The sequence below is a fragment of the Peromyscus eremicus genome, chromosome 8b (genome assembly GCF_949786415.1).
Source record: "Peromyscus eremicus chromosome 8b, PerEre_H2_v1, whole genome shotgun sequence".
Lineage (NCBI taxonomy): Eukaryota > Metazoa > Chordata > Mammalia > Rodentia > Cricetidae > Peromyscus > Peromyscus eremicus.
In genome coordinates, this window is record NC_081424.1 from 52,732,039 (window position 1) to 53,305,086 (window position 573,048).

The 573,048-nt window shown below is 45.8% G+C and overlaps 2 protein-coding genes, 3 long non-coding RNA genes and 1 other non-coding gene across 7 annotated transcripts; 3 read left to right on the top strand and 3 right to left on the bottom strand.

The window, feature by feature from the left end:
• Positions 1 to 46,963: 46,963 nt before the first annotated feature.
• Positions 46,964 to 55,721, top strand: LOC131918331 (uncharacterized). The gene is made up of 2 exons (XR_009380951.1): positions 46,964 to 47,087; positions 55,406 to 55,721. It is a non-coding gene; the product is annotated as an uncharacterized LOC131918331 (long non-coding RNA).
• A 15,827-nt stretch (positions 55,722 to 71,548) lies between these two features.
• Positions 71,549 to 451,270, top strand: Arid1b (AT-rich interaction domain 1B). The gene is made up of 20 exons (XM_059272809.1): positions 71,549 to 73,081; positions 118,855 to 119,049; positions 181,676 to 181,822; positions 211,307 to 211,417; positions 343,096 to 343,339; positions 367,933 to 368,022; positions 385,267 to 385,446; positions 398,006 to 398,333; positions 412,573 to 412,718; positions 418,818 to 418,927; positions 419,625 to 419,783; positions 425,149 to 425,358; positions 428,458 to 428,662; positions 433,710 to 433,848; positions 434,086 to 434,258; positions 439,416 to 439,566; positions 441,929 to 442,025; positions 443,739 to 444,522; positions 446,771 to 446,901; positions 449,059 to 451,270. The coding sequence occupies exons 1-20, from the start codon at positions 71,564 to 71,566 to the stop codon at positions 450,784 to 450,786; spliced, it is 6,846 nt and encodes a 2,281-aa protein (XP_059128792.1). The 5' UTR covers positions 71,549 to 71,563; the 3' UTR covers positions 450,787 to 451,270.
• On the bottom strand, positions 239,014 to 239,117 carry LOC131918917 (U6 spliceosomal RNA). The gene has a single exon (XR_009381136.1). It is a non-coding gene; the product is annotated as a U6 spliceosomal RNA (small nuclear RNA).
• Positions 451,271 to 457,327: 6,057 nt separating the features above from the next.
• LOC131918314 (uncharacterized) lies at positions 457,328 to 460,911 on the bottom strand. Its single transcript, XR_009380943.1, has 2 exons — positions 460,823 to 460,911; positions 457,328 to 457,636 (listed from the first exon to the last, which is right to left on the bottom strand). It is a non-coding gene; the product is annotated as an uncharacterized LOC131918314 (long non-coding RNA).
• Positions 460,912 to 529,371: 68,460 nt separating this feature from the next.
• On the bottom strand, positions 529,372 to 556,245 carry Tmem242 (transmembrane protein 242). 2 transcript variants are annotated; one of them, XM_059272811.1, is made up of 4 exons: positions 555,662 to 556,245; positions 555,081 to 555,181; positions 550,319 to 550,456; positions 529,372 to 529,997 (listed from the first exon to the last, which is right to left on the bottom strand). In XM_059272811.1, exons 1-4 carry the CDS (start codon positions 555,744 to 555,746, stop codon positions 529,899 to 529,901), a joined length of 423 nt encoding a protein of 140 aa, XP_059128794.1. In that variant the 5' UTR covers positions 555,747 to 556,245; the 3' UTR covers positions 529,372 to 529,898. The 2 variants fall into 2 exon arrangements, with proteins under 2 accessions (XP_059128794.1, XP_059128793.1); XM_059272810.1 differs by lacking the exons at positions 550,319 to 550,456; positions 555,081 to 555,181; positions 555,662 to 556,245 and adding an exon at positions 535,374 to 536,520.
• On the top strand, positions 534,087 to 546,962 carry LOC131918623 (uncharacterized). Its single transcript, XR_009381031.1, has 4 exons — positions 534,087 to 534,451; positions 535,097 to 536,641; positions 540,376 to 540,465; positions 545,976 to 546,962. It is a non-coding gene; the product is annotated as an uncharacterized LOC131918623 (long non-coding RNA).
• Positions 556,246 to 573,048: the final 16,803 nt, after the last annotated feature.

Below are 573,048 nucleotides of genomic sequence, written 5' to 3' on the forward strand. Positions count from 1 at the left end.
CACATGCATAAAATCAAAATAAACAACCCTCTTTTAAAAGCATGGCTATGGATGTAGTCGCATCTGTGAAGGATGATTTGAGAGCAAATTTGTCTCTAGTTGCTAATACTGGCATTAGCCTTCTAAGTGTGGAGGTGTCTGGAACAGAAAATGAATTTCATTTGCCAAAGAAAAGACTGACAACAGGTCAGGGGAAATTTTCTGACTTGACTTATTAACACTCAACGGAGTTTAGTGTGAGCATGTTTAGAAGAGCCGTGTTTCCTTAAAGTATTTACAAATAAGATGAATTGGACTCGGTTTTGTAAGACCTCTTTCTCAAGGCAAACATGGTATGTTGGATGATGGTCCTTAAGCTGCCAGTCTGAAAATACCTGGGGCAGGGGGTGGGGGGGAATTACCAATGGTGCTGAACAAGCAAGAGCACCTTCCAGGTACTTCCCATCTCAAGTGAAGGAGGCTTCTCCATTCACTAAATTGGTCAAACTCTGAAGAAGAATGAGAGCAAGGTGAAGAAAGATGGAAAACTGCATGGAAACCACTCACTGGCTTTTATCTACTGTCTACCATTCCAGTTCATCCATTGTCTACCATTCCAGTTCATCCACTGTCTACATTCCAGTTCATCCACTGTCTACATTCCAGTCCATCCATTGTCTACCATTCCAGTCCATCCACTGTCTACCATTCCAGTCCATCCACTGTCTACCATTCCAGTCCATCCATTGTCTACCATTCCAGTCCATCCATTGTCTACCATTCCAGTCCATCCACTGTCTACCATTCCAGTCCATCCATTGTTTACCATTCCAATCCATCCATTGTCTGCCATTCCAGTCCATCCAGCCCAAAGGTTAGAGTGGAGCACAACTCCCATGTTATAATTTCTTGCATCTCTTCTCCCCATGATTTGTCAATCCATTGGTGATGGTGTTTCTTTTCCTGTCACTGTGACCAAAATAGCAGAGAGCACATCTCAATGGATGGAAGGTTTTCTTTGCTCGCTGCTTCTGAGGGCTCTGTCCCAATGGCAGGGAAGGCACCCTTGAACAGATCAGTTCATCTACAGCCAGGAATGGGGACAGAGGAGTGTGGCACTTGCTGGGCTCTCTCCTCCCCTCCTTTCATCCTGTCTAGGCCTCCAGCTCACAGGAAGGTGCTCCCCACCTTCAGGGCAGGTCTTCCCCAGGCTCAGTTAATCCTCTCTGGAAACGGTCTCACAGAAATACCTAGCAGCATGCCTCCATCAATGTCTTAGATGACGGTTGGAACCCTACCCTGACCAGCATGAAGAGAAAGTGGAATACAATTCAAGGGGGCCATGAAGACAGGGTCAGAGAGAAATTTTGCTCCTGGGTTTTATTGTTAGGTTTATGGCAGTGGAAATATGGTCCTGTTCTTTTGTCTTTCCTCAAAGTGATGGCAAAGATTACCACCTGTCTGTGAGCCCTGGTCGGCTGACCAAACTCCAGGGCTAGACCCGATCTCTGGAGTAGGTGGCAACACAAACTGGGCTCCCTGGGTTTTAGGACTAAGAGGAGGAAGAAGGAGACCTGAAGTTGAGTGAGTCAGGAGGTAAGGATGGAGAGGCTGGGTCCTAGAGGAGTTGTGGGGTAGTGTTATCAAGATATGCTGTATGAAACTCTCAAAAGAATGACTAAATATACCATTTTTCAAAAGATTACTACCTGGTGGATCTCTGTGAGTTTGAGGCTAGCTTCCTCTACAGAGCGAGATCCAGGACAGGCACCAAAACTACACAGAGAAACCCTGTCTCAAACAAACAAACAAACAAACAAACAAACAAAAAGAACAGTTCTACAACCAGGCCTGATGGCACACATCTTTGATCCCAGCACTGCGGGCAGAGGCAGAGGTGGTGGATCTCCATGAGTTCAAGGCCAGCCTGTTCTGTACAGAGTGTTTTCAGGCCAGCCGGGGCTACATAATAAGACCCTGTCTTCAAAATAAACAAAAACAAAAACAAAAAAAACCCCTATTTTCTATAAGTGACACAGGTAAGAAGCAGTAACTGCTGTAAATCACCATAAAGCAGTGGTTCTCAACCTCCCTAATGCTGCGACCCTTTAATACAGTTCCTTGTGCTGTGGTGACCCCCAACCATAAAATTATTTTCATTGCTACTCCATAACTATAATTTTGCTACTGTTATGAATCATAATGCAAACATCTGATATGTAGGATATCTGATATTCGACCCCTGTGAAAGGACTGTTCAACCCCCCAAAGGGGTTATGACACACAGGTTGAGAACTGCTACCATAACGTGTCTTATACTGTTGAGTTCAAATCTTTAACATTTATATGCTGGGGGAGGGGTTGATTAATCATACTTTATTCTCTTTTCAAGTTTTCTCATTCGGCTGCACAAATAAGCCAATATAGCTTATCTCCTGTGCTATCTGAAATATCTAGATTAACAGCCCAGGCTTAATTCCACACTAGCAACAGGGGTACACAGCTACAAACAGCTCTCTTTAAGCCAAAGGGAAATAGTAAGACATCCAGATGCCCCCCAACTCTGAAGTTCCTTTGTCTTGGTTTTAATGTCTTGTCACAAGCTCTTTTCAAGTCTTGGGAGCAGTTAAAGTGATCCTCGTTTTGATTTTTGGTGCTCAGGGTGGGTGGAAATGGAGTGACTCATGGCACTGATGACCAAGTGTGCCCAGTGTCTAAAGGACCAGAAGGAAGACAGAGGCAGCATTTGGGGGCGCCTATGGCTGGACTCATAATTTCGACTTCAACACCTGGAAACAGGACAGGTGGGCAATAGGACATGGAACTCCACCCGTCTCTCTCCCTAAATATAGCCTCACTGCTTCTGTTATTTACCTCCTCCGGTCTTCTGAGCCCTGGCATTTCACACCATTCAGCACAAAGCTGTATGCTTTGGTCTCCACATTTGGAATCCAAATTTCCACATAATCACTTTTTTAGGAAGGCGGTCCTCTGTTTTCGGCTTCATTCTCCATGGGCCATTTGTTAGGGATGAGGAGCCACTGAGTGCCCAGAGGTTACAGTGAGGCATCGCCATGCCACTTTCTAGCTTGAACAGAAAGGCCTGCAAGACAAACAAACCATTTTTTTTAAATGAAGACCAGAAGTGAACAGGTGTTTTTCATAAGAGGGAAGAAGAATAGTTTCATAAGTTCAACCTCATAAGCAATCAGGCAAATGTAAGTGCAAGCTATTTCACACCTCATCAGATTAGTAAGTGTGTCTTCTGCCAATATGCAATATGGATAAGGATGTCAAACTATAGGAATTTTTCACACAACTTGGTGCTGGGTGGGAAGGGGCTGTCTGAAAGAGTAAAGCCTGTTGGAAAACAACTTGTCTTACCTAGTAAAGTTGTATGCATGCTAAATCCAAGGTGTCTGTTTCTAAGAGATGTGTATAAACACACACACACACACACACACACACACACACACACACACACACACACACTGTATGTTAGGTGATCTTAAATTACTGTTAATTTTATTAAGCGTGATAATTCTGAAGTATTTAGAACTGAAATGTCTTCAAGATGTTCACAAGTTTAAAATGAGTTGATAAAAACCAGAAAGGAGGAGGCGAGAGAGAGAGAGAGAGAGAGAGAGAGAGAGAGAGAGAGAGAGAGAGAGAGAGAGAGAGAGAGAGAATGTTTTTAAAGGGAGTGGGAAGGCTCTGGGCACAGAGTCCAAAAGTTTGAATCACGGACCTGCCCATTGTTGACTGTGACCCGAGAGCTTTGTTTCAGCCCTCTCTCCCACTGTCTAGCCATTTCCACGACGGAAGCCACTGTTGTTTGACGTCTTTGGGGACTGACAGCTCACAAATAATGACATGGAGACTTCTTATTAATTGTGAAAGCTTGGCCTTTAGCTTAGGCTTGTTTCCAACTAGGTCGTATAACTTAATTAGCCCATAGTTTTCAATCTACATTCTGTCACGTGGCTCTTTACCTTTCCTCAGCACAGCACGTCCAACTTGCTCCGAGTCTGCTGGCAAAGTCCAAGAACCTCCATCCCTCCTCCCAGTTCCTCTCTCTGCCCGGAAGTCCCGCCTGTCCTCTCCCACCTAGCTGTTGGCCATTCAGCTTTTTATTAAACCAATCAGAAGGTGCCTTAGGTAGAGACATATCTGTAGGCAGAGTTTTCCTGTCCCCATCACCCCCTCCCAAATAACCAACATCAAGAGTTAAGATTACTTATACATGATCGGGTGATAGCTTAGACTTGTTACTAGCTAACTCTTATATTTTAAATTAACCCATATTCCTTATTTATGCTCTGCCACGCAGTGGTACCTTTATTAGCATGGCACATTCATCTCCTGCTCTTTCTGCGTCTGCTTCTTCCTCCCAGCATTCTCTTTGTGTCAGACTGTCTTGCCCAATCTCTTCCTGCCCAGCTATCAGCCAACCAGCATTTTATTAACAATGAGAGCAATACATATTTACAGCATACAAAGATTGTCCCATAGCATCTATCTTCACAGCATACAAAAAGATCATCCCACAACAAGCAACAGTGATCCACGCTTAAGAAACGAGGTCATTAAATACAGCAACTCAAGTAAATAGTTGCTCCTTTGTTACAGGCTTGCCATGAACTGCTTAGCTCTGCTTGCTCTGCTTTGCAGAGGATGTAAACTGAGACTAAACGGGAAGTAACTTCTTGGGGCCCATAACCAGCTGTGGATGGTGGAAGCAGAAAGTACAGGGCTATGCACGACAACAGATTGGCAACACCAGGACACCTAAGACAGGCAAATAGGATAGCCACACTCTATACTGACAAGAAGACTACGAAACATTAAATTAAGGGAGGCTGGGTGTGGGGAGTGAAGGAAGCCCTGAGTATATGAAGTTCTGAGTGAATGTATACTGTTGGCATGGACACAGAGATGTCAAGGACCCTAGCCTCAGACTCATGGACCCCTACCCCAGGAGGTGTGGCCCAGAGAAACCCCGCCTCCTCGTTCAGCTGCATGCAGTCACCCCGTCTCTGTGTTGAACCCTGTATAATAAGCATACTGAGCTCCGGGGATGGCACAGTTTCTCCGTCTAAGAGCCTAGATCACCCAACCCCAGCTTTTCTGTGCATCCATGTGTTTTTGTTTTGTTTTGTTTTTTCTTCACTCCCTTGCCATCTCAATCAGGTCCAAGTCCCCAGAGACCGAGCAAGGACTGGGCAGCTGGGGACCATCTCATTCCATAGCCTGCTTGTACATACTTATAATCCTGGTGTCCGGGAGGCAGTGTTAAATGGGGCCGGCCAGCCTACTTGGCAAGTTCCAAGCCAACAAGAAACACCTATCTCAAAAAACAAGGTGGACAGCATCTGAGGAGCATCTCCTTGACATTGTCTCTACATGCATGGCCGCACATGTGTGGCACTGGCACACACATGCACCTGCATATATATGTGTGTGTGTGTGTGTGTGTACACACACAAAATAAGTTAAAGGATCTTGAAGGATATTAGCTGCTCCAGCAACGAAAGAACTGATTCAGCCACTAAAATTACCATGAAGATGAATCAAAGAGTGCTTTCATTTAAAGCCATATTGCCCTTCCGCACAGCACTTCTGGTTAGAGTAAGAAATCACTGTCTAAATGTTTAACAGGTGAATAAACCAAAGAAATAGCAGCTATAAAACAAAGAAATGTCCCGACAGTGATTGAATCTGCAACCATCAACACAGTGTCTTAAAATGAATATTTAGTGATGCGGTAAAATGTTCACAATATAATGTTAAATTTAAAATAAGAGGAACCAGGGCTGCTGAGATGACTTAGCAGGCCAGAGCACTTGCCTACAGGCCCTAAAGACCTGAGGTTGATCCCCCAAGTCCTATGCGTGTTCTGAAAGTCATCCTCTGAACTACCCTGAAGCAGGCACAAACACAAAATAAAAATGTAACGAAGTGTTTTATTTTGTTTGTTTTTGTTTCATGTTTGTTTTTTTTTATGTTTTTGTTGTTTGGTTTGGTTTGGGTTTTCATAGCAGGGCTTTCCACTGTGGCGCTAGCTGTCCCGGAACTAGCTCCTTAGACCAGGCTGGCCTCCAACTCAGAAATCCTCCTGCCTCTGCCTCCCCAGTGCCGGGACTAAAGGTGTGCACCCCCACACCCAGCAACAAAGATATTTTTAAGTTTCAGCTTTCAGGCTTAAAATTCTGAAATCTTCCCTCTCCCGGGTGGAAGGCTTTACATGAGCACAATGAGACATGACAAGGGAGTTCACACCAACCTTGTTTGTGCTGGAGAAAAAGTCAGAACAAACAACATCCATCAAGAGAAACTTGGATGTCTAGACAGCAGATTTGCCAGCATAAACTGAATAGGAGAAAACAGTTATGGTAACCAATCCAGATATAGCTAGTGCAGTAGGATAGCATTTATATAAAAGGTTGGAAGCATTTGAATCAACACTACATGATGTATATTTTGTGTGTTTATATAAAAAATAGTGGGGGTTTTTTTCTGAATTTTCAGGGAAAGGGTTTCTCTGTGCCCCAACCCTGGCTGTCCTTGAACGCACCTTGTAGACCAGGCTAGCCTTGAACTCACAGAGGTCCACCTGCCTTTGCCTGAGTGCTGAGATTAAAGGCGTGTGCCACCACCCAGTTTAGCAGTGATATTTTTTTAAGACATTTTATGTTTCATTATATCTCTGTGTGTGTAGTTGTGTGTGCATGTAAGTATAGCACCATTAGAAGCCAGAATAGGGCATAGCGGCGTCTCCTAGGAGGTGAAGTCACATTGGTTATGAGACACCCTATGAGGGTGCTTTGAGCCTAACTCAGGTCCTTGGAGAGAACAGGAAGTGCTCTAAACCACTGAGCCCTCTCTCTAGACCCACGACTGGTTTTAATGCACAGGAATGATGAATTCCAAATGCAGGGTGATCGTTATCTCTGGAAGGTGGGGAAAGGAACTGTATGTAGAAAGAGAGGCACATGGGTGGTAGCTTCAGTTATGTCTATAGTATCCCTCTTGGGCAGAGCGCAGAGACCTGTTACCTACTCCTCTGAAGGTTCTGTGTGCCCGTAAGATTTCATAATTAAAGAGAAGTATTTATAATGAAATAAAAGTTTTAAATCAAGTGTGCCACTAGACGTGCAGTTAACAGAACCATGAACTTGTGGAATAATTTTAGGTTGATTTTTATATACGTGTACCATGTGCAGAGCTGCGTAGGTGTCCCGGGGTGCTGAATCCCCAGAAGTTGGAGTTAAGCATAGTCGTGAGCCAACAAGTGGACACTTGGAACTGAACTTTGTTTCTCAGCAAGAGCAGTAAGTGCTCTTAACCACTGAGCCCTGGTCCCTGAAATACTGGAAAAACAAAACAAAAAAAACAAAAACAAAAACAAAAAAACAAAAACACACACATTTTTATTTTTTGGCCAAAGCCCAGGATTTCCAAAATAGAAAATGACAAGACAAATGATTTTTCAGTGCAAACATTTTATTATAATCATTTCCAATTTTGTTCAAAATCCAAGCCTTCTCTCCAGTGGAAAGAAGACCAAGGCATGTTCTCTCCTCCCTCCAAAATACGTTCTCTTTAAAGGGAAGAGATAAAGGAAGGCATTGAGTCTGGAGAAAGTAGTAGGCATCTTTTTATTCTTCCACCAACTCCCAAGTGCAGGGAGAAGTCGGCGGCGCTTCCAGCTCTGCTGCAGCAGCAGATCAGCTCAGGCAGAGTTGCACATTTGCACATGGTTAACCGGTTTCGTCAGTGAAATGGATTGGAACTTGCTTAAAAGTGGGAAAAGAAAACATTTGGTGCATTCCACACTTCCCCTTAAGTATACTGTACCTTCAAATCATGCTGCCTCTCGCATTCCACAGAGCTTCGAAACACCCTTTAAACTGTCCACATGAATCACTCCATCCCCTAATGGAACAGGGCTTTCTCTTCCTGGACAAAAAACAAAAAGGGGGCGATCTGTCCCCAAGGGGCTACACCCCAGGATGAAGATCCTTGCCCAGACAGGACCTCATGCAGGTGTTACAAGGTTCCAATTCTGTCTGGAAGACTGGAGAGTTGGCTTCCTGTTCTCTCTTCCACCCACCCACCACAATCCTTGGGTTTATCTTTAAAATCTGGGACTTTCTACCCCCTCACTGCAGATGGCAATGGTTCTGGTGTGTAGAAACGCGGGACTACACCGGGCTAAAAAGATGACCAAGAAGGTGAACACAGTAACCAAGACTGACGTTAATACGGACCTAGAGGCACGCGCCTCCTGGTAAACAGCCTTCTCCAGTTAAGTCCTCCGTGGGCTTCCTGCAACTCACACACTCCCCTTAGCTCTTCCCAAACTGGTGACTTGTTGACAGGCACACACCCTAGGGAAGACCCACGCCACGTTCTAGGGTTTTGAATGTTTCCTTTGCAGAGAAGCCGCCAGGCCTGCGAGGGGCGGGCCCTGGCAGGAAAGGCCTTGCAGAAACTCACCTCTTCCCTGCCCAGCCGGCTGCTCCCGCTGGAGGAGGTGCAGGGGACAAGCGAAACTAGTTCACGTGTCAGCTCCCCCAGGGATCTGGCCAAGGAGGGCCAGGCCTGGAGCAGTCGAGCGAGCGCAAGCCAGCACGAAAATACTGCATCTGCACCACACATCCCTTCCTCCCTTGCACGGCCACTGCAGGTCTGCTTACAAAGGTGATATATTCTCTCTCTCTCTCTCTCTCTCTCTCTCTCTCTCTCTCTCTCTCTCTCTCTCTCTCTCTCTCTCTCTCTCTCTCACACACACACACACACACACACACACACACACACACATACACACACGAAAAGTGCTTACTAGCTGCGTCTTGCATGAGTGCCCGAGCCAGGCCAGCCCTCTGGAGAAAGGAAACTCGGACTCTGGAAACGGCAGGAAACCTCCATCTCCCAGCAGGCTGGGCCAAACAGCCCCTTCCTAAGGACCTGGCTTTCCCTGGCATCCAAAGAGCTGCATTGAACAGGGGAGGTCACCAGACCGCTTTAAAGTTAATTACAGGAATCTCGGATCCAGACCTACAGGCCCAGCGAGGCATATCTCCCCAAAGGAGCTCTCCGCTCCTCTAAGCCAAATAAGGGGGTGCTAGTCTATCTCTATAAAGAGATTAAAGGGGGGGGATGGGGAGGGCCACGCTGTTCACACAGGGTCATCACACCAATTGCTGGGTTTGCTGTCCGAACCCCCAGATTCCAGAGTCTTCGAGGAAGAGCTGACTTCACCCTTGACCCCTTGTTTCTCTCGCCCACTATTTCTCAAGAGCCTTTTTTCACCACCACCACCACCACCACCACCACCACCCCCGCGCTCCCCCGTTTCTTTCCCTGGCCTTTCTGGAGAAGAGCTGTTTCTAGATTCGGAAGGAACAGAGAAGAGAAGGATTAAAGACCCAGAAGCAGGGGAAATCCTCCATTAGAAAAGACAAGGGCAGAGCCCAGGGACTTCCGGGCTTGTCCCGCCCTCGCCCAAGTTAATAAGCTACGAGAACCAGTTGCTTCGAGTCTGGACACGCTTTCCAGTTCTGCAACTACGGGACCTTTTCTTTTCTTTCTTAATTTTTTCCCCCCTTGTCACTTTAACTCCAGTGATCTTTGGTGTCGCCGAAGGCAAGTAGCACACCTGAATCGTAAAGCGTTCAGATGCTTTTGAGTTCAAAGTTTTATTTTCTACTTTTAAAGCCCTCAATAAATTAGGGCAAAGGTAGCTGGAACTCAGCCTCCTGCCCCGCCGATCCTCTGAGATTAAGGTTGGCGAGAAGATCTGCTCTTGAGAAACCAGGTGTAACGCGACCTGGGCGGAGAGATCTGGGAGTTGTTTTGAAAATGTTCCCGTCCTCTGCGGCCTGGGCTGGTCTCCTACGAGCAATCCTGCAAGTCTGACAAACAGCTAAGAGCCTGCCAATCCGTCTTTTTATGCAAGTCTCCAAACCAACCAGGCATGCTGGCTTCGGTAGTCCTGAGTGAGCACGTGGGGCAGTGCATCAGGCCTGCAATGCCTGCCCCCACAGGCAGGCCCGCAGCAGCCTGCTTGCTGAAACTCTGACTTCAGCAGTGTCTTCACGGTAAAAGCCATATAATGTAGTCAAACCTTCTAAACAGATTTAGATTGATCCTAAAGAAAGCAATTAATTCTCACTGACTTCTCCCTCCTCTTTAATAGAATCCTATTGTGCGCTGCTGCCATTGTTTGTCCGCGTTCCCAGGAATATACATGTTTCCAAAATCCATTTCAAAACATGTGTCATTATGGGGCTGGAGAGATGGATCAGTGGTTCGGGGTACTTACTGTTTTCGCAGAGGTGCCGGGTTCGATTCCCGGCACCAATACCAGGTGCACACATATATATGCATAAATAAAAATGGATTTTAAAGTATTTTTTAAAGTGTGCCATCAGAAATTTGCATTCTCACTAAACCCCGTCTACCTGCACACGTGTCCCTTGTTGCCGTAGTACTACCATACTTTTGAATCCTTTTGATGCTGTTTAGTGTAGGGAGGAGCGGCCGGATTGTTTCCCCAAGGCGGACTCCAGGGGAAGATACTAGGGATTGGAGGGGGCAGGGGCTCAGGCAGAAATTTAGAAGGTCAGAAGGATGGTATCCATTATTATTATTGTTGTTGTTGTTGTTGTTAACTCAATTGTTTTCATTTACCTTACAACCCGACCACAGTTTACCTCCTTCCCCTCCTCCCGATCTCTCCCCTCGCCTCCCCTCTGCTCCCTCCACGCCCACGGAGGGTATCTTAAGGTGACTGTGTTCCAAACCCCTGGGATATTCACAAACACACTAATATCCTACCCTGGAAGACCTTCCCCATTGAATCGGCTTCTCAAGGTCAAAGGGGGGGGGGAACAGGCTTTGGGAGGAAAACACAGAGAGAAAGTAAAGCTTCCAAACATAAAGGAGCTCTTTGCCCTCCGTCTTGTCCGACAAAAACCTGCTGGGACCGGAGGGACACCACCCATAGGCTCTTCCTGAAGCTGTGAAGGAGAGAGATGACTCCACCCACCCTGGCTGTCCCCAATACTCCTCCTTGAACTTCTGGAACACCTGCAGCAACACAGTTGTTTCCTAGAGGGCAGTCCTATCCAGGGAGGGTGGGGCCACTGCTATGCACCAGGGTGGCTCTTACTCGGGGGTTATTCCCGTGTCAGACTACTTAGGTTTCTTTTACCTTAGTGATATTACAGTGAAAAGGAAATTTGTTTTAACCAGTAGACCAAGAGATCATGCATAGACTAAGAAATGGATGAATTAAACCAAAGGGAAAGTATGGAGAACTTATCCAAGTTTTTGACTGTTCCTGTGCTCAATAAAATCTTTTTGGCAAAGATTAAATGATGCCAAATAGCTATGAGTTTTATGCTGACAAGACTATCAAACTTGTTTTACTAAACACTTCCCCTTTCCCTTCCAACTGTCTAAACAGGATTTTCCCACTTAGCACCCTATCAGTCCAACTGCGATTATACTACAGCTCAGGAGAGCCTATGTATCAAATATTAATGTTTGCATAGCTATTGAAGTAGTTGATGATTTCACTCTGTGAACTTAAATATAGCGTGCCATTTATGGTATTTGGAAAGAGCATAAATAGAAAAGTCTTCCCCTAGCCTCTGGTTTTTGCTAGAACAGCTTATAAGATGGCATAGTTTAAGCGGTAAGGCTAATAAGGAAGTGTTCTTTCAAAGCACACAGCACGTAAGCAAAACCTTCTGCATTGCTCCGTGGTTTTCAGACTGTATTTATCCAAGGACTTTTTCCCCCAAACAAAATATTAAACAGCAGCCGAACAGACAGAACTAGAGGTGTGGAGGGAACCCTGGGCTTTTGTCACACCGACACACTGGCTACTCACGTGCTTTTGAGGGCACTAGTACTCTAAACAGCATAAAAGCAAAAATATAAGGTGTGTTAAGAAGAATATACATAAGGAGCTGGGAAGAAAACACAGATGTTAAATGTTTACCGTGCAAGCATGAAGACCTGATTCCCAGATCCTACAGAAACAATCGGCAGATGTGTTTGTAATCTCATTGCCCGGAAGGTGTAGAGAAGTGGATCCCTGGAGCTCATTGGCTGGCAAGCTAAGGCCCAGGAGAAATCTTGTTTCTTAAAAACAAAGGTGGGCCCGGCGGTGGTGGCGCACGCCTTTAATCCCAGCACTCGGGAGGCAGAGCCAGGCAGATCTCTGTGAGTTCGAGGCCAGCCTGGGCTACCAAGTGAGTTCCAGGAGAGGCGCAAAGCTTCCCTCACAGAGAAACCCTGTCTCGAAAAACAAAAAAAAAAAAAAAAACCAAAAAAAAAAAAAAACAAAGGTGGATGGTGCCTGAGGAATGACACTCAAGGTCTTTGCAAATGTACACACATGTATCCACATGCAGCACGCACACACGTGCACCCACATACAGAACATGCATAATATACATATACACACAAAAGGTAAAGGAAGGCACTCGTCAAGGTAGCCCATGTGTATGAACCACCACGTTTGTGGAAAGTCTTTCAGTTAATACCTGGCTCTTATCTTTACCATTCATAATTTGAAGCCGTAACTTGTGGCATTTTATAGCAATGACATACACAACAGATACAATAATTATTTGTACACAATACATAGATAGGTAAGTGGATTATTTCAAATTTCAACCTTTTCTTATTTTATTGTTGGTTTCTTTGGTGGGGGGCATCTGCTTGTTGCTGGTTTATCCCAACAGTGCAGAAGGTCAAAGGGCATGCTAGCCCAAAAGGCTATGTGACCTGGATGAAATATTTAGATAAATGACATTCCATTTTGTAGAATAACGTCATGGTCTTACTAAATTATTGTCAAACTAGGATTAGATTCTAGAATAACAGTTCTCAACCTGTGGGTCATGACCCTTTGGGGGGTTGAACAACCCTTTCACAGGGGTACATGTCAGATATCCTGCATATCAGATATTTACATTACAATTCATAACAGTAGCAAAATTATACTTATGAAGCAGCAACAAAATAATTTTACAGTTGGAGAGGTCATTGCAACATGAGGAGCCGTGTTAAAGGGTTGCAGAAATAGGAAGGTTGAGAACCACTGTTGTAGAAAATATTTTATCTCAAACATTTTTTCTTTTCATTGAGACTACCCAGATCTTAAATGTTGAAGAACATCACAACATTGTGTTGAGGGTTCCAGACCAGAGCATAGTTATCTTGCTCAAGAGACATAAGCCTCATCCCCACCCTGTGGTGATGTATTGTGTCCCCCAACATACTGTATCTCCCAATAAAATTTATCTGAGGATCAGAGGAAAAAGCCAGCCGCTATAGTAAACATAGAGGTCAGGCAATGGTAGCACACGCCTTTAATCCTATCATTCGGGGAAGCAGGGATCTGTCTGGATCTCTGTGAGTTCAAGGCCACAATGGGAACGAGGGGACGGGGGCTGGGCAGCAGTAGTGGCTTCTAATCCCAGCTCTAACCATAGAGGTCTGGAGGTCTGTACAGACAGACAGGAAGTGACAGGGCTGGGCAGGAAGAGGAAGGGATGTAGCTGGGCAGAGAGAGCAAATGATATAGCAGAACAGAAAGGCATATAGGCATGGGTATACAGGAAGTAGGTCTCTTTGGAGACTGAGGTGTTGGTGAGGTGAGGTTAGCTTGTGGCTTTTCCCATTTCTCTGATCTCTCAAATTTTCACCCCTATATCTGGCTCTGGATCTTTATTTAATAAGACCTTTTAAGATTTGTCTACACCACCCCACTACTTCATGTATCGTATCATAGACATCAATGTGTAATTTTTACAACTTGAAAACTGGCCATTCACTGAAATCGATTAGATACATTTCCGTCCTAATGAAGAAGCAGAGATCATGTTGGGTTGACCCTTAAATACCACCTGACAAAGGAGGGGTATCTGAGAGGCCACCGTTCTGAGGCACACAAAGCATCCACAGCCTCTTCCTGAAGCTGAGTTGGCACAACTATATACACGACAAACACAGCAAACGTGGGTAAGAGAGCTAACGCTCCAACAGGCATCCCAAGGGCCCCGCACTTCCCACCCTTCAGGAGCAGCTTTACCACCTGAGCCCAGGAGCAAAAAATCAGGATGGAATAATCCCAGAAGCATCGAATCTTGCCAAATCCAAAGGGCTGTGATTTGGGCCTGTCATGCATATGTATAATTAAAATAAAAGAGCCCGTGTGTGGTTTTTATTTAGCATGGGTGTTTATTTATATGCCACATACATTCTCAAATGACACAATTGGACACTTTACAAGTCACATGATTTTAAACATTGGAATGCCTTAACTAAATTGGAATTGTTCAAAGTCTTTTGGGGCTTTCAAGGGAAATAGTAAAGAAGAATTTGCTAGGAACAAAATTAATACAACTAATTTCCATCCTGATTTTTGCCAGTTTTGATTCTGCCAGAGAATATTCCATTCCTGTAATGACAGTTGTCGTACTTTTAATTGAGACATAATTATATTACGTGCATATCAATATTTACACGCAAATAGTTTTGGAGAAGCCACCAGGAGGTCAAGTGAGAGGGATGGAGATGTGGTGGATCTGTGGGTAGGGTTACCAAGCTCATGCTGTAGACAGCGTCCTTTGTGAGTTTCCAATTGGGGATTTACATGTTCTTTAGTGAAATTCAAGTGAAAACACTTGTCTTTGTAGAAACATCTGGAGAGCTTAGGGCAGAGATAGTGTTTTCTATTCAGGTTATTCAGGTTATATTATCCAGGATGGCCTTGATTTTTAAAGTATATGATATAGGGCTAGGGATAGAGTGTCTGACTGGTATACGCAAGGCCCTAGGGTGGATTCCAAGCATCACAAAAAGTTAGATATTTAAAGTTTCCTCAGAACATAGCTGAAAGGAAAAAAGAAGAGTATTTATCTTTATATATTACATAGTACTTGTTCAACCTACTCAATAGCACCGGCGTTAAGGATGCAATAAATTTGAAGATTGTAAAGGATGCTGCCAGCTGTCAACTATCGACATCTATGGACACAGATGCATTGCTGGGTTGCAATTGCATGTTAACCCTGAAGCAAACACAAACCATTTAGACTACCACTTCACATCAAACCCACGAAGACCCAGGGCACTGAGGTTTTTTCTTTATCAGTGTTGTTGAAGCACAGTCTACAGGACAGAGAATGCATTTGTTGTATAAATAAAATGGCAACAGCGTGATTTTCAGGGTATTTATACAGATGTGCAGCCATCACTATAACCCAGCTTCTAGAACATTTCCACGACCCGCCCCCAATCCCCTCATCTGCAGTTAATCCCTGATCTTACCCCCAACCTCAAGTAGAGTAGTCAATCTAATAATGTTTGTCTCTACAAACTCGCCTTCCTGGACACTGTGTATAAATGGGCCCAGAAGCGGTCTTTGTCATTTACCATATTGCTTCTCTGTTGCCATAAACACTGACCGAAAACAATTTGGGCATATTTGATTTACAGGCTTGGTCCGTCAAGAGGGAAGCTGAGGCAGGAGCTGAAGGAACCCAGGGAAGAACACTGCTGACTGGCTTCTTCCCCTAGCTTCCTCTGCTCTTATACAGCCCAGACACAGCTGCCCAGGGATGGCACCACCCACAGTGGGCTGGGCCCTTCCTCACACATTCGTCAACAATAAAGAAATTGCCCCACAGACGTGCCCACAGGCCCATCTGATAGAGATTTCCTCTTCCCCGGTATGTCTAGGTTTTTGACAAAAAAAACATTGCACATAGGCTTTCGAGAGCAGGGTGTTGGTCTGGGTTTCTTTTCTGTAAGCAGTCTCATGGATGCCCGTGAGCCAGCACGTGTCTTCATTTCCCTCGTGTAGATTCCTATCGTGAATTGGTTTTGCTGGTGAGTTTGTGCAACCTTTGGATCAGCTGCCAAGCTGCAACCCAAGGTGGCAAGGTCGCTTTGCCTTCTTCCCAGCAACGCCCGCGGACTGCGCGTCCTCTGCTTCCTTTGCGCGGTGTGTTCCAGGTCTCTCCCGGTCTCTCCGGCTTCCGCCACCCTGGCATTTGTGTGGTGCTTTATCTCACCCTGGTTTTGATTTGCATTTCCCTGATGGCCACTGAGGTCTAGCATCTTCTCCTGTGATCTTCCTAGTCTTCTTTACGGAAATGTCTGTTCTAATCTGTTACCCATCTTTAAAACAGTGCTGGTTGCCGAATTGCTGAATTGAGTAAGATTGGGATTTTTTTAATCATTAGTTGCCACTTTACCTAGCCTCGACTGTGTAGCCTCCTTATTCTTTGGTCGTCCGTTGTTTTTAAATTTCTGAACCACCAGTTAACTTTTAGTGCATACATATTATATTGCACACACACACACACACACACACACACACACACACACACTTGATTTTTGAGCTGACTCCCGGGCCACCAAGATGACTCGGTAGGTAAACGGCTTGATTGACCTGAGGTTCTCATTTGTGGAAGGAGAGAACTGACTCCTGGAAGTTGTCCTCTTACCTCCACACATAGCATATGCACACCCATGAACGCACACACAATACATAAATAAATGTAATTTTTAAAACGACTCTAAAAAAAGCACCTTTGTCTTATTTTATAAACCAGATAATTTGAACACAATAGATATTTAATAAATATTTTTTATTATTGTTGTTGCTGTAATAGCTTGCTGTACTGGCACATGGCTTTAATCCCAGCACTTGGGAGGCAGAGTCAAGCAGATCTCTGTGAGTTTGGGGCCGCCCTGGTCTGCATAGTGAGTTCCAGGACAGCCAGAACTACATAGAGAGACCCTGTTTCAAAAACAAAAATAGAAGAAAAAAATTGTCACATACATGATAAAAAGCTTGTTTTTTTTTTTTAATCAAAAACATTTTCAGAGCACCTGGAATTCTAACTCAGTAAGTTGTGCTGATTTTGTTTCTTTATTGCTCATTTTGTGCATCAAAAGGTTTGGTTTAGAACCACTTTGAGAGGAAGACATGCTTCAGAGTTTAAACTTGGGCAAAGACTTAATCACCAGAGAAAAGTTGGAAGAAATTTGAAGAAGGCATTACCATCCGTGGCCATTAATATTTTAAAAGAAGATAAATTTGAATTTAGGTACTTTGTTTTTCTACAAGTGTGTTTGGGTACCTTAACCAAAAAAAAAAAAAAAAAAAAAAATAGCAAAAAAACATAATTGGTTGCAAATGGGTAGTTCTCAAGCGGACCCAAGAGTAAGCAGAAAACAAATTGTATACCTTAGTTATAAACAACACTTGGAACCCAAAGAAAAGATTTAGACAGAAACACATAAGCCTGAATGTAAATCAATAGCAATGTCCCCTATCACTAGTAAATAACGTGGGGGAGGGGTAACTTTTGAGCCCTACCTGGAAGGATGCCAACGGGACACACTTGAGAATATTTTAAGGTAATTAGCATTTTTGTCTCTATGTCAGTTAAAGCAGGGCTTTTGCCTGCTACTAATTTTCTTTGGGTTACTGAGACCATTGTATGAATGAAGGGCTTTTAAAGGCCATTTATATTGTGTAAACAGAGGTGCAAATTGGAGAGGGCACGTTCCTAAGAAAAGAGGGCTCGTGAGAGCGTAGGGATCCAGAACCTGTTTCCCTTTTAGATGGATAGAAAACACATCAATCTTGCTTTTAGAATATTTTCAATTAAAACGAACAGCACACAGCACACCCAGAGCCCGTGAAAGCTTTGGCTGTAAGGGTTTTGAATAATTCTTTCATGCCATCTTTGCATCGAAACTGATATACATGTAACAGGGCTGAATTATAGTCTGAAATCCCAGAGGACCAAGATCTCGGAGCTGCTCAAGAAGTTGTAAAAGAAAAGAAATACAAAGCTAGACCATTTGTTTTACTTCTCAACACGCAACCTTCAGCATAGAGGATTTGGAAGGGGATCGGCTTAAACCTGAGAAGGGATTCGATGCCATGCACAGACTCACAATGTATCATTAACTCCCTTTCTCCTTGACAATCAATAGCATCAGCAAGTCTAGCTCCCCGTGTTCAAAATAAAGCCCGTGTCAGCTGCAGGGACGGAGCTCCCATCACCTCAGTGGTGAGTGGATTCCTCCACGCCCCAGGCAGAGCCTCCTGTCTAATTGAAGGAAGCAAAGGGAGGTGTCCACTCTGCCTGTGCAAGTGCTAGAAGAATCTAATTGTGGTTTGCATAGACAACTGTACACGTCAGTCTAACTTACCCCTGTTTTCGCCACTACTTTCAATTGCCTAAGATCATGGTGTGTGTGTGTGTGTGTGTATGTGTGTTACCATATATTCTGTTATCTGTACATGTATATTTACATGTTTGCTCACGCATGCAGAGACCAGAAGTCAGCATTAGCATCGTTCCTAAGGACCGTCCACCCTGCTCTTGGTTGTTGGTTTTTTTGTTTTTGTTTTGTTTTGTTTTGTGTTGTTTTGCTTTGCTTTGCTTTGGTTTGCTTGTTTTTTTAGTCATTAATCATTTTTGTTTTTTAAGGTTTATTTTATTTTATTTATTTATTTATTTATTTATTTGTGTGTGTGTGTGTGTGTGTGTGTGTGTGTGTGTGTGTGTGTGTGTGTGTATGACAGATGTGTGCCCACTGAGGCCAGAAGAGGGCATGAGATCCTCTGGAGCTGGAGATAAGAGTGATGGGAGCCAGCCAAATGGGTGCTAGAAACCAAACTAGAGTCCTCCAGAAGGGCAGCAAGTGCTCTTAACTGCTAAGGCATCTCTCTCCAGCCACACTCCATCTTGATTCTAGAGACAGGCTTTCTCCCCGGGAGCCTGTTGATTAGCCAGGCAGATTGACCAGTGAGCCGCAAAGTTCCGCCTGCCTCTGCCTCGCCAGTGCTGAGATCACAAGCCTGCTCACCACACTCCTGGTGTTGTTACACAGCTTCCGAGTTGTTACACAGGTTCTGTAGGACCAAATTAGATCTCCACGCTTGCATGGCGAGAGCTCTGCTGGCTGAGCTACCTCCCCAGCCCCAGATTATTTTATTTATTATATTTTTGATAGCTACTTATAAAGACATCACAAGACATTGTCTCCAAAGCTGCTTTTTCCCCTCGGGAAAACACTTATTTCAGAATTATAGCTAACGAGGCACCCAGGATTCCCACAGTGTTTAAAGAATAGAAACACATGAGCTGAAACAGTGAAGAGCAGGAAAAACAAAGACTTGGTCTCAAAGAAAATCCACCGCTCCTCAACACTCTCCCGCGAACCCCATGCCCAACTTCTGCACGGCATCTACATTAGAATCTTTCTGTTTCAGGTACAACAAGTCCTGTCTTGAGACCTCTGTAACTGCTAGGACTGAAGTGCCGTATAAAGAAGGTAAAGGAACCAGCAGGTCTACAATTAAGTCCCCTGTCGATAGATCCTTTCCTGTGCTCATTGTGGAAGCTGGCTTCGGGACGATGGGATTGTGGCCTTTGCTTGGAGTTTGTCTGTTATAACTTTAAGGCTTTCTTCAAGGGAAGTACACGCCAGGGCTCCTGGCTGAGATATAATGTCTGTTGCTATGGAAAGGTTTGTACTTAACCATATTGCAGAGTTCTGTTATGGATAACAAAAAAAAAATATTTTACAGCACATACTTCAGATACTAGAGAAGTGTTGTAAAGGACTTTTCTATGCTACCCGTGTCATGAAGTCTCACCATGCTACTGTCCAGTCCCTTCCTACAAAAACAAATGAGGATGCCAGTCTTTAGATGCCAGTCACTCATAGCTGCTGACTTAAGCACCACTGGTACCTCCATGGTGAAATTCACCTCTGTGATACATTTCTTATTTATCCCCAAGATCTGTCATTGTCTCCAGATGAGAGCTGTCCTTTTGGTATGTCATATAGTGTTACTTCCTGGTGAATAATTTGACACCGTGATTGTATTGTGAACTCTTGCTGTTCATGAGTCCGCCTCTGTATGAACTGGCAAGAGGGGCGGGGGGCCTCTTGTTTGTCATAATCTTGGCTTTTCCAGACAGATGTCACAGTTTAGATACACTCTAACAATAATCAGCTTTGGCATTTTCCTTTCCTGTCAAATACTAAATGTGCACTGTTGTTTGTCTCTGGCTTGGTTTGGCTTCTCCTGGTTGTGTGTTGCCCCTACGGTCGTACAAAAGGAGGCAGGAAATCATAGCCGGAACACAGAGTATGGATGCATGCAGCCTGATTCCTCCATTGATGAACTGTGTGACCTCAGGCAGGCTTCTTAATATTTCTTGGCCTGGTGCTACATTTATGACATTGGAATGATAATGGTGACCACTTCAGACAGTTGAGAGAGGAATTAAGTGAGGACATCTTGGTGAAGCTCTTCAAATTGTGCATAGTCTACAGTAGGAATGCAATTAAGTGCTGGTTTATTGCAGTATTCCACATTGTAATCCTATGATTCTAACCCTTGCCTTTTATCATGAATACACAACTACTTCCTTGATGCAAGATGTAAGGTGGTGCATTGGGCCAGCATAGAAGGATGTTTGAAAACTATGTGAGAGCAGGAGATTCTCCATTGGCTACAAAAAGTGCTAAAACCCTAACCAATAGCTAGCCCATGTCTATGAGGCCATTGTGGCCTTTAGTATGAAATAACTATGATTATTCTCTTTTGTCTACTGTCTCTCTAAAAGCTACAGTTTGGTTCTGGATGATCCAAATGCAACAAAGTGCCTGCTTTACAAGCATAACAACCTGAGTTTGACCTTCAGCTTAAAAACAACAATAAAAGCCTGGCATGATGGTTTGTGCTTATAATCCCGGCACTGGGGAGATGGAGACAGGCAGATCCACAGGCTTGCTGGTCAACCAGCTTAGCCTATTTGTGTTAACGAGTCTTTCTCTGACTCTCCAGCCAGCTCCCAAATAATGACACCAAGACTTATTATTAATTATGAAAGCTCAGCCTTAGTTTAGGCTTGTTTCTAACTAACTCTTATAACTTAAATTAACCCATTTCTATTCATCTATGTGCTGCCATGTGGCTCATGGTTTTTACCTCTCCTCCTTCATGGTCTGCTTCCTCTGTATCCCGCTGGCAACTCCACCTTTCTTCTTCCCAGAGCTCTCTCTGTCTGGAAGTCCTGCCTACACCTCCTGTCTAGCTATTGACTGCTTAGCTTTTTATTGAACCAATCACAAGTGATACATCTTTACACCGTGAATTCAAATATCACACAACACACTAGCTGAGCTCCAGACCAGTCAGAGATCACGTCTTGAAAAAAAAAATGGACAAATTCCTTAGACGTACATCTGATGCTGTCTTTCAGGCTCCACACAAGTGTTTTCTATTAACAACTTGAAAGTAGCAAGTCATATTATATATGTATATATATATATATATATATATATATATATATATATATATATACACACACATACATAGGACTTGTCAATAATCTACATAGATTATCAAATCCAGTAAGAAGTCTAAGATGATTCTGATGATGGACCCAATATATGCAAGACTTTATCAGTATACCAGGTTTCATAAATGTAAACATACAGAAAGAGGTGAAGAGTACATTTTGCACATTGAAACTGATGCCTGAGCTGAATCAACCCAGACCTAGCACTCACTGTGAGATGTAATGTTTATCCAGCGCTCAGAGCCACTACGAGTTCACTCAGAACATACCTTGGAATTGTCAAGTCAGCCTGGCTGAAACTAAATGGCACTTTCCCCACTACTGTTCTTCAAATGCTTTTCAAAAAATATTTTATTTCCATACTACCTCTAGTGTGGTCAAATTCCCCTGTAAATATTATCTAATTTATTCTTGTAACATCCCTAGGAGATAGGATGCATTCATCTTCGTTATTAGCATCTGGCAGGAGCAGATTCACATTTACTTTACTGGAAATCACCGGGAATAAATCTCATGTAGACACTAATGGAAAATATAATAGGAGATAAATACAGGTATGCTTGCAAATGAAGATATTTTCCCTCCTTTGAAATCTGTTGACTAAAAAGATAAAAAGTGGAACAACTTATGATGATTGAATGGTAATAAAAAAAACAGCATTTAATCTAAATCTCTCTTTCCTGTGATTACAGCATGCTAAATATTACTCAATACCAGGGAGTCTGTTGATGAGCTATGTAAATGTTTTCCAATAAAATTAAATAGATTAGATTTAGAAAGAGAATGCTAATGTTTTGATGGCTTTTAAGGAGTCTTCTTTTCAAACTTTCCAGAAAAAAAAAAAAATTTAAGACAGTGCCACAGTTCTCCCAGTCCTGGAGGAACAAATGCCGTCACTCCCCTGTGTGGAGACAGAGACAACTGAGATGTCCGGGACGTTTACGTCGTCCGCACCTCTGTGTTGCTAACTCTCTTCCTGTCTCCTGCCCGTGCTTTGTTTTGGCTGTCAAAGTTGGTTACCAAGACAAGACTAAGATCCCCCTGCTTTGACAGTCGAAGACTGACTCGGCGTGACACACCGTGAGGTGAGTCTAATTGCTGCTAATATCAGAGGGACGAATAATCATAGCAGAGAAGATGGGCTATAAAAAAATAAATAAATAAGTGAGTGAGTGAAGGTAGATTACAAAAGAAGGACAGCTTGACGAGGGGAACCCATTAACCTGAAAGGAGACCGCGCCTGGCTTCTACCGTGGCAGGTGGGAGTGTGACTGTGTTCACACTAGATTGGGTGGCAACAGTTTTCCTGATTCATTTATAGACTTAAAAATATACTGTTTGTGGAGAACAAGATCCTCCTGTGTTCCTGGCTAACAGCAAGCAAAGTGCCATGCTGGGTGTTTCAATGGAAAGCCTTCTTCCTCTTCTTCCTCAGCTAATGTTGGAGTCTAAGAGTCAATGTCAACTGTATTGGGTGACAATGATAATATGCTAGAATGGCCATTTTTGTTTTTCTACATGGCTTCAAATTCCCAATCTTCCTGCCTCTGCCTCCTAAACACTGGGATTACAGGTGTGCACTGCAACAGCTACATTATAAGAGAGCGATCTAGACTATGGCTTCTCACACTCTAGTGTGCCCATCAATGTCCAAGTTCCTGAAGAGTTCGAGGCTCTGATTCAGAAACTGTGGCATGGAGCCTGAAAGGCTATATTAAAGACACTCCCCCAAGACATCCCTGCTGCTGGTTCAGAAACACTTTTTGAGAACCCTCGGTCTCCCTACTGCTGGTATTATACATACGTACCACCATATCTGCTAAAATGTTAAGGTCTCAAGGTCACCTTGAGTCACTGGGAAGGCTGAAAGAAGCTAGAGCTGGATAGTGTGAGAGGCAAACATCTTGGTTCCTAGTAGCGTTTCGCTCATGGCCTCCTTCCTGTGGTTGTAGTTACATGATGGCTGCAGGGAGTGTGGGGACAATCTATCCAAAAAGACTCTTCCCCACTTGAGTTCCCAATAACTTATGAGAGCTCTCCCTCCCAGGCTAAGCTGTAAAGAGAACACACAAGGATGACACAGTACGTGTTCCTCCTCCAGTGTCTGGACCCCACTTATACCATTTGCTGACGGCTCCACACTGGCAAGATCATCTGACACCCCTCAGCAAAAAGTCCGGTGTTCTAGGCTCTTGAGTGCGTTCATCTTAATCAAACTCCAGATAGCTGAATAGGCGGAGGGACGTTGAATTGCTTTTAATAATTAAGCGTTCAAGTTGGGGGAGCCTTTACAGGAGGAAAATAGGCTCGAGAAACCTGACTGCACACTGAAGACTCTAGATTTGGGGTGATTACAGACTATTGTTTATTTTCGTTTGTCTGGCTAGAGTGTGGAAATGGCATAAACGTGAAAGACAGAAATTCTGTTCAACAGATGACAAGAGAGTATTTCACAGCTTCGTGGCACAGCTCTCTCTCTATATCTTACGTATTTATCCTTCCCTAGTTATGTTACAGCTATATGTCATCACTATATGCAGTCATGATAGTTACCAATTAACCACCAGCATGTTATTTATTTACTCACTTTGAGAGACAGTTGCATGTAGCCAAGGCTGTCCCTGAACTGACTATGTAATTTTGCAGCTGTGGTCTTCTGCCTCTGTGTCCTGAGTACAGAGATCACAGGTGTGCAGCTTCCCACCCAGTTTATGGGGTGCTGGTGATCAAACCCAGGGCCCCCTGTGCACTAGGCAAGCACTGTACCAACTGAGCTACATCCCCAGCACAATAACCCCAATAATTTTCATGGTCTACTTCACAACAACAAATTAGCTTCTGGTATTTAATACAAACACTTCCTCTTTCCCATATACACTAGAAAGCAAACATGTTTCCAAATGGGACTTGAGAAGAGCCCCCCTCCTACTACACCTCTCTGGATAGCAGAAACAAGGCAGGAAACGGAAGCTGGAACATGAGGGCTGATGTTCCAGGCATCCGCATGGGATATAAGACCTAGTAGAGAAGGATGAGAAGGGGACAAGACTGACCCATGGGTAGATGAAGTCTAGGTTTACTTAAACAAACTCACACAAAGCCCAGAAATTGGAACAGAGCCAGAGAAACCTCAATCCCTGGTGGGAGGAATCAGTTAAGAAGTGTGTTACTCTCTGAGCCTTGGAATGGTGCAGATGGACTAAAGGACATCACCTGAGAGCAACTGACACCACACTGGGTCACATGTTCAGAGGGCTGAATTAATAGTCTTTGCGTGGAAACCCGACTCTAATTCCATTGTCTTAGAAAATGATTCCATGTAAATAAATTAACATTAAAAGCAGGTTAAAAATAGATACAAACTTTTGAAGCCCGGGAGGATCTAATAGACATAAATACAAAGGTGTTCTATGAGACCATTTTCACACTTGGGGGTGAAACACTGTCTTAATTTTCCAGTGTTTCTATAAAGATTATACCATAGACTGTGTGATAGCTCATCTTCATCATCAGCTTGATTGGATGCAATCACCATGGAAACATGTATCTAGGTGCATCTATGGGCATGTTTTCAGAAAGATTGTTACTGAATGTAGGCGGTGCCATCCTATGAGCTGGGGTCCTGGGCTGAACAAAAAGGAGAATATGAGGTGTGTCCCAGCACTCATGGATCTGCTCTCCTGACACTGATGCCAAGTGATGGCTGCCTCATGCTCCTGTTACCATGACTTCCTCTGTCATGACGGGCTGGGTCTCCTTGAACCATGAGTCAGAAAAAACCCTTACCCCCTTACCATTGCTTCCTTTCAGGTATTTCAGTCATAACTAAGGAAAAAGATAACTAATACAGGATGGCTAGCTTACACTATAGAAATTAGTTACGTCACAGTTCTCGCGAAAGCTAGGAAAGCCGAGGTCAAGATGCTTCTCCTGAAGACTTGCCCTTGGGCTTGTCAACTACCTCACCATAGTCTCATCTGCTTTGCCCATCAACCAGCTCAAAAGCCAATCTCTCCCAGAAACCCTCATAGACACATCCTATGTAAAACCATCAGTCTGAGCGTCCCATGGCCCTGTCAAGTCAATGCATACAATAACCACCCCAGGCTTCACCATTGGCACAGCGAGCAGAGCGCAAGTCAGTCCAGAGCAGAATCTTCTCTGAGAGGAGGCCCTGAAGAGGACCATGCAGTGACAAGGGCAACATGCTCTCAAGTTCACAGGAATATCACGACCGTGAAAAAGAGTGACCACAGAGAACACGCCAAAGGATTAACACCCGAAACACTCTAAAATGAATGGCATATAAGGTGAGTAAAGACAAATTTAAAAAGATGTGAAAACATAACGAGACAACAGAGCACAATGGAAATGAAGAACAGGTCGATTTAAAGTGAAACCAGTAGAGTGTCTGGAAATGAAAATATGCTCTGTAAGGTCTCAATGCACAGACAAAAGAGTGTGTTCGTGGTAAGAGAAAAACAGCAAAGGAGAAATCAGCCGTGATGAAGCATAGAGAAGATGAGACAGGGGAATGAAAATGTAGTTCAGATATGAGGAAGGTTAATGAGACGACCCACCCTGACTAGACACAGGTAAACACAATGGCCTTCAGGCCACAGAGATGTCTCAGTGTGTAAAAGTGCTGGCCACCAAGCATGAATGACTACCTGAGTCCCGTTCCTGGGACCCTTGTGATGGACAGAGAGAACCAACTTTCTCAAAAATTGTCTTATGAAAAAAAAAGAAGTTGTCTCCTGACCTTCACTTTCCAGCCATGGCTTGGGTGGGTGCATGCCTGCACACACATACAAAATAGATACAATGTGAAAAGTTTTTAAATGAATAAATACACTTATTGCAAAACAAGAAAACAAAAATAAGTAAATATCTAGTGTTCTGTTTGGATTGTTGTTTTGGTTTTTTTTTTTCAATCAACAATCCTGGAGCTGGTGAAACAGCTCAGAGGGTAGAGGTGTTTTCCATCAAGGCAGACAGCCTACGTTTGAGCCCTGGGACCCACATGGTAGGAGAGAAGAGACCCACAGGTTGGCCTTTGAGCTCTGCATGTGAGCTGTGGTGCATGTGCGCTGCCCACACACAAATAATAAATAAATAAACCAACAATGCCAATGTTTCCTATAAATGAAATCTCAACAAATAAACCAGAAAGAGGTTTCCCATAGAATGCCCTCCTTGAGTGTAATGCTGAAAAATGAGAAATTTGTAACGCAGTAGGGGGACGAAGAGGGGTGGAGTGATAATAAAGTGATGTTGATGATGGAAGACGCTGGAAAACAGAGGTGATAGATGGTCTCAGCTTACGATGGCTTGACTTCTGCTGTCTACCCCAGTGAGTTTGTTTGGATGTAATGCCATAATAATAATACCTATATGAAAACATAAGTGAGACTACCTCCCCTCCTCCTCTTCATCCTCCTGCTGCTTCTCCTTCTCCTCCTGCTTCTTCTCCTCCTCCTGCTTCTCCTGCTGCTTCTCCTTCTCCTCCTGCTTCTCCTTCTCCTCTTCCTTCTCCTTATTCTCCTGCTTCTCCTCTTCCTTCTCCTTTGAGACAAGGTCTCCTTATGTAGCCCCAGCTGACTTGGAACTCACTCTGAAGACCAGGCTGACCTTGAACTCAGAGATGCCTTCTATCTGCCTCCCTAAAGGCATGCACTACCACACCTGACTGAAGCCTTCTTAACTATCTCCTCGCCTCAAAGTACACAAGATACTTAGTGTCACATCTTACCTGGTAGTTTATAATGCAGGTTTTATAAGAGAGCAAATTTCCTGTGCCTCATGGCTATTCTTGAGAAGATGATTTTTTTTTTCTTAAGCTTCTGGCTGATTTTGCTACTACAGGACTGCATTCTGTGAGTACTTTATGAAGGGCTTTTACATACATCCTGTCGTCTTCTAATTTCCTCCTCTCGGTAATGTAAATGAAAAATGCATTTGCAGCATCCTTCACTTAACTAGCATGCAAATCACCTAACGATATATGCAAATGAACAAGTACTGCGGGGGGTCGGAAATTCCTTGCCAAGTGTCTCCTGCTTCCCTCACCGTGAAAGGAGACTTCACTCAAGTGTGCCCAGTGGATACAGTCTTACAGTGGAAAATTACTGCTTCTGAGAGGACGCCAGAGCTTGAAGACAGGGTCCTTCCACTAGAATTGCACACGTGTGTGCATGTTCATGTGGCCAGGGAACAATCTCAAACTCAAACATTCTTCCTCAGGCACCATCCATCGCTTCCTTCCTTACCTCCTCCCTCCCTTCCTTTTTCTTCTAGATAAGGTCTATCACTGCTTGAACCTTACCAAGCAGGCCATGCTGGTTCAACACCGGCAAACCTGTGTCCACCTCCCCAGCACTGGGATTACAAGTGAGCCACTGTGCCCAGTTTTTGTTTTGTCTTGGTTTTATTTTTTTTTTTAATCTATGGTGATCAAACTCAGGGCCTGCTTCCAAGACAAACACTTGGCTACTGAGCCATCTCCCCAACCCTCCTACTAGTATTAAGGATTAGATGTATTTCAGACTGCATCCGTTGTTTCATTGGCTGGAGAAAAACCCCGTCTGAACTGCCCCAATTTACTAATTGGAGAGTGGCAGAGAGTATGAGTAGAAAAGCTCACCACACCTTCTCTTTAAATCTAACTACGTGTTCAAGAGAAATGGCTCAGTGGATACTGAGTTCTCTTCCCAGCACTGCCTGTAACTCCAGTTAGAGGGGATCCAACGCCCTCTTCTGGCCTCTGTGAGCAGCTGCACTCATTGTGACACACACACACACACACACACACACACACACACACACACACACACTAAATTTTTTTTAATTAAATAAAAGGAAACTTTGAAAAGACTTAAATTTTTTTTTAAAAAAAGGTGTGTGTGTCACAGTGTGCATGTGTTCAGGGTGTGTGTGTGTGTGTGTGTGTGAGAGAGAGAGAGAGAGAGAGAGAGAGAGAGAGAGGCTGGAGTCTGAACAAGTGCTAGCTGAGCACTCTACCACTGAGATTCACTTTAACTAGGAAAAAAAAGTAATTATTTTAAAACTATTTGATAATTCTATCTTTAAACCTGATTGGGGCTGATATTAGAATGTTTTCTCTAATACAGACCCATCTGTGGTGGGGGGTTTATCTCAGCGATGCTCATGGTGAATTCTGGTTTCTCTTCCTGATAGGCAGGCAGCTTATCTTGAGGCATAAGAGCAATTCGAAGCCTGGGCACAAACAAACGGCACAGGTCTGGTAAGTGATTCCTCCTTGTTCCTTGCCTGTGGGATGGAAAGGGTGTCACTGAGGTATGTGCTGTCTTTTTCACGTGTGGAGCCCACCTGACACAAAGCCTTGCTATTCACTGGCTTCCACAGGAAATCCAATCCACTCAGTTCCTTAAAGATTTACAGTCGATGGCATCAGTCATAGCAGATACCAAGAGGCTTGGTTCCAGGATATGCGAAGTCATCCCTCAGCCCTACTGCACATCTCTTAAGGCCTCCTTCCCTGGAACCTGGCCATCAGGAACACACCTTCCTTGTACCCTCTCCAGCATGGCTTTCCTGGAAACTCTCCATTCTTCTTCCAGAATGTTCTCCAAGGTGAGTTTCTTTGCCAGGTGCCCTTCGCCCAAGCCCTATTAAGCAGAGCAATTGGGAAGGGATCTTAATCTTATCTCAGCACACAGTAAAGGAAGGCCTTTAGCAGCGAGGCCTGCAACCAACAAGGATCCTGCTGCCTTGTTCCTCATGAACCTACCTGCCCTGACATGTCTCTCCTCCCAACCCTACCTTTGTTTTATAAATAAATTAAAATGTAAGGTAGAACAATTTTTAAAATAAAGAGGATCATTAACAGCACATTGGCTATATTCTTGACCTATTAAATGTAATCATGAATTGAATCAGAATTTATTTGGGGATAGAAACTTGAAGATTAAACCTCTTTGGTTTGGAGTTATGAGCCATTTCAAAGTTCAGTGAATCACAAGGTTTTTAGGAAGTCTGGTATCACCTCCTTCTGGTTTCAAATGCTGTTTTTGGTTGGTTGTCCACTTGTTTGGGGTTTATGAAGCAGTTTTCCACTTTGTAGCACGTGCTCCCTATGAAGTCCAGGCTGGCTTTGAACTTGTAGCAATCCTCCTGCCTCAGCCTCCAAAGTGCTAGGGCTTCAGGTCTATACCAGTCACCCAGACATGGCTTCAAATGCTTAATTCAATTTCTATCCTAATGACTCTTAAAATAGGTGATAAATAAATATTCACCCAATGAATTTGGAAAGATCTATGCATTCTGTCATTGGTAAATGATCCTCGAACCCAAAATATATTTGTTTTACCCTTTTACCTTAGAAAGAAACAAAACCAAAGCCAGGTGTGGTGTGGTGCATGCCTGTAATCACAGCACTTTGGAGAGGAAGGCAGAAGGAGTAGGAGTTGGAGGCTAGCCTGGGCTACATGAGACTCTGTCTCAAACAAACAAGAACGGGGAGATAGCTCAGTACAGACAGTGTTCATTCCTGAAATATTGAAGACAAGAGTTCACATCCATAGACCCTACATTAAAGCTGGGTAGACATGGTGGCCACCTGGAATCCCAGCACTCTGCGAGACAGAGACAGGTTCACCAGAGTGTGCCGGCTCACTAGACTAGGCAATTGGCAAGCTTTGGACTCAACTGAAAGACCCTGCCTCAATAGATAGAGTGGTGGTGGAGGAAGACATTGGACATCAATTTTCAGCCAATGTAAGAATGCACACACACACACACACACACACACACACACACACACACACACCTACATACATGTGAATGCATACATATACACATAAGAATGCATATGCATGCAAATGAATGAAAATAAATTTTTAAAGAAATAAAACCAATATGCATTGGTCTCTGCTGTAGAAACAAAAAATTAAAGGGGAAATTAGTTAATAAGATAGCAATTTCTCATAATTAGCCTACCAGGAGATATGAGATAATGTTTTGAACTCCCTTCACTTAAAAATAAACTAAAATTGCCAGCCAACTAAACTGTTACTGTCTCTTCCTCATTTTAATTATATCGGACTTTGTTTAGTCATTCACTCCTGCATTGGCAGCTACAGAACCTCTTCAATCTAAAGAATGTATTTCTTGTTAGTCAACTAATTAGTCAGTTGATGAATTTTAAGAAAACTACTAAAAATCTAAAAAATTTGAAGCTAAAATAAGTTTGCAAGCATACTCAAGTAGTTATTTCCGTATATAATCCTAGAGCCACACATTCATAGAATATTAGGAACTCTTCTTTCCTTCCTTCCTTCCTTCCTTCCTTCCTTCCTTCCTTCCTTCCTTTCTTCCTTCCTTTCTTTCTTTCTTACTTTCTTTCTTTCTTTCCTTCTTTCTTTCTTTCTTTCTTTCTTTCTTTCATTCATTCTTTCTGTGTGTCTATTGTTGTTGTTTTTGAGACAAGGTTTCTCTCTGTAGTGTAACAGGCTTTCTTTTGGGCCACCAACCAGCTCCCAAACCATGACACGGAGGTTTATGATGAGTTATGAATGCTCAGCCTTAGCTTAGGCTTGTTCCTTGCTAGATCTCATAACTTAAATTAACCTGTTTCTATTCGTCTACATTTTGCCTTGGGGCCTTTTACCTTTCCTTCATTCCATGTGTCCTACAATCACTGCTTGCTCTGTGTCTGTCTGGCTGTCTGGCTGTCTGGCTGTCTGGCTGGCGGCTGGCTGGCAACTGGCTGGTCCGGAGCATCTTTCTCCCTCGTTCTCTCCTCTCTTTTTCTCTCTCGAGCCTAGATTTCTCCACCTACTTATTCTGCCCTGCCTATCCCTCTTCTGCCTAGCTATTGGCCATTCAGCTTTTTATTAGACCAATCAGGTGCCTTAGGCAGACAAGGTAAAACAAATGCAACATATCTTTACATAATTAAACAAATGCAGCACAAACATATGTAACACACCTTTACATCATTAACAAAGGCAGCAGAAACAAATGTAGCACACCTTCGCACATAGTTAAAGTAATATTCCACAGCATAAACAAATGTCTTTGCCTAGTTAAAATAATATTCCATAATAGTTTAGTCCTGGTTGTCTGAAAACTCACTCTGTAGACAAGGGCTGGCCTCAAACTCAGATATTTACCTGCCTCTACCTCCCCAGTGCTGAGATTAATGGTATGAGCCACCACCAAACAGCAGAAACTATTTCAAGAATGAAGTTGTGATGGTTCATTTTTCTTTTCAACTTGACTGGATTTGAAATCACCTAGGAGACACGCCTCTGAGGCTGTCGGTGGGAGTGTTTCCAGAGAAGCTTAACTGAATGTGGAGATTTGAATGAGAAAGCTACCCCACATAATCTCAGACATTTGAACACAGTCTCCAGTCGGCATTGAAGTTTGAGGAGGTTTGGGTTGGTTTGGGTTGTACAGCCTTGCTGAAGGAAGTACATCACTGTGGGTGGGCTTTGGCATGATTGTAGTTAAGGACTGGACCTCTCAGCAGTCCATCATTCCACCATGCCTGCCACTTACTGCCATTGCCTCCCTCACCATGATGGACTCTTCATCCTTCTGGAATCCTAAGACCAAATCAATTCCATAAAAGCCTTGGCCATGGTATTTTACCACAGCAATAGAAAAGTAACTAATATGCTAAGGATAAAAGACCAACCTTATTGTAGGTACCACTCTCTCAAGACTGGGGTCCAATCTGAATAAAATGGAGAAAGTGGGCTGAACCCCAGCATGCGTCACTCTCTGCTTCCTGACTGGATGCCTGTGACCAACTGTCTCACAATCCCACCGCCATGTGTTCCCTGCCACGAACGACTACATCCTCAAATTGTGAGCCAGAACACACTCTTCATTGGGTATTCATCATCACAACAAGAAAGTTACCTAATGCAGATAAGATTGTTTGACTCAGAAAAATTAAAGAATTTCATCTTTTACATAAAATCCAGCACTGAATACTTCAGCCAACACCATCAATGCTCATCTTCAGACTCCAGCTACTTCAAAGAAAACACTTGAATGAATGTCAGTTATCAAGTAAGATTAAAATGCAGCTCATGGTCTGCAGGGTTTTATCCCCAAGACTGCAAAAATAAACAAATAATAAGATAAAACTCAGCTACCAATACACTGTTCCCTTAGTGATTTGAGGTTGCTAAAAGCCTTTGTATGAAATCATCTAACAGCCTGGTAAGTCTTAGCCCCCTTGAAAATGCAAAATCATAGAAAATTAGTGAGATAATTTAGGAAGTAGTCTATGAAGAAGAAGAATTTGGAAAAAGTTCTCCAAAGAGAACATTGTAAGAGAAACAACAGAAAAAGACAACAGAGGACTTAAGGATAAAGTTCTGAGCAAGACTTGAAATTCCCACGAGTGTTCTATGCCTTTTGTTACCTTAATTTTATTCTAAAGGTTTCAGAAGATGTGGGGATGGTCATTATTCTTTGACTTTTCATTGTTCTTTTCCTAATTTTACTCCCTCCTGAAATATAAATTTGTCTCTGAGATAATGACTATGTATTAAAGTTACATCAAACAACTATCTTAGGATTAAATCAGATCGAAGAATACATGTTCTTTGGGAAATTTTATTAAATCCAGTTTCTCTAATGAGAGCCTTAAATAGAAATGACCTTAAATCAAATTTATCTTGCATGAAGAGTCTCATAGTAAAAACAGGGTCACTCTTGTAAGTAGGATATTTATTATAGGTTCTTGAAAAATCATTTTCATACCTGTGATGTGGCATTCTTTCATTAATATCCAAATGTTCTTACATAATACATTTATGTCATAAGGAAGGTAAACCAGTCAATTTCAGAATAACGCTTCGGGGGTTGGGGACTGTAGCTCGGTTGGTAGAGCACTTGCGTAGCACCCAGGAAGCCCTGGCTTTGATGCCAAGCATCCCATAAAACTAGGTGTGGTAGTCCATGCCTGTAATCTCATCACTCAGGGTGTAAGCAGGAGGATCAGAAGTTCAGGGTCATCTTGGGCTGCAACGGGAGTTTGAGGCCAGCCTAAGACACAAGAGACCTTGTCTCAGAAAAAAAAAATGATAATAATAGCTCTGTCTGTAGAGGAATAATTAACCAATGCTTATGTACAAAGCCAAAGCTCATAGTTTAAAGAGAGAAATGAAACTTTCTGAAACCGAGACATGACTTTTTCTCTTTCCTGTTGCCAGGAATAAAAACATTTGTGGGGAGCTGGCAATCTGCCCTCCCAGGTATAATCAGTAGGACTGTGAATTGATACAACCTTTCTAGAGAGCCATTTGGCCGCATGTATTAAACTTTAACACATAAATCTTACTTTTAAATTGAAATAACACAACCTTTGCTTTTCCAGTGCCATTTACAAACTTATTCTGTAATTTCCACACACCTGATCGGCAATGATCATTGATATATTTGTAAATAGCCAAAAGCCAGAAGAAAGTTAATTGAGGATCTGGCCCTCTTGTATGTTATGGTCTATGTGTGTTTGTCTATTGAGAGGATGAGCTAAAACAAGACGCTGTCTGTACACATGTGGGGTGTGAATGTTTGTCTAAAATAAATAGCTATTTTACTGGGAACCAGGAGGATGGGAAGTGCTTTTCCTTTGTATGTTATTCTGCTTTGAATTATTTCTTTTAGTTCGATGGTTGTTCTGATTTCTTTGTTTGCTTGTGTGTTTGTTGCGATGCGCACATCATATTATTTTTGTGACAATTTACAGCCAACAGTGAAAATCCTTTGAATGGCATTCAGCACTTTTTTTCGGTGGCCCCCAGATCTTCAGGACACCACCATGTGCTAGCTTTTTACAAGCATGGAAACAAGCCTGAGAATATGGTCAGCACCTAGGTTCCTGCTTTCTCCGTGGCACCCTGGGTGGAGAGTCGCTCTGTCACACTGGATAGACACAGAGATGAAGACACCCTAAAGGGTGGAGATATTTGAGGAAATTGGCATCGCCATGTCTGAGGGCCTACGTAGCTTTACGATAAAATAAAAGTTAATGCGCTTTTATAAACTAATTTTGAAAAGCCGTAATTACAGGCAGCACTTTCTCCTCTCCTCTCCAGTTGTCTCCCAGAGCAGCCACTGGTTAGAGAAAGGGGAAGGCAGAGAACAGAAACAGACACGGATGTTCCCCCCCCCCTTTTTGTGAAATCACATTTATTTGTGTATTCTGGGGTTGGGGTACGCATGGAGGTCAGAGGACAACTTGCAGGTTTCTGTTCTCTCATATCGCGTGGCTCCTGGGATAGAACTCAGGTCCGCAGGCTTGGTGGCAATCCGTTTCACTGGCCCACAGCTCATATTCTGAAGCCTTTCTCTAGGGAGGTCCCAGGTCTAAACGACCCCTCTAATTCTAAAGAGAATCAGCAGCATGGATCAGAAGTACTTTCATCTCACGTCACATCATGTCAATTATAAACTGGGGGGAGGGGGGGGGAAGGACATACTCATACTGTCTGAGCATGGCTTTTGCAGACTAAAAAGTATCTGTGATAAACTTAGGAATGATTATTTCTGTAAACTAGAAGGGAGAAATGGGGTGCTTAATAGCTATTTTATTTATCCATCTCCTTTTCCTGTTGGATCAAAATTTCCAGCAAACTCTTCTGCAGATTGAAGTGTATTTTTGCAGGCAATGCCTTGGTTGAAGCTGCTTTTCAATCAGAGGAGGATGGATTAAACTGCCCTCCTCCTAACTGCTGTGTGAAGCCTTCCCTTCTCCTTAATCTCACTGTAGTTTCTTAAGAAATGAGACACTTATGTATCCCGAGGGCTTAAATGGAGCTTTCTGAATCGGAGGGAAGAGGAGGGTGCCTGCTGCATTAATCACTGAGGAATATCAATCAAGCCTCCACTTGGGCAGTTTAAGTTTCTGTTCAATGAGGTGCAAGAGCACGGAGGGAATGTCTCCCTCTTTGTAAGCCCCGTCCTTGGATATCCGTCATGAAGGCTTGTACATAGAGATATTTACACACAAACAAAGCTGTTTTAATGTAACATAAAGCTTGGGCACACGGTGCATAATATTTCACAAAATATCATACCAGTTCCTTAACCAGACTATGTCCTGCCTGCTCGCTCCAAACTTGTCTGCTTATTGGCAACAAGAATTACTGTTTTCAGGGCCATTTTGTCTCCAGACCCATTTTCAGAGATGATAATAGACTCAGTGGTTAAGGGCACTTGCTGCTTTTCCAAAGGACCTGCATCCACATGGTGGTACACAGCCATCTGTAACTCCAGTTCCCGGGGACCTGACACCTTCCTCCACTTCCTTGGGCACCAGGCAGGTAAGTGGTGCACAGACAGACGTACAGGCCAAACATCCACACACATAACATAATTTTTAGAAATTGAAGAGAAGGAGTATTAAAGGGACAACCATAGCCTCCATCAAACGACCAAAATACTCACCCATGCCTAGTTCAACCAATGAACTCAAGCGCTTGGACACACTGAAACACAGAATTATTAAGACAGCAGTGGCATCTCACAGTTACTAATGTGAAAGATGCACGATGTTTTGAATTGCAAAAGCCGTCTTCACTGTTCCATTTACTCATCTACTCAAATTTTTCATGTTAATCTTTTTTTTTCTTTTTGCCTGGGTATGTATATATGTCTATGTGTGTTTGGATATGTGTAGGGTACACAGGCGTGTGTGGGCGCATGTATATGTTTGGATATGTATAGGGTACACAGGCATGCATGGGTGCATGTGAATGTTTGGATATGTATAGGGTACACTAGCGTGTGTGGGCACATATGTATGTTTGGATATGTATAGGGTACACTGGCATGCATGGGTGCATGTGTATGTTTGGATATGTGTAGGGTACACTGGCATGCATGGGTGCATGTGTGTGTGTGTGTTGAGATCCAACCATGGCATCAGATGGCCTTCCTTGATCTCTTTCTGCCCTACACAGAGGCCAGGTCTCTTGATGATCCCGAAGCTCCGTATTCAGTTAGTCTGTGTTAGCCCACTGGCTCCAGGGATCCCTATCCCAGGCTCTACCTCCAGCATACTGGGATTACATATGGCTGCCATGCCCACTCGGCTTTTATGTCAGTGCTGGGGATTTGAACTCTGGTCCTCTCTCTTGCACAGCGAGCACTTTCCCCACTTCAGCCATTTCCCTAGCCCCCCCTATCATCTTGAGGTGCCATTTTTTAGCTTCTAAAATGATAGATTTCCTAAAGTATCTCTTTAGTATTTAAATTTCTGGCCACACTACATTATGATGTGAAATAAGCCCTGTAAAAACTGCACACCTTGATAGTTGACGGAGTGTTCGTTAGGATTCGATTGTGGTTATTCTATTATTTGTCATCTCTGTTGGTAGAAGATTCTGTACATATTTCCTACAATGATAATATCAATTTTCAATGTATTTTATACTTCATAGTTATTTATTGGCTTCAGACTGTGTTTATACCCACCATTTTAGGGAACTTCATGATTTATTTTAGTTGACCTACCTCTGTTATTTTTGTGGCTAGGTTGTTGGTCACATGCAAACACAGGATTGTTACAGTTTCTTGGCAGTTGTTATAATTACAATTATTATTATCGTTATTTTGTGTGTGTGGAGCTGGCTGGTGGGAACTGGCGCTCGGAGATTGAATTCAGGTGGACAAGGTTATGCAGCCAATCTACTTTTATTTTCTTTTTTAATTAAATGATGACCCTATTTACACTGAATGTTAGTGCCTTAAAGTATATTTCACAGAATTAGGGTGTCATCACCTTTACCAGCTTAGCTCTTATCTGGGCTTAATTTTTCATGGTTTTTCTGCAAGTGTGAACCTTCACGCTGAGACTGTATCTCTATGTTGAAGCATATAAGCTTATGGGCATTTGTTACGACGACTTCCAACTTTGCATTTATTTCCACCATCTTATTTTATGTTGTCTATTTGCCTTTTTTTTTATTTTTAAATTACATTCATCCATGGGTGTGTGCAGAGTTTGAGTGTGCACATGCCATGGTGTGCAGCAACAATGATGGGACACGAAAGAGAGAGTCAGTTCTCTCCCTCCTTGTGAGTGAGATGCATCCGATCCACTGATGATTACTCTCACCATCTCATTTATTCTCTTCTTGATCTCAGACCTAGTGTTTAGCATCAGGGCCTCCAACGCTTGTGGATCAGCCCTGGCTCCAGAGAAAGCAGTAACTTCAGAGGGGCTTTAGGTACCAGGTCCCAGTGTCCCAGTGATACTCTGCCTTCCGTGGACTCTGTGGAATAGGAATATCATCCCCAGGAGAAGAATCCAGCCAATGTGTGGCTCCACTCCCAGCTCAAGAGCCATGTGACTTGGCTCCATAGTCCCCTTGGCACACCCTACTGCCAAGAACAGCCCTGGCAAGGTAGGCCTGGGAGAAACACTGGGTGTGGTAAGAGCCAGGCCTGACTAGCTTGCTGTGACGGTGACTTCAAAAGGCTGGAGCAATCTGTGGACTCACCACTACTGGCAGTAATGAGTTGAGAAGCTAAAATAAACTTCCCTCAAATTGAATGATAAAAAAAAAAAAAAGAGCAACACCATTTTAACCGTGCTAGAAGAAAACTTTTTCTTCAAAAGACCGATTTGTCTTTCTAACTTATTTTTGATATTTTCAAGCCAATTGTCACAATAAGGGGAGGGTGGCAGTTTCAAAGAGCACGTGGCCAAAAAGTATAGGGAATACAATGCGCTGTAGGGAGGTTCATTAATAAATTAGGCCAGGCAGAGTGGGGCATCTTTTTTTTTGTTTGTTTGTTTGTTTTTTGTTTTTGTTTTTTGTTTTTTGTTTTTCGAGACAGGGTTTCTCTGTGTAGCCTTTCCTGGAACTCGCTTTGGAGACCAGGCTGGCCTTGAACTCACAGAAATCTGCCTGCCTCTGCCTCCCAAGTGCTGGGATTAAAGGCTCTTTTTAATCCTGGCTGTGAAGAGACACAGGCAGGTCGATCTCTGTGTGTTCAAGACCAGCCTGGTCTTCACAATTAATTCCAGGCCAGTGAGAGGTACATAGTGGGACCCTGTCTCAAAATAATATAAAATAAATATAAATGTCATGTTACATTCTTGACTTTTGCGAGATGTTATAACATTGAACTGTAGTTGAAATTAGTATTTGCTATCATTTCTATCTTTATGCTAAACAAACCTGAATTCTGTGCCTTATTTTCTGCTAGTACTTTCAGATTATTTTATGAAGAAGAGTCAAGAGTCAACCCCATTACTACTCACTACTTTAGACTGTTTTAGATTGCAAAATTGTAGCTACTTTCTGTTTTGTTTTGTTTTTACATACGTGGTTAAATTTGTGTGTTTGTTTTTTAAGGAGGATCCCTGGTGACCAGATCCTCAGCATGTGGACTTTGACATAGGTACTGCACATTGAAAGTCGGTCTTCACACTCTGAGTCTTCACACTCATGGGTCTTTACACTCGGGGTCTTCACACTCATGGGTCTTCACACTTGGGATGAAGCACTTAACTGACCAAACTATTCCAGGTCTTTGTGATTTTTTTTTTTCTTGTCTGGTTTTGGTTTTGGTTTTGAGGTAAAGTATCTCGTAGGCCTGGAACTTCCCATGTGAACGAGCTGGCTGGCCTGTGAGCTGAGGAATCTGCCTGTCTTCCACTTTTCCCTCCCCCAGGCTGGTGTAACAAACACACGACCCCACACTCAACTTGGTCATATGATCCTGGGGACCTAATTCGAGTCCTTGTGCTTTCCAGGCACCACTTTACCAACTGAGCCATCTCCTAGCCCCACCCCATAATAGATGGAAAAATATCAACGTTGTAAAGAATAATGGAGAGCCAGCAAGGTGAGGCACACCTGTAATCCCAACACTTGGTAGGTAGTAGCGGCAAGAGTTCAAGGTAAAGGGAGGCAGAGGCAGGCAGATCTCTGAGTTCGAGGCTACCCTGGTCTATATAGTACCTCCAGGTCAGCCAGAGCTACAGGTCATTCTTACACTACTTAGCAAATTTGAGGCCAGTAATGGGATATATCCATGGAGTCTATTTGATGGTCAAAGGAATTTATTCAGGGTTAACTCACAAGGAGAGTAAAGGAGTTGGTCAGGGAATCCTGTGGGGGAGGGGCACAGTCCAACATGGTTCTCAGGAGTGCTCTGCCTTGATCTACACCAGCATCCAAGACCACGAGGTGGTAAAGAGAAGAGAGCGCACATACATGCATCCCAGGTCTTAAGGGTCCCTGGCGGCCAAGCCCAAGGGGCAGATACCTAGCAGCTGCCTGCTGCCTCACTAGGGGCAATGCTTCAGCGCTGGCACAGACAACCACCCACTACAGGCCAGACTTTCATGAAGCAAAATTCTTCTCCAAGAAGATTGAACTATATAAGACCCTATCTTAAAAGAGAAAGGGGAAGAGGGGGAGAGAAGAATGAACAAAAGAACAAAGGGGAGCCCGAAGCATCTTAATACTGCACCAGCATCCTCACATCAAGTGAAAGAAGACAGAAAACCTCAAGCATCTTCACTTCGGACCACCACCATCCCACCCCACCCTCACTCCTCCTCGCGTCATCCTAAACGTGATGGTTACCCTTCCTTTGACTGGTGGTCTCCCAAAGCAGCATCGCCAGGCATGTTTTTAGACGGGGTACCACTGGACAGATGCTGTGTGGGTTTTCCATCTGCGTCTTCCACTCAGATCACAATCCCGGGTTTCCCTTCCGTGGCTGGGCATAGCTATAATTTATTCATACTCATCACCATATAGTACCCCACCGCCTATCTTTTATTGTTCTATCGATGGGCATTGATCGGCTTCTAGTTCTTTCCTAGCAGCCGTAATGCTGCTCTGAGCATTTTTGTTAAGTGCCTTTTGGAATAGGCTGTTTTCTCTAGGGTTTAAATCAAAGAGTGAAACTGCTAGGTCATAGAGCATGGGCATTGTCATGAAGCAAAACTGTTCTCCAAAAAGATCGAGCTAATTTACAGGCCAGTCAGCAGAATGTGAGGAATGGCCTTCCTCTGCACGCTGGTCTCGGCACACAGTTTTTGCCAGTTCTTTGAGTTTATGGTGGGATTACCTTGTATTTTCTGGATTGTGAATTGAACTGAGTGGGATTTTGTACTTCTACTGGCCATTTGTATTTTAATAAGTTCTTTTTTCCTCTTTTTAAAAGATTGATTTGTCCTCTTGTTGATATGTAAGAACTCTTTATATGTGCAGGATACAAATACTTTGGCAACTGCTTTGTTTGGTTTGACAAACAGAGATTAAATGTAGGGTGAATTCTGGGCAAGTGGTTTCCTACAGGCTGCATCTCCAATGCTCTTTCTACTTATTCTTTTGACACAGGTCTCATTAAGCTTCTCTTGTTGGGCTTGAACACAGTTTGTAACTCAGTGCATTAATTAGGGTTCACTAGAGAAACAGAATTGACCAAATAAATTATACGGATTAGAACAGCTGGTAGGTAGGCTCTGATCCAGCTAATCCAACAATGGCTATCTATAAGCGGAAGGTCTGAGAATCCAGGATTTTACAGTCCATGAGGCTGGCTGTCTCAGCTGGTCTTCTTTTACCCCAGAATCCCAGAGAAGTAGGCTTGACTGCCAGTGAAGGAATGGACTAGGCATCCAGAGTGAGGGCAAGCAGACTTTAAGCTAAAGCTTCCTTCTTCCATGTCTATATAGGATGCCACGGAAGGTGTGGCCCAGATTAGAGGTGGGTCTTCCCATCTCAAAAGACCTATTTTGCCTTCCTATCTCAGAAGATCTGGATTAAAAGTGAGTCTTCCCACTTCAAAAGATTTAATTAAGAAAAAAAAAAACCCTTCCAAGCATGGTGGCACACACCTTCAATCCAAGCACTCAAGAGGCAGAGGCAGGAGGATCTCTATGAATTTGATTACAGCCTGGTCTACAGAGCTAGTTCTAGGACAGCCAGGGCCACGCAAAGAAACCCTGTCTCAAAAAACAAACAAACAAAAAACAAAACAAAACAAAACAAAAACCCTCACACGTGTGCCCAGCTGTAGCCAACTTGACAACCAAGAATAGCCATTGCTTTCAGATAGACCCCTTGAACTTGGGATTTTTTTTTTTTTTCTGCCTCGGCCTCTTATGTGACTGAGATTACAGGTCTGTACCACCAGGCTTTAGTCATTGGCGTTTTGCTTTATTTTAGGGTGCCTGAGTGAATGCGTGCACCTAAGTGTGTAGGCCAGAGACTGACCTTGGAATTATCTTGGTCAATAGCTCCTCCATCTTACTTTTTGGAAATGGGTTCCCAGTGAACCCAAGTTGTCTTGTTTGTGCTGGACTAGCTAGCTGAGAATCTGATCCCGCAGAATCTGCCCATCTCCACCTCCCAATACTGGGTTTACCAATGCTGGCCACAACAGCCAAGTTTATCCCAGGTACTCACTTGGTAGAAGGAAAAAACCAACTCCTGTAAGCTGTCCTCTGACCTCCATGTGTACCATGGCACGTACACCCCCCTACACACACACACACACACACACACACACACACACACACACACACACACGCACACACATGCACAATAAAATACATGTTTTAATATATACATATAACAAGAGAATTATTTAAATCAAGTTTATGCAATAAAACTGAAAATTTTAAACACGTACATTTTTAGAAAAACATTAGTTTTGCAGCCAACCTTCTTTAACTCTCTTGTTAGTTTTAATAATTTCTCTATCATTAATATTGAGTTTTCTACATAAAACAACCACACACTTCATAAACTTTGCTTCTAAAATGACTACTAGACATATACTGAATGGTTGGGCATGGTGGTACATGCTTCTATTCCTGGCACTCGGGAACCCACAGTTTGAGGCCAGCCTGGGCTACATAGCCAGTTATAGTCCATCCTGGGGCTATATATAAGAAGACTCTGTCTCAAAACAACAAGAACCAATCTGGGATCTTCCCAGTTGCTTTCCATGTCTTCTAACCTCATTCCCATCTGTTGTATCTGTGTCCTTTTAGAGTTGACGATTCTCCAGGGCGATCTAACTCTTCTTTGGATTGGTCCTTTATTCCAGGAACCCAGCTGGGCTTGCTTCAAGTCTGGAATCTTCAGCTCATATTGTCCTTCTGTTCTAGGATTGTCTCAAGCCACACCCACTTAGTAAATGTAATCGTGGACTCTAGGGTGTTCAATTATCTGGAGTTCCTTCAGTATTGAGTTCTTAATTTGGTCTTTTGATTCTTTATATGGCATGCCATGGTGTGTGTGTATGTGTGTGTGTGTGTGTGTGTGTGTGTGTGTGTGTGTGTGTGTGTACCTCATGTAAACACTGATGCCTGTTTCTATGGGAGTCGTGTTTGCCCCAGACTAGAGAAGGGCCCCTGTAGTGTGAGTTCACACTTGGTCCTCAATGTCCCCACAACTGTCATTGTGTCTTGGCTCACTGTGTTCTTGACCAACTTTCTTGTTGGCTTAGAAGCTGAGAACTCTCTCGGCTAACAATATAGAGTAAGGATCTCCTCCCACACCCAGGCTTGGGCTCTGACTTCTCACAAGAGTGGCTCTGCCTCTCCCATGCCGATGGCCTGGATATGGCAAGATCCCTTGCTCTTTATCTTCAGTAAAGTTCTTTCTTAGTGCCATTGAATGGACTGGGCAAACCTGTGAGAGCCTCTCCTTGATTGAGACTCTTCATTCCAGATGCTCATCCTGAGTGGACAACGCCATATCTCCGTTGCTTTAAGAGGCTGATACACCTGCACCCAAGCTCTAGGTGATGGGATGCCAGGCCAGCCTTATAGCTTTAGGTGCCAGGGGCCTTGCCTATCTTTCATCTTGGTGCCATTGTCATTTTTTTATTTATCTATCTGTCTTTCTGTTTATTTTTATGGAGCTGTATATCAAACCCAGAGCCTGACACATGCTGGACAAGCACTCTCCCCCTGAACTATATCCTTGGCTACGTGACCTATTTTGTTGGTGTGTGTGTGTGTGTGTGTGTGTGTGTATGTGTATGTGTGTGTTCATGTGGAGGTGAGAGGTTGACATCAGATGTCCTCTATCACTCTCCACCTTATTCTTTGAGACAGGGTCTCTCAATGAACCTAGAGCTCATGGAATCAGCTAGACCAGCAGGCCTGTGAACTCCAGCTCTGGGATCATGAACACATGCCGCCTTGTTCTCCTCACTTTATGTGGCTATTAGGGATCTGAACTGAGGCCTTCGAACTTATGTGGCAAGTACTTTGGCCAGCTAAGTCATTTCTCCAGCCCCAATAACCTATTGTTACAAATACAATTTGTAAGGGCTGGAGAGGTGGCTCAAGTGGTGAAGAGCACTGGCTGTTCTTCTAGAGGACCTGGGTTCGATTCCCAATACTCACATGGCAGCTCACATTCTGTCTCTCACATTCTGTAACTCACATTCCAGGATATCCAACACTGTCATATAGACATACGCGCAGGCAAAACACCAATCAATGTACATTAAATAAAAATTAAAAAATCATTTTAAAAAACCCACAATTTGTATATTAGTAATTTCATTTTCTGTATCTTATTCAAAGTATTAATGTGCTTATTGAGGAGGGTTTCTGCATCAGCCCACTTTTCTGTTGGAACCAGAAATTGTAGAAAGAAACAGGTCTTGATTACATTCATCTTTAAAAGAATACCCCCAACGTGTGTGATGATAGGTGCTTTTGATTTCCTCCTGGCCTTACTTTAAGTATTTGGACTTCATACAATGAATATGTAATATTTGTTATTTGAAAGCACAAATTAGCTTCAACTTTGAAAGGCAATTTTAATGAAAAGCGGATTAGGGTATCACATTATCACATAGCTCAGAACTGATTATGCCCTCAGTTATCTGTATTTCAGCACGGGAAAAGGCCACACAAAGTTCCAAACAGAGCCCAGATTTGACTTTGGAATGCACTGCAGTAAAACATTACCGGCTCAGAGGACATGAAGGAAATGAGTCTAGGTTAATCCCATGTCTAAATATTTTTTAACACCTTTTAGCTTCTATAGACAAGCCCCATAAATGGAATGGCAAATTGTATCAAACAGAAATGTTTCTACAATGAAAATATTACTTGTTTTATGCTTTCAAATAGGGAGAAAATGCCCAGCTCTCTTTCTGCTCCTCAATCCTTATATGTACTGCTCACTATTCAGTATCCTTGAAGTAGGGTATGGCTTAGGTATTTTTTCTGGTGCTGTGGTAAAGGGAGGAAGAGTAAAGGGAAGCCAGAAGAGAGTGGTAAGACCTCATAAGGACTTATGGAACGTAACAACATTTGTGTGGTTCTTTCTCCCCAGCCTTTCCCATCCCAAATGAATTAGTCCTTAGCTAAGAGAAAGTGGCCGGTAAGTTGTGGTTTGGTCATGTAGGAAAGGGTTAACTGGGGGAGAACAGCCTGGCCATGTGTGACCCTAGAATCCAACCCACCTCTTGAACTGAGCAAAACAGCAGTGGCGAATTCAGCCCAGGTACTGTAGGGAGAAGCAACAATCCAGGCTTCCTAGGGGTCTGGCGTGCATGGCCCCTGACCTCAGGATGCCCTTGGAATCAGCCTGACCAGGGACGCCTCCAGCTCAGAGCGAGACCTGTGCAGTCCAGGCTCCCATTCACGGGTGGCATCATCTTTCCTGCATTCTTTCACCACGATGTCCAGTGTTCTTCTCTAAATAAAACAGAGGTGTCACCCAGCTCGCAGGAGCCTCGGGAAGACGCAGGGAGGGGCACAGGCAGAGTCCCTGCACGGGTCCCCCCGCACGGCAGGCACTCAATGAGCGTCCACTGTCACAGAACTGCCAAAGAACGCTTTGTGTAAGCGGTGCGTGCCAGGTAGCGTTCAATAAGGAAGCCGATATTGGCAGCCCAGGCTGGCAGGCGGCACCAATTTCAGCTGTCAGCAGGTAATAAGGCTCCAGCAGTGGACCAGTATTGAGGGACAGGTAAGACAGACGAGTGGAGAAGCAAAGAGCTCCCGGGGAGGCTCCATGGCTGGGACCCATGGGTGGGATCAGTGAACCAGTGTGCCATGGCAGTGTCTCAGCTACCAAGCTCAGTGCAAAGCTAATCGGATTGAGGAGAATTGCAGCAAAGGAGAAGGATATGTCCAGTCTCAAGCGGCTGTTGTCATTTACTTTGAGGACTCTACATGGTATTGGCACAAATGAAAAACCAAAACTGGGCTAGCGAGGGGGGGGGGGGCGCAGGCAACTGCCACTGAGTCTGGTGGACTGAGTGTGAGCCCCAGGCCCCACGTGGTGGAAGGAGAGAATGGATTCCCACATGCTGTCCTCTGATCTCTCTCTCTCTCTCCCTCTCCCTCTCCCTCTCCCTCCCTCCTCTCCTCACACACATACACAGAGACAGACACAATATGATTTTAAAACTTCAAAAAAAAATCTAAACTAGGCTGAGTAGCTCAGTGATAGGGGGCTTGCCTAGCATGCATGAGGCCCTGGGTTGAATTCTCAGCATCACGAAAATTAAAAAATAAGAAAGAAGAAAACACAGAGAGGGAAAGGCGAAAAGAAGGAAGGGAGGGAGGGAGCGTGTTTTACATTTTGTTTTACAAATATAAACAAATCTATGCATATATTGTCTTCTTCTTCTTCCTCCTCCTCCTCCTCCTCCTTTTTCTTCAGATAACATAACTCCACGCACTTGGACTTTTTGTTTTGTTTTTGTTTTAAGAGACAGTGTCACCCAGCAACCCAGGCTGACCTCATGATTATCCTACCTTAGCCCCACAAGGGTTAGGATTACAGGCATGAGCCACTACACTTGGCTTTGCTTCGACTTTCTAAAATTTGACATATATCTTGTGGTAAAACTCTCCATACTAGCTGGGGCTGGGCAGTGGTAGTGCTCACCTTTAATCCCAGTACTCAGGAAGCAGAGGCAGGCAGATTTCCATGAGTTCGAGGCCAGCCTCATCTACAGAGTGAATTGCCATGACGTTGGTCTCACGTCACTGCACTTTTACAGGGATAGCAAGCGCCAGGTTTCCAGTATGAAGTGGTTATCAGGTTTGCCAACAAGGGAATGTAGGACAAATGCTTGGGAGTAGAGTAGCTGCTGAGTTAAAGGATGGATTCATTTTGTTTCCTTTTACCAAATGTCTTCAGTATCTTCAGATCTGGCTCTCGGTCCTACCAGCTGTAATTGAGATACCTGCTCCCACAGCTTCCCTAGGAGAGGGTGTGTCAAACTCTGGGTGGTTGCTAGCCTTGGCAGGAAGGTTATCAGTCTGAAGCCCCACCTGGCAATGTTTTATCACCTGAAGCGCTGTCCTCACTTCCTCCTTCCTTGTAAAAAAGGCAAACATCACAGCCCAGCTGTGCTATGTTTAGTTATACCAACTCAGTTAGGCACCCAAACCTGTAGTGGGCTGATGAACCCAGCTGGTATAGATAAGAGAGATGAGGATAGTAACACCATCCCCTGGATGTCCTGGAGCCTGAAAAACTCATGGGTATCTCTCTTCTCTTGAATCACTCTGGTCCCCGGATACCCTGCAGCACCCAGGTCCTCACCATAGCAACCTGACCTCCTGGCTTCCACTAAGCATCTTCCTACTGGCGGTCTCATGCAGAGCATTGTTGTGATGTCTGAGGCACCTGGCATGCCACAGAAAGAGTCTGTAAGGTAAATTAGGTAACTAAGGATGGACTGAGACCTGGCCAAGTCTCAGAGCCAAAAGGCACAACCCTGGTTATTCTCAATAAATTTCACTGTTATTAGGCATTATTATTATTATTAGACATATTTTTATTAGACATATCACTTGTTAGATCATTAAAAGATGACTTTAAGTCAACAGAGAAGGCATAAAACATTTTTTAAAAATTAATGATAGGATGTTCTCAATGACAATGTAAGTCTTCCGTGGACTGGAATTGGAGCTATTCCACCCTGGAAAAAAATTCAAGGTCACTACAGGGTTCCCGCTTCTGAATTTACAGCCACTATCACTGTGAGACTTGGTTGGTTTGTTTTGAGACAGGTCTCATGTGTCCCAGGCTGGCCTCTAACTAGCTATGTAGTCAATCAAGGACAACGTTCAACATCTGATCTACTTGTCCCAGCTGCCTAGTTTTTAGATCTATAGGCCTGTGGCACTATGTTGATTTTGCTATAGAATTTTCAAAGAGAGAGAGAAAAAAATCCCATCTTTATTTCCCTTAAAACATTTAAGAGAGACTCACTACACTTCCAGCCCTTTGAGGAGGTAGGCACCTGTGAACATTGCCTTCAGAATGTCACTTGTGTACTCACTGGTGACCTCACCAGGCTCAAATGAATGTCCCCAATCCAAGTTACACAGATGGTCATGGTAAACTTAATGGGACACAAAACCAAACCCCAAGTTATGAACCTGGGAAAGAAATGAGTAGAAGGAAGTGGGAGATGGTAGATGTAGGTGAAATATTCTGTCCCACCAGCCAGCTCCCAAATAACCATACAGAGACTTATTATTAATTATAAATGCTCAGTCAATAGCTTAGGCTTGTTTCTAATTAGCTCTTACAACTTAAACTAACCATTTCTATTAATTTACTTGCTGCCACATGGCTCATGGCTTGCTATCACATCTTGTACACATCCTGCTTCCTCTGCATCTGACTGGCAACTCCACCCTTCTTCATCCCAGAGAGCTCTCTCCCTCTCTGCAAGTCTTGTCTATCCTCTTCCTGTCTAGCTATTAGCCATTTAGCTCTTTATTAAACCAATGAGAGCAACACATCTTCACAGTGTACAAAAAGATTGTTCCACAACAGACGGGCATGGGAGGGGAAAAAAAGAGGGGGGTAGAGGGAAGAGAGTCTTCAGAATCTTCAGAATGCCATATGTACATATGTGGAACTGTGAGAGAACTAAGTTCATTCAAAAGAAAAAGACATTAAATCAGGACCTAACGGACTAACCCAATGCTAAGACTGTATTCAACAGCATCTTATTTTTGAATGTAAAAATTAGAAGGCCTTATGGTTTGAATGAGAAATGTCCCTCATAGGCTCCCATCTTTGAACACTTGGTCCCCAGTTGGTGGCGCTGTTTAGGGAAGCCATGGAACTTTTAGGAGGCATGGCCTTTCTGGAGGACACCTGAGGACACCTGTCACTGGACGTGAGCTTTGAGAGTTTATAACCTTGTCCAGCTTCTGGATTAGCTTTTCTGCTTTGTGTCTGTGGTTAAGGACACAATCTCTCAGCTTCCTGCTGCCTATGTCTACCGATTGCTAACATGTCTTCCCACCGTGATGGACTCTCATCTCCCTGGAACTATAAATCAAAATAAAACTATCTCTTCCATAAGTTGCTCTTGGTCATGATTTTTACCACAGCAACAGAAAATTAACTAATATAGATATTAAACTAAACATCTGGAAAATGAATTTCAACTCAGCTATGGCTATTCTATTTTAAAATTAACCATGGTACTTCAGAGGCTGAGACAGGAGGATGTTGGAAGCTCAAGATCAGTAAGTTCTATGTAGTAAGATTCAGTCTTGTCTTGTATACAGAGTGAGAATCAGTCTTTAAAAAAAGGTGGGGAAAGGAAATTAATACTAAGAACTTTATTTTTTTAGAAATGCTTATAAAATAATAGAATAATGCTCCTTTCAGAAGCCACAGGCTATAAAACAAAAATCCCAGTGCTGGTGTGAGATACCTTCCCCATGAGTACCTGATTGGGGAGAGGGGTCCAAGAGACACTCAAAACAATACAGGCTATTACCATTGCTCTTTGTTGCCCACCAGAGTTTGATGGGAAGACCTTTATTACTGAAGAGACCACACACTTTAGTCCCAGAACTTGGAGAAATCAAGTTTATACTGAGCATGAAGTATAAACTTTCTCTATGCTGGGCTAGCTTTCATAGTACTAGAAGGTGCTGTGTGGGCTGATGGGGCAGGGGGTTAGCAACAGTCTTAGGCATCTGTGAACCCTGAGAGCTACAATAATGACAAGCTTGGCAAAAGAGGTCCATAGGTTGCAACAGTGTTATGAATGTTGTAAGTATAAAGCATTGCTTCATTGCTAGATGTAAGGCTCCACTTTACAGTGTGAAACACGCATGTGATGCTGTAAATCTGGCCAAAGACCCACGGCTGGGAGATCATAGGCCCTAGGAGTTAACTTACTATTATTATTTTGCTCAATGAGCATAGCTTCTGTCTTAGTTAGGGTTTCAGTTGCTGTGAAGAGACACCCTGGCCACAGAAATTCTTATAAAGGAAAACATTTAATTGGGTGGCTTACATTTTCAGAGGTTTAGTCCATCATCATCATTGTAGAACATGGTAGCATGCAGGCAGACATGGTGCTGGAGAAAGAGCTAAGGGTTAATACATTTTGATCTGCAGGTTACAGAAAGTGACCTGAACTAGGTGTAGCTTGAGCATAGGAGACCTCAACACCAACACCCCCACCCCCACAGTGATATACTTCTTCCAACAAGGCCACACTTCTGTTGTGGAATATTAGTTTACATTGTGAAAATGTGTCTTCACCAAGGCACCTTCTGATTGGTTTAATAAAGAGCCAAATGGCCAATAGCTAGGAAGAAGAGAAGGGGCAGGACTTCCGGGGAAAGGGAGAACTCTGGGAAGAAGAAAGGCAGAGTCACCAGCCAGACTCGAAGGAAGCAGAATGGGCAGCATAGAGAGAGATAATGCCACATGGCAGATTGTAGATTAATATAAGTGGGTTAATTTGTTATAAGAGCTAGTTGAGGAGAAGCCTAAGCTACGGTCAAGCTTTCATAATTAATAATAAGTCTCCATGTCATTATTTGCAGGCTAGTGGTCCAAAGATAGTCCGATAAAAAAGCTTGCTACATGCCTCCTAATAGTGCCATCCCCTATGAGCTTCTGAGGGCCAATTACATTAAAGCATCACATTCCACTCCCTGGCCCCCATAAGCTTGTAAACATAATATAATGTAACATGCGTTTAGTACAACTTCAAAAGTCCCCATAGTCTGTCACAATCTCAACCATGTTTTAAAGTTCAAAGTCTCTTCTGAGATTCATGCAATCTCTTAACAGTAATCCCTCATAAAATAAAGAAACAGATCACATACTTTCAACATTTAATGCCACAGGATATACATTACCATTCCAAAAGGTAGGGAAGGGAGCATAGTGAGGAAATACTTGACCAAAGAAAAACCAAAACCCAGCTGGGCAAACTCCAAATTCTGCATCTCCATGTCTGATGTCAAAATGCTCTTCAGATCTCCAACTCCTTTCATCTTGGTTGGCTACACATACTTCTTTCTCTTGGGCTGGTTTCTCTCCCTGTTAACAGCTCTCCTCAGCAGGTATCCCATGATTCTGGCATCTCCAACATCTTGGGGTCTCCAAGGCAATCCAGGCTTCTCCTTCACAGCTTCACACAATGGTCTCCCTGGGCCTCCATTCAGGGACACCCCTGACACATGCCTGGCCTCAGCAGCTTTCCTTAGTCACAGAGGAAGTTTCCATAACCCCTTTCTTCTATCCTTGATGCTAAAGCCAGAACCATGTGGCTGAAGCTGCCAAGTTCTGCTGCTTGTTGGGGCTGGAACATGGCCCCCTCATTCAATTACATCTTCACCAGCTAACGTGAGAAATCCACGGAGTCTATTTAATGAGCAAAGGAATTTATTGGGGGTTAACTCACTACCACAGGAGATTTATCATAGGGTCCAGGAAAACCGAGCTATGTCCCACGCTGATCTGCCTGGTCCAAGTTCTCAGCATCCAAAACCATGAGGAAGTGAACAGAGAGAGAGGAGTACGTGCATCCCAGGTCTTAAGGATCCCAAGCAGCCAAGCCCCAGGGGCATGTACTTCAGGGTCATAGGCAGGTGTAACAGTTACCTGCCTCCTCACTAGGGGCGGTGCCTCAAGATCATAGCTAGAACAGCTACCCACTACAACCAGCTTTCTATTTCCAATGGTTCCCTTCACTGTCTAAGCTTGGTTGTCCTGAAAACTGGATCTGTAGACCAGGCTGGCCTTGAACTCAGAGATCTTTCCATTACATCTTCACCGTGGTTTTCTTTACTGCCTAAACTTGGCTGTCCTGGAACTTACTCTGTAGACCAGGCTAGCCTCAAACTCAGAGATCCATCAGCCTCTGCCTTCCAGGTGCTGGGATTGAAGGTGTGCACCACCCAACCTGACTCTAAGCTTTTCTTTAGTTCCTTTTCACAAGTTGGGAATTTAAATGTGGGATCTTGCCCTGAGGTCACCACTCCCTTTATTCCATTTCTTAGTCTGTTCATCTCCTTGAACCCAGAACTTAGTTCCATTCCACTTCACTTTCTGGTGCTCTTTTTGTGTTTTTCCTTGCTCAGCTTGCTCCTTTTCATTATAAATCTTTATAAGCATGAACACTAGTAATAATATGACAGAGTCAATAATAGGCTGTTTTGAGATTCCCTTTGCCAACAGAATTAATCCAAATCTCTTCACTTTAGCCTCAGGCAGACTCTTTGGGCAAGGGCAAAAAGCACCCACATTCTTTACAAAATATCACAAGAACAATCTCTAGGCTGCATATTAATATTCTCCTCTGAAACCTCTTAAGCCAGCCCCCCACACTTCATCAAATCACACCCAACACCACTGTCTTCCATGCTCCTACTAGCATGACCCATTAAGCAGCACTTGAAAGTATTTAACTGCTTTTCTAATCCACAGTCCCGAGGTCCATATTCCTCCAAATAAAAGCATAGTCAGACCCATCACAGCAATACCCCACTCCCTGGTATCAACTTCTGTCTTAGTCAATTGTTGTGAAGGGACACCATGACCACAGAAACTCTTATAAAGGAAAGCATTTCATTGAGTGGCTTACAGTTTCAGAGGTTTAATCCATTATCATCATCGTGGGACATGGTGGCATGCAGGCAGACATGGTGCTGGAAAAGGAGCTAAGAGTTAAAACATCTTGATGTGCAGGCCATAGGAAGCAATCTGAACTAGGCAAAGCTTGAGCATAGGAAACATCAAAGCCTGCCTCCACAGTGACACACTTCCTCCAAAAAAGGCTACACCTACTTCAACAAGGCCACATCTCCTAATAGTACCACTCCCTATGAGCTTATGGGGGTCATTTACATTCAAACCACCACAGAATCCAACTGTCTTATAAATAAATATGCCTATACCCATAGATTAGTGCAGTTTTCAGTCCTCACAGAGAAGCTTCTTTGTTTAGTGGGTGGTCGTTAAAACAGAGACCCACAGCTGGTCAAAGTACAGAGAGTAAGTATAGGTGGAGTGCTCAGCCATAATGGAACATCTGCATCACATCTTCTCCAGGAAAGGTTCAGGGAGCAGTGGAAGTGGGAATGGAGGGATTGTAAGAGTCAGATCTTGGGGAGGACTGGAGCAAAAGTGTGTCTTCTAGACACGTCAGGGCGGTTGGCCTCAGGAACTCACAGTAGCTGTCATTGCCTGCAGAAGATCAAGCTGTGCAATATTCCAACATCAATGGGGAGGTCACATAAGTCCCCACTTCCAGTGAAGAAGTCGCTGGTAGCTGCCGCCTGCTATATTCAGCTGGTTTTTTTTTTTGGGGGGGGGATATTGTCTCTGGTGGGCTGATAATGCTCTGGTGGATGGTTCTCTATACTTGTGTGTGTAAGGGCAGCACTAGGTTCTTAAAAAAGAAGGAAATCAAGTTGAGAGGGGAACATGATGGGGGAAACAAGAGGGGCTGGAATGGGAGAATCGGGGCAAATAGAAGAGAAAATATCGTGTGTATGAAAATCTCAAAAGACAAACAATGTTATCTAAAATATTATCTGATCCTTAGCTGAATTTCGAGCAAGAAATCAAAGAAAATACACCCCAAAGAAGGTAAATATAAGGACAGTAAAACTAAAACACAAAACAAAACAGCTGGAACGGGGCTGCTTCCTGGTTGTGGGGCAGCCGGAAGCGAAGTTGCAGGAGAGGGCAAAAGCTCCAGGAGCCGCAACCACAGTGGTCTCAGGGGACTTGGCAGGAGAGAGAGTCGCCAGTGACCCAGCTGGTCCCTTCACCTCTCCTGGTTCACGGGGAAGTTGAAGGCTCAGTCAGCAGGTGCCATTCAAGTCAAAGGCTGTCATGGGTCCTTCACAGTCCCTTCCTCCACTCACACCTCTGTCTCCTCATACCTACTTGACACTTTGAGGGACTCTGCCAATCTAAACAGACCTCCTCTCACTGTTTTTATTAAGCAGGAATTGGGTTATGGTTACAGAATGCTGCCATTTCAGAAGTCCAAATATATTATATTTCCAAGAGATTGAAACAGAAGAAAAGTCAAGGAAGATGATAGAATGTGTGTGTGTATGTGTGTGTGTGTGTGTGTGTGTGTGTGTGTGTGTGTGTGTGTGGTGTGTGTGTGGTGTATGTGTGTGTGGTGTCTTGTATGTGGTGTGTGTGTGGTATATGTGTGTGTGGTGTGAGTGTGTATGCGGTGTGTGTGTGGTGTATGTGTGTGTGGTGTGTGTGTGTGTATGTGGTGTGTGTATGGTGTATGTGGTGTGTGTGCGTGTGTGTGTATGTGGTATGGTGGTGTATGTGTGTGTGTGTGGTGTGTATGGTATGGTGGTGTGTGTGTGTGTGGTGTATGTGTATGTGGTGTGGTGTGTGTGTGTGTGGTGTGCGTGTGGTATGTGTGTATGGTATGGTGTGGTGTGTGTGTGGTGTGTGTGTGTGGTGTGTGGTTTTTGTGTGTGGTGTGTGTGTGTGTGTGGTGTATGTGTATGTGGTGTGGTGTGTGTGTGTGGTGTGCGTGTGGTGTGTGTGTATGGTATGGTGTGGTGTGTGTGTGGTGTGTGTGTGTGGTGTGTGGTTTTTGTGTGGTGTGTGTGTGTGTGGTGTGTGTGTGGTGTGTGTATGTGTGTGTGTAGTGTGTGATTTGTGTGTATGTGGTGTATATGTGTGTGTGGTGTGTGTGTGTGGTGTATGTGTGTGTGGTATGTGTGTAGTGTGTGTGTGGTGTGTGTGGTGTGTGTGTGTGGTGTGTGTGTGGTATATGTGTGGTGTGTGTATGTGTGTGTGTAGTGTGTGATTTGTGTGTGTGTGTGGTGTATATGTGTGTGTGGTGTGTGTGTGTGGTGTATGTGTGTGTGGTATGTGTGTAGTGTGTGTGTGGTGTGTGTGGTGTGTGTATGTGTGGTGTGTGTGTGTGGTGTGTGTGGTGTATGTGTGGTGTGTGTGTGTGGTGTGTGTGGTGTATGTGTGGTGTGTGTATGTGTGGTGTGTGTGTGTGGTGTGTGTGTGTGGTGTGTGTGGTGTATATGTGTGTATGTGTGTGTGTGTGTGGTATGTGTGTAGTGTGTGTATGGTGTGTGTGTGGTGTGTGTGTATGGTGTGTGTGTGTGGTGTGTGTGTGGTGTATGTGTTGTGTGTGTGTATGTGTGTATGTGGTATGGTGTGGTGTGGTGTGTGTTTCTAGAAGAAAGGAGGTTATTGGAAATCACAAATGGGAAATTTTTTGGCAGCCAGAGGAGGTTAGAAGTCAGAGTGTGCCAGGGTTTTTGAGATTAAAAAAAAAAAAGAAAGAAAGAAAAAGAAGAACACTTATCCAAGGAATTTGTCCACAGGAGGTCAAGGGGAAGAATGGTAATTGAAAAGGCTAAAGATTCTTCATTTTCGTCAATTCACCTTGAGCCTAACACTTCTGACCTCAATGAATTATCTCAGACTAGTCAATGAGTCTAGATTACTTAATGACAAACACATCAGAGGATACATTGTAACTTGCAACATTGTTTTTCTTCCAGAGGTAGTGTTTTCTAGAAACAGTGTCTCCATCACTCCCTGTTTTTCTAGCCTCCCCTCCTTGCCGGCTCCTGGCTCCTCCGTCCCTTCCTCCCTATCCTCCTTCCCTCTGTTCCCTGGGTCACCACTCGGGGTGAGGTAATCTCTTATCTCCACTGAAGCCATTGATCCTTTTCATTTTTATAACTGCAGCCAAAGGCACCACAGCTGTTCCCGCCATTCCCCCAACACAGAACGTGGGCTCCAGAGGTCAGCAGCCAGCAGCTTCTGTCCCTTGTCACTTTTCCCTCGGTGCTGGTGTCACTCAATGGAGGAGTCATAGCACTCCATATCACCCACTGTCCTATGTAGCCATGGAATCTGGGGATTCATTTGGGCCCACATTATCTCAGTGCCTCGATTCTCCAGCCAATGAACCATCATGGCAAGAAACGGCAACTATGTTAAGAAATGGGTCAGAAGCCTCAGGGACTAAACTGTTTGCATGGAATGAAAATCTTTTGCAGGACTGATTTGTCATTTTTTACATCTCTTCTTGACCTGCCCTCCTTTCTTCTGTGCGCCATGTGTTACGTGTGAGTTGCGTTTACTTGAGTGTGCAGACCTGTGGAAGCCAGCGCAGGATACAAGGAATCATTTGATACTACCCTCTGCCTTGTTGCTTTGAGATGGGGTTTCTCACTGAACTTAAAGTTCACCATCTCACCTGTGACATCTAGCTAGGGAGTACTGGGGATCTGTCTCTGTCACCCAATGCCAGGTTCTGGGGATTCGAACTCAGGTCCTCATGCTTTCACAGCAAGCACTTTAACCCACTGAGCCCTATGTCTAGCCCTTCCATTCCTACCTTCTGCCCATGAATATCCAAGGTTGATGATGAGGGGGAACCGTCATCTGTCCACAGCACCTTGGTCTCACAGTCACTTTGTGTCTTCTCTCTTCTATTCATCCACACGAGACAGGCTTTCAGAAATGTATCTGAAACATGGCTATACGAGACTCTTTTTCCTAACTGGGAATTAAACCCATACCATCACACTTGCTGGGTAAACACTCTACCACCGAGCTACCATCCCCAGCCCTAGGAAAACAGATTCATAAGCAGTTACATAACCCACAGAAGTTCCTGGTGATACTTCTTCAAAGCAAAATTTTATTTTGATAGGACTTAAAACTTTTGGAGAAAGGAATAAATTCGCATGTCTTTAATGTGGAAATTTTAATCACATTGCAAGAAAAATGTTTGTGGTTGATTAGAGTATATCTGATTTCCTGAAATCACACACCAGAAAGTATACTTGGAAATTAATTCTCTATTTAATTCCAAGCAATATGTTAAATGATTTATATAGCCTTTCATTTATCGTATGAATCAGGTAGCATTTAGCCATCTTTTCTGCCTTCCCCTTTTCCTTCCTCCTTCCTTCCTCCCTCCTTCCCTTCCTTCCTTCCTTTCTTCCTTCCTTCCTTCCTTCCTTCCTTCCATCCTCCCATCTCTTTGAGACAGAGGTCTCATGTAGCCCAGGTTAGCCTTGAACTTCTATGTAGCTGAGGATGACCTTGAACTTTTCCTTCAACTTCCGCTGAAATTATAGGCCTCTACCACCACTTTTGGTTTATTTGGTGCTGTTGATCAAACCCAGGGTTTCATGTATGCCAGGCGCATACCCAGTCTAGTACTTCATGTTATATACAACCTGGCATTCAAATTCTGCAAGGACAAGAAAACTGCCCAGACCTGGCAGACACTGTACACAGAGAGCTGGGATGTGACTCTGCGTTCTGCCTAGGTATCTTGAAGAGCCTGGTGGTTAACATGCTGTGCATGGTGTGGGAAGCAGATTTCCTGCTAGCCTCCTGGCTTGCTTTAAAAATATTATTTTCCATAAATCATTCTTAAAAGTCCTTTTTAAAAAAATTATTTTTATTTTTCAGGGAATTCCAGAGTTTGTGTATGTCATTCTCATAAAGATGTCCCTGAGATGAAACCCAGTGCCTTAGTCTATTTTCTCTTTCAGCCTATGCAGGGTATACAAAATAAACAGCATATGGCAAGAAGTTAATGAGATTTTTTTTTAAAAAAACATAAGTTCACTTAAAATAGTCCATGAGATTTTCTACATGTGCTGTTGGTCTGGTTTCAAAAGACCACAGGAGTTTTACTGCGCTTCAGAGAGGGGTGAATATTTTGCATTGTTTCCCTTGGGGTCAGCCTCATGGAATCAGCTGCAACCGTTAGACTGTTTATAAACATGTGTCGTGCTAGATGCACACAGACAGGACCTTATGTGAGGTGGCTGAGTGCTGTGTTCAAAACACTGTGCGGCACTGGCTGCTGCTGAGAATCTGTGGCCACAGTGGTCCTCTACCAACAAGACTAAGGAAGAGTCTACCTGGAGCTGGAGCTGGAAGATCAGACATGGTTAGTCTCTGAGGGCAGCTGCTTCTGAACCCAGTTAGCCTTCATGTTCTCATAAGAAAAACCTTTCGTGTTTCCTAATTAAAGAAAAACGTAAGAATCCTACCATGCATGCACATCAGAGTGGCTCCCCAGACTTCCGAGTATCAGTTAGTTGATAGTCTATGTGAACCAAGTTGGTTATCAGAGCAATGGCAGGTTGGTAGAGGGCACTGGATAGGAAGGGGATAGGGTGAGGATGGGCTGAATAGTACTCTCTGCAACTCTGAATTTGTTGATTTGGCTAGGAAGAAAGAGGAGAAAAAGCAGCCTTCTACTCTATTACCTCCTTATGTAACCTGCCTCTAAGCTTTTCAATGCTGAATCCTCACCATCCTACCATGAGGCTGTTGTAATCAAAGGAGGTGCTCTGTGGAAAGAGGAAGATATGCCACTCTCTTGTGAACTCTGTCCTGTGTCAGGATTCATAGAGTTGTTCTGTGTGTTCATTACAAGGAAAAGATCTTAGGATCTACTACGTGTAGAAAGCACACTTGTATCACATTGACTTTTGAAGTTGACTCTGTCAGAGTTTTAGACATGTAAACATTAAAATAAATATTATCATTGTTGTTGTTTGAGACAGGGTCTCACTATGTAGCCCTGGCCGGCCTGGAACCCTCTATGTAGATCATAATGACCTTGAATTCATAGAGATCCACCTGGCTCTCTGTTTCCTGAATACTGGGATTAAAGGCATGCACCACTAAACTTGGTACAGTCAATTACATCATAGTTTGATTTTAATTACTGTAATAGAACACCATGACCAAAAACAGCTTGGGGAGGAAAGAGTTTATTTCTGTTTGTAATTGTAGTTCATCATGAAGGTAGGAAAAGACAAGATCTAAAGATGGGAATCTGGAGTCAGAAACTGAAGCACGGGCTATGGAGGAACACTGCTTACAGGCTTGTTCAACCTGCCTTTTTATACAACCTAGGACCACCTGCTCAGGAATGGCACCACTCATGATGGGCTGATATGCACCCACATCAATCATTAATCAAGAAAATATCCTTCAGACTTGCCTACAGGCTGCTGTGGAATAATCCTCTTGTACACTGTAAAGATTTGATGCTCAAATTGTTTTAATAAAATGCTGATTGGCCAGTAGTGAGGCAGGAAGTATGGGTGGGGCAACCAAACTAAGGATGATGGGAAGGAGAAGGGCAGAGAGAGGAATCACCAGCCAGATGCAGAGGGAACAGGAGATAAACATGTCATGCTAATAAAGGTACCACCACATGGCAAAGCATAAATAGAAATATGGGTTAATTTCAATGTAAGTGTTAGCTAATAACAAGCCTGAGCTATTGGCTGGGCATTTATAATTCATATTCAGCCTCTGAGTTGGTTATTTGGGACCCGGTGGTCAGGACAGGAAACATCCATTATATATATGGCATTCCAACATGGGGCCAAAATTTCCACATAAAACTTGAGAGAGGTTGGGAAAGGATTCTAAACACACAAAACCATAGTCAAATGTGGCTTCTTGGTATGAACCCAGAAACTTCCAGAGTTGGGGCAGTAAACGTGACTCCTGCCAGTATCTCTGCCGTGAAGCTAAGTTTTCACAGACCAAGGAGCTGGGTGGAGCCAGTTGCCAAAGCTACCGCTTTGGTCCTAGCCATGCCACTTAGCAGTTTAAAGACTTACATGGCCAGAAAAAGATAGAGATATGCAGTAAAGACAGATTCAGACAAAAACAAAAACAAAAAACAACCTCTAATTGATTTACAGTGTCTTTAAAAATATCCACAGGCTTGGGAGAGAAAAGAGAAGGTAAAGACAGCCATAAACAAGAAATATATAGTTTTAAAATAATAAAGTCAAGTCCTTAAAAAGGGAGTAAAGTAATAAAAAAGTCACATAAAGATGGAAAATACACAGAGAGTCTGGATACCATATGCTATTGTGTTGTTTTTGAATTGTTTGACTGTGGAGGAAGAAGTAACAGCTGCTAGAGACATTTGATTATAAAGGTTCCTGGATCAATCCAACGTATGTATTTTGAAAATGTTTTGACTTCAAAATTTAAGTCAAAAGATCAGTTACTTTGGAGAAGAAGTTATGCTTTTGTTTCCATAGGAAATGAAAGGCTATGGATTCATTCTGGGTTAAATAAAATCAGGTTTGATCAATGAAAACCCCCTGAAATTAGGTTTGATCAAGGAAGACTCCCTGAAATTCTGACTACAGACATAAAGAAATAAATCTAAAAGAACTACAGGATACATGATGTATATTTTACCCACTCAAACACATAACAAAAAAATCATCTTTGCATAGTCTATCCCTGTATTAATCAGATATGTATGTTACCTTTAAAAGTTTATTTTCAGAGCAAGGAGACCAGACACCAATAAAAACAGATGGCCCAGGTGATCCAGCATTTCAAAATGCCTGTTAGAGTCTCATCAAATTCTGCATCCAGAACAGCTTCAAGGCTACTGTCTGAGATGAGCCAACCTCATAGAATATTTCAACCAGGACTTGACCATTATCCTAACTTCTCTCAGGGTCCAAAGACTACCCCACCACCCCCAATAAACAGGAAATAGTCTAGAGAACTATGCCCACATCCCCCAAAAAATGGTTTATGGATGTTTGTCTTTGTTTAGGAGGTTGATTACAAATTGTCATTGGTCATAATCAAAAAAAGGCTAAGCAAAAGAGTTAAATTCAGAGATTTCTTTCTAAAAGAAAAAAGGAGGATACAATATAGAAATGATGGGGACAAAGGGTAAACTATTGAATCTACTTTAATCCAAAAAAACTGTTATTCTCAAAATATTTTACATTGGTATGGATTTTATTTTATTGATACACATCTAAAATTAATTTTGTTATGCTACACATTAACATGTTACTCCTACTCTTGTTTAATATATTGTGCTTATGCAGCTCATTTAAAAATGTAATTTACAATTAAGAAATATAGATTAATAGTCATCTATAATAGTTAAACATAGTCATGTTAGGTATGTTTTCAAGGTCATACACAGATATATTTAGACAGATGGTCTTCAAATACTTCAAAGACCTACAGAATATGGCATTTAATGTTTAATAATCTAAGGCTTTCCATGACAGTGAGACACATCTGCTCCTGGCAGTACTGATCTACTTCAGAGAAGATAATGGGCATAAAAAAAAAACTCTGCATGGAGTTTGCTTTCTTTATGGCAAAAGCTAGGCATGTGGGCAGAGAAATTGCTCTTGCCTCAACTGCTAACAGTTACTGTCCAAAGTGGACCAGCAGGACACAAAAGAAAGGGACTACCAAACTTTTCCAAGACAAGGCTGGACAGTCCTTCAAAAACCCTGCTTCACAGAAAAGTCTGTCAAATATTCTAGATAGGTGCCCCAATGTTACAGAGGAACTTTGGGTGAGTGTCCAGGCAGCCAGCTGTTTCTGTCCTTTCTTAGCTTTGGAAGTTGTTGGCTCTGCACTTCCTATTTACTCAGGTAATATTATATCCTTCTCAGGTCTCTGATGGAGTTGAAGACTAGATAGTGTTATAGTTTTCCTTGTTACCAAATTCAGAAAAGATACTTACAAAAGAGTTGTAAAGTGTATAATGTTGAGAGACATAAAAAGATAGTTTTGGGTTGGTGATACAAAAAGAGAGAGGAGACGCCATTAGCCACCTCCAGAAGAAACAGGATGTAAAAGTACTAATAAGCCATGAGCCATGTGGCAAAGTATAGATTTATAGAAATGGGTTAATTTAAGATGTAAGAGCTAACTAACAAGAAGTCTGAGCCATTAGGCCATACAGTTTATAATTAATATAAGTCTCTGTGTTCATTTGGGTCTGAACACCTGTGGGACTGTGGGACTGTGGGGCCATGGAAGCTGGGCGGGACTAGCAAAACATTCAGCTACAAATGGCACCCACATGTCGGCTCCAGTTTCCACCTGAAACCTGAGAATACTTAATAAGTGATTCTAAACGGAGCCAAAAATAGGTTCCTGCTTCATGTCTCATGCAGGCCGAGGACAACACAGCATTTGGGCTTGAGCATAGCATGGCGGATTCCAGCCAAGTTACACAGATTTCTACAAGCCACGCAACATGGTGCATAGTGGATATAGATTTTGCTAGTAAAAAAAAAAAAAATGGGTTTCTGGCCTACACGCTGCTTTAATGGAGGCATAGACCCATTGCTTCTGAGAGTTGATGGTACACATGGCCCAGAGCTGGAGGTGAATTACCTCTGCCATGTTGAAAAGCTGAAATGGGCGGAGTCAGGAGCCAAGGCTGCCGCTTTTCATCCTGGCCACACAGTTTAGCAGTTTAAAGTCTCTCCTGGTCAGAGAAGGATTACAGATTCAGAATAAGACAAATGCAGATGAGATAAACCCTAAACAGTTTACAATGTGTGTAAAAATGTATGTAGGCTTGGAAGAGAGAAGAAACGAAATATAGACAGTTATATAAAAAAAGATAGTTTTAAAAACTAAAGTCTTTTAAAAAGACAGTAAAAGTAATAAAAAAGTTAAGCCACGTAAAGACGGAAATCACACAGAGTCTGGATTATATTGTCTTTGGGATTTTTAACTGCATAAAGACATTTGATTGTAAAAACTGCTGAGTTAAATCAATATATATATATATATATTTTATAGATATATATATTTTAAAGATACCTTGATTTCAAAATTTATGTCTAAGGATACATTGCTCTGGAAAAGAGGTTCTACTTTTGTTTCCACAGAAGATGAGAATCTATGGATTTTTTTCAGGCTCATATGGTTTGACCAAGGAAGACCCCCTGAGAGGCCCAGATGGTCCAACATCCAAAAACAGCTTAAAGGCAACTGGCTCAGAGAATACAGTGTCACAGACTACTCCAGTAAGGACCTGACCATAATTCTTAATTTTGTCAGGATCCCCATTAGATTGCCAGTGCCCTCATCCAGCAGGAAGTAGTATGAGAAGCTATGCCCAAATTCCCAAAATATTGTTTATAAATGTTTATTTTTATAAAAGAGGGTTGATTATAAATGCAATCTCTTTCTAAAAGAATGAAAGGGGATATGATATAGATATGATAGGATGAAAGTGTAGATTATTGAACCTACTTTTAAAGAGCAACTTGTTTAAAATGTTTTACATTGCTATAGATTTTAGTTTATTACAAATTTAAAGTTAATTTTGTTATACAGTATGTATATTTCTACTCTTGTTTAAAGTACTTTGTGCAACTCATTTGAGATTGTAGTGTATAGCTGAGAAATACAGATTAATAATTAGTCATCTATGATAATCAAACTTATAGTCAGTTAAGTTTTCTAGGTATACATAGATATATTTCAATTAGGTAGGTAATCTTCAAACACTTCAAAGACCTACAGACGATGGCATTTAAAATGTTTTAAAAACTTAAGACTTTCCTGGACAATGAGACATGCCTGCTCCTGACAGCACCAATTTATTTCAAAGAGGAGGATGGGCATCAAAGACATTCCATATGGAGTTTATCTTCTTCTTGGCAAAAATAGCCATTTGGGCAAGAAATTGTTCATGCCTGGACTGCTTGAAAAAATGTTGTATTGACTGGACATGCAGGATCCATAGGAAGGTGACCACTGAACTTTTCAAGGTGAGATGGTCCTTCAGATTCCTGCTTCACAGAAGAAACTGCCAGACATTCTACAGGACACAGAGAGAAGTGACTAAGAGACTCAAGACCTATGGGCTGAAGATGGATGCCCCAAAGTTGCTGAGGAACTTTGGATGACTGTTCATGCAGGCAGCTGTCTCTGTCATTTCCAGAGTTTTGAATGTTGCTTACAATGCATTTCCTGTTTACTTAGGTAATATTATATCGTTCTAGGGTCTTTGATGTAGTTGAAGACTAGATAGTTATAATTATAATTTTCCTTGGTTATGATAAAAGATAAATTAGATATGAAACTTTAGACTCACAAATATAGGATAGAATATTTTCTTTAATTTTGCCAAATACAAATAGACTAGATACTGTAACTGTAATTCTTTCTTGATAACTATACTATTATATGTAATTTTACTATATGTTAAAGTTAAAACCTTTCTTTTTGATCAGACAGAAAAGGGGAAGTGCTGTGGGATGCTGTTCTGCATGCTGTGAATACGTGTTTCTCTGATTGGCTGATAAATAAAATCCTGATTGGCCAGTACCCAGGCAGGAAGTATAGGTGGGATAACCAAACAAGGAGAATTCTGGGAAGAGGAAGAGCAGAGTCAGGAGTTGCCAGCCAGACAAAGAGGGAGCAAGATGACAAAGCAGGACTGAGAAAAGGTACCAAGCCACATGTCTAAATATAGATAAGAAATATGGGTTAATTTAAGTGTAAGAGCTAGTCAGTAATAAGCCTGAGCTAACAGCTGAGCAGTTATAAATAATATTAAGTCTCTGAGTGATTATTTTATAAGAAGGCCACAGGACTGCAGGGGCTTGGCAGGATCAGGAAATCTTCTGACTACAAATACAAATTAGGATAGAAAATGAATTAGGTACAACACCTTGAACTCACCAAAGATAGGATAGATAATAGAGTATTTTCTCTAATTTTGCCAAATAAAAATAGGCTAGATACTGTAACTATAATTCTTACTTGGTAACTGTTTTTGTTGTATATAATCTTACTATTTTAATAATCCTCTTGTACACTGTAAAGATTTGTTGCTCAAATTGGTTTAATAAAATGCTGATTGGCCACTAGCAAGGCAGGAAGTATAGTCAGGGCAACCAAACCAAGGATGATGGGAAGAAAGGCAGAGAGAGGAATTACCAGCCAAATACAGAGGGAGCAGAAGATGAACATGCCATGCTAATAAAGGTACCACCACATGGCAAAGCATAAATAACAATATGGGTTAATTTAAATGTAGAATTTAGCAAATAACAAGCCGGAGCTATTGGCTGAGCATTTATAATTCATATTCAGCCTCTGAGTCAGTTATTTGGGATCCGGTGGTAGTACAAGAAACGTCTGTTTACAGCAGACCAATCTGATGGGAGCATTTTCAGTTCAAGTTTCTGTCTTCTCAGTAGTTAGTGCTCCACCCCCAACCCTGCTAAAAGGCTCTAGTTACTTCTCTTTGCTGTTAAGGTAGAAATTCTGATTTAATTCGGCTTGCTGAACTAAGTACGGCAGCCACAACTGGAAGCAACTGACCATTTTGATTTCACCTTGCTTTTAAATGGTCAGCTGAAGCCTGGGGGACAGTCTCACAGCCCTGATTCCCCTAGTGACCATAGCTAATGCTCTCCTAAGGCCCTGAATCTTTCCTTCATCTGTCAGCACTTGGCAATTAAGTTTATTTGCATCATCATCTGACTAATGTTTAGTAGGTACATTCAATACAGTAAATTATTATTTCTCTTTATTGCTTTCAGCAGTGGCTGAAGAGCTGGTGCAGCCTAGAGACTGGGTACCCTTTTGCTGAGAATGAATGGGGTTCGGCTGGATATGGCCAGTAGTTTTACATAGGGAGAGGAACCTTTCAGCACCTGTATCCCTTTAGAAAGCCAGTCACCTACTCTTCATTGACCTTTCGGCTTAAGACACTCATCTAGGTGTGGAGAGATTTCTTAGTACTTAAGAGCACTGGGTTGTTCTTCCAGAGGATCCAGGTTGATTTCCAACACCCATATGGTGACTTGCAACCATCTACAACTCCAGTTCCAGGGGGAGCTGATGCCTTCTTCTGGACTTCCTGGGCATCAGGCATGCATTTGGTACACAGATATACATGTAGACAAATCACTCATACACATAAAATTAGAAGTAAAGAAAAAAATTTTTTAAAGACTCATCTGAAGAAAATACTGGAGAGAGCTGTTTTAGTTAGGGTTTTTTATTGCTGTGAAGACACCATGACCATGGCAACTCTTATAAATGAAAACAATTAATTGGGGGTGACTCCCTTATAGTTTCAGAGGTTCAGTCCATTATCATCATGAGGAGCATGGAGGCATGCAGGCAGATGTAGTACTGGAGGAGTAGCTCAGAGTCCTACATCTTGCAGGCAACAGGAAGTCAACTGAGTGGTATCCTGAGCATAGGAAACCTCAGAGAGTGCCCCATCGTGACACACTTCCTCCAACAAGGCCATACCCACTCCAACAAAGCCACACCTCCTAAAAGTGCCACTCCCTATGAGATTATGGGGACCAATTACATTCAGACTACCACAAGAGCTCACTGAACTTTACATCTTAAAATAACATGTTGCAATGAGAAATATTTAAGCTTGGTGGAGAAAAAAAAATTCCTTGTCATTAACAACTTGTGCATTTTTAGTACATAACTGTAACATATGCCATTAAGAAGGAGATTCTTCAATGAAATTATGTCATTTTCTGTAAGAGACAGACAGAACTAAGTCCTTCAGCACTTCCTAGGACAACTGGGAGCCTGTCACTGACATATCCTTTAAAGGTATCCATGCATTATCGCAATGAACCAGGCACAAACGAATATCAGCAGCTGAAAATGTAAATGAGGAATGTACCACATTACTGCATATGGCCCATTTGGAATTTATTGCACTTGAAAAATAGCTTTATTTTCAAAGTCCATATGTACTATAAAGCAATTAATCACATCTGTGAGAAAGACCCGGAAGGTCCTTGGATTAAGTCACACAAACTTCTCTGAAAAAAAAAAAAAAAAAGGGAGTTGATTAGATCCCCAAACGACTTCCTCTTGTGTAAGTAATTATTATACATTATATCAAATATGTTTACTAGTCAAGTATTTATTTTTGAGGAACTAGACTGATTTATAAAGTGACTTAACACCACGAGTAGCAGCTCATCGATGGTGGGAGCCAATGAAAGAATCCGTACACGGCTTTTCCAGTAATGGGAATTGAACCCAGAACCTTGAACATGCTAGGCAAGGACTCTACCACTGAGCTATAACAGCAGCTGGCCCTTTCTTATTTTTCAGACAGGGTCTTTCTGAAGTGGCTTCAAGCTTGTGATCCTTTGGCTTCCGTCTCTCCAACAATTGGGGACACAGACTTTTGCCAGTGCTCCTGGGCTAGGGAATATTGAAAAACAGCAATACCCTGTAACTTTGCACGATGGTCAAGTGAGTGAAGACCATCACCAACAATCATCATGAAAACAGGAGGGACACCAATGGACACACATTTATCCAAGAGTTACACAACAGTGACACACTAGACTGTAATAAAAGTATTTATTACACAGTGTTCCAAATACAGACAGCTGATAGAGCACAACGCATGAAAATGCAGTAAGGTGTTTCTTCATACGGTTCCCTGCTGCTCCCACGTTCCCAGGGCCTTCGGAGTCAAATTTGACACAGGCTTCTGGAAACCGAGGACTGGCGGTCTTAGTGTTGGCAGAGCTGTGTAGATGGAGGCTTAGATGCCTGGTAGGGGCTGCCAGCCTCAGATACCTGCATTAGGTGCCTTTGGCTGAGGAACCCAGTTCTTCACTGGTCATGTCCTCTGCAAGACTCAAGGGCTGACTTTACTGTTTGGGTGCAAATATTCATAGTTGATTCCTATTCAGGAATGGTCAAAGGTAACACATTTTTTTTTTTTCTGTTTTGGACATGGCAGGAAGTAGATTCTAGGCAAGTCTGTTGAATGATCAAGTGTAATTTACACCGATCCCATTTATTGTGCTCACTCTAATCTCCTCAACAGATATAATGCTTCTGCTGTTGGCCAAATCGTTTTAAATTATTTGTTGCCTATCCCTGTCGGTCCCCCTCAATCTCCAATCCTACTTAATGGTTTAGCATTCTGAATTTACAGGCCAGTGACAATTTGCATAACTGTTTCCAATCCAACACTGTAGAGCCCATATCCTGCACCAACTCAGAGTTATTCACTGCTAACGTCTAAATCGGAGAAGTGAATAGGACAATTGTTTAGTGCTTTTTAAAGTCCCTGACCAAGACCAGTAGGGAAATCCCATTAGCCCCATTCATCGCATCTCTCATAAATCTAAAAGGAAAGCAAGTATCCAAAGCTTTATTCTTTAATAGTTCTTACTTGTAAAACCTTTGACAGGGCTTTATTCCAAATTGCTTCCAAATTACGGAAAGAATACTGAGAAATATGATGGGCAGTGAATCGTGATAGCTTCAGTCACCGAGTAAATAAGGAGAACAGTAAAAGGGACTAATCTTCAAGCAAACAGTGCGACGGGCCTCGGAGAGGCGGAAAAGAGCAGAGCTGTGGAATTCTTAAACTACCATCTGGCTCAATTCTCTTTCAGTGGGCAAGTTGAAGGGCCTTTTATTCGGTGCCCTCCAACTTATTCAAAAGGAGCAGTATTTGAATATTAATATTTCCATATAGTTAGGGGGTAAAAAAGAAAACCTTTTGTAACTAGAAAGGCATGTTTAAGAAAATAATGGGTAATCCTCTGGCTACACACGGAGAGCTGGGGAGAACCCTGTGGGTGGGAGGTTAGCTGGGGCCAGAGCATGGCCAAGGCCACCAGCAGTTTTTACCTCCAAGGCTTCCTCGTGGCGACAGCAAAAAACACAAGTGTCATTATGGTTTGGAATTTAGGCACAAGAGGTGTAAAATTAAGAAACCCATGAAGAAAAACCCAACGCAGCGATTCCTATTGCTTTATCGCACCCAAAGAGGCAGGGCTGAACTGCCGTGTAGGAAAATAAGGAAATAAGCTGGGGTTGAAGGCGGGTTTTTGTGAAATACACGCTTGTGTCATCATTTTATAGCAGACCCCTGACAGCTACCATTTTCTTTATGAAGCACTGGGTTCTTAGGTGAAACTCTAAGAGGTTTCCCCAAGAAGGTGTGCTGGGAAAGTTGAAAAGAAACATAGGAGTCCATGATTTCTCTTCAGCAAAGATGACTCGTTTTAAAAGACATTTCAGAATTCTCAGTGGTTGCAAAGAGGACACCAGGTCCTGCTGGCTGTGTGCCCCTCTACTCCTGCAGGCTGCAGGGCGGACCTGACTGTTTGCTTGAGGGTGTGGCATCTGCCATTGGGGAGGAAACACTGGCCTGTGTGGCCCTCTCATAGCAGGTTGATGTCCTTGTGCTGAGGGCCTCTGTTTTATCTCCTTTTGGTTCCACTCTTTGAGTTGACTTGGAATTACATGAGATTTCACTCACATACTTAATTATCAATTTTCTCTTTCTTTCTCTTCTAGTTTCATGATTTTGACATGAAAAAAAAATATTTCTAAGAAACAGGCCAGAGCTGAACTTGATGACTCATTTTCTCTTTTAGGCATGGTTGTGAATATAAGTCACAACATATGGCTTGTCTGAACTGACTTTGATATATTTTACTCATTTGAAAAAAAATGCACTTTTATGATTATATGTATATATTTAGTTTGACTGTAAATGTCTAAAAGCATAAATATGTAATTGATTTTAGAATATGTCGATAGACATATACACAAAACAGACATGTATTTCTATTTGTGTATGAAAAACTTTGAAAATTCAGCTTGTGTGGTGTAACCCTATAATTAGTATGCATTCAAATACATAAAGAGAAGATCCAGGGGGAAAATGTCAAAAGGCACAGTGACAAGGATGTAGTATTCTCTTGGCAAAAACTGACGACTGGGCATAGATTTCATCTTATGGCTGTTACTCCCTTGTATGTGAGGATATACCCTGCTTTCCAGTTGTTTCTAGAGTGTTATGACCTGCTTTTACACTCTGCAATGACCCCGATTCTCTTCCTCCTCATTCCGTCATTACCTCATCCTACTCGACGTCTAGAGTTGTCTATTTACCCATGTAAAATATTTACACTCGGTCTAACAAACAATCACTGCAATTGCCACAAACTGAAATAGTTTTTATGACCTGCTGAAAAATGATTTTGGAAAAGTACACTGCACCCAAATCTCACATATTCCTTCAGTCTGACCTCTGGGAAGCCTCAGTTTCAAATGCTTTCTCTCAACACAAATCGGTCCACCCTAGCACAACTGAGCCATTGCTTAGCTTAAGAAGTCTGGGTATCACGGGCAGCCAAGAGGTGTTAATCAGTGATTATAATAATAGTGTTTAAAAACATTAAACTGCTAAAACAATAGGTACCTTTTTAAAATGGGCAAGTACTGCGTATTTCTGCTTTGGGATTAGACTGTTTACACTATTATTGACTTTATGTTTATTAAATACATCTATTTGGTTTTGTTTCCCATTACTTAGAAATGAACTCATATCAAGAGGGTTAATTGCACACATTAACCTCTGAAATATGATGAAAGGTGTCGTGTAGATTTATGAAGACATTAGATAAACCTTGGCGGTTGCTGTTTTTGCACCAATAGTTAAACATCTCCTGAATGCTGTCCGGAGCTAACACTACATGTTTGAGAGGACACCCAAAATCGCTATAAGAAAAACACTCCGTGGGGAATACTAGGAGTTTTCATATCTACTTAAGGTGCCCTTACAAAAAGAGTTATATAAACATCACCTTGGGGACTGGAGTAGTGAACCATAAGCAATTATTGAGCGCCTGCTGTGTACCAGGGCACCGCAGTCTTTGTGGCTTAACCTTCACTTCGTGTTTCCTAATTTCTCAGTTGGATGAAGTTGTGGGAATTACGCCGATGGCCTGAAATCAAGGCGGCGAGGCCAAGGTTGTGAAAAATTACATAACTCCTGGGAGAGACGACGGGGCTTTTGCTCGGCCGGCCTGGCTAAAGGTTTCCCTTCCCCGCCGGCTCCTTACCACCTCGGAGGCCCAACAGACAACTTTGCTTCCCAGCCCCTTCTCCCTCTTTTGTCTGCTCGTCAGACTCGTTTTCCACCTTCGGAGCGCTCCCTTTAGACGTGAAAACAAACACAGGAACGCGGGTTGGCAAGGAGATCGGAGGCACGAGGGGAAAGAGCAGCTCCGGGCCGCGAGCGCCGGCAGCCTGGGTCCCCGCTCCCCGGGGCCGGGTCTAGCGCGCCAGGCCGGGCGAGGCAGCACTGGGCGAGCGGGCGAGCGGGCGAGCGCTCGGCGGCGGCGCCGGGGGCCGAGTCCAGTCCGCGTTTTGCGAGTGCGCAGCAGCCCTCGGAGAGAAGCGGATAATAGTTGCTCCGGCTCGCTCGGCTCCCTCACGCCGCGCTGGGCCCGATAGGCTCAGGCAAGTCGTGCATTTCCCCCCCATATCCGGGTTAGAGAGGGGGGAAAAAAAAAAGAGAGAGAGGAGAGAGAGCGAGAGTGAGGGAGAGAGACAGACAAGAGAGAGAAAAGTTTCATTGCAAGCGGAACTAAAAAACTTTCCGGCGGCCCAGGCCGGAGCGGGCGCGGGCCCCCGAGCGCAAAGGCGCGCCCCCGGCGGGCGGCCCGGGGCTGCGGGGTTGTAAGGGGGGGGGTATTGGGGAGGGAGGGCGCCGCGCTTCCCCGCGGGCCGCGTGGATGCGCGCAGGAGGGGCGGCCGGCTGCGAGTGGGGACATTGTCTCCCCCCACCCCGCCCGGCCGCGCCACGCCGCGGCGATCATGGCCGCGCGGGCAGCAGCGGCGTCGGCGCGGGCACGGGCGGGCAGCGGCGAGCGGCGGGCGCCCTCGGGGCCGCGGCCGGCGCCCGGGGCCCGGGACCTGGAGGCGGGCGCGCGCGGCGCGGTGGCGGCGGCGGCGGCTCCGGGCCCCATACTGGGGGGCGGCGACGGCGGCCTGAATAATGTGCACCACCACCCCCTGCACCCCCGTCACGACCTGAACATGGCCCATAGTGCGAGCGCCGCGGCCGCCGCTAGCTCCAACAGCGCGCAGAGCGGCGGCTCCGAGGCGGCTCTCAAGGAGGGTGCAAGCGCCGCCGCGCTGTCCTCCTCCTCCTCCTCCTCCGCCGCCGCCGCCGCCGCGGCCGCCGCCGTCGCGGCCTCTTCCTCCTCGGCGGGCCCCAGCTCGGCCATGGAGACCGGGCTGCTCCCCAACCACAAACTGAAAGCCGTTGGCGAGGCCCCCGCTGCACCGCCCCATCAGCAGCAGCAGCAGCAGCACCACCACCACCATGCCCACCACCACCACCATCACCACCATGCCCACCACCTCCACCACCTCCACCACCACCACCACCACCACCACGCACTACAGCAGCAGCTAAACCAGTTCCAGCAGCCGCAGCCGCCGCAGCCACCGCCACAGCAGCAGCCGCCACCACCGCCGCCGCCGCCGCCGCCGCAGCAGCAGCATCCCACTGCCAACAACAGCCTGGGCGGCGCGGGCGGCGGCGGCGGCGGCGGCGGCGGCGGCGGCGGCGCGCCTCAGCCCGGCCCGGACATGGAGCAGCCGCAACATGGAGGCGCCAAGGACAGTGCCGCGGGCAGTCAGGCCGACCCGCAGGGCCAGCCTCTGCTGAGCAAGCCGGGCGACGAGGACGACGCGCCGCCCAAGATGGGGGAGCCGGCGGGCAGCCGCTATGAGCACCCGGGCCTGGGCGCGCAGCAGCCACCCGCGCCGGTCGCCGTGCCCGGGGGCGGCGGGGGCGGCCCGGCGGCCGTCTCGGAGTTTAATAATTACTATGGCAGCGCTGCCCCTGCTAGCGGCGGCCCCGGCGGCCGCGCTGGGCCTTGCTTTGATCAACATGGCGGACAACAAAGCCCCGGGATGGGGATGATGCACTCCGCCTCTGCCGCCGCCGGGGCCCCCAGCAGCATGGACCCCCTGCAGAACTCCCACGAAGGGTACCCCAACAGCCAGTACAACCATTATCCGGGCTACAGCCGGCCCGGCGCGGGCGGCGGCGGCGGCGGCGGCGGCGGCGGAGGAGGAGGAGGCAGCGGAGGAGGTGGAGGAGGAGGAGGAGCAGGAGGAGCAGGAGGAGCAGGAGGAGCAGCGGCAGCGGCAGCAGGAGCCGGAGCTGTGGCGGCGGCGGCGGCGGCCGCGGCGGCGGCGGCGGCGGCGGCAGCAGCAGGAGGAGGCGGCGGCGGTGGCGGCGGCGGCGGCTATGGGGGCTCGTCCTCGGGGTACGGGGTGCTGAGCTCCCCGCGGCAGCAGGGCGGCGGCATGATGATGGGCCCCGGGGGCGGCGGGGCCGCGAGCCTCAGCAAGGCGGCCGCCGGCGCGGCGGCAGCGGCGGGGGGCTTCCAGCGCTTCGCCGGCCAGAACCAGCACCCGTCGGGGGCCACGCCGACCCTCAACCAGCTGCTCACCTCGCCCAGCCCCATGATGCGGAGCTACGGCGGCAGCTACCCCGACTACAGCAGCCCCAGCGCGCCGCCGCCGCCGCCGTCGCAGCCCCAGTCCCAGGCGGCGGCGGCGGCGGCGGGGGCGGCGGCGGGTGGCCAGCAGGCGGCCGCGGGCATGGGCTTGGGCAAGGACCTGGGCGCCCAGTACGCCGCTGCCAGCCCGGCCTGGGCGGCCGCGCAACAAAGGAGTCACCCGGCGATGAGCCCCGGCACCCCCGGACCGACCATGGGCAGATCCCAGGTAACCCCCGCGCCGGCCGGGCCTGCTTCCGCCCGGGCCTCGCGCTGCGAGCCCGACTTTCTTTCTTCGCCGGGTACTTTTTCCCCGGCGGCTTGGCGGGGGTGGTGGGGGCGCGGCGCCGCCCGGCCAAGTCCGGAGCTGGCGGGGTCGGGGAACCGGGCCGCCCCGCGCCCTCCCGGAGCTGCTGCTTGCGCACCCGCGCCAGGCCCGGGACGGGACCGCGGTCCCCCCAAGGCCGCGCCCGCCCGGGAGGGCTCTCGGGGCGGCGGGCTCCGCGGCCCGCCCGGCCTGGCTCCGCCGGCGCCCACGGTGTGGCCCGAGTGGGCGCGGGGAGAGAGCAACTTTCTCTCTCCTCCGGGCCCCGGTCGGTTTGCCATTCCCCTGCGAGGTAGAGGCAGGGAAAACGAGGTTAGCTTTGTGACAGCCGTGGCTGTTGGAGTTTGGATGTTTACCAGCAGGAATAAGACCCAGATATACAACGACGCGGAGGCGAAATATTGTAAAATAACATCGATTCGTTCCTAAGAATAGCCGGGGAGATCCATTATGGGGCTTAGGGCTGCTTGGAAGGAGTCACCTTCAACCGGGAGGCGATGTGGAAGGAATAGATTCCGGATCGATGGAACTTATTTTGATCATGGGTTAGACTTTCCTTTTTATTCAGCAAACCTAGTAAGGTAGTAGGCCAGTGAAAATGGATCTTTCTGGATCGCATTTATGTAGATTTTCTTGATTTTGATGTCGCCCGAGTCCTACAGCGATGTTAGGTAGTGTCTTGCGCTCTGGCTGTCTCTTGCTAGTAGGCTGAGCCTAAAGACTGACTTGATCTCCTTTGCAAGGTTTGGAATTTGAATTGTGGAGGTAAACTGGCTGTAATAGTCTCCAGACAGCTGCCTCTGAGTTGACATCTAATCTGCCATCTGATTGGCTCCCCTCTCACCATTGGGCATTTAGCACTGCTGATGTAAATAGAAGTGCGGAGCAGTACAGTCACAAAAATTCCTGCCACAAATAATAACTGAACTCTAGTCCAAGCGGATGGGAGGTTGAATACTATTTAGAGCTTAAATTGTTATGAATCATAGTTAGTAATAAGAGGATTGAATACAGAGAAACATGCTGTTGTCCAGTATTGGGCATTTATAAAACTCGGGTCTTTTGATGACACAGTCTTACAATATGAGCATCACACTGACCGTGGACTTTAATTGTAGACTGAAGATAGGTGCATTGAGAAGTAACAACAAATAATAAAGCACAGATCGTACGAGTTTGGGCTTTGTAAAGCTTTTTATGAAAGTCTACTTTTTAACAGAGTTAACTGTGAATATATTTTAATTCCATCATCGCATAGTTTAATACGATAAAATTTCAGTATTCCCATATGCAATAATATTTCTTGCTGATATTTAATTATCTAAATTCAGAAGAAAGCTATATATTTGGTGATTCTTAATTAGCTTAAAACCAGAATAGAGCTATGCATTTTTAGTGATTTGTGTTCTCGTAATTATTTTAAAGCTGATCATGTGGAGGAGTAATACTTAGAATTGGCATGTTTTAAAATCCATGAAATGAATCTAATTTTTGTAGAGAACAATTGACTAAAAGAGACAATGAGTATTTCTGTGAAATTCTAGAAACCCTATTTTCTTCTGGTTTGTAGCGTGTAGAAATGCCTGCCCCCCAATACTGTTTTCTTCCACTTGATTGTTCTGTTAGGGCTAAGTAATGTGAGCCTTGTTTGAACCCCTTATGAACCAGAGCAGGCGTATTATAGGCAAGTTGTACTGGGTACTGTTTCTTCCAAATAATTTTTCCTCTGTGCACATCTTACTGCTGTGAAGTTTTGTGATGTTTTTTAGTCTGCTAGAAAGGAATAGCAACGGTTCTTTCTATTTAGCTCATTTGTTTTAGGAGGGTATATTTTAATAGTTGTGTATTTGAGGAGAGACTTGTCAGCTAAAGGCCTTAATTTAACAAGTGATTGACTCCTAGTTGGACGTTGGTACCTGATATCTGCTACTTCCAAATCTGCATAGTCCATGGAGTTCTACTTGAATAAAAATTTCCCTGTTCTTGATGGGAAACTTGTGATTTCAATTTTAGTTTTTGATCCACACAGTAAATGTGAAAGAGAAGCCCATATTATAATTAAAATTCTCATCTTTGTAAATTATAAAGGGAGGAAGTTAGAGGCAGACATAGGTTCGTGTTGCTTTTAGGATATTGTTTCTTAATGGTACCAATCATTGTAAGTTTTTTTTTGTTTGTTTTCTTGGAATGAGAGTGTATCCATTATGGCCTCAGTGTGGCCCTTGGGAATAGCTTTTTTTATCTCTGAGAAAAAAAGGACAGACTTATGACCTCAATTCACAGATTTCTCTTAGGTGCCTTACCGATAACATGTTTCTTTTTATACTTTTGTTTTTTTTCCTTTTGTTTTGCTTTTGGAAGAACAGTATTATTTAGTATTTGTTACAATAATTGTGCTAGGTAGCCACTTGTCCATAGTATTAAATTGAACTAGACTATAGGTCATAAAATATACAGTCATATTAAATAATTGAAAAATAAATCTTTTTTTTTTGGCTTTTAATACATTTAGTTTCATTTTTGATTTTTAGGCAAATGGCTTGTGTGGAGTGACAGGTTTTTTTTGTTTGTTTGTTTTTGTTACTAGGAACAAAACCTACCTACTGTGGGTAGAGGTCTTTTAAAGGTTGAAACAAACCATTTTATGATTTAGTTTGTTCCTTTTTCTTCTTCTTCTTCTTTTTTTTTTTTTTTCAGTAAGTATTTAGATAGATCAATCTCAAAAGGAGTCCTAAAGACTGCTCACATACATAAACTTTCAGGAAGTACACATTTGTCTGGAATTCTGTGCCTGCTATTTTATCTTTAGTTTATAGACTGTAGTAAAATATAATAATAAAAAGTGCTATTTACCATTGGAAAAAAGCAGCTAGTTTAAGCTTACAAGGCAAGAAACCCCAGGATCCTTCCTTATTCCTTAAAATGACTCTAAGATACAGTGTCTCATAAGATCCATCCCTCGTCTCTTCCATGAAACCTTAGGTTAGTTGATATTTCAGATCTCATTAAGACATCTTGACGGCCTAAATTTATATATTTGCCTAGGTATGGATGGTGGTTATCTGGTTAGGTGAATTTAATAGCAATGGTTCATACAAAAGGCTTGTTAATTAAGGAAGAAACACAAGACCCTCAAATTTAAAAAAAAGTCTGTAGTTTTTAATTTTTAGTTGTATGAGATGAAAATATTTATAGCTCAAAATGAGTTTTGTTAGACACCTTGATTTTTGTATTACTTATTTTTGACTATTTTTGTTTTTATAATAGTAATCAGTTTTAAAAGTCAGCTAATATAAAATTATAATTAATATTAAATTAGGTTTATTCCAGGGTCCTGTTGTTATGTTTACTCTGTAGTTGGAAACAACCTTTCTTCTTTTTTCCTCTTGGTTTTGCTTGTCTGGATTTAAGAATGCATTTTTGTCCAGGCTTTGGCCCTTGCATTTTTCTCAGTATCGTATTGTGTGAGAAGTGTGTCATGGGTAAGGGCATAATCCAGATCATGCAGGGACACTTTCACTAATGCACTTAACCTCTGAATAGCCTGCTTCTTCTCTGGAGTTGAGGAGAATAACATCTTCACTCTGCCATGAGAACACCATTAATTCTAGTTTGAGAACTAATTTGAAAAATATAGAACTAGCTACAGGAAGATGTGCTAATTTTACTGGCCACAGCCGTTTTTTTAAAGAAAACTGGTATGGTAGGCTTGTTTAGTTTTTAGAGCTGTTTCTCATTAATGGTCCCTATCCCTTTATAATTTGGGCTGGTGTATGTGCAAAGATGACTTCGGATAGAGCAGGAACATCGATTCCCTAGGATACACACCAGCTTCACATCACCATCGGCAAACCCAGAAGGAGATCCCTTTCTTTATTTAACCCTGTCCTTTCTCGGGAGGGTTGACTTAAAATTTATCAGGGTCTGTGAAATTTCCAGCTTGTTTTGGGAGCAGAGCAGATGCGGTTGGGCCGGGAGGTTTCGGGAGCTGGCCTCTTGCCTAGCTTTTTTTTTTTTTTTTTTTTTTTTTGCCATTGCTGGGTCCAGCTGTCGCTGCCCAGGCCCTGGAGCCCTATGCTCCCAGCCGTATTCTGTGGATCATTCCACTTTCATTTTGGACTGTATGTAGATTTGTAAACTTGAGGTTGATATTTATGTTTGATAAAACTGCCGTGTTACTTAAAACAACAGATTTATGGGAAGCTGAAAATGAATATTAATAAGATTCCCATTAATTTTTTTTTGCAATATTTACATTTTCAAAATGGATGTTATGAAATTTTTATGGCACTATAGCAGTGCTATTTTTACTTAAGGGGCCATATCCACTTCTTAGGCAGTTTTGGAACTGGGGTGTTTTGGGCTGCGTGTGTCTTTTCAGGAGTGTTCTTTGCAAAGGAGGCTTTTGCTTTTGCGGTTCTCTGTGGACAGGGAACGTCATGCTGCATGCTTCCTGTGTATGCACACTTGCTGTGTGTGCACACTTGCTGTGTATGCACACTTGCTGTTGTGTATGCACTCTTGGAGCTGTGTGTGCATGTTTGCTTTGTATACAGGCTTGCTGTATGTACAAGCTTGTTGTGTATGCACGCTTACTGTGAATGCTATGTACGCACAATTGCCATGTAGGCATGCTTGTGTAGGCATGCTTGAAGCTGTGTATGCATGTTGGAGGCCAAGGAATCCCAGGACCCATTCCCTCTTCCCCGAGGTGTGGGGGAGGAGCACTGGGCAGGACTGTACATCCACCAAGAAGGCGTTTATGCATCGTAGATGCAGAGTATTACACGGTGCAGCTAGGCCCAGTTAGGAGACTATTTGCATAAGACTAATGACCCTTTTTGGTTTAATTAGGTGATTGAATGAATTAACTCTGGTCTGAAACCTTGATATGCTTTAGTGGCCTTTTTCTCTTCAAAAGTCAATGACTAGAAACAGATTCAGGTATCATTTAGTTACTACCTGTGTGTCTCTAGGACTCTACTCAGTTTACCCTATGCTTACATTTGAATAAATATACTATTCAATATACATTTACTGTAGTATCTTACAATTTACACCAAGTGAATTTACCAAAGTATAATAGGCATGTCTCCTGTAAGGGTTCATCAAATGTATTTTGAAGTTTTTTTTTTAATTAAAATTTTCTTATTTTTTTTATTTTTAAAGACAGTTTTGTGTACCTCAGGCCAGCCTGGAACTTGGCATATAGCAGAGGCTGGCCTTGAACTTCAGATGCTTGCGCTCATGTGCTGGGATTACTTGTGTGGGCTACTACTACAGTGGATTTTATGCATTCCTGGGATTGAACCCAGGGCTTTGTGTATGCCGGGTAGGAACTCTACTCATTTGGAACAATTTTAAGCAAACTGTTTCTTAAAAGTGACTTACATTTAAGAAGGCTTCAGCAGGTTGTTTCCAAACTCCGTTCCACATGGATCTATGCCAGGTTTGTTCGAAGGCTGCTATGTGACGGAGGAATTAATGATGAGATTAGTTGGTTTCATACATCGTGTTTACTTCCATGACAGGTAGTGCATACGTGGGAGACAGTCCTTTCCATTGTTACAATCAGGTAGATGGCAGCAGATTCTGAAAGGATTGTCCTTTTGGAGTGACTGAGTGAGATGTAGCCTCTGCTGACCAACCCCTGTGGGGTGCTCTTCTTGGGGTTCTGGGCCTTGAAGAAAGATGACCTTATGGAGCAGAGGGAGTTATTCCTTAGTCAGCTGTATTTGATGAAATCTAGAAAATCCTGGATGATAGTACCATACTTTTTCTTTTTTGGAATAGATTGCCAAAAAATTACAAGTTTTTAGATATATGTCTTTGTGTATTGATGAAACATCCATAACATAGAATTTACTCTTTATCCATTTGTAGCCATAGTCGGGTGGCTCTAGGCACACCTCATCCATGTAACTTCGTAAACAGCACAGAGATGTGGCTATTTCCTTTCTTTGTGTCAAACTTTGACCTTGCTGGCTCTCACTGTGTGGTATGATGCTGCTGTTTTGTTTTGTTTTTTTGAAGTGACCATGAGTTCTGCTACTTTATAGTTTATTCGTAAAGCCTTCCTCAGGTTCCACTGGGGTACCAATGATGTTTTCCTTTTTAATTTTATTAAATTGTTAATTTCTGTTGTAGCTTTGAGACTTTGTGGACTTGTGTCATCACTGGGTATAATCACCTTCCTCGGGTTGAAAGAGCAGGAGGACGTAGTGGGGAGAAGCCTGGGACTGGGTAGGATTGGATGTGGAAATAACCTGTTGTGGTCACGTCTCTTTTTGCGTTTTTAGCTTTTAAAGCATCTTCGTTTTATATGTGTAGTGTTAGGGGAAATGTTTTACACTGATTATTTTTTTCTGTTTTAAATGTTTGGGCAGTTTGCCTTCACCGCAGACACCAGAGTGAATGTCAGGCCAGGTGATAGATACTTTGTCCTCTTTGTATCCATATTTGTGCTCTCTGCATCGCATGTGCTGTTGTTGCTGGTGGTGTCTGTGTGTCTGTCTCTATGCCATGGGTTTGGGCTTTTGTGTGTAGGCCAGAGGTTGGCACTGAGTATCTTCCTTAATCCCTCTCTATCTTTTTAGAATGATCTTTTGGGACAGAGTCTCTCATTGAACCAAGGTTGAAGTTACTGAATCTGGTAGACTGGGTGGCCCGTGAGCCCCAGGCCGTCTCCTGCCTCAGCCTTCCCCTGCACTTCAGCACCCAGCTTTTTTTTTTTTTTTCTTTTTCCTTTCTGGAGAGGGTCTTACATGCCCTGGATGACCTTAAACTTCTCTACTTCCTAAGTCCTGGGGTTACAGGCATGTGTCAATATTTGTAGTTTTATGTGGTGTAGGTATGGGATGGCAAGCATTTTACCAACTGAGCTCCATCCCCAGCCCTCTTGGCTTTTTATGTTGTTGATGAGCAGTGAACTCAGGTCCTCCAGCTTGCAGGGCAGATTGGGCAGACCCCAGCTCCCATGTTGTTAGTGTTTAGTCATCTGTAAATACAAAAGTTCATGCAAAAAGTACTAAGACATGTAAAAAGTACCAAATTAAAAAATTACAGCAATTGGTCTTTTAATTTAAAGGCTGCTCCAAAAGAGACGCTTGCTAATCCTTTTTTTTTTTTTTTTTACTTTTTTTTTTTTTTTAGTAAAGCTTTTTATCGTACAATATATTTTGATCAGGACGTTAGGATTATTTTTTAACATGGTTGATGTTGCTCTGCAGTCAACTCTTCAGTTATGGACAGAAGGTACCAGATCCCTAGAGAGGAAATGGACTTATCTAAGCTCTAAGCTCCTGTGTTGGGAGGCAACTGTTATTTTAGGCGTGAACATTTAGCATTTGTGTATGCTGCGTGGTATGTGGCTGCCCCAGCAACCGACTAGTAGATAATCATTTACTGAGTGTCCACTTTTTAGTCAGTGCTGTGCAGACATAGGCAGTCGTGAGGCTGGGGCCTCTGCTGCTCCCTGTGCAGGTGAGGCCAGTGCTGCCAGGGCTTGCCATGCCATACCTGCACGGTGAGTGTTTGGCACTGTGGGCTTAGCACTGGCTTATTTCAACAGTGTGAATGGAGGCCGTGTGGTTCCTCAGAGTAATGGCCTGATTTGGGGAAGTAGGGGGTGTGGATTTTGGAAATACAAATAATTGCAGGTGGATGTGATACAGCTGATGTTTTTTAGTGACTCCTGTTTCCCCCAGTCAGCTCCTGGCTTTGTGCCAGTGCAAAATGGTGCTCCGTTACAGAGAGTAATAACCAAAGCCGGAAAATCGAATCATTATATGGAATGGTTCTTTTTCTTTTTCTCAGTTTTCTGCATCTCATAGACTCTTGGAAAAGGAGAAGCAGTCTGCTGGGCGGGGGGGAATCTCCTTAGCTTGCTGTGTATTTCTGGGAACAGTTTAGATAATGTATGCTGGCCGAGCACAGTGCAGCCACTGCTCCAGGTCCTGAAATAAACCTTTTCAGAAAGCCGGCCCCAGTGATTAGTGGAGGCCGGTCCAGAAGTCTTATTGGCGGCTCCTGTTTCTTTCTCTATGGTGTCTCAGAAGTTCAACCACTCCTCAGAACCGAATCAGGAAATGACTGGGAATCCCAGAATTGATCTAGCAGCTGACATCTAAGTTTTGAAATGGTGTTATTTTTGTTTTTTGTTTTTTGTTTTTGGTTACCAACCAAATTAAGAATCCATTGCAGTGTCTTAGATTTTCTTTTTGCAGTTCCTATGTAATTTTAAATAATAAATTCACTTTGCCTCGTGAGTTATGGGTGACCTTGGAAATGCAAGTGGAAAATCTTGCCAAACAAGTAGTTTTCTGAGGAAGCAGGCACAGCTCCCAGGGACGGGCACTTTCTTTGTGTTTAGTCCTGTGATGGGGAGTTTTTGCGAGAGGATTCACGAGAGGATGACCGTAGAGAGATTGTAGCTGGGAATCCACAGCAGGTCGTGCCTTATTGTTGGGCTGGTGCACTCATTGTCTCTGGCCTCCACAGGGATTTGATTTTCCATTTGGAATGTTGCTGGCGGGCTGGTTGCTGAAGGCCTTCACTGAAGTCCTTCCGTTAACCCCATGCCCTACCTACTACTCTGCCTGCCTCCTTTCCTGGGCCTGCTTGCTTCTGTCTCCCTTCAGAGTGTGGTCGAGGACAAGGCTGCCCTGTCAGTTAGGTGATGTTTAGCTCTGCCTAGCCCCGAAGTTCTTTGCTTCTTCATAGACTCCAAGTAGGGATTTCAGGTCATTTGAGGGGCCTGTGAGCACATGCCATTGTCACCAGTTGTCCTCTGGGCAGGACCCAAGCCTTCCTTACATCTATGCTGTCTGTTTTTATGAACTGCAAAAGTTACTGTGTTTTTAGGATCACTAATTTTCAAAATTTCAAAAATGAAAAACAAGACGTCTTGGAGCTTCTGGGTAATTGGACTTTGGTTAACTTGTTGCATTTTGTGTTGTCTTTAACTTCACTGGAACTGTTAGATTTGTTTCCTAACAGAATTATAACTTGCTACATAGAGGGGTTAGGGATGTTCTTAAATAATCAAAATACACAGTGCAATCTGAGAATGTTAATGGCTTTCCTAGGAGAATGCTTTTTCAAGTATTTATTTTTAAAATCTGTATATTTGTTTGTTGGTGGGTTTGTGCATGTGAGTGCAGGTGCTGGAGGCTAGACTAAGGTGTTGGATCCCTGGAGCTGCAGTTACAGGCAGTGGTGAGCTGCCCGTTGTGAGTGCCGGGACCTGAACTCAGGTCCCTCTGGAAGAGCAGTGTGCGCCGATCTTTATCACGGAACTGTCTCCAGCTCCATTCCTTTTGTTTTTAATCCTGAGATTTAGAAAGCTGTCGTAGACAAAATTAAATTCTATTATGAACAAGTGCTGATCGCTGTTTGGTGCTTTTCATACGAGGAGTAAATACAGCATAGGATCCATAATTCTCCCTGGTGAATGATTAGAAACTCCTGGGGTTTGCCGAATAGAAATTAAAGTGAATGGCTGTAATACTCCTCAATTCTTGTGCAAAAGATCACCGCCCTCTAAGCATACCACCTGAGGGGAGACTAACTGGGGGAGCCCGGATGGGAGAGGGGAAGGGGAGCCAAGGAGAGACTTAGCATAACGAATGAAGGTACTACAGTGTAACCTAGTACATTAATGTGCTACCCCCAAACAGTAATGGAGGCGAATGCCCCGTTTTGGAAATATTTGAAAGGTGGCTGGTAGCTTGTCTGCAGTGAACATGCCCTGATGCATGTTGCTTACTTTCAAACCAGTTGCAAGAATCATGTGCAGTCAGTGCTTACTCTTTTAGGAACTTGGAAGTTGTTCTTGGGTATGATGGTGTTGACAAGAAGGGGATTGTAATGTGGATTCTGTCTTGAGTGTCATTTTTCTGATGCATTCTCCCTAAAGAAATGGCTTTGCAGCTGGGTGAACCCCCAGCAGCCAGGAAGAGAATTGCTAGATGTTCAAGGCCAGCTTGAGCTACCTTGTGAGTTCCAGGACAACCTGAGTTACCAAGTAAGGCCCTGCCTGAAAAACAACAGAAAACAGTGTTCTTGCAGGAAGGGTTTAATATCAGGTCATTTAACTCGAGCTCACTGGACAGTCTTGAACCAGGGCTCCAGGATGTCTCATCATAGCAAGAGTGTAGCCTTCTATGTGCTGGATACTGTGGGGAAGCTGAGACCCCAGCGACTGCCTGGATGAAGGGATCTGTTCCATGCAGGATGAAGGGATCTGCTCCATGCAGGATGAAGGGGTCTGCTCCATGCAGGATGAAGGGGTCTGCTCCATGCAGGATGAAGGGGTCTGCTCCATGCAGGATGAAGGGGTCTGCTCCATGCAGGATGAAGGGATCGTTGGGAGTAGCTTTGTTAGAGCTGTGCTTCACATAGATCAGGTGGAGAGTGGGGAAGCAAGGAGGCCTTGCTGGAGATGGAAGCAGAGACAAGGAACTGCACGAGCCAAAGGGAAGGGAGTAAGCAAGCAACAGAACGCTGGAAGCTGGGCTGTTTATGGCCTGTGTGACCTCAAGCAAGTCACTTCATGTCCCTGTGCTCTGCAGTTCCCTTTCAAGGAATGGGAGAGAATCCTTGTGGGATTTCTTGTGTAGACTTGATTAGGTACCATTGGCAACGAAAGGGACATTTTAATAGAGTGACAGAATAGTGTGTTTTCTCATCAATAAAGATTTTAAATGAGTTTGTTCTCTTTCTCTTGTAGTTAATTTAACAGTCTATCAGTTTTTTCCCTTCAGAACAAATAGGTTAATATTTGAAGCTTATTTCTAATCTAAATCACCTCAGACTTTTTTTCCCAATGGTTCTTTCTTTGCCAAGTAAAGGAAAACTAAGTTATTGAATAGTTGTAAAATGTGGGCCATAGTTTTCAAGCCTGATATTGGTGTAGGCTGTCAAGGCAGATAGATATGCAGAGAATATTTGTAAATTGTTAAACTTTGTGTTCATTGTTTATCATAGAGGGCTGCTGTTAGATTATGGAGGAAGTAAAGATTGGCAATTAATTAAATGAAGTAGTTTGTTGGGAGTATTCTTATATTCCTTGTGCTGCTTAATTAGACAGAGAGGTTGGGTAACTAACCTCTTAGCAATCTGGATTTTGAGTTGAGGGAAACGTTGGTAGGTAGACCACTTCCAAATTGGATCTTTTGCTTCTAATTAATTTTCCCCATCAGGAAATTAAGTAGGTTGAAGTTATAGTCATACTGGCTAGGAGTTTGCTGGCTTTGAAAAGTGTCCTTGCCCCTTAGTGCGGGATCCCTGGCTTCCTGGATGATCTAGAAGACAGAGGGGAGCTGCCCAGTGCAGGAGGAGACTTGTCCACAGCCCTTAGGCTTCTGTCCCTTCACCTGGTGGCCACAGTGTGTGGGGGAGACTGGAGTGACTGAGCCCTTGAGACACCAGCATTGACTCTCATTCTGTAGGGAGTGTGTGTTGACTTCCGAAGTTCCTGTGAGTTCCCAGAGGCCCCGTGACTCCTGAGGGGGTGAGACAAAAGAGGGCACCAGAGGAGGAGTGTTATCAGGGTGGCTGTGCTTGGACAGCTTAGCGGAATATGACATTTTGGGTCTCATTTTTGCCCTTTGAAGTGTTTTGATGTTTCATTAAAAAATGGTTGGAAAGAAGTTGTGCTCAGCTGTTGAGATATTTGAGCCAACTGGCAGTCAGTGTGTGGACTTTCTTCTCTGTCTGTCCAGCAAGTCCACAGAAGGTATTTGATGAAGAGGAGGGCACACTAGCATGGCTGACCCGCCAGAGCTGAGCGCTGGAATTGTTTCCAATATGTGATGATTTTTAGGAACTCTCAAAGTTTCCTGTGAAACACACTAGGTGGTGTGTACAGTACCACGTGATCAAAATATTTTTCCCTGGCTGCTGCCAGAAGCTGACTATTGCTTCTCAACAATCTCACTTGTTGGGCGCCCTGCCAAGACGTTTAAGACGGCCCCTTCCGTGAGCCTCCATTCCTAACCTCACAGTGAAGTGCCAGTGACCTTCACATATGTAGATTAGCCGTGTGCTCTGTGAATTGAAGCCGCTGTCTCAGGAAGAAAGCCGTTTTCTTTATTCCACTGGGACTTTGACAGTTTTCCTTCCCTGGCCTGGGCAGAGGTAATGCAAGGAGATTGGACTCACACGGAGCATGGACAGATAGCCCGGGGAGGCAGTGTGCGCTGGTGCACACGACCCGCCACCAGGTCCTGCGGTGGGCACTGGCTGAAGTGTTACCACACACAGATGTGTGAGCGGTGTTCCTTAGAAAAGACCCTTTAGGTTGGGGGCATTTCTCACTAGTGTTGAATAGCCTTTCCAAGTGAAGGCATTTTCTTCTCTGCCTTTTTCTCTCTTCTCCCTCCGTCTCATTTGTTTGTTTATTTATTATTTACTTATATGAGACAGAATCTCACTGTGCAGTCCAGACTGGCCTAGAACTCACAAGCTTTCCACTGTTTCCACACAAAGATGTGTGCATCCGTGTCTGGGCTTTGAAATAATTGTTGAATTATTGTTTCTTTCCTATAGGTATTTGAAAACAAAATACTTTTTTTTTCTAAACAAAATACTTTCCGTACTGTGGGCCATCATGGGTTACATACATTTCATTCAGACAAGCCTTTCAAAGATACAAGATTTTGGACATTGGGGAGATGTGCTGTCCACATCTGAAGTGAACTGCTATGGCTTCACTCACTTGAGAGTTTTATATTGATTAATGCAATTAATGAGCCATGGGCTTTTATTAGATAAAAGTAGTTTGAAAGGGTATTTCTCTCTGTCATTTTACTTTGTGTGTGTGGAGTTAGAGCTCTGCATGGGTGGCAGTTGAGGTACTTGATGGGGTTCATGGTAGAGCGTTTGGAAGGAAAAGTTCTCATTGTGAGATTAATCGGTCTGAAGAGGCACTCCAGTGTGTTCTTGGCAGAAGAGCGGTGATCTGGGCAGCCTGACATTTATAAGTGCCTTTGTGTGGCTTTCGGGCCGAACTCTTCCTGTGAACATTCTGGTTTATGACGTGGGTCAGAGCCCGGCTGTAGATACCTGGCTCTCCCAGTGGGGTCCAGAAGAGGTCACTCCTCTGTGGAGAGTGTGCCTGATGGGCAGGCTTGACTGAGGAGCAGGAAAAGCCGCCCCTTTGACCTGGGGAAAACTTGTTTCTTTCTGGTGGGGAGAATCATTTTAAAAAATTGGGAGAACTGATTGTGACAACATTCACTCTCAGAAATGTCGGGGTCATAGTCCCCAGGTCACTGGGCTCACATGTGCCTGGCCTCTTTCTGTGTGCATCTTCGGATTAGGAACAGAAGCTCACCTCCAAAATGAGATTGATGGAGGTGGGGTGGCAGCGGATAGCATCCGAGGAAAAGGAGGTAATTCTGGGATAGAGGAAGTAGCAAGGTGGCTGCGTAATTAAGGTAGGAGTGGCTACGTGCAGAGTGAGTGGTCCTCCCGGGAGCAAAGGGTGCACAGTACCAAGGGAGAGCGGCCAGCCAGTCAGAGAGAAATGTCACAGTGGTAGTGAGTCAGCAGCTGAGTCTTGCATGGTTTTTGAAAATGTGTCCTGCTGAGGACGGTTATGTCATAGTCAGGGGTAATTGGTAAAACTCTTAAGAAATGTGCAACTTTTTGTTCTTGACTTCTCAAAAAAATGTAGGTTTATGGAAAGACTTAGGAGAGTCATACAAAATAGTGTGGTAATAAAAATTACTAATATCAGAATAGCTGCAGTGACTGGATGAGACCATGCATGCCATGCACATGCATACACCTGGGAGGCATCATCGTTACCCTGGTTTTGAAGACAAGCAAATGGGTAGAATTAGGGAATGCGTTCTTTCCCAGGCACCCAGGGAGGAGGACATTCAGAGGCCTCCTCCTGTGGAGGGGCCTGGAAGCCCACCTTCCTGCTGCTCCCAGAGGCAGAATAGTGTTACTCCATGTAAAACCACACTGTGATGATTGAGCTTTTATTATGTGGTCCATTGTCGCAAGCAAACAAAGAGTAAAGACTGTGTATTACAAGAGGGTGCCTATTGGTTTATTCTGGTGGTGTCACCAGACATTAATTTACATCCACCTGTCATGGGAAGGCCATGCCACGATCTGGGTCATTGCTCTGAGTTGCCAAGACTGTTAAGAAGTCTTGATGTTTAAAGAGCAGTGTAGACTGTCTCCCCTCTGTTTATTTCAGTGCAGCTGTGACTGAACTTCCCAAGAAGGAGGTGAGGGTCTGCATTTGGAAGTAATTCTAGAATGGAGGAGCTGCTGAGTGAGTTGATTTGTATAAAGAAGAGGATGATGGACAGTGTCTCAGGTCCCTTCTATTATGTATGGGGCCAGCACCTGTGAATTCAAGGAAGCAAGAAGGAATCAAGGCAGATTGGTGGTATTGGAAGGGACTTCTCAGAAGATTGATAAGAGTAGGAATATGGGATTTAAAATATATATTGTTGTATTCATTTTGAACAGAGTGAACTGCTGAGAAGCTGTGGACGTTGTCAGCCAGACAGCAAAATTTGTACATATATATATATTTTTAAATCACTGTGCTGGGGGGGCTGACTCAGTTGGTAAAAGACTTGCCTTGCAAATACAGGAACTGGGTTTGATCCCCAAAAGCCACGTAGCAATGAGTGTCCAGCATGGCATGCTTGTAGTCCTAGCCCTGGGGAGGCAGAGACAGAAAGTTCCCCGCGATTCGATGGCCAGCCAGTCTCAATCAATTGATGAGTGCTAGGCCAATGAGAGACCCTGTGAAAAGAGGGTGGATGGTGTTCCTGAAGGTGACACACAAGGCTGTCCTCACGTCCCACACGCATCCCCGCACATGTGTGCACACATTTTAAAAAAGAGAAGAAAACCAGGATATGAATAAGAGTGAGAAATAAGCATGAGAGAAAACTTGTTTGGGAAGGTTCTTTCATGAGATGCAGTCATGGTGATCTCCCCTTGCTGTGGCTGCACGGCCCCTTCAGGGTCAGATTTAGTGGCGGTGAGATTTGAAAGCTCTAGTTGACAGTAGAAGACTCTTTCTTGCTTTGCTGCGATGCTGCTAGGCTTCCTGGGCCTCGGGATGCTGGGTCGGATGTGGGGACCCTTCCGTGGCCTATGAGCAAGGCACAGGGCTGACTGAAGGTGGTTTCCCTGTATGCCCGAAATAGTTCTCCCCTCAATTTCTCAGCGAAAGCAAACCTCAGCTTTTAATAAAGATCAGTTTGTCTTCTAACTCTTCCAGCAGAGGTGTAAGTTCCAGTCGTAACCCTGCAGAGGCGTCTGCGGAGTATGAAAGAGCTAGCTCTCCCACTGGGGTTTCCTCACTTCCTGCTCCCACCCCAGTGCTGACCCTAGCCTGGACTTAGAGTATTTCCCTTTGCTTAATGTCTGTTTATAGTAATTCTTTAATCCTGGAGATAGCTTCATGGAAGTGGTATCCTTTATGGTATGGCAGTGTGTAGGGAATTCAAAAGAGTGAACTTTGTTTAACCTGTAGCCAAAGACTCAGAGACAGGTAAAGAAAATAATCCTTATTTGCAACTCAGAACTCACTTTCAGTATGAGTTTTCATATGTATAAGATGGAACATTATGAAATAGAAGACAGTTTAAAGTAATGAGATATTGATAACTAGAAAGATTGGTTCTCATACTGAAGAATAGATAATTCACATGAAAAAAAGTGGATATTTTTAAAAATCTGTGAGGCACTAATGAGTTTATTCATGTGTATGTCACAGACTCATGTAGCTAGAGTTTTCCTGCCTGGCCCACAGTCAGGACAAATCTCCTCACCTGCCAGTCCCACAGACGCTCAGACCCGACCAAGTAAACACAGAGACAAACTGTATGGCCGTGGCAGGCTTCTTGCTAACTGTTCTTACAGCTTAAATTAATCCATTTCCATAAATCTATACCTTGCCACATGGCTCGTGGCTTACTGGCATCTTCACATGCTGTTTCTCATTGTGGCGGCTGGCAGTGTCTCTCTGACTCAGCCTTCCACTTCCCAGCTTTATTCTCCTCCTTGTCCCGCCTATCCTTTCTGCCTAGCCAATGGCCAATCAGTGTTTTATTTATTGACTAATTAGTAACACATTTGCCGTACAGAACATCCCACAGCAGACTCAATCTTTAAAGAACGGTCACACATATTTCTGTAGTCTTGCACATACTCAGCACGTACCTCTTTGGCCTGGGCTGTTTTCAGATGGGGCATTTTCACCATTAGCAGCTGAAGAGGCGTATGCAGCCTGATGGGAGGCTGGGAGGAGGAGGAGGAAAAGGATGAGGATGAGGATGAGGAGGGTGTAGACACTTTCCCATCTGGCCCCACGGGCAGAAGACAGGGATGTGGGTTCGGCAGCTTTCAAAGGTATTTTGGTTTGTGCATCATTGTGTGTGTTTCATTCCGGACTGTGGTTTGGGAATGCTGGGCTCCAGATGTACTCTGGACAGTACAGTGGAGATGCTCAAGTTTCATGGCAAGAAAATAGGAATGAACAGGAGATGAGAGTCCACCTGGGCATGCATTTGTGTTCTTTGAAATTGGAGACCCTAGTCACATGTGGTGGTGGTGCATGTCTTCAATTCCAGCACCTGGGAGGCAGAGGGTGACGTGTTTCCATGAGTTCAAGGCCAGCCTGGTCTACATAGAAAGTTCCAGGACAGCCAAGGCTACATAGTGAGAATCTATCCCTAAACTAAAACAAAACAAAACCAAGCAAACCAACAGAAAGAATAGAGACCCTGAGCCTGTGCCTGAAAAGCACAGAGGACTGCTAGGAAGCGTCAGATCTAGGGTGAAAGGAGGTTGGAATTGGAAGGGTCCCACAGCTTGGGAGTGGAAGCTTCTGGAAGAGAGACAGGCACAGTGTGAGGAGCTCTGTGGAGTCCCTGAGAGTGGAGAGGCTGCTGTGGCTGCTGGTGTCTAGGTGAATGAGAGCGTGCTAGGAAGGCCAGCCACAGTGGGTAGGGGATAGGGGGGAGGAAGAGGCTTTGAGAGGACAGAGAGGAAGAAAGGAGAGAACTTGGGCTGGCCCTCAGCTCTCTGCCTGTGTGGCCCATTTCACAGTGGTTGGGAGCTGTCCTGGCAGGCATGGGGGCCCTCTTCCTGGGTATCCCCAGAAACCGCTGGTGTGTGTGCCTCTGTGTGTGCTTGTGATCCGAGTTCATATTTAATCCTGGCAGTAGTCCTAGGAGGCAGGTTTTGTTTGCTGTTCCCACTTTATAGATTTCAGCAAATATAAGTCACGGGGGAATGTTTGTACAGATTATTTACAAACATTTCTGAAAATTTTCTGTACTCCATTGAGCTCCCAGCGTGTTGGCATGCTCTTTACCTCTGCCAGCTGGGGTCTCCCCTTGCAATAGACAGCAGGACTGCCCTGAGTGTCTAGAGATGTTCCTTAAGGTAGGGTCATTGTTCGCCATAGTGACTTGGGATCAAGGCCTTGGCCAGCAGGAGTAAAAGATGTTGCTACATAGTTTATCATCACCTGTGAAATCATTTGTGTTTGCAAATGTCACATAGGGTTTCTGTCTGCATAGGTGATTCATGGATACTAAGTCGATAAAATGGGAATATATTTCTCTCATGCATTTGTAGTGAAGTCACTTTAAAGTTACCACACACGTGTGCTCCTTACTTACATTACAGATTCCTTCATGTTATCTGTAGCCCCAAAGAGAAACCAATTGTTTGCTATTGCACTCAAATGTAATTAGTAATTAATGATATAAGGTAATTGGTCCAACAGCGAGTAGGTGTCAGCCCTGGAGCTGAGGGATTCCACTTTTGTCTTTTGATGTTGGGGCCTGCACTGTATGTACCCCATTTCAGAGTGAGTAACACCCAGCTGAGGAAGTGGGTGGCAGGTGTGGAATCCGGGACATGTGCCTTCCTCCCCTCCAGAGCGGGTGGAGTTCTAGCCAGTGTGTTCAGCTTTTGGAAGCAGCCAGCATATGAGGACTTTTTGTCTGCCTGCTTGACAGCATTCGATATCCTGTGAAGACACTGGGCAAGCTGGAGGAAGGGCTCCCCTTTCCACCAGAGGACATCGTTTGACTAAAGACAAACCACTCATCCAGGAGGCCAGAGTAGGGAGATCCCAGCCAGCAGGTGAAGAGGTCCTAGAGATAATGCCCTGCCTCCCGAGACCCTCCCCTGCACATGCTGGGCCTGGCCTGGGCCTGCCAGCTAGGAAGCAAGTTGACCAGAGTTCTTCCCTTCCTTTTGAGACTATGCATTGCCATTCCTTTGCAGAAAGAAAACCCAGAGATCCCAGTAGAGGCAAGAGGATGTCTGAGTGTTTGAGGACAGCTGGAACTGCACAGAGAGATTCTGTACCAGACCCATCCTGAAGAAAGGGTGGTGGTGGGGGACCCATGGTCAAGACATTAATGTGACTGAAGAATCTTTTTCTTAAAAAAAAAAAAAATTCATCATGGACGTACACTCTATAACTCTGGTAGACGGTCACTAGCCCTGTGTGACTACTTAAACCATAATCTCGGTTCTCTAGTCACAGTGGCCATATGGATGTGTGTATAGCCCAAGTGCAGCATAGATCGAGAACACTCTGGTCACTGTAGAAAGTTCTGTGACACATTACTCTAGAATTTTTGGTTGCATCTTGCATTAGGTCAGGAAATTTAGACATTTGAGCCTGTGCATTGCTTCTAAGTACAGAAGGTCAGTTCCTTATTTGGTTGATCATCAGTAGGATAGGATGTTGACTGATTTTTGAAGTTCCTTATTCCCTGATTTTTCCCCCCTCTTTGAGATGGGGTCTCAGTGAGTCACTTTGGCAGAACTCTCTGTGTAAAGTATGCTGGTTTTGAAATTGTGGTTATCCTTCTGCCTCTGCCTCCTGAGTGCTGGAATTACAGGCTTGTACACCCTGCCTGGCTTGAAGCCATTTTTGATATAGTGAGCATCACACATGTATTTATCTCAAATGTAAAACAATTGAGTAAGAAGAGTATTACTGCAAGAGACTTCTTTGTATTAGAAGCCTCTGTGGTACTTACTGTGGAGGGTGATGGGATCAAAATGGGTGCTTGCACTGGACTCACTTTTGTTCATTTTGGTTTTCATGACAGGGGCTCTCTGTGTAGCCCTGGCTATCCTGGCACTCACTATGTAGACCGGGCTAGCTCAAACTCAAAGAGATTTGCTTGCCTCTGCCTCATGAGTGCTGGCATTAAAGGCGTGCGTGACCATGTTCAGCATGAACTCACTTTTTTTCCCCTTATCCTTTGTCTGTCTGTCTGTCTGTCTTGACCGGGTCTCCAGTGTTGACCAGGCTGGTCTTCATGTGCTGGGCTGGAGCCCCCTGCTTGCAGACTGTGCCTCCTGACAGGGCTCTGCTTCTCTCACAGGAGAGAAAGTGCCCCTGCTGTTTGGAACCCAGCCTCTGGAAGGCTTCTGTAGATTTTACTTTCTAGCCACTGAAGAAAGTACATGTGAGGCTGGTTAATGTTTCCTTCCTGCAGCACTACAAGGACAGACTTCATTTCTATTTGTGACACAGTTTGAACTTTAACCCTGGGCCAGGTGGTGGGAATAGTTATGCATCTGGAAAAACAAATTGGAATTTTGTTCTTAAGATTGCCTGAAATGCTTTTGCTCCTCATATCAAATGGGGCATGAGACACGTTGTCAGGAAGCTGGAGCCTGCCTGCATCAATGTGGTGTGTGGGTTTGACTGGCTGGCACAGTGCTGGTCAAGGTGTGAGCGGTGGTGCCTTGTTCCCCTCTCCTGCCCAGAGTTTTCACAGCCTGTCTGCTGCAGGACCTCGGTCTGTGTCAGAGACATCAGGGACCTTCTGAGTGTTAGATCACAGTGCTGCTGAGATGGATAATTAGGAAGTACTGCGGGCTACTGATTGGAAGAAAGAAACTTCCCATTTGCAAACAATTAACAGCATTAGATGAAGCAAAAGTACATTTTTTAGTGTCTGAAAGCTTGATTGTGTGTACAGGATGGCTGCTGTTTGTGCCCAAATTCTCCTCTATTATTCGGTGTGGACACTGTATTTGGAATGACACTCCTTTTGTTAGGACTTACTTAGTCCTTTGAATAGTAATGCTTGAACTTGAAAAATAATGAAGTGTCTAAGTCCTGGACGTTTTCTTACAGCTGGTTCTTACCATGTAGCCCAGATGTGCGTACAATTCCCATGGCCCACGTGACTTTGAACTTCTTTTCTAGTTGTCGAAACCTCCTTGTACACATCCAATTCAAGCCATGGATCTTAAAAAAAACCAACAACTTAAAACAAATTAAACTGTTTTTATTTCATGTGTATGGGTGTTTTGACTGCATGGATGTCTGTGCACTACATGTGTGCCTGTGGAAGCCAGAAGAGGGCATTGGATCCACAGGAACTGGAGTTACAGAAGGCTGTGAGCCTCCATGTGGATGCTGGTAATTGAACCCTGGCCCTTTATAAGAGCAGCCAGTGCTCTTAACTGCTGAACCTTCTCATTAGCCCCAACTAAAACAAAACAAAATAAAACAAACAAAAGACCAACTTTTAAACATAGCAAATGTTCATTTGAGAATTCCTAGGGGTTTAATCAAGGATACTTTGTAGCTTGGGTATCTTCACTTTTCATTTTGAAGCTTCTACTGAGGTTCCAAGGCTAGGATTTCTTAACGTACAGCAAATAGAAGTGTATAGATCTCCTAGCCCACTGGGCTTTTTCGTTTTCAAGCGTAGATACAGGATGGCTGACATAGCTGTTCCCTGAGGAATAAGGAGAGAGGCATTTTAGAAGGAAACATTATGTATTGGCCATGCTTTCTGTGGCTAAAAATAAGTTATGGCTTATTTTTATATTTCTAAACATTTGTGGCATCTCATAAACAAAGGAATACATGAATACATAGGAACATATGTGCTTATAAGTGTGTATTTGTGTATATGAACATCCACAACATTAGTCACATACCCGATGCAGCTTTTTATAAGTACAAGGATGGAAGTCAGCAAACGCCAGCCCACCACCCGGAGCCAAAAGTACTTTTGCCTTTTGCGTCTTTTTATATATTTTGTTCTGTTTTTGTGTTTTTTGAGACAGAGTTTCTTTGTGTACAGTGCTGGCAGTCCTGGAACTTGCTTTGTAGACCAGGTTGGCCTCGAACTCACAGAGATCTGTCTGCTTCTGCCTCCCAAGTGCTGGGACTAAGGGTACCATCGCCCAGCCCTTAGTGAGCTTTTCAACAAATAAGCCAGTGTTTTTTGGGTGGGCTGTGCCTCCATTATGTGGTTGTGTCATAGGAATGTATGTGTGTGTGATAGAGCTGAGCAATGCTCACTTCAGATTATTGTTTGAGGACTCAGATACTCCAGACCAAGTGTGGGGCACAGAGCTGAACAGAATCCAGAAGAGCTGTAGATGTGGGAGTTCCCTGCTCACTGGACAATTTCTATAGAACACCCCTCAATTTGAACTGATTGACAATCAGGCGCATCCTTAAAGAGTTGTGTGGATCATGAGAGGATTGTAGCACATTCTACAGGCAGTAGGAACAGCTGAGTTTTTATCACCAAGAGAGAATTGATTTGGTTGGAAAAAACAGCAACAGAAAAATCAGAACAAACACAGCGCCTCTTTTATGTCTTCTTCTTTTTTCTTTTTCTTGTTTTTGGGGTGTGGTGGTATGGTGCCCCTGTTTATTAGTGCGAAGGGCAGAGGTATTTTTCCTCTATCTTGCTCAACCTTAATTTTTCAAACAGGGTTGCTTGCTGAACTTGGAGCTTGCCCATTGGCTGGTCACCAAGGCCCCCGGGGGCCCTGACTCCACCTCTCAGCTCTGGGGTTACAGACTTTTTTATGGTGCTGGGATCTGCCTGCGCTCAGATCCTTACCTTCACAGCCCACACTCTGCCAGCTGAGCCTTTTTTATTTTATGTGTGTGGTCCTAATGTCCACATGTCTTGGTTTTTCTAAAAGGATGGGTGACGTCACCAGTGGCCAGTGCTGGTACAGCATCTTTCAGAGGCAAGATGTCTTCCTTGGCAATGCCTCCCTCACAGGTTTCACCTGACCACAGTGACTCGATGACTGTAGTCTGCTCATGCTGCTGAGGCCGTCGTCTCTTCCTCAGCTTACCCTGACATGTCAGGATTTCCGGGTGGTGGCTTGGCTCTCAACACACCATCTTCAAGCCCCTGTAGTAGATCACTGTTATTGCTCGCGCTCAGTGAAAGAGCAGACAGAAGGCTGTGAGTTTGAGTGCCCAGCTTGGGTGGCTTTGCTGTGCAGCATGGGCTGATCATGTGACCTCCATTTGGGGGCAGCATTGGGAAGTGTGCTCTCCCAGCACTGGCTCGCCCGCTTCAGGTGAGGTTCTCCGGAGTTGCTGTGGCTGCTGGCGGGATGTGCTCTCCCTGCTCTTAGGAGCCTACTGGGGTGCTTGGCCTCTATCCAGAGGTCACCTCTGCCCTTTTAAAGCTTTCTTTTCCATACCTAGGCAAAAAATAGAGGCAGGGGGAGCTACATGCATTTTCAGTTGTGAACCTTTGCAGTTTGATTTTGAAACTGTTTCCTGAGCTCACTTCTGGTTTCTGCATGTGCCAGCCACTCTGCCTCCGGACTCACTAACCTCAGCTCAGTCAGTGCTAGATCCCGAGCCATCAACATAGCTGGACTTCTGCTTCCTGCTCCATGACATGGGGTTAGTGAACTAACGAGGGGAGGGATGTTGTCTTGGTCCTCAGTAGGCGATACATTTGCACACAGCTCTTTAAAGAAACTTAAACATGTCTAAACCAGCAAAGGAAAGTGCTTTTGGTGGCCATGGTTGGGTCCCTACAGACCAATGGAGAAATGAGTTCTCAGTGTGAGCAAGTGGCCCTCACCCCAGAAGTATATTTCACAAAGTGTTTCACAGGGTTTCTTGGCCTTGCGTTTTCAACCCAAGTTGATTGTTTGCTTTTGCCTTAAAATTTCCAAGGTGGTGTTCTCATCTTGTCCTCACACTAACCATGGGAAGTTTGGTGGGCATCCTTGTCTTGTCTGTATCAAAGCTGGACCACAGTGGATCATTCGGGACGCTGCTTGGCTTCAGGCCAGGTCTTGAAACCCAAACACACTCCCTCTTGGGTGTTGTGATTTGTCTGCTTAAGACTGTGCAGGTATTTGGATCAAAGATTAGAAAACTTAGCCTGTATGGGGCCAGATCATGTATATTTTAGGATTCCAGGCCGGATGGGGTTTGCTTTGAATGCTCATCTTTGAATTCCCATTAGCAGCAAAACAGACTCCAATTGGATAGGCTGTGTGCCAATACAACCACATATACAACCACATACACAACCACCTATACAACCACCTATACAACCACCTATACAACCACCTATACAACCACCTACACAACCACCTACACAACCACCTACACAACCACCTACACAACCACCCACACAACCACCCACACAACCACCCACACAACCACCCACACAACCACCCACACAACCACCCACACAACCACCCACACAACCACCCACACAACCACCCACACAACCACCCACACAACCACCCACACAACCACCCACACAACCACCCACACAACCACCCACACAACCACCTACACAACCACATATACTGCAGTTTGACTATTACATAATCGTACATGTCAGAATCCTTTTGATTTTTATTTCCTCAGCCACGCTTCTACAGATAGGAGACCAGATTTGGCCCGAGGACTTTAGTTTGCCAACCACTGGACAGGATGTACTTCATTTCAGGCCTCGTCTCCAGCTAGGCTGGAGGACTGGCAAGACTTTGTTATTTTGGTCTCCACTCAAGCACTTAGCTGCCTTGGGGCTGGGAGTTTCCATGTATAGGATGAAGAACCTGGGATGGGGAGTGAGGAAGCAGAACACACAATTCTGGAAATTGGTGAGCACAAAACTTTCAAACCAGATTCTTGATTCTGGTTTGAAAGTTTTTTAGTGCCTACCATTCAGCTGAGTGGTTTTTTTTTTTTTTTTCTTCTTCTTGTTCAAGAACTCTGTCAGTTTCTTTATATTTCACTGCTAAAGTTTTTAATTTTCATCTTTTTTCTGAGTTACAAAGTTAGAGTATTTGAATATGTTTTCGTTATAAAGACTCAGGCATTGGCAAAACCTGCAAGTTGACTGACTATTCACAGTCTTTCATGGGCTCGGCTTTAGTGCAGATAGTTGCTTTCTCATGCTAGACCTTCATCCGTCCAAACTGCTTTCCAGAACACGAAGTGCATTTTCTTCTAGTTTACGCTGGTTAAAATGCTGCATGTGAATGTATACAATGATGTTAAAACAGCCGGGCACAGGTCCCCTGGCCTCTGCTCCCGCTCACTTTCCTCAGGGTAACTGGATGTGTTGAGGAGAGGAAGACTCCCTGTTGTCTGAGCAGCCGCTGAATGGTGACAGCTGTGACATTGTTTCTCCTGTGGGTCACAGACTCATTTTGGAATGTCACCCCCTGAGGCAAGTGACAGAGGACTAGTCTGAGAGTCAGCCTAGGGGCTTTAGGCCGGGCCCTGTGTGACCCTTGTCTGACAGCGTCCAGGGCCGTTCTGGGCTTCTCGGGTTGCTGGGTGGTGTCTGTAACAGTTTCTGTCTAGAACCTACCATGGAAATGCAGGCTGTCATAGTCAGCTGTGAGGCCAGCAAAGCTTTAGCCCTGTTGTGGCACAAAGCAGAGGCAGACATCTCAAACGTAATTCAGAATTGAGATTGCCAAAGTCACTGAGAGAGGATGAGAACAGTTTGTTTGGAAGGTGTCAGCTATGTGTCCCCAACCCCAGGTTACTTTCATCATTTCTGTTGACTCAGAAATATGGGTGGGGAGGACTATGTATCGGTGTCATATGACATTTACCTCATAATTCATATCCACAGACACAAACACACTCTTGTCATGTAACCTACACTAACTTTGAACTCACAGACCTCCTGCCTCAGCCTGCTAAGTGCTGAGATTATAGGCGCGCGCAGGCGTGCTTGTGAGACTATGTTGTGGGTCTTGAAATACTTCAGTTCCCATTCTTTTTTGGGGGGAGGGTATGGTGCTAAATAACATAGGCATATAATTTTGTAAATAATATCTCTTGAAGAAATCGTTTCTTGTCTTCTTGATGACCTGTCATGTGGGTATATAGAGCGTGTGGGCCCGGCCTCTATTGACTGAATCAGAGTGCTAACGTCAGTTCTCTTCTGCTCCAGTAGCACTGGCTTCGAACTCACAGAGATCCACCTGCCTCTGTCTCCTGAGTGCTGAGATTAAAACCGTGCGCCACCACCGCTGGGCCCTTTCATTCTCTTTTATGCTTGTATTTAAAATTTCTTTGAACTGAAAATTTAAAAATATTAGAGAAACATACTGGCTGTCCAGAGCTAAAGAACTTTCTGTAATCTACATACTGTATATGTAAGCAAAATAAAATTAATGGAATTGCTTGTTAATGAGGATTTATTCATTAGTTGTGTAAATTTGTTGTCTGGTTTTAAAATATAAAGGACTGCCCTTGTTCTGGTTTGCTCTAGTTTTTGCTTCATGAAAGGGAAGAAACTTTAAAAAGATTGTAGTTTTAGGAGGACTAAAAGTCCATGATTAAAAACAGTATTAAGGATTTTTATTTCATTGGGCTTTGGGGAAAATACTTTAAAGTTTGTGCATCTGAGCATGTCTTATCTGTCACTGAAGTTAATCAAAGTCCTGTGGCCCAGCAGATTCAAATGATCACTTTCAGAGATTTTTATCTGCATGGCTGTTTCACTCAGTTGACTCATTTTCACCCCTTGGAAAGTAGAACGCCAGTGGCCGGTATGGAAGGGTTGCACGCTTGATTGTGCTCTGGACGGGTTGCAAGCTTGTTTGTGCTCTGGACGGGTTGCACGCTTGTTTGTGCTCTAGACGGGTTGCACGCTTGTTTGTGCTCTGGACGGGTTGCACGCTTGATTGTGTTCTCCTTGCGTTAGCGCGCTCTGTGCTTTGGAGTCTGTTCCTGCAGGCCGGGACCGTGGCACTCTGCGGGCTGCTCTCTGACGGCAGACCATCTCCACCCTCCGATGAGGAAGCAGGCAGCTCGGGATCTCCTCTTAGAGCCCTTGGCCTTTGCTTCCCATGCTTTGTGTAAGGCAGACATTCTGTGCACAGGATCCTGGCTGGACTGATACTCCACTGATCTTGGAGTCCTGTTCCTAAATTAGGTTGTCTCTTGTCATATTTCAGCCCCATTTTACTTTTGAGATCTAGATGAAGCCGTCCCTGGAGGGCTCTTCCACTGTTGTGTCATCTTTTCATATGGTACCTGATTTAGTCGGAAACAGATTTGTAACCATGCACGCTTAAAGGAAGCAATTTAATAAACAGGATTGGAGAGGAACCTCATCAGAATTGTAAAATGATGCCAATGAATCAGTTACATTATATAGAAAGAAGTAGGAGATTAGCTGAAGTTCCTAGGTGAGTCTGGGCAAATCATTGCCACCCCTGCCAAGGGCGTTTCAAGATTTGCCTTTTTCTAAGGAGGGGAGGAGGGACTAGAGGCCTTGGGTTTCTTAAGCTTGTTGGATTATTAAAAAGTGGTTCACAAATAGCCAGTTTTAAGTCATTTGACGGCAAATAGGCAGGGAGCTGGGTATGCTGTGATGGGGTCTCCCAAGTGAAGTCACTGGGCAAGCCTGGCCGTTTGTTATGTGGTCAGGTAGCCTCATCCTGCCACACCTACAGGGGACATGGTCCTGGGAGCAGGATGGCAGAGCTGTCAAGACTGGCAGGTGGCGGCGGGCTCTGAGTTAAAGACCTGTGGCTGCTTCAGTAGGAAATACAGGCAGTGACAAATAAGTATTCGCTTACCTCCATGTCCGCAGTCATGTGGGCACTAGCAGGTAGCTACACATAGTTTATCCACCTGTTTCAACTCCCATATGTGCTCATCGTCTGTATTCCTGTGACTTGGCTTATGGTTCAGGGTGACCTTAATTGTCACATTACGGTGACGTGTACCCTGCTAGGTTCTGAAGCAGTAGTAGCTGCAGCCTGCCCAGCTGGAAGTGGGTTCGTGCTCACAGTGCTCTCTGGCACAGAGCTGAGGCAGCTTTCCTTGGCCTTTGCAAACCATCTCCTCTTTACCTCAGCCTCTGCCATCCGGGAGACCCCGAACCAAATGGTAGTTGCCACAGAGATTGCTTTTAAGGTCTGTGAGCCACAGAGAGGCGTTCCCTCGTTGGGTGGTGTGCAGATATTCTGATGGGGTGGCCATCATAGAACCCAGGTCTTAGTGACTGGACTTGGTTGGAGACGGGAGAAGCAGAGCCGCTCACAGCAGCTTCCGAGTCATGACACCATTCCAGCGCCGCCACCAATACTGGTGTTTTGAGCAGCAGCGGGTCTTGCATGGAGGGGGTAAGTTACAGGTGTAATCCTCTTGAATGCAGCAGTGGAGCAGCAGTGTGCAGTGTGTGCTTTATTTTCCTCACGTGGATTTGCTCCCTTTGGCTGTGGAAAGTCAGTGGCTGAAGAGAATCCTTTATTTTGTCAGTGTGTCAGTGGAGCAGGGCTGCAAGCTCCTGCGAGAAGCCTGTGCCTTCTGGAGGTCGGGGCTGCAGTCTGGCCTGCGTTCTATGCAAGACCGAGGAGGGGGCATTTTTACAGACTGTTGGCAGAATCGTTCCTTGAGGTTGTAGATTTCACAGCAGTTTGCTTCTTCGGTGCCCCAGTAGAGGGAGAGTCAGTGTGGCAGGGACTTTCTGTTAAAAGTCTCACCTGATCAGGTCAGGGCTAGCTAGGATACTCTTTCAGGACCCCAAAGCCAACTGACTGGGGACTAGAATTACATCCGCAAAACGCTTTCGCCTTTGCAGTATTTTCTTGGTTAGGTGCAAGTATAGGTCTTAAGGGGAGGGGATCACACAAAACTGTAGCTCCCGGGAGGATAAATCTCAGGGGCCTGTGTAGAGTTCTGCCACTCTAGGTGGAGTGTCCAGAGGCCTAAGATGGCAGGGTTTGTGTTAGTCCGCTCACGTTTCTATAACAAATGGCACAGGCTGGATACCACTCCAATAAGAGAGCTCTTTCTCAGTCCTGGAGCATGGTGTCCGAGGGAAAGGCGACAGGAGAGTTATTTCATTCTGAGTCCTCTGCTCTTGGCTTGGAGGCGGCCGCATCTCTGGGCTGCTCCTGTGGTCTCTGTCCATGTGCAGGGTTAAGTGAGGAAGGAGGAGTTCTAGAAGATGGGAGCTTGCCTCGCCCACGCTCCTTTTGTTTCTTAGCTGATGGTTAGGTGCGTTCTTTAGAGTATGTGATGGTGTTTGGGCCTCAGCATATGAATTTCCCAGGATGGGACCTGCCAGGCTTGCCCAGTGACCGGCCTTCACTTGGGAGACCCCATCACAGCATACCCAGCTCCCTGCCTGTTCGCCGTCAAGTGACTTAAAACTGGCTGTTGTGAACCACTTTTTAATAATCCAACAAGCTTAAGAAACACAAGTTCTCTAGTTCCTCCTCCCCTCTCCTTAGTGAACGGACCTGGTTTTATCCAGAGCTGGCCGAAGAAAAGTCTTGTGGTTTTCACTGGAGTGGAGTGGTATGGCCATTAGAAACCCTCCCCAAAGACCCCGAGTCACGTTTGGGGGAAGTCTGACTGTCATATTTCACCACCCAAGGCAGGCTGCCTGCTCTAGAATATGGTTCCCTTCAACCAGACTAGTGGTAACTACCTTGCAGGATTTTAGGTCACATGAATTGTATGGAGAGTCTACCATCCCGAGGGTACTGAGTGCACAGTAGGCACTTGGGTGCTGGTGCCCACTTGCTGTGGTTGCTCCGCTTCTATGGCCCCTTAAAGATGATCTGTGTTGATGCGTTCCTCACGGAGGGCTGCCGTCCCTAAGCCCATCTGTACCGAGTGGTCCTGTTTTCTGTCACGTCTGCTTCTCACATCCCTGCCTTTCACAGAACCTTACACTCGAACACTGGTTCAGTTTGAACAGTCGGTGGATGGATGATTAGATGAATGTGGCCTTTGAAGAAACCTGTTTCCTCTTTCCTCTGAATCTCTAAACCATTTCTAACTCAGAGCTTCCTTCTGAGAAGTGTAAACTCCTTCTACCCCACACCCCTTCAAGTTCCTGCATTCAGACATGTCTTTGCACCCCCCCCCCCCCCCAGGTCCCTCTCCTTGGGAAGGATAGAGCAGGGCTTTTCCTCAAAGCCTTCCTGTTGACATTCTTGTCAAGCTGTTCCTTCACAGAGTGCCTTCCCCCTTTGCAAGTAAGAGCTGGGATCTGGCTGAATGCTCCGACCCCCTTCTTGAGAAGGTGTCATGTAGACCAGCTAGCCTCAGATTCACTATGTAACTGAGGATGACTTTGAGCGCCTAACCCTCTTGCCGCCATCTCTTGAGTGCTGGGAGGACAGGCCTGTGTCACTGTACCTTGCCTCACTCTCATGGTCGCCCCAGGTCCTGTTTTAATTGTCAACAGAACACAATCAAGTGCCACCTGGGAGGAATCTCAGTGAGGAATTGCCTAGATCAGACTGGCTTGTGAGCATGCCTGTGAGCTTGTGAGGGTCAGTTGGTCTTCCTCCCTCCCTCCCTCCCTTCCTCCCTCCCTCCCTCCCTCCTTTTCTCCTTCTTTCCTTATGATTCATTTTTATTTTATGTGCTTTGGTGTTTTGCCTGCATGCATGTCTGTGTGAGGTTGTCAGGTCCCTTGGAACTGGAGTTACAGACAGTTGTGAGCTGCCGTGTGGGTGCTGGGAATTGAACCCGGGTCCTCCAGAGGAGCAGTGCTCTTGACCGTGGAGCTATCTCTACAGCCCGAGGGTTTTTCTTAACTGGTTAATTGGGTTGGAGGACTGACCCTGAATATGGCGGCACAGTTTCATGGGCACTGATGCATTTGTTGCTCCTGCTCTTGACTGTCCATGTGATAGGACTGACTAGTGTCGAGGTCCTGCCTGGACTTTCTACAGCGATGGACTGGCACCTGGCCTTGGGAGCCAGACAAGCCCTTCCTCCTTAAGTTGTCTCGGGCATTCTGCAACAGCCACAGACATGGAGCCAGGACGGGAGGCGTGCCTTTGTTTTCACCTGGACTTTCTGCTCGCTACAGTTTTTGACACACATAGACTCTTGCTAGTGTGAAATGTTTGAGGGTAGTACCATGTCTCCACCATCTTGACCTGTGCAATAGAATTCTCTATCTTCCCTTAAGACCCTGATTTTGTATCCAGAAGTTTGAACGGATGTATTTGACTTTGTAAATCCTGTTGTTAAATGGATCAGTGTGTGTGCTTAGGGACATGCATTCATGGTGCCTCTCTTTCGAAGCCTTTTGTAGATAATAGTTTTACTTATATGGCAGGGGGGTAATGTGGAGAAGGGAGGTCACCAGGACTGCCCTCCAGCCCACCTCTGTGGTGTGCAGATGTCACTGACCATGGATTTGTCATATTGGCATGCAGTATGCTGGTTGGTCTGATGTACCAATTAGCTCTCTTCACCAAGCCAGCAAATAAAATACTTGGTTTAAAGGTAATAGAATGATTTTGTAAGGGGATCTTTGTTTTTAAAGAATTTTGAGGACATACATAGGGATTAAAATTCATTGTGGGAAGAGAAGGTAAAGTTCATTAGGGCTCCGTTCCTCAGGGCCCGTTTGAAAGAGGCCTTGTGTGGAATTGGATTGTGTCCAGAGGGTATCGTTCCCACTATGCTTTGGAAGTTATTGTATGCCTGTGGAAGCATCTTGGCTTAGTGTGGTCAGTCTGCTGTGGACTGCTGGAGACAAAGGGCGTGCAAGTGAGTTTGGGGGGCAAGAATGGGGGGGTCTCCAAGACTTAAGGATTTGGGCGGAGTTGGACATTCTTTTTGAAAATGCAAATTAATGCTAAGAAAAAGTACATTCTTTGACTAGATTTACACTTAGACGGTGCATTCGAGGTATGGTTATGTGGATAATATGGTCTCAGTTTTGGGAGAATGATAATTATCAATGAAAAACTCTCTACTTGTTCTGTATTTCAGTGGTTAATTTTTACACTAAAATATTTTAAAATTATTTTGTTTATATGTGTGTGTGTGTGTGCAGGTAGTGTGCTCTGTGATAGTGTGTGGGGGTCGGGTGACTTTCCGGAGTAGGTTTCGGGGGTCGAACTCAGATTGTCAGACTTGCATAGCAAACGCTTTTACCTGATGAGCCTTCTCACTGATCTCCTAAAATATTTTATATCCTAATCTCTGTTAATTGATTGTGATGACAGGTTTAAATGAAGACTCACCAATTATCGATAGACTATCAAATAGTGAGCAAGAAATTTAGTAACAGAACTGTATCCAGCAGGTACTCAGGTATTTTTGAAGAAGAATGATGTGTGTTTATATGTGCGGAAAGGATCGATTTGGCATCTTGGTGCAAGTTTCTGAGATTCCGACAGCGAAGAGGCTGATGCTGCTGTGAATCCATTTGGTGGGTCATGTGAGACACTGTGCCTTTCTTCCGGCCTGGGGACATGTGACTCCTTGGGTTTCTTTCTCTATCCCCCTTTCCCCTTATCCCTTGGAAAACAGCAGTGCTTTTCATGCTGTCAGAATCTCATGTTGTGACACCCTACTCAGCGGTTATGACAGGAGGCTAATGACAGCTCCTGCCTCCTGAGAATCAATCAGGCAATTAATTTTGTAAATGAAATGCTGATTATACAAAGCTTCACATGAGAGGCCCAGTGATTAAAATCAATTTAACAAATTGTTTCAGGTGGGACTTGATTAATAATTTGCCGTAAATGCTAAGGATATATGACCAGCATACTTGCTGCTCCTACTGGCCAAATCTGCAGGTAGCCTTATGTCCTAATCCAGGTCGATGGGTCAAGCTTCCTGTTCCTCAGGCTTTGGTTGTTTGTCCTGCCTTTGCAAACAGTGAAATGGAATACACAGCCATGCTTTTGTATTGTTATAGTTCATGTTTTCATTGTTCTTCTTAAAAAGTAGTTGGAGGGCTAGAGATAGGGCTCAGCAATCTGCTCTTCCAGAGGACCTGGGTTAGATTCCCAGCACCCACACCATGGCTCACAACTGGCTGTCACTTCAGTTTCAGGTGTCTGTCTCCATCTTCTGGCCTCCAAGGGCACTAGGCATGCACGTCTTTTGTAGACATACATGCAGACAAAATACCCATACACATTGAATTAAGAAAAGGAAAAGAAGCAAGTTGCCCCCATGGGCCTGAGTTCAGCCGAGTTAAACAGGTCTTTTATCCACATGGGTGTTTCAGACTTCTGATGGTAATGTGTGTGGTGAATCTTAAAGCGCGGCAGGTGCTTTATAGGCATTTTTCATTCTTAATTACAGTAACAGCAATCAGCAGAGCTTGGGAAATGTTTTAGGACTATTGGAAAGAGTGACATTATGGCAGGGAAATAAAACACGCCTGTTTGGAGCCTTCTAATTTGAATCCAGGAGAAGTCACGCTCGGAATAGGAGACAGCTGGATGTCTTCCTCGCATCCATATAGCAAACATTTATTAAGAGCCTGTCATGAGCCAGGCTCTGGATCAGGCTTCATTGTTGCCTTTACTGAAAATCGAGACCTTTAGCAAGGCTGTAAGGTGTTAGAAGGGAATGACTCTGAGAGAGGTAAAGGTTACATTGTCTTTGGATCTCATTTATAAATTGGTTGACTGATTGAAGCAGTACACTAGTTGGGTCCGGAAGTTCTGACTATGGGGAGGATTAGGATGAAGAACAAACACTTCTGGTCTGAAGGAGCTTGTCCTGTGATGAGAGAGGCAGATAAACAGTTGTAGGGCCTTGGGGTAAATACTTAGTGCCTGTTCAGTGAGAGTTGTGAATGGTGGGACCCTGCGAAGGCAGGCTTTGGAAGAATTGCCTCCGTTTACAGGGTGGCCAGGGGTATGCTGGGTAAAGGCTTTCTAGACTAGATGTGTCTGGCATAGATGTGCAGGTGTGCAGGAGGGCTGGGTCAAGACTTGAATGGTGGTAGAACTTACCGTGTTAAGGTGAGTCTTGTCTCAGGGTTTCACGTCTTCAAGAGAATTTACTGATCCGATTCTGGTCAGATGAGCAGAAAGAGGAAGCACCATTAACTGCCCATACTCTCTGGAATACACTGCAGCTGGAGGATGTTAGAACAGCGAGGGGCCCACGCCTTCTCTCTAGTCCCCTCATCTTGCCTGTGAGGAGTGGGCAGCTAGGGGAGTGACCACTGGTAGTGACAGTCTTCACCATCCTTTGAGACCTCCCCCCCCCCCCCCGGGGGGGGGGCATGTGCTCAGCACTGTGACCTGCTGTGCTAGACTGATAGATACTATTGTTATGTTGACTTTTCAAACCAGGCAACTGAAGTTCAGACAACTGAGTCTGCTTAACATCTAGGCTGTTTGTTCTGCTGCCCAAAACGTGCAACCGTCCTCAGGATAGAGTTGGAGAGGTAAGCCCTGGTAAGGGCCCTGTTCCTCGCTCAGCCTTCTGTCTACCATGGAAGTTGCTGAACTGCTGATTGTCTCTGAGTTGACCCCAGAACCCTTTCTTCCTCTGTCTCTTCACCTGCAACTTTGGAGTAGTCTGCTTTTCAATCCTCGCTGAGTTTGAAAACCCCACATTGTTTCCCGGTGGCGAGTGCTTTCACCTCCACATATACATGAAGATAAAAATTCAAAAAAAGTCAAATCTTATAAAAGAATACTGAGCCTGGAATGGGGAGGACACACTTTTAATTTTAGCACTCAAATGTCAGAGGTAAGCAGATTAAATTCAAGGCCAACCTGGTCTCTATAGAGTATTCTAGGCTAGCCAGGGCTACATAGTGAGACCCTGTCTAAATAAATATTAAAAGTAGTAACTGAAAATGTTGTATTTCGTGACTTTTTATGCAGCCCTGTCCCCAGCCCGTTACTGTACACACCCCCTTTCTGTGTGTGTGTGTGTGTGTGTGTGTGTATGTGTGTGCGCATTCGTGCGTGTGTGTGTGTGTGTGTGTGTGTGTGTGTGTGTGTGTGTGTGTGTGTATGGCGTCTCCACTCGCAGTTCTGAGGTGCCGTGGGTTTGAGTGGCATGTAGCAGTTACCTTGGCTGTCAGCTGTCCTTAGCACTCCATCACCCTGGCATGAGTGCATTTAAAACTGACCAAAAAAAGTAAAAACACTACAGAGCGATGCCATGCACCTGTCTCAGTCTGGCACAGCTGATCTTAGCATTTTGCCACCTTTGTTATTCTGTCCATCTGTCCGTCCGTCCGTCATCCTTCCGTCCATCCATCCATCCATCCATCCATCATGTATTAGTTTTCTCAGCCTTGTTTGAGAGGAGGTTGCAGATACACTGTCCCTTCGTTTGTAACCTTTCAGAGTGCAGTTCCTAGGGACACATGTGCTCTGGCACATGCTGGTGCAGTCACCGCAGGAAGCTCCCCGAGAGCCCACCCTAATTTTGTCCCATGTTCTAACAAGCATCTATCCGGCAGTAGTCTTTCCTTTAGTGTTGGCTCTGTCTAGGTTTACATTTGCATTTGTTCTCCTTTCTTTTTATTGTTGTTTTACTTTATGTCCGTAATGTGTGTCTGTACATCATGTGAATGCCTTTGGAGAGCAGACGAGGGCACCTAATCCCCTGAACCTGGAGTTATAGACAGTTGTGAGCTGTTATGTGGCTGCTGGGAATCAAACCTGGGTCCTCTCCAAGTGCAGCCAGTACTCTTACCACTGATCCATCTCTCCAGCCTTTTTTTTTTTTTTTTTTTTTTTTTAAATATAAGATTTGGTGGACAGTGGTGGTGCAGACCTTTAATCCCAGCACTGGGGAGTCAGAGGCAGGTGGATCTCTGTGAGTTCAAGGCCAGCCTGGTCTACAGAGCAAGTTCCAGGACAGGCACCAAAACTACACAGAGAAACCCTGTCTTGAAAAAAAAAAAAAAAAAAAAAAAAAGATTTGACAATATGTTGGTCGTGTTAACTTTTTTCTGCACATCCATGTTAAATAGGAGTCTCCGTAAGGTCTTGTTGGCTCTGATAAAGAGCATACTTAATGGGGGCATGTCTCGGGAAGCATTTTGTGTGTCACCATGGAGTGTGTTTTTTGTCCAGAAGTGCAGGTGTGGGTTGACGCTTTTAGTTTATTAGCGTATTTTTATGCTGCAGCTTTAAAGTTGCTAATTTTAACAGCTAAGGAAGTAGGGCTGGGTGCATAGCTCAGTGGAAGAGTGCTTGCCATCATGAACACGACCCAGTTAACCTACCCACCCCCTGCCGGTTAAACAGCTTGAGAGCGATTTGAGGGCAGTGTTGAGACCACAGGCAAGTCTAGCTCCTGTCCTCAGGTGTGGCTGTGGTGAAGCTGTAGAGCTGTCTTTCTTGCCAAATGACACTGGCATTTCAGTTGCTGATGCAGAGGGAGGGACATGTTATTTCCCTTTGAGAGATGGGGAATCGTGGCTCAGGGCTCTTGAATAACTTATCCCTCATTTTGTAGCTAGTCAGGAGCAGCCAGAAGTGGTGGGCCCAGGCCTCCCTGATGACAGACTCTTGTTGCACTGGAGATGGCAAGTTGGTGTCTGCAAAGTGCTAGTTGAGAGTGGCGGCCGCCTGCAGCTCACGGGGCTCAAGAGACTCCTGTCGGGACTGTCTTCTGGGCCATGGTGGGGGTACAGGGTTTCCATACTGTTTTACATCATTGAAATTTTATATCATTGAAAAAAATCTTATTTCAGAATTATAGAGCTCTCTAATACCGATGAGACTAAAATCTTATTAGAAGCCTGTTATGTGCGATTATTTGAAACATACCATTTCCTATTCTGTCAGAATTTGACACCATTGAGAGTGGCATCGTTGGTAGTTTGTGTGTGTGTGAATTTACTGCAATACATGGAGGTCGGTGGTGGATTTTCAGCTACAGGTGATGGGGCTGAAATTTAACACATTCATACACACTTTCCTTTCTTGATCTTAATCTGTATTTCTATGGTAAATGCCCCCATGTTATTCTCTCTTTAAGTAAGAGCCTGCTGCTGGGCTCTCTGCAGTGACAGAGTCTGAACAGTAGCGCATGCGTGCTTAGGGATGTGAAGAGTGGAAAGTGCTGCCGCCATGTTAAAAGCTTTACAGTTTTCTGGGATGCCAGGAGTAACAAGTCTGAGGGAAATAGCTTTCATTATAATTTTGATATTCCATTTAGACCCAATTTACCCTGTAATAAACTAAACACGCACACATAAACTTTGATTGTTCACAGGATTATTACATTTGCTAAACTAAATTTAAAAGTGTGGTTTAGAGAACAATTTACTTACTGAATTGATTTATAAGCTGCCGAACTTTTGGGGATTAAACTAATACTAAGTTTTTACTAGTTCATAAAAATCAGACCCAAACCAGAGAACCCAAACTGTTCTTCTTTCTGAACTTGGGTAGTGCCACCATGATGGCCGGCCACTGATCCGCTTTTTGGGTTTTCAGCCTCTTCATCTGTACTCTTTGGGACAGACTAGGTAGGAGAGAAATCATCACACAGTAAGAGTCACTGGAGACTTTGTGACCTGTGGGAGCACCCTGAGGGGTCAGCACAAGGCTGTCAGGGGGCAGCCCTGCTGTGGTTGCTGCTCAGGGATGCTCCTTAAGGAGAAGACAGTGGAGGTGAGTTCTGTAGAACATTCCTCTTGGTTGAGGAATGGCTTGTTGGAAGACCTTGGTGGGAAAATAAGTGTAGTCCCAGATCTCCAGGAGGCCACTGTGATTGGAGTTGGCTGTGGTGGAGAGGGAGAGAAGGGAGTCATGATTGCATGAGGTGTTCCCTCTAGGCAAAGACCCGTGAGGGGAGAGGGTCCTGTTGGCATCCAGGCCAAGGTGGACATATTGGGTAAAGGGAACCGGGGGGATAGTTGAAGCCAAGGTGTGCATGAACTTAAGGGAAGGGAAGGTTTGTCTGAAGTGGCTCGTTGGTGATTGACAGTCCTACGTTGTGGTTGGAGCCCTGCTGTTGACAGGCCGTGTGACATGGTCAGTCTTGGCTTTGCCGGTCCATAGTGCTCATCCTGTCCAGCATTGTGCTACTGGCAGGCATGTGGGCAAATCAGAAAACTCTCCCCTCAATCAGTAGTCTGCCAGGGAGACGAGAAAATAAATAAATTATTGGCTGATTGTGCTCTGAGTTCGCTGATTTCTGAAGAAGAAAGGAGATTTAGGAAGCTCTTATGGGATAAATCTTGTGATATCTCATTTAGTCCCCGGCCACACTGAGAGAGAGTATGACTCTAAGACAGCACCTACACTAGTGTGACTTAGAAGTAACAGGCAGGGTTCACACCCAGGTGGCTCTGACTCTAGGTCCTGTGTCCTTTGCTGTGTGTCCTTTGCCTCTGATTCTGTTTCGGAGCACTGAACAGTTTATTTTGTATAGGCGAGGATGGAGATGCTGGGCAGGTGTGGTGGGCCTGTGCTTGCTCCCAGGAGTGGTAAAGGAAGGGGGGTGCAGTTGCCCCCGATCCCGTGTGGGGGTTTGTGTGAGTCCCTGTGAAAGGCTGTGCAGACCTGTCCCTGGGCTCTTCGGCCTTCCTTGAACGTTAGTGATGTGGCTCAAGACTCAAGGAAGCACGTTGATCTCCCTGTCGGCTGGTGTGAAGCTAGGAAATGTAGTTGTGTGTAGAGGTCCTTCAGGATCTGAAAAAGCATGTCTTTAGGAACAGTGACCAGAAGTAAATGGAAAATAAACAGATACACAGACTTCTGCTACATGGCTTAACTGTCCCATATAATCCAGCTGTCTGATATAAGATGGGACAAATGGGCTTTAGTCACAGATGAGGGATGGTTGTGGAGAGAGCAGAAATTTTAGGGTACGTGAATACCTGTGTAGGTTCTGGAAGAAAGTGAGCGAGGGCCTTACTGGGATAGCTTTTGTGTTAAAGGGGTGAGAATCGGCATTTCTTACTTGGAGAGGAGAAATGGCTATAGGTGTGTCATATAATTTCCCAAAGGTGTGAAGACAGACTCATGTATAAATGACAGGGAGCTGCCTGCTGTGTAGAGCAGGAAGCTGCAGAGTGTTCCTGGTGATAGACACCTGGGGTGAGGTGGGGGTTTGCACATAGCAGCACCAGTGAGGCTCTTTTTCATTGCTGACTCCTTAACCAGGGTGACACGTGCTTGTGGGAGAAGGGATTGAGATGTCTTGGAAATGAAGGTTTGTTGTCATTGACGGTTCGGGTAAGGCTTTGGATGACTTTCCAAGAAGGTGGTTCTGTGAACTCCTGACTCTACAATTTGGGACATCAGCACACCATCGATTATTTATTTGTTTATTTGTTTACTTTTTAATTTTTGGGACAAGGTCTCACTATGTAGCCCTGGATGGCTGGCCAGCAACTTGCTCTGTAGCTCAGGTTGGCCTTTAACTCAGAGAGAGAGAGAGAGAGAGAGAGAGAGAGAGAGAGAGAGAGAGAGAGAGAGAGAGAGAGAGTGTCTGCCTGCTTCTGCCTCCCCAGTACTGGTATTAAATGTGTGTGCCACCACCCTAGCTCAAATACTTAATCTTCTCCCAGCATTCTAAGAGTTAAGACTCACAGCTATCAGCATCCTAGATTGTTACTTTCTCTCTCTCCTCTCCCTCCCTCCCTCCTCCCTCCCTTCCTCCCTCCAGGAGGGGCAGGGTTTGAGACAGGGCTTCTCCGTGTATCCCTGGCTGTCTTGGAACTCACTCTGTAGACCAGGCTGGCCTCAAACTCAGAGATCCACCTGGTTCTGCCTCCTGAGTGCTGGGATTAAAGGTGTACGTCACCACTGCACTGTTACTTTTCGTAGTCAGTTATGGAACCTGTTTTATAGGTTATAATATATTTTATGGAATCAATAATTCTAATAATAATGGTGGTATTTTAAACTCAGATAAAACTTAAAATGTAACTGGGAAAAGATATTGTGTTTCTTTTTTTTCTGCCCTAAAAAAAAGAAACAAAAAGACACCCCCCCCCAAAAAAAAACAAAAACAAAACTTACAGGGTCTTGCTATGTGCCTAGACTTACCTTGAACCCCAAATCCTGCCTCAGCCTCCAAAAGTGTGTGCTGTCCATGTTCAGTGATGACATGTATGTGAAAGCACATACCTCTTTTTCTAAATTTATGCATCAAGGCACATTTATATCAGTAAAAGTGGCATAAATAAAAATTGCTACCCCATTATTTTAAGAACAAAGTAATTCTCTTCTCATGCCCTTTATCATCAGCTATCATTCTACAATTCCACAAATACATTAAGGAGTCCAGAATCAAAACCCAGGAACGTTGATAGTGGTGATCCATCAGAATAGGGTGGGTAGTCCTTAGCATGTTCGCCACCTTCTTCTCACGATGCTAATGGCATCATGGTCTGGGGCATCAGTAGTTTGCTGTGTTGGAATAGCCAGCAGTGAGGCCTTTTCTTCTGCCTTGTCTAATATCCTAGATCTATGATACACCTTTATCATCAGGTAATGTAGCCGACACTTTTGTGTTGATAGGAGAATCTGGTAGAGACTGTTGATTCCAGACGTGAAGTTCGGTGTTTTAGGTTGGTTGTAAATGGACTAGTCTGCCCCAGAACAAGTCAGAGCGCACAGTTTCAGGGGCAGGATGTAAGTTTCCCAACTCGAGTCTAAGGATCAGACCTGAACACATCATGTCTTGCCCCTTGGAGCCGTCCCGTCTTGTGACCCCTGGATGCAAGGCACTTGGCCTTTGTTTCTGTGGTAAATGAGAACCATGGTACATTAAGGCTTGACAAGGACTAGGTGCTCTTTCTGAAAGGATGAAGAGCTTTGGAGCCCTGCTTCTTTGGAGAAACTCTATTTAAGATGATTTTAAGGCCTTTAGAACTTTCCCAAAAAGTCACTTGTGAATTACTGCTGGCTTCACACATGTCTGCCATATGCATGTATGGATTGCCAAGTGTCTGGTTGGGTACCAATGCTGACTTTGTGTTTCTGAGAATGTTCTCCTTTGTGTGATCAGTCAGAGCTCCTAAGCAGTTACCCAGTGACCACAGTTATCCAGATTGTCTGTGTCTAAGGTGAAAAACTGTGCCGAGCCTGGCTGTTGTCATCTGGATACACTAGTGTAGTCAGAATCTTCCGCAGACGATGAAGAAAGGTCATAAAGGGCAAAGAGCAGCATGAGGCCCTGCACAGGTTGTCACAGGGCAGCCTGGGGATGCTTTCACGTGCTGTGGGAGCAGGTGCTGATGATGTGCAGTGAGGGGGCAAACAGCTGGGGGCAAGAGTGAGCCCCACCTGTCCCACGAGGTTCTGCCCTGAGCCAGGGATGCTGTGGGAGAGCCCAGCTGTGCACTGTGGGTCTCACCTTCCCTTCCCGTTGCAGAAGGTCGGGGCATTGGAGGCACTAAAGCTGGAAAAGATTGTTTTACAGCATGGCAGCTATTCACAGGTCCCAGTGGCTTCCTCGTCATCATCAGTTTTCATAGAGCCATAACTTGTGTGCATCACACTTGAGAACTTCTCCGTGCTTTGTGCACACCTTCCATACGTTCACAAATCCCTCTGTGCTGGTATAGTGTGACTCCTGCATAGCTTTTGTGATGGTAGGTTAGTTTAGTTGGTTCCATTTTTCTTTGAACTTCTAGGTTGCAGAGTTCCAGGCACTTGGTGGCTTTTACTAACTCTGTGTGTGTGTGTGTGTGTGTGTGTGTGTGTGTGTGTGTGTGTGTACATCTCCCTATGCATATACTTCATAGAGCATGTGTGGAGGCCAGAAGACAACTTGCAGATGTAGTCTAACTTTCCTTTGGGCCTTTAGCTCACAAATAATGACATGAGGACTTATTATTAATTATGAAAGCTTGGCCTTTAGCTTAGACTTGTTCCCAACTAGCTCTTATAACTTAAATTAATCTGTTTTTATAATCTACATTTTGCCACATGGCTTACCTCTCCTCTGTAATGTATGTCCAACTTCTTCAGTGTCTCCTTGCCATGCCAACTTCATCTCCTGTTCTTCTCTCTCCCCGGAAGTCCCACCTATTCTCTCCTGCTTAGCTATTGGCCATTCAGCTCTTTATTAAGCCAATCAGAAGGCACCTTGGCAAAGACACATCTTCGCAGTGTACAAAAAGATTATCCCACAGCAGCAGCAGAAGTCTGTTGCCTTTTACCATGGGGGTTGTAGGGATCCAACTCTGGTTGTCTGCAAGAACTTCACCTCTAAGCCTTCTCGCTCGCCCCCGTTTATACTTCTTATACCTGTTTGTTCAAATACTTGTTCATACTAGGTTTGATTATTTTTCTCAGCTTTCTAAGAGATGGAATAGTACCAGAAAGAGACTCCTTTCCCCAATCAGTGACTGAGAAGAGGAAGGCCCTCCCCTCTCTTTGAGCTCTTGTTTAATCGGGATGTGTAGACACAGTTGTAGATGGACGTGTGATGGTTCTTTCTGGGGACTTTTGCAAAATCTTTATCCAGTTTGTGGTTCAAGAAACTGGGCTAAGAAAATCATAGCAAAACATTCAGTAAATTAGGCCCTTAATTTGATACTTAGGAATAAAATAAAGTTACTTAGGTATCTTTACTATAAATACATATGTAGGCATATTCTGAAGAAGTGACCCTGAATGATGCTCTAACTTATGCTAGAGATGTATGAGCTGCTGTCTTTTGGGTGGATAATTTACAGAAGGGAATTCCAAGGTCAGCTTTTAGAAGCCAGGCTATAGCTGGACTGTGTTACCATGTGCTTAGAGTCTGTACACAGATGTGCTTTAAAACCTGCATCACAGCCGGGCGGTGGTGGCGCATGCCTTTAATCCCAGCACTCGGGAGGCAGAGCCAGGCGGATCTCTGTGAGTTCGAGGCCAGCCTGGGCTACCAAGTGAGTTCCAGGAAAAGGCACAAAGCTACTCAGAAAAACCCTGTCTCGAAAAACCAAAAAAAAAAAAACAAAAAAAAAACCCTGCATCACACTCTTCCTCAGTTCACACTTCCTGGGATGGGAAAATGGAGGCTGTGGGAAGACATTGGCCACCTGAAAGACCAGGCACCATCTAGTGTGTGTGACCTGGAGAGAGGGAGAAAAGCATGGCTTTTGTATACAGAAGAATTTTGAGAAAGTCTTAGCAAGTAATAAAATCCAGTCTGGCAAGGGATGTGTCTCATGAGATTGAAACTCACGTGCAGCATTGTGGAATGCCGCTTGGAGAGGAACCACCCACTCGGTGAGGTGCTGGAGGACCTTTGACTGTGGATGGTGCCTGGCACAGCATGCATTTTGTGTGAGAAATGAAAACGGTCATACTCTAGAAATAGTCTAGCAGGATAAATGATAACAAACATAAAATTATTTATGGGTATGTCACATGAGGACTGACCTAGCCTTTAGTTTTTCAGGAAAAGTCCTGGTTTTGATTGAAGTTTTAGTTGCTTTATAAAGCCAATAGTGAATGAAGAGCTGGAGAGAAGCTGAGATACTTCATTACATGTTTTAATGTTCAAATCAGCAGGTTCACAGAGGGATGAATTTGGATTGTGGATGAGTGCCTAATAATAGAATGTAAGGAGAGAAGGGTAAAATTAAATAATATGTGTTATATGAGTAGGTATGAGCTTTCATACATAAAGTCTCATGAGTGATCTGATGCCTTTGAGATGGAGATAATCTGTATTTCACATTCTTGATTTTCAGGAGTCTCAGGGTTAAGCTAACATTTTTGACTCAAGTGCAAATTAACGGCATTTTAAATAGGACTGGGTTGCTGAGACAGATAGTATAGAACAGTTTCGTCCCTGGTAAGGCAGGTGTTGCATGGGGCTGGCATCCCAGCGCAGGCATTCTGTGCATCTCACCCATTAAACCTCGCGCTTTCATTATGCAGTCTAGCTTGGGCGTTAGGTAGAGTGGGGTGAGTGGACCCCTCCTGTGTTTGTGCTGTCTGAGCGAATGCGGGACACAGGGCTGGTGCAGGGCAGTGCTGATGGGTCTCTGACCTGATTGGGAATGTACGCAGCCTCTCTGTGGGCCACTGTTCCCTCGGGTGGTTTTGAAATTACCAGCTCAACCTTGATTTTTCGCACTGCCAAAGAAAGTCTTGTTTTATCGTTGGGAAGAAAATCTGGAGAAAAATTACACCCTCCATTCACAAGTGTACACTGCAATGTAAATATTCAGAGGAAATGCTTAGTTCTAGATTTGGGTGTTACCACAGACATGCTAGCATGTGTGTTTGTGAGGCAGGCTGGGGTTATGGGAGAGCAGTGTATTGATTGAGTAAAACCATATGCTCTTGTTCATTTTCAGTTATTTTAGGTTCAAAGTTTTTGGTTGGTGAAAGTAATAGAGTTTAAACCCTCAAACTTATGAATTTTTGTAGGTGGTGTGACCCAGGGGTACACCCATTTCCTCTGTGCTCCATATAGTGGTCTGTCCATGCAGGATCTGTATCCACAGGCCTGTTCCTGGGGTGGGGTGGGGCCTCTGGCCAAGGTCAGGTGTTTCCCACAGTTCCTTTCTCTTCTCCTGCCACCGAGGCAGTGTGTCAGCTGCCTGCATCCCTGCATCCCTGTACTGGGATCATGATGTCTTTATCCCACCCTCCATCTTCCTCACCATCATCATGGCTGCTCATTTCTGTGCCTCCGTGAGTATGTAGTGCACACCCTCACTGCTAAAATCATCAGTCAATGCACACAGCTCTCATCAAATCATGACAATGAACCTCTACCGGGTGACTTCACCTGGTCATTTCACCCCCAGGGAAATGACCACTTGCAATCTTGTGGTGGGAAGTGGAGGGAGGGGAAGCTGGCACTTCTCACCTCCCTCAGCTGTGGTGTGTGGGGCTCACTACTTGCTTCTCTTCTTTCTGTCTTCACCCCTATCATCATGCCCCAGTTCTGGCAGTGACACTTTCTTTGCAGAGCTTAGCAGGTACCTGTCCTAGCCAAATGTTGGTACAGGCTTTCCACCCTCACTATGGGGCCTGCTTTGTTGCTCATGAAATTACCTTCTGTCCAATGACAACATGCTCCTTGGAATTCTGATTGCAGTTTCAGACACTTTAGGTTTTGTTGTGGTCCACACCCCCCCACCCCCACCCCCAGCCCCACCCCCACCCCGCCGCCACCGCCCCTTTTGTCTAAATGGTATTGCTCTCCTGATTTATTCTTCTGCCCATCATTCTCTCTGTTCTTCCTCCCTCTCCCACTTGCCTTTTAAAACAAGGTCTTGTTATGCAGTCTCAAACTATATCCAACTGCCCTTACACTCTTGATCCTCTGCCTCATTGACCATTCTTCCTGGATAAAGTTAATGGGCTTTACTGCTGATTCATCCTGTATTTATTTACTTTGAACATTTATTTACTTTGTGCCACTTGCCCATGGAAACATCATCACCTTTCATGTCAACATCACTGTTGGTTCCCAGTCTTGCCCCCATTGATGTTCCTTAATCTGTGTCTTACCACCCATCCATCTTCCATCACTTCGTAGACTCTGAGTCTGTGTGCGCGCGCACGCCTGGAGTCTGGCCTTGCAGCCTCTCATCACTGCTGCTCGTTCAGGACATCTGTCTCACCTGCCCAGTGTGGCAGCTGGCCCTCTTTCAGCCACTTCCTGAGAGAGCAGTCCTAACAGGTGGCTCTGATGATAGCCTTCTATAAAAGCACGCAGAGGGTCATCAGAAGAGACAGCCCGAGGTGACCTGCCAGGCTTTGGCTCATGCTCTGGCCTCAGCCTTCTTCAGCAAATCTTCAGTCTTCTGCATCACACACACCCGTAGCTTCCATGTCCCCAGGCACAGCAGGCAGTTGAGCTTCTGAAGCTGGAGTTTTGTGTCAGCCCTCCTCTCCCTGAGCCTAGATTCCCAGTCAGTCTGCAACCCTTCCTGAGAGTCCTCACTTCCTTACTGCCTTGTGTTCTGGGAGCCTGGCACACAGTAGGTTTGGGGCGGAAGGATCTGTTTGTGAGTGCTGTGGACCTTGTGGCCTCCCATGAGGGGCTTCCTGTCGTAGCTCTGTCACTGTCACAGCCCAGGTTGGGAAGGCCCTGCTTGACCTCTGCTCCTACCTCTCTGGCCTTGGTCCTGAGGCCCAAGGACTGACTCACCAGACCAAAAATAAGATTCAGAGTTAGCTTTGAACTAGTGTGTTTGGTAAGGTGTTTACAAGCTTGTGACTAATAGGCTGGGGCTATTGCTGCATACTAGATATCTTTGGGAATTTTGATCTAAAAGCATTTTGTATTATCTGAAATTCTTCTTTTTTACTTCAGTGAATACTCACCACTAAGGCTCCCTCAGGATTTGTAGACTCAGGTCTAAAATGTCATTGTTCTATGACACTTTAAATAAAAAATGTTGTCAATTATCTTTGCCTTTATTAGTAATCACGTTGTTTTCTCTATGCTTTTTAGGATTCTAGGTACTTAGGAAGTAAAAATTTACCTTATATTGTCCATTTCAGATCTTCTTAATTTTAAAATTCTTTCTGAAAGTTAGTTAAAAAAAAGTCCTTTTCCTTTAATGTTCTGGATTTTTAGTTTTTAGAATTGTGGTCTATAATCTCAAAATTTAGATAGTTGTGTTTTAGATATGTATTAAAATACGAAGGCTGCACTTGGTATAAGCAATAGCTAATAAACTCACTTCTTTATCTCCTCACAGGGCAGTCCCATGGATCCAATGGTGATGAAGAGGCCGCAGTTGTATGGGATGGGCACTCACCCCCATTCCCAGCCGCAGCAGAGCAGTCCATACCCAGGAGGCTCCTATGGTCCCCCCGGCGCACAGCGGTATCCCCTCAGCATGCAGGGCCGGGCTCCAGGGGCCCTGGGAGGCATGCAGTACCCACAGCAGCAGGTTGGTGCCAGCTTCTCTCCTTCACGTGTTGTGTTGATAGCTTTTTCTTCTTCTTCTGGATTTCTACGTGTTGAGAGAATTTGGGGGTGTTTCTGTGATGTCCTCCCTTTTTCTTTTGTTAAAGATAGAAAGTTTACCTTGCCGTGAAGTAGACCATTTTCACTTTTTTTTTCCTTTTTTAAAAAATGGAAATTGATCTTGCAACAAAGTAGACAAAACTCCTTGGTAGGAGGCAATCTTGCTACTCCAGTGACCTTGACTTTCTCACATTTCTGAGGTTGAACTCCTCAGATGCGGAGCTGGGAGAAGACTTCACGTGAATTTTCCAGTCATTCAAAGTTTTATTTGGTTGTTGTTTGAGTTAGTCTGATTGTGTTAGCCCAGGCTGCCCTCAAACGTGGTCTCCCGGTGGTGGGATACAGGTGTGTGCCCCCAGCCTGGGTTAGCATCAGCTCAAGTTTCCCAGAAAGTTACTTCTGTTAGATTATTTCTGTGGTGTGCTCTAGCAAAGGTTTCTCCATTCATTTGTGAATTAGGTTAGTTGTCAAAAGACCCCATCTTTTTCTCCCCTTCAGAATCAAGTGTCATTACCCATACATGCTGCACATCTTCTAGCAGCCTCAGCTCATGGTCTTCGGGGTTCTTAAGGTTTGCTTGTTCATCTGGCCTGAGGAGGCGTGGGCCTTGCAAAAGACACAGTTGGATCCAGGCTGTCAGGGTACTTAGTGCCTAGGATCAACAGAAAGGCTATTTACAAATTGCCACAGCATGCCTTGCATCCCCAGGGAGTGTGAGGCTGCTGGGGGAAATGCATTTTACTGCCTCCAGACTGGGGCGTCCTATAATGCTGCCCCTTAAGCCATGGTAGCCATTAATAGCCTTTCCTCCCAGGAAATTCTCTGCATTTCACCAAAACTCTTCCATGAGGAAACAAGTGGGACAGAACTTTGGTTCTCTAGAAAGTGGATGCGAAGAGCAGTTGATAGCATTTTACGTGATACTGAGCTGTGCACCGCTCCTTCGTGAGTCAGTCATCTGAGGCTGTGTTCTGTAGTTGAGTTCTGTCTGTTCTCACCTTGCAGTTGTCGGGGAAGATGGAATTAGGTCAGCCCTTCAGTCCCAAGTGATTCCTTACACTGCACTAGTGCATTATGGGCAGCCTCACTCCATAGTATCAAAGAGCAACTCTTGAGTGCAAGCATCAGCTTGCTTCCTGTTACCCCAGGTTACCCTTTGCTTCCTGTTACCCCAGGTTACCCTTTGCTTCCTGTTACCCCAGGTTACCCTTTGCTTCCTGTTACCCCAGGTTACCCTTTGCTTCCTGTTACTCCAGGTTACCCTTTGCTTCCTGTTACCCCAGGTTACCCTTTGCTTCCTGTTACTCCAGGTTACCCTTTGCTTCCTGTTACCCCAGGTTACCCTTTGCTTCCTGTTACTCCAAGTTACCCTTTGCTTCCTGTTACCCCAGGTTACCCTTTCAGAGTTGAAGCTGATGATTGTAGGGGGAGATAATTGATAAATAAGAAAATGGCAGCTCTCAGCTGCCCCCCACCAAGAACCTGTGTATTATTAGAGTTTCCTTCCTCTTTGTGAAGGAAGAAGCCCACTCAGCAGGAAGCCGAAGGCCTCCCGGCACTTGCAGTCCATATAATGGGTGAGCAGTTGTGTCTGCTCCGGAAGGAAAGAGGCAGAGAGGCGGTGGGCTCGAGCCTTGCGATGCTGGCGCCCATGGTTCCCAGCCTGTTTCTCCCGCGTTTCCTTGACATGAGGCTGTGAAGGCATTCCTGGGAGAGAGAGCTGGGAGTCCTTTCTTCCTGAGTTCAGGTCTTGTTAGTTTTGGAAGATGGCTTAGCTTGTTGAGCCAGAGCAAAAACCAAATACAGAAAGTCTGTGAAGAATGATTACCAAGGACATTTCTATACATTTTTCTCTTCCTCAAGTGTGTGGAGTGAGCAGTAGGTCTGCACTAAAATACAGTCTTGATTTTCTTACCTTCTTGGCTTTATGTAACCACGTGATCTTTACGTATCTCTAAAATCTGATAACTCTTAGATTTACTTGAAAGGACACATTGCTGATTACCCATCAAGTATTATAGCAAATGCTTTTTCTGTGAAATTAATTAATTAATTAATTAATGGTTTTTCGAGAAAGGATTTTTCTGTGTAGCTCTGGCTGTCCTGGATCTCGCTCTGTAGACCAGACTGGTCTCGAACTCACAGAGATCCACCTGTCTCTGCCTCCTGAGTGCTGGGATTAAAGGTGTGCGCCACCACCGCCCGGCTTGTGTGATTTTTAAAAACATTAATAATTAATTACACGTGTGTCACAGCATGTGTGGAAGTCGAAGAGCAGCCTGTGGGAACTGCTTCTGTCCTTCCACCGTGTGGATTCCAGCAGTTGAACTCAGTTCAGGCTTGTTGGCAAGCATCCTTGCCCACTGAGCCATCCCCTGCCCTCAGCACAGTTTCAATTAAGATTTTAGTTTGGGTGTTTTACTGCTAACCAAAAATAAACACCCAATTCAGGTGCACAGAGCTTTTTGATAATGAAAAGAAAATAGTATATTTGTTGAGAAAGTGAATATCCCAGCTGTAGAAATCTCAAGCCTTCATACCAAGTTAATCATAATCAGGGCTCTAATCTGCCCAATTTTACCCTTTCATTTATTTATAAGACTGCCTTGTCTCATTTTGAAATTTCAAAGTCGAAAAATAGCTGGGGATAGATTTTTGTCTGAATGCTTGTTACCGTAGTAAAGGAGCTATAGCTTCAGATATTGACCCCCACCCTACCCTCCCATCTCCCTGCACCTACCCCCCAGCGCTGGGGATTGAACTCAGGGCCTTGCACATGCTTCAGCACACACCTACTGAGGTACTACATTCTCCCCTAGTACACACGGCGTTTCTAATGAACAAGTACTCGACCACTGAGGCATGCTCTCCCCCAGTAATACGACATTTATAATACCAAATCCATGGAACAGTTCTTAATAGCTGAGATCAGAGAGTAATTTGTAAAGGTTTTGAGAAATAGTTGTTAGCGTGTGCACACACACTGTATATAAAACTTTAGTCTGTGTACATGTGCACTTGCACGTGTCCAGTTAAGACAGGATTTTAAACTGGCCTTAAACTCACAGTGTAGCCAAGAGTAGTCCTGGATTCCTGATCCTCCTGCTTCTGTCCCCTAAGATCACAGGCTTGTGCTACCACAATGGGCTTTGGTCTGTTTTTTTTTTTTTTTTTAATTTTTTTCTCTCCAAAATCTGGAGATGATGAATGTGTGTACAACAAGGTCTGGACGCTGTGATTGGCTGCTGTGCTCATTCTGTGGTCTGTTCTTAGGGTCAGAGTAATTGGCTCAGCACTGTGGTAGAGCCTCAGTACAGGGACTAATGTTCTTTGGAGAAAAAGTTGGAAGATAATTATGACATTGAGTGTTCATTGAGTGGACATCGCCACCTAGGCATGGCTTTGCTTTGGATGCCTTCCAGAGCTTCCTGTGTTTGGTTTGTGAACCTCTAATGAGCTGAATCCAGTTCATTTAGCATTGCTCATATATTTCTGCAGAGGATTAAAATGCAGGAATTCAGCTTTGTAAATTGAGTTGCCCACTTACCAGCTGAGTGGTAAGTTGCCTTTGGCTCAGGGGTCACAGTTTGATTCTTGGCTGGCATTCCGCTCCTGTGATAGGAATTTTAAGTGTGTGTCCCATTAGAACTGTGGTGCTTGTATGGCCGTTCCTGTGCACAGCGTCCCTGCTCAGTTCGTGTCTCTCAGTGGGAAGGACTGACCACCGAGCATTTGATATTGGCATTAAACCCGACGGTCCTGATTTGGGTAGTGGCAGTTTTAGGTTTGATATGTCCCCATGACTGACTTACTGAAGCATGGCGCGGTAATAGCGTGCTGCTTCCGTCTTTATCGACTGGAAGTAGATTTGTGGTCTTCGCCCCCTTCTCTCCCACATCAGGCAGATACATGCCTCAACAGATCAGCTTTGCACGGTCCCCTAAAAACTCGGTTTTTATGGAGTTGAGGGGAGAAATGAATTTTCTCTGCCTCTGGAGACTGTTCCGCCTCCAGGCTCCTGGAGCAGACCTAGAGGTGGTTAGCAGAAGCACACTGTTGATTTCATCTAGGACAGAGCCCCACAGAGGTGTAGCTTCAAGCTTGCCACGCTTGGACTGGGTTTCCAGTTTTTTTTTTTTTTTTTTTTTTTTTTTTTTTTTACCTAAAGAAGTTAGGGTGTTCTTCGTCAGGTCAGGGGAGTGGATTCGCAAAGATCTTCCCTCATTTTTCTCAGTTCCTGTGCTCACAAGTGCGGGCCTTTGCCTCTGCACTCTAACAGAGTTTTATACAACATAAGTAGCCGTGAAGAGCAGTAGACTGGAGAAGCTGCTGTTTGTTTGTGTCAGTAGATTACAAACACCTTCGCAGGTGCTCTCCCAAGTTTGGGAGTCCGGGCTTGGTATCTTTATCATGCTGCATTCTGGGAGCAAGACGCCGTGGTCATTATACAGCTGGGGAAATGGAAGGAATTAGAGATTTGAGTAACTGCTTTTAGTGTTTCTTTCCTTCCTTCCTTCCTTCCTTCCTTCCTTCCTTCCTTCCTTCCTTCCTTCCTTCCTTCCTTCCCTCCCTCCCTCCCTCAGTGCCTTGCCAGCTGGGCAGGCTGGCCTGGAACCCAGTGATCCACCTCCCTCTATCTCCCGGTGCTGCCATTAAAGGCCTGTGCCACCACACTCAGCCTATGAGTGTTTCTATGAGAAAACCCAACTTTTTTCAGTTTTTACAAAGTATCGTATTGTGAAGACCTTTACAATAAAGCATGGTATATGATCATTGTTTTGAAAGTGGCCAAATTCAGTAGATGTTAGTGATTTTTGTTAGGGTGTTGTATCTGAGCATCTCAGTTTAAACTGAGATGCAAACTGAGTAAGAGCAGATTCCTTTGAAGATGACTTAAAATGAAGTGGACATTCAAATCTGTGTTTATTTACCATCTCTGCTGTCTGGCCGTCTCTACTCCACTGCATGTTTGGAGTAAGATGTTTATTTCAGACAGAGGCATCTTTCTGTGGGACCATCTTTGCAGCCAAAATGCATCTTCCAACGCACATGTTTATTTTGGCAATAGATGTTTCTAAAAAGGAGACAAATGTTACAATTGTTTGGCGAAAATAAATCTTTTCTTTGTGGCTATTGAGGCAACTGAACAGTTTCCAGGATTCTTACCTCTGTTACTGTATTTTTGGTGTAGTCTAGAAGTTTTTTTTTTTTTTTTTTCCGCATTTACTTGAAAGTCATATTTTGATAGAATTTGAACAGCTATTATGAAAAGTAGACTTCATGGAGCGAAGACTGGTTCAAACAACATTTCCATAGGGTTTTGGTGTGAAATACTTGTTACAGGTTCTCTCTTGGCATCATAAATGTGAAAAGGCATAGTTTTGGTTTCGTCTAAAAAAGCTTAGCTCTCCTATTTTTGAGAGTTATGATTGGATGAAGGAGGAAGACTTAACATGGGGCAGTGGAGAGGAATAGGTGCCTGGTATGTTTTACACTCCATCTTGGAGTTTAGGGTAGCTTCACATTCGTTCAGACATCCCCACATGTCTGAGTGCGTACATGCTCGCACACTTGCTTACAGAACATTTATGGGACAGTGACATTTTCACATAATGTGTCCTTTGTGCTAAATGTATTTTCTGTGTATATGGATACATAAATGTAAACCCACAGATAAATAAGATGAAGGCAAGCGTTTTGCTGTTAGAGCTATGAAATGCTGTGGGATTTATTGGCTATGTGGTCCATAGCGTTTTTGGTGGTTGTCCTGTGTGCTCAGAGACTGGAGCCAAGCAGCTTTGCTTTGCACCTGAGATGCTTGCATTTCTCAGCTATTGAACATTTGTGTAAATAATGGCCTTTCACTGGCCTCGCCTGCCTGGTTGCTTCAGTTCTTCCGCAGGAACATGCAGGTATTTCCGGTTTGTCATGAGACTCTTGCGGATCCCACACCTGCATCCGTGAGGATAGATCGCAGCAGTCACCAGTGTTGGTGCCAAAGTTCCGTGTAGATGGAGGTTCGTACCAAAAAATGTGTCTAGAAGAATTTATAGGTAGAGTCACATATTTACTCCTTAGAATTTAAATTTCTGGAGCACTTGCTTACATTGTAGTTAAATGGAAGCACATTTGGAACAGTGTAACAGTGTCACTAAACTTGTTTCAGAAGAGAGCATGCTGTGAGTTCAGCGTAGATCTTCAAAACTTTACCTTTTCCTTCAAGTAAGACAGGATGCCATTCCTCTTGGAAATTCCTGGGAAATGTGACTGGTTTCATCTTTACTTTGGAAAGCTACATTGGCGTTTGTTTTTCATAGAGCATTTCTATTGTTCTAGATGTCCTAGAGGGGTAATATCCTCTGCTCTCTGCTGTGTTTATACTGTTTCCTTTCGAGTGTGATTTCTACTGTGTATTTTACATACAGAGACTCCAACCCCAAATACCTGCCAACTTTCCTATTCAAGTTTTGTTTTTTGTTTTTTTAAATTCTTGTTTCTGACTAAAGTGCAAGCTTTTAAAAAGTGGTTTATTTTTATTTTAAGTGCATTGGTGTTTTGATCACATGTATGTCTGTGTGAGGGTATCAGATCCCCTGAACAGGAGCTACAGGTAGTTGTGAGTAGCCATGTGGGTGCTAGGAATTGAACCTGGGTCCTCTGGAAGAGCAGCAGGTGCTCTTAACTGCTGAGCCATGTCTCCAGCCCCTATAGTTTTACTTTTAATCATAAGTGATTATTTCAGGTGGTTTTAGAATCACTTTAATATATATTTTAAATAAATTTTACTTATTTGCTGTCACCCAAAAAAACAGTGTGATATACTTTTGTTAAAATTTTAGCAATAAGGCCAACAGTTTATATCAATGAAATCAATCAACCACATTAGAGCAGCATTCCCTGAAAAATAAAACAACAAAAATCCCCCAAGATAAACTAACAGAGAGAGTAAGTGTTGCATGAGGTTGGGTCGCCCTCTGGCTCTGCTGAGGTTGGCATCTCTGAAGCCAGTTTGGTTCCCTGAGTACTGCGGGTGATGCCTGTGTCGATGCCATTTGACTACGGCAGCCCAGCTGGTAGTGGTCAGCTGCATATGAGCGTTAAGAGACTTCCAGGCTTGTTGGTAACAATAAGTCGGAAAGTCACCCCACCCTAAAGGACTGGAACGGGCCCAGAATCAGTAGCTGGGACAACATAGTCTTTGCTGATTAATTAACCTGTTCATGATGATGGAGACCTCTAGACCTCACTGTGTTTATCTGCATAATTAGGGGGTGACTGCCAGGTTCCCTGGCTTGGCTTTTAACTTTGAAGTACCAGTGAGCGAATGACCTTTGATTTCAGTATGAGATTTTAGTCTGGTCATTTAACAGTCTTAAATGGGCTGATGGCTTGACAAATTGTATAGTCATGACCACTACCCTCAATGTTGAAAATTCTTTCTAAAACCAAAGGAGTGATAGCAGAATTGTTGGAATGAATACAGTGTATTCTTTTAAACTTTTTTACTTGTGAAGTTATTCGTGGGCAACATGTGTTTTGAATATCTGTCCTGTAGATGCATGGCATGTGAATGTCTTTTTGATAATGTGGGAAACCGTCAGGCTAACACACTTTACCTAGAGTTGCGAAGGAAGCAAGGAGAGGCCCTCGGTTTCTCAGTGGTTCAGAAAGGAAACCTGTGTTGTGAACACCAAGATGAACTGTGTAAATGAAACTATCGCTTCCACTCCTCTTTAACCCTACCAGGGGCTCCAGGCTTCCTTTGCATTGTAAGATGGGTCTTTCGAAAGCTTAAAAGGGAGCTTTTTCTTTTTATATTAATAGCTAGTCATTAGTTAAAATCTTAATGGCAGTTTGATTATTTTATATGTAATAAATTACAGATATTTGCTCTTATAGTCTTGAAAAATAACCTTAAAAGTTAATTCTGTGCTTGTGAGTAAATTAAGAAAGTACTAGTCTGTGTGTGTGTGTGCGTGCGCGCGTGCATGTGTATGAGAGAGAGAGAGAGAGAGAGAGAGAGAGAGAGAGAGAGAGAGAGAGAGAGAGAGATTGGGTAGGGACTGGAAGAGAGAAGTCATTGGGATACCTCACTAGAGCCAGGGAGTCTTGTATAATCCAAGCTTCCTTGGGTCTTGAGAAGAATCTACCTATCTGAGGTATTAGAAATTTCTGGAAGTTCTAGAGCTCAGATTTGTATGTGAGAATTTCATATAAACACATATCACAGACATCTCTTACCTGCTTACAATCGTTCCACACCAAATTTGGGTTACTAGATAATTATATAGGAGAGCGGGAATTACCTTTCTTCCCAGTTTCTATTGAGAAATATGTAGAAACAGACTGTATTCCACAAAATGAGCCAAATTCATATTCCACAAAATTAGCCAAATTTATCTCTACTGGTATCGATTCAGAGTAAGAACATTAATTACTAAACCAACTAACCAACCAACCAGTCCACTAACTAACCAACTAACCAACCAGCCAACCATCCAGCCAGTCCACCAACCAACTGACCAACCAGTCCACCAACTAATCAACCATCCAACCAACCATCCATCCAACCAACCAGCCAACTGACCAACCAATCCACCAACTAACCAACCAACCAGCCAACCAGTCAATCAGCCAACCAGCCAACTAGCTAGCCACCCTGGGCAATTGTCTCTTGAGCTGGTCAATGATCCAGGTCAACTTTTATAAAATAGCAAGCATTTAGAGCAAAGTAAGACTAGTAGCAGAATGTACGAATGTTGGAATTAAATGCAGAAATCTGTCTTTGCTGAGGTAATTACATCTTACTTAGTGGTGGTAGCACAACTAGCTTCCCTGGATAGCTGCAGTGGTTGGTTCTTAGAAGGCTGGGAAGGGGTACTCCTTTCCAGATGTACCTTAGGAAGTATGGACAGGCTGGGGTGCCCAGGTGTGGAGAGAGCAGACCTTTATGCAGTGGCTGTTGAAGATGGATAGTGAGAGTTGGATGCTCCCAGATTGCCAGTTTGATCCTGACTGGTTTTAGGAATACCTGGGAGAAGGGTCAGAGTACACCGTTGCTGGCCTGTGGGCTCTGTGCGTCAGATGCTTCCCTAAAAAGGGCAGCCAGAAAAGGACCTTCCTTTGACTTAGATACCCTCTCGAAGTTCCTGGTTTGACTCTTGAGTATTGCAGTAGTCACTTCTTACCCATCTTAAGTGCTCGTGCCTATGGAGGTACCCCTCTGTGTCCTAGCTTCACGGAGAGAAAGGGATGTTTTTCTGTCTTCTTGAGTGTGCTGTTTGTCATAGGTCAGGAGACGCATGATGGGATCTTCTTTGCAGGAACTGGCCAGATTTGAGTGGTGGGAGAGGAAAGGAAAGTGGAATTCCTTTGTAAAAACCAGCTGAGTTGCTGGGGAGAGCTGGTGCTTTGCTCGGAGGCTTTGCTGGTGTCCTCCACATTAGCTTCAGTAGCGTAGAGCAGGAATAGAAACCTGGGAACATCACTGGTCTCAGATGCATCATGGCACACTTGAGGTAGTTCCATGGCAGAAGGGACATTTTCCTACCATCTCCCTGCAGACAGGAGAGTGTTGAAGCCTGAGCAGGGAGAAGGCAGGGCCTTCAGCAGAGGTCCACTCTGAGTAGGACTTAGGACATCACCCCTGCTGGGGACAATCAACTAGATGGGAAAATCAGCTGCCTGCCTGCAGCATGAATCCTTCTCAATCCGAACCGGCTCTGCGTGATCTAACTTAAAGAATGAAGACATCAATCCCTGCGACCTCAGGGCGGGAGGTGGGCTTGCCTTCTGTGGTCCCGTTGTGGGGCCAGTTTCTTGGCTCTGGAGGCTTTGTAAGAACACAGAATGACTTCTAGTAATTGCAAAGTTTCTTTCTTCCTTTCAAAGAATTTATTTTATTATTTATTTATTTATTTGTGTGTGTGTGTGTGTGTGTGTGCGCGCGCGCATGTGCACTGGAGTGTGCACGTAGAGGTCACAAGAGAAAGTTGGGTACCCTGGAGCTGGAGTCTCAGGCACTGGTAAGCTGCCCACCATGGGTGATGGGAATGGAATTCTCCGGTCCTCTGGAAGTGCAGCAATCACTTTTAACCACGGAGCCATCTCTCTAGCCTGTCAGTTTCTTGTGTAATCATCTCCTGCTCGGTTGTCACATCTTGTGCTCGCCTCGCCCCAATGGCAGCTCCATCCATTGGTTGCCCGGGTGCAGACTCCGCTTAGCCTTTTCCCTCAGCTGTTCTGTCTTTAGATGAGCCCTGACATGGCAGTTCAGAACACCTTCAAAGACAAGATGGAATCCGTCCAGCCCAGTGTTAGTTGTATGTGGCTCTGGTCTCTGATATAAATCATCATGAGGGTCCCAGGGAAGTTTCTGTCCTGAGTGTGCAAATACAGTGCACTGTGTCTTGAGTGTGCAAATACAGTACGCTGTGTCTTGCCCTCACTGTAACATCAGCATTCTGTGCTTGTTTCTACTTGATACTTCATGGAGACTAGAGATACTGCTACCCTACCTTATGGCCGGGCATGTTTCTAGAATTCTCTCTGGGACCAGGTGTAGCATGTAAGTAGGGGCAGATGGTCAGAGAACCTAGAAAAACGGAGAGTGGCTGAATTGGATGTGGCTCACACGTAATAGAAACTGAAGTCGTTATCTTCACCGTAGCCATTACCATGTGCATTGAGGAAGGCTCTTGGGTAGTTCGGATGCCTGCCACTGCCTAGTTCACTGCTCTGGCAAAGAATGTTCCTTAATGTCGGAGAAGTGTTCTACATGTGGTGGTAGATTAGGGCGGGGGCATAGGCTCCAGCACTTCACACCCATGTCCATGGCTTCAAGGTTATGTTCTTAGCAGACATTATAACTTCACATGCTTTACAGGACCTGAGGAGCCCGGAGCGTATAGCTACCCCAGATGTGCGACTTAACCTCCTCTTCTCTTCTCTTCTCTTCTCTTCTCTTCTCTTCTCTTCTCTTCTCTTCTCTTCTCTTCTCTTCTCTTCTCTTCTCTTCTCTTCTCCTCTCCTCTTCTCTTCTCTTCTCTTCTCTTTTTTCTTTTTTCCTCTTTTTCTTTCTTTTTTTTCTTACCCCAAGACAGAGTTTCTCTGTATAGCTCAGGTGGCCCTAGCTCCAGAGAATAGGCAGGCTGCTTCTGCCTCCAGAGCACTAGGGTTGAATAGGCAGGCGCGTGTCACCACGCCCCGTGTTAGGTCTCGTGTTCTTTGTTCTAGTGGAGGGCCTTTGAAGGCCTTCCAGGAACTTAGTGCCGTAGTTCATTGTTGTCACCTTTGGTCATTGTCATTGCTGTCTTTCCTTTTCCAGCCTAAGCCAGACTGTTGTCGGTAGATGACAGTGACAGTCTCTGTGTCAGTCTCCTGCTAAGTACTTCTGCCTTTCCTCCTCAGCCCTTCTGTGTATCCTTATTGCATAGTTATGGTGGCTAATATTTACCAAGTGTTTAGTCTGTCTGGGTTCCCATTTGCTTGGGCTAGCCCATTTAGTCTCTGATCTTCAGAGATGAATATTTTTGTCATCGCTACCTTGCAGGGGAGGACACAGCAAAGCAAGGTTAATCAGCTGCCCAAATGCCCACCCTTGCTGAACAGTAGACAGGGATTCCAGGTTAGCAGCCTTTGATCTTTGAGCCCATGCCAGCATTGATTTGTGATTCTACGAAATGGGAATGATTCTCAGCACCAGGAATTCACTTGAATTTTTAAAGGACTAATCAAAATCAAAGAAGCTCCCTTTTGACTTTGAGCGTTCGTTTTGTGGACAGTCTTTTGTGACATTTAACACATAGGAAATAGGGTGTGTGACTGGAGAGATGCATCAGTGGTTAAGAATGCACACTGTTCCTGCAGATGACTTGCTTGGTCCCTAGCACCCACCTCAGGCAGCCCTGCGGCTTACAACTCCAGCCCCAGAGCATCTGACACTCCCAGCCTCTGAGGGTACTGTACTCAGTTGTACACATATACATGTAATTAAGAATAAAAATAAAGATTTATAAAAAAGAGAAAAGAAAATTGAATGTTGCTCATTGTGCCTATCATACTCTTTAGAGTAATTTTTTGACATAAAATCCATGTAACATAAAATGAACCATAGAGAAGTGTGCACCCAAACATTTATAGTGTTGTGCGGCCGTCTCCTGTCGTCTCAGACATTTGGCACACACAGTGAGACTCCTGTGCCAGCCAAGCAGACACTTCTCATCGTCTTCTCCCCGAGCCCCTGGCAGCTGCTGGGCTACTTTCTATCCTACCTGTTCTGGGTGTTTCCTGTACAGAGGATCATGTCACATATGACCCTTGTGTCTGGCTTTTTTTCACGTGGTGTGATTTTCAAGGTTTATGTCTGTTGGTGTCTCAATACTTCATTACATTTTATGGCCCAGTAATGCTCCGTTGTACGGATCGACCATGTTTTGTTGATTTTTTTTTCTACCTGTTACTTAGAGTGAGCCCCATGGGTAAAAAGCAGGTGTTGGTGTTTGGGATCTTCTGGTCTTTGGGTCACATTCTGGAGGGTGCGTGGAGGTACACTTGCTGGATGATGTGGTCATCTGTCTTGAAACCTTGCTTAGCTGCTACGCTGTCCCATGGGAGCTCCTCTTTTCTGCTTCAGAAACAGGGCTTTAGCGTTCGTTGGCTGTTTTGTCTTCTGGGCTGTTCAGTGCTGGGGTACCTGCTGAATCCTCCCATATGTCTCTGGAATAGTGCTACTTGGTCAGCTGGGGAGAGGAGGCTGGCCCAGAGTCCTACATATGCAAAGTGGAGACTTCTGCTCCTCTGGTAGACAGTATAGCCCTGAAGATCATAGGCCCAGAGTTTCTCAGGGTGTAGAGAAGGAAGGCTCTTTCAGGTGGTGTGGAGAGAGCACTGTTATGGGGGTAGGGGTGGAGGCAGAGATGGTCATAAGGTAGGAGTGCCCTTCTCTCTCCTAGGCCATGGCGTGCCTGGCTTTGTGCACTCCAGCACCCTTCTGGCATGTCTCTGCCCTTCCCAGTGAATTCATCAATCAATCAACCCCTCTGTGTACCTGTGGAGGGCAGAGGCCAGTCTGCAGCGGTTGGTTCTTTCTTCCAGCCCATAGGTCTTGGGGATCAGACTTAGTTTACCAGGCTTGGTGGGAAGAGCCATTCACAGGCCCCTTTGTCTTTCTGCAGACTAGACTCTCAGTCTGTGCTTGGAGTGGTGAAGTCAGTCATTTGAATTCAAGTAAGCGATTCTCTGTGTAAATAAACAGCTCACGCTCTAAGATGCACGCACCTGCTTTTAGTTTAGTTGATCCATGTGAGTTGAATGTGGGCTGTGTGATACCCAGCCAGTCACCAGGAGTCCCAAGAGGACCATGACCAAGTGTTTGCACAGGACCCGGAAGAGAGACTGGAGAGGTGTAAGGTGAAGAGGAGACAAATCGGGCAGAGAGCACAGGTATGGATTCCTGCCTTCTGCTGTGATGGCACAGAGGGACCCTCACTTGGGGAGGTCTTAGCTTGAATGTTGTCTCACGTTCCCATTGATTTGGTGTTACTTTTGGTTCATTGGATTGAGAGAATATTGAGGTCTTTGATAGCTTGTTAGCTTACTTGTCATCAGATACACTGGTGAGGCTAGAGGACCTGAAAGTACTCTCGCAGGAACAGCCCTGCACCAGGCCCTTGAGTGCAGTGTGCTGGGCTGGGCTGGGCTTTGATGAGTGTGCTCTGGGAACAAACTGCTGCAGCATGGATGGGTTCATGGCGTCTGAGGATAGGTGCCAGTGGACCTGGATGTGGCCAGAGAGGGCTGTTCTGGGTCTGGATGAGGAGCTGCTTGTTTTCAAGTTCTATTAGGCTTTAAAGGGGTTTGTGTGAATTTTACAGAGAATTTGACGTGCTGCGTTTGCAGACGTTTATGAATATAGACTCTCCTCCCCACCCCCATCTCTTAAATTTTCCTCCCATTTGTACCCTGTTTTGTTGCTTTTATTCACCAACCAGAGAGGGAGGGAAGTGATTTTATCTAAATAAATCAATTGAATAAATAAATAACATTAATTTAAATTTATTTATTTATATTTTGATGAGGAAATACTGTTCCACGTTTAGAAGCAGCACTAGATCTCAGAATAGAGAAAATTCCCTGTCTCCACAGATCAGAAATGTGCATCTGTCAAAGTTGTTGTCCTAAGAGGACGTTTAAAAAATAACACATGGTTTCTATTAACCTATTCTCTTCTCCCTGAGAAAGTATCTTCAATGATATTGTATAGCCACGCTGTCTCTGTGGCAGTGAACATGGCCTTCAGTGCTGAGGAGTTTTGCATTCAGCAATGGGAACCTGCCAGAAATCTAAAGCAGCATTCGGACAGTGTTACCAGTGCGCTCAAGTTTTAGTGTGGTGTTTTTAATGAGATAAATGTTGTGGAAATAGATAAAGAAGCTGCGGTTTGGGTGAAAAATCTGCTTTTCCCTCCACGAGGCTCCCTTTCCTCCTGTCCCCTCTGCTGTTTCCTTCCAGTGAATTCCATGTTCATGGGAGTGTGACCGTGTAGGACTCGGCTGTCCATGTGTTTCCTTCATGTTAAACTTTCTGCTTTGCTGGATTTGATAAGACCTTCATTGCTGGACTGTGAAAACAGGTATGAGCCAGCAGCCCAGCTCCCAGCCCGAGTGTGGTGGAACCTGTCAGCACAGGGTATGGAGAGCATTCCTCAGGGTCATGAGTGAGCGCTGTCCCTCGTTTGAGGATTAGAAAGCATCCCTTTGTACCTTAGAATCCACAACTCCATCTTACACCTATTGCAGCTAGACAGATTCCGTTGACTTAGTTTCTTCCAGTACTGCCAACTGTAGTGGACTCTGATTAGAAGCAAGTTCTTCTGGGATATGTCTCCATTGATTTTCTGGTCAGAGCTGTCAGCCTAAAGTCCTCATTATTATGCTTATAATGTGGTGTGTGTGTGTGTGTGTGTGTGTGTGTGCATGTGTGTAGATGGGGAGTCGCCCCTTGGTTTTGAGAGAGACATGGAGGCTGGGTATAACTTTCCTCGAACCCTTTGCTCCCCATTGCCCTGGTTCCTTTCTTCTTCTCTGGAGACTTCAGATGTTTTTATTTCCCCAACTCCTAAAGTGATGAAAATTGAAGTTAGTATTTTTTTTTTTTGCTTGTTTTTCTAGACCCATCTAGTGTTAATCTCATGTTCTTGTGTGTGTTGGGGTGGGTGGGTGTTTTCTCTGATAATTTCATCATCATAGTTTCCTTTGTTATTACAATGTGGAAGGTTTATTATTTAATCCTGGGTTAACTCTTTACCTTCAAATCATTTTCTTTCTCTTTTTCATCTGTTTATCGTTTTTTTCTCTGTTTCTTGGCAGATATTAAGTTTTCCACTATTCTGATAATGTTTTATTCATTTTTTCATAGTTTCACTATCTACAAACTCATTTTTGTTCACCAAACTTTGCTTTCTAATAGTATCTTATTCTTGAAGGCATCGGTTTATCTTGCTGGAGATACTTTTAAAATCTGTGCCTTTCTCTTTGCATGGGACTGAAAGGTTCTAGTTTCGAAGAGGAAGTACTGCGTCCTCGGATGGCCATCTGCCCTGGTGGGCCAGATGATGGAGCGGGAACTGAGCATTTGGTTTGAAGACCCTCATGTGCTTGCTGTCTGCATTCATCCCCCACTAATGTGTCGTTTGCTCTCAGAGGAGGAGTCGGGCTGAGTGGAGATGGCCCGCCACAGGATACGTTTTAATTTCATCTCTTTTCCGTGGGCTTTTCTCCCGCTGGCCCCTCCAGATGGTAGTCCTCTTCTGACTTCTGACAGGATTGAGGTGAGGATCCGGAAGGGGGCTCTGAGTTTCTTTTGCAGATCTTTGTGTCCAGCCCCTGGCCACCCTCTGCTTCCTGAGTCTTCGGGGTTCTGTGCTTTAATTAGCTTGCTCCTGATCCTCTCACCTAGAACAAATTAAAAGATTCATTATCACTTGTGTCTGCTTTTCTCCTTCCAGAAACGTTCCGACCTCCTGTCTGCTGTCGTCTTGGCTCTTGTTTTCTCCGCCCTCATGGATTTAGACTTCACCTTTTACTGTTCTTTCAGTGAGGTTCCAGAAGTAGTTATAAACAGCAGCGGTCTGGTTATGGAAACCTGCGAAGACAGATTTAGGAAGAGCTGCTCTTACAAGCTGTTGTCTCTGTGTTTGGGTTCACAGTGCGACACCTGGTAGCATGCTAGCCCTTAAAGAGCTTCAAGGGACGTGCACACTAGGAACAGAGGTGGGGTCGGGAGCTGAATGTCTGCCTGGGGCTCGGGTTGGCAGCGCCATGGCCTGGGGAGCTGTGTGAGCTGGGGTGGCCTTTGCTTATGAGCCAGGAAAAGGTTCATGGAACTGAGGAAACCCTGTCAGACTGCTTGCCCAGCTGTACAGGGCAGGGCCAGGGAGAGCAGCCTCTAGGCCAATGGGCTGTCTTCCTATCCAGAGGAAGCCAGGCTAGGGCCTGGGGAAGAATCCCTGTGAAGGGGAGCTCAGAAGAGGCCTGAGAGAGGGATGATGGGAAGGGAAGAACTTGGGAGGTGAATTGGGGAAGGAGCAGGAGAGTGGCACTCTGGGAAAGCCAAAGGCCACCTTGGGCATGGCTTCCCAGATGCTGAAAGTGGCGGGCCCCTTGACTGAAACCCCACCTTGCTGGTCTCCACCTGGTCCTGTTGGAGGACGGTTACGCTTTCATAATTGATACTGAAAATCTAACAGATTGCTAGCCTCAGTCCTCAGAGAAAAATGAAATGGTGTGCACTAAGGGCTGAAGATTTTACTGAAGTTTGGGTTTAATGCAATTTTTAGCAAGAAAGGACAGAATGAAAAGAGCCTTCTGATTAATACTAATCCAGAAAATAAGTTAACTGTAGTAGGATAATCCAGGAGCTCTCAGTATTCTCTTGTAATGTTGGAGTTTTATCTGCAGGCACAGCTTCATGGTATCTGTATGTGTGGCCCAGTGCCAAGAGCAGTGTGAAACTAAAAACAACAACAGCAAACTGTTAGAGTAATTATAACAGAAGTCAAGTTGTAGCCTTCTGTGTCGGGAATGAAAAATAAGAGGCCAATTTATTTGGCCGGTGTTTGGCATTCGCACTGCTGTTTACATAGCTTTGCATATGGTCTTTGAAACACTGCGTGCTCCTTCGGCACGAACCAGCTACCCACTTTTATCTGCTCGCAGGATGCTGTCTTTTATGGCTCTGCCACTGTGAGAGCGAGCGAGCGCTGTGGTTGGGAAGGAAGGAAGAGAGCTCGGAAACAGATCTCAGATCAGACCACCATCCTGGCTGGAGGTCGTTAAGCTTCTGTGTGCATTTCTGGTGCCCTCCTGGTGGCCTGATTCTTAGGCCTCCTTAAGTTAAAAATACCGGGTGTGTGTGGTCTTGCCAGCTGGCATGAGGCCAGGCTTTTTATATCCCGGTCTGGTCTGGGAATGGAGCTCAACATAGGGGAGGTGCAGGGGGTGCTTCTCTGGCTAGGTAGGCGGGAGTGCAGGGAGGCCCTGCTGCCCGGCTGTCCTGGCTCTGTCGTCATAAATAAAATATGAGTGTCATCTGAACCCAGGCCTCCACGCATGTCTTTTGGTCTGATATTTGTTATAGTAACCACAGAGAGATAACTTTAAAGGATAATTTTCCCTTCCCTTTGAAGCCTGTTTTACCATCTGTCAGGGAGAAACTTCTGCCTAACTACTTATACTTTAGCTAATTAATTGGGCACCAGGTTCCTGGACATATTTATTAAATGTCAACAACTTGGGGACATTTAGTCTTTGTTTCTGGAGTTTTATGTCCAGTAGGATTTTTCTTAAACTATGTCCAGAATATCTTTGGGAGTATGCACACTGCTTTAAATTTTTTATTATGAATTGCTGATTAGATCGTTCTGAAGGTATCCATGTGTTTCTTCCTCCCTCCAACAGTACCTAGAAAGCTGTTTTTGTCTCCTTTCTCCCTTCCTCTTCTGGATACTGTTGTACATACTGAAATGCTCAAGCTGCTGGAGGCAGGCTTCCTTGTGGCTTCCTTGTGCTCAGACATGGGGAAACTGAGGAATAATAATACAGAATGATCATTGTGAATGCTCTGTGCCCTACAGTGTGGGAGCCAAGATGTGGCCACAGCAGAGAGCAAGGAGCAGGACGTCAGCCTCACAAAGCCCCAGCTGCCCTCCGGACACCAGGGCTCTGCACTTAGAGAGGTGATCACGTTCAGTCTCTTCTTCCCCTTGTATCCCCTGATCGAGAGGCAAGAGGAAGGAGAGAGATGGGCACCTGCCAGCTCTTTTGAGGAGTCAGGGGACTAGAGCTCGTAAGGAGTGTGACTGGTAAGCCAGCTGTCAGAGTTGGGTGGACCAAGGAAGGGAAAACCATGTCATTGGCCCTGACACTCATGACCAAGGATAGTTCACATCCTTTCTCAGATTAAGATACACGAGAGCATCTTTTTGCGTTGTTCTTTGCGAAGCCTCATGGCCACCTTTCTTGTGACACTCTTGGTGATGGTTTTTGACAAAGTGGAGTCTTCTGCAGCTTTAAATATGTTTTTAAAATTTATTTATATTTGTGTGTGTCCTGAATGTGTTGCATGTGTGTCAGTGAATGTGTACATGGGAGGCCAGAAGAGGTATCTTCCTCTGCCTCTCTTGTCCTTGTGGCTGTGAGACAGGGTCTCTCATTGAACTGGAGCTTATCATTTTCTCTAGGCTGGCTGGTCAACAAATTTTTAGGATCTCCCAGTCTCTGCCCCGTTGCTGGAGTTACAAATGTGCTCAGCTGTCCCTGGCTTTTCCTGTGGGTGCTGGGGATTCTACTTTGGGTCTTTATGAAGGCCATATCAGGTAGTCAGCTCCTGGAATTTAAAAAATATGTTTCTCGCAGACTTTAAATTATGTAGACCGTTTTGGCCTGGCCAGCATGAATCTGTATGTTTTTATTAGAGCTTTTTAGGTGATCTTGGACTCTAGCATTCTCATTTTGGACTGAACATTCATGAAATAGGATTCAGCTATTTTTCTTCCTGTGGCCCCTTTGCTAAAATATATGGGGCTTTGTGGATCAGTTTTGTGATCTCTTTAATTTGTAGGATGGGAACCCATTAGGATACTCTGCTCTGCTTTTAGGTCCATCGTCTTCATGTCAAGGGGTTTGCTGAGGTCCTGAGTCAGAGCCATTTGCAAGGCACACTGTATGGTGGCATCACTTTGGAATAGAGCCTCGAACTCCACATTTACTGGGGATGGGAGGATAGTTGTGTCTTTCTCTATTCCCCAGTTTTAAAGTGGTACTTGTAAGAGACTTAAAAAATGTAAATGTTCAATGCAGAAAATAAAAGGGCAGATTCCATGGAGGAAAGTGTGCTGGGTGTGACGCAGGCCGTGAGCAAGCGCAGTGCAGCTCTGTGCACACTGAGCTTTCCTACCTGGCCAGTGCACTTGGTGCTTCCTGTGTGCCTCTGACTCCTTTTGTGCAGTGCTGTACACGAGTCTTTGTGTGGTTGCATGTGTTTAGTTAAGCACACGTCGCTTGATTTCAGTTCACTTTGGCTACAAAAGGTGTTGCAGGAACCCGGGCAGCTTTACATATTAGAAGCTTTCTCTTTAAGATACATTCCCAGAAGCTAAAGGAGGGCCACTTATCCCATGATCAGAAAACAATCTAACTGAAAGAATTGAACTTCCATCCACCTGCTGCTTTTAAAGAAGTGTTCTTTCCTGGATCGCCAGAAAGCCAGGACTGCAGCAAACGGCTGTGTGAGGGATGTTCTGCTTTGCTTGGGAATGGAATCTTTTTGTCATTCCGTATTTTTCATTTGGCCTTTGGTCTGCCGTCCTTCACTCCAAGTTTAAATTTTGTAATGCCCAATTCATAGAATATAAACACGGCCTTTGTAGTTCCCTCTTCGTAGAATATAAACACAGCCTTTGTCGTTCCCTCTTCGTAGAATATAACCACGCTGAGGATTTCTCCTGTTTTGTAATCTGTGCTGTTGACTGTAAATCTTGGGAAAATTCTCTGAGCTTATTCTTCAAGTTCTTTTGGATTCATAGTCAAAATTAAAGCTAGGCTGAAATTCAGGAAGTAGATAATGTTCACTGGTCAACCATTAGTGAACTCTGTAAAAGGTAAAGTGCTCAAAAAAGTGGGAGAGGAATTCTGCCCTTAGGCAGCTGGGGATGTGCCAGGTAGGATTTTGAAGTAATGTAGCAGATGGTAAGTGGAAATACTACATTCGTCTTTGTACATTAAACTAAAAAGTTCATTAATTTCGGTGGGATCTGGTCAATGGCTGAGCATTGTGCAGAGTACATAAGGTTCAGAGTCCTAGCATCAGCATCTAAAAACCAAAGCAAAAGCCAGCGTGGTGGTGCGAGCCTCTAATCCCAGCACTCAGGAGGCAGAGGCAGGCTTATCTCTGAGTTCAAGGCCAGCCTCCTCTACAAAGGGAATTCCAAGACAGCAAGGGCTACCACAGAGAAACTATCTCAAAAAAACAAAAACAAACAACAACAACAACAACAAAAACTCAAATCAAAATAAAAAAGTATATAAATTTTAATACCACAAAGCAACGTTTTGTGATTAGTGTAATTGCAAAGGTAGAATGCACTGCTTGGCAGGCTTCGGGTTGTTTTGAAAGGACTCAATAACTTAGAACTTTTTCATAACCTTCTTCAGAGTAGAAACTTACCATTTACCAGGATCACCTTTGAAAGCCGGGGCCTGGCTCATCCCTCGTTGAAACCGTGTTTACTTTAAAAGTTAAAAAGACAGTGTCTTAAGTTTTTTCTTTCCACAGGAGATGTGATGATATTTTTCTGTAAAACGACTAGATAATAAAAAATAGTATCAAAGGCACCAAAGCTCTTCTGTAAGCCTTCGATTGGTTAGCCACAGAGCAAACCTCCAGAATTTTGATCATGAACAGCACCATTAGTTGCCTTATGGGTGTCTGTGTGTTCATTCTGCATAGTGCCCTGCTAGAGTAGGCTCAAGGTCTTTGAGCACTCCTGCTGTATTCACTAAAAGATCCATGTGGCAAGGAAGTCAATAGGAAGTAGAATCAGTTACATGGGGTGCTGTGTGTGCAAAAGTCCCCCTGACTTTGGGGCTGTTTGTGGTACTGGGGGCTGTGAGTGCAAAGGTCCCCCTAGCTCTTCGGGCTGTTTGTGGTACTGGGGTGCTGTGTGTTCAAAGGTCCCCTTAGCTCATGGGGCTGTTTGTGGTACTGGGGTGCTGTGTGTGCAAAGGTCCCCCTAGCTCTTGGGGCTGTTTGTGGTGCCCAGGAAGCTGAGATCTAGAATTCGGAGCTGACTTGGAGGGCAAAAGACCCTGTGGTCATACAGGGTTCTGTGCTCCTTGGTGTTCATTTTGTAGCCTCTAGTTGCTCTTGGCTTCTGACACAACTATGTTTAATTGTATATTTAGGAAATTACAATAAAAAGCAACATTTTAAAAGAAAAACTTCCCTGAGGATTTCCCCTCTTTGATGGTGGATCAGATGTGTTGAGGCTCTGGGTCAGACTTTTAAGGGTTCCCTTTGGAGCTGTCCAGCTGTGCTGCTCTTTCAGACCTGGCCTGTCTTTGACATTCTAGCTCTTAGAATAATTTAGAGCCGTAGGGTGTCAAGAGTGGGTTTGAACCAGGTCAGCCAGGCCTGCACAGTGTAATATGGGATTCTGCAAAGACTGTTACAATTATTATTTTTGCATTCAGATGACTAAGTACAGTAAACAACTTGGGCACAGTTAATTTCTTTGAATATTTATTGGTTGAGCGCTTCACACAGAAATCTGAAAATAATGGAAAAGCCAGCACATGTTCAGAGCCGATTCGGCTTCTTAAAAGATTCTAGGCTTGAAGATAGCTGGCTAAACGGTCTTTAGCAAAACTGCCTGGCAGTAAATGGATCCCCGTGGACGGTTTGTGTGGGGCTTGCTGCGGCCTCCGATGCTGTAGAGGTATTCTGATGTGGTCATCTCTCAGTGTTAGAATGGTCTCGAAAACAGGTAGTTTCAGTTGTGTAAATATGTATTTCCTTCCTAATTGGTGAGAGCGATACGCGAATAAGGACTCTGAATCAGAATGTGGTGTTTGGATTATAGAAGCCTTCCTAAACTTTATTTCTGTTTTTAAGGCTCTTTTAACTTGAAGTGATTAAGAGCCAATGAGTTAGGCCTCCATTAATTCAGTGTTTTCATAAGCATTTTCCTCCTGTGACTATGCTTCTAACCCCAACTAGAGGATGTAATTTTCCTCCCCCTGAACCCCAAGTTTTATCAGTAGTATATATTTTCCTACAGCTGTCTACAAGGAAACATATCAAGACTAATTCGGGATAATTCGGAAGATTAAACTGTGGTTTAGTTAGCACTCTCCACTTTGGCCCTGTTAATGACCAGTGACTTGTAGTATGTTTTCCTGTGTCCTCAAACTTCACTATTTTAGACCTGCCAGCTTATACGCTCAGCAGAGTCAAGGCTGGAGGTAAGACCATTTCTTTTCTTTTTTGGTATAGCTTTAATATTTAACATTTCTTTCTCCCTCATTTATGATAGAGGGGAAGAGGTGTTTATTGAACAAACAATTTTGAAAGAAAACCCAGAGGCCTTGGTGAGCTTGCTGTGAAATAGACTGGAGTCCTGTCCTGACACTGAGAGGATTTGCTGCCTCCTGGAACCACGCTTCTTCCCAGGAACATACCTTTGCTTCCTGTGCATGTAAGGTGGTCATTTTGGTGGCCTTGTGACCAGGGTGTAGGGTGATGCTCTGCAGTCCTATCTAGTAATTTATGGGCTGGGCTCGGGTTAGAATCTCAGACATCTGTGCTTCACATCCTGATTAATGCATTGGGGTTTGCCTGTGGTGAACTGTGCTGTGAGACTAGGTGAATGTCAATATAAAACTGACCTGAAATATGTTGATTTCTTTAAAACAATCTTGGCCCTAGAATTGTCCCAAGGCTGAGTTTTATAGAGATCCGGGCCTCTGAATTGCTCATTTCCTTTCCAAAGAAGACTTGGTTGCACCAGGGTGACTTTTTAGGGCCAGGTAAGGCACAACTGGGGGCTGCTGGAAGCCCACTCGTTAGCTCCCGCTTTGGCATTTTGTGCAGGAAGTGGGGGTACGGTGTAGATATATCCGACTTTTTGATTGGTGAGCACACTTTTGTCTCGTCGGTCTTACTTTATGGCGTATTACCTTGTGCCATCTCCTTCTGAGCCTTAAGTCGTAACCATATCTCAGGGACAGTTTCTGCAAGGTGACTCTCAGAGCTCGCACTGACTTGCTGGATTTCTGGGAGGGTTAAATGAGATGATACTTGTGATTAATGTTGTTACTCATGGAACAACTTAATTTTGTGTGTTGAAAGTGGTGAATATTTTAAAAAACTGTTCTTTAGGTGTGAATTGTGACTTTAACAAGAAATATGTTAACTGCATGAAAAGTGGTTGAAACAGTGATACGTTACTGTCCTCAAACTAGCTCATGGATTTGAATGGGACCCTAGATCAGTGTGAATATTTATCTGCCTGACATTCAGAGGGGAGTGTGGAGCCCATTGACTTACATCACAGGAGTTAGCTCTGGGGTAGAGGACCTAGCTGACTGCCCTCCTTTTTGTGAGATCCTTCAATATATGCACTTGAGCGTAGAGATTAGTGTGACAGATTGAGTTAGGTAGACACCTGCCATTTTTATATATAATGGCAATAGCTGTGTTTGCATGGCCTGGTTGTGGAAAGTAGCTTGGACAGTGAGCTCTGGATGTGTTCTGGTCCCCAGGTCCCAGTAGGGTTGTGGTGTGGTCTTAGTGTGTTGCAGTTAACGTATTTCTTGACTGGATTATTAACATTTCATCTTAAGAACAGGGTTCTTTTTACAACTTGTATCAGAAACTCTGCCTTAAAACATGGAATTTTAGCCGGGCGGTGGTGGCGCATGCCTTTAATCCCAGCACTCGGGAGGCAGAGGCAGGTGGATCTTTGTGAGTTCGAGGCCAACCTGGTCTACAGAGCAAGATCCAGGAAAAGGCGCAAAGCTACACAGAGAAACCCTGTCTCAAAAAACCCAAAAAAAACAAAAAACCAAAAAAAAAAAACAAACATGGAATTTTGCTAAAACTAACAACGCTACAAATAAAAGTGAACACATAGTCTGGCATCATGTAGAACACATAAAAGAATTGTACTCTCCTAAGTGCATTTCAGAGCATGCTAGTGTGTGTAAACAGACACAACTCCATCAATGCCTACAACTACTCAGACAAGTGTCTGTGATCACATTGCCTGCATTTTTCAGGTTCCCTTGATGAGAATAATCTGCCACTCACCCCCCTTGTATCTCCCCTGGACCACGTTTATGTGCATCAATTTGTTGAACTTTTTTACAGTTTAATGAGCTATGTGTTGGTGTTACTTCCCGTTACAGATAACAGAACTAACGCAGGAGAGAGACTAAGTAACTTTCCCAAGCATTTCTAGTGGAGAAACTGCACTAGACCCCAGTTAGCATGCCCCAGGCTCTGTTATCTTAGCCACAGGCCTGCTCTGTCCGTCCAGCGTTCAGTGGTCTCATAAAAACACTTGTATTGGTCTTACTTGCTTATATTCATACGTGCTTGTAGTGTGTCACTGTCTGTTTATTGCACTGTGTGTGTGTGTGTGTGTGTGTGTGTATCCTGATACATGTTTAAAAAGCTAAATGATGTCTCGAAAAAACCAAAAAAACAACAACAAAAAACCCCCAAAAAACAAAAAAAGCAAAATGATGTCAGCTTTTAAAATCACATAAACTCATTGCCCTTACTTTATTGCAAAACATGTCAGTCATATTTTGTTAAACAAAATGGAAGGGGAAATAAGCAAGATGAATGACTGCAGGCAACAGAAGCCCCAGTGGTCTAAGGTTGGGGCAAGTGTGATATCTCCATTCAGAGATTTGGGTCCACAGAGCCTGTGCCTGTGTGTGAGGCAGCCCTGATGTGGCATCTGTTGTAGAACGAATCCTAATTGGTCTTAATAATAAAAACCTGGAGTCAGATATCAGGGTGAAAGCTGAAAGATCAGAGAAACAGAGCAGCCAGCCACTAGTTCTCACCTCTATGAAATCCTCAGCTGAAAAAGGACCTGAGTGCCTGTCTCCTCCTGCCTTGTATTCCTTTCTACGCCCAGGCTAACCTCAGGATGGAGGATGCTTCCTAAGTTTCTGTTTGGATTGGAAATTCTAGGTGGAGCTGGAGTTGGGAGGCTCTGTAGAATCTGCCCATGGTGCTGGCCACCTGTTTGGAGCTGCTTGTGTGAGCAGAGACAGATAGACAGGGTGCCCTCTGCCACATGACTGGCAGTAGTCTGTGCACTTTTGAGGTATAAGAAAGCCACATGTCTGGCATTTCCTGTTTTGTTATTCTGTAAGCTTTTTGCCTTAAATGGTGATGTAATACTCTTTTGAATGCCCTGGGCACAGCTACCCATCGGACCCTTATTTCTGGGGTGCAGGAATCAGAGTGGCAAGAAGGCCACTTCCCTTAAGTTAGCATCTCTGCTTCAGTGACTTGTAGAAGGCTCAGAGTTTTTGGTTTTTTTTTTTTTTTAGACGTTCCAATGTTTACTGGCGTGCTGTAGTGTAAATGTGCAAAGGGAACTGTTCAAAATGTAATTATTTTTATAATTCACCACAGCGTTTGCTATGGAGCGGTGCTTAGCAGCAGTTTCTCTGTGTTAAAGGGAGCCAAGGCTTTCCCAGATTAAACCTGGAGGCTGCGAACGCGCTATTGCTTTGCGTGAGCTCTCGTCCCTGTCACCATGTCGTCCTTCCAAGCCTGGTCTCCATGTGCCTGAGTTACCATCTGCTCCCTGCAGTTTGCAGAGGGCAGAACACTAAGGTGGAAAGCTGTCACTTCGAATGTTTTCATTCAGACCGTCACACTCCTGTCTGGTCACATGACTGCAGCGGGGGTTGTTCTGGCCATTTGGTCTCCGAGAGAAAAGGGAGGAAGGAGTGGGGGGGGGGGGGGGGGGGCTAGCGAGAGGAACATGAATAAAACCACCTGTATTTATGTGTAGATTTTCTTAAGCAGAATTTGCCTTCTTAAAGTTTTAGCACATCTGAACTTGCATTTTCTAAAGTTGTTACAGCCTAGATTAATGATTCAGTAGTTCTTTACGGTTTTAGTTGATGTTCAGAATTTATCACATGTAATATTGGAAGGACTTTGGATCACTTGCAGAATTAGTTTTTCTAATGTTCTATTTTTTGAACTTTAAACATTGATCTATTTGATTTTGATTGAGACGAACGGCCACAGTAGGATTTGGATATGATGTACAGTGGGAGTCTGGTATTGTAAACGGCCAGTGTCTGCACTGGTCAGGAGTGAGAAGACCGCTCAATAGTGGGATTTCTGCCGGTAGAAAAGTAGAGGCTTCGCTGTAGAAGGATGGCCTTACTGCGGCCCTCAGGGGGAGTCTGCCTTTCCTGCAGCTTGGTTGTTAACGCACCACACCGAGCTGGAGACTGCTTGTCCTGCCATTCAGCTGGGGGTCTCACTGTGTTCACTGGAGTTTTCAGGGAGATCTACCAAGCAGCCTAGTTAAGGTGTAGATAACTGGCAGCTGAGGAGAGTGTCCCAGACTTTTTGTCATAGGAGATCTTATAAACAGAAATCTTGTTTCCCTGGCACTTCATTTCCAGCCCGAGGAAACAGATCTTTCTGGAAAAAGCCTTTGATCTCTTCAAGTGCCCTGTTTTGTGCCACAGTTATTTACATTCTGTATATCCAGCATTCTTACAATATCTGCATCCTAACAAAGACATAGAGAAAAGACAGGACAGAGAAGCCATGCTGTAGCTGAGGTCCCACCGCCCCAAAGAGCCAGGAGGTCCAATGAGGAAGACTCCGCTTCCACAGAAGGTAGAATGGTCAGGTCCTGGGAAAGGTCCTGTCTGTTTTCCGTTGCTATAGCAAGTACCTGTGAAAAGTCAACTTCAAAAGAGTGAAGGTTTAGTTCAGCTCTCAGCTTTGGAAATTTCAATCCATGATGGATTGGCCTGTGGATTGTTTCAGGACTGTGGCAAGGCAGTGTATATCAGGGGCCACAAGATCCAGCAAGACACTCAGGTCACAGTAGTCAAGAACCAAAGGTAGGGGGAGAGAGGGAGAGAGGGAGAGGGAGAGAGGGAGGGAGAGGGAGAGGGAGAGGGAGGGAGGGAGAGGGAGGGAGGGAGGGAGGGAGGGAGGGAGAGAGAGAGAAGCTATTGTCTGTTTCAGAGCCTTCTCCCCCAAGGCCGCTTCCTACAAGGCTGTATCCCTTAAAGGTCTTGCCAGCTTCCAATAGGAGTATAGCTGCTAACCAAACCTGTAACACATGACTGTGGGGACATTCACCCTAGCCACAGCAGTAGATGACAAAGGACTCACCTGTGCATGTGTGTATGTGTGTGTGTTTAAGGGGCAGACATTAGCTTTATAATGGGCATAGTTTACCTACTATTTTGTAACCCTTTATAGATGTGCTGTGTAGATGAAGTGTCCCGTGGAGCATATGGTATTCATTTGAATTAGAGAAGTCTGGAGATAGGCTATATTAAGTGTTAATGCTCTTAGACCGGTCCTGAGGGATCCTTATGCTGTCATGTCTAAGAAGGTGTCTTTCCTGTTTCATTTTTTTTAAAATTAAAAACAAGTATTTATTTATGTCTATTTGTGGGCATGTGTGTATGTGTGTGGGTATGAGTGTGCCACAGTGTGCATGTGGAGGTCAGAGGACAGCTAATGGGAGTTGGTTCTCTCCTTCCACAGTACGGGTCAGGGTAGTGAAACTCAGGTTGCCGGTTTTCAGGCTTGGCCACGGGTCCCTAACTCCCTAAGCCATCTGGTTTTATGGAGGATTTTAATAGGGAAGTAGCTGTGACGTCTGTATTTCCCATGGTTATTACTGGAGTCTGGAGGGTGGACTGGACAAGGAGGCTTGGAAGCAGGTGGATGGTAGGGCTGAAGCCGAGAGCCTCAGCAGAGTGTGTGAGAAGAGAGGGCTGAGGCAAGAAGCCTTGCATACATTGAGTGCTGAATCCCAGCCAACCACCTTAGGGTCAGGAATGGCTCGTTTTCTAGTGTGTGATCTAGAGGAATGTCAGCTCACTTAAAGGAATTCCAGAGGAAGAGCAGATTGAAGGTAGAAGCACAAGAAATGGAAGTGGTCAGTTGGAAACGGGCCTGGGAGTTGTGGATGTCTCAAATTACTGTGTGGCTCATGGTTCCGATCCCTGGCTTCCCTTCAGAATCAGCTGGGCAACTTTAGCAAGTATCCATGATGGATTCTAACCTGAGAACTCGTCTTGCTGATCTTGAGCGGGTCCTGCAGGCTGTGTGAGAGGCGGAGTCACAGTCGACGCTCCTTTGAGACTCTGGAGGAAGTGACGTACGTGTTATCCAGAAGGAGCTCTGAGAGGAGACAGTGATGGTGAGGACAGGGAGACGGAGACAGGAAGAGCCAGTGCCATCAGGCGTCTGGCTGTGGGGCCGTTTCACAAGAGGTCGGAGGCTCTGGTGATGGCAGATGCCACAGGGTGGTAGCCGCCCAGAAAGGACACACCCCACCTCCCCCACTGATCTGATAGTAACCAGACTGTGGTGTGGTGGTTAAAGGGGTGAATGGGGGAGGCGGAGAAGGCCAACGTCATAGGCTGTTCTTTGAGGATACACATTGAGTGTCTACCCTGTGGTGACATGCCCCTCCTTCCTGCTCTTGTGCTGGGGACACAGGTGTGTGGAGGAAGGCCTGGTGTGGATGGTGAGCTGAGTTTTAGAGACAAGTAAACAGCTGAAGAGCAAGATGGGCAGGAAGAGCAGCCTGGTCCTGGGAAGGGCTACGTGGTAAGGGAGTGGCCAGGGACCTGGACTTGGTACACGGGAGATTGTGCTGGAGAAGACACCAGGCCATTGAGAATCCTGTGGTCAGCCTGTGACTTTCCTGGTCCAGTAGGATGCTCAGTAGGTAGGGGTTGAGGTCCTCCTGCCCTGTCAGTGGCTTGCCCCTCAGAGTCCAACTTCCTCCTGAGAGGATTTACTGCTAAGGCTACCTCCCAGTAGTCCTGTAACCAGCGCTAAGAATGCTTCAGCCTGTATTCAGAGTGGAAAGAGTGGGGTTTGGAGACTGTCTGTTCTGAGTGTAAGCACTGTATGCACACAGAGACCAGAATGACCTTTGTGGGCATGTCTGTGGACTGTAGTAGTCAAGACAAGGGCAGGGGTGGCTTTAAATAGTGTCCTGAAGTAAGATAGGTAGGACATAGGGCACAGGGCTGACCGTATTTGGTGAAGGAGACATAGGAAGAGTGACACCAGGCAGCTGGAGAGAGCCCCCTGCCTGCCCTCCACAGGGACCCTGTGTGCTGCTGCTGTTCCTATACTTTACGGCAGTTCTAACGCAAGTCCTCATGTTAGTGCGCATCAGTCATTCCTAGGGCTGCCTGGGGGACTCCTGCTGGGGCGTGGGGAGACCTTAGGAGGTAGAAACTGTGGGGAAGAAGTTAGGTCATGCGGGGGTGTGGGGGTGGTGGTGGTGGTGGTGCGTGGTGTGTATGAGACACTGGATAATGAGTAATCCCGTTATGTATTCTAAGGAGCAGTAGTTTCTTAATGTAGTGCTGCTTTTGACCACTGTGGTGGACAGGGCATTGCTCTCTTTTATGGTACAGTGTGTGTGTGTGTGTGTGTGTGTGTGTGTGTGTGTGTGTGTGTGTGTCTGTCTGTCTGTCTGTCTGTCTGTCTCCTAAGCAGTCTTGGCTTGTTGGCATCAGAGCCATGGGTAGAATCCATCTGCAGAATTGCATGTCAGGGGCCTGTGGGCCCTTTGTAATCTCCCAACTCTGTTTCTAGACCTTGGTACCATTATCTCGAAGTGTTCTTTGAAGTACCTAAAGGACTGTCTGACTCTCGCAGGTGATTTGGTTGTGTTTTCCCTCCCGTCTTCAAATAGAGAATGGAGAAATTATGACTAAAGACCGCTGGCTGGGAATGGCTTGTAAACACCACTTTTCTATCTTCTTGCAGCTAATCTTCCTCCTAGCAATCTTTCTTGCTTTAAGTAATTGGATAGGCTTGCAGGCTACACTGGGAATTGTAGTTTTCCTCTTCTGTATATTCTGAAAATGAGCGGTCTCCCAGGCCTCTGAGGGAGAAAAGGGGAGAGTGCTCTGATAAATTGTTGTCTTTCTGACAAAGTGCCTTGAGCAGCTGGCCGCCTCCAGTCCTCAGTGTCTCTCCAGGGCTTCCTTCATCTAAGTGATGGGAGCACATTAAGTGTGGCCCCAACAGTTTTCTGACCTGTGACCCCGGGCTTCCTTTCTTCTACCCGTCTAGAGCATGTTTTATCATTTTAAAAAGTTTTTATTTATACCAAGGTTATGTATGTATATGGTCAGTGAAGCTCATGGTTCTACACTGTGCTGGCTGAGCTGGTGGAGAGGAGGGAGCCTCAATTGAGGAAATGCCTTCATAAGACCAGTCTATAGGCAAGCCTTTAGGGTATTTTCTTATTTAGTGATCAATGGGGGAGGGTCCAGCCCAGTGTGGGTGGGGCCATCCCAGAGCTGGTGGTCCTGGGTTCTGTAAGAAAGTAGTCTGAGCTAGCAAGTAAGCAGCACCCCTCCATGGCTTCTGCGTCAGCTCCTGCCTCCAGGTCCCTGCCCTGTGTGAGTTCCTGTCCTGACTTCCTTCAATGATGGACTACCATGTGGAAATGTAAACCAAATAAACCTTCTCCTCCCCAACTTGCACCATATACCACCAGAGACAGTAATCACTGTCCTTCTTCTTTTGGCCTCTCCCCCACAGACACCCCTTTGACCCTTCCAGCCGATCCTTCTGGTAAACCTGAGGCACACCCTGTTCTGTTACCTTTACCTTCAGATGCTCTGTGTTGTTTACCCTCAGGATGAAAGCGCCTTAGTGTTCCTTTCCAGCCTAAGGCCCCGACTCTTCCCACTCGCCCATCCTCTCAATACACATTGATTGTAAGTTGAATTTCACCACTGCCGTGTTTCCGATGTGAAGACTGGTAAAGGATTCCGAAATGAGCGATAGCAGATTATTGTTTTCTTTTCCTACATGGCTCTGTTTTTCACTAGAGAATAGTTGGTCCGCATTGCCTTCAATCTCCATAGATCCTGCCACTCCACTTCACAGGTGTTCTAGAACGATTGGCACGCATCGCCTCAGTCTCTCCAGACACCACCTCTTCCCAGGTGTTTTGTGTGTGACTGTCCACCTTGACTCTACTGGCTGTGCATCACCTCAGTCTCTCCAGACACCACCTCTTCCCAGGTGTTTTGTGTGTGACTGTCCACCTTGACTCTACTGGCTGTGCATCGCCTCAGTCTCTCCAGACACCACCTCTTCCCAGGTGTTGTGTGTGTGACTGTCCACCTTGACTCCACTGACTGCGCTGTCATTCATGTTCCAGAGGCCTCTCTTCTAGCACTTCTGGCTTGTTCGAGTTTCTAGGAACCCTGCACGTCTTGGGGTAAAACCCTTATCCCTAGATTGGTGTTTGCCGCCTCTCTTGGACTGGGCTGGGTCTTTGGTACCTGTTTAGTGTCCTTCTTTTCTTAGGGCCCATTTTTCTAGTGTTTCTCTCAGAAATGGAGCAGAGAAGTAAAACCAAGATCTTGCATATCTGAGAATTGTCTTTATTTTACCCTCATGCACAACTTACAGATTGACTGGAAATAGAATTTTGGAAATCAATTAGCTTCAAAATATGTATGTGTGTATATATATATATATATGTATATATATGTATATACACATATATGCACATTCTCTATATATACATACATAGATATTCTAAATCTAATTAATTTAGATACATATATACATACTCTGAATCTAATTTATATATATATATATATAAATGTATATATAAACATAAATGCATATGTATATTTACATATTTAGAGACAGAATTCACTGTCTAGCCATGGCTGTCCTGGAACTTTCTGTGTAGACCAGGACAAGGTTGGCCTGGAACTCACAGACATCTGTCATCTCTGCCATCCAAGGGTTGACATTACAGGTGTGTACCACCATGCCAGCATTCTGAAGTGGTTTTCTCAGTCTCAACCACCTGTGTGGTCCTGGAATCTGGAGCCGTTCTGCTTCTGCTCCTGATCTTGGCTGTGTCTCTGTGCCAGCCCCCTCACTCTTTGATGTTGGGACTCCTCCTTTCCCCAGTGTTCTTGAGTTCATCTCAGTCTGGCTGCTCTGCCCTGTGCACCCCAACTCTGAGTCACAGAAACGCCCTGGGACCGTTTCATCTCCCACATTAGCGTGACTTTTCATTGCTGGATATTTTGGACTTTTTTTCTCTTTGGCAGTTCTTCTTAGGATGACAGCTCTCTGTTGCCCAGTCTGGCCTGAGCGCCAGCATCCTTTCGCCCGGCCTCCTGAGTAGCTGCTGTGTACTACTGCATCTGACTGAGCTTAGCCCTGTTTTCTACTGTTTTCCGTTTTTCTCTTGGTTTCCCTTTCTAGAGGACTTGCTCAGTTCTAGCGTTATATATTTAATTTACAAGAGCTCTTTTTCATCTTCTCAAACTTCCTCTTCCTCCACCTTCCTCTGTTCTCCTTAATTCCTTTGTTGCTTTGTTTGGTTTTAATACAATCCTGTTCTTTTTTGTTTTTTGAGACAGGGTTTCTCCGTGTAGTTTTGGTGCCTGTCCTGGATCTCAATCTGTAGACCAGGCTGGCCTCGAACTCACAGAGATCCACCTGGCTCTGCCTCCCGAGTGCTGGGATTAAAGGCATGCACCACCGCTGCCCAGTCAATCCTGTTCTTATTTCAGAAAAGTTTATGTTCTCTGATCTCTGAGACATAATCGACTGTGGTTTGTTTTACACAGTTTGATTTTCTTCAATTTTCCCCTTTCCATTTTTTTTTAAAGGAGAGAAAGCTTTATTGTATACAATGCCTAAACTGAAATGATCATTATTCAGTTAAATTATATTTGTGAACTAAATATTAACATTTAGGAGACCCTTCCCATTTTTGGGAGGTTCTATTTTATGTTAGACACTTTCCTGAACTACCAAGAAATTTCTGGTTGTCTGAGTTTCTAAGCAGGGGCTACCAGACATTGGTCCCTGATTGTTTGAAGAGGGGAATTAAAGTTGGTCCCGCCTAAGTTTGCATTTACCTGTGTTCTGTTGGTGTGACGCAGTGTTCACTCCAGGAAGAGGACTGCTGGTGTGTTGTTGGTGAAGAGGATCTTAGCGTGCAGCATTTGCTATGACGGGTTTTACGCAGTGTGTCTAGAGCACCTCTGCTTAGCCGTCCTGTGGGGAGTAAACCTCTGGATTCTGCCAGGATGAAGAGGAAGAGCTATAAGGGATCTTCCTGGTTGACGCATCGCCTCATTCCTCCCATGCTTAGGCTCTAGTCCCCTTTCTGCAGCCCCCAGTGTATGTAACCATCAACCATCACTGCCCTTGCCTGGGCCTGGGGCCATTGAATCCCAGGGCTCCGGAAGAGTCTTCCCAGTAAGCTGTGTGTAGAGCAGCCTTTGCAGGCAGCTGGGTTAGTTACTGCTTGTCCTTCTGTTTATGACTTCCAAAGTTCTGTTGTGTTGTTCTTGTTCTTGGGAGTTTATTATAAAAACAAACAAAATGCAGGCACCAAGAAGCAAGCTGTACTGTCGTTTTGTTCTTAGAGGGAGTGATTGGATGTGAGCTGGAATCTGCTATCTTCCTCCAGATGTCTCTTTAGGTTATAAATATGTAAGTCATAAAATTAAAACAATTTGGTTACTTCTATGGTTGGAGGTCTGATTGATGTTTTGTACAACTCTGTAAAGACTTTTGTAATTTATGTGAATATGTACATAACTGTGGGTGACAGTCTGTCCAATAAACAGAGTTTTTACAGACATTAAAATGTAATTAACAGCCTCAAAGAGTTGTCTATATTCTGATGTCTTCTGAGTGGCTGTGATTGTTTACAAAGATTGAAAACTGAATGTCTTTTGCAAGTGTCTTGAAAGTTACTTCATTTAAATGTGACTTAGTATACTTGACTGTGCAGACATCTGAAAATTACTTGTGATCATAGTCTGCCCTGTAATAGGACTGTCCCACACATGAACTCACACAGTGTAATCTGAGTTGTTACAATGCTGTTTGTTTCAGTAGTTCCCTTTAAGAACGTGTGTGTGTGTGTGTGTGTGTGTGTGTGTGTGTGTGTGTGTGTGTATGTGTGTGTGTGTCCGTCCGTCCGTCCGTCCGTCCACATGTACATGGTCCGAGCCCTTTGATTGCACTCTTTTCTTGTTGTCTTACTCTGAGTGCTCACCATGCTCTTGGCTCATGACAAAGTGTGTGTTAGGCAGGTGTCTTGCATGCTCTGGTCCAGCAGCCTAGCACTCCTGTAAGCGTTCCCAGCCGCTGTGTACTTTCTGTAGCATGTGCTGGAGTGTCCTCTGGGACTCTCCTTCACCCTTTACTTACTGGCTAATAGGCAACTTCAATCCCTATGATAGACACGGTATTTATGACGTTCCTGGAACTAATGAAAGGTAGCAAAGGTAATTTTCTCTTTGGACAGTAAAGTATAGGTTTTAAGGTCGCTAGAAGGGTCTCTGTGCATGAAGTGGTTGTGGTAGGCAGAGGGCCAGGGAGCTGTCCTCTGCTGTGATTGGAAGGCACACCTGGGTGATTGGCATTGGCTGGAAGACCTTTCTGTGCTAGAGGGCAGCAGGACTGTGTGCTGGTCATCCCTTTACATGGCTGTAAACTGGCTGAGAAGAATGGAGGCATCCCGTTCTCATCTGGATAGTGTAGGTGCTGTGGAAGGATGGTCTAGATGTGACATCAGTGTTTGATTTCCTGACCGTCCGCATCAGAAAGTACCTGGGCAGGGTTGTTACCATAAAGATCATCTGATCTTTTTTTCATAAAGATTATCTGATCTTTTTTTCACCTTGGCTATATGTGAAAACACCACAGATGGAATGGCCAGTGAGCCACAGAAGTTTGTTCTCAGTTTGCAAGATGAAGGTGCTAGGAGAGTCATTGGTGTGAGCCTGATTCCTGGTTCAGAGCTTCCACCTTATGATGCTGTTCTCACCTTGTGGAGATGAGACCAGCTGGGGCTGGCCTCCTTCAAAAGGACTCTCCTTAAAGTTGGACTAGCTAATTATTCCTCAAGGGCCAGCTCCTTCCTGCCCTCTCACTGTGGCCGTGAGGGTCCCTGGCCTGTGTAAGAGTTGTAGACAGATGCTCAAGACAAAACTTAAAATAGCGAGTTAGTTATTTATGTACAAAGCCACCCAGGACTATATATGATATCTCTTATAAAGAAGACTTAAAAATCTGGGTTTAGTGGCACATGCCTTTAATCCCAGTGCTTAAGGCAGAGGCAGGCAAATCTCTGTGAGTTCAAGGCCACCCTGATCTACATAGTGAGTTCCAGGACAGAGTGAGCTATATATGGTGAGACCCTGTCTCAAAACAAAACAAAACAAAACAAAAAAACCTGAAAAAGAAGACAAGATTTAAAGACAAATTTTGGGTCTGGTTTGAATGATTCTTATGGTATTTTCTGTTATATCAATGTGGGACAGGAAGATTGTAAAGAATTCAACTATATTGTTCTATAAAGGTGGCAATCATTGTGATACCAATTAAGTGAAGTCTTGGCTTGTAAAAACTATTCTCATTGAAAAATGGAGTTAGCCTTTTCATGTCTACATCAAAGTATCTGTTCATTAAAGACTTTTAACTTCTTCTAAATTGGTATTCATTGTATGAAATATCTGTGTATGTTTTAAGAATGAATTTAAAGACTTGTAAGTCTTTGTTCAGATTTAGTAATTTTAGAAAATTTCCCTGATGATACTTCCTATAAAACCAAATGTTGCCTGCCATTCTCAGGCCACAGTTCTGGTGTAGTTCATTCATTGTTTGTTGCTTTAGCATCTGGCTGTCAAAAGGGAATATTAATGGTTTTTTTCTTTTCTTTTTTTTCTTTTGACATTCATCCTTACATTTCTGTACATTAAAAACTCCTCCATATAATTAACTATATTTGCTTTATAAATATTGGCAAAATTCCATACTCAGTGAATTTGTAGGTCAATAACCAGCACAAATTTAATTTACTGAAAATAGTGAGCTGAGAGCTCAGACTTACTAGTTGATGTCTGTCTGAGGGGCTGGACATGTGTACCCAGGCTCCTCTGCTCCTCACACTAATACTAGACTTGAGCTGCAAGGAATTAATGTCAGATAGGACATCAAGAGATGAATTTGTCTATAGTGGACCGTAAAGTGGATTTCTTAATAAAATTTATGTGCCCATGGAGATTTTTAAAAAACAAACAAACAAAAACCAAATGTGACATATTCCTTTGGGGAAAATTGGTTCTGAGGAAGTAGTGAAGTCTCATTTAATAACTTGAGATACCTGTTGAAAATATTTAAGACTATCACTTCCATAATGTCTTAGTGTTCATTTTTATAGGCTATAACAATCGATAATTATGATTATTACTAGTTCGGTTGTGAATGGTCTAGTGAGCAGTGAGCCTTCGGCAGGGGCAACCATGGGTCAAGATGCAGATGTCCACCCTTCCCAGAGGTCACCATTCCTGTGGGCTGGCTGGCTGGCGGGGGACTCGGTTGTCCTGCCACTTCTCCTTGTTCGCTTCTGTCCAGACAGATCTAGATCTGTAGCACCCTGGGTTATGGTGTCCCTGAAGAAGGGAAACCAGTGGCTAGACTGCTCCCGCTGGCCTGGCCTGCGTCCTCCTGAGTGACGGCAGACCAATCTGGGGAGAGCGTCCTCCTGAGTGACGGCAGGCCAGTCTGGGGAGAGCGTCCTCCTGAGTGACGACAGGCCAGTCTGGGGAGAGTGTCCAATCTTCTGGCCTGTGCCAGCAATATGCATTGCAGTCCTCGGCTGCCCTGCTCAGAGCCCTGCTTTGGGCATGTGTGGAGAGGCGGGATTGGGCCCGGCATTCCTGGGATATGGCTGTTCGTAGCAGACCCTGCCTAACCCTGAATGCAAAGCAGTCTGGCTCCAGAGGCTGGAAATAACCTGAATAAACCCTAGCTTCAGGGCTTAGGGTAATACAGAGCAGGCTTATTATTAGCACATTACTGATATAAAGTTCATCACTGTCTTTTATATCTATAGTTTACAAATTTCTTATGCTTTCCTAGCTGGATTTATAAGAGCTTGTTTGAATTAAGTCTTGTCAAAGTTGAATCTGTGTGGTAATTTAAAATTCATGGGACGTGAATTCTGAATTTTCCAGGTAAATAGAGCCCCCTTGAAAGCCATATTTAACATGGTGGCATACATCACATGGATAGGTATAAAAGAATTGTGTTGTATTTGAACATAATCAGAAATAGGTTTTATTAAATCTCATTCTCTTGTAGCAATCTTTAGTAATGAATCTCCTTCCCCTGAATGACAACTCTGTGTATGTTTTATAGTTGAGATTTTCATTCTTGTATTTTAATATCTGCAACCTTTGGAATTCTAATATGCCAGAAATGGCTTTCTAGATCTCAATACATTTTATGACTAGACTGTAAGTGAACCTCCTACCCCTTTGGTAATCTGGAAGAAGAAAGATGATTTGCCAATGGAGACATACAAGCAGGTTTGAACCTAATGACTTGTATGGTTTCTTGTTTATTGTGTAGAAAAGGTGACAGTTTTGCAGATCAGAAATACTGTAGCTTATTTTCGTATTTTCGTCTCATGTTCTTTGTAGCACCTCACCAGCCCAGTGCCAAACAGGACGTAGGTGAGATGGGCGAATAGGTGCCTATGAAGGGAAGGAGCCCACTGGGCAAACCCACAGAGGGTCGGGTTACCTATGTGGTGGGCAGGGTAGAAGGTCATCTCCTGCCAAATGACAAGAGATCTCTCACACAGTGCTTTTGGATGTTATACAGTGTGTAGTGGAGAAAGCCGGAGTCAGATGGGCACCTAGGCTCTCTTGGCAAGGTGGCACAAGGTCAGAGTGCCAGTCAAAAGTGACAGCGAAAGATAGAATCCTGGCCCGATGGACAGCACCGATGCTCCTAGGCACAATTTTAACTGTTATGAATTCATGAGGGCCACATGGAGAAAAACACTGATTTGAGAGTACCCTTTGTGCTCTTGATCAAAATCTTGGGGACACTGTGCGACTCCAGGGATAACTCATGTGTCTCTTTGGTCTCGCTTCTGTGAACAGTGATGTCTTTGGGTAGAGTGGCCAGTTTCTGGGCCTGGTCCTAGGAGTGAGGACATAACAGCTGTCTGGGCTCGGGGAGAATGATGAGGTTCTCCATGTGTGTTGGCTTCTTGGAATCACATCACGTACCATTCAAATGGCTTCTTGGTGTTTGAATAGCATATGGATGCTTAATCCATGAGTCTTATTTTACAAAAGTAATTAATGATAATAAAATCGTAATAATAATGGGCGTTCTCTTCTTTCTTTACATCCGTAGATTTTAAGATACTAAATGAATTAGTGATGTCCACCATGACTCTTTGATGTCTGTGATCCCGAAGTGTGCTGTGGTAGGAAGGAGGGCAGAGTAAACTCTGGACTTCAGCCGCAGCCTCCCAGTTCCCTCTTTGTTAAACAGTTATGATGTTAAATGAGATTTTATCTGTTAAAGCAAGCAGCTGGGATCTGGTGTTTGGTACCTAATCACATCCCGTCTCCCTTCTCATCTTTTCTAAAATCCTAACTGGTCAGGTTAAGTCACTGGTTTTTAGTCTGTTTGTCTAATAACTTTGTGAACTTTCATCGATAATTTCCCTCCAGTAAGGCAGACCCTTCTGGGTCCAGATAGGGCAGAGATAGGTATCAAGCATATTGATAAGCAATGAAGCCTCTTCATCCTCTGCTCCAGCCACTCCAGGCTGGGGATGGTGATGTCTGTCTGTGATGCAGTGGCCACCTGAGGGACACATGCAGCTTTTGCCTGGAGTGGCCTGTACTGGGCAGGCCTCTCCAGTCTCAGGACGGTGCTTGCTGAAGTCTGTGTTCTTCTTTCTCTCCCCATCAGTCTTCCCAAGACTCTGTAGGGCGAGCGTCTGCATGCCGTGACCATCGGGCAGGCTCTTCTTACCAGTCTGCCAGAGTTTACTGGAGCAGGGGTAGTGGGTAATGAGCTCAAGCACAGATCAAACAAAATATTAATATTAATATACTCTTGTTTATGGTATTAAAACCAGGCAGTGGCCTGACAGAAAGTTTGCTTATGAAATACTGTGCTAAATATCACTTTACATGATGTTCAGACCATGAAAACGTTAATTTCTTAGATTTGATAGTTGCTGTTTCAAAAAGTAGTTTTATATTACTACTAGTAGTAGTTTCAAAAAGCAGTTTTATATTACTACAGTAGTAGTAATAATAGTAAAACTCTTTAGAACTCAATTAATTACTTTTGTTTCGGTATATAATTACTTTTGTTTCGGTATATATCCAAATTTCAGCATTTAGTGTTCCTGAACAGAAAATGGGAAACACGGCATTGCGCCAGGAGGCCAGGTCATGTACAAATTCTGATTTTCATATAAAGCCAACTGGAGCTTAATAACTGTGATGCCGTTGGGTGAACTCATCTGTCACTACAGTGTAGTATAATTAATCTACAACCTACCTTTGACTTAAGATACAGGCCAAGGTGAATTCAGAGTAGGCCAAGATGAGGCCAATACTAGTCTGTATTACTGTCTACTAGACCGTAGGATTTCTGTAAAGATCACTGTGAAAATTAGTGAGTGGTGGCTGAAGGCAAGGGACAGGACCTAGTGACAACGGGACTGAACACTGGAGGGCTGGGCAGTGTGGCTGGTGTGATTCAGTGCAGTCTGCGTCCTTGTGGTGTGCTCCTCCATTAGAACTGTGGCACACGATGACTTGGGTATCATTGCCATAGAAGCTTCTCCAGCTTTGCTCTAGTCCTTGGTGTTTTAAGGAGTTTCTTCTGAGGTGTTTGCGCCTTTTCTACGGAAGGGCGAACCCGGGCTCTGGTTCTCTGGATTGTCTCTGGGGCTCTGGGTTCCGTAGCCCCACCTGTCTCCCAGCCTCAGGCCTGCCGTGCCAGCTGTTTGTTAAAACTTACTTCCCTTCACAGACAGAGGGGAACCCCCAAATCTCTAATCCTGTAGGGCAACATGAAGAGTCTGTTTGGTTTTGCTTGCTTTTCCTGTAATGTTGCTTCTCTCTGGTTCAGTTCCTTTCAAGAGACAACAGCAGGAGTGTGCTGTGGGTACTAGTCACCTGTGGTGAGATTCACCTGTTAGACATTCAAAAATACACGGAACTCTGTAGAGTTCTACAGATTAAAATCCAGGAACAGGCCACCAACAACTTGTTTAGTGTGGCCGATCTCCTGCAAGGGCCTCCTCTGTCTGGCTGAGCCCCGCCCCATTGTCCTGGTCCCTGATACCGCTCATGAGACCCTTGCCTTTTAGCAGATGCCCTGAACTCTGTCTGTTGCCTCTGTGTGTGCCTCAGCATACCTCATCTCTTTTCTGTCTTTCTGATGAGTCTTTTGGCCACTTCTGCTTTGAAGAACTTGCCTCTCTCTCCAGACGGTCTGCAGTGCCTTTGGTGTAACTCCATGTTGTGTTGCATGCTGGGAAGGGAAGCACACAACCTGACTTTATTGCTGTGTCTTAAAGAAAACGGCCAAATAAGGGTTTGGATTTAGTTGACATATACTCTACTTCCAGAAATACTCACTCTTTAATTATGTGTATGTGTGCTGGTCTGTGTGTTGTGTGTGCACTTGGATCTGAGTGCCCTCAAAGGCCAGAGGCATCCAATTCCTTGGCGCTGGAGTTACAGATAGCTGTAAGCCACCCCCTGTGGGTACTGGGAACTGAAGTTGGGTTTTCTGCAAGAACAGTGCACACTGTCACTGCCTGCTCATCTTTCCAGCCCCCATGTGGTCTACTTTTGCTGCTAAAATGTAGAGTTCTTCCAAAGACTGTCCTTAAGTAGTCCATTTGCATAGCGTTGAGAACCCGTTATATAAAATGTATGAGGCCAGAAGTGTTTCTGGTTTGGGGTCTTCAGGCTTAGACATATTTGCATCTATAAAACGAGGCGTCTTGAGGTGCGGGGCTCAAATCTAAACAGGAAACTGATACACAGAGCCCGAGGGTAATTTAATACAAGGTTCTTACTTGTGTTTTGACTGGAGACCAACACTTGAGGCCAGGTGTCTGCTACACTGGTTAGTGCTCACACAGTTTGGATTTCCAGGATTTAGATGATGAATGTCCAGCCACTTCTTAGATCCACAATAGGATCTAGACAAATGCTTGTAGCTGGTAGCCATTTGCTCTGCATCAGTCCATCCTGCCTTCGTGAAACTGCCATGGTCCATTGCACTGCAGTGTGCCAGGTGGTAGAAGCCGTTATGTGAAAGGAAAGGGATGTTTCTGGTGGGAAGCACCCGAGGACATGCGTGGACCGTGAGGTTTGCGAGCTTTACACACTTGTAGTTGCAGTACCGTGTACTTTCCTAATTATGTCCATCATTTAGTCCAGTGACCGATATCTGTGTTTAGGTTCCAGGAGAAGAATAAAGTATCGTGTGTAATTCAAAGCAGATTGCATGTGTAAGACCCAGTGACAAAGGCTTAGTGTGGTGGCATGCTTCAGAACACCAGCCACACTGGCCACACAGTTGCTGCAGATGCACCGTAGACCATGCTGCAGCTTGGTGCAGGGCTAGCGGAACCGAGCATGGCTGTTTCTCCCTGCCAGCGGCTTCTCCAAGAGTAAAGCTAGACTCTGCTTACATTTAAGCAGCATCTCGCTTTTGCCAGTGAGCTGTTGGGTTTCCTTGCAGGGTAGGGGAGGAAACACTTTGAAAGCTGTATCCCTGAATTGCTTCCTTTCACTTAATAGAAAGATGGCTCACTGGCACACTTGGTCATTGTTTAGTAGTACAGAGATTTTCCACAGCTCTGTTGGTGATTACAGAGTGCTACACTTTGCTAACAAACACAGCAAATGCGATGAGAATCCCATGTTGTACACTTCTGCGCATAACACGTTTGTATAACATGCTAAATACGTCTGTTAAAGACTTGCCTTCTTGAAGTTGCAGATTTCGTTCTAGGTTTTAGTCGGTGAAGTGCACACTGTTGGATTGTCCATATGACATGGGGAAGTTAGGAGTTTTGTTAGCGTTTTCTGCAGACACTAACATTTTTAGGTGGAACCTTTGGAAAGACTGAGAGTTGAATGTCAGGATGACATGATTGCTTTTCCTGCTGTGCCTTGTAGGCACCAAATGGAAGCACTGAAAGCCGTTTGTCCCTGTCTCTCGTTGTGGACTAGATAGCACTGAGGCCCTGCAGGAAGAGTGCCTGGAGGAGTCAGTTTGTATTTATGTTTATGAAATGATGCTATGAACAGTGTGGGTTCTGACCCCGACCTTGTGGCCGTTACCACAGCCTCACTCACTCTGGTTCTGTTGAGTCTTGGTTTCCCTGTGAGCATGAACTTGTCTCACCTCCTCGTACTGCTTTTATCTAGCTGTTGATCTTTGATCTTGGTCTCAGTGACCCTACGCCAGACCATGGCCGACTCAACCTGAGACTTTGTGGTTTCCGATTGCTAGCTGGCCCATCTTCCCAGACATGCTTGTCACCTCGGTTCTTTTCTTCACTCTGTCACCGGCCCCCACCTGCTGTGGTCATCCTAAGTCCCCAGTCTGGAAGCTCTGTTCGGTGTTCTTCTCCACCCCCTTCAGGAGGATGTGCCACCCACTTTCTGCTTCATCCCGCTGTGACTTCTGCACTGCTGGTGACCCTGCCACCCTGGCGGGAGGACAGCCACTGCAGCTCATCAGATGGTGGGTTTGTCGCTTGTCCTTGTCCCTGTGAGTGGTCACAGCTGAGCTTCAGCAGACTGTAAGGCCACTGGAATTAAATCCTAGGATTTCTGCTCAGTGTGCAGATGCATTTTTATGGCCGTTATGTTTTGAAAGTTTCCATGAGTCTCGAATTTGAGAACTGTTGATTGATTAATTAGTCTTTCCCATGACACTTCACGAGACCCTGAAGACCATGTAAATGTCCTAGGTTGCCCTTCTGCTTAAGGCTCTTTAGTGAGTGAGTACCTGTCAGTCAAGTCCACATGCTAGCCAATGGCCTGGCTTCTCTACCAGCACCAGCCTTCATTTCTAGTTATCTCCTTCAACCCTTTGAGGACAAGGGTGACCCAGGTTTGTGAAAGGACTGAAGCTGGAAGTGATACCATGTGTTTTGTTTTCGTTTTCTTTTTGAGATTATAATATAATTGCATCATTTTTTTCCTTCCCTTTTAATCCTCCAAACCCTCTGGTATGCCTTTCTTGCTCTCTTTCAAATTGATGGCCTCTTTTCAAATAATTGTTGTTGTTGGTGGTGTTGTTGTTGGTGGTGTTAGTGTTGGTGGTGCTGGTGGGGTCTGTGTGTGTGTGTGTATGTGTGTGTGTGTGTGTGTGTACGTGTGTGTATTTATATTTTAAATATAAGCAGCTCAGTCTGTATACTGTTTCTTGTCTGTATGTTTTCAGGAATGACCATTTGTTATTGGATAACCAGTTAGTGTGCTCTTCCCTGGACAAGACCATTCATCTCCTGCTCTCAGCATCCCTCCTTCGTAGTCCTTTGTGTATGGTTGAGGCCTTGTGGGTCTCCCCTGTCCACTTTGGCGTGTCTGTTGTCGTTGTCCTTGTTCAGTTCATGTTTAGGCAGTCGTGTTGGTGAGACTTTCTGGGTGTAGCTTCTGACATTCCTAGGAGACACAATCTCACGGCAACCCCCTGATCCTCTGGCTCTCACATCCCCTCTTCCGCAGTGGTGCCTAAGCCTTAGGTGTGGGAGTGTTTTGTAGATGTATTTGTTAGGACTGGATTCCACAACTCTGTTTTGGTTGGTTGTTTTTCTTTGTAATGTCCTCTGTCTGTTGCAAAGTGTCCTTGATGAGAAAGGAGAACTACACTTATCTGGGGACAAGGACACATTAGAATGTAGTTGGGGATCATGCTGCTGTAGTCAGTGGTAGTTGTAGATAATCCTCCAAGATGCATGACTTCACTAGCCTTGGGTAGCTGGTTAGGTTTCCAGTACTGAGCCTGAGTTCACTGTGCCTTTTGTGTGTTTGGCTTTTCAGTATCTCTGGCTGGATGTCTCTTCCCTGTTCTCTCTCTCTTCTACATTCACCCAACTCCACGTCAACTTGGGTTTACTTCCCCACAGTAGACTTCCCTGTTGCTACATGATGTGTTCCTCCTGAACTTGTGCTCCTTCAAAGTCTGCCATGCGAGGTCCTGGCAAAGGAAAGACTGTATTAGAGCCCCTACTCCCGAAAGTGACATCTGTGCTTGTGTCCATGTGCCCTCTGGGCCCCCATCCAACCACAGTGACTGCTGACTTGATTAGTTAGTTGTCCAGTTCTTGGGAGCTGCTGCCCTCCGTCCGGTGCTCCCCATACCTGATGGGGCGGGCCTTCACATTTGATGTGCCTCTGACAGCTGCAGTCTCCTATGTTTGTTGCTGTCTGTGCTTTGAAGTTCTCCAGCGCTTTGCTTCTCTTTCTCTTACTTCAGGAACCACTTTTATCACTCACAGTTTTTAGCAGCAAGAACTGTCTGTCTGTCTAGCGCAAGCAGCAAGGGAAGTGTTGCTGGGCACTTGGGCAGCTCCCAGAATTGCCAGGAAGGCCAAAGGACTAGAACATTGAGAAGGGCAGAGTTGAGGAAATGGCCAAACTTGTTCACAGCTGCAGAGCAGCGTCCGGAACCACTGCGCCGCCCCCTTCCTTGCGTCTTCTTATTTCTGGTTCTAAGAGCATGCATACCTCACATTAGGCATTTAATGCAGATGCTCAGAAAAATTCTTTGTGTTTGTATCATGTGTTTGCGTCACTAGATAAGACAAAGGGCATGTGCAACACTTGTCTGGGTCTCATGGTGGTAGTGCTGGGGATCGCTGTCTTTGGAATCCCATTCTGTAAGGAGCAGCAGAGAAAGATGAAGAGGTAGCTGAATGCCAAAGTGGGTTCATAGCTTGTACACCAAAAGGGTGAGTGGGGGGTGGGGGGGAAAGCTCTGCATTGGTATCTCATGTGGATGTGTTCTAGGTCATTCTCTGGTGAGCTCAGTCGTAGTATCATGTGGTACTACGGTAATCATCTGCGTAGTTGACCATTTAGAATGTTTCCTTGGCAGCCGTTACTCAATGAGGTGGATGACATTGTAATTTTATCCTGGGGGAGGTATGGAAACTGCCGAGCAAAGAGATGATATGGTTTAACCAAAGGCAGGTAGTGGTTGGGACTCGCTTCAGCCTCTGGCTCCTGAGCACCAATGGGGTGCTGGCTGTGCTGGCCTGTGCACCTGTGCTTTTGTGTGGTGTCACAGGGTCTGGAAGGTGTCACACCATACCCACTGCACAGAACTGCTTCAGGAAGACCTGCATGCACAGCCGGAGTCAGGGAAGGTTAATATTGGTATTTTGTATTCTTGTTCTGCCTACTTGTGTCATTTAATGTTGTAACATGTCTCTGGTTGACTGCAGCCATATGTCATTCAAATGGAACCTGTACTTTGGCATTGGCCTGACAATCACTCAGCTGTGGAACACAGCAATGGAGATGAAGAAAACTGTTTCTGTTCATTAGAGCAGTGGAGTCTATCAGCACGTGTGTGGCCGTGCCCTGCAATGCTGTGCTCTGGCCAGTGAGAGCACAGTCGGTTAGGACCTTGCACTTCCCCCACTGTGCCTTGTGTATTTGTTTCACACTTGCAGATTGCTGTAAAAGCCAGATAGATGAGCACTTTAAAAGATTATAGCAATGGAAAATGTGTTTTGGGAATGAACTGCCTCAAAACAAGCATTATAAGAGGTGTTCTAGTGGGTTCTTTTTCATATCACATTAAACACTTGTGCAGACTTAACAGTTTTATTTTTGAGAGCATTGCATGGGTTTTCTGTTTTAGGAGAAGAGGGTTTATGCCCTATTGTTTCTGTAAGTATTATGCCAGCTCTCGCTGGGAGTTGAGCTATAGCCATATGCTCTGTGAATATGCAGCAGAGGGTTTGGTGTGTGTGTGTGTGTGTGTGTGTGTGTGTGTGTGTGCGCGCGCGTGTGCGCGCGCACGCTACGTGCTCCTGTGTTCCAGACTTGATCTTTCATAGGAAAATGAAGTCAGTTCTTTCATGCCTGAGAGAAAAGCAAAACAAAAATTCTCCAGCCCAGATCTCCAGCCCTCTCCACAGCAGCAGATGGCAAACTGTAATCAGAGGAGGGTCCTGCCAGTCTTCAGTTTCAGCAGTCTGTTCCAGTGGGGACCGCTGGCCTCTGGGAGCCCAGCTACCCCCTGAGGGGCATTTGAGCTGTGAGCTGGGCAGGTGGTGAATGAGAGCAGGCTGACGCCACCCAGAGGAAGAAGAAGGAGAAGAGTGAAGAAAGGCATGTTTCAGGGAGACTCAGCAGTGTGAGAGAAAGGGGGGAAGGATATGTGAGGAGAGAGAAGGAAGACGTTAGAAAACGGGGTAGTGGTAATGGAAAGAGGAAGAAACTCTGGAGCGTTCTGTGAGAGTGTCCTTCAAGGCTTCCTACAGGTCTTGGTTGGGTCATGTACTGTTGGCAGTGCTGAGGGCCGAGGCAAGGCCCTCCCTCCGCCTGCAGGTCAGGTGGTCAGGTACTCTACCCCTGAGTCACTTCTTTAAGTCCCCAAAGCAGTGATCTGGGAACATGAAGAAATACTTGTAGTTATTTAAAACTTGTTATAAGTTTTGCATAAGGAAATATCAGGGACTTTTTGTTGTTTCAGAAGTTTTATACTTTTATTAAATATTTGTAGAACAAAGAAAAAGTATAATCTGGAAACAGTTTACATAGTCATTTCCTTCATATTTCTAATGTAGGCTAACAGGAGGATCACAAATGGGTTCTAAAGTAAGTACTGGTCTCGCTTGATAGACATTAGAAGAGGATTTCTCTAGGATTTCCCAGCTCTTCGTCAGGTGACTTGTACACACACCAAGAGAAGCTTAGAATGCTCCTCTGAGCTCAGACTGGACACTAGACTGTGATCTTTGAAGATTTAAATATTATAGATTTCAAATTCTAGCAGATTATTTTAGAAGAAATTGTATATTTTTGGTAGTTAAGATTTTCAAGGCTTTGGACAAATAGTCTGTGCTTATTGTGTTTTTCCCTCTACCCATACACACATGTGTACATTGCATCCATGCAGGTTCTGTCTCTTCATATGTGCACATGGCTTGTTATCTTCATTATTAGCCATCACATTTCAGGAACATGAGAACGACATGGGCTTCCATGCCTCCACACTTGACTTTTAACAACATGGGGTATTGGACTTGTTGTCCAAGCACACACATTGGGCATATCCAGTGTTTGTGCATGAGGTTATTGAAGGGGGTTGTTATGTCAGGAAACATGAATGCAGATGTTTCTTTAGGAAGACACCTCTCTGTTTTAGATAACACTGCTTTGTCTCCTTGCCCTGGGTTGAGTTCCTGTGACAGAGCTGTGTCTTTGCTAACAGTGGGAGGGGCATCCTGACTGTGAGGAATTTCTGAGGGACTGGAGTTTTTGAGAATTAACTACAACTTATTTACTTGGGTAATACCTCATGTGCTTCTGTTTTTGAGTTAATTGTGCTCACTGTGGAGTCGGCCATTGACACAGCCAGTGCTTTCTGAATGTCTGCCGACCGACAGTCTAGCCCGGCCAGCATGAATCAGCATCCTTCAGCATTACCTCATCTTGGCTATAGTTGGCCCTTGTTTTGCTGATGTGTCCCTCTTGTCACCTGCTGCTGTTACTCAAGTCCTTTATTTTCTCTCTTATTTATGTGTTTGTTTGCCCGTGTTGTGTGTGTGTGCGCGTGCGCGTGTGTGTTTATTTTATGTGTGGGGTGGGTGTGTACTCACCACTGCACTTGGGTTTGAGTCGGAGGACAGCTGTGGGAGCTGGGTTTTTGCTTCTGTCACTGGGGTTCCAGGGATTGAGTGCGGGTTGTCAAGCCCTTGGTACCAAGTGTCTTTACCTCTGCGCCATCTCACCGGGCGTCTGCTTTCTCTCTGCTGGTGGCGAGAAGTCTGGTCCCCTCTCCAGCCTCTCTCTATTCTAGCTGTTAGCGCTGGTCAGAACAGTTTCCTGTGTTCTCGGACTCCTTTCTCCAGCTCCTCAGCTCACAAGCTGAGGGCCTGTGTTGTTGCTCACAGAGTCCTCTCTACTCTGTTCCCCAGCGAGTGGTGTTGGATTTTCCTACCCACATTGGCAGGGCCTGGATGATTCTGTTGTCACTTAAGTGTGTGCAAGGAACGACTGGTGGGCACCTGTTGTGTAACGAGAAGTAGATGCTTGATTTCAACCTGGGATGGCAAAGCAGAGCTGCAAGCCTCCCCTCTGAGGGCAGCAGGACTTGCCCTTCTCCTGCAGCACTCTGGTCAGTTCTACCAGAATCTCGAGTGCTCAGTTGGCTGCATCCCACAGTCATGGTGATTCTCTCTGTGAGTAGACCCTGAATCCACCCATGTGGTATTGTGTTCCCCGAAATATTGTGTACTCTAATAAACTTATCTGGGGTCAGAGACAGAACAGCCACAATATTAAACATAAGGATAGGCAGTGGTAGCACACGCCTTTAATCCTAGCATTCCAGAGGCAGAAATCCATGTGTTCAAGGATACAGCCAAGCATGGTGACTCACACCTTTAATCCCAGAAAGCCAGCCTTTAATCCCAGGTAGTAATGGTAAAAAGCAGAAAGGTATATAAGGCGTGAGGACCAGAAACTAGAAGCATTTGGCCTGGTTAAGCATTTGGCTGGTTAAGCTTTTAGGTTTTGAGCAGCACAGTTCAACTGAGAGCCATTCGGATATGAGGACACAGAGGCTTCCAGTCTGAGGAAACAAGACCAGCTGAGAAGTTGGCCAGGTGAGGTTAGCTGTGGCTTGTTCTGTCTCTCTGATCTTCCAGCTTCACCCCAATAACTGGCCTCAGGTTTGATCTTATTAATAAGACCATTTAAGATTCCTGCTACACACCCGTTATGGGATTGTTGCAGGGTTCAGTGAACCCACCTGTGTGCAGGACTGCCGTGGTCATGGGCGCTAGTGTTTAATGTAGGAAGCTGACACTCATGGACAAATGAAATAGCGAGGTCTGTTGGGTAGTCAGAACTGCCATCGATGGTTCTGGAAGAGAGTCGGTTGGAGCCACCCAGCTTTATGCTGTGTTTTGTGTTCCAGGGTCCTTTTAGCTGAGAGGGTAGAACACAAAGGGAGGTTGTGGTGGAATGTTAGCAGCGGACCCAGGGACGGAGAACACACTGGTGAAATTCCTATATTTTTGCAGGCTAGCCCTGGCTAGCACGCAGGCTCTGTCCCTCTGTGGCTGTTGGACCCCAGCTTTACAGAAGTATGGTCCTTCTCACTCAGTTCTCCCTGAGTTGTTACTGTTAGCTTCTGTTTTTCTTAGAAGCATTGTCATGAATTCTGGGTAGCGGTTGTAGGTCTGTCTCTAATTCTCTTCGCCAGACCTGGCAATAGTCAAGTGACCCAGAGCCTCGGTGCTCCCACAGCAGCTGGGTCTTGCTCCCCAGGCAGATGACAGGCAGGTCCCTGGGATGCTTCCCTCTCAGGGATCCATCTGGAAAAGCAAAATACGCCACAGCCCTTCCTTCTGCTCATTTTAATCACCACACTGCACACTCCTCCCCTCAGGGTCTGTGGCCTTGAACTGTGAAATCCTCCTGTTTCAGCGTCCTGAGTACTAGGATTATAGGTTCTAGTGTGTATAGCTACCTCAGCTAGATTTTTTTTTTAATTAAAAATTTATTTCAAGGGGCTGGAAAGATCTCTCAGTAGGTAGGTGTTGTCTAAGCATGAGGACCTGATTTCAGATCTCTTTCACATACATATAAAAAGCAGGAGATAAAAACTGCACTGGATGTGGCCGCACATACCCATAACCCCAGCACAGAAAAACATGTACCTGTGGCCTGTGCAGAACGCTCCGTTAGCATGCATGACCCCCAGAGTCTCATGAACCACTTGTGGTGATGCAGGCCTGTCACCCCAGCACTTCTGGGGCAGGGAGGCAGCAAGATCAGAAGTTCAAGGTTATCCTTGGCTACGTACTGAGTTTGAGGCCAGCTTGAATACTTGAGACATCCTCTCAGAGGAGAAGGCGGCAGTGGACACCCATCACCTCACTTCAGCCCTGGGGCTCCTTGCTTACCTTGCCTTCCTTGTGACCTCCCAGAGCCCATTTCCCCCCAGCACTGTGACCTCACTCTCCCTGTTCTCAGCCCAGGACTCAACTGCCTGGTTCCCTGCTTTGGCCTTAGAAGCCTGTTCTCAGTCGGCTTTCCTCCGAGTGTCGAGGAGCCAGCCAAGTGTGGGCCTGTCTGGTTCTTCGCATTGTATCACTGTTTCTTTCCATTTGTACGTCGTTCTCACCGTACTTCAGTTGAGTGGTAGGTCTGTGAGTGCGAATCCTCTTGGCCTGCCACGTACTTGGATGGTGTACATTGAAGAGACCGTATTTCAGGCATTGCAGTTTTTTTTAAATTTTCTGTTTTGAGATGGTGTACTTCTTTTTCTGCTGATTTTGTACCTATCTCTTTTTCACGGGAGAATGGGTGGTTAACAAGGATGTAGAAACTACCTTGCTCCTTACCCTCAGAGTAAGCCGTAGGCTGTGGGTAGCAGGCATGGGGCCTGCCTTCAGATCTTCCATGCAAACAAAACAAAATGTGACATCAAGTGGGACTCTATAGTTTTTCTGTGTCATTTATAAATAGAGAACATGAAACAACCTCAAAGACTATATCTGAATACCACTCACATTCATACATACAGGTATACACACCCACTTATATAATGCATATGCATACATAAAGACACACACACATACACACACACACACACACACACACACACACACACACACACACACCCACCCTTCACCCTGTGACCTGCAATCCTGAAGGTAACGTATGATCTGCAGTGACTGTCTTTCCTCCCGTTCTCTGGCTGACTTTCCTTCTGAATAAGGTGCCAGCTGCTGCTCTCTCTATTGGCTCTTTTAAAATCGGTGGTTTCTGTCTCCCCAACTCCGCTCAGGAGTTCTCTCAGAGCGAGCAGCCTTTTTAATTGCCTATTTCTCGCACGTGTCCCCGTCACACAGCTACAAGGCTACATTGCAGCCTCAGCAAAGGTTATCTCTTGAAAATTCCCAGAAATTCCCCCTTGACGCATCCATGTTGGCAGCTGGGTTTATGTAGGAAAGTGGAAAAGGCCTTGACTCCTCTTTCTGTGCTGTATAAAAATAGAATCCCTGCCGGAAGGGCAGGTTGGCACACAGCTCCGCAGAAGCCCCCACAGGGTCACAGGCTTTCTGAGTCTCAGTGTGGTGAATGGAGTCTTCCCAGGTGCCCGTGGAGCAAGTGGGTGGCTGTGGGAACATGAGTGTACTGCAGCCTGGCTCCAATTTTAAAGTCTACTAGGATCCCTGCTGGTCTTCTGTGTGTGCACGGTGTCATCACACTGCTGGTCTTCTGTGTGTGTGCACGGTGTCATCACACTGCTGGTCTTCTGTGTGTGTGTGTGTGTGTGTGTGTGTGTGTGTGTGTGTGCGCGCGCAGTGTGTCACACTGCTGGTCTTCTGTGTGTGTGCACGGTGTGTCACACTGCTGGTCTTCTGTGTGTCTGTGCACAGTGTCGTCACACTGCTGGTCTTCCGTGTGTGTGCACAGTGTCGTCACACTGCTGCTCTTGTGTGTGTGCACAGTGTCGTCACACTGCTGGTCTTTGTGTGTGCACAGTGTCGTCACACTGCTGGTGTTCGGTTTGTGTGCACAGTGTCGTCACACTGCTGGTCTTCTGTGTGTGTGCACAGTGTCGTCACACTGCTGGTCTTGTGTGTGTGCACAGTGTCTTCACACTGCTGGTCTTCCGTGTGTGTGGACAGTGTCGTCACACTGCTTTGACTTTGGGTTTTTTACTTTTTTTTCTCACTAAAAACCCTATTCTATGGGTTCAGAAGTACCTTTTGAGTTTTGTCAATAATATAGTAAGGAAGCTCTCTGGTAAGACGCCATTGTTCTGAGAAAATGAGCTCGTGTGTGTGTGTGTGTGTGTGTGTGTGTGTGTGTGTGTCTTCTCACGAGCCAGCACTTTCTTGGTTGGAGACAACCAAGCTTCCTGAGGAGGTGGCACAGGCGTGTAGGTTCATCAGTGGATGGCGGCTCATGGAAGATGGTAGAATGCTCTTCTGGAGGCTGTCTTCGGCAGTACACAGCAGGAGTTGCTAATCGTAATCTTCGCTGCCTTCCGCTTTTCTGTGCTACCAAGTTACATACATAGGAAACGAGCAATCCTTTTTTTTTTTTGTTTTTTGTTTTTTGTTTTTTTGAGACAGGGTTTCTCTGTGTAGTTTTGGTGCTTGTCCTGGATCTCGCTCTGTAGGCCTCCTTGAACTCACAGACATCCTCCTGGCTCTGCCTCCTGAGTGCTGGGATTAAAGGCGTGCGCCACCACTGCCCGGCCCTGAGCAATCTTTTTCTAACAAAATTTTTAGGGTAAAAGTCATCACCCTGTGCTATGTGTATACTTTTAGCCCTAAAGAGGATCTTTCCCCTTTTGTGCTCATGGTTTATCTGAAGACACTGTGTGGGTTTTATAGACCCTGGTGTTGAATGTCCTTGGTGGCTACATGGGAAGGAGTGTTAAAGTGTACACACACATGATTAGGGTACTTGAATGTAAAACTACAATTATACACTTGACATTAATTTTGTACACAGTAAGACTTTTGTTCAACCTGGGTTATAATGGAGAGAAAGTTTTTCAGTACCAGTGAGTGTGTGTTTTATGAATACTTAAACAAAGCCTTTAATTGGCTGGTGTGGAATGGAAGGTGGAACTTGTGGACTGAGGGGGGAGAGGAGAGGCTAGAGTCTTAGCAGAGAGCTCTTTTAAAGATAACAAGGAGGGCCGTCCCATTCTTTTGCCTTTGGAATCATCCATGCTATTTTAGCTGCTGGAAGGACTAACCCATTGAATCGCTTTCGGTCAAGAGATAGAGGGCTGCAGAGAGCAGGAATCTGGGATCTGGTAAAGACTTTGGCCTTTCTTGGTTGGCCATACATTTATTAATCTAAGTCTGTGCATGAATTAGGGCACACTCCTTGAAGATTGACTAAATTAATTTTATGAAAATTAGAAGATTTAGCACTTTGTAAAATGGATAATAATGTTGCAGATTTGCTGTCCTAAAGAGGCTGGAAATACAAATGCATGTAAGAAGGACCTGAATACATTCATGGATAATAGATTCATAATGGTTATTAAGAGTAAATAAAGGCTGCTCTGGACAGATCCCTGACTCCTTGAAATGGAGGTTACAAGGGATACTATCATTTAGTTCACACAGCTGTAAAGCATGTTCAATCTGAGTGCATTGCTCTGACCTTCTGTTCATTTGCTCTCGGATTTGCTAAACAGAGAACAGTTGGACCTAGAGTAAGCCAGGAAATTTTGCAGGCAATGAATAACTGTAAAGAAACCCAAGCAATGTAACAATGGATGTTATTTCATCTTGTTTATATCTGTAAAATCATATATTGAGTTACCTTGCTAAGAAAGTTTTAATAACAAAATTGTCATTAAAAAAGGCTGTTGCTAGTAACAAATGAGGACTTTTCATTGTTTCACAAATCAAAATGTAAATCTATTGTATGACATGAAAGGTTTACATTTCTTGGTGGGGGGCAAGGGGATAGTTTGCTGAATCATCCCAGGTATGTTGTCTCATTTTGAGTTGGATAAGCAACAGTGTTTGTGGTGCAGATGACCCTTTTGGGAACCAGGGAACAGACAGAAGTGGGGGTGTGGCCCACAGCAGCCTGAGGTACCTGGAGCTCCTGTGCTCGGCCACCCGCTACATCTTGGGTGTAAGACAGAGCTTTGACCTAGGAATGCTTTGTCAAGTTCTCCTTAGCCCCAGCTTAACACCCCCTCGACCTGTGTGTGCTCTCTCCCTCTTCTCTCTCTCTCTCTCTCTCTCTCTCTCTCTCTCTCTCTCATGTGTGTTTCTGTCTGTGTATGTGTCTGTTTCTCTCTGTGTGTGTCTGTTTCTGTGTGTTTCTCTCTGTGTGTGTGTTTCTCTCTGTGTATGTGTGTCTCTGTGTGTTTGTGTGTTTCTCTCTCTGTGTCTCTGTATCTGTTTCTCTGTCTGTCTCTGTGTGTGTGTGTCTGCGTGTGTTTCTCTCTGTGTGTGTCTGTTTCTCTCTCTCTCTCTCTCTCTCTCTCTCTCTCTCTCTCTCTCTCTCTCTCTCTCTCTGTGTGTGTGTGTGTGTGTGTGTGTGTGTGTGTGTGTGTGTGTGTACTGCTCTTGAGAGGAGCAGAACAGGATGGGAAGAAGCCTGGCTTATGTGCACAGTGTGTATGAGGAACACAGGCAGCACTGTGTTCCTTTGTTGATTTACTTTCAAGCCTAAAGACCTACTTTGAGGAAGTTGTGGAGTAGTTTCTCCTTAGGTGAGCCTTAGGACAGGATCTGTTTTTCCTGTGAGGAAAAGGCACCTGGTTGTTGATCAGTTTGGAAGCTTGACTGAGTGCCTGTTGAAGGGACGCTTGTGAGCTTGCCCTTGTAGACTCCACAGCCTGTCAGCACCCTGGTTTGGGGTGGACATGTTGACACCACAGTTCTCACGCTGCAGCTGGGTCAACCTGGCATCCGCTGAGGGTCGGACTTTCTTGCTGTGTGGGACTTTTAGTTTCTCTCATGCATGTAAAATATTTGGTGTTTCTGTGAACTCAGGGCCAGCAGAGTTTGATTCACTTGAGTGGAGCTGTTGAACTTCAGGGTTTTTTCTGTTGTTTGCTTTCCCATTGTGTCGATTTCACCTGGACGGGCCTAAATCTGTTCATGAAAAGCAAATACGAGAGATTTCTGCCATTAAAAGGAAATTGCCACAGTACACATTTTGTTGACAGCAGTAGTAAATAATCAGAAATAAATTACATTTTTTTCTAGAATCATGAAAAAGACATTAATTGGGTAAGGGTTGGATAACACTGCCATATTCTGTATATAATTATTTTTTTACACACAGGACCCCCCAGATTTTCATGTTACAACAGCTTTGTTTATGGAGTTACAGCTTGTTATCTTTAAGTCCTGGAGCAGAGGCATGCAAGACTCCTCATGAAGCCTGTAGTGAGAACCAGTGCGTTCAAGGGCACTGCTGCGTTTGACTCCCCTGCCCCTTTAAGGAGGCCGTGTTGAGGACATTTGGGTCTGTAGGCTGTTCCTACATTTTCAGCAGCAGAATTAAACTCCCAGCCATGCAAATGTTTGCTTACTTGATTCATTTTTTCCCCTTAAGATAAACACCTAGAGACACAATTCAAGTAAAAAAGATGTTACTTCTATACACTTTGTGTTCTAACTTTAGAGACTTGCATTTTTATTTGAATAGAAGCCATAATTATTTCAGTATGCCCCGTTGCTCTGTAATTTTTGTTATATGAAGTGAAAACCTGAAAAACACCATTAAACATCTATGAGCAATCTCTTTAATCATCAAATAGATTTTGCCATATAAGCAAGGAAGGAGATGCTTGGATATGTTCAATATATGTGTATTAAAATGTCTTGCCAAACAGTAGAAATGTGATGTCAACAGTTGAGATACGTTTTCTCTATTAGATGTAGATGGTATTCTCACAATATTTTAAGGTATGACTTACATATATTACAAAGCCCAGATTTTAAGTATACATACAGTTCAGTGGATTTTGACAAATACCCAAGTATCCATGAAACTCTCCACAAATTGGGACTATTTTTACCACTCCCAGAAAGCTCTCGGGCTCCTGCGAGCTGTTAGCATGATTTCTGTGGTCTAAGTTTGAACCTCATGTGGACAGACCGGTGTATTAAGTGTACTTGCATGTAGGTTTCTACTGTTTTTCTTTAAACATTGTTCTTAAAGTGCAAATGCCAACTGTACTTCTCAGAACCAAAGGATGGGACGGGCAGTAGGCACAGCAGCTTTCCAGAGAGTGAAATTGTACCCTGTGTCTTACACCCTGTCCAAAATCAACTCGTAATGGACGACAGGCCTCTAGATGTCAGAGTCGAAAGAAGCTTCAGGCTAGGACACTTGAACACTCCAGAAGAAGACACAGAGGGACACTTTCATGGCAGTGACTTCTTAGATTAACACCGAGAGCATAAGCTACAACAACAGCATCGAGAAATTCGACTGTGGTGAAGTGAGGACTTACTGGGCATCCAAGAATGGCAGGAAGAGAGCATAAAGGCAGACTCATAGCAGGAGAAGTGTTCGCATCTGTCTGATAAAGCTTAGTACCCAGATGACAGAAACCTCCCTGCAGCCCAGGGATAACAAAACTACACATGAAAAATGAACAAAGGACTGGAGAGGTGTTCCCACAGAAGCTCAGCAGTTGGTCACTAAGCAATTGAAGTGACACGTCCGGCAGCTTCGGTCATTAGGGAAGGCACGGTGACATGGCACTCATTAGAAGGACCGTTACTGGGGCAGTCCCGTTTCTGGACGCCCCTGAGGAAGTGGAAGCGGTTATCTGGATGGATGTTTCTAAGGCCGTGTTCAGAACAGCACCACACACAAAACCCACTGGTTGGGAACAACATAAATGTTTGTGTTGTTCTAAGCCAACTCTATAGTGTAGATACATAATGGCCTTTAGAAGCTGAACAGAAGTGAAGTAAGCCAGCCAGATGTGCACACTCGTGTGTGTTTCCACTCCCACAAGGGAAGCGAGCATAAGCAGGCTTGTGGAATTGAATGCAGAACAGTGGCAGCAAGAGGCTACTGAATGGGAAGAGCGGGAGTTGTGGTTGAGTGGGTGCAGCTTCAGCGCTTGGTGATGACTTCTGGAGGTGGACAGCATGCCCGTTGTCATTCTGTGTTAACTTGAACAAGGCTTGTGTCTTCTGGGGAGCGGGAACCTCAGCTAAGAAAATGTCTCCCGATTTGGCCTGAAGGCCAGGCTGTGGGGCGTGTTCTTGATTAGCGATTGATGTGGGAGGTGGGCACCTAGGTGGTCCTGGGCTGTATTAAAAAGCAAGTTGAGTGAGGTGTGGGGAGCAAGCCAGTCAGCAGTGTTCATCCGTGACCTGCGCTTCAGTCCCTGCCTCCAGGTTCCTGTCCTGACCTCCTACGTGGTAGACTGTGGCGTGTAAATGCCCCCCCCCCCCCAACTCACACATTGCTTTTGCTCCTGGTGTTCATCAGGGCAGTAGAAATCAAGCTAGGGAGGACAGCTCTGATGTCTGTACAGCAGCTCAGACGGACGGACGGATGGAGGTCACAGCACTGCATACTAAAACTCCTTAAGGTGGTCAGTTTTGTGCTTATCTTACCAGGATAGAAGACCGGAGTAGATCTTGGTGTGGAATGAAGAACAGGAGAAAATTCACTCATCTGAGATCACAAATCAGCTTGTTGAGGGTTCAGAAGCAGGAGGTTTTTTGCGTAGTACATGTGTTGGTGGTTGCAGGTGTGACAGTCTTTACGTGTTTCCTGTTTGCAGGCTGTCTTCCTGCAAAGGTGGGTATGAATGGATGGGGCAAAGGCAAGATGGCCTCATGGAGGTTGGACAGGGTCCTGGTGTCAGCCTCCCAAAGCTTACTGAGTTGGGCTGTCACAGCTCTTTCAAGTGTTTCCAAAGCTGCTTCGGAGACAGCCTGGTCTTGATTAGCTCACTGTGGGATCAGGGTGTTCTGGGAGGTTCTTCGCTGAGCTCTGCCTTTGGGTGAGTAGTCTGCACACACTGAAGACTTAGGCCAGAGAGGCCTGTGAAGTTGGCAGCTGTGGGACGGGGTTGCCTAGGTCATGTGGCTGTGTCAGGTCCTTGATCGGGGCGGACAGGCTCCTGGCTTTGTAAGGATTTCTGGGCCCTCTAATATGCTCATGTTATACGCTTTATTTTTACAGCCTACTTACTTTACAAGCCCTGTTCACCCTAGAACTGATTTCCTCAGGTACCTTGAAAGATTAGTATCTCATGTAGGAGACACAGGAAGATGCTGGACTAAGTTTAGCAGCCCCTACGACTTATGTTAGTGGGGAAGGTCACAGAGGGGCCCTGCCCCAGGCTGATCCCTTCAGGAGGGCTCTAGGACCCTCTGTGTCCCCAGCCTGTGAGCTGTCTCTACCTCCCCTTCTCTTAGGTGGGAAGGGCACTACTAGTTGGAAGTGAGATCTTCGTTTTAAAATGTAAAATTAGGAATTTAAGGCTAAGAAAAAGTGCAGAAGCATGTGGAAACAAATGTTCGGTGCAACTACACCAAGACTGTAGATTTTCTACATCTGTGTCCCTGCCTCCCTTCTCCCCTCCCCCCTCCATCTCTCCCTTCAACCTTCCTCCTGTCCCCTTTCGAGTAGGACTAGAACGCGGGTCCCATACCTCCTAGGTAAACACTGTGGAAGTACCCTCTGCCTTACTCTTTCGCAAAGGCTGAAGTACCACCCCTGCCCATTGCACAGAACGGGTCAGACATTTCCTTCTTAATGGATGTTTTTGTACCTTTGCTGTATGTGAGTAATGTGTATTCACACCTCTGTGAGTAATGTGTGTTTGAAAATTTACACTACTATGAGTAATGTGTGTGTGAGTATACACACCACGTACAAATGATGTCATACCTCTGTAATCTTTTCTTGCTTTTTTTTGGACTTCACAGTATTTTTAGATTTGAGAGGTTTTGATATGTGTGTTTTGACATTGTTATGTGTGTTTTACGCCACCTCTCTCGCTGTAATATAAAACTCAATTGCGAGGTTCTAACAGTTGGTTTTTCCTGTTTACACTTCACGTCAGTTAGTGTGCTTCTTCCTGATCATTGGGACAGGACCTGACAGTAGCTACATAATGTGTCAGAGCTGCTTGTGTATAGGGGACTTTCTGGGACATGAGGTCAGTGATAAGGAAAGAGAAGGAAACTTGAGTGATTCATTCATTTTGGAATATGAGCAGAAAGGCCAGGGCCTGGAGAGGTGAAATGGGGACCAGAGTGCCCTTCTGACTCACGGACTGAGACTCGTGTCTTTGCTAGGATAGTTTCCTGGAGAGAATACTTGAGGCAGGTGCATGTCCTTCAGGTGAGCCTTCCCTCCCTCTCCAACAGAACGCTCAGAAGCATTCAGCTTTGTAAAGAAAAGCTGTTCGTTTGTGTGTTTCTGCATCAAGTGTAGAAGGGTCTAGAAATGAGTGAAATAGATTCTTTCTAAAAGTCGAGAAAAACCTTCGGTCCCAGATGTTTGCTGGAGATTTCCCACTGGCTTAGTTCGGTGATCCTCGGCAGAAGTAGCCGTGGGCTGGGAGCCCAGGCCACTTTGTTGCAATAATGACTCCTGGTTAGCTAGTCGGGTGTGGGGTACTGCTCCAGGCCTCTGTTAGTGCTGACATCCTGCCAGTGGGTGAGTGAATCTGGGCTCCAGATCTGCTGGTAAAGGTGCCTTCCATGTGGTAAGTTTAGATTTTACATGCTGATAGCTGCTTCCCTAACCCTGAGAACACTCATTCATCAGATAACTTTGCTGTGAGGTCCTATTCCAGGGCCATGACTTTGTGCGGGAGCAGATACATACACAGTCCAAGGCTGGCCTCATAGGTGGACCAGTCACTGTCCTCCTTGTAAATAAGTTGGTCAAGCCGGACCATAGTGGTCAGTTTGCCTGCTCTGGGCCAGGGTGACACTTGAGGCAGTTCTCTAGCCCCAGCTCTTAGTCCTTGGCTCACAGCGCTGTCTGTCTCACGTGCATGGTACGGTCTGGAAATCTTAGTCGATCCCAAATACAATAAGAACAAGTGAGAATCCCAAGACTCTGAAGAGCCAACCTGGACTTTGCAGTGAGTTCCTCATGGATGTATCTTGCCCTTTGTCACTCCGGCAGTGTGCATGGGTTTCTCAGGCCTTAATCAGCACCACAGAAGTAATAATGACTTACACTGGGGCCGAACAAGGCTGAAGTGGCGTGTGGAGTGATACCGAGGACCTGGTGGCCCCAAACTGCGGAGACAGTGGGCTCCTGGGCTTGTGAGGTGATCTCTTTTAAAGTCGTGATATTTCGTTTAAGAAGTCTTGAAAAAGCATGTAGGAAGTGTTTGAAAGCTCCACTTCTAAACTGGCCGAAACAAAACCAATCAACCATTGAAGAGTTGAGCAGTAGACAGTTACTTACCACACTGAGAACCTGGTTCCCAGAGTAGCACCGAGGACGTAGTTAATACTCCGTCCCAGCTTGTAGTTTTGATAGACAAGGAGCAGTGGCAGCCTCGATGTGACCACCTACATAGAGTCCAGATTATGACACTTGTGACTGCCAGCTTCATGTGAATTCATGAAGAAGCGCAGTCGCTCAGCTCACATGGGTGATAGACAAATGATGTGATGGACGTACCTGCTGTCATGTATGTAGGTTCCTACCGCATGTCTTCTTGGAAGACAGAGGCCTCTCTCCCAAATAACACTTCCATGTTGTGTGCGGGTTTCTGTTCACCATGGCGTCAGCGTATTAGAGCCCCGCTCCCAGGGGAGCTGCTGGCGGTGTTGACTGAGGCTTGCAGTCATCTTAACGCCGGCAGACGTGTTCTCCGCTGCCTCCGACTGCACAGAGATGCCATGTGAAGTTCTGCATTAGCTGTCAAATCAGACCTGTGAGTGTTGAATGGGAGGGAGTGTGCGTCGTCCTGGTGTGGGCTATTCTAGTGTGTGGAGTTGAACTTTATGGACAGCTTTTGGCTTGATTCATTGTGAAATATAAAACTGTAAAATAAATAAAGCAAAGATTTCTGCAACGCTATTAATTTTTTTTTTTTTGAAAACTTGCCTGCTGTAATAGCCTAGATTCTGTGTGTGAGAAGCCTGTGTACTATTTTGACCATATTTTCTGTAGTCATTGCAGGAAGGTTTTGAAAAATAATTGGCCTGGGTTGAAAGGAGCAGGAGCATTGGCTTCTTTTGCATTATTTTCCTTTGATTCCATTGTGTATACCATGAATTAGTGCATTGTCTTCGAGGTAAATTTCTTAGTGTTAAAAATGACTTTATCACCTCTTTCTTGTTAAGTATGTTTGTAGATAATTTGGCTCTTAAATATGGATCTGGTCCTCTGGTTCCTGAAGTGTGTGGGCTCCTGGGGCTGAAGTTCTTGGAGTTCTCTCATGGACCATATTGTGGTATTATTAACAGGGTGATGTCACCATCCGCAGCAGCCGAGTGGGCCTCACTGCCTGATTCTTGTTTTTCTTTTCCTTTCCTGCTCTCCCAGTTGGGTCGGGGTTGGGGGCACAAAGAAAATCTCCATTAAGTGGGCAGTGGGGAGGCGGGGGAGATCACTTTGAAAGAAGCTAGAAAATACTGTCAGTGTCGTATTTTTTGCTTGAGAAAGGACTTTTCCCTGAGCAGCGAGTAACTTAGGAGTTTAGGCTCTGGTGCCATAGAGATGGAGAAGAATGGTTTCCGCTGGCCTGGTCCAGATTTGCAATGCGCAATTCTTTGTTTTTACTGTACTATCAACTTAAGACAACTACCCTTTATTAGATGTGCATTTTTCCTTCAAAAATACATATTGGGCATGGTATTATTTGATATAGTTACCATCTTCTGTATATGTGTTAGCTTTCATTAATATGACAAAGTCTGAGGGAATCCCCTCGAGTAGGAAAGCAGTTTCTTTGGCTCCCAGATTTGAGGGCACAGGCATAATTGACTGGCCCAGCAGCTCGGCATCCTTTATAGGCTGCACCTCATGATGGGAGCATGATGGAGAGGAGAGCTTACTGCGTGGGCAGCGCACAGAAATGAGTGTGACGGGGTTGGAGTCCCACTGTTCCCTTGGAGAGAGTGCCCCATGTCCTACAGGCTTCACAGTAGGTCCCCTTCCTACCCCTGGGCCTTTGGGGGCACATTTCAGAACAAGGGGTTCTGTTTGATGGTAATGGGGTGCACTTTCCTTTTATCAAATCAGTCAGTGGAAGTGCTGATGTCACCGGCCACGTCTGTTAGAAGTACAGCTGGGGTGATCTGGCTTAGAAGCATGCTCACCACACCGTGTATCTGATCACAGCCTTCCTACAGTGTGTGAATGAGTTAATCTGGACTGTGTGAACTCATACGAGTCTGCCGGTTGTGTTTTGAATGTCAGTGTCAGGGAACCCCTACCCCTAGACATTTGTGACTGTATCAAAACTTGATACCTGATAAATGTCACATTATCTTTTGACTCCATCCATAGTGTGTGACAGAAGCAGAAAGTCAATTTGTCTCATGAAGAGAGATGTAAAACACTGAATTGAGTTGCCCCCTTCCCATGACAGAATCACAGCCGTCTTAGTTCATTTACTTGCGTGCCTTCAGTTCTCATATGCTCTCTTTGGCTTTCTCACAGATGCCGCCGCAGTACGGACAAGGTGTGAGTGGTTACTGCCAGCAAGGCCAGCAGCCGTACTACAACCAGCAGCCGCAGCCCCCGCACCTCCCGCCCCAGGCACAGTACCTGCAGCCCCAGTCCCAGCAGAGGTACCAGCCGCAGCAGGTGAGCATGGCTGCCACCCCCAGGTCTTGTTCTCTCCTCCAGGTCTGTGTTCAGAGGCTGACCATGCTCTGAAAGTCGTCCTGCCCTTTAAGAGTTACTGAAGGGGGCTGCTTTGTGTGTGTGTGGGAGGGAGTGGTTTCAAGACAGGGTTTCTCTGTAGCCCTGACTGTCCTGGAACTCACTCTGTAGACCAGGCTGGCCTTGAACACCCAGAGATCTGCCCATCTCTGCCTCCCGAGTGCTGGGATTAAAGGCATGCGCCACCAGCCCTCATGAAATGTGTACTTTTGAGAAAAGTGCAGAGCTGTAATCTAAGCTTTCCTCTCCCTCCCTCTTCCCTCTCTCCTCTCCCCATCACATCCTCCACAAGTGAGGTAGAGGACCGCAGAGACGGACTTTTAGTAACTGCTCGCATTGCTGACTAGAGGCAGCAGAAAGTGTCACTCATTTCATGTTCATTCACGTTCTAAATCTTTCCACTTTGGTGAGACCCTGTCAGGAGGATTTGCAGGTCATGTGACCGTGCTAGTTGGCCTTTTATCTTGGCCTTTTTAGTTTGAGTGTTAAGTGCTGCAGAATGGAAACATGGTTGCCTTGGAGTGTCATTCTCCTGAAACTCCATTATAAACAGGAGTCACTTCAGTTGTAGTAAACTAAAGCACAAACAGAATGGCCTCTGTGCTATATTATTACTCCTGCTGCTCTTCCCTTTCCTGCCTGGCTCCCTCCTCCTCTCTTACTTTTAGGGCGTCTTGCGTTGAATCCTCCTGGCATGGTTCTTCTCAGTGCTGGGACTGTGAGCTGCCGCCATGCACATCTAATTTCTGCTTGGAATTAGACTAATTAAATACTTGTTTTGGGGGCAGGTAAGATGACTGAGCAGGTAAAGGCGCCTGCCTGAGCCTAAGGAGCTGAGTCCAATCCCCAGGACCTACGTGATAGCAAGAGCTCATGCTCCCACAGTTTATCCTTTGACCTCTACATGTGTGAGCACACACAAATACATACATGTAATGGAAATGAGCAAGTATTTATTAGGCCATATATATACTTCAGCTTACAGCTGAGAAAAATAGTATAAAATAATACGTATTGGTGAACTAATTCTGTTTCATTTTCATTTGTATTAGACGTTTGTTCTTGAGTAGAATGAGGTGTGTGGAGTTGAGAGCCTTGCTCTGAGCCCAGATATGCCCAGTAGCGCTCCAGCCTCCTATGAAGCAGCATGCCTCTTTGCGGGCTGACCTTTCCCTCCGCCCTTTCTCCTCTGTGGAATGGGTGTGGTAAGGAGAAGATGAACACAGGTCTTTTTATTTTTTTAAGGAGTGAATAGATTTCTGGCCTTAAGTTAAATATGTAAACATGTGGAGCTTATTTTTTAAAATGTATTGTTTTCAACTATGTGTATGTGTGTGCCTGTGTGGGTTTGCACATGTGAGCGCAGGTGCCCCAGAGGAGTCAGGTCCCTCTGCGATCTGGAGTTACAGGTGGTTGTGAGCTGCCCTAGGTGAGCGCTGAGAACCTAACTTGTCCTGAAAGAGCAGCGAGTGCTCTTGACTGCTGAACCCCATGGAACTTAATTTTAATGAAATGCATTTTAAGAGTGTATTTGGGGATTTGTTGAAGTCCATTGCCACATGACTTCAGTTATACAATTGGAGAGGGAGGTTATGACTTTAAGCCAAGCCCGTTAGAACCTCTGGAGAAAGTGAATATGATGTTTAGTCCTCCTTCCTACATATGTATGTTTTAAAAGCTTGAGCAGCCAGTCTAGGGTTTGGACGTGGGGGTGGACAGTCCTTCAGTTAGCTCATCTAGCTCTTACTAGTGTGTGGACATTTTTAAGCACTTCAATATCAGTTCCTGTAAGTGTGAGAGACTGGCATCTGGGTTTTAATATATGAGGTTATAGACTTGGGCAAGGGCCTCCAGAACTGTAGTGAACTCATCTGTGGGCTCGGGGTGCTTTGTCTCTCATCAAAACTCTCCAGGAGAGATTGCGTGGCTCCGTTTACTCTCCGTGCTGAAATGAGCCTCAGTTGTAAAACCAGTTTGATTAAGGACTCTGAGAACCTGTCGCTTCCTCAGGACCGAGCTCCAGACTCACTTCCTTTACGAAGTGTTCACTGACGACTTCCAGAAGATGGCAGTTAGTCACTTAATATCCTTCATATTTAAATACTGACAGCGTACCACAGGTGGAGCCGGTTTTAATGAATGCCATTTTAATGTACTTAGTTTAGGGTTCCCTTTGGCTCTTGTTATTACTGCCCTTTTATTGACTTGAATGCATTGAAGTATATGATAAGAAATACTTTGTCTTAACCATGATGGCTTATAATGAAAATGGTCACTTAGTGGAAGAGGGGCTGGGAGGGGAAGAGGGAGTGGAAACTGCAGTCAGGGTGTAAAATAAATAATAAGCAAGTCAAAAAATCCTAAATAAATATATTACTATTAAAAAAAAAAGAAAATGATCACTTAAAAATGTATTCTGAGTAAATCCAAACATGTCAGGACTTTCCCCTTATGTTCTAAATCTTTTTGTTTGTTTGTTTTTTGAAAAAGGGTTTCTCTGTGTTACCCTTGCTGTTCTGAGACTCGCTCGGTAGACCAGGCTGGCCTCATCTCAGAGATCCACCTGCTTCTGCCTCCCAAGTGCTTGAATTAGAGACATGTGCCACCACCACCCTGCTATGTTCTAACTCTTGAGCTATAGAATATCTAAGTATTTTTAAAACTTAATTTGGTATCTAATATAGAGACTATCTTAAAAGAAAAAAAATGGAAAAGTTACTTGCCATCTCAGTTATCACTAGCCATGACATCACCCACACTACCCACACTACCCTTTGCCAAATGACCACACTATTAGAGACACCCACGAACGTGCATGATGTATGTTATAGATTTATATTAGAGATTGCATAGTATCATGTTGTAACTCCCACCCTCCTTTGTACAGTTGAAGGTATACTGCAATACTATGTTTATTCTTTGTTCCTCTTTTATCCACTCACGTAAATGTATTTTCTCAACATTTCATTCCTTTATAGCCTTATTGGGTGTTTTTTGATTTTTTTTTTTTGTTTGTTTGTTTGTTTGGTTTTTCGAGACAGGGTTTCTCTGTGTAGTTTTGGTGCCTGTCCTGGATCTTACTCTGTAACTCAGGCTGGCCTCGAACTCACAGAGATCCGCCTGGCTCTGCCTCCTGAGTGCTGGGATTAAAGGCATACGCCACCACCTCCCGGCACCTTATTGGGTTTTATAGATATGTCATAGTATATTAACCAGTTCTCTTTAATGACATTGAGATTGTCTGTAATTCAGGCGGTGTTGCCCTTACAACCTCTGTATGCATTGTCTGTCGAGGGGACAATAGTATCTGTATGGTAATTCGTACAGGCAGCACCCGATGTCAGAGGGTTGTGTGTTTCCTCTTCCAGATGGCTCACCATGGAGGCTGCCTCAGTTTGTACCCTGTTCCGTGGATAAGTGCTGTCCCATACCCATTATCAGTGCCGTGCGTGGTTTTCTGGGAGCTGGCGCTGATTGTCTGTATTTGAAAGCATTTCTGTTTGCCTTTTTCCTGGGCTGTAAATTCATATCTTTTAATTCTGACTTCTTTCAATTTGGTTCTAAAATTGATTCATGAAAATTCTGTGCATTTTGGTGGGCTCTCCAGGAACAGAATCACGCCCCCCCCCCCCCCCCCCCCGTGTGTGTGTGTGTGTTATGTGTGTCTTGTAGGGAACTGGTTTGTTTTTATTGTAGGAATAGAGGGTGGTGGGGTCCATGAGATGGTACAGTGGGTAAAGGTGCCACCATCCCTGATGACTTATGCTCAGTCCCCCTGGCCCCATGTAGTAGAAGGAGAGAAGTTACTTCCGAAGTTTTTCTCTGACTTCTACATATATGCTATGGTACGGAGTAAACAAAATGAATAAATGAGTGTTTATAGCCAACAAAACAAAATGGATGGAGAGTGACTAGTCCAGAACTTGTGTTGTGGACTGGAGACCTAGGAGTGCTCTGGTACAGGTGTGGTCTGAATGGAGTCTGCTCAGCCTGTGGCTTATTTAAATCTGCTCAGGGATTGGATGATAGTGTGAATACCCGTACTATGGATGGCAGTTTGCTTGATTCAAGTCACCAATTAAATGGTTAATTTGATCCAGAAGTACATAAGATTAACTTCTGCAGCTGTCTTCCCTCCATAGCCTGGAGATGTCCCTCCTGTCATTTGCTGAGTCCCCTGAGATGTGGCGTCTGAGTTTCTCCCTGGTTCCTGTTCTTTTCCATTTGGCTTTCTATACTGTTTTTCCTACTGCTTGCTCTCTGCCAGTTGCACATCCTCAGTGTTCCCTTTCAGAGTTTTCTTGGCTACTTATGTTTTGCTGTGTAGCTGAGACTGGCCTGGAACTCCCTGTTCTCCTGTCTCTGCTGGGGCTTTAGGCATGTGCTACCATTTCTCACTGTTTTTCCTCCTAATGAATTTGTCTGTTTTTCTTGTTTTTGTGATTGTGTCTTTTTTTTCTTTGAAATAGTTAGTACTTGAGAAAGTGGAAAAGCCATCAGAACACAGTGTGCAGTTGAGGCCCGTCCACTGAAGGCCAAGGGCACGTGATGCTGAGCTGTGGTCTGTTCTTGTGCTGCAGGCCAGGGAGGATGCTGGCCTAATGAACTGGAGGAGCATCTTGGGAAAGAGGTTGTTAACAGTCTGGGTGTGGTGCATAAGAGGGATTAGGGAGTGAGAGTCAGTCCTCAGCTGCTCTCAAGGCCCTGGGGAAAACTGGGTGATTTAATATTTTCATAACGGGCAGAGGAGTAACCTGGGACGGAGTTGACACTTGTGGAGAAGGGCGTATGAAGCCTCCTCCTGCCCTTCGCCTTCACACCTGCCCTGCACCATCTGCTGAGGTCTTCCCATTCACTCTTCCTTTAGGCAGTTTTACATTTCCTTTGTGTTCTTCAAAAGATCCCCTCCTTTGGCTGGGAGCATCCCTGTGCCTTCCTCTTCCGTTGCTCTTGGAAGTTGTATTCTTTTAAGAGTTACCCCCTTTCCCGGTGCTGTGTGGGGTGATGAGCTCCGGGCCTTGGCTCCAGCGCGTTAACTTGTTGTCAGTGATATACTCTTTCCAGTCCCTTGGTTTTCATGAAAATACTTAATTTTTTAAGATATGAATTACCTTCCAACTTTTTTTTTTTTTTGCCTTTCTGCACCCCAGCTTCTCCCGCTGTATTGTTGGCAGGAACTGACAGGCCCGTGCTGTTAGCCCCTTAGATGAAAGCTTGTAGCCTTTCACTGTTGAATGGAATCTTCACCGTGTTTTTCTCTTTTAGTAGCTGCCCATTGTTGGGCTAAGGAGGGTTCCTCTTTTCTAACTTGCTGAGGTATCTTGTTCATGATGGAAATGGAATTTTTCTTCTTTGCTATTTGTTGAGATAAGCATTTATTTTTCATGTACAATTTGCTTCAAGTGTAAGAACCTCTCTTCTGGTGTTATTAAACCAGACCTGGATCTGAGAGACACAGCCTCAAGACACACATACACACACACACACACACACACACACACACACACACACACACACACACACGGTTGGATTCAGTTTTCTCATATCTGGGTTTCTTATACAAGTATTTGTGAATGAGATTGAGCTGTAATTATCTTCTAGAAGATCTGGTGTCTGTGGAACTTTGTAAGTAAATTGCAGACTCCTCTCTTTTCTAGTTCCTGGAGTGAGTGGTCTGTTTCTTTAATGTTTTGCAGAGATGTCATAAAGTGATGTAGTTCTTAATTTTTACCCTTTATTTCACCCTTGAATTTTTAACTTGTGATTCCATTTTTTTGTGTGTGCAGTTATAAGAGTTATAAACTTTTTCTAAAATCAGCTCACATGTAAATATTCTTATATTTATGAAGTTAGCTATTTCATTTATTTTATAACATTATTAACATGAATTCATAGTCCTTATTAGCATAATCTTTGTGACACCCAGAGCTAAGGCGTTCAAACTGATACTTTTCCTTTACTCTTTTGTTAACATGAATGAATTTTCCGTATTAATGGCTCTGATGTTTCCATCATGCGTGTAAGTACCATTGATCATGTCCCTTATCCCCCTCCTAACCGTGTCCCTTTCCACTTCTTCATTCATTTATCTTCTACTTTCAGGTCATCTATTTAAGAAAAACCATTTCTGGTAAAAGCTTTTCCAGGGCATCCTTGGTCTTTGTCTTTTCCATTAATGTGTGTGTGTGTGTGTGTGTGTGTGTGTGTGTATACACATATACACACATGTACATACTGTGTTTTGCTCCCGAAAGGGTCTTGCTTTCTGCTTTTCTGGTGTTTTTTGTTGTTGTTGTTGTTGTTTGTTTGTTTTGTTTTGTTCTTTTTCTTTTTTTCAGATGCACACCGTATATTTGAACCCTTTTATCCAAGACTAAAGTAGTTCTTCTAAGTACTGCATTAGATAGTCGCTCCAATTTTCATATGCATTTCCTTTGTCTTTTATTTCTGAAGATTTTCTGAGGATCCCTTTAAGTCTTTGTTTGCTGAAAGAGTTTTTGTGGAGGCCTAGTTGGGTTGCTGAGCCAGTTTCCTTAGAAGGATGGGTTGGTCTCTGCTTGGCCTGTCATTTCTAGTACTGATTTCCACCGGGTGCTAGCTCTCTCTAGGTGCTGGCCACCTGGAGCCATAGTTACCTTCATTGTGGGAAGTTCCTCTTTTATAAGTGTTCTGAACGTGCACATGGACAGAACTGTGCAATCAGTACAGACGCTAGAGCCATGTGACATCACTGAATGCTTGTCAGAGTTGATTCTGTGCCCAGTACTCTCCATCCCAGTCTCCTACCTTCCTAAGAGCATGTCAGAGTGGGACCATGGACACACGTCACCTCCAGATAGTGCCATCATCTCCAAAGTACCGAATCCTCGTCTTTCCATCTGGTAAACTAGCCCTGTTGGGATGTCAACAGTTGGCCCTGATGCCTGTGGAGCATGTCTCTTGCAGACAGATTTAGACAAGGCTGGTCCACTGAGGTAGTTCTTAAGCCTTTTTATTAGCGCAGCTTGTCTTCCTCTGCTGACTCTGTGCCTTGGCATGTCAGAAAACTGGGCCATCGTCCCACAGAGTGGCTTTACTGGTTCTTTTGTCTTGACGTGGCTGAACATGTTCTTCTGTTTCCTGTGTCTTGTCAGCAAGGTCCGCTGGCTTGAAGAGTAGCACATATTTGTGGTTGCTGTAAGCTGTGGCCCCGAGAGTTCCTGCCCCGCTCTCCTCCAGAGGATGTCCTCTGAAATCCCCTCTGCATGACTGCCTGCGGTAGTTCTTACTACCAGCTGAGCTTGGAGACACTGAGATGCAGACCAGCTTTCTTCTCACGCCCCCTCCAGTCTTCTCAGCCACTGTATCGGCGAGTGTAACCCACACCCTGTGCAGGCTAGTTTGGTGCCCATCGTTACTGACCAATGGACTGTACATCCTGTGAACTTACTACATCACGTCGACATAATGCTTGATTGTCCCATGACAGCAAAGCCGAGATTGATTAGAGGGTTCATGGAGTGTGGCCTCCGGGACCACTTTAAATAAAATTCTCCTGCTGCGGTTTTGCATACCACTGGGGCAAGTGTTAATTTTGACCAGACACCCTGGTAGTGGTCAGTCTGTGGTTGCTGAATCTCAGAGGAGCTGTGTCTTCTATCCCTCCCGCCTCTGCGCCAGACCTGCCTCTCCTCTGCTGTTGGTCCATTGGCGCTCAGCCTCCCACCCGTCTTGGTCGCCTACGTTGTTCTCTGTGTTGTGGTCCTGGTGACAAGCTCAGCCCTCTGCCGTCAGCTCACCTGGGCCTTGCACAGTAACCAGCCAGCCGCTGAACTCCGCAGCAGGAGCCAGCTTCTCTGGCTAGGCTGCCTTCCTGTGCCGGAGAGCCACTCACATCCAGGCCGAGGAGGAGGAGGAGCAGAGGTGTCTCTGTGGCAGTTCATATGCTTCAGTCGACAGACAGCGTGTCCAAACTCCCTTGTTGTTGCGTGTCATTTACATTATTTAAAACTGCATAAACACGTACTGTTGATATCAGGTAATCTAGAAAGCTCACTTTTCTATGTATTTTTTAAAATAAAAAATAGAGTTTTTCATTTAGTCCAGGCTGGCCTCAAACTCAGGATACTCCAGCTTCAGCCTTCTGAGTGCTGGGATTACATGCGTGTTCTACTGTGCCTGGTTTAACTGTCCCATTTTCTAGTGAGACTTCTCTAATCCCTCTTTTTTCATTTTAAAGAATGTTCGTAGTTAAATAAGCTCCTTTCAGAATTTGAAATGAGCCAGAATAATATGCCATCTATACAGTAAAAGTGAAGGAGAAGTTGCATTGACTGTTACTGTGCACTAGGCAGATGCTCAGAGGCAGCCGGTGGGAACCTGCTGCAGATGTGTGGTGCTCATGTGGGGTCTCTTTGGCCTTGACGGAGTAAGGGGAGAGCTGGAGGGAGCCTTGTGTTAGCATGTCTTGTATTTTCAGTGGGATCATCAGTGTGGTATCCTCTGCTCAGATGGTGAGACACCTTTGGAGAAGTTCTCAACAAGGCAGCACACAGTCTTTACTTAGTATGCCGGGAAGTCTCCTTCCTGGAAATGTTAGGGCACACTAAAAGGATTGTAAGAACACATTGTTCTTCTCTGCAGATAGACTTGGTTTCTAGACTCAGACAGCTTTTGTGTTGCTGTTTGTAGTTAATGTATGCATGTTTGGATGTATATATTGTACACAGACTGAGGACTGAGCCAGGGCCCCACACAGGCCAGACAGGCATTGTGCTAATTGAGTTATTTCCCCGTCCCCTTTTTACTTTCCTTTCCCTTCAAGTTGCCCATGTTGGCGTTTAGGCAAGCCTAGAGCTTTCAATCCTGCTGCTTCAGTGTCCCAAGTAGCTAGGATTATTGGCAAGTATAGGTCATCGGGCTAGGTGGCATGCTTTTAGGTACACAGGAATGCTGGGATTTTTTTTGAAAGTAGCTTGGGATGTGAGACAATCATCTGCTGATCAGTGAGGTATTCCAAGTCGTCTTCCTGAACAACACTCACTGAATCTGATTGCATTTATTTGTTAGTATTTATTTTATTTATTTTACTTATTATGTGTATGTGTGATGTGCATGGGAGTGTAGGCAGGCACACTTGCCACTGTGCACCTGTAAAGGTCAGAGGGCAACTTTGGGAAAGCAGTTCTCACTGGACGGTGAGTTCCAAAGATTGGACTCCCATCATCAGGCCTGGTGGCAATAGCTTTTCCTAGTAACCTTCTTGCCATCCTTCATTGCATTTCTTTATCCTTGTGACAAGTCGTTGCTCATCTGATATCTTGTCAATGCGTGCAAGTAACTCATTTTCTTAATCTGGGGAAATCAAGTTCATAAACAGTTGACCTTACAATGTACAGAAGTTAAAAATCAGGATGGTCCCTGTATGCAGCAAACAGGACATCAGAGCGTTTATAGCACAGACTCAGGTTTCCCCAGTTAAAGCTGCAAGGGACTCAGAGAGGCAGAGGCTCTTGGCCTTGGTGTGCGTCTCAGTTAGGGTTTTTTATTGCTGTGCAGAGACAACATGATCACAGCAACTCTTATAAGGAAAAACGTTGAATTAACATGTACAGTTTCAGAGGTTCAGTCCATTATAATCATGATGGGAAGCATCGTCGAGTGCAGACAGACATGGTTCTGAAGAAGTAGCTGAGACTCCTCCATCTTGCAGGCAACAAGAAGTTGACTGAGACATTGGGCAGTATCTTGAGCATAGGAAACCTCGAAGCCTGTCCCCACAGTGACAGACTTCCTCCAGTGAAGTCACATCTCCTAATAGTGCCACTCCCTATGAGATTATGGAGGCCATTGACATTCAAACTACCACAATGTGTGACCAGCATTTCACAGGGTGAGTGAAGTGTGGCTGACCAGCTGAAGACTCTGAGCAGCTTGACTCTGTGGGACCTGACAGCACAGAGCAGTTGTCAGGGAAGCGCAGGCACAAGGGAGAACTTCTCAGGAACTCTTAGAAAGTTTTTTTTCCCCACAGGCCAAGTGACCAGGGGAGTGACCAGGTATATGCAAATGCACATAAGTCTGTAAAGAGAAGTTGCTCAAAACACCCTGGAAATGTTGAAGTTCCTTTTGTCCTGTTTGGGTTTTCTGAGATATCTACAACAAAACACGTGTGTGTAATTTAAAACACTGTGGCAGGTTCAGTAGTGTAGCAGATTAGGGGTGTGCATGCCTGTGTTGTCCAGCCCTCAGCCTTTCCTTTTCCTGCTTAACTAACCTGACTCAGTACGCCTTTATAATCTCTACAGATCCCCTGAGATGCTCCCTCCCCTTTAGAAATGTTCTCCTGTAACCAGGAGGCTCTCAGCCTGCCTCCTCAGGGCAGGACCAGGAAGAGGAGGGTGGAGGCCTGATAGTCCCTTCACTTCTGATCACTAACTAGAGATAAACCTTGGCCTGGGGCTCTACATTCCCTCAGGTTGTTCCATTGCCTCTTCAGTGTTCAAGTCCAAAAGGCTCCACCCCCTCTCATCCCATCCCCCTTCACGCCCACCTCGACCCCCTCACCTGCTGCTGAGTTCACAGAGGAGGGAGATACAGAACTGCCTCTGTGTGCCCTCCCTCCCCCCTTCCCCTCCTCTGCCTTGCTGGGATACACAGGCTGTGGTCCTTCACTGTTACTCACAGAGGCCCTGCCTCTCCTCCTCTTTCCCTTCTGTTGCTCCTGTTGGCATCAGAACATGCCCATATTCCTCTCACTTGCTCATATTCTTTCCTCTTTAGTTCCTGCTACCCCTTGAATTTAGCCCACGTGCATTGCTCACATGATGATTTTGTGCCTAGAATACTTTTATCCACTTTTTGCAGGTTTCCTTAGCAGTCTGTTAACCACAGCCACTGTGTGGCATAGTGGGCCTCCTGATCTTACTTTTCCAGTATCGTTTGCCCAGCATTCCCTCTCAGCCTAGGTCCTGCCAACCAGGCTTTGCTCCTACCCTGTGTGCTTCCTCCCTGGAGTCCACACAGGCCGAGTCACATGCTGTGAGGAGGCTTTTCCAAGCCCCCAGGACATTCTCGTACCCTGAAAATGCCATTCTCCCCAAACTTCCCCGGCTAGCCGCTTCTTGCTTTCTTCCCTAGCTCTCCCTGGACCTTACTGGTCACCACTCACTGTCCCCTCTGGTGTTTGTCTTCCTGTCTCTGAGTGTTGGCCTGGGGTCTGGTCTCCGCTTTGGCGCCTGTTTTTCTTCATGGCCCTGCCATTCTTCCCTGTGCGTCTTTGGTGGCATGGCATTGAGTATCCAGAGGAGTGGTCATCAGATACACCTGTGGCCGGGACACTCCCTCCTGCCTGTCCAGCTCCTGCTCTGCCTTACAGAGAAGAGCCCTCAAGGCTTCTAAAGCTCACACACAGAGCTATGCTCTGTCATCCTTCCTTCTGCAGACCTTTGCCTTCTGTAACCCCTATCCCCAAAGAAATAATTTCTTCTTCCTGACAGTTTGGCCAGAAACTTAAACAAAAAAAGACACTACGTTTATGTATCTGTGTGTGCCGACTATGGCAGTTGTGTGGCGGTCAGAGGACACTTCCTGGCTGTGGCAGCCCAGCAGCCATCTCCACAGACCCTTTGCCTTGCTCTGCTTTCGTTTTCTCCCTGAGCTGGTTGCTATGTGGCTTGTACAAACTTGTCTGTTAGGGTTTGGTATTGCCTGTGCCCTCACCCCGGAGGAAACCAGCTTTGTGAGAGGAAGGTCTCTGTTATATGGTTATTTTATCTCTAGTTCTGAGGTCGGTGTCTGGCACAAAACAGATACACAGTAAACATTTTGAGCATTGTTGCTAGTTTAATCATCGAAAGTATCTTTTTACTTTTCTGGTACATGGTAAACTGATTTTTTTTAGCATTGAAGAAATAAAACATTTGCTGCTAGGCATTGAGATTTTGTGACAGTTTTTGACATGGCCCACAGTACCTAGTTGGAGGCAGTTCTAGCTGGCTTTTTCATAGTCTGTGCTTGGGGGGCAGGGCAGGCACGCATGTGCACATGTGCATTCCAGCCTGCCTATTGGCCAACAGGCTTTCCCCACTGCAAACAGCCAAATGTAATGGCTGGGTACAGAGTAGCACTCTTTTAGAGACTTGTGTTTTTACAAATTCCTCCATAATAGGTTTTAACAAGTTAGACCCTCCCCTAGCTCAAGTGTGTGGATAATTTAGCACAAAGTTCCCAGTTGCTCTTGGGTCTTGAACCTCAATGGTGTCCCAGACTCTACAGGCCTCTGAACTTGACCAGGCTGCTGTGTTGTGTTCCAGGATGAATCAGCCATGGAAATTGAGGAGCAAGGGGAAGTTGTAGGCACGTTTGGCCATTTGTCAGTTTCTCATGTGCTGTGGGCCTTGAGACACATTCCCCCTGCTCTCCTCTTCCTCTGCAGCTCCTCCTGAGGGGAGGAATAGGCACGCTTCTCTTCTCCTATAGACAAGTGGATAGCCTGCACACAGCAGGAACTGCCTACCCACCAGCATCTGCCCAGCAGTTTGTTTCCTTCAGTAAAGAAATCTGAAGCCAGGAGGTGGTGGCTCACGCCTTTAATCTCAGCACTCGGGAGGCAGAGCCAGATGGATCTCTGAGTTCAAGGCCAGCCTGGACTACAGAGTGAGTTCCAGGAAAGACACAAAGCTACACAGAGAAACCCTGTCTCGAAAAACAAAAAACAAAACAAAACAACAACAACAACAACAAAGAAATCTTAATTTGTAAGGCCTTACCAAAGAAAGAACCAGAAGTACTTCCATTCCAAGGGGTTTTGCATCCTAGTTCCCCCGTGTGTATTAGGAAAACTTCCGAGCACTCTGAGTGTGTAGTTTTCTGTTGTTTTTTGTCCAGTGGCCTCTTTTAGCTGTTTGGGGAGTCTTGATATGTGCTACTCAGGATGTGTCCTGCTTCCCAGGCTCCCTTTCTTCTCATTGTATCTGTGGAACCAGGTGGAATGAAGGGAAGGTTTCTCCTTGTCCATCAGATTCCTGAGGTGACAGGAAGACACTGTCACCCTTAAGGCCTGGACTGTCAGCAGCCTTGCTTAGCCACACCCTCTCTCCCTGCTTATAGCACCACTGATATCAGAGCTGGAACAGCCCTCCTCTCTACAGAGGTTGCGCTAATAAGCCCACCGAGTCACAGCTGCCTCAGAGACCGTGCAGTAGGATGATCATTAGAGGTCTGCAGCGCAAAGCAATGTGGACGTCCAGAGTTCCAGTTTGTGGGTGTAGTTTATGGTTTTCAATGCTGCTCCAGATTCTTGAGGAAAATATCAGGTATTTTGAATGTCTTCTTAAGATATCAATTTGTCTTTTGTTTTATGTGTGTGTTAACCTCAGGTTACTAGGAAAACTGCCGCAGGTATGACCCACAGTAAGAGCAAAGCAGAGTACCTGGGAGCTTTCATGCAACGGAGTGTCTCAACCTTCATCAGTGCTTAGTGGGGACTTGCCTGCTACTGAGGAGCCCCAGTAAAATCAGGAGGGTGACGGTAGGGCTGTAGATGAGAAGCCTTCCAGCCACACTTCCTTGTGATGGCACAGGGACATGATGTTGATTGGCGTCTCTGAGAAGGTCTTGAGGAAAGAGTGTGTTTGTTGATGGGAGGTGACGTGGTCTTAGCAAGGACCAGTTCTGTGTTAGTGAATAGAGGGCATCGTACTCTGAATGATACTGCACTTCAGCACTGAGGTCTTACTAGCAAATGTGGCTTTCCTTGCCTCTCCCCTCCAAAGTTAAAAAGAAGTAAAAGGTTATCAAGTTTTTAAAAATATTTATTTTTATTTTTTATTTATGACACCCTTGGAGGCCAGCAGAGGGTGTTGGATTCCCTGGAGCTAAAGTTTAGGCTGTTGTACACTGTCTGATGCGGGTGCTGGGAACTCAACTCGGGTCCTCCAGAAAAAGAAGCAAGCACTCTTAACCACTGAACCATCCCGCACCCATCCTTCAGTCTAAAAGAAAGAAAAGCAGCAGTGTTCACTGTTTCCTTCTAACAGTGGGTCAGGTACGTGGTATTGATCCAAATGGAAGTAAGTTGTGTGGGGGGGGAGGGAGGAGGGAATTCAGGTCTTTTAACTGTACTTTCTTAAAGAAAAAAAAATCACCACACCTTTCTTTATACCCATCCGTTGTCAGCAGTTTTCAGATGGAAATGCCATGACCTACAAGTGTGTGGTAAATGGCTGCTCCCTTTTCAGAAGGAAATAGTGCTGGAACAGGAGGGTGAGGCGTTTGGAATGGTGTAATACAAGCTGTCACAGTTGGTGTTAGTGGAATCTTGCAGTTCAACTCTGAAAAAATATATTCTTACATGTGACAGTCAGTGGAATATATTTCTAAAGTAAAACTTGTATCAGCATGCCTCTCCCGTCCCCAAGCACCTGAGTCACCCAGTGACTGAGGGCTCTCCAAAGTCATCTTCAGTTAGGTGCCTGTGACACATGCATCCTGCGGTGTGCATGCATCCTGCGGTGCACATGCATCCTGTGGTGCACATGCATCCTGTGGTGTGCATGCATCCTGCGGTGCACATGCATCCTGTGGTGCACATGCATCCTGCGGTGTGCATGCATCCTGCGGTGCACATGCATCCTGTGGTGCGCATGCATCCTGCGGTGCACATGCATCCTGTGGTACAAGCACTTACATCTCTGTTTCCACCTTTGCTTACATCAGCACAGGTTACTGTAGGAACCACTTCTCCTTCAGCTTGAGAGGAGACTTAGCCTAAGGAGGCTTGTTGTTAGCATGTTCCTTTCATTTGGGTCATACATTTGAGGCCATTGCCAGGAATCACTTAGCCTTTAGGAAGTCACAGGAGAGTCTGTGAGCTTTATGCTGGTGAGGATATATGAGTGACTGGTCAGTTTTGGGTTATAATTGAATTGGAATCTCCTCACTCTTCTTGCTTGCCCTGTGTGAGAGTGATTCTGAGTTTTGAACACTCGCTGGGAAATTTAGTAAGTTTGAGGGACTGAGGAGAGAACCTGGGTGTTACTTTAAGGGGAGGTGAGGGCCATTCCTAGACTGATGGGTGAGCAAGTCCCTGTACTAGGGCAGCCAGGCTGGTGCAGGAGAGTTGGTGAGACATGTGTGGGTGGCAGGCAGGTGCGTGCGGAGAGGCTGCCCTCCGTGTCCAGCTCCTTGTGAGCTACATTCCTTGCCCGCCATCCCAGCAGGCTAGTAACGGTTGTGTTCCATGAGGGTCATCCGTTGGTTCTGTGTTTTAGGAGTTCTTATTCCTGAGGGCTTTGGAAAACCCCCGAAGAACATAGAAGCAGTGTTTGGAGTATGTTAGAAGGCTGTCTTTCACGGACGCTTTTTCTTGACTGCTGTGGAGTCAGGTGGTTCTGACTTCAGTGATCTGAGCCTGAGTTTCTTCTTAGTAACTGGGAAAGTAAGAACCCTTGGTGTCAATGCACATCTCTTCCAGGGTCTCTCAGTGTAGCTCAGGCTGGTCTGGAGCTTACTAAATAGCCCAGGCTAGCCCCACACTCAGCAATCTTCCTACCTGAAGCATCCTAGTTCTGAGATTAGGAGCCATCAGTAACCACACCTGGTTCTCATCTATTTTTTTATTAGTATATATTAATTATACAGAATTGGTCTCATGACATTTTCATATATGTATTTTGTTCATATCCACCCCCCATTACCCTCTCTTGTCTTCTGCTGATCTCCTTCCTCTTCCCAGCTAATCTTCCTGGTCTTTACACACACACACACACACACACACACACACACACACACACACACACACACACACACGCATGCATACACGCATGCATGCACACTCATGCATATACACACGTCCCTTAAACTTGATGACCCAGTCAGTTTCTTTAAGGTTGCTAACAGGAGCATGTGTGAGGGGCTGTTTACAGTAACTAGACCACTCAGGAAAATGTCTTCTCCCTTTCCCAGCAACCCCCAGAGAAGGTAGGGTGAGCATCCCCCAGTCTTGGGCAGATCTTGTGCAGGTAATCCCAGCTTTCGTGACTTCAGTGATATAACAAGGGTTGACACCACTGTCCTCTCTCTCCCTCTGCCCTTTGTATTCTTCCGCCTCTTCTACTGTTAGGCTCCCTGAGCCTTGGAGGGGGTGACACAGACGTCCCATTAATGTTCATTTATGGCTGAGCTGTCACTCACCTCGTCACCTTGACCAGGTCTGAGTCTCTGCAGTTACTGCTGCCCAAGACGAAAAGCAGGTTCTCTGGCCAAGCTGACGGTGGCACCAGCCTGTGGGTGTAAACGAAGTCATCGAGAAGATGATGTCATGGCTGCACGTCCACAGTTGTGGCTTTAATGGAAAATGTAGTAGTACACCCCCTTTATATTTGGAGTGTAACTGGAAATCTAACTGCATTGTGTTATAATTTCATAATGCTACATTTGAAAATTAATATTTTCAAAACATTGTATTTTTTTTAGAATGAGAATCGAAAGGGAAACCCAACTAGAAATCGAGGAATGACATTGTGATGTCTATTTGAACACTTAATTTCCTTCAGAAAGGTGTCGAAAGAGGGTTCCCTGGCAGAGCTGCCTGAATGCTTAGGTAGGCCGGGAGCATTTGGACCTGGTTCTGGGTTAGAGTGTCTCCCAGGCCTGCTCTGGGCATCTGCTTTGCAGTGTTGGGTCTGTTCAGAAAGTCAGGGCAGGTGCATCACCCGGTCATGAATGCCACTGAGCCAGGGGTGGGGGATGTCAGAGTCGTGGAGGCTCACTGTATTTTTACAGCCTTCTCTTCCCTTTATATTAATATTCTAATGCAAGAAAATTGGGGACCCCCCTGTGTTTCTTTTTGCTACTTTTAGCACTTTTCATTTTACTTTAAAGTGCTCATTTCAGTATGTGAAAGTATGAAACAAAAACTCAGTTTAGAGATAGAAACTCTCTCAGAAGACCGAGGTTCTGGTCCCAGCACCCTCAGGTCGGATCACAGTTGTCTGTAGTTCCAATCCCAGGGGATCCATTGCCCTCTTCTGGCCTCCATGGGTAGCAAGCAAAAACAGACATGCAAGTAAGCCAAACACCATACGCATGAAAATAAATAAATACATGAATAAATAAGTAAATGTTCATCCTTATCAGTCATTTTGATTAGAGACATTTCTTAAGTAGAGTAACAAGCTGTGTGTATATTGTGCTACAGTGGAAGAGTATTCATAAATTTTTGTTTGTTGGTTTGTTTTGTTTTGTTTTCGAGACAGGGTTTCTCTGTGTAGCTTTGGAGCCTGTCCTGGAACTCACTCTGTATCCCAGGCTGTCCTCGAACTCACAGAGATTTGTCTGCCTCTGCCTCCCGAGTGCTGGGATTAAAGGCGTGCGCCACCACCGCTGCCCAGCTCATAAATGTTTAAAGCAGTGCTGTGTTGGGGTTTCCTAGTTTAGGCTCTAGTCCACCCCCCATCCCCCCACATACAGTAAGGGAGATGACAGAATTAGTTCATTTGCTGACTGATTTTCCCCAAAGTTTCACGTGTGGGGTGAGGAATGTGTTCACGTCTCTGGGTTAACTTTGTGAAAGCAGAATGGGGACAGGCCACTGGACAGGTGGCAGTTAGGATTTGTGGAAGAGGAGGAAGGACTATTTGCCTCAGAATCTTTCAGGGTGTTGACTTGGCAACTTCTCTTGCCCAGCTGTTCTTCGGGGAGGACCGTGGTGTCTGTGTTCAGCTCTTCCAGGCATCTGGATGTACATCAGAGTTGGAGAGCCACCGGTGTGCACACAGCTAACCCTGCCTGCCCTCCGGTCTCGTGCCCAGCCGGCCTTGTTCCTGTGCACTGACTCCATTAGCACTGGAACACTGGGCATCACACAGAAGCCGTGCTGCCTGGAGTTGGGTTTGGTTGCAGCTGGCTTTAATCTAAGGAGTTCCCTGTCTCTTTCATTGCTGTTTATACTGTGGAGACAGATTTGCTCCCGAGATGGGCAGATGGGCAAGCCTGAGGCCATCAGTGACGGCTTTACATTTGCTTTCAGACCTGGTGTCTGCAGCACAGATTGGTGGCCCCCACTCCTGGAGGTTCTGACTCAATAATTTGGGGCACAGCCTAGTAATTTTCCTATCTGTGAAACTCCCCAGTGCTGCTGCCTGCAAGTGGGGACCCTCCTTGGAAGTCACTGTAGATTACCCTGGTTTTTGACGTAGCTTGTCAGATCCCTTGACCAGAGCCCTGGCAATGTCTAGTAAAGTTGCCAAATATGTTGGATATCATCCTTGCTTTACAGCAATGATTCTCATGTTTAATTATGATGTAATTTATGATAAATCTCACATTTCTGGACATTTCTTCTTTTCCCCAAGTAGAAATTTAATTCTCTTTTTAAAGGTAAACTTTTCCTATAACCATAGGAATCCTTAAAATAAACACACACACACACACACACACACACACACACACTATATATATATACATATATATTCTTTTTTTAAACACTGTAGAAGAATTTTTAAGCAAGCTAGAGTTTCTGTTATTTCTTAGAAGTGATGTATATGGCCTAGTTTCCACAGATTAGTAAAGATGAGAGTACCTGGATCTGTGGTCTCTTCGGTATGATTTTCTTCCCCAGTGTGATCCCCCTCAATATGACCCCCCCCCAGAGTGTGATTTTCCTCTCAGTGTGCTCACCCTCTTGGTGTGACCCCCCCTCACACACACACACTTTTTTTTGTTTTTTAATAAGACAAGGTCTCACTGTGCAGCCCTGGCTTTGGAACTCACTGTGAGGAGTGACCTCAAAGGCAACAAAGATCCACCCGCTTCTGCCTCTTGGACGCTGGGATTAAAGGGATGTGCCACTGTGCCGTATGTTCTCACAGATTCTTAAAGTATAGACTACAGTGAAGAAAGAGCCACCAGGGCTGCCTTCAAGTCCTTCCTTTTTACAGTTCTTTAAAGTGATCAGTGGTGGTGGTGCCGCATGCCTTTAATCCCAGCACTCGGGAGGCAGAGACAGGCGGATCTCTGTGAGTTCGAGGCCAGCCTGGGCTACCAAGTGAGATCCAGACAGGCTCCAAAACTACACAGAGAAACCCTATCTCAAAAAAGCAACATTAGAAATGAATAAATGAAGTAAAGTGGCCAATTATCATCACACTCCTGGTCAGACACTCACAGGGCCTGTGTGAGGTCTTGGTGTGGAGACCTTTTGGTGGGGTGTGACACAGCCATCGCCACCTGTCTTCTGGTGTGCTTTCTGTTGCTTCTTGTCCTCGATCCTCTGTCTCGTTTCCTTCAGTTCCTCGAGTCATTCTGCAGGAACACAGCCCACTTCATTCGGGAGCTCCCCTCACAAGCCTGGGACTTGCTCGCAGGCTTGGCCGGCTGGTCAGCGGTGACCTCCAGTGTCCTTTCTCAGGAGCTGTCTCCGTCAGCTTTCCTCACAGGTTCTCTTACTGGGACCTGGGGCTCACAGATTAGGCTAGGCCGGGCTGCCAGGCACACTCAGGGAGCTCCCTCCCCAGGGCTGGGCTTACAAGAACACAATACCACACCCAGCTTTTACATGGGTGCTAGGAACTGAACTCTGGTCCTCAAGCTTGTGAGGCCGGTGCTTTCCCACTGAGCTGCTCCGTATCCCCTTTTCAGTTCTTGTAGCTTGGGCTCCATCAGCATTTCTGAGGACTCAGTCAGTTTTTCAGGTGGCTCTGTACAGGGTTAGAGATGAGCTGGCAAGCCTGCGGAGCCCTCCCCGCGGCAAACGCAGATTCTGTTTGTCTACTCTATGGGTTTCATGCATTGTGTCTGCGTAGGGTGCCCCTCCCTCATATCGTTCCTCTAATTGAAGCATGTGCACAGTAACAAGGTGGCAGTGGGGATAACTGGTCAGACCAGAGTTACTCGGGCAGCGAGAGCTGTTATTGTGCATTTTAAATCAGGCACCAGCAGGGTTTGGGAAGTCTTTAGTGCTTTTATTTGTATTTCAGTTTATTTTATAAAAGATTATAATGCTAAATTTGGCTATTTGTAATTAACCTCCTTTAATAAATCTCATTGAAATTATGGGCCATTTCTGGTGAATGCCACTGTTGAGTCTGTGTAGTTTTGCCCAGTAAACTTGGTGCAGCCCTGCTGGGCTGTGCCCTTAGGTGATGTGCTTCTCGGTCTGGGAGGAATGAAGACACGTTGTTGTTGCAGTGGGAATCAGCTCCCCAGGGTGTTCAGAGCCAATAAGAATAAAACCTAAATAAATGGCCGTCGTCACCTCTGCGGAACAGGGAAAATATGGGCAAAGTTCACAGCCACAGAGGCCTGAGAACTAACTCACCCTGGTCATGATACAATACTTGATACTAGGTACCTTGATACTGTGAACCTCTCAATTATGATAATTTAATGAAAATGATATATGTAATCACTAATGGCACGCGAACTTGGAGAGTTGGTTATACCTGGACTGTGACTTCAGGCTAGAGCTTGTCAGATACTGAGTGGGTTGTAAGACAGAAGGTTGTGGACACTGTAGGAAGAATGCATTGGTTCCCAGTTAGCTCAACCACTTGACGACTCCCTGACCGCAGGTGAATCATTCGGCCGCCATGCTTTGAGTTCTTCGTCAGTGAAGCGGAACATCTGGCGCTTTGTGACCTTTGACTCAGTCACCAGATAGGAGTATTCAGAAAGTTAAGTTGCATCTCCACTGAGCACACACAGACGTTTTTCCTTGCCACCTCTCCTTATGCTGCATGGTGTAACTGTTTACGTAGCATTGACATTGCATTTGGTATCATGAGTAATCAACATGATTTAAGTATGGGGAAAATGTACTTAGGGTCTGGCAGGTGCTAAGCCATTTTATCTAAGAGATCCCTAGTGCCCATACATCATTGGTGCAAGGACCAATACTCCATAGATACCGAGAAATCGCTGCACCTATCTCATGGGGTCAGTATGAAGGCCAAGAATTTACTGAGTGAATAAAACACTCAAAAGACGCCTGGCAAACAAGGAGTAGTGACTGAGTACTAGCTGCTAAGACGGTCGCCACTGCCACTGTCACCACCGTGGCAGTGAGGTAAGGTCCTAGTAGATTGTAGCAACGCCCGCGTTACTACCTGTTTACCATGTCCAAGCGAGGGGCTGAGGGTTAAAACAGAGACAAGACAGCGGGTCATTCATCTCAGTAGAATGTCCTTTATTGAAGGAGGGAGGAGGCCTTAAATACAGACTGACAGCACAGTGGGAGAACCTGGAGGGCAGAAGTTTGCTACAGATGATTTACATTCTAGCGTTACACCAATATGCAGGATAGCAAAGAAGGAATTTTCGGTAAGCTGTTTAGGAGAAATGAATCCAGTAGGGAGTTAGCATAGGGAAGACATCTGATCAAGGTCAGCAAGCAAGGCAACAGCTCCCCAAAAACGGGGGCCAGGGCCCAACAGTAGATGAGTTAACATTTTGATTCTAATTCTTCGATGTGCTTTTCAATGAAATAGAATAATTGCCGTAAGCTGGATAGTTCACTTTGCCAGGCATGGTGCTAGTCTCTCTGGATGAAGAAAGGACTGTTTTTGATAGTAAGTTGTGGAATGGAGACTCTGGGGTGTTCCATAGATTTTAACATGTGCTGCCTTTCCCTGATGAGTACCCAGACAAGGAGTGACCACAGCTGATTGATTGATCTTTGTGAGTTTTGAAAAATGAGTGAATTATTAAAAATCTGGATTACTGTAGTCCTTAGCTCTTGAGTAGTCTTTATGTTAGGATGTGATTTAGTCATCCATACGCTTGTCCTCCTCACTCACACACTGCTAGTTCAGAAGGAATGGAGGGGAAACAGAGGCTTGTGCTCTGTGCCCCTCACAGGCCTCACCCTCGCTGCAGGTCCAGGGGACAGCTGTCACCTCCTCAGTCTGGGCAGTAGTTGGCTGCCACTCACTGATGACCGGAGTTTGCAGTGAGAATGTCACTGTGAGTGTTATTGAGCCTCCTCAGGAAGGAGCGCTGACGCCGCTCAGGCCCACCTTTTCTCTTGAGTACCTCCAAATCTGCAGGAGAGTTGTCTTTGGAGTGAGAGAGGCTAAGTAGTATTTGAGGCACGTATCTGACCTTTGGACTCCTTGATGTGAGTGTGCACATGTACCTTTGTCCACGTGTGCACGTGCAAATGCACCAGTACACTTACGTATCAGATACTGCGGAGAACATGGTTTTAACTGCAGCTGACGATTGAGCTGTGGTGGCAGTAGCAGGAGAAAAGCATTTGGGCTTTTGTCACGTGATCATTCCATGAGCTAGAGGAATTTGGGAGCAGGAGGGAGGAGCATGCGTGGGAGAGTTCACTGACAAAATGGAGACGGATTGAACCACTCAGCTTCCTTGTCTGTCCACATCCTCCACCTTGTGTCTTCTTCCTCTGTGCTCCCCGCTGGAACTGAACCCAGGGCTCATGCATTCTAACCCTGTTACACCCCAGCCCTGCCCTACTGTTTGAAGTCAAATCCAGACATTGTGAACTTTAAGTCCAATCTTTGATTAGTACCTTTTTAAACATGTTTTTATTTTGTGTCATTATTTTGTCTTCATATTTGTGTGTCCACCATGTGCATGCCCGATGCCCACAGAGTTCTGAAGTTACAGGTGGTTGTGAACTGCCATGTGGGTGCTGGGAACTGAACCCAGTTCATCTGCAAAAGCAGCCCATGCTTTTAACGGCTGAACCAACACGCCCCTGGTTAATATCTTTTAACTTAGACATTTCTAGCATTTTCTCTCTCTCTCTCTCTCTCTCTCTCTCTCTCTCTCTCTCTCTCTCTCTCTCTCTCTTTCTCTCTCTCTCTCTCTCTTATTCTGTTATCCTTTGTGGAAGAAACTGAGTCTTGTTCTGGGATTCCCACAGTGTGAGATACTCTGATTCACTCAACCTGTTCCCTGGACCTTTTAATTTGTTATTTAAAAGTTTACTATTGTGTGTCTAGGATGTGTTTATGATCTGAGTGTGAGTGTGGGCCTGAGTGTGGTATAGGGCACATGGGGAGATGAGAGGACAGTTTTGTGGAGTCTGTTCTCTCCTTTCACCGTGGGTTTTAGGGATCCCACTTAAGTCATCATGCTTGAGTGACAAGCTTTTTTAATCCACTGAGCCATCTCGATGGCTCATTTTAAAAAATAATTAAAATTTAAGAATTGGTAGTTTTCTCTAAGGTGTTAGTGGGTGTTTTGCAGACTGCTGCCTTGCTGGCCTGTTTTCTAGAGACCCATAGTGTCCTGTTCCACCCCCACCCACAGTGGTGCCTTTGCCGCTCTCTATAGTCTTTTCTTCCTTCATTTCCAGGTTATTTTTAGTGCAGTCTTTCACAGCCGTCTTCCCCCTTAATTCTGCCAGTAGCAGGCAGGGAACTGTGTCTCGTAACACGTCGCTCCCAGACAGTATAGCTGCTAACACGATGTGTATTCCTGGACGTGAGCCGATGCTCAGCTCTGTGTTTGTCCTCAGGAGTTTTATTTTGGTGATGGGGTGTGAGCTTTGACAACTCATGCCAGCCCCCTACCTGGCTGCTGTCAAGCTAGTCAGTGCTAAGCTCTGGGAATCCAAGAGGACAGTGGTCTTCTCCTGAAGATGTCATTAACGTGGGAGGACCAGTTCTGTTGGTGACCCATCTAAGCTGGCCTGGGGTATTGCTTCAGGGTCCTAGAGATCCTTCTAGCAGGTTCTGTGGTCAGCCCAGACATCTCCGTGGAGGATGAGGGGTGAACTGAGGTATGGAGGTGGGAGGGGCACCCTTGGGACCTAGTGAGACAGGACTTGTAAGGGTGACATTGACCACAGCCTCTGAGGCTGCTCTCTGGAGGATACAAAGAGCTGTTCTGCACACACATGGATGCTGGCTCCACAGGCCTGAGGGAGCATTCCTGGAGCACTCATAATGAGTCTATAGGGCTCGAAGTGGGTAGGATGCTGAGTAGGGCTCCCAATACACAGGACCTCCATCTGGCAGGAGGAAGGATGAACATTGTTTGTGTTGGGTTGGGGATGTGCCAGTTGTGTATGGGCATAGAGGAAGGAACAGGTGTCTAGTAGCCTAAGACCCATTTGGGAGGTGAGGCCTGAAGTAGAAGTAACAGTTGAGGGCTAGGAGTCACACATGGACATGAGGGCTGAATTTCCTTACATGTTTCCATGTTAATGGAGAGACGTGGAATGGTCAGTGTGGGGTCATTGTAGGGACTTCAGATGAAAGATGTCGGGGAACCAAGTGATGGGCCTCTGTGTCTGGCTTCTCTCAGCCCTTAACCGTGTAATGATAATGGAAGGCAGAAAGAGCGCTCTTGCATTGGAATCTGTCAAGAGGAATTTGTATTTGAATTTTTTATTCATGATACTGGAATAAGTATTTTGGAAGTGGTCAGTATATAGCCTTGAAACTTATAAAGAAACAAATTTAGGAGACTACAACTTAAAAAGTGAAAATTATATTAAATCATTCAGTATGCAGTAGTTTTAACTTAAAGCTTCCTGTTGTCTGCAAACAGCTATACATATCAAGAGTCCATCACTCTTGAGACCACAGCACATGACTGCACACAAACAAGCAAATCCTGCACGTTTTACTGCGTGGTAGGCAGGAGCAAGGGCCTTGAAGGAGCTGGCCTGTGGATGGAGGCTGTTCCACAGCCACTTGTTGGGGTTGTCAACTCCCATTGCTGGTGTCTCCTGTAGGTGTCCCTGAGGTGGCAAGGCGGTGACTGTCCCAGCCCGTGTGCCCTCAATTTCCTTATCTAGAGACACATTCAGTTTCTTCTCCTTGGGCTCATCTCCCAGGACCTGCAGTCTGTGGTGGTCTGTGGAGTGTCTCCCCCACCCCAGTGAAATGCCTTGTGGCAATGAGATTGGTTTATCTGAAGGTAGATGTTTCCAGAGTAGGGAGACAGAGGCACCAAAAGATTCTGACCAGGGTAACACTGGCCTTTATGAAGCCTCTCAGACATTCTTCCTGTGCCCAGAATGTTAAAGAAGCAGGGGGACCCCTTCCCCAAGTGTGTGTGTGTGTGTGTGTGTGTGTGTGTGTGTGTGCACACATGCACATGTGTGAATGTGAGTATGTGCTCACTGGGGATCAAACCCACATACCTGTGCATTCTAGACAAGCATTGTACCACTGTGCTACATCCCCAACCGCCTGGTTGCTCTGTTTTTCTGCCTGCTCTTTATTGGAGTGCGAAGCCTGCAGGCTGGCTTCCCTTTGAGTGTGTCCTCATCAGTCTCCTGTTGAGTTTGCCGTGACTGTGTTTGACTCCACCTCACTCGTCTCATTCCCTTTGGTCTATGGTCTATATTTTTTCTTTCTCTCGGTGGTGTGTGGTGGAGGGGTGTACCCACACCTCTTTCACTCTAACTTGGCTGCTTTTCATATTGAGCTAGATATTGTGATGGGAGCTTGAGCGTCTGGTTTGTATTGTTCTGTAGTGATGGACTGGGGTGTGAATCGGCTCTTCCTATGTTTTGTTTTTTGTTTTTTGTTTGTTTGTTTGTTTTGTTTTTTGAGACAGGGTTTCTCTGTGTAGTTTTGCACCTTTCCTGGAACTCATTTTGTAGACCAGGCTGGCCTCGAACTCACAGAGATCCGTCTGCTTCTGCCTCCCAAGTGCTGGGATTAAAGGCGTGCGCCGCCGCCGCCGCCGCCGCCGCCGCCGCCGCCGCCGCCACCACCACCCGGCTCGGCTCTTCCTTTGTTAAGAGTACTTTGCCAGTATCTGTCTGTGTTCATCATATCACACAGGTAGAGAATAGTGATACTGGGATATTTCACATGAAATACACAGGCTTGAAGTTGCTTACTGTAATGCTGTATGAAGACAAGGAGGAACGGAAGCAACATGAATGGCCATCAGTAGGGGAGTGGCTACATGAGGTGTCTACAGTTAGTGCTGTGCTGTGTGGTCACACCTGTACTGTGAGAGACTGAAGAAGCTGAACCAGTTCATGTGCAGAAAGCCTTCTCCAGCTGTGTCTAAAGGGAGACTGATGGAAACGCTCCCTTGTGATTGGACTCAGTGGAAAACTGAGGAAAGATGGGTTATTTTTTAAAAATAGCTTAGGGGGGTTGGGGATTTAGCTCAGTGGTAGAGTGCTTGCCTAGCAAGCGCAAGGCCCTGGGTTCGGTCATTAGCTCTGAAAAAAAAATAGCTTAATACCCCTTGTGGAGGAAGGGGAGCCTAGGAAGGACACCCTCTCCCTCTTCACTGTTTCTCTGCATCTTTTGACCTCACACCATGGAAGTCCCTTCTGCTCTCTGCCCTCTCCTTCACCTCTCTCCTTCCCAGCACTAAATAACAAGTGGGTTGTGCACTTGGCCTTTGCACTGGATCCTTAGTGCAGCTTTTCCTTCACACTTGAGGTAAATGGGACCCTGCTCTGTTCCAGGTCACCTTGCTTCATGCTCTGGTGTGGCAGTGTACCCAAAAAAGGGAGTGATCCGTCACAGGTGTACAGACAGTGTGAACTCCATTTCCCAGATGCCTCAGAGAAAGTTTCTGAGCATGTGCAGGCAGCCCTGCCCATGCCCTTTGTACCCTGTGTGTCAGTTTCCCATGACTCTTGATTCATAATTTGAAATGGTTCAGACCAGAGCCTGTCACTACGTCTGTAGGTGAGATGTGGGTACATTCAGAGGTGGTGAACCACACTCCAGTGCTCGGTTCCTGTGCACTGGGGGATTGTCATGATATGGTGGTGTTTTGAAGTGTCGAACTTTTGTATGATGGACAGATAAATTTAATGAGTGCTCATATGTGTATCCTGGCTTAAGTTTATAAATAACCAAAGATGGCAATGATGTTTTCAAATATAAATCTGTGCTTTAAAAAAATAAAATATAATGTTAAATGTATTTTTCTGGTACTGACAGTACCTTTTTATTGCTTATAGAAGTATGTTTAGTTACTTGGGGGTGAAAACAAGCGCATGCTAAAGAATAGTAATAATAATAGTAATAGCTCAAGTGAGTTATGGGATGTATGGTGCCTTGCTGTGTAGGTCTGTCTGATTTTGAACTCCTGGTCCTCCTGCCTCAGCTTCCAAAATGCTGGGATTCCAAACCCAGCTTCTCTATTATAGACAGTTCAGTCCCTCTGCGCATGGTCTTGAGGGGATGCTGCTACAGGCTAGAACTCCTACCCCTCCACAAGCTCCTACAGTCCGTCCTTACACTCAAATCCCACCTAAGGCAGAGCAAGCTCTCTCCAGCCATTCTCCCATTCACATGAAATTGGATTTTGGTTTTATTTCCAACTGTATTTAATAACTGAAAGTTTCTGTGGTTAGAAATAGTACTTAAAATTTCCATGGAATCTAATGATTTTGAACATTGAAAGCCTCAAGAGTGAATTGCGAGGCCATAGCATTTTCTGATCATGTTCAGCTGTGGTCTTCTTGCTGCTTGTTTTAGGGGCACTGTCTGAGCTCCAGTGTGTGCCCACTGGGGTTACCTTCTTCTCCAAGCCCTCTGTAGGGCACTGTCTGGCTGCAGTGTGTGCCCGCTGGGGTTACCCTCTCCAAGCCCTCTGTAGGGCACTGTCTGGCTGCAGTGTGTGCCCCTGTGGTTACCCTCTCCAAGCCCTCTAAGAAGCAGTTTATTTTGCAGCAGAGAGAAGCTAGCAGCATCAAAGCTGGTTGAGGAAGGGCGGGTTCCCAGACACTGTGCAAGTGTGCTGTGGAGAAGCAGGCCTGCTCATCTCCTTGGCCGTTGTGAGGCCGGTCTGCACCTCTGTGCTTTCTCTGTAGTGGTCTGAAGGCCCCTAAAGGAGGCCTTGTGCCCACTTGATTTGAAATCTTGGCTGTTAATCTCAGAGAACTGTGGGATGCCCCGGAGGGCATCCCTGTGACAAGTAGAAATCTCCATTTGTGGGAATCTTGGTTTTGGGGGTGGGAGATAGGGTGGTAATAGTCCTCCAACTCATGCTCAGCCCCCACAAGCCAAAGTGCCACCCTCTGCAGGCACCCGGATTGCAGAGCTGTGGCTCCGTGGTTGCATGGTGATTCAGTTGCAGGTAGCTCTCCCATCTTGTCATGAGGTGACTCCCAAGTCAACCCAGGCAGCTGCAGCAGAATCAGCCCCGAAGGGTGGGCATCTTACGTCACCCTAAGAGACCAAGGGCCTGTAAGAGAGACTGTGGAATGCTGTTCTCAGGCATGCGCCTTTATTTTAGGGCCAGTTTAAAGGCAGTTTACACTGACCCTTGGCTGGTGCTGGCTGGTGAGATCCAGTTTGTGAGGCTCATGGACTTTCCAGTACCCAGCTCTTTCTTGGCTTAAGAAGCCAAGGAATTTGCAGTGTGTTCTGTGTGAGCATGGGGTGGGGCAGCAGACGAGTTTGAGAGGATTCTTCGAATAAACATTATTTTTCCATGTAATATCTAATCAAATAGAATTTGTGTATGGTTCTTTAATGCCTATGTGAACTGACAGAGAAGGGAAGAAAATTTTATTTGAAGGCAGTACTTTCCATTCTTTTTACTTTCCCTCTCCCGTTCGAAACTGGTTCTTCAGCTTTCAGAGCCAAGTGAGAGGCTATGTAATAGGCCCTTAGCCTCTGGGACTCTGTCTCAAGTGTCAGTGTGGTAGTGGTGTAGAAAAGCTGAGCAGTGTATTAAATAGCCAGCATCTGCTAGGCAGGGGCTGTGGGGTGGGGTAGCATTTGGATTGTGTGTTAGTTCAGCAGAACAGCGAACCTGCGTTCTGGAAAAGGCCCTGGGAAATGCTGGGTTTCTCGGCTCTTGACAGGTGTTTTGGGGTGTGTTTTGTTCCCCACTTTTTTTGTTCTTTAATGTGTGTGTGTGTGTTTTTAAACTATGCCACATGGGCTTGTGGGCTGCAGGGCCTGGGTGTTTACTGGTTTTCTAGAAACTCATACCATTCTATGTTTAGGACGACATTTTAAGATAATATTTTCATTAATTATTTTTTAAAATTGAAATAGCATTTGACCAAACTCATAGTTCAGCTATACAAGTGTGGCGGCCCAACCCTGTAATTCCAACCCTTGGGAAGCTGAGGTGGGAAGGTCATCACAGTTCAAGGCCAGCCTGGGCTAGGAGTGCCATAGTCCCCACACCCTCCTGCCCTAGGAGTAACTAAACAGTATAGCCTGTTTTCGGATGTAGCAGTCCAGTGAGCTCTCGGCTGTGGTTCGCTCTGCTGGGTGGCAGCTCCCCTCTGCCTGCAAGCTCACCTCCGTCTGTGCAGTCTCCTGTTTGTATTCATTTCTGTCATTGACTCACTGCTGCTTTGCTTTAATAAAGTGTTAAATGACTGTTGGCCGAAATGTAACATCACTTAATATTTAATCATGATCAGCTCTTGTTTCTTTTTGTTTACTATATGAAGCTTCACACTCAGAGATACTGATGAGGACTGTATGTTTGTGTTTATTTTAGGACATGTCTCAGGAAGGCTATGGAACTAGATCTCAGCCTCCTCTGGCCCCTGGAAAATCCAACCACGAAGACTTGAATTTAATCCAACAGGAAAGACCATCGAGTTTACCAGTAAGACATTACTGTACTGATTGGAAAACATAATAAGTTTGACAACAAGGGTTGTTTTGTCTGCTCTATTTTATATTACAGGAGAGAAGCGTCTAGGCTTCGGTGTTATTTGAGAATTATTAACTTTGCGGCTCCTTTCTTGAGAGAGCCGCGTGGTTCTGGTTAAGTGTGTTTTGTTTGCAGCGTCCCGGGCAGTTCAGTCGCCCACCTTTGGAAAGTCTCGCTGACTGACTCGCTCCGTGAGCACAGAGGAATTCCTGTTGCGTTATTGAGCGTCTTTTAGCTTGTTGAACTTTGGGAGTGATACAGAGCAAAGGTGTCAGTGCAAGAGTTGAAACATAAAGACATTCCTACTTTGCGAAAGATACAGTGATGTCAATAGTTTGAATAGTCCTGGGACTCTATACAGAGAAGTTTGCCCCAAAGAAAGTAATGCGGTTGAAATTTGCCAAGCGGCTTGTGTGTGCAGTGTTTGCACCAGCACGCGTGTGGTGATGGCTGTATGTGATACCAGCAGCGGCTTCAGTGCGGGGCTGCACTGTGGGGATGCCCAGGAACAGTCCATCTGGACTCAGTTTACCCTAGAATCAGGATGTCTGTATTAACTAAAAGAGTGAACCTGTTAAACTGTCTTTACGTTTATTTTCCTGTTAACATATTTTGACCTCAAGCATTATTGTTGCTGTTAAATTTCTGTTACTGTTTGTTTAAAACCTGAGTTTGGGAGAGCCATATTCTTAACCTGAAGTGTAACTTTGCTTGCACTAAGTCAAATTCATTATGTTCTTTTTCAATATTGGAGAAGGAGCATTGGTAATGGATGTAGAACATGACAGGCTATGTACATGCCATGCCCACTTAAGTTGGCTGTGTACCCTGGAAGAAGGTATATAATGGCTAGAGGGCACACACTGCCTCTGAGTCTGCTGTACAGGGCTGTGAAACCCTACTTTGTATAGGTTTGGTTTCTGTGAGGGGAGGGTATGAGTCTTCCCAAAAAGTCTCTTCTTGTTGTTGAGCTGCATTGGACCATGTGTTGGGTAGTTCTTGTTTTTTGAAGGAATGAGAAAGGCAGTGGGTTCTGTGTTTGCGATAGAGGCTTTTTAAAAGCATTTCCAGTGTGGTGAGTGTGTGGAATGTGGATAGCATGCGCCTGTTCCAGACACAACATTGGCCAAGTGTTTGCAACTGAAGTTGAGTCACAGGAAGGCAGGTGTCCTTGGATCCCACAGTCTTGGTTTTGGAGCCGATTTTGTAGGTCTGTCAGGACTGCCGTGAAGCAGGTTGGAGCATGTCCCGTACACAGACATCGGCTCTGTGCATGACCATGTGAGCAGTGTGCAGTGTGCAGTGCTTTCTTCATAGTTGTTTACAAGCTTGACCGTCTTGTAAACTCAGTCACACACACTTCACATACATATTCAGATGAATGGTTGATACTCAGCTGATTCTATGGCACAATTGGAGATTTTTTCCAAATCCTTATATTTATATCTATATGTCTTTATCTAGGTAGATATAAAGGCGTATAGCATATGACTTACCCACTTATGATTACCTTGCCTACTTCCAGAGAGTATTTCAGGCTATTTCAGTATTTCAGAGAGCATTTCACCCCCTCCAGTTCTTTTTATGGAGCTGTTAAAAAAATAAATATCTGCACTGGCATTTTCTTTCTGTTTTTGTTGCTGTTTTGTTTGAAACTCATGGAGGCTGATAGACTCGTACTTAAATCACATTTCTGTGATCTTTTTTCCTTTTCATTTTTTCTTAGGAGACCAGAGCTTCCAGGTTTTATGGCAAGTCTGTGTGCATATGGATTGCACAAGGCTGCTGTGCCTAAGCCATCCAATCTGTTGGGGTAGAGACTGGCTTTATTTAAGTGAACTGTAATGCACTCTTTTTCTTCTGCAGGGCTTCACATGCATAAACAATCTCTATATGGAGTTTACAAATATGTTTTTGTTTATATTGCTGCTTTGTAAGTTGTACATAATTAAGGTAATTATGGCTTCAGGGACCACTTGGTATTCCGTTACAGCCGCGAGGCCTGCGTTTGTGTGACTTAGGAGAGCCGCTGGCCAGGAGAGGCTGGTGCTGTAGGACTGTGCAACTGTGTTAGTTATGCCTGGGCTTGATAACAGGCCTCCTGGAGGTTGTCTCTCAGGCTGTGCCTTCCTGCCTTAATGTCACCAATTCTCTTTCTCCTTAAAGATACCTAAGACACTGTAATCCCTGCTTTGGGGACTTTATAAGTCTTAATTGAGCTTCTAAAGTATAACATAATGATTCTACTGTATGATTTTTTAAGTCTGCCTGTTATATATATAGTAAAAGCAGATAGTGCTTTTTGGGGTTTTCCTTATCTCAGTTTGGTGCTGGAGTCCCAGGAAAGGACTAGATAGCTGCCAGTTTTCAGTCTCCATTAGAATCCCAAAACAATATGTTCTAACAGCAGAGAAGCGATGGCCCAGGAACAGGATGGATGCACTCGCCCGCCAGTGAGAATGAGGTCAAGCAAGGGAAAAGCAAACACTCCCTTCCTCCGTGTTCTTTTGCTGGCTGCCACCAGGAGGTGTGGCCCAGATCTCAAATGATCCAGATTTGGTTGGGTCTTCCTAGCTCGAATAATCCAATCAAGAAAAATCCCTCAAGTGTGCCCAGATGCTTGGGTTTTAGTTAATTCCAAACACAGGTTGACAGCCACCATTAACCAGCAGCAGCCTGGGCCTCACTATTTAAACCCTTACCAGCCAGGAATTTACTATGTAGACCAGGAAAGCCTTGAACTCACAGACATCTGCCAGCCTTTGCCTCTAGCACACTGGTTAAGGTGTGTACCACCCCGCTTAGCAGGGGTAGTTATTTCTTTTTGTTTGTTTGTTTTACTTTTTCCAGACAAGATTTCTCTGTGTAGCCCTGGCTGTCCTGGAACTAACTATAGACCAGGCTGGCCTTGAACTAATCCAAGTGCTAGATTAAAGGTGTGTCCCACACCCAGTGGTAGTTATTTCTTAATTTTGTTTGCACACAGTGAGATAGATGCTGTATTTTTCTGTGACCTAATTTTTCCTTTAGCATGTTCGTTAGACAGTTAACCAACTTTTTACCACAAGTCCAGACAGTCCACACTTCTTCAGCTGCTCCTTTGATCAAATCCCAAGGCTGCCTTCTCTCCAGGCTTGCCTGTCTGTCTGTCTGTCCATGTAGGTCATTTGGTTCCCGATGGTTGTCATTTGAAGATGCCGTTAGGTTTTCCAGCTGGCTTAGCCAGAACCTCACGTTGCCCCGGAATGCAAAGGGCTGAGAAATTCATACTTGTTCTCCTGTCTTGGGCCGTGACCAGTAATATTTACTTTTTACTTAATGGGCTAACACTAAGCTCAGAACAAATCTCCCTCCGCAGGTCCACTTATTTCCATAGCTCTTAATCATCCCGATTTCTCCTGCTGACATATGTGAGTTTATATATCTGGTATTTCCATTATTGATAAATCTTGACCCATGGTATGTAATATAAAATTATCCTGAAGCACTCCCTTCCATTAGAGCAGCCTCGCTTAGCATTTGAGTCCCTTCTGTAGTTTTCTTTGCTGACAGCAAATGAAGCAAGCATGTTAGGAGAGACCGAGTGGAAGGTCGCCTATACCAAACCCTGTAGCCTAGATACCCCTTTGTTTTGCAAACCTTGGGTATATCTCAATCTGTAGTCTCACAGAACTCCCAAAGTATGCTCAAGTACACTAGGTACTGAGTGTTTTATTCAGTGATGTCCCTTGTGACACTTGCTAGTGCCTTCATTACAGTTGTTTTTATGATTGTCCTGACTCCTTGGTGTAAAATAGGATCCTTTCATGGTATTTACTGTTTTATTTAGCAAGAATTTTGCTAAATAGTATATGTTAAAAGTCTTTAAAACCTAACCTTGGTTTCAAACTATTCATTTGATTCCTTGGGGGATCTTTCTCAGGGTGTTGAATTAGCCTCAGGAAAGCCTGTGTACTTTCTAGGCTAATGACACCAAATGATGGCATAAGTATGAAAGCTACATTGGCAAAACCTTGGCAGTCTCAAAACCGTTTTGTTTTTTCCAAATGACAGTTCGCTTTTACCTTGGTTATTTTGAGTGTCAAGGGAAGAAGGGGACAATTGGATAATTAAGCAAAGGGTAGCAAGAAAGTGTTCTTTTATTAGTAATACATATTTTTTGCTTGTAAAAAAGTAGCTGTCAGAAACACTAACCATTATAATTTCAGTCAATATAGTACAGTACATACGTTCTTAGTAAAGTACTAATGAATGTATAAAAGGAGGTAATCAAAAGATGAAGGTTTGCTTTTCCCTTCAACAGAATGATGTGTTTCTTCCTGGGCCTGGAAAGAGCCATTTATGTGCCCCAGTTTGGAAAGAACCACTTTGTTGCGCTTGGCCCAGAAGCCCACAGGTTTGCCCTGTAGATGCGGTCCTGATTCTGTTTACCCGAGGTCAGCGTAGCTCTCCTGTTCTGATGGTACTGGGAAGGATTGCAGTGGAAGGGCACTGGGGTAGATTTATAAATAATGGCTAGTTTGGAAGGTCCCTCAAACCCTGTTTCTGACCTCATTTTCCTCAGCAGAAAAAGCTGGAGAGATTGACATGCAAAGAGTTTGATTTTTTTTTTTTTTTTTTTTTTTTGAGTCATCCGTCTGGTTGAGTTGCCACTTTTGAAAGGAAGGGGTTACTCAGTGCTGGTGGTTCTCAGAAGTAGACGGTGTTAAACAGGATATTAGATGCCTTAAAGAATGTTGGAGACCGATGATTATAAAAATACCCTTTGGGGATTATATATCAGCATGAGTGTTCTGCTTTTAAGGCAAGAGTCTCTGGTTTTCCTGTGTTTGTTTTAGTCATTAATAACACTAGTTAAGGGTAAAGGGTCATGCATTTTGAAAACATGAACGCTGGTGTCACATTAATGGTGCATTTCAAATCTGTAGATTTGGTAATGTAGTTCTAGTGGAGGAACAAGGCGATGCAGTTTTGTAGCTGGGTTCTGATTTCCAAGTTCTCAACCCAGCCCTAAGACTGTCTTAACCCGTTGGCAGGTTTCTGCAAAACTTAAATCTACCAGACGAATGGCTGCCGGATGAACTCTTTGGAAAGTTTTTTATTTGTAACTTGAACTTGATTTAAACGTTGTCATGAAAAGGTTAAGAGTGTAGCTGTCTTCTATTGATTGATCCTTCTCAAATCATTCTAAATGCGTAAAAAAAATTACAAATTAATGAAAGAGAGATCTCACCTGCCTCCCTGCAGCCCCGAGAGTTCCGGCATGGGTGCAGCCTTGGTGCTGCCTTGGCTGTTTGTTTAGTGTCCCCCGGTGTCAGCAGCCTTCGGGGTTGCAGTGTTCCAGAGCAGGTGCCCCTGGGCAGGTAGGAGCCTCTTGGGGCACGTGGAGGCCTCCTGAGGTAGGTGGGTGCCCCCTGAGCAGGTAGGCACTCCCTGAGCCAGATGGGAGCCCTTTGTGCGGGTAGGGGTCCCCTCGGCTGTGTTCTCTGCAGGATGGTCCCTCTGCCGTTAAAGTTTCTGCAGAAGCTTGGCATCCCTTGCCCAATTTCAAACTGAAGGTATGAACATAGTGTTGACGTCCCAGGAAATTGTAAAAGGAACAAACAGTACTTAAATCTCTTCTGTACTACCTACATTGATCTAGAACTCAAGTTCCACCCAGGAGATATCAGTTGTTTTTGGAGGAGATGAGCGTGTAAGGGTCTTACTTAGAAAAAGACTGACACATGTTTACTTTCTGAACCGGATTTTTTACTATGTAATGTTTTCCCCGGAGAGACTTAGTGTGTGCCTCCCAGAGCATGACCTTTCCTCAGAAGAACAAGCAAGCAGGAAGAGATGCCCCATCACCGTAGTTCCTGGGGTTTCCATGGCATTAGCAGTTATTTCAGAAAGAAGGCAGACTAGAAGGTGGGAAGGGGTGCGCATGTCTTCTTTCTTCCAAAACAGTATTCCACTTAAATATTTATTCTGTAAATGAAAATTCAATAAAACTTTAACAGTTTGGACTTCTTCCAGGAAGAGAAAAGCCTAAATATAATGGAAAGCTTGAATAAATGAATATTTTAACAGAACTGTAGCCTGCTTTTAAGGCACTCAAAATGTTTGTGCACACAGTGTTTCCTAATTGACATCTTCAATCCTGGGAAAACAAATGGTTATTTCTTTAATTTTATTGACTTAGTTTGGGATTGAACCTTGTGCCTGCTAGGCTGGCTCTCTGTCACCAAGTTATACTCATCACCTAAAGTGGGGAATTTTAAACTCAGAGTAGCCAAGACATTTACTTAGGGACAGTGCATTAAAGTTCAAAATTTTGTTTCAGTTTTAAAAACAGATTTTAACTAAGTTTGCCGCCTACAAACTTTCTCATCTCATATCCTGGAGATTTCCTTTTAACACATGGGGGAGATGAATTTCAACCCATTTTGTAAGACTGTCAATTAGTTCTTAAAAAGTTAATGGAGGAGTATTAAGGAGTTCTGTAAAAATAGACAGTGGCAAAATCAGAGACTAAGAAGGGCCGGAACATAACTGATTTGCAGGATATTGGTTTTGATAATAGAAGGATAGCGGTGATCCATAGTTGATAAATGAGGCTCATTAAGTAAGGGATGATAAATGCACATGCTCCTGGTTAATAGAAAAGTCTGCACACAGATTTGACCCAGCAGACAACTCTCAGGTGACCTGGGTGGGGCCCTGGAGTATGTCTCTGTGGTATGACCTGGCTATAAGGAATGTAGGCATGTTCCAGGTTCACCCCAGACACTCCCAAGCCAGCATGCCCGTTGTCTGCTTCTTTGGCTAGTAGGTAGGACCTGGGAGGGGCGGAACTTTGGGCATCAGCAAGCCTGAAGGTGTGAAGGTTGGCCGCTGTGTTCCTGAGGATGCTCACAGAGCCTAGGCTCGGGCAGGTGTTCAGAGCCTCAGCGTACATTACAGTGGTCATTTTCATTGCTTGTGTGAGGTTCCTTGATTCTCAGGACCCCTCACAGCCTCTCCTGCTGTCTGGTTTTGGCCACTGTACCCACAGGTGAGCACCACACCTTTTCCTGTGCTCTCTCCCTAGCACTGTCTCCAGGCCAGGTGGGCCCTTGGCCACCGGGAGGCAGCAAGGGCGCTCTGCTGTACATTATCCTCCTTTACTCGGAAATGGCTTTTAATTTACAGATTTTCACTTGGCAGGTGACGGGAAGGTGCAAGTCTGTTTCCTGTAATGAGGGACATGTGACCAGCATTTGTGGACTGGTTATTTGTTTTTATATTTCTTTGGGCCTAGAAGTAACTATTTTTAATATTAACTGTCAGTTTAAGAGTTGGAATAAATACATGTATAGAAGGTTCCCCCAACCAGCATTTTCTATTCTTCTGCCATAGTGCAGGACTTTAGAGTGCTTGCGTCTCTCTCTCTCTCTCTCTCTCTCTCTCTCTCTCTCTCTCTCTCTCTCTCTCTCTCTCTCCTTTTTCTTTCGCCTTCTCCAAATTGTTGTAAAATAAGTGAATGGTCTTGTTTTCCTTTGTTTGGGTCAAGAAATTTTAGCTGAAAATTGTTACTGTGTGAAAGAAGATTATTGACTCAACAAGCCTTCAATTTTCCATGAATAACACTCCCACCCCTAGCTTCGGGAACACGCCGCGCATGCATTCTATTTTAAAATACAGACTGTAATTTAAAACAGGCAGTTGGATGCCCCACTGAACTTTGTTTAAGCCTGGAATAAAAGAGAGAGAAAAGCTTTAAGCCACAAAAAAGGGGCTAAGCTTCCTCAACTGCTTTTCTTCATAATGCGTCCGCTCTGTTAAAAGCAAAGCTTGCAGGTACGATTGTCAGGCCATGCCTCGGCCCGTGTTCCACCCAGTTTGAGGCTGTGGTGTGCACATCTTTTCATTTGGTCATCATTAGCCTATCCTGTGAGTCCTTCTAAAGTGCTCAAGAGTGTCCATTGGCCCTAGTCAGTGTGTTTGGGTATGCGCATAGTGCACAAGTTCAAAGCTCCTGTGAATGTTATTTCTGATTTTAAGTAGGTGATTTTGGCACTCATTTATTACAAGATACCTAATATTGTTGGTGTTATCTAATAATGGTTTTAAAGCACTCTGAGCATGAAACTGGAAAGATTCAAATATTAGCCACTGTACTGCTTACTCTCGGAGGTTTGCAGAGTGATTATTTGGAAGTAGTGGGCATCATTCGCCCTTTTCCGTCTTTACACGAACGACCGGCTTGTCCTGACTTTCCCGGAAGGCACGTTCTCCGACAGCGGAGCCTGCTCCTGCCGGTGTTGCGTGGCCGCTCAGCTCAGCTCTGGTCTGGAGTCCTCCTGCCCTCCTCCTCCAGCGGGGTCACTGTTGCCCTCTCTGAAAACGAGGGCCATAGACTGAGTTACCGGGAACGTCCTGTAGCTCCTCCTTGTCTGTTAGAGGCCTTTCTGTAGTATTTAAGGGAAAGACAGACAGAAATGAGCTCTCACCTCTCCTTCCGGGGACAGACAAGTGAACGGGGAGTCTGCAGACATGCCTCTGCTGTGGCTCCCGATGGCCATCCCACCATCTGAGGGGAAATGTGCACTTCTGTAGGAGACCTTATTTTGGCCTCTTCTTACAACAGGCACCCAGCAGTTCTAGAGGCTCCCCTCTTCCCTCCCTGTGTCACCAGCAGGGGAGTCTTGTGCCTGAGTCAGGGAAGTCTAGGTAAGAGGAGGTGAGCTCATGGGGGAGCCAGAAGTGGGCATGCACGCCAGCTGTGTTCCCCCTGCCTGCCGCAGTGGACGGTAGTCAAGAGCGGGCTGCAGGACTCACATCTAACACGCGCAGTGTGAAGGCTGAGAGTGCTTCCTCACGCTAGGCCCAAGGGGAGCCAGGAGATAGCTTTGTGAACCAAGACAGCAAAGCTGCAGGTGGCTTTAGCTTCCTGCCGGAGCCTCTCAGAACTCCCCTTTGGTTTCTAACGTTGTCAGGTGTATTACATGTTCCAGTTAAAAGTTACCCGAGTAAATACTTTCTATTTTACAAAGATTTTATTTTTTCTGTGTGTGTGTATATGTGTGAGGATATATATGTACATGTGAGTACAGTGCCCATGGAGTCTAGAAACCCACTGGACCCCTGGAATGGGAGTTACAGCAGTTGTAAGCCAACCCAGTGTGTGTGCTGGGAACTGGACCTGGGTCTTCTGCAAGTGCAGTGTGGACTCTTCACCCCTCAGCTATCTCCCTAGCCCCGCTCTTTGCTTTTTAACTGATAGACCGTGAGTCCAGACCCGTGACGACTACCTCTTGCCCTTCATGGAGCTCTTTCCAGAATGCCTTGTGTTTCTCTTGTCTTATATAGTACCCCTTCCCCTTCCATGACCTCCTCACTTCCCTCTATCCCTTCCCCTCCCTCCCTTCCCTTCCCTTCCCTTTCCCTCCCTTCCCCCTGCCCTCCCCTCCCCTGCCCTCCTCTCCTTCTTTGGTTTTGATTTGGGTAGTACAGTGAGTGTTGCCGTTCTTTTTTTTCGGCTTACCTTACTCTGAATTTGGCTTTCTGGGTGTGTGTTGAGAAGTGACACACTTGAGTGACCTCTATGCAGTGGGCCAGAGTGAGCGAGTCACAGTTTCCCGAGGGAAGGGTAACAGCTCCCTGTTACCCCCAAACCTCTACCCTCCTCCTCTTTGTGGTGTCCCACAGAAAAGAGTCCCCTGATATGAACAGGGGCTTCCCTCTCTTGATTTTCCACCAATGCTGTTGGCAGCTAAGGAGATAGGGCAGCTCCCCCTCATGACTGGACTTCTGGTTGCTCTCTTGTAGTCTCCTGCATTGGAGTAAGGTTGCTTTGGAATAGTAAACCAACACCTGTTGACTCCTGTTTTCAAAAGTCTTATACAAGTGCAAGTTTCAGCCAATGACTAGTGGAAAGTGCTGGGAAAAGAAGAATCAGTACTTAGGAAGGTTTTTGACTGGGTGCTGAAGTGTAGGGACGTGAGCTGTAAAGACACCTCCCCATAGTTTTTCTATGGTTGGAAAATGTGGCCCTTTTCGCACACCTGGGTAAGTCAATTGTAAGGTGCATCTGTTTTCCAAAGCCTTCATTTCTTTTTTGGGGGTCGTGGTAGCATGGGTTTGGTTTTTTGAGACAAGGCCTTACAGATAGGAATTGATACTGAAGGGATGGCGGAGTTAACTGTAGCTTGAACTCTATTTGAATTCGTGGAGGTGGTGTAGGGAATATTGGAATAGATGTTGTATAAGCAACTCAATAGACCGTAATGTAGTATTCCTAACATTACCTGGCCAAAGGCAGAGGCTCAGCAAGCCTCAAGAAGTAAGTGACACTGAGAGCTGGGCAGGTGGCAGGTGGTGAGGTACTTGCCCTGCAAGCATGAGGACCGAAGTTTGATCCCTAGCATCTGCATAGACAGGCCAGGTGCGTCCCTGTAACCCCAGTGCTGGGAGGCTTGTGGACCAGCCAGACAGGCTGAACTGGACAAGGTCTACGTTCATAAATTGAGGCAGGAGGTAGAACACGATTGAGGACATCTATCTGACATCAACCTCTGGCTTCTACATGCATGCACATCCTCATCCATATGTGCACATAGACACTAATTCACGCACATATATGTACACACACACAAGAAATAAGTGAAGCTGTCAGTCACTCAGTTCAACTTCATGGATCGTTTCTTTGACTTTGCTTTTAGGATGGTGCCATGTAGTATCCCTAAGAAACGTGGCAACACATTTCTTTCTTGAGTAGACATAGATTCCTTTGTATTGCTTTATTAGGTTACTTTTGATTGATTTTTGCCTCGTTTGGAGGAGTATTTCTTAGTTTAATTTGCTTCAGTTGCCCCTTTGACCGAGTCCCGCAAAGGGCATGCCTGGAGAGATTCTTCTCAGCTCTGAAGGATGTCTGGAGCTAGCTCCATGGCAAGTATTTCCTCACCCGAGATGGACAAGGTCCTAGGCTAGCCCTCCAGGCCTCCCTCCACTGCTTTCTTCGTTCTGTAGTAAGTCATTTTAGTATGACTATGTAAAGAAAATGTTCTCGCTTTAGAACATGCAAAGTCTTTAACATCTCGCTTTAGAGATGCAAAGTCTTGGTTTTAGTAGTATTTAAGTGCTGTTTTATGAGCTAAAGCTTGAACATATTATAGTCTCCAAAGACAATTAACAAACCAAGTCAGGATTAATATTAACCAGTTTACATGTGTGCATTTTATGTATTTAATTTGATGCAGATTTTGTCTGTTTTGAGCTCAAATTCCCAGATGTAGAAAGTTGCCGGTGGTTGGAACCTTGTGTAGTGGCATCACTTTCTAGTCTGGCTTATTCTCCCCGCCTGGCAGCTCCTCCAAGCACCCATGCTACACACGTTACCATATGGTGCCCTGCCAGCTTTCACACTCAAAACTGGGCTCACCTCCTTTGAAGTACAACTATTTTGCCAAAATATTTTCTTAGTTCCTACACTAGGCTTTTCTTAGCATCCCTAAATGTTGACATCTTCAATTAGGGCACAGGCTTCTCTGAAAAATTAAATTACATTTAACAATCAGCTACTGATTGCCTCTTATGCCTAAATGGGTGTATTAGATGTAAGAATAATAAAATAAATAAGTGAAAGTTTTAATTATGTCATTAGTTTTTGATGAGTATTGTTAGTATTTTATTCTGAGACAGTGTCTCCCTGTGTAGTCCAGGCTCACTTGAAGCTCTTGACAATCTCCTGCCTCAACCTCTCTACTGTTGAGAGTACAGGCATATGCCATCGTGCCTTGTTTAGTACTTGTTTTATGTTGTTAGACCTCCCATTGTAAGAAATCAGCAGGGATACCTCTTCTGAGGACTCCTGTTACTCATCAGTCTCTAACGTGTTTCCTCATCTTTTGTGAACCGTCTACATGCAGTTCTAGAGTTCCCAGCCCACGTGATTTCACAAAAGTGTTTTCCTGTTTTGTAGAAGTCTTGGCAGTCAAAGAGCAGTGGCTGCCCCATTGTCCTGCCTGTAGCCTTTCATTTTAGACACCCGTGCAGTGTCACTTTGTCCCGAGCTTTGTGGAGGGACAGTACATCCCTTGCCTGTGTAGCCCCTGAGTAGCTTTCTTGACTGACTTCCTGCAGATTTTCTTATTTTTATTATTTGGTTGACTTTTTAAGGATAAAGACAAGCTATTAAATCCATCTTTGATGCATTCTGGTCAATTTGTGGTTAATAATTTTTAAATGTGTGCCAAGCTGGTCTTAGAGATGCCGTCTGTAGTTACAGCTACTGTGGATTCCTCAGTACGAGTGTTTAAGCCCAGGAGTTCAAAACCAACTTGACCAATATACAGTTATAGTTAACAAAACGTATGCACAGGTACCGTCAGGTTTATGTCCTAGAAACTACGTCTTTAACCCCTTGTATGTGTGTGCAACACACCACGTGCCAACCCTGGCTGGGTACATGTCAACAGCTCACTGTCGCTGAGTTCCCGGAGCCTGGAGTTGGTAGCTCAGCAGCTCTTTCCTAGGAGCAGGAGCTCCTCTAGAAGATCGACCACTTAAGCACTGTGAGGAGCACCCGAGGCCTGGAGTCCCTTGACTCCACGCTTTGGCCCAGTGCTAAGGCTCTGTGGAGTCTGCTTTGACTCTTCATTCTAGTTTTGTTTTTTTTTTTTTTAAAGATTTATTTATTTATTACACAGTATTCTGCCTGCATGTATCCCTGCAGGCCCAAAGAGGGCACCAGATCTCATTACAGATGGTTTTCAGCCACCATGTGGTTGCTGGGAATTGAACTCAGGACCTTTGGAAGAACAGCCAGTGCTCTTAACCTCTGAGCTATCTCTCCAGCCCCTCATTCTAGTTTTTGTTCACACAGAAGAAAATAAAGATGAGAAAAATAATACTAGAGAATTTATGGTAAAATAAAATTTCCTAGAAATGTCTACTTTTTTGTTTTTTGTTTTGTTTTGTTTTTTTGAGACAGGGTTTCTCTGTGTAGCTTTGGATCCTTTTCCCAAACTCACTCTGTAGCCCAGGCTGGCCTCAAACTCACAGAGATCCTCCTGCCTCTGCCCCCCGAGTGCTGGGATTAAAGGCGTGCACCACCACCGCCCAACGAAATGTCTACTTTTTTTGGTTTGTTAAACTACCAAAGCCAAAGTCCTGGTGGGTGTGGAGTACTGATGAAGAGGCAGTGTCCATTAGGGTTCATGTCACAAAAACTAGGCCTAAGAAATTGCAGCTATAGTTTAGACAGTTGAAATGCACTGATGATTCCAGAATGTCCTGCTCAGCCCTGGGCTCCAGCATGGTTGTCAGAGTGGGGACTGGTGACAGCAGCTGTGACAGGGGTCACAGTCCCTCATGCTTTCTGCCTGTGGTGTCAGTGAGTGTAAAATAGTGCCTAAAGGAAGCAGAAGTAAGTGGGTAGAGAACAACGTGGCTTGTAGTGTAGTGTGGCTTGTAGTGTAGTGTGGCTTGTAGTGTAGTGTGCCTTCAGTGAACTTCGTAGATGGCTCAGAAGAGTTTGTAGGTTTCAGTAGGTGGTGCCACGCTACCACAGTGGCTCTCTAGCCAGCTGAGATGGGTGGCGGGTCTGTAGGTCAGCTGAGATGGGTGGCCAGTCTGTAGGTCAGCTGAGATGGGTGGCGGGTCTGTAGCATCACCTGAGATGGCAAGTCAAGCCCTAGCCCCATGCACTTTTAAGTTAGGTACCCAATGGTGACCCTTAATTTGCAATGTTCTGTGGAGCCAGGTGTGGTAGCAAAGGACTGTAACCTCAGGGTTTGAGAGGTATAGGCAGGGGTTAGGGCTTCAGAGCCAGGCTGGGCGACATGGTGAGTTCAAAGCCAGTCCAATCTATAAGATCCCACCTCAGAAATGAAAACAATTATAATCTGTATGTGTGCATACGTGCATGTGTAGGCATGTAGTAAGCCCCTGTGCACATATGCATGTTTATATACACACATATTCATACGCATGCATTTGGGGGTGAGTAGGCTATCTATTAATAATTTATTAAATAGTAACCCCACTTATTTGGTCTCTTCTCTTTCATCTCAGTTGTTCGGATGGCATTGCTTTGGGGTGTTTGTGGAACTCACACCTTGGGATTTCTCCTCCTGGTTCTCAGTGCTGCTCCATCTGGTTTAGTTATCGGTGTTTAACCCCAAGACCCCTTGAAAATTCTTGGGGAGATTATAGAGGAAGTGAACATAGACAGACACATTTCACCTCTTCTCCATTTTTTTGTGGCCACCTGTGGTGTTCTTGGTGTCACGGTCAGCTTAAATCTACTTTCCAGTTATCTGAAAAATGTTCTAATGTTCACTGTAACAGGATGTGTCAAGTACAATGAATACATCTCACCCTCCAAATCATGCTATTCTAATAGAAAGTGCAGTCCAGGTGCTCCAACTTAATGATCGAAGATTCGGAATCATTTTCCTCACATAAGTGTATAAAAGTGTATCGGATAGAGGATTTTTCTTGCAACTTCTTGCTTTTTTCCTGAGAATTAGAGAGAAATTTGTTTATTTTTGTGTAGATCAATGCCACTTTTAATGGAGAGAACCCTGGTGTGGGAGAAGAGCTCATCTCCCAGGGTGTTTGAGTTTAGGATGGGTAACCCTGTGCTTCTGGACGGGTCGACCTAAGTCATGTGTTCATATTAACAACAGTTACTCTAAGTAATTACAGTTTGTCCAGGGGGAAAAGAGGAAAGCAGATAAGCCAGGATGATGTAGTCGCCACAAAAGGCTGTCAAATCTATAGCTATATTCCCAGCTACCATGGCGAAGAGGGAAATTTAAAGTTGTATACTTTTTAATAAAAAATCAAAGCATGTTAGTGAACTTAACCTTATATGATTTTGTAGAAGGAAATGTTCTGTAAAGAAACATCAACTACTCCTGGGAAAATCATGAAAACAATGTCGGAGTAGAGTCTTGTTAGTGCACTGTTAAAAAGGTGACTCCATGTTACTGGGGCCGAGTATGTGGGCCTAAGTCAGACCTTGTCACCTACATGAATGAACAACTATTTTTTTCTAGAATTTGACTAAATCTAGAATTTTACAAATCTAGCAGTTGTGTCCGAAGGAGTGGTTCATTGAGCCCATTCTTACATCTCATGGTGACTTTTAAAATAGTTCCCTTGATCATAAACTTGTAGCAGAGCGAAAACTCCCTTAACAAAGAGGGAGCTGAATCACAGTGCATTTATAATCTGACTTTTCTTTGGAGACAGGTGTGAAGGGACATAGTCTTCTGTAACTTGGCATTGTCTGTTCTGTTTCCTTAGGAGAAGTTGGCCTATCCCTTAGTTATAAAATTGGGGGGGCAGGGGCGGCTAGGACTTCAGTTGCTAGCACTGCGCGGGTGACTTGGTGCCCTCATCCGCTGCATAGGTGACAAGATTTGTTCATTACTTTTCATGCACCTCAGGACTGTCAGGTTAGAGCTTCTGAGGAGATCTGAAGGCTGTCTGTCCAGCTCTTCCTCAGGGGAGACCCAGCTGGCCTAACCGCCCTGTCTCCACCCCTGGGAGAAGTCCAGGGAAGCAACTCAGTCTCCCCGTCTACTCTAAAGGGTCACTGCTCCTGGCCCTTTAGAAGAGAGGGTTTGGACAGCAGCCCTGACTGAAACCTTGGTTCTTTCTCTTGTGTAGGGGCCCTGGGCTGCCTTTCCAGTCTGTGAAGGGGGCAACTCTTTGCTGCTCCTGTTTTTGTAAGAAAACTAACCTTTAATTTAAGATTAGACCTATACAACAGAAAGTGAATTTTTTACACGTTGTGTATATTCTTTTAGACAGTAACGTTATAATGAATCTGTCTTTGTTTATTGGCCCATCTTAATTACATTACTAACTTCAAGTAAAAGAAAATCCTACTATTTCTTTGAAAAGACTTTCGGAATGACCTTAGCTCCGACATAACTCTCCTGGATTTCCATGACCGCACTTGTTCAGAACTCGATGCTTTTGAAGTTCTGGGACTCTTCCTTTGAGTATGGTGCAGCTGGCTTACCGCTGGGCCATCCTTACTCATCTGCAGTGTTTTTTTAAAAAAGCCCACAACTTACACACTGGCAGCTCGCTGCTCCTGCCTTTCCCGTGGACTGTGCTGCGGTTGGGTGGTTGGAAAGAAAAGCAGCTGGGACAGGGCAGGTGTCCCCCCAAGACCAGTGGGGTGGGTGCAGGCCCACTCCCAGCCTGAAGCAGAGTCTCGGGCCTGCTGAGGAGTGGCCATGGAGGTGACTTTGCAGGCCCTCTGAACACCAGCCGATCCTCAGTCACTCCTGATTTGAGTGAGAAAAAGGTGGTGGGAGAAACTGTATTTTCTCCTGGGAGCAAGGAGGAAGCGAGGCCGAGGCCTGCACTGTGAAATTGAGATTCTTCCCTGTTTACTTTTGGCTTTACCCCCCATCCCCTGGTGTACTTATGCAATGCAGGCCTCCCCCAGGAATATGAGACTGTGGTACAGTCCGCCTCATAACCTTCCTGGATATTTTTATAATTTATCATCAGCTGACACTGCCTGGGTAGAATATTCCTACCACTCCCTCTGGCTGCTGGAAGTCTGAAATTACATCTTTGTCTTTGAAGTCAGGCATACTGTTAGCGTTGCTATGGTGACAGGGCGGGTAATGGCCTCGGCAGACAGGGGATTGGTATTTAGCATTTAAACACTGCTGTACACAGGGCCTTGCTTTTTAGAGCGGTTACTGAAGTCTTCTCTTTTAGTAAATGTTTAAAAATTACATTTTTACATGGTCTTACTAGATTAATAGTCATGGTTTATTTCGTTTTAACTGCAAGGATAAAAGCATTATTCCATTAAATGGGTAGCTTTTTTCCTCTCTTTTGGTTTATGCATTATTAACACAGGCTCTCCTGTTTTGCTTGTAACATTTTATAGGCTTTTTCAAACATGCAGTCAGATTTGCTCTGTTGCTCCTTTAGTTTTTGGATTAACCCATTTCCTGCTTGATCCTTCACAAGCTCAGAGGGACAAAGTTCCAGCGAATCAGGCTTTAGACTCTGAAGAGGAAAGTTGGTTTTTTGTTTTTTTGTTTTTTTTTAAAGCTGTGTTTGCAGTGATGGTTGATTAGCTGTTCTGGTGAATCATAGCAGGAACTTGATTGGAAAATGCTTTTATTGTAAGACCTCATTGAATGCCCCTTCTGTCCTCCACCCTCACATGACTGAAGGACGAAAGTGCGTCGCTCTGGGGAGAATCAGACATTGGAAAGGTTTCAGTTGATGTAACTTTAGGAGTGATATGCTTGACTTATTAAATCTATGTGGGGATAGACCATGTGCTTATGCACACACACACACACACACACACACACACACACACACACATCACACACACACAGCCTCACCACCTCCATGATTTTAGACTTGTGACTACTTTGTTATGGAAAATAATGACTCTTTAGGCTCCAGGCATCCAATTTCTACTTGCTTGATCCATAAATTGCTTCTGACACCATGGCCTTATGATAGAGAATTATCACTTGATGAAATATTTTACCTAGGTGACTTAAGTTAGTTAGGGGATCCATCTTTATATTATCTTGATGATTTTTTGGATCTGAGTTCCATTTCTGCCTTTTTCACCCACACAAAACAAATCAACATCCCTTTTTTACATGAGGGCTGTTCCAAGCATTTGAATATTTTTTCTCTTTTGTTTTCACAAGGCTAACTAGTTCCTTTAACTCTTACCCGTTTGTATGTGTCCAGCTCCCTCCTTCACCATTACCCAGCTCTTCTCTTAAATCAAAAGGGTTTCGCTGTTTCCCAGGCTGGACGTGGATTGGGGGCTCAGGCGCCCTTCTGCCTCACTCTTCTGTTGTAAGTAGGACCCCCACTCATCCTCAACTACACTCACCTTCCACTCAGCCCTAGGTTCTCTGATGCGCCTCTGTTTGTCTAAGTTTCTCCAAGTTTGATGTCTGTAACCAGACTGAATATCCAGAGGTGTGTTATGGTGCACATTAGGGCAGTGAGTGGACCCAGCCGCTGTTTCCGAATCCTGTCCTCTGAGAAACTCCTTTTACGGTATGCACCTGTCCTGTCCCTGAACTGGAGTGTTCTGGATGACACACCGTCTGGTTTGTATAGAACACCATTCAAAATCTTGCTAACAAGTATTAAGATCCTGAATCCGATGCCCAGTGTATTTAATGTGATTCCTAGATTTGTGGCATTTGTAAATTCACATCTCATAATAAGTGTTACAGCAAGTCACATCAGGCTAAGGACAGAACTGTCAACACTGATTCCTGATGCTGTTACCCGGGTGTAGTGAGTCTGGAGTTGGCTGTGTGTTCCAGGTGTCTGTTACCCACTGGAGTTGGCTGTGTGTTCCGGGTGTCTGTTACCTACTGGAGTTGGCCATGTGTTCCGGGTGTCTGTTACCCACTGGAGTTGGCCATGTATTCTGGGTGTCTGTTACTCACTGGAGTTGGCTGTGTGTTCCAGGTGTCTGTTACCCACTGGAGTTGGCTGTGTGTTCCAGGTGTCTGTTACCTGCTGGAGTTGGCTGTGTGTTCCGGGTGTTTGTTACCCACTGGAGTTGGCCGTGTGTTCCGGGTGTCTGTTACCCACTGGAGTTGTCTGTGTGTTCCAGGTGTCTGTTACCCACTGGTGTTGGCTGTGTGTTCCGGGTGTACGTTACCCACTGGAGTTGGCTGTGTGTTCCAGGTGTCTGTTACCTGCTGGAGTTGGCTGTGTGTTCCAGGTGTCTATTACCCACTGGAGTTGGCCATGTGTTCCGGGTGTCTGTTACCCACTGGAATTGGCCATGTGTTCTGGGTGTCTGTTACCCACTGGAGTTGGCCATGTGTTCCGGGTGTACATTACCTATCAGCTCAGCACAGTCCTAAGAGACTTTAACCATCTGGGAATTTTGAACAAAGCAGGTTGTAGTTGGCATCTGTCTGTGTTATGTAGACTGTTTTTCAAAAACTATTCATTGTGGATTACACATGACTTCATACATGAGACAAGTATGAAGGCTAACAATTAGAAGTTAATGTAATTTTGTGGTTGAGACAGTCGTACCCTCTCCAAACTTGAGTTTCGCAGTGAAAAAAGAAAGCCCGTCGTTTCCATTTCACTGATGTTACTGCACTGAGGAGTAGGCCTCATTCCCACCCAGTGTGCAGAAGAGCAGCTAAGCTGAACGTCAGTCAGGAGAACCTTTGTCCTTTGCTAGCTGGGTCCCAGAAACAGCTTGTTTGTCAGTGGATCAAGATCCCGGATGTTGTCCCTGGTTTGGGGCCCTTTGAAATAAAACAGTGTCATTTAAGGGGCATCTGGCTCTAAGGGAGAGCACTGCTGGTCACTGTCTCCGTTAGGGTTTCTAGTGCTGTGATAAAGGCCATGACCAAGGGCAACTTGGGGAGGACAAGGTTGATTCCAGCTTACAGTTCCACAGCATAGTCCACCACTGAGGAAATATGGCAGGAGCTTAAGCAGGGCAGGATCCCGGAGGTAGGAGCTGATACAGAGGCCATGGAGGGGTGCTGCTTACTGTCTTGCTCCTCATGGCTTGTTCAGCCTGCCTTTTTATAGAAAGGAGCACCTGCTCAGGGGTGGCCTACCTACAGCAAGCTAGGCCCTCTCACATCCATCAGTCAAGAAAATGCCCTACAGGCCTGCCCACAAGTCAGTCTGATGGGGCATTTTCTCAGTGGAGGTTCCCTCTTCCATAGTGAGCCCAGCTGGTGTGAGGTTGACATAAACCTATCTGGCACAGCCACCTAGGCCCTTGACCTCTCCTATTAGTGTAGTCACTGAGGCAGCAGGGGTGGAACTGTGTCTCTTCCTCTCTCTGTCTTGGTACTAATCTGACAGTTGCCTCATTCTTCACCTCCTGTTGCCAGCTGCACTGGTACCTCCCCAGGTCTAGCCAGGGCCTGGGTCCTGGAGATCTAGATCCCGGGAAGATGTGTAAATGCAGCAGCCTCAGGACACCCAGCTCACCGCCTGGCTGACCTGGCTGGGGAGGGCGAGCTGAGTGGCCCCCGCAGGAGGACTTCCTTTGCCTTTTATGTCTGTTTATCGTGGCCTAGATCCTTTCATGTGTTCATAGAGAGAAGGCACATGGCTTCTGCTTAGCTTTTTAATATGCTGCCTCGCCCTTTCCTTCTCCACTCTTCAGAAATGGGATGGAGTCAGTTTTGGAGATCAGTACCTGGGAAGCAGAACTTAAAGCTCTTCAGTCACTTTCATAGACTGAGGGAAAGTGTGGTGGCAGTTGGGAAGTAATCCTCTGCACGTGCTCTCTAGCAACCTGACCCTGTGTGGCCGACAGAAATCCCTACAGACTTGTGACCACTGAAGCGTCTCTATGGACTGCAGTTTTCAGTTGACTTGGGCTGAGGGATGGCAGGGCGCTTTCTCCACTGAGGTTTGATGAGAGCTCCCTAACATGTCTAGCATCCTTCTTCCAAAGAGAGAAGAGAAGACGAAGTTTGCTGATGAACACTGCCTCAACTGTGGATCTGCAGTACGAGATCAGCACACCGAGGTGCTTATGGAAAGAGGTTCCAGGATCCCCACAAGCGACAGAATCCATACATGCTTGGCTTCCTTATATAAATATACTCTATGCACATCTCCCATATGCTTCAAGATATCTCTAGGTTACTCTCAGTACCAACTGCAGTGTAAGTGCTGTGTGGACAGTTGTTACAGTTGTTATACTATGTATGCTATTTAGGGATGATGAGGAGGACATAAAGCCTATAATGTCCAGTGCTGACCCAGTTTTTCCCCAAATATTTTGATCTGCGGTTGAGTTTATGGATGCTGAAGTCTGATTGCATGAGGGCTTGTAGGCGTATCTGGACAGTCTAGATCAGCATTGTCCAAAAAATACTTTGTGCAGTGGTAAAAACAGTCCATATCTGTGGAATGTGCATTATTTCATATATGAGCCACTTGCTGTACGATGCTGTTGAGAGTTTGAACTATGGTTAGCTGGAGCTGATTTCCAACTGTTGGATTTGAACAGACACCTGTGTTGTGTGGCTGCCATACTATGCAGCACAGCTGTAGAGTATAGATGCTTTCTGTTCAAGATCTTTGTACAAAGTGGATTTTTTTTTTTTTTTTTTTGGTCAGAATAAGAAAGTTGCTTACATTAAGACTCTCAAGTTCTTGGTGTGCAAACTGCTGACTTGAAAAGCATTCTGAACTAGCATGCAGCTATACAAGAATAAAGGAGGCAGAAGGGACAGATATATTTTAGATGTAGAGGGTTTTATCTATTGCAGGTTTTTGGCATGTGGGCTGAACACCGGGATTTCAGTTGTAAGAATAATTGTGGTGTATAACTAAGAGCTGAGACTTGAATACTGTTGCATACTCTAGCAAGCTTCTGTGTTTAGTGTCTCTCTGCTTGCTGATTTCTCTAATTTTTCAGTTGTGTGTATTTAACAGAAATAGTTCTTACAGAGGTGGGCACCTTAAGGATATTTCCTGAATGTCCTCACCACCTCCCCTACTCTTATACACACGGAGGCCAAGTTCAGCCAAGGCCGACTCCAGGTCAGACAGTAGCGTAGATGCAGGGTGGGGATAAAGGTGTAAGGCTCGTCTCTGTGTGTGTGTGTGTGTGTGTGTGTGTGTGTGTGTGTGTGTGAGAGAGAGAGAGAGAGAGAGAGAGACAGAGACAGAGACAGAGACAGAGACAGAGACAGAGATTGGGACTGGAGTGTGGGGACTTGGGCTTAGCTCTGTGGTCCTGGTTCTCAGCACCACCTTGGTGATCAAATAAAATTATCTTAAGGCTTTCACCTAGTGTGCTTATTTAGGTGTCTGAGAAATGGGGCTGATCTGAAACCTCTGGTTTTTAAATAATGCGCTTGAATAAGTATGTTAGCGTCTGTGGACATGGGTAAAGGACAGAAAGGCCTTTCCCTCCATGGGTCCCAAGCAATTGTGTGTTTGAGCCTGAGAGCAGGTGACATAGGAATTTTTTTAAATATATATTTTGTTTGTATTGTAATTTTTGTTTTTCCTCTGTTCTCCTCTCACGTATTATATCTTGACAATAGTTTCTCCTCCCTCCACTTCTCCCAGCCCCACCCCTTCTCCTCTCCCCCAGATCCTCTCCTCCTCTGTTTCCCTAAAAAAAAAAAAAGACGACCTTCCAAGTATATCAACTGAACACAGCATAACAAGTTACAATAAGACTAGGCACAAATCTCATATCAAGGACTGTACTAGGTAACCCGGCAGGAGGAAAAGGGTTCCAAGAGCAGGCAAAGGAGTCAGAGACAGCCCACTCGCATTCTTAGGAGCCCCACAAGAACCCCAGCTACACAACCATTAACATATATGCAAAGGACCTAGCTGTGTAGGGTTGCTTCAGTCTCTGTGAGCCCCTATGTAAACCAGCTTAGTTCTTTCTGTGGGCAGTGTTCTTGTGGTGTCCTCGACCCCTCTGGCTCCTACAATCCTTCCTCTTCCTCTTCTGTGGTATTCCCCTGGCTCCACCTAGTGTTTGGCTCTGGGTCTCTGCAGCTGCTCCAGGCAGTTGATGAATAATATGTGTCTGGAGACCGTTGGGCTACAAGGGCAGTGGGAGTACTAGCCTTTAATCCTGGGCACTCAGGAGACAGAGGCAGGAGGATCTCTGAGTTAAAGGCCAGCCTGGTCTACAGGGCATAGGAACTTTTAAGGCCCTGACTTTTAGGGCCCAGTTCCTCTTTGCTGGCCACTTGAAAGGAGAGATTGGAAGGAGCAGGTGCTACTAATGAAGCTGCTTTGCAGCTTGCCTCGCCGCCCTCACAGCGAGCTCGAATCTCCTGGGGATGCTCCCGGGTGCTGCCTTTCTCTGTGTTAGAGCAGTCTCCTGGCTCACCGCTCAAGTGTCCTGAATGTTCAGACAGTCCAAGAACTGTGTTTTGTATTGGAAACAATGTGGTTGGGTAGTTTGAATGTATACCTCAGCATTTCCAATTCGACTGCTGTCCCCCAAAATTCCATGGGGGCTTGTGGACACTCATTTCCCCCGTGCTACAGTTCACCATGCTCTACAGAGCCTATCTGGCTGGTGTGTGATAGCAGGAAGTTACATCTTTTTATTGCTAAATTCCTCCCCCGTCAGAGAGAAGAAAAACACAGAAATGTGCAATAAGTTTCTCTATGTCCACTTGATTCCATGGTGCACAAATGGATGGCTTATTATTGCTAGATGCTCGTATTCATTCCATTTCTAACCCTAATTCCCTTTATTTATGAAGTGAGGAGAATTGAGTTCATTTTGTTAAGCAATTCCTAAGCCTTTGTGGTGTGTTGTTATGATGGATACATTCCTAGTGTGGAGAGTTGCAGAGTCCCTCAGATGGGGACACACTTTTCAGCAAATACATTTTGTAATAATGTACATTATTATATTATACATTATATATAATATTGTAATGATGTATTTGCCTCATTTCAATGTTCTCTGAACATCTCCAGCATTTCTTTTGAATAATTTCTATTTTTAATTGTACCCTGACTTTCTTCAATTATTTGGATAGTTTCGGTTTTAAAAAGTGCTACTAAACCCAGTGAATTATTGTCGTCCAGCTGGCGAGGCAGCACCGAAGAAGATGAGGTCAGGAAGACTGGGAGTTAGTTGCTAATGAAGCAGAGTACTCTGAGGTGAGCAGAAAATAAGGAAGTCTCTTCCCAGCTCCTAACCTGCTTGTTATTTGGGATTTTTCAGTTAAGCAAAACCACTCACCACTTAGTGTGCCTCAATCTAAACATAAACCCCAAAGACTTTAATTAGCACACTTCTGTTAAGATAATGAGGAAGTTATTAGATGAGACGATGGGACTCACAAAGGAAGCTGCAGCCCCAAATATACCCACCCGTCCTCCATCCGTAGGTGCAGCGCTGTGCTTGGGGGTCTACACGTGAAGGGCCCAGCGTGGAAGGCTGGAGCGTAAGGCTCCATGCACAGCCTGACCCTAACTGTCTCCTGAAGGAGTGGGTGTGGCCTCTCACTACTAGACAGTTGCGATAAAGGTCCGGCAGTACTTAGTGGGATGAACCTCTATCAGAAAAGTGACATTTGTGGGGTGAATTATCTGACGACTCCTGTCATGAGAGTCCTTCCACATACACAGTCAGTTTGACAGACAGATCCTTCACCACCTCCCCAGAGTAAGGGACTGCCGCTTGGACCACCATACTTTTCTTCCTTTGTGGCCAAAGAGGTCTGCATTCCAAGCCTCTTAGGTCTCCTGTGGCTGCCTGAGTTTGTTTCCTGTTGAAGTTTTCATTCAGAAAGATCTTAGAAGCTTGTCCACCCCTGATCTCACCCAGAACATTCTGCACATTCTAAACTACTGATGTGGTTATCTTTAAAACCAACATTTCACTTGCTTTTACACCATTTCTCATTTTCTTTCCTTAACAACCTAGAAATGTCTGGTTTTGACAGTGAATCAAGCTCTGTATCTGTGTGGTATGGTGTCTGTTTGAAGGATGCCATTTGTTGACTCATAGTAATCCTCTGAGTGCTGATACATAGATTCTGTTCTTGAAAGTGTGCATTGTGGTTTATAATAAACCAAAAAGTGTGGTTTCATTTTGGTAATTGTGTTAGTTCAAACAACAAGAAATAATGTACACAAACTTTATTGACAAAGTGATGTCTTTAAAAACTGCTATTTATGTTTGTGAACAAATGTTTTTCCTCTGTAGGAGTCTGGTTGGATGTTGCCTAGAGTACCACAGTACAGCTGCTTGCTAACAACTTAAAAAGCAAAGCAACATTTCATTGCTAATCCCTGTATTGCATTCTTACTTAGAGGGGGGATTTGTCAAGTGGGACAAACCCTCCAATTACTCTTTACAAGAAGCCCAAAAAGAAATAAGTAAAATGGCATTCATATTTAGCTAAACCACAGCCTTAGAATTGCACGCTCACTCTCCCATCTTTCCTTAGAATTGCACACTCACTCTCATAATTCCTTAGAATTGCACAGACACGCTCCTGTTCTTTTTAGAACGTGAGTTTAGAGAGATGGTTCTGCTAAGCAAGCCGACTTCCTGAACGTTATGAACTGAAGCAGCAGGAAGTACATAGGTAGACCTTGCTGTCTTCCTGTCTAGGTAATGGTGCCACTGAAGAGCTGGCAGAGTAGCACGCCTTTTTCCTGTGTTAGGAAAGGGAAAGAGCTGTAAGGTGGGACATTGGTCACCAAGCTGAAGATTCATGTGTTCTCACCCGAAAGGAAGAAGGCAGCTTTGAACTCCAGTCCTTAGCTTTGACAAGAGCCCTGTGCTGTTTAGCACAGCAGGAGAGTTACAGCACAGTGTGTTTGGAACCCATGATGCTCATGCACTGCATCCGAGTGCCTGGCACACTGGGCCATCCAGTTGAAGCCAGATACTAAAAGTCCAGTTTTCATTTACACCAAGTCCTCTGTAGGGACCAGCCATTTGTGCATGTCATTCCAGCATTTTGGGAACAAAAGGCTTCACACTTGGGATGTGTGATTTGGAGAGTAAAATGAAAGAAGTTGACTTGACTATTCCACTTCATGCAGCAGTGGTATCCTGGCCACAGAAGCCAGCTGATACCTCAGTGCTCCAGAACATCTTCTGGATCCCCACAGTGGCACCTGCTCTCAGCCTTTTACTGAATCTTGGCTCCTGTCTCCACACAAGGTACCACTTGATAGAAGATCAACATGGTTCTTAAAAATGTTTGATGATTAGGCCAGAGGAATGAAACCCCTGTGCAATGGATCTCGCCTTCTGCTTTCTGTGACTAATGATACCTAGCTAGGGTGTTTTGGTTGTTTCTTGAAGTAGAAATAGAGAGAAGGCAAGGGAACTGGTGTCTTACTTACCTAGGAATATATTTTTTAAAAAGAAAATCTGTGTTTTATACCTCTCAAAACACAGGGACCTCATTTGGTTAAGGCGGAGCTTGCCCCTTCTTTATAATGAGAAACAAACAAACAAAAAAAGTCTGCACTGACTGCTTTTTCAGAGTAACTGTGTGTATGCATGTGGACATTTTTAGAAGTTGACACATATATGTGCATTTTCTGGCCTTCTGTGTGATGCTTAAGTGCATGTATACATAGATTCAAACATGTTTTAAAAAAAGGTGAATTCCTTTCAGATGTAAAGCCCCTTTGCTTTTCTTAGTAGTTCTAAAACTTGGAAATAAAGCCTCATTGCTTCCAAGTTTCAATTTTTTTTTCTTTAGAAAAGACTGTTTCAGAACTCTGTGCCTGTTTTTTGTGGCTGCTGTAATTGATTTTCATAGGTTCTGTCTGTTTCGGGGGGCTTGCACTTTACCTTGATTCACCTTAGATTGTGCTGGGGCCTGCGCACAGGTAAGGGGTGTAGATTGGAGAAACAGAAGGAGCTGTAGTTTTCTCCTTAGGAATGGCTGCTGTTTGTGTATGTGTAGGACATATGTGTTACTGTAAAGTGGGATCACTGTTTTCTGTATGATCCTTGAGCTGTCTCTGCATATATTTATACATTGTCTCTTTTAAATACTGTTTGTTTTATTGCTTGGGAATTTTAGCATCCTCTGCTGTCAACATAGTTTTAATCGTCTTTTTAAATGCCTGCATAGTACTCGTATGGAGTAAGCCTCTGTGGAAGCGAATATGAATGTACTGTTTGAATTGTATCTGGACTCTCTTACATTGATCTTTAACATTCATAGTGATTCTTCGCCATCTGAAAATTTCAGAGTATTGTTTTAATAAGAACAATCAAATTTTACTAAAAAAAACAAAAAACTTTTATGAACAAAAATGGCTCCTTAGGGGGGAAAACAACTTTTGCTCATAGTATATTTATTTGAAATTCTTGTTTACAGAAATTGCACGATATTTATTTCATAAAACAGAAATGTTTGTTTGCTTATGAGGTGGCTCCTGAGCAGGACTGACTGTCTTCTCTGGCGTGAACTGTGCATGGCTTGAGTGTGGGTTCTGGAAGCCTCTGCTTCCATGTTCAAGTATGGCTGCCGGTTAGGGAAGGGAGCTGTGGGGCAGTTTCCCTTTTATCCTTAGCCTGTTCATCACTGACAGCAGTCAGAATGACTGCTTCCTGGCCAGCCATGTAGGATGCTTCTCCCACACACCTGGCGCTCAGGGACTCAGCTGCCCTGTTAGCTCATCTCGACCTACAGTAGTTGGCTACTGTAGACGGGCTGTGAAGCTTCTGGAACTTCCATGACGTCAGCAGCGTGGGACTCAGACCGACCTTGTACCGGGTGCTGAGTCGGCTCTCCTGCATGCTTCCCGTTAGCCAGCACTCAGGCTCATTTGGAGGATTTATTCGAGTCCTCTACTGACACCTTAGAGATCACTCTGCCTACTGGACAGAGCCAAACCGAAGCTAATGGTCACGTGTGGCCTTTGAGGCCACAAAAATCTATCTAGTTTTCCTCCTACCCCTAATTGAAAAAAACAAAAAAAACAACTTTGTGTCCATGTGCTGAGATGTCAGACAGGCTAATTTGATATTCTGTGTAGGGACTATTTGAGGGAAACATGGTTTGAAGTTGTTTTTTTTTTTAAATGTAGAACACTTCACAAATTTGGGTGTCATGCTTGCACAGGGGCCATGCTAATCTTCTCTGTATCGTTCCAATTTTAGTAACGTGCTGCTGAAGCAAAACTGTTTGAAATTCTTAATGATAGATAATTTTTGTTTGTATTCAGTCAATAGAATGTGTCTCTGGATTAAAAATTGTAAGTTTGGAATTATTACTGATGTATAAAAATGAAGATGATTATTAAACCATCTGTTTTTCTAATTTAATTTTATTTTTAATATGTATATGTGTGTGGATCTGTGTATACTTGGGTACAGGTTCCCACAGAGGCCAGGAGAGGGTGTCAAATCCCCTGGAGCTGGAGTTACAGGTAGCTGGAAGCTGCCTAATGTGGTTGCTGGGGATCGAACTCAGGTCTTCTGCAAGAGCAGCAAGTGGTCTTCACTGCGAGCCTTCTCTCTAGCCCATAGACCACCCTTTTGCCAGCTTCACCTCAGTTGATGTACAGCTTTTCTTACACGAAAGGGTTCCTTTTCTCATTAATATTTTTGGGAGACTTACTAATGTTTTATTTGTCCTGTGTGTGTGGTCTGTAAAGGTTTTGCTTTGGGCATATGGAGAAAATCATCCCTTGATTTGTCTTTATTTGAGCTTGTAGGAAATGAAAAATTGTATAAACAACCTACGTATCAATGTAGATGAGGTGCTAAATAAATTGCAATAAGCACCAGAGGCCATCCGAATGTGTTAATCTCCAGGCTGTGTGATGATTTTTGTGTTGTGAAAGGTTAGCTTTTAAACTACAGGACTTAATTACTTTTCAAATGAATATTTCATAGCAGTTACTTTCCTTTGCACATACAGCAGCCTCCGTAGTCTGGTCCCCATGTGGCAGACACTAAACAGCTGGGACCAGGGTTCAAAGCAGTAACATAATTCAGTGGTGGTTTCCAGCTCCAACCTCTCCAGTCCCTGTCTGGACTGGGCTGCACAGCTATTCCACTTCCTAAATTTTGTCTGGACTGGCTAGGTTTCCTCTGAACAGAGGAACCTGCCTTTTTCAGCCCGTATTGGATGTTATTCTATAGCAGTTTTATCCCAGGCTGAGCAATCTCCTCACCACCTTAATGGTGTGGAAAGTGACTATCATTTGAAGAAAGTGGCTGTAGATTATTATGTGTTCTAGTGCAGTAGAATTTAATAGAATAAACCAGATCTCTGTGTTGACATGTTCATTATGTAAAACATAGGTTAAACTTACATTAAGTTTAAAGCTCAAAAAGAAAAAAACCCCAAGTTAAAAGTAATCACAATTCAAATAGGAATAACTATATTTAACCTGTCTTCTAGCTCTTTTATATGAAATATGGCTTTAAATACTTGGAATATAATATATAATAGAGCTTGCTAAGTTTTGAAAGGGCGGTTTTTATTTTGTATTATTAACTTGATTGTCAAAATGTTATATTTAAGCCCAGCATGGTGGCGCACACCATTAATCCCAGCACTTGGGAGGCAGAGGCAGGCGGATTTCTGAGTTTGAGGCCAGCCTGGTCTACAGAGTGAGTTCCAGGACAGCTAGGGCTATACAGAGAAACAACCATGTCTCAAAAGTTACATTTAAATGTACATTTACAATTGTAGTTCTTGGAAAAATTATTAATATTTAGTAAGTTCTGAGACTATTCAGGCTTTAAGAATTGTGTTTTGTAGGCAGTATGTACCTGCTTTCATTTCCTGGATGCGGTTTCAAGTATTTCTGTACTTGGTTTATATTGCGTTTGCTATTGGTGAGACACCAGCACACTGGCTGAGCTTGGCCTTCCAATAGGCTGAGCTCCGGCGGCGGCGTCTCTCAGAGGTTCAGAAGCTGATGACAGTTTCCTTCTAGTTAATGGAAGGAGTCGTTGTCTGCATGCAGCGTAGGGTTCCGGAACCTGCAGCTACACACATCACAGTTTGCCATTTCTCTATCAACTTAGAGCAGTCACTGCCGTCCCCAGCTCCGCAGCACCAGCGCTTGGTTGTGGAGATGCTTAGGACGGTGGTCTCCGTTCAGGGGAAAGGCCGCTGCATGGCCAGCATAGATCACACCTGCTACCTGTTAGCAGCTCCTTTACCAAAGAGTACGTGAGCTAAAAGTTACTTTCGCACTTTGTCAATGGGCATAGTTATTTCTTACCTTTTGTCTTGATTAGAAATTTTATCTCAGCCATTTTTAGAAATATGTATATGTGCATGTAGTCATATGATATTCTCCAAATCTGTCAAATGTTTGACCATTAGATCTATGCTGAATATATTAGTCTTATACAGACATGTGCATATACACACAAATATGTGTAGGTATGTGCACACATACTTTCCCTTTAGATAAGAATAGCCACTGGTATTAGACACAAATCACCACAGAAATGTAATTAAATGTTAGGTATGAAAAAGTCAGGAAGATAAATTAGCTGTCACCCATCAGGTTAATGATTAATTTGGATTAATTTTTTTTCTCTTGGTACTTCCCTCTTTTGACTGATTTTCATTGCTCTGAATGATGAATAAGGAAGTAGAGGTGTGGGTGTGTGGGGGTGAGCGTGTGCGCATGGTGCACATTTGGTACAGGACATGACTCCAGTACTATAGTGATTTTAATTGAGCTTGTATATTCTGCTTGATATTTAAAAATCATGATTGCTGTTGTGAAATAAGCTTTGTTATGTTTGCTGTTACCATGTTACAGTATGTTTTAGACTTTCCTGATTGTGTTTGAAATTGTTTAAATTGATCACTTAGTTGGAATAGTATATCCTTACAGACCTGCAGTTGAAACACTCACTATGTGAGCCTTTTTAGGTAGTTGTATAGTTACCTTGGCATCACTGTTATTCTCCTGAGACAATGGCTTAAGGAGAAAAGACTTGTTTGGGTGGCTGACCACACTTTCATCATGGTGGCTAGATATGGTGGGGCTGTTTTCCCCGTGGCAAAAAGAAGGGATCAGGCCCAAGATGCACCCATAGGCTCTCTTAGTGACCTGCTCCCTCCAGCTAGGTCCTACTTCCTAAAGTTTCCAGAATCTCCCAGAGAAGTGCCTCAAGCTGGGATCCAATCCTTAAGCACACGGGCCCATTGGGGGTCATTTCATATTCAAACCATCCCAGAGGTTCTGTACTTTTGAAGGTGGAGATAAGAATGGCAAGGAACATTGATCTGTCCAATGGGAACCTGGCTTTTATCGTTGATTTTTCTTCTTATTAAGTCAGTCTTTTCAGTGGATGTATGCAAAGTTCAGCATTGTGTAAGGCTTTGGACATGGAATTATTTTCTGCTCATTGTGTCCTGGGAACAGGCGCCCTGTTCTTCTCCATGCTCCATTCCCAGTCGGCTGCTGGACGGTAGGGTATCTGTGTGCACCACAAACAGTGGCCACACCTGCAGTGTCTCCCTGTCACACTCCTTCACCCTGCTCACACTCCTGCACCCTGCTCACACTCCTTCACCCTGCTCACACCTTCCTAGACTCTGGACATCTCCACTGCTGCAGATTTCCTGGCAATTAAACCACTGATATATAATGCTTACTGTTTGTTTAGGATTCAGTTTTTATTGCTGCCTATTATAAATCAAGGTTAATATTTGGATATTTTGCTTTTAGTTTATACAATTAAGGGAATGTGGGAAGTTAAGAGTGTTGAAACATTTGTACTTGAAGACCATAAATCAGAGCTGTGGAGCATTAGGGTAAAATCCTGGGTGAATGTAGTAGGTCCTACAATCTTGACATTCTTACCACTCTAGTGATTATAAAGGTGTAGTCACTTCAGGGGTCTTAGCTTGAATCCCACACCACCACTTGTGGCTGAGTGAATGGAGTAGTTTATCACCTTTTGTGCATGTGTTGATTTGCCAGTGATAGGGACAGAGCCTCCTGTCCATGTGACATGGTGCACGTGCAGAGTCTTGGTAAGCGATGGCCCATCTTTTGGTCACGAATACTCTGGCTTGGAGTCTAGTGCAGACTCCTGCAGTGAAGGAGGCTGACCCTGGCAGATCTCTTGTTCATGGGCCCTACAGCTGGCGTACATGAAAGAGGTACACACGTGTCCCCCAGGAGAACATTGCTGGCAAGGTGCATTAGTTTCCCATCGGTGAGTCTGCTTATGAGGAGAGCTTTTCCTAGGTTGAGGAGTTCACTTCAGTTTAGCACATTTCTAGAGAGTGCATTCCAGATTCCTCACAAGCAGCTTAGAGATGAACTTAAGCAGTCAGATTCATTCATAAATTATTTCATGGAACGGACCGAGCAAAAACATACCGCACCATTCATATCTCAGCAGGTTTGTCTGTGTGTGCCAACGAAATTATCTAGAAAATACTGTGTCTGGACACAAATCTCCATTCTGAGTGAGTCTGTTAACCTAGCCTACCGGTTTTCTCCAGCCCCTGCTGGAGTAGATGGACTGTTTTCCTGTGTTGCACTGCTGGAGCTGTGTGGTGGTCCCGTGTGCTGCACTTGTGTTCTGAGGCATCCAGCCAGGAGAAGGGGTGGCTTCAGGCTCTGAAACACATCCTAGAACAATCTTTCTAAAAACACTTGAGTTCAGTGTTGTAGGCAGAGGTGAGGCTACATGGATATTTTGTACTTACTAATAAAAATAAAGAGGCCAGGAACATATTTAGAGCCACATAATAATACAGCAGATACTCTATGTAAGTAGCTACCTAAAGCCAGGTTCACGAGCCGCATTGAACCATATTTGAGTGGCGCAGCTTATAATTACTAATCCGTAATACAGATGAGTGACCTCACACATGCAGGTTGTTTGGCCAAGAGAACTTCCATCTGCAGCACTCACCAGAACAGGTGCTTATGAAGGCCACGCTACAACTCCTGTTTTGTGACGAAGATGCCGAGTCTAGTTGCCAAAGCTCAGTGCTGTTGGTTTGGTTTATTCCGTGAGACCTTCTTGTGTCAAGTACCATCAGACAACCCAATTCCAAGCCAGAGCTTCTAGTAAAGAAAACTGGTGTTCCCTCCTTGCACTGCCAAGGAGCTACCGAATATAGAAATCGGTGTTGAATCACTAAGGATCAGCTTCACTGGCCACTTGGCTCCTCCTGGCTTGTCGCTGCTTTGACTGACCCCTCAGCTCTTACGTATGCTGTTGGAGTAGATGTGGCGCACTGGGGATCAGGCCCTTGCACATGTTAGGCCAGTGTCCTGCCACTGATCTACATCTCCAGTCCTTGTTTTGTTTTGTTTTTTGAGACATCTCAAGTTGGCCCGGTGGAACTCGCATTCTTCTCCAGCTCGCTCAGTGCTGGTGTTACCCGCTCGCACTGCGGTGCCCAGCTGCCCTCTGTGTGCTGTTAGACATGCTAGTTACAGTGGTTGATGCTGTGCCTCGAGAGTCACCATCATGTGCTGGACCTGGTTCTCTCTGTTTTGCTTCCCAGATCCATGGTGGCGAATAGAATTGTGCCCTAGTGATACTCTATATGAAGTGTCAGCTTCCCTTACGGCCTGGACTGTGATCTGACGTGAGCCTGGGGCCTGCTCATTTCCCTGCGGCTGCACAGCTCCTGTAGCCTGCTGTCTTAAAGCTGGCCAGCCACTCTTCTGATTCTCTTGACATAGCTCTCCTAATTAGGCCAGGACTACATAGCACCATTCCCCCTTGGATTAGCTCAGAGTCACGTGATTAGGGACCTTAATTACATCTGCAAAGTCCTTTAACCTTTGCCATGTAAAATATCTTAATCACAGAGGCAACATCCTAACGTAGTTATAGATCCTGTCAGAACTCCAGATGTGAGTGGGAGATTAACAGCTAGGACTCTTGGGGTCCTCTCAGAATCTATCTACTGTAGAGTAGGATCAACTCAGAAGACTACATTTCCTAGTTCACATGGTTCTGTGTCTTAAAAGACTTTAAACAATACATAAAAGTTACAACATTTAGTCACATGATACGAGATCTCTCCCAGAATGCCTAAATGAAAACTAAAGTGCCTAAATTTAGAAGGAATTTTAGCTAATTATGTGTGACCAACAATAGCAGTTCTTGAAGGTTTATTGAACATTTACGGTGTGTCAAGGACAGACATTGAGAAACCAGAAAGGAAGTGTTGTTTAGACTAACTTGGTTTTGGGAGGAACAGAAACCTCTGAAAAGGGCCGGCCGAGCGGCCACCTCATCTCTGTCTCTCTGCCTACTGCCGTGTTTTTCTGGGCAGAGAATTGAGCCGGTCACCCTTAAGAATGTTCGCTTAGTGACATCATGTAACCTTAGTGCTTTCCTTAGTTCACGTGGAAGATTAGAATTTTAGCATGTAAACAGCTGTGCTTTGTGCGCTGTGCTTTGCAGTCCCAGCTGTGGCCCTGCAGGCCTCTTGTCCAGTAGTTTACGCAAACTGGAGGCCATCTCTGCCTGCCCTTTTCAGCTGGACACGTGCTCTCTCCTTGTTAATCTGGGGGTTCAAGTGAGCTCAAGAATGACAGGAGTCTCCTTATGAGCCAGTGCAGCTAGCCTGTGGAGCCGGCTGCCATTAGAAAGGGATTGATTGCGTGCCTAGTGACCTTTCTTTGAAACAACTATCCTCCAACAAATGTCAGGCCAAAGGAGTTAGCCTTAGAATTTTGGTAAACATTTTTCTCTGTTTAAAAAAGAAAAGTTTTAGATTCTTTGTATTTTGTTTCCTGTGAGAGAAGGAAATTTAAAATAACCCTATCAGCGTGATACTTGGTGTCAGTGCCGCTTTGATAATGGCTAACACATTAGGCTGGTGTGTCTCGCATTGTGCTATGTGATAGACTGTAGACGTTGTAATTGACTTTGGCCATGTGTAATGGAATCCCAGCCTCCCACTCTGTCTCGCGATTGAAAAGCAGCAGTCTGAGATGGTGTGCTATACCTCTGATGGGTATTTTTGGTTGTCAATGTAACTGTGTCTGGAATTAACAGAAAACCAAGGGGCTGGGTATGGGTACACCTGTGAGGGAGTTTTTCTTAATCGAATCGGTTGAAGTGGGAAGACCCCCCTTAAATCTGGACCACATGTTCTTGTGGCAGCCTACATAAAGAACATGGAGGAGGAAGCTGTCTCTTTACTTACTTTTCCTCACTCACTAGTAAGTCTGTTCCTTCACTGGCATTAGAGTCCATTTCTTCTGTACTCCAGCGTATGCTGAAGACCGGCCGAGACAGCCAGCCTTGTGGACTGAACACTGCTGGATTCGCGGACTTTCCATTGGTAGACAGCACTTGTTGGACTAGCTGGAGCACGGCCTGTAAGCCACTCTAATAAACATGAATGTATCATATATAATATATTCACACACACACATACTGCCAATCTCAGTTCTTTTCCTCTAGAGAATAGAGAACCCTGACTAGAACAGTATCGTAGCTACCAGCTGGGCCTGTTACTCTGAGAGTGTGCGCTCTACAACATGGTAGGCACCAGTTAGGCCTGGCTGCTGTGTACTTATAATGTTACTCCTGTGATTACAAGACTGAGGTGTGACTGTTTTTAAACAGCTAACTATGGTGAGGGCAGGCTGATCGACAGCCCGGATCATGGAAGGCCTCTGCTGCTGCACTTGCTTCTGTAGAACAGGGTAAACAAATACAGCTCCTGAGGCCCGTCATAAAGCTGAAACCAGATCGTCTTCCACCCCACCCCCCACCCCGATTCATTCTTTGCCAATAATTATTTTCAAATGCGTTTAAGGAGCATGTGTGACGTTATTTGTTTCTAGTTGCTCGTCTTCTTGAATACATCTCTTACATTTAGACAGTGAAATTGTTTGCACGTTGATCTAAACAAACCAAGTATCAGAATTTTCATCAATAACTAGAGACCTCGAAGGACGTGGAATTAAGAAATGAAGTTCTGTTTAGTTTGCATTTTTAACTCCCCAAACCACCCTGCTCTCAGGAACAATGAGACTTGGTGTATTTGACAGGAATGGTGATACCTTCCTTCCTTCCTCCTCCTCCAGACACTTATTTTTATTCTGTTTGATTTGCCAATTTATTTCCAGTATTTAGAATACCAGATTTGTATTCAAATTCTTCTTGTAACCACTTCTGACATGTTTTCTGATTATAGATTTAAAAGAAGGAAACCATTGAGATGGCACTTTGGGTAAAGAGAGGCCCTTGCCACCAAGCCTAAAGGCCTGAGTTTAGTCCCCAGAATCCTCAGAGGAGAAGGAAACAGCCAGCTGCCAATCTGTTCTGACCTTTGACATGCCTGCACCATGCTCGGACAGACAGGCAACAGGCAGGTGTGCACCTGCACACACACACACACACACACACACACACACACACACACACACGGCCACCAGGGGGGTGCATTGGTGGGATTACAGAAGTGGTCCTGAAATCTGGCTTTTTATGGGTTTTCCTGCTCCAGAACTTCTAGATTGTTCCAGTTAATTTTTATATGACCTGCATACAAGTTCCCTCACTGTCTGAGAAGTTTCCTTGTGGAACATTTCTCTGCAGCATCACACTGTGCTAATTGAGGTGTGATTTCCCAGCGGGCACCTTTCTTGAGAACATAATTTTATTCATTCAGAGATCGCCAGTGCCCAGAATTTTAGGAGAGAGGAAAAAATATCAAGGGAACGAAGTGAAAAGTAATGTGATTTTGGATTTTGAGTTTTTATTGTGCGTACATTTCAGGCATATGGCTGTGCGTTCTATAGTTTTAATACGCAGAATGAAGAAGTGAGCCGAACGACCTCAGCCTGGCTGTTGCACTGAATCTTAAACGTGTGCTCTTCTGGGAGTGCCAGCTTTATAAACTGCGTACAAGCAAAACCATGTGAGGTTAGGCTCATTATTTCCTGCTTCTCACAAGGGAAGTATTACTGACGCCTCTTCTTGCAGCATACTGAATTTTTAAAAACCGAATTATTATCAAAATAGTGTTATTTATATTTTGATCATAAGCATTTTTAGCACTAAAGTAATTAAGGCATGCACAGGTTTTAAGACCTAATACTATTACATACTTAATAGCGTAGTATAGCTTTTATAAATACTAGGAAAGAGAAAAATGTGTTGTTGTGGTGGTTTGGAACCGAAGCACCAGTGTCTCTACAGTGAGCCTCACCCGAGATCCCTTCCTTGGTCTCTTAGTGCCTCTTCCTGTATTTTTAAAAATTGCTATAACAATTGTGTACATTTCTGGTTCAGTGTTCTGTTTGCATCTGTTTTTACCAGGCCACAGTTAATCCAGTCACTAGCATACCGTTTCCTCCGGTGCTCTTCATTTTGAAATGCACGTTACTTCATTTTGTCCTGTTGTACTGTGGCCGTGTGTGACAGAATCTCGGGCCTTACTCTTCTGAGAATTACTTTCTTCAGTGCCTCATCTCGAAGGCTCCATGTGTGTGTGAGCTCCTCCCGTGCCAGACAGTTCTCTCCTAATCTCACCGAACACTGGAAAGTAGAAAACTGAAACTGTTCTAGGAACAGCAGCCGACCCAAACACCGTGAGCTACCGGTAGCTCCGCCGCCACCTGCACATCAGCACGTCGCCACAGCACTCAATTCAGCCACCTCAGAGGCCAGTGCAGGCACACCTGTCTTCGCCTTTCTGTTGGATATGGGCGGATTGGTTTCAGTTTTGTGGGGCCTGGAGCCTGTGACTTAACCATTACTAAGACACATTTTTCCTCAGCACAGCTTGCTTGTCAGCGTCATGACTCCACTTGGGCAGAGATGGACTGCTCTCGTGTGTTGGGAAACCCACCGTGTCTCTTGTTAAACTGTTTCTCTCTTTGACTGCTCTGAACGGTTTCACCAGGAGCACATGTAAGTCCTTCTGTAGATGCGATGTTTCGTTTCTCCAGTCAGTACCTAGGAGCAGAATTCTCTGCTCCACAAAGCAGCTGCCATTTAAAATCCACCAGCAGGGCTGCTGTCCAGCACTCCCAGCACGTAACTTCTGCCCTGCACTGTAGTCCTTCTGAGGGTGTGACTGGTTCCAGTTCATCCTCTCCGGTCACTGGTGATGGTGACACCGTGTAGTGTAAGCATTGGCTGTGGGTGTCCTCTGGTAGGAAATCTTCTCAGATCTTTGGGGCATTTCTGAATTGTTTTATGTTGTGCTTTTGAAGTTCACAAGTTCCGCTCATGAATATAAGTCTCATTTGCAAAGCTGACGCCTGTGTCTTAAGAGCCTTGTTTGAAGAAAAAGCAAACAAAAAACTCACTTAATTTTGCTGAAGTTTTCTTTTTCAGGGGAGCAAGAGTTTCAAGACAGGATTTCTATGTGTAACAGCTCTGTGTAACAGCTCTGGCTGACCTAGAACTCACAGAAATCCTTCTGCTTCTGCCTCCCGAGTGCTGGGACCCTCCCTTCTGCAATAACATTTCCTTTTTTGACATAAAGTATGTGCTTTCTTACTTTTTAAAAGATCTTTTCACTGGACATTTTATTTGACTAGCTTTGTCCTTTAGTTTTTAGGAGCTGCTGGCCCGATTTGTGGGTTTTCTGTTTCTGAGAAGGCTTCGTTTATTTGTGTTGCTTTTTATGTTATGGTGTTTGTTTTCTTTACAGATTTTCTCTGGCTGGTGCTAAGCATGTGATGATGATGTAGTTCTCGTCCTGCCTTTTCCTTTGAGTTTGTTGACCCTTTGGATGTCTGGTTTTAGGGTTTCCGTCAAACATGGAACAACTTTGGGTCCTGTTCTTCTTTAGATATTCCCCTCCCCCTCCCCGCTTCCCTCTGTGGTCCTGGCTCCTCTCACATGCCCATGAAGCCGCTTGGAATCCTTTTCCTCTCTGTACTTACTGCCCCATCCATGCTCCCTTCTTGTATGGTGTTAGATGAGGACATGGGGAATGCCAGTCATCTGCTGCCCCAGAACCCTGCACAGGAAGACCACATGAGCCAGGGTTTAAGGCCAACCTCAGCTGTACATACAGCCTCGGCCATACAGCAAAATCAAAAGTAAACAAAAAACAGGAAAAGAAAGATGTAAAAACAACCAACAATGTATATAGTGTGTTTTTAACATGAGACACCGTTTTCTACTTGTAGAAGCTGAATCTGAGTTAATTTATATCACATTCACGACTGCTTAAGGTAGACATTTCTCTGTTTTGAGCACGTGGGTAGTAACGCTGGTATTTTCGTCTATGGATCCCACCATCCTTGCCACTTCCGTGTGCATTTAGTTCATTGCCACTCCTCTTGGTTTACTTTACATTTTCTTGTTTTCTCTGTATTTCTGGTCTTTTTTTTTTTTTAATTATATTCCAGATGTGACTTTTACCTTGCTGATGGTTGTATTTGTGTATGTGTGTGTGTTCACGAATGTATGTATCTGTGTGAATGTGTAGATGTGTGTGTATATGTGTCCTGTGCAGGCCAGAGAGCCACACCAGGTGGCCTTCCTCAGTCACTCTCCACCTTATTTTGAGACAGGCTTTCTCACTGAACCTAGAACTCATGTTTTAGCTAGGCTGCCAGGCCAGTGGCCCCAGGAATCTTCTACCTCCCTAAAACAGGATTACATGAACACCAGTGTGCTTGACTTTTTACATGGGTACTAGGGGGTCTGAATGTAAGTCCTCATACGTGCATGGGAAGCGTCTCATGCCTGCACCGTCTCCTACCTGGATGACTCCGTTTTGGAGACAGAGTCTCATTCCCTGTGTAGCACAAGATGACCTTGACCTTCTAGTCCTTTTGTCCCCCCCCCCCCAAGTGCTGGGATTAGTGGCATGTACCGCCGTGCCTGGGGCTTGAACTCATGGCTTTGTACATGCTAGGCAAGCATTCTAACCACTTAGCTACATTCAGTTCCCAGCCAAGTTGGAATTAAAGAAATTAATTCCTACAATATCCTTGAACTTTTGATACAGCACCTGTTTACATCTCTTGGAAACAACTTGATCATTTGGGGTCTGATGTTAAGCTGTGTGTGTTAGGACCAGATCAGTGTTTGGCTCCAGCTCAGGCTCTCTGGTGAGGCAGACTCCTTTCCAGTGTTCTCTGCAGTTTCCCCTCCTGGCGGGTAGAAGTAGGAGCACTTTTGTGTGTTGTCCTAACCCTTTGGGGGTTCTTTAACCTCCCTCATACGGTGTCTTGATGCCTTTGCTGAGGAGCACTATGTACTGGACGGAACCTCTGCTGGCACCTAGGAAGTCTGCTTCCTGGCAGTCTCCTCTCACCTCAACGAGGCTGGCCCATGGGCGTTTTCAGACTCCGACCCACTCCCATAACCTGGGAGACTCGCATACATCATCTGACCTTTCCTCCCTACATGACAACCTGGAAGTTCACCCAAGACAGTCCTAGTGTGTGTGAACCGACTGCTCCCTGGCTCTCAGGGACTGCGGTCCACTCTGTCATGTCTTGAAAGTTTGCATTCCCACTTCATCCAGTCCATTTATTCCTTTGTTTCTAGGGGGAAGTGACTGTGACTCTGTGGTACGAATGTTAGCCGTGTAGAGAGGGAGGGTGGATTGCACATTAGGACAGCCACGGGGAACTCAGAGAGAGTAGAATTGGCAACTTGTGAGTATAAGAACCACTTCATTAAAGAGCATGACTTTACCTTCCAGTAGACAGTATGGACATGGTGTCTCACTTTTTCTAGTTCAGTGTTTTTTTATATTTCTTTAAGATACCAGAATCAAATTGTGTTGCCCTTTTTCTTCTCAATCCTTCCCATTTCTATCTGGATGACAGCTGACTCCAGTGGATAGAATATCTTATATTTTAAAAGTTATAAGTAATAAACCTATTGTTAATGTTATTGAACTGCTTAATGAATGGAAGGAGATTTAAATGTGTCTTTAAAGCTTATGTTAATGGTATTTGTTGTAGTTTTAGAACTTTCCTATTTCATGCCTTTGTCCTTACTGTTTGCAGATTTATCAGTGACATAATCATTTGAGTGAAGAGCCCCAGCTTAGTGGACAGGATCCATTTGGCATCACATGAAGATCCTCATCACAGAGATCCTCATCAAATTTGTATTTACTGTAGGTCAGGGTTCAGCCACTCTGACTGACCTTACACAGAATACCATGTTGGTCAGCGTTAAGCTTTCACTGTCTGTTGTGGGGACAGCTGCCCATTGTAGGCATGAGAGGTTAGGAGGCCAGGGCTGCCTCAGTGTTTCTAAGAACGTTGGCCATTTCCACTTGTTTTCTTGGGTTTGAGATTGACAGTAGTTCAGGAGCTTGGAGATCTGTGTGGCACACAGCCATGGACTAGTGGACATGTGCACAGGGAAGGAGCTCCTGACTCCTAAGGCCTGAGGGTGGGTGGCGAGTGCCTTGTGGCTGGTGGAAGCACTGTGCTCGTCCCTTCCTCTAAAACCTGAGGGCACTCACATTCCCATCACACCTTCCCTTCTGTGCACACGGGTTTTGTGTGTGGAGGGATGTGTGTGTGTGTGTGTGTGTGTGTGTGTGTGTGTGTGTGTGTGTTATTTTTGAAGGAAGGTTGTTGGAAATGGAAACTGGAAGTCTCTGACTGCCTGTTAAGTGACCAGAGAAACTGAGTCTCTGTCCTTCTTTACATCAGGCGTACAGAACCAACCATTAGAAAACAAAGAGGAAGTGTACATGTCCCAGGATAAATTGTTTTTATCTGAGTTTTCAGAAATAGCCCCAAATTTAGAAATGTGTAGCTAATTTATAGATGATAAAAAGACAATGAAGTTGTCTCTACTTGAGAGCACAGTACTCTTTCCATGGTTGGATATTTAAAAAAAACGTGCTCAGTTACCTATTGCCTTGTTCTGTAATTACATTCTCTTTCTGGAATACCTTTCAGTCATCCCAGGCTTGGAAATTGCCCCTCTTTTCCACGTACTGTATTTCCTTGTTTATCTGACTGACTCCCTGTGCCTCCCACTGCCTCCACAGCAGAGTTCTCACACTGTCGTACCTGTCAGGTCCGTTTTATTTTTCACTTCTGTTTTCCTGACGAGACATCCCTTCTGATTTCCATAGTCTCCCTGATGCAACTTCAAGTGACTGTTAACCTTTAAATGCAGCTAGCCACTCCCTGGAATGCCCTTCATTATTTTTCTGACCCTTCTCTTTGACTCATATATTTGAATCCTCTGTTTCCTAAATCACTTGTCATTTTGATCATGCACAGTCTTCACTAGGGTCCTCAGAGAATGAGATGGGAGGTAACTCCCCTAGACGTTGTAGTTTCAGAAAATGTTAGACATATGAGTCATTTATGAACCTTGTCCTGTGCTCCAGATAAAAGCAGGTTTTTATTAAACAGTCGCTGTTCTTAAAAGTTTTTATGGGAAGAAAGCATCCATGTATTTTAGAATATTTTGAAATTCCTTAAGGCTGTAGCTCTTAAGAGTGACTCAATTTTGACAGCTGCCCTTGAAGACAAGAGAAGTAAGAATATAATTTGATTCTGCAAAAATCACTCAAATGATTGGAAGGTGACAGCACTCTTCTGTATTGTCTCTTTCTAAACCGGTGTAATAGTCTTCTGCCTGGAGAAATGCAGTCAGTAAAACAAAGCCGAGTCCGCGTGCCGTTATTTGCACAAAGTGTGTATAAGGAAACTTGATGCAAGGGAAGTGTCCATGTCCAAACCAAAATACATTTCTAAACACTAATTGCAAGGCTGTGCGCTCACATTTAACAGACCCATTTAGACATTGATATTAACGGTGGTTCGCCTTTTAATTAACTGCGGTGACCTTGTGTAACTGGTGCTTCAGTATTACGGTCGCTGACTGTGGTGCCGTAGTTCAGCCCCAGGGCCTTGGGCATGCTGCAGAAGCTCTCTGGCACCAAGCAGCTGTGGATTTGTTGTCAGTTCCCTTCCAACTTGGAGTCCCATGCCGTGATGCCTTTTAGAGTGTGAGCAGTGCTCAGGGTTGAATCCGTCCTGCTAAACATTCTCTCATATATCGACTTCAGTTGCATATACTTTTTAAAGCATGAACTGTATTGTTAATAAAACTCAAACATCCCCCTGTACATTGCTACAGAACCCATGACAGCACCGTCCAGTTCTCCCTTGGGGACTAGCTTGGCCAGGCCTGGCTCCACTGGGGTCAGCTGGCAGAGTTGCCCACTTCTGGCCTCACTGAGAACCACGCCCTTCTGCTGTTGTGTTCAGATGTAACATCTGTCACAGGCATCTGCATTCTGGTCTTCTCAGTTGTTGTTACATTTCCCCCTTTTCTGGAAGGCATTTATTTTTATCCTGCAGGATTCTGAGGAACAGCAGAGGGGACAGAACAGGTCACAAACTTTTCCTTAGTAGTTTTACATGCAAACTTTATTTCAGTTGCACTTAGTTTAATACAGCCATTTGGTTAGACCTCCCAAGTTTGGTTGTCTAGTCCTGTTAAACGTACTCAAGTACAGACCACCTCACAGTGAAGTCATTAACATAAGAGACAGACAGACACAGGTCAGGAGTTGGGCATGTGGGTTTAAGTCTTTCTCGGCACTCACTTGGGTGAGTTGTCGAATTTCTTTGTATCTCCCATGTCCTCACATTTGAAATGGGACAAGGGCACCAAGTCCTCATTAAGATTAACTCAAGGTGTTGAGAACACTGCCACTGTGGTCCACCAATAAATGCATGTTCTTGTTGAATTAAAGTGTTTAGATCCACACACTGTGCTGTTCTCATCTGGGCTTAAGACCAGGGCTGTTATTCTGAAGGAAATTTAACTCAGAGCATAGTAGTAGCAAAAGCCCAAAGACAAGCTGGCTGTTCAGCATCAGCTATTCTGAAAGACACTAAAAATCAATCAATCAATCAATCAATGAAAAGGGGGACCTCTCTGTCTTCTGTTGCAGAAAGGCAATCACAGCTCATGTTTGTGCTTCCCCTGTAAAGAGCTTTCCAGAACAGTGCACCTGTTCGGTGTGTGTGTCTCCTCTTCCTGTTCACCTGACGTCATCTGTGTCTCCCGTTCTGAGTGAGGTCTTCCGTTCTCTTTGCAAACTTAATGCATTCTCGTCCTTGTTCAAGATGTGGGTGTGTAAGCATTGGTTATAGGAAAGCCTACATCAGCCCCGTTTACCTTGTCTGTCTGTCTGTCTGTCTGTCTCCTCCCCACCCCCGTCTGGTTTTTTTGAGACAGGGTTTCTTTCTGTAGCCCTGGCTGTCCTAGAACTCACTCTATAGAGCAGGTTGTCCATGAACTCACAGAGATCTGCCTGCCTCTGCCTCCCCAGTGCTGGGATTAAAGGTGCATCACTGCCCAGCCAGCATACCTTTCTTGAGTCTAGGATTTTTTGTTGTTGTTGTGATCTTATTCCTTTGAGTTGAATAGTACATGTATTTAAAAATTCTTTTAAAGTTAAAAAATCATGATATTAATGTAATTGATCTATAGCTGATGAGAGAGTGTTGAATATATTGGAGGATGATAGACTATTGTGGAAGTGGCCAAAGCCTGCTTAGCCAGTTTTGTTCCAAATGATTAGTGTTTGTAGACATGAATGACCTGCTCAAAGAAAATCCGGTATGTGGGAAATTCTGATTTTTCAACATTTTGTGGCTAGCAGTAGAGGGATTATTGCTCAAGGGTTTAGCAGTAGATAGCCTTGCTAGTCACCCACTGAAGGCTTGAAGAGTGAAGGGAGTAACAGCTCTGGATGCCACAGGGAGCAGGTATGCTGAAACGCTCACTGTTGTGGCATGGCTTTGTTAGCATGGCTGACTTTGTGGGACTCGGGGGGAACATCTGTGGCTTCAAGTGAGGTGACTCACGTTTTGTGCCTTGCAGTGTGCATGATACTTGTTGAGAAGGGACAAAGGACAGACGGGTGCTGTGGGATGGTCTGTATGTCAAGTGTGTTGCTGATTGGTCAGTAAATAAATCACTGATTGGCCATTGGCTAGGCAGGAAGTATAGGCGGGACAAGGAAAAGAATTCTGGGAAGTGGAAGGCTGAGGGAGAGACACTGCCAGCTGCCATGAGGACAAGGAAGATGTAAAGTACCGGTAAGCCACAAGCCATGTGGCAAAGTAAAGATTAATAGAAATGGGCTAAATATAAGAGTAAGAGCTAGACATTGACAGGCCTGAGCTAATGGCCAAGCAGTTTATATAATGTAAGAGTTCGTGTGTTTATTTTATAAGTGGGCTCTGGAACTGGCGGGACTTGGTGGCGGGAGCTGGAGAAAAGTTCTCCAGCTACAAATCGCTGGACTGTGATACACCTTCCCCAGACCCCGCGACCTACCTATCCCTTAATTTGTAAGTTACGCCATTGAATAAATCTCCTTTTAACTACGTGGAGTGGCCTAAATAATTTCACCAATATCTGGCGCCCAACGTGGGGCAAGAGTTTCCACCTAAAAACTGAGAAAAAAAGATTCTAAAACGGAGCTAAAAACAGTTCCTAATTGTCTCTCTCAAATGAGCGGCAGCTGCCGGTTTGAGCTACTGGCAGGTTCCTGGCGTGCATGCTCGACCTGCAGTATGGCGGGAATAAGGCCTCTGCAAGTGGCACATTAAGCTGCGTGGTAGATTTAGCCTTTGCAGGTACAAAACAAAAAAAGAGGTTTTTGGGCTACACGCTGCTTGGATAAAAGCATAGACCCACGATAGCTCCCAGAGCTGGCGGTAAACGTAGCCATGTTGGGAAGCTGAGGTGGGCGGAGCCAGCAGCCACAGCTGCTGCAGTTTAAGGCAAAAGATTCACAATAAGACAGATTCAGATGTAATAGTTTACAATGTGTGTAAAAGATACGTAGGCTTGAAAGAGACAAAAAAAAGGTGATATATAGAGTTATAGAAACAAATACATAGTTTTAAAAAATAAAGTCTTTAAAGAGACAGTAAAGGTAGTATAAAAATAAGCCACATAAAGATGAATATTACACAGAGAATCTGGATTGTGTTGTCTTTGGGATTCTTAACTGCAGAGAGATATTTGATTGTAAAGGAAGCTGAGTTAAACCAATATGCATATTTTAAAGATATCTTGACTTCAAAATTTGGATATAAGGATATGTTACTTTGGAAAGGAGTCTCTGCTTTTGTTCCCACAGAAAGCCAAAGGCTATGGATTTGTTCCAAATTAAGATACATCAGGTTTGACCAGCCAAGACCCCCTGAAGGTCTCCAATGACACCATGGCCCAGATGATTCAACATCCAGAATGGTTTCAAGTCAACTGGCTCAGATATACAGCCTCATGGACTACTCCATGATCCTAAAATTTTCTTTCTGTCTCCAGAAGATACAGCGCCCCCCTCCAGCAGGAAGTAGTAAGAGAAGCTACGCCCAAATTCCCAAATATACCAAGCTGGCTTTAGAGATGGAATTGGCTCACTCCCCCTCTAAACCCAGACATATTGCTCAAAAAAAAAAAAAAATGGTTAAGAGATTCTTGTGTCCCAAATCAGAAGAGCCCTCTGGTGTGGGACAGAGAAAAAACAATATTTTTATTTAAAGCAGGTTGATTATAAATACAATCTCTTTCTAAAATAAAAAGGGGGATAGTTTAGATATGATAGGATGAAAGGGTAGATTAATGAACCTACTTTTAAAGAGTAACAACTTGTTTAAAATGTTTTACATTGCTATAGATTTTAGTTTATTGATACAAATTTAAACTTAATTTTGTTATACTGTATATATATTTCTATTCTTGTTTGAGGTATTATGTTTATGTAACTCATTTAAAATTGTAATGGATAATTAAAAAATAGATTAATAGTTAGTCATCTATGATAATATTTGTAGCCATGTTAGTTAAGTCTTCTAGGTATACATAGTTATATTTCAGATAGATAGGTAGTCTTCAAACACTTCAAAGACCTACAGAATATGGCATTTAAAATGTTTTAAAAGTTTAGACTTTGGACAGTGAGACATGTCTGCTCCTGACAGCACCGATTTACTTCAGAGAGGAGGATGGGCATCGAAGACACTCCATATGGAGTTTATCCTCACCTTGACAAAAATAGCCATTTGGGCAAGAAACTGTTCTTGCCTGGACTGCTTGATCAACTGGACATGCAGGACCCATAGAAAGGTGACCACTGAACTTTGCTTGACAAAATGGTCCTTCAGGTTCCTGCTTTGCAGAGAAAACTGCCAGACATTCTACAAGACACAGAAAAAAGTGAATAAGAGACTCTAGGCCTGTGGGCTGAAGACAGATGCCCCAACTTTACAAGAAAACTTTGCATGACTGTCCAGGCTCAGCTGTCTCTGTCTACCCTACAAGACTCCTAAAAGTTGCTTATATCCTTCTCCATTTCTCAGGTAGTAGTATATCCTTCTGAGGTCTTTGATGTGGTTAAAGACTAGATACTTACAATTTTCCTTAGTTATAATAAAAGATAAGTTAGATATAAAACCTTAAACTCACAAATATAAGATAGATAGGATCTCTTCTTTAATATTGTAACTGTAATTCTTGCTTGATAATTGTTTTGTTATATGTAATTTTACTATGTTAAAGTTAAAACCTTCCTTTTTAAGAAAAGAAAAGGGGAAGTGCTGTGGGATGGTCTGTATGTCAAGTGTGTTGCTGATTGGTCAGTAAATAAATCACTGATTGGCCATTGGCTAGGCAGGAAGTATAGGCGGGACAAGGAAAAGAATTCTGGGAAGTGGAAGGCTGAGGGAGAGACACTGCCAGCTGCCATGAGGACAAGGAAGATGTAAAGTACCGGTAAGCCACAAGCCATGTGGCAAAGTAAAGATTAATAGAAATGGGCTAAATATAAGAGTAAGAGCTAGACATTGACAGGCCTGAGCTAATGGCCAAGCAGTTTATATAATGTAAGAGTTCGTGTGTTTATTTTATAAGTGGGCTCTGGAACTGGCGGGACTTGGTGGCGGGAGCTGGAGAAAAGTTCTCCAGCTACAGACGGGGGTACCCCATCCTTTCATGACCCTGGCATGTTCCCTAGTCTAGTAGAGCAATGCACTTGTATCTAGGGAAAGTAGGTTGGACTGGAGATACTTAGGAAGACCCCAGGAGGTCTGTCGCCCACCAGCCCTGGTGTTTCTCTTCCTGTGTGTCTGAATACAATTGTTTGTCTCTTCCAGCACAATCAGGTTGGCGTTGTTTTAGGACAGTGGTTAAATGTGCCTGAGTCACCTCACACACTTGTGCATGGTAAACCATCACATGGGGTTATGTTTCTTAGGGCTTTAGTCTTCTGCATTTGGAGCTGGCCTGGTCCTTAACGGGTCAGTACCGTCCCTCACCCTACTGGAGAACAGCAGGCATTATTCACTGTAGTCATCCCTTGTTCTTCCCACAAGACACAGGTGCTGTCAAATGAAGCAGGATTCTCGAGGTTTCTGCCATGTGTCCTGCTCCAGAACCATGGGCCCATGGCCACGCAGGAGCCACAGGGAGCTGACTTACTCTGTTGTAGGCTCACACTCTCACTGTCCCACTTTGTCTGTCTGTCCGTGTGCCCGCGCCCTTTTGTCCTCAGAAAATGGAAACTGGAATTTCCTCGTGTTCTTTCAAGTCCTCTTTGGATTTAACTTTCCTTGACCTTGATTTATCACATTTTATCATTATTCATTTTTGGTTTAAAGATAAGGTCTTGTTGTGTAAGGTAAGGTCTTTGGTTTTGAGGTACGATCCAAGCTCTTTGAACTTGCTTTGTGGCGTGCACTGGGCCCTGATCTTGCAATCCCTGTTTCCTGAGTACATGCATCACTGTGAACAGGAACCTTATTACTCTTGTTGCTTTTACAGCTTCGTCTCTCCTTGTGCTCAGCAGGCCCCTCAGGATCGTGCCTGCACACTGCTTCCCCGTCCTCCTGGTCCTCTGCTAGTCACTGATGGGAAGAGTTGTACAGCTGAGATGCTAGTGTTCTTCTCTGTCCTGGTCAAGGTGGAGTGAGCATCCCAGTGTTTTATAGTTGGAAGATCCCAGGCAGGAGGGAAGATGGTGCATTTTAATAGCTCCAGATAACTCGTGTTACTTGTCAGCAGCTGAAAGTTAGGGAAGCACACTGGCTGTGTGACACACGTAGAGTGAATTGAAGCTCTAGTCATATCGTTAGTAAAGTGCCGTTGATGAACTCCTCCGGGCTCACACACTTTCATTTCACCCCAGCGCGCCTCTAGCTGTGTATCTGAGGCGAGCCCAGTGACTGCAAAGTTCTAGCCCCGTTTCTTCCCCTGTCACATGGAGATAGTGCTGCACGTCACACGCTGATGGACAAATGACATGGGACCTGCGTAGGCACACACACACACACACACACACACACACACACACACACACACACGAGTGTACCAATGGGAAGCCACTCGCAGTAGCCTCAGAGCTGGCTCCTTGATTCTCCCTCTTCTGAGGACAGTCCTCCACGGCTGCCATGAGGAAGGGTGGGTGGGAGCAACCCTCTGATACTTAATCAGACACGTCTCTGTATGCTGTTTATCCCTTTGGTAGAGTTCTTACCAACGTATGTGATTTAAAAAAAAAACTTTTAATGAATAATGTGAACCTTCCTGGAAGGCAGTTCTGCACTATGCCTCCAACACACCCAGGAAACTTCTCACATGATGAGTTTTAAGGCTAATTCAGTGTACTTATGGTGCATGTTCCACCATGTCAATCATAGGGTTGCTTCTTTGGGGACTAGAAACAAGAGTAGAAATTTGTCCTTAAGAGTCTAGATTAGGGGCTGGAGAGATGGCTCAGTGGTCCAGAGCACTGACTCCTCTTCTAGAGGACCTGGGTTCAGTTCCCAGTACCCACGTGGCAGCTCACAACTGTCTGTAACTCCAGGATCCCACAATCTCACACAGACATACATGCACGCAAAACACTGATGTACATAAAATAAAAATAAATAAATTTTTAAAAAGAGTCTAGAGTATAGTGAATTGTACAGTCAGTGTGTGTATGTGTTACAGTAGGCATCAGACCAAAGGCCATGTGCACATTTGGCAACTAATCTACTACCGAGTAACATTCTTGCCCATGAAGACTTTAATTTTTATTTTAGGTTTTTGTTCTGTCGTACTTGCTAACCATAATTATGTGTCATTAGTGGCTTTTCATGTCTAGTCATAGTTCATAGGCATGATGATCAGTGAGTATACCCAGAGTAGCAGTCATGTTGCTGTGGCCTCACTTGGGAGCCAGGTGCTCTTGCATGTCTGTGGTGTCTGTCAAGTCATTTCATCCTCATGACGTTTCTGCTATAGTTTGTTTCATCAGGGGCTCTAAGAATTAGTAAGGCGCCCATCGTTGTATAGCCAGTAGGCAGGGTAGATGTAGAACTGCCGCCCGTACAGGACGGTCCGACGTATTTACTGTGTTTGGCAGCTTTTGTGATTTCCTCTAGCAAATGGAGATGAATCTGTATGTTCACGCAGGATTGGCCACCAAATTCTATCAACTTAGAATTAAAGACATGTTTTAGGTACAGTCCATAGTGGTGTATCATATCCTTCTTGAATTTCAATAACTCAGAAGGGCGCGTTGATGAATACTGTGTTGGGTACTTATTGTTCATTTATTTTAATTAGGAGTTCCTGGACCTAGTACTTTTATGAACATAAGTATACTAATAAATTCTCTATGTTCTGATTATGTCCTAATTTGAGGCACTTCAAAAGTTCTGTTGGAATTAAATGAAGTGTTTGTAGTCTGCTCTTTATTGTACACCTTAATTTACTTCACAGGAATGTGTTTACTCGAGTATATGTGCATATTAAAATTCTTAATTTTGAAAATTAGCCAAAGATATGCAAAAATGTTGCAATCCTAATTTAATAGTAAAGAAAACTATATTTTAAAAAGTCAACAAACTAATGAATAGCATGAGCAATAACCACGACTGTAGCATCTAATTTAGTTTAATTTTCTTTCCAGTGGAAACATTTTATGTACAGTATATGATATTGTATACTTTTTATATAGTTTATAATAACCATGATCTATAACTAGACACTGTACTCAGTTTATATTTCAGTTCTGAATTCTGTGGGTTTTTTGTGCTGTAACTTTACCTAGAACAGATACTGGCCTTTGCAAGCTCATGCTCCAGCAGCCTTTACTGGGCAATCTGTTGGGAATATGACAGACACTGTGGTTTCTTCTAAATTTTTTCAGGGTCACAAGAAAAAAAAACTGTAATAAAATTGTTATACATTAACCACTCATCAGCATCTCCTAGTCAGAATAAAGCGTAGGAAGCAAATTGCTGTCCTGTTACCTTCCTAGCTTTTGACTTTAACAGGGGTTTATTTGTCCTCAGAATTGTCCCTCAGTGAGCCTCCTTATGTCTGCCTCTTGCTAGGTCTCTGTTTGTTCCCCTTATCAGAAAAGCACTCAGAGAACAGAAGGACTGAAGGCTAGCACCAGGGCCACACCCTCTGAGGCAGGAGCTGTTGAGAATGGCCTCCCATCTGCGCAGCCTGGCCTTTGATAAAACAGAAGCAGTTGGGCTCAGTTCTCCAGAGCAGCGTGGCCTGTGGCTGCCTAGAGGCCACTGGGCCTTGGAGAACCGGCCAGAGAGCCGATTCATAGGCTGGAGTGTCTTCCATGGTGTGGGCTACAGAGGCGAGCACCAGGTAAGTCGAGGCACAGGCTATGGAGGGGCTATGGAGGGCAGCAATTATGTATCAGGTTACAATAAACACCGTTTATTCAGTGACTGGAGAGACGGATCTTATCATAGACCTAGTTAGTGTTCAAGTACCTGCTGTGCAGCTGGAGCTTTATCGTGGTTATGTTTATGTTTAATATGCACCAGTTACCTATGGATCCATTCATAATCATATATATACATACACACATATATATATATACACACATATACACATATATATGCATGCATATAGGGTGAGGTAGGGAGATGGGCACTATAATATGGGAAGCTTCCCCTGGTTTCCAACAGTTTTCTGTTAGACATGGTGTGGCAATTCTGATCGCCAAGGATTATTGCTTACTGAGAGTGTTGTTTGTGTGACTTTATATCACTTTACAGACATGAGTGGTTTGGATATAGCATATACTAGAACTTCCTGGTCAGAATACTAGACCTTGCAAGTTTTCTGAACACAGGAATGTGCAGTGTTGATGGAGGTGGACATTTTAAACTTGTGCTGATGTTTTGTTCACAGATTTCTCTGTTCATTTTGAGACAGTATGAAGCAAGGTCTGTGGGAATAGTGACTGCTTCTTCCCCCATGAGCTTGAAGGCTGTGGGAGGTCGTGTATTTACAGTAGCTACAGTGATCTGAACACTGCCTATCTTGTCTGTGCTGTGCACTCTCCATGGTCATAGGCTCTCTTCAGGGAGAGCTCACTGTATACGTAGTTGTTCACTGTCGTAAAGTAGGGTGCTATTAGAGCTTAGTGGAGTGAGCACACGGTGTCTCAGCAATTTGGACTCCAGCGATGGCAGCTGATTATTTATGGGCCTCCACAGAGGTGCGTCTTTATTCATTCATTTCTCCGGAAAGAGGATATGACATTTACACAAACAGAGCTTTAAAAATTAAAATGCCTCCAATGGGCTGGTGAAATGGCTCAGTGGGCAAAGTTACCTGCTCTGTAAGCTGTGACCTGAGCTCAGGAGTTGAAAGTGCACCCTGGAAGGTAAGAACCGACTTCATTCCTGCGCGCGCGCATGCGCGCGCACACACACACACACACACACACACACACACACACACACACACACTAAAATAATTGTTTAGGAATGTAGGATAGATGTAGACTCATCATTTCTGATAAATGCTTTTATTGACGGCCTCTTATGGGTTACTTAGAACATGATCTTTAGCTGTTCCTTCACCTCTTCAAGACCTCAGACCATTCTCCAGCAGAAGACGAAGGCAAGCCAGGGCCGTCTGGTGTCTGTCACCCATGGCTTTCTCTGCAGTTCTAGAGAGTTGGCATATCCCAGTTCCACAACCTGTGTTTTCCAGTTGTGTCCAGTATCCCATAGAATGTAAGGCAGAGAAGCCAGGGCAGCATCTGTCTCTTTGATCTTCTAGCACTTTCTTTGCAAGGAGCCGTCCCCTAGATGCACCTCTGCTATGCAGGACATGAGCCCAGGCCAGTCTTGGTGCTTGGCCACGTGACCCCGGCTCTAAGTGGTGTGAGCAGAGGTGGCCCCAGGAATCCAGGTGCACGTGGAGACTGCTTGTGGCAGTGGGAAGACTGAGGTGGTTTACAGAGAAGTCTGAAAAATGAAACTCATTTTCCTTGCTCCTGTATTCATTTTTCATCAGACAAGACTCAGTTTACTTAAAAGATAGAAAAGGAGCCTGGACAGAGGGGTAGATTTTAAAGCACCGGCCCGTCTCTTTACCGATTCATCCATACAGTGGTCTTACGTCAAAACCAGCTGATTAGTGAGGTTGTCCTTAGTAAACAGTTCTGATAACTGTTCAGAGCAGCCTACATTCCAGACTAAGTTGGTGAAAACGGCCTAAGTATTTGATTTGGAAGCTATTTAGGGGTCGCTGGGATGAACGCCACACACATGTGTGGCTGAACTTAGCGAACTCTGACAGTGCAGAGTTCCCGGGAAGATGGACACTAGGTAACGTGGACCAGAGCCCCTAAGTTACACAGCAGTGCTGGCCCTGACTGAGTTGTCCCTGTTAGATGGAGAATCTGTGTTGTCAGGGGCAGTGCAGGGTGCCTGCAGAGTGGGTCAGCCCAGGTGGGCGGTGAACAGTCTGTTATCAGCATGGCCCTTCTCCTGCCTGTGACATATTACATGGCACACAGTACCAGCTGGCAGCTCCATATGCAGCAAGAGGCCTCCTCCCTGCCAGAGGAGCTGCGGAAACCCCAGTGCCCACCTCCAGTTGGGACCATCAGATTTTAATATCATCAGATATTTTAGATAGTACCTGGCTAAGTCCTGTAACTCTTTGTGGCAAACACCAGCCCATTGTAACCGTGGCAGTGTCTTCTGCCCTCATAATAGGACCTTCCCTTCATGTTGATGCTGCGTTTTAAAAATACTTTACTTACTTTTATTGTATGTGCATTGGTGTTTTGCCTGCAGGTAAGTCTGTATAAGGGTGTCAGATCGTGTAGTTACAGACAGTTATGAGCTGCCATGTGGGTGCTGGGAATTGAATCTGGGTCCTCTGGAAAAACAGCCAGTGCTCTTAACTGCTATCTCTCCAGTCCCAATCCTGCATTTTGATCTGGGGAAGTTTTAGTAAATGTGTTTCTAGAAATTATGGATTTCAAGCTCCAGGTTTGAAGTAAATTTTTGCTGCATAAAAGCTAATCAATTTTTAGTAACTGAACTTGTAGTTTTATTATTGCCTTAACATCCAAATCAAATTAGCATCCTGGATTGATTGGCTTTATTTAGTTTTAAAACTTAGAATTTGCTGAAGTGGTCATATTAGTAGAAAATGCTGGTAAGCTGCTACAGTTACTTAAAAACCTGAGGTTGGAAGGGAAGGGAAGGGAAGGGAAGGAAGGAAGAGAGAGGTTATCGTGATTGTGTACAAAGTTGTCCTGGAGGACATGGCCTCTTAGCATTGTTTAGTTACGACAGGCACATTATCAGTATTTGCCGACAAAAAATTATTTTAAATATTTTGTCCTCACAGCATAAGAATTGATGTTGTCCCTAGAAAACACCATGATAGCTTCACAATTGATATTCTTAAAATGCTTGGTTTAACATGTGTATTCCATTCATCATCTGTATAAATAGGATTTATCTGGCAGAACTCGGGGTTTGGATAGGAGGTACACCCATGGAAGTGTCTTCTGCCAGGCTCTTTGCCAGAATTCTACACCTATGGGACACTTCTCAGTCTGTCTTCTAGTCTGTGAGTCTACAACTGCACTTTCGTCATCCTCGTACTTCAGTGTCAGGATCAGATTTCCACCAGGGTCACCATCACGGTCTCCAGTTCTTCTCTCCGAAGAGCACCTATTGCTTTCACACATTCACAATTATCAAGAGCTAATGGAGGCAGCCATCTTTATCCTTTTCATATGAGGAGTACTAGGAATTCCTGTCTTGAAAGTTCAGATGGTGAATAGTAGGGCTGAGATTTGAACACACTCATTTTAACTTGTTTTTATGGTTATTTTCACTTTGTCATGCTGTTTTATACGACAATACATCTTATATCATTTCCAGGATTTCATATTCTAGTTAACATTAACATAAGAGAATGCATTTGAATGTCTAAAGATTCTCCAGGAAAATTTATGTCAAGTTATTTGCCTTTAAGTATATTATTTCCATGAGATTGAGTAGAAGGCTGCAGTTATACAGAACAAGCCATATGCTGGAGAGATCGTTACCCCAGAAATAGTTTGTCTGAACCTGTGATGACTGACAGGTCGTATTGGGGTATGGATGTGTTTTGTGGGGCATTTGAATGCATTCTTAAGTCCTTTGGCTTAATGTTTGGGAGCGGCCATGCCATCCTGGGACGGTCAGTTTGGCCACAGAGCACAGAGCGGATGTTGTTGGGTCCCATCCAGAGCGGGCAGTCTGCCTGAAGTGCTGCTTGGTGTGGCTAGAAAGGATGCTTGCCATGTGAGAACAGTTTGCCTTGAGCTGGCATTTCCATCGTCTGCCCTCTCCAGCCTCGGCAAGGGAAGAGGAAAGGTTTGATTTGTTTGTATTTTCTTCAGTGGTGATTTTAGCTACATGTGATATGTCCACAAAGTTCCTGGGCCAGTGGCCTCAACCCAGGAACCATGGAGGTGTGCAGTGAGCCCTGTCTTCTCTCCGAGGGTACTGCACCATCACCTGCAGGAAGCTGCTGCCTGGTCAGTGCCCTGGGCTTTTGTTGAAAGCATCCCAGGGCTGTTTCTCCTTGGGGGACCCTAGATAAGTGCTTGTCGTTCAGAGAAGATAAAGCCTAACCATACAGCCGCTCACTAGTGAACGTTGGAGAGGATTCCTGCCTCCTCTGGGATCTTTGCTTATATACCAAGTCAGGGTACAGCATCTCCCCGATAGAGATTTTTTTGAAGGACGTAGGTGTATGTGGATGAGCTTGGCATTTAGGACCAGATAAAGTCACTGTATTACTATTGTCTCAGTAAATACACAAAGGGGTTCAAAGCTTTTTTATTCCTCTTTTTTTTCTTTCTGTTTTTTGTCACATGGCTGCGTGATGGTACAGAAAGCTGAAGGACCATAGGCAACAGGGTCTCTGGTCATTAAGCTGATGTCTGCATGCTTGCTTAGTCTTGGTGTGGGCCACCAGCTTTGCCTGTCTCTTAGCTCAGCAGACACTGGACACTGGTCCTTGCCCACCAACTCTGCGGCCTTAGCAGCATTGAGCTGAGAAGGCTGTCAGGACTTGTGTCAAGGAGGAAGATGAGTGACGGTAAGCAGGCACACGCGATAACATCCGTGTGCACAGAATTATGCACAGAATTCGTTATGGTGATGGGACTCTACCAGGCCTGTGGCTCATTTATGTTAGGTGGGCAGGGTAGACTTGCCAGAAAAATCAGCCTTTTTAAGCTAAGGTCTCAATTATCAGGGGTCCAATGGGGAGAAGATTTCAGGTAGAGGGGGTAGCTGGGGGAAGGCAGGGATGCAGGAGTGGACAGGATAGAGTTAGAGGCAAGTCCTGGGGGCGACATGAGACAGGACCACACGATCTTACCACCTAGCTACTGTTGGAGACTTTCTGTATTGTTGTTTTGGATAGAACTCCACAAAATTCACTGAGGTAGATGCAAGCTGACTGCTTAGCCCGAGGCGATGTTTTCTGTTTTCTTTCTTTGTGATGGGACGGTGAGAAAGGAGTATGAGAAGAAGAAGCGCATCTACAAATGTGTTGTTTGTTAAGCATCAAATACATCAAAACAGGTATTGTGGCATATTATGTCACATTACAGCTATAAAATCATTTTCGACTCTGTCCTAACTTTGCTTGGCCTTTAGCATACAGGGGTCTGATGGTATTAAGTTACCCTGTCATCGCCAAGCACTTGAGAGGTGATTTCTCTAGTATCTGAGGGATTGTTGCTCTTTCCAGACACCACTTTCTAATAAAGCTGGTGGGATGGCTTAGTGGGCAGTGACCTCCAGGACCCAAGGGGAGGAGAAACCTAATTCCTCCTGCAAGCTGTCCTTTGACCTATGGGATCACATGGCATTTCTACATGCACACATACACGCACACACACACACACTCACACACACATATTTTTAAAATATCTTCAAATTCACAAGAAAACATTTTACAGATTCTTTTTCAAAGATGCATCATCACAATAATCTTAAACCACGATGATGTCATTTTCAGGTGTAGGGCCTGTTGCTCAGAGTCTAAGTTCCCTGCCTCGTGGGATCCAAGTGAAGGAAGTCAGCATCCTTCTCCCTGGGGGCTCTGCCAGACCCTCCCAGTGCCTGCATCAACAGGATGCTTGAGAGGTCCCAATTCGATCTGTTCAGTTTGTCTGAGGCCACTTGTGCTTCCCTGGAGGAACAGACCTCCTTCCCAGAATGAGCATAGGCTGAGCCTCTGATGCCGAAGGCTTTCATCATCTTCCTGTTCTCCGTTGCTGAAGGAGAAGACCAGGGGGTCTGATGTGGGTTGCTCAATGCTTTTAGTGATGGAGATCCTTGTATGGTGTCTTATGCATCATCACACCTAAACTGTATTTGGGTTCCTGTCTGTACTTGCAGAAACAATGTAAAGAGTGACAGCATTTGTGTGTCTGAGTTTCTAAGTACTTACAATGATGGTTGTAAATGGGGGGGGGGTGTCTCCCTGGCTGAGAGGCTCCTTGTTGTTTCAGCCCTGAGAAGCTATGCCTGAGGGAGAGGTTTGACCACTCCTTGATGTCCCCCAGGCCATTCCCTGGAAGGGGGGTGGGCCGAGTTCTGGAGATAGAGCGGGTACTGATCCCCACCAGGTACTGATCCCCACTGGGTACTGATCTCTACTGTGCTCACACAGTTGTTCCAGGTACTCGAGGATATGAAGGTGTCTCTGCAGTGGCCAGTCCCCCCAACGAAGATACAGCCGGAAGCCCTGCCCTGCCTGTCCAGTGGGTTTCTGCCACAATTCAAGTGTGTTTAGGTTCAGAGTATGATAGAAATACTGGCATTTACTTAGTGAATTTAGAACATTGCCTAAGGTTTTCTCATTGCCAAATCAGGATGAGAAAGAAATTTCAAAACTGGGGTGCGAGTTAATATTTTCAGGTAAATGTCTAACTTCAAAATTTTGAAAATTTTATGTTCATTTTGCAGGTCTCTATGTTTCCAGTTTAGAAAAGAAAGGCCTTTATGCTGCCTTGAAAATATTAATGTGTCTAGAACTTTTTTTTTTGAGTGTACATAATGGGTGGTGTATGCATGTGAGTACACGTGTAGACAGGTGCATTTGCTCATGCAGGCTTGCACAGATGCCAGAGGTCAGTGTCCTCACACTTCTTCAGTGGCTTCTCCACCCCTTCTTCTGAGGGAGGTGTCTGAACCTGGCACTTACCAGTTCACAAGACAAGGCCCCAGAACCTACCTGTTTCTTGCCCTCCCAAGCACGGGGTTAGAGGTGTATAGCACCTGGGTGGTTGTTGTTTGTTTTTGTTTGTTTTTAACATGGGTTCTGGGTTTCCAAACTCAGGTCCTGATGCTTGTACAACAAGCATTGTATTCAGAGTCGTCTCTCCAGTCCTGAAAAATATCCTGTTAACCTATGGATTCTAAAAAGCCTTCTAATCAATGCTAATCAATCCTAAGATCTTAAAGGTTCTCTCTCTATGTTACGTTTGTTGTACAGAGCTGACATGGACAATATGCAGAGTTGCTTTGTATATTAAGAAGATGGGCTTTTCTGTATATTGGCTGTGTTGTCTAACAAATATTTTCTGAGTTCTTCAGGGCTCTCATTTTGATGATATACTTTATTGTTGTGTTATGTGAAAATTTAACATTGTTAGCTGCTTTAATAAACATTAAAATACTGCCTCAGAATTCTTAAATAGTAGCTGGAGAATTTAAATTTGGCATGAAAATGCTTCTTGTGTCTTGCATTTGGACCATTTCTGTAGAGCACCTACTGTGTTAGATCAGTGCCACTGAAGAAGCTGTAATTTAGTGAATGGGAATGTCCTGCAGGTAAAATAGAAAGCATTTTCATCTAAACTACTTTAGAGAAAAGCATGTTAGTGATCATCAGAGTGGACAGCTAGCGGACGTCTACACCAAGACCGGAAGGGAAAGTAACCAGGCAGGGGGGTGAGCTGAGGACTCAGCCGAGACAGAGCATGGGAGATTTGGTGCATTTTAGAAATTCCAAATAAAGCGGGAGTGGGGAGGCAGAGCAAAGGAGTGAGAGGTGGGAGGCGTTGATGAGTGTGAAGGTTGTGGGCACAGCCCAGGACTCTAGTGCACTCTGGAGTGAGCCTGGGTCCTGAGAGACACCAAAAGCCATTGAAGGGAGAGCCTGGATTAGCCTAAGGTGTGACCTTGCCCTCGGCACACTTCGATTTCAGGAAGACCCTTCTTCTGACCACGAGAGTGGATGGAGAGGAGCAAGATTGGAGCCAAAGACCCAGGGTGACCCATCCCTGCATCTGAGTGGTGCCACCCATCATGGTTTCCATACTACACAGCTGGACGGGCAGTTGTGGGAATTTGGGATTGGATTCTTGATGGTGTATATTTATGCAGCAGTAGTTGTGGAAGGACTTGCAGAGAGTTCTTGAGGAAGAATATCCTGCTTGAGTTTAGGAAGTGTAGATATGAAGGTGGTGGGGAAGTATAGTGTGAGGTGATGGAGTATAGTTGAGGTGATGGAGTATAGTGTGAGGTGATGGAGTATAGTGTGAGGTGATGGGGGAGTATAGTGTGAGGTGATGGAGTATAGTTGAGGTGATGGAGTATAGTGTGAGGTGATGGAGTATAGTGTGAGGTGATGGAGTATAGTGTGAGGTGATGGGGGAGTATGGGTGTGTGAGAGAGGTGGGAAAGAGTTAGCGGATACCTGGCCCTCTGGTGTGGTGTGTTCCAGTGCAGAAGGGAGCACAGGAAATGAGAGTACATTTTCCTGTTTGGTTTTACTTTTAGGAAGTAATTGCCAGTCACACTGACGTGATAACGGAGGCCGCAGTGGTTAGTGTTATGGCCCCTCCTAACATCACCACTAACCCCTGGAATCTGAGTATTGAGGATTCCTGTTAGAAATCCATCCCATAGCGTTTTCCGTGGAAGCATCTCCAAGTGGGAAACTAAATGCCCGTCCCAGAGCCCTTGAACTCTCGCGCTGCCTTGTGAACTCTGTCTGCCAGATGTTAAACGTGTACAATCAGAAGCCCATCACAGAGTACCTTAGGAAGAGGCCAGCTGGGCGAAATCCCACAATTTTGAGTGATTTTATGAGGTATAATTTGACATAAAGAAACATTGATGCCAAGGAGATGAAATACTGATTAATGGGTTTTTAAATTTTAAAACATAAATTCGTAATTTTAAAGATCAGGTGATCTTCCCAATAATCTCATAGAAAACTTGGTAATTACCAAGGTTGTTGCTGGGTGACACACCCCTTTAATCCCAGGACTGGAAGGTAGAGGTGGATCTCTTGAATTCAAGGCCAGCTCTGGTCTGCAGAGCGAGTTCCAGGATAGCCAGGGCTACACAGAAACCCTGTCTTGAAAACAAAAGAAAGAAATGAGTAGTTGTGGAGTTGAGTTTGCTCTTGTGTACCAAGCACCTCCTGGAGGTCCCAGAATTCCTTGCAGCTGTGTGGGGAGCAGTTCAGGAAGTCGCATCACATGCTCCATAGCGATTGCCGTGTATGTCTACTTTCAGCTGTGGATATTAGACTGAATGGAAAGGGAACATCTGGAGGGGTGTGTTAAGATCTCTCACCTGGCTTTGTATCCTTAAAATATGGTGGCATTTGTGACACGCTCTGTTTTCATCCGGTGACAGTACTTCGTTACCTGTGATGAACAACATGGGATGGGGCGAGGCAGTAGAGTCCATGCACGCTGTTTCTCCACAGGATTCATGGTTTGTTCATGAACTTCAAATTAGTACCAGTTCCTCTCCTGTCTTCCATCCCACTCACCACAGCTGACACCGAATTGTCGAGCAGATGAATTTAGCACGATGCATTCTGAGTTCATAAGCTGACTGGCGCTCTGGGCCTGGGAAGGGTTCTCCATGTCTGCCCGCACCAGCCTTCCCTGTCACTCCCAGGACTCAATGCCCTCAGCTGTGGTCATTCTCCTCCATGCCTTCAACTTTGCTTCTTGTTCTTTGGAGTGACGTGTTACAGCTTCCTTGTGCCCCAGGCTTTAGTTATTAATGTGTCCCCCTGGCCTTTGTGTGTCCCCATCTCTTCCTTCCATCCCCCCTTCAAATTCTTGCCACCCTACCTCTTGCATCCACGAGAAAGATTCAGACAAAATGGAACTTTGCCTTTGTTACTCAGTGACATGTTTAGAAGCTCATCTTCTTCTTATAGAAACTATTGTTCAAAAAAGACCCACTCCTCCTTACCTCAGAGCCCTTCTTACCCAGCAACCGATTGGAACTGTCTCTGGGTTTGGATTCTGCCGCTCAGAGTGGTCTTAGAAGGCTCCATAGTGCTGCAAATTAATTTCACTAAAATATAACGCGCTGGTGAAATAAGTTCTGAGAGATTGTGCCAACCACACTCCCTCTTTCCTTTTGCAGTAAAATTGCTATTCTAGATTCTGTGGGGTGTGTGTGTGTGTGTGTGTGTGTGTGTGTGTGTGTGTGTGTTACACAGGAGTTTAAACTCAACGTATGTACTACCACTGAGCTGTATGCCCAGTCATCCTGAACAGAGAAATTATATTAAGTGAATGATAGCATGCATCCACCGTGGTGGTGTTTAGTTGGAGTTTAGTACAGAGGTCAGTGGGAGGGACCACAGGTTCACTCTTAACTGAGCAGTCATCCATTGGCTATACCAGAACATGTCTAATAGCTAACCTAGTTACCATGACACAGCTCTTATTTATTTCACTCATTAACTGTTAGGAAACAAGGTTTTTGATGCTGAAATGATGCGAACAAAAATGTGTATTCAGAAAGGAACTACTGGACTTTGTGCAGTAACTAAGCAGTCCTGTTTTCTATAGATGGAGGAGGAGGAGCCTGTGTGCTCACTGTTCATGAATGGGCTCAGCACACCTGCAATTTTCAGGTTGAATAGTTTTATTTCAGGATGGAAAAAGAAGACTCGGTTCATTAGAAATCCACCTTTCCAAAACCTCTTCTCTCTCTCTCTCTCTCTCTCTCTCTCTCTCTCTCTCTCTCTCTCTCTCTCTCTCTCTTTCAGATAACAATAGTCATGTTACTTTTGTTAATCTAGATCAAGTGCCAGGTGTTTGTGTGTGTGTGTGTGTGTGTGTGTGTGTGTGTGTGTGTTTGTACAAACTCAGTCACAGACACACCTTTATGGGGCATTGGCTCCATCCTTTAACTTTGTAGTTCATGAGCCTGAACACCTTCCCTGAAGAAGTGTTCCACAGTGCCAGGGAGAGCTCCGCACAGTCTCTTCCCAGTGTTGCCTTTAGACCTCTGAGAAACTAGAAACATCTGAAAAGCTTCATCAAAGAGATGCAGTTTAATGAGTTGTCGCAGTTCCCGTCAAGTGGAGAGTTCTGTGCTCTAAAGGTGATGCTTTCTAAAACTTGTCAAATACTTGGTTAATTAAATGAATTACTTAATTAGACGTTTGTGAAATTTAAATAATTCCCTCTAGTTTTCTAAATTTTCTCTTTTTACTTTCAAATGAAGAGAAAATATCCCAAAATATTATTTTATGCTTTTAAAACTCGTTTAATAAATGTTTCGGATTGCTGCCAGATTAGGGCTATTGAGACTAGGTGTCTGACAGGGTCCGTAGGCACATTAACGGTTTCAGTATACTTTAGAGAGGAGAGGCGTTTATCTGCATGACCATCACTTTTCTCACCACTGGGACCAAATCCTTGACAGAAACGACTTAGGGAAAACTTGGATCTGGCTCTAGGCCAGATCTAGAGTTCAGCACATCATGGCGGGAAAGGTAAGCGTGGGGGCAGCTTGTACACATGTCAACCAGGAGGCAGAGACCAGACAGAACAAAGCCTGCCCTTAATGACCAACAGCTCCCCAAAGAGCAGCACCACGGGGGTCCAGGTGTGTGGGCAGGAGCCCCCAGCACCAGAACACCATTGCTTTGGGGGTTCCGTGAGAATTTCAGAATAGTTAAGGAAGCCCTAAATTGAGAACATGTTTTAAGTTTTTACATTTAAATTTGGGGAAAAGATACATTGTTTCAATCCTTGTCCATTTTCAGCTGATCTTTCCCATTCCTCCTCCCTCCTTCTTTCCTTTCTTCCACTGTGTTCTCCTTGCCTTTCACTTGGTTTTTATTTGTTTGTGCAAATGTGCACTGCTGCCCTTACAACCGTTTGTACATGTGCTTGACACTGAGCACATTCCCACTGCTCTGCCGGCTGTCCCCACCCCTGTCTCCGCCCACAGTGCTTGTCACCATCCCGCAGGGAAACTGCCCCTTAGACAGACATCGCCCTCTGCTCTGCTCCCCAGCCTGGCAGCTCATTCTTCCCCTGTCTCCATGGGTTTGACTCCCTAAGGGCCTTCCTGACCTTCCTCTTGTTCGAACCTGGGTGACTGCTTAACTGGGTGACTCTCCCTGCAGTCAGCACCCTGCCTTTCTAGTTCTAAGCTGGTGTGGCGGGAATGTGGTTAGCGCCACAGTTGGTTAGTACAAACAGGTCACAGTAACTGAAATCACAGACAAGTGCATTTTGAAGGCAGAGAAAAGGTAAATAGTACTTGGTTATCTTGTAGCCTGCTTGTGTGACCTAGAGAAGGCCACCAGAGCAAAACACACAACCCCATGTCTCCATTGGGAGCCTCATTTTCCTAAATCTTCCTGGTATTGATTTGCCTTTTATATGAGTGGTGGTAGTGATAAGCTGAACTTGGTCACTGCCCTCCTTGATCTTTGTGATAGATCCTCGGCTGGCCCTGGCCTGTGGTAGCACTGAGTGGTTGACTCCAGTGACCACTGCCAGTCTAGGAGTGTGTCCAGATCCTAAGGTCCAGGCTCACACCCAGGCCTATAGCTCAGCTCAGACAGGATTGTGCCTGCTTTCCAACAGTTGGCTTGTTGCGTCTGCACTTGCATTCCCTGTGGTTTGGAAGGGTTTTAGGCAGATGTGTGCCTGAGTTGAGGGATGGCACCCATACCTCACCAATCTCGTCTCTCTAGAAGACAGCCCTGTGTCCTGGTGGGCTCTCAGGGACAGCCCATGAGCTTCAGTGTTCTCCACCAGGGACCTGTATACAGGTCTCACAGTTTGGAAGTAGCAGGGAGCTGGGTGCTGACAGTACCATTTGGACGTGGGTGCCTGTGGTCATACCCTGCGGCTCCTGGTGTGTTCTGTTTCTTTATTTTGTTTTAACAATGCAGTTTGTTACAATGTCGCTTAAAGAAGGACAAAAGATCATGGAATGTGTAAGTGCCAGTGTAGCTTTCAGGCCAACCCTTCACACCCACAAACAATCGACTGCCTTTCTAAAACCTGCGCTGTCTTATTTGTCTGTGGAGGTATTGTTGTCGTGACATAGGGCAAGGGACAGAACTTCCTGTCATCAGGTGTTACTGCTCACTGTGAGCTTCAGGAGGCCTCTCACTGGGGAGAACCTGCAAACAGTGCTGTTGTGACTACCAGTCAGAGCATGGAAGCATGGAGGTACAGGCAGATGTGTGGCTAGGGCATAGAGTGGCCCAGGGTCTTCAGCCCTAAGAAAGTCTCACAGTATCCAGTGACCTAGGAGGAGATAGATAGAGACCAGGAGGCCGGTTAGGATCCGGAAGTGGGGGTTGAAAGTGGGATTCCACGCCAGGGGATAGTACAGCCTATGCAAAGGGCCATGCTCCCAGGCTTAGACTTCCATGGAGGTTCCCCAAGGTCTCTGAAAGGGCCCTACGTGTGGCTTTTTTCAGAAAGAGTACATCCTGTACTCCCTGTGCATCAGCCTGTCAGGCACGAAGCTTTGTCGGAATCAGACCACACAGCCCCCTGAAGTTAGCCTGAGATGATGCCCCTTGTGTCGCACAGCCTGTTGACTTAGTGATGTGTCAGTCGGCAGACTTTGCTGAGGATCTGGTCAGACAGCTGGCCTGGGAGGTCCTTGCCCCTGCAGTCTGCACAGAAGACAAGGCTCAGAGGCTGGGTACCCTCAGCCCAGCCCACATCCACCCAGGCCAGCATCCCACGCAGCTTGTGCTTGGCTCAGCCCCTTGAGAAAAGAATGTGATGTACAGTAGCCAGCCCGTGTTCAGTGTTCCGTGGAGGATTTGGGGTTCACCTTTCCTTTCTAATCTCTCTGCTAGTATTCCATCTCCTGTTGCATGTCATGAGTGTTAGGGAAGCCTGGTATGAGAAGGGAATTTGGGTTTGTTTTTTTTAATGATTTCATATTTTATGTGCACTCGTGTTTTGCCTACATGTACATCTGTGTGAAGGTGTCAGGTCCCCTGGAACTGGAGTCACAGGCGGTTGTGAGCTGCCGTGTGGGTGCTGGGAATTGAACCCAGGTCCTCTGGAAGAGCAACAAGTGCTCCTAACCACTGAGCCATCTCTCTCCTTAAAGCACCATGGGCTCCTCAGATGAACACACTGCTGACTTGTCGGTTGTGACAAGTTTTGTTTGCTCTGCTCTTAGGTGACTTTGAGTAGGGTAGAAATAATCTTCACTGCTCTCAGCACAGTCTAGACTTCTTTCTAATTTTGAAACCGATTTATGTGTTTTGGCTTCAAAGCTTGGGAATGCAGCAGCACCTCCTGTGAGTTTGGGCACAATTCTAAGTGTCTGTCCATCTAAATTGAGACCCTGTGTGTAAAACTGTACCCTCTTTCCTCAGTGCTCAGTCCTGTAGCAAGGGAGTAAGGGGAACCTCCTGTTTGTAGTTAGGAAATTGCCACTTAGACTACTTTTAGTTCTGTGGGAAATCTGTAGATTGTGATCCGTAATAATATCCTCATAGACATTTATTCTTTTCACTTTTTAACAAGATGTCAAAAAAGGAAGGGCCAATGTGGTTAATTCTACCCGTGTTTCCAGCAGCTGAGATCAGTCCTTGGACCAGGGGTCCTCCTCTCTCCCCTCCCTCCCCATCGGCACTGATTTGGGTTGTCTGTTTGCTCTGGGGAGGCTTGAATGGGTCATAGTATTAGGTGAAGATATTCCTCACTTCTTTCTCTTTTTCCTTTGTTTTTAGAGGACGTAAAGTAAGCCCTGTCTGCTCCAGGAGCCGTGTGCTCTTGTACTTGACATACACTCGGGAGGTGGTTAGGTCGGTGTCTGAGAGCCCTGGGCAGTCCTCATGCTGGTGCTGACCCCCAGGAGTGCTGTCCCTGGGATAGCACCAATCCTCCACAGTCAGTACAGCAAGGAACACGTTGGGAGTAGTTGTGCTTTAGTTCGATAAGGTGGCTGAGTGTGAACGAAATGAAAGAAAGCTTAGCAGGTGTGAAACACTGAATCATTTTACATCTTGGGGACTTTTGTGGTGAGTGTAAAATGACAATGCAATACATGTTCATCTGGAGTCTGCAGAACCTCTCTGTCATCAGAAAGTCCTAAGTTCATGAGCTGTGGACTCCAAGAGCCAGTATCACAGCAGAGACAGCGTCCATGCTTCATCTGGAAAGTGTGTTTCATTTACTTTTGTGTGACTTTCTGGAGAATTTGTCCTTATGTAAAAATAAGTTTTTAATGTGGTTACACTAGAAAATGCATTACTATTGACTGTCTCTTTTTCTTTTTGGTCAATGTCTTATTTGCATTTTAAAAAGTTGTCTATTTTAAGCCAGGTGTGGTGGCACAGGCCTTTAATCCCAGCACTGAGGAGGCAGAGACAGGTGGATCTCTGTGAGTTCTAGGCCAGCCTGTAGCTGGAGAATTTTTCTTCAGCTCCCACTGCCAAGTCCCGCCAGTCCCAGAACCCACTTATAAAATAAACACACAGACTCTTACATTATTTAAACTGCTTGGCCATTAGCTCAGGCCTATCATTGTCTAGCTCTCACTCTTATATTCAGCCCATTTCTATTAATCTTTACTTTGCCACGTGGCTTGTGGCTTACCGGTACTTTACATCTTTCTTGTCTTGGCAGTGGCTCCAGCCGGTCTCCCTTTCCTTCCTCTTTCCTCAATTCTCCTCTCTCCTTGTCCCACCTATACTTCTTGCCTGGTCACTGGCCAATCAGTGCTTTATTTATATAGAGCGATATCCACAGCACCAGCCTGGTCTACAGATAGAGAGTTCCAGTACATCCAGGGCTAAACAGAAATCCTATCTCGGAAAACAAACAAACTACCTATTTTTCAGAATTTATGATAGCAGAGCATATAATATATCTTAAGTTTAATTAAGAAGCCCTGTCAACACTTACTCTACACGGTATATGAGAGTCTTGGAAGCAGCCCACCTATAGAGAAAGGATGACAACCAGGCTTCCATGGTTCCGTGGAAATGAGAAGCAAATCTGTAAAGCAGAACTTTGACAAAAATTACCTTCAAGTTTCTTCCGGCCCCCCTCTGTCCCTCCTTCCCAGGTCTCACCATGTAGCACAGGCTGCCTTGGAATTTTCTCTGTGTCCTAGGCTGGACGTGAACTTGTGATCTTCCTATCTTATCCTCTCCAAGTACTGGGATTACAGGTGTGTTGTATTTTATATATTATTCAAAACTTCTGATAAAGTGAATACCAATGAATCTATTACTAAAGACCTCAAGAGAAAGGAAAATTGTCAGGAAGTTTGAGGGACAGGACAGACCCATGTTTAAGTGGAGTAGTAAGGACACAGGTGGAAAGGCAAGGAGACAGGATGTGATGACATATGGGGTGTGAACTGGTGTTGAAGTTCCCACCTATAGAGACAGGATGTGGTGACATACGGAATGTGAACTGGTGTTGAGGTTCCCACCTATAGAGACAGGATGTGGTGACATATGGGGTATGAACTGGTGTTGAGGTTCCCAACTATAGAGACAGGATGTGGTGACATACAGGGTGTGAACCAGTGTTGAGGTTCCCACCTACAGAAACAGAATATGGTGACATACTGAGTGTGAACCGGTGTTGAGGTTCCCACCTATAGAAACAGGATATGGTGACATACTGAGTGAACTGGTGTTGAGGTTCCCATCTATAGAGACAGGATATGGTGACATACTGAGTGTGAACCGGTGTTGAGCTTCCCACCTATAGAGACAGGATATGGTGACATACTGAGTGTGAACCGGTGTTGAGCTTCCCACCTATAGAGACAGGATATGGTGACATACTGAGTGTGAACTGGTGTTGAGCTTCCCACCTATAGAGACAGGATGTGGTGACATACGGGGTGTGAACTGGTGTTGAGGTTCCCACCTATAGTCCTGGCCAGTCAGGAAGTAGAGGCCAGTGGATCCCTTAGGCTCAGAGATTAAAGTCCAGCCTGGATAACACAGTGGGACCCTGTCACTAAAAGTAAAATGGCCAAGGAATTATAAACATAAGAACTGAAAGGGTGTCCAGTTAGAGAACCAAGCCAAAGGGAGATTGCAGCTAAAACTGTCCACTGTCCAGAAGGGGAGGGCTTGTTTAGTTCATCTTGGATGGGAAGGAAACCCCTTAAGGAAGCCAAAGGTGAGAAGAAATGACTCTGGAGCAGTAGCTAAGTGGGGAAAGGCAGTGGGATGGGGTCCTCTGTTCTCACAGATCCCTTCCAAAGCTGACTGTTTTCAACTAGAGCAGTCTCAGGGCTTTAAAGGAAAATGCCGTCACTGTAACCACCTCTAACTATGAGTCTCTATGCTTCAGTGCACTGAGTTATGAAAGTTAAGTCACTTAAGCAGACTCTGAACTTTTTCCAAATGTTCAGCAGCTTGGCCACCCCTTCCTGTCTATCTAGACGCGGTCCAGACACCCGAAGCCTTAGTGTGCTGCGGCCTCCCATCACACTGCCACTCAGCAGCACCGGTGCTTAGCTTGGGAAATAGATGGTTTGGATGAAGACAGGATTAAGAGTCAGTCACAGGGTCTCTGAGGGTGCTGCTGGTTGCTGATTCTTCCTGTCTTCTACTTTTGAAATTTTAGTAATGTGTCTTATTGAGTACTCACTACCTTGGTCTAGAAATGTACTGATTTCTAGTAACTGATTTATGGCCCTCACAACTCTGCAAACACAGGTGGCAGTTCACACCAGATGTTGCACGGACCTATCCTGTCAAAGCTTTCACAGCTGGCAAGTGGCAGGTGAAAGGTCCAAACCTGCTTGCTTGGCATTAAATGTTCCCGCTTCCGGCCACGGGTTAGCTCAGCTCTTCTGCTCTTCTTTAAAAGGGAGGGGAGGAATACTTCTGTTTGCTAACTTGTGGGTTTCTGTCTTTCTGAGAGGCAGTGGCTCTGTTGGGAAGAACGAGCTGGAGAACGGGATGAAAGTGTATTTGATCTTCTCTGTAGTGCTTCTAATGAAGCCAGTTGTTAGATCTTCTATTTAGGGCAAAGCCCCCAGTCACCTGAAGGCCTCGCCTCAGTGCTGCGGAGAGGACCTGGCTACTGGGACTGGAACAATATCCCCGAGGGCATTGTCAGCCATAGTACTGAACCTCCAGAGAAGCTGAGTAAACGCCCCCATGAATACCACTGGCTGCTGCTCTCTGCATGAGACAAAGCACAGGCCTCCATGGCCGCTCTGTTGCTTCGTTTGAAGGAGACACTGTTCATAGAGCTGAAGTTCTTGGGCAGGAAGAGATTGGCATCTAAACCATGTCAATTCCCACAGTCCAGGCCTTCAGGTTCTGAGGACACACCAGTGCTGTGTGTGGTCTGCACAGCTTAGGGGACCAGCTGTCCTTGAGCCTCCCACAGAGACTGAACTATTGGGCCCATATTCAGTGCTTTACTGCTTTCATACAAGTCAGGGGCTTAATTTTGTAAGAGTTCCTGGTAATCATAGATCTGGTAGTAGCAGTAGGTATGAGAAAGAAAGTGAAAAATAGCGATGTATTTATATCACTTGCATGTTCAAAAGTATTTTGTATGCATTGAGTCAAATAGTATGTCTAATTAAAATGAATGCTGCCCTTGTCTTGCTAACATGTCTGCTAGAAGATCTAGTATCTGTGTGGACCTGTGATCTTGGGTTTGTGTTGGGTAGTGTGGATCTTGAAAATCTGCCGACCAATTGCATTTCCGGGCCAGTGATTCTTGACCCCAGATGAAAACCACAGTCACCTGCGAGCTGGAAAGAGGCCTCATCCTCAGTGCCTGCTGGGCACCAGTGCTGCCGGGGCCTGAGAAAGAGGGCAGACACCAGTGGAGTACAGTAACGGTTAGCCCACTCCAGTGTGCCACCATTCAAACGCACCACATTTTTAAAGTCAGAATTCTCCTATTAACATTTTGAGTGGGGTGAAGTTTTTTGTTAAAGAAGAACGAGCTGAGGGTGAGCCAGGGTTTCGGATGATTCTGTAGAAAGTGAGTTCCAGAGGAAGGGGCAGTGCAGTGAGAACAGAAAAGGCCAGTTCCTTTGGAGGTGGCCCCCGGGAAAGCGGCCTTTTTGTATTAGATTGGATGCGGAGGTTCCCAGCCTGTGGCTGGAGGAACTGTCTTGATTCCCAGAAGGAGTTGTGCCTGCTGAAGATTTTGCTGCAGACAGTGTGGGAATAGTGATGGAGTCAATGCTGAGAGCTCCATTCTCAGCAGAAGTGTCCCCTAGGCATGTAGATTAAAAAGGCAGGACGGGGATTAGGGCTGCGTTTTGCTGGGGGCTAATAAAGGACTTCCCTTAAGGACAAGCTGCTGCCACACACCTGCCTTTGGTTGTCAACAGTGGGTTCCCGCCAAGTGCAAGTGCAAGACAGTATTAACACAAACAGTGATAGTCTGGGGTGGGGAGAGTGAAGTTCTGCTTCCTCAAATTACCGTGTGTGACCTTAGGTCAGTCACAGTCTGTTTGGTTTCCATTTTCTTCTTCCATAAAACCAGAAGGTGTGCTCTCAGTACTCAGTGTTCCATCAGGGCTTGTGAACAGTGGGTGTGCCCAAGCAGTGTAAGCTCTACTCCTTGGAGGCTCTGTCTTCGTGAACCTGGCAGCGTAGAGGTAGCTCATGCCTCTCAAGCATCATGTCACCTCCCGAGTGATTGACTCTAGGAGCCAGCCACCTTTCCCCACTGCTGTCTGAAGTGGATTTCCTAGTGTTCATTTGGCAGAGTGACGGTAAGAAAAGAGTGCCATGCTCGGACTCTGGCATCCTGAAGTGAGGTCTTAGCCGAGCTTGGTGATATTTTAGAAACTCTAGATTCCTATTACTGCTTTACATTGTACTTCATTAGGCAGTCAAAAGGAACTGACCAGGTCAGCGATCACTGAACACAGGATCTGTCGTAGGCCAGGAGTTTGAGTGCGTCTTCGGCCTGGTGAGCTCTCTTTCCACAGTCATACCCGTCCCACACAAAGGTGGGCTGGCCGCTCTGCAGGTTAGTCCTGCTTGCTTGCACAGTCTCATGGGCTTTTCTTTTTTTTTCTGATCTGACTAGAACTGATTGCACCATAGCCAAATGAGATGTCAGCACAAAGGGAATTCAGTGGCAGACCTGAACGGAATAGAAGTGACAAGTGAAAATCAATTAAAGGAGCCAGCTGCATGGTCTGTTGAGTGGCACAGGCCAGCGCTGTGGGGAATCTTACGCCCTGTGCCTTGCAAGAGATCGATGCTTTGACTTTGTATATTGCTAATGCATACACACAAAACCTTTGGGCATACTGAAGTTTTTGATGGTATTATTAAGTACTTGAATGTTTGCTAGGATTTTTGTTGGTTTTGGTGGCTCAGCATACATATGGTTTCTTTGGGGGACAAAAAGAAAGGTATGAGACTTGTTTAAACACAAGCTTTCCATTTTCCACTGGCAAGTCCCAAGGAGACAGGTCCTGGAAAGCTGCTGAGAGAACATGTGACTAAGGGTTTGCCAGCCAGGAGCTGCTGCCATTGAACTACAGAGATGTCAATAGTCTAGCGATGGTGCCAGCATCGTGCGTTCTCTATGAGAAATGATAGTGGTGGCATTCCAAGCGCATTATTTTTGTTGACTTGTCTCCCTGGGCTCTTAGCAATCCTGCTCCTCCACTATTGAATATGTGGACTAAGCTGGTGTTCCTGATGAAATTCTCCTCCTTGATAAGTTGACTAAACTCAGCTTGCATTGTTTTCTCAGAAGGCAGATTCCTAGGGTTTGTAAATTAGCAATTTTATGAGTATTAAAATGAGAGTAGGTATATTATGAATCTGTTAATAACTTGGCTCCTTCTAGATGACTGATAACGTGCACTTAAGTGAGTTGAAACTTATCTGTGATTACATTGCTGTGGAGTGAACGCACGTTTCCATCTTGCTGGGTGCAGCTACTGTTAGCTTGGTCGGGGCAAAGCTTCATCTGTGGTTGCCATGGGCAGCGCAGTGTGAGGTAATGCTGGCCGCACACTGAATTAGTCAGTGTTTGGAAAGAAGGGGATCATCTGAATTCTAAATTCAAGGACACATTCATTTTCAGTTAAACACAAACTTTCAGATGGGCATCAAAACTAAACACTATGCAGGTTGCTGTAATTATGTCAGGAATAAAAAAGATGAATAGCAGCACACACTATCCTCTGTCTTCTAGGAACACATACATAGGCTAACATAGAAAAACAATCAGATCACTCTAACTCAGTATTTCAAAGACTCACTGCCTAATCGGACAGGGATAAAAGACAAGTGATACTCGATACCATGCCCTTCTCTTCACACAATGCCTGGCATGTGGTGTAGGTACTTGGGAAATAATTTAGAATTGACGAGAATGAGAACTGAAGAGGAGACGTGGAGGGGAGTGACCCAGTTCCCCAGCACAGCAGCAAAGTGAAGCTGCGTCTTAGAAAGACTGGGGAATAGTCAGGAATGGACAGACATGGCAGAGGTTGGCTACAGACCCATAGGATGGAAAGAGAGAATTGGCCCGTTTTAACTCAGAGGTTTCGAGGGATGGCTCAGGAAACTACTCTGTATGCAGTTGAAAAAGTCTGGTCAAGCCTGGTGCTGCAGGGGATGAAGTGGAGATAAAGTTTAGGATTTAGCACAGTCTCTGCTATTTTAAAGCCAATGGTGTGAATAAGATTGTGCAAGGAAAGTGATAATGTCTGTGAAGATCTGGGGCAAGATTATGATTTTCCAGGATGGCTAGGGGAGTCTACCTGGGGATCTGCAGATTCTAAGCAGACTTTCCACACTGAGCATGCATGCAGTCAGCTTATAACCCCTGTGCGTATATATATCTATATCTATATCTATATATATATATATATTATCTATGTGTTTTTATTCATTTTAAGTTGAATATAAATTAATGGATTTGTGATAGTTTCATGTGTCATTATGTTTGATGCTCAGTTGTCCACCTTCCCCATTGCCCTCCCCCATGTTATGTGACCCCATTTCCTTCTTTCCCTCAGATATTGTCTTTAATCTTCCTTACTATATATTTAAGATTTCTTTCCTCTCATCGCCCCTTTTTAGTTTCATGAGTTACACACAAATGCACAGATACATGCAAAGACACACACACATATGCAATTTTAAATACGGTTCTGCATGTAAGAGAAAACATAATAGACATTTCTAGCATTGATGACAATATTCTGAAGGAGGGCCCAACTTGCTGTTTCCATGGGGTAGGGTAGTTTGTTGCTCAAGGGAAAAGTCCCCAAGGCTGTCACTTTGTCCTGCCTTCCCTGCTCAGGTTGTGCTGGTCACAGAAGTGCCTGAACTCACCTCTGTAGAGCCTGCCCTCAGGCAGAGTCAACTCTGAAGTGAGTCCTGTGTCTTCACCAAGCTTTTCCCCAGAACCTTATCACAGAGCGTCCAGTGACTGACTGCCGGAGCTGGGGAGGCTATGGCTGAAGACCGAAACTTTTTCTCTGTTGAAACAAATGGAAACTTTTTTTCTGTTTGGGTTGAAAGGAGAGGTTGCTCTTTGACTTCTGTTAAAAGATACAAAAGTAAGTCGGGTACTAGAGCCAGCCAGGCCTCCAATGCCATTGGGTTTGTAGTTGGTTGCTCTTTACATGTTATTGCAGACATATCAGTCTTAATCCTTACGTACCCCCTCATTCATGCCTTGTGCTTGATTTCCATATCAATGAGAATGACTGATATCCTTACGTATCTTGATGTGTCCGTTCTTGAAAGAGTATTTCAGTATGAATTTAAACTTCAATACCCAGTCCCAAACAATTGGGTATTTTGTTTTCATTTAAACTTGTTCTTTATGGCTATTGGGCATTTGACAACATGTTGCAAGTCCAAACTGAGATGGACCACAAGTACAAATCCACACTGGATCAGGAAAACACTGCACAGGGAAAAGATTAACACATTTCAGGAAGTTTTATATGAACACATGTTAAAATAACACTTTGAGTATACTAGGCCAAATAAGAAATATTGTTAAAATTAATTCCTCTTGTTTCCTTTTAAATATGGAACACTTCACCAATTTTCTCGGTATATTTGCATGGGGCTGTGTACATCTTCTCTGTAGAGTTCCAATTTTAGCGTCTGTGTTGCTGAAATGAGCATTTTTTTTCTCTTTTAGTTTTCTTCATGTGGCTACTAGGATATGATATAATGCCTATGCAGTTGTATTGTATTTCTGACAGACAACATTGCTCTGAACAGTTTTATATGAAATGCTCTGCACCCTGCCTTAATTGATTGCCCCGCTTGTGGGCCTGTTTTCCACTGGCTGATCTAGTTGGTGACTCCTCTGCCCTCTGGTAAGCCGGTGGTGATGCAGCAGTGACTCGGAGTCATTGAAAGCCGTCTCCCTTGATTACGGGCAGAATGGGGAATTGATTGACACGTCTTTCACTATTCAAACAGCAATACTCCAGTCAGTAAATATCTCTTTAGGGGAAAATACTATTTTTGCTAGTTTGTTTTGGTTGCAATTGCCTTTAACAACAACAAATTAATTTTGTAGAATGTGCTCACCTCCCTTGTTCCTCAACAGCGTTGGGTAGTTAGTTGAGTAGTATCTAATTTTAGAGCATTGTCTAGAAGCAAGTTGGTCACTGCTAGGTTGGGCATGTGTAGTACTTGTTGCAATGCCACAAGCATAACAAGTTCATGGACATCTGAATCCTACTCCTTAACCTTGGGGTGGCTCCTGATGTTGTATGTCAGTTATCTGAAAACAAAGCCCTTTCCATCTTCTTAAAGAACAAACACTTGGTGAGTTGAGACACCCTCACATCCAGAGTATGCCTTTTAGATGCATTTAAGTTGGGAGTGAACACAGCTTTGGCTTCTGTTGTGGCCTTAGTTTAGAGCCTCAACTGTCTGGAAATGGAAATTGAGTTTGATAAAAGGGAAAAATGTTCAAAAGCAATTTGTTACCTTCTCTTTTATGATGAAGAAAACTCTACTTTCTAGAGATCCTAAAATATCTACTGGTGAGTGGTTACTGTCTCACATGTCTGAGGGGTCATCTTTAGGCCTCAGCCTCCCTCTGTCCTGGTTTACCAGTGTGAGATTACCAATGCATTGCTGGGGTGTGAGAATTTCTGGTTCCTGACCTTCCTCATTTTCAGTGTTCAGTAGATAGACTCATCTGTAGGGCACTGCTAGAGGTTTTGCAGGTGGCAGACTGTACTTACATATGCAGTGGATAGGTCCTGACTTCATGGTGCTTATGGGGAATATATGTGTGTACCTATATGGTTATGTACGAAATGGAAATTTTGCAGTTCAGTCCAGCACTATCTACACAGTAACATTGGGGATCATGGAAGCCTTGGAAGGTTTCAAAGGGCAGCATTGTAGAGAAAGTAGTGAAGGGGCCTGATAAAGGGGTGAAAAAAAAATTTCAGTTGCCTTATCATACAAGTCACCAGAGAGGGTGATTACCATCCATTAATGAGTTCAGGGGAATGAAACCGCTTGTCAGATTAGGAACAGACTCCCCCTGGCCCTTCAACCTAAACTAAGGAGTTTGTACTCAGATCCTTTGGTGTTCTCTGGCATTGCAAGTGGAACAACAAATTGAAATCCATGTTTGCCAAGGATAACATATAAGGCACCATGAGAAGTGGATCGGAAATCCTGGTGCAGTTTCAACTGTTGTTTGTTTGTTGGAGAGAGAATGGTCTCACCAAGGCACTGGAAGAGGACTAGGCCAAGATGGATTTAGAAAAGAGGTTCAGGAGACTGATCTGGCCATGTTCTCAGTAACACTCAGTAAGCTCCTTTAATTTGCCAGCAGCCATGAAGTAGCTGTCACTATCCCTATGCAGACAGGGGGACAGATGCTAAGAAACTGGCTTAGGAGCACAAAGCCATACTTGAAGGAGTTAAATTTAACCCCACATACTCTCACTCCAGGGCCCAGGTTTCCCCAAGTGTTTCTCCCTTGACAAGGAGGAGAGGCAGTTGTGAGATTTATAGCTTAGTGGCTTTTGTGTCAATCTAGGCAGGGGGAAGCCATCCTCTAAATATTCCCACTGGGGCTCTGTTAAGTTCTACTCTCCTATCATTCTGCGTGCTTTCCTAGTTCAGCCCAGACGTCTCTCATTCATCAGTTACCCATGATTCTGTGTTGTTTAGTGTCCCACTGTGTCCAGTGTCTGTGTTTACCTATCAGTTGGCCATCTTCTTGGCCGTACCACAACATGTAATATTGTCAATGACTTGACCATGGCGTTCACCCACTACAATGAAATGTGATGCCATTTTGACTACTGTCTTATCCTCAAATGAAGGTATTATTTCACTGAAGCCAGAAACATCTGAACATTCCTTAACCTCTTAACCCACTCTCTCCCCACAAAGAATAAATAAATAATACAAATTGGTACCATTTGGGGGGGCTGAAAAGGGCAGAGGGCAAAAGGAGAGCAAATAATGTCAGGGGAAAGTGAACTTTTAGTAAAAATTCACTTTCCTTGCGTTTAACCAAGTATGAAGTGGTTATAGTTTTTAAAACCTTGAAATGAAGTTGAAAAACATTTACTAAGACATATTCCTGTGAAAATTATCAGTAGGAAAACAAATAAGGTGAAAAATTTGAACAGCCATTGATGAATTGGCCAAAAATCAATTTGTATGATTGCCTATTTTAGGTAAATTTGCTAAGTATTAACACAAATCCTAACATTGTGAGTGTGAAAATGACTTAATTCATAGTATGTCAGCATGTATGTTTGCCTTTGATCCTGCTGCTACTATACAGAGCAGTTATGGCTGAATGAGAAATACCAGAGCTTAGGTGAGCCTTGTCCACCTGACCACAATAGTAACAGGATTTCAAACCACATACTAATTTCTTTAACCATTCGTTTCTGTAACTTTACCGCCTTAAATGCTAAAGTTCCATATAGCACTTGCTTATAGCAAAAAATATTAATGGTGAGTGAATTTGTGCTTTTGCTGAACTCCCAGATTCTTAATTTTCTTCCAAAAAGTAGTGACTTGAGATGTGAGTATACGCGGCAAATTCTATTTACAACCCTATAGGGTTGTTTATTGACCATTGGAACCCATAAGCATCACATACAGCGCAGCAGGGCCCTCGCCTGGACCCCTGGGCCGCAGCTTGCCTGCCATTCCCCCCGGCAGCCCCGGAAGGCTGGCCTGCCCACCCTGCGTCTCACCCACTGTTCCCTACACTGGAAACACGTGTGCGTGGGTTTCCTTTGTTTCCCAAGCCCGGCGCGTCCCCCAGTTTGCGGGCCAGTGAGTGACTCTGCACTCCTGCAGGGAGAAAGTGCAGCGCCGAGGGCCAACTGCGCAGACGCGGCCTTCCGGCAGCCCTGGCCGGAACCACCTCGCCGGCTGCGGGCTGGGGCGCTCCCGGCAGGCACCGCGGCGGGAGGCCTGGCCAGCGAGCTGCGGCCTGGGGCTGCGCAGGCCCCACCCCGGAGCGCCGGCTCCCCAAGTTTCTGCTGACCCAGCGGGGCCCCAGGCCGCGCTCCCAGTTTCCCCGAAACCCTCGCCCTAGCACTTTGCCCGCGCTTTGCCGGGTGTGCCAAGAGCTTAGCGTTCCCCCTCGTCGCTGCCGGGCCCGTCCGCCCCCTCAGGAAATGGCCCTGTCCCGTCCGAGCAGGACTGGTTGAGACTTGCTTTCCCTGAAAAAGCAAGATTGCTGACCCCAAAAACCCAGAGTCTGGAAAGACCAAACCAGGGCCCCCTTGTGGGCGGGGCCGGAGGGTGGGTGGAGCGTGGGGGCGGGCTTCAGGAGGTGGGTACTGCTGTGGGAGGGCTGAGTGGCTGGAGTGGGCGGGGCCCGCGATGGGCGGGGCCAATTGTTGAGACCCTCGCTTGCTCCTGAGGCCTGGAGACTGGCGGACTTTACACTTCAATTGCACATTTGTGCAGTAGCTGTGTCAGAGCCACGCGCAAGGTTCCTTGATGGGAAAACCAGTTCATAGCATTTTTAAAACTTAGGAAAAGCCTAAGCTGTTGTAGCGTTTCATCTCCTGTCTCTACCTTCTTAAAATGTTTTAAAATTTTTACTTAATTATTTTATGCTGACAGGTGTTTTGCCTGCCAGTAGGTCAGTGCACGATGTGTGCCTGGTGCCCACGGAGGCCCGAAGAAGACCTCATCAGATGCCCTGGAACCAGAGTTACAGATGGTTGTGAGCTGAGAACGGAACTTTGCTCTGTAAGAGCAGCCAGTGGTCCTTAACCACTGACCCATCTCCCCAGTCTCTTCTTGGCTATTACATGCCAAGGGGTTTGTAGGGTAATGCTTCCCTGGAGATGAAAGGCTACTTTGTCCTGAAGACCCAAGGGTCACTGGCTGCTCTCTTCACTCATCTTTTAGAGTTTTAAGTAGGGTATTGAAGTGTTGTGACCCTTGACTTTTCAAGCAACCTAAACAACACATATGGTAGATTAATCAACATATATATACTGCACCGAGGAGTAATCAGTAGGGCTTCTGGTTTATTAGTTATTTCCATTGTGATCTGTGGCCTGAATGATTTTTAAAGTCTGCACACTGTTGGTACTATGATAAGAGTATAATTAATAATCATTAACACATGATGTATATTTCCTGTCACATTAACTTAATTTTGGAAATTTACTTGACACTCTTTGATAGGGTTTTAAAGTTTGTTACAAAAGTTGTTGAGATAGAATCTGAGCAATGAGTGTTTTACAAAGCACATGAGAAATCCTCGTGAAGAATAATTTTATGTATTGTTTTGTTTGTGATTATGCCTCATTTACTATGTGTGTGCATAGTACTTTTACACAACTCTGTTTAGGGTGTGTATAGTTATTATAGTATGGACATGGCTAACCTTGGTCATTGCTGCTTACTGCTGACACTCGACAGTTGAAGTTTAAGCTAAATCAAATTCAGTTATTTGAACATTTTGTAAAAAGATGTGAGTTGCACACCAGAGTGTACTTCTGCACTGTTAACTCTCTTTTTAAAAACAATCTAAAGGTATTCATTCATCCATCCACCCATCTATCCATCCATCCATGTATCCATTGATTGATTGATTTTGTGTGTGAGTGTGTGTGTGTGTGTGTGTGTGTGTGTGTGTGTGTGTGTGTGTGTTTTGAGACTCACTAAATGTGAGCTTGCTGTTTTCTCTGGGGATTTTCCTGTCGACCGGGTGCTGGGAGGATAAGCCCAGCCACCAACCTGGTTTTGTACATGGTTGCTGGGTTTCTAACTCAGGTCCTCCTGCTTGCTCAGCCATCACTTACCAACTGAGCCACATCTCCAACCCCTTTTTAGGTTTTGAGTTAGTATAATGGTCGTTAAGCTGATGGGGGTCAATAAGTTCTGGGTTGACAGGCTTTTAAATCCTTGGCTTTGTGAATATTGAGTTAGTAGAAAGACTTGATTTTCTTTGTATCTCAGGAGGGATATGTGTAATTAGAAAAGAAAGCAGAACAAATTCTTTGAGATAAACTGATGCAATTTGTAGCAGTGTAACATGAACTTAATAAAAACAGCTTCCCCTCTCATCCCACCTGCATTTACTTTTGCATTGACCCCAATGATGAAAACTGCCCAGAAATTCCTGGTGTATCAAACTATTAATGTTATATGGAACATCCCAGACTTTAAATACTAACTCAAAGACGTATCTGTTTGAGGTGTTTTAATCACTTCTATCTCCAAAGTGCAATTTCTATGTATATTTGCTTACAGCAAATTCTAAAGATGAATTTTGCCCCTCTAATATCACAGTGAGTTTGGAATTCTTATGCTTCCATGGTTTCTTGAATTAAACCTAAAATCTTGGAAGAGATATGAAGCAGATGAATAATTTGACCTACTTTCCATTTAAAGTGTAGTAGGTGCCTCAGATTATTTATACTTTCAATTTTGATCTCTTTCCCCATTTTAAATAGTGGCTTTGTATTAATAATAGTTGGTTCCCTCCCCTTTAAGGGTGGCATTGAGCCCACATTTCATGTGTAATTTCTCTGCCTGTGCGGGCATGTCACTGAACTTGAGAGTGTCTTTTTGCATGCCACTTGACTTGGGCTCTACTGAAGTGCTCCTCTGTGGTTTGGTTTCTCACCCTCCCTACCAAGCAATCAAGAATATATGTACTTTCACTGTGCCAGGACTTAAGGTAGCTTTCACTGAAAACACTGATGCTTGGTAAAATGCGATACAAATGAACGTTACTGCCAAGTGGCCAGTTTCTTTTTATGTTTGGTTATATATTGTTTATTTCAGAAATCTCACTTTTATCTCAAAGGCCATAAAGAATCTGTCTGAATGAAATCGAGTCTACTTAATTTAAAAGTGCTGACAGGGCTCCTGTAAGCAGGTGCTCTGCTAGAACAGGTCCCCACGTTTTTCACTGGAGATGGCTTCCGAATAGAAAGCCACTTTCTGGTACAAGCTTGGTCCTCTTGAGTTTTTCCCTTCCTGCTGTACAATAGGGACTGCCTGCCAAGCAGATGTAAACCAAGTATTCTCTGAGAGTTTTCTGTTTGAAGATTTGAATTGTGGAACTTGACCAGGAAGAACTATGTTATGTAACATTTTCCTGTCTAAACTTGAGCATACTGCTTAACTTCAGTGTTGGCTGCAGTTCTCTGTGTGTGTGTTTTGATTTACCGGTTTTCATGTTAAAATTGAAATTTATTCAGTTTTACTAAATTACGAAGAGGTTTAGAGCAGATTGGCTTTCTAGTATGCAAGAAGCTCTGAATTCAGTTTGGGGCACTAAAAAAAAAAGAAAAATCATTTTGTTAGACAAATGGTTCTTTTCTAATTCCAGACAACAACCTATAGGCATTTCTGTGAGCCAAAACATTTAAAAGCCCCAATTATTCCTGCAAAGTAGAAGTAGAGCAATTTCCAATTCATAGAGAAATTTCTAGAAATGATTACCTGAATTTTTGTTTATTTTTTGAAAGAGGGCCTCCTGTGTAGCCCCTACTTACCTAGAACTCACTGTGTAGTCCCCAGGCTGCTCTCTCCCTCTGGGTTCTACTGCCCAACCTTCCTGAGTGCTAGGGTTACAGACAGTGGAGAAAGGCACCGTACAACCAACAGTAAGGACATTTGGAGAATGTGAGTATACTACGGATATAATCTTGTACGTGCCTTTGGAAAAGTTACATGGGCCACCTGACCGAAGTGGTATTTCACAGACTTGACTGAGACAGGGTAAGATTCACAATACTCAAACTGGTGTGTAGTTTAAAACTTAGGAACTGTCTATTTCTGGAATTTCCCATTTTATGCGTTTTGTTTGGATCACAGTTGAAACGGCGATAATAAAGGGGGCTGTTTCAGGTTTGTTCTTCAAGGGAGCACGGTAGTCACAGAATTATAGGAGTGACCTTGTCATTTAATGTCAGGATGTGTCCCTTGATGTGAAGCAGATGTCCTTAAGGGCACGGTTACAGATCAAGGCATGTGCTGTTGCACTGAATACCCTAACAGAGGAGCTGCCTGCCCTTCCTCTCTGAGATGGTCTTGCTCCCCAGCTGCCCACTTGCTCACTGATTCCACTGTGAGCGGAACCCCTGGAACCTCCAGACCCTCACTTCTTCGGGAACAAATGTATGATTGCAATTCTTTAGAAACAAGATCTTTAAGTCCTTTTATTACAGAATATCAATATTGAACAATTTTTGAAGTCTAAAGAGTGTAAAACTAAATAATAAAGCAATTTCATGCAGTTATTACTTAGTTTTGAAGATTTCCTCTTCTTCCTGTGTGAACTTTTTTGTAAATGATGTACATATTACCCAATGGGGATCAGAGTGGAATAGTGACATGCTCCTGGGCAGTTGCCTTAAAATTTCTCTCTCTACCTTGACCTCTTCTGATGTCCTGCGGTAGGCTGAGTCTCCTTCAGATAATACATGCATTTTGGTTTTTGTTCAGGGTGTCCTCAGCAAATAAGACTATATTAAACAGTCAGTGTAAAAGAAGGAAATGGATGGTACAGCTAGTCTGGAGCCTGGGGCTGGGGCACAGACCTGAAAGAAAAGAAAACAAGCTCTGTGTGTACATCTCCATCCATCCTTCTCCAGAGAATTCTTCCTTAGCTTTGTAGTTATTGGTTTGCCTAATTAAACAGATCCTTCAGAGAAACTGCAGAGGGTAAGCTCCCACAGTTGAGTGCAGGTTCACCTCAGCTTCCTTTGCTCTTGCTGGTCTTCCTGTTCCAATCCTGTAACCAAGACCATGCCACACAGTTGAAACTTCAAAGGGCCCAGAAGATGTTCTGTGATCTGTGGTGGTAGCCACGCCCTCAGTGTGTTTCCAGCTCATCCATTTTGGTGGAACTATTTTAAGGCAAGAGGTTTCTCTCCCTCGTTGTTCCTCTGACATCCACCCAGCTGGCCGGACCTTGGAGAGGGCAGCAGCAAAGATGGGCCACTCAGTCACAACACTAGGAGCATGGCTGAGCAGTAATCCCAGACTCATTGGTTAATGTAAAAGTATATTTGCTTTTAAAACACCTCCCAGTCCTCATGGGCTCAGGCCGTTTGTCTGGCCTTCCTGCTTGACTTTCACATTGGCAGTCTGAAGTCACTGTGGCTTGTGCATATACACTGTCATCTCTTCCAGTGACTCTGTAACAACATTCGGCTTCTGTGCTAGGTAGGTAGAAATGTGGAAACAGTTAAATATATCCACACTTGCATCTTTTAGTACTTTAGTTAATATACATTCATACTATATTTTCATATATAATTTGAAATTCATAATACGTATTTATATTTTTTAAAATAAAAAATTGTTTTTATGAAATCTAATTGGAATTTACTTATTGCCTCGTGTTTTAAGATTCTAACCCTAACCTGTAACTCAAACCCTACATTTACAAGATTGAGTAGACAGAATTTCTGCCTAAAACATCATTTCAATTGAACCAAATTAGGGCATACACAACCAGATGAATATTTAGAAAAAGATCAAACACCATTTCAGCTTTGGTAGAGTTTATCACTGCCATCTGGTGAGCAGCATGGTCTGGGACCCTTCCCTGCTCATCATCTGGGGCTTGTTTGGCTTCTTCAGAACAGGACTTGTAAATAAGTCTGAAAAGTTTCAGTGTGAAGTGGACGTTAATGTGAAGGAACAGGAAGGGCAGCTAAGCAGATGTGACGTAGTGCATTAATACTGGTGTCTTCTGTGCGTGGCGTCATCCTCTGTAGTGTATCTTACAACCATCTGCAAGGAAAGCATTTCTTCTTTAAAAGTGTTCCTAGATTTTTATTTGAAAAATCTAGATTATTTATATACACATGTTGTGCTGAAAAAAAAAAAACGAAGTTATAAATACATGCATCTGTTTGGGCCTAAGTTTTTCATGATGCCACAGCTTTATTTCTTGATAAACACCAGTGGTATGAAAATGACTTGTAAATGTGTAGTTTTTCTTTAATGTGTGGAATTATTTGTGTGTCTGGGTCTACAAACACACTGTTCACATAACTAGGAAGGTTGCTCTGGGTTTAGAGAACTTTTATGGAGAAGGTATGTTGCACCACTGGCCAGCTGTGGCCTATGATATAAGCTGACTTGCCTCCCTCCCACTTCCCATCCAGACTTCAAAGCCCAGGTGCAACTTTGTCCATTAAGTATGGCAAAGTTATGGTCCCTGTGTAGCTTCAATAAAATATCAACTCTAATCTGACTTTCCTCATTTCAAATCTGGAAGAACATCCGCATCAGAGAGAATGGGAAATGGCTGTGTTTGAGCAGCACACTTTCTTCATTACCACCGATTTTTCAAGACTTAACTCTCTTAAAGGAATTTAAAATCTACTCTTGGGTACAGAGACAAATGCATTAGATGTGTAGATGCCATCAGTAAATGCAGCCAGACTGGGGTTTGCCTTAGTTTACACTAATGTGTACCTCAGGAGTATATCACCAGCCAAATGCTGCATGTGACTTTAACCCTGTTATATATGTCTGCATCATAAGGAGCCATGGCAACTTAGGTTCACACACACACATGTGTTTATGCCCCATTGTTTGTCTTATAGATACTGCATTCATTCACCCACATGTGTTTGCGCAGTAGTTAACTACTGAGTTCTTGCTATCCTTGGTACTCTTTCCAGGTAACCGTGGGCAGGCTAGGCAAGGCCCTGGTTCGTGTGGAAAGAGACAGTGCATGGATAAACGGAAGCCCTGAAGTAGTAGGACAAGGAGAGGGCTTACTGAGAAGGGATGTAGATGCTCTGTCAGCAGTGTTTGAGGAAGAGGCCCCAGGTGAGAAGTACAGTCTGGGGGCCTGGAAGAAAGCCATAGTGACTAAGCCTGCAGTGAAGTTCTACACTTTGACCGTTTATGGCGGTTCAGCTAGGTGGTTCCAGGTTCTGCTAGGTTTTGTCTCCCTTCTTCAACTACCACTGATGAGCAAGGCAGCCTTGCTTCTCAGGGGTCGACTAGCCCTTAGCTCAGCTAGCGTGGCGATAGTCTTTCCCTGTCCCATCAGCCAGTCTAGACTCACCCAAGAAAACGATGTAGGTGTGTATTGCCTCTTGGTTCCCGGACTTAAACACAGCACAGCATTACTGCTGCCTCTCTAGTTTGTTGATCCAGGTCCATCAGAAGCTTGGGTCAGATTGAACAGTCACCTTGTTCACTGACTGCACTTTCTGCACACTAAGCCTACTGAGTGGTTTCTGCTCTGGGACCCACTTCCTCTTCTGCTTCAGGAATCAAAATAAAAGTATCCTTACACATTTAGAGAAGTGATTGCATAGGAGTGTGACTGCAGTGCCGTCAGGATCCTGAAATTCAAAAGCCAGGTACATAAGAGAGCGGCCTAGGGCTCACAGGCACAGGCATGTCACTTGTAAATAAGGAAATTCTCACATTGCCCAGCATGAAACACATTACTCAGCGTCATGTATAACCAATGGATTTGGGCAGCATACATGTATTAATTGTTATCATTATTTGGGTTTTTTTTTTTGCCTATTTAAAATATATTCTGGGAGTAGTCTTTCTGTGTAGCAGTACACATTGTATGGGCAATTGTGTTTTTCTTTTGCCAGCTAACCAGACAACTGAGTAGTTGTGACAGGCACATTCTTGGATTGTATTTGGGCTATGTATGTTAGGAGGAGACAGAGAAGAATTAATAAATGGAAGAGGAATGCCAGCAAAGATTTCTGGGTTTGTGTGTTCACATTTGTAGTGGTTTATAAAATTAAAAAGGCTAGTAAAATAATAATAATGAGCTGATGTGATAAATACAACTTGCTAAAATTAAAACATTGCAACCCAATGTGAGCTGTTGGTGTTTGCATTTGTTGGGGGTGGCGTAGAGAGGGGTGGGAGAGAGAATAAATTAGCCTGCACTTTGAATTGTAGAAAATCCTGAGACATGGTTGAGAGAGCAGTTTATTTATTACATTTGCAATGACTGTCTCACTTGGTATATTGGTCTTTTGGGCCCAGCCAAGTAAGACATAGCAAATACTATAAATAGAAGTATATTTTTGTTCTTTGGAACACACTTACAGGTCCAATTTTTCTTTTTTAAAGAGCATCTAAAGTCTTTGTTTGCTAAGAATTCGCTATTCCTTTTGAGAAGTACTGTTGTGTCTAAGAATTCCCCCATACCCATTTCCCTTTGGGTTGAATAGCAGCCTAGAATTGGAGACAAAAATTGTATCATTTTAATATTTAATTATGCTAAAGATACAGTATCTCTAATCCTTGGAGAAAATAATGGATTACTCTTCATCATGGTTATTCAGATGGAAAATTAGGCCTGGCTCACTCCTTCCCCCTTGTTATTTTGAAATAAATGTAGATGGATCAAATATTTAAATTAAAAAAGTAATGTCAAACACATATTAAGTGAAAACATTTTAAATTCAGAGCTGGAGAGATGGCTCAGAGGTTAAGAGCACTGGCTGCTCTTCCAGAGGACCAGAGTTCAATCCCCAGCACCTACATTGTGGTTCACAACCATCTGTAATCAGACCTGGTACCCTCTTCTGGTGTGTAGGCAGAATACTCTATACATAATAAATAAATAAATCTAAAAAAAAATTCAATTTGAAGGAGGAGAGATTTTCTGGTACGGCACAAGTCCTAGAAGGTGTGGAGGAAACTTAAAATGTTAGCTTTCTTATTTTAACCCTGATTTTGAAATTCACTGCGGTGTATCCATTTTTCCATATTAGATTTCAGTTATGTAGTACTGTCTAGTGTAAGCATACCATACTTTATATAACTACATCCTAATTTTATATACTTTTTCTAAATTGATACTACATTAACTAATGATACAGTTTACATTACACACACACACACACACACACACACACACACACACACAATGGCACAAATTATTTCCATAAAGGGATTTCTCTTACAGATAGATCTCCAGGTGGGTAGATATACTTGAGGACACTGTACACTGTACAGTGTTAGTTTCTTGAGTTTTATTTTTGTTGCTGGTGTAGGGGATTGTTTGTTTTTTTTACTTATCTACAAGTGTTCAGGAATCTACTCTGCACATACAAGTGCTGGCTGCTGTACTATCCATTTTTACCAACATCAAAGATACTTGCATACATTTATTGAATTATTAATGATATCCAATGGCTGTTAATGTCATTGTCTTATTTTAACCAATTACTTTTAATTAAACAAGATCTCCTGTAGTAAATAAATAAACCTGCATTATAAGACAATATACAATGAAAAACACATTGCTCTGCCTGAAGGCAATTATCGGTGGCGTCCCCCTCCCCCCCATGTCTTGGGAATGTTCTAATTGCATTACACAGATAACCCAACTGTTGTTTTTACATGCATGCTTCTTCTGTTCTTGTTTTTTTTGGGGTGTGTGTGGAATAGAATATTATAGAAAATTCCTTATTTGCACAACTAGATTTTCTTTATCTGTTTTTAGTGTTGATGTTCTTTTTTTTTTTTTTTTTTTTTTACACAATTCATTTATTTATTAGTGTGTGAGTGGGGAAAGCATCCATACCAGAGCTTGTGTTTGGGTCAGAGGACTTCCCACAGGAATCAGTTCTTTCCTTCTATCATGTATGTTCTGGGGATCAAACTCGGGTCGTTAAGTCTGGCCGCAGGTGTTTAACCTGCCCAGCCGTCTGTGGTCTGAGTTAGTATTTTTGTTCTTTCTCTGGGTATTTTACTTGGGAAAGTGGGAACGATTCTGAAAGTGAGAAAAGCAACTTCTGATCAGCTCTCCTTGTTAATTCATGTGTTTACATTCTCCGTCCTGGGCAGACAGCCACCTTGAGTTGTGTGATTTGGGTTGAGATGGCTAGTAGGGCAGTTAAGAGGGTCAGGGTGAAGGGCTTGGCGACTGCTGCTGCTGACCTTCGTGCTGTGCTTTGAAGTTCTCTACAGATGGAATCTTTGGAGGCACATGAGTCAGCCAGTCTTGACTGTGGGCTCATTGGAGACCAGTGTGACAGGCCTCAGCTCTGTAGCTAGGGAGTTTTGTTATCCATCCTTCTATCCGTCCTTCCTTCCATCCGTCCTTCCTTCCTCCCTCCCTCCCTTCTTTTCTTCCTTCCTTCCTGTGTGTTTTGCCTGCATTTTGTCTGTATACCATGTACGTGCCTGGTGCCTTCAGAGGGTGTCAGAGTCCCTTGAAGCTGGAATTGCAGACAGCTGTGGGCCTCCATGTGTGTGCTGGGAATTGAACCCAGATCTTGTGGAAGAACAGCTTGTGTTAACCCCTGAGCTGTGTCTTCAGCCTTTTTGTTGTCTGAAGCCTCTCTCAGCCTCACTGAAGGTCGGCTCTGTTCCTCTGTGGAGAAGGATATTGGCCACTGCACCCTAATTTCACTCTTGGTAAAGCCTGCAGCATTCTTATTGGTGATTTATTTATTCTTTATTGGAGTTTGAACTCACTGCAAATTGATGTCCGAAGAAGAAGAATGGCAGCATGGGTAATCTCAGCTTGTCTTCTTGGATTCTGAATTTTTAAAACAAATGTATAAGGATGCTTAAATACATTAAATTGGGTGTTTACATGAAGCTCGCCACTTTGACTGTCTTGAGATACTAGGCAGAAGCCTTGTATGGATTAAATATCCAGAAAGTTTTTATTGATGAATGTGGAAGGGCGTGTCTTTTGAGGAGTTGTGGTGCAGATTACAGCCAATAGGAAGAGTCAACATTTAGGTATCAATGCACACCTTTCCAGTTTGGTCAAGTCTTTCTCCTGAAAACATACTACTATATTTTTCCAGTTACACATACTTGCTTTAGCTTAAAGTTAGGATTGTATCATAGTCAAATTAAATATTATGTCAGTGGCTAATAGCTAAATATTAGCACCATATATCAGATCAATATAAATGTACTTCAGTTTGTATGTAGATCACTTCTGGCTAATGAGAGACAAATGGTTATCAACTTTTCTCTTAAAATTGATTTTCGACTTTATGAGGGAAGTCGCACACAACATGGCCAGTTCCTGGTAAGTGTGCTGGCCTGAAATGATGTGAGGCTTGAAATACTCCGTTGCTCCCACTAGAGGGGCTCCTTCCAAAGGAGACAGATGCTCCGAGACCAGCAGGAAATCCTTCCTGTGACATTGCTGTTTCCTTGAGAGTAAACTGAAGCAATCTCATTTTTCTGTGGGTGCTAACCTTAGAACGTTAAAGAACAGAGAATTTTAGGACAGTAAGCCAGGATGCATGTTTTAAAATCATAGCCTTTGAAGAAAACAGTTTTGTGAAGTTACTTAAGTGAAATGAGTTTCAAAGTCTAGTAAGGAGTTTTGAAATACCCTTCAGCCTGCTAGAGAGAGAAGCGGAGTTGAAGCAGAAGCCAGCCTGTGCGCACAGTCACATGCGGAGCTCTAAATTCCACAGAGAACGCCGCTCTCACCTCCCGTTGTCAAATATAGTAAAGCCTTATCTTTAAATAGATTTCTATTTGCTACTGATTTTTTTTTTTTTTTTTTTTTTTGCTACTTGACTTTTAAAATCTGTTAAAATATGCAGAACTCACTCTGTGGATACTAATCTCAACTTTAATGTGCTCAGCAATAATTGTATATATGTGAAAACACCCACATCAGGGTTGTGTGTCCTAATCTAATGATGAGGACGGCGGCTCGTAAGCAGATGTCACAGAATGCCCACAGTAGTGGAGTGTGGCAGTGTTTCCCCCAAAGGTTTGTAGCTGAAGTCTTCAGCGTCAATTAGGAGTTGTAATTTTAAAATTATTTGATGTCAGTAGCTTGGTGTTGCAGGAGGCAGGACACAGGAAATTCGAAGGTGTAAGCTTTTGTGTGGGGGGAGGGGATCTTAAGCTAAATTCTATAATAAGGCTTCTTTCTAAATCTGCAGTTAGCTTTGGAAAACGAAGTGTAAACAGAAATGGTGTAAGTGGATCTTACCATGATTTTCTACTCTAGTTGATCCAACATCTCAGTCTTTAGCCTAAAATCATATTTGATATCAGCAACATATGGTTTTCATCACAGCGTAGCTGCTCATCTTCTTAGTGCTGCACCCAGGCTGCCGTCTCTCTGTCTCTCTGCCTTGGGGGGGAGGGGAGGGCGCTCTGATCTCCATCAGTGCTTCCTCTTTAACTCTTGGGTTTTCTGCTGGCTGTCGGTCGCCAGGATGGTCTTCCTTGGTGTCGCCGTCACTTATAGCAGCACACGTTGGGAAGGCCTGAGTACACCTGCTTCAGGACAAGGACAGGTCCATCCCGGCCGCTACCCCCACTGCCTTCACCAGGTGCCCAGCACTCAGACTGTCTCCCTCCTTCCTTGTTTCTTTCCTTCACATTGGCTCTTTGTAGTAGCCAAACTTAAGAGCTTAAGACACTAGACTGAATAGTTATGTTTAAAAGCCAGTCATTATCAATACATGACTCGTTCCACACAGCTTTTAAGTTCATGGTAATGAGCTCTGCCGTCTACTGCACAAGACTGACAGACACTCTTGAAGTTTTGTCATCATTTGATACTCGCTGCCTGGGTTCTGCCTGCCTTTCCCAGAGCACTGCTTTCAAGAACTCTTGCTCTGCAGCATTCCAGAGGTTGGTTCCGCCCACTCTGATGTGAGTAAGACAAGAAGCTACTAGCAACAGAGGCAAGACAATCAGCACAGTAACTGCTTACCTGAGCGTGCCTTCCCCTCTCTGTCCATCGGTAACAAGACAGCATCTTGTGGTGTGAGCAGGATGGTCCTGTGGAGGACTTGCACTACCACGCACATCGGGACAGGTGGGCCCTCTCAGTGAAGCCCACTGGCCCTATGAAGAGTCACAGAATCCCTCCTGACCTTCTCTAGGCAGGCTTCAATGGACAGCTTCTTCTCCATCTCACCCAGCTTGGGCTTGCTTCTAGGGCTGCACTCAGAGGGATTCTTGATAGTGCCTAAATTATTTCTCTCCTTATGATTTCAGGTTGAAGTCTTGGCCTCGGACGATGCAGCCTTTGGACTCAAGGTGTGTGGCCTGGTGTGGTTTATCATGCAGGTCCTGTCGTCATCCCCCCCCCCCCTGCCCCGCCCTACCCATTCCCTAGGCTTCACAGTGAGGCTTTGCTGTTTGAATCAAACACCAATGGGCTAACATAAGCACATGTTTACATCACTTAGGCTGTGGTTGGGATTAGACTTTTGGTGTAAGGAACTACAGAGAGCCCAGAGTTTTGTGTAGTAGTGATTGGCTTCTCAATTTGCTTTTAGGCCTGGAGCAAGGTTTTCTGACACCCTACCTCATTGTCGACCCCCATTTGGGGAACTGAATGGCTATAACCACTGACTGTCACCATGCTGCATTGGGCTGATAGCTCCTGCTTTGCTAACGGATTGATTCCTAGTCCCTACTTCATGCTGATCCCCATGGGTCTTGTCACTACTGAGTTAAAACCTTGCCTCCTCCAGGAGCCCACTGTTGGTAAAGGCCTGTAAACAGATGAGTCATGGTGGAGTGGGTATCGGTCTGCTCAGGCTACCTGCTGCACCCATGCCTAGGGAGGAGAAGGTGTGCAGTGGCAAAGCAGGGGAGGTCTTTCTAGGAGTCAGGCAGGGCCCTGGGCTGAGTTCTAAAGGCCTGGATTATATGGAGACTGGTCACAGCAAGGAGAAGTGAGAGCTGCCTTGGGCTAGGCCAGCCGTGGAAAGTTGTTTTTATTTCATGTAAGTGAATGAGGAGCCGAATGAGCAGCCACGAGGTAGAGAGGCCCGAGCTCATTTCTGCGGGAGTCTGGGGTGTAGAGAATAGGTACCCTCGGAAAGCAATTTGGTGGGAGCCTGGGAGCATGGGGGGCACTTTCACCTGACTCCTTCCTGTTCTGTGTCCTCACAATCAAATTACAAGTTGGCCCTGTTTGTCTTCCCGGCATTTCTGCTTGCCATTCAGTGTACTCCCAGGCTCTCAATTATACTAATAAGTGAAATGACCATCCCATCAGAGCTATTCTGAGGCTATAAACTTATCAAGATTATACATCACAATTTAAAAGAAATTATAAATTAATACATAACTACTAAAAGTTTATGTGTTAAAAGCTTAATGTGTTTTTATGTTTCATGTCAGAAGTCACTAAATATCATAATTCTGAATAGAGTTAATTCAGTATTTATAGGACTGAACACATGATCATCGTCCTCTGAATCTTTGGTTTTGAATTTAATTCCCAGCATGCGTGCAGAATATTCACTACATACTTAATAAGCCTGTGAACTTATCTCCTGGGTCCACTGTATGTGTTTATTCAGCAAAAAGATGAAGGATTAGTGGAGCCTTCCTCTGTGGTATACCCACTGGCTGGGGCGTGGCTTGGTGTCCCAGAGTGTGTAAATCCAACCACCTCGCTTTTAGAGCCCTGAATTCCAGTTACAGGAACCTTTTCCCAGTAAACTGCTCCAGGCTTCAGAGCGTTTCAGATGCTTTTTTTACTTTTGCAGATCTATAGAAATTTAAAAAATGAAATTTTTGAAGGATTTTGGTTTTACAGATTTATTTTCTGGAGCTCAGCAAATGTACCTCAGCTTGAAAATTTATCTTATTTCTTTGAAAATTGAGATATTTGGCATTAGTCACAACAGACGTGCCTTTCTATTAACATTGCTGAGAAAGAGAATTAAAACGTCTGCCTCACATGTAGCTCCTGCGCGAGTATTGTCTCCTCAGCTCCACACAACGTGGCCATCCCATGTGTCTGCTTTTTCTTTTCCTTTTCATCTTACTGCATTCTTGTATAGTATCCCTTGTTTTAGGCCTGACTAAAGTCTATAAGCTTCTTACTAGTTCAGATGACTTCTACTAGTGTCCCTGGACATGGACTCCACTGTGTTGGGACCAGAGATACAAAGAACTTGTCGTGTTTGGATGTGGTGAATAATACCCAGGAAGACCATTTCTATCATAGAAAACAAACCTGTTGTTAGGGCTGAGTGGAAATCAATACTTTCTAGCTAATCTAGGGGGACATGGCTATAATGGTGCTTATTACATGTTATTTTCATACAGGTTCAGGGGTATTGTTTACCAAGGCTTATCTCCAAAAGAACTCGAACCCTTGTAACTACCTCACAGTGTTAGACACTCCAGGTGTTTTCGTGGAGTTCTAAACTTAAAAGTAATTTCAAATTTCTTGAGGTTATTTTACTTGTGGAATCAAGATGCATAATTGATTTTAAGTTACAGGTAGTTGTGCAAACAAGAATCACAGTGAATCAGAGTGCCTAGTAATAAAGCATGTGCCAACATCTGTCTTCATAGGAGAGGGAGACTAACCTAGAGACCATTGTTTGTAACTTTGGTTTTGATCAAAATTTGAACATAGTAATACCCATTGTATAATTCTACAGAATATCGGTCCCAGGGACAGTCAACATGCTTGGTTACTGTTCTGTATGATCATTGTGTCTTCCATGTTGTAAATGAGCAAAGTAAAGTTGCCAGCAATACTGAATGGATGGGTCAACTGAACACACACACACACACACACACACACACACACACACACACAGAGTCGGGGGTGTGACTATGTCGTTAAACATAGGAAAAAAAGCTTTAAAATTGACCTGTTGCTTATGAGGAGAAATCAATAGTAAACACATATCACAGTCGGAGCGGCTAAGATATCCGCAGATCATTATGTTTCAGTTTTCTGAATGGGCCCAGCCATATTGCTCTCGTTTCAAGTTATGGGACTCATTGACCCTCCTGCCTTAGCCTGCCTCACTAAGCTATACTCGGCTTAATAATGACTTTAAAACCTTATCACTCTATATCAAGTTCTTTCAAATCCCAAGGGGATGCATGTCCTTTGCCGTCTAGTATTTGTAGATGGCTAAGTTAAGGATTATAAAGCATCAGTTTTTTGTTTCATTCATTCCATACAGGCACCTGTTCACACACACACACACACACACACACACACACCTACCTTTAGGTGAATAACTGGAAACTTGAAGAGTTTAATAGCTTGCTCAAGTTCACACTACTAATCAGTAGCAGAGCTGGGATTTGAACCAGCAAGGTCAAATCCAAAGCCTTTTTACTTCTTTTTCTGGATGCTGTGGGAATCACTGTGATGTGTACACCATTATCCATCCCACTCTTCACTTGCTCCTTTTCTTCACCTCTGCTCCCATCCTCCCCTCTCCCTAATGACTTCCTTGACTCTAAACTCAAGAGAGTGACCCAGTCCTGTGGTGCCATGGCATCCTCCCCCTGCTTCCCTGCCTCCTCAGAGTGCTGCTTCCTGGGCCTCAGCAGTGCTTAGATGAGTCTCTTCTCGTCCATCTTGCTCTGCTTTGCCCAAGTAGTTAGTTCTTCCTCTCCACTTGCCAGGGTTCCAGCCCAGATTCTGCTGCCCTTGCTCTGCCAGCAATGTGCCTCCTTCCCACGCCAGCCATTGTTACGTAAGGCAGGGACTCACTCTGCAGCCTGTTCAGGCTGGCCTTGAACTTGTGATTCTCCTACCTTAGGCTCCCATTTGGCACCACAGGCTTGAGTCGTTGTACCTCACTCCAGGGCATCTCCTTAAATGTCTCCAAATGAATGAGTGTGCATGATGGTAAAAGAGGCTAAGAACAACCTTCTCTTGTTCAGCACAAGGCAGTTCCGAGAGTAAACTCCTGGTGCCTACTTGACAAAATAGAATTTCGTTAGCAAAATAGTTTAGGAACTCTGATGTGTTCTTTGGCCATTATGTTCTTTTGAAGAAGAAACCCTTGGTTTTTATAGTCCTTTTCCATAATTTTTGATATGGACAATTATAAAAATGATATTTGGTGAGAAAAGTTTATATCACAGGGGCTGGCAAGATGGCTCAGTGGGTAAAGACACTTGCCACCGAGCCTGAGGACCCGAGTTCCCTCCCTGAAAACCACATGGTGGAAGGAGAGAACCAATTCTTTCAAGTTGTCTACTGACCTCCACACATGAGCCATGGCTCACATGCACTCCCCTCAAAAGATGAATGGATGGATGGATGGGTGAGTGGGTGGATAAGTAAGTAAATAAGTGTAATAAAAATGCATCCTGGTAGTGAGAATGAGCATATTGTGCTGATGGTGAAAAGAACAGGAAATGGGGAACAGTGTGGTTGAGGTTATCATGGTACCCCACGAGGTGCTGGAGGCTCTTCACCCAGGCCCCTTATGGCTAGGGCTCTCCCTCGACCTGCCCTCTCTGAGGGACAGGCTCACAGTCTTCTCTGAAGCCCAGAGTGGTTTGTAGGGTGCACTCTGCATGATGTGTTCCTGCCTTCACTCAGCAGTTCCTGCACCCAGCCCTCCCTGGACCGACCTTCAATAGTCTTTATGTTAATCCTGCTGTTGATCCAGGATCTGATCTTCATCTTCCCGAGGTCACATCAGCCTGTCCTAGGAAGCAAACACCAGGAGAGGACTTTGCTGGGCCATTACTTTCCTTGTAGTTCTCTAGAATTCCTAGCACTTGATGTGCAGCACACACAAACATGCTTCCTTCGTACCACTTTGCTTTCTATAGTATTTGGGCAATACTTTTTTGTACTTGTTTGGGACACCTAAAATTGATTACTATGAAATAGAAAAGGCTGTGTAAACTAGAGACACCAAGAATAGGGTTTTCAAGTAAATCCTGAATGTGATTACCCCCATGTATCACTTTTTATGCACATCTTGGTAAAATAGGCGTTGAAGGGAAAGACAGCCTCTAAGTTCAACGTGGCCATCTTATTATCTCCGTCTAACAGACCCCAAGCCCGCCATCCCCTCAGTCTCCCACTGAGCCCATCACTTTCTATTCCTTTCTCTAGAATGCTTCCCTTCCCCTCCGCGTTTCAGTCAGCTTGCTCTCCTGACCGAGGCCCGCCCTCTCCTCTGGCCTCTCTTCTCTAGGCTTCTGGGTTGTGCACTGCCTCCCTCCTGGCCTGCCGCCCTCGATGCCTTCACAACTCACTTGGGACTTCTCCTGAGCGAGCCACTTTCTTTTCACCCTTTGTATAGGAGAGATGGCATGATGTGGCCTGGCCCAGTTCTATTATGTGGCCTTTTGTTCCCAGCAAGATTGTTCACTTAGAGACTTCGTTTCGTTCCATTTCTTTCTATTCATATTGGCTCGCATGGTTAACAGTAAATGCCTGTTAATGATTACTCAAGAGCTCTGATTGTGTAATGGTTGTGATTGCTGGGAGTGAATGCCTTGTTGGTGTTAGCACAGCACTGCTACATTCCTGTCTCCCCCTCATCTGGGTCCACACAGAGTATGGCAATTTTCACTTGCACTCTCTGGGTGTTGGCTGAGGCTGGTGAGTGTGGAAAGCTAGCAGGTTGTGGTTTATCATGCTTAATTTAAATACACTGGTTAGTCAAGTTCTACAGTAGTGTTTATTGACCCTGTCCTTCCATTCATAGAGCTGTCCGTGGCTGTGTGTTTAGTGTTGACTGCAGGACTTCCGGAATCTGCTTCTTGTGTTACAGAACAGAGGGGCTCAGGTCACTTAAAAATTACAAATGACAAAGGGGTTCATCTGTAGAATTTCACACCAGTAGACGTGACTCTGGTTTGTTTTTTAAAATAAGGTATTTCTAATTGTGAACAACTGCATAGGCTGGATACTGTATTTGCCCACAGTTTAAGTTGTGTTTGAGTTTATTTCAGCCTGGACATCATAAACTATTGGGAAGATGATCCATATTTCACCTCCTTCATATACAAGAAAGTGTCATAACATGTACATACACCTTGTCACGGTTGAGGAGAAAACAGCACTGACACCTTCCCTCTGCTGGGCCCCTGGGAAGGACAGAGTGAAGTTTATGTGCTTGCTCCTGTGACCGGTCTAGCTAGAGCTTCGAGAAGTCCATGTCTGCTCAGTCCTTCTGGATTGTGAGCATCTTCATTTTGGACATTGGATCTATGAATTATCACTTATACGTAGCCATGCAAATTCAAATTAATACAAGATAACCAAAAGTAAAGCTCATCCCTTGAGCCTGGCCAGCGACATTTCAGTAGCTAGCCTGCTAGTGGTGGCCACTGATGCAGGACATAGAGAGCAGGTCCATAGTCTAAGCCGACTCACTCCCAAAGTGAAGGCCCCAGACCATTTTTGTGACACTCATGTACCGCACTTCACAGAAGAGCCGATGACTGGGCGTGAGAAAAGGTGGAGGACTAAAGGACTCCGGAGCAGTCTTCTGACTCACAATGTGTGGTCCAGCCCAGTAAGGTTCACCACAAAGCACACTGGCCTGTTGATGACAGAGGTCCACTCACGTTCCTTTGAAGTTACCTCAGGATGGGTTCTTGGGCACTCTTGCTGTCTTCCCAGGATGTACTCTCTAGTGAATTCCTGGCTGGACGGCATGGTGGATGTGACTGTAACTCAGACAGAGGAGTGTTTAGATCATAATGCTGTTAAAATCAAGACAAGCACTTTCTTTTGAAGTTCTTACAAGTTCATGGAACTCAATATGAAGAGTTTGCTTTGGTGTTTTTAATTTAACTGAAATGCTGACATCTGTTAGAAATCGTAGCAAGGCAGAGAACCAGGTTTACCAAACCTTGTTGCCTTGGTGGTGGAGCCCAGTTTAAAATGATAAAATGTAGCAGCGAAGCCTCAGGTGGGGAGCCCCAGCCCCTGCAGGTCTAAGGATCCCTGTTCTTTGGTTCCTGACATCTGCTTTAGCTTCTGCCATCTGCTGGTAGCTCAGACACACTTAAGCTTGCTTTTAAGTCGAATTTGCCTTACTGTTACTGTTATGGAGGAGAGGTTTAGGGACGTGTTTGTTTATATTCTCCTGTAGTGTTGATGCAGTGTTGCTTATTAGGTTTAATCTCTCACTGGGGGCTGTTTTAACTTATTCTTCATCCCTGGCTTTATAGGAACACATGAATATAAAACAAAAAAAATTATATAAAATTCTGAGGACCAAATTATTTGAAATTCAGAGTCAGAGACACACTTGTTAGACGGTGGTTTTTGTTTTGGTTTGGTTTCATTTTTATTTTTGAGACAAGGTCTCATAATGTAGACTTGCTGTATAGACCAGCTGGCCATGTTTTTGCCTCTGCCTCCTAAGTGCTGGGCTGACACCTGGCTGTGAGTTCTTAGTAACATGATGAGGTGTCTGAGAGCTGATTGGGTTATACCTAATTTCGAGCTTTGTATTATATATGGAGCAGAGATTTTGTCTGCTAGCTCACAATAAGGACTCCTTGTCTAGGAATTCAACTCAGTCTGTCTCTTTGCCTCTCTCTGTCTCTCTCTCGATCTCTGTCTCTGTCTCTCTTTCCCTCCCTCCCCCTCTCTCTCTCCCCAGTATAAGGTAGGCAAATTGATTTCTAGCTATCACTAACATTATGGTCAGCTCTAGGACTCTCTGGGCCTTTAGTCCTTTTACACACACACACACACACACACATACACACACACACACACACACACACACACGCTCACACACGCTCACACACACTCACACACACTCACGCGTGTGCAAGCACTTGCTGGCCAGAGGTCAACATGAGGTATCTTCTGCAGTCAGTCTCCACCTCCTTCTTGTGGTAGCATCTCTCACTGAACATGGAGCGCACTGAATCGGCTAGGCTAGCTGACTAGTAAGCTCCGAGAATCTGCCTGTCTCTGCCTTCCTAGGGCTAGATAACAGACCTCCCCGGCACTTGCCTTTTCCATGGCTGGAGGTCTCAACTGTTCTCATGCCTATATGACAGGCCCTGTGCTAACAGCTGTCTTCTTCCTGTGTTCACTGAGCCAGACCTTCTCCTGTCCACACTGCTGTCTGCCAGGATTTGCCAGCCTAAGATGGTCTCCATGTCCTGGGGGAAAGAGAAATGTGTTTCATCCACCAACACATCTTCTTACTCAGTAAAGGCAGGTAAAGAGCTTTAAAAGAGGACATGGGTAGGAATGTCCTTTTCTGCCGGCTTTGTCTCCTTTTCAAATTTTTTAAAAGCTGGCTTGACTGATTATAGAGTCTTGGTCAGTTATTTTTCATTTTCCCAAAGAGGAAGAGTAACCAAAAATATTAATCTCAGTTTTTCCACAGTGAGGAAGGCTGAGAGGTAAAGCCTGTATTTTAGGCCCTCTCTAGTAACAAAATAGGACAAGAACCTATGTCCCTGCTCCCAGGCGAGAGCTTTTTACACCAAACTAGAGCAGTGTTCGCTCTTAGTTCTCCAAGCCCAGAGCTACCTATCAGACTGAGTCTTAGCGAACTGTCAGTTTTATAGTGTAAAAACAATCCAGTGTTGGCGACGCTTCATCCAGTGTGCTAAGCCTCCTATAAATGATTTACACCTAGCAAACAGAGGAATAAATTTTTTAATTACTCTTCCCAGACATGTATGCATTTCTTTTTAAGTACTGGGGCATCACAGGATGTGTGTAGTGTTGACATGGCAGGAAACTAACTACCCAGTAGATGACTTAGCCTTGTCAAAGATATGTACTGTTTATAGAATATCCCTTCACACTATACGAGAAGCCAGAACTAGCATGACCAAGTGGTTCTTAGTGTGGCAGGCACTCCATTTCTGGGAGGGTTTTCTTTCCCAGTATGGTAGGTGGCAGACACTGGATAGGTGGGCTGGTTGCTGTGTACCTTCCTGAGTCTGCTAGGTACCACAGTGCGAAAGTGTGCCTTTTACTAATGATGCTTATGAACAAAGTGAGCAGAGGATGCCGTGACAGAACAGTTCATGCCTACTTAGCTTCTATTCAGTTTTGCAGAACTACATCTTGCAAAAGATGGTAGGAGGTGAACATGCTTTCGGGTGCTGTGGTTCTCAAAGACGGTCTTTTTGGTGGGGAAGAGGCGGTGTGGGACTGAGCTTATTTCCTCATGTAGTTTGAAGTCTGACTGACTCCATCTTTCTCTGGGGACATGATCTTGGCGGTATTTTTTGAGATCTTAATTTTCTAGTAATAATAAAAACATGTGTCTTCTGTCCCTTCCTTCAAACACTTCTTACAATGGAGGCAGGTTCCGGGGGCCCCTCATTGTGTCGCTTTAACCACGTCAGTAATCGGCAGGCTGCTTACAGTGTTGCTAGGCAGAAGAAAGGAAAGAGCTGGGGAAATAGGTGCCGGTTTTGACTGTGCATCTTCTCGCGTCTCTCCAGTGCCAAGCTGAGCCAGCCCCGTTTCTTTAGATGGTCACGGACCTTCCCTTCCCTCCCTTCCCCATGACTTAAAGTTGGCTTCTTCCCAAGCTATGTCAGTTTTTTCAAGTCAGTTGAGAATGTCAAAGTGGCTGGTGTTGAAAGAGCCAATATGTTAGAAGATGCTTGAAGCCAAGTAGAACGTTTACATGAATTAAAGACTATATTAGTGGATGGTTTTGAAAAGTCAGATTTGAGCGGGGTTAGGAATGACTTGTTGAGTTAATACTTGTATATCAGACATGTCTTTGATAAATCCTTATAAAAGTAATTCCCAAACAAGAAATAAAGTTATCATTTTTCGACTGAAGTATTGTCTCCTGCAGGATACACTTCAGAGACAGGCCAGTGAGGTTCTTGAAGCAGTAAATACAGAGAAAGCATTTCATAATGAACTCAAAAATACACATGGAAGTGAGAAAAGGTCTGGGGACCATTGGTTTCTCAATTCTGCTTTTATTCTTCTAGCAGTTGGCTTTTCCATCGTGTGGGGTTGCTTTAGTGTGTTTACATGGATTAAGGGGCTGGACCGTGTCACAGAATTGTGTTTGAAAACTCTCACAACTCTAAAGCAGAAGTAATAAATATACTCCATTCACCTTGTTGTTGTAATAGTGTATACATCACTGAGATCTGGTGTGCCTTCACTACAGTGATTGAAAAGTTAGGCCAAAGGTTTTATCATCACTAACTCAACAGTTTGCCCAAACAAAAGCCAGTGGTTGTATATCCCCGTGTGTGGTGATATATTGTGTCCCCCAAAATATTGTGCACCCTAATAAACTTATCTGGGGTCAGAGAACAGAACAGCCACTAGATAGACATAGAGGCTAGAAAATGGTGGCACACAAACCTTTAATCCTAGCATTCTGGAGGCAGAGATCCATCTGGATCTCTGTGAGTTCAAAGCCACACTGGAAACAGCCAGGCATGGTGTCACATGCCTTTAATCCCAGGAAGTGATGGCAGAAAGGTTTATAAGGCATGAGGACCAGGAACTAGAGCCTTGTTAAGCTCTTAGGCTTTTAGCAGCAGTTCAGCTGAGATCCATTTAGATGAGGACACAGAGGCTTCCAATTTAAGGAAATGAGATCAGCTGAGGAATTGGTGAGGCGAGGTTAGCTGTGGCTGGTTCTGCTTCTCTGATCTTCCAGCGTTCACCCCAATACCTGGTTTCAGGTTTGATTTTATTAATAAGACCTTTTAGAGATTCGTGCTACACCCATGTGCGAGGACACGAAATTCCCCTCACCGTCCACTAAGGACTGCCAGGCTCAGGTGTGGCCTTCCTTGTGTAGCTGCTCACTTTGCTGTTTGCAGTGTGTGAGTCTAGATGGATGTGTGAACTTGACTGAGTATGAGGGAGGTCAGAGAGGCACTGAGGTGGTTGACTCGGGCTCCTTGCGTCCCTGTGAGCTATGTGTAGAAACAAGTGTCCCTCCAGTGACACTTGGCAGTTTAAATCACTTAACTGGGTGCTCCCTAGCAAGTCGTACCCTTTCTAAAAGAAATGCCCATCTTCCCTCCACCTCTCCTTCAAGAAAATGCCCATTTCAGAATTGTTGGCTTTTTATTGTGGCGAAAGGGAGTTGAAAAATGAGATAGCAGTAAATGAACACGTATTATTTGACATGAGAATGAAGTGTAGGCTTTGATTGGATAGTCCGTATTAGACGTGGTGAAATTAATACAATTTGAGGAAGTATTTTAAAAGTAATTGAACTTCTTGAAATTTGTATAAATGTGTTTACTGTGTCTTAAGTTTGTTACTTTCCCCAAGTTTCTCAAAGTATACTTGTATTTTGCCTCACTCAGTTTTTTAACCCCCTTAACAAAGCTAAAGCTTTTTCTGGTCACCTGACTGTGTGAACAATGTGACATTGTGAATTTTAGAGATTTATTTAGTGTGCTGTAACAAGAGTAACAGCAGTTGTCAGACTTAAAAACATATTCTCCGTGATAAAGGAATGATTTAGGAAGGAGCTGAGAAGCCCTGGTTATTTCATGCAAAAAGTATTTCTTTTTTTTTTTTTTGGTTTTTCGAGACAGGGTTTCTCTGTGTAGCTTTGCGCCTTTCTGTGAATACTCAAAGGTCTGCAGGGTCAACAGTTATAGCCTTTATAAAAACTAATCTCAGGCGTCAACTACAACATCTGATGACATCACACGAAATGAGTTTTGCGTTCTGATCAGCTGTGGAAATGTTTATGATGTGCTGTGTAACAGCGTGTGTGACCGTCACAAGTCCAGGGAGGGGAGCAGACCAGGCAGGCATGCGTGTCGCTTATCGGGTGTGAAGCTTGCATTTGCACGTGCCCGTGTTCTCTTGTGTACAGAGGCTACGTGGAGAACTTGACCTCTCCACAGGGCAGGCTCCGAAGGGGAGGAAATGGAGGTCTGCCAGGCTTGTTGGCTGGAGTCAGGGACGAGAGCAAGGCCCGTCTGAACTGCCACTCGGTTCTTACTCTGCCTTTGCGCGGCTGCTGATTAGAGTGGCTTTCGCCCAATTACGCTGTGATTATTCTGCTGCACTGTAATTGACTGGGGAGATATGCTAATACCTGTCATTTGGGATGATAAAAGATGAGCGGGGGACGCAATGCATTATTTAGCCGCCTGTGTGATAGATGAGGGATGCGCAGAGTGCTTTAATTGCTGAGAAGAGAGGTTAAGCTGAACGAACGGATGAATTAGAAATGAGGTTTTTTATGGCTGTGGAAAAGTGAAATAAAGGAAAATGTGCCCTAAACTAAGGCAGCAAATAGCGATGAGCACGAGGCAACTGGATCTTCCAGGATCCTGTTTTATCAATTTAAATATGAACACAAATGTAGTTTAGAGCTCGGTAAATAATAAGCAGAATGAGAATATACAAAACATTCTATATTAAGCAAAAAAAAAATTGTAGAATCATTTTTACCTTAGATGGCAATATTTGTGATTTGTGAACTCTTAAATTTACAGTTTCAGCTCCTGCTGAATGTAATATGCAGCGTTTCTGAATTCGCATCTTTCAAATGTAAGTCTCGAAGCCTCTACGTTCTGTATGCCTATTTCTGAATCAGTGCAGACAGGGAGACTTAAGAAGGATGAATATTTATAATACCAGGAGAGTGTAATAATATAATTAGTGAGAGAGTACAGATAATTCTTGAGTGACAGAGTCGGGGCACTCGGTGACGTGTCCTCATGAGCCAGTGAGGTATTGGCATTTTCTTGGAAAAAACACAGGAAAGAGTGTGAGTTCCCTTTTCATGGTGTTTCCCATTTTCACACCCATGGGCAGTCTCCTGTCCACATTTCTCAACAGTATTTAAATGATATCTTCGAATTTCTGTGGTCGTTTGTACGATGTCGGTTTGCTTTGTGTTAGCCGTGTTCAGTAATAGGAAATGGTGTGGCAGATGCAGGCTGAGCAGCAGTTTGCAGAAGTGGGTGTCTCAAAATGAAGACAGGCCTTGCCCACGCCAGCTAGCTCCCATGCAAATCATATAACACACCAAACAGCAGTATACAAAAATGTCCCCACCCCACACAGAACTGCTGTTTTATCCTGTGGGTGAGGCAGCAGCAATGGGGGGGGGAGGGGGGAGCGGGGGCGCACAGAGGTGGTGTTTCTGTGAAATGAAGGCGGTGATGTTTCTACATGGTTGAGTTCTCTGCAGCCAGCCAGGCTTCAGTCTGCTGACTCAGCATACTGACCGAGAAGTGGCTTCCAGCCCAGCCCCAGGGTGCCTGGGTCTGTAGGGAAATCACGTATCTGAAGATGGCGCTGCCTTCTGGGCTCAGATTTAAGGTTTCTGGGGGCTGACCGCCTTCCTCCAATACAGTCAGCCCCCTTCTTTCTTTGCTGTTGTTTTCTTACTTGCTTGTCTTGTTTTTCGGATTTGATCTGAAACAAAGTAAAGCTTCTATCTGGATACTTCTAGTGCTGTCTTTGGGATTCCAAAATGGGCTCTCATAGCTATGTAACAGAACATCGTGAGACAGAATAGAAGATAGAAAGGAAATCCACATGCAGGCAGCCTTAAAGATTTAGGATTAAATGACCATGGCTAGGACAAACACCAATTCATACCCAGAACTGAAAGCTTGGCCTGCGCCCGATACAAGCGCCACATTTCAGAAAGCAAAACACCACAGCTACCCTGCGAATGCTGTTCTGTATTGACTGTCTTGTCAGTAAGCTGTGTCCTTTTGTACTGAAAAGAAATACAAGCTGGTCACCCCCACCCCCACCCTTCCCACCAGGTAGTTATTGAATGCTGCAACTTTGTGTCTTAATCTTAACCAATTTTTCTCTTAAATATGGACTTCTTTGAGACCTTTGCTCACGAAGAGTTTGCTTTGTTTTACATGTTTAAAAAAAAAACAACCACCAAAATTTCATTCTATAGCTTTCTGTTGTTTGCTTGATGTGATATGTCTCACTATAAATTTGGTTTATGGTTAAAGAACTGTATGTCAGGAACTGCGTGTTGTCCATTCTTTGCCTTAGACTGAGTTCTTCCCTTTGAAAAATGCTGGGACATGAAACAGCTTCGTAACCGGAAGCAACATAAAACCAGCTTCCTTCTGTTTCCTCAGCATCACTGTGGACCTTACTGCTCAGTTACAGGTGATTGCCATTTCGGTTCTGGGCTAATAAAAACATTGTTTATAATGGTTCTGGGCTAATAGAAGGTTTTTTAGTATGTGGGTATCTGACTCTGTACCGGAGGTTCTGACCTCATTTTGGGATTTCACACTAGCTGCAGTGAATAGGGGGGGTTAGGCAGCCCGTTTTGGCCACAGACTAGGAACTGGGTCTCATGAGAGGATGCTAACCAGGAGAGTTCCTTCTCATCTGGGGCTGCTGCCTCTGCTGTGCGGTAGGTTCCTGCTTCATGAGCTAGTGTAGAACGTGGTGGTGAGAGAGAAAGACACAGCCTATACCTTCTTACAGGGGTCACAGGTGTGGGTGCTGGGTGGTCAGCTACCTAAAGCAATTCTTCTAACAGGCCATTTCTGCTTTATGGCAGAATGAGAAGCATTAGTAAAATACTCATTTTCTATGTCACCGTGTCTGGGGGTCAGGTGGCCAGTGCCTGCATCCTCTGCTCAGGATCTCAAAAAGTAGCTCTAACAGGACCAGTGAGGTTGGGCTTTTATCACTGGTTGGCCAAATTCTCCTCTGTGGCTACAGTTCCTGTGGGCGGTCAGCCAGGAACCGTACTGAGTTCTTGGAGATCTCAGCTCTCAGCAGCTCCATGTGATGGTCCAGCAGAAGAATTGCTTCATGTCTCACCCGCCTTTTTATCAAGCTTTCTTCCTTAACCAGGCCCACCCAGGACAATATGCTATTGTTAGCTTAGAGTCAACTGATTAGGACCTTAATTAATTGCATAGGCAAAAAACCCTCGGCTCAACAAAGTAACATGATCCCAGGAATTACGTTCCTTCCGAGCACAGCTCTGTTCACACAGCTTCTATAGGCCTGTGGAGGGGCATTTGTCTTCTAGCAAGGGAAGCTCTTGCACACACTTCTGTGTGGCACTCCGGCTAGCCGATGGTGTCTGGTGGTTCTGCTCTCAGTGCTGCCGTCCACAGGTGCGGTGACCTCTGTCTCTTCTTCCGGTGGCCGTGTGGGGAGAAAATGAAGTCTGCTTAGCCACAGAGCAGTGGTTCTCACCCTATAGGTCGGAACCCCTTTGAGGGTAGCATATCAATATCCTGAATATCAGATATTTGCATTATGATTTATGATAGTAGCAAAATTACAGTTATATAGTAGCATCCAGTTTTATGGTTGGGGGTCCCCATAACATGAGAAACTGTATTAAAGGGTCACAGCATTAGGAAGGTTAAGAACCACTGCTGTGGAGGCTTGAGATGCCAAGGAGGAAAAGAGTCAGTATTAAAGAAAAATATTATTATTATTTCGAGTTTTGATGTTGAATACTCAATTTGGAATGTAAAAAGAGAACCAATAAAATATACTTTTTTTTTCTCTTTTTTTGAGACAGGGTTTCTCTGTGTGGCCCTGGCTGTCCTGGATCGCACTCTGTAGACCAGGCTGGCCTTGAACTCAGAGATCCGCCTGCCTCTGCCTCTTGAGTGCTGGGATTAAAGGCAAACATCCCCACCACCTGGCAAAATTAACTTTTTAAAACATTCTAAATAATTACTAATATATTCTCTAAGTTCTGTGAATAAACACCACATATAATATAGTATATATTCTTTTAAAATTTTAAACTACTTTTTTGTCTCCTAAAACTAAGGGTTACTCTTCCTCTGCGCTGAGATGTGAATTTACCTCAGCTAACATCTGGTCCCTTCCAGAATAACCTTAAAGGATAATGACGTGTTTTAAGTAGGATTTCTATGAACTTGATTTGAGTTTCTTCTGTAGAGGAGCTCTGTGGAGCCAAGCATGTAACTAGGAAGGCTTGAGGCAGGTCTAATGATATTTTTTTAATTACTCATATTTGGAAAATGTGTCAAAATGTAAATGTAGTAGTTACTGCACTTGATTCCCAGATCAAAAGGAAAGCTTGGGAGGGTTGATTTGAGATAGACCCAAAACAAATAGCTTACCCCTTGACTGGCATGGTAAATGAGCGTCTGATGTCAGCAGGCATTGTTTTTCTTTTTTTCTCTCAGAACTTTCTCATTTTAATGGAATATTTTATGGATCTAGTTCTCTCTGGGAGTCTGCAATTAAAAGATGAAGTCTGAGGTGTGGCCAGTGAGCCGCTGGTTCCCCTGCAGGCTGAGGTCCCTGGTACCCGGTCTTACCTTCCTTACAGTCCCCTCTCCCTTGTCTCTTGCCAGCTCAGTTTTCCTATGTTCAGATGAAACAGTAGGGGCAACACCCCCTCAGTCCACTGTGCTCAGGAGCAGCAAGCACCGAGCTCGAGGGAGAGGGCGGGCCTGTTGCTCAAGTTCTCTGCTCACTTGCCCTGCCTTCCGTGCTGGGGAGACCAGGACACTCCAGGTGTGGTTCCAGCTCTCCCTGATTGCAGTGCACTTGAAACAGTGGGGCCAGGACAAGACAGCTGTGATAGTGCCCCTGTGGTACCCAGGTCCTAGGGAGAAGGCAGAGTGTGGCCTTGGGCCGGGGGCATTGAAGGGGCTCTGAGTCCGTTCTTGTGAGGCCAGTTGTCTCACCAGTAGGAGGAGGAGGAGAGATAGAAACTTGGCTTTTGAATGAAAGACTGGGAGGATGGGCAATGCTTTGGTGTTTCGATAAGATGAGCTATGGGCTGCCGCGGAATGAGTCTCTCCAAAAAAGATGGTTTGCATGCGTCAGTAATGTGATATCTATTGGCATACAAAAGACTTGGGAGATGGTATGTCGATGCTTGTGTGTTGTTAAGCTTTTTAGGAGCAAATGAGAAAATGGGTGTTTAGAAAATTGGCAATTGTATTTGAGTTTGGATGAAGAATCAACTAAGCTGTATCATTGTGGGTTTTGCTTTTTGGTTTTTATAATAAGGGATGATGTAGAAACACTCTGGTGCTTGCTTCCCTGCCTTAAAGTTTTATCACATAGTGAATCTTTCTGTAAATATTCAGTGGGATACAGAGAATATGAGGCTTGTTAAGGATGAAGTTGGCTTCTTAATAAAAATAGGTTAAAGAATATTTATTTTTGTACATTACCCACTCTTTCTGGGACTAGCTCATGTAACATTCAGTTTCTCTCGGTGAGACAGGCCCTTTTGAGTAGCACTGGGCTTAGGATGATGAGCAAGACCCTAGTGGCCCTTTATTTCCTCCACCCTTGAGTTCTACTGCTAGTGTAAGAGGCAGCCGTGAAGCGCCTGCCTGGGAGAGATGGCAGTGGTGGTAGTAGGTGTGTGCCCATGGCTTGTGAAGACTAGTGATTCTTCGTGTCTGCATGGTTCCGGCCTCACGGAAGGAACACTTTCTAGTTGACATGAGACACCCTGGGTTAGAGGGAGAGCGGGGAGTTGCCGCTCATTTCAGTGTGATCCTTCATCAGCATCCTCAGCATCCGAACTGCCATCCCCATCAGCTTCTGCCTTTCCAGGAGAGCTGGGTCTGTGGGCAGCACGGCAGGGCAGGAGGAAGTATGTTATTCCTGGCAGGGCTCTTGAGTTTCTAATTACCAGATTCCTGGCTTAATTGCAATTACCTGGACACCCAGGCAGGGTGAACTTTTGGAAAAGAGTGTAATTAGTGAAGCAGGAACTTTGCTGCCAGGTCCCTGCCTAGGCACCAACACTAAATAGAACCTGTTAAGTCCGCATCTGGGCAGACCATCCGTCATTGCTAGAACCCTTCCTTAAAACATCCAGAAGCACCTTTCAGCTTTGCATTCAGAACACCGATGCTACCACATATGGTGCTCAGGGTTTTGTTGTTGTTTTTGTTTTTGTTTTTGGTGTGTGTGTGTGTGTGTGTGTGTGTGTGTGTGTGTGTAAGTGTTAGGAATGAGTAATTCTCTAGAAGAGAAATAATTACCAAATAGTGTATTATCTGGACAAGCGTTATGTACATGGATGAATGGATGCTAACCCCAAGGTCTGTGCAGAGGAAGGAAATGACTTCATTGCTTCGTTACCTCAGCAGCTTTTCCCAATCAATATTTTTCATTAAAGATTAAATCAACCCCCCAATAAATAATCTATTTTTTTATTATATTTTTTATTATTTTTATTTTTATATTTATAAATATTTTTATTTTTTATTATATATTTTTATTTATATATATTTATATATATTATTATATATTTTTATTATTATAAATAATAAATTACCTATACAGGTTTATAATTATCTTAAAATAATTTTAAAGTCTAGGGCAGTAGAGATGAGTCAGTGGTTAAGAGCACTTGCTGTCCTTCCAGAAGACCCAGGTTCAGTTCCTCACACCCACATGGAGGCTCACAGTCATCTGTAATTCCAGTTTCAGGGGACCTGATAGCCTCTTCTGACCTCTGTGGGCACTGCATGCATGTGGTGTATATACACGTAGGCAAAACGCACATGCAAGTACAATTTTATCTCTCTATCTATTTATTTTGAGGCAGGGTCTCTCTGTGTAGCCCTGGCTGTCCAGAAACATGCAGAGTAGACAGGCTGGCCTCTAACTCAGAGATCTGCCTTCCTCTGCCTCTCCAGTGCTGGGATTAAAGGTGTGCACCACCACTGCCCAGCCTAAAATTTAATTTTTAAAATAATTTTTAGATCCATGGAGGCCAAATCTGAAACATCATTTTCCTCTGTTCCTCACATTTGAGAGGCCCACCATGCAGTCTTAGCACAGACTCAGCCTACGAGGGCATTAAGCATCTGCTTGTGGTTTATTTTACATGTTTTTGATTTGGTTCTTAGCCCCCTGCTATTTTTCCCCCTTCGGCTTCTCTGAGCTCTGTCCTTCCTTTCCATTTCAGCAGATTCTTTGTCCACACCAAGGTTAATTTTGTCAGTCTATGGTTAGTTAACTCACAAATGGTCTTTTATGGCTTCTTCCCTGTGGAGTGCTGGTCCTTTCCTGCACCCTTCTTTAGACACGCCCCCACTCTCACCCTGTATGCATAGGCTCTGCGTGGGCTGGCTGGCTTTCTCTGACACTACTCAAGCCGTCTCAGCAACCGGGACATCCTTTAGTTCCTTCCTGTCCTTTAATGGTGGTATGAACATCTAGTTGAGTATCTTTCATGCATTTAATTATGTTTTTATTTAGACTGTAGTAAATTAGAAAGCATGCTGCCTGGACCCCGGCTGCACCTGAATGCATCTTTGTCAACTGTTGAATAGCATACAGCCGCAGAATTGCACATAACATTAATAGCATAAAATACTGAAAGGCATGCTGAGGATGGCATGCATTCCTCAGGGGCTCCCAGTGGTCCCCAGCACCTCTAAGGGCCTTGTTTGTGTTATTGCTACTGGTATTGTATTATTGTTATGGGGGTCTTTTGTCAGATCTGCAAGGTGGCTGTGGCAGGGGATATTCCCATCTTGTAGGCAAAAGAACTATGTGATGAACGTATCCTGTCCATCACCTAGTGGGTGGGGGCTAGGCACTGGTGGAAAGTATTTTACTTAATTCCTATTCTTAGGACTTTCACCATCATAGGGTTGCCAGATTTGGAACAAACACAAATTGAATTTCAAAGAAAGAGTAAAATTTTAGTGAGTCCAAATACCATGTAGCTCATACTTACACTAAAAAGTATTTGTTGTTAGGCTCAGCATTTACAAACACTGGCTGCTCTTGCAGAGAGGACCCAGGTTAATTCCTAGCACCTACACAGTAGCTCACACCTGTCTGTGACTCCAGTTCTAGGGTTTGAGCCTCTCCTGACCTCTGCGACCTCCAGGCCCACAAGTGGCGCATCAGACATACATACAGGCAAGATATCATACACATAAAATAAATTTTAAAAAATTGGTATTTCTCTGAAGTGCAAATTCAGTGGGGTCCAGTATCTCACCTGATTATCCTAATCCATAGACACTGTGTCTGCTCATTGCCAGTTCTTCAATGGTAGGCAGGAGTGGTTCTGGGTTCAGCCCTTTAGGGCTTTATCGTGACTTTTGTTTTTATGCAATCCAATTACTGGCAACTTAATGGGAGTGTCTCTGCTGCCGTCCTCCTGTTGCCCGTTGTATTTAGGGAGTATTTTCATGGAAGGGACATCGTGCTAAATTCTTTCCAGCAGCTAATATGCAGAGTTTGCAGAGGGAAAGTGAAGTAATAAATAGGAGTGCTGTTGAAGATAACCCAGGTGAGCTGCCGCATCGGGAGATAGTGCGGTGTTCAGCCAAGCCCCAGTGCCGATCTGGATCCCCGAAAACCAAGCTCCCACGCGGAGGCTTTCGCTGTCTCTTGCCATCCAGCCTGTCTGTTTCTGCTGCTGATTGCCGCAGACCTGAGTTTGCTTTGAAAACTGGCTGAGTGTTTATAGAGTGAGAAGTTGATGGCGGCTCTCTCCTCGGGACTGTCTTGAATCCTGTGCTGTTGGTTGTTCTGTCCAAAAGCATCTATTAATCAGTGTTGTGAAATACGTCTTAAAGAACTGATTACACTGGAATGTGTCCAGCTGGACCATCCTAACCCTGGGCTTTGAAGAATATGGAGAGTGCCTCATGTGGTAGCTTTTCTGTCTCCCTTTAAAAGTATTTTTAATTCTTAGACTGTAGCAAGTGCCGAGGCAAGTCATCCGCTGGTACGGGTGAGTGAGCTGCCAATCATTTTCTTCTTGCTCTCGTGAACTGTGGTGCTGGTGGAAGGGGGGACATTAGCATTTACTGCACAAGTAAATACTATATACGCTGTGCCACGTACTCCACATATGCCGTGTTCGTGCGTGAGTGCACATGCACCGGAGGTTGACAACTTACTTTGTGTGTGTGTGACAGGGTCTCTCACTGAACCTGGAACTCACCAATTTGGCTAGGCGTACTGGCCAGTGAGTTCCAGGGGTTGTTCTGTCTCTGCACCCCCTTCCCCAGCCCTGGGGGGTTCAGACGTGTGCTGCCACTATGTGTGTGTTAGGGATCGGACTTACTAGACATGTACATGTGAGTTTCCAAATAAGACCTCCAATTCCTGTGTAGTGTGCGTTGTTAGTAAGCCAGTCCTCCTGGTTCTATTTATGGTGGTTTTTAATGTATGGAAATCTTGCTGATTTTTAGTCCTAATCATCTATTTCCTGTTATAGATTCCAAATGGCTAGAGAGTTACCAAGGAGAATTTCAGTCCTTCATGGTTTGTACCGGGACAGAGTTACTTTAGCAGATATCTGTAAGCCTGGATCTGAATCCCCACACAGCACGGAAAGCCATTGTAGAATATGCTGTGGAGGAGCCATCCCTGGTGATTAAATACTGATGCAGGCCTGGGACAGCCCAGCACCTCTGTCTCGTCAGTGGGGTCCTGTAGAGGCATAGAGTGGGGCCATTACCACTGCTGTCCCCAGAACCCTGTGCTCCTTCCTAGGGTGAACGGCCCTTGTTACAGTGCTGCAGTTTCCCTGAGATAGACCAGTGAGTGCATTTGTTCTGATCACAGGGCGCTGGCTTGTCTCCTTAAGGTACCTTCCATATACCTGCTGATAATTATCTGTCCTGTTTATTTTTAGTAATAGCAGATGTCGTAGAAGAGAATATGCTTTCCTTTCCATTGAGAATCATTTTTTCAGGAGTTAAAAATCGCCATGTGTTTGTAAACACTGAGAATTCAAAGCTTATTTTTCCAGAGAGCTTGTTCAGATGTATCTTTGTTTTTGAAGGTTTATTCATTGCATGTGTATTTAGATGATTCACCTGCATTTACATCTATGCGCCACGTGTGTGCAGTGCCCACAGAGGCCAGAAGAAAAAGCTATCTGATCTCCCCGAACTGGAGTTTCAGGTGGCTTTGTGAGCTGCTTTGTGAGTGCCAGGAATTGGACCCAGGTTCTCTGGAAGAACAGCCAGGGCTCGGACCCCTCTTAACTCGTGGGCAGTGGCTCCAGCCCCCAGTTGCATCCATTTGTAATGTGATTTCAGAGCCTGCACTGTTTGGTGTCAATACAGAAACGGTTTTCCTAGTGTTTCTTCTAGGGTGTGAATACATTGTTTCTCACAGTGACTGCTGAAAACGGGTGTTTTCCTTTTCTTACTTCCAACCCTTCTCACCCCTGTGTAACCCAGGCCACTGCCCATCAAGGGGGACATTCACCATGCTCACCTCTGAAGATGAAGTTGCCCCCACCCCTTTTTTAAAACTACAACTATTTTGACTCTGAGTATTATTGGTTCTATACTTAATCAAGATATATCATTACATCTGTGTATCCCTCTATATTTATTACTTTTATTAGAAAATTTTCATTTAATTTTTAAAAAATTAATCAATTATGCATTAATTAAGAATGCATCAAGATCAGTTTGTATGAACCCTTGATTTAACAGGCATATTGTTGTTTGAACCGGAACAGGTAAATGAGCCCTGCCGAGAAGTCATTAGTGGGTTGGAACAGTTGTGCTCATAGGGTCAGGGGTCAGATCATTATGTACCCTTAAGAACATCTGTTGGAGTTGGACTTGTTGCTTTTTTGAAAGCGGGTCTTATTTCTTATTTCCAGGACAATGCTCAAGAGTAGTGTGTCTCATTTTTATTTTATTTAAATTCTGTTTTGTTTTGTTTTGTTTTGTTTTGTTAAGACAGGGTTTCTCTCTGTATTAGCCCTGGCTGTGCTGAAACTCACTTTGTAGACCAGGCTGGCCTTGAACTCACAGAGATCCGCCTGCCTCTGTGTCCCAAGTGGTGGGATTAAAGATGTGCACGACCATGCCCAGCAAGAATAGTATGTCTTAGTGCTAGTTTTGCTGTCCTTGCCTCGAGGTCAGGTTTGTTGTTGAGACAGGGTCTGGCAATATAGCCCAGGCTGGCCTGGAATTTGGATTGTAGACCAGGCTGACGTTAGACTCCTACAGAGGTCAATTTTTAAATAAATATTATGCAAGCATAACAAATGCAGGATCTGCACGATCATAATATTTAGTCTGATACATTGTCTCAGAGTGCATATGCTTGCGTGATCAGTAGTTAGTTCAGAATGCCACCAGAAGCCCCCTGTGGCTGCCTGAATCATTCTCCAGCCAACCCCATCCCCACCAAGATCAAGACCGTCCTGAGGAAAGGGCATCACTACGTCACATGCCACTGGTGGTGATCAGCCAGGCAGGCTGATTTCTCCTCTTGAGCGTGTTGTAAGTTTGTCTCGAAAAGAGGCCACCAAACTTGGGGCTGCTGTCAGCATCCGTTCAGATGATATCTGGTGATTTGGTGGAGACAAATGTCCACAAGAGAGTAGCCTTTGCATTGAAAAACAATTCTCAAGAGTTAAAATATGCAGAAAGGAAGGAAAAGAACATTTTCTTTCAGTTTTGCCTTTCCATTCCTTTTTTTAAAAAATTCTTTTACATTTAACTTGGGTGTTTGATGGGGCACATGTGTGAAGACCACGGGAGTGATCTGGTAGGAATGAGTGAGTCAGTGCTCTTGTTCTGCCACGTAGGGTCCTGGGATCAGACTTGATAGCAAGCGCCCTTACACCAAGCCATTTCACTGGTCCATTCAGAGCAGTGTGTACAATCTGAATTTTTATTTACCTCTTGATAACGAAAAATAAAACAAGATGCACATTAGTTTAAACATATCATGTGTTAAATTCCCTAAAGGCTCTGTGGAAGGAACCTTAGTGATAGGACCGTCTCAGGCAAAGCCTTGTCTTACTTGTGTGCTGCATTATCGTCTTTAATAATTTGCATATACCTGAGTCAGGGCGAGCTTTGGTTCTAAAGCCCACAACACCTAAGTCTAGGACACCAGGGTGTTGTCTCACTATTTTCTGTTCCAGTAGGAGGTCGAGGAACTAATTGCAGTGAGGTTTTGATATTTCCAACAGAGCAGCACTAAGTTTTTTTTCCCCCAATAAGATGAAGAGAATACACTGGATTATTAAGTGATTTCCATTCCAAGAAAACAGTGGACCTCCTGGAAAACACCCAGATAGGTTGGTTGTGGAATTGACTGGAAGCAACAGGAGGAAAACCTCCATTAGGGTCGTGACCAAGAAACTAGAAACCTGGGTTTACAGTCTCACCCTCTACTGGTCTCCTGCAGGGTGAAACATATTGGTTGTCCCTATTTATCATGATGGCTGGCAGGCTTAAGTGACTTTAAAAATGTTTTAGAGGCTTGATGTGCTGGCCCTCTCACTCCTCCTCCTTCAAATAAAAAGCGGGGGAGAAGGGTGTGTCACACACACACACACACACACACACACACACACACACACACACTCAAGCTGTGATAAGAGCTGTCATTTACTGTATTCTCTGTAGTTTCAAAGAGGAGCTCAAGTGCCTTATTCTATCACTACAAACCAGTTACCAATGAAAAAGTGGAGGTCACATAATTAAGTAAATGTGGTTAAGACTAAATGGTTAGTGAGGAGCAGTTGAAGGAACGGAGCCAAGTTCAGACCAGTAGCCCATGCTCTGAAGCACCAAGTCCGCATCAGCTCCCATCCCGCTCACATACTGGGCGAGTCTAAGAATCTCTGGGCACTAAACAAGGTCACCCTGTTGGAGCCTCTAGTGACAAATTCTTGAGGACAAACTGGGCTCAGAATTAACCTGAGGCACTCAGGCTCTTGCTGAAGCAGAGTCACCCTCAACCCCCAGTTCCCAACGGGCAGGGGTGCACAGTTTTCTTCTACAGGACCCGGTGGCCCCAGGGTCTGTGTCCTCCCAGAGGACCTCCTTCTCCGAGGCTCACCATTGCACCTGCTTGCTTGGCTGTGTGTGTCTGTTTAGCTCAGTGCTCTAAACTGGTCTTAAATGATGCTTAATGTTTGTGGCATATGCCCATTTCATCATTGGTCTGTTCCATTCAGCCACCCGGAAAACGTGTGTGCCACATTGCCCGTGCTGGCCTGTCTTCTGTTCTGTGTACATGTAAGCATGCATGATCGGCTCTTCCATAGGTTGAGTTTTGGTTCAGTTTCTGCTGTAGCCCATATGTTGTGAACTAAAACAGTTATAAACACTTCAGAACACAGAGCTCTGTAATAAGCAAACTATCGTATTACATTGAAGCAGGGATCCATTGTGGGCTGAGAACTGTGCTAGGTCACACATGGTCAGGTCATGACTTCGGGCTCCCCAAGCAGTCTGCCTCCACCACTGGGTTCTCTTGTATGTCACTCCTGTGAGACCTGGGCAGTCAGCGTACAGAATGGGGCAAAAGCTGAGGATTGACCAGGTCTAGCAAAATTCTTAGAGACTCCGTATAAATTCATCTAACTTCTTGCTATCTGACTTCTCTCTGGCCCTGACTATGAATTCTTTGTTGTGTTGGAGGCATCCTGCCCAGTCAGGTAGGCTTGCTTGGTAGTGCTCTGCCTGTAATAGTGGGAGGTAGTTGTCCTCGAGTGAATCAGTTTATGGTCACTTGATTTACAGGGCTGTGTACAGCCCCGTGTGAGCCACTTCCAGGGAGATGGAGTGAATGTGTTTGTAAGTCCAAGGAGTTGGAGAACCAGAGCACATATTAAGACACACCAAAAGGGAGAAATCGGAATATAGAAGCTCTGTTTGCAGTCCCCAGAGGAGGCAGAAGACTGTCTTCTGTTGTGTACACTACATCGTAGATTCTGCGTGCATTTGCATGTCGGCTCTTCCGTTTATCACTTACAAAGTTGTTTGGAAACAGGCTGTCACTGTAGCCTAGGCTGACTTGGAAGTCACTCTGAAGCCCAAGCTGGCCTCAAATACATGGCAGCTTTCTTGCTTTTGCCTCCCAGGGCACCTGGCTTGTCTCAAAGTTATATGCTTATTTACCAAATGAAACAAGGTTTTGAGATAGTTGTGTGCTACATAAAGACTGAAATAGTAAGTATTAGGAAATGCTGTTAGGTGCTGGTGTGCATGTTTGTATACAAGTACACATGCACATACATGAATGAGTACACATATACACACACATACACACACACACACACACACACACACACACACACACACACTTTTTTTTGTCCTGTTTGATGATGTGCTGGTGGGCTAATGGACATACCTATCAAACTGAAGCCCATACAATGAGTCACAGAATGTGTGCATGAGTTTATAAATATCCACTTCTCATTTTAAACACACAGTGTGGGAGGTAAAGGTTCCCCGGGGCTAGTGTCAGTTCTGACAGTCCGGGACAGGTCTTAACAGCCTGTTGTGTGCCTCTTCCAAGGGGGAGGAAGGTAAAGTTCCACCTCTTTACATTTTAATACTTCTTTCTCCTTCATTTACCTGAAATACTATTGACAATCCTCAGTGGCATGTTCCAGAAGACCACTGGTGGCCTCACACTGTACACCTTGGACATCAGAAGCTGCTTAGAAAGCTTTTAATCAAATAAATTTCAAAAACAAAAACAAAAAACGTTTGCAGCCTGTTAAGGGTCAGTACCACTGACTTCTTGCAGGGAGGCTGCAGTTACCAGCTTCTGGAATGTGCTCTAGCAAAACCCACTTCCCCACCACGGGAAAGATAGACCCAGCTGGGTTTCTTCCCACTCCTGAACACTTAGACTCTGTTTTCATCATTTCTTCACATCTCCTGTGCTAGGAATGTTCTCTTTTCCAAGAGTGACCCTGCTTAAATGCTGAGACCATGGACCAATTGCCAGGGTCTAAAGCTACCACGGAGAGTTTTCTCTGTGAAGCATTCAGCATCAGCTTGACACTGATAATCCCGAGTAGTAGGTAATGAGAGGCTGCAGCCAGTGGGAAGGAATTCCACACATATCCACTTTTCTATAGCAAGCAGCAGTCAGTGGTTCGGCCTCTTCAGGAAGCAGCGCCGGGGCTAAGCAGCCACACTGCACGAGCCACACTGCACGCCCTAGCCCGAGAGACCAGCACTTGTCACTGGTACTGTCCATTGTTCTCTTAAGATGAATGAGGTAATTTATAACTACAGTTTTTTAAAGATGCACAAATCATAAAATTGTCAGTTTATACATCACTGTGATAGAGGACAACAGGTTGGTCCTTTGACATCTTATATTCATATACATAATTATGGGCAAAGATATGTTTCACTTACAAAAAAGGAAATGTGGCACTAGTTAGAAATAAAATGGTGGGACTACTAGTCATTTTTATTTCATTTGCTGATTTGTTGTTGTTGTTGTTCTAAGACATAAGCTGTGTTGCCTTAATTTTTTCTTTTTTTTTTTTTTTTTAAGATAGTATATGATACCTTGAAACTACTCTTTTCATTGCTAATATCGGCTTCCTTCCTGGAGGGAATTTCAGAAGACCCCCTTTTCTGTTGCTTGTTAAAAGTCTTCGGCAAAATAAAGTTAACAGCAAATGTCACTTCATAATTGCTGTAATGATCACACAGCTGTGCTCTGCGCAGCATAGGAGCTCTGCTCCATTTCCTGCCCAGATCCAGTTTTTCAGCCTGTGGCGAGGAAGCCCAGTGGCTTGCTGGCCACTGCTGAGGACCAGCAGGCAGGCCAGAGCAGAGCCACGTGGGCAGAGGGCTGCCACATGGGCACTGCCCGTCAATTGCGGGGCTTCTGTCCTTAGCTTTCTTAGCTTTTGTGCTTGCCTGCTTGTTTTCTGACTTGCCGTCTTTCTCTTGGCTAGGCTCCGATGGTTTTATTTATGAGGATGTGTGTTTTCGAGGAGGAACCTCACACTTAAATGAACCTGTAAGCAGCCCAGAGAAAAGCAAGGGCCTGCAGCGCTAATAATGAGAACTGACAAGGCGGCCCTGCTGGGTTTATTTATGACCTTCTGCCTTTGTTAGCTCTTGTGAGAAATTCCTTTCTAACCATAACAATATTGTTGGAGTTTGGCACTGTACAGAGAAATCCTACCGAGCCCCGAGGCCCACAGACTGGCAGCCTTTCAGCTCATAAGCGATTGCAGAGCTGCCCATAGTCTTACGTTTCCTTTCACTCCTCTTTTCTTCAATTCTTAAGGAGTTTTCGCCAATCGTTCTGTGTGTGGTTTTTAAAGAAGATATCTCTTTTATTCTCAGAGCCATACGGAGTGCTGTTTGGCACAGTGGAAGAATTCAAAAGAAGGCAGGCTGTAGGAGAGGCGAGCGAGTCCAGTCTAGGGTGGACGGTAGAAAGTCACGTAGCACCCTGCTGCTAGCTGACACTCCTGGAGCTGTGACCTGGAGTACAGTGCACTGGTTGTTAGGTTAATCCCAGTCCAGTCCGTTCACATTGTCTCAGCTTGTTCGTTTTTGTCTTCCCCCTCCAAATGAGACAGCAATTTTAAAAGCATTCACAAAGAATTGTCTTTATAGTTGTGATTATCTTTGGTTGCAAATGAGAATGGGTAACATTATACACTGAACTCTTAAATGAGAGAAATGAGAAGTTGTCCCTCGTGGCTTCGCTCAGGGCACAGGAAAGCCGCGGCTGAGCTGCTGCTCTTCGGTTGTTCCTGGACATGGAGCTGCTGTTGTAATGACAGAAGAGCAGGCTTCTGTGTGAAGTAGGCAAGTGGCCTGTGTGTCCCCACATTGCAGAGGCCAGCTTCTGTGAGGGACATGTGACTCATGTAGCTTATTTCCTAAGTATAACGGGAGCTCACCACCCTTCCACGTGAGCACTGTTACGGTTTGTGGGTCATCAGCCTTACCTCTTTGACATTCATAAAAGGGTGTATGCACACACACACACACACACACACACACACACACACACACACATGTCTGTGTGAATGTAGGTTATGTGTATTCGTATACTTGGTGTTCTTCTTCATAAGTTAAACCAATCTGTAAGTTTATTTTCTGCACTTATTCAGTTTTCTCTCCAATAAGAATTACATTGTTTTTAACATAAAAATTTTAATAATTCATGTTTTAAGGAAACCACTAAATGATTTCTAATCTGCCATTGTCTGTCCAGTTTTGTTATTTCTTGTTTTTACATTTATTTGTAATACAGAGTAATCAAAATGATGGTCAAAATGCATGAAAGGAGTCTGTACTAACACGTAGTTCTCTTGGTCGCCGTGAGACATAGACCAGTTTTATAGAGCGTTGAGGAGACAGGCGCGAGGGTTACCCCTGGGAAGTGGTGCAGCCAAGGTCCTAGCCAGGCGTCCCAACCCAGGCATTCCTCTTCCAAGTGGTGTGTCCTCTGCTGGGCAGCGTATGTATTACAAAGGTGTGCCAACGAGAACTCCCCTCACCATGTCCATGCTCTGCCACATGCACAGAAAGTTGTCAGGTACAGTTTGCAGGAACGAAAGGGAGCCATGCTTGTCCCATCTCACAGCTCATCTCCCAGTGTTAGCGTTTTTACCATGTCTGATAATCACCTTGCCATAAGTGTTATTTCCTCGTTCTCTACCTGCGCCTCACCTTATACTCAATATGCCCAGCTGTCAGTTCCTACTGCCCTTGCTGTAGAATCCTGCCTGGAGAACTTCCTGTCATGCTGTCCCTCTAGAATCCACATTATAGAGGACATGAAAGGAGCCTTTCTTCTGGTTCTCTGTGCTTGTCTTGTAACCTTGTACTTATCTCTTGTGGCAACACTGTGAGGTTCATCATACTGTAGCCAGATTGGGTATGGTGGCCTGCAAGCCATCTGCCCACATTGTGTGTTTACATGTGGGTGAGAGGAGCCAGTTGTGAAGACAGCCATCTCCTTCTTGTGACCACCTCAAGGCCCCAGAAAAAGAGACTACGTTCACAAGAAAGCTGGGCATCTCACAGGGGCTTCCGGAAGCTGGCCTGGGTGGGGAGGCGAGAGGAGGCAGGCATGAGGAAAGCACCATCACCCCTTTCGCGCGTTGCTGTGGGGAATGCACCATCACCCCTTTCATGCGTTGCTATGGAGAAGGCACCATCACCCCCTTCATGCACTGATATGGGTGCCTGGAGTAGAATCCAGCTTACCTTGGAAGTATGTGGTTCACGGAGACATTGGGCGGTGGGACAGGCAGTGGCCCCACCCCTAGAGAATCTCTGTGTTCTGTTCCAGTGTGGGGCCATGCTCCAAGCAGCCGCTGAGTGGCCCAGAAATGGCTCTGCAGGGCCAAGTGGGAGTGCAGTGTGGGGCCAACTCACCCTGAGGCCTCTGTTGACAGTATTATTTTCATCATTATTATCACGGTTATGATTACTAGTCCTGGAGATTTCTGTCTGCAGCCTTGAATGGGTTTATGACCACCTCCTCTTGAGGAGTTTCTGGAGTAACATGAAGTGGTTGTGTGCTCTTAGGAAAAATTATTATGTAAAAGTGCACTTGAATGCCGGCTCTTCAGATGTTAAAGTGACCAGCTGGCCTTGTAAGAAAATGGAAAACAATTTGTTTTGGAAACCTCTTATCTAGGTGAGCCTGTGAATCATACAAAATAAGAAATCCATATTATAAGTTGGACTTTTAGAAGACTACTGAATGCCGTGAACTTCATTTTAAAACAGAAAAAGTCTCCATAAATCTTTTCCGTCTGTGACCCAATTAAGCTAATTGTGTCAAACTATCTTTGAGTCCATTTTTGTTGTTGTTGTTGTTGTTGTTGAGTGTATATGGTTTCAGGCTGACCATTTTGTATTGGATAATCAGTTAGGAGATCGTAACAATAATAATAAAAGAAAAAGTAGCTCTTAGTTTGAGAGCTGGGGGAACGGGAGGATTGGTGGGAGAAAGGAGGAGAGAAGTGATGTAATTATATTTTAATTTAAACTGTATTTTTAAAACAAGTGTAGGTTAAATAAATGGAAGTAGCATTAAAAATATAAATAAATAAGCATGGGCCATTTACTACTGCTAAAGGTATTTGGTGTCCACCACATGTTGGTGACTGTCCCCTCCCCCCTCTCCCTGTGTGAGTAGCATGTCCACTGCATGTTGGTGACTGTTCTCACATGGAAGCAGTCCACTCTGCTTCTAGATATCTCTGTGCACAGGATAGGTGTAAAGTTGGGAATTATGTAATAGATGCATTTTTAGCTTGAATTGCCGACAAATGGTTGTCAAGAGAAGTTAGGCTAATTTACCTTCCCACCCTGTGCATGCAAGAGAATGGAGGAGGTTTATCCCCTTTGTTGTTTTATTATCATGATATCTCCATTTGTGGCATCACTGTTATTTAGTGTTGACAGATGTCATCCTAACTACCTTATAAAAGAAGTCACACCACACATCAGGTGTGGGAGGAGTGATTGTCTTGACCATGTGAAAGCAAATGGAGAAAGGGCAGCTTTTCCTTACACACTGCAAAGTAACAGGCCTGGAGAGATGGCTCAGTTTGGTAACTGCTTGCTACAGAGCCATGAGGACCTGAGCTCATATCTCTAACACCATGTAAAAGCCAACTCAAGGGCCTGTTATCCCAGGACTGGGGGATCAGACACAGGAGGATCCCTGGAGCTCACTGACCAACCTGTCCGTCTGAATCAGTGTGCTTTTATAGCCAGGAATGACACTGAAGCCAACCTCTGGCCTCCGTGTGTGTGTGTGTGTGTGTGTGTGTGTGTGTGTGTGTGTGTGTGTGTACGTACGCGCACGCACATGTACACACACACACACATTATACTACACGTGTAACAGCACTGTGTGAATAATTGCTGCAGGCAAAAATCCATGGACAAATGCGATAACTAACAAACAAAGCTCGAAGGAGAAGACACTTGTGTAGCATAAGAGTCATTCCCTGAGTGTCTGTTCCTTTTGTGGTGGCCGCAGAAGCCACAAGCTTCGTGGTGTTTCTAGGAGCCAGAGTGTCACTTTCCTCCGTGTGTCTGGACTGGACCTGCTGACTCTCCCCATAAGTAAGGACAGAGCAAGGACCACTTAACCCTGGGGAGTCCTGGACCACACCACTACACGCAAGAAGTCTCTTCCTGTTGAGATAAGATGTGTGTGTGTGTGGGGGGGGGTGTCTCTTCTCTTGTATTTTTTTTTTTTTTTTCACAAAATCAAAAAACTCTGGGCTCATCAAAATAAAAAAAAACAACTCTGGGCTCATCATTCGGAAACAATAAACAGTGACAAATTAAAGAGCATTCCACAAAATACCCAGTGAGACATGGAACTCACATAAAGACTCAGAAACTGTCCAGGTACTATGGAGATGGGAAATCCTTGCAAGGGCTTCCCTGGATTGGACCTTGGAATAGAGAGAAGACTGGAATGGAACCAGCTGAGTCTGCAGGTCTGTTGGAGCATCACTGTTGGAGCACAGGCTTGTGCAAAGGTGTAAAGCCAGCAGAGGCCTGCCTGGGCAGTGTGTGCAGGAAGCCCCCTCAGTGTTGACTGTGGAAGGCGTGGTCAGGATGAGCAGGAAGCCCCCCAGTGTTGACTGTGGAAGGCGTGGTCAGGGTGTGCAGGAAGCCCCCCAGTATTGACTGTGGAAGGCATGGTCAGGGTGAGCAGGAAGCCCCCAGTATTGACTGTGGAAGGCGTGGTCAATGTGTGCAGGAAGCCCCCAGTGTTGACTGTGGAAGGCATGGTCAGGGTGAGCAGGAAGCCCCCAGTATTGGCTGTGTAAGGCGTGGTCAGCGTGAGCAGGAAGCCCCCCAGTGTTGACTGTGGAAGGTGTAAAGCCAACAGAGGCCTGGTCAGAGTGTGCAGGACCCCCCTTTCTCCCCCAGTACTGGTGTGGCATTCGTAGGCCAAATTACTTTCAAAACAAATAGGCTTTTAAAAACCAGGGAAGGCTATAAAGCAAACATGTATCCGTGTGGTTCAAGTTAATAGCAAAAATACCTAGACAACCAAGTTTAATGTTTTTCTACTAACAAAACTTCTCTTTATTCCACATGGACTCACTATAGTTGTGAGTTGTATGTTTCTCAGTCATTGTTTTCTTAAGTTGCTAATTTATTTGCAGTTTCTACGGATCTTGCTGTTTTAAAGAATTTCCCTGCTACGCTGTTGAAGAAATAAATGTCTCCTGAGGGTTCATGCCTTTTTGTTTTTAAGTGTTATTTTTAGAGTTTTTGCATGCTTAGCATTGAACTTCTAAGATAAACAGTGACGTTTTGCACCTTGAGAGATACAAAAGGTGGTATTGATGGCTTTTCTGTCCTAAAAATTTATAGTATGTTTTCAGTGATAAAAACAGGAATCAGGAGACAGAGTCTAAATCTTATATATTTACAGACCTTGTTAGTTTGTCAATTTCCTCCCAGAACACATGGGTCATTAATATTTATAGGTTCATACCTGGTGGTGATATTTATAAAACACCAAACCATATTCCAGAGCCATCCACTGCTTCAGTGGGTGTCTTCCTGTTAGACCCAGGTGACCCCAGAGTCACCACCCGTGGTTTTAGAGTAGACTGTAGAATGTTAAAGGTGTGTGTTACTCACAGCCAGCCTTAGGATACAGCCTGACGTTTTGAGACATTAGACTCACATTGTGTGTTGATTCTTAGAGCTGTGTACACTGTGTACACGCAGTCTAGAGAACACACAACCATTGAACCACACTGCCCTCACTTCAGCCCTAATTCTCTTATTGTTTGCATATTTGCTTAATTCTGTATATTTTAAAATATGTTGATTTGGGAAAATGCAAATTTGTTCTCCAATGCTACCTGGAGTTTTAATCTTTAGTTTTTAAAATTTCATATTTGGCACCCCATTCCACCCTTTTCTATCTTCTGTGAGAATATATACATTTTTGAAATCGCTTGCTGGCCTTCTCTTGGCTCCCTAGTTCCTGAAACCATAATCTCTGTCTCTTGGTCTAGCAGAGCCTCTCAGAGTCATTCATTCTCCTGCTGCCCCTGACTGCTTCAGCTGTCCTCCTCTGGCCAGCCCCCTGTCCCCAGTGTGCACACATCCTTAGGCTATACCCTCCTCAGTCATCCTCCCTCAGAGGGATCCTCAGAGATCCCCTACTTTCTTCCCCTGACTCGCCTACCTTTCTACCCTGCCAGAGGACCACCCTCCCTCCAGAACTTACCTGCCTGCCCCTCACAATGGCCCCAAGAGGTGTTCCTTGGGGTGAGCAAGCCATTGTGTTTGCTACAGTACATTCCACCTTGCCTCCCTTCTCCAGGGAACTTGATGCTTTGTACCATATTTTATCTGCTTGTCTCTCTCCACTGAACTTTGGTGACAGGAGTTTTAAGTGTGTAAATCCACACAGGAGCTGCCCACTGAAGTCTGAAGGGATCCATGTGTACATGCTGCCCTCTCGAGTTCTCCCTCCTGCTGCACAGCTACACCTTAGGTACAGCATGTGTCCCAGGTCTTGCTGTATTGCTGTTTGATTACACGGCTTTGTTCTCCTAGCCTACACTTTGGATTGAAAGCACCACCCTCTCGCCATAGTTAAAGGGCAGCAATTATCCACACATGAGCCTTACTTTTTCCGTGCTGCCTTAGGCCTTGATTGAAGGGTCTTGCCTGTGTTAGATGAGGAATCGGGGAAGAATATTTGAGAGCTCATCAAACAATATACTGTGGCTTAGTCTGGTGAGGAAATAATTGTAATATCCCAGGTGCCAAATCGTGGCAGTAGGGTTGAGTCATTGCTCACATTTAGAACTATTTACAAGGCTGTTCCCAGGCACTGTAACAAAGGGTCTGGGGTACTTCCAGATGCAGGTTAATTCCAAAGTTCATACAACTGAAGTTATAAACTCTTTTACCAAGTTGACTCTTAATTCCAGACTGTGTGTTGTGTTAAAAAGGCCTGTATGTTGCTCTTGGTACCAACACATCTGGGGATGATTATCAGTCATGGAGAACAGTCACCCAGGAAGAGTTCAAAAGTAGGAGTATTTTTGTGACCCTAGGAAAGGCACATGCAGTGGGAAAGATCCCCTTTGCACAGCACATGTTTCATGGTATGTTGCCCACCCCTCTGAATCTGCAGTGACAACACATTTCACATTAGGAGTGTTCACCTGGGGCTGTGGAGATGGCTCAGTTAGTGACGTGCTGGGCAAGCATAAAGAACCTGTGTTCGGATCCCCAACACCCATGCAAGAAGCCAGGCACTGTGGAGACAGCAGGATCTCGGGGGCTTGATGGACAGCTAGTCTAGACAATTGGTGAGCTTCGGGGTAAGTGAGAGACCCCGTCTCTGTAAATAAACAGTGATGGAGGAGGGTACCTGCTGCCAACCACAGGCCTCTGAACGGAACTGTGTCTGCACATACACCTGCGCACAAACAGGAATGCAGTTACAACACACACACACACACACCAGAGAGAGAGAGAGAGGGAGAGTTTTCACCCCAAAACATTTAGCAGTCGCTTCATTTTACGTACTGATTTTCACATTTTATTTATTTTTTGACAACTTCATACATGTGTAATATACTTTGATCATAACCCTCCCCATTGGCCTATCTTATTCTCTTTCTTTCCCAAACAAGACCCCCCTTCCTACTTCCATGGTTTGTTTGTTTGTTTGTTTGTTTTAGAAAATACAACACTGGTATGCCTAAGCCTGAATTCTGCTTTTGTGAAGTGTCACTTCAGTCATTACCCTGGAAACATCCATTAAAGTGAGAGTTACCCACAATGCAATCAATTGCTGGAGTAGAACTGCGGATGTGTCAGGGGCGAGTAGTTTCCCAAAGAGCCGCTCTCTGCCTCGGCGTGGATTCTGACCCACATTTTCCGTGTAGTTCCCTTGGCTTTGGGTATGCTCTTGTCATCCATGGAGTTTGTGACCTTCAAACCCGTGCCGAGTATTTTCTCCAGCTGCTCACACATCAGTTGGCCATGCGTTGTGTATGTTGTCCTACGGGATGAAGAGGCACATTTGGACGTGTTAAGAGAAAAATTAAGACGTGTAAGTCTGAAGGAGGATGGCTTTTTTCCGATCAGTGCTTAGGATCTGCTCTGTGGACTGTCTGCCTGATGGCTTTTATGTTTCACGTTGAGACCAGAACTCTAAGCTTTAAAAAAAAAAAAAAAAAAAAAAAAAAAACCTCATTTGCCGTCTAGACAAATGGACAGTAGGGACTTAAGTAGGCTGCTTGCAATATGGGTTTTGTGCTGAAAACCTAGGAAAGTCATGGGAATCGAAGCCACAGAGAGGTTTTTTTATTTTCTGTGTCAAATTATTAGCTCAGTTTTAATATCAACTTCAAGGTATATTTGTATCAAATGCTTGAAGTTATAGCACCAAAACAAGCTGGAACGGTGTAAAGTTACTTCTGCTACATTTCAAGAGGGCTACGAAGCTAATGAGGCTCGATTCTTGACCCCCATGGTGTTGCTTGGGAGTCAGACTGAGAATTCATTCATAAAAGGTAATAGCTGAGTTGGTAGTTTTCAGGAGAACTTTTGTGGTAAATATTAGAACTGTTTGCAGGTGCTAGATTATTCCATGTAGTGTTCGCCACTGGAATGTGCTTATAAATTCAGTTTAGTTTGCCCTTGAACATTAAATCCCCCCTGTCTTTGCCCCATGCCTGGCATGAGAGTCAGTGCCCTTAAAGTTAAGGTCTGGTTGAAGGTTGTGTGATATGTGTGTGTGTGTGTGTGTGTGTGAGAGAGAGAGAGAGAGAGAGAGAGAGAGAGAGAGAGAGAGAGAGAGAGAGAGAGAGAGAGAGGTGTCTCTCTGTGTGTGAGTCTGTTTCTCTGTGTATATGTGTGTATGTCTGTGTATGAGAATGTGTTTCTGTGTGCATGTGTATGAGTCTGTTTCTCTGTGTGTAAGAGTTTGTGTTTCTGTGTATGTGTCTTTGTGTGAGAATGTATGTTTCTCTGTGTGTGAGTTTGTGTGTGTGTGTCTGTGTGTACACCGAGCAAGGTCTTCCTGCTTCTGAACATCACTGAGAATTTAGAAGAGTTGTGAACTGGCATTTTAACCCATGCCTTAAGCCTCTGGGAAGTCGCAGTGAGAAATCATTAGCTGTGTCCTATTAAAGTCGTGAAATGAGGCCTGTGCCTGTTGCATTGATTGAAATATCTTCTCTGTTCCTAACTCTGTTTATCCCCTTTTCTCATGGGGTGTGCCTGAGCAAGGGATGCCCAAATGTGTGCAGTGTGGGGTAGCTCACCATTAGGGCTGAGCTCCACCAGCAGCTAATTGTACTGAGAGCTGCAGCTTGGAGTATTTGGAAGTTCATTTGCTTTTTGAAAACCCACTTACTTAATTAAGCAAGGGAGTACAATTTCCTAGCTTATTCCCAGTTCTCTGAATCAGTGACACATTGCCAGTATTGACTGAACTTACTCTGGGTTAACATGGGCTAAATTGAACACCATACCATCAAAGCCAAAGATAAATAGCAATATAAGTATTTTCAGGGAGGTTCATGTGCAGTGTGTAAATGTCAAAGAATTCATACTTACTGTTTCTTGTTTCCAGTTTGCATGGAGCTCTTTTAAAGTAGTTCCTACATACTATCTTCATGGAATTTTCCACGTGCTTTCCCTAGGCCTTTGTCCATGAGGAATCAGGAACATTGTTGTGCTGTGTTCATTCCTAATTGTTCCTCTTGTAAAAGTCTGGTGAGACTCCTTTGCTCGCTGTCACATTTCATTCTTTGCCCAGTCCCTTGAGTTAACTGGAGGTTTTTTGCTTGGACACAGGGAGGTGAAGGGTGTGGGGTTACAGTGCTGTCTGTGCAGAGACCTTCTTGAAATGGTTTTAAAAGTAAAGCAAGTGTTGCACGTTTTTGTGATGTTGGAGACAGGGACTTTTAAAAATAAATGGACCATTGATACTGAGCTCACATTAATTTTGTTATATTGAAAAATATTCAATATTGTGGGTGGCATTAAACAGAAAACACCTAATTTGATAGCAGTATCTCACCACATCAAATTATGATGGCAAAGCAGTAAGCAGTCATTGCCTTACCCATCCCTCCATCAGGAAAGAGAGGTGGTAAAGAGAGCTGTGGGGTAAGGACTACAACCCCCAAGAGCCCTTGCTGCAGTCCCCTGACCTGACCCGCCAGCTCTCCCCTAAGATGAGTGAAGCACTGTAGCTTGAAGGTGCCTTCCTGAGGAGAGGCAGGGCAGCTTCTGCCTTTGCAGGCATCACAGATCTGATAATGCTTACAGAAGAAGGGAGCTGGTGCCCTGCTGACTAATTGTCCTCTGGGGGAGTGTTAGTGACAGGACTTGTGTGTTAACGAGGCTGTGTGCTTAAACCACTGCTGAACTTCCTTTATTAGTGCGCCTTAAGATAGCTCTGCATATGGATACCGTAAGTATCTGCAGGGCGGGAGTATTTCTGTATCATTTACATATAAAAGTTCCGAGAGGGTATAGCAGTAATATAAAAATTATATCTTTTTATTGCTCTTCTGTTGCACCAAGGTCTAGTCAGCACTGAAATTCTGATGACACGTGAGCACGAAGGAAGCCACCGGTTTTATATTTTCCTCCTGGTGCTTCCTTGATCAGCCTGTTGAATAACAGAAATGTTTTCGATGCCTTTGCAGCTTGAATGGAGCTCTCTTGACACCGTCCTCGTTGCTTTTTCCAGCAATAATGTGTGTTTTTAAGGGAGGATGGGGAAGAAATTTGTAGGTCATGCAGAGAATTACAAAAATTTATGAGTAACATTCCAGTTTTTATGAAGGAAGATTTGCATAAAATTATTTAACTACAATTGAACGCTGACTTTCCATTGTGTCTACTCAACTGTTGGGTGTGCAGTAGAAAATGACTGTCTAGCTATTTACCAAATTATCTGGAAAGGTGTGGGACTTGTGTCCCCTCCCACCCCTCTTGCCAGTGCTGGGGAAGCACCTGGCTCAGATGGAGGTGACAGGACACAGTGGCTGGCTTGTCACAGTGGCTGGCTTGTCACAGTGGCTGGCTTGTGGTGATCAGCGGCCTGGTGCAGGAGTTGCTACTATCCTTCCACTGTGTGGTCAAGCTCAGTCGCAAGCTCCTCACCTGCTAAGTCATCCCAGTCCCAGGAAAGGTTTTGTTTTGTCTTTTGTTTTTTAAGAGAAAACTAGTAAACTATGGGAAATGTTTTGTCTTTTGTTTTTGTTTTCATTTTTTCTTATCAAAGCTGGTGAGTGAGACAAGCCTGCCATTCCTTTGGGCTGATTAGCCAATCACATCAAATTGTGAAGTTGAGCTTGGTCCAATGGGATAAGACACCATCACCACCCCTATCAAGACGGTGAAAAAACCCAAAAGCCATTGCGGCTAGTGTATTTGCCAGACCTCTCGTTCTAGGACATCCTTTTTGCAAAACAAACAGTTTTGCACAGCTACCTTCACATTGTTTATGTGTTTCTTCATTCAGTGCTGAGATTGTTCATTCCCAGCACAAACCTACATCTCTCAGTCAGTACTTTCAGGACAGTGTGGTACTGTTCCTGGTAAAGTCTGCGTGAGCTATCACATGCAGTGAGGGCTTTCTGTGGTTCACCTGAGACCTGCCTAGCACCTGGAACTAGGTCTTTGCATCAGGAGTCAGATGGTAAACATCCTCGGTCACATGGCCTGCCCCAGGTGCTCTGCTCCACATTGCCACAGCATTCACAGGCAGTGCTAAGGGCTGGGTGTGTCTTGTTTAAGGAAATACAGGAGGAGGGCACCGTTTGAATTTCATATATTTCCAGTATGTTAACAAATACTGCTGTTGGGGCTTTTGTTGTGGTGTTTGTTTGTTTATTTTGCACGTAACCATGTGGGTAGCTTGTGGGCAGAGCGTAAGTACAACTCACCTTTAACACACAGGTCATTGATTGCGGTTAGTTACAAGTGCCTGCGAGGCAAACCCTGAGAAGCTCAGCCCAGGAGACCTGCTCCTCTCCCCCAGATCCACATCCACCCAGTTCGCAGAGTGGGTACATCGATGAGTGAACAGGAAGCCTGGGGTGGAGGAAAAGCAACCCCTTTCTCTTTGGACATGTCAGCCTAAATTTGTTCATGGAATTGTGCTAATTGTGTTGATTGCCAGAGGGTGTTTGGTTTCTGAGTTGTGTATGGCATGTTGCTGGATTAATAACCTTTCTCTATTCCTACCTGGCTTTGTAAAAGCCATATCTAATTTGTAAGATCTAAGTGGCACTATCACTGAGCCAGTCAGTAATCAAGTCTAAATAGGAAGTTTTACCAGCTGAATGTGTGCACAATCACGTATGCCATGCGCCTAGAGCAAAAGTGTTTGTTTTAGCTCTGAATTCGGAAAAATCTGATTCAATTTACCTCATCTTATTTGAGAGATTTGATAATACCTTTTCCAAAGGTTAGATATTTTCAATCATCGTGTTGTTTTTCATAAGCAGAATTATTTGGCTTTATAAGATTACTTTTTATTTTACTTAAACCAATATTATTCTTGTCATAAACTTTTTCAATGTACACTCCATGTTTTCATGGGGCTGATCAGCTGTAGTTGATGTACATTTTTATCTTTGATAACATCCTCCTAAGAGGGAAGTTCCTGGTACAGCTCAGTGTCCAGGGCCGAGGGTCTAGCCCTGGGTTTGTCAACTGCATTTCTTCTGAGCCCCCCAGCATCTTCCTGAATCAGTCCTGACAGCTCTTGCTCCAGAAGGCCCTCTAGTAAGCGAGGTTACGCCTGGATAGAGAACCGAGTGGGGCACATCCGTTCCGAGCAGCATGTGTTGCTGTTCCAGACTGCAGCTTAGGCTCTCCCCCTCCCTCTGCATCCGGCTTCCAGTCTGGATGGACCTCACTGTACTGACCACCTGAGAGAGCTGTCACACCAGCCAGTCTGTGTCTGGGCATCTCGGGACAGTGGCTCCCCTTCAGGGCCTGGGAACACAGCCGCTGTGTTCCTTATCTGTCCACGTCTTCTCTCTCTTCTTGCCTGCCTTTTCTATAGTTACTGCATTCTCAACTGAGGAACGCGCCCTTCAGAGTTTATTACTTCAAGCTTAGGTTCTGTGGATCCTTCACGTGGAGACTCGAGTAGCTGCCTCCAAGGGTGTTATAGTCAAACTAGATGGTATTAACAGTGCAGAATTGTTGCATAAAGGTATATTGTATAACATTACAACTCATTTCTGACCATATAATGTCAACAGGATTGTATTTCCATAATATACCAAAATGCAAATGTCACTATTTTATTATAATGCTTAAACACGGGGAATTTCTCACCATGAAGTTCAGTTCGAATTTTGGCCATTATTAGATTACAGAACGCCAGCTTTGATTTCCATCTGAAGGTTCTCCCAAGCCTGTAGTTGCTCACTTGATTGAAGTCCTCACTGCTGTGGTAATTTGCTCTACAGAGGGCTGCCTGGTATAGCATTTTGAATAGGCCCACAGCTGGGAACCTTCAAGGGTAGCTTGTGAGTGTGAGATGCAGCTTGCCTCATCTTTTAAGTGAGCTCGCTGGAGTCTAGTGAGAAGCGGCCACACTGAATCTCAGTCTTGCCCGCTCACACTGTCTCCCGAAGGAGTGGCATTGCCACTTTCAAGTCAGGCTTTGTGTGCTTAGTGCTCCAAGTGTGTGAACACATGCTTTTTCTTCCTTCCTCAGGACCTGTCTGGCTCCATTGACGACCTCCCCACAGGAACGGAAGCAACGCTGAGCTCCGCAGTCAGTGCATCCGGTTCTACGAGCAGCCAGGGGGATCAGAGCAACCCGGCTCAGTCTCCTTTCTCCCCACACGCATCACCCCATCTCTCCAGCATCCCTGGGGGGCCGTCACCTTCTCCTGTTGGCTCTCCTGTGGGAAGCAACCAGTCTCGGTCTGGTCCGATTTCCCCTGCAAGTATTCCAGGTACTGTCATCCTTAACTATCTGCTATCCCCACCCTGCCGACCCCAGTGTGAAGACAGGTCTGGCCTCAGCAGCATCTCTCACACTTTACCTTTCTATTCACTCTGTCTTAGTTCTTTAAGACATGGATATGTTTACATACTAGGGGATCTAACTGCATTTCCCACCAAACATACCAGAGTCCCAGTTTCTAAAGAGTCTCAACAAATGAATAATAAATGACCAACTACTTTCTGATGAGATGTGGCATTTGGGGTGATATGACTGAAGACTGACCAACTACTTTCAAATGTTCAGTTTGCCATAAACAAAAGCCTTCACGGCAGCTCTCTTGGAATGGTTCGACAGTGAAGATCCTCTGTCAGGAAGTGGCCTGAGATGAGGTGGCTGAGCGGTGTCGACCGTGGATCTGGTTTTGTTTGGTGGATATAATATGACAGTTGTTTTCTAACGTGTTTTCAGAGTTGGTGTTTATCTGTGTCTGATCACAGTCACACACTGGTTGGTGCCAACTACAGTACAAAGTGCCAAACTGATACACGCTCACACCTCCTTCCCGATAGAGTTCGTGTTCTCGCTAACTCTTGGGTTCACTTGACGTCTGTATCTTCTGTGTGTGGGTGTGGGTGTGTGTGTGTGTGTGTGTGTGTGTGTGTGTGTGTGTGTGTGTGTGTGTTTTCTTGGGGTTCTTCATTGCTTAACCACATTCATCTCTCTGGCATTGTCCCAGCTATTCCAACCCACCAGTAACTAGCTTTCCACTCTCACAGAACAAGATGTAATTTTTTGACATGTAACTTTTGCTAACGTGATAGTTAGTTTCCAGAGAGCACCTTCAACTAACCTATTAAAATGAGAATTGAACAGCTAATAAACTGCTTGATAATTTATCATATTCTCCCGCAAAACATAGGTGATAATTTTACCTCTTTTATATTATACTCCTTTCATGTTTTATAAAATTTGTATTGTGTCATATTTATAAATAATAGTTATACATAGAATATTATGTATAAATGCACAATGCACTGTAATTATGAAATGAATCTAATCTTAAGAACTGGTGTGTGTAGATGAATTTCTAAATGGTCTTATTAAATAGAAAACACGGAGCCAAATATAGGGGTAAAAGCCTTAGCTCAGGGAAATGGGAAAAGCCACCAGCCAACCTCACCTCACCAACTCTGCCCCTTCCAAATGCGAGTTACTTCCTGTCTACCCACGCTTTTATTGCCTTGCTGTTCTGCCCTCTCATTGGCTATCTTAGCCCAGCTACCTCACTTCCTCTTCCTATACAGCTCTGTCACTTTCTGTCTGTCTGCACAGACCTCCAGGTCTCTATGGTTGGTACTGGGATTAAAGGCGTGTGTCACCTCCAGTTGACTCTGTTTCCAGTGTGGCCTTCAACACACAGAGATCCTGCCTGCTAAGTGATTAAGGGCATGTGCTGCCTGACTTCTTGTTCACTAAGAATGGCTGGCCTTCCCCCCCCCCCCATCTCCAAGCAAGCTTTATTTATTAACATACAAATAAAAATATCACATTTCAGCACAATAAAATGTCACCACATTTCCCCTTTTTTTGTCTAATAAAAATAAAAAATTTTAAAAAGGTTATAACTAATAAAAGAAAAACTATATACAATAAGTACAACTATATACAATATATACAAGCAATAAATACTCCAACAATATCTGACAAATTCAGAGAAAATATATCCTATTTTGGTGAGTCCAAAATGTACCTAATTCACTTTCTGTTCTATCTTGTATTACCAACAGAAAACTGTCTTATGATGTCTTTCAAACTTATACACTAGCACCTCTTAGTGAATTTCTTTTCTGAATTTCTTAACAAGGAAAATTGTTATTACAACTATCTAATCTTCAGCTCCCTCAGAGACCCAAGAAGGAAATAATATTACCTAGTAAAACAGGAAATGCAAACAAGCAACTTCTAAAAAATGAGTTATGACAGAAACAGCCAACTATCTGGACAGTCACCCGAGGTTTCTCTGCATGTTGGGGTGTCATCTTTGGCCTACAGGCTCAGCGTATCTCACAGACTCATTTGTAAAGTACTTGTGCACAAGGCCTACAGCTCAACCTCACATTCGGTGCAAGTATTCCATGTACCAGATAAACTTGAATTCCACCAGTGTCTTGTCATGATTCAGGATTTTAAATTCTGGAAATTGCTGGTGTTTTTGGAATTCAGCTGCCCATTCTTCTCGGCTTGTGGGTGGCTTCATCTCCTTTATTAAATGCCAGTCTTCCATTGAGAGGTTAGACTCCATCAGCCTCGTTATTCCTTCAAGAATAACTGTTTCAGCTACTATTCCACTGCACACCAGAAGCCATCGGTCCACTGCCTGTTCAGCGGCCTTCAAAGAAAGGGACACTGTACCTTTTCTGGATTGTAAAGCCACTTCAGCGAAGGTGCCATATTGTCCTGGCCTCAGAGGATGCCTGTTGCCAAAGCTGCAACCACACTTGTCTTGGCAAGGATCGGTAGTCCTTTGTTTTCTGTCCTGTTTGTCCATTTTGGATAGCATACTGTCAGCAGTCAATTTGAGGGTGCTTTGTTGCTCAATAGCTAACTTTCACAACAAGAAAGTTAATTCCATATGCAGTTTCTTCAATGCCCATATCTTCTCTGAAGTATATTGGTGCTTCCAGGAATAGACATGTCTCATAGTCATAAAAAAAGAAAAAGAATCTATGTTATGAAAACATTTTAAAAGCCATATTCTATAGATCTCTGAAGGGTTTGAAGATGACCTGTCTATCTAAAATATATCTCTGCTTGACCTTGAAAACATACCTAATATGACTTTAAGTTGGATTGTAATGTCTAACTACTAACTTTCATTTCTTTATATTCTAATAGTTGGTAATAATAACATTCAAGGATTAGCAAATTGCATTACATTGTTAAATAAACTGTATAGATATAATATCCTGAAAAAAATTAGAAATACACATACAGCATTTTCTAACAATATCAATCTCAATATATATAATTTGTATATAATATATAAAATCCAATCAAAGTATTTAAAACTAGTAGTTGTCTTTTAAAAGTAGATTCAATAATCTACCTTTTTATGTATATCATATCTATATCCTCTCTTTTTTCTTTTCAGAGTAGATTAAATAATCTACTTCTTATCTATATCCTCTTTTTTTCTCTTCTCTCTCTCTCTCTCTCTCTGTCTCTGTCTCTGTCTCTCTCTGTCTCTCTGTCTCTCTGTCTCTCTCTCTCTCTCTCTCTCTGTCTCTCTCTCTCTCTCTTTAGGGGGTGAAAGCCTTAGCTCAGGGAAATAGGAAAAGCCACCAGCCAACCTCACCTCACCAACTCTGCCCCTTCCAAATGCGAGTTACTTCCTGTCTACCCACGCCTTTATTGCCTTGCTGTTCTGCCCTCTCATTGGCTATCTTAGCCCAGCTACCTCACTTCCTCTTCCTATACAGCTCTGTCACTTTCTGTCTATCTGTACAGACCTCCAGGCCTCTGGTGTGCTAGAGATAACGGCATCCACCTGCCTGCTTGTTCTTTATCCCAACACCGTTTCCTCTGCGCCTCTATATATTTTATCACTTTTTAAAAGAATTTTAAGTATTACATTTTTAGAGTTTATGTTACTATTTTTATTTACTACATTTCTTATGGAAACTTATCCTCCTTAGGATGACTGTAATATTTCATCAAACTGAGGGACTGTTAATAGCCACAGCACACAGCTCTGAAGACCAGGAAGTTCCTAGGCAAATCAGAAAACGTATATGTGTTGTGTTCTATCTTGCCTATTTTAAAAATCAAATGTTATGTTTTTATGATCTGCCATAACTTGTTAGGCAGTACATTTGGCATTTGAGTTCATTTTGGCTAAGGCATTTCACTGTGCTCTTCCAGGCTGGATCCAGTCACCAGCTGCTATACTGTGTTGGGTCACACCATCCCGTGGCATTTAGTCCTGAGGAGAGGCAGCATTCGAACTCACTTCTTGATGATCTCTGCCTCTTGCACAGACACACAGTATAGTGTTGTTTGTGTAAAGTGTGACACACACATTGTGATGTTACTCTCTTTCCGGAATGCTTGCTTGGCCTCACAGTGGTCCCAGTGACCCTGCACGGACCTGCTCTTAACAGTGTTAGCGCTAGGACTGCTCAGCTCTCCAGAACCTCAAGGCAGGTTTGTGTTCAGATGGTTTTCGCTAACACGATGCTGGTAGTTGCCAGAGTGGTGGCACTACCTGATTGGTGGAAAATGGCACAAAAGCTCAGTGTTCCACAGGGAGCTTGTGGTTTCGTTGTGACGTGGCTTTGCACCTGAATGACCTCCCGCAGCTTTCTGCGATATAGGACAGTGATGGTTTTATTTTGAAACCCAGTGTAAATGTTCACAATAGATTTACCGTTCCAAATAGAGATCCTGTGTTGTGTTTCTGAGACGAAGTCTTGCTCTGTACCTGAGACTGGTCTGGATCTTGAACTGATTCTCCTGCCTCAGCCTCCCAAGTGTGTGTCAGGTTGACAACCAAGATTAGCCGTCATATGTGGATCCCTTGTCAGATTGACACACAAATGCATCATTGTTAAACCATAACCCTTCCTTACCTGTTCCCAAGATTTCATGTTAATATCAGAATACAATAAAAGTTCCACAGTCTGAATCTAACCATTGAAAAGTCCAGGTTCTGTTTTAGAACTTAGTCTCTTAGCTGAGCATTCCTGTGACATCAAAAACAGATTATATATTTGTTGTTCTAAGAGAGCAGGGCCAAAGCACAGTGGGAGTCACCTTGCGGATGACCCAGGGCCCTACAAACACTAGGCAAGCACCCTTCCATTGAACTGTACACACAACCTTCAAACATAGTTTGGGTTTTTGTTTGTTTCGGGTATTGTTTTTTTTGTGTTATGATTTCAGGGACTCAAGCCCAGGGTTTGGCACATGCTAAGCAAGTGTGCCTCCACTGAGCCAAGTCCTCAGCCTGAACGTAAGGTTTTATATAGTGGTCATTAAACCTTCATGGCACTATTTTCTTGAGAGTTCCTTTAAAGGTGTGACCTATTACCCAGTGTGGTGGTACATGTCTATAATCCTGGTGCTTTGGAGGCTGAGGCAGTGGAATCCCGAGGATGAGTCCAGTTGGGCTATATGATGAAACTTGTCTCTAGGAAGTATTCAGCACCTTGAGTTTTCTCATTTATGTTCATTTGTCACGTAGGTTGGAGTTGATCATCGGTGTTTCTTTTTGCTGTTTATTTACTTTTAATTAAATGCTAATATACCTTCCATTAGAGACTAATTCAGCCTGAATCTATCTCCATCCCCATTTCTCATCTTTAGTTTTGTTGACTGTACACTCCAGGCTGGCATAACACTCCCTGCACTTGATTCTGAGTCCACTCACTCATGTGTCTATGTCCTGTAGAGGTTGCATGGTTCCCAGAGCGTGGTTCGTGAACATTGTTGCAGCCTTTGGCTTGCTCTTGCCCTCAGCCCCAGCTTGTTTGCCTGTGGACTGGCTCTTCCAGTCGCCTTTGCCGCAGGTCACTGGGAAGTGCTCAGCTGCTGTGCAGCCCACAGCTGGGCCAGGGTGGGCCAGACACTCTGCTCTTCCTTCCTGGGGCTGCCGGCCCAGGGTCTGTTGAAGAGGAATAACCACTTTCTCCGACTCTGTCCTGATAAACACAGTTGTCAACTAATGGGCCTCACAGATAGATCAACACCCTAGTAAGGTGCCCGAATGGCTGATTCAGATTCCTGATGTTCCTACACTGCCTGCCACTCCACAGTGCTTGAGAGGCCAAGGCCCAGTCCTCATGTGTGTCCAAGACTCAGCTTCATGCTGAGCTAGGAAGCTGCTGGAGATGTCCAGTTAAGGACGCGGATCGGCACCTTAGCACTCCATGTGCTCTGGCCTTGCAGACACCTGTCTTTACAGGGCAGAAGTTCAACCAGCATCCAAGAGTTCAGGCCGGCCTGTGTGCCATTCTTCCCCTGGTGCCGTTAGAAGATCTGCTTTCTGTTACCTTCTCATTTCTCACCTTCCATTAGTGATGCATTTGTATTTAAGACCCGAGTGAAGAGCCTTCATGCTCCTTGTTGGTAGGGCACGTGTGTTTCATTTCGGTTAGGTTGTGGTTAATTCTGAAGTGTTTGCCATTAATGTCTTCTAATGACAGATTTGGTCACGTGGCAGTGTGGCAGTTCCTCAAGTTACAGTTCAAGAGTCCCTTACGGGGGTTTATGGAGAAAAAAGGCCTTAGAATGTACTGGGTTTGAATGCACAAATACAGTTTCTGATCCCCCAGCTCTGCCCAAGCTGAGTCAGCACCAGTCAGTGCAGGGCTGATGCCTGACGACAGTCCTGTACGTCGATTCCGCTGGCCTTGCCTCCAGAGCCCCCTCCCGGATTACTAACAAAGCACAAATGTGGATCAGCCCACGCTTTGCAACTTAGGTTTAACACAGAGGTTTGCCAACTTCTCCTGCCTCTGCCGTGAGTGTAAAGGTTAAGGACTGGGAGAGCGGATGTGCCAAGGCGGGGTGGGCAGGAGGTGGTCACGGCCTGGTAGACGCTGCGTTCGCTCATGCTGCCTGTTTGCTTTCGTTAATGATGTCTAAGGGTGTGAACTGCAGGGTATCCCTGCTCATGCTCCTTTCCGGTTTTTTGCATCTGTCCTGGTGTGCGTGGGGTTCGGTCACCCTCATCTGACTGCAGATGGCCGTGGATGGGAATAGGTCAGGACAAGAAAATACAGTCCAAAGTAAGCTAGTCACACGAGTGCCTCACCAAAGGGACGTGGCTTTCTGGCCAGTTTTGTGTGGTGTTGGTTTTTACTATAGGAAGATTAATCAAAGGCACGTCTTCCTAACCACGCGAGCAAAACAAGAGTTTCACCAAATGCGAAGGCCAAATCTCTCCTACCCCTGTTGTTGTTGTGTGTGTGTGTGTGTGTGTGTGTGTGTGTGTGTGTGTGTGTGTGTGATTGTGTACGCATTGCTGTGTGCTTTGTTGACAGAGGTGACTCACTCACTTTTCCCTCTGACTGACGGCTTGTCCAGATGAGTGTGAGGACTTTGTTTGGTAGGTCGAGCAAGAGTCCAGAGAGCTGGAGAGAAGAGCCTAGTGAGGAGGGGCCCTTGACTCATCTCTTGAGTGCTGCTGCCCTCTGCCCACTCCCCTCTGTAGCAGGAATCTTAAAAGATCTTATTAATTAAATCAAACCTAAGCCAGGTATTGGGTGAACGCTGGAAGATCAGAGAAGCAGAACAAGCCACAGCTACCTCACCTCGCCAGTTCCTCAGCTGATCCTGTTTCCTCAGACTGGAAGCCTCTGAGTCCTCATCCAGAATGAATCTCAGCTGAACTGTTGCTCAAAAGCCTAAAAGCTTAACCAGGCCAAATGCTTCTAGTTTCTGGTCTTCACGCCTTATATACCTTTCTGCTTTCTACCATCACTTCCTGGGATTAAAGGCGTGAGTCACCATGCTTGGCTGTTTCCAATGTGGCCTTGAACTCACAGAGATCCAGAGGATTTCTGCCTCCCTAGTGATAGGATTAAAGGTGTGTGCTACCACTGCCTATCCTCTATGTTTAATATTGTGGCTGTTCTGTTCTGTGACCCCAGATAAGTTTATTAGTGTGGAACAATATTTCGGGGAACACAGTACCACCACACCCCTCTGTGCATTCCTCCCTCTTCAGGACCCCCCCTCCCCCGTGCTCTGCAGCTGATGCACATGCAAGCGTGAGTGTACACACACACACACACACAGCTCCTGCACACCTGTCCCTTTCCCAGGAGGCGGCACACCCATGCCTGGCAAAGGCCTCTAGTTTCTGTTGGTTGCCTTGCAAAAGCTTACCAGGATAGAGCTTGCAAAGGAAGCTTGGCCAGAGATGGTCTGTGCTCTGGGAGCTCCTGTTCCTTAGAGTTTGGCCTCATTCCAGAGCTGTCGGTTCGGCTCCTGGAGGGTGAATTGTTCATCTAACTGGTCCTCAAACAACAAATGTACATGTTTTAAAAAAGAGTAGTGGGGAGGGAGGGGGTACAAGTTGCTGGGCTGCCCTGTGATAGTTAAAACAACCGCAGCCCTCCCCACCCCCACCCCCAGCCCCAGGATCCCAAGTGGCCCCCAGAGCTGCAGATTCAAACAAGAAGATATTCTGGTCAAACATTCACAAGATGCTAAAGCAGATAAGAGGAAGATGGATGGCGGCTTGGAGTTAGTCCTGGGCCAGGGTGAGCAGGAAGGGTCTCCGTGGGAGGAAGTGATCGTCCCTGATGTTTGTCGAGATCCGTGTCTGTCAGATGCAGTGCGGAGGGTACAGACCGGTGGCTCCCTTTGTGTAATCCTTCCTCCTTAGATTTTCAAATCCTTCAAGGCTCAAGCCAAGTCCATCCTGAGGAAATACATTTTCCACGTTTTAATTTATCTGTAGTAAACCTCGGGGTAAATCACAGGTCTATTTCTGTGTGTAAACGTTTCTGGGTCAGTTTTCTTCCAGGATGGCAGGTATGAGGCTGCACGTGGAGTTGTAGGACAGCAGGACCATTTTGTGGGTCTGCACGAGCCTCCTACCTGCGAGCTCACTTCCCAACATCCATCACATGCTCCTTTTTGGCTTCTCTGGAGGTAGAATTGCTGCAACAGCTTGTTCAGAGGGGAGAGCATGCTGCTCACTGGCAAAGTGAGCAGGCAAAAGAAAAAAAATTAAACACAAAGTGCCATTGATATATCCATGCTTCTAATCTGTGGCGGCACCGAAAACATCAGTTCAGCATTTCTACAAGCTCAGAGAACTTAGCCAGTATTTTCCCCCTTACAATGTGAAATATTTGTGTGTTAAACAAAGCAGTAATTTCCCATCCTTTCCAAATGATGCCTAGCCACAGTGTGGGAAGCGGAAACGTATTTTGGTTTTGAGAGGTAGTGCGCAGCCCTGGAGAGCTTGGGTAGGAAAAGCATGACATTCAACCTCCCTTAGCAGCCGGTAACAGTTCATACCAAGGTCCGCCCGATGTGAAAGGGCTCTGTACTGGTGGACACACACACACACACACACACACACACACACACACACACCAGCCTTGCCCTCTGGCACCTGCAGCTACACCAAATCTGGCACTCTCCTGGCTGGAAGATGAGTGTGGCTTCTATTTTCTAAAGATACAGGACTTCAGTTCCTCTAACACATTTGAAATGAAGTCCCTCCTCCTCTCCTTCCATATTCAGGGAACATGGGAACTTTGGGAACTTCTCAAATGTCCTTTCCACCTGACTTTTCACCCTCTCTTATCTAAGGAGGTCATTCTGTCTAAGCTCCTGCCGCCCTCATCTCTCATCTCTGGTACTGTCTGTGTGTCTGTCTTCATTGTGTTGTCCACTGAAGTGAGAGTCAGACACCTGGTTCATCTCTGGCCTTCTTTTCTGGAGCTCAGTGGACTGTCACTGCTGCAAACCTGCACGCAGCAGCCACACCCTCTGGAAAAGCTGTTGCCATTGACCTGCTATGCTGAGGACTCACGACTGGAGGGCTGCAAAGCTTGATGAACTAATTAAAGTCTAGAAGAAAAAGATGTCCAAATCCGTTTTGCTACATTTCAGGAAATGATGGTTAAATGAATAGTACTTAGAACCAAGGTGCTCCTGAACTTTTCTGAGTGTTTTTCTAAAATGGAGTAAGTCATTGGTGTGGAAGGAGTGTTAGGTCTATTTCCCTATCTTCTGATAACCTGAAATCCGGAGTATCATGATGTGTTGATTGATTATAGCCAGTAAGTCTGGTACTAATCAGTTCCATCACTTATATTCATTCACACGCTTGCACCTTGGATTTCTCTTCCATAGCAGGATGATGTGGGTTGTCATTGACTAATGAAGAGCAGAATTGATTCCGGCATGAGACAAACGGAATGCCGACACCAATCCTGAAATGCATTCATCTTTAATAATCCACATCTGCATGTTTATAAATGGTATAACCAGAGGTTGTTAGTGATGACATTCTCCCATCCAAACACAAAGTGACATCAGGGTTTGTACTTGCAAACAGCTTTAAATGCACACAGCAGAATGCCAGGAGTGTGACCTTGCTGAGGATGCAGTGCTGCCGCACAGGAGGGTCGGATTGCATTCTGGATGCTGCCTCGTCAGTCAGGTGTATCCTGTGGCAGGCAGGCCAGCCAGCCCAGCCGTTCATGTCCTTCCTTCGTGTATCACCTTCTTGCTTCATTCACTCCCCAGAGTAGACTGTAGACTGTTTCTGGAAACCTGGGGAAATGCACTGACCCTGCATGTAGAGGCCATGTTCTCATGATGTAAGAAAGATATGAAGTACATAAATGAGTGCTCTTAGTCTGGGAAACATCTCAGCAGTTAAGCATTTGGACTGAAGTTCAGATCCCCAGAACCCAGATGCAGGGGATCCCCAGAGCAAGCCAGCTAGAGAGATTGATTGACAGGCTCTGCACCAATGAATAAGGCAGGCACATTATAATTATTTTGCTTCATTTTTAATGTTAATCTCTTAGTATGCCTAATAAAGGAAAACTTTATCAAAGGCCTTTATATATAAGGAAAAAATATACCAATATATAATGTTCAGGGTTCTCTGCAATCTTGAACATCTGCTAGAGTTTTTGAAGTGTATCCTCCAGTGGAGAAGTCTTGTCTGGAACTTCGTAAGATTAGGATGTGTGGTTTTAAGTGTAGTGAGAAACGACTAAAAGGTGAGTATGTAGGAATATCATGATCCCATTTAGGCTTTAAGGGGTCATTCTGGCTGCTCTGACAGAATCAGGGCCTGCAGGCCATGGCAGGGTCCTCAGAAAGGGTAGTCACAGTGGGTGTTGGGGGGCTGGTAGTAGAAGATTGGGGGGTGAAGAAGTTAGAGAGCAGTAGCTGTGCCTCGTAGACAATGAAGGAGCAAGTGGGAGAAAGGGAAGTCTAGCATTTGGTGTTGGCCCTGTTCCATTTGACCATTGTTAGTGGCTCTTCTTCTCACTCAGAGGAAGGGTTCTTTGTTTTGTTTGTTTGTTTGTTTGTTTGTTTAAACCAGAAAGTTAGGTGTAAGAACCTGAATGCAGGGCCTGTATTTCAGTGAAAATTCTAATTGCGAGCTTGTGGGGTTTGACGTGAAGTGTAGAGGCGCCTCGCCTTGTCAGTATTGGCAGGGTTTGTGGACATGCAGACTGCTGGTCCCCGCTCTCTCTTTCCTATTCAGAGCCTCTGGGCCGGGCCCCAGAAGTGCTGGAGTCACTGTCCGCCATGGGGGTCTTCCCTCACTCTCCTTTAGTCTCTAGGTGATTACTATTCAGTTATTGCTCGCTGAAAAGCTTGGGGATAAAGAGCCCACTTAGGGACAGACTGTTGCCAGTTTCGTTTTTATTTTTGTTTTGTTTTCTGACCTTTCTAGAGCTAGGTTATGAAGTCAGTTTGTAGTACCGCCGCAGTTCAAGGCTATGATAGGATGCAGTTACAGTCTCAGGCCCGAATTAGTTAGTGTTAGAATCCCCGTCTTCACAGTTATTACTTTGAGTCCATTCCACCACCACCCCCCCAAAAAAAACAGAAATACATCCCTTTTGGAGAGCTGAACTCTGTCCGTCCTCAGTGTGTTGTTCCGTCTCCTCCTCCTCTCACCCTCCCCTCTCCTGCCTTCCTCTCCCCTCCCTTCCTCTGTGTTCTCCCTTAGAAATGGTCATGGAACAGAGTTCCCTGTTTCTGTACTGCTAACTATGGCTGTGGGCAAGATCTTTGCCCACAAAGCTGAATAAAGTTAATGTGCTAACTCCTTTACCTGGCATCGGCCATCCATCTCCCCGGATCAGCTGAGGTCTCTCTTTCCTCACTAAGTAGCTGCCGACACCTCTTCCATACAGGAGATTTCTCCTTCCTCTGTGTGCCAGTTGTGGGAGAACAGTGCCTGGCCAGCAGGGGGCGCTCAATAGATGTTGGCCAAATTTAAGAATGCCAGTTCTGAAAGGGGGAAAAAAGGAGTCCAAGAAAACAAACGTCTGAATTTGATTCCCTAGCTAACTTTCTTCCTGCACTTGCGTAATCTTTGTGCCTTGGTATTTTTCTCCTATCATTTGATCATTCTTTTCCCTTCTTAAAAGAGACTCAACTATGATAGATCATTCTGTTTAAAAACCTAGTTCTGAACTTGTTGGTGTGATCCAAGTCTTCATGTGTGAAGGCCCTTGCCTAAGTCTGATCCTTCACATAGATGCATTAGCATGTGTAGTGAAATATTAACTGGTGACTAATCTATACTTTAGCAACAGGTGAGTAATAACACGCTCCAGATATTTGGAAGAGATATTTCCAAAGCGTGCTTGATAAATAACTAGCTAGTACGCAAAGTAAGCATTGACGGTGGATGCATGAGACTGTGGATCAGAATGTCTGTCTTCTCCATGGCCTGTTGGTCTTTGTCATGCATCCTCAAATTGTTCCCTATATCGGAGCCTCCAGGTAACCTGGGCACAGCTCATAGAGTTCTGACAGCTGTGTGCCCAGGAGCACAGCCACTGCTCCAATGCAGCTGCCTCGGCTGTAGCCTGTGCCGAATGGCTCAGCACACCAGAAGCCCCCTCAGTAGACTGCACTGGTGACGTTGCCCTAGGGTTCACTGTACACCTCCCTTCACTTCTAAAGCCGTTGATTGAAGTACCAAGCATATGACACACTAGGAACGGGGACATCAGAACACGTTACTCAGATGTTTATTAGCTTTAAATGGGAGCAGTAGGGTGTTAGGTAGACCCCATTGGTCTGCGAGATTTCAGTCAGCAGCTTGAAGTTGAGTTTCCAAAAGCAGTACAATGCTTTGGCTTTCACTTTACTTTTAAAAGTAGTTTTGGAACTGGGAATGTAGTGGCTCAGTTGGTTTAGTGTTTGCCCAGAAGGAATAAAACCCTGGGCTCCAGCACCATGTAAACAGGACATGATAGTACATGCTTGAAGCTAGCCCTTGGGATCAAGCTTCAGCTCCATTGCAAGTTGAAGGCCAGCCTAGACTACATGAGACCCTGCCTCAAAAAAGAAATAAATAGCTCATTCAAATGGCTGTCCCAAAAACATGAAGACCTGAGGTTGGACCCCTCAGTCCCATGTAAAAAACTGAGTTTGGTGGCACACATCTATAATTCCTGCGCTGAAGAAGCAGGGACTGGTGTACTCCCAGAGCTGGCTAGCCCTCCATCTTAGCTGAATCAGTATGCTCAAACTTTAGTGAGATACCCTGTCTAAAATAATAAGGTGTAAAAATACAGACAGCCTCTGGCATACTCCAGCACATGTGCCCACACCACGTACACATTACCACAGACTAACGCAGTCAATGTAGTTTTACATCAAGTCTATAGAAGTTTAAGTTTTACCACAAAAATACATTTCAAAGTGTAGTTGAAATGCAGTAAGTTTTTAAATTTTTCAGAAACTTGGTTAATTTTACACATAAATTGATTAATTCTGTATTTAACAGAAGTAATTCTATACTTAATGGACTAGAAACCATGGTTTTTAGTAGTTGTTTAATATGTGTCTGCGTGTGGCCGAGGACACATGCACGACACACGTGTGGAGGTCAGAGGGTAACTGAAGAGTCGGTTCCTTCTTTCTCCCTTTCCCCGGTTGGAGAACTCAAACTAAGCTTGCGCAGCAAGTGTCTTTACCTGAGGAGCCCATTTGTCCCCCAGTGCTGTGTTCTAATCTGTTGCTCTCCTTTCTGAGATTCTGATGCTCCCAAACCATGCCTACTGAGTGAGTGGTGTGTTAAAACATGGCCTCTTGTGTGTGCAGCACCCGCCCGCCCCTGCTCACGCTCTTGAGGTGTATGGGTTCCTAGGTGTGCAGTGACTCTGAGGGCAAGCCCGTCCTGCACGGCATCTTCATAGCTGCTCGTGTTTGCAAGCAGAATTGTCACAAAGTGTCGGGACCCAGACTGAGCAGTGTCGCAAGGAAGTGTGGAGCGAGCGAGCACACCTTTGATTAAAGGAGAGTACCTGGCTCTCCGGGCACCTGTCTTCATCCCGCGGCAGAGGGCCGGATCCAGGGGAAGAAAGGAAGCAGGCGGGCGCTCAACTAATCTTTCTCCTGGGGGTCCAGGTGGACAAATTGGCAACCCCATTCACAGTTTTTTTTTCTTCTTGTCCCTTTTGTATCATAAGAACTGCTAATCGGATCCATGCTGCTGCAACTGTGGTTAGTTATTAGCAGAATAAAGGCAGATTTCTTCAAAAGAACGGGTGGGGGAAACGACCGTATGAAATTGCAAGGTTGTTAGAATCTTAAATGCACAGCGGTCGATTTCCCCCTTATTCTGAATTACACGATGAATGCAAGTCTTTCATCTGTCACTAGACCCGTCTCTTCACAAGGCAGCCAAATATTAAGCTTCTCAAACAAAAAGAAAGGAATCTTAGGAAGAGGAAAAATATTGAAGAGGAATAAGAATGGGTAAGAGAAGGGGAAAATTAGGTTTTGTTTCTATTAATTTGTCCTGGTGAGAGAAATATAAACTGCCTGCTCTGTTTGGCTCCCCACTCCCCCCCCGCCACCCCCCCCCCACTTCAAAGCAAGGATTAGAGCAGATTTAGTGGGTGGAGCTTCTGCATTTCATGTCTGGAGTTGTGCATGAGTCAGACTTGGAGCTACCGCTTTTTAAATAGACATCAGGATGCCACCTTCCTGGGTGAGCAGCATTATACCCAAACACGTTCTCCACCCCGGCCCCCAGTGCACTCTTCCAAATGCAGACTTTGAGTCTCCTACCCCAGCTTGAAAGCTTTTGGAAAGGATGCATTTTGATGAGACTACAATCACGTTTTCAGTATGGTGGTTTAGTCAGTTGAATGCATTGTTTGACGCCCACAAGGACTATCTCCCAAACTGACTCCCCAAGATAGACGTGGCCCCTATTATGCCTGCTTATGTCACCACCCCCAACCCCCCTTGTTGATATCATCACTCTTGGTGTTACTGAGGAAGCCGATGATCATGCTTCCACATTTGTCTTTTCTTCAATGGCTACTTTTCGTTTTCTGGACACACTTTTCTCCTTTCACCAGTTACTGAGAGGAAAGAGCACAGAAACTGAACAGAGCTGCCATGCTGCCTACCTGGCCAGGGTGAGCCATGGGACTCGTGCCTGTCAGCGGGGGAGGCTGCACTGAAACGTGGCCTCAGTAAAAGCAGAGGCTGCACTTGCCCTCAAGTCCCGGCAGCGCGCGCTAGTCCAGACTAAGGGCGATAGTCTCATGCTGGTGATCTGCCGAAGAAAAATGCTCTCAGACTTGATCTGTCTTTAGTCAGAGCGCAGTGTGACCTAAGCAGTCAAATCTGCAGCCTGTGTTTGGCCTTCAAGTCTCAGGTTGAGTTTACCTCATGCCTTGCAAGACCTTCATAGTTTCTGTGCCTCAGAATCTCCATGTGAAACTGTCCACACTGTAGGGCTCAGGGAATCAGACAAGCGTCTGTTAAACCGACTTCATGTTGCAAATGGAAAGCGCACTTTAATTAATCAGTTCAAAGGCGGCGGCTGCAAGAGCGGCTCAGTAGGCGGAGGTGCTTGCTGCCCAGCCTGGTGACGAAGTGGTCCACCTGACCCACACGATGTAGGCGGAGAACCAACCTGCAAGTTGTCCTCTGGCTGCCACAGGTGCATCGTGGCCCCTGTGTGCCCCCACCAACCCAGCAGGCACACTAAATAAATAAATAAAATGTGAGTTTAAAAAAAAAAAAAGGTAGTAATAGGAAAAATTCTGGTTTGAATCTAGAAGGCCAAGTGTATTATCACAATTTTTTTTTTTTTTTTTTTTTTTTTTGAGACAGGGTTTCTCTTTGTAGTTTTGGTGCCTGTCCTGGATCTCGCTCTGTAGACCAGGCTGGGCTTCGAACTTATAGAGATCCGCCTGGCTCTGCCTCCCGAGTGCTGGGGTTAAGGCATGTGCCACTGCCACCCGGCCACAATTTTGTTATTTAATTGAGAAAAATAACACTGCAAATCAAAGTGCAGGTGTTTGTGGGACTCTGGCAAGAGGCTGGATTCTTACAGAGTCAGTGTGCAGCAAGCTGGCTGCTGCTCTCCATCTGCCAGTCAGTCCTCAAGTCTAGTCAGAGCTACAGACACTCACCTTTTCAGAAGCTGCAGTGGCCCCAGAGAATGTGTTTCTTCCCTTCTTGCTGCTATGGCTGAAAGTCACGAGCCCTAAATGCCCCCAGTTTTTACATTTTGAAAGACTGGTATAAGTGCGGTATGAAAAATAACAAGTCTGAAGGATAGACTCTGATTGCAATTTTATGCAAGAAATCCATTCTGCCCTTTATGGATTTCCTATTCTATGACTTGGGGCAAAAGGAAATGCAGAAGGGAAGGGAGGTCAGGTGAGATGGTCCAGCAGGCAAAGGCTCCCACCAGGCCTGCTGACCTGAATCTGCTCCCAGAGCCCACAGGGTAGAACCACCTCCGTCCACACATCCTTGGATCGTATGTATGTATATGCATGTGCACACGAGGTTGGGGGATAGAGCAGAGCAATGTCCACATAATGGTCTGTAAGTTCTAAGATAAACTTGGAGTAGCTAGGTTTGATGTGTAAAGAGTTTGAACAAAACACCCAAAATAACAAACTCTGAGTATTCCTAATAATATTCTACTAGTAATCAAGAAGATTAGTTTTCCAATAGCCAAAATGATATACAAATCCCAACAACCTGGGCAGTTTTGTTGGGTAGTCGCCTCTGAGGTTCTCACACATGGGTACGTAGAGACAAAGTCTTGAATTCTGCTAACAAACTCCTGGGCTGGTGAGGCAGCTCATTGGGGGGGGGGGGGGGGCGGGTACCTGCTACTAAGGCTGCTGCCTGAATTGATCCTTGGGACCTACATAGTGGAAGTGTGTGTAGGTACACATCTACACACAAACACACACATACATGCTCACACACACCCATACGCATATATTCTCTCTCTCTCTCTCTCTCTCTCTCTCTCCCTCCCTCCCTCCCTCCCTCCCTCCCTCCCTCCCTCCCTCCCTCTCTCTGAGAGGCTGAGTGGTTTGTTTTCCCAGGCTGCTGTGGTTCAGTTCTGATCTTTTCTGCTGTAGACACAGAGTCACTGTGGCAGTCTGCTCACTGCTTATCATTTACCATCCCAACACAACACTGGTCAGAATAATCTGTGCCGTGAGGTCTCATCGGTCGGTTTTATTTTCGGTTTTGTTTGATCTAAGAGCTGAGAAAATAATTTAGCTCTTAGACCTGCACTTGCTAGGATTACCAGGGAGAGGGTAGTGAGCTTGCCCGAAGGCTGGCTTCCAGAGGTCTTAAGTCATTGTGTGACTTCTGGGGAAAAGGGAACAAGCATCAGTTAACCCCAGAGAGGCCACCAACAGCAGACCAAAGAAACGATTCCACCAAGTGTGGTTCAGTGAACTGGTGAGCTTATTGAGGGGACTTATAGGAGCATGGTGACTCAGAGGCAGCCGAAAAGCTCACCCCAGCGTGTGTGATGGCTCACAAAAGCTGAATCCCTGAACCTCTGTGCACAGCTTGCAGGCAATTCCACGGGACAGTCTCCTCTCTCCCAGGAATCCTTTACTACTTCTCGAACCTTGGGAAGGGGCCTGTCCATCCCAGGACTCTTGGAGATCAGGAGGCATCATTAGCTTGCTGAGTCTTCCAACTGCGCAGCACACTGCTGTGTGTGGGGTTCCATAGCCTCTGTTGAGTATGGGAGGGTGTATCAGACTGCTGTCCCTGCTGTTCTTATGAAGCACTGCATGATGGGTACTGGCCCTTCAGCACACTGTCCTGCCTGATTCCTTCCTTATAGAACTGTTTATAAAGGGCCAGCTAACTGTGCCCATGGACGATTCCAGGGCATCACAGTGTCATAAATAAAGTTCTATTTTTACCATTTCATGCATCATCAGTGGCTGCTTTTAAACTATCCACAATCACTGAGTTAAGTAGTTGTGGCAGAGAACATGTGGTCTGCAAAGCCTAAAATATTTACTATCTGCTAGTTTATAAAATAAAAAAAAAAGATTGCCTAATCCTGATTTAGAATAACAAGATAAAATTACATGATTACTGTTAACTCATAGAAATCTAATTAGCTGTTAGTCTGAGTTTGCTTTCTAGAATGAGCAGTCATGTATTCGTTTGTCAACAAATATGTATCAAATGCGTACTGTGTGTGTGGTTCTGGAGATGTAGCAAAGAATGAGGCAAACAGGGGTCTCTGTTCTTGTGGGATTCGCACTGTGATGAGATGTTTCATACAGCAAACACAGAAGGAAACTGAAAAGGCGTGAGTATTCATCCCAGCATCCATCAGGGAGAAGTGTGCAGTTTTAGAGCGTCAGAGCCGACACGCCACACCTTGCTGCTGTGCATGCTGAGCTACTGCATTAGTTGTTTTTCTTGTTGCTGTAACAAAATCCCTTCCAAAAGCAGCTTCAGGAGGGCAGGGTTTGTTCTGGCTCTGAGTGGGTGTGCTCTGTCCTGGCTGAGAAGGCATGGTGACAGGAGCGTCAGGCCGCTTGCTGGTCACATGGCATCCACAGCCAGAAAGCAGAGAGATGAGTGCCACTCAGCTCCCCTTCCCCTTTCTATTCTGTCCCGGACCCCAGCCCCATGAATGGTGCCACCACACTTAGGGTGGGTCTTCCCACTTCAGTTCATGTCATTTAGAAAACCCCTCCCGGACAGGCCCAGAGGTTGGTTTCCATAATGGTCAAATGAGTCGTATCAACATCACAGCTACATACATATTATTAACTAGTCCTTTCCCTATAAAGTACGCTTACTAGATGTGTGCCAGGTTGTCAAAACGTACATATTAGCCAGTTTTCTCTAAATTCTGTATGGAGTTGCAATATCTTGTTTATTCTACTAAAAATACTTATTTTATTGGCTGTCTTACGCTGTTTTTAATTAGAAAATTTACCCTTAAAAATCTAGTTAGTGTAGATTTAGAAAGGAAATATAGCACCAGAATCTAGTTGTATGTTAGCTAAATGTAATTTATCCCAGAAAGGTTGGAATGGTTCAATAGTAACACTTGTATTAATATACATGTGTTATTAGACATGTATCTATTAATTCATTAATAGACATGAAAATAAAATGTAAGGAGGAATATAATCTTTAACAAAAATCTGATCCCCAATCATGATTTTAAAAAGAAAGAAGGAGAGAGCAATCAATCATCAGATGTTTCTAGTTGTGGTTATATTGTGGACAACCTTGCAAGGCATTCCTATTTATACAAGTGAGGCAAGGATGACCACTTCCATTAGTATCAACAATGTACCAACAATAGCAGTCAATGCAGTTAAACAAGAGAATTTAATTAAGGGCATAAGAAGAAGTATAGAAAAAGATACGGCTATCTCCAGTGCAGTTAGTCTGGTAGGGCATCCAAAATTAGACCAAATATATATGACAGATTCGTAAGTGAAATCATAGCCGGTCAAGTCACTAGAATAAGGGTGGGATTTTTTTAACAGATCATTTCTTCACATTGTATTTGTGTGGGTATTTGCCTGCATTTATGTAAGTATACCACATGTGTGCCGGGGTCCACAGAGGTCAGAAGATGCCATCACACCCCCTGGAACTGGAGTTGACAGGCCACTGGGAGTGGGAGGGAGTGACTCTGTGCACATTTTTAACTTTGGCTTTTTAAACTATAGAAGCATCTCACAGTGCCAAAACAAGTGCTGCCCGGTGTACAAATAGAATAGCGACACTGATTAGTTGCTTTATGTGTGTAACTTAAGGAAATTAATTGATTTAGATTAATTTAGGTTTGTTACTGGGCAAGGTTGGGAGTAAGAAGCTTTAAATGTTCTCTGGTGTGGGGCTGGAATTGGAGATGTGTATATAAACTAATCTTTATGCATGTAAACATCAGCACATAGGTTCACGTAGTTCGTGGGTTAGGTTGTGCCTCTGTCCACTGGGAGAGCTGGAAGCTCTAGTATACCATGAACTGTGAGCCTCTCTGACACTCAGAGCTAAGCTGTAGAGCACTGTCGCCAGAAATGGGAACCAGGACTTCTAAAAGTAGCAGATGGATCCCAGGACTGGCGCAAGACAAATCCAGAATGAACCTGAAGCCTCTGGTGGTCCTAAAAATACGGACGTATTTAATGAAAAGAGGGCGCCCTGACAGTGGAGCACAGGAACTAACTCTAGAAGCCCAAGTAGGGGAGATGCTGCTTCCAACTTTCTTCAGATCACAGCACAGGCCACTTCCTGTTGGTTGTAGAAATAAGTTAGCTTTCCATGGCTGTGACAAATCCAACGTAAGTTAATAGGGGAAAGGTGGATGTTGGACCTTAATTTGGGAAGTTTAGATCTATGTTAAGGTGCCTGTTGCTTTGGACCTAAGTTGGGTGTTATATCATAATTGGAACCTGGGGTAGAACATGGCTGCTCATTTGCTGGTGGCCAGGAAGCAAAAGAAAGAACAGGAGGCATGCATCTTCGGATTCCCTTAGTAACTGTTATCCCAACAACCAAGACCTTCCGCTAGGCTCTACCTCTGAGAGTTCACTACTTCCCAGAGACCAGGCCTTTAAAGCTTGAGTTTGGGGAACATTCCAGATAAAAATTTTTAGAAAAAGGAGCTAGGAGGATGGCCCAGCAGTTTACTGGGCCCTGAGAGCTGGGGTTACAATCCCCAGGGCAAAGCCAGGTGATGTGGTTGGTAAAGCCAGGTGATGTGGCTGGTAGAGCCAGGTGATGTGGCTGGTAAAGCCAGGTGATGTGGCTGGTAAAGCCAGGTGATGTGGTTGGTAGCCCACCTGCAGTCACAGTGAAGGAAACACTGGATTCCCCAGCAAGCTGGCTAGCTAGACTAGCTGAATCAGTGTGCTCTGTGAGAGACTGTGCCTCAGGATATGGGTGGAGAGAAATCAAGGAAGACACCTCTGTCTACTTCTGTCTCCCACATATATACACACGTGCACTAATGCACATGCCAATTGTTTTGATTAAAAATAAAACCCATGATAGGAAGTGAAGCCATCAAGTTCTGAAGAAGTCCTACCCGTCCCTTAAGTCAGTTCACATCATAGGGGAAGTCTGCTTTGGAGGTCTGTGGAACCATCTCCCTTTTGATCCTGTCCAAGTCCACTAACATACTACAGAACCCTTCGTTTTTCCACATACGGCAACATTAGGAGGAACAAACAGTCTGTCACCTTCCTGCCATGTTCCTTAGAAACAAGGTGTGGTCCTTCCCTCGGTGAACAAGAGAGTGATATGAGGACATGGGTTTCCTCGGATTGAAATCCAGTTAACACACATGGAAGTCAAGGAGGAAATAGGAAGTTACCATTAGCAGATAAATGTGGTTAACCTCACAGGCAGGATCTTCTAATAGATGCTGAAATTAGCAGGTGAAAGTTGAGAGAGAGGTGGGACTTGGAACAACCTCAAAGGGGAAATGAACACTCCGAAGCCAACACCAGCCAGATCATGTAGTCGACATGGACACCAGAAATGGAATGTGTCGGTGTCCCAGCCCCATGATAAGATGAACAGAAAAGGTGTGGTATTTCTTATACTTGTCCCAAATTGCATGTCCTTGTTTTCAGTGATGAAAATGTCTTACCCAAATCTGACTGGGGAGCATCATACAAAACAACTCATTAGTTCACTTCTGAAGTGTCAAGGTTATACGGCATCAGGGGAGACTTGGGGATACTAAGGGGACAGTAGGGGACATGGCTAAAAGAAGCATTGGATGCTCCTAGAAACAGGACATTTACTGGAAAAGTTGACAAATTCAAATAAGGTCTGTAGGTAGATCCCTACATAATTATGTTGTAGTTGCGTAAGATGTAGCCATGAGGGGAGGTAGAGTTCCGGATACAGGGTGCCATACTCTTCTTGGTGTTTCAACTAAACAGAAGTAGAAACTGAGGTAACTTGGTGGTGCCTCACTAAATTGTTCTCCCTTTTACATGAAAGTGTTTCTACAGCTGTTAGTTAATAAGGACAGAGGTGTAAATGGTGGGGTTCATTCTCGTTGACAGTGCTGTTGTCCAGTTGTATTTCCCATTGTGTTTATATCATTACAGATATAGATGAGGGCAAACATGGGTGTAACAAGGCTTTGAATTACAGTTAAATTAAACTATGGAGGTTAGCGTTCCTCCTAAGGTTGATTTCTTTACCTTACATGGCCGTGTCCTCCTCTGAAATAATTACCAAACTCTAAAAGGTTTTACTTTAAATCAGCATCTATAAAACCCCACAGATTTGAAGGTATTTACTTAATTCAGTTCATCAAAATGCTCTGGATTTCCTCCTATGGACTGTGGACAGAATGAGTTCTCCTGTGTTACTTTTCACATGTATGTTTCCTGGGTCACCTGCTCTAACAGTAGTTATCCCTGCGTGCACACAGCGTGTTATTCCAAGTGATCACAGTTACGTAATAGTTACGGAAGAGGCTAAAGGGTGAAAGCAGGGAAACTGAGGTAACTTAGGTTTATCTTTCTTCAACATGTAACAGCTGTTTATTTTGTTAAAAGGGTGAATTTAATACATGCAAGCTTCATTGCTTTGAAGGGGCATCTCTGTTACGTTGCACCAGGTTGCAGTGTTGGCTGTGGCAGTGCTGCATGCATGATGGGATGGGTTTCTCACAGCCCTTTTATTTTTGCTTGGTGCATCGTACGGGAGAGCAGGGCCTCGGGCACGCACGGTGGAAGCCATAGTGCCCTGAGTTGACATGGAATTGCTGTTGCTTTTCTCGGTGTGAGCCTATGAACCTATGAATCCAGCCTGTTATGCAGAGGCAAGCATTATAATGTAAACACTTATTGTCTGCGGCAGCTCGTTCCCCGGTGACACTTTTAAAAGTCTGAGTTTGGCTGCAGAGTGCTTTAAATGTCTAAATGGACTATGGATTGGGGCCATGGGGCATTTCAAGCGTGTGCCCCGCAGTGGCTACAAAGCAATTTTTGTAGATCCATAGCTGCGTCAATGACCAGTGTTTGCCCTTGGAGTTGATTCAGACCAGGATGTTAAATGTTTTTACTGTACAGGTAATTATTTGGTACTAATATTGGTTACTCTAGATGCCGAAGATGAAGCCGATTGGAGTGCAGCGTGCTGTTTGTCAGGCCTTCTTTGCTCTGGGCTGTGGGCACATCTAGGGGCTCCTCATTGCTCAGACTATCTCCTGAACGTGACAGAGGAACACTCAGAAATCTATACCAAGTTTTGTATTATTGTATTGTATATCTCTAAAAGTGGGTTCCTAAGCCCCCCAAAAGAACTTCAGGATTGTTTTACAGTTGTGCTTTCATAGCTCTTGCCTCCGTCTGACCTGTGGTGGAAATCCTCTGCCTTCCTTTGCTTGCCCTGTGCAAGCATTATTAGAGTTACTCATGTGTGACAGTGCCCAGAGACTCCAGGACAGAGATGGCACGGATGTGTGCCACACAACCTCCAGTGGGTTGAATTGGTGGCAATCTTAAAGCCATTAGTTTCCGTCTCTACTCAGCTGTGGTTCTTGTCCGGAATGTATTTAGCTATGGGCGAACAGGACCTGTGGAATCAAAGTAGTTAGCCTAAGCTGCCATGATCACGTGACTACCACTCAACAGGGATGGGGGAAAGTTGCGTGTAGTTTGCAGATGTCTCTTTTATATTCATTGTAACTGAGGGAGAAGGTAGCGCATAAAATAGCAATACCCTCACACTATGCGTGCTTGGGCCTTAAGGGCGGTGTTAAATTCAATACTTTTTAATTCTGCCCTATCTCTAGTCTTAGAAATGTCTCTAAACCTCTGGGCCAGGAAGTGAGTTAATACTGTCAAGTACCTCACGATACTTAATTTCAGAATTATGCCTCAAGCCTCCACATGATTCGTGTCTCTCTTTTATCAATAAAATAAGTGTCTTTATTTTGTATTCTGAGATTATGAGTTATATTCTTCATGCTAAGGGAGGTATTCAAGGAGTGAAAAGACATGATTGTCACCTCAGGAAACTCACATCGTCTGTGAAGAAATAGTTGAATGAACATTAAACATCTGGGAGTTAAAGAGATGCTGTTGCTGTATCAGCAGCAAAAGTCAGCAGTGGCCAGGCAGTGCCCTCCTCCATGCTCATGTCCTCCTGCTTCGTGCTCCTCAGTGAGTGTGAGTCTCCGACTGCTTATTAGAAGCTGATGTTACTGTGGAGATCGGACATCATTCCTTCCCTGTGGGGATGAGTTCAGACTCAAGAGCTAAGCTGGGCTGGCCATCTTGGGTTTGTAGAGTGTGGTGCAGAGTGTGTTGGATTGCAGCCACTGGTCGATGAGTTTGATAAGTCATTCACCAGCGGTTCCTCGGTTTTTGTCTTTTTAAGCAGGTCTTTTGGTAAATATCTTTATCTTTTCTTTTTCAATTTATAGAGGGAAAGAAGAAATCTTTTACTTTTGGAGGTCTCATCTCTGTGCCTTTTGTGATCATAAAAGTGAACTGTTAACTATGTCTTGGCTTTTGTGATTGCAGTATTAAGTATAAATCCGTGTTTCCCTCCTGTGTTTTACAGGCAGCCAGATGCCTCCCCAACCACCTGGGAGCCAGTCAGAATCCAGTTCCCATCCTGCCTTGAGCCAGTCACCAATGCCACAGGAAAGAGGTGAGTCTCAGATCATACCCAGCACTCCCACTGTAGACAAGGTAGATGAAGGTGTGGTGTTTCCTATCAAGTGAACACGAGCTTTCATGTAACAACAATCATGAAGAGGAAAGGAGTCTTTCTTGTAGACGAAGTGACATTTGGCCAAGGGGAGACTCAAGACCCCAAGAATATGCGTTCACAAAGCACTGTGAAACATCACCTGTACACATTCTGATAAAATAATGTCAATGTTTGCATGTGTGTGTGTGTGTGTGTGTGTGTGTGTGTGTGTGTGTGTATGTGTGTATGTGCATATTTGTTTGCAATTGTGTATATGTGTGTGTGCACTAATATGCATGTGTGAGTGTGTGTATGTGTATGAGTGTGTAGAAAAACTGTTTTGACTGATCACTCAATCCTGTGGTATTTACCAGCAGATTTTAAGCACATAACAAGACCTTATATAAAATTGTAAGGTCTTCAGACTGGAGTCCACCTGAAAGATCACATGGTCCTCCCCAAGAGAGACCGTAGAGTTCACAGTGGTTCCCTCACTAGAGGCTTGGTGGCATCCAGGTCAGAAAAGGAGCGTGTGCTTTCCTTATGCTTACAAACAGATGTTGTCTCCGTCTGCAAACTCTCTGTGGCATTACTCCATGGTGTGTTCAGAATGCCTGGTGTCCCTTAGGCTTATCCCTCAGGCCTCTTGTCCTCTGTGGGGGAGGTACAGTTGCTGCTGGCACAGCGGGTCGGGAGAGCCAATTTTAACCCAGATTGGTATAGAGAAGAGCTACGCATCACTGCTGGGACCAGGGTGATTTGTAACGTAGCTCAGTATGGACCACCTTTTCCACACAGGCAGGCTTGGAGACGGAAGTTTCTGAGTGCTGGTGTACCTGGGTACTCCTGGGAGATTTGTAGAGATGGCTTTGAAACTAATTTAGAGTATGTGGGGGGTCACGTGCACATTGTGAATCCCATTGCTGGGCCTGCCTCCTGATTTCTTATCGGAGGTTAGGGTGGCACAGTTTAGTCAGCATGTTGACAAGCTCGCAGCTGTCGCCAGCGCTGAGGGGATGCTGGAGAACTGTGGCTCACTGGTCCTGGCTTGTATCCTGGGTCTGGAGTTGGGCCAGTGAGGCGGAAGTAAAAGGAACCATTCCTGCACTGGGCACCTACCGATCCAGACCAGGCCAGTGCTGAGCAGGACACAGGTATCTCTTGTGTGGAGCCTGAAATACTGAGTACAGCACACTAACGAGCAGAGAGCAGCCCTCACAGCCCCTCAGACAGCATTTCCCCAGCCCTTAAAGCACAAGCATGAAAACCTGACATCCATGAGGAAGCTGGTGCCATCAGTTTGCGGGCCAGAATGTCGGCATTTCCTCTGCACAGCATTACCGTGTTGGTAGGCTTCTCAGCGTTACCTTTCGTGTGGTTTAGTTAATGCCCTGGATACCTGATGATCTGGGCGGTTCTAGCAACCATTTCCCTTAAATATCTAATTAATCATTCATTTCATAAGTTGCTAGATCTAAAATGTTTTTCTATGAGCATATTCCCTAAACCACCGTCTCTGAAAGAGTTCTGGAAACATGGCTAGACAGCTTCCCAAAAAAGGGGAAAACTTCCTTTGTTAAAAACAGCTATTAAGTTAAATATGGGCTGACATATATGAGTTAATTTTCCTTTAAATGTAAGCAAAGGGGATTAAAAGAAAATAAGTTTATTATTTGTTAAAATTTAAGAAGAAATGTTTGCTCCTAGTAGCATTTGATAAAATAAAAAAAACACTTGTTTTACATGTTTGATAGCTAGGTTCTATTTTCAAAATATCTTCCTTCAAAATCACAGATTTAGCTCAGAGCAGAGCAGAGCATAGCTTCTGAGCTGCTAAGGGCTAAAGAAGCAAGTTGAGTGATTTCCTTTTGCATGTGTTTTAATGAGATGAAGGGAAATAGTGAGATTGCACACTGCCTCCTGTGTGTGTGTAGTACAGACGTGCTTGCTTTCATGTCAAAGACTATGTAAACACTTGCCTAAACATGGACCCACAAAAGGATGCTGCGCCGCCTCCTGTGTGGAGGGAAGTTTTCTGAGCCCTGCCCCAAGTCCCCGTGGCACAACACGGTGGCACCACTGTCCTGGAGCCAAGTCCCTCCAGGCTCAAGATGCTGAAAGAACTCTTAGCTTTTTACCCTGATGTCATCCCTTCTGCTTGACCCTGTGTTCTTCATATACAATAAACAGCATTCCTGGTTTAAAGAGATTCACCAACAGCAAGGTCTCGCGTGGGTCTGAACAACTGTGGTATCTGCAGGCCTTTACGATGCCCACGTACCCTGAAGGATGAGTCTCTAGGTTCTGCAGTCTCCTCCCTCATTCCTGGTGGCCCTGTCAAAGGGTCGGTCACAAAGCCCTTTCCCCCTGTTGTATTAGATGCAGGTGACGGTGACTCACTTCAGATTGATATTTTCCTACTATAGAAGGAAGGTGGTCGGATCTACACACAGGTGGCAACGTAGGTTACAGAAAGGAGAGAAACACTGATGTTGACTGGCCTCTTCGTTCATTTCTATGGCAATGGTTCTCAACCTGTACGTCTCGACCCCTTGGGGGTCAAATGACCTTTTTACAGTGTGCGTATCAGATATCCTGCACGTCAGATATTTATATTATGATTAGTGACAGTAGCAAAATTACAGTTATGAAGTAGCAATGAAATAATGTTATGGTTGGGGGTCACCACAACATGAGGAACTGTATTAAAGCATCAAGAAGGTTGAGAACCACTGCCCTATGGGGGTCTCTCTACAGTTTCACCTCTTTTTCCAACATAAAACTCCATTGATACTTCACTGCTGAAACTTTTACTAGCTGAATAATTTTTTTAAAGGTTAAAACTTGAGTTTGATATTCTGTAATAACGTCTGTTTGTCAGCTTTTGTTAGTGTGACAAAGACCTAGTATAAGAAATTTGACAGGTGGAAGGGTCTATTTGGGTTTGGGGTTCCAGAGGTTGTAGTCCAAGATGGGCTGGCTCCCTTGATTAGGGCCTGAGGTGAGACGAAACATCACAGAGGAGACGACATAGTGGAGCAGAGGTACTCACCCCGAGACACCTGGGAAGCACGGATAGCTGGGACAGGGTCAGGGCAAGGTAGTCCCTCCACAGACAGGCTCCCAGTAATGGACTTCCTCCAACCAAGGCCACCTCCTCCCTGGTTCCCATCACCTCCCAACACTGCCGTCAAAAGACAATGATGAATCTGTCCATGGACAAGTTATTGACTAACTTAGAGCCTTTGTAATCCAATCACTTAATGGGTGATTGAATCTACCACCTTAGGAGCCAAGACCTCCACACACGAGGCTTTTGGGGGACATGTCGTACTTAAACTGTGACAACACGTTAGTTACTGGTTCTTGTTTTAAACCGCATCTTTCTGTAGAACCCTGTGACATGGTGCCCAATTGCAGTCACCTCGGCAGAGGCGCAGTGTGGTGGCGTTTAGGCCGACAGTGGCCTCGGTCTTTATTTTTAGTGTATACATCGTACACGTCCTAAAGAGCCATTTGAAAAGGCTTATTAATGTGTGGCCCGTTTCTCAGGGATTGGACAGAATATGGAATAGTCGTCTGCGTAGATAAATAAGTATAATAAGTACTAACATTAAAGTGATCACGTTTAACCCCTAAACCACGTTAAGCCAAATGAAACAGCAAATGCCCTTCTGGTTTATTGGATTAGCAATTAGGTGGAAATGTTGAAGGAAGCCTTATTTATTTGGACAGATGTAGAGAGGTCAGAATTAATTTTTTGTAAGCCTTTTAATTGAATTCCCTTTTAATTTTCACAGTGGTGTCTAGTTAAATATTCATGTTGAGGCTGGTGGCTTTCTGAAGGACTACACCAGCGCTGGATGGATTCACAAAACCAACACGGCTTCTTTAACCCTTTCATCTAGCGGGCCAGCAGGGACTTCCGGGCGTAATCCCCCAGTATTTGAATAATTAGAAGGTAGTAATGAGGATTTAATTAGTCCTTGAGATAGGCTGGAACAGAACCCCTAAGAACTTTCCCTCTCGGACACGGATGGCAGGCGGAATTGATGGTGCCGCGGGCTGTGATGTGCTGGAAAATGTATTCTGTGGCTTGAGGCAGTTCTTTGGTGCCGATGTGTGAGCATCAGATCAACACAGGAGGCATCCGGGGTGAAGTCTTCCAGAACTGTTGAGCAGCAACCCAGCCTTCATTTGTTCTCCATGCCAACCTACATAAAGATGTCGTTTTTCTCCCTGTTCAGGAAGCGGAGTTGCCATAGCAGCATGAGTCCTGCCTTGCCTAACTGGGGACCACTCCTGCTGTGAGAGATACCAACATCCGAGTCAGATCGGTACAACCAAAAGAGGAGCAATGACCTTGCTTTTTTATCAATTTCAATCATTTTGTGTGGTCAAATATCATAGGCCGTTGTTTGTCAGCAGAATCAGACAAAAAGAAACTTGTCCCTGGAATCTAATCATCACAGTGATGTTTCTCAGTAACTGCATTTTATTAATAAAAATAGTCTGGTACCCAGGACAGGAAAGCATGTAACAGACCGGGTGTGGTATGCATTGAGATGCTTTTGTGGACAGCTGCCAAAGGGGATGAGAACCCAGGCAGTTAGGATCGGCCTTTAGGGCTTAGGTGTCCTCTTCCCAGCGGGTACATAGGTGTTTATTTAGACTGGGTTAGTAGGGTTCGTCTTGATTGTTGCTATGTTCTTCTTCTATTCTTACAATGTTCTTCTTTACCTACTACTGGTGCATGTCCGCTTCTCTTCCAAGTGAGCAGAATTTCTCCTCAAAATCTTAGTCATATCATATTGTGCAAAACAGACCTTTCTCATACCTTGTATGTATGTTCGTATCCGTGCACACATGTATAAAGGTGCCTTCCTCAACAGCTTTACATCTTATCTTTTGAGAAGAGATCTACCACTAAACCTGGAATTTAGCAGTTTCTCTCTGCTAACTGGTGAGCCAGAGAGTTCCAGGGATCCACTGTTTCTACCTCTCTGGCAATAGGATTACAGGCATGTGCCAGCCCCCCTGGCTTCTTAAGTAGGTGCTGGCTACCCAAACTCAGGCCACCCGAGCCGTCTTCTCAGCTCCTTTCTTGTGCTTTCTGATGTCAGGCGATGGAAAGCAGAGGCCCTCTAAGTGTCCAACACTCACAGGCCCAGAAATCAGTCAATTTTCATGCCATTCGGGATTCCAGTCTTTGCAGAGCAGAGGAGGAAGAGTGATACGCGCCCACTCTCACTTAAGAGCGTGTCCCGCTGCCCAGCACGTCTTCTGCCATGCCCTGCCATGCCAGGTCTCCTCCTCCTGTGTTGTGGGAGCATCTTGAGTCTGCACTTCTGACAGAAGCGTCTCCAGCTGTGGTACCCTGTCGTGGAGACCTCACATCTGGAGCCTGACGCTAGTTACCTACCATCCTCCCTAGCCGTTCTCTGAGAGCCTGGGGATATTTACATGGAAATAAGTACAAATTTTAAAGTTTCCAGTATCATAGCTGCTCTCAGAGTGATAACTGTTCCAAAAACTGCTTTTTAAGTTGTTGTTTTTTTTTTTTTCTGAATCTTGACCTAACTTCTATTTTTACTTAATCTTTTTTATTACTTCTTTGATTTTTAATCTGTCTGTCTTATTCTTTTATTTTTTGAGATGATAAGTAATCATACCATTTCTCCTTTTCCTTTTCCTTCCATCCCTTCCCATGTACATTCCTTGTTCTCTTTCAGGTTCATGGGCTGACCGTTTGGTATTGGATAACCAGTTGGTATGCTCTTTCCTGGGGGAGACTCTTTCTCCCGCTCCCAGTATTCCTGTAACGCTGTGCAGGGCCGAGGCCTCATACGTGTCCCCTGCCCACTCTGACGTGTGCATATTCTTGTTGTACTTGTTCACTCACCTTTGGCTAGTCTTGGTGCTGAGACTTGATGGGTGGAGTTCAGCTATTTCTCAGAGACACGGTTGAACAGCCAACTCTCTGGTCCTCTAGCCTTTAGAATCTTCCCCTCCCATCCTCCTCTGTGATCCCTGAACCTTATCTAACCTGCTGAGTTAGACTGTAGATGTATCCCTGGGAACTGGGCTGCACACGTCTACGTTTGGTTGGTTGTGGTTTTCTATAATGGTCTCAGTCTGTTGCAGAGAGAAGTTTCTTCGATGAGGGTGAAGACTACAGTTCTCTGTGGGAGTAAGGACAAATATTTAGGATGTAGTCAGGGACTGTGGTAAAGTGGTGGTTGTAGGTTTTCCTCGAGATTCATAACCTCACCAGCTCTAGGTAGCTGACTGGGTTTCCAGTTCCAGGCATGATTTCCCTCTTATTTTACTGAACCACGTAACTGTCAAAAACAGATCAGCACGTCGGGCAGCCAAGGTGAGGGTAAAGAATGGGAAGTAGGGTTTGGTGTTTGGTTCTGATTTGGGAAACTGCAGGAAAAGGCAGCCGCCTGTCTCTGGTCCTCAGCTGTGAGGTTGACAGTGAATCTGCCCACACTGGCAAGTTCCAAGGAATGTTCTGGAAGCCACCTTTATAGCTATTTCTAGTCCTAAGGAGAACTTGCCTGCTGGCCATTAGCAACAGACCACCATCTCCTCCAAAAGCAATTAATTTAACCTCTGCTCTTACTTAAGGATCCCTTCTTGTGACCTACAAAATATGACAGTAAACTCAAATGAGTTTCTTACAAGAGATTGTATCTGGACCTCGCTCTAGAGAGCTTTCTGACCTCTTGAACCTCTGGGCTTAGCCTTTGGGAAAGTATGTCTCACAGAAAGTTGGAAAAACATTGCACACAGGAAAACTCATATTGGATGAGGAATGGTCTGTGTAGCTTGTACATTATCTTAAAAGAAGCATAGTACTGTTGCTCAGTCTGCTTCTCGTTGCCCACGAATTGTGCATGGAACACAGTATATTTCTAACGTCAGTGCAACTATCTGAGGGTGTCTGGATCTTGGTCAATTCAACGTTGTACATTGCACAAAATATACAGCGCGTATTTTTTCTCCTCATCCTTTTGTGTTCCCTACCTCGGTGAAAGACCAGAAAGCTAAATCACCCCCACCCCCACCCTGGTCTCCCTCTAAGTGGTCATGGAGTTCCAGTAGCTCTTCCTTGCCCAAGCTCCCTCCATGAGCTGAGCAGCCTGTGTCCCCAGGTACCGTTAGTGACCTGCAGCTCTTCTTACTGCCCCAGCCTGCCCGCCCTCTGCTTTCTATGCTCATCCAGAGTTGGCTTTCCAGGAGACTTGGTCACATGACCTCTGTGGCCTTCTGTTGAGGCCCTTCCCTGAGTGCCTTGTCTTCTCTTTCTGGTCTCTCCACACCCTCTCTGACAGCTTGCTACCGCCACATTAACCCTGTCTTAGAACCTCTATGGACACTGACTGTTCTGTGAGCCACCAGGATCCTCTTGCCTGACTCTCGACTAGTGTTCGGGTCCAGATCACTGACCCGTGTTTAGCTTCAGAGTCAGTGTTTGCCAGGTGTGAGGCAAATGAAGAGGCCCCTGCATGGTGGACTCCCAGTCCCCCACTGATTGAGTGCCACAAGCTGAGGCTGGCAAGCCGTCTTGGCCACCCACAGGCAGGTAACGTGGGCATCGTAAGCTCGGGCTCCATTGGAGGCCGGGGCTGTGGCCTCTTCGCCCTGATTCCAGCATTTCATATTCCATGAGCAGACTCCTTTTCATCTGCAGATGTGAAGGGATCAGTTCTGGGTTTAGTTGCCAACTTAACCATTAATGACTTTGTGACCTTGGACATTTGGTGAAATCTCTGCTTCCTCATACATAAAATGAAGATCAGAATGTCCTTTGGGCACACTGCAGACAGAGAAGGCCTTGTATGTGAAGTGGTGAGTGCAGGGCATCGGTTATTAATAAGATGAGCCTCGAGCAGGTCGCTCGGAGGAGATGGGTTGGAACCCACAGAGAGCATCGTTTCCATCTTTTGGTTGTCATTGAGAGAGTTCAGGACGCCGGGGCCGTCCACTTGCTTGCTTCTTTCAGCAGCAATGCACTTACCCTCGTGGCCCTCAACCCTGAAGACAACTTTTGCAGCAGACATTTGCGTAGAGGAAGGCTGAATGTGTGGTCCCCATCTACCAGCTGGGTAATCAGTCTGACCCTCCCCTGGCTCTAATTTACCCAGTGACAGATGATGTCAGCAGCGAGAGCGAGGGGGTGGGCAGGGGCGGCCTGCGGCTGCTGTGGGGCCTGGGTGTGGAACTCCGCAGCGGCAGGGGAAGGAGAGAGCGAGTCTGCCAGTTAACCTAATGCCACAGCTGGTGCAAGGCGGGGGGCCGGGCTGAAGCCTTCAACGGGTCATTAGTTTAGTCTTCCTCGGAGCAGTTCATGTTGTGAAGAAAAGTGGGCAGGCAAATAAACACTGGAGATATTAAAATGTAACAAGAGTGTTTCTTACAATCTATTTTTCTCCCCAGATAGGAATGTGACACCTATTTGTGAAGAGAAATGGCAATGTCTGCCTGTCTAGTTGAGACATTGTGCTGAGGAGGTGCCGTGTGTGACCACGATGGCACACATGTGGTGTGACATCTTCTATTGAACTGGCTTGTAGAAACAAGTAATTCGGGGGGGGGGGGGGGGTCTTGTTTCTTTGTTTGTTTGTTTGTTTTTTAGCAGATGCCAGTATGGAAATAGATTGTCCCTGTGTCAAAGGAAAAGCATGTTTGTGTTTCTGTGGCTTCTGGAGCCTTGCGTGTCTTGCAAGTGCCCCTTAGCTCCCCGCGGCTGACTCTGCCGCCTTTGGTGAAGCAGTTGAACGGAGTGTGACTGGAGTCCGGCTCTGCTGTGTGAGCTGGTGCTCTCCCTGGTTTCCTGCTGTGTGAGCTGGTGCTCTCCCTGGTTTCCCTCGTGCAGAACAAATCATTACTGGGTTTTCACTTGACTCCATTTCTCCAACAAGCTTTACAGAATTTGTTTTCGCATGAATAAGACGATAGACAGTTGGAGATCGAGAACCTGGTTGAAATTCCTTCCAGTTTAACTTTGGAAATTCTCTGTCTTCACACATGACACTGAGAAGACACTGGCAAGTCCTTGGTTTTCACACCTTCAGACAGTCCTCGTGGATCGCTCTCCGTTATGTTCGTGGTTATCATGCCATCGCTATGCACTGATGCCGGAGTCCCTGAGCTCCGCAGGGCTGCAGCCCTGTACTCTTCACCTGCCTGCTCAGGCTCCGGCAGGAATTATCCACTCTCATTCTCCTCCTCTCTACCTGTCACCCCCATCTGCCAAGAAGGCTGTACACTTGAGTCATGGGCCACCCCGAGCTGGTCAGGACTGGAGTGGCCTGATACTGGCAGGCTTAGCTTGTCTGACCCACGTATTGTGGCCTGCCAGTTATTTCTAGAACCAGCCATTTGGAAGGGGTTCGCGCTTTCTGCATAGCGAAGTAAATAAGGCAAGACGCCCCTGAGCCCTGGCTGACTGTGGGGGAGAACTCAACAGACAGGCCCTAGAGCCACTTGCTTCCTAGACAAGGGCTCAGACTGCAGGCCAGAGGTGCTGGGGACAGCATTCCACCTGGGGGACGTAACCACGTACAGGGACTTAGAGTGTGGTTTGCTTCGCTAATGACTAGTTTGTGGGGAGCCTGGCAAAAAGATGGGTTTGCAGATGTGGAGTCCTTCTGGCAGGAGGTAAATGGTGGGTTATATAGAGATGCCTGAGTGATAGCAGCAATCTCTCACTGAGCCTCTTGTGTGTGCATGTGTCAGCTCTACATTTTATTTCCTCACATAAGGTGGGTACAGTTGTCAGATGGCAGCAGACTGACTCCTGTGTGGTAACTGCATATTCTGGCCAGGGTTTTCTGACCAGAGCCCACAGGCTTCATGCCTTCAGGCACAGTGGAGTTGGGCAGAGGGCTGCATGTGGCACCTATTTAGGGGGTGGAAATAGCTGTGCCCTCTGCCCTCTTTAGCACTCCGTCTTCCTTTCCTGTCAGTTGCTCCTCCTCACAACAGCCTTTCCTTCAGTGGTCATCTGTCTTCCCTTGGAGAGGATTCTCTGAACACAAGGCAGGAAGCGGCCCACCCTGTTGATCGGCCTGCTTGTAGACAGTAGAAGTCCACGGGCTCCGAATGGAGCTGCCCTGGTATTCACTCCAGGCAGGTGGGTTCGCTCCAGCTGCACACCCGACGACACTGCCTGGACAGAGGAGAAAGCGGGTGTAAAGCCTCAGGTGCTCACAGTCTGTGGGAGAGCCAGTTACAGGAGCAAATCGCCATGTCAGCATGCAGCTGCTGCAGCACAGAGACATGGTGCTGCTGCCGGGCATACCAAGCACCTGTTTTCCTACAAGGCCAAGGGCGGTGCCAGGTGGGAGCGTGAGTACGAGTCCCCGAGGGTGAAGGTGCAAGGCCTCGTGGCACAGTGTGAAAAAGGACACTAACAGAGTGTCTCTCTCACTGTGCCTCCCCTAGCGGGTCTCTCTTCCCATCTGACTGCAGCCTGCACATAATAGGGATAAAGCTTGTTTTGTGAGCTAGAGGGTCCACGAATAAATAAAACACATGCACATTGCTGATGATAGAAAGCGTCTCTCATGAGCTGTGTGTTGTGTATTTAAGTCCGTAAGTAGCAAAGGAACCTCTGCAAGCCCCCATCCTCCGCTTATTTTGAATTAAGGAACTACTGATGAGGCCGGCTCCACAGATGCTCATGAGATGTCAAAGGTTGTTGCATCTGGGAAGAGCAGCTTGCCTGGAACATGAGACCTCCTTTAGGATAATTGCCAAGTGGCTAGACACACAGATACTTGTGGGTCTGGCGGAATCCGGGAGTGTCACAGCAGGACAGAGCACGGCTTGAGTGGAAACGTGTGTGCCGAGCTCACAAGCCTGGTCGCTTGTCCTGTGGAGAAGTCAAGAGTCTGGGAACTAACACTACTCAGTTACCCCTAAGGTGGTCGAGAGGACAGGTCAGAGTACACAAACCAAAGTTCTCCCAGTCACAGAGGAAAGCCAGCAAGGGGTGGGCATGGTTGTGAATCAGAGGGCTAGAGGCAGGGTGGGGGTGAGGGTGGGCATGGTTGTGAATCAGAGGGTTAGAGGCAGGGTGGGGGTGAGGGGTGGGCATGGTTGTGAATCGGAGGGCTAGAGGCGGGGGGGGGGGGGGAGAGGGGTGAGGGGTGGAAGAGGCCCAGGATGTTTCCCCTTGTGACAGTGGTCTGTTGTTGGGATTCAAGAGCTGGGAGAGTTCAGAGAAAGGGATGAATGCTAACCTAACCATTGAAGAGAGCTAACCAAATAAAAGGGCTCCTGGTGACCTCAGTAGCCAGTGGATATGCTGAATGCAGGATGCTGAACTTCCCGGTCACTCCAGAGTCAGGAGGCTCGGTCAGATTTGCCCTTCAAGCCCGGCTTCAATAGGACTCTGAGGAAAGGAGGCCTCTCTCTCCCCAGCTCCCTCTAGCCACCCCCCTCCCCACTTCCCATGGCACCCTGCTCTGCTCTGACCACACTCCTTTCCTGTTCCATTCTGAGTTGTCTGTCTCCCACTAGAGAAACTCTGTTCCTTTGGGGTGGACACTGCATTTGACTCGCCTTACCTTCCTCGCCCCGTGGACCAGTCCCAGTCCCTGACACTTCCTGAATCATGTACAAAGGAAGGGGTTGTTAGCTAAGGTGATGCTACTTTTAATCTTAGGAAATTCAAGGGGTTTGGGAGATGGGTGACCCAGTGGTTCAGGTGATCGCCGAGCAAGTGTGAGCACCAGAGTTTGGATCCTCAGAACCCACATAATTATCAGGAGAGTGTGGTGGCCTGTCTGTGATTCCAGGCTCTGAAGTCAGGGACAAGGAATTCCCCAGAGCAGAGCTGGCTAGTGAGTATAACCATATCAGCAAGCCCTGAGTTTGCCTGGGGGGCTTCCCTGGACCCCAGCCCTCTAAACATCCACACACCCAGATATGCACACTTACTTGCACACAAACACACACTTTTTTTTTTAAAGGAATTACAAATGGCTTTTACAGTTTATCACTTAACCCCTTCTCGGTTTTAGTTTCTGTTCAGTCGAGTTTTAAAGTCTGAAAGTCTAAGGATCTCATCTTTTCCTTTAAAATGTTCTTTTTCTTCTTTAGTTGACGAGGGCTGGAGTAGAATGGGGCCTGCAGGGAGATTTGTGTAATGTCACCAACCCAGAGACCAGCCTGGTGGCTTAGGTTGGCGCTCACGCAGTGAGTGGAGGGTTCATCGGCTTGCCGTCAGGCAATAACAAGCACAGAAGCGCACTTCTGCTCACACTTTCCCTACTTGGCTCTCAGAAGCATCCCATAGCCCCGGGAAAGAAGAGCCTGCCCTGCTCCATATGGACGCTCACAGTCATCCATGGCGAAGGCAGGTCAGAGGGTGTGCGGCTCTCCTGGCCTGCTCAGATTTCTCCCTCCTAAAGGACATGATTTTCATGTCAAAGCACGGCTGTCTTCCTTTGCAGTGTGAGAAAGCAGGAGTTTGTGAGGAGTGTAGATTAGTACAGGCTCAGACAGTACATTTATTTAGGAAATGGTGTGTGTGTGTGTGTGTGTGTGTGTGTGTGCGCACACGCAGGGAATACATAAATTGTATCTTCATATGGAGTTTCTAAGAAACATGGTTCTGTATACTACAAATAATTACCTAATCTAGTGCATTGTCCCAAGTTTGGATTGTCTGCTGCCAGACGTTTGGTTGGAACATGTAGTTCTTCTCTACACCAGTGGCTCCGTACAGAGGCATTTCATCCTGTCCTCTCTCAGCTTCCCTTGCTAGAAAGCTTGGCTTCTAACTAGCGACTCTTCACACCTTGCACAAGTACAGCTGTGTTCTCTCAGCTGTCAGGTTCTCTCTCCTCCGCTGTCACAGCTGCCATTCCGTAATAACTTCCTAAAAGCAAAACACAGGCAAATAAATGCTAACGCCATAAATAGGCAGAAACACTTTTCTTGAAATTTGATTTTTTTTCCTTTTGAGAGAGAAGAAATGCTAACAATGCCCATTTCCTTCGATAAAGATTTAAGATAATAACAAAAACAATTAAAGGACCGAGTCTAAAGAAACTACGGACCTATTGAGTCCACCACCAGCCCATCCCTACCCTGCAGGAGAAAAACAAATATGTCTGACTAGAACGATGGAGAGCTAGGATGCTGGGCCACTGTCGGCCCCTGAAGATGAGAAGGGGGAAGCCAGAGCCTAAAAGTCTAGTTGGCGTCTACACAGCAGACCTTGACACTGACCTAGCCCCAAACCGTGCTGCTGTGACCCAGACCACCCCTCCTACTGACCACCTGGGGACAGGCAAGTTGCTGTTAGTGGTGTGTATTGGGAGCTGATGGTGCTAGGTCTTTCTATGGTGGCATTTTTTATCTCATGGCTCTCCTGTGAGGCCCATAACATTGTCCCACTTACTTCACAAATAAGGAAACAAATAATAACATGGATGTGTGGTTTCTATATTTAGTGTAGAAATACCTCTTTTTCAAGCAACTTGACTCACTTTTCAGCAATCTTTTTAGAAGATTATGTCAATATTCCATAACTGTTGAAAAACTGGAAGTCTTGGGAACTGGGAGCGTAGCTCAGTAGTCTATGCCTATCACGCACAAGGTCCCTGGAATGTGCACACACCCGAGGGCCCAGGTGATGTGGATTTCATATACTAAAGTAAAGGAGACGCAGAAGTAAAAGCCAGCTTACTTTTTGTAACTAGAAACTGCAGCTGAATGTATGGGCCATCCAGGAGTCAAAAGACATTCTTGGCGATGTATAAACCAGGAATTTACCTTTGATGATGCACAGCACTCTCTCGTCCTGGCTGTGTTGAACCTTACAGGAGTCTTTGTTTTAGGAGGAGGCAACTGAGGCCCCGGAGAAATTATGTAAAGTCATAAGTTACAATGAATGAGCACTACATTGTATTCATTAACACATCTATCTGACTGTCCAACTAGGTTCTGAGCTGACAACAGCTCTGGGATCAGGCCTTCTACCCCCCAGCCCGTACAGTCAGTTGGTGATTGCTGAGATAAAGTCGGGGAGGGATGGCTCCTTCTTCATGGTTGAGCACCAACACCTTCACTATGGAGGGAGGGACAATCGCATGCTAAAGGGGTCTGCCTTGCAGTCCTGAGCAGCCAGGAGGGAAGCAGTCGCTGCACACAGTCCCTGTGGAGCAGACGCGCCTTTTCTGTTAGCCAGGACTCTGTGAAAACCTGGAGGACCTTCTAGGAAAGCTGGGATGCTGTTCTGTGTAACGTCTGAAGATGTAATCGTTTAGAGCCACGTCCGTGCTCTGCTTCCTGCTTGCTTTCAGATCGGCAGAGCAAACATTTTCTCCGATGATGTATATCTAGGAGCTGCCAGTTTAGTCCAATTTCATAAGATTTCTATTTATAAATAAATTCAATATGATAATAAGGAGTAGCTCTCCTCACTTTTACTTTATGTCTCCTCAGGAGAAGCCATGTTAGAAGACCTCATTTTGTTCTTAGGTCTCGGTCCCTGATAGCTCTGCTTTCCCATGCTGACACTGCCCTTCTTGCAGGCCTCCCTTTCCTTGCAGCTGCAGAGCCGCACTCTGGGTTCAGCTCTGAGCAGGCACACCTGCCTCTCCCCAGTCAGAGCCTCCCCTGAGAAACGTGAGCGTTCTCACCCAACACTCCTGCTATGGTGCCCTGTCTCAGGTTGCCTTTTGTCCGTGTGCTACTTTGAACACAGACTTCTGTTGGCCTGGGCTACTCAAGTGGGTATTTCTGACATTATATTTCTGCATAATTGAAAAACATGTTTTCTTGGTGCGTGGTAAATACCCGTTTATCAAGTACCTGCTGTGTCATGCTCTGCAGCATCTTGGGTGTCCGTCCAGTTATTCAGAAAGCAGTTTGGGTCGGGTGTGGTACTGCCACCACTCATCCAGGCACGAGGGACATGGAAGAAGGGTTCACCAGGTGCTCGCTGTTCGGGGAGATCCAGCCTACATAGGGAGACTCGGAAAAGGGTCTGGGATGCATCCCGTGTGCCATCCACTCTGCAGGACACTTAGGCCCAATCGTTGAGTGAGGTGGGATCTTGGTTTGTTTGTTTTGTGGCCTTTCTTAGTGAGGAAGAGAAGAAATAAGGAAGTTAAAAAGCAGTCCTAGTAGCCGGAGAATGGCACCGTGATACTTTCCATCCGAGCCTGAAGATGTTCCCGGGTACCAGAACACACGTAAAAGCCAGGGGAATGGGGCAGCTGCCTCTAATCCCAGCACTCAGGCAGAGGCTGGAACCCTGGGGCAAGCTGGCAAGCTGGACTAGCTGGACTGCCACGCTCTGGGTTCAGAGACACTGCCTCAGTAAATATGATTGAGAGTGGTAGAGGAAGGCACCCAGTGTCCCTTCATATGCGTGTACAGACAGGTGCACCCACACCCGTGAACATGCGTGTGTGTACCACATACACATACAGAAATAATAATGCTGCAGCATGTAGAGGTTATGAGAAGTACCTTGAAGGCATCTGAGAGAGGTGTGGTAAAGGTGACCCAACCTGAGGTTGAGCAGTCAGGGAGAGCAGCGGAAGGAAGGACTGAGCATGAAGAGACATCTGAGGAGCAGGGAGAGGAGAGAATAAGGTTTTTGTGGCAGAACAGTGCTTGACATCATCCTGGGAAGGACAAGAAGGCCGGTGGATGGACATTACCGCGAAGGGAGAGAAGCTGTGGTGATGGGGTCACATGGGCGGCCCCCAGCAGACGGTGTGTTTCAGGCCTCAGCACCATGGAAAGCTATGAAGGGCTTGTGCATGTGAAGGATGTGTCTGATAATTCTCTTCAGTCCTAAAAGTTAACTTTCACAGCTCTGCCAGAAAGACTAAGAGGAGGAGGCTGAGAGTCATTTGACCAATGGCTGGAGTAGGCTTTGCAGAAATAGGACTGAGGAGAGGAGCCGTCCATGGTGTCTCCATAGTCATCAAGGCAAGCTGATGGCTCCAGTGTGCCACAGAGAGAGGGGACAGCTGACGGAAGCAACTGGGCCTGTGATGACGTCACACAGGGTGGGACTGTGATAGGAAGAGCAGATCGTGGGCCTGTGATGATGTCACACACAGGCAGATTCTGGGCCTGTGATGATGTCACACACAGGCAGATTCTGGGCCTGTGATGATGTCACACATAGGCAGATTGTGGACCTGTGATGATGTCATACAGGATGGGACTGTGACCAACAGAGCAGATTCTGGGCCTGTGATGATGGCACACACAGGCAGATTGTGAGCCTGTGATGATGTCACACACAGGCAGGTTCTGGGCCTGTGATGATGTCACACACAGGCAGGTTCTGGGCCTGTGATGATGTCACACACAGGCAGGTTCTGGGCCTGTGATGATGTCACACAGGGTGGGGATGTGACTGGCAGAGCAGATTCTGAGCCTGTGATAATGTCACACAGGATGGGACTGTGACCAGCAGAGCAGATTCTGGGCCTGTGATGATGTCACACAGAGTGGGGATGTGACTGGCAGAGCAGATTCTGAGCCTGTGATAATGTCACACAGGATGGGACTGTGACCAGCAGAGCAGATTCTGGGCCTGTGATGATGTCACACACAGGCAGGTTCTGGGCCTGTGATGATGTCACACAGGGTGGGGCTGTGACTGACAGCAGATTCAAGGGTAGAAGTTGGAAACTCAGCTGGAGGTGCAGAGCACAGATGGGCTGGAGTTCCGCATGGCACTCACAGGTGCTCAAGCTGTCCAGGAGTCCAGCTGGATAGCTGTCAGGAGGGAGGCTAAGGATGCAGAGGAAGAAGCCGGGTGCTGTAGACCTGTGCCCCACAGAGGAGGCACAAACCCCAGCCAGGCCTGGTGTGAGTGGAAGTGGACCCTCTTTAACTGTTCTATATGGGGCTCATCTCCAAAGGAGGTGGTGTTGACTTCCTCTTTGCCCCGTTTCCCATGAATTTACTTTGGTCAAGTCCACCAATTACTGGTGTCCCAGAAACTCCAGTGAGCATTCAAGATTAAGACCAGTGTGTCCTCCCAGATCCTCCACCCTGGATTTGAGATGTCTTTGGATGTTTCTTTAGAGGAGTCTGGGAGTACCAGCCCTCCCCCCATCTACCTTCCAGAGGACCCCATGGGCACTTTCTGAATGCAGAAATGATAAGACACCTGCATGACCATGTTTCTGTTTGTCTCCCATACAGGTTTTATGGCAGGTACACAGAGAAACCCTCAGATGTCTCAGTACGGACCTCAGCAGGCAGGACCATCCATGTCACCTCACCCTTCTCCTGGGGGCCAGATGCATCCTGGAATCAGTAACTTTCAGCAGAGTAACTCCAGTGGCACTTACGGTCCACAAATGAGCCAGTATGGACCCCAAGGTAACCAAAGGGAAACATTCTCCAAACTGCGTGGTGGTGCATGGGAGGGGTTTTCTTAACATGCTCATCGAGGTTTTAATGGTATAAACATGCGTTACAGTTCTGTTGTTTGCCATGGCGGATGATGCAAACCCGTGATGGTAGGAAGTTAAGTACAGCCAGTGTCCTTAGCATGGAGGGCTTGGACTCTGGGTGAGTGCTCACGTGTGAGTGGTATTCATTAAGTATAGACCCAGTCCTGTGATGTAGCTCGCGGTGCTGGTGAAGAAAAGGCACAGCCTCATCCTCAGAACGTCTCCAGTTGAAACTGGCCGTTCATGCAGCCTGCCGTTTTTACAGCACACACACACTGGTAGCCTCTCCCACCTTCAGACCACAAGCTTCCTGCTCAGCAGGGTGTCTGCAGTCCAGGGCCTAGTCTTTCCTCAGGTGCTGCAGCAGATGCACAGTAGCTCCCACTACCTGACCTGTGCATCCTCACAGACAGAACACAGGCTGACATGGATGCAGGTCTGAGGCTGGAAGGTGAAGAAGGAATGGGACAGAATACAGAGCCACACCCACATACAGTTCCCATGCTGCCTTCCTGAGAGTGTCAGGTATGGGTAGAGCCCTGTTGCCATGGCTTTAACACTGAACGGTGTATTTTAGAGTCACTTTTGGTAGTAACACATTTAAAGTATCGTGCCTGAACTATATTTTGTGTACTAAAATTAGACATTAATGGATCATTTGGGTAGACTGACATAATCTGGTACAGTTGCTGGAAGTCCTCAGATCTGAGAATTCCAGGAACATTCCAAGTTAAGACAAGTGCCCCAAAGATGTCCAGTTGCTTCAGTCCACGGCCAGAGCTGGACCTGCCCACAGGAAGCCGTGTTTTGGTGGCATCTGTGTCTGTACAGTAAACAAACATAGGTTCCCAGAGCCTGGCCAGCCAGCCCTGGAGGCCCTGGAGACCCTCTCTTTTCCCATAGCTCATACTTCTCAGTTTGAAAACAGTGAATCACCAGTGTCTCGTTTTGAAGCTCCATCTTACCAGTGTGGCAGTTTCTTTACCTTATATTGCTGTATTGTGCTTATTTTTCAGCTACTTCAGTTGCTGTGAGAACTCTTAGAATACCCTGATAGCCCTTTCCAAATGGCCCCTTCCTGCTTTGTTCATGTGCATGGGGGCACAGTTGACAGAGACTGAGGGTTTGCATGACTGACTTCATAGCATGTCATGAAGTCTTCGCGCTAATACCATAAGCTTAGGGATGACGAGCAGTCCTGCTTATAGCTGAACTGAGGTGGACCCCGAGTCAAGTCCCCTGTGGGAGCCCACTTGCCTGCCCCCTTCCCAGGCCTGAGTGGGCTCTTCACAGCCAGAGCTAGCATGGAAAACAGCTTGGACAAGTGTTTGTAAATTCTGTAGGTACAGAAAGTGTAGGCCTTTCCTGAGATGGATTTAGACAAGGTTGGAGCCACATTCTCAGAACTCAGTCTACTGAGGGTCTCAGCCTTGACCTTAAACCATGTGGGCTCCATGCAGGACCATGTGGGCTCCATGCAGGACATGTGGGCTCCATGCTGGCTTCACACATGAGCTCCATGCTTGTGATTCCTTGGCTCCTCTGAGAAGTACTGTGTGCATAAGCGTCAAGCTCTGCTGTAGAAGTTGAGATCAGGGAAGGCCATCACTGAGAAATGGATTTCTTTTTTTAGTAAATCCCTCCCTCTGCTTCTCCGAGTCATTGCATTGGACTAGCCTCCGGTTAAGAGCACTGAGCCAGCAAATCCTCCTGCACACAAACCGCAAGCTCTGTATCACGAGCCCTTCCTGTGACTTCCTTCTTCCCCAGAAGGAGATGGTTTCCGTCACCTTGGAAGGACGTTGCATCTTGGTCCAGTGTTCTACTTGTTTGCTTCAGTTCCAGGGCCCTTTCCACAACACAGCCACTGGATTCCTACAGAACAGTGGGGGTGTATCGTCAGGAAGCATTTTGTGCATGTATTGGTACAAGCTGACAGTAAGAGCAACCTGAAGCAAGGATGGTGTTCTCACACCTGGCCTTCCCCCCAGCCCCTCCATCTCAGGCCTTCGGACCTTGCCTCTTCCTCTGTGCCATCAACACCATGGTGTGCCCTAATCAATGGCCCCTCCTCGGTCCCACACTGCCACTAGTGATCATAAAACCAGTGTTCATCCCCAGGCCCCTGTCCCAGCAAGCACTAAGGGATAGGAACTGGTGTGTTCAAGTCAAGGGCTGCCCTCTTGTGTCTTCCTCCTTGGCATTCCTGTGAAGCAGAGACCTCTAAAGGAGGGGTTTCCCCCTGTTCATCTTAAGCATTTAAATTACCAGTAAAATAGTTGACTGGTGTCTTCCAGTCAGAAAGACACTGCTGTGAAAGACAGGTCTTTAGTCTCATCCCTCATCTGTTAACATGATGGCTTTATCCTGGGGTTCATTATTTTAAAGGGAAGACACTTTATAGCTCCTTTGGCTAACCCATTTTATCATCACATGTAGCAGCTCCCAAACTGTTATTAGCCAGAGAAGCCAGGGCCAGATGTGGGTGGCTCATGCCTATAATCCCAGCACTCAGGAGGCAGAGGCAGGAAGATCTCTGTAAATTTGAGGCCAGCCTAAGCTACATAGCAAGCTACTGTCTGGGAAAACCAAGAACAAAACAAAACACCAATGCTTACCACCTGCCACTGAATGTGGTGGTCATATCCTGAGCAGTGTTCACATTTGATTCAGGAGAGCACACAGGTCTCCTCTGCATCTCTAAGCACAGCGTGAGTGCGCACTTTCCTCTCTGCAGTGACTGCTGATCTGTTCCAAGTGAGCCAGTCATCACTTTACAGGTGAGAAAAGCAGGCTTGGACAGGTTAGCCTGTGTGCCCTTCATCCCCACAGGTAGGACCAGGCTTCAAACCCAGGGCAAGTGATTGCAGAGGCCACTCCATGGCCACAGCTACCTCTCCCAGGTCTCAATTGGGCTCCTTCTTCAGGGCACCATCCCTTGAGTGGGCGGAGATAAAAGATTTAACTTCCTGCCTCCAAGAACAAAGAACATTCTGGAACTTCAGGAATGGAAAAGTATCAGAAATACTAGGGACCCTGCCAAGCATGGTGATTCATAGCTGTAATCCCAGCACTTAGAAGCCGAGGCAGGAGGATTGCTGCAAGTTTAAGTTCAGCTCAGGGTACAGATTGACTCTCTGACTCAAAAAAAAAATCAGTTAATTAAAATTTAAAACTTACAGTGAAGAAAGAATATGAAGGAGATGAGGAAAATAATTCCTGTGAGATACAGAAAGGAAAGGTGTTAGGAATACATCACGATGCTTTAAAATTGACTTCTTAAGTATTCAAATAAGATGAAACCAAGCTAAAAGTGTACAAGTGTTTAATTACAGCATATTCTATGAAATAGCACTTTCCTACCATCAAGCAAGCACATGTAATAACCACCCTTGCAAAGTGTTTACGAGGAGAGAAGGCCTCAGGGACTCACTTCTGCAAATAGAAGGGAATTATGTAATTAACATTAATTATTAATGATGAATTTGGGGGAAAGAGGGCAGAAATCAGTTTGCTCTTCCCAGCAAACCTTCTACTTCACTTGTGACTTCCCGAGAAAAGCATCTTACACTGACCATCCTCAAACACTTTTTAACTCATGTCCCTAACTGCCAAAAGCAGGGGTCTGGCCTCAGTTTGCTGGAATGAGCAGCATTGCCCTCGGCAGGTAACTAATTCTGAGTCTGGATTCCCACCAGTTGCCACTTATGTAAGGGCGTCTGGAGTCTGCACAGGCTGCAGCTGCCTCTGTTTTTACTGTATGTGTCTGAGGACATAGTCTGAGGAACTTTAATCTTCTGATACTTCGGAAAAGGTATCTTCAGAAAGATTTAAGGGGTTTTCTTTAAAGTAATGAGACACCCTCTGAGTCTTGGATTTTCTTTCTTTTCTCCCATATTCAGCCAAAGCAAATTGTGAATGGTATTCAGTTGGAATGAGCGCTGCTCCAGGACTGTGAATTGCATGGTAATTTTACCACTATTTCAGGTCCAGGGATGTGAGGTGTAAATGTCAAGCTGTCAGCTTGCTAGCCATTTGAGAGTCCCACGTGGGTGCCCAGTGTCACCATGACCCAGGGCTTCCAGCTCCATTCTTTAAAAGTCCCAGCTGAAGACCTGGTGCATTCTTCCTTCCCAGTGGAGGGGTGCACTTGCCCCCCAACTCTGTGGAAACTGGCAAAAGCCTGGTTAGTCTTCCAGAGGCTGTCTCTATACAGGCCTCTCTTTCACGTCCCTCCCTTCATTTCCCCTTGAAACAGCTGGCAATATGCCTGCTATGCTAACCTTTGACACTCTGGGCAAAAGGATTCAGTCCACTTTCTAACCATTTGGTTTTCAATTAAAGGAATATTCTAGTCCTCCATCTTAATAATACTAAGGAGAAAACCAAATTAGATCATTGTATTGCCAAAGTGGTTAGTGTAACCATCTCGTATTTGGATACTCAAATTTAGCCTTCATATAACAGAATTTAAGCATGACTGTTTCCTAGACTTACTATTACCAGGATATGATCAAATCCTATAAATTGGGGATTTACAGTGCAAATTAACTTAAAATGAAAACTTCGGGAAGCGACTCTACATTTGACTCCTGTGGAGGTCTTGGTTTCCCTCTGTAATGAAAGCCAGTGTCACTATGAATGTTCCTAGTAGCCTTTCAGGAGGATTCTATAGGCTGCAGCGAGTGGAGCAGGTCAAGGTTACCCCTTGCCTGCCTTCAGGAGGCACCCCCTCCTGCATCCTCTGTTCATGGTGCCTAGTGAAGCCCCTCTGGGCGCAAGAAAGATGTGCAGTTCCTGCACTGTGTGGTAGATCCATCTTTTACTCTCAGGGTCCTTGTTTCTTGTTACGGAGACTGCCACCTGATAAAAGGTTGGCTGTAGCTTGGGGGAGTACTCCTTCATCCCTGCCTACTCTTCTATCATCTCTGAGGAATACACTTGAGTTTGTACATCAAGTAGGCCCATAATGCAATGCCATCCTGCCTGCTCTCTGGTTCAGAACTCACAATAGAAGAGATTTCATCTCCTTCACAAACTCATTGTGCTTTGTCAGGCATCCAGAATAACTGACTCAGACTGAATATGAATTATAAATGCTCGGCCAATAGCTCAGACTTGTTACTAACTCCTTACACTTAAATTAGCCTATAATTCTTTTCTATGTTTAGCTACATGGCTTGGTACCTTTATTAGCGTGGCATGTTCATCTCCTGCTCACTCTGCATCTGGCTGATGACCCCTGACTCCACCCTTCTCCTTCCCATCCTTAGTTTGGTTGCCCTGGCTATACTTCCTGTGTGGCTACTGACCAATCAGCGTTTTATTAAACCAATTTGAGTGACAGATCTCTACAGTGTACAAGAGCATTATCCCACAGCATTTCCCTCTTTTTGTCTAATAAAAAAAGGAAGATTTTAACTTTAACATAGTAAGATTATATACAATAAAAACAGTTATCAAGTAAGAATTATAGTTAAACTATCTAGTCCATTTGTATTTGGCAAAATTAGAGAAAATACTCTATTATCTATCTTATCTTTGTGAGTTTAAAGTTTTGTACCTAATTTATCTTTTATCATAACTAAAGAAAACTATAACTATCTAGTTTTCAACTTCATCAAAGACCCTGGAAGAGTGAAATGAAAGTCTATCAGATATGCTAGGCCTGTAGGCTGGAAATGGATGCCCCAACATTACAGAGGAACCTTGGGTGACTGTTTAGGCAGCTAGCTGTTTCTGTCATTTCTCACGTTTTTGGAAGTCACTTGCCTGCACTTCCTGTTTACTCAGATAATATTATTTCTTCTCAGGTCTTTGATGGAGTTGGAGAATAGTTATAATTATAGTTTTCCTAGGTTATGATAAAAGGTAAATTAGATATAAAACTTTAGACTCACCAAGATTAGATGGATAATTGAGTGTTTTCTCTGATTTTGCCAAATACAAATAGGCTAGATATTGTAACTATAATTCTTGCTTGATAACTGTTTGTTATATGTAATTTTACTATGTTAAAGTTAAAACCTTACTTTTTGATTAGACAGAAAGGGGATGCTGTGGGATGATCCTTCTGTACACTGTGAATATGTATTACTCTCATTGGTTAATAATAAAGCTGTTTGGCTTATAGCAAGGCAGGATAAAGTTAGGCAGGACAATCAAATTGAGGACTGGGATGAAAAAGGGCAGAGTCAGGAGAGGTGTGAGTGAGCTGCCCAAGAAGCAAGATGCCAGAGGACTGCAAAAGCCATGGGCCATATGACAATACATAGATTAGTAGAAAAGAGTTAATTTAAAAGTAAGAGCTAGTTAATAATAAGCCTGAGCTATCAGCTGAGCATTCTGTAATTAATATAAGATTTGATGTATTTATTTGGGACCAGGCAATCGGGACAGAAAAACTCTGCTTCCATTTACATATATATAATTTTTGATGTTATTAATACAGAAAGGCTTTTACCAGTAAATCACATAAGAAGAATACTTAGTTATCTCATGAGACTATGAAAATTAAAGCCATGGAGAATCCTGTCTCATGACTGTTAGAATGGCCAGGACTTTTGGATAGTTGACAACAGGAAGTTCTGGCTGCCGTCGGTAACTCATACCTAGTGGCTATGTGCTCAAAGCACACAGCATCCACTTAGCGGTTTCCTATCAAGTTAAAAGAACACTTACTCTGCATCCCAGCTTGCTCTTACCTAGAATTGCCTGAGAAGTGAAACAAAAATACATCCACACAGTTCTGTTCACAACTGCCAAAAACTGTGTCCAAAAACTGGACCTCTAATCACAGTCATGGGCTGATTAGCACTGTGGTGAATCAGGAGTGCAGTGTTGAATGAGTATAAAAGGGAAATTTGTGTCATGATAACAATATTCTGGGTCTTGATTGCACTGGCAGTTACAGAACTGTATATGCTTGTTGTTATTTGTAAGTTATATTTCAATGCCTATGACTTCATGTAGAGGACTACCATTAAAATGGGAAGCACTGGCTAAGGAGCAAGGTAAAGGCATGTTTAACCCTGATCATAAATACATGTATTTGATTTCATGAATATGAGTGTTTGCCTGCATGTATTTGAGTGCACCCACCTCATGTTGCCTGTTGCCCACAGAGGTCAGAAGACAGTGTCAGATCTTTGGAACTGGAGTTTACAAATTGTGAGCTGCTAGGAACCGAACCCAGGTCCCCTGCAAGAGCAATACGGGCTTTTAACCAGGAAGCCATCTCTCCAGTCATGTGAATGTGGTTTTTATAGCATATAACTACTCATGCAGGTTGTTGCTACCCAAGGTAGAAAGTCTAAGTTTTGAAGCATATCACCTTTTGTCCTTCTCGGCATAGAGAGTAAGTAATACAGATCTTTGCTCTTTGTAGCCTGGGCACAAGATCTCATGTGAGAGCAGCAGTACCCCATTTAAGAACAGGAACTTGGAGTATTGATTATGACTATCAGATACCAATGTGCTCGAGTCAGATACAAAATTATCTACAGCCCTCCTAAAATGATGGCGGTGACTTAAATAGCGCCTCGCTGCCGCTTGCTTCCTCTGTGCGGTGCTTGAATGTAACTCCTGCTGGGCTGAAATCTGAATTCATTCGTGACTGATTTTCCAAAGCTGGTGTGCCAAGATGAACCCACTTGAAAACGGTGGGCTCTCGGACTTGGCTGCAGGAGCCGTCCAGCTGAGGTGGGCTGGCCCGGCATCTGCTGCCTTCATTGTGCCTAATGCTGCACCCATCTGTTTTCTGTCAGAGCCAGTGCCAACAAATTACTAATCTATTAGAGAAGCACGGGATGAAGACCGCACTCCTCCGTCCTGGCATTTCCTCTCCCATTTTGCTTGGCTTACACATTCGGATGCTGTTTGTTAGAGGACGGATATGAGCTGTAGACTACGTAGGGTGGGGTGGATCATGCCCTGCCCCATCCAGTCATCTTTAAAGGTGGAAGGGAAGCGGCACCAGTGTCCTTGGCTCACTGCTGATGGCAGCGCTGCGGGCACTGTGCTGTTCCCCATTAGCATCGCATGTCCCTGATGACAGTGCCACTGTGTGGAGACGCTAAATCACTTGTGAAGGTCGTGCTGCCAGGCGGTGTCAGAAGCAGGGCTCAGCTCCCCGTGCTGCAGCCTGTGCTTCACCTGGGAAGCCATTGGAGCCTTCAGAGAGTGTGGTGATCCAGGCTCATGGGTTCAGTGAGGAGAGTGTGGAAGGCTTCAAGGAAGAGAAAGGGGACTTGGTATTTCTTCCCTCAAATAGAGGCCTCTGTAATTAGAACACTTTCCTGGACAGGTGATTCCACCTGACAGAAGAAAATGGACTGAGAGTCCAGTAGGAACCACAGTGCAGGCTTACACACTAACCTCATTGGTGAAGTGGAGCCCCACTGGAAGCCAGCCCCCCGGTCTACGAAGGATGAGAGCTTGGAGCAGGGTGCAGGGCTGTTCTTTCCTCTGCTCATCAAGATCCACCTGCATCAGCTTGTTAGGTCCCCCCTCCACAGTGGGTCAGAGCGAAATGGGAGAACTCAGTCTCTGTCTCCTAGCACCGTAGGCGGAGCTCAGCAAGGTCAGGGGCAGGCTTCTCTAGTAAAAAGGCAGGAAGAGTCGAGTGCGGTTGGAATATCCGTGTCTAGATGCTTGTTTCAAAACAAGAGTCAAGTGTCGGTTTCTTTCCTTGTTTGTTTTTTGAGACAGGGTAGCTCTGGCTGGCCTGGAACTCCTCACCCTGTAGACCAGGCTGGCCTTGAACTCATAGAGATCTGCCTGCCTCTGCCTCCCGAGTGCTTGGATTAAAGACGTATACCACCACTGCCTGCTTCAAGTATCATTTTCAAAGGAAAGGTGTTTTTCCTAGAGAAAGGGGCTACTTCCCCAGGAGTCATTTATCAAGTGTTGGGAGGGTACGGACTAGCCTCCAAGTAAAGTGTGGGTCTGTGGATCCATTCCTTACATGCTCACACTAGAAATGAGTTTGGTTTTGTTTGGTTAAAAGCAAAGCCAAACGGGAGCTGAGACAAAGATACTGCAGGTGAGAGGCTGTGAGGTCAGCAAGGGGAGGCGGAGTCAGAGTGGCTGCTCCTGGGGGAAATCCTCCATTGCACTGGCTTCCTGAAGATCCAGGAAGGTGCTGCTCCTGCTGACCTGGCCCTCTGCAAACAGACGATCCAGAGGGTGGGGCACTCAGAAACCACTTTACAACTTTCTGGAAGAAGTTTTTGATTGTGAACAGTTTCGGTGTGTTTTAAACCTTTGTTTGAGAACAGTGTGTACTTGATTATCTCTAGACATTCTAACTTTGCAAAGAGGCTGTGTCCTGGTGGAAGACCTGTCATCAGCCTGCCTCATACTTCTTGGATCTTTTACTCCCCTTCCTCTGGGTCCTCAGATATTCGTATCCTTGGGTCTGCCCTGCCTTTTTAGAGTCCTCCCGTGTCCCCCTCCAGCCTTCATGTTGGCATTCTGTCTGATACCGCCAACTTGAGCCAGGATAACAGCTTATGGGTGTGTGGCAGGACTGATCCCCTTCGGGGTTCAGCAAAATCCCCCTTGTTTTGACCCTGTTTTATAACTATACACTGTGGGAGGCCGGCTCCCACCTTTTGAAGGGTTCTTAGGCAGAGGATAGAGGAATGAGGAAGTATCAGAAGGAGAGACCTAGCCAAAGAGACAAAAGACAGAAATACAGGATAGCTTCGGGAGGGCCTGGATCAATATCCAACAGCTTCGTCCTTTATTGAAAAGGGCTTTTTATAAAATGCCAAGGGGAGAGGCAAAAGACCTCCTCCTTGCAAGATCAAAGCACACTGTACAGCCAAGTGTAGACCCTTCCAAACACCTGGTAAACACGCCCATGGCCAAATCATCTCCTTCCACAGCCCTGCTGAGTAAAGCAAGCCCACATTTCCTAACCCTAAGTAAGTTCTCATTAGGAAACCTCTGTGGGCTCCCACAACACACTTGTCATGCTATGTGAGTATCTACATGTGGCTGCTTTGGAGCTCTAATCTGTATTGGCAGAATTGAGTAGTTAGAATAGACGGACCCCCAGTGCTTGAAATATTTACTCTCTGGCCCTTGGCGGACATACTGTACCAGCCTATGGCCTGCATGAACAGAGACCTCCACCTCATCAGTAAATAATAGCACATACTTCCAGACAGTTGAGGAAGAAAGCTCACCCACCATGCATCTAACAGCAGGCACCCAGTGAGCTGAAAGTGTCTTACTTCCTTTGGATCTGGAGGTCATTCGGCTTTATGTGGATTTAAGAAAGCCTATTTGGACACCTTCATGGTGTGGTTACATAAGCATACTGTTTCTTTAAGCACTAAAGAGGCCGTACACAGTACAGATGGCTTGCCCTCCAAGCCACACTCACAGCTCCCCAGTTATTTGGGACAGGTAACTTGGCATTTCTGGGTCTTCAGTTCTCACTTTCAAAATGAGGGTCCCAGTGAAATAAATGTTTTCTTGAGCATCTTGTAGGGAATCAAATTGTTTTGAAGAACTTGGAACTGAACCTAGCACATAATAATTTTAAGGGTTTGTTTTTTCTTATTATTGGTCCATTTTTGTTTCTACTGAAAACCATTGAGTAGCTCCTTCCTTCCTGGCTTCCTGTGCACACTCAGAAGTGCGGCCCTCAGGACTGCTAGCCCCAACTGCTTCCCCTCCCCCTCCCAGCTCCATGTTGCCCCCTCAGTGGCTGCCTTGGCCATTGTCTGCTGCTCGTGGACGGTCTCGAGACTTGTCCATGCTTACGCCTCTTTGCCTCTTGTCCACTCACCAGCTAGTCAGGAAGACCTCGTCACACTACGCCTGTGTGACAACATCCAGAGGAGCTTGGGGAAGAAAGCTGGAGACAGGCTTCCCAAGAGTCCCCAGTCAGAAAGCACAGGGCTCACCCCACCCCCACAGCCTGTCCTCCATCAGAGGCTTCTATTCCATCATTTCTATTCCACAAAAGCCCACCATCCATCAGAATTCCTGAGCCTCCATCCCGGTCAGACTCACCTCCCGCGACCATCGTGTGGTTTTCCTTTCGTGTTCTTTCCTTCGTCCCTCCTCTGACCGTATACACACTGGGGTGCACATACCTACACATGCATCTAAATTGAGAGCTGTCCAGGTGCAAGCGTGGAACTATTTCCCCTGTATCTGGAGCCATTTCTGGCGTTTTATTGTATGTGTTGTCATTGGTGATGGGAGAATGTTCCAGAACGTAGTCAGAACAATTGGGAAAGTCTGTCCATAGACTGTAGACACTTGTCTTTTTTACATTATTTTATTTCTGGGAGACAGCTTGTTTCATTGGTTAAAATACATGGATTCTCTAATCAGTTTGCATGGGCTTCAATCTTAATCTCCAAGCTTGGGTTTTTCTCATTTATAAACAATGATGTGTTCGGTTATTGAGGGGAACTGGATTAACTCATGGGGCAGAACACTTTACCCAGGTGTCTCGTGTGCATTTGGGCTCAGCAGTTAACATCTGCTGTTATTATTGAAGTAAGCCGTGCTGAGGTTTGGAAGGAAAGGGAAGTAGAGCTGCCGCCACAGCTGGAGGCCCTACAGGTGCCTGCCGGGCCACAGAGGGGAGTGGTAGTGCCAGCAGTGGCCTCAGTCTTGGACCCCGCCTTCCTCCCCTCATATCACCATTCGCTGTGCCCCGTGTCCTGCTAGTGCTCAGAGTCATGAGACGTGACCCCAGTACGTAAACCAGCCATGCAGTCTGGGCTTGAAAAGGGTTGGATCCAACAGTAGAGAGAAGCCGTGCTGGACCAGTGCAGATGCACATGACTCCTTCCCGTGAGGTCAAGGGTCTCTGTCTACAGTCAGGTGGAAGCAGGATGTGGTAGGGTGGTCTCAGTGGCCCTCACCTGAAGACTAGCTAACATTATCCTTCTGGGTGAAGTGTAAGAGTGTAAGGTATTCAACACGTTGACGGAATTTGGGGCTGGGAACTCTCTGATTGTTTATTTTGTTTTTGCAGCAAAGGGGATTGACTCTAAGGCCTTGTGCATGTTAAGCAAATGCTCTACCACTGGCCTATGTTTATAGCCATTTATTTATTTATTTATTTATTTATTTATTTATTTATTTATTTATTTATTTTGAGGCAAGGTCTTACTGTGGTGGCCAATGAACCCTCCCAGTACCACAAGACGTTTTTGAGCATGTGATCCTCCTGCCTCAGCTGCCCAAGCCTCCAGGCCCAGCTTGGTGCCTGTGTTCTAAGACTGGCTTTCTGTGTCAGTGTTGCAGAGTCCTGTGGGCTCTCTGTCACTGAGCTGGTTCTCCAGGAGCCTTGGGAATGCAGCCATGTCTGCACAGGAAGAAGGAGCAGATGCAGAGCATGACTAGTGACTAGTGCCCTGTGGTGGGCACATCACTGTACAGAATGTATTTCCGGCAGATGTTTTCATGAATGTTTAAGTAAAAGGCTTAACTTGTCTTTGCTTTCTCTTTAGGCAACTACTCCAGAACCCCAACGTATAGTGGTGTACCCAGTGCAAGCTACAGCGGCCCAGGACCTGGTATGGGTATCAATGCCAACAACCAGATGCATGGACAAGGGCCAGCCCAGCCATGTGGTGCTATGCCCCTGGGACGGATGCCTTCAGCTGGGATGCAGAGCAGACCGTTCCCTGGAAACATGAGCAGCGTCACCCCCAGTTCTCCTGGCATGTCTCAGCAGGGAGGGCCAGGAATGGGCCCACCCATGCCCACTGTGAACCGTAAGGCCCAGGAAGCCGCTGCAGCTGTGATGCAGGCCGCTGCCAACTCAGCACAAAGCAGGTATGTCCCTGAGACAGGGCGGGCTGTGTGCCCACATGACCAGCACCAACCTGCCCTTTCCTGTAGTAGTCAAGAGCTGCAGTGTTTGTCTTGATATGGGAGGCAAGGTCAGAGAGATGACAGACCAAGGAAGGAACTGAAGTGCCTGTCACTAGCGTCCGTGACTGTAGCCAGAGGACCAGCCCTGTATCGCATGGAAGGAAATGTCTGCCCAGTTCCATTTCAATGAGTCTTAAGCAGAAAACACTGTAGCCTAACTATTTAAAATCTAAAACACTGCAGAAGAAGCAGCATGCACTCACACACTTGAACACATAGTTCAAATATGCACACTTATTTGCACATGCACTAGCACACATACTCAGACATGTATAGTCACACCGTAAGCTTCTTTACCATAGAAACTTTGGTCTGGTGTGGTGGCACACACCTTTGATCCCATCACTGGGAGGCAAGAGGCAGGCAGGACCCTGAGAGTTCAAGGCCAGCCTAGACTGCATAGCAAGTTCAGGGCCAGTCAGGGATACACGGCGAGACCTTGTCTGTGTCCATGTGTGTACTATGTTGGTCTTAATTAGCATGTATGGGATTTTATATTTCATTGTCTGAACACTTTTCTGTCCCAACCAAAATGTGGTGGTTGTTAAAGTAAAAATAGTAGTATTTTAGAAAGTTTAAGCTGGTTGAGCAAGGCTTTGCCCTCTCTGTCCTTGGTTTTAATCTTAATTCTTAATACTAATTTCTTTAAACACTTGACCTGCCTCAAAATGCCATCATTTAAAAATGGATGAAGCAAAGATGAACTTGCTTTGAAAGGATCAGGTGCAGACCTGTCTTTCTAAAAAGCCCATCAGAAGCTCTGGACCTCAGTGGTACCTTCAAAAGTCAGGGAATTCTGCGTCCCATAGAAATAAAAGCTAATTGTGCAAGCATGTATGTGTATGTGTGTGTCTCTGTGTCTTTGTGTGTTTAAATGTATCTGTGGGTGTCTGTGAACATGCATGTGTTTAGTTGTGTTTGTGTGTCTGTGTGTGTGAATGTGCATGTGTTTAGATGTGTCTGTGTGAACACTCTCCTGTTTAGATGTATCTGTGTGTGTGTGTGTGTGTGTGTGTGTGTGTGTAAATGTGTAAATGTGCATGTGTTTAGATGTGTCTCAGTGTATATCTGTGAACATGCATGTGTTTAGATGTTTCTGTGTGTCTGTATGTATCTGGGAATGTGTGTGTTTAGATGTGTCTGTATGTCTATATGTGTTTGTGAACATGCGTGTGTTTAGAAGTGTCTATGTGTCTATATGTATCTGGGTACATGCATGTATTTAGACGTGTCTGTATATCTGTGAATGTGCATGTGTTTAGATGAATCAGTGTGTCTGTGAACATGCATGTGGTTAGATGTGTGTATGTGTTTGTGAACACGAACATGTTAAGAAGTCCATTTCGTCCCCTCTGAAGCTAGTCCTCTGGGAAGGTAGGGTCCCTCAGTCTCATTCTCTGCTCTGAACACTGACGCATTTCCTTTGAGGAATTAAGTGGAAATCCGTCATTCCTCCCCATTCTGTCTTAGCCCTTTACACGCACTTAAAGTCTCCTGACCCTGAGTGTCCACCCCGCAGCCAGACCCGCCGGCCGAGGGGAATGTTTGAATAGACGGTCCGCTGGAGATGGGCACAGCTGCTCCCATGTAGATGGCTTAAATGAACTGCCCATTGTTGCAATTCATGACGCCCGGGTTACTTCCCTTCTGTTAAGTAGGAAGTATGTGATTGCATCTGACAGGGCCTCTGATGGAAGCGAGGGGCAATGGCCAGAGAGAGGAAGGCAGGACCCCGCTGGATGCAAGTCTTGGTGCTCCTCTTCTGGATCAGTGTGTAATAGAAATTCCTGTTAGTCCACAGTCTGCTTTCTGTTTTCCATCAGCAGACCAATCCAAAGCCTTAACGTCACATCCTCCCCCATTTAGCACTCAGCTGTTTAAACGGAGGCTGTTTGTTGATTTTATTTACCTCAAGTCAAAAACTATACTTAACTGACATTGAGGGTAGCTGTGAGAATCTACTTTTCTCTCTCCTTGGCCCTTTCCTCCACCTCTGTCAAGTTTCACGGAGCGCCACGCCAGGTGGCTTCATGGCCCAGAGTAGTGTCTGTAAGCCCCACACCTACACGTGGAAAAGTGTGTGGACAGGGCTCAGGCTTGGGCTTCAGAACAGATCCACAGAAGCTCTTCTCCTGTTTCTCTTTAGGCCCCATACGTTAGGTCGCCTGTTGTCCCAGCCAGTCTGGGGCTAGCGGACCCCCCATGTTTTCTCCCCTACCTGTGGCAGCTGCAGGCTTCCATGATGCACCAGCCTGACGATTGTGGGTAGGAAGCCACACACCCAGGGCTTGGTGTGGGAGACCTGGGCATTTGTCCCAGGGCAGTATGATGAAAGCCTGCATGCACAGGCCTCCAGGTCCTTTCTGTGCCTGGCTTTCACCTGCCTGGGTGAAAAAGAAAAAGAAAGGTACATATTGTTACCTCCACAAAAGCTGTACAATCTCCCACGCTGCTCTAATCCCCTTTGATGTTGGTGTTCTGTGGAGGAACCTGTGTGTGTTGCCATATACCCGGAACCCCAGCCCAGGAGCCTGGACACTTGAACAGTAGGGCTTCTGGGCGCCCCAAGGCAGAGGAGAGAGGCCTTATGGTACTGTTGAGCCTACCTTTGAGCCAATGACTTCTGTTATCTCTTTCTCCAAAGAAGCCTAGAATGTTTGGCCAGGAAAATTCAACATAGTAACCAAGAGTTTTCTGCATATACACGGTGGTGTCTCAGTCTCAATGTCAATACAGGAACAGAGACAGCATCAAAAGTGCTTCTCTTTCCTGCTGTGGAACTGTACAGCTAGTAAACTGCATGAGTTACTGACTGGGTCACTAAGCAATAATATTAGCGATATCCTGTTGTATATGTTCATCAGACCCTCATGCACTGACTTTCGTGCTCTTGGTAGTTAGGACAGTGGAGCTGGGCCTCTGGCTGACCTCAACCAAGGAGGAGCGTCGACAGCCTCACAAACAGTGAACTCCGCTCTGTTCTCATCCCTCCTTTGGCCTGACACCAGCTTTGGGATAGTCTTCCCTTCAGTACGCCTTAATGACGACAGCGAGAGTCATTTTGTCATGGAGAGTCATTAGTTCTATAAACAGGTCCTCACTACGGACCAACAAAGAATCCTGTGAACATAATCCTCCAGCCAAAGTCACCACACAACGAGGCAGACATCCTCGTTCTTGGGAACCTGCTTTCCCTCTCCTGCATTTCCCGTGGTTCCCTCAGGGTCAGCCCGTGGGTCTAGAGGAAGCTAACCGTGGGACAGAAAAGCACTTGTCGTCAGCTGCTGAGCCACGGGCTCTGTCCTCTCCCAGCTCGAGTGTCGTGTAGACCCACAAAGCTGGTTTGGCTGGGCCTTGCCAAGCCACATTAAGCAGCTGTGTAAAATGAATTTAAATGGCATGCATCAGAGTAAAATCTCCTCCACTGGGGCAGAAAATCAATGTTAGCTAACCAGCCTGAGAAGATCAACTCTGCTTCAGCCAGCAGCTTCCAGAGAGCTGCCCGGAAGACGGCGCCTCCTCCTTAACTAAAAACAAGAGGAGGGGCGAATGTTGGAGCTCCCGTGACGCCTCACACCTGGCAAAGGCCTCCGTGCCACCCCTGCCCGCCACCTGTGCTTGGCTTTTCCTGGTTCCAGTATCCTTTCTAAAAAAGAAAGAAATCCCAGTTTTGTTTCTATGTAGGTCACCCATCTGCCCCGCTTTGCAGAGCGCTGGCCTCCTGTGCCCGTTTTCAGAGGGCAGACTTGGCTGTGAGGAAGCAGTGTGTTACAAGTCTCTGCACCCGTGACCGAGAGCCCTGGTTTGAGCATGTTTTGTTGTCCTGTGCTGTAGCTCCTTGCGTCAGACCCACCGTTTGGTCTTTTTTTTTTTTTTTTTCCTCCTCCCATCAATGGGTGGCAGGTGAAGCCACTTTAGGAAATGTGTTTCTTTTCAGGGAGGAAGTGAAAGCTTAACCTTTGGGCAGCCACAGTTTGTTAGACTGTTCTCTTTGTCCTTTCCAGAGAGCCTGGAGCCTGGGAAAGAATCGCAAAAGGACAAATTATTGATGAAGGTGGGAAGCGTGTGTCTGTGATTTAGCCAAGGCAGCCAGCTTGTGGTAGAGAGGAGGGATTGTGCACGGGTGTTGTGATGACGAGTTCACAAGTGGAGTGTAAGATACAGGAGAAAACGTCAGCTTACCCGTTTGAAAAGTGTCTCCTCAGTGTCATTTTTAGGGTGACTGTAAGTGTAAATCCCCCTGCTATGTTGAATAAGCTACAAATACATAGGTTGTTTCTCTTGACCCCGCGGATGAAGGAGTGAGCGCATCTGTAATAGAAAGCGGTATGATTTCTAGTGTGCACATGCTGAGTTAGATACCTGATGGTACCTAAACATTCCAAGTTCATGATTTACCAGGAGTAGCTGCACTCAGAAGGGGCCTTGCTGTGTATTGTTTTAAAGCATCAGTAGTTAATGTGGTTTTACTCCGGAGTGTGGTGTCTGTTCCAAGCATAGTCTGCCAGAAGCTCGGGGAAGACCTTGGCCCCCTGCTTCCTGAAAAGGCCGTGCCATGAATCCTAGACACAGGCACAGCTTCTAGGGTGTTTTCAGTGACAGTTCACTATCTGTGGCCTTGACAGCACGGACACTCACGTGAGGGAGCTTTCCTCACTCCTGCGCTATGTCCTGCGCTGTTCATTCCTTCCAAGAAAAACCTGCAATTCTAAACTGTTGGCCTCTTTGCCAAATACAGTACTTAATATATGCATCTGGGTACTTGACAATTACCTAGATTTATTTTTCTTAGAAATTCTTCCAAGGAAGAGCCACAACTTCGGTTTACAAAAGTCTGACAAATTCCTGACAGCCACCCCTAGCATCCTATAAACTTTGGTGGCTTCTTAAGTGACTTCAGATTGTTTGTGTCACAGGTCTGCCATTGGTCTGTAAGATCTTTATTCTATTCTCATTGTGTGAGTTCCCCAAAGAGGCAGAATTTCAATTATAGGGTGGCAGAGTCTGGAGCCAGAAGGTTTGTGGACACTGTCCAGTCTCTGCCCTTTATTTTATGGTGGAGGAGACTAAGTCCGCTGAGGTCACCAGAGAAGGCCATTGAGTTGGAGGGAGGGCACAGCAGATGCAAGGGTCCTGTCTGTCTTGTCCTGTGAGTGCTGTCCCTAAACTTGGTGAAGGGGTGGACTCTTGCTTTGCACACTTTGCACGCTTACTCTATAAAGGCTGTTCTGCTATTAGAAAATGAAACTGTGTGTCTGAGCGAGACTGTCCTACCCACAGAGGGCTGAACTCTACCTTCCTATGCTGGAGAGGACATGGGCCATGTACCTGCCTGGAGCCTGATGCCTCAGCAGCATGGGGACTTTGTCTCAGGAAAGGCAGTAGGCCTTTGCTGGTACCCGGATGGGTTGGAGTCCAGTCTTTTTCACCCTGTGGTTGCCCACACCAGTACTGCTCCAGCCTTCACTGTTAAAACTGAGGGAGAAGCAGCTGTGTGCAGGTCATGTGCTGGTAGAATCAGTCAGTCTGAAGCCTCACTGAGCTTGACTAGAAGGTTCTACTGAGTATCAGGAATGTGAGCATGCATACTTATGTTCTAATGCTTACAGCAGGGTCACAGAAAATGTGAGCATGTATACCTGCATTCCCATGCTTACCCCAGGGCCACAGAAATCAGCTGTGCTCCAATAGGAAGCTGTAAATACAAGCTGATACCCTTTTCATCCTACTCAGTTGGAAGCAGAATAGATGATCTTTGAAATCATGTTGGTTACTATATCGTGGCTAACAACACAAGCATTCAAAGTGTTGAAGTTGCTGAGCTCTTCAAGACAAGGTGACCAGCAGCCTTCCTCTGGGGAAGAGGAGCTGGAGCTGATACAGACAGAAGTTATTCTGGCTTCCTGCAGAGATGGTTCTGCCTGTACTGGTGTGTGCCACACGTCCACACACTCCCAGCGACTGCCCTTGTTAAGCCGCGTTCCTCATAGGCTTCCTACCCTGTGCTGCTATTTGCCAGCAAGGTACTTTTTCTGTATTTTGCTCTGAGGCCAGTGTGACGCCATTCTGCTGATGGACATGCAGCCAACGATGTGGAAATGCGTTAATGGAGAGAGAGAGAGAGAGAGAGAGAGAGAGAGAGAGAGAGAGAGAGCGCATTAACATGTCAAAGAGACCAAGCCCAAAAAAAACCCATAGCTCAAGCCCCTGTTACAGTGCAGTCCCCATGCTGGAGACAGTGAATGATTTGAATTAACTAAGATATAGCCCTTCAGATTTTGGACAATTAGGTTTCAACATAATAGCTATGATTTGAAAAGTCATGTTATTGAAAGACAAAGAGGACAGATTTCAAAGGCTGACATAGTTTTTATTTCTGAAATTAGATATAAGCCTTTGTGTTATCATCTAAATACTGTGCTTTCATTCTTGGTCCCTTTTTTCTTTCCAAATTTAGAATTTGAATGAATATTATTATGTTATTTTAAGATTATCAATTAACTCTTTCAGAGTTACAAAACTATTATGGAAGCTATAAATTACATTAATAAATCTTCAAATAAAAAATAGTAAAGCATAAATCCTTAGAGGACTAAAGAGTTTTCTTTAAAAGATGAGATCCAGTGAATCAAATTATGAAATATACATCAAATCTTGAATGGACTTGAGTCCATAGCCCAATCCCACCCTTGCAGGGGGACAAGGCTGTGCGCCCGTGTTTTGACAGATGTCCTGGGTGGTTCTGTGTAGAAAGCCGACTCAGCTGAGCACTGGTGTCCTCAGAAGCGCCCTGACATGCCAGAAGGGAAAGGCAGGGGCGTGGCAGAGACACCTTCTCTCTCCGTGATGGGCATCAAGTCAGGAACACAGCTGGAGCTGGTGTCCTGAGCAGGACCAGGAGGAGCTGGGCTCCGTGCAAACCGGACACGTAGCACTTGGCCCTCTGTTAACCCAGGCCAGAGTTCATCTCCACGAACCGGTCTCACTTCGCCTCCTCCCATCAAGGAGACGAAGGATCGCCCCTTTAGTTAAGTTAGAGTCTCTCTCCATAGTCTGCCCGTCCTTCCACTGTGCCCTGCTGAATGGTCTAGGCCCCTCGCTTTTGCTTCTGACCTCAGAGCCCTCCTGTGGTGTCTGCCCCCATGCTCTTCATGTACACTAAACAAGCTGGATCATCCCATCCAGTGCCAGCGTCGAGGTCCCCCACCCATTGGGAATCCTCAGCTACATGGCCCCGCACACCCCAGTTCCTCAGAGTTAGGAAATGCCAAGTGTCACTGCAGCCAAGGACGGCACTGTCAGCCTGCCACACTCTCAGACAGCCCTGGGAGTGGGGAGGCTTCTCAGCCCACTGCACTTTTCACTGGAGGTGGGAGAGGGTAGGGGGTGCAGAGGGTGTGTCCTGAGGCTTGGCATCATCCAGTTTAAGTACCTGGTAGCCTTGTAAAGTCCACAGGAAGAAACAGACTCCTGACCACTCATGACGACCTTAGTTTACTGGTATTGAAGACCCTGGGATGTGACACCTTATGAGTCCCTCCTAATCTTGTTCTTCATACTTATTTTGACTTATACTTCTGTCATCAACAATCAGACCAAAGCTGTCAGCTGTAGGGTTTGTCTGTTGTTCGTGCTGGAGTGCCTTTGTTAAAGCCCCTGCAGGCGGGGGCCTGATCGAGTCCTGGGCTCTACTCACAGGACAGAGCTGATCAGATTCTTATTCAGCAGTACCTTGCTTTACTAAGTTAAATGACTTCATAGCCTAGCCTTATTGAGTAACTGTGAGGACTATTCTGAAAATCAATGATAAGCTGGGTGTGGTGGCTCACGCCTGTAAATCTAACACTTAGGAGACTGAGCCAGGAGGATTACCACAAGTTCAAAGGAAACCTGGGCTGTATAGTGAGCTCCAGGCTAACCTGGGCTACAGAAGGAAACCCTGTCTTAAAAATAGAAAAGAAAAATCAGAAATGACTATATTTGTGTTCCCTGGAGAAGCACATTGCTTGTTTGTAAGTTTGAGAAATACTGCCAAGACAGTCTATAGGATGGGGAGCTTGAGACCCAAATTAATTTTGTAAGCTGAGTGACAGATCTACTAAGGTACTAAAGATCGCAGAAAATGCCTGCAAGATATATGTATCCTTAATTATCTTACCCCTAAAGCATCGCTTTGATTACTCCTCAGTGCATGTTAATTAGCCCCTCAGTGTCTGCCAAGATCACATATCCTCTATGTCTGTGGCTGGCATTCACAGACCTCCAGAACCCCTGAGCCTCACTCTGTTAAGATACATCTAGACACTGTCCCTCACACTTGTCATGTGGAAGGGAATGTTCAGGTAGGACAAGGACATGCAATGTGGCTATTTCTAACACAGCAGAGGAACGTCCTCCTTGTAAATGAATTGAGAATTTTCTTAATATTATGATAACCTCAAGATAAAACGTTGTTAGCATCTTCGTATATAGTGTGGTTAGAAAGAGGCATTTTATGTGAGCACATTGATGACAGCTGTTTTTTCTTGTCCAAGTAGAGGACTGTGTAATTGTGTCTTCTTGGAGCAGGTGGACTATTGCATGGTACCCAAATCCATAAAAGTCCTGCAGTCACCTGCCTCCCTCAGGAAAGCACCATCTCTGAGACCACTGCTGCCCTCAGTGGCTTCACCAGGCCAATCATGCAAGGCAGTGGACCCCCTGAGAACCAGCAGGAAAGGACTAGAATGGAAATCTCTGAATTAATTGTGTTCAAAATCTCAGTTCAGTTTTGTATCATTAATAAATGGCGTATGAAACAGAACAGTAGACTCAACAAATCGCAGTCAGCTTTGAAGATGAAGAGATCATCCTTAGTCACCAATAAAGTCCAAACTGCCAGAGACCAAATTTGTATTTTCTTTATACTCTGAGGTCAGAGCCTTTGAGCTCCATTTATTTAGGTTGGTCTGGGAGCGAGTAAGGATAGGTGAGATACCAGAGGAAAGAAGAGGCAAAGTCTGCAAGGCACACAGTGATGCTGTTGGGCAGTGGGATGTTGATGCGAAGTAACTTCGAAAGGGAGAGATGTTTGTGATGGTGTGAGCTTTTGTGAGACCTCAGCCATGTGCAGAGCCTCATGGGAAGGGCTCCACCAAGACTCTGCGGGAGAAACACGGCTCTGTGGACAGTTGCACAGACAGGTGGAAGGCTTTGGAGATGGCCTTGGAGCAGACACCAGGTCACAGGCCTCTCTCCAGGCCAAGGGAGTTGACATCTGAAGAGCTGGGCTTCTCTACTGCAGAGTCCGTTCTGAAGGTTGGCTGGCAAACTACTCCTCTGCTGAGAACCACTGTTCGCAGAGAAAAGAAAAGAAACTTCAACTTCTCCACGGTGTCTCAGTCACTCCACCCCCTCCAAACTGCCAATCCCTTTTCTTATTTTGCCACATTTCTTCCAAGGCGCCATTCTCTTGCCTAGATCTTTGCAGTAGCCTCCTGAGGCCATGCTCTCTTTCCTCCTGTCCACACAGTCAGAGGACTGTGTCTTTAAAACACACATGTCCAGTGTCCTCCCTGCTGCTTAAAAGTGCCCTAGACCTCTCTGTTTCTTAGGGTAAGGATGGAGCCTCAAAGAGCCCCCTGTGGGCCCCTCCTTACTGGGCTATGCTCACACCAAGTGCCTCAGAGCCTGCCTCTGTGGGTCTCTGCTCCTCACTGGCTGCAGATCTGAGGGGTGTGTGGCACTAACCCTTCCTCAGGGAACATTCTTCCCCATTGTGGCAAGGTCTGATGGTGTGGAGACCTCTGTTCTCTCACAGAGCAAGCTTGTAGCTTTGTGCAGGCTGCTGGTCGCTTGTTGTTTGTGGTTTGGGCCACGTCTGTGTCCCTTGAAGTTGCTGCCCCTAGTCCCGTGTACAGCCCCAGCCTTGGCATATAACTGAGTGTCCTATCTCACCCGGTGGAATTTTACTTAATCTAATGTGTCTTCTAGCACAAAGGGTGTGGAACACTGTGTTTTGTTTAAATAGCCTGTGGTCCTGTGTTTGTACAGGGACCCATGACTCTTAAATCAAGGGCACTCAAGTCTGTTCTGTGTCTCTCTTCAATAATCCAAATGCAGTTTGGCTCTCACAGGATTGACTGGCCAGAGCCACTGACTTGTGGGGATAATCAGGACATGATGTTGCCCCCAGCATTGTCAAGGCGGCTGCTGCAGGCAGGCTAATGGATCAGCCATGGCAAAAACTGACCCAGGCAAGACACCCTGCTTCTCCGCCTCGCTTGTGTTGCTTGAGGGGCATAGATATATCTTTCTCTCTTCAGATACTAGACTTGATTATTTCAGAGGGTTTTCCTCTCCGTGGTGCTTTGGAGGAGTCACCATGCAGTTCTGTCGGAAGTCTGTTTCACCAGTGATGAGCACTGGGTGTGTGGAAAGTTTGTGTGGATAGCATTTTAAATAGGGAGCTTCCCAGAGAATCAAAGAAGCATATGAAGAAATAAGCTTGGCTGGAATTGGGGCTGGTTAGGATTTCAAGGCCCAGTTCTAACTGTTGCGGCAAGAGGTAGAGTGTCCCAAATGTCAATGCTAGCCTGGTTCCTTTTGTCAGGACAGCATTGTTATTACTTCCCAGTGTCTCCGCCCTCCCTGGCGGTCCATGGAGAGCAGGTGATGTAGGTGTGACCATCCATTCCTACTGCAGTAACTCTGCATTCTAGACATGGGGCAGGAATGGTTCTCTCTGCTGGCTCTGCGGGGGCTTTGTCCACGTGGGGTTCTGTGCCAGGGTATTCTGTCTGTCCCTGCTCTTCAGATACGCTCACACTTTTTCCCATCCCTTAAAGGGAAAAACAAGTTGTCAGTTACCCAAACAATAAAGCTTTGCCTTTCTAGCACCCCAAACTGTATGGACTTGATCTCATTCTAAATTAACACTCTGTCCTTTTCCTGGCTGCCAGAGCTGTTCACCAGGAGGCGCCCAGAGCCATGCACGCCAAGGAAGACCTAGAAGCATTACATTCTTTTCATGAAGGAATGGAAGTCTTTAGTAATTAGGTTCAGTTTCATTTCAAGACAGGGTGACCACAACGATCATTATCACAAAGCCTTTTGTTTCTGACTGTTGGAGAGGTTCTGACTGTTACAAGGTTTCACCTGCGTAAGCTAGGTTGACCTCAAAAGTTGCATGGTCCTCTAGCCTTAGCCACCTGAGGCCTAGGATTGCAGGTGTTGGCCATACCCTACCCCAAAGCCTTCCTAATGGGGATTTCCTAAATAGAAGTATGTCCCTGAAGAACTGCCAGTTAAACCTATGAGCACTCTGCTAACAGCACCGTCCTCGGCTAGAGAGCAGAATCTGCTAGCCAAGTTACAGGAAGCAGGGGAAAGTAAGTTTGGAACTGCTGTGGCCTATACCTTGTGTACGCCTAGACCAGTAGCTATTCCTGGAGTAGAGGAACCCAGTAGCTCCACAGAAACCATTATCATCCTAGTGGATTCCTAGTACAGCTCCATCAAGTTAGAACTCTCAAAAGCCCAGAAGCAGAAGTTGCTGATAAAACTGATCAAAGGGGGAGCTTCCTTGACACGAAAACTAGGTTGATGTGGCAGAGCATTTAAAACAGCACTTGAGGTTGATACAAGGAAAGGCCAACCTCCCAAAAGAAAGCCCCTTCATGGCTACTTCCTGGTATTGAAATGTCATTTCATAAAGTTCTTACCTTGAAAATGTCTTAAAGTGGGACTGAGACATGGCTTAGTGGTTAGGACCACTGTTCTTGCAAAGAGCCTGGGTTCAGTTCCCAGCACCCATGAAGTGGCTCACAGCCACGTGTAACTCCCGGTTCCAGGGCACCTGATTCCCTCTTCTGACCTCCTTAGGCACCTGCAAGCAGAACACTCATACTTACAAAGTAAAAATAAATCTAAAAAAAAAGTTAATGTCTTCAGTGGCAAGTCCCTGAAAAGACCTGATGATGCGCGCTTATTTTCACAAACAGCTCAGTAAAGGGCAGCCCTATTCAGAGAGGCCTTGTGCGGGATAGGGCCTGAGGGCAGTGCCTGCCGGCCTTATTGTAAATTGTTCTCATAGGAACCTGGGTTTATCATAGACTGACAGGTCTCATCTTCACCTAGTCCCAACCCAAGGTCCGTTTACCTAAAGCTCCTCCAGGCTGCTGATAACTGAAGTGGGAGCTCCGTCTTCCAGCAAGCATCCTGTTCAGAAGTTCAGGGCGCTTGTCTGGAGTTTATCTGTAAGACACAGAGAGCTGTTCCAGTGGGAGCTGCTTCTCAAACAGTTACACGGTGCTAGGCTGTCTTTGTGGATAAATTCAGTGTTCCTAAGAACAATGGTGTGACCAAGCAACTTGGGAAGATGGCTCTGGCGTCTTCACGGGGTACTTGCAAGCACCCACCAACCTAGAAGTTAGTCAGGAGCCCCTGAGTGATGGTAGTTCTGCCTACACCAACTACAGTGGGCACTCTGAGGCTGGCCAGCAACCTGTAGACATTTTCAGTGGCTCCCAGAGCCATGCACACACCATCCTCTCAGGAATGTCTTCTCAAGAACCTAGTGAGTATGGGACAGAAAAATTCCCCTGAATGGTTTTTACTATTAACAAAAAGAAAAAACAAATACTTAAACCTTTGATTCTTTGATTCAATTCTAGAAATTGATGCACAAAAGGGATATACTTCATGGTTTTGAACAGTAATTTATTTGAATCTTTTAAATCTTATGAAAATGTTGACTTCTGTACAGTAAGAGCCACCAAGACAGTGAATAGTTAGTGAAGAGCTGGTTGTTGGGAACAGGTGAGAGAAGAGTGAACTTGGCCCGTCTCTCGGGGTTACTCCTGGCAGCATCAGAGCCACAATGGGGCAAGCTTTTCAAAGGGGTGCTGTTACCTAAGGCAAGCTTAGCCTACGGCGGAGAGTCCCAGAACGTCCTGCACAATCAGCCAGTCTTCCTGTTGCGGTGAAATGTCCCTGGCCAAGCAGACCTCCATGCCACTTAGGTCCTCTCCCATCTCACTGCTAGCAGTCAAGAGTGAAAGGAAATCGTGTCTTTCTGAGCATAAGCTAAATCTCTAAGAGGTGGCGGCATCTCTGAAGTAAAAACACTTCAACTCTTCCTTCTCTGTGACATCATGGGACAGAGGAAGCATTTGGACTCCACTTCCAGAAGTCCGAGGTCTTCCTCGTCACTCCTTAAACCACATGTATAGATGCTGTCTTTTTAACAGGGCCTGATGTCAAAAGTTAAATAATAGGCCTGAGGTGGAATCAGGGCTTTCTCGTACCCATTATATCAGAAAATTTGGGGCAAAGGATTGCTTTAATAGGCTCCTCAGACTTCTTCGTTGTTTTTCATCTCTTGACTTCTGGTTTGGATGTGAGGATACTAAGCAGTGTGAGTGGTCAGCTCTTGTTATGAATTAGGGCTGGAGAGGTGGCTCGGTGGTTAAGGACACATGGTGCTCTTACAGAGGACCTGGGTTCGGCTCCCAACACCCGTGTCAGGCAGTTCATGACTGCCTGTGACTCCAGCTCCACAGGGTCCAACATCTCAGGCCTACATGGACACCTGTATATTCATAGTCTCTGTCTCTGTCTGTCTGTCTGTCTGTCTGTCTGTCTGTCTCTCTCTCTCTCTCTCTCTCTCTCTCTCTCTCTCTCTCTCTCTCTCTCACACACACACACACACACACACACACACACACACACACAAATTAATTAATTAAATACATCTTAATGCAGCATCTGGACTGGACCTTAGAATCACTGAGCAAGTGGAGCAGGGCAGGGGTGGGATGACCCAGGTTTGGATCCCTAGTGCCAAACAGGATAAAGAAAAAAAGTATTTTTAAAAATGAGATGTTGGTTTGGCTTGCTTTTGTAATTTGTTTTTATCTCGAGTCCCTTACTCCTGCTTCTGTTTATCTTAGACGTAGTGAATAATAACTCAGAACACTCAACACGATTATGAATGTAACTTATTTGTGCAACTTGTGAATAGCATATTGAATATTTACCAACCAGTAGAGTTCAGCCCCTCTGAAGCGTGCCAGGCTTGCTCTCACGTCTTGAGATGACTGCCAGGGCACTGTGCAGCCGGCGTGGCGCTCAGTGTGTGTCCCTGTTCTCTCTCCTGCAGGCAAGGCAGTTTTCCCGGCATGAACCAGGGTGGACTCATGGCCTCCAGCTCTCCCTACAGCCAGCCCATGAACAACAGCTCCGGCCTGATGAACACACAGGCACAGCCCTACAGCATGGCTCCTACCATGGTGAACAGCTCCACAGGTACCCGGGCCACGCTGCCTTCTTGTCTCCTCCTCTTGGGCTTCACAGTGAATGTGCCCAAGTGGCCTGAGAAGGGGCATCCCCCAGTGTCGTGGGCTAAGTCCACACCTCCGCTTTGGAAGACTTGCTTAGTCTGCGACTTGATGTCAATGTTTTTTCATCGTCTGTACACTACACCAACATGTTTCCAGCGTCTGTGGGTTGAGCTATATATTCTACATTCTCCTTCTCCTTGGGAGTTAGGAGGAGGACTGAAGGGTCCCAGAGCAAGAGCTGTCACTTGGCAGTGACAGAGGCGAAGATGTAGGCTCTGCACTGCAGGCAGAGGGCTTGCAGGGCCGAGCAGAGGAGCCCGGGTACCCTCCTTCCAGGACAGTGCCTGTCCGTGTGTGTGGCAGTTGGCAGCTCTGGAGAGCTATCTGCAGGTTCTCTAGAGTTCTCTAAGTCCCCTTCTTACAAAATCAGGCCTGCTTAGTACATTGAGGGTTCCTAGCCAGTTGTGAGCATTGTATAAGGCCCTCGAGACACTTCTCAAGATCCAGAGCTTCTCCAAGATGAGTGTTACATCAGAAATGAGAAACTGGCGCTTGGTTGAATGGTAGCATCCCTTTTGGTAGGATTGGTCCATGGTTTCACACAGGCTTGGTATTTTGATGGAGAGTCCTCCAAAGCTTTGGGACATGTCAGAAACACATTGTGAGCCCTAACTCCCTGGTCGTCAGTTACCATTTATACAGCTTTGCCCATGTTCTCTGGGTCTGGGTGTCCTGGAAAGCTCCCCACTCCCACCCTGCTCTCAGAGCTCCCTGTCACAGGGAACAGTCCGGAGGGGCAGGTGTGTTACCCGCATGAGCAATGGAGCCGCCCATCTCTAGGGGCTCAGTCTGTAAGTTTAGAAAAACACAGACTAAACTGTGAGCCAAAACACGGGGTTTTCAGTACCTGAAATGTCCCTTCCTAGTGTTAGGCAGGTGGTGGTTCATGGGGAAATGAAGTGGGAGATCCAGCAGCCTGCCAGCTGGGAGCTACCTCCCCCTGTAAGCTGCCCAGCTTGTGCCGGGTCTCGGCTGGGACAGCCTATGTCCTGTCTGGCTTCCTGAGATAAAATGACTTCTGAAACTGGAATAAATTTCTATCTACTGTTAGCGATATTCATTTTTCCCTTTTCCTTTAAACCCCAGAGCTCCCAAAATACTAATAGTAAACAGATGGCACACTGCCCTGACTAGGAAGATCTATGTATTCTTAAGAAAGAACCCGTTTTATGGGGATTCATAGAAAGGGTTTCATTTTATTATTCAGATAATTCAGCGATTCATTACTTCATGCAGAGGAAATCTGTTCAGTGAAAGGCCATTTATCCTTACAGCTTTCTGTATAGCATAGTAGTATATTTTTCATGGCATTGTACATTTCAAAGTATTGAATTTTGAATAATTTAAACATTTATCAAATTTTGTTCTACACATTTATATGCTTTTATTTCCACATTATTAAGTCAGATGCTACCTGATAGAGAGTAATCACTCAGAACATCTGAGGAGTATTGACCATCTAGCATTTCTTGTGTCTATTGACAGGTCCATGTGCGTCTTTTGTGAGTGTGTTAATCTCTGAGCGGACCAGGAATGACAGGTGTCGACTCTGCAGCTCCCCCAGAGCTGTGTGCCCCCCTACACAGTGAGAGTGGCTCATTGTCATGGCCACCTCCGTGACTTGGGACCGTGGAGATAAACTCCCACGGGTAGCAGCAAGGCATTCCCCCATCGTGGTGCCCTGCGGAGGAAGGAAGGGAGCAGAGCTGTAGGCTGGGCCAGCAGTGGGGTTTGCTGAGATTCCGTTATCACCCCCTGTATCTAGCATCCCGGCATTCCCTTCACTGAGCCAGTTAGTGCTGTTAGAATCTGTGCAGCACACACACACACACACACACACACACACACACACACACACACACACACTCCTCCTGTGTAGTGACATTGTCACAGGCCTCAGTGAGCGAACAGTTACTTAAATGGAGGCACTATGAGTTAAATGTGGCAGGTATTTCTTCCCTAAGTGCCAGCGGATGTTGGGAGGAATCAGTGGGGATTTTCCCTCTGAAGGAGCAATTTCGGTTCAATGGGATGTTGATGGTCACATCACATTTGGGATTAAAATTTGTTTTTAGCAAATTGGATTAAAAGGCTAGAATCACTTAATATTGTGAGCAACAGTACAAATTATAGGTACACTTATGTGTACCCTTTTGCAAGACCTGTACTGTAGTTGGTTTGGGTACATTGATTTGTATTAACATTTATATCACTCCTTACTGCGCTCTTGTCTGCACGTGAGGCGTTGCCCTCAAGTGGACGTCTACATTCCAACAAGAAACCCTACTACCCAGAGCTCTGAGTGCCTGTCTAGAAGCCATCCTGTAGAAACCAGGCATTTCCACTGTGCTGCCCTGTAGAATAGAAGCACCCATCCACTGCTACAGCCAAGCCTCCCCACAGGGAGCCTCGGCCAGCTTCCAATCCCAAAAGTGAAGTGTCCTGTCACTTTCCAACCTAGACCCTGAGTGCCAGCTCTGGTAACCTTCCTGAAGAAAGGAAGTCAGTTGCACTGCCACAGAACTCCCCGAGGACTACCCACTGGAAGGTGTCAGTAGCGCCTGTTACAGCTGCCGATCCTGTCCACATTCTGAGGGTGTGGCCAGGAGGCGGTATTAGTAATCAACTCCTCGGGTGATCTTCACATGCACAGGCGTGACAGCCACAGATAGGGAGTGTTTTGCTCAGTGGTCACTTGATCGATCACCCTTAGACAAGGAAGGAAGCGGGCAGACCAGGGACACAGAGGAAAGCGAGCTGAGGGACTCGCTACATGGTGACAGCCAGGCTTAAGCTGGAAGACTTAGATGCCAAAGTGCACCAGTGTGCCAGGCCCCTTGGTGTTCCTCCTGGCTGGAGGAAACACTCACCTCCCTGCTGGGTAGGCCAAGCTCCAGAGGCCAGCACAGAGTCTGTCACCTGGGCACATTATGGAGCCATGCCCACCTCAGCTCACTGGCATTCCCACAGAAGGCAGTGGTGTGAGGAAGCGTCTGCTTGCCACTGCTGTGAGGGGCATGTTGCCCCAGATCTTCCTGTAGCTCCTACACGTGCTGTATAAACCGTGCAGTGTGTTCCGCCACACATCATATCTTCAAGCAGGCGATGCTTGAGATGCCGGGGTAGGAGGATCACAGTGAGTTTGAAGCTAGCCTGGACCACATAGTGAGCTCTTTAAGCCAGCCTAGGCTACAGAGAGAGGAAAGCTTCAAAAAATAGCAACAACCAATTCATGAACAAGGTAGGCCTTACGTGTGTTTCAGAATGACAGAATATCTCTAGAATGTGGGATATTACCAAGAAAGGAAAAGAGCCTTGTGTGCCTCACTGCCTTCTGGGGATGGTTACAGCCTTGTAAAGAATGGAGAGAGAAGCTGGGAGGAAGCAGGTTGGCTTCAGCAAGTCCTGTGTTCCCTGAGTTCTTGGGGATGTGTGAATCCACCCACCTTAGGACCTTGACCCTGGTGGTTAGAGGTCTTTTAGCTCTTAAATTCCAGTGATTGGACCAGAGCCTGTACCTAGAATATATTTACATTTTACATCACTCAGGCAGCCCTTGCTATAGTCTCAGATGCTGGTGAAGCAGATCCCTTGCTATCCCTGGCCATACCCATCCGAACGTCACACTCTGGACTCCTGGGAATTGGAGAATCAGCAGCTGATGGAAAGCATCCTCACAGTGATGTGGCCTCTTTCCGAGGAAAGAGTAAAACATAGTGCCCCTGAGAGGCCACTGCCCTGGAGGGGTGGCAGCTATATGGCTCTGCGCAGTGGTTCTTTGAAAGTTTGGTTAAGTCAAACTAAGCATTTCAGTAAAAAGAAAAATAAAGCCCACAATAGGAAAGAGTGCAATCATGTAGTAAAAGAAGAATCTATGTTGTACTTAGAGAATATCACTCTATTCCCCTGTCTCTCAGAATAATAGGGCAGTGCAGGTACATTTGCATACCTAGGATGCCCAGTTTAAACTAGATAATAGAGAAGGAAGAAATTGGTGGAGTTTAAATTCCACATATGCTTATATTCATCTGAGTCTGATTATGAAATCAGTGTGAATTACCACTGATGATTGTAGTACAATTGGCTTAGTTCTTTGTGCTTAAAATTATTTTTGTGTACATTAATGTGTGAAATGCATAAAACATCACTATTCCTACTGCCAAAATAATATCTAGACATAACTTATAAATACTGGCAAAACAGTCAGCTGTCACCTCTGGAGCAGCAGGGTTTGGCAGAAGGCACGTGTTATGACCTTCCTTCTCTCCAAATCGTGCTGGCTGCGGATGCTCTGAACAGAGTCTGCAGAAGAGTGGGGGCAGGCGGATAATCATGCACAGGCCCCTTTTCCCCCTGCACTTCTTTTATTTCCTCTTCTTCTAAGTGTCCAGGCTCACTAATTCCTGTCTCATTGGGCCCTGCAGAGAAGCCACACGAAAGCAACCACTGCTTTGAACGAGGCAGTCTTCTGCTGTAATATCGCTCAGCTGCTTTTTTTGAGGCTTCACACATTCACAGAAATAACACATTTTTAGCTGATCCCAATAGATTTTTCTCTGCAGCTGCATCACTTGAAAAAGCTTTTTGTTCCAGTTCTTAAAGTCTAAGTATTGAAAGTAATTTGAAAAAAAGAAAAACATCTCAATTATGATTTGTGTGTGTTGTGATGACTTTAAGGACTGACTGAGCTGCAAATGGGCTTTGCAAGCCCAGCTAGTGCGCCTGTGGACACACGGGATTTCAGAGCGCGGTATTGAGTGTGCCGATGTAAACTCCAGGGCACGTGGAGGGGTAGGCTTTTTTGGCAGGACCTGTGGTCTCAACCTGCAGCGATGCTAACGATATTAACAAATTAGCACCACGGAGCTTGCCAGCTAACTCACCAGAGCCTCCTCGTTTTCTCACTGCTGTAATTAAAACTAATTATTTTCTAAAACATAGTAATGCACGAATATGTGCAGTGATCGTTTTGTAGTGGGCGATCTGCGGGGCCTTTTGAAAGCTGGTCTGCTTTTCCTTTTCTGGTGCATAGTGCACCCTGTGTCCTGCCCGCCTGAGCCCATACTCGCCATTGCAGCATCTGAAGCAGGTCCCGTTTATGAAACCCATGTTTCTGTCATCTTGACAGGGAGTGATTGCAGATTGCTGCCTTAGTTTCCCCTTGCTCCTTACACATCTGTTTGCATCTCACTTGCAGCTCCTCTAGCTCAGGGTTGTGCAGATGGCTCTACAGTAGGTGTTATGGAAATTCAGCTTGATTCCCTGGATAGCTACATTGATTGCCCTCAGGAGGCTGACTCCTCCCTCAAAAAGAAGCCATTGACCTGAGTATGTCTGTTGATGTGTACAGTGCATGAGTCAGTTGTTCTCTGGACCTCTATCTGGGGCCTACATGGAGCTTGGGGCATCTCTCAGCCCGAACACAGAAGGTATAGGCTGTGTCACGAGCTCCTCCGGTGTCGCATCGGCTGTAGCGGGTTGCTGACTGCAGGCTCTCTGTCAGCTGAGGGGCAGGAGCCCACTGTAGAGTCTAGGAACCTTCCCCTAAGTCCTCAGCATGGTTCTCCTCCTTTATTGTAGACTAGACCGTGTGAAGTCACCAAGATTTTGCAAACACATTACTTGAACTGAAGAAACAGAACACCAAGCCCTCTAGAACCTGGGTTATGGATACACACTGCGGTGGCTTCCAGCACCTCATGAGTGATTCATACACCTGCCCATTTCTATTTGTGTCACCTCTCTTAAGCTGTGATAAAGAAAAAAATACTATAAATTGGCCTCATTGTTTGGGGGTCTTAGGTATACAGAGTCTGCTTCCTCCACCATGGAAAAGAATTTTAGGTATCAGTGTGCTCCAGGAGCCCATGACTCTTTTCCCCCTTTCTTTCCTTGCTGGGAAGCTTGGGTGCTGGGCACTTCATGCCATACATAGTTCATATGAACAAAAGGGCTGTGGTACATCCCAGGTATAATCCTGACTCTCTCTCCTGTTCTCCATTAGCATCTATGGGTCTTGCAGATATGATGTCTCCCGGCGAATCCAAACTGTCCGTGCCTCTTAAAGCAGACGGGAAAGAAGAAAGTGTGCCCCAGCCTGAGAGCAAGTCGAAGGTACTTCCTCCTCCCTGCATGCGGTGGCCACTTCCTGCAGGGCTGCCTGGCTGTCCTCTGCCTGGTGCTGAGACACTCACGTGTCTTCTCTTCATGGCTTCATGTGCCACATGTCTGCGATATTTCCTATCCCACCACCCCTCATGGTGTGGATCTGAAAGTTACTAGTTCTTGCGGCATCAAATCACGGTGAGGGGCGGGGGGTGGAGGACAAAACCTACCCAAGAGATGCTGCTGGGGGAAGCAAGGGATTTATCTCGCCTGGGGTGGATGCTTGCAGCCAGTTTTCTCTGCCTTTAGTTCAGAGCCTCCTGTTTTGGCCCCTCAGCAGCAGCCTGCCTTGCCTTATTTCATAAATAAGGTGAATGGCTTTTTCTTTCCTGTTTTCTTACTTTCTTGCATAAGGGATATCCCATGCTCAGCATTCCATCTAAGCTTGAAGTAAGCATGGTGACTTTGTGGCCTTTCCAGCATCCAGCAAACTGATCAGCCATACTAAGAATTTTTTAGTACTTTGCTATGTGTGTATTTTCGTGTGTGTTTGTGCATGTCTTTATATATACATTTGTCACACACACACACACACACACACACACACACACACACACACACGCGTCTCTTAACCTGGGTGTGACTTTTGTTGTTTTAAATAAAGTTTGCTATGCCTTTGTCATTTTTTCTTATTCCTCTGCCACAGGACAGCTACAGCTCTCAGGGTATTTCTCAGCCTCCGACCCCAGGCAACCTGCCGGTCCCCTCCCCAATGTCCCCCAGCTCTGCCAGCATCTCCTCCTTCCACGGGGATGAGAGTGACAGCATCAGCAGCCCAGGCTGGCCCAAGACTCCCTCGAGCCCTGTAAGTGACCCTGGTTGTTGGCTGGGGTTTGGGGTTTGGGGTTTGGGGTTTGGGGTGGTAGTCAATTACACTTTAATACTTGCTGGTTTGCTTTATAAGACTCTTCATTGTTAATCCATGAAAAAGCAGAATTTATACATAATTGCATTAGTAACAACAAATCCGTGTGCATCGCAGATCTTTCTGGCATTATTAGCAGCTGTTCTGGGGTGAAGACCCCCCCTCCACGTGGAGTCACTGATGCTTTGGGGCTCAGACTCTTCCCTAGGGTGCATGCTGTGTGCCGTGGAGGGTTTCTCTGAAAGCAGCTGCTGCCGTGTACGTGGACACTAGTAGCAGCCAGGAGATAAATGACGCGTTTGGCTCTTGGTGTAACTTTGTCGTGGGCTGTTATATTTAATACATGATTCCAAAGCTGCTTACCTGAAATAAATGAATAAATATTGCAGCTGGTACAGTGAATCGTAACAGCAGCCCATTTCATTTATAAACTGTCTGAAAGGGACAAAGTTATACAAATGTTAGTGCATGTGGATTTTTGGACTAAGAATGTGTACCTGCATCAGAGCCACTGAGAGAGACAAGTGGCATTCTGCACAGAATATTGGCTATCTTGAGGTAGGTGTGATGTATAAATGACAGCAACACCATGTACGTACCAGGAAATGCTCTTTTGACCACCAAATTGGGCTTTTATTCCTTCTAAAAAAAAAAATTCATTCTGTACCAATAAAAAAAAGTGATATATTAGAGTAACCTTTTACTTTACATTCATATAGGGAATCAAAAGATCTTTAAAAAAAAAACTTAACATGAAATTAGTTGTCAAGAAACTTAATTAACACACTGATCTGTTAAGACAATGTATTAAAGAGCTCAGCTCGGGAAGAGTGAGTTGGAGGGAAGAAGCCCCTGGCTGTGCAGGATCTGGCAATCTAGTCAAAACCCAAAAGGAGGCTGTCATTAATTACCCATCCACTGGGTTAAACATATAGAACCCAGCGTGTTGAAGAGCCGGCAGTGGCTGTAGCAACATTTGTGAAACTCTGCTATAACCAGCATTTCCCTTTTCAGAGCAAGGAAGGGTGCTCCAGGCATCCCCCTACCCGCAGAAGGGTTTCAGTTTTGAAATACCCAGAGTGAGAAGTGGCCCACTTCCAGCCAGATCAGAGGAAGGGGGAGCCCCCTCCCGTTTTTATGTGCTATGGTGTTGTTGGCTTTGAGTCTCAGAAAACAGCCAATATTGTGTGGGTTTGGGGGGGGGGGTATTTTTTCAGTAAACCACCCTGGACTTTTTTTTTCTTCTTCTTTCTCTCTTCCTTTCTTTCTCTCTCTTTGTAACAGGAAAAAGCATATGAATTAATAATGCTAAATGAGTGGGAAGAATTCAAATACATTTACAAAAACATTTGCATATTGGCTCAGTGGTAGAAAATGGTAATGTTTAAAACTTAAGATAATAATTGAGAATAATTAGTGAAAATGAAGACCTCTAATAGACTGGGAAACATGATGTAACACTCATTATTGGTCATGGAATTACAGCTGATGGAGATAGGTGCTGTGTTCCAGCTTCCTACTCAAGCTGTCCTTATCCAGCGAGGCCTGTGCAAAATCCGTACCCAGAATTCTGCTGGATGTAATGGCACATGCCTATAATCCCAGACCAGGGAGGCTAAGGCAGGAGGATTGTGTTTGAATCTAACATGGGCTGCATAGCAAGACCCTACCTCAAAAACAAATTCAATTTTATTTCAATTAGAAAAGCAAACTAAAGTAAATGACCCCATTTCCTGAGGATTACACTTGAAATTTAGTGTTTTTCTTTTTTTAAATAGTGCCACATATCTCTGTTCATACCATAAATTGTTTGTGTTTAAGAGTCTGTAAGCAAACCTCAGGCTCCAGTGCTAAACAAGGACAAGAGACTGTGTTTGCCCAGTGGAACATGCTAGGCTCTTGCTGTGTCCTCTGCTGTGGGATGGGTATGGCGGAAGGGAGCATGCCATGAAAGATCTCACACCATTGTTGCTTCTGATCACTGCAGATGTATGCGATTCAGAAATATTGAACTGCTCCTTCTGAGATGCCACTTCAGTTTGTGCTTGAAATTGCTCTTAGTAGTGTCCCCGGTAAAGCTTTGCTAATAGCAAGCATGAAGGAGCCGGGCAGAATAGCAGAGCTGCTGTGGTTGCCTTGACAGTGTGCGATGGACCAACATTGCTTTGTTAGAAAACATTCTAAAATATAAATAAAGATTTGTCCATACACATACACATATACATAGAACTAAGCATATGGTAAAGACTGCTGAAATGTAAATCTGCCTCAGAGGCTTAAGGAAATGTGCATTTTAGCTTAATTAAACTATATGCAAGGAAAACATTTGTGGCACCATAAGAATATCTTGCTGTAATTTCTCAGCAACGTCCATTCCTTTTTTTCCCCCTCCCCAATGTTTTCAGAACCAGGGATACACGTTCACAGCAGAGAAGCAGTTCCAAGTGGCCCTGGGACACCTGCCAAAGATGCTGGGTCTTCCCGAAGGCCTTTCCCACTGTCAAAGGCAGTGTCTCCCAAAGACCATCCTCAGATGGGGACCAGAGAGATGGCCCAGGGGATAAGAACAGTGGCTGCTCTTGCAGAGGACCTGGGTCTAGTCCCCAGCATTCAGTGGTGGCTGACAACCATCTGTGACTTCAGTTCCAGATGATCCAGCACCCGCTTCTGATCTCCAAGGGCACTGCACACACATGATACACATACATGCAGGCAACATACACGTGAGATAATAATAAATCTAAAAGAATAAAAACTTCCGCAGAGGCTCCAGTGTGTAGGAGAGGGGAAGAGCTGTGTTCAGTGGCAGCAGTGAGCATTCGTGTTCTCTGCTGGGCTCTACTGCTGAGCTCTCCAGTTCTCTTCAGACACCGACATCTGCCTTGGACAGGATTTGGCTCACAAGCAAGCCTGGGGCCAGGGAGGTGTCTGCTGTTGCTCTCTCCGCTGGAGTCTCACCGTGGCCACCACATTCACGTCACACCTTTTGTCCCGTGCATAGGGCTGCTTGAGTCCGCTGTTACTTCTTACCTGAGCACAGTCAGACTTTTTGCACAACTTCTTGTATTCTTAAGCATTTGTAGACCACATCTCAGACCATTAGTGTGAAGGACACTGTGCCGAGTGCGTGCAGTCACAATCACCAGGCTTGAGTGTAGGTGGGAGAGCTACTGTCCGACCGTTCACTGCAGAACAGGGCTTTACACGCTAAACAAGGTACCGCGAAGGAGCAATCCAGCATGTGAGGGAGGAAAGCTGAGCCCTGGCGTAGATTAGCCAGCAAGCCTGAGAGATCCTCGCACAGTCCCCTGCATACTTCAGCTATGTGAAATGCTTGTACCTGCATGGTAGAGCCATAAACATGCCCTGGGGAAGACGCAGTTATCAGTAACTGTTATCTGTTGTGCCAGAGAGATGGCTTGATGTTGGGAGTGCTTGCTGCCCTATCAGGGACCCAGTTCGGTGCCCAGCACCCACAGCTCATGCTGTGTGGCTCCTACGGACACAACAGACACACACATAATTTAAAAAACACCTTTGGAGAAGCTACTCATTGCCCTTTTCTAATTATAAGGGAACGGATTGGAGTAACAAAGAAAAGTGGCCAAATTAAAATCTGCATATGCAAACTGTACCAGTATTTTAGGTCTGCTGAGGCAGACACTGCTGTGCTCTGGTCCCTAGGGAAGAGCGCACTGTCCTGACATGGAGGCTGGTCCTACCTCCAGGAGCCTGGCAGAGCGGTTCAGGTCTTTGAGGTCCCCTGTAAACAAACGCTCGCCTTACTGCTCTTCTCCTTAAAGCACCCTGATGGACCTTGCCTCCCGGTTGTTCATGAGGGAACTGTAGTATCCGACTGTAGGGAGAATGCTTTTTCCCTCATGTTCTTATTTCGTTATTTCATTTTTTAAAAACACTGGGCTAATGTTAGAGTAACCCATCCTGAAAGAAACACAGCTCTCGGCCACCATTTAGCAGGCACCTGCTAATGGCCGTCCTGTTGGCAATAGACAGGCTTTTCTGCAGGGTTGCTGGTATGAACACTGTCAACCCTGCTGGCCATTTCTTCTCTTAGTAAAATGATCTGTGATGTTTCTGTAGAAAATAGTTTATGAAAAATACAGTTCAAAAGCTTATCATTTGGATATTGTATATACATGTATATTGGACACACACACCCCTTAAGTGTGGTAAATTCTTATCTAAAGTAATTTCTAAATGGCTTGGAAGTTCAATGCCAAAGTCACCCCTAAAAGATCACACTTACTTCCCATTCTGGCCATGTTACCTCCCCTCCCTACCTTTCAGGACTGAGGACTCAATTTAGACCTCTTCCTGTATACTGTCACTGAGCTCTACCCTAGTCCTTTCCCTACTTTATTCTTTTCTAATTTGAGACAAGGACTCAATATTAATTGTGCAGTCTAGCCTCAAACTTTGTGATCCTCCTGCCTCAGCCTTCCAAGTAGCTGGGAGTACAGGTTTACACCAGCAGGCCCAGGTCGCCCATGTATTTCATGTGCAGATTTTATGCCCCAGCAATCGTAAAGCCAAAGGCAGAACATTTTAGGCAGAATGGCCTGTAGAGGGGAAGCTGTCACTTGCCGAGCCTGGAGCGTGGTTTCTAGGGCACTGGCCACCCTGTGGTGCTTGTCTAATAACGCCGTGTTCACACTGAGAAGCTCAGACACTTATCTAGGGAGAGCTGGCGGCCACATGCCACAGCTTAGGCTGCCCAATGGCTTACAGACTCCAGCAGCGTGGAGGAACACCTGTCCCCTCCTGTCTGTGGTTTCTACCTTCCTTCACACTCTGCGGCAAACACCAGCTTCTACCACATGGTTGTTTCCATAAGGACACATATTAATCATTCTTATTTTGAGAAAAAAGTAGGAATGTATTACTGGGGTTAAGGAGGCTCTATGACATCAGACATGAGAAATTGGACCACAGGTATTCATTCTCTGGGCTGTCGGTCTTTTATTTTTCAGAAGCATATGAGACTTCATTGGAATCGTGCCCTCTGGGATTCAATGCTTCTATCAGAGTGTTTTTTGTTTTTTTAGTTTAGTTGTTTTAAGCGTTAAAATGAAGAGTTTGGGCCCTTTTATTTAAAGTTAAATATGTTATTTGAGAAAATGTATAATTTGTGCCTGAACTAGCAGCCTTCATTCCTAGCTGTTATATGATAGCCGTGGTTTTTAAATGTACGTTCTTGTGCTTACCAGTTCTCTGCTCTTTCCTCACCTCCTCCCGCTGCCCCACCCCTGCCCCTCGTGCCCACACCACACGCTTTTGACACTAGAAGTCCAGCTCATCTTCCACCACTGGGGAGAAGATCACGAAAGTGTATGAGCTGGGAAACGAGCCTGAGCGGAAGCTGTGGGTGGACCGCTACCTGACGTTCATGGAGGAGAGGGGCTCCCCGGTGTCCAGTCTTCCCGCCGTGGGCAAGAAGCCCCTGGACCTGTTCCGACTCTATGTCTGCGTCAAAGAGATCGGAGGTTTGGCGCAGGTGAGCAGCGTGGGTAAGGGCAAGTGTTGCAGACAGGCCTTTGGATGGAAGGCTCAGTTCGGGACGCTGCGTTTTTGTTTCAGGTCTTCTTTCACAGAGGAAAAGCTAAGCCTTTGGGCAGGTTACCTCCCTAGGACTCTGTGGTGGCCGGAGAGGGCTATGACTCCTGACTCTCCTACCCACTTGTGTGGCCTGAGTTTCCTCATCTACTCCAGATTGCTAGCCTTTTTACCCAGCAGCTCTAGAATTCTCTGGAATCTGCTACAGATTCATGGTAGATACTCCAGAAGTGATTTAGACATGACTGAATTCATTATGTAGGTCAGGTAAAAATCAAATTCACTATTATAAATTCAGACTGAGTGTAGTGGGGCACAGCTGTAATTCCATACTTGTGAGGTGGAGGCAGGAGGATCAGGAGTTCAAGGCCAGCTTCAGCTATGTGAGACCCTGTCTCCAAAGAAAACAGAAGGAGAAATTGAGTCATAATGTTGAAACTATGCCCCAGCTACTGGGTAGCTGCAGGAGTAGTATTCTAGTAGCCCATAGGGCCAGGACACTAGGTGGGCAGGAGACATACCCAGGTACAGAATTCAGGGTGGTACTCATCTGTCTGTGCACATACTCACCAGTACTTGTTGACTGTCAGGGTAGGTGTCCCCTAAATCTCGTGTCCTCAGCACCCCACTGTGTTCACCCCATTACTTTTGGTGAGGGGTCTGGTTGGAGTGGATGCGTACTGTCGTGAGAACAGCTGGAGTACTAGCTCGTGACATAGCACGTCACCTCACCTTGACCTTTACCTGTGTTACTCACAAGGCACAGCTCACTAGCCCCGAGAATAGAGGAGGGAACTCCTGTGTAATGAAATCCGTTGCAATAGTGTCGTGGCCCAGGCCTGCTGGTGAGTAAGTGGCAGAACCAGGCCTGTCTAATGGCAAACAGCTGTTCCTATCGCGCCCACTGTGGATGGGAATGGCCCATGGACTTCCTACAGACTGACCATCACATCGCCACCCTAGCTCAGTGCCCTGGAGCTAGCTGGCTGGGTCCTCGCAGGCTAGGCAGTTGGAATGGGGCAACCAACACCCCATCCAGGTAGCCCCTCATCCCCAGGTGTCACTGAGGTTTCCATGTCTCAGTTCTGTGCTTCAGGGAGTTACAGGACAGATCTTTGTTGTTGGCCTCTCTTCAGGTGCCTGCCCCTTACAGTACTGAGGCCTATGACCAGGTCCCTTAGAACTTACCATAACCCATGCTAAGTTACATGTCACAGCCCACATCCCATGTGCTGGGTAGACCACCTCTCCTCCCTCTCTCTGCACCCCTGCCCCTCCCATTCTGCCCTGTCTTCCCCAGGGTAAACTCTAAAAGAACAACTAGAATCCACTCACCAGGTAGCGTGTGCAGCTCTGCTAGCATAGCTCTTGCATGCCTGGGACACTCGGGAGGCAGTGTGTGCAGCTGGGGGCACTCGGGAGACAGTGTGTGCAGCTCTGCTGGCATAGCTCATGCATGGCTGGGACACTCGGGAGGCAGTGTGTGCAGCTGGGGACATTCGGGAGGCAGTGTGTGCAGCTGGGGACACTCGGCAGGCAGTGTGTGCAGCTGGGGACACTCGGCAGGCAGTGTGTGCAGCTCATGCATGGCTGGGACACTCAGGAGGCAATGTGTGCAGCTCATGCATGGCTGGGACACTTGGAGGCAGTGTGTGCAGTTCATGCATGGCTGGGACACTCGGGAGGCAATGTGTGCAGCTGGGGACACTCGGGAGGCAATGTGTGCAGCTGGGGACACTCGGGAGGCAGTGTGTGCAGCTGGGGACACTCGGCAGGCAGTGCTGCTAGCATCATGCTGCTTTGCAACAAGCGTGTGAGCAGGTGCTGTGCCCTGACAGCTAAGCCTAGCCCTCCGGTGGACCAAGCAGCAAAGTTGCAGCCTGAATCAGCTGTGGCCTGTTGTTGGTGCTCTTCTGTTAAGTGCTGAAAGAGGCATTTCCCAGAGCCATCAGGCCATGTTTATTATGACTATTGAGTACTAAGTAAATAGATGTAAGGAGCCTTGTGCTAAAGTTTAGATCCAGATATTCATTATTTCATGACCATTGCCAGCTACTCAACGTCACACACATCAAAAAGCACAAGCCTCCGCCTTCCGAGTTATTTGTGTGTCTTCATGTTTCATTCATAACTATTGTTTCATAACCCGTTCCTGGGTAGGAGTGAAAAAGTCGAAACAATGTCCCATCTCTCTCTCTCTCTCTCTCTCTCTCTCTCTCTCTCTCTCTCTCTCTCTCTCTCTCTCTCTCTCTGTATGTATGTCTCTCTCTCTCTCTCTTTGTCTGTCTGTCTCTCTCTCCCTCTCTCTCTCTCTCTCTCTCTCTCTATCTCTCTCTCTCTCTCTCTCTCTCTCTCTCTCTCTCTCTCTCTCTCACACACACACACACACACACACACACACACACACACACATGCACAGTCACTCCCTCACCCTCTCTTGGAGTACTGATGTCTTCACCCTCCGGTAGGAAGCCCTGTAGGATACACACAGCCTGTGCCCCAGACACTAAGCTGCTGGCCAACACTCCAGCTGGGGAGCAGTAATGCTGCTGTGGACACTCCCTGTGTCCATCCCACAAGGAGCCCCAGTGGGTGAAAGCTTAATGGAAGCATGCAGGCAGGGTCACAGGAGCACACTCTGGTGGCTGTTGGAACATTATATTTTCATGTAAGTACAGTGCTGTTATTATGTTAGTGGTAGGTGCCCTCTTAGAGATTAGGTGGGGATAGGTGCGTGTGTGGTGGGGGCGGGGGTCTCTATTCATCCTGGGGCTCAGGAATCCAAAACTCTTATACAAGTCTCTGGGAGACAGAGCAGGCAGAAGACCCCAGCAAGTGGGCTTTTATGTAGCCAGCAGCAGGTTCCTTAATGGTTTTATAACTGTAATGCTGTCTGTGTGCTGCTGAGTGGGAGTGATGAGCGTTGGTTAAAAGAGGCAAATGAAAAAAGTAAGCCAGGACATTAAGTGCGTGTTTGTCTCCTGGCTTTAAACAAGCCACTCTGCTGCAAACCAGTGATCCTGCCCGGTTTTTTTGCTAGGTTAATAAAAACAAGAAGTGGCGCGAGCTGGCAACCAACCTAAATGTTGGCACTTCAAGCAGCGCGGCCAGCTCCCTGAAGAAGCAGTATATTCAGTACCTGTTCGCCTTTGAGTGCAAAATTGAGCGTGGGGAGGAGCCCCCGCCAGAAGTCTTCAGCACCGGGGATGCAAAGAAACAGCCCAAGCTGCAGCCGCCATCTCCTGGTAAGTGACAGTGCTACATTTCAGGGCAGCTGGCCGAGCCAGACTCCAGACCTGGGAGAGTGACCGAACCTCCTCAGCAGTGCTTCCGAGAAGAGAGATGTGGATGACGCCCCTCATGTCAAACTTAGAAGGCAGCACTCCTTGCCTTTCCTCATCTCATGAGAGTGGACTTTAGAATCCTGAGCCATACACCTTTGTTTCTAATACAAGGATTTAAAAACAGTCCATCTACCTCCAGAGTAAACGCCCACATGACATTCCAGTGTTTCACAGCCCCAGTGCTGCCCCCTTCAGGCCAATTGCTGGCTCGCACTACCTCTCCTGTCTGGGTCACTCCAGTTTGTACTTTTTAAAAATACGAGATTGGGCTTAGTTTCTGCTGTTTCCTGTCCAGCAAGTTCTCACCTGAAGGGAATCCCTCCAGTGCCGTAGAAAAGGCCCGTACGTGCCGTCATGAGGCCGCTCCTTCTTGCCCCTCCACCTATGCTGTTGGAAATGGGTCCCACTTTTCAGCTCTCCATCTGGCCTTTGTCCCCCATTAGCTGTCAAGTGTGAAATTACCAGACACTGTGAGCTGGTAACTCCCTTGTTAGAGCCAGGAAGACACTGGCCTCCTGCTTTGTTGTGAGCGGCAGCCTCACTCAGGAAAATCCCACTATTCCTGGTTTCTAGTCACTGGTCATCACAGGATCACATTTAAGCCTAGTTACCCTTCAGCGCTTGGTGGCATTATTGCAGTTGCCATTCAAGGTAGAGACTGCGCACTGACCCATCACATGGCCGGTTCTGAAGCTAGCCCATGTTTCCTGAGCATGTACAGTGTGCCAAGCAACTTCTGTATACTTGTCATTTTATCTTTGCATCAGCCCTGGATGCAGGAGCAATTTAAATGTCCCTGGGAGAGTAAAGGCAGATGAAGTCTTAGACCCCAAAGCCACACAGTGAGGGTGCAAGAGGCCTGTTTGAGATGTTTAGCCATGTGGTGTTCACTGAACCCACCAGATACCTCAGCCTAGATGGAAGTGCCTTTGAGATAGGCCTGGTGTTTACATCTAGAAGCCAGAGGAAGAATGCTGTTCACTTCTCCTGATTCTCTGGCCCCTGTCAGCCTTGCAAAGCTGCTGCTCCTCTTGGCAGCCAAGAGGTCTCAGATAAATACAGCCAGCCATGCTCTGCTCTGACCATCCCTAGAGGAGGTCTGCCAGTTGGAAAAACCCTCCCCTCCAGCCTCACCCTTTATGATCCCGAACTCTCGCCATTCAGGGCGTACCTGAGCACTGGATAATCTAATTTTAAAAACCACGCAGCGTTACATTCAGTTCACGGAATGAAAGAGACTGCCCATGAACAGCTCTGAAACTGTTTTTCCAAAATAAAACCCCAGTGGGGTGCAGGGTCCAGAGCAGTAATGTCTGCAAAGATCTAAAGATGCGTTTTATTTGTCAGGAAAGAACTTGTGTCCCTGAATGGCCCACACTTGTGTGTGGAGAATAGCTCTCCCAGCATGCCTCAGCCTCAGTCCAGGAAGCCCTGCCGAGGGACAGATCCGGCAGAAAGTGGAGGCCTGTTCCCTGAACAGCCGGCACTTTGCTTTCCCCGGTTCAGAACCACTGCTTTTATGGCAGCAGCATCGTTTTAACCGCACAAAGGAGCATGGTTGCCCATGCACTTCTTGGTCCAGATGGAGGCAAGGTCCTGCTGTGGTGTGGGGAGATTAGAGGCAAGGCTTCCTGGTATTGCCTGTGAAGTCGGTGTCCATCCCTGAGAACGCATGCGCTGTGCTCCAGAGCGCACAGCCCACCCGTCCGGAGGGCGGTCATCACCAGGATCCCTGTAGCCCATAGCCAGCTTTGTGTGACAGTTCTGCATGCATGGCCTCCCTAGCTCCAAGACCCTTGTGGAGACGGTTGAAGAACACTGTTCCTGCTGTGCCGAGATGTTTTCTTGATCTCCTTTAACATGTGGTTTTTAAAGCTAGTCTTCAGCTAAAACTTCTGTGCCAGCACATCCAGGCAAACCCAACCAAAAGATTTCTAATGGCTATTCTAGTTTGTTCTCCCAGCCTTCACCCAGTCAAGAGTTCCTAAATCACGTGTCTGTGTTCTCAGAGGATTCCAAAGTTTGAGTCTGGCCAGTTTTGATTGGCTGCGGCTTTATTAATCTAAAGTCGGGTCAGTCGAGCCTCAGAGGCTCGTCGCCTTCACCCCTGCAGCTGCATCCTGCAGACAGACAGATGCACCCGGGAACTCCGCCGGGGCCTTGGCATCCAGTCAGCTCTCTAAGGTGCCGGTGGGATCCTTACCCTGAACTTCCCCAGGTTGGTGGAGTTTAGTCAACAGCACGTGGTCCCAGGACTTGGGGAAATGGAGCTGAGGAGTGGGGCAGGCAGAGACAAGGAAGCGGGCGCCATTCAGATAGTAAGTTTGTAACCAAAACCGATCCGTCTTGGCTGGCAGGTGGCTGACTGCATTTCTATTATTAGCTGACAAGTGATGTCACAAAATCTGTCATGGTTCCAACTAGGGAATCCTCAGAGGAAGATAAATGAGAAAGGGGCCGCAGTAACAAAGGTGCCCTCTGGGTGACCTCTAGTCCCTAGACCTGGGACACATCAGCTGTTCTCCTCACACTGTTCCCCACACCCCTCCCACCAGAACTGGGGCACCAGGTTCATGCTGTGTAAATTATCTTCCCAGCCAGGAGCCTGGCAGTTCCCCCTCTGAAGTGTGTGAATGTACTTAACCTTCAGTAACCTTTCCATTGTTTACTTTAGAGTATACATTTGTAGCTTCTGGCAAAAGGTAGGGATATCCTAGAGAGCCAGCCAGCCTCCTCTGCTAATGGAGTTGTAAGAGGGAGTATTCTTTTTTTTTTTTTCCTGAAAGGAAAGGAAAAACACTGGCAAGAAAATTTTTCCATTGTTTTATTAGCTATGAATGTGAATACTCTGTAAATAAGGGTCATTCTAACATCACAGCAGGCTGTGAGCCTTATTTCCAAGGAAAGTGACCCAAAACAGATCCTTTCTCTGCAGTTCTGGGCATTGACAGGGTTGGTAGACTGTCGGTGTTTGTGAAGGCTCCTTGCTCACTCAGGGCAGACTGCCTTCTGAGTACAAGTTTCCAGGGTTTGTTAGTTAGCTTTTCTACCTCCGTGAGGTGACGCCATCCCTAAGTCTTCTTGAGCTCCACATACACAGTGGGTATACACAGGCCACATACACAGGCCACGGGTGGGCAGCCCCCACCTGACAGACAACACTTGTTTCTAAGAACACCCTTGTTAAGAACAAGCTGTCAAGTCCGAAGGAAACTCCAAAAGGCAGTCCATATATCCAGAAGTGAGCTCAAGCTGGACCATAGGACTTCAGGTGGTTAGATAAAAGCCACATTCCTCCGGAACTTGTGAAACTGGTCCCCATCTGCCAAAAGGAGTCATTTCCGGTACCTCTGACGGAAAGGACAAATGGCTGCCTATTGTTGCTCATCAGAGCACATGAGGGGCCCCCAGCTCCCTGAGTATCACAAATACCTGTTAGACATTTCAAAGTCCATGCTCCCACGCTGCCTCCTAGGGTCCCTCTTGTTCTCTTTATAAAGTACCCCCCCCATGTTCTCACTATGCTCTCTATTCTCTATCCCCTGCTATTCTCCCCTTTCACAGATATTTTTGGCCATATCCAATGTGCTGGTCATGTCCAGTCTACTTCCACCTCTGCTCTTCCAGATACCTCTGTCTGTTCTCTCGCTCATATCTACAAAACAACTTTAACCATATCATGGAGAGGTCGCGTGAGCGGTTTTTTTTTTTTTCTGTGTCTCTTGCATACATAAGTGATGCCCACCTTTCCCACTTCTGACCTCTTCATTAAGTAATGACTTGGGACTTGTTGACCGTCTGAAGTAAAACAAGGACTGGAGCGAGGCTCGAACCCCCCTCCACAGGAGAGCAAGTGTTGTTTCCCATACACTGGCAGTCTGCAGTGCTCATGGTCTCAGGTAGTTGTGCAGACCCCTTAAGGGTGGGGTTGTGTGGCCCTTCAGTTTGCTACTCTGTGTCCACCTGTCCAAAGGAGCCCAAGTGCATCAGGCACAGCTTCACCCAGTCCGTTCCTGCCTAATCGATGCATTGAACCAATGTCTATCTATTGAACATCTAGCATACTAAAGACTGTGATAGATGATGAGGTAGGAGCTCTTGAAATATTTGTGTAAGGCAAGGTTAATTAATAATCCCGCTTGAGTTTTGAAAGGGACTCACTTCTGAGCACTGTTATTCGGAAGTAATTGTAGTTGAAGCCGTCTCAGAATTCCGGCAGCAGTGTGGAAGAGCTACAAGCTGGCATGATGTATATTTGTAATAACAAATCTGAGTTACAGTTCAAATGATAGTGTTTTTAATGATAGAGCATAGATGTCCAATTGTTGAAAAGATATTAAAATAATGTAAGGTGCCTTGTTAACCTACAGAACCACTTTCCAGCGGCAGACATTCCCCGCTGCTGAAGAACCCATGTTCTGAAGCGCAGCATTACAGACCATCCAACTGATGTGCCAAAATTCTCATCCCATTTCTTCTTTATTTACATTTAGAGTATCTCCAACAACGCTGAGTTAAACAATTTTCTGCCTAAAGCCTTCTTTTTCCTTAGACTCTTTTTCCCTGGGATAAATACCCCAGGAAGCAATTACCCAGTCAAACATATAACTATATTTTATGGCTCACAAATGAAGTATGTTTCTAAATCGTTTATTCAAAAATACTCCTTTACTGGGTGATGAGGTTAGAACTCAGGGTACAGCATTTGCCTCACGTGTGAGGCCGTCTTCCATCCTTAGTGTACGAATGCTCACGTGCTCTCTCTCCCTCCCACGCCCCTCCCTCTCTCGCTCTGTCCCTTTCTAAACACTATGTTTTAGTGACTGATTTTACTACACTATTGCTGTTTCCGGTAAAGTCTTACTTTTAATTCTCTCATATACGTGGCTGTCAGCAGTTACCTCCCTCAATAACCCCGGCTCCTCCTTCCTGTTTCCCTGACCACTAGCTAACTCAGGATCCTTACAAGGCCCACAGACTCCACAGTCAACCGGCAGCAATTCAATGACAGAAGTTCCCGGGGACCTGAAGCCACCGACCCCAGCGTCTACCCCTCATGGACAGATGACCCCCATGCAAAGTGGAAGGTATGTTCCGAGGACTCTGAGATGTGGAGTCAAGCTTTGCTTTGTTTTTAGAGCAAACTTATTAGAAGAAAAATGTTCTTCCCTGATTAGATCTTAAATGTTTTTTGCTACTAGTTTAGCATGTAATTTATTTGCGGTGGTTTTGCATTTACCAGTTTGGAGTGGTTTATTTCTTGAGCTCAGTGTGTATAGATAGTGCAGCAGTGTCATTCATTTTTCATCTTCTGTCTCTTTCAGAAGCAGTACAATCAGTGTGCACGACCCATTCTCAGATGTGGGCGATTCATCCTACCCCAAACGGAACTCTATGACTCCAAATGCACCGTACCAGCAAGGCATGAGCATGCCAGACATGATGGGCCGGATGCCCTATGAGCCCAACAAGGACCCCTTCAGTGGAATGAGAAAAGGTAGGTAGAACGGAGTTTCTGCGTGGGCATGGTCCAGAAGGCTTTCTTCTCTCCACCACCTCACAACTGTTCACCCATTCATTTGGGACAGTTCTGAGCACCTGCCGTTCAGCAAATCAGCCTCATTTCCCTGCTTAAGCTCTAGCCGTAGGAAAACATAGCCTCTGTGTGTCTCACTTGCCTCATCTAGAAATGACGGAAACAGTAGAGCCTGCTCCAGGTGTGCTTAAGGATTAAGTCTGTGCACAGGAAGCCAGCAGAAGAATGATGGACACCTGTGATCAGGAAGTGGCTGTTGTCCAGCATCATCAGCACTGTGTTAACTTGTGCTGGGTGCTCAGTAGAGATTCTTACGTAGTTCTTCAAGGACTTAACAGACGTAGGAGGGAGCAAAACCAGAGGCCATGACTGACGGAAGACAGCCAGTGTGCAGAAAGGCATGGAAATGGCAGTGGTGCTGTAGGAATGCATTGGAGGAAAGCAAAGGTCCTCAGATTGGTGTCACCCGGAAAGACGTGGGGTGTCAGCTCTCCACTGAGACCTCAGCAGGAGGTCACTGGGCCTGTTTAAGAAAGGGCACACAGGCTGAAGGCCTCAGCTGCCAGGGGCCAGGGCCCTTCAACTGACTGGCACATTCCTGAGTTTGAGGTTTTCACCAGCTGAGAGATGTTACTAGGGGAAATGGCATGATTCAATTTTTTTTTTTAAGTAAGTATGAGAGTAACTGGTGGTCTCCAGGCATGCTTTGAAAGAAATAAAAAGAAACCCATGGGGCATTGGGGGACAGTTGAGCCAGAGATGGCAGGTAGGAGTCAGAATCAAGCAGTGGAGAAAAGCCCTCTGCGGCTTTGAGGGGTGGTGAATGAGTGAGGGGGGGTGGGGGGGACTCTGACTGGTTGGAGAAGGGCCAGTGGAGCAGGAAAGAAACTCAGTGTCTTGAGCAGCTGTGGAGGGGCAGTTCGCAGGCTGTGTGTCTGGAGCTAGGCTGAGGATGCTCTTGAGTGTGTATCCGCAGCAGTGGGACCTGTGAGCTCAGGAAGTGCAGGAGTGTCAGGGACACCAGAAACACCAGGGTTGGATCTTAACACCGGCCAGCCCCAAGGAGTCCAGGCCAAGGTGGTGCATGCCAGCATCAGGTAGGAACCTGGTAGTTTGCTTTTTGGCATTCACCCAAATGCAGTTAGGTCCTGTCAAATTAAACCCTATGAGGATTTTTTTAAATACTGAAGAAATTGTGAAGATGTTTTTGTGGCAGTCGTTATTCTGGGATCTGGTAAAGAATAGTAACTGTGTCATACTTAGATGTTGGGATACATGAGGTTTTTTTTTTTTTTTTTTTTTTTTTTTTTCTTTTTGAGATAGAGTCTCACTGTGTACCCCTGGCTGACCTGGAACACTATATAGACCAGACTGGCCTCAAACTCACAGAGATCCACCTGCCTCTGCCTCCCCAAGTGCTTGAATTAAAGACATGTGCCACCACCCCAGCTGTGAGTTTCATGATACCCATAAGTGGAGAGGTGCATAAATCCCCAGCTTGCTTTGATGAATATTATGGACTATAAAAATATAACAGAAGAATCTCAAGTTTTTTAGCATTGAGTGTATACTAGTAAGCAAATGAGATTTACAATATTTCAAGCATATTTCAAGTAGCAGTTATGTAAAGCAAGATAAACTGTAATTTTTCCTTTCATGAGTCTTGAGGCTACTTCTGAGTAAAGGTTTGCAGAACATATGATAAGTGCAGTAACCTTGAGAGCCAAAAGCCTGTTAGAAGTAGCTGGGGTGAAGTTAGTGGTGTGAGAGTGCTTCTGGGTCCGTAGCCCACCTTTAGACTCTGAAAATATAACAGTAACATGGAAAATTAATCAGTAGTGTTTGAGATGGGACCTCAGAATCTCCTGAATGCCAGATCTGTGCCCTGCCATATGACAACTGCAGGGTCCCCTCCTTCCTTCATACCTACAGTCTCTATTATAGGAAGGAGCTTTCTGCACAAGCAGGAGGACCTGAAATTGGATCTCCAGTGTGCACATAAAAGCTGGATGTGGTGGATATACCCACAGCTCCAGCGCCCTGGGGTAGAGGCGGGAGGATCCCCAGACATTGCTGGACACCCTGTCTAGCCAGGTTTGTGAGCCCCAGATTCAATAAGAAAGACCTCCTCTGAAGAATAAGATGGAGCACAGAGGCAGACAACACCACGTGGCTTCCCCGTGTGCACCGGTGTGTACGCACACAGCACAGAATGGATGTGGGCAGTTAGGGGAGCAGGTGGAGAGCTGTGCTGATAGAGAGACAATGTGTCTTCATGTCGGTCATAGACAAATAGCACAATTCTTGTATATTTCAGCTCACCTACTGCCTCATAGCATTGGAGCATTTATTACCAAAATAAAGGAGAAACAGTCCACAGAAAACCTTTTCTTCCAGCTCTGATGTGTTGTAAATAAAATTTTCTATTCTTCAGTTTGCCTTATTCTGCAACTCAGACCAATTTGGTCAGTGAAACCACTGTTGGTGATGTCGCTGTGGTTGGCCTGTGGTGGGCAGAGTCAGCCTGGTCTGAGAACCCTAACCCTGTGGATCCAGCCTTGCCTGCTCACCACCTGCCTCCAGCCTACTTGTTCCTTTCTCTCTCTGAAGCTCTGACCATGGTACCCAGTGTACTTGAGTATCTGTTGAATCTACACACATAGCTGTGTTTAGTCTTTAACTAGACTCTGGTGCTTAGCCCTGGATGGGCCATTTCCTCCCATTTTGCTCATACAGAATACTGGTGATTTTTGAAATAAACTGTTTCTGTGATTGTAGCAGTGTTTCCATAAGATGAGTTGCTAGAGGAGTTATTGAGTCAAAGAATAGGAATGAAGTGCCTTGGTCATCTTTCATGGGGTAGCGGACTGCCCCAACCTCACTGACTTCTGCCAGGGGAACTTCACCATTTCTCAGGGCTGTGTCATCAGGGGCACAGCTGAGGTCGGCAGAGCCTTTACTAGGAACCCAGCTAGTGTCTGGGGCCTCTCTTTGTAGATTCTAGGGTAGCCTTACCATGGAAGGTGAGGTCCAAGAAGAAGATCCAAGATAACAAGCCGTTTTGCAAGCTCATGCAAGTGTTTGCTTGCATCCATCTTCCTGAGCCTGTTGGTCAGAACTAGCCATGCAGCCCGGCCCGGTGTCATCATGGGAGGGGCCTACACGGGCTGTGGATACACATGGATGTGCTTCTGTGTGTGGTAGGGGTGGCTGCCCACAGCTGGTACATGCAGAAGTTGAAGCAGTTACTTACATGCGCTGGCCGGAGTGTGCAGGTGTGGGGCCCTGCTTAGTAAGCCGATTCTTACCAGCCACCGTAACATCTGCCACTCAGATTGTGACTTACATTTCTGTAGTGTTCAGTGAGGCCACAGGTGACCATTTAGTTTCTTTTCCATGTGAACGGGTTTTTCTTGTTTTTGACTTACTATCTTTTTTTGTAGATTTTTTTAAAGACCTCTTTGTGTATTAAAGAATTAAACTACTTAACTTTAATTATGACACTTGACTTCTGTCTATCTCTGTCTTTCCATCTACAAAATGGAAAGTAATCTCAAAACTAGTTCTACCACAAGTTGATGTGAGCTCAGAGAGAAGGTGGCAATTGGGATATTTCTCCATTGGCCTCAGCCCTGTGTCTGGTCCACATGTGACAGCGTTGACTTAGAAAACTTCAGTCAGTTTTGCCTCACAAAGAAGTAGCTGTCATAGAATGAAGACAAGTAGGAGCCATGGAGCAACTCAACGTTAAAATGTTTAATATACTTGCAGCCAGGCGGTGGTGGCGCACGCCTTTAATCCCAGCACTCGGGAGGCAGAGCCAGGCGGATCTCTGTGAGTTCGAGGCCAGCCTGGGCTACCAAGTGAGTCCCAGGAAAGGCGCAAAGCTACACAGAGAAACCCTGTCTTGAAAAACAAAAAAAAACAAAAAAAAAAACAAAAAAAAAAAAGTTTAATATACTTGCAGGCCAGTGTCTGGACTTTATACAGTTTTCTTCGGCTCTGAGCAGATGTCATTTGCATATGCACCCTCATTGATGGTCTGCTTTTTGATGTGAACACGTCACGGCTCATCCCATCTTCAGCTGCTCTTCTGGTTTTTGGGTTTTTTGTTTTTTGGTTTTTGGTTTTTTTGATGTACATATATACGTCTCTGTGTATGTATGCTCACATGAATGCAGGTGCCTCCAAAGGCCAGAAGGGGGCCTCAGATCCCCACAGAGTTACAGGCTGTAGTGAAACACCAGTCGCTGTGGATGCTGGGAACTGAAGTCAGGTTCAGCAAGTGTTCCTAACGACTGAGCCATGTCTCCAGCCCCTTGAGCCGTTGTGAATATATATGTCAAGGTTTTCTGGCTTTTCCTTATAGGGGTGGGAACTAATTTAAACATATATTTCATGTCTTATTTACAACTCCTTCATGAGCCGGTATCACCGCGTTCTAGAGACAGTAATTAACATGAACATTAGCAGCTTCCACAATGCTACATGACAGGCAGCCAGAGACTACGCCTGACAGCAGAGGCTTGGCCCTCCGCTGAGTCTCACACAGCACCAAGGTGTCAGCCAGGACTGAGCTTCTGGTTCCCTCAGGTTCATTCAAGTCGTTGCCAGGATTTATTCCTTAGTCTCTTATGGTTATGGGGCCAAAGTGGCCATCATATTGTTGGGTATCCTCCGTGCACCCTTCAGAATGGGTCTCTTTCTATGACAAGGCCAGCAGGAGATTCTCAGGCTCCATCTTTATCCTTCAGCCCCAGATTTGAAGGGTTGCTTGCATGCTCCCTTTGGGTGAACGCACAGTCAGCTGTAACCATCACTACATCTGTGAATTTCTCTTGCCAGGGAACATACTGTAATCAAGGAGCCACAGCCCAGACTGTTCCTGGGTCCTGCCCAGGTCAAGATCAGAGGCTCATGCTAAGCAAGCAGCAGGGATGCAGGTGTCTTTGAGGCCATCTCAAGATTCTGTTCCTTTGGGCAGACTTCATACCCTTTCATTTGGATTGTGGTGTGTCATACACATACAGGGACCACAGAAATTACTAGAAGGGATGTGTAGGCCCTTTGACTTTCAGAAAATGCTTAATTCTGTGCTTTTTATTTGAACTGTCACAGTGCCTGGAAGTAGCGAGCCCTTTATGGCACAAGGACAGGTGCCCAACAGCGGCATGCAGGACATGTACAACCAGAGTCCCTCGGGCGCCATGTCCAATCTGGGCATGGGGCAGCGGCAGCAGTATCCCTATGGAGCCAGTTATGACCGGAGGTGAGTGCTTTTGATGAAGATGCGACAGTGTACCAGAAACTGCCTTCCGGGAACGCACATGTGAGCCCTGGTGGCTGAGCCTCCCGTGACAGCACAGTGTGTAACCTTTTTTGTGCCACCGATGACCACGTAGTGTCCAGTGGCTACTTTGAGTGGGTGGCCTCAGCCGGACATGAAGAACTTGTCTCAGACACTCAGGGGCTGTTATTTATAAGCAGGTGTCTGCAGCATACCTCAGATTCAGGTGTCCTGACATGCCTGGGACAGGCCACTCTTCCCTCAGAACTCAGGAACCACAGCACACTGCACCACGCCCCCAAGCACCAGCATCCCTCTGAGGCAGCTGTTGTTACCACAGTGAGACAGCCTAGATGTGGTACCTGTGAACACTGCCAGCTTCCTGGGCTTTTCAGTACCAGGCCCTCCTCCCCATGCTTCCTTGTGGATATCTAGGATATCACACTTGGCTCTCGGGCTTTCTGAGTTCTGGACCAAGGGTGTATTTTGCTCTTAACAGACATCTCTGGGAAACCCCACCATTCAGGGACACAAGAGCCTCTCCAGGGAAGCCATTTTGACACCCACATGGCAGGTCAGGCCACAGGATCACTCTTACACTGACTGTACTTAGGAGGACAGTGAGATGTCATGGGAAGGCCATCAGAAGCCTCATCCTTCAGTGGTGACAGCGATGGGCTTCCTTCATGAAGAGATCCCTCACCTGTGCCCCTGGCTGACACCAAAGGCCGCTCTTGTATGGTGTATTCTCTGCTTCCCTCATGAGAGATGCTTCAAGCAGGCTTTCAGTATGTGGTTTGTACTTGTGGTTTATGAGGAAAAAGCACGAAGCACCCAAGAGGAAAAGGGCCTTGTCTGTCTGTGGCTGTGGTGTGCTGGTGAAGGACAGAACTGATTTGAGTCCCTTCCTCCATGATCCTGGTATGGTTGGTGTCTGCGCAGGGTGACAGACCACACCTAGGCTCTCACCAGCACGCTGCTAGAGCCGAAGGAGGAGTGACGAGTGGAGAAGACTTATACCAAGGAGTGGGTGTGAGAATCACCGGAAAGGTGTCTCCGGGCTCTTCTGGGAGCCTGGCTTTTAAGTGCAGAGCCACTGGTAACCAGGTGGCAGGTCTTCTCGGTGTTCTGCAGTTTGATTTTTCCTCATACCCTGCCCACGTGTGATGGATGTCTATTGGTACCCTCTGCTCAGGGAGCTATCACCGGTGCCTAGTGCATGGAATGAGGCTTACATTTAGCCATTGTGGATCCCTAGTGCATGGGATAAGAGTTTGGTTGGGTTTGGTTTTAGGACCCGGTAAGAGCTACTGATTTTTTTTTCCCCAATGAGATTAGACAGATGTACAAGGACAGTCTCCAGTAAGCTTTCCCTCCTATTTCCTCCCAGTGCCTGGCTTTGACTAGGCCACATCAGAGCCTTTCACCTCGTTGTTGGCAATCTGAAAAATGTTACCTGCCCATCTTAAGTTTTATTCTTGTTGGTTATAGTTCTTCTCGCTAAACTTCCTTCTAGAGTCTTCCCCTGGCTATTTGCATGTGATACTCTAATTTTTTCTTATTTTTCATTTCTTGATCAGATTAATAATACATCCAATCCAGTTACTCTCCCCTCCTACAAGATCCAGTATTTCTAAATTAAACCAGTTTATTGTCAAAACTCCAGATCTGTTCCCCTTGAAGATGTTAATTTTATGGCATTTACAATTTCTAAATGTGAGAGCAGTTGAAAGTGAATGCTGTTTATTTCTGTGCAGCGATTTGATAGAAGTTCGTTATAGTTGTCGTTAGAGTCCTTTTCCATACCCTTTGTAACTAGGAACTTAGAATTTTGACCACTCCTCTGCTGGGGTTAGCATCTGGGGATTCACTTCCTAACTCTAGCCTTAAAGTCCAAAACATGTCTGTCCTCAGTGAGGGAGTAGAGGATAGAAGCATCTCCATGCTCTGATGCTTCTAGAAATGCTGCTGCTGCTGCTGAACCTCAGTTTCTTCTTGCTTCTCGCTCCCATGACAACACCATGCAGCACTTCAGGGATGGGTGGAGCTTCCACCTCAAAGGAAGAGGCCCCAGCCAGGACAAGTACACACAAGGCCTGCCCGTCCAACCGGCATTCCCTCTGACACTATTAGCAACTCCTGAGCTGGGAGTTTGGCTCCGCTCCGAGATGGGTGTTACCGTCCCTGCGAGAGGCCGGGACTCAGCTGTGGCCTCCTGTGCTGTTGAAAGTGGTGTGTGGAGAGAAGGCAGGGCCATCGGGTAGAGTTTCTAGAAATGGGCTGTTCGTGTCTGTTTGCCTCAAGTCCCGTGTAAACTAAGTTTTCTTTGAATACCTTGCTCTAGGCATGAGGCTTACGGGCAGCAGTATCCAGGCCAAGGTCCTCCCACAGGACAGCCACCGTATGGAGGACACCAGCCTGGCCTGTACCCACAGCAGCCGGTGAGTTGGCCAATGGGTGTGGGTCTGTTTTCCCTTTATTTGTCTTATGAAGATTTGGGGAAGGCTAACTGAAGTCATACACTTTACTGAGTAGTCAGGGTGGCTTAACTAGAAAGTACTCCTGGGATTTTGAACTCAGAAAATTGAAAACAGCCCTTGACATGTAGTATTCTGGAATACATACAGCATGCTGGACACTTCTGTGGTCACCCCCATGCCCACAGGTTCTGAGCCATGAACTGAACCAACCACAGGTCCAAAGACAAGTGTACAGAACATGCGCATACATTTCCTCCATCATCATTTTCTAAATAAGTAGGGCACAGCTATGTGTGTGTGTGTGTGTGTGTGTGTGTGTGTGTGTGTGTGTGTGTATGTAGCTTTCACTTACATTGTATTATGAATCTGAGTACTCTAGAAATAACCAAAATGACAAAGAGTGTGTGTAGATGGTATTGAAAACTTGAGCGGTTTTTCTCCAAGGGACTTGAATGTCCATGGATGTGACCTGCAGGGGTCCTGGAACTAATCTCTGTAGATACCCAGGGGCAGCTGTATGCTATTTAGTAAATCCACTGTAAAACAGAAATGTACCATACTTACAATAGAAGAAACTCAGACTGTTGTAGACCAAGACCAAAAGCTGGCTCTTTTAAAATGAGATATTGTATTTTGGTGGGTACTACTCCAGTGACTGCATTGCCCACTACCCCCCAAAGTGTACTCACTAAATTTTTTCTCTTTAAAATAACAAGTAATGACATACTTTGTGTAATAAGATAGTTCATGCTGGCTCCCAGCTGAGTCATGCAGAAGTCACAGTGACCCTGAGGATGGAACTCCTGACGTGGCCTCAGCCACTTGGATCCAGTTGTTGCTGAGCTACCTTTTTGACCTGGGATCTCTGGGGGAAAAAAAGGAAGAAAGAAAAAAAAAAAGAAAAAGAAAAAAAATAAATATGTATATGAATTGTCTTTTTAGAATTTTTCAATAAATTTTTTTGAAATACTCACTTACTTCTGGAGCATACCTACAATTGTTGAAGTAAAGTGAAATAGTATAGTTTACCCCTCAACATCTGCTCCCCATCAGGAAGCCCCGCCCACCTGGTAGGCACTTGGGAAAGAATCTTTAGGGGTTAAGTTCAGTGGAAGGAGTTGTGTGGAGGGACCAGTATGAGTTTCATGGAGAACTGGACCTGGACAAGCCGGGCATCTGGGCAGGAGCCAGGATATGGACATCAAGTGTGGTGGCCCAGCCTGAGGAACTCTGCTGGCATAGAGACATTGGTATCTATTGAGGCCTAAGGGGTCCCTTTAGTCCAGAACCTCCCAGGGTAGTCCTGTATCTCCAACATGCTCCTATAAGGCAGAACACCTTGCCTCTGGGGTCCTCTCAGTTCCATCTGTCCACATGAGCTGCTATGGTGGTCACCCATGCTGGGCTGTCCCTGTATTGCAGCCCAAGGAAAGGAGTTCTTGTTTTTCTCACAGAAAGTTTCATATGGAAGCAGACTTGGGAAGCCCTCCTCAGAGTGTGTAGCAATACTGAAATCCAAGCCTAAATTGTTAGTGGTTGTCAGTATGTAGGAGCGTCCCATATTCATTTTGAAATGAACATTCTACCCAGTAATAACTATTTTGCATAATTTGAGTGTGTATGATTATACCTCTAAGAGTACATCAGTATGATTTGTCTGTATATGAATTTCAGAATTACAAACGCCATATGGATGGCATGTACGGGCCTCCAGCCAAGCGCCATGAAGGGGATATGTACAATATGCAGTATGGCAGCCAGCAGCAGGAAGTGTACAACCAGTATGGAAGCTCTTACTCTGGCCCGGACAGGAGGCCCATCCAGGGCCAGTATCCCTACCCCTACAACAGAGAGAGGATGCAGGGCCCAGGCCAGATGCAGCCACATGGAATCCCACCTCAGATGATGGGTGGCCCCATGCAGTCATCCTCCAGCGAGGGGCCTCAGCAGAATATGTGGGCAACACGCAACGATATGCCTTATCCCTACCAGAACAGGCAAGGCCCAGGCGGCCCTGCACAGGCGCCGCCTTACCCAGGCATGAACCGTACCGATGATATGATGGTACCAGATCAGAGGATCAACCATGAGAGCCAGTGGCCTTCTCACGTCAGCCAGCGCCAGCCTTACATGTCATCTTCGGCCTCCATGCAGCCCATCACGCGCCCACCTCAGTCATCCTACCAGACGCCACCGTCACTGCCAAACCACATCTCCAGGGCGCCCAGCCCTGCCTCCTTCCAGCGCTCCCTGGAGAGTCGCATGTCTCCAAGCAAGTCTCCCTTCCTGCCCGCCATGAAGATGCAGAAGGTCATGCCCACAGTCCCCACATCCCAGGTCACCGGGCCACCCCCTCAGCCACCGCCAATCAGAAGGGAGATTACGTTCCCTCCTGGCTCTGTGGAAGCATCCCAGCCTGTCCTGAAACAAAGGCGAAAGATCACCTCAAAAGACATTGGTAAGAGTTTGGAAGGGGTGTTCTGAAAGTGGGTTGCTTTTCGCAATCTAGAACTTTAATTTAGATGTAATTTCCATCCATTCAGTTGGGTGAGATCCTTAATAATACAAATTATCAGGATATTTACATATGGAAGTGTTGATTAGAAGCCACTCATCTGAATAAGAAACAGGCCCGAGAAGAGCCTGCATGGAAATGATGACACTTGTAGGTGCAGAGACTGTGCTTGTGTGAGAGACTGGAGCACTGGGGGAACAGACCCACAAATGCTGTGCGTTGCCTTCAGATTTAACCTTAACCAGGCCTCTTAATTGCTGCCACAAATGCTTAAGAGACCCACTGTGAGGCTGAGGAATTGAAGGCAAGCCACTCTGACAATGTAGGATGAGTTTCCATGGGGACAGGTAGAAACCAGGCTATGCTATATAGATGGATGGATATGATATGTGGAATGTTCTCTGCTGTGATGTATGGAACTGCCGTAATCCACACCACACTGGCAGATACAGGCCAAGGGGGTAACCTCAGCTGAATACTAATGCTGCTCGCCCATCCTCTGTGAGATGATGGGAATACTAATTAGCGGTCTGGAGTGTCTGGGAGTAAACACAGCCTTTTCTGCCTTTATTCCGAAGTTCGTTTAACCCAGCAAGGGAAGTAATAGCTCGTGGTTGTGTAAGAAAAACATTTTTTTCAAAGATTTTTGGAATCACTTGGCTTAAAATCATCTGCAGTGATTAGAAAATTAAAGATATTTAATTAATGATAGTAAAGATGCTTTCAATTGTTGGACATTAAGCACGTACAAAGTAAGAAAAAATAGGGTGTCTTTTATATGTGGGAGCTGTAGGGGAGATGCTGGAGTACAACTACTGGGCCCAATGTTATAGAGAAGTTAAATTAAATAGATATTTATGTTTTGTGCGTATTGTATGTTTAAATAGATACATATACCTACTTTTTTAAAGTTGTATTTATTTTTATGTGATACTTTGCCTGCATGTTTATCTGCACTACATGCATGCATTGCCCATGGAAGCCAGAAGAGGGCATTAAATCCCCAAGAATTGACATTCCAGATGGTTGCGAGCTGCTATCTGGGTGCCGGACCCCAACCCTGGTCCTCTCCAAGAACAATAAGTGAGCTTAACTGCTGAGCCATCTCTCCAGCCCAGTATCTGGTTTTGGTTGTTTGGTTTGTTTTGTTTTGTTTTTTACCTCTGAGTTCAGTTTCTATCAGTGCTTACCTTCGACCTAGGGAAATTTATGCTCCTTATTTTCAAAAGTCCAACCCCTTGTATGACAAAAGTCTTATTTTCCTCTTTAAAAGCTTGTAAAACAGAATCTCACTAAGGATGTCTTTGGTGGACACACCTACATACACCCCGCCCCCCGACTCACACACATGTAGCTGTGGCAAGTGGGGTAGATCAGGTTCCCTCCCCACCTTGGGGGTCACATCCCAGGCCCCTACAGGCCTCCTGAAGAGCTCCCACTGCAAACTCAGGACATGGGGAGCCCCTGTGTGGCCCCCTCCTCAGCACACCTGACAGCTGTCATTCATCCGTCCCTTCTGTGGCAGGCGTAGGAAGAACAGAAAGTGCATCCTTCAGTCTCCCTTCCCTCGGCTCAGCGCACCCTGAAAACTAAGCAAGTGCCTGTGTGCGGCTACAGCATGTTCCAAAGGAGGGGCATAGAAGGGGAGAGGACAGCTCTGGAAAACCAAGACCTTTGTCTAAGGTTACACTGTTGAGGATTCATTTTCTTCTAATGCCACAAACTTGCCAGTCTTCCCAAGATGCCACCTTGGGTCCTTTTGAGTGAAGGAGGTGACAGAAGGCCGCTGTGCTGGGGTGGCTCGAACATGCAAACCTGGTGCGCCCTTTCAGACTCTTTTTTTTTTCCGGAGCTGAGGACCGAACTCAGGGCCTTGTGCTTGCTAGGCAAGCGCTCTACCACTGAGCTAAATCCCCAACCCCCCTTTCAGACTCTTCTCATGTGGCAAAAGAAACATGCAAGATGATGAGGACCATGCATGCTGGCAGGGCCCAACACTCAGGGCTCCTGTTTAATGCCCAAAGCAAAAAGCCTCCTGAAGAACAAAGTAGCCTAAGAGTTATCATCTCCAGCTAACGTCAGGTGGCCGTGCATGGCTGACTCTGTGAGCTTCGTTTACATCTGTACTGCAGCCAACACTCTCCTTCTTCCTCGGGGGCAAGTGTTCCTAACATCCTGTTCTCCTTTCTAGTTACTCCCGAGGCGTGGCGTGTGATGATGTCCCTTAAGTCGGGTCTGCTGGCTGAGAGCACGTGGGCCTTGGACACCATCAACATCCTCCTCTATGATGACAGCACGGTCGCCACCTTCAACCTTTCCCAGGTGAGGCAGCCACAGTGCAGCTGGCAGCTCGGGAGAATGTTTGGAAATTACGTCATGCGCAGTGCTCGTGCTGGAGCCTGAGGTGATGAGCAGTGACCACCCAAGACTTGGAATCACGATAGTTATTAGGAAGCAGCACTAATCAATGTATAGTTGCCTGAGTACTTAGTCTGGTATCCATTTCCATCTTTGAGGTGTATGTGTATACGTATGAAAATGCATATATACATTCCCATATTTCTCATAGAAAAAAGTGGCCCCGTGTGTGGTGTGTGTGTGTGTGTGTGTGTGTGTGTGTGTGTGTGTTGTGGAAGATAGTAGCAAAGAAATTGTTGCTTGGAGTGAACAGACCAGTAGGAATAATCAAAACATAAAATGAAGTTGTCATTGATGTCAGTTACAGAACGTACTCTTTAGGGCAACATAATGCCTTTCTCATTTGTTTCATTGTTTTTTAGTCATTTGTTTGAGGCGGGGTCTCATGTGGCCTGGCCTGGGACCCACTATGTGATCTTGAAGTGGACTCCTGCTTCCGTGTGTGAGGGTTGTGTGTGTATGTGCACCACGCACCCCAGGCTGTGGTCTTCTTTTTTTTCCCAGTAGAAAATAGGTAACTTATGTGAGAGAATGGCGCTCAGTGACTCTTATGTCCCCACCGTATGACTGAAATGACCAGGGACTCCTGGCCCCGCCTGCCTCCAGGTCGGCCTCCCCACTTATGCCTTTCTTGGCTGTTTTGAAGCAGTTGTTTGAAATCCTGCTGCTTCCCCGCTCTGGAAGCCTCAGTTCAGAGTTGGCTGGAAGGTAGCTTCTGGGAGTATGACTGACAGACAGCAAGAAGCCTGAGAAAGATGCCAGTCACTGGGGCTGTGGGCTTTAAAGAGGTGTAGAGGGCGAAAAGGAGAGGCTTATTCTCTGTGTGGTGTGAGCAGCTCAGCCTCCTGAGGAAACGGGGCTGTCCGTTCCCTTCCTGCTAGTGAATAAGACCGGAACTCTCCACCACACTGCTTCTTTCACTGTGGCTTCCGTGTAGCCTGAGAGACAATTCTAAGTTGGAGGAATAAATTAATATGTCATAAATATTGCATGATCTGGAGGTGATTGTTTTTAAGAAAATAGTGTGTCCAGCCTTTTCTAGAACCTTCTTCATCCTCGTGACCGGTGAACTCTGGCTGGTCGTGCATTTTTATACCTAGACGTGCTTGATTAACTTGCCTTTTTCCCAGGGAAAAGGTAAACTTGTGAAAGGGAGGGAACCACCCAGACTTCACGTCAGGGAATACCTTCGGGATCACTGAAGTGACTGCATGGTACAGCTTATGTCCCCACACCCCGACAGGTGTCCCAAGCCCCTTCCAGGAGCAGAGAGTAGATGTGAAAGGGTGGCTGGTTTCCATAGCGTCGGTCACACGGGATCCTCGTTGCCCGCGGCCGTTTGCAGCCTGAAGATGACAGGCTTTGAGCTGGGGCGAGCGGGGCAGCAGGAGCGCTCAGCTCTCTGCAGACAGCGCCTCCGCTAGTGGCCCTCGTCGTTCACTTAGCGTCGTGAATAACTGAGATTTCCAGTTGCATCTCATGGAGTCGTCTCACTCATCTATCGGGGACTAAACTGATTTGTTGATAATTTTCAGTGTTCATAAGCTAGTACATTGCTGAAATTATCTCCTCCAAAAGATAGAGAGAGAACATAAATTAGGGCAACCTACGACACCTGAGACAAAAATAACCATAAAATTCCTGAGAATCATAACCATAAAACCCCCAGCAGATGACTCCCAGATAAACAGCAAACGGATTTGCTTTGGGTGCAGGAGTCTATAAAACGCTTGCTCCTACTGCTCACAATGCACAATCCCTAAATCATGCAAGCTGTAGAGAGTGGTGGAGCTCCCCATGTTGGGGCCCTGGCTCTGGAAAGCTGGTGCCGGTGCTGGCAGTGACCGTTGGCAGAGAACCAGAGACACACTCGTGTAGACCTTGTCCATCATCAGGAAGGTAACTCGATGGGTGGAGTGCCCTTCAGGGTCTGACCAGAAGGACGTTAAAACAGTATGAGCGTCGTTACCCAAAGCTGCCCTAGGCTCAGGCTCCTGCCCCTTCAGTCAGATCTGATGTCCTCACCCTCTACCTATTCTCTCTCTTTCTTCTCCTCTCTAGCTGTCTGGATTCCTGGAACTTTTAGTAGAGTACTTTCGAAAATGCCTAATTGACATTTTCGGAATTCTTATGGAATATGAAGTGGGTGACCCCAGCCAAAAAGCACTTGGTCACCATGTGGGGAAGAAAGATGACAGCCAGTCCTCAGGAGACGAATCTGGGAAAGAAGAGGAAGATGCTGAGTGTCTTGATGAAGAGGAGGAGGAGGAGGAAGAGGAGGAGGAGGAAGACAGCGAAAAGATGGAGTCAGAGGGGAAGAGCTCCGCTGCCCCTGCTGCTCCAGATGCGACCCTGGACCCCAAGGAGACACCAAAGCAGGCCAGTAAGTTTGACAAACTGCCCATAAAGATTGTCAAAAAGAGCAACCTGTTTGTGGTGGACCGGTCTGACAAGCTGGGCCGCGTGCAGGAGTTCAACAGCGGGCTCCTGCACTGGCAGCTGGGGGGCGGCGACACCACAGAGCACATCCAGACTCACTTCGAGAGCAAGATGGAGATCCCTCCTCGCAGGCGCCCGCCTCCGCCTCTGAGCTCCACAGGAAGGAAGAAAGAGCCGGAAGGCAAAGGTGATTCTGAGGAGCAGCCAGAGAAAAGCATCATAGCCACCATCGATGATGTCTTATCTGCCCGGCCAGGGGCCCTGCCTGAAGACGCCAACCCAGGACCCCAAACCGACAGTAGCAAGTTTCCCTTTGGAATCCAGCAGGCCAAAAGCCATCGGAACATCAGGCTCCTGGAGGATGAGCCCAGGAGCCGAGACGAGACACCCCTGTGCACCATCGCACACTGGCAGGACTCACTGGCCAAGCGCTGCATCTGTGTGTCCAACATCGTGCGGAGCTTGTCTTTCGTGCCTGGCAACGACGCGGAGATGTCCAAACACCCAGGCCTGGTGCTGATCCTGGGAAAGCTGATTCTGCTGCATCATGAGCATCCAGAGAGAAAACGGGCACCGCAGACCTATGAGAAGGAGGAGGAGGAGGACAAGGGGGTGGCCTGCAGCAAAGATGAGTGGTGGTGGGACTGCCTGGAGGTCTTGCGGGATAACACATTGGTCACGTTGGCCAACATTTCCGGGCAGCTAGACTTGTCTGCATACACGGAGAGCATCTGCTTGCCGATCCTGGACGGCTTGCTGCACTGGATGGTGTGCCCGTCGGCAGAGGCACAGGACCCCTTTCCCACCGTGGGGCCCAACTCAGTCCTGTCACCACAGAGACTTGTGCTGGAGACCCTCTGTAAACTCAGTATCCAGGACAACAACGTGGACCTGATCTTGGCCACACCTCCATTTAGTCGTCAGGAGAAATTTTATGCTACATTAGTTAGGTACGTTGGGGATCGCAAAAACCCAGTCTGTCGAGAAATGTCCATGGCGCTTTTATCGAACCTTGCCCAGGGGGACACACTGGCAGCAAGGGCAATAGCTGTCCAGAAAGGAAGCATTGGAAACTTGATAAGCTTCCTAGAGGACGGGGTCACGATGGCGCAGTACCAGCAGAGCCAGCATAACCTCATGCACATGCAGCCCCCACCTCTGGAGCCCCCTAGTGTAGACATGATGTGCAGGGCGGCCAAGGCTTTGCTGGCCATGGCCAGAGTGGACGAAAACCGCTCAGAATTCCTTTTGCACGAGGGTCGGTTGCTGGATATCTCGATATCGGCTGTCCTGAACTCTCTGGTGGCATCTGTCATCTGTGACGTACTGTTTCAGATCGGGCAGTCATGACATACGTGAGGAGACACGCATGTGTGAGTGAAGATAGAGGGTCACGTAGAAATGGCTGTTTTCTGTTCTCGTTCATCCAGCGTAGGAAGAAGGAAAAGTCTTTGCTCCTCTGCCCCATCCACTATTTACCAATTGGGAATTAAATCATTAATTTGAACAGTTATAAAAATTAATATTTGCTGTCTGTGTGTATAAGTACATCCTTTGGGGATTTTCTATTTCTTTTTTTTAACCAAAGTTGCTGTCTAGTGCATTCAAAGGTCACTTCTTTTTTCATGAATTTCCTTTTAATGTTTTTGGTTTTTTTTTTTTTTAATGTTGTATTGCAGTTTTGGGGAAGCGAATTGACTTTAAAAAAAAATTTGACAAAAGATGCTAAGATAGGAAAATTTCACCACACTGAGGCAAAAAGGTGAAAGGAAAATAGATCCTTGAATTGATGTCCTGTGAATATTATTCTTCACAGAATGGAAAAAAAACAAAGCAAAACTGCATCCCGTCACCCAAAGCTCTGTGCAATAGAAACTTCTAGAAATACAGGTATAGGGGCTGGAGGAGGTGTGGCAGTCAGTCAGAACGATGAGTGATACTGGTTTCTCCACAGGAAAGTGGTTGTATTAGGCACGAGCGAAAAACCGCGCTTTCGGTTGGGGGTGAAAACGCACTCCTAACAGCCATCCGCAACAGGACCCCTGCCTCAACACGACCGCCATGTCTGCTGTGGTTCAGCCTCCACGTGACAGTTCTTCACAATTCCTTCCATCATTTTTTAAATATTTTTTTTACTGCCTTTGGGCTGTGATGTATATAGAAGTTGTACATTAAACATACCCTCATTTTTTTTCTTTTCTTCTTCTTTTTTTTTTTTTTTAGTACAAAGTTTTTAGTTTCTTTTTCATGATGTGGTAACTACGAAGTGATGGTAGATTTAAATAATTTTTTATTTTTATTTTATATATTTTTTCATTAGGACCATATCTCCAAAAAAAAAAGAAACAAAAAATATAAAAAACAAAAATAAAAAAAAAGAGGGTAATGTACAAGTTTCTGTATGTATAAAGTCATGCTCTGTTGGGAGAGCGGCTGGTCCCAATTTGCTTCATGAATCAAGGTGTGGAAATGGTTGCATATGGATTGATTTAGAAAATGGATACCAGTACAGACAAAAAAACAAAAAAAAAAAGAAAAGAAAAAAGAAAACACAACTAAAAGGAAGAAACACAGCTTCAGAGATTTTTCTGTGACAAGAATCCACATTTGTATTTCAAGATAATGTAGTTTAAGAAAAGAAAAAAAAATGAAAAAAACTTGATGTAAATTCCTCCTTTTCCTCTGGCTTAATGAATATCATTTATTCAGTATAAAATCTTTCTATGTCCCACATGTTAAGAATAAATGTACATTAAATCTTGTTAAGCACTGTGATGGGTGTTCTTGAATACTGTTCTAGTTTGACTAACGTGGTTGCCTAGTAACCAAGTTATTTACAGGAAATAGGGGAAGTGTAATGGCCTCCTCCCGGTAATGAAGCCTGAAGGCCAGAAGGGACTTTCGGGATACCTCCTTGAGAGTGGGGAGCAATGGTTTGATTTCTCAGATTGTTTAGCAAATTAGGCCTTCTCTGAAGCAGTTAACAATGGCAACCCTGAGGTGTGCTGATTTCCCTTATGCATGGGTGGTGGCTGCCCACCCCCTGAAGTGGGCCCTCCAAGCTCACTGGCCTGAAATCATAACCTTCTGCCTTTCACTGCGTCTCTGTTTTAATCCTGGTTCACACTCGCTCTGTTCCTTCTGTGTGCCTCCAAGTTACTCTGCATTTAGTTTACTCCGGCGTGTATATTTATATTGTGCAATGTTAAAAAGAACATGTTATATTGTATGTGGTGTACATAGTGGCAAGTGATGATTCTATTTCAGGGCATACTCATCTTCCTGCCTGCCTGGTGCACACTCGCTTTCTAATACTCAGCTCTGATTGAAAGTTTTTCTTCCTGGGTCATTGACTGTTATTGTGAAACATTCAGTCTCTCTGAAACTGCTGCATAATCATGCTGCTGCTGTTCCTTCTTACTCTACCTCTCTCTGCCCTCTTCACTCTACACTTCCTGCCCCTCCCACACCTGTTACCGTGGTTCACCTCGCTCACACTAACCTCTGGAAGAGCTCGACAGGAACATTCAATCATAACCAGGGTGAGACGTGACTCTCTGGTGTCACAAGAAAGAAATTTTTTCCTGCAAGCAGTCCCATCATCTAGCATCCCTCACATCACTTCAGCAAACAGATCTATGTTGAATTAAAACCCCATTTATAGTTCTGCTAGATCTTAATACATCTGCTCGCAAAGAACAGATTTTAGTGTTCCCTGGTGAAAATATGGAGATGTGTAAGAGAGAATTCAATAGCATCCTAATCTCTCTTGCAGACGTTGAATAAAGGGTACAGACAGACTTCACAGGTATCTAACACCCCAGTCTCCTCGTCAGAAGAGCAGTCTCTTTGAAAGTCATGTGGCTCTAGCATAGCCCGTTCCAGAACAGACTGCTGGTGTGTGCTGACACCAAGCCCTGTGTCTAGGCGCTTCTGGGAAGCCTTGCATCTCCCTTTGACTCTCACCCAAAACCGACTTCTGGAAGCCCACACAGGATTTACACCCTGACGGACGTTGTCTTGCCTATACCAAGATGCTGCTCTGTCCTAAAAAGTAGTTGTTTTCTTTTCCAGGGCTTCTCAGAAATTTACAGGATGCCCATACTCTAAATGTGTACCAAAAAAGAGAGAAATAAAGGTGCAAGAAAGTTTAGTATTTTGGATGGTGCTATAAAGTTAAATCTGTTGGTATTTGAGTGGTTTTTTTATATATATATTACATAAGAGATATCATTGGGTGATATTAGCTAACCAATAGCTCTTTGGGAGTTTGATTAACTTGGATGTCCAGTCAGCTTTTGCTTGGCTGGTCAAAGACTAGTTACAGTGTTTTCCTAGTTAAAACAAAATTGTTCTTGACGGGGGCCGTGAGTGGCCTCATACAATGTACATTCTTAGCCACCCCTTCCGAGGGCTGACAGTCTTCGCTCCCATCCACCTCAAACTGTGTGCCACCCCTGTGTGTTCAACCTAGAAGGATGTGAGAAATGAGACAAACAACCCCTTCTTGCTTCTTGCTGGGTTGTGGTCACTTGTTTAGAGAGTCCAGCACAGTGACCAGAACTACCACCCCATGCAACCAAGAGAAGTAAACTTGAACGTCATGTTCAAGACAGCTTCATAAAACTCAATTAAATATTTCTGATAGCAGTATATAATCTGCTAAGACAGTACCTTATTCATTAACTCAGCAGGAGGTGTTAGGTGTGTACTCCATGCCTAGGCTCCAAGGGGGCAAAATGGTCCTGCTTTGGTTACAGTCAGATAAGTCAACTAGTCCTCAATACCTAGAATTAAGTGAGGCCATGGCAGGTAAAGACTCCCAGTATGGTGTGTAGACTCAACCTACAGACAGTCTCGGGCCCCTGTCCACCAAGTGACTTGCTGAAGTATGCCTTGCTCCCTCTTGGGCTTTTCAATGGGATGTAGGAAGATAAAGGATAGTTACCTGGTTCCCAGGGGCACACAAACCAGCTAACCAAGTTGGGACTACAGAACCCACCAAAGCCACACAAAGGCTGATTCAAAGCCCGTGTTGCTCTTAAGCCCATGCTACCGCCAGCCTCCGCTTCCTGCCCCACCCTTCCAAAGGCCTCTGACGTCCCCGAGTTCTGAATTAACTTGCTTTGGGGTTTAAAATGTGAACGTTACGGGGAAGTTGGGAGGTGGTAGGAGATCACCAAATTGTCAAAAGTAGGAAAGTCACTTGTCTTCCCAAATCTGACCTCAGGGGCATGGGGTTCCACCCTGTCTTTTTTCCAGACTATGATCTAGGAACCAGAAGGCCTCAGAAAGGAACAGCTTGTTTGCCCTCCTGCAAGTGTGAGTTTGATCCTCACTGAACCTGTTTATCTTGAGCATTTCCTTCCTTTGTGAGCCTGGGATACCACCACCACCACCACCACCCACCACCTTTTTCCCCCCTTTAAACATGGTTTAGGGCGTTAAGAAATGCACTGTGTTCTTTAGGCAAGCCTAGATGCCCTCGTTAGCGGAAAGAACCCATCTCCAGTTCTGCAGCCTGAGGGACTTACATCCTTTACCCTCAGCTTTGCCCACCCTGTACAATTGCTAAGGATTCTGTCAGATGTTCTCTTTAAGGCCTTGGAGGAGTTGCCTAGGGGTTATTAATCCTTGGTGTACGTATGTACCTACACACTCCGCATTCTCTTCACCTGGTGCCCTCAACACACATTCTGCAGTTTTAAAATAAGGTCTTAGAGACTTGTGGTTTCTACAACTCATTGCAGCCGGTGACTTTTTATAGTTGTGGCTTTTCTAGGGAAAGCCATAACGGAGTGGCCTGTTTGCTTGCCTGGGTTTTTGTCAGAGGTGGTCCCTCCCCCCCCCCCCCCCCGTAACCTCTCTGTTGAATAACATTTGGGATGGAGGGTCCCACCTCTCTTCCAGGCCTGGGGGAGTCAGTCTGTGGAATAAACCATACCGTACAGTCCTATTGCCCCACCTTGCTTTTAATTTTAAGGTCAAGTGTGCCGGGTAACTGGTCACAATATTTGGCTTGGTGTCCCTGCCATGAGACATAGACAGCAGAGTTCTAAGGACACCATACCCCTTCCTGCTTGGCCAAATGGTGCTGGGTCTCTGCACTGGAGGGCGTTTCTGGGCATGCTTTGATTCTATGTTCATGGAAAGCATGGATGGGAAAATGATACTTGAGCATTTCTCTTCTGCTTGAATTTGGCATTCAGCTGGCCCGAGCACCATGTATTCTACTGACTAGATTTTCCCAGAGTCAAGGCCCTGAATGTGGACACTGCCCCTAGAAGACATTCATCAAATGACCAGCCCGTTCAGGCAAGGACTGCGGTTTCCATCAGTACTTTCTGGTAAGTGATGACATTTAGTTGATTTGAACACCTGAAGGAGTTGCATAACCCTTAGCTGTTCCCATGAGCCTTAGGATGGCACGTATCCCATCTACCCTTCAAAAGACCGAAGGCCAGCACCCCACAAACCCAAAGCTAGGCCCAGGCGGAGACCTAGAATGTTCGTGTGCCTAAGAAGTTGAGTCAACTTCACAAGCTTCAGAGGTGACTTTCAAGCATTGAGAACAGAAGCCATGGTGCCCTTGGGTCAGAGGGGAGGGGGTCTCATTACTGCACCAGAGCAGAGACCAGGTCACGTGCTCATGGGCTTTTCTTTGCAGCACTGAGGAGGGAACCTAGCGCTGTGCATGCCTGGCTACCGCTGTCTGTTAGAATAGCATTAAACTTAAGCCCAGATGAGGAAGGTGTGTCTGCACACTTGCTGGGTCCTCCCCAGGGTCTCCCTCTTGCGTCCCTCTTCATAGTCCTGGAGGAACTTCAAGGGTGTGTTTAACATTGAGAAGGAACCAGTGGATGGATCCTTCCGACCTGTGCTCACATAGTCACCTATGAGCGACACTGGGTGAGTCTACTAAACACAGGTAGTCTGTTGGGGACCAAGGCTCCCAGTCATGCCAGACATGTTAATTTCCCATGTGAACCTTCACAGACCCCTTATCGATCGGTATTTAAATTTCTTCAAAAATTACTTTGGGCCTATGGGCTCCCAGAGATAATACATTGAGAAACTAGACTCTTGCGTGAATCTGACCCTAAGTGCTTTTTTTGAAGGTTGAAATACAGGGCCATTCATGCAGGTGGTGGGCCGATTCCATGAGCAGTGACTTGACCTTCAGCACTGGGTCACTGAGGTTACTGAAGCTCCTACATGGACACTCCTAGCACACCTGCCTGATAGAGTGACCGCCAGCCTCCCTGTTGGATGGTGCTTAGAGCTCTGATTTTGAGATGGTTCTCTTTCCTGTTTAGCTTTTCAGTCCTTTATTGTGCCTTAAAAGATGATACCCGAGAGACAAGTGACTGTTGCTAGAGTTTTCCTGCCTGGCCCACAGTCAGGACAAATCTCTCTCACCCACCAGTCCTACAGCCGCTCAGACCCAACCAAGTAAGCACAGAGACTTATATTGGTTACAAACTGTATGGCCGTGGCAGGCTTCTTGCTAACTGTTCTTATATCTTAAATTAATCCATTTCTATAAATCTATACCTTGCCACATGGCTCGTGGCTTACCGGCGTCTTCACATGCGGCTTGTCATGGTGGCGGCTGGCAGTGTCTCCCTCACCCAGCTTCCTGTTCTCTCAATTCTCCTCTCTGTTAGTCCCGCCTACACTTCCTGCCTGGCCACAAATAAATCAGTGATTTATTTATTGACCAATCAGCAACACATTTGACATACAGACCATCCCACAGTGCTTCCTCTTTTCTTAAAAAGGAAGGTTTTAACCTTTACACATCTCCAAAGTCAGTTTGGCATATTTGGGATGGCACCAATCACTTCAGTTTGGTACAGGACTTCAATAATGCTGGTCCTTCACTGGAGGGTGCATTTTACATGTTCAGTGTAGATATATTGAACAGGACTTTTAAAAGCACAATGCTTATGTTGTTAGTTCTGCATTTTTTGTTTTGTTTTCACCAAATGGTATGAGCATATGGCCAGCGCTTCCTGGGCAGTATGATCTGAAGGTAACAGGCTCCTGGTGGCATAGAGCCATGGTGATCTGTCAAGATGAGCTTCAGTTCTGAAGAGTTTGCAGTGAAGGCCTCCTTCAGCCAACTGTCTACATGCAGTCCCCTCTCCTCACATTTAATGTCCAGTGGCTGATGTGGTAGCGGGATATTGGAATGGATCTAGGGGGGAAATTAGGTTTGGTTAATTAGTGGACGTTTGTATTGGCAAGCCTGTTTTCAAAAATTAGACTTGATAGATTCGTTTGGGGGCTCAGAGTACTGAGCAGTCAAATCCTGACAGAAGCAAACATCTCCCGCCCACCCATAGAACCTGCCTTTAGTAGTTGTTGCTTAATAGTGTAACATGTGCGTGCCTGGCAGCTGTTCCTGCGCTCAGGCGTGTGTGTGGAGGATTGAGGTAACACTGTGGAGAGCGTTCTCTTTACCTCTTGCCTAGTTTGCCACATGGAGCCAGAAGCAAGGATTGTGTTGTTTCTAGCTTCCTATCAGCAGTCAGACTTTCTAGGGCCCTGCGTGGGGGATTCCCCAGTGCTCCTGGCCAGTGTCCCAACTCTTGTCACATCTACCCACCTGAGTCCTCCTGGCCTCCAAGAAGAGCTCTGACCCACCACTGGAGGGCTCACTGGTGAACAAGGACTCAGGAGTGTCCCAGGCCAGGCTTCTTAGGATCCTTCCCCGACCTAATCCTGCTGAGATCCTTGGTGCCATCCCCCACAGCAGAACAGTGACCTGGGCCTGAGCCAAGGATAGACACCACCATGTTTTTTCCTTAAGAAAACAAACATTGACCATCATGTGTGTCTACAGGGAACTATAGAGGAGTGAGCAGGTGTGAGCCGTTCTGCCTAAGATTAGGCAGAGTGGCACACTGGCTTAGCTTGTAATAGCAGGATGCAGACAAGGAACCCAGCCCTGCTTGGAGGGTCAAGCTAGGAAAGTCTTCTTCCTAAGCAGGGAGCTAGGGCTGGCCCTGGGCATCCCGATGGCTAACAGAGACCCATCGAGTTCATCTGCAGGCTTGAGGCAATCTGGAGGAGCAGTGAGTCGGCACAGGGTCACGTCCCCTTGTTCCCTCTGAGAAGCTGGCACTGGGAAATGCTGGGGGTGCCAGTGCTGGAAACACAGCCAAGTCCACAGCCAGGAAGGTGCAGCTGGGGGAAATGGGGCTTAGTGACCATCGAGGGGCTGGCAGGGCTCAATCTAGGGTTCCGAGGGCTGAGACAAAACAGCCCCGGAGGTGTTAGAAAGCAGAAAGGGGCATGAAGGCGGCAAAACAAGAAGAGATGAGAATGGGCCATGGTCTGGGAGCATGGCTGCTTCTAAGAGACCTGCTTGTCCACAAGACCTTTCAGGAGAGGCACCTGCACTCCAGCCCCACGTGGCACCTCCTCATCCATAAGCCCCTGCATTTGTCTTGTTTCTAGCCTGAGGAGTAGCAACAGGAAGTACACCCTGGAACTGGGGTGTCCACAGAGCCCCAGGAGGCTCGTCCATGGGTGCTGGATATAGGGGTTAGACTCAGTGCCTGAGAACTGGCGCCATCTGTGTGGATGGTTACCTCAGGGCCAGCGTAGCATGTGCAGAGATCTCAGGGCTGGGATCTGGTTAAGAACAAGAACATGAAAGGGTAGAAGGCGTGGAAATGGATGACAGCCCGGGAGAACAGGGTGGAGCCCAGGATAGACAGTCCTTATCAGGGCCTCGGACACAACCCTGCTGACACGTGGCCACTGTCCTTTCAACTTGGTGACTAGGAGCCATTTGGGAGAGCTGTTCCTGCTGTAGGGAGGGAAGTTCTACAGCTCATTTCAGTGGCTTCTCCTTGAGCTGTTCCTTCAAGGAGCTCTGAGGTCTGCTATCCCTCTGGGATTCCCAGTGCGTTCAGGGAGGAGTGGTCCCGTGACCCTGTGTGGTCAGCAACCCCGCTTCTCATGCAAACCCTCTGTTTGGTCTTCAGGAGTGGTGGACTCAGTGCCGTGGCCTTCAATGCCTGCCATGGTACTTAGTTCTACAAGCTGTTCTCTGAGGGTGTACCTCTGTGTTGAGGGCTGGGTCATTCTCTGTCCTTAGTTCTAACACTGAGGAAGCTGACTTCAAGTTGAAGGCTGAAATCGAGCATCCCAGGAGGCCCTCCAAAGCCTCTGCAAGCAGGAGAGGACCAGCCTGCTGGCGGAGCACCCAAGCCTAGAGTTCAGAATGGACTACCACATTTGCCTTCATCAGTGGGATAAGTCTAGAAACTGGAGAGCTTTTGACAGGTCCACAATAGTTCCTCATCCTGATTGCCCCAACATCTAGGACCCTGAGATTCTGGAGAGAGAACCTATGTCAGGTCGTGTGGTAGGTGACCAAGGCTGGAATCTCTAGGTGAGCCAAGAATGATGTAGTACCACATGGCCTTTTTGACTGTGGCTTCCTCTTCATTCTTCAAGCTACCATGCCTCAAGACCAGCTTTTCCATGCTACTGGAACATTCCATGGAAAGCCCCTAGGTTTATAGTGCCCCGTAAGTATAGCCAGGCTTTCTTTGGACCACCAGCTCCCAAATAGTGACACAGAGACTTTTAATTAATTATGAAAGCTTGGCCTTAACTTATGCTTGTTCCCAAGTAGCTCTTAAAACTTAAATTAACCCATTTATATTAATCTACGTTCTGCCACATGGCTTGTTACCTCGCCTCAGTACTGTATGTCTGTCTTCATCTGCATCTGGCTGGCAAATCTCCAGCGCCTCTGAGTCTTTCCCAGAATTCCTATCTCTGCCCGGAAGTTCTGCCTATCCTCACCTGCCTAGCTGTTGGCCGTTCAGCTCTTTATTAAACCAATCAGAAGATGCTTTAGGTAGGTGAGGTTAAACAGACATATCTTCAAACAGCGTACAAAAAGATTATCCCAACATCTAAAGCCATATTCAGGCATCATGTAGTGGACTCCTGAACCCTATGGGCATTTCACAGCAGGCTGGAGTAGGGGGGCTGTGTGGCCTGGTACCCCTTAAACACATCACCCAAGAATCTTCTACACTGTCGCAGGTCACTTAGTCTGGTTTTCTCCTAACCAAGAATAGCAGGAAGATGAACAAAACAAACTTACTTTTCTGAAGCTACTCCCTGTACCAAAAGATGGGGTGCTGTGTGTTCCCACCAAATTTGACTCTACCGGTCCCGTGTGTGCCTGGCCTTCTCTGGGGCTGCATGCCATTTCCGGACGGTCCCTAGCCTCCTCCACACTGCCCTCCTGCCACTCTCCCTCCTCGTTCACTAACGTGGGCTATCTGCGTCATCCTCACCCTCCATTGCCTTCCGAGGGCCAGCCTCGGAACCAGCTCCCACGTCATGGCTGTACCTGCTGCCACGCCGTGAGTGTCTGAAACAGCCCTTTCTCGTTCCTCCCACGTTAGCGTGTTCCTCACTCGGCCACTCACTGCTTAACTCCATCCCACACACCGTGCTCTGTTTTCTTAGGACAGTCCTTTAGCGGAAACCCCTGTTGTTCACAGAGACATTATGACGTCATGGCTTTCCCTGCTCTTTCGCGTGTTCCCCCAGTTTGGGAGGCTTTTGTCTTTGTTTTTTTTATTCTTCCCTTTCATGTTGTCATAGTCGGTGGTTTATGTCATTTCTATACTTGATCTTGCTTTTTTGAGCATTCCTTGTCCACATGTGGTCAGATACCCTGTGTGCTCCCTGCCTTCCCTGATAACACGATGATTTTCACCGTGTGTTTTCCTTGGAGTGCTCTGCAATGATTGCTTGACTTACCGTGGTATCCATGATACACGGCTCACTGCTTCTGTAGACCTATCCAAAAGGAACAATTAATGTTTTCCTGCTAAAAATGGTTCTTTCAAACGCTCCCCCTGTTTGGATGAGACTATATTTTTTTTCCTGTTTCCTGAAAAAAAATAAACAATTTCATAGGAAAATATTGGCTGAATCCTTCACACAAGCCCCTTATTTTAGAGCTCAGAGTCTTTTAAAGTGTCCGATTATGCTTTTTCTCTAATTTGATGGATATGAGAGGGATTTTATACAAAACTGTGTTAACATATTTCATTGACATACAGAAGTGTGCAGAGAAACTTTACCATTCCGGAGGTCCCAGTGGCTGTGAGGTAGAGGTGGAGCCACTGTGGAAACAGTAATGCACCAGAACCTCCCTGCTGGGCAGGCAGTGTGATAGGATGTGTTTCCTAAAGCCATACCTCAGGGGGGTGGGTCCCCCAAAACACAGACAGGGCTTCCCAGAGGCCTGCGAAGGCAGCAGAACATGGAAGAGGGGTGTCAGTTCAGGATGAGCGCATGCTTTGTGAAAGTGTGGAAATGAAGGGTGCAGTGGAGTGGGGTGTATGTGCAAACCTCTCCTAACTGCTGTAACCACTTCCGTGGGGTACTTACGGAGCTGTCTCCACACTCTAATCACTCTGCTCTTTTAAATGGGACCTGAACGGCCGCCGGCATGGGACCTCTGTCGTTGGGAAGCTGTACATCTCCCGGGTCTCTTCACTGGCCCCTGTGGCGTCTCTAACCAGCTTGGCACAGAGAGGTTCTTCCTCCACAGAGAGGAGGTTAGGGCTCTGGTTAGAATTTCTCTTTTGTGACCCAGGGCGAGGGCAGGTTTTGGGATAAGACGATGTTTCTTCAATGTCATTTTAAAAAGCATTTTAGGACAGTTACAAATTCTCATCCAAGTTCCCAGGTGGAGAGACCCTGTGTACTTGGCCACTTGCGTCCATTTTGCGTCTAGATAAGCACGACCCAGAGCTCAGTGACCCAGGGCTGAGCCCAGGAAACTGAGGCAGCAATGGAGCACCAAACGTTTCAACGCTCAGGCAGTGGATGCACCACCGTGCCCAGGCCATTTACCTCACACAGTCTCTGCATCTGCTTAGCCACCCAAGGCAGCTACAGCTGCTCTCCAGACAGTGACACTCTCTGGGGCTTCATCAAGCCCTCTCTCCGCAGTGGCTGGCCAGTGAATGTCATGTGCCTCTCCATAACACTCTATGACCCCCTCAAAATCCTGAGACACCCACTACCCACCTGGGTCAGTGTGCACTTGGAGGGGAGAGGGGTCTCATTATGACAAGGGCTTGCTGGGGACAGTTGTGAGTGTTCAGTTTATAGATGTTTGGGGCTTCGGAACAACAGAATAAGGACCAGCACTGTCCTACAGGGAACGGTTACCCTGTATTTTAAAAAAAAAAAAAAAAAAAAAAAGTCCTTTATTTGAGGAGAAACCAAGCCAAATGGTTTGGGGCTCCTAAAGATGTCTTGGTGACAGTGAGGAAGACATGATTGTAAAGGAACCCGGGACGGACAGGTGCTGGGGTATAATGGGGGGGGGGGGCTGTTGTTTTCACAAAATGAGGGAAAGGCATCCAGGCAGTCAGTCATTAAGAAGGCAGCATAATAGTCTTGTCATGTCTGCTCCGTGACAGCTCTGCCGGGTTCTAATTTGTCCTGCACCTCAAATTACCCTTCAAGAGCAACTGTGTCCTCTGACCAAGCTGTCCCAGCAGGACGGAGGGAGGAAAGTCGATCTGTATCTCCTCCATGCTCCCGCTTCTAGGAGAGAAGATGGATAAACACAGTTAGAAGCTTCTGGAATTGCTTGGAGAAGAGAAGACCAGCTGGGGCTGGAAAGAAGGGAGGAGGAGGGTGTGAATGGGTGGTTCTGAGTGGCTAAGGGATGCTGGGGCCACTGCTGGGCTCAGCTCCCCTTGGACAGGGGACAAGAAGTCAGGGCTGCAATGTCGAAGGTCGGGACAGGTTAAGCACAAAAAGCGCTTTGCCTCCAGGCTTCTGGGAAGCTTGGGCACTGCTCTGCAAGGCAGACAAGGGCCGCCCCTGAGGCAGCACCCACTGACAGGTGGCCCTGGAGTTGCCCTGAACCCAGCATGTCCCCTGGGGCTGCATGACCACTTCAGGTCGAGTCCCATCACCCTGTGGCCTTCGGAGTTCTTGCTATTGCAGGTACAAGGCCTTTCATCCTGGACACACAACATCCCCACCACTAGAACAGCTGCTGTGAGGAAAAGGTTGACTGAGAGACCCACCTGGCTTGCTTGGAGGCACCCTGTAGGGCACAGGCTGAGGGCACCCTCCCTCTGAAGAAACAGGAGCGATGAACTCACAGGTATAAAATCAGAGCAAAGAAAAGTTTAGCCTAAAGGAGAGAGCAAACAGGAGTCCAGGCAGAGCTAACACCCTGAGCACTGGGGACATATGGCATCTGTCAATCAAATGTAGAGCAACCTTCAGAAGCCATTAGAAGGCTGCCCCATGCTGGCCCAGCCATTTGTGCCAGCCGATGGTTTCTCCGTCCCACAGGCTCTGCAAACGTGCTGTTCCTGGGACTAATTAGCCTTCCAGAGGGCAGACAAGAGCCCTCTACTGGAACTTTCTTAGGAACAGAGCCATCAGCCGGCTTCAAATAGACACCACTAGAAATAGGCACAGGTCCAAGAAAGCAGTGGCCGCCTCTCTCCAGGAACAGCCAGGGCTGCTTCCTCTGCCTCGGGCTCAGTGGCCTTCACACTTCAACCCAGCTTCATTCTTGGCTGGGCAGAGGCCGCTGGCCTCTCCCTGTAAGCATCCTCCCCTGACAAGGCTGCAGTCACATCTGCCTCACAGCGGGGCCTGGGCTATCATTAGCCTTCTGCCGAGTTCTGAGAGGGCGAGGTGTGCTTCTGTTTTGTTCACGGCGGGTCTTCTGAGGTCTGGCGTGAGCAGGTGCCTTGTTAATTCCATGTGGCTACATGTCTGCATTTGTCTCCTCTGACAGATTCCCATGGGCTTTGAAGAGCACTTCTCTTTCTTCCTCCTCCTCTTCCTCCTCTTCCTTCTCTTCTTCTTCCTCTTCCTCCTCCCCCTTCCTCCTCCTCCTTTTTCTTCCTCTTTCTCTTCCCCCTCCTCCTCCTTCCCCCTCCTCTTCCTCTTCCTTTTTTTTTGCAAATTGGGTGTCACATAGCCCAGGCTGTCTCAAGCTCACTGTGTAGCCAAGGATAACTTGGACATTCAGATGCTCCTGCATCTACCTCATGAATACCTGGAATGCACGTGTGCACCTCCCATGCGTGTTTTATGCAGTGCTGGTGATGGAACCCAGGCCTTCATTCATGATAGACAAGTGCCCTACCCACTGAGCCACTCCTCCACCCTGGGGAATCACACTGTTAAGTCATAATGTTTAGTGCTGCTGTCTTTAGCACCATGGAGGTCTAAGGAGAACGAAGTGGTTTATGCCCATCATTAAACGCACTGGCCAGGCCCACCATCCCTTAGCCCTGTCTTGTCCCATCCCTCCCCAACTCCCACATCCCCCCTACCCTGTTCTCTCTTGCCTTGTCTTCATGTACCTCAGGAGGGACTCCAAGAGTCAAGTAGAAATGCCAGCATTTGCCAAGGCCAGGTTGCTGCTGTGTCCACCCTTGACTGTGACCATACCTTGCCGTAGCTGATGCTTTTGGTCTGCCCCCAAGGAGACCTTCCCAGTTAGCACAGCCCATCCAGGAAAAGGGTGCTCGGTTGGTTTCCCCATTTGCCTGGTGTGTCAGTAAGTTTTCCGTTACTATAACAAAATACCTGAGATAATCAAAAAGAAAAAAGGTTTGTTTTGGCTCCTCACTTGGGAAGTTCTGAACTGTGGTCTGTTGCCATGTTGCTGTTCTGTGATAAGACTGGAAAACTCGAGGGAGGAAGCTGCTTGCTTCATAGTCAGTTTCTAGGAGAAAGAAGGGCTAGGGTCCCCCAGTACTCTTCAAGGGCATACCCTGATGACCTAACACCCTTCAACTAGGCTATACCTCCTAAAGGTTCCACCACTTCCCAGTAGCACCCTGGCCTAGGAACTAACCACTAAGGCTCCTAGGGACACTCTACACCTGAGGTGTAGCATCTAGGTGTCCCTTGACTTTGGGGTCTATGGATTGGAGCGTATGTGGGACATTTGACCACAGGAGGGCTTCATGGGGCCGTTTTGTTGGTGCCTTGACCCAGGTAGTCACTCCACCTTCACGTCTTTGCTCAGTGCTCCCAGTTTGTCCCCAAGGATGGAGTGGTTGACCAGCTGGGGCCAAGGCAGGAAGGTGCCCTTCTGTGTCTCTAGGAGAAAGTACTTTCAGCTGAATAAAGCCAGCAGGGTAAGTGGCTGGAAGCTCTAGGAAATTATTTATCTTGTGTTTGATGATTTATTGATTTTTACTTTGTGTACATTGGTGTTTTGCCTGCCTGTATGTCTGTGTGAGGGTGTCTGATCCCGGAGTTACAGACAGTTGTGAGCTGCCATGTGGGTGCTGGGAATTGAACCTGAGTCCTCTGGAACAGCCAATGTTCTTAACCACTGAACCATATTTCCAGCCCCTGGGAAACTTTATATTTCTATGAAAAATAAAACTGCCTGGGACAAGGAGGTCTTCAGGTGGGCCAAAGGAAATGTGTGCTGACTCAGGTCCACTGAGTCCGCTGAGAGGACTTGAACTGAGTACACACTGGATGTTGCAGGTGGCTGCCGGCTTACAACATATTGTCTCCCAGCAAACAGATCGACAGGCTGAACCCCTGGCCTGCTATCTGTCCTTAAAATGAGAGGTCAGTGTTAGTTGGGGCCAGGGGTATAACTCAGGATAGAGTGTGCATGGAAATACCTGGGCCCAACCCCCACACTAAGAAGGAAAACAGGTCCATTCTAGAACTCCAAAAGGAATAGGGACATAAAGATAAGAATTGAAAAGCAAAACTACTACCTGTACATCTGGCACCTAGAAATATCCACTTAAATAAAGTTTAATTTTATAAGCAAACTTTAAAATTTATTATAGCATGAGCCTCTCCGTGTCATTAATTCTTCTAAAATTTGAGCCTTAGTGGTTGCCTGGGGTTCCATTTATTTCCCCAGTCCTCAAACGTTGGACTTTTATGTCTTCCCCGCATTTCTACCATCGTAAAAAATGCCACCGTGAACATCCTGGAAGATGGATCTCTGAGACGACGTGTAATTAATTCATTAAGATAAATTCCTGGGAGTAGGAAATGTGTCAAATGGAATGAACGCTTTTTAAACCTCTTTGGACATGTGGCCAAGTTACATTCTTGGGAACGACACATCATTGAAAATCCTAAGAAAAAGAATCTCCCACCTCAAACCAGCCATCCTTGGGCTTCTTCCAAGGGGATGGGCAGAGTGGTTTATTTTCATTTCTTTGTCAGTAGGCTTGAAGTGTGTGTGTGTGTGTGTGTGTGTGTGTGTGTGTGTGTGTGTGTATTCTCAACCTCTGGTTGTCTTTTGGAGACTTTTTGCTTGTATTCATTATTGATTTTTTCCATCACAATTAGATGTTTTATAAAAATTGACCCTGTTTTGAGTTACAATCCTTTGAAAAGCCTAGCTGCCACACCCCCTCACACACACCTCAGTTTTGTGTTTTAGAGTCAGCCTCTTTATCTACAGAATGAGATGCTGGATCAAATGACCTCCGGACCTCAAAGGTCACTTCAAAAAGCTCAGACCCAGGCTGTGTTCAACAAGGTACATAAATTGTATCTTAATAAATTATAATTTCACAAGCCAGGCTTGAATGTAACTGGCCCCCATAATCTCACAGGGAGTGGCACTCTTAGGAGGTGTGGCTTTGTTGGAGCGGGTGTGGCCTTATTAGAGGAAGTGTGTCACTGTCGGGGTGGGCTTTGGTGTTTCCTATGCTCAGGATACCACCCAGTGTCTCAGTCCATTTCCTGTTGCCTGCAAGATATAGGACTCTCAGCTACTTCTCCAGCACCATATCTGCCTGCATGCCACCGTGCTCCTCGCCATGATGATACTGGACTGAACCTCTGAAACTATAAGCAAGCCACCACAATTAAATGTTTTCTTTATAAGAGTTGCTGTGGTCACAGTGTCTCTTCACAACAATAGAAACCCTGACTAAAACACCAGGCCCAAGACCTGTCCCAAATTTCATGAATTGTGTATCTCTCCCCCACCCCTTATGTGTATGTATGTGTACCTGTGCATGTGTGCAAGAGCGTGTGTGTGCATGCTCACTTGTGCTTGTGGAGACCAAAGATCACTATCAAGTATCTTCCTCAGTTGCTCTCTCTCTCTTATTTTTTGAGACAGAGTCTCTCACTAAACTTGGGGCTCATCATTTCAGCTAAACTGTCCCGCCAGCTAGCCCCTGGAGCCCCCCTGTCTCTGCTCCCTCTGGTGCTGGGGTTAGAGACCCGCTCTAGCACCTGGCTCTTACCTGCGTGCTGAGGATCTAAGCTTAGGCTCTGAGCCACCTCCACGGCCCCATGGAATGCTGATTTTGTGCATTAGCCTGCCACATTTTGTGTTCACACTGAAGAGGCCATTTCAGTGTGTGTGGCACAGAATATGACCTAGCCAAGATGTGGAATACTACCTAAATTTCTAATTTCCATTTTGAAAAGTTAAAGCAGAGGAGGATCCTTCAGCCCGGGTAAGTCCCTAGAGGAGCTGTGACCCAGGGGTGCAGATCAGCATGGATACTCAGTTCATCCAGTCCCCACATACCTTCCTGATCAGTCTTCTGCATATTATCCCCGACCGCTGCTGTACGATTTGAGCATGGTGCTCAGCTTCTCTGAGAACAGGTATCCTCCTGTGAAATCAAAATCATCACCCCACTTCAATCTGCAGAGCCTTGTGCCAGTCAGGGCAACTCCATCTGTCAGGATGCTTGGATGGGAGAGGAAGGTGGTGTGACTTCTACTCTGGGTGATACCTGGCAGCATTTTCCTGGACAGGTTGTCTGTAGCTCGCTGAGGTCAGGATAGAGGACTTGGCACACTGTTATAACACTGGGGTAAAATTTAATCCTGGGATGTGTGTGTGTGTGTGTGTGTGTGTGTGTGTGTGTGTGTGTGTGTGTGATAAAGCTTATGATTTGAGGCTTATCCATCAGTGGCTGCTGGCTGAAGGGACTGGACCTCCCTCCCCCTCTCCTCACTTCCCCAGGCACCTGAGCTTACCCTTGTTAAGTATATCACAAACCTAAGAGCAGCATCAACCCCTGGGAGGTCTGTCTTCTGCAGCATCAGCTGACGTCAGGATGTAGTGGGCAGGAGTCTCTGTCCAGGCTCCAGACCTTAGCTCTACCCCTCACAGCCCTAGGGAGCCTCAGGGCCCAGTTCACACTTGGGCTGGGACGATGGGTCTCCCCTACAGACATGGCACAGATTCTAAGGGTGGCTTGTGGCTGTACTGGTGACTTCATGCATGTTCTCACAAAAGAAACTTAGGAAAGAAAGGTTTACTTTGCTGGCTGGTTTGGTGGGGAGGGTGTGAGGGCAGGAGTTGGAGACGCTAGTCACGTGTCCACAGTCAGGAAGCAGAGGGGAATGCTAGTCTCTCTGGTTTTTATACAGTCCAGGACCTCCAGCCTGTGGGGTAGAACCACCCATATTCAGGGCCGGTTTCCCCATCTCAGTGAACCCAATCTAGAAACTCCTTCAAAGGATGCCCAAAAGTTTGTCTCCCAGGCAATTTCAGATCCTGTGGTGTTGACAATCAAGATTAACCATTGTAGTATGCTCAGCACAGAACCCAGACCCATGGTAGCCCAGGGGCGAGGCCTGTTCTGAGGTCATCCACATTGCTGAGGGGAAGGAGCTGTGCCTAAGAGCGAGGCTGAGGTAGATGATGTGAACCACAGTCATCTCCCCAGTAGGTAAAGCACGTGCTGTGTGTGACCATGAGGACCTGAGTTCAGATCCCCAGCACCCATGAAATGCTGGACACAGTAGCACACATCTGTGATCTCAGCTCTTTTTACAGCAAGACAGGGGAAGAAGAGGGAAAGACAAGAGAATCCCTGGAAGTTAAGGGGCCAGCTTGCCTGCCACGTGCAGCAGGAAACAAGAGGCCCTGTCTCAGCAGGAAACAAGAGACCCCATCTCAAACAAGGTGCACAGGGAGGGGAGGACTGATACTCAAGGCTGTCCTGTGATCACTCCATACATACCTTGGCATGCTCTCTCTCTCTCTCTCTCTCTCTCTCTCTCTCTCTCTCTCTCTCTCTCTCTCACACACACACACACACACACACACACACACGATTTGAGGGTGGTGTACTAGGCCACACAGCAGCAGTTGGAGAATCCAAAGGACCTCCAAGTTACTCTTCTTTGTCATTCACTGAGAGCCGGAAAGCCTGACGGTTTCCCCAACCCTCAATGCCATGCCTGTATCTCTAACCTAGGCGGAGTATGCTCTCTCTGGGTAGCTGCATTCTGGGAAAGTTGGGTACCACTTTTTCCCCCCTATACCTCAAAAGAAAACTTTCCCTTTTAAATTAACAGAGTGTCCACTGCCAGGATTTGTGGTTGGTGCCTGGGTTGTAAGTCTCCTTCGGAGCTGTGGCGGGCAGCATACGTAATGAGACATGAGCATGAAACTTGATTTAAAGCACCTCTTCATTAATATAACAAACGAAGTGTACCCAGATTTGAAAGTATATTCCTGTGGGTCTAATTAAAACTCAGAACAAAATACATGTGTATGTATATTTTAAATGGAGACATTCAGTAGGTAGAATTAGCTACCCAAATTAATTCAAATTGAAAAGTGTATTATGAGTGCATTGTTATTATTAACACAGCCAGGGCTCCTAGGAGATCTCCCCAGCAATGTGTTCCTGGTTTAGAATATGCTCGGCGTGTGACAGGTGGGCTTCACTTCAGAGATCTCATCCCCACACAGTCTGCCCATGGCTTAGCTTGGTCCATTTTAATGATGCTGCCTTTAGCGTAGAAAGGATTCCCAAGGGCTGTGGAGTCAGCAGGGGTATTCTCCCTGCCTGGGAGTTCTTCCACAGCATACTTTCTACACAAAGGCTAGACCCTGCTGCAGTGGAGAAGTTTCCTGGCCAATCAGGACCTGAGAGGCGTGGCATCTGGGATCAAGTCTTGGTGGATAGGCAGAACATGTGGCGTGGATGAAAGTGGGCATGAGATGGCGGGAACTGGAGTGAACAGCAGTCTTTACAGAACCCAGTCTCCTTCCAGTGTGGAGCCAAAGGTATGGAGTTAGTGTTGTACTTACCTCCGTGAACCTGCAGGGACCCTGCTCTCATGAGTATGCCTGGAAGCCAAGGAAGTGACCCCAGGCCAGAGTCATGACTCAGAGCTCACACTACAGAGACTTGTGGGTAGGCTTCTGGGCATGATTTTGGTCAAAGGTGATACCCCAGGAGCCTGCCCAGGTGACCATCTCCACAGCCGTGGAGGACAAGGCCTTGCATATCTAGGCATTGAAGCAGGACTTACCAGTGTGATCTTCGGGTCATAGCTTCACATCTACACAGAGTAAGAAATGGATCTGGGGAGCAAGAGAGGTGAAGTAAGGGACCAGAGGACTTCTCTGGTTGATGTGGGTCTCCAGGGACAGGCCTGGCACATGTGCTTTATAGAGTGTACACATGAGTATACGCTTATAAAAAGGTGGACTCTGTCCAGCAGGGGCAGGATGTTTGCATTTACTTACAGACCAGCCCTCCTGCTCTCCATTCCTTACTTATAAGTAGAGACATGGCAGTATCTATGCTGTGAGCATCAATATGAAGATGAAATGAAGTTCTTTACATGAAGTATCATTCCTCGGAGTGGTATGCACTGTGTAATTATTACTCATTATTCCCCCTATTTGCTAAATCATCAGCTTTTATCCCAGCCCCTGGGGAACTTCCTAGTGAGTGATACTTGTACGGTGCTTTGTAATATCCGAGTCACTCTCCTGGGCATGATCCCCTTTGAACAGATGACAGCGTAGCCAGATATTGCCTCTGTCATTCTTATCCTCACCAAGAAAACTGTGGCTTAGACAATATATCATGTGCCTAGCTCTAAATAGCTCTCAGAAGCTGGGATGCAGGTTCCAAGATGAATCCCTTATTCGGTCCCCGCTGAGGATGTGATAGGGGAGCCCTTGAAAAAACCCACAGAAAAATGCATAGACAAAACTTCACAGAACTGTGGCCTTTGACACATGGCTGATGTTGTGGCTTGAAAGAAAATGGCCCCCCAAAGAGAGTGGTGCTATTAGGAGGTGTGGCTTTGTTAGAGTAGGTGTGGCCTTGTTGGAAGAAGTGTGTCACTGTGGAGGCTGGCTTAGAGGTCTCCTTTGCTAAAAACTGTACTCAGGGGGACACTCAGACTCCTTCCTGCTGCCTGTGGATCAAGATGTACAGCTCTCAGCTCCTTCTCCTGCATCATGTCTGCCTGTGTACCGCCATGTCCCGACGTGATGATAATGAACTAAACCTCTGAAACTGTAAGCCACCCTACTTAAATGTTTTCCTCTATAAGAGTTGCTGTGGTCATGGTGTCTCTTCACAGCGAGAGAAACCCTAACTAAGACATTGACACAAAAGGCAGGATGCCAGGCAAAGTCAGCCATGGACTGGCCAAGGACTATGTCCCTCAGAACATTCCAGTCTGGTCAACAAGCAACCTTATTTCCAAGCAGTTGTAACCAAGTTTCCATGGTGACAGGGAGCCACCCCCCACCCCCACTGCCACAAGGCCCTGGGTCAGATCTCTCCAATTCCTGGTAATTGGTTGGAAGACTGGTGACTGCTACAGAAATCTCTATCTATATTCAGTTGAAAACTATTTACAAATACATAGTAAAGAAATGGGCTTGGGTCTCAAATTGCTATAATGTGGGGTTTTGCATTTGAGAATGCTGTTGGTTTGCAGGATCCCAGACCTGGATGTCACCCAGCCAGGCTTCTCCCAAGCTGATTCCAGGTAGTGGCCTCACCTCACTGTGTGGTCAGCAGTAGTCACAGAATCAGTATAATTGATGGTATTGTGCGCACTTCATACAAATGTCCTCTGTGAGTAGACCGAGAGATCTAGTCTTCCTGCCTGGCCTACATCCTACCCTTTAGTTTGGTGGCACTGAAGTCACACCCTGAGGGTACTCTGTGAGCCAAGTGTCCAGTTGGTGTCAGAGTTGGGGGCCAGCCGAGGGCGGTAATAGAGGGATTGGACAGCCTGCCTGCTTGAAGGGATTTTTGAAGAAAGGCTCCCCGGGGAAAGGAAGTTAGATTGACTCTCTTTGGTGGGAAAGACAGTGATCTGGTCTCAGTCTTCAAAAGCTAAGAAGAACAAGGCTGTTGACCCTGTGAAGGACAGTCACACAAAGGGTAATTGGAGTATGTTCAGGTGCCCAGGAAGTCTTGTCCACATCCGAGGAATGGATGCTGTGAGCGCGTGGCTCCCCTGGGACATAAGTGATGGATACAGAGTATCACTGGACTCCAAGGACTCCCCAGTAGAATTAAGATTTAGTGAGAAAGGAGATTTTGAAGGGGGGGCATCTAAGAAGGGGTGTTGGCCACCAAACTCTGATGAAGGCCGGGAGACTGGGGCCCACAGTAGAGGCCTCCCAACCCCTGGCTGCCTCCCAGCACGGGGTGGCCTGTCCCCTGCCACCATTGTCCTCTCATTTTCTTTGACCCCATGTGGATCTGAGAGACACCTCAAGGACAGGACTGACAGGGATTGGACCAGCCTGGATTTAGTGATCAGTTCAGCAGGGAGAGAAAGACGTGGAAACAGACTCACTGTTTACTAGTATTGAGTCCTTGTGGGTGTGGTGTGGTCATCCCCCTGGTGTGCCAGGCCAGTGTTCCAAGACCCCTGTGGATGACTGAAAACATTAGTGAGAGGAAATCTTACACACACACACACACACACACACACACACACACACACACACTCACATCCTCCTCTGCCTACAAACCTGTGACACAGTACACACTGTAAATTAGACACAGTAAGAGATTACCAATGAAGAGAATAAAGTAGAACATCTCCATGAGGGAGAGCAGAGTCCCTTCAGAGTTAAGACAAATATTAGTATTTTTGGACCACAGTTGACAGGGGGCAGATAACTTCCTCGGAAGCCAAAACCCCTAATATGGTAGGGCTTGTGTGTAAGAAGAGGGGGTACTCAGAAGGAAGGCAAAGATCAGGTGACCTCTTGGGGACCTTCCTGTAACCTCGGGAGTCCCCAGGAAGGGCATGAAAGGAGTCGGGCCTGCCATAAGAAATAGTTCAGAAGAAGGCAGGTGCTCTGGGCAGTCCACTTCAGCCTAGTCCATACTCCAGACCCCTGTCTCAGATAACCATTCCGCCGAAGCTGGTGTGCGTTTGGAATCCCAGGCTGATGATCCTAGGCCTGGGGAAGGTTGAGGAGCGAGTCCAAACCTGGCCTGGCTGTATCAGGACAGGCTGAGCTGCTGGTGGGAACACCAGATCGGACAAGGGTTGCAGGTAGGTGGCCCAGTGAGCAGCCCAGAGATGAAACCCTGTGTTGCTAGAACATGGTTCCCTGAGGTCCCTTGTCCAAAGTTCAGGAGGCAGATGCAGGTGATAGGCCCCAGTTCCAAGTACCCCCTGAAAGCTAGGGCTGCATCCATTTCTTCTAGGTCCCCAGATGGTCATACGGACTAAACAGGGATCCCAAGGCTCTGTTTTAAATTCCCAGGGGAACTGCCCTCTTGGAACCCTGGCCTAGCACAGAGGGGTGCATCAAGCTCACCTACAGGGTCCACTCCCTCTGCAGTCTGCAGGCCTCCATGAGGGTCTGCCCAGTCAACAACAAGGGACAGGACATCAGAGCCTGGGCCCTGGGGAACACCTACCCAATCCAGAGGCTGCGTCTTGCGTTGCCTGTGAACTGCGTGTGGTGCTCTCCTGGTCACAAGCGGGCAGGGCACTCCCTTTCAAATCTGCCTGGGCGTAGAAATTCAGCAAATTCTTGTGCTCATTTTGGCCCCTTTGTAGGAAAGAAGAAACTGTGCGCAGGGCAGACCACATGCCCAACCCCATCTGGTGGGGGTGGCCAGCACACCCTAGCCCTGGAGTGTGTCTCTGTGTAAGGGAGGCCTCAGACCTGGCTGCTGGCTCATCCAGCTTGGAAGAGTCCATGGCAGCCTGTGGTCTAATTGGAAGTGAGTGTTCAAGATGAGAAATCCAATTTCACACAGTGAAATGTCAGGGAGCGTGCGTCTCAAACCCACCCCGAGCCCTTTGGTATTTTACTGTCTTTATCCTTGGCAATGAGTGACTCCCATGTTTCAAAGAAGGAACTTTAAAGGTTCAAAAGAGCTCCACGATTTCAAAAAGCACTTTTAAAAGCACTTTGATGGTTTAAATGCAGACACGTGAATTACATATCTCTTAAATTATAGGGGGCTTTGCCTCCAGGGAAACCTCTTCGGAGAAATGAATTGGGACTTTGTCTTTCACAGGTAGTGTTTTGGTGATGGTAGTTTAGGGGCTGTCTGTTGAGATGGGGGGTCTTACCTTACATAGCCCAGGCTAGCCCACAATTTGTTCTGGTGAGGATAACCTTGAAAGCCTGGAGTGTCTGATCCTCCTGCCTCTGCGTCATGAGCTCTGGGGTCACCAGCCCCACAGCCAGTCTTGTGCAGTGATGGGGATGGATCCCAGGGCATCATGCCCGCTGGGGTAGCTCCTTCCCCCGAGCCCTTGTCTTTAAGTGTGTGTGTACCATATTCTAGAAGATGGGAAGAAGAAGAGGGAAACGAGCATAAGGTGAAGGAAGACATGTCCTACATCTGGCCCCATGAGGATCTCAGAGGTTCCCTAACCATGGCCTGGCCCTGAATGTTCCCCCCAGGCCAGGACAGCAAGGCAGCCACACTTGATCCCTGAAGGGCAGTGGGTGGACTGCTTGGAGGACGGTTACCTCCCTCTCTTCTTAGCACCTACACCCTGACTGTAGTCTGTGCATGAATGCATGAATGAATGAATAAATGAATGAATGAATGATTACTACAAAGAATAAGTAAGTGTAGGAATCACGTTTCTCCTGCCACACACAGCACGGCTTATTTGTGGTCACTGAGCAGATGAACGTCCCAGCTCAAATCTTCAAGAAGCCAAGAGCCTCCAGAGCTGGGAAGGCGGCTGTGTGGTGTGACGTGTGCTCAAACCATAGGGTTTAGAATTCCCACTCTGCCGCCATTGTCTGGGGGACCTTTCCCCTACTGCGTCCTCGTCTATAAAATAGGGTCCCTGTGATCTCTTGGGCACTGATATTGTGAAGACCGATTGAGATTTATGACACGTGCTTAGCAAGGAGACTAGCCCACCTGCCCTTCCAGAATGTGCATGGATGGCGACCATGGTAATGAGGATGGTGACGATGATGGGGCTAATGGGGAGGCAGGTGGTGACGTCATGGGGAGGCAGGTGGTGACGTCATGGTGAGGCAGGTGGTGACGTCATGGTGAGGCAGGTGATGATGTGATGGGGAGGCAGGTGTGATGTCATAGTGAGGCAGGTGATGATGTAATGGGGAGGCAGGTGGCAATGTGACGAGGCAGGTGGTGACATCATAGGGAGGCAGGTGGTGATGTCATGGTGAAGCAGGTGGCGATGTCATGGTGAGGCAGGTGGTGATGTGACAGGGAGGCAGGTGGTGACGTCATGGTGAGGCAGGTGGCGATGTCATGGTGAGGCAGGTGGTGATGTGACAGGGAGGCAGGTGGTGACGTCATGGTGAGGCAGGTGGCGATGTCATGGTGAGGCAGGTGGTGATGTGACAGGGAGGCAGGTGGTGATGTCATGGGGAGGCAGGCGGTGACGTCATGGGGAGGCAGGCGGTGACGATGGCCACTTCACAGGCTCCTTCTGTGCTTGGGTCCCAGTGTCATCACTGCTACTCTAACTGTGCCTGTGGTCTGCACCGTGCCATACCCTATTGGCCACCCCCAAGGACAGTTGTCCTGACCTGTTCCTGTCGTCAGCTCCATGGGGAAGGAACTTAGCTCCGCTCCTCCAGCTCTGGCAGCTGGTAGTCACTCAGACTGTAGGGTCATCCAAAGTCCTTCGGGCTGCTAAGACCCTTCTGTTGGCACAGCTGTGCACAGCTGGCCCCTCCTGCCTGCTCAGGCACAGCAGCCGTGCTGGGGGTCTTGTACTGTTACCTGAGTCTAGGGCAAGCTTGGCCTTGAGCACGTTCTGAAAACTGGAGGAAGGAAGAGGGAGAGAGCTTTCTACATTATCCTGGAACAATGAACTTGGGAAGATTTTCCTAGAAGATTTTCCTACAAGTGACAGCTTGTAGAATCTTAATCGATTCTGAGAGACTGACATGTGGGTGAGCAGACCCTATGGTCATACCCAGTCACACAGCTTCCCAACTCCCACCTCTCCCTGGAGCCGTTTGCAAAGACCGAAGTCCCTTCTGGTGCCGACCTGGAACCATAGCTCCCTGAACCCTCTCCGAGACCAGTAATTTATTCATCTGGCCCTTGTGCCCTAATTACTGCACAGGAAGGTCTGGAGGGCAGCATCCCAACGGGCCTCCTGGATGCTCTGGCAAAGCTTTTAGCAAACAGCAGAGGGAGGGTGACCCCACACTCTCCGCACAGGCACTATGCTTTGCACGGCATGTTGGTGAATATCTACCAAATAGACAAATGTCCAGTGACAGGCAATGAGTACGTGACATCTTCTTAAGGAAAGCTTGTCCTTGCTGTGGCCACTGTAGGGACCCCATGGTCCTGTTCTCAGAATCATAGTTTTGCTCTAGGCCGTGGTGGCTGGGCTCAAACCTCTTACATCCCAGCAGAGTCAGAGAGAGACCCTGCCTCCTTTCCCTCGCTTGGAAGCACTTGGAGACTTTAACTGATTGTGTCTCTGAGATTTGAAAGCTAATTCCCTGAGCAGTCAGTTTCTATCCCAGCCTTAGACCAGCTTCAGAAGGGAAGCCGTTCCCCAGCAGCATGGGTGGTGAAAAGTGCACGTTCTTGGTTTTCCGCATGACACATTGTGGGACTGGGGGGCTGCTGGGGGGTAGGGACCCAGCTGGCAAAGCCCAGCAGACTCTGCCGTCGTCCTAATCTCTCTCTATTACAGAAATAGATGGCGAGATGGGAATCAGTGCGGCTATAAATCAGCTTTGTGTTTTGGATAATCTAATACATTTTTCAAGTGTTGTTCTAGCCATTCGGCATGCACAGAACCGCTCAGTTGGTCAAAGTTTGCAATCAATCTCCCCCATTCGCTCCCCACCCGGCCTCACCGCCTCCTCCGAGCCTTCCTAATATTTTATACATAAAGCAGTTTAGATTCGTGGGGCATTCCAGCTAGTAAATGCTCTGAAGATTCAGCTTTATGGACTAGTAGCCCAGCCTTGTAGGCGTCCCAGCTTCTTAAGATTAAAAGGACTTTTATTTGGTGTGTTATGCCAGGAGGGGAGTCGGTGCTGGCTTGGTTACTCTCTTCTATTATTATTAGGTGTGTGCTTCTCCAGGGAGACAGGAGACACAGGACGATGGAGAGGAGGCTCAAGGGTGGGGCTCTCAGAAAAAAAAAAAAAATGACTCTTTTTATCTCTCCTTTTATCCCAGCCCCTCTTAGCAATGGGTTCTGGGCCCTTTGAGGCTCCCCAAGGCCCTAGGGGTTGGGGGCACAGAAGCAGCCAGAGTTCAGCACCCATATATTGTCTCCAGAGATTACTTTCTAGTCCCTGCACCCCAGGATGAGGCATCAAATGATGAAAACCCCCAGGGGGAGGGGCCTGGCCCTCCCACAGGAAATGGAAACACTTGCCTTTTCCTTCCCTCTGAAGCACAGCCCTCGTAATAAATGCACACAGGGAATGTGCTGAGCAAACACCTCCGCGTTCATCAATATGCGGGGCTGTTTATTGCCTCATAAACTTGGAAGCAAGTGATATTGTCTCTTAAATCAATGGCTGCGTGGACAGCCTTGGCGCTCCAGGAGAACAGTACATCCAGGCCGCTCGCTGGCTGAGATTAATGGTTGCAGCCCACTGAAAGGTGCTTAGTCACTGCCAGGGGAGTCAGGAGCCATGCTGGGGACTGGCAGCCTTGGACAAAGCAGGGCCGGGATGACAGGCCAGGACATCACCACCTGTAGCCACGCTACCGCGGAGAGGCGACATCGGACAGGGAAGTTGAAGTCCTCATCACTGGGTGGGGCCCCAGGGTGTCTGAGGGCCCTGCTGGGTGTCCCCACCCTGTGTTCTCAGAACCTGGCAGCAAGCATGCCAGGGAGATGATGGAGGAGGGAGAGACCCTGGACTAGACGTCCGGTGTGAGCTGGGGAAATGGGGAGGGTAGAGACTGCAATGCAGAAGGCCCCATAATGCACTGGGCTAGTGACACCTGCCTTTCAGAATCCTGTTCTGGTTAGGAAGTGGCAACAATGAGGCCGTGAATGGAAGACCAGGGCTGGAGACCTTTGGGGGATGAGCTGGGCTGTTCCCATGATGCGTCAATGGTGGCCTCCAAAAGGTTGTATCCCGACCCCAACCCCAGAGCCTGGGAATGTGACCTTACTGGAGAAGAGAGTCTCTGAAGAAGTCATTAAGTTAAGAAATCGGGGGGGGGGGGCTGGGAGAGGCCCTCAGTCCACTGACAGATCTCATAAGAGGGACGGAAGCGGGCTGGCAAGATGGCTCAGCTGATAAAGTACATGCTGTGCATGTGTGATCCCTAGAACCCACACGGTGGGAAGGAGAGAACCAACTCCTGCGTGTTGACTTCTCACACACACACACACACACACACACACACACACACACATGCACACACACACACATGCACATATACACACATACATACACACAGAGAGACACATATACACACATGTATGCATTCATGCACACACACATAGCCACACATGTGCAGACACACAAAGAGATACACACATACACAGAGACAGACAGACAGACACACACACACACACACACACACACACACATGCACACATGCACATACACACGAAAGGCAGAAGAGATTTGAGGTAAACAGAAAAGGAAGCACAGGGAGAGGAGGCAGTCCCAGGAAGATGGAGACGCGGGTCACAATGATGTGGCCAGGCTGTACCCACCAGTTCCAGTAGTTCTGACCAGGATCAGTTGTCTCAGGAATGTAAGCATGGCTGTGGGAAGATTCCACGGTGAGCTCAGATTTGGTTTCCCGTGTCTCTGTCACCAGAGACCACAACCCTGGTGATGCCAAACAGTAGAAATATAGGTTTTCTTGGTTTGGAGGTCAAAAGCCTAAACTACTGGGGCTGGTAGTTATCCATGGCTTGTGGTGACCCCAGGATGGACTGAAGAGGGGTGCTGTGGGGAAGGCCCTTATATCATATCATATCATATCATATCATATCATATCATATCATACCATACTGCCTTGATAATACTGAGTGCTTTGAGGTTCAGGCCTGCCTTACAAGATCACATACATTGTTCACATTCATGGTGGACCCCTGCGAGTCTATGATAGATATAACATGTTAACCCTAGCCAGAGGTACTGAAGCTCAGTTGTGTGACTCAGTTGATATCTGAATGCTTTTGACCTCCAGAAGTGGCGACTTTATTAACATATAACTTTATTAACTTTATTAACAGTGTAGAGATCCTGGCTGTTCAGATGTGTGTAGTCAGAATGCCCCTCTTCTACCCACACCCTATATGTTGGAGCCCAGTTATAATTAAAGAGGGGCTTGATGAACCACGAAGGGGAACAGGGAGTGGGGGCTAGGTGGTGAGGAACAAGAGTTATTCGACACCTGTCAGCTGGAGGCAGCCTGGCCCTCACAGCTCAGCCGTGACGTTCGCCTGTTGACCAAACACAGATCGAGCAAAAACTTCAAACAAGGCCACTCTGTGACCAGGACGGAGGGAGACAAAAACAAGACCCCTCCATAATCACATTTGAGCACAGATAAAAACAAGTACACCATTCAAACCACAAAAATGACCACATTCCCTCCCTCCCCCACCACATAGCATGAGTAACAACCACTTCTTCACAGTGTTCAGACGTGGTCTCCCTCCATTCCTTGTGTCCCACATAAGTTAGTGATACCCAGATGTGCTGATTTCAATGTCCCAATGCCCAATGCAGAGCAACCACCCCCAAATATTCCCCAAATTGGATAAGTTCTTACCACCCCCTTACTGAGATGCCCCAATTCCATTCCAGTTAGTTTTAACTAACAACTTGACACAACCTAGAAACATGTGGGAAGAGAGTCTTAATGGGGAATTATCTGGGTCCAGTTGATCTGTAAGTGTGTCTGTTGGGTTTATATTGTCAAGTGACACAGGAAGACCCAGCCCACTGTGGGTGGCACCATCCCCTAGGCTAGGCCTTGAACTTTATAAGTGAAGAACGCTAACACACAAGCAGGCAGGCAGACTGGCATGCAACATGGGTACATTTGTTTCTTTATGCTCGCTTGTGGATTTGGTATGACCACCTTTCTCAAGGTCCTGCCTCCGTGACTCTGTACCACCAACCAGCTCCCAAATCATGATATGGAGACTTATTATTAGTTTTGTATGCTCGGCCTTAGCTTAGCTCTTTTCTCGCTAGCTCTTTTAACTTAACCTGTTTCTCTTCATCTATCTTTTGCCTCAGGGCTTTTTACTTTTCTTCTGTATATCTTACTTCACTGCTTGCTGGGGGTGGGTGCCTGGCTTCTTGCCTGGGCAGCTTATCTCTCCCCTCCTCCCCATTCTCTCCTCCTCCTCCTTCTCTTGTTCCTCCCATTCTTCCTGAGCCTAGGTTTCTCCTCCTGTCTATTCTCTCTGCCTGCCAGCCCCACCTATCCTTTCTCTATCTATTGGCCGTTCAGCTCTTCATCAGACCAATCAGGTACCTTAGGCAGGCAAGGTGAAACAGATGCAGCACATCTTTGCATAATTAAACACACGCAGTATAAACAAAAGTAACACAGCTTTACACAGTGAAAGCAATAGTCTGCAGCATCAACAAATGTAACACATCTCTGCCTGGTTCAAATAATATCCCACAACATTACCCCCCTGCTATAATGGCCTGGATGTTAACCTAAACTACCATCCCCTTCTCTATGCTGATTTAAGTCAAGGTGTTTGTCCAAGTAACAGACATGAAATTAGAGCCTAGTTTGTGTTCTATGCTGTGTGTTCTTCCCTGTGGCAAAAGTGCCAGGAAGACCAACTTTGCACAACCACCCGTGTGTTCCTGGTGTCTTTGGTTACTAGTCACTGATAAGGACATCAGGCTCAGCTAGCCTGGCCTAGCTCTCTTTGTACTGAGGACCAGGACCACCCTAGTCACTTCTGCTGCCATTACTAAGACCTGTCTTACCACCATCACTTCCATAATCACGACCTCCAAAACCACCATCACCATCATCGTGTCTACCATTACTAAGGCCACCTGGCACCCGTATCACCATAGTCATCCCATCAGTAGCTTCTGCAGCTATCACCACCCCTACCATCACTTTCACCAGGGCTGCATTCACCATCTCTCGCTACTCTTAGTAACGCCATCACCCTGCTTAATCTGCGTTTTATCTTCTGCCAATGCTGCAGATAAAATACTGCTATCCTTCTTTTCCAAAATGAGGTTAGTCTGGCTCAAAGAAGTCGTCTAGGCTGCATGTTTGTGTCCCTCCCCCCTCCCCACTCACACGTTGGAACCCCAAGCCCTGACCATCACCACCATAAGTACTTACATCGTTTCTAGAGTCACTCACCATCAGCATCACTCCTATTGAAATAGAAATGGTTTAAGCCCGAGTCCTGCCAGGGTGTGTGTTGAGGGAACAGTAACTGATGGGCTTCAGGAAGCAATCTCAGCATGCGGGGCTCTGTCAATGGATTGATCCTTGATGGATTCAGAGTTTTATGGTATCATTAGGAAGTGGTAGAGGCTGAGGAAGTGGGGCCTGTTGGAAAAAGTGTATCATTGGGGGCGTGCCTCTGAAGGACATAGCTTGTCTCCAGCCCCCCTTTCCCTCTGCCTTTTGTCTGCGAGGAGTCTCTGCTCTCCCACGTGCTCCCCAAACATGATGCTCAGCCTCACCAACGATGGACTAGAAGTAATGGAGCCAACTGACCACAGGTTGAAAACTCAGATAGTCTGAGCCAAAGTAAATATTTCCTCCTTCAAATTATTGTGGGTATCCCATCCCAGCCACAAAATACTGACATAGCCCGTGATCATTACCACCATGATGACCACTACCGCCACAGTGGATGTGGGTAGTGGTGATGGTATTAGTGAGTGTGTTAGGTACTTTCCTCACTGTGGAGACCAAATGCATGACAAGCAGAACCTAGGGTTATTGTGTCTCACAGTTGAGGGTACAGTCCACCACGGCAGGGAAGGCGTGGTGGTGGGAGCAGCTGATCGCAGCGCACCCACAGTTAGCAGCAGAGAGAAATGAAGCCTGGTACTCCACTCACTCCATGTCATGGTCTCCAGGACCCCTCGGGGGAGTGGTGGGACTCACATTCAGGGTGAGTCGTCTTCCTACTTCAGCTAACCCGAGCTAGAAAATCTTTCACCAACACCATCAGAAGCCTGGCTCTGAGGTAAGTCTAGATCCTGTCAAGCTGACAATCCATATTGGCTGCCACTTGGGGTGATCAGGCCATGAGGATGGGGCCCCCATGAGGGTCATTAGTGCCATTACAGGAGAGCTGCCATCAAACTCTCTTGTCCTTTTTACCACATGAGGAGGCAGCAGAACCCAAGGTCACTGGCACCCTGGTCTCAGGTTCCCAGCCTCCAGGACTACGATAATTTAACTTCTGGGGTTTGTAAGCCACAGTCTGTGGTGCTGATTTCTAGAAGGTTGAATGCACTAAGACCAGAAAGTTAATGGGCTCAGCACACAGACTGGTAACTGGCAGAGTAGGGCCTGAGCCCTGGATCTGCAGTTAGCCAGAGACATTCTCTGGCTTTACACTTTGCAGAGTCCCCCCAGAGCTCAATCCAGAAGTCCCTGCTTTACCTCCAGCCCCGGACTTTCCTCTTAGTGGTTCTGTGAGTCTGCAGCGCCATTCTGGACGACCCACTGATCTGCAAATTTGTTTCTTTTCCTTCCTTCCTTCCTTCCTTCCTTCCTTCCTTCCTTCCTTCCTTCCTTCCTTCCTTCCTTCCTTCCTTCTTGTATATAGGTGTGTGTGTGTGTGTATGTGTGTGTGTGTGTGTGTATGTGTGTGTGTGTTTAGGTAGAGGTCAGAGGTCCATGTTGGATGTCTTCCTCAACAGATCTCTGCCTTATTTTTTTAAGACAAAGTCTCTCACTGAACCTAGAATTTGCCCAGTAGGCTGGGTAGCCAGCGATCCCCAGGGATGTGCTTGTCGCCTCCACGCCCCCAGGACCGGGGTTCCAGATGCACACCCCATGCCAGGCCTTTAGATCAAGAAACCCAGGTTCTCACGAGTGTGTTGCGAACAGGTCACACACTCTCTTTCCAGCCTCAGGTGGCCTTTCTCTCAGGGGGCTTTGCTCAGGTTTGCTCTGGTGTCTGGCATGTGCATCTCATCATTTTACCCATGCAGGGCAGTCTCATCTCCTTCCTACCCAAGTTCTTGAGTCTGTCTGCCCTGTCCCTGCCAATGCCAAATACAGCCACACATAAATTCTTCCCAGAGCCAAGAATAGAAGCTGAGATTTATGGGTCTCCATCTATTACTGTAACCACAGGCTCACTTACTCCTCGTATCCTTTATTTCATGACCACATTTTTCTTTATAAATGGCACCTTTTAAAGATGCTACATAAAGAGGCCCAATTCAGAGTTTTAAATTCAAATTATTTGGGCCTTTTGAAAACATATTAGGCATCTGAACTACGGGTGGAAAATACCCTTTTCACACGCTTGGGTAAGTCCAAAACAGCTTAAAGGATTTTCTTCAAGTTTTCAAAATACATATAGAGATATATAATTCACTTCTGGGCTGAGGAAAAATATGATAAATTCTTACACAAAAGCAGAGCCTTGAGAAAGAAAAATAGCCTCTGCAGCTGTGAAAATCAAGGGCATTGTAGCAAAGCGACCAGCCTACAAGCCAAGCTTCCAGACCTCATAACACCAATGTCAAGGCTGTCTCCAGAGAACCAGGCACTGGGGGGCCCATGGGGGGCCTGGATTCTGGGATTGCCTCTTCATGTGTGTTAAACACCCACCAAAGTCAAGGATGAGAAGCTGTAAGCAAGTTTACCGTGAAGTACCTAACAGCATTTTGATGCTATTGGATGTGAAAAGGAGTCCTTTTTAAGCCAAAAAGAGACACTGGCAGCTCCGCCCAGGGCTGAGGAACTGCAGTGGCATACCCCAAACCAGGGGGACCCCATTTTCTCTCCTGTGACACTGCACTGTGGTAGAGAAGCAGATTCTAAAATTCCTCAACAGGCACCCATCCCTTGAGAGTGTGACCACTCCCTCACAAAGTTCGTGGGTGAGAAGTCACAGTTCCCACCACAGCTGTGGAAGAAGATTGAAGTCTGCACAGTGCAGGGCAGCCTGGGACTTCTAGATGCTCCTAGGAGTCCGGGGGGTCTCCAGAACCCACTGCCCCGGCTGGATAGGAGAATATACCACAAAGAAAAGTACAGGCCAAGTTCAAGGGATGGAGGCTGGAGAGGGGGCAGGGAAGGTAATCCAGTTATTTTCCCCCCTCGGTACATCATTTCTTAAATGCTCCATAGAACACTATCTCATTTATTTTGCGCGCGCGCGCACACACACACACACACACACACACACACACACACACACAATCCCACACCAGCTTCTCCTGCCTGAGCAGCTCTTTGTAGGAGAGAGGTACTTTTTTTTATAGATTTGGGAAGCTACATTCTCCTTCAGTCTTACTGTCTCCCCACGTGGACTCTAATCACATTCTACTTAACATCAAAAGGCACCCTGTCTCCCAAGGCCCTGCTCAGCCCTGTCCTTCCTGAGTGCCAAGGAGCCCCAACAGGATTTTGGATGCTTCACCCACAGGAGAACCAGGAACACCTGATGTCCTGGTCCCACAGGCCCTGTGGTCCCTTGGCGGCTGCAGAGCCTGGATGCATCAGTACACCTGCAGCCGCACCAGATATACATTGATTTTTGTTACAGCCATGGGGCACATCCAATTAAAGAGAATCACCCGCGTGTTCCAAGTTGACTTTTTTCTTGCCAAAAGCAATGACTGCCGCTCATTCTGAACAATGCTGTTTGTTGAACATGGCCTCATTTTCACAGCTGACCAGAGACGTTGAGGAGCATGTCTACGATGGGCCATCTGGAGGGCTTCCCAGGCAGCCTCCATCCGCACAGGCCTTGAAGGCTGCAGTTAGGGTGGTTCCTTGGTGGGGGGCTAGGGATCAAGGTTTCTTACTGGAGTTTGTGAGGCCAGCCAGAAGCAATAGAAGGCAGGGTGGAGAGGTGAGCTGGCTGGATTATAACTCCTGCCTGGGAAGTATTTACAAACCTGAGAGGAGGGGCTGGAGAGGTGTCTCAGTAGTTAAGAATGCATGCTGCTCTTGCAGAGGACCCAGGTTTGATTCCCAGCACCTACAAAGTGGCTCACAGCCATCATAACTCAGTTCTAGGAGTCCAGTTCCTCCTTCTCAATTCTGTGGGTACAAGGCACACACATGGTACACGTAGAGAAACACTCAATACATATAAAATAAACACATTTAAAATAAAAACCTGAGAGGTGGCTAGCCCCTTAATATTATAAGGCAAACCATAAGCACATTTAGCTTCACCCAAATATAAAGGGTTGTATAGGGTAGAATAGGACACACACCTGCCCAAGTAAGTGGTTTCTCTGCTTATGGATCAGGATGAGAAGACATGTTGGTATCAGGCAGTGGGTTCAAATCCTGACTTTGCCACTTCCTACCTGTGCAGCCTTAGTCAAGTTACCTCACCTGTCTAGAGACCAATTTGGTCATTTCTAAAATTAATGATAGGGCACAAACAGAATGGCATTATCATATAAAACCTCTGGAAGATAATATGGTGGGGGTGTGAGCCAAATTGATGATTCTTCACAGTTTTCTGTGCCTTTCAGCATTTATCCTAATATCTATTTGCCCAAGCCCAGATGTAGCTCAAGAGCTTGTGTTTAAATTGAAGGTAGTAAGGAAAACTATATCGTACCCAGAAAATCGTTCACTGCCCCATCTCACCTGAATCTCTGCCCTCTGACACATTCTTTCTCATTATCAGAAATCATTACATTTATTTGTGGGGCAGGTGGACAGACATGCATGTGGAGGCCAGAGGACAACTTGTAGGCCTTGATTTTCTTCTACCATGTGGGTACCAGGGATGGAACGAGGGCCATCAGGCTTGGGGACAGCATCTTCATCTGCTGAGTTATCTCACCAGGTCTGTCTCGGCTTCTAAACCCAGATTTCTGTGAGTCTGTGTGCCACAAATGCCTCTGGATATGAGATAGATAGATAGATAGATAGATAGATAGATAGATAGATAGATAGATAGATAGATAGACAGATGTGAGCTGTGTATCTACGGTGCAGAAATGCCTTGTTCTACATCCTTGCTGATGTGTTGGTTTCTTTTGTGGTGTCTTCATATTGTTGAAGGTGACGAATGGCCTTGGGTTCAGGGACTAGGAAGTGGAGCAGGGATTTAACTCACTTGATTTTGATTTCATTCTATTTATTTACTTTGATGTGGTGTCTGTGTATGTGTAGGGATGCCTGCTTGCGATGTTGCGTGTGTGGAAGTCAGAGGACAACTTTCAGGAGTTGGTCCCTTTTCCCGTACTGGTCCTGGAGATCAAACTCAGGTTGTCACACTTGGTAGCAAATGTCTTTACCCATTGAGCCGTCTTGATGGCCCAAGAGAAGTTTTAATCTTGATGGAGTGTAATGCATCACTTTCATCTTCTCTGTGGACCAGGCATCTGCTACTGCAATCGAGAAAGCCTTCCCTTCTCCAAGGTTACCTTTTTCCTGTTGTGTTTTCTTGTAGACGTTTGATAGGTTTTAGAATCAACACCAAGCTCCATGATTTGCTTTTGGTTAAAGTTTGTATTTGGCTTGAGGTTTGGGGGAGGATCTTTGAGTGGTGGTGTTTTCACACATGGATGCCCAGTTGCCCCAGCAGTTCGCAAAGATTATCCTTTGCCCATTGAACTGCTGCTGCACTGTGGACAGGAATCCATTGACGGCCCAATTCAGTAGACATCTCAACCTTCATTTTATAACTGTTCGTCGAAATTAATTATTTTCCTTGGTAGCAGGGCATGTACCGCAGTAGTGGAGCCCTAAGTCTGAGCCCCTGCAGAGGGGGAGAGAGAGAGAGAGAGAGAGAGAGAGAGAGAGATTGATTTTCTGCTCCAGCTTTTACCCACTGAGATTTCTTGCCAAGACCCACTGCCCGGCTGGTCACCCTCTCTTGCAATCTTTTGAATTCCCACTGTCTCAGACACTGGCTGGTCTGTAGCCCTGAGGTTTGGTGAGTCCTGCACAGCAGATGGAACTTTGCTGTAGATGAGTGATGTAGATGAGTGAAGAGGGACGGGGGAGAGTCCCACATCATGCTTTCCAGGAAAAAAAAAAATGACCATCATTCCAAAGCCTAAGGCACTTTGACATCCTGGCCAGGCTGGTTCCCAGAACCCCCCTTCTTACCACCCAGTTGCCCTTACCTCCTCTCAACCCCATTCAGCCTGAGCCCCAACCATCAAAAGAATATTGAAAGCCTTCTGCTTTGAGAAATGGCAAGATCAGGATGGTGACTGTCCCTAACTCACACGGGTGCTCCCCCATAGTTACATGGGGGAGGTGATACCACATATTTTCCCTGTAGTTTCCATAACCATAACCAGCTCTGCACTTAGCAAAGCACCTGGGCATGACAGTATGCCTAATGAAATGGTTAAACACCTCCAGCAGAATTGCAGTTCATTTATTTAATTCCGACTGACCTCTCACAATCACTCCCAAGTCCAAGCACACTGAGGGTGAAAGTGCCCAGGTCACAGGACAAGGTTAGTCTGGCTTGGGGGCCTTCCAGATGTGAGACAACTCAGAGGTGTCATTCCCCTGTGTAAGCCATGCTCCTTGAAGATAATCAAATGAGTATTGGACTGGACTGTTGCTTTTCTCAGAAAAAATTGGTCTTGGCCAGACAAAAGCCTCGAGGGCCTTGCTCAACATCCTCCCCTCTCAGGGATGAAGCCCTGGCTAGTCAGTCGACTGAAACTCACGTGGTTGGTAGCTAGGATATTTTTCAACCTCTGTGTTTGACATAGGCATTCCATCAAAAACTGTTCATTTGTTGGTTGGCTGGTTGGTTGGTTGGTTGGTGGTTGGTTGAGCAGTGTTGGAGATGTTGGAGATGTGTCAAACACTGAGTCGCACCCCCAGGGTCTCCCTACAAATACATTTAGAATGGAGAGTTTCAGTGGGGAAATGCTGCTCATTTAATCCCTCCGTAGGCTATGTAATGCCTCCTATCACAGGAAACTCAGACCTCCGGAAGAGAATTCACCTGCCTTGCTCATTTCACCCCAGGTTGGAAAACTTACAATGTGCACACCTTTTTAACTTAGCACCTAATACCTAGGGAACTTGGTTGGGAAATCTGCCTAGAAAGTCCCTTGGGATGTTCCCATAAAAGCAGGGTGTATACTCTTTGCTGTCAACCAGTCTTAGACTGAGTGAGGCAGGAGGAATATGGGACTACCCAGGGTCCCTGTCCCCTTCTCCCTAGCATTCTCTACTCAACCGGCCTGAGAGAACAGATGGACTCTTCTGCCCACCCTGGAGAAAGAGGGAGCCCAAGCCTGCCCAGGACTCTGTGATGAACCAGTTGAGTTGTTCTGCTTGGCACCCACAATTCAGGATGAATCCACATCTCCAAAATTATTGTGGCATAGTCTGACCTACACAGTGAGTTCCTGGCATGTAGGGATCCCCCTCCCCGTCTCTTCCCCGCTATGCCCATTTTCCAAAGAGATTCATCTTCTCCAAATGTCAGGACTGAATTACAAACATTTCTCCAGCCCACTCCCTTCTGTACCACATCTCCAGCCTTCTCCAAACTCACGCCTGGGATTAGGAATCGACTGGGGAAGCCTTCCAATCTGTCTTTCAAGAGGGATCAGCCGAGGGGGGAGAAATTGGAATGCCACAGGAAAGCGGCCTGCCCCCCCCCCCCCCCGCCTCCCCCGGCACAGCAGAAGCCTCCACGCTTGCTAATGCAGAATTCGATTATGTGCTGACTGTCCCTGAGAAATAAGCTCTCCCCACAGCCAGGAAGCATGTGGAAAGCTCAGAGTCAGCAGGTAAAGCCCCCTCCCTTCTGCTGCCCCCCCCCCACCTCCCCGCACTGCGCTCTCTCCTTGTCATCCGCAGCCCATGCATTTATTCTAATTCTTTATGCCTTGTTATTCTGTCAATTTCTTAATCTATTTATGCTGACTTTATTTTTAGTGTGCCTATTGTGACAGCAAATCCTGAAATTGCCTTGGTTGTTTTCCGAAAATGGCCGTTACTAAACCATCATGCAGACCCTCCTCAACGCACCCCCCTCCCCCGCCCCCCGGAATAAAATAATGTAAGCCCCAGGCAGTTTGTGGGAGACCGCAGCAGCAGCTGTCTGCTGTTGGAGCTGCATATCAATTCTGCCCTTGGAGGGCTTGCCTGGGAGCGGCCCGAGGAAGGCAGTGTGTGTCCTATAGAGATGAGGCTCAGGATCTTGCAGAAAAAAAAAAAAATGCCTGCTTCCTCCCTTTTTGGAGGCGTTTTTCTAACACTCATACCTCCCTCCCCCACCCCCCACCCCATCCCCACCCGCCGCCAAGTTTTGTTGCCTTATTATAAAAAATGCAAATGATTGGAAAATCAATTAATCTTCAGAAGGTCACAGTTGTCTTGCTGTATTCACAAGATGTGCTGGGCACTTGGGGGGGGGTGGTCTATACAACTCTTTTATGGAAGGTACTGACGAATCGTAGCAGGGACACCATTGGGGTCTCCCAGTTTGAGCCACCATGCGCCCATGTCAACACAAGCAGATCACTTTCAAATTGCTTTCCACACGCCACACGAGCCTGCTAAGGAAGGGTGGCCTGAGGGAGGAGATCTCAAGGTGGATGTGTTTCCAAGGAAAGTTTCACCACATCAGAGCAGTGAGCACCTGACGGACAGGGAGGGTGTCCATTGTGATGTTCTTCAGTCAGGCTGGGGACTTTGGGGGCTTGACTCCATGGTGGCACTTGGCCAGATGTACAGTTTGTGATCACAAACATCGAAGTCCTTCTCTGGTGGTTCTACAAGATGTCAGGGGGGAAAAAATGTTTTTCTGAGCTAGGTGTGGTGGCATATGCTTATAATTCAGAACTTGAGAGGCTGAGGGGGAGGATCTTAAGTTCAAGGTCAGCCAGAGCTATATAGTGAGGTTATCCTGGACTGCTTACCAAAAACCTTGTCTCGAAAAAAGTATTTCCTTTCTTTGGTATTTCCCCACACTACTCACAGCTCACGTGGCTGCTGCCCACTTCTTTCCTTTCCTTGCCAACCCATAATTCTAGTCTCCCAGGATACATTTTTGCCTGAATTAGCCAATCACTGTCATCCCATGATTGATCCAGGACTAGGTGTGTGACCCACTTGTGACCAATGGGACTCAGGGGACCTCAGTGAATGGGGCTTCTGGGAAAGTATCGTCTTCCCCTCAGGGAGACCAAGGGACTTAGGGAAGCGTCTCTCTACATCACCCCACCTTCCTGCTACAGATGCATCTATGCGACAAGGTTACCCTGGAGCAGAGCAGCATCCTAAGATGCTACAAGGGTCTTATGTGACTACAAGGTGAGACGTGTGGAATGACTGTGAGGGCTGAGGATGGGAAAGCGGGAATCCAGAAGGCTGGCAGCATGTTCGTCATCCTGGGCCCATTCCTGGACTGCCACCTCCAGGCTCCTGGTCACATGAGCCGCTCACCTCTCTTCATTCATATTGTGGCTGTGGTCAAAAGCTTTCCCGGTGGGCTGAAGGAAACCTTACAAATCCTGTTATCTAGAGCCTTTACCGCTCAGCGCTTTCTTCCGGTCCCTGCCATCTCCCTCAGAAACACACAACTGTGCTTGAACACTAGAGAGAAACAGAGGCGTCCCCTCCTTCCTGGTTGTCCACGCCGCTTTGGGCAGGCCTTTGACTAAGTGATGAGATAATTCAGTTGCCAGGTTCCCAGAGGGAAGTATGCAGGGGATGCCAGACCAGCAAAGAGAAGCCTAGGGAAGAGGATGGCTAGGCATGGATGTGAGGGGTGCCCAGTACCACTTCCTGTCCTTGTAGATTCAAGTTCACATAAATTGAATCATATACTATGTCACCTTTTTTGTCACTTAGCATGCATGTATCTATCTATCTATCTATCTGTCTATCATCTATATCTCTATCATCCATGTGGTAAATATATCACCATTTCATTCCTTTTAAGGTAAAAAAAAAAAAATTCCACTGTGGAGATATACAGTTGGTTTCCCTTATTTGTGTTATGTTTTGTAATGTCACCTTGCATATGAAAATACAGTTTTCTGAACATGCCAAGGGACAACATTTCATTTCCATTCACCTATGCACTTTCTCATTGCTACAGACAAATATCTGAGAAGAAACAACTTGAGAGAGGGAGGATTTATTTAGGCTTACAGTTTTAAGGGACACAATCCATCATGATGAGGAAGTCATGGCAGCATGAGATGCCTCATCTCATATCTCTGTAGAACAGGAAGCAGAAAACAGGGCACCCCAATGACCCACATCCTCCAGTCAGGACCCACCTCTTACCGGTTCTAAATCCTCCAAAAAACTGCATCACCAGCTGAGGACCAAACATTCAAACACGTGAGCCCATGGGGGACATTTCACATTCAAACCACAACAATCAATCAATACAACACCTTGTTTCTTGTTTCATGTGTATTTTTCTTTAAAGACATATTATTTAATATGTGCTGTTGACTTCATTGACACTGAACTCATGATCAATGGTCGTGTAACTCATGCCAGAATCACTGAGGGGTTTTAAAGGCCCTAGTTAATGCTTACCTTTAACTAGGTATGCACTCATGTGGACTAAAATCACCCAAGCTAGGTGACCAGTTGTCCCAGTTTGCATAGATCTAATGGAGGTAGGGTTGCCAGCTCTAATGCCAGACAGTGTAGGTGAACTGTGATGTCTATATGTCCTCCCTTCTTTCTGGTTCTCCTATGCAGGGCTTCTCTTTGATCTGCAAAATGAAGGAGACCCCTGTTTTGCAGGATTTGAGTGAACATCTTGGGTCTTTTTAAGCCTTCTCAGGTTGGGCGTCCCCTGCTTTGGGGACCTGCTTCAGAACTTGCAGAGTGGTAGAGGCCACTGGCTGATGGCCAGTCTCCTTTCTTCTCAGCTCCAGCCTCTTTTGAAGGTGGGTGTGGCAGCAACAGATCTAGAAAATGAGATGTAGAAAGTGTTCGGCTGCTTCTAGACCTGACCTGGACACACCTTCCATCAACCTCTTCCATGCTAGGGAATGTTTCCTGCCCTGCCCTGGAGGAGGCTGACCTCCCACGCAAGGAGCCCCTGGGAGGCAAGTGAGCAAGCAGAGTCCCTGTAGGTGAGTCTGATTGTGACAGCAGCCAGCATGGCTCTAGCGTGGCTCATGGGCTATCAAATCCCTCGCTCACTAGCTCTTGTGTTTGTATTTCCCTTCCAGCCTTTTTACCATTGCTATGCCTACCCTGATTCCCCCTTCCTCAGAATCCTTGCTCCTATGAGAGACAAGCCATTGCCTCATGCCAAGGACAGAATCCTGCTTGTGGTTGTCACTCATGCAGCTGCCCCCCCTTGTCTACCTAAGGTCTTGGCCCCTTGAGCCCCCTTTGTCCTCAAATGACTCTGAACATTTCTGGGCAAAGTCAGCATCTACCAGGGGGACCATGGAAACTTCTGGACTCCTTGTCCCTCACTTCCATGGTGTATCCACCAGGCAGAGAACTCCTCAGTCCTCATCATTGCCATCACAGTGCTACCTCTAGAAACATCTGCGGCCCTCTTCTATGCCCCAGCCTATGTTTCTCCTCCAGAATTCTGAGTCCCCATGGTTTCTGGAACCACGACTACAGCCCACACTGCCTTGGGCTTTCTGAGTCCTTTCCCAGGGCTCCAGGGTCTGTCAGTGTGTCATGCCCTGCCCCTCCTCCACCAGGCCTCCCAACCCTGGCTAGGTCTGACTCTTCAGCAACTCTGTGCCTAGCCCCTGAACTAGGGTCATTAGAACCAGAGCCTTGTGTGGCCCTCACAGCGCTCTGTTTCCCAGAAGTTCATTCTGCTGGCTATCTGTCTCACGCTTCTCATCCTTCAGCCTTTGGCACCCTGATACCATCCCTCCCTTAACTAATGACCATCTAATGACCATCTTCCTGTGTCCTTGGGGAAATGGGAGGGCTAGAAGGCATGACTTGTTAGCATGCCTTACAACTCAGCCTCATTTATACCTCCAGCCATGTCTAACATGGGCAAGGTCCTGGGAATGAATCCCAACACAGAAAGAGAGAAAGAGAGAAAGAGAGAAAGAAAGAAAGAAAGAAAGAAAGAAAGAAAGAAAGAAAGAAAGAAAGAAAGAAAGAAAGAAAGAAAGGAAAGAAAGAATAGAAGGAAGAGAAGGAAGGAAGGAAGGAAGGAAGGAAGGAAGGAAGGAAGGAAGGAAGAAAGAAAGAAAAAAAATACTTCCTCATCCCCATTCACCTACCTCACCCTGCTTGCCCTCTGGGAACCTCTGGATTCATTTCTTAGAATTACATAGACTGGGAGCTTCATAATAGAGTATCTGTCTCTCCTTTCTGGGAACTGGAAGGTCAAGGTTGGCCAACTGATGGTTTCCTCTCAGGGCTGGCAGAGAAGGAACATCTGTCATGTTCTTCTCTGTGGATGTGGCTGGCTTCTACCCAGAGCCATTTCCGTGTGTGTTTATGCCTGAATTTCTGCTTCTGTAAGAACGTCAACTTGACGTCATTTCTGCTTTCCCTATGTTAAGGCCTGGTCTCCAGATGCAGTCACATCTGAGGTACTGGGAGTAGAGACTTCACCATGGGAACTGGGAGGAACAAGATTCAACTCACCATCCCCAGCAACCTACTCCTCACCCTAGCATTCTCTTATTGTCTTCTCTTTGCTGGTTTTTGAAGTGTGTGTGTGTGTGTGTGTGTGTGTGTGTGTGTGTGTGTGTGTATAAAATACTTTAATATGGCATCTAGGCAGGCCTGAAACTCACTATACAGTCCAGGCTGCCTCAGACTAGCGGCCTTCCTCCTGCCTCAGCCTCCTGATTGCTGGGATTAGAGCATGTACCTCCACTCCTGACATATTTGAGGGTTTTTCTGTTTTGTTTTGTTTTGTTGTATTTATGCAGTTAGCATGTAACTCACGTACTTCACTGTAACTTCCATGAGATCAGGAAAGCCTCCCTCCCATCTGCTCATCTGTCTCTCCACTGCCCCTCTGTGGGCTGAGGGAGCAGATTCAGCCCTCCCTGGTACCTTTCTGCTAGTGCCCATGGGTAACATCCCTATCGCCTCCCCCGAGGAAGGATAGCCTGGCCGTCTAAGGCCTGAACCTGCCCCCCCCACACACAAGGCCTCTGAGGTTGTAGAGGGACACAGCTTTGCGTTTCATTGTTATTGCCTCATCATTTGTCAGATCTCAGGCTCCTTCCAGAAATAGAAAGATGGAAATACCCCTCCTGTCAGCAAATCCAAACCACACTTCTCGGTGTGATGCTTAATTGATGATTATTTATTTTCCATGATAATCTCATTAATTTTTCTGAAAATTTATCTTTGTGTGTATCAGCCAAAATGCCAAGAGCAGGTAAATACCACTAGAAGAAGCTGCTCAGGCCTGAGCCAGCTGCTGCCTGATTGGACTGAGATGAAGAAGGTTTGGGTTGGAAACCTGAGGTTTTCTATGGCATCATGATTTTTCAGGAAAGAATGTATTCCTCCCACGGCCAGAGGAATAAGAGGTTAGGTGTGGCCCCTGAGTGGCTAGGGTCAATCCAGTGCTCTGAAAAAAATGACATCATTATCACCATGATCATTACCATCATCACCACCACCACCATCATCACAATCACCATCAGCACCACCATGATGATTATCATTGCCGCCATCTTCACCAATGTTATCACCATTATCACTACCATTACCACCACCACCATCATCACCACCATCACACTACCATCACCATCATCATCATCATCATCACTACCACCACCATCATCATATCGCCACCATTATGATTATCATCACTATTATCTTACCATCATTACCATCATCGGCATTATTATCACCATTATCATCTTCACCAACACCACCGTCACTATCGTCATCACTGGGTTACCAAGTACATCAGATTTTCTCTCCTCATCGCTCCGAGCAGTGTCTCATTTATTCCCTAGCTTGCATTGAACTCACTAGGTAGCTGAGGCTGACCAGAAACTTCTGATTGTATGGATCGCATACCATGCACCACCATTCCTGGTTTTATGTGGTGCTGAGGATTGAGCCCAGGGCTTTGTGCATGCTCGGCAAGTACTCAACCAACTGAGCTCTAAGCCCAACTCCTATATCCGGCCGTTTATTGTGTTTTAACTACGAGATCTTCTAGAAAGAGCATACCGAGTCCAAAGCACTTCTTTCATCAAAGAGGGGGTAAACCAACTCATGTGATGGAGAAAATCCTATCTCCTCTTACACCTATACTTTCCTAACTCGAGTTGCCCGATCATGAACTGCACATGTTCCAGGCTGGGTAAGGTGGGAGGCTTGCCTGATCGCTGCTCGGTGGAGGGGCAGCTAGAATGACTCTCCTCCAGGAGCATTTCTGCCAAGCTGGCTGCAGAGCTGGTAACTTGCAGTTGTTTTTATTTTTACTCTTTGGGGACCCACCACCCAGCTCCCAAATAAACACATGGAGACTTATTCTTACTTATGAAGGTCAGGTCTTAGCTTGGCTTGTTTCTAGCCAGCTCTTCTAACTTAATCAGTTTCTCTTCTTCTATGTTTTTTCCCTGGGCTCTTTACCTTTCTTTATTCTATATATCCCTCTTTCCTTCTAACTACTGGTTGTGTAGCTGGGTGGCTGACTCCTGGCATCTTCCTCTCCTCCTTTTCTCGCTCCTAGCCTAGATTTCTCCTCCTATTTATCCTCTCTGCCTGCCAGCCCCACCTATCCTTTCTCCTGCCTATCTACTGGCCATTCAGCTCTTTATTAGACCAATCAGGTGTTTTAGACAGGCACAGTAACACAGCTTCACAGAGTTAAACAGATGCAACATAAAAGAAAGCAACACATCTTTGCATCATTAAAACAAATGTCCTGCAGCATAAACAAATGTGATATTAAACTAATATTCCACAACAGACACTTCTCATTTTGATCCCAGAGGCACAAAAAAAAAAATCCAGTGGAACAAAGTGCCTCTGAGGTAAACTCAGAAGCTAACCAGCCAAGAGCAGTCATGTGGGCGAGCTCAGAGCTAGGGGCCAGGGACATCCAGCACCTTGAGGTAAATGTTCAAAATGATTGAAACAAGACTCATGCCCTGACAAGCCATTCATACATCACCATTAAAGGGGAGAAAGCCCCGCACCTCCTCCCTTTTCCTACCTCTTGTGAATTTCTTGTTTTGAGACGCACAGCTGCAGGCTCTGGAAGCCCTCCATCCAGTGGCGCCGTGTCCTTTCTTGTTCACCAGGTCCCGACCCCCTTTCACTTGGACGAGTTGGATGTATGAGGCAGCGCAGGACGGCCCGTCCTCACTGAACCTCCCTCATCCAGATCGTTATGCCCTGGGCAGGTTCGATGGTGTTAACAGTATTGACTGGGTAACAGGAAATGGAACACTATTTTTTTCCCTTGACACAGAAGAGCCTTTGAGCCACATAAGTGCTGTTTTACATTTGAGGCAGCTGTCATTGCAGAGATGGCCGCTGTGAGAGAGATTTTTCAGAAGAGCTTTGCAGGCTCCTGGACACCTGCTCCAGAACTTGGACATGGGAGACAAGTTGGAGTCTTCTTCCTGCCTCTGGAACTCTCTGGAAGTAAACCCCGCTGTTTTGGGGTGCTATTTTCCATGTTGTCTGGAGATCGTTTGTGACTGGTTTCCATGGTGATTTCTTCCGTCCCCCTCCCTCCCCTGTACCCTTACCCCTCCTCCTGTTTTCCCTCCCCCCCACCCCCCCACACCGTATCTGTCACATTTCAAACTCAGGGACTTGTACAAGCTCAGCAAGTGCCCTGTTCTAGAGTCAGACCCACACCCTTGCTTTGTGACTTAAAAAATATAGTCGATATGAACTCACCAAGCCAGAAGATTTAAAAAAAAAAATCATAACTTTATTTTCCTGCAGCTCACTGTAGTTTTCATCCTGAATCCCATTTGTACCTAACGGCAAGCGAGCTCAGACAGCCAGAGATCATTCCTCACTTGAGGTTGTTGAAGATCAGGTTGCCTCCGCTTTCCCTGGGTGACATCTCACTTCAGGAGTGCTGGATCAGGGTTTGTGACTTACTCGATAAGGCAGATCACAAAGGCTGACCAACTCTTCACCCATCTGGTTCATCTCCAGCCTCCACTGTGGGCTTTGCTGTGGCCGATGAGGAGTCTCTGGAGCTGGCACAAAGCTTATATGCTTGGACTCACTTGTTCCTTCTCTCTGCTCTCTCCAAGAACACAAAACACCCAGGCAGGCTGCAAATTCCAGGAGCAGAGTGAGAAATGGGGGAGCAAAGATGACTTATCTGGGTGTATTGAGGGCATTGTAGAGTAGTCAGCAACCCCAGGTATGTGTGAGGCGACCCGTGATGTGGGAGTGTATATGTGCTCCTGATCACAATAGCCGTGTGTTGTCACATAGTGTTTCAGTGGCAGGAAGTGTATAATGCAGGCGAGGTCCTGAGGTCTGCCCTTCCCACATCAACATTCATGCACATCTCAAAGCTTCCTCTCACACTCATTTGTTGATGTGTGTTCTCAAGAGACACACTGTCTGGAGTTATCCCTCCCTGATACAGACAGGTCCCCTGACTTCACAGATGGCTTCATGCTAGCTGGGCTTGTGATCCTCCTCCTCTGTCTTCTAAGATTGTCCACACCTTCTCAGGCACCAGGAATGTGGCTGTCCTCAGAGTCCCCTTGGGCTGTGAGAGAATCAAGCAGTACCTGCCAGTCATGTCCTTCCTTGGCTCCAGATAGGACACTTCCTCTCTGTTCCCCAGTGTGTGGAGGTGTGGAACCTCCCAGATTCAAGGCAGGGAGAAGAAGGCTTTGAGTACAGACCCTCAGACCTACACTCTTATCTATGGGCCATCCCATCCCAGCCCTTCCCAAGAACAGTTCTGAGACTCCTCCCTGATAGTCCTCCTAGCACTTGCCCTAGACAGCAGTCTCCTAAAGAGGCTCTTGGGCTGCAGAGCTTAATAAAATGTTTGTCATGCAGGCATGAGGACCTGAGTTCAATCACCAGAACCACAAAAAAAAAAAGAAAAGCCAGGTATAGCAGCCTTCACATGCATGTGCACATGTGTTTATGCACACATATGAACACACACACACAAGCAAACACACACTCACTCACATGCACACACACACACACACACACACACACACACACACACACACACACAATCTGATTGATAATTTGTCTCTTTCTACCTCTCTGGATTTTGCTGCTGTTGTTGTACTGAGTGAAGTCTGAAGAGAGAACCTCTTTCTAATTTGAGATGGTTAGCCATTCAGAGCTTGGGACCAAACTGATGAATTTGAATGATGAGCCAGAAAGACAAGGCCAGGAGCTAATGGGAGAGGTGAGTTCCACCATCAGGACCGATGCCACACATGAGCCTCCTCAGAGTATGTCAGCTCTCAGACCCTCAGTTTCTTTGTCTATAATACAGGGGTTGGATCAGATGGCGTCTCAGGTCTGCTCAGGCTTTGAGGACCTGTAATTCCTAGATGGATGCCAAGAATTCAGGTCAGAGCCAGAGTTCTGATCCTGCTGAGCTGAATGCCTCTCCCCTGAAAGGACAGCTTCCTTGAAGCTTCTAAGTCTGAGCACTTCGGCACTGTGTCTTTGACAGGTGGACAATGGCCGCTGGTGACAGCTGGATCCCCATGCAGGCATCAAAAGGCAAAGGACGAAGATCATAGGCTTGACATTAGACATCTCGGGTGTACTAGTCAGTGTCCTCTAGGAGAGTGGAACCAACAGGATGAGTATGTTTCAAAGGGGGGATGATACTAGATTGGCTTGCACGGTATGGGCCGGGTCATCCAGCAGTAGCTGTCTGTGTACTGAAGAAGCTGAGAACCCAGTAGCTGTTGTGTCCACAAGGCTGACTGTTTCAGCAGTCCTGGCTGGATGCTGAAGGGCCTCTGGTCTTCATTTCATATAGGGCAGGCAAGCAAGCGGCATTCTTTCCCTCGATTCCATACGTGGGCCATCGCCAAAGGGTGCCACCCATTCTAGGGGTGTGGCTTCCTCTCTCAGTCCTTCCTGGAAATATACTCACAGAGCTCCCTAGAGGTGTGTCTCTGGATCTCTGTCTCTATCTCTGTTTCTCTCTCACACTCTCCCTCTCTCTTAAGTTTATTTTTATTTTTAGGTGTGTGTGTGTGTGTGTGTGTGTGTGTGTGTGTGTGTCTGTGTATGTGTGTGTACATTGCCCTCGGAAGCCAGAGGAGTGCTTTGGATCCTCTGGAACTGGAGCTATAGGTGGTTATGAGACTCCCGAAGTGGGCACTGGGAGCCACACCTAGGTCCTTCTCTGCAGGAGCAGTCTATGATCTAAATGACATCTCTCCAGCCCACAGAGCTGTGTTTCTTAGATGACTCTAGATTCAGCTAAGTCGACAATCAAGATTATCCTTCACATGAGGTCATGTTAGGAGGTGTTCAGCTGGAAACAACTTGTAATATCCAACAGTGGCTTCTGCCATAGGGTGTTTATTGTTCACTCAACAGGAAGTTCTGGAGGCAAGGGGTCCTAAGGACTGTCAGTGTGTTACTCTGGACCTGGGTGTACCCCAAATTTTCATGTTGCATCTTCAGCTTGTCGGCCTTGTCTGTGTCACCTCAAGCATCTAAGAAGACTGCCACAGACCATATGCTTATTCTGTACAACATGTCTGTAGGTAGGAAGGAACGGTGGTCTTGGTGAGGGCATTTGTCCTGAAGCTCCCCCCGCAACGTCCCACCTCCCACCCCCACTTAATCAGAGAGAAATCATTTCTCATGAGCCCCTCTTGTGTCTCTTTGGCCAGAATGGGTCATGTGATCTTCCATGCCAAGTACCAGCAGGAGAAAACAGCTAAAATGGACGGTCATTCATCCCCTTGGGCCAGCCAGATTGCCATGAAGGTGAGGTGGTGCTAGGCAGGGAAGGCAGGCTGGAGGCTAGGTAGCTGACAGGATCACAGCCGGTTTTTAATTTGGTCATTATTTAATTATCTGTATTGAGACAACCATTTGACATCTCTGAGTTCCATATTCAGTGTCTGAAAAAGTAGAGTGATCCTTCACTGTGGAGCTGTTATCTTGGGAAACAAAACCATGTAACACCTGGGCAAGTATTCAGTGTGGTTGGTATTTTTAATCATGTGTATCCTTCACAAGACCAGGCCAGTAGCGTCCTGGCATGGAGGTGGGCAGGGCTCATGAGTCCCTCTCCCTAGCTGGGAAGCCATTGACAGTTGATTGACTTCCGGGTCAGGAAGGGTACATTGTCTTTAAGGCTGTGGCTCCTGGTAGGTTGGGCACACCCCGATGGGTGGTTCCCCACACAGTGCCAATTGAACTTGGTGAATTGTTTCTTAAAAAGAAAGAAAAAGAGGACACAGGTGTGAGGGGCGAGAGGCGAAGGTGGATCTTAGAGAAGCAAGGGGGAGAACTCGGGAGTGACATGGTCAAAATATGCTGCATGCACAATGGAATTCTCAAACAATTAAAATAGTATATTTGAACATAAGTAGACTAAAGCAAGAACAGGAAGAAATAAAAAAGTATAAAATATAAACCATCCCCCAAATTTGAGTTCTTCCCTCTGCTCTAAGGACAGAATGCACCTGGCTGACTTCAGACCTCAGGAGCATAATGAGAGACGGACAAGCAGAGCACATGGCACACATGCTCATATGTGCGTTTTGGAGAGGGGGGCAAAGGTTGCCATCACGTGTCTTCCTCAATTGCTTACCACTTTAGTTTTGAGTCAGGATTTCTAATTGAACCTGGAGCTCACCTGTTCAGCTAGCCTTGCTGTCCAGCAAGCCCCAGGGATCCTCTTGTCTTCATCTCCCCAAAGTGGGGATGGCAGGCACCCCCTGCCACCCCCATTATTTTATGTGGGTGCTGGGTATCTGGGGTCTGTCCTCATTCTTGTGTGGCCCCCTCCCCACCTCAAGTATGCTCGACTGCACCGTGATATGCCATGTCCCCCCGAACCAGCAGCACTTGCCCATCACCCATTATCTTGGATGACAGTGGCAAGGGCAACCCCGCAGAGCCCTCTATTCCCAGTTTTCAGTTTCAATAAACTCTCTCTCCATGACAAGACGCACATGAGCATTGCCAAAGTCAACATGCTTGGCTGCAGCGTTCACGCCGTGGCACCTGCTGCTCCGACAGGGCTCTGTGCTGTTCCGTACATATTGGTTTTGGATAGCGACTGCTGCAGTTCTGTCTTCTGACTTCTTGTGGGGCAGATTTAGCATCTGGCGACATGGCCTCTGATGGCGAGGGCTCCCTAAGCAAGCAATAGAATTGGCCACGTGCTGGAGCCAGCTTTGGGAGAAGAGAAGGGCATCTGTTTGGGCAGGCGCTGCCTCCGCAGACAGGTGGCAGTTCCACACTCCTGCTGGCCTGTCCGATGGCACCTCAAGCTTGCAAACGTCTTTAGAGAGAGCTCTGCGATCTGCTGTTCTCTGCTCAGTGACCCATTAGCTCTAGATCTACAATAGATCCCAAGCCTTGGTCCAGCTGGAATAGCCACCACCCACACAACAGATTTTTTTGTCTTTGTTTTTGTTTTGTTTTGTTTTTCGAGACAGGGTTTCTCTGTGTAGCTTTGGAGCTTGTCCTGGAACTCACTTTGTAGACCAGGCTAGCCAATGTCATCTCAGTGCTCCATCTCTTCTGAAAAAGGCCTGTAATTCATTCAGGCTTGAGGACAAATGACTGTGTCCCCTACTAAAGAGGCCCAAATACTGGCCCCAAACAACCTGCCCTGAATGTGACACAAGGCAGCTCGAATCTTCAAAGCCAGTGGCTTCCATTCCTATCATGTCAAGACAACAACATGACGTGGTGACATTCTGGTTAAGATAAAGTAGCATGGCCACATGGGGGTGCGTGGTAAGCGGGACCTCTCCCTCAGGGCTCTCATTCTGGGCAGCAGGATGCACCTTAACTAGTTTAAGCAGAAAGGGAATTGCTAAGGAAAGGGAATTGCTAACTGTGTTAGGTGATACGCACAATCATGGAGAATGCTGGGGAGACAGGTCAAGGCCCGCCTTCCAGGATCAGTGCCGAAGAGCACACAGGACACCAGGTTTTCAACTCCTCAGCTGCAGCTGCAACTGTAAATCAGTGTGTAGTGAGCTTGCATCTTGGTGTGGACAAAGCCCAAAACAAGCACAATCTCCCCCCTCAAAAAAATAGTGGAGAACGATTTAATACTACCCACTGCACAGAGGGAGGGTGAGTGCAGGAGCCATTTCCAAAGCACTGCCCTCACTGGATGGGGAGGGGAGAGGGGGAGGGGAGGGGTTTGAGGAAGCTACCCACATTCCTGTAGGAAAGCAGTTTATGGGCAAGCACACTCCTGAGCATGTTCAGTTAAAAGAGCACGTTCCTGTGCGTGCTCTGTTTAAGATCAAGAAAGGGTACCTTATACCCATGAATATATTGTCGGCACAAACTGGACTCAATGGTATTCACCTTTAATTCCAGCATTTCTGAGGCAGAAGCAGGAGGATCCCTGTGAATTCAAGGCTGTCCTGGTCTACATAGCAAGTTCCAGGCTATCAAGCTACAATAGTGAGACTCTATCTCAGAAGGAATAAGAGAGAGAGAGAGAGAGAGAGAGAGAGAGAGAGAGAGAGAGAGAGAGAGAGAGAGAGAGAGAGAGAAGGGGAGAAGAGACAGACAGACAGAGACAAAATGGGAATGTGAGAGAGGGAGGGAGACAAGAAATTTGAAGGGGGTAGGAGATGGAGAGGGTGGATTTGGGAGGAGTTAGAGAAAGCAGTGGGGATGAATATGATAATTCAATGTAAAAATACATTGTATACATGCAAAAAATTCTCAAAGCATTAGTAAAATTTTAATTTCATGTCTGGGACACACAGTTCAAGATCATGGGGTACATGTTTGAAATGTTAAAATGGGAGATGGGAATCCTTTTGGGCATGCTCAGATATATCATACTGATGGCAACAGGAACTCTGAACATACTCAGCTTTCATTTAGAACATTTAAGTTGGAATGGCCGGGCGGTGGTGGCGCACACCTTAATCCCAGCACTTGGGAGACAGAGCCAGGCGGATCTCTGTGAGTTCGAGGCCAGCCTGGGCTACAGAGTGAGTCCCAGGAAAGGCGCAAAGCTACACAGAGAAACCTTGTCTCGAAAAACCAAAAAAAAAAAAAAAAAAAAAAAAATTTAAGTTGGAAAAAAAGACAGTTTGAAGTTGCATTAACATTGGCGTTTGCTTTTATAGGTGCCTGCCTCAGTGGGCAACACATCCATCAAGATGCTACATCTGCACAGGAAGGGGACCTGACCCCTGCCGTTCTATGGTGCATGTCACTATCATCAGCAGAATCCAGGTATGATTGTTTCCGCCTGTGCCAGCAAAAGGATGCCCTGGAGATACCAGTTCCTACGCAGTACCACTTTTGAGCCAAGGCTTGCATGGTGGTGAGTGGTGGGGGGGCGTCTGAACCCAACCTACAAGGAATGTGTGTCCTGGCTTCTCTGATGAGAAATCAGAACTCCTGATGTAGGGATATCGAAGGCCCCCAAGATGGCAGGGCTTTTCAGGACTAGGTGACAGGTTTCTGGGCAGCGGAGTCTGTGGATGGGGTTCCACAGGGCACAGCTGCTGGTTAAGCAGGCTTTTGTAGCTCCTCGTGGCCTGTGCTTTGAGACTTGATGAAGCACTTAATGCTGTCATTTCTCCAGCGGGCTATTGGGCCAATGGCCGACTGCTGCCCAGGGGAAATCGTAATATCAAAGCGATCATTGTCATCATTTGCATCATGCCAAGATGAACCAAGCACAGTAAATCTTCAATGTTTAAATAGCTACAGTAACCCTGGGAGGCAGGTTTAGCCCTATGGGTGAGAGCTGTGGTCTCGGAGAGACTGCCAGTCCTCCAGCGAGGAGGAAGCGGAGGAAGAGAAGGAAGAGCGAGAATTGTATGAGCAGCCTGGCTCCAGAGCTGGCAGCTTTCTCTAGTCCATCACGCTGTAACTTTGTAATGCATTCATGTAACCTATAGCAGTCTCCCGGATACAAAATAAACACCGCTACATGACTGATGAGGCCCATGTAACAAGCCCAGGTTTATAGGGAAGTGATTATTCCAGGAAAGAGTCGAGCTGTTCCCTATGTGATCCTGGCTTCTTACACCGGATCGTTCCAGCTCAGCCCCACCTCATGTACTTAGCTCCCTGTGGGGACTTGGAGCAGGAAGCGCCACCAGCGTGTTCATTGGCCTGGTCACTTGGCTTCTGGCTATGGGGAAAAAACATGCAATGGCATCTAAGCAGAACATCAAACATTCCAAATAGAGCTGAGACACTGGGGGATGGGGGTGGGGGTGCAAGTAGAACAGGATCCGGAGAAGATAAACTCAGAATTCACGGATGCAAACTGGGGCTGCTGAGGACCCCCGAGGACCCCCCCCCCCCGTGTGTCCACATGGGGGTGGGAACTCCTGACATGCCTGGCTTGCATCCCCAGCCTGTCCGTGGTCCTTTCCTGGCTGGAAGTCTTGTTTTCTGTTCTCCTAGGAACCTCTCTTCTGCCCTCATTTCCTGCGCCCTTCTCCGAGTTTATTTTTAGCTGCCTCCTTTCTGAAGCTGCGGACCGCAGAGAGGCCCTGCTCCCGTCCTCCCTCCCCCTCACCTTGCCTCCTGTACACAAGGATAAACTCACCCTTCCCCAGCTAGCTATCTTGCCCCTCTGGCCGCCAGGTTGCTGTGGAGAGACCCCAGTGCCTGGAAGCTGCCGGAGTTAGAGAGTTTCCTCTTCAGCGTTCAGGGACCTCTCCGACCTCCCTAATTACCCCTGGCTCATTTCTAATCAGCTTTTCCATTATCTTGCACAGAAGCCCTCCCAGAATCACATTAATTGCCTATAACTACAGTTGGCTGGTTCTTTTTTTTTTTTTCTTTTTTTTTTTTTTTTTTTTTTTTTTTTTTTTTTGAAAACAGAACATCCAAATGGTTTAACCCTATTTTTATGCTAAGACTTTAGGAGTTTTGTAAATTTCAGCGGTGTTAAAGACAAAATGTCTAGATACATACTCACCCAAGTGCACATGTTCACACACCATGTGCCAGCAGAACAGACCTTTGTGGGGGAAAGTGGGAAAGGAAGGAAAATTATCGGAGGGTCTGGATGCAGCATGGACATCATCCCTCCTACCCACCACCACCACCACCACCACCACCACCACCACCATCACTACCATCACTACCATCAACACCATCACCACCATCAACACCACCATCACCATCAACACCATCACCACCATCAATCAATACTACCAGCACCATCACCACCAGCAGCATCACCACCACACCATCACCACCATCACCAACACCACTAACACCATCACCACCATCAATCAATACTACCAGCACCATCACCATCAACAGCATCACCACCATCACCAACACCACTAACACCATCACCACCATCAGTCACAACCATCACTACCATGTGATTACTAACAGTACCAACACACTATTCCCCTACACCATCACCATCACCACCACTAGCAATAATACATTATTATCAATATCACCACTGCACCATCAATACCTCCTCATCACCACCAGTACCACCTCTAACATTGTCCTCACCATGAGTACCATCATTATCACCACCCATACCATACTGAACAATAATACATCACCATCCATAATGCCGCCATCACTGCCACCGTGATCACCCATACTGTCCTCGTTTCTAACAATGCCATCACCATAGATAACACTCACTATAAACAGCTTAAAGGAAGAAAAAAAATATTTTGGCTCACAGTTTTGAAGTGGCCGGTCCATGGCTGCTTAGCGGTGGGCAGAACATGGTGGCAGAAACATGTGGCAGGCTGGTCACTTTCTGGTGGACCGATCACTTTCTGGTGACAGACAGGAAGTAGAGAGAGGAAAACAGGGCAGGGTCAGAGACAAAATACTCTCAAGAACCTGCCCCTAGTAATCGACCTCCTCCAGCTAAGGCCCACCCATAAAGATTCTAGAACCTCCCTCGGCTAGGGCCACTGGCTGGGGACCTATGCTTTCACACAGGAGCATGTGTAGAACATTTAATATTAAAACTATAAAAAGCATCGTCACCCTAAACCCACCGCATCAATAGTACCATTCTTGTATCATCACTATCACCATCTTCATGGCCCATCAGTGCCAGCCATCATCCCTATTATCAGCACCACCGTCAGCATCACCATCAAGTCCCTGACCTTCTCCACCATACCGTGCCCACAGCCACCACCGTCACCAGCTTACATCGTTAGTTCTCACTCCCGCTGCCTTCCCTGTTTTCACTGCCCCCCCTTCTCATCTAGGTCACCTCAACTGTATTCCTCCGTTTCTTCCTTCAGCCACTCTCTTTTTGAAAATATTGCTTTGGCATGAAATACTAAAGGGATTCCTTCTTTGCTCAGTGACAAAAGATCCTTAGGAATAAGAACCATATGCTAAGAGAAGGGCTCTCCAAGTAAGCTCAGGGTTAGAAGACGTGCATTCATACCCACGTGTGTGCGTGTACACACTCACCACTGTTTTATAAGATAAATACCGAATGGAAGAAGTGTGGCAGGAAAATTCTGCAAACCTGCGGTCTCAAGGCTGCTCCTGTACGGCTCTATCCACCCAGAGGCACGTGTTCTCTCAGCTTATGGTGAGGAGTGTGTCGTAAGGCCCCATTTATACCAGAGATAAGTGGTTCTCAAACATTGCTTGCCAACGTCTTAGTGGGGGATTGTGAAGACACCTTGCTGGACTAACCCAGGGCTCTAGTTCAGTATGGATGTGGTGAAAACTTGCATTTCTGATGGTCCATGTTATGGCTCTGGACCATGCTTGGGAGTCAGTGCAGTAACTGGAGGTCACACTCACACTCATGTAGACTCTCTCAGACAGAGCCACTCACACTCACGTTCATGAAGACACTCCGATAGAGACACTCACACTCACACTCACATTTATGAGGACACTCTCAGACAGGGCCACTCACACAGAATGAATCAACCCCTTTTCATGTAAAATCTACTGTCCAGGTAGTACAGAAATGGCCAGGAGGATATACCTGTCATTCCAGCTACATGGGATGCTGGGGAAGAAAGATGGCTGGAGCCCAGGATTTTGAGGCCATCTTGTCTTGGTGAAAGAAAAAGGAGGAAGGAAATTTATGAAAATAAACGTAAAATAGAAACAGGAAGATAACACCATGCAACCATTGTGGTGGTATTGTGTTCCCCAAAATATTGTGCACCCTAATAAACTTATCTGGGGTCAGAGAACAGAACAGCCACTAGATATAGAAGCCAGAAAATGGTGGCATATACACACATGCCTTTAATCCTAGCATTCCAGAAGCAGAGATCCGCCTGGATCTCTGTGAGTTCAAAGCCACGCTGGAAACAGCCAGGCATGGTGACACACACCTTTAATCCCAGGAAGTGATGGCAGGAAGCAGAAAGGTATTTAAGGCATGAGGACAAGGAACTAGAACCTGGTTAAGCTTTTAGGCTTTTGAGCAGCAGTTCAGCTAAGATCCATTTGGATGAGGACTCAGAAGCTTCCAATCTGAGGAAACAGGATCAGCTGAGGAATTGGCAACGTGAGGTGGCTGTGGTTTGTTCTGCTTCTCTGGCCTTCCAGTGTTCACCCCAATACCTGGCACCGGGTTTGTTTTTATTAATAAGAACCTTTTAAGATTCATGCTACAAACCATCATTCAGCTAGGTGAGAAAAGAAGTATTGACACAGAACTGGCCTAGAGATAGAATTTTGAAGAAAATACAAAGAAGCCATAAGGTAAAAGAACCATCACTCATGACCATAGGCGAGAGCTGAAGCAATTCTACAACAGTTGGACTATGGAGACAAGACCTCATACAAGCCGACTGAGCCAGGACAGTGGCCCAGAAGCCCAAAGGAAGAGGCAGCCAGGGCTATGGGTGGTGGGACCTGCTGAGCCCAAGTGCTCACCAAGCCATTCAGACTCTAACAACCTCATCTGCAAAAGGCCATTGGTTTAGCACGTGTGCAGGCTATCCTGAGTGCTGAACCTGCGGTTACCCCATGAGGGTCAACATGTTTGCATTCCTCCAATCCAGAGAAGGAGGCAGATGGCATGTCCAGCCAGAAGAGGCATCTGCCTGAAGTCTGGAGTATGGTTGTCCCTTGTCTCAGACTTGTGACTCGATTTGAAAAGCAATGTCTGGGCAGACTGGAAGAGAGCCCGTATGGGGAGGCCTGAGCCCTTGATACTTGGTGGGAGGAAGTGCCAGCTTAAACTTCCCGTCTAATCAACTGTCTCTCCTGCTCTGGAGCCTGAAATGTTCACACCCGACTGTGACATGGATTTGAAGGACCTTCTATTTTCCATAGTTTCTACTTAAAAGTATATATCTCGAGGAGCAGAGGAGTCTTAAACACTAGGGCCGGATTCACCCTTGTTGCCTCTGCAGATTGGGATGTGCCTTAGTTAGGGCTTTTATTGCTTGGAGGGACACCACGACCACAGCAACTCTTATAAAGTAAAACATTTAATTGGGGCTCGCTTACAGTTTCAGAGGTTCAGTCCATCATCATCATGGCGGGGAGCATGGCGGCGTGCAGGCAGACATGGTGCTGGCTACATCTTGCAGACAACAGGAAGTTGAATGACACATGTGACTGTATCCTGAGCATAGGAAACCTCAAAGCCCACAGTGGCACACTTCCTCCAACAAGGCCACACCCACTCCAACAAAGCCACACCTCCTAATAGTGCCACTCCCCAAGAGCTCATGGGGACCAATGACATTCAAACCACCACAGGGTGTCTTTGCTGGTGTTTGCCTTTTAGCTCCTGAGCACATTTCAGCTGGTATTTTAACTCTAAATACCTAGGGAGGAAAAGAGTAGCGGAAAATATAGGCATTAGATAGACCAAGTTAGGGGATCTCCAAAGTCAAAGGGAAGATGTAGTGTGAAGGTGACCTTTATGGTTTTAAACACAAAAATAAGAGTTGTTTATCAGGAAGTCATCCAAGATATTGCCCCCACCCCCTCTCTTTCCTTTTCTTTTTTGAGATGCTGTGGTGCTCTCAATGAGAAATGTCCTCTGTAGACTCAAGTATTAAAAATTTGGTCCCCAGTAGATGGCGCTGTTTGGGAAGGCGGTGCAGCCTTGCTGGAGGAAGTTAAGTCTCTGGGAGTGGGTTCTCAGAGTTGATGGCCTCACCCCATATCTGTCTCTTTGTATCTCTGCATCATGGTAGAGGTTGAAGAAAGCTTTACTCTGCAGCCAAGGAGTGTGCAGAGAGGGGAGGGGGCTGCAGTTGTGAAGGGGATTAGCACCACTAAGGAAAGGCCTGCTTACACCGGAACAATAGGAAAGGTGCTGTCTGTAGGTTTCTATTGCTATGAAGAGACACCATGACCACAGCAACTCTTATACAGGAAAATGTTTAATTGGGGTGGTTTCCTACAGTTCAGAGGTTCAGTCCATTATCAACATGGAGCTGTGTGGCAGACATGGTGCTGGAGAAGGAGCTGGGAGTTCTGCATCTTGATCCACAGGCAACAGGAAGTAAACTGAGACACTGGGCATAGCTTGAGCATAGGAGACCTCAAAGCCCACCTCCACAGTGACACACTTCCTCTAACAAGACCACACCTACTCCAACAAGGCCACACCTCCTAGTAGTGCCACTCCCTTTGGGGGGCCATTTTCTTTCAATCCACCACAGGTGCCCAGAGAGCAAGATCCCCCACCCTCCTCTAAGCTTCTAACTTATGAAATAGAGCTTAAGGGGTTTTCTGCTCCTAGAAAACAAATGAAGAAAAAAAGCTGCTTCTAATGTGATTCAAGATGGGCCCAGGGCCATCTTAAGTTGGCAGCCAAACTTGACAGTGTTGACCATGTAGTCAAAGGCACAAAGGATACAGGAGTAGAAGGATCATGGATTCCGCCTCTGAAGTTTCAGAGGGCTGCTGAGGCCAATCAGTGTACGATGTGGAGGCCCCTTGAGAGAGCAACAGGCTCTGAGAGACCATTGAATGAAGCTGAGAGTAAAGCGTAGGTTCTAGTGGAGCCCCCCAAGATGTTGGAGATGCCAGAGCTGCGAGACATCTGCCAAGGAGAGCTGCATGCATGGTATGGGATCAGGCCAACAGAGGTATGTTGCATGTAGCAAAACTGTAGGGGATGGAACCGTTGAAGCCCTTTAATAAAGTTAGAGCTACAGACACTGGATATAGAGCTACAGGATTTGGTTTTTATCCTTCTGGGTTTTGGTCTTGCGTTGGTCCAGTGTTTCCTCACTGTTTTTCTATTCTTCACTTTTAGAATGAGAATACATCGTCTATGCTATGATATACCAGAATTACGTAGTTTGCTTTTTGGCACTACAGGGTGTTATAATTAATAGACTGTCTTGAATCTCAGAAGAGACTATGGACTTGGGTTTTAAAACAGTGTTGAAACTGTGAAAGACTATGAAGACTTCTGGAGTCACACTTAAAAACATTTCATGTTAATGGCATAGCCACAAGACTGTGGGGGCCAAGGAATAGAGAGTGGCGGCTTCCATGAGAAACGTCCCCCAGAGGCTCAAGTGTTGGAACACATGTCCCCAGTTGATGGCGCTGTTTGGGGAGGTGGTGTAGCTTTGCTGAAGGAAGTTACGTCACTGGGGGCGGGGTTTTGAGAGTCGATAGCCTCGCCCCTTTCCAGTTCTCTCTCGGCTTTGTGTTTGTGTCAGTAGACATGCTTTCTCAGCTTCCCGTCCACACTGCCATGCCCATTTGGTGCCATGCACCCTTCCCACCACGATGGGCTCTTATCCCTCTGGAATCGCAAGCCCAGGATAAACTCCTTTTCTATAAGTTGCTTTGGGTCCTGGTATTTTATCCCAGCAACAGCAATGTAATGGGGTCTCGCTAGTCCAGGCTGGCTCCAAACTCCAGATTGAGGAGCGGTGGGATTATAGGCATGCATCACATTGTCAACCTTTTTGACTACCCACCCTCCCCAGCCCCTGACCCCAAACCTCATGGAGATAAAGCTGAGGATGACCTTGAACTCCTGCCTTCCCTGTCTCTACCTCCTGAGTATCGCCATCACAGGCTTGTGTCACCGTGCCCAGTTATGTGGTGTGACTAGAGACTGAACGCAGGGCCTTGTGTGTGACTGCCAAGCTAAGCTACTGCAGCCCTCCGGCCATTCCTTGAAGCTGACTTGTCCTGAGCCTCACACATATGTGTGAATCGTTGAGAGCAGTGCACTCAGGACCAGGGTTCTCAGATTCTGCAGAAAGACCCTCTAGGGTAGCATTTGTGCATGTCATATGCAAGAAACATTATAGCTTGTTTGCTGGTTGTTTCTTTCTTTCTTTCTTTTTTTTTGCTTTTGTTTTTGGGTTTTTTGTTTTGTTTTGTTTTGTTTTGTTGTGTTGTGTTGTGCTGGCTTTTCAAGATAGGGGTTCTCTGTGTAGCCCTGGCTGTCCTGGAACTCACTCTGTAGACCAGGCTGGCCTCGAACTCAGAGATTCTCTTGCCTCTGCCTCCCCAGTGCTGGGATGAAAGGCGTGTGCCACCATCACCCAGCAACATTATAGTTTGAAGACATCTTGACTTTACAAGAGGGTACAAACGATTCACACTGGCAGCAGATCTAAGACCCAGTGGTTCAGCCTGGTCACAGAGTGAGAGCATCCTAGCTGGGCTGCCTTCCTTTAGAACCTGCTCTGCCGGTCCGTGGCTTCGGGAAGGGGACCTGGAGTCAGAGCTCAGGTGCCTTAAAGGGAACTACTCTCTTCCCAGGCTGTTGAGAGTTAAAGATAACGAGTGTGAAAGCGCCCCGGGCAGAACGCAGGTGTTATTATTTGTAATTTACTGATGAAGAAACCAAGGCTTTGAGGCCAACCATGAACCCCAGTCTAGACTCCTGGGAAAGAAGATGGTTTGAGCTCTGGAAGTGCCTTCAAAGGTAAGGTTTGGTGGTGCTACTGCTGCATAGATTACCTGGAAAAGTAAGATTCATGAGGTGAGGCACACACACACACACACACACACACACACACACACACTAATGTAATTTTTTTTTTTTTTAAAGAGCTGTCCACCCTGGAAGGAAGGGCGGCAGGAAGCAGACCCACTGGCCAGGGACTGTCCCTGTGCATGTCTGGGAACTTCTTGGGCACGTGGCACCTGAGTCATCTGAGTTGAGGGCTCGTCCCTGGCTGAAATCCCCAGTGCTTTTCTGTGGCCTTTTTTGAAGAAGAAAATCCCATTCCTATCCCTGCTGGGTCCATCTGCAGCTGAAATACTCCAGGGTGGTGCTTTCTGGTGTTAACTTAAATCGGAAAAGATGTAAAATAAATCTGTATTGACACACAGAGGAATGCCACACCTCCTTTCCACATGCTGGCAGGAAAAGTGAGCTTTGCTTTCAGTGCTTCTCAGTGAGGGGTGGAGGGGCGGGAGGGCGACTGCCTCCCTCAGATAACATTTGGCGATGCCTGGTTGGAGACATTTTAGTTGTCACGACTGGAAAATACTGCTGGCATCTGGTGGGTAGAACAGAACCCACCTCCCAGGCTCCCCAAGAGAGAATTAGCCAATTCCAAATATTGGCAGACTCAGATTGAGAAATATTATTCCAGGTGTCCTGGACACTCCTTTGGGCCCAAAAGACCCTAAGCCTTGATCTAATACAGTACTGCTAAGTGACAATGGCCTTGACCGAGAACCCCTAGGCCTTGTCCCTTGACGTAGGACATACAGAGCTGGTGGTGAAATCAGGCAAAAGGTTGCAGGACAGGTCTGCCAGGCAGTGTGTGGGTATATGGGGGACAGTCATTGTCACTGGGGTTCCCTGTTTCATTCTGTTTATTGCACATGGACTGAGGCCAGTACCTAAGGGGTGTGTGTGTGTGTGTGTGTGTGTGTGTGTGTGTGTGCCTCGCCTCATGAATCTTATTTTTCATACATTTGTGCATTTGCACCCACATGCCATGTCTCAAGTGTGGAGGTCAGAGGACAGCTTGCAGGCGCCTGTTCTCGCTCCTTCCACCATCTAGGTTTCCAGGGACCTAACCGAGGGTAAGGCTTGACCGGCAAGCACCTTTGCCGTCTAAGCCACGCCACAAAAGTCCACTGTAGGACTCCCAAAGGTGCCTTTGGTGCCCTTTGATGGGAAAGCAAATTTCAGTGGCCAGGGAAGGAGAAGACCCCTAATATGGAAAGAGCATATACATCGCCCTGCACACACGGATGTGACAAGGAAAATATGGTGGCAGGACATAGAAAAATGCCAGTATATATTACCAGTGGAGTCAAGATGGGGTTTCAGGGAACGCTTCGTTTGTTTGCTTGTCTTGACACCCCTCCCTGCATTTTTCTGGCTTGAACGTGAAGTCGCTTGTAGCAAGGTAGGAGAGTCATTCACAGAGGTACTAGGAGAAAGCACCACTCTGCTGGCGCAGGCCTCTCCCTTCAGATGTGTTAGTGACTATAATGTGGCTCAGAGTTTGGGCTTTGGGAAAGTATGCTCGCTGCAGCCAGAAGAGGACAGGGTCCTCAAGGAGCTTGAGAAGAGGGGGAATCCAGACACGACTCCAGCAGGGTGACTGTGCCTGGAGTGCCATGGTGCACGCACGGCCCGCTCTCCCCGCAGCGACCTGTGCGGGGATCTGGGGTGTGGCCAAGGACTGATCAGCAGTGTGACCCGGGGCCCAGAAGCAGATCAGAGTTGAAAGTGTCTTGGGCGTCTCTAGAGCGCTTTACGGGTCTCAGTTTTCCGGGTTCACAGAAAGAGCAGAGCCCAGCCTGAGCCATGGCCTCTGGGCTCGGACAGCGCCCCCTGTCGGTCTTCATCGTTGTCAGGCCCGGAAGCCCCACGTACTGCGCGACCGCCCTCTGCTGGCAGAACGCCTGAACGACACGTGGCGCTTGCCGCTCTAGCAGGAAGTCCAGGCTGTGCCCTTGAAAACACGGGGAGAAACCCGGGCACAGAGTAAAAGCGGACGCCTGAGAGGGAGGACCTTGTTTACTCTAAATGTTCTCAGGGGGCCTTTGAGGAGCACGACAAGCTGACTGCCTGTCCCAGGGTCCCACGAGGTCTGTGAGTGGCCTGGTGAACAAGTCCCTGCCAAGCTCCCTGCAGTGGTGTGGGGGAGCAGGGGTGTGATTGATGCTCCTTTTCTGGGCTGGCTTCGCAAAAGGGCTACAAACCGAGAGGCTTAAATATCATATTATTTTCAGAAATGAATTATTTCCTAATATCTCTCTCTGAAGGCTCCAGGGAGGATCACTGGCAGACACTTTGTCCCACGTGGCGTTATCCCTGGGACCACCTTGTGCGTCTTCTCTGTTTGTTAGGACAGTAGTTGTGGCAATAATCAAATATAACTTCATCTGAATTTGATTATATCTAAAATGCCCGTTTCTAAAATAGGTTACAAGAAGGAGGGGCGAGACTATACGATGACTTTCAAAGACTCACCTCAAACATGGCAGGTATGCCCAGCATGGACCTGGAAGGTACTGAGGGGACTGTGGGCTGGTCTGCTCAAAGACAGAGTGACCGGGGAACCGGAGTGGCCTGTGGGCAGGCAATACTTGAGGTGGGGCTCAGTAAGGAGAACACAAACATTTCTGCTTCCCTTACAGGAGGGATTGGAACATGGACTGCTTCAGGGGCGCCTATGGATCAACTGTAGGCAATGATATTTTTTTTCTGATTCACAAACTGAATATGAGACTGCCACCTTTTCTAGCTCTCTGGTTTCATTTCTGCTGCTGTGATAAACTATCACAACCCAAAGCAGTGTGGTCGAGGAAGGGGTTTATTTGACTTTCGGTCACAGGTTACAGGCTATCACTGAGAGAAGTTACGACAGGAACTGGGCAGCTAGTCACATCACATCTCCTGTATAGAACAGAGGGAAGCGAGTGGGACTTTGCTTGCTCGTTTGTGCTGTTCAGCTAGCCGGCTCTACTCTTAACCAGTCCGGGAGGCCCAGCCTGGGAAATGGTGCTTGTTAGATCTCAGATAGTCCACACATCCAAGTAAAAGAGAACTGATTGGGCCCCTAGCTCCTCCCCCTCCCCACCTTTGACTTGCTTTCCAGCCTTCCTGGACTGCCGTGATGGCTCTCCCCAGCTAAGAAGCAGCTTAGAAGAGACTACGTTATCCCTTATCATCAACAAAAGGCTGGAATGCTAGGTCTCCGGCTGTCCCGATATTCAGAAATGAGTTCAAACTGGATATATGGACGGCCTGAGACCTAAAAGACCTGTTCACAGTGGGCTGGGTCTTTCTTCATCAATGAGCATTCTAGACCATCCTCCACAGATGTTCCCACTGGCCAACCTTCCCGCAGCTATGATGGTAGCTATCATGTTGAAAATCTGTTTTTTAGGCTGTCATCAGAGAGGTTATTTAACATGTGGCGACACAAATCTATTAATCCCAGCAATTAAGACGCTAAGGCAGGAAGATCTTAAATAGTTTAAGATGTGACCCTCAGAACTCAGTGGCCCTCTAGGAAGCTGTTATTTTGTTCATGTGGTTTAAAGGAGGAAAATTGGACCCACCCAGAAGAGTTCAGGTGAGCTTGGTGAAGGATGCCCCCGGTGAGAGAGGGTATAATCATGGTAGGTAAATACGATCATGGCAGAGGGATGTGAACGACCCAGCAAGCTACCAGAGGGTAGAAGTGGTAACACAGCCACCTGGCCAGGATCAGGGACAAACTGGATACAGAGGAAGAGCTGAGGCAGAGGCACCAAAATCGTGTCTTTGGTGGAGCTGGAGAGACGGCTCACTGGTTAAGGACCAGAATTCAGTCCACTTGTAACTCCAATTCTAGTGGATTCGACATCCTTTTCTGGCCTCCAAGGGCACTGCCCTCATGTACACAAAATCGGCACTCAGACACGTACATGTACACATAGTTAAAAATAATATCTTTTTTTTTCCTTTTCCAAGACAGGGTTTCTCTGTGTAGCTTTGGAGCCTTTCCTGGAACTCACTTCATAGACCAGGCTGGCCTTGAGCTTACAGAGATCCGCTTGGCTCTGCCTCTGGAGTGCTGGGATTAAAGGTGTGCATGACCACCGCCCGGCAGAAAAAAAAAAAAAAAAACTTTTTTAAAAGAACATGTGTGACTAACCCATAGGAGCTGAGCTTGCCTTCTGGATAGCGGCCAGGACAGGAAGCAGGGCTTCATGGCGGCCTAAGGGGACCAGACACCAAGGGAGGTGTGTGTGCACCCAAACACAGGTGTGTGTTTGCAGTTTCTTCATGGGAAATAGTAAAACGTCTAATAATCTCATAGGATATTACTTCAAAAATAATAAAGGCCTAAAACAAAGATGTCTTTCATATGCTGATTTCCCCAGCTTAGGTGAGCTCCTTTGTCCAATGTCCAAGATTTTAAACACTTGCTGAAGGAGGAGGTGGGGCCTCTCGGAAGGCTGTGCTGAACTCCAGTGTTTACCCGGCTGCTTGTCCTTGGAGAAGTTGGGTGCCTGGGCTTGTAGCAAGCCGCGATCTTTTATAGAAACGAAAACTTAAAAATATGTTGGCGCGCAAGACGTTTTGGGTTGAATTTATCTCAGATGCCAAGTCAGGATTTCAGATACCTCCTGAAATAAGAAAGCCACGACGGGAGGATTTCAGCAGCCTTTATTTTTATTTATAATTTATACCCTGTCGGCTTCTAAACAGACCAGAGGCAGCTTCCAATAAAAGACGTGTGCACAGTGAAGTTGCTAAAACGGGATGAGAAAATGGAAAACTGGCGGAGGAGGAGGAGGAGGAAGCGGTAAAGTCGGCGGCGGCGCGAGTCAAGGTTCCATTTAGTTAGACGCTTTCTGGTGGCAAGAGTGCAGACGGGGAAAAGAAGCCTGGCCAGCCTTTCCCCACCTGAGAAAATAAAGTCGTCAAGCAGGGAGGGCCTTCGCGCTGCAAGCCCTTCCAAGAAGGGCCTCTGAGGAAGGCAAGGACTTAACTCCCTGCCTAGGGTGACTGGTGCAGGAGGGGCCTGGCTGAGGGGTGAGGCATGGGGATTCTAGGCTGGGCAAGGGTCTAATCCAGCCCCTTAATACCAAGGGCCCTGCTTATCTGGCTTCTTCACGCCCAAATCCTCAAGGTCAGGGCTCCAGAAGCCCACAGGTGTTCATAAATCCGGGTCTGAGGAGGGGGCAGGGAGGGTAGCTGGGGGTACAGACTGCTGTCAATACAGTGTAATGGAGGATGGCGCCAGAGCGGAGGGGGAGAATTGGCCCAGGATTGGGACTAGCTCTGCCCTACCATCGTGTCCCCTGGGCCATTGAAGAATCTGAGAATTCTTTATTATTATTATTATTATTATTATTATTATTTAACATTTTAGCACTTATTTATATGACAGGGACATTTTAGCTTTTATTATTACAGGGGCGCTGACATGGCCCCCATATGGAGGTCAGAGACAACATTCTGGAGTGAGTTCTCTCCTTACACCTTTGTGTGAGTTCTAAGGATTGAACTCAGGTCACTGGATTTGTATGGCAGTCACCTTTGACCCAGTGCACACCCCCACCCCTGTCCTGAAGGTTCCAGGTCTTAACGTGGCCCCCTGACGTATGATGCTGTATCTGTCAAGGAATGCAGCTGAGTATATTGTGCTTAGCAGTGTGCTGGCTGGACCCATAGAGCGATTAGACAGGCATGCAGTACCTGGGCTTCCACTCTATTCTTGCCATTGGCTTGGCAAATACAGGAATTTCCAGTTCACCTTGATCCCCCTCTCATCCCTGAAGGCCAGACATGGGCTTCATCTGAGCTACAACATGTATTAGATGGGTCTGGGATCAGTTACTACATTTGATTTGAATATTAGGTGCGTGGCTCTGGAAGGCGTTTTTTTAAACCTTCCTAGGCTTCTCTTTCTCTCTCCTCACAGTGATGATAACGATGACAGTGATATCCACGTCACGAAGCAGTATGGGGCAAAGCTTTAAAAATAGCTCCTGAATATAGCAAACACTACTCAAGTATTACTATTGTTATTATCACCAAAGCCGGCCACTGTGCGCCCCCTCCTATCCCTTGGGTCCTATCTAATTGCCTCCGGTGGGACTCAGAATTGCTGAGTCTCCCTGTGCCTGGCACCAGAGTCTCTAGAAGGTCCTCCTGCCCGTGGGTCCTTGGAACCCAGCACCTTTAGAGCTTTACACGAAATGCTTGGTGCGCTGTCAAGGTTGCAAGAGAGGAACATCCTGTCATTCAAGCCAACATCTCCACCCAGGGAGTCCCAGCGGAGGTCCCGCCCAGCTACAGCAGGGCCGTTTGTTCTCCTTTGCTCTCCTTTACCAGAAGAAAGGGGGCTCCAGGGGGATCTTGGAGGCGCAGTCAGCAGCCCACGCCCTCCTGCATCCCTCAGCCCACTGCCTCAGCATCCCTCAGGTCAGTCCCTCTGGGCTCTGCGCCCCCTGCTGGCTGCTTGGGGGTGGCGCCTCGCTCCCTCCTCCGCACTTTTCACGGTCTTTCCTTTTTCCCTGGCGAGAAACACGAAGTTTTTACGGGAGGGCTGTCTAGTTGTGGCATGTCCCCACCTAGTGCCAGCCATAATAATCGTGCCTTTGATGAAGGACGGAAGGAAGGGAGGAAGGGATAGAGAGAAGGAAGGAAAGAGGGAAGGAAGGAAAGAGGGGAGGAAGGAAGGAAGGAAGGAAGGAAGGAAGGAAGGAAGGAAGGAAGGAAGGAAGGAAGGAAGGAAGGAAGGAAGGGAAGGGAAGGAAGGAAGGAAGGAAGGGAGGGAGGGAGGGAAGGAAGGAAGGAAGGAAGGAAGGAAGGAAGGAAGGAAGGAAGGAAGGAAGGAAGGAAAATACCAAAGTCATTTGTCACAAACTCAGAAAATTTGATGAGTTTCTATTTGCATTGTTTGTAAGCCAAACCTAAATCTAGTCTTAGGCACCAACCCAAGCCTTTTGTAAACTGGTCTTTGCGCCTTGCTTTCCCTCTGCCGGACCCAAATCTGGGTCAACTAAGAATGCTTGTGCCTTGTCACTCGTATTTCAGTCTCCCCCCCCCCCCAATTGTGGTGTGCGTGGGGGGGCATGCTGCCTGATCCTTTTGCTCTGTCCCACTCCCTCTAACAAGAAGGAGAGTAGCACCCGGGAGCTCTGTGGAGGTGCCACCCACAGCCTCCACCCTCAGCCCTCCGGTTCCAGCCAGTCAGCCCCAGTCTCTCGGGTCACTCTGGCAGGGCGCGGCGCCCTCTGCTGGCACTCGGCAGGGCAGGTGGAGCCCTTCAGCGGGCTCCCTAGGACCCGGGAGCTGGGATGAAAGTGACCATCTTGCTAGGCTGCCCTGAAAACCAAGTCTGGAGGTAACCAAGGCTGGCGCCGGCCTGCTGAAAGGCTACAGTGACACTGGATTGGTCATTTTCAGGCCGGTGAACACGAGGGCTTTGGAGAGGCAGAATTCAAGACGCATGAGGCTGCAGTGAGTTTGGCAGTCTAGGAAGGTAATCGCTGCTCACGAGAGAACTTGCGTCAAGGGTACGCTCCGGGGGCGCATGGTGGACAAGGGAATGGTTCTCGGGCTGTGGCCGTTGCCCCTGCAGTACCAGCCTCTCTGAGTTTTGGGCAGAACATGTGGGCCAGCCAGGGACCCCAGAGCGCAAGGCTCCAAAGGAAAGAGTTGAGCGCAATCAGCCATTGCCCTCATGTGACTGACAGGTTGCGGTAACACCATACCAAGAGGTAACAGAAGCAAGCCTAGGGAACTTGTGAGGTACACACTCAGATCCCACCCCAAGTGGGCTGTAATTCTGTGTGAATTTGTTTCCTCAAAACCACAGATCCAGCTAGGACAACAGCAGCGTCTACATGGCCCCTTTCCTCACTGGAGTGAACTGCTGGGCCCTATTCACCCCAACATGTAGGAATCCCAGCCTTCCCTGGTGTTTCCTTCATGGCTCCGTGGTCTCTCAAAGCTCAAATATATATAGCAGAGGTAAGAATGTCACCAATGGTGTCCAGCTTGCCAGCAGGTGTAACTAAAGACCTGGCTCAAAGGGGGGCCGATATACTAGGTGATTCGTGGAAGGTGATGAAGTGGAGTGTGGAGGCCCACAAAGCTTCCTAGTGAGATCTGAGCTTGCTTTACACAGCAGGGCTGCATTAGAGGATTGCTTGACCACATGTGTGGTTACCAGGTGTTTGGAAGGGTCTGCACTTGGCTGTGCTAGGGGGAGGTCTTTTACTCCACCCTTTGGTATTCCTTTAAAAAGCCCTTTAGAAGAGACAGAAGGGGCCGGTGGATAAGGATCCAGGCCCTCCTGGGTTATCCTGTGTTTCTGTCTGTCTCTCTCTCCTCTACCCTTCTATCTAAATATTTCTCACTTCTCTCTCCCCAAGGGCACCCTGGGGTAAAAGTGGGAGTGGAGCACTGGGAGGCTGGAATGATCTTTGGGGGAGCTGAAGTGATGGGGTGATAGCCATACATACAGGACAGGGGGCTGCTGGTGTTGGTACTAACTAACCCACCTCTGCTTCCGTGTGCCAATAGTGCGGCAGGGGTTGGGAGAGACATGAGGTGGGTGTTGAACAGTGGTGATATTGTGTTCCCCAAAATATTGTGCACCCTAATAAACTTACCTGGGGTCAGAAAACAGAACAGCCACTAGATATAGAGGCCAGAAAATGGTGGCACACACGCCTTTAATCTTAGCCTTCCAAAGGCAGAGATCCATCTGGATCTCTGTGAGTTCAAAGCCACACTGGAAACAGCTAGACATGGTAACAAGAGCCTTTAATCCTAGGAAGTGAGCAGAAAGGTATTTAAGGTGTGAGGATGAGGAACTAGAACCTAGTTAAGCTTAGGCCTTTGAGCAGCAGTTCAGCTGAGATCCATTCAGATGAGGCCACAGAGGCTTCCAGTCTGAAGCAGGATCAGCTGAGGAATTGGTGAGGCGAGGTAGCTGTGGCTTGTTCTGCTTCTCTGATCTTCCAGCGTTCACCCCAATACCTGGTTCCAGGTTTGTTTTTATTAATAAGACCTTTTAAGATTCCTGCTACATTGAACTAAACACTTCACACACTATCCCACTAGCAGGGTGATGCAGGATTTCTCACACCTATTTCAGAGACGAAGACAGTGGGCCTCTGGTGGGTAATTCCAACTGTCAACTTGACACACCCGAGAATCACCTGAGAGCTTCAGAGCGGGATTGTCTAGCCCAGGTTAGCCTGTGGTGAATTACCTTGATGGCCTTACTAGATGTGGAAAGACCCGCCCTAAATATGGGTGGTACCTTCTGGTGGCAGCCCAAACGAGAGGACTTGGGAGGAGGAGAGCTAGCAAATTCATCTCCCCTGCTGCCGCCGTGGCCACCGCTGTCACTGGAGCTGCAGCTGCTGATTCAGGCACTGCTATTAGAACCTGCTTTTCGGGTTTCCAGTGTGAACTGAAGACCCAGTGGCTCCCTGAGCCCGCTCAGGCCTTCTGCGGTCCAGTAGGACTCCTGAGGTACCCAGCCTGGTAGACTGAACAACTACTGGGTTTTCAGCTTACGCCATAAGAGACAGCTGTCCTTGGACTACTCAGGCAGTATCATGTAAGCCAATTTAATAAGTTCTCTTTTACTGTATATTAAATTCTATCAGTTCCGGGTCAGCTTGTTCTATATATTAATTCTATCAGTTCCGGGTCAGCTTGTTCTATATATTAATTATTTCAGTTTCGGGTCAGCTTGTTCTATATATTAATTCTATCAGTTCCGGTCAGGAAGAGGCTGAGATTAGGAGGTTGTAGCCAGGGAGGGAAGGTACTGGCGGTGAGGGGATTCCAGTGTGCTTCCTTACCCCACAACCCTTGGACACCCCTTCAGGGTAGACTACCTGGTTCCACAGGGGCTGCATGAGTGTGAAGACTTGCCTCCACTTATGATGAAGGAGTCTTAGCCGTAGAGAATGCTCTTGGTGTATCATGGCGTAGACCAGTCTATTGATGGCGTTTAGGAAATGGATGAGGTTTGGCAATGCGCTATGTGGTCTGTGAAGTTTTCAGATACGTTTTCTGAGGTAGGCACTGAGGCTTTCTAGGAAGTACAGCTGATGCTGGAAGTGTATCAGCCTCCCTGGGCTTTTTTGGGCCTCTCTGGACCTCCCTGGGCCTTTCTGGGCTTCTTTGGACCTCTCTGGGCCTCTCTGGAGCTCCCTGGGCCTCCCCGGGTCTCTCTATAGTGTTGTGCCCCCCACGACCCCACCCCTTCCTGTCCTGGGCCCCCCTGAGCCTCCCTGGGCAGGCCTGGGGCAGGATATCACCACACAGTAGCAAGTTGCTGGGCTCCCAGCTACAGGCCTTGAGTGGTACAGCTACTGAGCTGTTGACATTTAACTCAGAGAGGATGATTTAGAAGTTTGGAACCAACAGGAATAAAGTCATCGCTCAGGTCACGATGGCAGCCGAGGACCTGGAAGACACTTGTCCTGTCCTGTGTTTGAGAATGAGCAGGCAAGCTAGTTTTAATTTGAGCGCTTACTGCCCAGGCACGGAGCAGGCTTCACACACTGAAGCGGAAGGGACATTAACCCGGCAGTTGAACCTTCCTGATAATTCCCACCGCCTCCTGGCAGACACTGCTCCAGCGAACAGCTGACCTGGGGGTTTGTCATGCCGCGTAATGAATGTGTGATGGCACTCGGCTCAGAGTGATTTAGAGGCTTGAGAGAAGGTAAGACGTGAGGTGGAGGCTTACACAGGGGTGCAAAATGGAGGGTCTGGATGGAATTTATGGTCTTTCTGGGGCACTGTGGGTTCAAGAGAAGCGAGAGGCTGGTTGACTTGCATAATTTATTCCAGGAACAACTCCGTGACCAGGGCATTGCCAGGAGCCCTTCTTGATCCTCAGTACCCCCAAGTGCCCCCAGGGTGAAGCTTCAATTAAGGCGATGTGGATACAAAACAGACCCCTCCACCCTAGAGATCAGGAGAGAACCTGAGGTTCAGTGTTCCGCCAACACTACAAATGGGCAGGGCGAGGCTTCAGAAATGAAAGGAGAGGTCCCTTTGCTAGGGGCCATGGCTCTGGGCAAGGCTGCCTCTCACCTGGCTGGGACTCCAGGTCACTTGGAAGAACACTGGTCACATCTTCATCTAACTCATTCATTCCTCTTCTAAGTTGGCGAATGCCTTAGCGGCTTACAGTTTGAAGCTGGAGTTAGAAACCCTCTGCTCAGGACCCAGGACCCAGTGCTGCAATATTTTGATGCAAGTCATTTTCTTGAGATTTTCCGGGCTGAGTTGTGGCCCGTATGGGTGAGAAGGCAAATTTCATGTTTACCTGGACCTGGCTGTGCCCTAAGTACAGACATGAAGATGCTCTTCCCAGTGAAGAACCACCCATTCTTCCCCCTCCTCCTCTCCCTCTGCCCTCTCTTCTTCCTTCTCCCTCCACCTCCCTTCTTTCTTGTACTTGTCAGGTGCTTATGGCAGACCTAGGCCTGGCCCTGAAGAAACCAACCAGAGGATGGTGCTCCTGCCTGCTGGGAGTGTGCTGTTTCTCTGAGGTCTCCTTGATCCTGGGCCTTTTAACCCAGCCCTTACTCCCTACCCTTGAGGCAGTATTCAGAATACGGAGAAGTCGGGCTCCCCTGCTCCTGCACAGAATATACATACTATAACTTTCGGTGTCGGTCGGCTTTAGAGTTCCTGTAACCAAAACCAGACAGAAGCATCTTCTGGGAGGGAGGATTTGTTTGGTTCATGGTTTTAGAGGACTCAGTCCATCGTGGTGGTGTACACTGAGATGAGAGAGCCCACATTGTGACAACCAGGAAGCAGGAAGAGAGCAGGTACCAGAGCTACCAATCCCACAAGGACCCACCCACTTTTTCTGCTCCCTACCCCAGGTCCCACCTCCTGTCTTCATCACATCCATGCACTGTGGTGCTATTGTGAGTCCATTAGGAGATTATGCTAGAGTCTTCCTGATCTGGTAGTCATCTCTGCAGATACCCTGGCATATACACAGAGACAGGCTTCATCGTCTCCTACTGGTTTCTCAGTCCAATCAGCAATCAAGATTAGGCATTACAGCCAAGCAGTGGTGGTGCACATCTTTAAACCCATGGAAGGCAGAGGCAGGTAGATCTGAGTTCAAGGCTAGCTTGAATGAGTTCCAGGACAGAGAAACCCTGTCTTGAAAAACCAAACCAAACCAAATCACCACCACCACCACTACCACAAGATATTACAATCCCAAATTCATACATTAAATTCTGATGACTCCTAGGGGAATGGCCTGGTGTGTGTGTGTGTGTGTGTGTGTGTGTGTGTGTGTGTGTGTGTGTGACATTTGGAAAACACAGGGAAAAGCAGAAGGTCAGTGATGTGTTGGGCGGGGCCACGTGCCGGTGAGTTGATGTGTTTTTTGCGCCTCCAATTCTGGACAAACCTAGATGGGCACAGTGTGACTCATCCGGTCAAATCTTCCCAAGGCTATGCTGCATAAAACCAGGAGTTGGGAGATGCGACAATGTGGTTTTCCCAGATATCTCAGCACAGTCACGTGTAATAAAAAGTCCAGAAGGGAAGCAGCACTGCCCACAGGAAGCCGAGAGCAAGGGTTCTCTAAGCAGTCTTATCTTCTGATGGGAATTCTTTTAGCCACTGTGGAATCTGCAGCCCTAGACTGTCTCGGCTTCCCAAGGATCTCTGAAGAGCTCTGGTCACCAAGGCCAAGGAATGTGGTGACCCTCCTATGTTTTCCAGAGGAGGTTGGTACAGCATATTGATGCTGCTCAGAATAGAAATGGAAGGTTCTATAACAATAAAATAAATCTGTCCCCCATCATCATCGGCAGGGCATACGGGCAAGCTACAGCATTGGGCACAATTCTGTAACCACTGGTGAGAACTCAAGCTTTCCTACATTTTGTCACCTTGTTCTTTGAAAGCCCCGAAGTTCACATATCCTCGTAGAGGTGGCTTGTGCAGGGCCACCTGATGGACTGCAGACCTAGACAGATGACCTCAGTCAAGGGCAGCATGAAGGGTCTTTTTTAGCTCTTCAGATGAGCAGGTAGCAGGTATTATAAACACACCATTTGCTCAGCTTGCCTGGTTCACCTTCTCTGGAGAACCTGTCAAGCATAGCCTTTACCCTTATGTCAGTAAGCGTATTTAGACACTCACCTGCCTATTTAAAAATCACATTTATTCATCTTCTCTCTTACACATGCCACACAGCACGTGTGGAGGTCAGAAGACAGCTTGTGGGAATCCGTTCTCTCCTTCCAACACGTGGGTCTGCAGGATCGAACTCAGGTCATCGGGCTTGGCAGCGAGTGGCTTTACCTGCTGAACCATCCCGCCAGCCCTCACTTGCCTGTTTTGGTTTTTAATGTTGGTCCTTTTTAGAATGTGATCATGGCTCATAAAATGGCGGTGATGCAAAGGACTTGACCCAGCTTACATAAGAAGATGTAAGTGAAAGTCCTAAATCACTGCTAATCCTGAAACTGTATGTTTCTTGGTAATGTAGTTAATTTTCTCCCAAACTGAGTTATCTGCCACCAGATGGAATTTTCTCCGGCCTCACTGTGGTGAGGGGCGTTTGTTTTCCTCTTGGGTGTTCACAAAGCCACAGCCTTTGACAACACTAAGGACAGCAAGAGACCCCATGGTTGCTGGTCACTCAAAGACTTTTGGCTGGAAGGAAAAACCTCAACTATGATAACATACTATTAAACTATGAATTATACCATCTCTCACAGGAAATTTAAGTAGTTGAAGAGCTTTCTTTTTTACTTGTACCCCACTCCCTGTGAAAATGAGAAAATAAACAATATTCTTTCCGATTAAACCTAGGAGAGATTAAGTTTTGCCCCAGGTGAAAGAGCTGCACTCAGTGGATTTTAATTATTTTTGTCCCATGTCCCCCCCTCATTTGTTTCCCTCCTAAGTTGCAATGATTAATGTGTGACTTCAGCCCACACTAAGCACTTGGTGTGACAGGCTCGGCTCTTTCTCAGCGTCATCATGTGCCTTGGGATGAGGATGGTGACAGAAGTCACCATGACCCACCTTGGCTCTGCTGGGATTTAGGGCAGATGCTCCCTCTCCATTCTGTTGGAATCCACGCTTCTTCTAGTCAAGGCTCAGTATCTTGAGTAGTGAGCCCTGTGACAAACTTTCCCTTCCCAGCACGTGTCTCTGTTCTGAAAAGCTCTGGGTGAGTGAGCTGTCTAACAGGGCCGTGGTAACTTCTCAGGTATGGGTGATTTTCTCGGAAGAATCCTGAGGTCTGTGCCTCTCTGCCCACCGCGTTGTCTTGGTGCGGCTTTCTCCAGCTGCTGTGGGCTTACAGTTCTAAGAATAAAGCTTAACGCGCACGCGACGGAAGCCACATCTTACCGAAAGCCTCCTTAATGTTGGCTTAGATGGGAAATGGAAATGGCCGTGCTAACCCGCCTCTAAAGCATTTCCAGTGCTCAGTCTCCATGAAATGGATTGCTTATGGGGAGATAATGTCTGTTCTATTCCTTTTTAAGTCTGTGAAAAATGTCATCCTGGTTAATAGGGTGATTAAAACCCTTTATGCTCCAGGAGATAAATGTGATTATGTTTGTCATACTCTACCCAAGATAAAGACAGCAAAGAAGCCATACGTGAAATTCCACAACACTTCCTCTCTTCCGTATCCGGGGACATTCAGGGCTCGTACACAGATGGCTCCTCACATAAAGAATAACATTATCTCTTAAACATTTTTCCTTCCCATTAACCAATTTAACAATATGCCTCTGGTATGAAAGAAACGGACAAACGACTAAATCCTCTGGCTTCTGAATCCTGCGGGAAACACTTTAGTGATGTCACTCGCTTGTTCTTGGAGTTTTCGTCTGGTACTCTGGCTTTGAAGAGGCAGTTGGGGCCTGTGCTTTCCTCTTCTCAGAAAGCTGCCCCTGCCAACAGGTGACTCGAGGTATTCCTGTGGGATACGAAGTGTAGGGACCGGGCTTCGACACTGGCACGCCACAGAAGCAAGTATTCTGTCATCCCTTTGACATGTTCCTTCAGGGCCAGTGTGGCCCCTGGCTCCTTCCTGGGGCGTGGCTGCCATCTACAGCCACGTGGTGTCCCATTTACAAGGCCCTACCCTCAAGGAGATTCTCAGTCAGGACTCTGGCAGAGAGAATCAGCGTTAATGGTTTCTCTTTTTTTGTCTCTTCAGCGAATACAGGGATTCTCATTTTCTCCTACCCAGTGGAGGTCTTTCAAAAATCATTAGGCAGAAAAGGCGTGAAGGGCTGTAGACAGTGCCCACTCTGCACACCCATTCAACCTGGCTCCTACCTTTCCTTCTCTGCATTTGAAGGCCAGGAATTATTTTTTTTCCCCCAGAGGACTGGTTAAAAATAAAAGATGGGTAAAGATTTTTTTTTCCTCCCACTCCACACTTGCTGATCAAGCTCACAATCTTTTCTTGGATTTTTAGCAGGTTACATGTGAATCTCAGACACCGATTACACCTGTTTAATTAACAATACAGCAATTTCAACAGGGCAATGTGGTCTAGAGAAAAATGTTACATTATGCACTTGACATTTCATTTAGAGTTCCTTTAGAACTAAAAGGTTTCCCTGTAACAGATTTTGAATGCACTTTATGGAACATGATTGCTGACTAATTAGGGCCTAGGTAATTCTGAAGGAACTACACCTGACATTCAACCAGAGGGCTTTCTCTAGACGTACTGACACACTGAAGCCTTTTCTTTATGTGCACAATCACCGCCCCTCAGCTTCCTGTAAGGGATCGTGGAGCACACAAGAGGAAGGGTTCATCGGAATTAACTTCCTGGAGAAATGCACCAAATACTGAATACTGTTAAAACTGTTGCAGATGGGCTCCAGTTCCACTGTGTTCACCTTCACCACTGAGATGAAACTACAAGTTGTCAGAGTCCAGGGACGCAGAGCCAATTCCTCAACAAGAGCGTTTTAGAGCCACGATAGAACCATGACATCTCAGCACGATCGCTGTCTCCTGCGTCATCGGCATCCGCTGCTGGCTTTTTGTCCCGTGGTAAGAGTTTACAAGTCCTTCAGGAGAGGCCCTCAGCATGTGTGTGCTAGCTTTGACTCAGACTGTGTTCAGGACAAGCTGCATCCGTTCCCAGTACTGGATTCGCCAACCCAGAGCCCGGCCAATAGGAACATACCTTCCAAATTTTTAGTCATATGAGATCAGATAGGCCTTAAAACTCATTTAGTTAGATACACTGAGGTCTGTACTGCTGTTAGGAGTCTGCTTATAATGATTTTTTTTTCTTATTAAAATGTTTTGTTTTTTTTTTTTTTGAGAATCTCATGTATGGGTACTGTATTTACATCATTTACACCCCTCTCTCTCCCCATTCCAACTCCTTCAGCGTCCACCCTTGCTCACCTTCGAATTCACGACCTCTTCTGTTATTGTTACACACATACATAGGCGTATACACACACAACCTACTGAGTTTTTAAAAAAGGTTTAATTTTAGTTTTTCATTGTGTAGATGTGTGTGGGTGTGTTCACACGTGAGTCAGGTGCCCACAGAGTCCAGAAGAGGATGTTAGATGCCTGGAGCTGGAGCTGCAGGTGGCTTGAGCCACCCGAAGTGGGTGCTGGGAAATGAACTGGGGTCCTCTGCAAGAGCAGCGTGTGCTCTTAACCATGGGGATCTCTCCAACCCTTGCAAAGATTTTCTATCTTACTTTTTTTTGTGAGTATGAAACATGGTTTATTGTTCTAAACAAATATTTCCTCTGGGACCCCTCCTTGAGGGGAACTTCTGAGTACTTAAATAGTTGTCTTAGCTTTAGGAAAGCATTCCCTCCCTGTACCATAGACATGGACACAGATGGCTATGGCTGTGGCCCCTGGGCTGACCGGCCATCTGCACGTGTTCCTGGAGCGGAGTCACCCCGGTCCTTTTCTCATGTGGTGTTCCCAGAGCTGCCACTCCTGCACCAACTCCTCTGGAGTCATCCACACCCATCTCACTTAGAGCTGAGTGCCTCCTCCCACGAAGCGGCTGACTCGGAGTTCTTGGGAATTGCTGGAAATATGGATTGCATCTTACTTCGAAAGTCCTTCATCTGGAAGAGAAAAGACATCAAATGTCAGAAGGGAGGACTAGCTGAGGCTCTCGGAGTGGAGAGCACCCCACCATCCTTCACGAGTGCAGAGCAAAGGACAGCAGAGAAACTGAGGCCTGCATTCAGCACCACAGTGGAACAGCTGTTCTTCCAAGTGTGGATCTGCTAACCAAACAACAGACAACTTCACTCCTGTCTAGAAGGCAGCAGGTCTAAATCCACAGACTCACAGGATGCGTATCTACAACAGGATGCATGGTGGCTTTCATTTATAGAGATGCATTGGGCAATACAATTTCTGTCCTTCTAAATACATGATTATACTCAAGCCATTCAAAGTCAGAAGTTTAGAGCTAGAGGACAAGTAGAAAAAACTAATGACAGATATACTAGAATATTCTCATGTGCCAGTGTACAGAAGCCCACATTGAGATCTCATCAGTGAAAGGTGACTTAAGCCACAGGCAAGAAGGGGTCTAGGAGGTCACACCATCGAGTGCAGACCCGTGTGGAGGGCATCACTGATCTGTGGGACAGGACAGTCTCCTTGGGTGCACACTCCAAGCCCTCTTCATGTATAGGACCCTGGCACACAGAGCTATCTCAGTAGCTGTACATGGTCCAGGCTGACCCCATCAGCCACACCCCATTCATTTTCCTTTGGACGTAGGTGCTGAGAAGGTTCCCAAAGCTCCCAGGACTCCACAGCAACCAATCATTTCTGGGGGAGGCTATTAGAGATACAGGTAATTTTTCTTTCTTTTCTTTTCTTTTCTTTTTTTTTGCTGTCGATATGTATTTCAAACGGAGGCTGAATCTTTACTCTGTTGCCAAATTCAGGGGTTACATCGTTTTCAGTATTTGTAAATTTTAGGCTGATATCCAGCCTTCATAGCATATACTTGGTAACACAGACTGCGGTTGGAGAGACCACTCTCCAATCCCAGCCCCAGCCCATTTCCTCACCAGCATCCACATAGGCTGAAAGGAGATAGTCATTACCTGTCTGAAGAGTTGTGAGGACAAGCTGGGGCAGTGCACACAGAGTGCAGCCCCAGCTCACAGTAAGTCCTCATTCTGTGAAGGCTACCACCACTGCAGCATTATCCAAATGTGTGTGCTGTGTTCCAAAACAAAGCTCCCATGGATGTAAACATCATGGCATGTTGACTAAAAGCATGGCTTTATAGTTATAGACCATTTGGTGTGACTATCCTCACTATTTTAGGGAGTCTGTAGGAGGCCAACCGTCTGGATGCTCTAGACCCATTTGCTAATCTTTGCACACCTAGGCAAACCCTCCCTGTGAGCCCTCAAAACACCACATTTCCCAGTTCTCATCTTGTGTTAGGAAAATGTGATCACCACTGCTCACAGAAACCAGCCAGATGCTAATCTTGAATAGACACATAGACATTGTCTCTCCCTGCCATGAGCCTGCATGGGCTCTCCATGAGCACCAGAGGCAGAGCTGCATCCCTGGAGAGGGACTAGAACACGGGAGGGGTCTCTTTTGTGGTCACGGTTGCTGTGACTACCATAGGCAAATTAGTGGCAGGGATAATACTGATGCTGAATATCCAAGATTCACAGAACTGCATGTTAAAAATGCCAATCACAACCTATTAAGGAACTTGGCATAGACGTTTGGAATTGAAAACCCAGGGCCTCTCTGGCCATGGTTTGCAGTATGCTGTTCCTTGCCTTTCTGGCTGACGTCTTTTATAACTTAGGTTGTGTTGGACCGCCCAGCATTAAAGTACAAGCACAATTGTGTGTCACAGCCCCTCATCAGTGGTGCTTGTAGTCAGCTGCTAGGAACAGAGAGGCTAGGAGGTGCTGATGAGGCTGGGTGGTGGGGAGTGTGGTCGCTGCTCTATCCCCCACCCCTGACCTCATCGTCTGTCCTTCAGTCCTCAAGTACTGTGTTACTCTTTGTTCCCGTGGGCATAAGTGTGCTACTAGGAGGACTCATACCCAGAAAGCAGCCAGCCAGTAGTAGTCAGCTTCAGACTGCGATGTGGGACATCTCAGATGTGGACACTGAGCATAGGGGATAAAGGACACCACTGAGCCCTGGGCCTTCAAGCTGTGGGGATGGAAACTCAGAGTCCATATTTATGTAATAAACAGGCTCTCAAGTTGCTTCAAAGATGGGGCTCCATGGGGTTTCAAGCTTGTATTATTTATATGGGCAGTATCTATATAAAATATGTATCAGTGAAGGTCATACAAAGGTCAATGGGTTATTCCCCTGTTTAAAGATGCCCTTGAAAAAAGATTTAAAGATTGAGTATAATTAAGTTTAATCTGGACCTAAATATAAATCCATAGCTGCTGCCGTGGAACTTCCCCTCTGCCCCCGGAATTTGATGAGTGTGAGTATTCTGGTCACATTACTCCAAAGCAAAACTCTGGGTTCCCCTCCCTGTAGTTTGCTTTTCCCCTGTGGCTTTGACCAAGGAGAATTTTTTTTTTAAAACCATGAAAACACACCTGGACATTTTAGTTTGGATGGTATGAGAGGTACATTACTAGTGTTCGCACATGGTCAGTACAATCCACTTCTGCAGTTGGGGCTCATCAATGGTCAGTACCACCCGCTTCTATAAATGGGGTTCACCAATGGTCAGCACCACCCGCTTCAGCAGATGGGATCTGCCAATGGTCAGTACCCTCCACTTTTACAGATGGGGCTCACCAATGGTCAGTACCACCCACTTCAGCAGATGGGGTTCACCAATGGTCAGTACCACTTCTGCAGATGGGGTTCCCCAATGGTAAGTATCACCCGCTTCTATAAGTGGGGTTCACCAATGGTCAGCACCACCCGCTTCAGCAGATGGGGTTCCCCAATGGTCAGTACCACCCACTTCTGCAGATGGGGTTCCCCAATGGTCAGCACCACCCCTTCTGCAGATGGGGATTATACTTCTTCACCTCCTGGAAGTTAGGCAGCCATGTGACTTGTGTGGATAAAAGAAACATGTCACATCTAGGCATTTAACTGCAGAAGCTCAACTCTCTAGGGCTCTCTTCTTATTGAAATCTTGGAACCCTGTGTGGCTATGGTGGGGCCTCAGGGACAAGCTGAAATACAGTTAGGGGAGCCTCCCAAGAGACCAGCTTGAATCTGTATGGGTCCTGCAGGAGTGGAAACTAACTTCTGTCAAGGTGGAGTTAGATGATGTCTTTTGTATATGTGTGTGCACAAGTGTATGCATGCATGTGGACGGAGGCCAGGGTCAACCTCAGGGGTTCCACCTTGTTTTTTTGAGGCAGGGTCTCTTACCAGGACCCAAGGCTTTCTGGGTAGGACAGGTGAATGGCCAGGGAGTCCCAGAGGTCCACCTGTCTCTGCATTCCCAGTGCTAGGAATTCTGGGGATTGAACTCAGGTCCTCATGCATACATGGCAGAGCACTTCCTAGTATCACCCCAGTGCTGAGATTACACCACAACTCAGTCTATGCTGGCTGAATCAGGAAAGGAGCTCCTGACACAGGCCTCTCTGGGGCCCGCCACATGGATTTGCCTGAAAGAAGGCTAAAGAAGCGCTCAGGGCTGGATGAGGGGAAACAGATGCCCTGCTAATGAGCTTCCCAAGCCTGCGAACTCTCCACCACCTGAACCACAGCGTTCCCACAGTCAGGGAACTATACTCAGTCCAGTTTTATGTCACCAATTCCTGGGGAATCAGAACATTTCTTCATCTTTTCAATGAATAAATATAGGGAAGGGCTGTTCAACAAGGAAAGGCTGTTATACACACACACACACACACACACACACACACACGTTTAAATGGGAAGATTGATTAATCAGCATTGGCCTGGCTCAGAGAGCAGGCGCTGACAGCCTGTTGATGTAAGGATCCAGATGAGGTGTCTAGACAGCGTTACTTCAATGTTCAGGGGCGTTAGGGGGGCTGACATGACACTTGCGACATTTCTGTTATTAGTATTCTTTATGTAAAGGGCAGAGCAGTATCTCTGCTTTCTCCTAAACCATTCCACATCACGTCCATGAAGTCCAAAATGTGCAGTCAAGGCAACTGATTCAGGAATAAAAAGTGAACACGTAACTTTCTGAAAAATACAACCCCTTAAGTGCTGATTAAAACGGTTGGGTCTTAGGCTGTGATTCAACAATAGGACACAATCCAAGTGTTCCTTTTCTCGTCACGTGAGATGAACTGAGCAGCAGGGCCACTCTCTCAAGCCAAGGCCTACTTTATGACAAAGACCCAGCCTAGCGAGAACATTGATAACCTGTATTTTGATTTCACACAACAGGTTCAAAGGCAGTTAGTTCCAGAAGGCTGTCCCCAAACCAAGCTTCATTCTTTCTAACTGCAATCTTAGAGGGGCTTCATGCCCTTTACCAAACTAGTGGCAGCTCTGCATCACCTCTGCCAGCCAGTCCTTCCTGCAGTCTGACCACCATGGCTTTCCCGTTAAGTCCACTTTATAAGCGTAATGGATCAATTCTCTCCCTTTCTTTCCTTCTCTCCTCCCTTGCCTCATCTTACCTCTCTTTTCTCTCCCCCTACTCTTGAAGCAGCTGCACCCCCATTTCATGATGTCTTTAAAAACATGTGTACAGTGTGTGGCCTGCATGTATGTACAGTACCATGTGGGTGCTGGGAACTGAACCTGGGTCCCTGCAGCAAGCACCACCCTTCCTGTCCCCTTCATAATGTCTTAATGCCTCAGATGGGCTATTCCAAGACAACAAAGGCAGTTCCAAAATGTATCACAAAAAATGCTGTATATTTTTAAATGCAGGAGTTAATTTTTTTTCTAAGATTTATTTTATGTATATGGAGTGTTCTATCTGTATGTATGCTTTTAAGTCAGAAGAGGGCATCAGATCCCAACTATGGATGGTTGTGAACTATCACATGGGTGCTGGGAAATTGAACCCAGGTCCTCTGGAAGAGCAGCCTGTGCTCTTAACCACTGAGCCATCTCTCCAGCCCACAGGAGCTACTTTTTAAAATGGTATAGGAGTGGACATAAATATAAGCCAACCAGAACGGACTAGTACAGGTTCACATTCTAATGAAAGTTATCAATTTCTTGACCACCACACCACCAGGCAAGAACCAGTACTCCAAACACCAAAAATACCTTTAATGCAGTCACTTGGAAACTGAAAAGGTAAAGTCACCCCGCAGCTGGATGCCACACAACAGGAGACCACACAAGAGACCTCCAACTTTCAGAACCCCCAGTTCACCCCACATCGGCATATACTGCATCTTTGTCTTTGGTATCTTTAGAAGGATGGCTTAAAACTTGATATCTTTCTGAATTTTCCAAAGCGTATCTGCACTCTTTACCATCTGGGCCTCCTCTGCAGAGCTCAACTTTACCTTTATAATATCTGAGATGCCGTTTTCTCCTATGATACAAGGCACACTGAGAAACACCTCTTCTTTGATTCCGTATAGACCTTTAACATTGGTGGAAACTGGATATGTTTTCCTGAGGTTCCTCAGAATGCTTTCTGCAATATCAGCTACAGACAGGCCAATGGCCCAGGAAGTATAGCCTTTCATTTTGATAATTTTATAGGCACTGGCAATCACATCTTTGTGGACATTTCCCCACTGCTCGGGGTCTTTGCTAGTTCCTATCTCTGAATTCAGCTCTTTCAGAGGCACACCGGCGATGTTCACTCCACTCCACACGGGGACACTTGAGTCTCCATGCTCTCCAAGGACCCACCCGTGGCAGCTTTCAGAGTGGATGCCAAGCCTCTCCCCAAGCATGAAACGGAAGCGAGCAGTATCAAGGTTACAGCCACTTCCAATGATACGGTTTTTGGGAAACCCGCTCAGTTTCCAGGTTACGTAAGTTAAGATATCCACTGGGTTGGAAACAATAATCAGTTTGCAGTGGGGGCTATGCTTGACAATATTGGCAATCATCACCTTAAAGATGGATACGTTTCGCTGGACTAAATTCAGGCGCGTTTCGTCTTTCGCCTGGCGTGCACCTGCTGTGATAATAACTACCTCAGAGTTGGCAGTGACATGGAAATCTTTGCTGCAGACAATCTTTGGCATTCTCACGAAGACACTGCCATGCTGGAGATCCATCGTCTCGCCCTTCATTTTTGCTTCATCACTGTCAACAAGGGCAAGCTCATTGGCCAGGCCTTTTGCTATAATGCTGATGGCACAGGCCATTCCGACTGATCCGGTTCCTATAATGGAGACCTTGTTGTGGAGAACGGGCTCTTCGGAGCTGATGTGCTTGATAAGTTTACCCTTCACGGTCGACATGGTAGACCTGGGAATGGCGTTCCAACAGGCCCGGTTGAGGGGGGCACCCAGCACCCGACTGGGCCACAGAGCTATGCCCTGGTCCCTGAAATCCACTCTGGCTGCACCCATTCTTTTGCTGGCCCGCAGGATGCCCGCAGCCCAGGCCATGGCGGCTCACTTGGGTGGAGGAAGTGAACCGAGCGAGGAAGACAGTTGAGGCCCAACGGTTGGTCGCCCGCAGTACAGGCGCAGCCCCTCCTCCCACTGCGGCTGCGCGTGGGCTCAGCGCAGGCTGGGTCTTCCGGCTCCAGCAACAGCAAGTCTGCACCGAGGCTTAAAAAGGACTTTCACCCCAGCAAGGAAATACTGGAGTTAGTTCTACAACCCATATTCTTTAATGTTGATGTATAACACCCAACCCAGACCCCTGGAATTAATTGTTTTCTGATCTTAGTGTGTATATCAAAATGGTTCTGGCAACAACCTTGAGCCACAACAAAGGTGGCTATGCTGTTTACCAAGAGACAGCATGGCGGGATAAACAGGCTCCTCGGTCAGCGTATCCAGCTGGAGGACCTCTTGTTTAGGGATTTTTGCCTGTATCCTAACCATGGTGCACTCCTGGACACGGCAGCAAGAGGGAAGGGCAGGAGTGTTAGCAGTAGAAGCCGACCGACCGACCGACCGACCGCAAGAGCATGCTCCTTCATTCTCCTGCCAAAGGAGAGCCCGTGATTGAGTCCAAATGAAGAAGAACAAAAAGAACTCGGTGGTTAAGAGCACATAATGCTCCTGCAGAGGACCCAGGTTGGGGTCTCCATACCCATACCAGGTGGCTTAACTGCCTTAAACTGCAGTTGCAGGGACACCTGCCTCTGTGGGCACCTAGTCCACTTGGCGAATATAAACTCACTCAGGCACACACACACTCACATAAACAGATTTAAAAAAAAAAAAAAACAAATAAACAAAACCAAAACCAAAATCTTTTCCCAAGCCCTGCAATTTCTTAAGGAGAAAGATGGCCCTGTAGCCCTCCATTAAAATGAAGGTGTCTCTGAAATGACCTTAGAACGGCAGATTAACTTTCAGCCAATATATAAATTAGATTATTGACTAAAGTAGTGAAATGCAATTACTCTGCAAACCTGGCATCGGTATATCTCTTCTGTGTTTTTCTGGACAGTCTTGTGAACTAATTTCCAATCTCCGAGGAGATGCAAACATTACATTTTATGACAAACCTAATAAACTACAAATGCCCAGTAAATACAATGGCATTTTCTTGCCACCAATCAATTCTGACCATGTGTTGAACGCTCAGAGCACTTCCTCTTGGGAATACAGCAATATGCTCCCCCAGAATGAGGGTCCTAGGTACATGTAGCCCTTTCATCATGGGCAATTTTTTAATTTTAGGATACTGAGCCCTGGCAAAATTAATATTTTATAGCCAGACTCAAAGAGCGCCTCTCTGGATGCAGTGCAGGAAAGCAGGTGCCCAGCAGAGGAGCTGGGAAGTGGGAGTCAGTGGAGCTCCTCAGTCTGTGACTTGCTGGTGGTGTTTACATGTTTCCAAGCCAAGAGGGCTTCCTAGAGGAAGCAGAGCCCCTGGGACACAACAGTCTAAGACAGACAGATGAATTCTCTGCACACTGGCAATCAGATTTATGGCAGCAAGTAGTCAAATTAAAAACTGGAATTTAAAAACTGGCCGTCTTTATTAAATGGTGGCCACCATTTTAGGAGCCCTGAAAATGGTCCACAGACTATCACTGATAGCTGTTATTTCCTTCAGCCCCCTTTTTCTCTGGAGATATTTAGCCTGCAACTGTTTCTACCTTCTTTCTGTAATGATCCCTTTGACCAGTCAAGTTGTTTTCCGGGATGAGTGCTCTTGAGTTTGAGACTCAAGGACATAAAGGCTCTTAGCTGGACAGCGTCTATCGACAGTTATTTTCTCTCCAGAAATTGAGCCTCTTCAGAAATACAGTCTTGATGGCAGCCGGCTCTTCAGTCTTCCCCTCAGTCACGACTAAATCAAATGTCGGGAAAAACGACAACATTCCAAAATAAAGAATCCCCCAAAGCAGTTTTTTATTTATGTAAGTCTTAAGAAGGCAAGCATAAAGACAGGCAGATGTTCATCACTTTCTGAGAGACGGAGGGATACCTAAGGATGTGCAGAGTCAAATGTAGCCAGATAACTCCCAATGGCTTTCTATCCTATGTGAATCATTATTCCTTTCAACTGAAGACCCAATTCAAATTATCTATTAAAAATGAAGCTGGGCAGTGGTACATGCTTGTAATCCCAGCACTCGGAAGGCAGAGGCAGGCAGATCTCTCTGAGTTTGAGGCCAGCCTGGTCTACAGAGTGAGTTCCAGGACAGGCTCCAAAGCTACACAGAGAAAACCTGTCCTGAAAAACAAAACAAAAAAGTAATGTAATATTACAGTTGAGGCAGGATGCTTTTTGTTACATCACTTAGGAGAGAGGAAGTTGGAAGTCAGGACCACCAGCATGTATCTAGAGCAGTAGTTCAGACCTTCCCAATGCTGACCCTTTAATACAGTTATTCATGTTGTGGTGACCCCCCAACCATAAAATGATTTCATTGCTACTTTATAATTTTGCTACTGTTATGTATTCTAATGTAAATATCTGATATGCAGGTTATGATACATGTGACCCCAAAGGGGTCATGACCCATGGGTTGAGAACCACTCATCTGGACTGATGACAACTGACCCCAAGTCACTGGGTATTCACTCCACCTGGACTCCCTACCACTGCTAGCCTTGCGGCCCTCTCTTCTTTCTCTTTCTTAGGAGTCCAGTCCATGCCATCCGATTGCAGATCTCCGTCAACCCTCTAGGCAAAACTAGTCCCCACTGTGCTCTGTAGCCCATCATGGGATCTGTTACAAACAGTTAAGTGTAAAACAGTCCAGATGTGCCAGAGAGGGGTCACCCCATTTATCAGCACTCCTGTCCTCTAGAACATATCTGGGCACAGGGACAGGGACCCAGTAGGTGCTTATGGAGGAGAAGGGCCAATAAGTAACCCCAGACCTGAGTTAGCACAGCTGGAGGGCTGAGGTGAGTGGCAGAGAAGGCCAGGCCTTCCTGGTGCTGGACTTCTCAGGGCAGAGGTGGTAGGTGAGGCCCCTTAGGGCCTGTCTGGAAGGCTAGTGAAGAAATCCCAAAGAAAGCTATGGGTTGGCTAAGGGAAGTCGTAACTGTTTTCTCAGCTAGGCCTTTCTCAAGCTTTCGCCACACTAACTCAAGGCAGCGGCAGCAGCAGCAGCACCCACAGTGCTGGAAGCACAGCAGACCGGAGCGTGGTGGCGGAGAGGGTTTTAATCCTTTAGAACCCTAACATCTGGGAACGCGACAATAACCAGCAGAGGAAATCCTCGGTAAGGAACAAAGCGATGCTCAAACGGCAGGGCCAGCACCACAGCTGACCTGGAGGTGGCTGCACGGCCGCTCCGACAAGGAGGTGCTCCCTATAGGACACAAGCAAGGAGGTGCTCCCTGTAGGACACAAGCAAGGAGGGTGCTCCCTGTAGGACACAAGCAAGGAGGGTACTCCCTGTAGGACACAAGCAAGGAGGGTGCTCCCTGTAGGACACAAGCAAGGAGGGTACTCCCTGTAGGAAACAAGCAAGGAGGGTGCTCCCTGTAGGACACAAGCAAGGAGGGTGCTCCCTGTAGGACACAAGCAAGGAGGGTACTCCCTGTAGGACACAAGCAAGGAGGTGCTCCCTGTAGGACACAAGGGAAGTTTGTGATTTGAAAACCTAACATGAAAACTAGTTTTTAAAGTTGCTTTCCAAGTAGAAGACAGGTATAGGTAGAAGATCCACCCAAAAAGCACTCAGAGTACTCTGTTTAAGAATTAAACACTGAACAATGAACTGGCCACTCTTCTGATGAATTCTCCAAATCACATTTTTGTATTACCATATTATTATATGATAATATCATATCATAACTGCCCAGTCAGTGTGAAAGAACGATTCAGATTAACCACTAAAAGGAAAGGGCTTTATTATTACTTGTGTCTGATTTGTATACTATTGTATATTTCTGTGTACAGGGTCATGGAAACATTCCTGAGGACAAGGGTGGAGAGGGAGAAGGCAAGAAGCCCGCGCTACTGCACCGAAGACGCACTGAAGAGCAGCAGGTGGGGGCGAGCGGGCAGGCGACTGCAGTGGGACTGGATGTGGTCAGGGAGTGGGGCTCCATCAAGTAGACCTTGTAACAGGAGGCTATAAAAAGGTTAAAACGAAGCATCATCCATCTGACTTACATTTTAAAAATATCTCTGGCTACCATGTGGGAAAAAGAATCTCGGGGAAATGAAGGTGAGGCTGGGAAACTAGACAGAAAACTGTCCATGTGCAAGCAAAAGATGAGCACAGGCTACGGGGCGTGGTGGGGCTCGGCCGTGGGGCTGTCGAGCAGGACACGCTCTTGGGTTGGAAGAGCCATCCCCCTGGGCTTGAGACTTGCACTGGGGATGAGATGAGGAAGGCGTCTCTTTGATGGGGAAGATCAGGGAAGAACACGAGAGAATCAAGGATCCTGGCTGGTGTGTGTTGTCACCAGACACATTATGAGACAAGAGGGTGAAGATGGTCAGCATGCATCTTGGAGGCAAGTCTGAAGGGCTGGAGTTATGTGTCTGGAAATCACTAGATGGAGAGATTGATTTAAATGCCAGAGTCTAGATGGGAGAGCTAAGCAAGTAAGGGGAGACAGCTCGGAAGATCTGGGTGAGAAGCTGTCAGTCACTCTGACAGCAGAGACAAGCCAGAGGGCTGTTCCTCAGAAAAGAAGCTCAGTTGTGTCACAGGTGTGGGGGACTGGAGACAGCAATCACAGGCAACTTTTTGGAGAAACATTTCTATTGGAGATGCAGACAAGTGAGCTTCCATCCTGAGGAGAGTAAGGACTATTAGAAGAGGGGATTTCAGAGGTGGAATAAGCCAGAGCATTTCTGTATGCTGTAGCAGAAAGAGGACCAGCGAAGGCCAGGGACCCTGGTGACAGTCTTTGGGCAGATGACCTGGTAGCAGCGGTCACTTACTGCCCAAACAGCTGGGTCAGGTCTTCAGCAGTGACAGGGCTAGTTCGTCCCTGGTAATGTGGTCCAGACACAGGCAGAAAGCGCAAGCATCCTGTAGCACAAGGCTGCAGCGGGGAAAGAGAGCAGAAGCCATTTTGACTCTCCTATGGGAAGACGTAGCCCACAGGAAATGGCTGTGCAGTGGAGGACAGGTAAGATCTGGGGAACGGTAAAACATGGTAAGATATAATTATGAAAGGCAATCTGGCTTTCCTTCTGGGCAGCTCTGTGGATGCTGCCATTCAGAGGGAGTGTGACTGACGTGTAGGGTGCAGGTTGGGAATGAATGACAGATCAGTGGGGAGGAAGCACACATGGTTCCTACGGTGTATCTGAGTCCAGTGGGTCCCTGAGACTGAAGCACAGGGTGGGAGTAAGGTCACCCAGTGCCAGAACCCGAAGAAGAAAAGATGAGGGCCAAGGACAGGGCTGTAAGCACCACTGTGTATTCAGTACAGCTGTACCATGCAGACGTGAACAGAACTGCGAGTAAGAGCCAAGCTAGAACCAAGAGAAGAACAAGGAAACAATAAAAGCCAGAACCTTTTAACAGTGCAAACAATAAGTGACATCAACCATCAAGAGAAGGTTGTCAGTGCAGCCCAAGTCACAGAATGAAAAACTACACAGCACATGAAAAATTAGCTCAGGCTGGCCTTAAAACTAGAGGCTCACGTTCTGGGATTATAGCTATGTATGGTGTCACCAAGCTTAGCATACAAACAGCTAAATAAGAAATGGCCCGGTCAGTCAAGTGTGCGCACAAACATGAGGAGCTCAGTTTGGTCCCAGCACCCAGGTAAAAAGCTGGTGTGGTAGGGTGCACCTCAAGTCCCAGGCCTGGAAACGGTATCGGTGGGTTTCCGGCCAGTCTAGCCACATTAGTAAACGTCAGGCCGAATGAGAGACCCTGATTCAAAAAAAACAAAAAAAGATGGAGAGAGATTGTAGATTTCTAACATTGACCTTTGGATACACACACACACACACACACACACACACACACACACACACACACACACAAAAACAAACATACACACACCATACACAGAGAGTTTTTTTTTTTTTTTTTAAAGTATTCTGGAAATCTTTTAGTTAGGAAAACGCAATCTGACAGACTACTTCAGGACAGGACCTGGGGAACTGCAAGATTCCAGACACAGCCATCTCCAGGAGAATCTCCACTGTCAGACACATCTATCAGATGGGCAAATGTTACAGAGAAAGAGAAGCCACCAGGGGCCAGGGAGCTAGGAAACATATGCATCCTTACCTTCTCAAATGAGAAATACACCCAATTAGCTCAGTGATCAGGACAGAGGAAACACAGAACCCCAAACAAGTGAGGTCAAGGATCCCCTCTGTCCTGTGTAATACATGTAGGAGGAATACTGAGGTGTCTAAGCTGGTGGGTGTCTGGCCTCTGAACACCAAGGCTCTCACAGCACCACTTTTCTCTCCCATTAATTGTGCACATTCCCACTGTATAAAATGCTCTGAGGCCCAACTTTACTTATAAAAAGAAAATGGTGGCTTTTTTTTTTTTAGAAGTATTTTGGAAATGTGCCCAAAGAGCAGATTCTTCCCTACGCTTAAAAAAAAAAAAAGTCCAAGTCATTATCTCCCACTTTAAACTGAGCAAGACCATGTGATCCAGACCCTCTGTCACCAAATTGCTCTTCCGCATTTACATCAAATGCCTCCTCCAGTTCGAGTTAGGCTATTAGAGCTGCTGCAGTGGAGTAGGAAATAGGGTGACAGAGATGTTCCTGTCACCTCAGACTTGAACTAACTGATGCACGGTGCTACTTCCAATTCATTTTTAAATGATTCGGGGGAAATAGTCCTCCATCTGCAAGGCTGCCAGAAGAAACGGTTGCCAGGTCGGGCCGACTCTTCGGCAGTTCCAGCAAATACTGTTAAGAGGCGGAAGTGAGGCAGAGTGGCAATCAGAACCAGAAACCGGCTCTTCTTCCTGGGGCAGAGCACTAGATTAGGCCACTCCAAAATGGCTGCCATTAAACAATTTGCCAGGAAATTCAGATTTGCTTTTAACCTTTCACTGAACCAGTGAGAAATACCCAGCACTTAGAAGCCTATTTCCCTTCTGAGACACCTTCGGAGTTAAAACTTGTGAGTCTTTCCACAGTTCCACTTAAATACGGGCCAGCTGTTTCATTTGAGATGAGTAAATGAAATAAGAGTAGGAATAAATGTACTCATAAGGGACACTGGGGAGACAGACACATGCATGTTCTAATCACTGGGGAGACAGACACATGCATGTTCTAATCACCGGGGAGACAGACACATGCATGTTCTAATCACTGGGGAGACAGACACATGCATGTTCTGATCACTGGGGAGACAGACACATGCATGTTCTGATCACTGGGGAGACAGACACATGCATGTTCTGATCACCGGGGAGACAGACACATGCATGTTCTAATCACTGGGGAGACAGACACATGCATGTTCTGATCACCAGGGAGACAGACACATGCATGTTCTGATCACCGGGGAGACACATGCATGTTCTAATCACTGGGGAGATACATGCATGTTCTAATCACTGGGAAGTTACATGCATGCTCTAATCACTGGGGAGACACATGCATGTTCTAATCACCAGGGAGACAGATACATGCATGTTCTAATCACCAGGGAGACAGACACATGCATGTTCTAATCACTGGGGAGACAGACACATGCATGTTCTAATCACTGAGGAGACAGACACATGCATGTTCTGATCACTGGGGAGACACATGCATGTTCTAACAAAGAGACACTGGTGACTATTGATGAAAATTAAATTAGCAAAGAGGACGAAGAAGAACTCCACTATAGTTGGTAAAGGCCCTCATACTAGCATAAGGCTTACAAGTAAGCCTAACATGCTAACATAAAAATTATGTCTCAGAAATCAGTAAAAAAAAGATAAATCAATTAAGAGATAGAGTAGCAGCTACAAAAAAGAACTGGAGAAAATAATTTTCGTGGTCTTGTTTGGAGGCAGTCTTGCTCTACAGCCCATGCTGCCTGAACGTCTGCAGCCCAGGCTGACCTCCAACTTTCTGACCCTGCCTCTCAGGTCCTCCAGTTACAGCTGTATGCCAGCTTGCCAGGCTGACAAAAAAAAAAAAAAAAAAAAAAAAAAAAAAAAAAAAAAAAAAAACCATGTCAGAGTGCACCCTCTCTGTCTCAGCAGAAAGATACCACTTTCCAGAGTCTCTCAGGACAGAAAACAGCTCAAAGGTGCTTCATTCTCACATGGAGCTTTTTGGTTTTGAAGAGAAGGAGGCTGGGCTCTTGGGAGAGAAGCAAGCACCATTAGAGGAGAAGCAGGACAGGACCTGAGAACTGGGCAAGGTTCCAGACACAGCTGTCTCCAGGAGAACCTCCACTGCCAGAGACACCCAGTCTAACATCTATCAGATGGGCAAATGTTACAGAGAAAGAGAACACACCAGTGGCCAGGGAGCTAGGAAATATATACACCCTCACCTTCTCAACCTTTCCACACAGCCCCTTAGCAGCACACATCAAAAACATTGAAAAAAATCATCCCTTGCTTCAACATTAACATCTTCAGTCTTTACAACAATTTTCTTCATCAGGAAAAGTGCACTAAGATGCATGTTTAACAGGTTCATTATAATGCTTAGTAGTGAGACGCTAGTCCCTGCGCAGGGCTGATTAAGTAGACTACAGTATGGAATGGAGTAGCACGGAGTCATTAAAAGTGATGAAGATTTATGTACTCTGCTGTGTGAAGATGGTCCCGTGACTGTTCTGTGAAAACTGATCCAGAGTATAGAGTAGCACATCTGAGTTGGAGCACTTTTTTTTCCAGATGCTATGGACATGTCCTCTGACAGAGAGGGCAGGTCTGAAAGGAGCCCCACTCTACCAGTGACTACAACTCGGGGGGGGGGGTGTGGTTAAAAAAACATGAACTATCTTTTAAAAAATATAGGTTCTACACATTTTAAACACATACATATTCATCCATAATTTAGATTCTGAATGTTCCCCAGAGGTCCACATGTTCAAAACTTGGCTCCAGAGTGGTGCTATTAGATGCTGGGAACTTTGGGAAGATATGCTAGGAAGAGGCATTTGGGATGTGGACTGCCCAGCCTTCCTCTCTGTTCCTCGACTGGTGGTGTGAGCAGTTCTAGTCTACCTTGCATGCCTGCCTCTGCTCTCCATCACTCTACCAGGAGCAGAAAGTAATGGGGCCGCTCAGGCACAGGCTGGGACTTGCAAATCCATGGACTGAATGAATATTTCCCAAAGGAAATGAATGCCTCAGGTACTTTGTTACAGTAACAGGTAGCTGACTGATTAAATATGTAAAGACAAATCCCTCCTTACCCAACAGTTAAAAAAAAAAGTAATAAAGTTAAATCACCATTTATTCATTAATTTAAAATAAAATCTCGAAATAATTTAATTTGCCTCAACAGAGAACATTTTCATTCCTGGTTTTTATTACAATTGATGTTTTAGCTCCTATAAAGGCAACAGCTATAAACTATAAATTCTTACCCCACCAGGCATCATGAACACAGTCCATACAAGCCATGAGAGAAGCCAGTTTCTCAGAAGAGCAGAAACATCGAGCCCAAGACCTCTGGCCTGGGTGGAGCATCTCCATTAGCCTTTCAGCATGACGGAAGATACGATATAGAAGAGTCTACATATTCTCACATACGGTAATGCCAACAAATGGTGACTGCCAGGCCTCTGAGATGACAGTGCCCAGCACAGGGCCACAGGCAAAGCACATGCCCAGCCCCTTCCATAAAGTTACAACTGCAATAACCAAGAAATAGTGGGACAGCTAACACGTCACCTTCTAAGGAAAAACAAGGACAGTGTAGTCTAGTTATGAATAAGCTAACCCTCTCCAGAAATCCTCTGGCCACCAATTAATACCTAGTAAATCATAAAAGAAGACGAATGACAAAATTAACAAGTCAATGCATGAGGAACATGCCAATAAGTAAATGGAAGTCTGCTTTCTTCCACAAACAGGAAACTACCACTTAATATTGCATTTTTCTCAACTATTTCCTAAGCCACCTGCCCCGGTACCAGTCAACTCACCCCACCCCCAGTGTACTCAGCTGGGCTGGATGGCCATGTGCACAGCTGGTTTAGCCAGGTGGCCAGGAACCTACAGGAAAGGTATTTGCATTTCCTCCTCCCCATAGTAAAACTACTGAGATGAAATATTGCCTCATTAATACTCAAATGATCAATGAATTCACATAGAGCAATCAAGCTGTACTTGCTGACTCAGTACCAATCAGGACATGGGTGCTGAACTTGGAGTGGTTTCCAAGAGCCTCACCTTTAACCTTGGGGAAGGTCAGTGCTTTGGACAGCTAATGCAAAAGCTGTTGTTTTGGGGAATCTCTGATTAAATTCTGCACCACTATATGAGATATAAATGTATTTTTACACTGGAGGTACTATATGAGTTCTCTGTGCAATGAAATTTCATAATAACTATGGGGAAATAAAGTAAAGCAAAGGTATTTTAGGACACGGGTGTTTTAATTAGAGCAATTTAAACATGTCGTCTCTCAGGCCAGCAGAGGGAGCTGTGAGTTAAAACAGGAAACGCAAGCGCTTCAGGCAAAGCTGCCCACAATCGGCCGCCAGATGGCGGGCAAGAGGAACTGGGTCCACAGCAGAGAGCACAACTCAAGGGCACTAGTGGCAATTCCATGACAGTGCAGTTGATTGTGATTTACCAGCTTTTATCTAGGAATGACCACCTCACCTACATTCTGTGTGCAGAGGCCTGGGTTATTCTGCTCATCATCTACTGAGATTGTCATCTTAAGTGGTAGAAAAATGGCTTCCCCAAATGGGGCTAGACACAGATATCCAAGCTCACCACCAGTCTCAGGCCAGCCTCCTGCCTTCACTCAAAACTGTCGTGCAGGGAACCTCTCACTGTTTTCTAGGAGCCTGGTACAGGGTTGTGCCCTTTGCTAGGGCAGTCCTGTGCAGCCAGCTCAGGGTAGCCCCACAAATGAGTTCTGGAGGAATAACAGAGATTAACGGGGACTCTGGCCCTGTAAGACATGCCCTTGTACAGATATAGGGTTCAGTCTTTGGAGAGGAACTCTGACGAGCCGATGGAACGGATGAGCCCAGGGCCATTAGGAGAGAGGCTGCTGGCAGTCTCTCTCCCTTAGGACATTAAGACGCAGTGTCAGAGTCCACGTGTTGGCACAGTCAGTGATGCTAACTAGGAAACATTTTTTTCTCCCTCAATAGTCCTTAGGTAATAATCCTCTTATTGGCATCATAAAACAAAGTTGGTCATGTTCTAGAAACGAAAATAGCACAGTCTAGCCCATAAAGCCAAATCCTCAGGAGTATAATAACCTACTTTTTGTTGGTGTATGAAAATTTAGATTGATTTCTTATGATGACTCTTATTTTTTCTTTTATTGAAAATACTTTTTCTCCTTATGTAATATATCCTGATTATGGTTTCCTCTCTCTCTACTCCTCCCAGTTTCTCCCCACCTCCCCTCCCATGAGCATCTACTCCCTTTCTGTCTCTCACTAGAAAACAAACGGGCTAAGGGATAGTAATAAAATAAACTGATAAAACAAAAGCTATCGCCACACTGAAGTTGGACAAAACAAACAGAAAAGAGCCTAAGGGGAGGCACGAGAAACAGACCCACTCATTTGCACATTCAGGAATCCCATAAAAACACTAAACTGGAAGTCATAATACACATACAAAGTACTAGTAGGGTAAAGGAGATAAGAAAAAATACACAAAAATAAAGAATATTCAAAAAAAGGGAAAAGCCCTGACCTGACACGGAGACAAGGAACCTCCAAAGATGCCATGGAGTCCCTTCTCTGTTGGCCATCTACTGCTGGGCATGCAGCCTACCCTTAAGAGTAGTGTGTTTCCCAGTGACTCCCTTGGAGAAAACTAAATTTTCATTTGCAAGTAGTTGTCAACTGGAGATTGCTTCTGGGTTAGGGATGGGGCATGTGTCCACTTCTCCCTTCAGCTCTAGGGCCCCGTGCAGGTCCTGTGCATGCTGCCTCAGTCTCTGTCAATCATGTTGATTCAGGGGGCCTTGTTCTTCTGGTGTTCCCTGTCCTTCTGGCTTTTATACTCTTTCCATCTCCTCTTCCACAGGGATCCCTGAGTCCTGAGGGGACGGATTTGATGGAGACATCCCATTTAGGGCTGAGTGTTCCATGGTCTCTCTCTGTGTGTGTGTAATGTCTGGCTGTGGGTCTCTGCATTTGTTCCCATCTGCTGCAGGAAGAAGCTTCTCTGATCTATGAATCTGGCAAAACGTCATTTTAGTGACAGCCACAGGAACACAAGTGTCCCCAAACAGACCCCATGCTGGTCAGGGAGGACTCCTGAGCTCCTAGGCAGCTGTGCTTTGTTTTTGGTACAAAGTAATAAAAATAAAATCGTACATATAGATCGTTTGCATTTAGGTGGTCTGAGTGTAGACATCCTGTGCAGTTTTTTAATACTGACACCACAGTAATATTTCTAAGAATACTAGAAAATTATTTACCCACAGTCTGTTATTTGTTCACATATTTCTGTCAACATTCTTCTGCACATTTTTCAGACAGCCACTCTCTTGTTATACTAGTCCAGTTGGAATCATGGCTTTTAATTCTATCCATATATGGTGAGTCTCAAATTCGTATCTCCCTCGAACCTCGTCTTGACCTCCAAACTCACCTACTGACTCTCCGTGTGCACAGTGGTTTGGATGAGAGTGGCTCCCGTAGGCTCATAGATTTCAGTGCTTAGTCAGCAGGGAGTGGAACTCTTCGACAGGATTAGAGGGATTAGGCAGTGTGGCCTTGTTGGAGGAAGTGTGTCACTGGGGTGGGTTTTGAGGTTTCAAGAGCCCATGCCAGCTTCTCCTCCCCCGCCCCGTCCACAGATCAGGATGCAGCTCTCAGCTACTGCTCTAGCACCTGCCTGCACGCTGCCATGCTCCTCACCATGATGATACTGGACTAAGCCTCTGAAACTGTGAGCGAGCCCCCAGTGAAATGCTTTCCTTCATAAAGGTTGCCTTGGTCACGGTGTCTCTTCACAGCAACACAACAGTGACTAAGACAACACGCCTACCTGACAGACAGCTCAAGTTCACAAGCTGAGCCCGACTTTACCGACAGCTATTCCCCTCACACTGCCCCTTCCATTTTCCAGGTGCTCAAGCCAATGCTTGCAGAAACCCCTGGGCTTCCCATCCCCTCACACTGCCCCTTCCATTTTCCAGGTGCTCAAGCCAATGCTTGCAGAAACCCCTGGGCTTCCCATCCCGTCACGCACACCCTCTGCCGACTTGGATTATGAGAAAGCTCTTTTCATGCATGTCACCGATGGCACCAGTGCAAACCACTGTCTACTCCCATCTGCCTGCACAGACGGGTCCAGAGCCTCTCGCTGATTATTTAAGAGAAAGGGAAGAAACCAGTCATTCCTAGTATGTAAGTTTTAGTTCTGGGTGTCCATTTTACACACACACACACTTAGAACTTTTCTCTGAAACATGTGTATAACATGTTAATAATTTAAAAGTATATGTAAGTATATGGATGTCAAACAATATAGAAAGTAGTTCCAATAACTTTATTAAACAGGTAACCCCAATTTATACAGAATGAACATGAGCTCTAAATCAGTGATTATTATATTTGAAAAACTTAAGTTACTAGCAACAAGAAGTTGCCTCCATCTTGGTAAGAATTTTGTCATATTCTGTGTCATTACTACAGAAGACAGAGACCAAATTATATGCAAATCTGAAAACCAGGAAGTTTAGACAACACAAACAACAGCCACGTGCCAATCACAAGGCTAGTTACTTACGCTGTGAACTCCTAAAGCTTTCCAGACTGCAAAGCTGATCACGCCAACCCCACACCAGGCATAAAGAGAACCCCAGCCTAGGGCTCGCAGAGCAAGGGAAGATCCACTCTCTGGTAAGGCAGCTGTGGCCATAGTGCCCTGGAATGAACACAGAAAGCTTGGGTAAAACACTCAGTAAATATTCTGGAGGTGTTTGAAGATCACATACTCTCTGTGTAAGCAACCTGACTGGGAGGACAGCCCAGGCCAAGGTCACATGGCACCTTTGCTACCTCTATAAGCATGTAAGCTCTCTGACTGATGGATATTTGAATATGTGGGGCACTGTGGTCATTATCCTTCCAGAGCAACCTAGAACATTCCATCAAGATTCATTGGCCTTTTCATGAAAACAGCATTAAAGTAATTAGCTAATTTGATGAGGGATAATGGATTTATAACACTGTCTTCCGCCTGGAAAGATTACTTCAATTTACTAAAGCTCTTCCCATTTTTAGAGTAGACTTCTATATATGGCCTAGCATACTTTCTCGTGCAGGCTTCCGATGCACATGTGCTATGTGATGGCAGGAACGCCTGTCCAGACTGGTGGACTCTACGCGCTTGCTGACCGACATTTGGTAGATACCTTAGACTGAAGCGGATTGGATTGTTGAGTCTTTCTTTAGTCCTCTTCCACACTGTGGCAGTGTCTGCAGACTCCACTGCACCGTGACTTTTAATTGGTCCCAATCCCCATTCAGAAGCAAGAGCATCAACCAATAGTACTCTGTTAGGATCAGTTCCTTTGCTTTGGTATCAGCTTTTTTTTTTTTTTTTTTTTTTTTTTTTTTAAGAAACAGATCAAATAGCTATTTCCCCCCTGGAAAAAACAGAAATTCTATACACACACACCCTTCAAGGTATACATAAACCCACATTTGTTTTACTAAATCAAATACAAACATATGAAAATAACTCGAGATTCCACAGCAGCGTTCAAAACAGAATCTCAATCCGCCTCCGATTTTTAAGAACAGTTATGTGTCTGTGTAATATCAGTCACCTAGCCTGTGAGGTGAAAAGATTAATTATTGTCTCCATACTTCCCAAAATGAAATTTAGTAGCATCTTGATGTTGAAGATTGATCTATCACACGTTTTTTCCTTCTGGGAGAAAATATCAAATGCTATCCATACTCTCTGTTCAAAATGTTCTAGATAATGTTGGCTGACTTCTTGCAGAAAAGATTTAACTCACCAAAAAAAAAAAAATAATGTTTTATAAGAACATTAAATATAGCCATGCACACAATCAGTGTGTCTTGTGTGCAGGCATATGTACATGTGTGTGCATTGTGTTCTGGCATGAGTGCATGTATGTGTACATACACATGTTTTAAAAGCTACATTTCCCTTCATTGCTGTATTTTTTTTTTAATTAAAATTAAGGCTTCTGCATTTGGAAGTTGAACTGAACAAATTACAATGTAGTTATTGCCCTCAGTATTTCCAAAATACAACAGACAGTTTATTTTCTAAGTGAAAAATCTGTGTTTATAATACCTCTATACTTGAGACCGTGGATATTCCTCCTGGCATTTACCAGAACTCCCCGAGAAAGTGGATTATTAGAACTGACCTACCATTCACATATGTAGGAAACACCATTAGCAAACTGTCATTTGTCAAAGGGCAACTGTGTAAGGTTCACATTTTTAGTGAGTACACATTTCAGTGTACTCCTGGGATTTGTTTTATGTTTTATGTTCACATGGGTTTGTAAGGAATATTCAACATGGGGTAGACGGCCCCATCCATGCAGTGGTGCAGCACAAGCTTGAGGCTCTAAATTTGGATCTCCGGCATCACATAAACAGCCAGGTACAGATGTGGGCCTGTAAGAATCCTAGCACCAGGAAGGTAGAGACAGGATGATCCCTGGAGTTGCTGGCCGCCAGTATCCAAATCCGTGAGCTCCAGAATCAGGGAAAGAGCATGTCTCAAAAAAAAAAAAAAAAAAGGTAGAGAGAGATTGAGGAAGACATCCAGTGTCTGCTTCTGGCCTCCACACACACTGCCCCTGCCATGTACATACATGAGCATTTACACACACACACACACAAACTCAATCTAGCTATTTTCCCTACATCCTAATCTGACAAATATTTTGATATAGCTACATCACTAAAGTCAATTTTATAATGTGCAATATAATTTTAGTGCTTTTTATTTATCAGAAGTTAAAGCTATGATGCCTGAGAGCCTGCTTTTTTGTCCTACTCATCTACTCATAAAAGGGTTTAAAATAACTCAGTTATGTGATGAAGTTCTGCGGTGCCATTACGTTAGGTAAGTAAACTCCATGTCTATATACACATCAATTCTGTATTTTCAACAATTCTAACCAATGGGCACATAACACGCACACATTTTTCACAGATGGCACTTCATTTAGTCTCACAACCATGTTATAAAACCAGTGTGTAAAAAGCACAGGTTTAAAACTAATCTTGGAGGGATGGGGATAGAGCTTGTTGGCAGCATGCCTGCCTAGTATGCTAGCCCTGGGTTCCATTCATAGCACTTACATACTCACAGACACACGTGTCTGTCTGTCTGTCCACAGCACTTACATACTCACAGACACACGTGTCTGTCTGTCCACAGCACTTACATACTCAGACACACGTGTCTGTCTGTCCCGCCCCCTCTCTGTATCTCTTTGTGATGTGTGTGCATTAACAGCTACAAGCAACTTGAGGGAATAATTCTTTTACTTTAGTTTCCACTTTGCATTTTCCCCTTTCTCTTTATTCAAGAAATTACAAAGAAAAATACATGTTCTCTCAAGACTACTCTTTTTCAACTTTTGACTTCCTAGTGTAAGACTCGGCAATTAGAAAATAAAGCACTAAGGGAATGATTATACCCCTGAAGTAGAAAAAGCGTAGGCAGGCCCCAAATACAAGGCTGGTCATTTGAAAGTCCTTTTAGGTTGCAATTTGAATCTGTTTCCAGGGTAGAGCACAGTTTATTTAAATAAGAGTATTGCTAAAAGTGGTACCATTTATTCCTTAGGGGGCAAAGAAGGCGAGTACCATGTCGGACCGATTGCTTAATCCATGCGTGCCCCAGCGTCCTGCTGTTTAGTGGGAACAGCATCCAGTGCCTCAGTGGGCTGTGTGTTAAATGAGTGAGGCCCGTGGAAGAGTGGCTAAGACACAACAAGCATTCAGATGTTAGGGATTAGGACTGGGAATGTAATTATTAATTACAGTTAATAATTTTAATGCTTCAACAATGACATTTACCTAATGCTGGTTCCTTTTAATTTTGTTTAAAACTACTGCTGAATTACAACGAAGGACTGCAAGGATGGTTTTATACCATTGCTGTCAGGATTACGCCAAAGTACGTAGTGTCCACTTTAGTACTTTACCGTCCACTGCTCTGAACATGGATAGGAAAATAATTGTCTCAAGGGCCGTCAGGATTAAAACTGTTAGACTACAAATGGCAAGTGTGATGATACAATCTCAGAACAAAACAAAGCACCAAGCTGTCAATATGTAGAAACAAAACAATTCAATCCCTAGCTCCCATCAGATTCTTAAATAGATCCCTGACCCAAGGTTTAATATAATTATAACTGTGGTTTGGAAATCGAACAAAATTCACTGTTAAATACCAATATCAGTTGGGTCTTAATGACATCTGCCACAAAATAAATTTCTTCTCTAAAAATATTGCATAATATAGAGAGGAAATGACCCTCAAGAGCCACAGAAATGATCTTTTCATAGCTCCACAAGTCTTTAGAGTATTTAAAGGGAATTGAAAGGCATTTTAGATACAGTCTCTTGTCATTACAGTATCCATAAAGCTTAAGTATGATTATTACAGATAAGTGGGAAGAGAATTGGTTTATGATTTTTCACATAATATTCTCCCATAGCACACATCAAACTAATTACATAGTTATTTGTGTGAATATCTAATTTTGTCTCTCATAGCAGACACTGAAGTTCCCGGAGGGACAGACATGCTATTGATTTTTGTACCCTTTCCACCTTAATAGCAGAGTGCCTGAAACATAAAAGATCCCAAGTAAACATTTGCTGAAGCGATGAAGTAATGAATAAATCAGCCATATGGATGGGAGAGGGAAAGAGAAAACATTATAAGCAACTACAGATACATATCAAGAACATTTCCCACCAACCAAGGAAAGTAGGTACACGACATCAGACAGCAAATGTACACTCTTGGTAACAGAATAAGGATCTTCTGTCTCAAGTGGGTTATAGCTATTCATCCAATGATTTCTGAGCACACCTATGTGCCAGGGACTTTATGATGACTGAGGCTGAACAACATCCGGGACAGTTGGTTTTTTTTTTTTTTTTTTTTTTTTTTTTTTTAAAGAAGACAAAATTTTCATTCATTTTAAAGAATGTTAACATTTTAATTAACATCTATGAAATAAACATACTTCTTGCAACCAGTATCAACAGTTTAAGTGATACTGTTTTTCTCTCTAAGCAAGGTCTCTTGTTATCAATAATAAATTACTTAGTCATGCTGTGAGTACAAAAGGCAATGGATACGTTTCCAAAGTTTTGTTCTGTTAATTTTAAGAAAGCACACGAAACAGGTCAAGACTGACATCTAGTATACTTCTTAAATCCATGGGTTTTGTGGGTATATTTTTAAAAACAACGTGAAAGGTCCTCTGTTAAAAACAACGGCAACGCTATGAATGGATTTTGGAGTCACAAACCTTATTGAACCATTCAGGGCTTTTCTTTTTAGCTAATGATAATGTTGTAATAAATCCGGCTAGCATTCCCGCTGCTGCTGCAGAACCGAGGAAAATTCCACCTGCCAAGAATTGGGAGAAGGTATTAAAAATAAAGTTTAAACTAAAAAGATTTGCACAAGTAAGTCTCAGATGCTTTTATAATTGCATTCAAAATTCGAAACATCAAGGCTATGAGGCTCCTGAGAAAACCTGCGTGACCCAATGACCTCTGGTTCCTGGGGACACTGAAGCACGGTTCTCCAGGGCTGAGAATGGGTGTTTTCCCTTCCCCCGCCTTCTAGGACAGCAGCGCGAAGTTGCTCCAGAGGAAGAAGAGACAGTGGCAATCAGAAAAGGGCAGGGTGCAAAGAAAATCTATAGAGAGGATGTGTAGATACAGCATGGACTGGAAACTAGATCTGCCCGGCCCTGCCCAAGGAGACTTCACCTGGTGAGTGACGTATGGGCCCTACAGGCTGAGTTCAGGGTAAAGCCCCAAATAGGGCTCTCAGGGCGGAATGAGTTCGAGAACATCCCATTCCAGCGCAGGGCAACCATACCTTTAATCAGGAAGAGCCGATCGTCTGGGGACGCTGGAGCCTCTAGTGGAGAAGGCTCCCCAGGCCCGGAGCCCGCGGTCTCCATACTCAAAGTCTCCTCTACCGTGTCCGTTTCCAAAGAAGCTCGAGTGGAAACGCAAGGCGGAGAGAAGACAGGTTCCGCAGCAGTCTTCCCTGTGCAACCCGAAGACGGGTCCGGTTCACCGCGGTATACCCTAATAGTCTCTGTGTCCCCAGCCCAGAGGCGAGGGCGGCGTCCTACAAGCCCGCCTCCCTGAGAGGATCACTGGGCTTCAAGGCGAAGACTTGTTGGACTTTAGTATTTTTGTCTACTTGAAAGAATACTCAGCTCCGACTCTAGGAGGCAGTGAGGGGTCACAGATGGAACCGGGAGCCCAATTTCCGCCTGGCTTGGCTCCTGGAGCTCCGTTTACCACGCAGCCTTACACTATATCCAAGGGTTTGGCCCACGATTCGAAAAGGCAAGCCACGATTCGAAAAGGCTCCCCGTTTCTTTCTGAGAAACTTCGGAATAGTTGTTACTTCAGATCGAAGTGACGTGCCCAGTCCTGGAAGAGAACCAGTCTGTTAGCTCCAAAGAACACGCCTTCCTGACCATCTGACTTGCCCGCCTGCAGTGGGCGCGCAGGGCTAGCTAACTGAAAGAATGGTACCAGCCCAGACTGCAGAGCCTGGAGGTGTGCTCTCCAAGGCTTGTAAACACTAACTCTAAGGCTGCCCTGGGGTTGCTGGGAGCCTTAGCTTAGCAGCCTGCAGGCAGGCCTGATGGTTACAGTCTGGGAGGATGACGTGCCAACGGCGATGGATTGAGTAAATGACCATTGAGAGAAGGAGGCCAATGGGAAGTACCAAATGTTTCCAGCCTCTCAGGGGAAGACAGGAGACTCATGACATCATCTTTTTAAACGAAGCCAGCCCATTTACCTCTATCTTTTTCTCATCACTCTAGGGCACGGGCTTCTTGAGGGTGGAGGTGGGGATCTATACTCATTTTATATTCCCCTGCCCTCAGCGTATTACCTGGTCATGCATAATAAATGTGAGTCAGAAGAATGAGTAAATGAATGTATTGGGTTTTACAGCAGTTAAATGTATCTATTAGCTCAAACCTGCATTCAGATCCTAAAGCACTTCCCATCTGTGTGAAGTTGGTGTTGTACAGCTTCTTCTCGTCACCTCCATTTCCCTCGTTTATTAAATATGGAAACAATACCGCAAAGGATTTCTGTGAAAACTGAATGAAGGTGGGTGTGGGTATTGTACATTCCTCGCAACCACTTGGAAAGCTGAAACAAGTGGGTCATAAGTTCAAATCTATCCTAGGTAATGAAACAAGATCCAGTTTCTTTCTTTTTCCCTTTTCTTTCTTTCCATTTAATTAATTAATTAATTTTTTTGAGATGAGGATGTGTGGTGGAGTTAGCATGGTGTCTGGTACAGATAATAAATGTTCTAATTGCTGTGACCATTGATCCAGTAGTTTCTTTCACATTAACCTATGAAAAGTTATAGTTGCTCAATTTCTCCCATGGGAGATTTTATCTCTGAAAGTCTGGGACAGCATGAGGATTCTGATGCTTGCCTGGGTTGAGGATCACTGCTCTGTTTCTGTGTAAGTGGGGTCACATAGAATGTGTTTGGCTTTTGGGTTCCTTAGAAGCCCAGTTTTAGAGTCTGGGGTGGCCTGTTCAGAGCAGGCAAATGCTGTGCTAACTTGTTCAAACATGAGAGGACTTACACTTTTTCTTTCCCATCATATAATAGTGACCATGGCTGTTAGCATACCAAGTGCTTCCTAGATGCCTTTGCTATATCTTTGTGAATCCCGGTTGGTCGAACCTTTGAAGTGTGAGGCCTACTAGGGAGCCCTAACATCATCGAGAGGCGTGCTCAATAAATCCAGCTTTCACTAATCAAGAGGGACCGTGGGATCCACAGCTTCGCCTTCTTCCTATCCTTGCTCCCTTCAAAACAGCATTCAGGTGAGTCCCAGAGCAGCCTGGTCCACATAGCAAGTGCCAGGCCAGCCAGGGCTACACAGAAAGACCTCATCTGGGGGGGGGGGTGGTTTTGTTCTGTTACCTGTTCTCATCACGACGTGGATGAGAAAGGACCCTGGCCCAGAGTTGTGTAACCTCTTCATTTGCATGGGTGGGACAGAATCCACCTCATCTGGGCCAACAGATTATGACTGGAACCTCCAAAGCTGAGCAAAACTAAACCCTTTCTCTGTGTATGTAAACTAGCTCAGGTGTCTGGTTGTGGTGATGGAAAGCTGGCTAGCAAAATACAGCATGGCACTGAGTGCTTCAAATGGTTTCTTTCATCGAATCCCCTCTAGAAACCCAGGAAGAATAATGCACTCAAGTGCACCCAGCTGTTGAGGGGGCAGAGCCTGGTTTTCAAAGCAGGTTCTTCCTTACCTAATGAACAGGTGCTCTTCACCTGAGCTTAATCACTGGTGTTCCCTGGAAGGGCTTGGTGATCACAGGCTGCTGGCCCCATCCCAGAGTATCCGAGCCAGTTAAGGCCTAAGAACTTGCATGTCTACGAATGGAGAGCCCTTTATGATTTCTTTTTGTATTTTTGCTGTGTCCCACCAAAAGCACAAATGAATTTTATTTTAAGGATTATATTGCTGTTTACCATAAGGACTTGAAGAGACTGGTTTGGAATATTAATTACTTTAACAATGTAAAGATGTGTTACATTTGTTTATGTTGTATTTGTTTAATGTTGTAAAGAGGTGTCGCTTTGCCTGCCTAAGGCACCTGATTGGTCTAATAAAGAGATGAACAGCCAATAGCTAGGCAGGAGAGGGACAGGTGGGGCTGGTGGGGCAGAGAGAATAAGTAGGAGGAGGAATCTAGGCTCTTGAGGAGAGACAAGAGAGTGAAGGAGAAAGAGAGGGAGTTGCCCAAGGCTAGCCAGCCAGGCAGCTGCCAGCCAGGCAGACACATACAGAACAAAAGAAAGGTAAAAAGCCCCGAGGCAAAACATAGATGAGGAGAAACAGGTTAAATTAAGTTGTAAGAGCTTATCTTATGCTGGACAAGCATAAGATAAGGCATTCATACTTGATAATAAGTCTTAGTGTCTTCATTTGGGAGCTGGTTGGTGGTCCAAGAAAGCCTGCTGCAGGAGACTATATTTAAATCTAGGGAACTTGCAGAGTCCTGTGCCCCAGAGCCTGGCTCATTGTGTGAATGCCTTCAAACCCCGTGTGACCCCAGTCCAGTTTTATAATGATGCTGGCACTGTGTCTGGCTCCGTAACAGCTTTCTGGAGCCTCAGAAGCCCTTAAAGATCAAGGACAGGAATTCCTGGCTCTGTGATTGGGACCACATTCCAAGCATCCCAGTGAGAACACTGAAAGGAAACATTTTTTGAAGATAGTGTTATCCAAGGTCTTCTGTGTCCACAGCGCACACCATCAGGAACTTCGAGTGCAAGCCGATGGGCTGGTTTTATGAATTTTTAAAATTTATTTTTGTTTTCATTTGATATATGTATCTGTGTGAGTATATGCTGTGTGCATGTGCATGTGTGCATGCGTGTGCATGCACACACACACACACACGTCCAAGGAGGCCCAAAGAGGGTGTGAGATTCCTTGGAGCTGGAGTTACAGGTGGTTGTAAGGTACCTTACATGGGTGCTAGGACCAAACAGGTGCTTTGAAAAGCAACAAGGGCTCTTAAACCCTGAGCCACTCCAGACTCCTGCTTCAACTTGTCTCTGCAGGAAAACATGAGACAAGCTCCATATAGGTGATTTGCAAGTCTCTGGAGCAGTCTCTTGTTGGACGGGAGGCTTTCTCTCTACCCAGCAAGACAGACAGCATTTCCTCAAGGGGGAGGCAGAGGTGGGAGAGTCAAAAGGCTTTGGTGCACCCTGAAATGCCAGCATGACTGTTACCTCAACAGATTCTTGATTTCCATTTAGAAGCATCGAATGAGATGGCCTGCAGGAGGAGGATGCTGGGAAAGAGAGTTTATCCATTGTTACTCTGGTGTTAGACTGAGTCAGCTAACAGTCCACACCAGCGGGGGATCCGACCACATTCTTATCTCAAACTCTTCGGCCCCTGAAGATTCTGTTTCAAATTTCAACAGCTAGAAACCTTTTGGCCTCGCTGTTCCCAGAATTTTGGAAGCCTTAGCTAGGTTCACACCCTGAAACTTCTACTCTTTCCTCTCATCAGTTTTTAAGATACTTATTTGGAGTTTCAGTCATTCTGAGTTTAAAGTTCAAGGCAGAATTATTTTCAAAATCCAATAAGGGTCAAGTCAGTTTCAGTGCTGCTTGATGTGAAATACTTGTGGCAACTCTGGGGCAGAGGCCTCTAAAAGTTATTGCCTAATTAAGGGCACACATAGTGAATAGACCTGCTGGATTTGAGTCACTAACCGAGTTTCCTGTGAAGGAAAGGAAAAATGAGTTTTCTACCTGTAATTACTCGGCTTTCTACCATAATAAGTAAAATACTGTGTAGCATGAATCTTAAAAGTTCTTATTAATAAAATCAAACCTGAGGCCAGTTATTGGGGTGAAATGCTGGATGGTCAGAGATACAGAACAAGCCACAGCTATCTTACCTTGCCAGATCCTCAGCTGGTCTTGTTTCCTCAGACTGGAAGCTTCTGTGTCCTCATCCCAATGGCTCTCAGCTGAACTGTGCTGCTAGAAGCCTGAAATCTTAACCAGCCAAATGCTTCTAGTTTCTGGTCCTCACACCTTATAAACCTTTCTGCTTTCTGCCACCACTCCCTGGGATTAAAGGCTGCTTTCTGAGATTAGAGGCGTGAGTCACCATGCCTGGCTGTTTCCAATACAACCTTGAACTCACAGAGATCCAGAGGGATTTCTGTCTCTGGAATGCTAGGATTAAAGGAGTGTGCTAACATTTTCTAGCCTAAGTATCTTGTGGCTTTTCTGTTCTCTGACCCCAGATAAGTTTATTAAGGTACACAATATTTTGGGGAACACAATACCACCACAATACTGACTAAAGCAACATGTTAATGTAGTTATGTAATGTTGGGAAATATTATATCAAGGGATGCGCATTGATTTAGAGAGAGGGAAAAAATAAAGGAGATGTGTACTTTAAAATACGTGCTACCTTGTATAAAAGACAAATTTTCTGGTTTAAATACAGGTTTCCAGGATAGTTCATCAAACTGGATCCTGGTGAGAACATTCTTGGAAAGCAAGGAGCTGGAAGCATTATGTCATGAGGAGAAAGCCTGGCCTGGCTGGTGAGCCCATGTGGCACTCACCTCCCCCTACTCAGGCTTCTCAGATTCTTTCCAGTATTTGCACCAGCTCCCCAGGGCTGTATCTACCTTGCAGTGCACTACCACAATCAATATGGTGCAATATCAGCGGTAAGTACAGCCGTAATTCCCCCGGAGTGAGCTGAAGCCGGGGGTTCGTTATTCACTTCCAGTATCTCCTTACTTATCTTTCAGAATCCCAGTGTGTAACTGTCCCAGATTGACTACTCTATCTGTCTTCATCACGGTAAATGAAAGATGCCATAGCAGAGTCTTCCTTTCCATTTTTCTTTACTGCAGAGTGTGTCCTTCCTGGCTCTGTCTGTGAGATCAGCTGTACTGTTACTCTTAATGATCATCCAGGAATCCTCTTGACAACTGTTATAGTTCATAATTCACCAGATAATTTCCTACAAAAGAGCGATACGTACCATTTCCTTTCAGGGCTTTCCTTTCTCGTGTGAGGATCTGTTGTATGGGACTATCTCCCAAGCCCAACTGCCACCATCTTCAGTTCTACTGGACCCCATCTCAAAAGATCATCACCACTGGGCCTGTGGACTGTTTTTAACCTCTCATAGAAGGAGGGAGGAGGGAGAGGCGTGGAAGCCTAACCTGAGTATCCAGGTGTAGCTAGAGTTTTCCTGCCTGGCCCACAGTCAGGACAAATCTCTCTCACCTGCCAGTCCCACAGCCGCTCAGACCCGACCAAGTAAACACAGAGACTTATATTGCTTACAAACTGTATGGCCATGGCAGGCTTCTTGCTATCTGTTCTTACAGCTTAAATTAATCCATTTCTATAAATCTATACCTTGCCGCGTGGCTCGTGGCTTACCGGCATCTTCACGTGCTGTTTCTCATCGTGGCAGCTATCAGTGTCTCTCTGACTCAGCCTTCCACTTCCCAGCTTTATTCTCCTCCTTGTCCCACCTATACTTCCTGCCTGGCCACTGGCCAAACAGTGATTTATTTATTGACCAATCAGCAACACACTTGGCATACAGACCATCCCACAGCATCCAGGCTTCCCTCCTAACCAGTTGTATGCAACCTTGCCCTAGTTACATGTGGTCTTGGGGGAGGAGATAGAGGATATAGATGGGGAAGAATGAGGGGACGGGATTCCATCTATGCAACCCTGGGGAAGCCATCATCCTTGCTGTGTGGATATTTTAAGGTCCTCTGTGCTCCTGCCCATAACCACTTACCCATCGCTCTGTAACAAGCCTGGCCAGTAAGCTCACTGGTTCCCAGGGTGGGCTCTGGTGCAGTCAGACTTATTTGCTGTTAAAAATCTATGATCTCAACCACGTGTGTAACTAAGTGGTTATTGTGTATATTTTATTTATATTAATGATTATGTCCTACATGATAGAATAGAGATTATAAACTACAGAAGATACCTGGAATCCTAGCACTTGGGATGTAGAGTCAGGAGGATCAGGAGGTCAAGGTCACCTTTGGCTGCATAGTGAGTTCAAAGCCAGCTTGGACTACATACGATCTTGCATCAAAACAAAACAAAGTAAGCTTCTGTCTCGTGTGTGACAAAGGACTCCACTGTGGACACTGACGTTACTTTTCCTACTCAAGGCATGTGTTTTTCAAGCATCCTTTATGGTCCTGAGTTCCGAGTTTGCCCTGCTGAAGTGCAGAAACACAGGCCTTGGCTTGTTGGACCTTACAGAGCCAGGCCTTAGCTTTTTAAGTAGTAGGACTTCCTTAGAACCACCTTTGTTGATGATATTTGTTGTAACTGAAAGTCTTGTACTTTGTACCTCTATAAGTAAAGGGTGGTTTGCTCCTGGCTTAAAAAAATCCACTTCAGCTCTGAACATCAACGGCCACACATGAGGCTAGGGAAGGCCAGGAGATAGGTATGCATATGTACTAAACCTGGGCTGTGTGTGCTCAGAATGCGGAGGGCACAGCAGGAGAAGAGCCTGGGTCCTAGAAGTAGGTGTAGCAACTGGGATCTGGGTTAAACACCTAGAAGCAAGTAGGCTTCTCCTGGGGGATAAAGGTCTTGTTAGAGAGTCAAGGCAATAGAGGCTGTCAACCAAAGTGTTCTTCTTGTGAGATGAAATAGGATTTCTAAATAAATAATGCGGCGGTTTAAAAGAAAATGGCCCCCAAAGGGAGTGGCACTATTAAGAGGTGTGGTCTTGTTGGAGGAAGTGTGTCACTGTGGAGACAGGCTTTGAGGGTTCATATGTGCTCAAGCCACACCCAATGAGACAGTACACTTCCTGCTGCCTTCTGTTAAAGATGTAGCCAATACCATGTCTGCCTGCATGCTGCCATGCTCGCCACCATGATGATAATGGACTGAACCTCTGAACTGTAAGCCGCCACCTCAACTAAATGTTTTCCTTTATAAGAGTTGCCATGGTCATGGTGTCTCTTCACAGCACTAGAAACCCTAACTAAGAGAGATAATATGGTGTCATATATTCCAGTGCAGGGGAGAGAGTTCAGAATCCAAGCAGGACTACTGGTGTCCCATTGGTTCATAGGTAGCAGGTCCCAACCCTAGGCAGAACTGGTGACCTAGAGATGGTAACGCTAGGTATTTGCAAGAGTTAAGATAATTGCAAGATACAAATATAGCTGAAATAGCAAAGCAACCACAAAGAGCTTGGTTTCAAAATCCAGTTATCAGTCTTAGAGAATGGGAACAGAGTCAAACAGATGCTGACACCGGGTCCAAGGCCCAAAGGGAAGCCACGTGAAAAGCACATGCTGATTAAGGTCAGGGTGAAGGCTGGCTCAGCCTCACAAGAGTGGAGGATACAGGAGATGCAGGGGACAGACAGGGCCCTTCCCTGCAGTTGGCCACTTGTTCATCTGCACGAGGGGGCATATGTGGGCCTGAAACCCAGCTTGCATTCTGTTCACCAAGCCCTGTGCTCTGGAGCTGGGCTGAATGTGGAAAAGGACACCTTTTCTGATTCACAAGACATTAACTCTTGGGCCAGTATTGGCTTTGGGGGAGTGCTAAATTTGTATTCTAGGGCTAGAAGCTTATTATAAAGTCAACTGTTAGGGTTTATCACTGTGATCATTGTGTCCTATACCTCAAATGTATTTTCATTCTCTGTCTGTCTGTCTATCTATCTATCTCTCAAGATTCCACAGTGTCCATTCTAGAGGCTCAGAAGCAAATGTTGAATTAAAGAATCTACTCACTGGGTCTTAGTGGTTTGTACACAATGTCTCTTCTCAAGCTACTTGAATTTTTATTATTTGGGTGGGAGACATAATGTAGCCTTTGGGTAGTTTTTTTTTTAATTAATTTTGGCTCACCAGGCATCCTCTGCATTAGCAGAGAAGTGTCTACAATGACTTCCACTGGGGCTCCATGCTCCCAGTCTAGCAATGCTTGGTTGCATTTGGGCTCCCTGGATTTACTCTTGCTGGTGGAGTGATACCCCCGAGAATATGATGATACAGCCTCACAGAATATTTCAGTCCACCATAAATTACATGCCAGCTAGACACTGGTGTTTTATTTAGGTCAACTGTGCAGGGCCCAATGCCCTTTAAAAAAAAAAACATTTGAAGCATTTGATGGATTCATTGCTGAGTGCACTATAAATAAATGCAACCTCAAATTCCAGACAGTGAAAATGATGTGTGAGGGGCTACGTTAGAGCCAGCTCTGTGAACAATGACCCTTTCAAGGTGATAGGGAAAAAATAAAATAAAACCCTGAATTGGTTGTTGGGAATCCAAGGTCAAGTCGCCAGCCCTGCCTGTGACAGGGATCTGCCTGTCTCCATGTCTCTCAGTATATGTTCTTTTTTCTTCCTCTGTAATTTGGGGAAAATCACATAGCTGACAGCTCTCTCCAAGTACCTTTTGGCATCATGCCAGTTCCTGAAGTTGCCATGTGTTACCTGAAACATACTCTCTCTCTCTCTCTCTCTCTCTCTCTCTCTCTCTCTCTCTCTCTCTCTCTCTCTCTCACTCACACTCACCCACTTCCCTCTACACCTCACAATATTTCATAATCAAGTAAGTCTGACATACAAAAATCTAACAGATTTCTTACCCAGGGCTTCTCAGAACCTTCAGGAGGAGGATATAGGAAGCCACAATCATGTCATTAGACCATAGGAAACTTGGTTCAGGGGCATCTCATGGCCTCATGTATCCTTGTGTGTAGTCCCAGAAAATACAAAACTAGTCGATGGCTAGGATTCCTCGAAGTCCCCAACCTCCATGACAGATTTCTCTTTTACAAGGGAGAGAGAGAGAGAGAGAGAGAGAGAGAGAGAGAGAGAGAGAGAGAGAGAGAGAGAGAGCCAGCCCACTTCTCTCCCTCTTATAGCTTCTGCCACATCTAATATTCAGAGATGTCACCATTCTGCAGTTTTTCTGGGCCAGAAAGGTGGTGGGAATAGCAAAGGCCTGATTTCATGAAGGGGCTGGAAACTGTCCTTCTAACTTAAAAATACTGTCTCTCTTTCCCATATCAAGTCATTGAGCTTTTAGTTTAGAGCTATTCAGATTCTAAGAGAAGATGAAGTTTTATAGGGGGGATGGCCAGGCAAAATAATCTACTTCATTCCTATCAATTAGGAACAAAAACGCAGTCCCCAAAGCATGTTCTAAATAGTGGCATTGAGAAGCCAAAATAGACTGACGCACGGTAGAATTAGATGGCCTATTTCAAGCCCTGCTGTTATGTTTATCCTTATTTGGCTGCTTCTTCCAGAGTTGCATGACTATGGTAATGAGAATGACCTTGGATCCTGCAGCTGATCATCTCAAATCCGGGAAAGATTGTGCTTTAATTCCTTTCATCAAAAACGTAGCCACAGGCCCATCATGCTTTGGGGAGGTACATGCTTCTATCTTGTACCTCGCCTGAATTCCCCAAATGTTCTTTCTACCCTGTGATGGAAGCAGTGCACTATGTTAAATCCAACCACATCCTCAGCTTCTGAGGAAAACAACCAGAGGCAGCTTCAGGTACAGAGGTCCTCGGGTCTCATCACACATGACCCACTTGCCCTGAACAAAGCAAATTGATCAGAGTCACCACCAGACCCAAAGGCAGTCCCCTGTAACCCAGCAACTCCATCCAATGGCAACTGCGTGCTTTGGGGATCGCTTAGATCTGTAATGTAATATCTCGGCTGTGTCTTCTGTCCTGCAGGTCTATCTGCTCATCTCTCTCTGAGGGCTTCTGCAGTTGTCCTATGTGGGCTCCTGCTCAGATCTGCTTTCTCTGCTGGGGTGGTTTGCATAGGCATGGCCCCCCATAGACTCATGTGTTTGAGTGCTTGACCCACAGGGAGTGGTGTTATAACGAGGTGTGGCCTTGTTGGAGGACATGTGTGTCACTATGGGGGTGGGTTCTGGATCAGAACAATAAGTAACTGAATGGATTCAAGTGTATGCTCATATGCTCAAGGTATGCCCACTGAGGCTCATAGTCTCCTTTTGTTGCCTGTGGATCAAGATGTAGAACTCTGAGCTCCTTCTCCAGTACCACATCTGCCTGCATGCTACCATGCTTCCCACCATGGACTAAACCTCTGAAACTGTAAGCCAGCCCCAATTAAATATTTTCATTTTTAAGAGTTGCCATGGCCATGGTGTTCCTTCACAGCAATAAAGCCATAACTAAGACATTTGGTTTCCAAACTTCTATAGTCTTCTCCAAGAATCTCACTGGCCCTCCTGGAATCTTTGCTAGAATGGGGAGACAAACCCTTCCTCCTGTAAATTGAATCATGTGATTGGATCCTTGCATACCCACACTCAGAGCAGGCCCAGGAAAGCAGGCAGCTAACATACCAGCCATGCTACCTGCTTCCCCCATCACACATTCTCTGGAAGCCAAGGTCCTCATGAGGCCATTCAATGGTTGGCTCTCATTTCTCATATCACTTGTGGTTAGTTTGGATGCCTCTGCTCCACACCACACCCTCTAGTCCTTTGGGAATTCCATACCCAGAGTCAGATCTTCAGGTCTTTATTTGGCTCTGTGCACCCTGCTCTACTCTAGGCACAGCACCCAGGATGGGCCATGTGATGGACAGGTCTGGCAACACCAGTGTACAATGGAGTGCAGCACGAATCTGCATTCCATGTAGTACACTTCCTTGCCAACTTTCTTAGCATTATTAGTAAGGCTGCCTTTGAAGCTAGGGAGCACCTGGGTTCAAAGGATGACCTACATGTCATGGAAGGTGACACTTAAGACCATACCACAGTCTCTCTCTTTAGTCATGGCCATTTCAATATGTTGATAGGCAACTGGCACCTAGCAAACTGAGACTGGATCAGAACAATAAGTAACTGAATGGATTCAAGTGTATCTGATAGCAAGGCACGCAGGGTATTTCACAGCAGTGGAGGACATTTTAAAAATGTATTATGCAGTTGTCTAATATCTAGGGAAAATTCTGATTTGTTCTTATGGGACAAAGAAACCATTAAATGGAAGAAAACACAGATATATATTAACCAGAATATATATATCTGGGGAAATTTCTAATCATGAGCACAAATAAATAAATATAGACTAATTTGGCTATATAAAAATCTGGAAAGAGGAGAGAGGAGAACTGATCTTCCAGAAGTGGGATTATAGATAAGTTCCATCATGCCCTGCCTTTGCAGTACTGAGATGAACCTCAGGGCTTTCTGCATGCACTCTATCAAATTTTATTTTTATAACTGATATTTTTGCAGTATTGCAGGCCAAACAGAAGACTTTATACATGCTAGGCACATCCTGCCACCATCCCACAACCAAGGCCCAGAGCATGGTGTACTTAAAACCTGAAGGGACTCCTTTCCTAAACTTGAATCATAACTCTTAGCTTAAAGGTGTAGTAAAGCAAGAATAACTAATTTCAGGTTTCTTTCATCAATGACTGATGATACCAAGTTGAACAGACTTAACTCCCTTCCACAATCATTCTCATTTATGTTATAGTTAATTAAACTCCCCTCGCCAATGTGAAGCTATAGTTATAAATTTAATGCATTCCATTTTCCTTTGAATGACTGCAAATGCCTATCCTAAGGAGCAAAATCATTTCAAGCTCCTAAGCAGCGGTAATAAATCCAATAAACTGAATCTATAAATAATACTGACTCTCAGTTCACTTAAATATTGCAATACTGTTTATAAATTCAATCAAATCTAAATTTAAAATCATACCTAAAATCAATTACTTAATTACACCTTTTAAATGGAATCGCAAGGTAGGCCGTCTTTGGTGTGTGTGTGTGTGTGTGTGTGTGTGTGGTGTATACATGGGTGTGGATGCCAGAGGTCAATACTGAGTGCCTCCCTCAGTCTCCCCACCTTATATTTTGAGTCAGGGTCTCTCCCTGAACCCAGAGCTCACTGACTCAGCTGGGTCATCTGGCCAGTGAGCCCTCACACGTGTCTTTGTATTGCCACTGTCGTCATATCCTCCAGTCGATGTCTTCCCAGCACTGGGATGACAGGTGCTCTTACACAGATGTTAAGGATGTGACATGAAATCCAAGTACACTTAGATTGTCTCAGAAATTGCAAATGTCTTTTTTTAAATTTACTTATCATTTATTTTATGTGCATTGGTATTTTGCCATGGGTGTCAGATCCTCTAGAGCTGGAGTTACAGACAGCTTGAGCTGCCATGCGGGTGCTGGGAATTGAACCCAGGTCTTCTGAAGAACAGTCAGTGCTTTTAACCACTGACCCATCTCTTTAGCCCCGTAAGTGTCTTCTTGAACTTTACATAAGAATATGAACATTTTGGACTTCCTCAGCCCACCTTTAATTCTAAACTCTTACAGAGCTAGAAATACTGTCCATCCCTGGAGGGAACAACCTCATCACCCTCCAACAACCTGGATTATCTTCTCCAAGAGGTCAAGGGAGTGCAAGGCCAGTCTAGTGTACATGAGCCCCAGTCTCAGACAACCCATTAATCAAATTTGACCTGCGTTTCCTCCTCCACACTTTCCTTCAGCCTGTCCCCAAGAGGGCGCTGTTCTCTCTGAGATTAGCTGTGGGGAGCTGCTCAGAAGTCACTGCTTCATCCTAGAAGACATGCTGCCACTTACAAGGTCAAAAGGAATGTTGGCTTTGCATCTGGGTACCATTCACCACAAATTCACACACACACACACACACACACACACACACACACACACACACACACACAGAGAGAGAGAGAGAGAGAGAGAGAGAGAGAGAGAGAGAGAGAGAGAGAGAGAGCGAGAGAGAGCGAGCTCTGGATCTCAGTGTTTAAGCAGCCTGGGCCTCCCTTTCCTCAACAGGAATGCCATCCACAGTGGGGGGGGGGGGGGGGCGGTGAGGGAGTGTCTCTTCAGCAACAGAGGTCAGCAGGAAGCTGACCATGGTTGACAGGACCTGAAATACATCTCCAACCTCTTCTACTGCACAATCTTGTTCATGTCAGCATCTGGTCCTAGAGGAGAACAGCTATCATTGTTTGCCCAGAGCTGCACAGACACCCCTACCATTTCTTGTCAGCTTTATACGAAAGCCTGAAGGAACTGTGACTGTTACTTAAAGGGGCTGAGTATTATTCAGCTTTCAATAATGTATCAGTCTGGAGCCTGATGGGATGTCAGAGTAGACACAGTTATCTGACTGGAGTAATTAGAAATGGCCAGACATATTTAAGCCAAGGAGTTAAACATCCCCTGAAGAGAAGAGTCAGGATAGTAGCAATGATATGAATGTTGCTCAGTCATCCACTAGACTCCTCAGCTACACATATCCTGAGCACAAAAATCTCTCACAGCGTGTCTGAAGAGATTTACCAGATATAGGAGACAAGCAGTGCCCACCTGTGACAGTTACCTACCTGTGACAGTGACCCAATGTCTTAGTGTTTCTATTGCTGCAAAGAGACACTATGACTACAGCAATTCTTATAAATGAAAACATTTCATTGGGGTGGCTTGCTTACAGTTCAGAGGTTCAGGCCATTATCGTTGTGGTGGACATGGTGGCATGCTGGCTGACATGGTGCTGGAAAGGTAGCTGAGAGTCCTACATCTTGCAGGCAACAGGAAGTGGTCTGAGTCTCTGGGCATGACTTGAGCATATATGAGACCTCAAAGCCCGCCCCCACAGTGACACATTTCCTCCAACAAGACCATGCCTATTCCAACAAGGCCACACCTCCTAATAGTGTCCTTCCCCATGAGCTTTTTGGGGCCAATTACATTCACACTACTACACCCAGTGAGAACCTGCAGGTCTGCAAGAACGCACCTGGGATAGGCTTAGTCTTTCTATGGCAGCTGGTGACAAAGCCAGGTCTAGGACCCCAAACTCTCAACTCTCCAGTGCCCTCTGGTATAAGGTAGTGATTTCAGTTAACCTGACAAAAGGAAAATCAAGGTGCATAGATTCCAAATAAATAGGGCTGGAGCTGAGTAAAAGGTCCTTCTCCTTAAGGTTGGCACAATGTAGGCTACACCAGTTGTATAAACAAGATAGGAAAGAGGTAATGCCTAAGACATATATGAATGAAGAGTTTTCACACAAACAGTACCTGTGTATTTATAGGGATTATGTGGCTATGATTGACATGAGACACATACAGACCTCCTTAAATTTCAAAGGCAATCTAAGGCTCTCCAGTCATTCACTTAATTTGTAAAAGATACACATGAAAGTTAAAAACTATCACCGAGACCATTCTTTTTAACTTTAACTGACCTTCAACTGCTTTCCTTCATGAGTTCTTTCACAAGATTTTGTCGTGATGGAATTGGAAGGTATCTGAGGTAAAGGAAATGGTAGCATTAAAGATGCAGAAGTGTGTTGGAGCTTCTTCTGGTCAGGCCTCCTGCTTCTCAAGTGATGGAGAAGGAAGACCTTTGCTTCTTGCTGTCATGTGCACACAGAGGGTGGGGATGGTGCCTTTCTGTGTTGTCCCCAGCCCCAGGCCGATGCCCACCAGGAAAGATGGTATGCATGGTTACCACTGGATGCTCAGGAAATTGTCCAGGTGCGGAGGTCATGGGCTGGTGCTGGATGGAAGGAGCGCCCTATGGATATGGAGTCCCTCTGCCATTATCTTAGTCCTTGAGGAACCTTTTTCCTGTCCCATACAGAGACTGGAAAATGAAGTCATGTTTCTAGATTTCCTTGCAGCCGTGTTCTGTGAGTGAATTCAGTTTCTCTGATTTCCTGAGAATTGTAAGTCTGAAATGACATGAAGGTCACCTTTCCCCCTCTTAGGCATTACTATTGGCAAGCAAAGTCACAGAGGGACTGGGTTTATTCCAAAGTGTTCAGCTTTGTTGAGTTTTAAGGGCCTCAGTGAAGTTTCGGGCTGTGTTGGGCAGCTTGGTATCAATTCAGGAGTGGCATCCTGGTCCCTTACCTGCCTGACTGAAGGACTGTGTGGAGATCTGGTTTGCTGGCCTTGTTAGCAGTCATCCAGGGAAAGGTTCCTTTAGCTCCAACCCCATTAATTGTGTGAATTGTGAATTCTCTGTATTAAACATCTCTGTGCTTTCAGTCACTGAAGGGACTGCTATCTGTGACGTCAGAACCTTGGCTGATATAATAGGAAGGAGAAAGGGGCCAGAGCAAAGATAATGCTGGGATGGAGAAAAATTGGGCATTTATCACTTGTCACCAAATGCTCAGCAAGTGGTTCAGATATGAAAGGTCACAGAAACATAAATGAAGTTAGAAAATATTTGTGGTACTTGACAATCTGGTGTAGAGATGACGAATGTTAGAAAATGCATGTAAGAATGAGGAGCACCAAGCTGGTCGGTGGTGGCGCACACCTCTAATCCCAGCACTTGGGAGGCAGAAGCAGGTGGATCTCTGTGAGTTTGAGGCCAGCCGGGGCTACAGAGTGAGTTCCTGGAAAGGCACAAAGCTACACAGAGAAACCCTGTCTCAAAAAACAAACAAACAAACAAACAAAAAGAATGAGGAGCACCACTAATTCAAACATCTGGGGTTGGCGAGGCTCAGTCCCCATTAAAGTTTACATTTGCAGTATTAATGGATCATGTGGTACAGACGTTCGCATGGTCTGGCGAGACGGCTCAGTGAGTAAAGCAATTGCTACATAAGCATGTGGACTGGGGTTGGGATCCCTAGCACCCACACAAATGTTGGGTGCACATGGCAGCCCGATTATCATCCCAGTATGCACCAGTTGGAGACAGTGGGTCCCTGGAGCAAACTGGCTGGCTAGACTAGCTGAATCAGGGAGCTTTGGGTTCAAATGCAAGACCCTGCCTCAGGGTATAAGGTGGAGAGTGATTGAGGAACACACCGGATGTCAACTTATGACCTCCACATGTATGTGCACACGTGTGCCCCCACACATACAACCGTGTGTACACAAATGCATGCACACTACACAAAAAAATGAATATTTAAATAAACAAGTAGATAAATAAATATTCACAGAAGGACCAGAGGGAGATGGCGCTGGAGATTAAGGCAGGAGTAACTCTTAGAAGCTTCGTTATACACATGTGTAGCTAAGTTCCCCAAAGAAGATCCGGTAGAGGCATGAACTGAGAATCATTTCTTTCTTTTTTCTTTTTTCCTGGTTTTTCGAGACAGGGTTTCTCTGTGTAGCCTTGGCTGTCCTGGAGCTCACTCTGTAGACCAGGCTGGCTCTGAACTCACAGAGACCCACCTCCCTCTGCCTCCCGAGTGCTGGGATTAAAGGCGTGCGCCGCCGCCACCACCGCCGCCGCTGCCGCAGCCGCCGCCGCCACCCAACCTGAGAGCATTTCTTAGGTGTCATCTTAAGGTAGAAAACATGGCATCATGGGAAAGGACGCTTGGTTCAGTGAGCTTTTACAGAGTAAACACAGCCGAGTAGCTACCTTTTCTCCTAGATCCAGCATTCAGAGACCTCCTTCGTGCCTCCATCCCAGTCCGCACCCTCCCAATTGTAAGTGTCTCCATTTCTTTTTCTCTGCTATGACAGGATTCTAGAGAATGGGTGAGCTGTAAATAATAGTTTGTGTTCTTGTGGTTGGTTGGCTCCTGAGTTTCAGATGAGGCATAGCAGCGCCACCACTATCCTTGTGGTTGCTGTAGGTTGT

What these genes read in the sequence shown, in the direction of transcription:
- Arid1b (XM_059272809.1), top strand. Translation starts at nt 71,564, where the DNA reads ATGGAGACCGGGCTGCTCCCCAACCACAAACTGAAAGCCGTTGGCGAG. An exon ending in CCAAGACTCCCTCGAGCCCT is followed by an intron (nt 419,784 to 425,148) that starts GTAAGTGACCCT and finishes TTTTGACACTAG; the next exon opens with AAGTCCAGCTCATCTTCCAC. An exon ending in GCCTGTACCCACAGCAGCCG is followed by an intron (nt 442,026 to 443,738) that starts GTGAGTTGGCCA and finishes TATGAATTTCAG; the next exon opens with AATTACAAACGCCATATGGA.
- Tmem242 (XM_059272810.1), bottom strand. Translation starts at nt 536,438, where the DNA reads ATGGCCTGGGCTGCGGGCATCCTGCGGGCCAGCAAAAGAATGGGTGCA. An exon ending in GCATCTCAGATATTATAAAG is followed by an intron (nt 529,998 to 535,373) that starts GTAAAGTTGAGC and finishes TTTCTCTTCCAG; the next exon opens with ATGAAGGACTTTCGAAGTAA.